Source organism: Felis catus, chromosome D4, assembly GCF_018350175.1.
Source record: "Felis catus isolate Fca126 chromosome D4, F.catus_Fca126_mat1.0, whole genome shotgun sequence".
NCBI classification, from domain to species: Eukaryota; Metazoa; Chordata; class Mammalia; order Carnivora; family Felidae; genus Felis; species Felis catus.
In genome coordinates this window covers 61899018-62442500 of record NC_058380.1, presented here as the reverse complement: position 1 = coordinate 62442500, position 543483 = coordinate 61899018, and the positions used below count along the sequence as shown (strand labels likewise).

General features: G+C 39.0%; 5 protein-coding genes, 1 long non-coding RNA gene and 1 other non-coding gene across 25 annotated transcripts in view; 4 read left to right on the top strand and 3 right to left on the bottom strand.

Moving 5' to 3' along the window:
- TEX10 (testis expressed 10) overlaps positions 1-54361 on the top strand; it is a 59763-nt gene extending 5402 nt beyond the window's left edge. Inside the window, exons 1-15 of one of the 2 annotated variants that reach the window (XM_045042799.1) lie at positions 154-342; positions 1859-2098; positions 2387-2571; positions 2960-3203; positions 8947-9059; positions 24611-24849; positions 25606-25741; positions 27549-27724; positions 29263-29440; positions 34177-34265; positions 35866-35999; positions 45909-45989; positions 47937-48118; positions 52458-52668; positions 54140-54361. In XM_045042799.1, the coding sequence (XP_044898734.1) occupies positions 163-342; positions 1859-2098; positions 2387-2571; positions 2960-3203; positions 8947-9059; positions 24611-24849; positions 25606-25741; positions 27549-27724; positions 29263-29440; positions 34177-34265; positions 35866-35999; positions 45909-45989; positions 47937-48118; positions 52458-52668; positions 54140-54253 (2502 nt within the window). In that variant the 5' untranslated portion in view covers positions 154-162 and the 3' untranslated portion in view covers positions 54254-54361. Of the gene's footprint in view, positions 1-153; positions 343-1858; positions 2572-2959; positions 3204-8946; positions 9060-24610; positions 24850-25605; positions 25742-27548; positions 27725-29262; positions 29441-34176; positions 34266-35865; positions 36000-45908; positions 45990-47936; positions 48119-52457; positions 52669-54139 lie in introns of those variants that run through there. The other variant, XM_003995664.5, reaches the window with a different exon arrangement.
- A 1988-nt stretch (positions 54362-56349) lies between these two features.
- On the bottom strand, positions 56350-212677 carry INVS (inversin). Of its 12 annotated transcripts, XM_006939320.4 has the most exons (18): positions 212539-212677; positions 209646-209775; positions 192078-192244; positions 132228-132401; positions 127440-127607; positions 122663-122843; positions 120129-120238; positions 116626-116797; positions 112489-112644; positions 111767-111996; positions 107583-107689; positions 100196-100408; positions 87261-87535; positions 71738-71848; positions 71131-71227; positions 60564-60793; positions 59755-59829; positions 56350-56602 (listed from the first exon to the last, which is right to left on the bottom strand). In XM_006939320.4, the coding sequence occupies exons 2-18, from the start codon at positions 209749-209751 to the stop codon at positions 56451-56453; spliced, it is 2724 nt and encodes a 907-aa protein (XP_006939382.2). In that variant the 5' UTR covers positions 209752-209775; positions 212539-212677; the 3' UTR covers positions 56350-56450. The 12 variants fall into 12 exon arrangements, 11 of the variants coding, with proteins under 11 accessions (XP_006939382.2, XP_003995712.2, XP_006939378.2 ...); XM_003995663.6 differs by having other exon boundaries at positions 71131-71848; XR_006588710.1 differs by having other exon boundaries at positions 56528-56602; positions 59755-59932; positions 71131-71848.
- Positions 69502-69608, top strand: LOC111557696. The gene has a single exon (XR_002737924.1). It is a non-coding gene; the product is annotated as a U6 spliceosomal RNA (small nuclear RNA).
- A 166-nt stretch (positions 212678-212843) lies between the features above and the next one.
- ERP44 (endoplasmic reticulum protein 44) lies at positions 212844-307899 on the top strand. Its single transcript, XM_011288533.4, has 12 exons — positions 212844-213152; positions 251319-251391; positions 253328-253367; positions 257465-257580; positions 277561-277745; positions 278957-279072; positions 281726-281783; positions 283355-283471; positions 287343-287454; positions 288409-288550; positions 305432-305534; positions 307665-307899. The coding sequence occupies exons 1-12, from the start codon at positions 212859-212861 to the stop codon at positions 307764-307766; spliced, it is 1458 nt and encodes a 485-aa protein (XP_011286835.3). The 5' UTR covers positions 212844-212858; the 3' UTR covers positions 307767-307899.
- A 7660-nt stretch (positions 307900-315559) lies between these two features.
- STX17 (syntaxin 17) lies at positions 315560-382894 on the bottom strand. Of its 2 annotated transcripts, none has more exons than XM_023242506.2 (8): positions 382805-382894; positions 374341-374526; positions 362205-362270; positions 338807-339032; positions 330582-330697; positions 330452-330502; positions 322280-322366; positions 315560-321537 (listed from the first exon to the last, which is right to left on the bottom strand). In XM_023242506.2, the coding sequence occupies exons 2-8, from the start codon at positions 374461-374463 to the stop codon at positions 321298-321300; spliced, it is 909 nt and encodes a 302-aa protein (XP_023098274.1). In that variant the 5' UTR covers positions 374464-374526; positions 382805-382894; the 3' UTR covers positions 315560-321297. The 2 variants fall into 2 exon arrangements, with proteins under 2 accessions (XP_023098274.1, XP_023098275.1); XM_023242507.2 differs by lacking the exon at positions 382805-382894 and adding an exon at positions 382701-382791 and having other exon boundaries at positions 320596-321537.
- Positions 382895-421312: 38418 nt separating this feature from the next.
- Positions 421313-461863, bottom strand: NR4A3 (nuclear receptor subfamily 4 group A member 3). 6 transcript variants are annotated; one of them, XM_023242504.2, is made up of 9 exons: positions 461290-461846; positions 457881-458054; positions 456911-456982; positions 454667-455640; positions 451016-451145; positions 450379-450551; positions 440174-440373; positions 437741-437919; positions 421313-424597 (listed from the first exon to the last, which is right to left on the bottom strand). In XM_023242504.2, the coding sequence occupies exons 4-9, from the start codon at positions 455636-455638 to the stop codon at positions 424350-424352; spliced, it is 1902 nt and encodes a 633-aa protein (XP_023098272.2). In that variant the 5' UTR covers positions 455639-455640; positions 456911-456982; positions 457881-458054; positions 461290-461846; the 3' UTR covers positions 421313-424349. The 6 variants fall into 6 exon arrangements, with proteins under 6 accessions (XP_023098272.2, XP_044898871.1, XP_044898872.1 ...); XM_045042936.1 differs by lacking the exon at positions 456911-456982 and having other exon boundaries at positions 461290-461844; XM_045042937.1 differs by lacking the exons at positions 456911-456982; positions 461290-461846 and adding an exon at positions 459581-461269.
- A 16539-nt stretch (positions 461864-478402) lies between these two features.
- LOC123381576 lies at positions 478403-489167 on the top strand. The gene is made up of 2 exons (XR_006588745.1): positions 478403-479066; positions 484250-489167. It is a non-coding gene; the product is annotated as an uncharacterized LOC123381576 (long non-coding RNA).
- The last annotated feature ends 54316 nt before the right edge of the window (positions 489168-543483 follow it).

Sequence of the window (543483 nt, the reverse complement as noted above, 5' to 3'; positions counted from 1 at the left end):
TAATACTTTGATCCTGTGGCACAGTCACTGTTGGCCTTGATTCTTGATTAGCTTTGAAATAAATTTTAGAGTAATATAAATGTTGGAAAATACCTTCTTTATTCTTTTATAGGTTATTTTCTTTATCCATTTTTAAAATTCTTTTCATTATAGCACTCAAGAATGACCAAAAAAAGAAAACGCCAAGATGATTTTCAAAAAGTAAAACTAAAAGTGGGTAAAAAGAAACCCAAATTAGAAAATGCTACTGTTACAAACTTTAAAACGAAGACTATACATCTGCCTGAGCAACTCAAAGAAGATGGAACTCTTCCAACGAACAATAGAAAACTTAATATAAAGGTAAATCATAAATACTGTTTTGATAAAGTAAGATTTTTCTTTGAAATCATCTAGAATGTTTTTTGTGAAAAGTTGTATTGATTCTCAGGGTTTATTGACGGCTTAAGTTCGGAGTTTGTCCATTAATCAAATCTGAGTTGCCACTGCAGCTTTCCCATCTCCTCCAGAAAGACTTGCTCAACTAAATGCACAGTGATTTCTGTTATATACCTATTTGATGTGTTAATATATGATCTGGAAAAAATTCTGTTTAACTTTTCAATGTAACAAGTTTTTGATGTGACAATTTTCTAGCTGTTTTTATAGTTCATGAAGATCTTTTCTTACTGATTTTTTTTTTTTTTTTTAAGAGAGAAAGTATATGAACTGGGGGGAGGGAGGGAGAATCTTAAGCAGGCTCCTCACCCAGTGCAGAGCCCGAAGATCTTGTCTTACTCATTTTGAACCCACATAACTTACAGGTTCTCAGTAAATGTGTGAAGTTAATTCAAGTTTGAGCAATAGTTTTGTTTAAAATTTTAACAGCTTTATTGAAATGTAATTTATGCATAATAAAATCAACCCATTTAAAGTGTGCAATTCTGTAACTTTTAATGTATTTATAGTTATGCTATTATCCCCACAATCTAATTTTAGAACAGTTTTATCATGCCAGAAAGAAACCCTATATCTATTACAGGTCACTCCCCATTCTTCTCCCCTAGCTCTAGGCAGCCATTAATCTGCTTTTTGTCTGTGTAGATATGCTTATTCTGGTCATTTCATATAAATGGAATAATATGATATATGGTCTTTCGTTACTGGTCTTTTAGTTAATATGTTTTTGAGGTTCATCTGTGTTACAGCGTATCTGTGAGAACAGTACTTCATTTCTCTGTACTGTTGAATAGAGTTTCAGTGCATGGTTAATGTCACATTTTATCACTCATCAGTCGATGGACATTTGGTTGCCACTTTTTGACTCCCATGTGTAAAGCTGTTATGAGCATTTGTGAACCAGTTTTTGTGAAGATCAACATTTTCTAGTTTTGCTTTTAAGTTCTGAAGTTAAATAAAATTGAAAAGGTACTTGAAGTTACTTTTTTTTCCCCACAGATGGTATAAAGTATTCCACAAATAAAATTGTCAAATGTTATACTCAGAATACACACATATCCTGAAAGACTATTTAAAATAAGGAGAATGCATTTGTTAAATTAAGAGTATATAAACGTACCTACCATATGTTTGGTACATAGTAGGTTTTTCAGTAGTGATGATGATTGTTGTCACTTTAAATGATAGCCTACATGCAGGTTAATTTCAGAAAGAAGATTCTGACCAAGAGTTATGTAATGTTTTTATTAAGCTAAATATATTTTAAAGATAAAACAATCTTAGTAAAAGCTAAATAACATTTCAAAAATACTTACTGAAGTAGTTTCCTCAAGGAGAGTTAATTTATTAGCATAGTTTTAGTTAGCATGTTTATTTGAAAATGTTATAATATAGCTAAATCCTGTATTTTTATTTTTAGGATTTGCTGTCACAGATGCATCACTACAATGCTGGGGTTAAACAAAGTGCTCTTCTTGGACTTAAAGACCTTTTGTCTCAATACCCATTTATAATTGATGCACACCTTTCAAACATATTAAGTGAAGTGACTGCTGTGTTTACAGATAAAGATGCTAATGTACGATTAGCAGCAGTTCAACTTCTTCAATTCCTGGCCCCCAAAATACGAGCTGAACAAATTTCTCCATTTTTTCCTTTGGTAAGTGCCCATCTCTCTAGTGCCATGACTCACATTACTGAAGGAATTCAGGAGGACTCTTTAAAAGTTTTGGACATTCTGCTGGAACAGTACCCAGCCTTAATTACTGGCCGTAGCAGTATATTGCTTAAGAATTTTGTAGAACTTATTTCTCATCAGCAGCTGTCCAAAGGACTGGTAAATAGAGACAGATCCCAGTCCTGGATACTTTCTGTAAATCCTAATCGGAGACTCACTTCTCAGCAGTGGAGGCTGAAAGTCTTAGTGAGACTCAGTAAATTCCTTCAGGCCTTGGCAGATGGATCCAGTAGGTTGAGAGAAAGTGAAGGACTTCAGGAACAAAAAGAAAATCCCCATGCCACTAGCAACTCCATTTTTATCAACTGGAAGGAACATGCCAACGACCAGCAGCACATCCAGGTTTATGAAAATGGGGGTTCACAGCCAAATGTCAGTTCACAGTTCAGGCTACGGTAAGAAGGATTTCAGTTATGTCCACACTCAGTTTTCCTATATTGAATTTTAACTGCTGATCATTGATGGCTAATTGTGGGGAGACATGAAGTTGTCTTTTATAGTTTTCATATAGTTACTCATGATTTGATTTTATTTACTGATGGGAGGAGTCATCTGAAAGTATTAATTTGTTCATTTCTTACAAAGCCTAATGAGAAATAAAACTTGATGGTCTTTTTTGGCTTTGTCATCTTAGAATTTTATTTTCTTACTAGTCTTGATCAATGTAATTGTCAATTCAGGGAACTTCATTTTACTGGTACTTTACATTTAAGATTTAAATTAAACGGAGTGGTATTTTTTAATCATTAATTTTTATTTTTCATTCTTACCTTTCCTTATTAGGTACCTGGTTGGAGGACTAGGCAGTGTGGATGAAGGCCTGTCATCTACTGAAAACTTGAAAGGATTTATTGAGATAATAATTCCATTGCTAATTGAATGCTGGATTGAAGCTGTGCCTCCACAGCTAGCTGCTTCTGTTGGAAATGGTATAGAAAGAGAACCTCTGCAGGTTATGCAGCAAGTTCTTAATATTATTTCCCTTCTGTGGAAACTCTCCAAACAACATGATGAAACTCATAAATTGGTGAGAACTTAATGGATTCTTTATTTTCTAAGTAATGCCTTTTATCATAAATGGGCAGGTTAGAAATTTACTAATTGATTGCTACTAATTGATTATGCATTTTCCAAAATAATTTTAGTGGTGTAACCATAAGCTTGTTTCTTATTTTAGCCCCAAAATGCAAGTTAAGATAGTCTTGTGAGATGATTCTGAAATTTGTTTGTTTGTTTATTTAAGACAGCACAAGTGGGAGAGAGGGGCAGAAAGATTATTTTTTTTTGCGTGCACACGAGGGGTGGGGGGAGGGAGGGAGAATATCTTAAATAGGCTCCATGCTCAGCTTGATCCTGTGGCCCTGGGATCCTGACCTGAGCCGAAATCAAGAGGCAAGATGCTCAACTGACTGAGCCACTTGTGTGCCCCACTCTGAATATTTTTAATTTAAGTGAAATGTGTAACTGAATGAGCTTGTTTTCATTTGCTTTTATTAGATGTAATCACAGTAGTGTTACCATGTATTGTTTATGGCAGATTGATTACATAGGAGCATTCTAGTTTCTGGAGGCCTCTTATGGGATTAAAAAAGTTGCTTATTAAGGAGTTTCTTCCAGTGTATGCCACATTGTCAATTTTAGCAGAAATGGACCACAGTGAAGATCTTATAACTAACCTGTGATTTAGAGAAGAAATTAGTTACAGACTTGATTAGTGCATGCTGTTTTGTTTTCTCTTGGCAAGGGATATAAGATCAGAACACATTTCTAAAAGTCACCTTTCACTGTAGGTAAGCTGTAGTTCTAGGTATGGTCTGCGTGAAATTAACCTAAGATTCTAAGTTGTGTAGTAGTTTTTTACTAGAAAAGATGATAGTAGAGACGAGTTTCGTGATGATTTATCTGCTGTGTGGGGGAGAGTTGAATATTGGCAGCCTTTTTGAAGTGCTGTGGTATAGAGAATATAATGTATAGTCCATGGTGTAAGTAAGGAAGAACGAGATCTAAGATTAATTGGTATTAAATTAATATGATAGCACACTTAAAGGGCAGCTGCAGGAACAATACTTTAAAGCTTAAAGTATCTGGTTTATAGAATTTCTGCAAGGATTTTTGACTAGGCAGGTGTGAATCCTTGAAGTTGCCTGCATGTGTACAAAACTGACAAAGCAGTTTTTTGGTTTTGTTCAATTTTTATTTCAAGCTGGAATTTAGAATGAGTTAATAGACTCCATAAAATAAGATGAAGGATAAACTAAAAAGAGTATTCAATGATCCTGAAAAGCATTGTGGAATCATACTAAGGTGTGTGTTTCTTGTAAGAGCTTGCTCTAGCGCTGTTAACCCATTATCCATCATCTGTAGGGTTGTTACATGAATTGCTTTTTCAAATAGGACGGTATTTTATTGACTACAGTTTTGAACCTGTCTCATGATTCATTGCATACATTGGCAAGAAATTGATCAGGGTTGGGGGTAGAGTGTATAATTTTATGAAAGCAAAGCTTACTGTCCTTTATGGCAATTAACCTATGGTGTAAGCTAGTGACTAACAATGCATACAGGTTTTTGGTAAAGGATGTTATTTGCCTTCTTGAATGGATTTATCTGAAGATGGGATAGAAAGTAAAAGTCACGATATCAACATAAACCTTAAGTACCAGTCTTTCCTTCATTTTTAGAAAACTAAGAAAAATTCTAAGCATTTTGGTGTTTGGTGACACACAGGCACTAATTGTTAATCCTTTAGTAATAGTGTTTGTAACCAGATAGAATGGTAGGACCAAATGCAAATTCATTAATTATGCTAATTTTATATTATGCACTATTCAGATAATACTGTGAAAAGATCTAAACACTGCTTTAATTTTATGGATATTTCAAGTTTGTATGCCTTAGAACTATTCTGTGCTATTATAATACGACTGTTTATTAACAGTTCATTAACGTAGGACACTATATTCAGAAGACTGTTTTGTATAGATTGTTGAACGCTATGTAGAATACTGAACTGGGATACTATTTAAAATTCAAATAAATTGAAGAAAGTTTAATTTGAATAGAAATAGTATTTAAAAGCATACACTGGTAGAATTCTCTAATTTACCTTGGCAAATTGGTTATGTTGAATTGTAATAACTGGATAAGATAAGATCTATTATTTTGTTAAAAAAAATTTTTTTTAATGTTTATTTTTGAGAGAAAGAGCATGAGCGGGGGAGGGGCAGAGAGGGAGACACAGAATCTGAAGCAGGTTCCAGGCTCTGAGCTATCAGCACAGAGCCCAGTGGGGAGCTTGAACCCATGGACCACAAGATCGTGACATGAGCTGAAGTCAGAGCTTAACTGACTGAGCCATTCCAGGCGCCCCAAGATTCATTATTTTAGAGACAAAGCATGAATATGTATGCGAGCTGTACAAGGTGTCATTAAAATGCATTAATTTATTTTTTGTTACCATTATGTTTGTCTCACTCATCTTCAGTTATAGCTTAGTAGTTAAGATACTGGATAACCTATAACAGCTCAAACTTTAAAAGAGGAATGAAATGGCATTCCTTGGTCGTAAATGCAAATTGTGTCCCACAACCTAAATTGTAGCTCTTTTCTCTCAGAAAATGTGAAGGTCTTCTGGAGCACCTGGGTGGTTCAGTTGGTTTAGCATCTGACTCTTGATTTCGGCTCAGGTCATGATCCTAGGGTGATGAGATTGAGCCCCGCATTGGGCTCCATGTTGAGCGTGGAACCTGCTTAAGATTCTTTATCTTTCCCTCTGCCCTTCTACCCTGCTTGTGCATGTACTGGCTCGCTCTATAAAATTAAAGAAAAGGCAGGGGAGAGGGGGCACCTGGGTGGCTCAGTTGGCTGAGGGTCCTTCTTTGGTTCAGGTCATGATCTCATGGTTCGTGGGTTCGAGCCCCATGTCGGGCTCTGTGCTGACAGCTCAGAGCCAATTCTGTGTCTTCCTGTCTCTCTGCCCCTCCCCCACTCACGCTCTGACTCTCTCTCTCAAAAATAAATATACGTTAAAAAAAATTTAACAGAAAAAATGTATAGGGCTTCTATTGATAAATTGGCATCTAGATTAGGTGCAGCCTTGGGACACTTGCTTGCTTTTAGGTTTTGCTAAGTGTATTTATTTGCTGCATAGTTGAGAAACTTCATTTTAATCCAGGTTTTATTATTTATTAAAGTTTGTTTATTTAGAGACAGTGTGCACACATGCATGAGCAGGGAAAGGGCAGAGTGAGAGGGAGAGAGAGAATCCCAATCAGACTCCATGCTCAGCATGGAGCCTGACATGGGGCTTGACTGTGAGATCGTGTCCTGAGCTGAAATCACAAATCGGATGTTCAACCAGCTGAGCCACCCAGGTGCCCCTTAGCTTTGTATTTTAATGCTTGCTATTTTTAGTTTATATACTTCATTGCCCACGTCTTTTTTCCCATGAAGATTGGAATTTGTACAACGTGATGCAATTATGCATCAGGATTTGTTGAGCATCTATAAATATGGCTGTTTAAGTTAATTAAGATTCAGTTCCTTAGTCACACTGCTGCATTTCAAGTGCTCAATAGCTACATGTGGCTAGTGGCTGTGGTATTAGAAAACACAGATGAGTAATAATTCCATCACTGCAGAAAGGTCTGTTGAATAATGTTGCTGTACAGAGTCTCAGGTGTTGTTCTAGGCTCGGGGAATATAGAGATGAACATGACTAACAAGGTTGCTTGCCCTCCCAGTACTTAACTTTTGGTGGGATTGGTGGATGGTAAACAAATATATAATGTCAATACTAAGAAGAAAGATGAAAGTAAAGCAGGGTAAAGAGAACATGTGCTGGAACAGAGTGAGCGGGAGCTGTATTATTATTATTATGATGATGATGATGAAGGTTACTTATTTATTTTGAGAGTGAGAGAAAGAAAGAATCCCAAGGCTATGCACTGTCAGTATAGAGCCCAATGCGGGGCAAACTCATGAACTGTGAGATGACCTGAGCTGAAATCAAGAGTCAGAGGCTTAACAACTGGGCCACCCAGGTGCCTCAAGGGGGAGCTATTCTAAATAGATAGTCAGGAAACGCTTTCATGGCTTTTAAATGTCACTGAATAAAGTTAAAGGAGCAAGTCTTAGACCTGTGGGAAGAACCTTCCAGGCATAGGGAACAGCAAGTGCAAAGCCCCTGAAGTGAGAACAAATTTGGCATATCTGAGGAATGGCAGGAAAGCCTGTGCAAGTGAGGTACTAAGAGAATGGTAGAAGATAAGGGGAAAAAGTGACAGTGGCCAGATCATGTAGCACCCTATTGTCCATGGTAAGAAGTTTGGATTTTAACCCAAGTATGGTGAAAAGACATTGGAGAATTTTCAACAGGGAAGTGGCATGATCTGAATTATGTTTATTTAACTTTAATATGACGAATTGGTACATAGAACACTAGTGAACTTCCCTGTGATCAGCATCCAGGTCTAGCAAAACTGTGGAACCCAAACTCACACCATCTTTCCTGTCAATGACCAGTCCTGCCCTACATACATACTTACTCCCTTTCTTCTTTCCTGTGTTATTTGGAAGTATGGTTTATGCTTTAAAAGGTCACCGTAGGGGTGCCTGGGTGGCTCAGTCGCTTAAGCATCCGACTTCAGCTCAGGTCATGTTCTTGCAGTCTGTGGGTTCAAGCCCCACATCAGGCTCTGTGCTGACAGCTCAGAGCCTCGAGCCTGCTTCGGATTCTGTGTCTCCCTCTCTCTCTGGCCCTGCCCTGCTTGCATTCTGTCTCTCTCTCAAAAATAAACATTTCTTTAAAAAAATAAAAAGATCACCCTGGCTACTATGTAGAGAATTGATTTTTGAGAAGGGCAAGAGGAAAAGTAGGGAGACCAGTTGGGAGGCTATTGCAGTAATCTTGGTAAGAGTGGTGGATTAGAATAGAATGGTAGCTAGAGTTGAAGTGATGAGAAGCAGCTGGGTTCTGATAAAGTCATTGGGACTGCTGATGTGTATAGTGAAGGAAAGAGGAGCAAGAATGGTGCCTGCGTTATGATCCAAATGACAGTGTGACTGCCGGTGGGGAGATCAGTTTATTCATGTTAAGTTTAACATGCCTGTTAGAAGTTCAAGAAGACATGTTGAGTATACAGTGATAAATTAGCACAAAGAGAAGAATACAGTAAAGGATACTAAGGAGCTGTAGGGTAACCAGCTAGTCCTACATCCCAAGAAACCTTTTAGTCCCTGGAAAAATGGAATGGTTGGTTCTCTGGATAGGAGAAAATAAGAGTGTTGTAATTTGGAAAAAGTGTTTCAGGTAGGAGAGAAAGATTCATGAGTACTGCAAGAACTTTAGAGAATTGCATTGCTTTTTGACAAATATTTTTAATGGGAAATAATAGAATTGCTGGGAAGTAGAGTTATTGTGTAACGGAACACTAGTACAAAGACTTTCTGGTATATTTTACAAATATTGCACTAGTGGTTCAAATTCAGAATTTTCTTCTTAATTAGTTTCTCCCTTTTTCTTTTAAACAGTAAATAAAATACAAGTAATGATAATTATTAAACACCAGAAAGATCTGTGGGTGACATTTGGGTGCTCTAATTTATTTTGATTTTAAAATTTATTTGTATCTTCTGTCATAAGCAAAAGATGTATTATAATGGTAAATATATAGTTGAATATTAATAAGTGGTCCCATTTCTGCTTAAGGTTTTATTGGTTATTTTAAATTGTTTCTTGTAGATTTTCTAATTTTTATTTATTTTAATAGGAGTCGTGGCTTCGAAAGAATTATCTTATTGATTTCAAACACCATTTTATGAGTCATTTTCCGTATGCCTTAAAAGAAATAACCAAGCACAAAAGGAAAGAGACAAATAAAAGGTATTGTGATTCCTTCCACTGTATAGACTTGAAAAAGTTTTTAACCTGAAATTACCAGAAGATAATTAGCCTTAAACTGAAACGTTCTAAACTGTGAGGGGTTTGTATCTAAATTTTGTGAGATAAAAGTAAAAGTAGCAGTAGTATGGCTGATCTTGAACAAGTAAGTCACTTTAAGCCTTGAGACTTCCGTTTCTTTTAATGTTTAAAAATCTAAAGTGAATATTTTTCACAGAGTATCAAGTTATATAAATAAGAATATAATAAAATTTGTTGAGGGGCTGATTTATTTGGGAAAGAGGTACTATGTAATCCCTAAACAAGAAAGTATCTTAAAGGTCATGTAGTTGTGTCATTTATATATGAGGAAACTGGTAATGAAACTATCAGTATCAGGAAGAAGGATAATTGGAGAGAAATAACTTTCTAAAACAGAATTTATGGATTAGAAGATGGAATTTAAAATTGTAAGCCTGAAAACGGTTTAAATGTTCACCTCAAGTGAGAGCAAGTAAGCGTAAAAACAAGTTATCTAATAAAATTTGAGAAGCAGGTGCAAGCTAGAACGCTAAAAGTGGCAGTTCCTCAAATGAGTAAATGCCTGAAGGGGTCTTAGTCTGTCAGATAATTGTTATATTTGTCAAAGGGAAGAAACTACCTGGAGAATCAATGAGGCTCTTTGAGCAGGGTTTAGAGGATATGCTTAGAAGTGACAAGGCTGTTGGAGGCCGATAAGGTTTTCATTTCTTCATTAAATATTTTGGTTGCTTACTATAAAAGTATCATAATAGAGATCATCAGATGTTTTCTTGTTCTAAGCAATTCATAAAGTTGTTTAAATCAGTCAAAATACAAAATTGGTAAAAATATGTCGGGGAAGAGTTAGGAGACAGAAACCACTCTAGTGATTTTAACAGCATTAAAAAAAAAAATTTATTTAGTGCACTCAAACAGGGGAGGGGCAGGGGCAGTGCAGAGGATCCAAAGGGGGCTCTGTGCTGATAGCAGTGAGACTGCTGTGGGGCTCAAACTCAGAAACCGTGAGATTGTGACCTGAGCCGAAGTTGGACATTGAACTGACTGAGCTACCCAGGTGCCCCAAAGAACTGAAAAGGCAAAAGGAAACATAATATGGAGATAGCCACTCAGGAAAGTAGGTACTATCTCTAGAAGTGGGAGAAAGAAGAGAGCAAGAAGCTTGGAGGAAATGCTTTGTGGCACCAGAACTCTGACCCCTGGGAAAGTGGTTTTTCCTTAGTGGGCATGAATGTTTTTGAGATATGAAGAGGGGCCTCGAGCTGGGGCTCAAAACTTTGCTAAGGGAATTTTGGCTGGCTGGTGCTTCTTCGGGTCATGATGTTGCTGGTTTTGTGTCACAAAAACTGCAAACTGGATTCAACTGTGGCTACTAGAATAAACTGCTTCTGGCCTGAGGAAGAGTTGTTGAGTTGAATTGGCAGCAAAAGGAACCAAAAACAGGACTGGGAAGCAAACAGAAAGGAGAGTATCCCATCTTTCTCCTACAGCTTTCTAGTCTCTTACTAGGACCCCTTCATTGGCAGAGCTTAACAAGAAGCCAGCTGCAAAGGAAAAATGTGGCCTAGAGTCCCAGCTGTAGGATGACAAAGCAGAGTATAGAAGGGTGGGTTTGAAGCTTAAAAACAATAGTCCAGTAACTGGCAGGAGGAAAATTGAATTGTATGTAGCAGAAGGCAGTTTATTTAAGGGTTATTAAAATTGTATAATTAACAAGCGCTATATAGGAATTTATAAGAAGAGAAAGATCCTTGATGGGATGAACAGATAAAGCTATATTGAAGAGTAGTATTTGAGCATGGATATGACTTTAGCAGGCATAAATGAAGCAAGGGATGAGAGATTATACTAACTAGAAGAGGTAGCATGTAAGAAAACCATAGGGTTAGGTAATGGAGAGCATGGGACAGATCTGGGTCAAATCTGATTTCTGCTGTTTACCAGCCTTGATGCTGAGAGACGTTCCTTGTCTGTGAAATTTAGTGCCAAAGGGTCAAAGCTGAAAGATAAATGAAGACTTTTGGTTGGATCAGAACTACGTCTTTGGAAGATTAATTTAGTGAGTTTCTGGAGTTGGAGGGGACAGTCAAATAGGTAGCTACTTTCTTGAGTAAGGTATTAGGTTCCCCACCTCCCATCCCTCAACAAACATGATTTTTTATTAGAGCAAAACTTTTAAATCTGGTCCATGGATAAGCTTCAGAAAGTCCTAGAACTCTTGAAGAGTTTTATGTGTGTGTATTTTTCTTGATAAGAGCTTCCATACATAATTTTCATCAAAATGAGATTAAGTAGTGGTTAGGAAGTTTGGCATTTAGTAGACCATTAAATGCAAGTAAATTATCCAAGAGTGTATGGGTGTGCTGTCATTATTCAAAACATTTATTGAACACTTAACATGTGGAAGGCAGTTACTGTACTGTGTGCTGAGCATTTTGAGGTAAAGGGGTGATGCTTTGGAGTACAAGCTAATGGGGGAGATGTTTATTTCTGATTGTTTAATCTGTGACCAACTGTGATAAAGTTAAGGAACAGTTTAGGGTAATATGAGAGTATATAATAAGGAGCTTGTCCTGATCTTTTAAGAGGGAATAGAGTTGTAGGGAAGGCTGCCCTGATGAAGTGATTTGTACCAAGATATAAAAGGTAAAAAGGAGTTAACTTTATGAAGATGTTGAGGTAATGAAATTGTGGAATTTTTTTAAAAGATTTTATTTTATTAAAAAAGGAGGGAGAGAGAGAGGGAGACACAGAATCAGAAGCAGGCTTCAGGCTCCCTGGTGTCAGCTCAGAGCCCAATGCGGGGCTTGAACCCACGAACCATGGGATCATGACCTGAGCCGAAGTCAGACGCTTAACCGACTGAGCCACCCAGGCGCCCCTTGAGGTTTTTCTTCTTGAGGTAGACCTGTGTTACTATAAACTTCTTTCTTAAAATTTTTTTTAAACCATTTGAAAAAAAATTTTTTTAATGCCTGTTAATTTTTTGAGAGAGAGAATATGAGTGGGGGAAGGGGCAGAGAGAGAGGGCAACACACGAAGCAGGCTCCAGGCTCTGAGCTGTCAGCGCAGAGCCCAATGTGGGGCTTGAACTCACGATCCACGTGATTATGACCTGAGCCCAAGTCAGATGCTTAACCAACTGAGCCACCTATATAAACTTCTTTCTTAAACCACTTTGCTACAGCCCAAAGATTTTGGACTGTTGTGTTTTCATTTTCATGTAATTTTTGATGTTCTCTGATTTCTTGGTTGACCCATTCATTGTTTAATGGCATGTTATTTAACCTAACCTCCATGTATTTGTGCTCTTTTCAGATTTTTTTCTTGTGGTTTAGTTGTAGTTTGATGGCATTGTGGTCAGAAAAGATGTATATAGAACATTGATTTTTTTTTTTTTTTAATTTGTTGAGACTTGTTTTGTGGCCTCATATGTGATCTATTCTGGAAAATGTTCTGTGTGCACTTGAAAAGAATTTGTGCTCTGCTGTTTTTAAAAATTTTTTTTTCAACGTTTTTTATTTATTTTTGGGACAGAGAGAGAGACAGAGCATGAGCGGGGGAGGGGCAGAGAGAGAGGGAGACACAGAATCGGAAACAGGCTCCAGGCTCTGAGCCATCAGCCCAGAGCCTGACGGACCGCGAGATCATGACCTGGCTGAAGTCGGACGCTTAACCGACTGCGCCACCCAGGCGCCCCTGTACTCTGCTGTTTTAAGATAGAATGTTCTGAATATGTTCAATCCATGTGGTCCAGGATTTCATTCAAAGCCACTATTTCTTTGTTGATTTTCTGTTTGGATGACCTGTCCATTGATATAAGTGGACTTTTAAAGTCCCCTATTATTATTGTATTACTATCAGTTATTTCTTTTATGTTTGTTATTAACTGTTTTTTGTATTTGGGTGCTCCCATGTTGGATGTGCAAGTACTTACAATTTTTATATCCTCTTGTTTGGAATGCCCCCTTTATTATTACATAGTGCCCCTTTTTGTCTTTTGTTATAGTCTATAACAAGTCTTTTTAAAGTCTATTTTGTCCAGTATAAGTATTGCCGCCTTGGTTTTCTTTTAACATCCATTTGCATGATAAATATTTTTTCATCCCCTCACTTTCAATCTGCACATGTCGTTAGGTCAGAAACGAGTCTTTTGTAGGCAGCATATAGTTGGGTCTTGTTTTTTTAATCCACTCTGTCACCCTGTGTCTTTTGATTGGATCATTTAGTCCATTTACATTCAAAGTAAATATTGAATAGATATGTATTTACTGCCATTTTGTTATTTGTTTTATGGTTGTTCCTGTAGATTTTCTCTGATCCTTTCTCTTCTCTTGCTCTCTTTCATAGTTAGTTTGCTTTCTCTAGTGATATACTTGGATTCTTTTCTCTTTATTCTTTGCGTATCTATTACTGATGTTTGATATGTGGTTATCATTAGGTTTGCACATAACATCTTCTACATGCATATAGCAGTCTATATTAAGTTGATGATCATTTAAGTTTATACTTTTACTCCTCTCCCTCCCATGTTTTAGGTACATGGTTTCATATTTTACATCCTTCTATTTTATGAATCCCTTAACTGAATATTTACAAATACATTTATTCTTATTGCTTATGTGTTTTCTACTTTTTGTACTCTCACTTATGGTCTTCTTTTCATTCAGAGTCCCCTTTAAACATTTCTTGTAGGGCTGGTTTAGTGGTCATGCGCTCCTTTAGTTTTTGTCTGAGAAACTCTTTTATCTCTCCTTCTATTCTGGATATTCTTGGCCACAGATTTTTCCCTTTCAGCGTGTTGAATATATCCTGCTGTACTCCTTTCTGGCCTGCAAAGTTTCTGCTGAAAAATCCACTGATATCCCTGTAGGGTTCACTTGTATGTAACTGTCTTACTTTCTCATGGTCCTTTAAAAATTTTTTCTTTATCACTACTTTTTGCCATTTTAATTACTATGTTTGTTGGTGTGGATGGCCATGGTTTGAATTGGGAGTGGGGGGAGGGTCTCTTTTTCCTGAATCTGGATCTCTGTTCCTTCCCCAGACTAGGGAAGTTTTCAGGTATTATTTCTTCAAATAAATTTTCTTCCCTCTTATCTCCTCTTCTGAGATCCCTATAATGCAGGTTGTTACTATGCTGGATGGAGTCACTGAGTACCCTAAGACTATTCTCAGTTTGCATAAATTTCTTTCCTCTTATTTACTCAGCTTGGTTACCTTCCATTACTCTGTCTTCCAGGTCATTAATTCATTCTTTGCTTTGTCTAGCCTGATATTTATTCCATCCAGTGTATCTTAAATTTCATTTTCTGTGTTCTTGATCTCTGATTAGTTCTTTTTATTCTTTGACAGTCTTACTGATGTTCTCCATTCTTTTCTCCAATCCAATGTCTTTTTTTTTTTTTTTTAAGTAAGCTTCGTTTTCAGTGCAGAGCCCAACATGGGGTGTGAACTCAGGACCTTGAGATCAAGGCCCAAGCTGAGATCAAGCGTCAGATGCTTAACCAACTGAGCCACCCAGGTGCGCCTCTCCTGTATCTTAAATTCTCTATCAGGCATATTACTTATTTTCACTTTGGTCTCTTGCTGTGGTTTGGTCCTGGTCTTTCATTTGGGAGATGTTTCTCTGTCTCCTCATTTTGCCTGACTTCCTGTGTCTGTTTCTGTGTGTTAGGGAAGTCAGCTGTTTCTTTTGCTCTTAACAATAATAGTCTCTTAAAGAAGGGGGCCTGTAGTGCCCGGCAATGCAGTGTCCCGTTTCCCAAGGCCTGATGCTTCAAGAGAGTGTCTCCTATGTGTTTTGTGTGTGCTCTCCATTTGTGTCTTGGCCTCTTTTTCCTTTAGTGTAGTTTACAGAAGCTCTCTTTGCTCATTGTGTACAGTGTTTGATCCTTGGCAGGGGTGGGACACTGTTTATTTGTTTAAATGTTTGTTTGGCCGGGGGCGGGGGATGAGTTAGGGACAGAGAGAGAGGGAGACACAGAATCCGAAGCAGGCTCCAGGCTCTGAGCTGTTAGCAAGAGCCTGACATGGGGCTTGGATACATGAACTGTGAGATCATGACCTGAGCCAAAGTTGGACGCACAGCTGGCTGAGCCACCTAGGTGCCCCCAGGTGGAACACATTTTAATAAGGGGTGTAGTGGTCTGCTTATGAAAGGAGACCTGCCACTACTGCTGCCAGAACTGAGGTCCTGCAAAACATGAGTGTCAGGAGATGTGGCATTGGCAGAGTTTGTGCTGGGTTTCTTGGGGAGGGGCCTGCAGCGCTAGGACTCAGGCCTGCATGTGACTGGGAAGGGCATATCTGCTGAATTGTCATGGATTGGGGGGTGTTGGGTATGGTGGAGGGTGTGGGATGTTTTGGCAGGGGTGGGATGTAAGGAGGCTTGGCAGGTTAGGTTAGGAGTGGTAGCACGGGGCTGTTTCCTGTTGGTGGCTATTTATGCTGAAGGGAGAAGAGGGAAATGACCCTTGCCAGGTCCTTTGTTCCTAGAGGGGTCTCCCTGTGACCTCTGCCTCTCTGGACCATGCTTTGAGATGAGCAAATTGCAAATCACTCTCCCTCTTGTCTGCTCTTGAGTTTTCCAGTTGCTGATACTATGCTGTATTTGCACGGGCTGTTTGTCCTGCTCTCTTTAATTGTGGGAACTCTGCTTCCTAATGTCTTCTGGGCTTTCTCAGAGCCAAGTCTGCCGATTTTTAAAATTTCAGGCTTTAAGTCCCGCTGGTTTTTGAGAACTACAAAATTCAGCCCCTCTCATTTTCAAAGGCAAATATTCCAGGGATTCATCCTCCCTGTTCAAGGGCTCCCCTGTGTGAAGTCTGTTTTCTGCCCTTCTCTATGCCACCATCTCCTTCTCCATTGTGTCAAATAGCCATGGTCCATTTTGCTTCCAGACTGTCTTTGCCCTTCCTACCTTCTTTAATATGTCCCCTTCCCTGCTTTTAGTTGTGGAATTTGTTCTGCCAGTTTCTGGATGGTTTCCTAGGTAATTTACACTGATACGGGTGTTATCTAGTTGTATCCGTGGGAGGAGGCAAGCTTAGGGTCCTCCTACTAGTACTGCCATTTTCCCAGACAACTTTGCAGTTGTGGGATTTTTAGCAAAAATAGATTGGCAATATAACTGGCTTATTTTTTACAAGATTCTCTAGGGATTCATTTTTAGGGATTTTGGGCTGCTCTTTTACTTCCATAAGGAGCTGCATTGAATACTTAGATAACCTGTGGAGGGCAACAAAAGTTAAAGTTGGGGGGACAACGTTGGCTTTGGCCAGTGGTCTTCATTCTTATTCACATAACCTCAGTTAATTTTTTACCTGATGTCTAAATTTGTTCATCTTTGGTTCAAATACAAAGGATAGTATTGATTTTTATTGTGGTAAAATATACATAACATGAAATTTGAGCTTTTTAAAAAAATGTTTATTCTGAGAGAGACAAGCGTGCGTGCAAGTCAGAGAGGGGCAGGGAGAGAAGAAGGTAGAGAATCCCAAGCAGCCTCTGTGCTATCAGCACAGAGGCCCTTGTGAGGCTTGATTTCATGAATCATGAGGTCATGACCTGAGCCAAAGTTGGACGCTTACCTGACTGGAGCCTCCCAGGTGTCCCTTTACCTTTTTAACTTAATCACTTGTATGTGTTCGGTTCAGTAGTATTAAGTATATTTACATTGTTACGCAACCATCACTACCATCCATTTCCAGAAATATTTTCATTTTCCCAACTTGAAAGTGTATCGGTTAAAAAATAACTCACCATTGTCCCCTACCACCAGCTCTTGGGAACCACTGCTCTACTTTTTATCTCTAATTTGACTCTTCTAGGTATCTCATAGAAGTAGAATCATAAAATACTTTTCCTTTTGTATCTGGTGTAATTTCACTTAGGAAAATGTCTTCAAGGTTCATCCGTATTGTAGCATGTACCAGCATTTCATTTCTTGTTTTTTTAAATAGGTTTTATTTTTTGGAGCAGTTTTAGTTTCAAAGTAAAATTGAACAGAAAGTACATACAGAACTGTCGTGTACTCCTCCCAGAAATGCATAGCCTTTCTTCTATCGTGCACCATAGTTTTACATTTGTTAGAATCTGTGTACCTACATGGACACATCTCAAATCTGTCGTTTACCTTAGGGTTCCCTGGTGGTAGTAACATTCTGTGAGTTTTGACAAATGTAAAATGATGTGTATCTGCCTTGTTGGTATCATATAGGATAGTTTCACTGCCCTAAAAATCCTGTTCTCTGCCTATTCATCCCTCCCCATGTTTTTTTCATGACTTGATAGCTCTTTTTATGTTTGTTTATTTTTGAGAGAGTGTGTGAGCATGCACAAGTGAGGGGTGGGGCAGAGAGAGAGGGAGATGCAGAATCTTAAGCAGGCTCCAGGCTGTCAGCGTGGGGCTTGAACCCATGAACCTGGGAGATCTTGACCTGAGTCAGATGCTCGATGAGCCACCCAGGCACCCTGATAGCTCTCTTAAGTGCTAAGTAATGTTTCATTATATGGGTAGGTCACAGTTTATGTACGCACTCGCCTACTTCCTGAAGGATCTCTTGGTTGCTTCCATGTTTTCCTTCCTTTTTAAGGCTAAATAATACTCCACTGTATGTATATACCATATTTTGTTTATCCATTCATCTGTCAATGCACTTTTGGTTGGTTTCCATCTTTTGGTTATTGGGAATGATGCTGTTGTAAACATTGGTCTTCAAATATCCATTTGAGTTCCTGCTTTCAGTTCTTCCCTGTATATCAAAGGATATAATTTGTCATTGAAAATACAGACATTTAAAAATGCATTGTAGTCATCTGTAAGAAAACTCTTTTTTTGCTCAAAATGTATGAACCTACGTGGTGATGGTCTTTAACAAGATAATTCTTTTTTTTTTTTTTTTAATTTTTTTTTCAATGTTTATTTATTTTTGAGACAGAGAGAGACAGAGCATGAACGGGGGAGGGGCAGAGAGAGAGGGAGACACAGAATGGGAAACAGGCTCCAGGCTCCGAGCCATCAGCCCAGAGCCTGATGCGGGGCTCGAACTCACGGACTGCGAGATCGTGACCTGGCTGAAGTCGGACGCTTAACCGACTGCGCCACCCAGGCGCCCCAACAAGATAATTCTAATATGTACTGGGAGCAGATACTATAACTGAACTAACATGAGTTCATTCCTTGGTGAGTTCTAGAGGTGGCAGTGGTCACACAAAACCATTTGCTACAAATAAGGAGATCATGGGGAATAGCTTCCAAATCCATGACTCCCTGAATATGGGTGAGCAGGTTCTTTTTATTTGGGGTTTAGGATGAATATTCAGAAAGGGGGGCTTTGTCATCGCATGTACAGGCAGGCATAAATTTGCACAGACATACTTAGACTGTTTTTGCATTCCTTTTGTTCCCTTAAAATCCTTAACTACTAAAGTTTTTGCATTTCTTTGTACTTCTGCTAGGAAGTTTTGTAAAAAGTGTCCTTAGGCTTAGTAGAACCAGTGGGGCATAGATCACAGAAACTAGCTGGGGCCTAAATGACTTCTCTTGTGTCCTGAAAACTGTGTCTTTCTTTTACTTGGGACTCCATATCTTTCTGTTCACAACAGCTAAGTCTTGCCTTTGGTGTATGAATCGGCTTGTGAGAGCAAGCTGACTGGAGTCATCCACTAGTTGGGATGATTTTCTAGTATGCTGGGAAAATTAGTTTCTTTTTTGAGTGGGAATGGAGAGCTTTGATTTGGCAAGTTGTCATTAAGTGGTGGTTTGGTTGTTGGGAATTTAGTGCAAAGGGTATTAGAAAAAGATTGATTTTCTGCTTATGGCAGTGACAAAGTTTTTTTAGAAATTTTATTTTTTTTAATAGGTGTACTTTTTCCTTTCTCCTTTTTTTTTTTTTTTTTGTTTAAATTTTATTTTTGAGGAGGGGGGCATAGAGGGAGAGAGCGAGAATCCCAAGCAGTCTCCACACTGTCAACACAGAGCCCGACACAGGGCTTGAACTCCTGAACCATGAGATCATGACCTGAGCCGAAATCAAGAGTTGGATGCTTAACCTACTGAGCCACCCAGGCGCCCTTATTTGTTTTAAAAAAGTGAGCTATGTTAAAGAAACATAATAAATACTAGTTCAGACTGTATATGAATGATTAAATTTTAGAAAAAGTTACTGGCAAATAAATATATTTGTGGGACCCTGAAGATAGAACAGAGCCCAGAGAAAGAGTGCAGCAGGAATTGAGTACTTAAAGAAGCAGAATTCAAAAGGAAATTGACTTGCAGTTACATGTATAGAAGAAATCTGAGCTTCCTATAATTAAAATTGAGTAGCAATGCCTGTTAAGGCCAAAAGAAAAGATACTTGGAAGAGTATAAAGTTTATTTGGCAAAAAGGAAGTTTATTGGATGTATTATATGTAGAAAGTTTTCCTAACTAGCTTGTTTGTTTTTTTAACTTCATCTTTATTTATTTTGTGAGAGATAGAGAACAAGCGGTATAGGGGAAGAGAGAGAGGGAGACAATCCCAAGCAGGCTCTGCACTGACAGTGCAGAGCCTGATGCGTGGCGCAAACTCAGAACTGCAAGATCAAGAACCCAACTGAAGTCAGATGCTTAACTGACTGAGCCACCCAGGTACCCCTTCTAAATAGTTTAAATAAGGACTCCCATTGAATATCCAGAATCTGAAATTTTTAGGGGCAGATACTACTTTGGGAGAACCTTAAGATAACAAATTAGGTTGGGAGTGGGAAAGAAGCTTACGGGGATATCCTATAAACAGTAGATCATAGTTGCTATTGTGAGACAGTTTGTTATAGTTAGCTGGCTTACTCTTATGTCAGTTATCTAAGACAGCGGTTCTCAAAGTGTAGTCTGTGATCTCTGGGGTCTCCAAGGCCAGAACTATTTTCACAATTATATCATTAAGACATTGTTTGCCTTTTTGATTGTTCTGACATTTGCACTGATGGTACAAAAGCAGTGGTGGATAGGACTGCCGGTGTCTTAGCATGAACTAGGGCAGTGGCGCCAACTGTACTAGTAAAACATCGTATTCTTCACCACCATGCACTCACTTAAAAATGTCCTTAATGAAGCAGTAAAAACTACTAATTTTGTTAAGTCATGACCCTTGAGAACACATTTTTTTTATATTCAGTGTGACAAAGTGTGTGTAAAGTAGTTTGAATGCATACCATGGGATGATGGTTGTCTCAAGGAAGTACACTTTTGTGATTATTCTACTTGGGAGTATTTTTCTGTGATGGACATAATTTTAACTTGAAAGAATGACTACCAGACGAACTGTGGATTCAGACTTGGATATTTGGCAGTTATTTTCTCAAAATGAACAAAGAGCCTATCAATTCCAAGAAAACGGCTGACAGTATTTATGCCAGTGACAAAATTTGAGCTTGTTTCAAACCAAAATCAGTATTTTGGAGAACTTGTATCCATCACCTAAGTTCTGTCCATGTATTTCTTATGTTTATGCTCTTCATTTTTTCGTATGTCTGTTTCCATCTATCTGGGACCATTCAGAATCTGCTGGAGGTTATTTTTGCTTAATTGTTTTGTCTAAAATATATATATACATGTTTTTCATTTCTAAAGAGTGTTCGAGCAGAGCATAGTACTCTAGGTTTGGCAGTTTTCTTTAAGCACACGGACAATAACACTTTACTGTCTGCAGATTTTCATTTTCTGTTAAGAAGTCAGTTATGAGTCTAACTGTTGTTACTTTAAAAGCTTCCTATTCACACTCCCCATGAATTTTCTTTTTGTTTTTTGCAGGTTTCACAGTGATGTATCCAGGTGGGGTTTTTGTTTTTTATTTTTTTTTTATTCTCCTTGGGATTCAGTGAACTTAAATCTGAGATCTTAAATCTTGATTGGAATATCTTTAAACAGATCTGATAAATTCTCATTATTTTAAAAAAAATTGCAGTCACATTTCTCTCCTGTAAAGACTGATTAAACATGTTAACATGTTACATTTACTTACTGCATCTTTCTTCTTTTTTTTTCTTTCTTTCTTTCCTTAAATCTCCTATGTTCTAGCTTTTAATTCTTCAGTTTTGTTCAACTGAGCTCAGACACAAATACATTGAATTTTTGTTTTTCATTTGTAGAATTTTTGTCCATTTGCTCCTAGCACCTTTTGTTGAAAAGACTTCATTCTCCACTGAGTTGCTTTTGGTCTTTTGTCAGAGATGAGTTGATTATATTTTTACAGGTCTATTTTGGAGCTCTTTGTTCCATTAACCTACGTGTGTCTGTTCTTTCACCAATTCCATGCTGTCTTTGTTACTGTAGTTGTATATGGTAACTCTTGAAATTGGGTAGAATAAGTCCTCCAGCTTTGTTCTATCTTGGGTGTTTTAGGTCTTTTGCCTTTCTGTATAAACTTCGGAATCAATTTATTGATAACTACAAGTAGCTTGCTGGGATTTTGATTTGAATTGTGTTGACTCTGTAGAGCTAATTGGGAAGAATTGTTACTCAAACCAGTGGTAGAAAGCAAAATTGGGATTACGTTTTATCTGAGAGCTGTTTTTATTTCTGGTTTACCTTTACCCTGGATAACGTGAAAGTTCCGGTGTTTGGCAGGCCCTGGGCTTTGACTTTTCCCTGTGAGGCCACTAAAAAGGTTACTTCAGTTTTGCAGTTTTTTCTTTGGAATTGGCAGCTGCCCTAAGGACAGAGCCTTGAGTGCTAGTATCTTGCTTTTTTCCTAGGTTTTTGGGCCCAGTAAATGTTTATTATCTTAGCTCTTGAGCTTTTGAGTTTTTTTTAAAGTTTATTTATTTTGAGAGAGAGAGAGAGAGAGCACAAGTGGGAGAGAGGGGCAGAGAGAGAGAGAGAGAGAGAGAGAGAGAGAGAAAATCCCAAGCAGGCGCTGTGCTGTCAGTATGGATCCCGACACTGGGTTCGATTCCATGACCACGAGATCACAATGTGAGCCAATATCAGGAGTTGGGCACTTAAATGAGCCATCCAGGTGACCCTGCTTTTGAGGTTTTTAAAAAATTTCATCTAGTTTTAAAGTTGTTTCCAGGAAGGGGATTACCTACATTTATCATTATTGAAAATTGGAGTATCCCCAGTGGCCTGCCTCCCTCATAGAATTGATGGTTGGTATATTTACTCTTAAAAATTTGTATAAACAAATTTTTTTGGAGGAGCAGAATGAATTCTCCCAAATTTGTAGTGTCCATTGAGACCTTCCAGACAGTAATAAATTATGCTGCTTGAGATAAACTTATGGTAGATCTTGGAAAACTCTACTTGTGAAGAAATGTGGCAGTTGAGTTTTGAGTGGTCTAATTAATGTTAAAATGTGCCTTGGTTTTGGGCACTGGGCCGTTTGGCGAAAAACCTTGTAGAAATTTTGGGTTTGTGGTACAGACTGCTAGTTGTCTGTCCCAGTTCTCATTCCTTTCTTAATTTCCAGTGTTTAGGAATATGACTGTGCAAAATAAAAACTAGGTTTCTCATCTTCTTTTGCAGCTAGGAGTGGTTATGTGAGTAATCTGTTAAATAGTTTGGACTTTTCTCTCTGTTGTCAAACTTGTACATTGAGCTGTCTGTTGGCCATCTCTGCCTGGATTTATACCAGAAACACTGCAAGCCCAACATAATCAAAAGTAATATTTATTTTCTGGATCTCTGCTACTTCATTTATCCAGTCACCAATGCTGGAACTTCTGACTCCTCCAAATCCCACTGTCCCCAAACTCACACACATATATATACTTCAGACTTCAAATCCAGCTAATTTTTATTCTTTCTAAATGTCCTGCCTTCTCCCAGTCTATACCCAGCATTGACCCTGGTTCTTGCACTTGTCATCTCTTGCCTAGATTGCTACAAGAGCCATACAATTGCTTCTTTGTTTATATTTTTTAAAATTTATTTATTTTTTTTTTAATTTTTTTTTCAACGTTTATTTATTTTTGGGACAGAGAGACACAGAGCATGAACGGGGGAGGGGCAGAGAGAGAAGGGAGACACAGAATCGGAAACAGGCTCCAGGCTCTGAGCCATCAGCCCAGAGCCTGACGCGGGGCTCGAACTCCCGGACCGCGAGATCGTGACCTGGCTGAAGTCGGACGCTTAACCGACTGCGCTACCCAGGCGCCCCTTTAAAATTTATTTTTTTTAATGTTTACTTATTTTGAGAGAGAGCACATGCACCCAGGAGAGGGGCAGAGAGAGAGGGAGAGAATCTCAAGCAGACTCTGTGCCGTCAGCACAGAGCTTGACACAAGGCTCCATCTCATGAAGTGTGAGATCATGACCTGAGCCAAAATCAAGAGTAAGATGCTGAACCGACAGCCACCCAGGCGCCCCGTTCATAGTTTTGTAACTCTCATTTTTCCTTTTCCATCCACAGAATCGCCCATCTGAAATAAGTTTTCAGTCATGCTTGCATAATTAATTTTAGTGTCCTTAGCCTCCCAGACTCTTTGTAATGTGGTTCCATTTTACCTTTCCGGCTCATTTGTCATTCCTAACCCTACATTTGATGCTCTAATAGCACCAGATTTCTTTTTTTTTTTTAATTTTTTTTAATGTTTGTTTATTTCTGAGACAGAGACAGAGCACGAGTGGGGGAGGGGCAGAGAGAGAGAGACAGACAGACAGACAGACAGACAGACACAGAATCAGAAGCAGGATCCAGGCTCTGAGCTGTCAGCACAGAGCCCGACGCAGGGCTTGAACCCATGAACCGCGAGATCATGACCTAAGCTGAAGTCAGACACTTAACCTACTGAGCCACCCAGGCACCCCTAGAGAGATTTTTTTACTTTAATTAACTTTACATTTTTCTAAACATGAAATAAATAGGGCCTGCTGTTGAATATACCATATTCTGAAATAGGGATTTATAGTCTAAGTCAAAAGTTTTCTTTTTGAAGTACTGTATTTGAGATACCTTTTTTGAAATTTTTTTCAAAGTCTGAAATAAATGTTTTATTTGGCTGGGAAAAATGATTTTCATATGTGTATCATATACGTTGTTTCAGAACATTGCTTATCTGGACCAGTCTCCTTCTGTCACACATACGGAAATTGTGGCCAGGAGAAATTAGTGATTATGTTGATGAGGTAGAAGCAGAGTCAGGATCTGCCGTGACCTACATCCAAATACAAGTATCTGCTTTAAAAAAATCTTCAAGCATGTTGAGGTTCTCAAGTCTTATCTCCAAATTGCATTTAGGATTACCAAGCATTGTTTCAAAGACCTTGACCTTTTGTGTAAAGAGTAACTTGGGTAATTAACTGAGCAGGATACATTGTAATTCGTGTCTTATTAACAACCTTGATTCTATAAGGAATGGTTTATTTACAAAACAGTGGCCTAAACCTTGCCTCCATACCTGTCTTGGCAATTTATTTTAGAAGGAAATATTTTTTGACCCATTGATAGATTATTTTTAAGTATTCTAAGTGAAGCAGGCGTGGTAGATATAACATGTTATAGATGTATTTGTCTTTGTTTGTTTTTAGCATCAAGCATTGCACAATTCTCTCCAATAATGTAGATCATCTCTTACTGAATTTAACGCTGTCTGATATCATGGTCTCCTTGGCAAATGCCTCAACTTTACAGAAGGATTCCAACTGGATAGAAATGATAAGGAAATTTGTGACAAAGACCCTTGAAGATGGCTTTAGGCTAAATAGTAAGCAGCTAAACAGATTGCTTGGAGTATCATGGAGATTAATGCAGATACAACCTAACAGAGGTAGGTGTTCTTGCTTTGTCCTTATTTAAGAGAGGAGCTCTTATGCATGCTATTAGGGTCTAGCTTTGAATTGATGACTTTCACACATTTCATGTAGACAAGTTAATTACATTCAAACCTTAAAAGTTAGCTAGTATAATTATAAATGGACTATCTGCTTGAACACTGAAATGGTTATTACTCAGGGCATCTCTTTCTCAGGTGAGTAGGTCCACTGTGAAGCAATATGATTAAATTTCTAGTAGATTACAGACTTGAGTAAAAGGAGGTAGGTATTACTTCAGAATGGTATTGAGCCTAATGATAAAGAAATACACTTTTCTGGTCTAGTTTGATTAGAAATTGAGCACTTTCCCCTTTTATTCATATAGAATGAGTTGAATCCTGCCTGTCTCTACCTTTCTGCTAGCCTGAAGTTATGTCACATAAAGTCTATTTTTAGTGTGATTTACGAATTCTTTTCATTCAAAAACAAAGCTTTCCTGTTTGGTTCCCATCTTATTCATCTTTCTAATATCTTGGTTTTTGTCATCATTACATAGGTTTGTTGTCCCTTACAAAAATTACACTGTAGTCTCAGGTTGCAGTCTGACTTTTATATTAACTCATTACTATTGGACTTCAGTGGTAGTATCAGTTTGTGACTAAGATCTGCTTTGTCATAGGAACAAAGTAAAGTGCTTCTGTGCTTTTAGAGGAATTTGGGAGCTGGTGAAGAAACATTTTTGATTAATATACAGTTGTTTTTGTATTTAGAGGCTACAGAGTCTCTCATCAAGGCAGTTTATACATTGTATCAGCAGAGAGGCCTTCTCCTTCCAGTTCGAACTTTGTTACTAAAGTTTTTCAGTAAAATCTATCAAAAAGAAGAACTGAGATCTTACAGAGTCAGGTAAGGTTTCATTTATTTTACCTTTCTTTTTTGGTGGAGTTATTTTGTAGTCTACTTAAGATACTAGAGTGGTAAAAATCTTTGGAGATGTTCATTCTTTTTATTTTGTTTGGCTGCATATAAGAAAAGATATAAAATTGTATATAGAAACATGCATAGTAGTGCCAGTAATCTTTATGTGCACCACCAGCAGATAAAAGCCTCTTTGAGCTTATATTTCCACTTGTCCACTTACAATTTAAGGTCAGTTGGAGTAACCTATAGCAGCCTCAGCTTTTTCTTTTGCTTTCTGTAAAAACTATGGAGGTTGAACTATTAGCTATTAGTGGCATATTGGGGCATATGGTGTAAGAATGAAGACAATAGAAGATGGAAAAGTTTCGGGCTTAGTTTGGTGCTATCAGTTGAGATGGATAACACAAAGAGTAGAACTAAGGAATTAATTTTTTGATATGGTGAATTTGAGATATAGTTTGGAAGTCAGGAAGATAACGTTTAGGTGGAAGATAAGGTTTGGGGATACTTGAGCATATGTAGGTAGTTGTTGAAACATATTTGAGTCTTTAGTAGAAGGTGGGTGCTTTTCATAATTTATCTAAATCTCATACTCCTACTTTGAGGTGTAGATACTGTTACTTTGGTTTTGTAGGAGGAAACTGAAGCTTAGTTTAATAAGTTGGTGAGTGTCCTATAATTAATGGGAAACAGAGCTGAGACTTAAGTTTAGGTCTGACAGCAAAGGTCATGCTTAATTCACTAAGCTCTTGGGGTACAGCAAAAGTGATTGCCGTTGCCTGAGTAAAGAGACATTGGAGCTTTAGCAAGTATATAAGTACAGTTGATCCTTGAACAGTGTGGGGATTAGGGACACTGACCCCCCTCCCCATTACAGTTGCAAAACTGTATGTAACTTTTGACTCCCTCAGAACTTAACTACTAATAGCCTACTGTTGACTAGAAGCCTTACCGATAAGTTGATAAACATATTTTGTATGTTATATATATTATATATTGTGTTCTTACAATAATACCTAGCTTAATGTTTTCAGTGTTTCTAGGGTGTGCGGTTTTGTGAGGTTTTCACAAAAAAATTTCCAGTATATTTATTGAAAAAAACCTGCATGTAAGCAGACCCATGCAGTTCAAAACCATATTGTTCAAAGGTCAACTGCATACTGAAGAACTAAAATAACACAGGTTTGAAACCATTTAGTGTGAGAGCACCCTACATTGAATGCATTATTGAGTTAGTATAACAGCTAATACTGTAAGGATAAATAGAACACAAAGAGCAGTAGTAGTGTCTGTTTTTGAAGATAAACATGCAATTTAGATAGTGCCCCAAATTGCATGCTCTTTTTAAGTGAGTGGTTAAAACCTTGGAAAATGCTACAGCTGAATAAATGATGCTTCTGGTCTTATAAACTCTAAAATGTTTAAATGAGTACATGTTGGGGCGCCTGGGTGGCTCAGTCGGTTGAGCGTCCGACTTCGGCTCCAGTCATGATCTTGTGGTCTGTGAGTTCAAGCCCCGTGTTGGGCTCTGGGCTGATGGCTCAGAGCCTGGAGCCTGCTTCTGATTCTGTGTCTCCCATTCTCTCTGACCCTCCCCCATTTGTGCTCTGTCTCTCTCTGTCTCAAAAATAAATAAATGTTAAAAAAAAAAAAATTTTAAATGAGTACATGTTGTGTTCTTGGTAGATAATAATGTCACTGTGGTATATTTAAGTTAAAAATTTTGTTTGTTTGTTTAAACTTATTTCTCTTGTCTTTATACTTTATTTTGTTCTTCCTTGGTGTTTCTTAGGTATCGTAGTAAGGTGTTATCCCGTTGGCTGGCTGGTTTACCATTGCAGCTTGCTCATCTTGGCTCCCGAAATCCTGAGCTCTCAACACAGCTTATTGATATCATCCATACTGCAGCAGCACGAGCAAATAAAGAATTACTAAAAAGTTTACAAGCTTCTGCTCTCCGAATCTATGGTAAGAGTTTAACTGTGTAGGTAACCATTGATCTACCCTGCATTAGGAAAGAAGTTTCTTTAAAAAAAAAATTTTTTTTTAATGTTTATTTATTTTTGAAGGAGAGAGAGACAGAGTGTGAGCGGGGGTGGGGCAGAGAGAGAGGGAGACAGAATCTGAAGCAGGCTCCAGGCTCTGAGCTTTCAGTACAAAGCCATGTGGGGCTCAAACACACAAGCTGTGAGATCATGACCTGAGCCGAAGTTGGCTGCTTAACTGACTGAGCCACCCAGGCACCCCTAGGAAAGAAGTTTCTAAGTGGAACTCTTTAGGTTTGCCTTTCCTTTGAATTATTATAAATTATTCACACCATGGTTAAAGTGCCAGAACAAAATATCAAATAGTAAATTCATTTTCAATAGTAAGTATTTTTTATTAGGATACTTTTAGAAGGTTAATGGTTGTAGATGCTTCTTGGATTCTTAAATTGTCTTTTCAGCCACATGCTGTTTACAAATTCAAAACTGATCAGGTATTTAAAAAAAATTCCTTTGAAGCTTTGGCAGCAAATTAATCATAAAGGATATTTTGTATGACTTCTATATATTTGTACTTTTTTATTCATCCTTGGAACTATTTTATATGTTAAGCAAAAATACCAATAAAAGCATATTGGGAGGTATTACATATATGTAATATGTATTTATTATTGAGATGTAATTCACAAACCATAAAATTTGCCCTTTTACAATGTCTATTTCAGTGTTTTTAACATATTCCCAAAGTTGTGCAGTCACCACTGTCTGATTCCAGAATATTTTTATCACCCCAAAAAGAAATTAAACCCATTAGTAGTCCTTCCCCAGCTCCTGGCAACCACCAATCTACTTTCCTGTCTCTATGGATTTGCCTGTTCCGGACATTTGTTATAAATGGAATTACATAATGTAGAGCCTTTTGAATCTGGCTACTTTCACTTAATGTACTGTTGGCAGTATACATGCATATTGTAGTGTGCATGTATCTACTTTTTTTTTTTTTTTTTTTTTTTTTTTTGCTGAGTACTAGTATTCCACTCTATGAATCTGTCACTTATATTTACCCATTCATTAAGTGATGGACATTTGGTTTGCTTCCATCCTTTTTGGGTTATATTTTTAAGTCTTTTTTTTTCAGTACTGCTTATATGTAGATGTCTTCTGCTTTAAATTAGGTTGATATTGTAATTGTCACTGTTTAGCAAAAGCGCTTGTTTTTTACCGTTTTACTTTGGTTCAATCCCTTTACCCCATCAAAGTTATTATTTCAGACATTGACACTTGGATGTTGTGGAATTACTACAGTGTTAAATAAATATATCTTTAATAATGTTCACTGTTTTACTTTAGAAAATAGTTTAAGTCCTACATATACTTTATGATAAAACTTTTTTATGTAGATGATAAGTTGAAATTCAGTTTAATACAGTAAAAAGTAAGCAAGCACTCAATCTGCTTTACTAATTTAATCTCTGTATATGTTTTATAGTTGACTTTAATATGTGTTACCTACCCCACTAGATCCACAAGAAGGCACTGTGGTGGTTCTTCCAGCAGACTCTCAGCAGCGTTTGGTCCAGCTTGTATATTTTCTACCAAGTCTGCCTGCTGATTTACTTTCTCGGTTAAGTCGTTGCTGTATTATGGGAAGACTCAGTTCAAGTTTGGCTGCCATGCTTATCGGGATACTGCACATGAGGTAGCATCCTCAAGTGAGCTATATTTTAAGTATATAGTCTTTTCTCCCATGCCTTTTACTGGCAGTGTGTAAATTACAGAAGGCTTATATTGCTACTAACTTCATTTGCTTCATTTGCACTTAATGCAACATTTAAAACTCTTCATCCTATTATTGCTAGATAAAGTTCACTGGAGTAAGACTGTTTCAAGTTTTTTAGTGATTTGTATAGATAGAAATTATCTATAATTTGTACATAATGTACAGATTTTAAATTCTCAGAAGCCTGTAGTAAGGGTTCAGTGGCAGGTGAGAGTACTATGCTTAAATAAAACCTTTGGTGTTAATGGGATTGTGATACAGACCTTCTTTTCAGGGACCTCCAAATTTAACGTAGCTGGTGAAATATGTTTGTGACTCAGGCGAGGAATCAGTTGAAATCTCTTTTTGTGTGTGTGTGGTTAAATGTAGATAACATAAAACTTAACCATTTTAACCGGTTTTAAGTATACAGTTAAAACTGTGCAGTGGCATTAAGTACTTTCACATTGTTGTGCAGCCAGCACCGCTGTCCATCTCCACAACTTTTTTATCATTCCAAACTGAAACTCTGCATGCGTTAAACAGTAACTCCTCATCCCCCTCTCCCCCGGCCCTTAGTAACCACTGTTCTATCTTCATGATAAAAAAAAATAAATAAATTAATGTTTATTTTTGAGAGAGAGAGAGAGAGAGAGAGAGAGAGAGAGAGAGAGAGAGATCACGTGATGGGGAGGGGCAGAGAGAGGGAGATACAGAGTCCAAAGCAGGCTCCAGGCTTCAATCTGTCAGCACAGAGTCCAGCGTGGGGCTTGAACTCACAAACTGAACTGTGAGATCATGATCTGAGCCAAAGTCAGACTCTTAACCAACTGAGCCACCCAGACACCCCTTCATGATTTAGAGTATTCTAAGTACCTCATATAAATGGAATCATACTATATATGACCTTTTGTGTCTTGCTTATTTCACTCAGCATAACTCTTCAAGGTACATCCTCATCGTATCATGTATCAGAATTTCCTTTTTAAGGTTGACTTAATGTTCCAGTATATGTATATACTACATTTTGTTTATTTTTCCCTTGATGGAAACTTGGTTGTTTCCATCTTCTAGCTTTTGTGAATAATGCTGCTGTGATCATTGGTGTACAGATATCTGTTTCAGTCCTTGCTTTAAATTCTTTTGGCTATATACCCAGAAGTGGAATTGTTGGGTCACATGGTAATTCTCTAATTCTTCGAGGAACTGCTATAACATGTTCCACAGTGGCTGCATCATTTTACTCTTAAATGTTTTATAACAGTGTTTCATATTGTGGGTATTCAAAGTATCCTTAAACACCTTACGTTTGTATCATTAGGCATAATGTTTTTAGTGTTCAGTAAGATTTATTATTGATTGTGGCTCATAGGGTCTAATATGGTTTTAGGGAGAAATTGAAATCTAGGTGGTACCTGAAAAGTTTAAAGACTAACAACTTCCTTGTGACTTGTACAATACAGATCCTCTATCCTGGTTAAATAGGAGTAGCTCACTTTATTGGTAGACTTCCTTTAGCTTGTTTGACAGTCGCCTCTTACCATTATAAGACATATCTTGGAATCAGTCACCTAAAGTGTGATTTACCTTTCTTTTTAGCTAGCAGAAGAGAGCTATCGGGGGCGCCTGGGTGGCGCAGTCGGTTAAGCGTCCGACTTTAGCCAGGTCACGATCTCGCGGGTCGTGAGTTTGAGCCCCACATCGGGCTCTGTGCTGACAGCTCAGAGCCTGGAGCCTGTTTCCGATTCTGTGTCTCCCTCTCTCTCTGCCCCTCCCCCGTTCATGCTCTGTCTCTCTCTGTCCCAAAAATAAATAAACGTTGAAAAAAAAAAATTAAAAAAAAAAAAAAAAGAGCTATCGGCAATGTGTTTGTTTATATGTGAAATTCACTCTTATTTCTTCTGTGTGCGTGTGCATTAGAGAGACTTGGTCTTACCTTTAAGTGTTTTAAGCATATATTAGTTTCAGTGTTTTTCTTTCTAAGGGAAAAAAATCCTCGTCTAGTAAGCAGTTATTTAGCAGGCCTTTAAAAAAATAAATGTGGTTTCTTTTTGTTACTGAAGTGGTTTTGTTTATTAACTTCCAGTAGAGGGCACTCTGTTCCTTTGATATAACTGGTGAAGGATCTGTTTTCACGTTGACTTAAAATCAGTTTTTGAACACTTCTTGAAACTAATTCTCTTTGGAAGCTATGTTTATATCTTTATCAATATCAGTTATGATTGACTTGATAACTTTTGGCAAGGATGTTTTCAATTTTTTTTTCTTTCTGTGGAGATTTGTGGTAACTATTGAGAAAATATATTTACAAATAGTTGGGATTCATAATCACCAAATTAAAAGCATATTGTCAATATAGTTAAAAATCCACCAAGTTAAATTCTGTTTTTTAGCAGAGTGTGTTAGTAGACTTCTCTCTCTGTAGATGTATTGTTCCCATTCAGATGAATCTCTTTTTTTTTTTTTTTCAGATGAATCTCTTTTTAAAAAAATAATACAAAATTAGGACTTCTGAACTTTCTTAGGCCAGTGACATCATTATATCACTTCCTAGATTCAGAATTTAACAATAATGTTTGTTTCCCTCAGACATACACTGGGTTATTTCATATCTGGTTTTCTTTTCAAAATACCCCCTTCTGTCCTCAACTATGACTATACACAAGCCAGTTGCTTTTCATAATCTTCCACCTGTACTGTTATAATATTCCATCTAACTTTTGCACTTTTGCCAGATTAATTTTCCTTAAATATTGCTTTAATTCTGATTTTTGTCTGTTACACTAAGTGTATTATGAGATCAGGTTCTTTTAGGTTTTGTAGTTCTGATGTCCTGTTTGTCTTTATCTGAGAGAGTTAACCCCAAAGAATAGTTTGTTCCATATGTGAAAAACCCATCAGCTAAAAACTGTTGGTATTCATCTTTTTTTTTTTTTTTTTAATTTTTTTTCCCCAACGGTTTTATTTATTTTTGGGACAGAGAGAGACAGAGCATGAACGGGGGAGGGGCAGAGAGAGAAGGGAGACACAGAATCAGAAACAGGCTCCAGGCTCCGAGCCATCAGCCCAGAGCCTGACGCGGGGCTCGAACTCACGGACCGCGAGATCGTGACCTGGCTGAAGTCAGACGCCTAACCGACTGCGCCACCCAGGCGCCCCTGTATTCATCTTTTTAAAAGTGCAATTAGAGTTGTTGCCCCTATCTAATTTTTATCACCCACTTAAAGTCTTTTAGAGTTTGACTCCCCCTCCCCCCCCATACCATTCTCCTTGCATTTTCCCCCTTACCTTTGCTCATTCCTTATCCTTTCTGCCCCTAGTTTATTTACAGCTGGATTGGGAAACATAAGACATAAATGTGGAGAGAATCCACACTGTTAGAGAAAAATCTGACAAGGGAGAAATTTGGGACTAAGAAATTTGGCCTGGTTTTTAAGTAGGATAAATACATGACTTCCTCTGTCAGGAACAGTTTCAGTTTAGTTCTTTTGTCCCAGCTTACCTCAGAAGTGTTCTGGCTTTGACAGTATATATGGTCATCATAATTTTAAGGGCAGTATGATATATTGCTTGTCATTTGTTGAAAGCAGTCTCTTAAATGGATTTTGCTACCTTTTTTAGCCACTGGATGGCACAGTTGCTTTCTGTTTTCACGGGGTCAAAAGCATATTAGTCTGTTTTCTAATTACCATTTTGTACTCTTTCCCATTGTGCATTTCTGGCTTTTTAAAATAACCTCTCAGTTTTTGTTACTCCTTCCATAAGTCTTTTGCTTATTGTGGGAATAATACTCACAAAAGGGTGTTTCCATTATTTTAACTGCCCAAATTTAAAGAATGGTAATAAATATTAGCTATTTTAACAGTAAATTAAGTGCTTCTAGTTGAATTAGAAACACCCAATTTTGTCTGACATTTATTCAGATAATTGAAAAAATTTGTAGCCTCAGCTTGTTGGATCTGATCATTCTCAGCACCCCCCCCCCCCTTTTTTTTGGCCATATCTGAGACTAACATTTGTTGTCTTTTCCCTTAGCCTTAACTTGAAGAGAGTTTTTAAAGGAATCACTGGAAACTGATCCCCTACCAGGAACCACATAATCCTCATTTAATGAGAAGCTGCTTTACATTTAGCTATTCCCCTAAGTATACCATGAATACTTAGCTGTGCTATTATGACGTAGACCCAGTTACAGCTTTGCACAGTATAGGAACACATGATTATCCTAGAATGACTTTACATGGAATATTCTTTGCCTAACCTAAGATACTTTTTGCTTAGTTAGGAAACGAGCTTGTTTAAACTTAGCTCATTTAAGTAAGCAAGGTAAGACTTTATGAAAATCAAGTAGCAGCCAGACCTGCTACTGAAAAGCAAAGCTTCATCTTGGCTCCTTGGAATCTCATTTTCGAATGGCATGGAAATTTTCTAATTTATACCGTATATATGGATCAGTTATGCTTTTTCATGGATATTTTGCATAAGTATGTTAGAAGTTGAACTTCCTATATTCTGGTACTTGAGCCCTTATATTTAAAGTGAATATATACTATGGGTTTTTAAGTTATTAGTGCAGATTTGTTTTGAATAAAGAAAAATAGTTAAGTATTGTGCTGTTTTTCAAAGTCTTCCAAGTTGGTCACCTCTGGTAATAATTCTCCTATTGTTTGTTATAGATCATCATTTTCTGGATGGAAGTATTCAGCTAAAGACTGGTTGATGAGTGATGTGGACTATTTCAGCTTCTTATTTTCAACACTTACAGGTAAAGACATTCACCTGACAGATTAAGTAAAGGAAAAATCTGGTATAAAAGTTCCCCTAAGATTTACTGTCTTATCTGTTTGGTTCTAAGTTTTGAAGATGGTAAATAATCTATTTACCTTGAAATGATTTTTATGGCTAATAAGTGGGGATCTTTGAAGGAATATTTGTATTCTCCAGTGTCAGGCTTTTGAGGCAGGGATATACATGATTCATGTTTAAATCTCTCAGAGTACAAATACTCTGGAGATGATTTGAATGTCACATGATTATATTTTCATTTATTTCTAAGTCTAATTTCTCAACTTGATTATCTTGCTTTACAGTGAGTTGGACATACTTGACTCTTTCAGATAGGTGCAAACCTCATTGCATACTTTAAAAAGTTGATGAGCAGAATATCCATTTTAAAAATGTTTAAAATGTTCAACTTGATAGCAAGTACATCACATTTCAATTAGCCATTTTCTACATTCCATTGCTCAAAAGCAAAGTTAGTAAAATGAATCTACAAATAAGTTAGGTGTGTAAGTATTATTACTTTTGTTTTAAATGATTGTACTGTTTCAACATTTCTGTTGTATATTTGGAGGATAAAGATGACATTCTTTTACATTTTCTGAAGGCTTAAAATTTAGGAGAGTTAATGAATAGGTTAAGATACTCCAGAAAAAACTTGACAAGTGCTGATAATGAGCTGAATCCAAGATACATATTACATATGCAGATAAATGAGTGTTTATATGATAGTTTTGGATGTACCCATTTGAGATAGAAGGCAGGGATTTTATGTTTTAATAGTGGTACGAGTCAAAAGGGTTAGTGGTTTTAGAAAGCTCGTTAGGAGTCAGTACTGTGATGTGGCCATCAAACTAGATGGTGACTCTTTAGGCTTAATGTCATGGAAATACAGTGATTTGAACATCAGAGCAGGCCACATCGCTGGTATTCTGATCCTTCTGAGCACTGTCAGGAGATACTGTCAAGTTGTCTATGTAGGTCAGGCCAAGTGTATGTAATAGGGGTGGTAAGAGGATCAGAAATTTTGCTGTATAAAGTGTAGTTGGAAGAACTACACATGTATTATCCAAAAAAAAAAAAAAAAAAAAAAATCCAGAAGGGTTTAGGAGGGAGAGTTTTAAAACATTTGAAGGGCTATTAGAGCTCCTGGGTGGCTCAGTTGGTTAAAACATTTGAAGGGCTATTATACAAAAAAATATATAGATAGTATACATATGAAGGAGTATATCATTTTACTTGTTGATTTGCTTTTTTAAACCTGCCGTTAATGGAAAAGCTTATGCCTTTCACATTTTTTAAAGTAAAAGTGGTATGGTTCCCAGTATAAGGGGTAAAACTTAACTTGTTGCTGCATCATATATTAGGTCAGATCACATCCTTTGTGTACATAATTAATAGGAATTTTACTGCCTCCATTGCTAGCAATTCGTTTTTTAAAATATGTGAAAAGCGGAAACTCAGAGAAAGCAGAGTAGCTAAAGAATTTAAACTTGAAGGTACATGTCTATTTTTTAAAAATAAGAATGTCATTTGTTTTGTGATTTATTTTTTTAAATTAACTTTCTTTGTACCTAAATTAGGGTTTTCAAAAGAGGAGTTGACTTGGCTTCAGAGCCTTCGAGGAGTTCCTCACGTCATCCAGACACAGCTTTCCCCTGTGCTTCTTTACCTTACTGACTTGGATCAGTTTTTACATCATTGGGATGTTACAGAGGTAATAGTGCATTTAAAAAGAAACTTATGATTATTAAAATTCTGTTCATCAACTACCAATAGTTACTATATATTAGGATTGCCTTGTAGGAGATCCTTTCAGAGATAAAGAGTAGTATAAGAAATGATCCACATTTTGAGAGCACTTATCTTGGATAGGAGATATATGTTTCTAAAAGAGGAGTGTTTTTCATTACTGGTTGCACTACTAGAACAGAATAAATTAGCAGTCTGAATGGTGGAGATAAATTTATTTTCTTTTATCTAGTATAGAATGGATAGGATAGATGCTTCTATGAAAAGGGAGAATTTGACTTAAGTCTTGAAGGATGCGTAAAACTACTTGGATTTGATATCTTTGAAGGTGTCGTTTTTTAAAAAAGATTATTCTGCAATTATTTTGGTTTTGAGAATTAGTACATAGTATATTAAAGATAATTTAAAGCCCTGTTTTTCATTAAGTTTTAAAGTTCAATCTACAAATCTTATTTTTAAGATAAATACAATAACTTTAAGCAGTCTTTTAAAATGGGACTTTGATTATCCTTTTATAAACTTAGTTAAAATTTTAAACCATTTAACCTTTGTTTAAAGTTTGTTTATTTTGAGAGAGAGAGAGCATGAGCACGAGCGGGTGAGGGGCAGAGAGAGAGGGAAAGAGAGAATCCCAAGAGGTTCCGCATCATTGGCGCAGAGCCCAGTGTGGGGCTCGAACTGTGCGCTGTGAGATCATTACCTGAGCGAAATCAAGAGTTAGATGCTTAACCAACTGAGCCACTCTGGTGCCCCATCAAGTAATTCAGTTTTCTGATAAACCTTCACAAATGTTAAAATATTAAATATAGACTAAATTAAGCTTTATAAAATATGATAAACCTTAAAAAAGTTATTTTAATACTTTATTTATTTATTTTGAGAAAGAATGAGTAGGGGCAGGGCAGAGAGAGAAGGAGACAGAGAATTCCAAGCAGGCTGTGCACTGATGGCACAGAGCCTGCCATGGAGCTTGAACTCCTGAACCATGAGATTGAGACCTGTGCCAAAGTCAAGAGTTGGATGCTCAACTGACTGAGCCACCCAGGCGCCCCTATAAATATAATAAATCTTAATAACTTAGGTTTTGGTACTGCTTATAGTAAAAATCAAATTAAAACAATAAGTTTTAAATTGGAATTATTAGGCTGATCTTTTACTGTAATGGAATAAATTGTGTTACATGTTACAGATATGTAAGCTAAATATGCAAAAACATAAACATTGATATAAGGTTTTGATTCTCTAAAACATTTCTATAATAATTAATTTCTATTATTTATTTTTTCATTTTTTTATGTCCTGCGTGAAAAATGCTTATGCAGTAAGAATGTACTAATAGCATCCCAAGTCATTTTGGTTTGAACCTTTTTTGCAAATTCTCAGGTTATGTTCTCTGCTGGCTAGTTTCTTTTAATGATTTGGAAGGCCCTTGGTGAGAACACTGACTAATACAGTCTTTCCTTAAAGCTTATAATAGCTAGTCCAAAAGCTTTTTTTTTTTTTTTTTTTTTTAAAACCTCTTTGTCATTATTCTCAACAGGGTAGTCTCTAGATTCAAGTTACATCCTACTTTTCTATTTTGTTGCTATAACAATTGATTTTACTCAGCTGATCTATTATTTACTTCTTTTATTCTGTTCTCAATATGCTTAATATTTTCCCATCTGTTAGGACAGTACCTTTTATAGATTTATAATACACTTTTCACTTTGCATTGTTTGACTCTGATCACAATTCTTAAGTATGCCAGTGAATTTATCTTCACTTTATTGCCCTAATGCCTGGTACTATGTTTATATGTATGTTCTCCAACAATACTGGACTTTAAAAAAGTGAAAAGAAATAATGAATTGGTTTAACATCTGAAATTTTTTTTTTTTTTTCAACGTTTATTTATTTTTGGGACAGAGAGAGACAGAGCATGAACGGGGGAGGGGCAGAGAGAGAGGGAGACACAGAATCGGAAACAGGCTCCAGGCTCTGAGCCATCAGCCCAGAGCCTGTCGCGGGGCTCGAACTCACAGACCGCGAGATCTGAAGTCGGACGCTTAACCGACTGCGCCACCCAGGCGCCCCAACATCTGAAATTTTATCTTACTTCATAGTAAATGAAGAGAGCTAAGATAGATCTCCTGAGGTTAAGGCTTGAATATTAGATTGGAGGGATTGGGCTTGCCAACAGTAGTGAGAGTAGTTTTAAAGGACAGACTGTAATTTATGTAAACCATCATGATGTATTGGAGAAAACACTGTATGGGATTATTGGGCTCCAGATTCCAGGCATAGATTTACCAGTGTCTAGTTTGGTAACTTGGACAAGTCATATAGCCTTTATCTGATTATTTAAATTTTTCATAAGCACATCATCTGTGTAAAGCCAAAATAAAATTGTCATGAAAATGTTATCAGCTTATTTCTGAAGTGAACATTTCTCAAGGACGTGTATTAAACTTCAAGGTTGCTGTCTTTGAAATGTTAAGTCATAATTAGGAAAAATCTGAAAGTCTCATTTTTAGTTTGTGAACTTAAGTGAAGATTCCAGTTTTCTTTTGGATAAATTTTATTATTTAAGTTGGCCTTTTCATGTGAAAATATTTGACATACACATAGTTTTGACATCCTTAATGTAAACATTTTTCTAATTATTTCATTTGAACAAGTTATTAGGACTGGGATTGCTCAGTTGTTTTGTAGTTTCATCTGTTTAAGCCAAAGTGATTCTTTTTCAAATCAGACTTTTTGTTTTTGTTTTTGTTTTTGTTTTTTTGAGTAGGTATTCACAAAATACAATTCAGAACAGAGGATAATATTAAAAAAGTCTTCTTCCACTCCCTCTCAACTACCCATTTTTCCTCCCCGGTTTCTAAGTAAACGTGTTCTTTCAGATATCTTCTGTCTTCACAAATGACTAAATATATTGTCATTTTTTTTTTTTTTTTACAGAAGTAATATCCTTTATACACTAACCTAGACCTTGTCATTTTCACTTGTATCTTTGTTATTATTTCTGAGCACTAAAGGAAGAGTTGTATGACCTTCCTGTTAATGATGGAAACTGTAGTTAACAGGGAACGAGCAAAAAGAGAACAGGAATCTCTGTGCAGAGATACCTTTTAGAAATGGAGATTTCTACTCCAGAGCCAATGAAGGGTTTTAAGGTTAATGTTAATTTTCATTTACAAAATATTGATTAGTTGTAAAAGAATGTTTTTTAACATGGATAAGCTCAGAATAATAATAATTATAATATATAAATTCAGCTTAAGAAATAAGAACATTTTTGTTTTTGAAACCCCTGTGTCCCTTTCCCTTCAGAGTAACACTGTCTTTAATTTTATCATATTTTTGTTTCTTTACAGTTTTATCGTAATTAGCATGTAACTCCAAACTATATTGTTGAGTTTTACGTGTTTACAAGTGAAACATTTTTTAGTAATTTTCTTTTTATTCAGTGTATTCTTAAAGGTATCTATGTTAATGTGTAAGCAGTAATTCATTGTTTTCGTTGCTGTATAGTATTCCATTGTAGTAAGATACCATGATTCATTGCTTTTGTAGTTTGAGTATTTTTAGCATTCCATTTTACCTCTACTTTGGCATATTAGCTATGCCTCTTTGTTTTGTTTTTAGGTGTTTGCTCTTTAACTTAATACAGCCTACCTTCAAACTACACTACTTTATACCATAATATAATGTGTAATGATATGTGAGGTCATTCCTATGTTTTTCTGTATGTAATGTTTTTTTTTCCTCTATATGCTTTTTTCTTCCTACATGTTGTCAAGATAATCTTTTTTATCACTTTCTTCAGCAGTTTGATTGTATTAATTAATGCCTTGGTGTTACTTTCTTAATTTTTTTTTTTTTTTAAGCTTGATATTTGCTGAATGTTGTACTAGGTTTATAGTTTATTGTTTTGGGAAAAAATGTCATTCATTCCTTCAAAAGATGTTTTGGTTCCCTTCTTTGGGACTTAATTTACTTGTATGTTAGACCACTTGACATTGTCCTGTAGACCTTTGAGACTCTTTAACCTTTTTTTGCCATCCCTTGAGAAAGTATGCTGTATCTTCAAGTTCACTGATCTTTCCTGCATTATCTAATGTGCTATTTAAATCTTAAAGATTTTTTTAAAATTAAGATTTCTTTTAGAGCAGTTCTAATTTGACAGAAAAATTGAAGGGAAGGAAAAGGTGTTTCTCCTGTATAATCCCTTCCCCCACATTTGCATAACCTTCTCCCTTTTATCAACATCCCCCACCAGAGTGGTATATTTGTTATAATTAATGATTCTATGTTGATATAATTACCCAAAGTCCACAATATACATTATGGTTTACTCTTGGTGTTACACATTTTATGGATCTGGACAAATGTATAATGCCACATATCCATCATTATGATCTCATACCAGTGTCTTTACTACCCTGATATCCTCTGTGCTCTGACTGTTCATTCTCCATGTCCCCCAACCCCTGACAACCACAGGTGTTTGTTTGTTTTCACTGTCTGTAGTTTTACCTTTTCCAAAATGTCATACATTTGGGAGTATGCAGTATATTGCCTTTTTTAGATTGGCTTCTTTCACTTCATAATACTCATTTAAGATTCCTCCTTGTTTTTTCGTAGCTTCATAGCTCATTTCTTTTTATTGCTGAATAATATTACATTGGATGTACCAGTTTATCTGTTCACCTGCTGAAGGACATCTTTGTTGCTTCCAAATTTTGATAATTATGCATAAAACTGTGTATATAGGTTTATAAACATCTGTGTGTAGTTTTTGTGTGGACATGTTTTTAACTGATTTGGGTGAATACCAGGGAGAGCCATTGCTGGATTATATGGTCAGAGTGTGTTTAATTTGTAAGAAATTGTCTTCCAAAGTGGTTATACCATTTTGCAATCTTATCAGCAGTGGATGAGTTTCTGTTGCTCCAGATCCTTGCCAGCATTTGGTGTCAGTGTTTTGAATTCAGGCTATTGTAATAGGTATGTAGCATCTCATTATTTAATTTTGATTTCCTTGATAACCTGTGATGTGGAGCATCTTTTCATATGTTTATTTGCCATGTCTTCTTTGGTGAGGTATCTATTACGGTCTTTGGCCCATTTGTTAATTGGGTTGTTTTCTTCTCGAGTTTTTTTTTTTTTTTTTAATTTTTTTTTTTTCAACGTTTATTTATTTTTGGGACAGAGAGAGACAGAGCATGAATGGGGGAGGGGCAGAGAGAGAGGGAGACACGGAATCGGAAACAGGCTCCAGGCTCTGAGCCATCAGCCCAGAGCCTGACGCGGGGCTCGAACTCACGGACCGCAAGATCGTGACCTGGCTGAAGTCGGACGCTTAACCGACTGCGCCACCCAGGCGCCCCTCTTTTCGAGTTTTAAGTGCTCTTTGAATATTTTGGTTAACAATCCTTTATCAGATATATTTTTGCAAAGATTTTCTCCCAGTCTATGGCTTGTCTTTTCATATTTTTGACATCTTTTGCAGAGAAAAATTTTTTAATTTTAATGAAGTCCAGCTTCTTTGTTTCTTTCCTGAATTGTGCCTTCAGTATTTATTGTATCTATAATGTCATCACCATATGTAAGTCGTTTAGGTTTTTCTTCTAAGTCATTACAGTTTTGCATTTTGTATTTTACATTTAGGTCTGTTATCCACTCTGAGTTAATTTTTGTGAAGAGTCTAGATTCATTTATTTGTAGATGGATTGTTAAAAGACTCCATTGTCAAAGATCACTTGACTATGTGGGTCTGTCTTGCTGGGCTCTCTGTTTTGTTCCATTCATCTATTTGTCTATTCTTTAACCAATATTGCAGTGTCTTGATTAGTATAGCTTTACTGTAATTTATGAAGCTGTGTAATATCAGTCCTTTAACTTTATTCTTTTCCTTTAATATTGTGTTGGCTATTTTGGGTCTTTTTCCTGTTTAAATAAACTTCAAGATCAATTTGTTGATATCCACAAAATGGCTTACTGTTTTTTTTGTTTTTTATTTTTAATGTTTGTTTATTTTTGAGAGAGCGAGAGCAAGCAGGGGAGGGACAGAGAAGAGGGAGACAGAGAATCCCAAACAGGCCTCACACTGTCAGCACAGAGCCTAATGCAGGGCTCAAGTCCATGAACCGTGAGATCATGACCTGAGCCAAAATCAAGAGTCGGATGCTTAAGTGACTGAGCCACTCAGGCCCCCCTAAAGTCATGACACTGATAGCAAGAGTAGTATGCACTGGGGCACCTGCGTGGTTCAGTCAGTTAAGTGTCTGACTCATGTGGCTCAGGTCATGATCTCACAGTTCATGGGTTTGAGCCCTGCATTGGGCTGTGTGCTGACAGTTCAGAGCCTGGAGCCTGCTTGGGATTTTGTGTCTCCCTCTCTCTGTCCCTCCCCTGCTTGTTTGTTTTCTCTCTCTCTCTCTCTCTCTCTCTCTCTCTCTCTCTCTCAAAAATAAATAAAATTAAAAAACAAAATAGCATGCACTACCAACTGAACCAGCCAGGTGCCCCCTCAACAGTGTTCTTTTCTTTTTTTTTTTTTTTTTAATTTTTTTTTTTTCAACGTTTATTTATTTTTGGGACAGAGAGAGACAGAGCATGAACAGGGGAGGGGCAGAGAGAGAGGGAGACACGGAATCGGAAACAGGCTCCAGGCTCTGAGCCATCAGCCCAGAGCCCGACGCGGGGCTCGAACTCCCGGACCGCGAGATCGTGACCTGGCTGAAGTCGGACGCTTAACCGACTGCGCCACCCAGGCGCCCCAACAGTGTTCTTTTTTAAATTAATTGATTTTTAATTTTAGAGCAGGGGAGAGGGGCAGAGAGCGAATCCTAAGCAGCTGACGCAGGGCTTGATTCCATGACCCTGGAATCATGACCTGAGCTGAAATCAAGAGTCAGACCTTCAACTGACTAAGCCACCCAGTACCTCTCAGTAATGTTCTATACACCCCAAATTGTTCATTGTATTTACTTGTAATATCTGTTTTGTTTCCTTCAATTTGGTAAAGTTCCTCAGTCTTTCTTTGTCTTTCATTGACCTCGACACTTTGAAGTACATTGGGACAGTTATTGTGTAAAATTTTCCTCCCATTTGGATTTATGTTCCCCTATGGTTAGATTCAGGCTATATGAATTTGGTAGGAATATGACACAAGTGATGCTGTGGTTTTCTGACTGCATCCTGTCAGGTGATGCATGGTTTTGATTTGTCCCATTAGGTACTCACTTTGATTACTTGATTAAGTGCTGTCTGTCTACTTTTCCACTGTTTACTTTTTCCCCTTTGTAATTAGTAATGATTTATGAGGAGATACTTTGAAACAGTGTTAATGTCCCAGTCATTTTTATTAGTCTATTTATTAGTTTGTGTTAATATGGTTTCCTATTTTATTCAGTGGGTCACTATAGAATATAGTGGTTTCTTTGTTCTTCTGACATGTACTCATTTTTTTCTGAGTACGTCTTTACTTCCTTGTATCACAGATTGTTCTAGATTCATAAGTGATTTTCACTGTCCCAGCCCTGCAATCAGGTATTTTTCGAAGAGGCCAATTTTCCTTTAAGTGGAGAATGGTATCTTGAAACCAACTTCAGGACTCTGGGTGTGGTCATTGCTTTTGGACCCTGGTGTTCCCAGACTGTCGGTGGACAGAAATCAGGAATTTAACACTACAGGGTTCATTCTAGTTGTCTTCTTTTCCTCTTGTACCTGCCTTTTCTGAAGGTTAAGAACCCTGGTTTCCGTTATACTTAATTTACTTGATCAATTTCTTTGTCCATAATTGATCTTTTGGTGCTATCCCTCTCCCATGCAGCCATCTTCTTTTTTTGTTTTTGTTTTTTTTTCCCCCATGCTGGCATCTTCACTCCATTTGAACTCCCAACTCTGTGGGGACAGTCTACTTCTATTTATTCATGAATGGCCTTCTCTGGGCCACTGCAGCTCTCCTACCCATTCCAGTGCTGTTTACCTAACTCAGCCCCACCCAATGGCTTTAGAACTGAATTGTTCAGGAAGGAAGGGGTGGTGGAAGGGAAGGGATTAAATGGTTATTTATTGGGAATGAGCCCTTATTTTGTTGTTGTTGTTGTTGTTTTTGTTGTTGTTGTTGTTGTTGTTTTAGTTAGTGCTCGTTCATGCATCCATGAGCAGGGTGGGCAGGCCAGAGAGAGAGCTTGCTTGCAAGCAAGCAGAGGACAGTCAGCAGGGGAGAGAGAATCGAAAGCAGGATTTGCTCTGTCAGTGTGGGGCCTGACGTGGGGCTCAAACTCAGGAACCATGAGCTTATGACTTGAACCGAAACCAAGAGTCAGATGCTCGAGCCACCCAGGCACCCTGAATGGGCCTTCTCAATTGCAATTTACCTTTTATTAATGAAAATATTCACTGCTTGTTTTTGAGTAGGAAGATGGTATTAGAAATACGTTGTTTACATTGTTACTTATAAGCATAGAAGAGAAGAAAAATTGCCGTGTGTAAACTCTGGGTGGTATTAATTTACAAGAGGTTTTCCAGGGAAATAATGCATAGAGCTGTTGATTTTTTTCAGAGTTGACTGACCATTCCCTTAAATTTAGCTGGACTGTCCTCTTTCTAGATTGATATTCTTCTTTTCCACCAGTCTTTTCTTTGTCTTTCCAATGTGATTCTTTTCACATATTTCACTTTTGGCACTCCCCTCAGCTTCTGGAATGGTGTAATGAAGTCTCTGAAGGACTTGATGTTGGCTTCCCTCCTCGTGTTTCCTTGAGAACTTAGAAAATTAAAAATACTAAGGATTTGACTCTCACTTCCCTTATATTTTTCTTCTTTTCCTGTGGACTGTTCTCTTCCTTTTACTTTTGGGGAATAGGAGGCAGTGTTCTATTAATTTGAACAGGGTATTAGTATTTTCTGGATCACAAGTGTTTTTCTATTGTATGTTTTCTCACCAAATGGAAAAAAGGCTTTTCAGTCCTTTGTTCACATCATTCAGATTTTCCTGTTGTAGCACTTATTAATAGAAATAGTCTTTACTTTGGTAGATTGAAGCTACTCTTTTAGGGCTGTGAGAAGAGTTTCTCAGTCTTTCATTCCTGTACCTGGTACCTAATAGGACTAGTTCAGTGCTTAGTAAATGTTTAAATAATGAGTTGTTTGGAAAATTAGCCCATATATGAGATGTGATTGAGTGACCTTTGATACTTGCATCTTCAAAGTCATTATTTTCAAGAAACTAAAATTAGAACTATGTTATGATCCAGTAATTGCACTATTAGGTATTTATCTAAAGGATACAGAAATACAAATTTGAAGGGTTACATGCACCCCAATGTTTATAGCAGCATTATCAATAGCCACACTATGGAGAGAGCCCAAAAATGTCCATTGACTGGTGAACAGATAAAGAAGATAGGGAAGAGGTGGTATAGATAAACAATGGAATATTACTCAGCCATTAAAAAGAATGGAATCTTTCCATTTGCAACGATGTGGATGGAGCTGGAATGTATTATGCTGAGCGAAATAATCAGAGAAAGACCAATACCATATGATTTCACTCGTGTGGAATTTAAGAAACAAAACAGATGAACATATGGGAAGGGGGAAGAAAGAGAAAAGAAAACAAACTGCAGGAGATTCTTTAATGATAGAGAACAAACTATGGGTTGTCAGAGGGAGCGTTAGATGTTGTATGTAAGTGATGAATCACTGAATTCTATTCCTGAAACCAGTGTTGCTCATGTAAACTAAAATTTAAATTAGGAAAAAAAAGTCATTTTTTTTTTTAAGTGTCCTGTTGTATATAGGGTGAGTAGGTTAAAAAAAAAGTCTATAGAACTGATTTGATCCTGATGTGGTTACTGGTTTTCTCCTTTTCTTACAGACAGTTTGTCACAGTTTATTGGTTATCCCTGCCCGAAGCCAGAGTTTTGACATCCTGCAGAGTGCCATCAGTAAGCATTTGGTAAATATACTTAAAAATTTTTTTTTGTTGCTACTTAAAAAAGCGTAGAGAATCCTTGGTTAAAAGTGGGTTTGCCATAGGCAAGGAGAGAGTGTCTAGACTGAGAAGTCTTGATGTTTTTCTTGGCTGTTACTAATTAATTCTGACCTTGGGAAAATCCCCCTTTTCCAGGACCCTACTTTCTACATCTGCAATGAAGGGCCTTTAAAAAAAAAAAAGTTTATTTGGGAGAGAGCACGCACAAGGGAGGGGCAGAGAGAGAATCCCAAGCAAGCCCCGTGCTGTCAGTTCAGAGCCCGACAAGGGGCTTGATCTTACAAACCACAGGATCATGACCTGAGCCAAAATTGAGTCAGATGTTTAACCAATTGAGCCACCCAGGCACCCCTGCAATGAAGGGCTTTAAAATTATACCTCAGGTTCTTCTGACATATAGTGCTTTAATGAACACAAACCTGGTGTTTGTGTATTGGAAATCCAGCATCCAGACTGGGGTCTGATTTCCACCTTGAATATTTGGGTTCTAAACGAGGGATATAGCCTAACAGGTTCAAGGCCTGGCCACTAGAAGCAGCAAGCTAAGCCTTGCGACTGTTTGGTCTTCTGGCTAGTCGGTGTCTCTTGTTCCCAAAAACCTGGGATTTTGCTTTTTAGCTTCCTCCAATGTTTATGTTTAGATTTTTGGCTTATTATAATTATCCTTAGTGCAGAGGAAACTCCCACAGTTTTATCTTTCAGGCACTGTCACTTTTTTGGGTAATTTTATAGGTACATTCCAACCCCCTTTTCTCCTTTAAAATGTTACTTCCCTTGAGTTGGAAGAGTACTGCTTTGAATTTCCAGTGCTCTTTTCTCTCTGTTGTCAAACTTCTAATCTTTATCCCGTGTGTCTCTAAAGATCTCTACCACTTTTCTTTTCACCTCCACTCCAGATATTTATGCCCTCCTTTGACTACATTCATTATTCTAGTAAAAGATTAACATGCCAGTCTTGGGCACTATTTTCAAACAGCCTGATCAGAGCCTGCAGACTTTTTCATGATGACTTAACAGTAGTTTCCAGGAGATTTAAACCATGCATACCTAACAGTTGTAAGTTAGAGTCCACCTTAATGACAGATAGTAGAGTCCAGATGAATACACAAACCTCAAAATCCCTTATCGGGGTTTTGAGGCAGTGAAGCAGTCAAGTGTTAAGTATAGTAATGTCTTACTCCAGGGTGTTTTACTTAGTCATGTCTGAATGACTAGCTAAATTAAAGGGCAGGGGTAGGCTAATTGTAAAATGAACTTCGGTTTGTGCATTTAATTACCTGGGACGGAGGTGGTGCCAGAAATGAGAGTTTTCTAGTCTGAAGAATCTAAAAATCATGGAAATGTGGTTGGTTGTATCAAGATTTGGGGCAGGGGGAGGGTGCATAAAGTAATCCTTTCAAATGATATTTCTGACCATCAGAAATTGTAATGTCTTAAATTTTAGTAGACTCATGGAGGGAAGGCAGTAGATTAGGTTAATAGTATTTCTTGAGTTGGCATGTTTTCAAAGTTATTTAACGTAGTAATTAAATTCTTTTTTTTTTTAAGTTTATTTTGAGAAAGAGAGTGCGTGTGCGCATGCAGGAGAGTGGCAGAGAAGTGGAGGAGAGAAATGCAAGCAGGCTCCATGCTATAAGTGACACAGAGCTCAATCTTATGGTTTGTGAGATCATGACCTGAGCCGAAATCAAGAGTTGGATGCCTACTTGACTGAGCCACCCAGGCACCCCTAGTAATTAAATTCTTAAGGGAAAACAGGACCTTAAGTTGTGGCAGGTTGTGTGTATAATGTATGCACTGTTTTTCAGTAGAAGTGATGTTAGGTTAACTCTCCAGTTAATGGGATTTGTTTTTTTCATGGAGAGAAGGACGGTTGTGAAGAGGTCATTAATCTAATTTTTCTCTTCCTAGGTTGGGCTGACTGTAATTCCTGACAGTACAGCTGGCTGTGTTTTGGGTGTTATCTGTAAGCTCCTGGATCATACGTGTGTACTTAGTGAGTCTCTACTACCGTTTCTGGCTTCTTGTTGCTACAGTCTTCTTTATTTTCTGCTCACTTTAGAGAAAGGAGAAGCAGAACATCTAAGAAAAAGGTAATAGTTTTTGTATTCTTTGACTTTAATTTTTTTCTACCTATTCCAGTTTTCCCCACCAAATAAGTAAATAAGAATAAATAAAATCAAAAAATTTTTTAAAGAGGAAAGAGTGAAAGAAAATTAGATTTAATAAATACCCTGAATTGTCTTTCAGAATTTGTATAAACCTTAACTGGATTTCTCTTTATTGTTTCATAAATTCCCTTTGTATTGTAAGAGGATTTTTAGTTTTTGTTTTTCTTTTAAACTACAAATTTGAAAAGTTAGATGGCATTTTAAAATTTCTTGGGAGCTTTCATTATTAATGTTGCTGTAGGTCTAGCAAGGAAAAAAAAAATCTACCTTTACAAGAATGCAATCACTAATAAATACAAGCCTTTATTAAAACTAGCCAGAGTAAAAATCTTTAAATTCTTGGATTTAAGGAAATTTCTGAGATATTGGTGTTTGTATTAGTACTTTAGCTCTTACATACTATTCATACTAAAGTTTCTAGCATAGTTTGGAACACTTCACTTTAGTTTAAAAAAGTATTCTCATGCTTATGTTCTTATTGGTAATGCCTGTTAAAATTTTGGGGTGCCTGGATGGCTCAGTCAGTTAAGTGTCTGCCTTGGGCTCAGGTCATGATCTCGTGATTTGTGAGTTCAAGCCCCACCTCATGCTCTGTGCTGACAGCTCGGAGCCTGGAGCCTGCTTTGGATTCTGTGACTCCCTCTCTCTCTCTGTCCCCTCCCCTGCTCATGCTCTGTGTCTGTGTCTCAAAAAATAAATAAACGTTAAAATTTTTTGTAGAAGGTTTTTAAAAAAAATCTAACAGATGAACAAAGATCAGAAAATAAAAATTATTCTATTGCCTGTTAACATTTTAATATTTGTCTTTCTAGTTTTTTTAACTTTTATATATCGTAAGAATAAACACGTATATAAAGAGTAAGTTTAAACTGAATATCCATTTAACCAACTTCCACGTTCAGAAATAGAACATCATCAACACACTCTCTGTGTAATCTCTAGTTAGATTTCTCTTTTATACCCCCCAGAGATCACTTTTGCGTGTTAAATAACAAAAATTCAGCCTGGTACATTTTAAACATCTAATTGGGTTTATTAATTGATTAATTAATTGGGCAGCATCCCATTTAGCAAGTAGAGGGGAGCTCTAAAGGACTACAGAATAGGAAAGTTTTTTTTTTTTTTAATTTTTTCTTTTAACGTTTATTTATTTTTGAGACAGAGAGAGACAGAGCATGAATGGGGGAGGGTCAGAGAGAGAGAAGGAAACACAGAATCCGAAACGGGCTCCAGGCTCTGAGCTGTCAGCACAGAGCCCAATGCAGGGCTCGAACCCACGAACTGCGAGATCGTGACCTGAGCCGAAGTCAGACGCTTAACCGACTGAGCCACCCAGGCGCCCCTAGGAAAGTTTTTTAAAGGTAGACAGGGAGTTGAAAGAAGGAAATTATTAGTAAAGAATCCATTGTTGAGGCAGGGAGACTCTCCGGAATCGTAAGGATCTGTCAGTACGTTTTTCCTAGTGCTGATCAAGAAGTTCCCATGTTGACTGGTTAAAGTTTTTTGGGGGGTTGAAACTGCAGTTAGGTTAGGTATTAAGTCTTGGTTTACTGACTTAGGGCCTTCACCTGAGTGATGCCATTTTGAGTCTATAGGTTTTTTGTTTTTTTTTTCTTAATGTTTGTTTATTTTTGAGAGAGAGAGAGAGGAGAGAGAGAGACAGAGACAGAGTGTGAGTGGGGGAAAGGCAGAGAGAGAGGGAGACAATCTGAAGTAGGCTCCAGGTTCTGAACTGTCAACCCAGAGCCCGATGTGGGTGGAACGTAACCAACTGTGATACCATGACCTGAGCTGAAGTCAGATGCTTAACTGACTAAGCCACCCAGGTGCCCCTGTAGTTTTCTTGTTAAGTTGCCTTCTAATTAAAAATTTTGTGTGTATCTGTAAACAATATAATTTTTGTTTGGCATATTTTAAGAATATCCTACTGTATGTTTTTGTGATTTGATTGTAACCATTGTTGTCATTCATGTTGATTGAAAAACTGATTTCATTATTGTTTCTCCATACCAGGGCTAAGCAAACTTTCTGTAAAGAGTCAGATAATAAAATATTTTAGGTTTTTCGTGCCAGTAAGTCTCTTGTCAGAGCTGTTCAACACTGCCCTGGTAACACAAAAGCAGCAACAGATTACATGTAAATGAATGCATGTGACTGTGTTTCAATACTATTTACAAATATGGGCTCTGAGCACAACTGGCTCCAGTACAGGTGCTCTACAGTATTTTGTCATGTGAATGTACCCCAACTTACCAGTTTTGCTGTCAAAGATCTTTTATACACACACACACACACACACACACACACACACACATATACACACACATATATACACATATAAATATGTATATATATACACATATATATATATTTATATATATACACACATACACATAAATATTCATATGTAATATATATATTAATATAATTGATAATTAACAATTATGTAATTATAACCAATATTAATATTTATATAATATATAATTATATATATAAATATATACACACATACACACACGCACATATATACACTCTTAGGAAAACCTAGGAATGGCTGTTCGTACGGTATTTCTTCTGTTGCTTGTGGTACCCAGGTCTCTTGTATTTCTCTTTGGCTTGACAGTTTTCTTTAATTGTGTTGTGTGAAGGTGGAGTACTAAACTTTATTGATCCATTCACTGTACTTATATTTAGTATTATGTAGAATCCATGAGCCTTTTTAGCACAGTTTTGATCAGCAGTCCACTCAAGTTAAAGTAGACAATGAATATATTGGGTCATTACAGGAGTAACTCATAAAATAAAACCCAAGGGCTAGGAATTTTGGAGGCAGGAATTGAAACCCATCAGGAACCAAAGTGGTTTTCTCTACTTTTTCTTCTGGATTGTGTAGTCTTTATCTCTGTGCCTTTGCCTCATTATTAGCTATGTCTGCAGACTGGCTTTTTTCTCCTTGCACGTGGCTATCCTAGCCTGGCTGTGCATGAGTCAGTACTCCAAATAAAGTCTCCAAATAGAGGATCTGGTTGGCTTAGAATGGAGTCAGTATCCACCTTTGATGGAGATGCTGCATCATGGAGATGGAGTTGGGGAGGTTGATCAGATTGTGAAAGGGTTGCTGCTTCCACATCTAGAGGTAGTCAGATTCTCTTTGAAGGATCTGGGGACCACTCCTAATACGAAAACTATAACAGACTAAGGTCAGAGCCTTTAGCAGTCAGTGGATTCTTTGTCCAAAGGGTATTGCTCCATTTAATGTGGTTGGCTACAAGTCCATTTACCTTCATCATAAAACGTTTTTGTTCTGCCCTATAGTGAAACCAAGGGAATGGTGCTTACTAAAATTAGGATTTACCGTTTCTGGCCTTTCATAATCTAGTAACATGGTAGCAGTCCACTGACTGGCTTCTTTTCTGAAATCCATTTTGGTTCCTTGTGAATACATCTTTCTCTGCATATCTGCCCTGTTTAAAACATTGAAGAGGCTCAGAATCCAGGGCACAGCATTAAAATTTCATGAAGTTTGTTTTTATTTTTTTTTAATTTCTTTTTTCAACGTTTATTTATTTTTGGAACAGAGAGAGACAGAGCATGAACGGGGGAGGGGCAGAGAGAGAGGGAGACACAGAATCGGAAACAGGCTCCAGGCTCTGAGCCATCAGCCCAGAGCCTGACGCGGGGCTCGAACTCACGGACCGCGAGATCGTGACCTGGCTGAAGTCGGACGCTTAACCGACTGCGCCACCCAGGCACCCCTGTTTTTGTTTTTAAATAAACTACTTTCAAAGTGGGGCTTGAATTCATGACCCCAAGATCAAGAGTCGCATGCCCTACTGACTGAGCCAGGCATCCCAAGTTTTTTTTCTTTCTACCAGTGGGATATTCTGATTTTACCAGTGGGATTTTTGATGGTATGATAGTTGAATAATGTTCAGTGGTAGAAAACAGTATGCATATGTAGATTATTGTGTTCTTTGGCTAATTCTGTGCTATATATGATCACCAGAGCTTTAAGAATGTCCTGGTAAGCCCAGGAAAGTGTTGATTGCTAGGCTTCCTGGAACTTACCGAGTAGGGGAGAACAGCTGATTCTTCATTGGATTTGCTTATTCAGCTGTGACGAAACCCAGTTGTTAGTTTTGATTTGTGGGGTTTTACCAGAAAACACATTTCTTAAAAGGACATTTTCAGTTTTGGAAAATACAGAAAGGGTACTTCTGTGTGTGTTGGCTCACTGGCTCATTTTTGTCTGTTACTGTAGGGACAAGCTGTGGGGGGTCTGTGTCTCCATCCTGGCTCTCCTGCCTCGAGTCCTCAGGTTGATGCTGCAGAGCCTGCGGGTGAACAGAGCTGGACCTGAGGAGCTGCCTGTTGTGGGCCAGCTGCTTCGCCTGCTGCTTCAGCATGCACCCCTCAGGACTCATATGTTAACCAATGCCATCTTGGTGCAGCAGATCATCAAGAATATCACGGTAAGCATGGAACAGGGCTTTGTATTATTACTAGAAAAGGGATTCATGAGGAGGGCATGGGTGGGGTTCTCTGGGGAGGCTAGGCCTCCAGTGCATTGACTGACTCCTGGAATGAAGCCCACTGTGGTGATTTCCCAGGTTTTCCCCTGCTGACTAGCACCTGTCACTTAGCCAGAGGGAGGTCTTTGATTCAGAGTCAGTAATAAAAGGCTTAAAATACTCAAATTGAATTGGTCACAGGCAGCTTAGAAAAGGTACAGAGCATCAGAATCACTCCTACCAGTATTCTGGTACAGACTCTTGATTAACTGTGCTTATTCAGCATGTTTTTAAACCTGAGTTGTTTAAAGAAATTTTTTTTTGATGTTTATTCATTTTTGAAAGACCGAAACAGAGCGCAAGCAGGGGTGGGGCAGAGAGAGGGGGACACAGAATCTGAAGCAGGCTCCAGGCTCAGAGCTGTCAGCACAGAGCCCGACGCGGGGCTTGAACTCAAGAACTGTGAGATCGTGACCAGAGCCAAAGCCTGACGTGCCACCGACTGAGCCACCCAGGGGCCCCTAAGCTAAGTTGTTTTACTTAGCTGTAGGAATAGCAACTTCATTGAGTTTTGGTAACCATAAAGAGATCATTCAGGTAAAGTTTTTAGTGAAACTGACATTAAGTGCTCAACAAATGTTGTCACTGAAAACATTTAGCAGGAATAGGCTTATGGCCAGTTCCTAGTCACTTAGTTCGCTGGAGAATAAGAGGAAGTTAAGAAGTTGCAGGCTTCTGCTTTGTGTAATGGCTGGTTCTGCATTCATCTGTATCTGTTTTGCAGGGGCAGCTCTGTCTAGGATTCCTTTGGTGTCTTTGGTTTGGAAGAGTTAGAGGTTTTTTCTATAGGTATTTGGGGGTTTATTAGTTGATACCTGTAGTAGTACTTCAGAGTAATAGAGCTTATACGTGTATATAACACAAGTTCACGTTCTGAATATTTTCAGTAGGCTTGTAGAAATAATGAAAGAAGCAGCAGAATAATTCAGAAATGGAAGGGAAGAAAAGGCAAGAATTTGGATTGTTCAGAGGTTAGAGAATCAGCTCACCTCTATAAGGAAGAGAATGACAGATTGTCAGTCGGCCTTGCAGAATTATTCTCAGTTGATGTTAATGCAAAGATTGTGAGACTCGAGCATACCAAGGGAAGTCCAGAGTGTGGAGATGGTTGATGGTGAAATGTCATTAGTTCCTGGCAATATTTGAGAAGGAACAGATGAAATGAGAAACTGGTAGCACTTGTACTTGAGGTTGTACCCGGGAATTTTCACTACCTGTGGTAATGCCCAATTAACAAATATCCTGTGGTGATTGATAAATGGAGGAGATAGGATTGCGGTGGTTCTGAGATCTCGTTTGGGTGTGAAAACTACTGTCAGGTAGCATAACAACTTTGATATAATTCTCAAATTACTTTTGTTTTTCTCTGCAGACATTGAAGACTGGAGGTATTCAAGAACAGTGGCTTACAGACTTACATTATTGCTTCAATGTGTATATCACTGGGCATCCTCAGGGGCCCACTGCATTGAGTACAGTGTATTGAGTACAGTAAGAGGCACCATGGTACCTTCTGTTTGAAATTGTTTATTCACGTCTAATTTTGAAGAGAAACTGATGTAATGTTTGTCATTAAAGCTGAACTTTTAAAGAAGTTGTTTATGAACCTTCCTTTGCACTAAGGTAGGAAAATAACACAGGCTGGCTTCTTGGACCAGGACATTATACTTGGTCACAGGTGGGTAGAGTATTTTGCATTTCATAGAAACTAAATATTTACAAAATCTGGAATGATACAGTACCTTCTGTTATTTACCAAGAACGAATCTTTGTGGTCTCAGTTCTAGTTCATTCAGACAGCAACAGAAACCAATTTTTTATTTGGGAATGGTTGCCTTTATCCATCATGACATTCAGCTCCTCACTGTGGAGTTCTGTTATTTACAGAGGTTTTCTAGCTCCTTCTGCAGGAGCAAGATTTCAAGATAGTACTATGGTTGTTTGAGGTTTTCCTCAAATGGTACTTGGTTTGATTTAGATAATTCTTCTTTCAAAATTACTTTCTACTAATGACCATTATAATTTTTAAAATTATAAGCCATATATAGTGATTTATGCTGACACCCACACCCCCAGTCAAAAAATCCATGTATAACATTTGACTACCCCAAAATTTTACTAATACCCTACTGTTGACCAGAGGCCTTACTGATAATCAATTTACACATTTTTTTCTGAGTGAGAGCGGGGAAAGGGAAGAGGGAGAGAGAGAATCTTCTAAGCATGCTCCACGCTCAGCGTGGAGCCCAACACGAGGCTCAATCTCATGACTGGGAGATCATGACCTGAGCTGAAGTCAAGACTCAGATGCTTAACCAACTGAGCCACCCAGGCACCTCTACACCTATTTTGTATACGTATTATATACGTAATTCTTATAATAAAGCAAGCTAGAGAAAAGAACACATTTGCAGTACCATGGCTATATTTATTGATACTATATACATTTACTGGAAAAAAAATCCATGTTAAGAGGACCCACACAAACCTGGTTGTTCAAGGATTAACTGTTTTCATAATTATGAAATAATTAGCAAATTGTAACAAAAATCAAGGTAACTAACACTTTATTGCTGCTTATCTCTACCTGTCAGGATGGGTGGCAATAATCTTAAGAAAATGGAAATGCTCCTACTACAAATATTTGGGCCTAACATGCCACTGTTTATGCCTTCTGTCTACATTCCTATGGTAGCTTTGCTCTTAAAAATGTGAAAAAACTGGGGCACTTGGGTGGCTCAGTTGGTTGAGTATCCAACTTCGGCTAAGGTCATGATCTTGGAGCTTGTGAGGTTGAGCCCCAAATCAAGCTTGCTGTCTGCGCAGAGCCTGCTTCCAATCCTCTGTCCCTTCCTCCCACTCCACTCCCACCCCTTTCCCTGCTTACGCTCTCTCTCAAAAACAATTTTTTTTTTTATTTTTGAGAAGAGAGAGAATCCAAAGGGGAGGAAGAGAGAGAGGGAGACACAGAATCCAAAGCAGGCTCCAGGCTCTGAGCTGTCAGAACAGGGGGCTCGAACCCATGAACCATGAGTTCATGACCTGAGCTGAAGTTGGATGCTTAATCGACTGAGCCACCCAGGCACCCCAAATATAAATAAAACTTTTTAAAAAATGTGAAAAAGCCTATAACCACTGAAATTTATGCCAGGTGTTCTTATAGCTTGAATGTATGTAGGTTTAGCAGTTTTCCCTGCCAATAGGAATGGCATTTTGACAAGCTTGCTCACCTATAGGTCAGGCAGAAAATACAAGTGAATTGGTAGGTTATGCATGAATGGTCTGGTCCAACTGATAAAAATGGCTGCTATAGGACAGGCTCTTCCCCCTCTCATGTAGGTTCTTCCCTGGAGCCAAAAAACCAGGCTTGCATCAGCTGGCTGGCAGAAATCTCATGTTAGTGCTCATGTTCTTAGTTTGGCTTAGATGTTACTGTTAATTATGTGTTCTACTTTATAGCTATACTGACTGAAGTGAGGGCAGACAGCTAGGAAGTTTGCACGGGTATAGTCTACTGTGGTGGTTGTAGCACAGGCTAACAGTGCTGTATAAGAGCAGAAAGAAAACATCCTGACATTGTCATTCAGTTGTTACCATGTTTTCAGGCTAATAAGGCTTGAGGCATGAATATTAAAGTTTTCTCAAGATGGAAAAGTTAATCAGCAGAGAATTAGAACTCTGCACTAGCTATTCCAGTTCCCCCGGACACGGTCTTCCTCCACAGGTGGTCGAAGCTTTGTTTTGGTTTTTGATTGAGTAGCTGATTGCAGGTTATAAGAAAAATTCTTTGATCTTCCACTATTCTCAAGGAGGTGTATACACTGCAAGTTGCTCACTGTTAAAAGCAAATACCAGAGAGATATTTGTTATTTTTAATACTGAAAAGTTCATTGCTGGTGAGGTAAAGGGTTTAGATACGGACTATCCAGGGAGCTAGGAAGGTGACAGCCAGTTTGTTGTAGAGACAGGTGACTTACCAACCTTGCATTTTACATCATCCTCCAAGATATAGGACATTTTTAAAGATTGAGAGCGAAAGCACAAGTGGGGAAGGTGCAGAGAGAGGAAGAGAGAGAATCCCAAGGAGGCTCTGCACTATCAGTGCAGAGACTCAGAGCTTGGACTCATGAACCATGAGGCAGTGACCTGAGCCGAAGTTGGACACTTCCACCCAGGTGCCCTGATACCTGACAGCTCTTGAAGAACCTTGACTGGGAGAGGCCAGGTACTTGAGATGGGACTGGGACCTAGGTCTTCAGTCTGTCTAGAATAACTGGTATAGCTTTCTTTATGTAGGTCATACATAACACAAACACATATACACATGTATTTCTCAACTTGCCATGTACCACACACTAGGCTATATAGTACATTCTAGAAAACCGTTTCATTTGAAAATTTACTATCTTCAAGGATGACAGACTGATAGGCATATCAACCTTGAAATGGGTATTTTTAGGCCTTTTTATGACTTTGAAGTTACTTATAAGATGAAAACTTTTAAGATGTCACAGTTGGAAAACAGTGATGTATTCAACCCTCTTCCTGAGGCCAAATTGTTCTGTTTTTCCTCTCTCTGTGGAGCAAAGGAGCAAACATGAAAGGTGAGTAGTTTCAGAAAGTTACAAACACGTCTTTCTTTTTCTCTCCTGGTTTTATTATGGTTATTTAAAGTGAACTACTGATACTGAATTCTGTTTCTGGCTGCCTTTACTGTATCAAGTCTTGAGTTATCTGTATACCCATCTGTAGATGGGCAGGAATATTCTGCATTCATACAAAGGGGTTATCATTAGTAGTAATCACTTGAGCCATGGTTATTCCATTCATTGGAATGGGCTTTTTAAAGGTAGTTCTTTTATATTTAAAAAGAAGGGCTCCCAAATTTAGGAGTGTGAGCCCAAGCAAGGGGGAGAGGCAGAAGGGAGTGGTGGGGGGGGGGGGGGTAGAGAATGAATAAATCTCAAGCAGGCTTCCATGCTCATCACAGAGCTTAACACAGGGCTTGATCTCACTACCATGAGATCATGACCTGAGCCGAAATCCAGAGTCAGATGCTTAACTGACTGAGCCACCCAGGTGCTCCCTGGAGGTTATATATTTATATACATATATAAGTTCTATGTATATGCTCTCTGACCAATACTATGCTGCTATTTTGTGGGTGGTATACGGGGGTTGCTGTTGAAGGACTAGAGAAAACAGGGATTGTGGAGTCTCCCAAATGCATGTAGAGAAACACAGGCCAAGGAGGCTATATACTTTGCTATATCCAGCTCACTTTCTGCTTCCTCTTTAAAGAGGTAAAGGCACTACTAAAGCCTCTCCTATGCTGGAAGTTGGGAGCAACAATCCTTGCTTAAGTATTTGAGCACCTACGGTGTGCCAAATAATTTCCTAAAAGTGAATAGGACAGTGAGCAAATCAGAAGATCCTTAACCCCATGGAATTCTCAAAGCAAAAAAATGAACTAACATTTTTATTCATGGAGAAGACCAAAATTAATGTTCTCTTTTTGGTTCAGTTGGGCACAACTGACACACAGAAATTTCTGCAATGTGGAATCACAGATGCCCATTTCCATGGAAACTATCTATAGATGCTTTCTGTATGAAACATATATGGGCTCCAGCTACACTAATTAGCAGTTCCGATAATCAGCTCACTGGACAGTGCCTTAATGTACATGTGTAGACTTAACAAAACCTTGTGTTTGTTCCCCCAGTTAGGGTTAGGAAAAGATTCTCTTAAGACCTTGTCTGTTTTCAAGCCACTTAGAATTACATGTGTAGGACAAACAAGCTACTTGTTCATGTGAAATCCCAAAAAACCACTAAGTATATTTGAGTTTGTTTATTCGTCCCTTAACTGTGAACCCTTTGACTAAAAACCTTTTGTATTTCTAAACACCTCATTTTTATGATTTCTGATGGTCTCAAGAGAAAAATCCAGGACTAAGTAAAAAAAATGTTTTATTTAAATGCTACTTTTCTGGTAGTTCTGTCTGACCATTGTTTTTGAAACTAATTTTCAATTCAAGTAGAACAAAAGCTTTTTTTTTTTTAACATGGAAAGTTTCAAAGGAATTAAGGCCCACGGTTGTAACTACCCTATCCGCTACTCCCTGATCAGCCTGCCTATATTACATGAGTTGCCCAACCCATATTAAAGATTGGGCAGTAATTACACTGTCCCCTACCTCCAGGTTCTGCCCCCCCCACCACCCAATCAAAAACTAAATGAATGTTAAAGTTCACGCTGACAGTCATTGTTCACCTTCCAGCTGCACTCTATTCCTGCAGGATGACTGGATCAGCAAGGGTGGGGTGGGGGGAGAGTGTTGCCATAGCCACCCATGAACAACACTGGATCTGGCATTAACTGCTGACAGCACTGAACTTATCACCCAGATTTAATGCTGGTGTGAATGAAGGGGGCCCAGAGTAAAATACTCTTGTCTTGTGGCTGAAAAGAAAGTTCCCTGAGCATGAGTGAAATTGTGCACGGTGAAGCCTGAGCAGGACGTGTTATTAAATATTACATGTCCCCTTCATGGGGCCGTGAAAGGCAAAGGCCAGAATTTGTGGATAAGGAACCTCTCAAGTTTGGGAAGGAGATGAAGAATCTTAATGTGAAATCAATACAGAACAAGAATTCCCAAGGTATTACTTTGAAGAATGACAGTATTTTCATTTCCCCCCCTTCATGTGAACAAGTATGTAAAAGTACCATTTATTGTCTTTACTGGAGGTAACGTTTACAATAACTTGCGGTTGTGAAAATAACTTGCCTGTTAGGCATGTTGATTGCAGTAATAATTCCACGAAAGGGGAATGAAAAACATGTACACCTCAAAGGAAATGACCATTGGAAATCCCTAGCAATCTCTGTCCTCATGTCTTCCATCTTTGAGGATGAAACAAAAAAGGCAAATGCTTCCCCACATTGTCTTCCCAATCTGCTTTGCCAGTGCAGTGGCTACCTTACCTGAATTGAGACGCAGCACAGGATGGGCTTTGGAAGATCTTGTGGGATGAGGAACTTTCCCTTCTTGAGAACAACCTGAAATCAACCAACAGTGACTATTCCTCTCTGACCAAGGTTAGCTGTGGCCTCACCAAGTTCTAAGTTCCTTTTTGAGGTAAAGGCTTGAGCTTGTTGATATCTGCCAAGAGAAATTAGGTATGGTGTGGAAATACCATGTAGGCCCAGAGTAAAGTCCTGAGCTTTTGCTGCCTGGGCTGCAGATCTATTTCTCAAGTGCCTTGGCTCAACTTTTTTCTTTTGGGGAGCTATCTAGGTCTCTTCTCTGCTGAGTTTATTTGAATGGGTTCTTTCCAGAGCTGAAAATGTTCGAATTTAAAGCAATTCATCTGCTGAGCAAGTATTTACTATTGTGCGTGGGTCTGGGGCATTCCCACAGATGGGCAGCCCTGTACTATTTTAGCATAAGGAAGGTCAAAGTGAGGCAGGCAAGGTGTTCCTGCTTCTGGAGCCCTCCAAATGGGTAATATAAGGGGAGGACCCAAGCAGTGGTCTGGAGGGGTTTAAAGGGTAATGAAGGCCAGCAGAAGACCTCTTGATTGAGATGCCAGAATGCATCATCAAACCAGTTCTTAGCTAGAATTGCTGGAGGGGAGGCATTAAATGTGTGTTGAAAATTCTCTTGGTTCTTGGAAGTAAAGTTCCTATCTGAATGGAGGTTTGCCCAGTGTAATTAAATCCCATTTCAGATTCTGATGCAACACTCTAGGGGTGCTTGTTGTCAACTACAACGTGCCCAGAAGGACATTTACCGTAGATTTGCTTGAGTACTAAGTGTCTGGTGGACTTTGTGCCTGAGCTGCCCTTGGATGGACTCTTCGTGGTCCTGCTTACTGCAGTGGTCTTTGGGGGGGTTAGTTCCAGTTCTTTCCTCCAAACTTGGAGCAGCAATGCCAGGCACTCTCGGTTCCATCTGTCCACATCTCTGGTTCCAAGCTGCTTCATGTGCAGAAGGTGGGACAGGTGCTTCCTAAGCTGGTAGCTGGTGAGGTCAGAAGAGAGGAGAGACTTTAAGATCACAGTACTGAGAAAAGAAAGTTTCCTTAGGGTTCCTAGAAGCTATAGGTATAGTTTGCTGAACTGGGAGATTCATTTAAGCTCCCATTCCTAATTTACAGTGGCAGTAGGTTTAATGTTGAAAAAAAAAAATCATTATTTTTTAAAATCAAACAGTCCTGAACTAGGAATCAAGATGAGTCTGCCCTCAGGGTGGGTTGGGCTAATGTGTAAATAAATGAGAAGTACTATGTAAAACCGAGGAGCTAGATTGCATGAGATCATGTGAGACTGATAATTCCTGGTGGTCTGGTAAGGCTTTATAAGGCTGATACTTGTGCTGGGCTTTAAAGGATGCATAGGAGCTTACTGGGCAGAGAAGGGTACTCTAGGCAGAACTGGCGTAAGTGGAGATATGGACATTTGTGCCAGGAAAGTAATGAGAGGAGTACGAAGCATTGTGTATTTTGTGAAGAAGGATGGAAGGCTAGGCTACACTGGAAGGAGCCAACATTTGTTCAGAGCCTGTTACATGTCAGGCACATTCCTCACAATTAAGGTGAAAATCCATCAAGTAGACAGGGCTGAGCAGATGGCACATCACACCAGGATGACAACACAGGTTGTTCCTTATTCCCTTTACCAAAACAACAACTAACAACTATTCACGGATAAGACACCACTGAGAAAGTCCTAGAACATGGGAGAGAGGCTGCAGCCCCTTGCACCACAGGGGCCAAGACAGACTACAATGGGATATGAGGAACAGCTACATGCAGACTGCACTGCCCCTCCATAAGGCTGGTGTAACACCACACCAAGATGACTTTAGCCTATGGTTCCTCAAATGGGAAAAAGGAACCCAGGGTGGAATCCAGCACCCCCAGCATTGTAGGTCACTTCTTGGGAGCCCCCACTCTGGTCTCATCCCATGGGGATTGCCAGGGAATCTGTGGGACTTGGCCACTGGGAGCCTGTGATGGGGAAGGTAGGGGCTTGCAACAACCAGTATGTGGGTCTTTGCAGACCAAGTTCCTACCTGCAGTGTCCAAGTAGTAGTCCCAATCTTTAATTTTGCTCATCTGCAGAGCCAAAACAGAGGTGCGGTCTGACCAGGGAACTCAGCAGGGTGCCTGAGTGGTTCTTAAAGAGCCTTGTCACCGCTGGAAGTCTGGTCTGCTTCAACTCAGGCAGGGGAGCTGAGGCATAACCTGGCCCACACATGAGTGTTGCTCCTGGCCCTGCCTGACCAAAGCCTGGACAGACCACCTGGAGAGGTATAGCAGGTAGAGCTGGTTATCTGCAAAGCAAAAACCGTGGCCCTGTATAGCCAGGGACCTTGGGGTGCAGGTCAGCTTGAGTCAGCCACAAAACTTTAGGCCTTGGAGCTGGTTCTCATGCTCTCCATGAACAGGGAAAGTGATTCATAGCCCTAGCCATTGCTGAATAGAGCCTTCAGCCCATCTGACCAGGAAACCTAGCCAGATCACACAGGAAGCTGTGTAGCCCATCCAAAGACCTTGTTATAGTGGCACTTGAAGAGAAAGCACAACCTGGTACTATCCCTGTCTGCACTGCAAAACTGGTGGCCCCACCTGGCCAGGAAACTCCATGCACAATCTTGTCTGACTTGAGTCCCTAAACAACCTGTGCAGGCCCTATGGCCTGTCCTGCTGCTCTGTCAGTTCAGGGAAGTGACTTCATAGCCCCACCTACTAGTAAGCCTGACTAGAAAACCCAGGCACCTGCAGAGCCCATCCTAAAGCCTTGCTTGGGCAGAGAACCAACTCAGCAGTCCTATTCAACTATTCCCAGCTAGCAGCACACCCCACCCCTTGCCCCACCCCAACCTCAGAGCTTGCCCTGCCCAAAAACAGACTGCCTTAAAAGCAACCTTCATCTGTCCAAGAATGTTACTAGTAGACATGTCCAGAAACCCAAACTGAGCTGCCTGGTGAAGAACTCTTGGTTGAAGCAAACCTATGAAGTATGGAAGAGTAGACCACTTCTTCAAATGTTGAGATAGCAGCATCAGAAATTAGGAATCACAAAAGAATCAGGTAGACATGACCATGCCAAAGGAAACTAATACAGTTCTGGTAACTGACTAAAATAGAGATCTGCGAGGGGCACCTGGGTGGCTCACTTGGTTAAACATCTGACTTTGGCTGAGGTCATGATCTCGTGGTTCGTGAGTTCGAGCCGCATACCAGGCTGTGTGCCGACAGTGCAGAGCCTGGAGCCTGCTTCATATTCTGTGTCTCCCTCCCACTCTGCCCCTCCCCCACCTGTGCACGCACGTGTGCTCTCTCTCAAAAAGACAACATTAAAATTTTTAAAAAAGGACATGGAGATCTGTAAACTGTTCTACAAACAATTCAGAATTCTTTAAAAAAGTTTAGTGAATTACAAGAATGCACAGACAACTAAATAAAATTAGCAAAATAATGCATGAACAAAAAGAAATTCAACAAAGAAAAATGGGGGGGGGGGTGTGGTGCAGAAAAAGAAATCCTAGAGCTGAAAAATACAACGTCTGAACTGAAGAATTCAATAGAGAACTTGAAAATCAGACTCGACCATGTAGAAGAAAGAATCTGTGACCTAGAAAACAGGGCATTTAAAATTATGTAGTCAGAGGAGCGAAGGAGAAAAGAATGAAAAAGTGAAGAAGGTATATGGGACATATAGGACATGCTAAAATGAATTGCATTATGGGAATTTGAGAAGAGAAAAAGAATGGGACAGAAAATATATTTAGGGCAGTAATAGCTGAAAGTTTCTCAAACTTGGAGAGAGAAATGGACATTGAGATCCATGAAGCTGAGACACACTATATTGAGACACACTATATTGTCATGAGTCTAATGTTGAAATAAGCAAAAGAAAATTATATATAACTATGAATGCACTTCTCAACAAAAAATTTTCAGGTCAGGAGAGAATAGGATGATATATTCAAAATATTAAAGGAAAAAACTGTCAAGAATTCTATAGTTGGCAAAACTGTCCTTTAGAAATGAAAGAGAAAAAACAAACTAAAACCGAAGTAGCTCATAATCTTACTAGACCTTCCTTGTAAGAAATGCTAACGGGAATTCTTTGAAAGTAAAAGGATGCTAGTTAACATCATAAATACTTAAGGTAGCCTAAAACTCACTGGTAATAGTAAACATATAGTCAAAATTAGAATTTGTAATATGATAATGGTTATGCATTATGTACTTTTAAAAGTTTAAAAACTTAAGGGGCACCTGGGTGGCTTAGTCGGTTAAGTGTCTGACTCTTGATTTCAGCTCAGGTTATGATCTCATGGTTTGTGAGATAGAGGCCTGCATCCAGCTCTGTGCTAACAACATGGATCCTCCTTGGGATTCTCTTTCTCCCTCTCTCTGACCCTCCCCCGCTTGTGATCTCTCAACCTCTCTCAAAATAAACTTAAAAAAATGTTAAAAAAGGTAATAAAAGTAACCATAACTACAATGGCATGAAACTAGAAATCAATTCTAGGAAAACTGGGAAATTCACAAATAAATGGAAGTTAACATTTTTCCTGAGCAACCAATGGATCAAAGAATGAATAAAAGGAAAACAAAGTATCTTGAGACCAAAATGAAATACAACACACCAAAACTTACAGAATGCAGCAACAACAGTTTTAAGAGGGAAGTTCAGAGTAATAAATGCCTACATTAAGAATCAAGAAAGATCTGATAACCTACTCTTTAAGAAAGTAGGAAAAGAACAAACTAAGTCCAAAGTTAGCAGAAGGAAGGAAATAATAAAGATTAGAGCAGAAATAAGAGCAGGAAAACAACAGAAGATTAACAAAACTAAGACTTGGTTCTTTGAAAAGAAACAAAATTGGGGCGCCTGGGTGGCACAGTCGGTTAAGCGGCTGACTTCAGCCAGGTCACGATCTCACGGTCTGTGAGTTCGAGCCCCGCGTGAGGCTCTGGGCTGATGGCTCAGAGCCTGGAGCCTGTTTCCGATTCTGTGTCTCCCTCTCTCTCTGCCCCTCCCCCGTTCATGCTCTGTCTCTCTCTGTCCCAAAAATAAATAAACGTTGAAAAAAAAATTAAAAAAAAAGAAACAAAATTGACAAAACTTTAGCTAGACTAACCAAGGCAAAAAGAGAGATGATCCAAATCAAAATTATGATTAAAAAAGGAGACATTACAACTGATCCCCAATAGAAAGGCAAAGGACCATAAGATACTACTATGAACTGGAACAACCATTAAGATGCTATATGACAAACTGGACAACCTAGAAGTAATGGAAGTTATTAGAAACCTGTAAGACTGAATCAAGAAGAAACAAAATATATAGTCAATGTTCTACGTCACGTTAATAAAATCATACGATTATCACAATAGAAGCAGAAAAAGCATTTTTACAAAATTTGACATCTGTTCATGGTAAAAATTTAACAAATTAGGTATATAAGAAATGTACCTCTACATAATAACGGCAACATGACAAGTCCACAGTTAACATCAGTGGTGAAAAGTTGAGAACTTTTCCTCTGAGAATAGGAACAAGACCAGGGTGCCCACTCACAACTCCCATTCAACACAGTACTGGAAGTCCTAGCTAGAGCAGTCAGGCAAGAAAAAGAAATAAAAGGCATCACATAAAGAAAGGAAGAAGTGACTCTGTCTCTATTTGCAGATGATTTTACATATAGAAAAACTTCAGGACTCCAGAAAGTGTTAGAGCTAATAAACAAATTCAGTAGAGTTGTAGGATACAAAGTTAACATACAAAAATAAGTGACATTTCCATACACTAAAAAAATTATCTGCAAAACTAATAAAATGACCCCCATTTACAACAGCACCAAAAACAGTAAGATAGGAATAAATTCAACTGAAGAAGTGAAAGATCTCTACTGAAAACTACAAAACACTGATGAAATAAATTGAAGACACAAATAAATAGAAAGATATTCTGTCTTCTCGGATTGCAGGAATATTATCCATAGTACCCAAAGTCATCTATAGATTCAGTGAAATTCCTATTAAGATTGGAGTGGCATTTTTTATAGAAGTAGGAAAAACAATTATAAAATTTATATGGAACCATAAAAGTACCCAAATAGCCAAAGCAATCCTGAGAAAGAAGAACAGAGAAGTATCATACTTCCTGATTTCAAGCTTTATTATAAACTCATAGTAATCAAAACAGTATGGTACCAGCATAAAAATAGATGCATAGACCAATGGAAGAGAACTAAAATCCCAGAAATTAACCCGTGCGTATATGGTCAATTATATTTGACAAGGGAGCCAAGCACACTCCATGGAGGAAAGACCATTTGTTTTATAGATGGTGCTGGAAAAACTGGATATTCACACGTAAAAGAATGAAACTAGACCCCTATCTTACACCACTCACAAAAATAGACTTGATATGGATTAAAAAGCCTTAAATGTAAGACCAGAAATTCCTAAAAGAAAACCCAGGAAAAAAGCTCCTTGACAGATACGTTGCCAGATTTGTTTTGTTTTTGTTTGTTTGTTTGTTTTGGATAGGACACTGAAAGCACACACAAACAAGCAGAGCTACAAAGTAAAAAGATTCAGCACAGCAAAATAATCAACAAAATTAAAAGACAACTATGGAAGAGGAAAAATATTTACAACTCATGTATCTGATAAGAGGTTATTATCTAAAATATATAAGGAACTCCTACAACTAAATAGCAAAACCCCCCAAAGAATCCATTGATAAAAATGGGCAAAGGACCTGAATAGACATTTTTCCAAAGAAGATACATGAATGGACAACAGGTACACAAGAAGGTGCTCAACATCATTACTAATAGAGGAAATACAAATCAAAATCACAATGATATACCACATCATGTCTGTTAGGATGGCAATTATCAAAAGACAAGAGGTAACAAATGTTGGTGAGGGTGTGCAGAAAATGGGAGTCTTGTGCACTGTTGACGGGACAGTAAATTGGTTTGGCCACTATGGAAAGCAGTATGGATTTCCCTCAAAGAGTTAAAAATAGAGCTACCATATGATGCAGCAATTCCACTTCTGGGGATTTATATAGAAGGAGATGAAAAACTGTTGAGATACCTGCATCTCCACGTTCACATTAGCATTATTTACAATAGGCAAGACATGGAAGTGTCCACCCATGGGTGAATCAATAAAGAATGGTGGTGTATATATACAATAGAATATTATTCAGCCATAAAAAGAAGGAAATGCTGCCATTTGTGGCAACACGGATGGCCCTTGAGGGCATTATGCTAAGTGAAGTCAGAAAGAAATACTGTATGGTTTTACTCTTATGTGTAATCTTAAAAGATCAAATTTGTGGTTACCAGAGGCAAGGGGTGAGGGAAGGAGGAACTAGGTGTAGATGATCCAAAAGATACACACTTACAGTTATGAGATAAATAAGTGCTGGGGATATAATGGACAACATGATAACTATAGTTAACACTGCTTTATGGTCTATATGAAAGTTGATGAGAGTAAATCCTAAAAGTTCTCATCACAAGGGGAGAAAAAACCAATTTAAGTATCTCCCTGAGATAATGGATGTTAACTAAACTTATTGTGGTAATCTTTTCATATGAATCATATATGTAAGCCAAGTCATTATGCTGTACACCTTATACTTATACAAGGCTGTAGGTCAGTTACAGCTCAATGAAACTGGTGGGGAAAGAGGCTGAGTAACTTGCAGAAGGTCTCACAGCTAGAGCCAGGAGAGACCAACATTCAAACTCGGTGCCGTCTGGTCTAACAGCCAAATACTGCTAAGGACTTTGATCTGTACTATGTACTTAGTGGGCATCGGCAAAGGGTTTTAAAAAGGATGGCAAAAGTAAGAGCTGTATTTTACTAGGTTCATTCTGTTGCAGGGTGGGGCCTGGAGTGGGAGAAAGGTATGGGACATGGGGATGATGGCTGTCTTTACATCTAACATTGGGTTGATGGGCTCTATCCCACATGCACTCTAAAACTTACTGAACACAGCTGTTTTGGAGCCTCTCAAGGAAACCTGCATTACTGTTCATTATCGGGTTGGTAGCTGATGAGTTACTAGTGAGCTTATAAGGTGCTGCAGAAAGCAACAGGCCCCATGCCTGATTTTACCATACACCAAATGGGAAATGACGTCTTCCTGAAGTCTGCTGACAAGTCTTTGTGGTACTAGGCGCAGGTACTAGGTACTTCTCTCTTGCCCTAAAGGCCGATTTCACTCAAACTGCATGACTCTTCTTTTTCCTGTAGCATGCCAAACCAGGCACCTCTCTACTAGACTATAGATCACACTTCCAAAAAGCCAACTACGGAGAAAAGCTGGAGATCACGGGGCAATACTGCTCCATAGTTCGGCTTCTTTGGTTCGTAGGCAGAAAACTCACTGGGAAGCCCAGGTGTTGGCTTTCACTGTGTACAGTTTCCACCTAATCGATAGCGGAATGCAGACTTTTGAGTCTCTGTCCAGATGACAGGATGGTGCCAGGGGTTAGAGTAACAGCCTCTGTTCTTCTATTTTCAAGGAAAATAGCACTTCGGGTTTGTTGAGAGTCCTAAGATGCCCAGTCATCCCTATCAGCCCAGGGTTCACGGCTCTCCTTATGGTCCAGCCCGGCCTTGCTTACTGACCTCACAACATGCTAGAGAAGAGCTGATAGGAAGGTAGTTTACAAACGTTTAGATGAAGACGGAAGTGTTTAACACAACAACTGCTCTCAGCCACAGCAACTCTCCAGCCTCACTTAGGTCATCCAGTATCCAGTTTCAACATTGAAAATAAAGTCTTGATTGGTAATAAGATTCACACGTTAAGACTAAGCCTCACTCACCGCCTCAGGGCCCAAGCTTCACGCTGCTCGCCCTACCCCTGCCCGTTTCCCAGTCTGCCCATCTCCGTCCTCAACATGTCTCCTACGATAGTCTGCATTTGTGGAGCACGCGTGTGCCAAGCCCTGTGCTCTACCCCACCCCTCGTTGCTCCTTAGGTTTCGTGTCAGACACCATACCCTGCTCCAGGACAATGCTGTGAGCTCCCGTACTTAAAACAGAAGATGCACAGGCCGTATAACAGAATCAATGGGACTGTTTCTACTGTCACCAGACATGCGACTTCCCACAATGCGCAGCATCCCACAATCCCTTTGGGAGTCAAAGTCCCATCTCAGAATTGTACAATGGTGCAGCCAGAGGACCTGTGTAATTGCCTCCCCAGATGGGCCTACAGACTATGAGCCCACTGTTCCTGGGGGGATGACTGAAGGCTCATTTGCTGCTATGCACACTTACGGACAGGACCTGTCAGCTTCTGACTCTTCAAAGGAGTCAAAGAAACAGCTTGACTGGAAGGCATTTCAGCTAGGGAGCAGCTGTGGGGCCTGATATGGTACACCTTGTTGCCTTGTTTCGATCCCAAGTTTCAGCTGAAATACTTAAAAAGTTCCTCTGGGACGGTAGCCAGTGCACATCCTGGCAGAACTCCCCAAGGAGGGAGAGCAAGGACCATCCCCATCTATGGCTTCAGAGTCAGACTATCTCTGCTTCAAGCCAGTACAGCACTTATTAGCTCTGCAACCTTGGTGGGTTGATTAAGTTCTCTGTGCTTCAGTTTCCTCATCTGTGAAATGGGGGATAAGAACAGTGCCTCACACGGTTATTGGGAAGGATTAAATCCGTTAACACAGTGCTCGCTTCGGCAGCACATATACTAAAATTGGAACGACACAGAGAAGATTAGCGTGGCCCCCGCACAAGGATGACACACAAATTCATGAAGCGTTCCATATTAAAAAAAAACAAAACAGTTAACACACATAAAACTACTTAGAACAGCATCTGGCACAAGTGCCTAATAATGCCAAGTACTAGTATTAATGACAGTAATAAAACATCCCCCTGTAACAACATTACCTTGACGAGCGGGAGCACCATCCAGGCAGCCCTTTTCCCCCAGCCTGTTCTAAGGTGAGGAGCCGGAGGCCGGCCTCCGCTGCCGTTATCTTGACCACTGCAAACACTGCCTTTACTGAGAACATATGGGAAAGGCCCTTGAGTCCGAGCTTCAAGTGCCTGATCTGTATCCCCAGGACAAGTCATGTTCCCTGAGACCATTTGCTTGCCTGAAAAAATGGGAACACTGATCCCTATCGTGATGGCTTCCTGGGATGGCTGGGAGAGCAAAGGGGTTCAGGCAGGAGGTGACTTTATAAGACCAGCAGCTTGAACGGACACGAGGACCCACTGTAGCAAAGGCCGTGCCAGCATGGAGCAGATCGCCCGGCTTCCGGCCAGGCAGTCCTTGGCACCACAGTCCCTGAGGCCTCTCCCTGGATCTCACAAGAACCTCTCCCGCTCTCTCCTCTTTCTCTGCCAACGTTAGGGTCTCTCTGCCCTTTTATCTACTGACAAGGGTGTTGACATGCGGCACACCTGTGCTCGCAGGGATTTGCTTGCTTTGTTCCGTCAACCTTCCTCTCTGGCGATGGAGGCCACCTGACCCCCAGCTGTGGGCAGTGGCTCCAGCCCTCCCCCAGACGCTGGTCATTACTAAGGCCTAATGTAGATTTAGGTCCTAGTGGGGCCTGCAGATAGATGGAGGAGACTATGAAATATGTGAAAAACTGGTCGCAAAGGACTCCTCCAGTCCTCCAGAGATTCCTGCCTGGAGAGATCTGTCTCCGTATTTCAGGGAGCCTCCACCACGACTCCTAGCACCTACCCAACATTCCGAGCTTGGCAGGTGCTCTCACAGGTTGTTGCAATATGTTTAATACTCAGCCCCTCAACCGCACCCTGGCTTAGGTACTTGGGGTGTGACTGATTTGTGGGTAGTAAAAACATAAAAAGAAAAATAAAATATCTTCCACGGGTAGTACTTTAGAAATTACGAAGTGCACACTATCTCACTCAGCAGCCTGCCATATAAACAGGATGGGTGCAGCGATTACTAAATCCTATTTTACAGGTGAGGAAACTGAGGGTCAGGGAGGCCACGTGATTTGCCCGAGGTCAGATAACTTGTCAGAAACCCGAAACTCAGGCTTCCTGGTTACACACTGAGGCTTTTTTCCTGGACTCCAGGCTATCCTGGGTGCTTCCTACCTTTCTTGGCAAAAACATCTTCCAAATAGCTCATCCAATGTAAATAACTAGGACCTACACGTAGTGAATTTTATGGGCGGGTTCAGTAAGATTGGCCTTGTGCCAGCACGTGGAATTCACTAGAAAATGCCACTTGAGCACAGGGCGTGTCATGTTAGGAGCATCAGGACAACCACAGAATCAGAGACTCGTGGCACCCCCATCGTCCTACCTTCTCCAGGCCCGCTGGATGACCGCGGCCGCCTTGTTCTTCTTGCGAAACAGCTCTTTCCTGCTCCTTTCTCTCTGGATTATCTGCAGCCGCAGTTCTACGGGGAGAAGGTCAATATTGACACTCTGCCCAGAGAGGGGACCAGGTGCTGGATCAGTCTCCTTGGATAGCTGGGTGTCCTCAGACAGGGCAGATGTTCCCAGCTTCCTGACTCCCGACCTCAACACCTCTGTGCTCTGTGGCAAATCTGAGTAGATCCCTCCTGCGAGCTTGTCCTGTGTCACTTTGTTTCTTGGTGTCCGATGGTGGAGAGGATGCTGCCCAGCGTGGACCACCTCCCCCTTGGCACTGCCAGGCCGGCTAGAACCAGCCGGGGAGCCCCTTCCTCCTCTGAGCTCTTGAATGCGCCTTTTTTGGGAAGCACACCTGGCCTTGGGTGCTGGGTCCTGCCGCCTGCCGGGCTTCCGGTGGCCATCCTGCTGTGGAAGGCTTGCAGCTGCCCAACCGGGGTCCTCTCCTTCCTCATCAGGCCCAGCCGCCCTGATACAGGAGGGCTGCTTCAAGAAGCCTTTCCCCTTGTCACACCGCCGCTCACCAACTGTCTCACCTCCGGACTTCTCAACAGAGGAGACTCCCGGATGCCTGTTTCCATCCTTGCCTTTACTGGGGCTGAAGTGGACACAGGCAGATCGGCCTTTAGAGTGTTCTCTGGATGATTCTTGGGGAGATAAGGAAAAAAGGAAAGAATACTTATTGTCCCAAACTTACATAGTAGGGCAATTCTGCCCATTTCTTCACATAAAATACTCACACTCGTCCGATAGCTTCACCATGATAGTAGTGACTCTAATCAGAAAAAAAACGTTCAACTTCTATTTCTAGCAATGGAATGTTAGATAACCTGAAATCCTTCCCATTACAAGAACCTACAAATGCTGGGACGCCTGGGTGACTCAGTCGGTTGAGCGTCCGACTTCAGCTCAGGTCACGATCTCGCGGTCTGTGAGTTTGAGCCCCACGTCGGGCTCTGGGCTGACGGCTCGGAGCCTGGAGCCTGCTTCCGATTCTGTGTCTCCCTCTCTCTCTGCCCCTCCCCATTCATGCTTTGTCTCTCTCTGTCTCAAAAATAAATAAACGTTAAAAAAAATTAAAAAAAAAAAAGAACCTACAAATGCTGACTAAAGTACAATAAACACTCTCTTACAAGCACCATGGTGCCTTCAAGAAAATAAAGGAAATCCTTGGGAGGCCAAAAATAAAGAGAAAACTGAAAATCTGGGTGTTAAGCGTGTGAGCTGATCCAGCAGCCGTCTGGGCAGATAGTAGCGGTGGAGTGGGCAACAGTTGGTCTTATTAAATATCTGGCTGTGCACATCCTGACAAGGACAGAAAATGAGGGCTTGCAGGCAGATAGTTAGCTAGAACCATGACCCTGCATGAAGCCAGGACTCCTGAGGGGGTAAATCCTTTGGGAAATGATAGTCCAGATTAAAAAAAAAAAATCTAACTGCCAGCACTGGGGAACAACAAGCAAGGTTGTCTTCGCCTGGGTTCTGGATGGGGGAAAGAGTCTCCTTTGAAAATTCAAAACCCAAGTTCTCTGCCTCACGTGGTTTCATTTTCATTTATTCTTAACCCATAGGAAAAATTCATATAAGAACCTAGATGGTGGTGCAAGATGCTTTGTAGAAGCAAACACAATATTGCTTTAACATGGCATTCCCTCAACTCAGGCCACACAGAGGGGTCCTTCTGAAAATGACTTCATAATCTGAAATTATAAAATGCATGAGGAAACAATCTACCATAAATGAGTTAACAGACACAATAGCATTATTAGACTGGCAAGAACTTAGCTAATAGAATAGTGTGCACACACACACACACACACACACACACACATGAACTGATTAAACACACAGAAGAATTTAAAAATAAGAGGAAAGAACACACCTATTTGAAAAATCAATAAATACAACATCTAAAATGAAACATTTTAGACTCAATGTAAAAAGGAATGCCGGAACTTCTATAATGGCAGAATTGAGGCATACTCACCACTGAGGACAATAGAAAAGCCTAACAAAATATTACAAACCACCTGTCTGAAGACATCAAGAGGCTAACAAGTCAGGAAAAATAGGGGGCCAAGACACAGGAGAAGCAGGTAGCCAACAGAGGCATCTGGGCCATATGTTCCTAGGGGAATCATTTCCTCAAGGTCTAGAGGACAACACTTGGGAGTCCAGAACCTTGCAAGAAGCATTCTTTTGGACTGGAACCCTGGAGGGCTCTATTTTAGGAGAAAAGGGGAATGCGTGGTAAATTGACCCTTGCAGCGACTGAGTGCAGCTTTGCATCATCTCAGTTCTGGAGACTGGGTTAAGGTGATCTCGGGTTGTTCATTCTGGAAACTGGATTAAGGTGATCTTGGATTGTTCACACTCCTAAATGCCTGCTGGGAGCCAATGCAAATCCTTTCTGGAGGAATTAATATCGTCTTAGGTCTCAAGTTATTTCTATAGTTCTTTATATTAAATGTCTACCACTCAAACAAAGATATGCAGGCAGATAAGAAGACAAGACAATAAAAATGGACACACAGGGTATCCAGATAATGTGTTTTCAGAAACAGACTTTCAAATAACTATTTTGCAGTGCAAAAAAGTATCCAAACTAGCTACTCTTCATGTAAGACAAAAGGGGATATAAGAAAATATCCTTGTATCTCCTCATTTGTGTTTTTTTAAATGTTTAAATATTTATTTTTGAGAGAAAGAGAGAGACAGAACACAAGTGGAGGAGGGGCAGAAAGAGAGGGAGACACAGGATCCGAAGCAGGCTTCAGGCTCTGAGCTGTCAGCACAGAGCCCCATGTGGGGCTCGAACTCATGAGCCCTGAGATCATAATCTGAGCAGAAGTCAGATGCTTAACCAACGGAGCCACCCAGGCGCCCCTTTGTATCTGATATAGAAAGGATAAACCAGAAACTGAAGAGATTGGGTACTAACTGGGATGGGTCAGGAAAGGGATAGAAAGAAGAGGGAAATGGGAACTGGGTAGTGGGCCTGGGGGAGAGCAATGCTTCTCTGTTCATATCTTTTTGTACAGCTCTGACTTTTAGAACCATTATAATGGTTCACATACACCAAAAAAAGCCCCAATTAATTAACAATGTAGATGCCACTACACACCTATTAGAATGGTTGAAAACCCAAAAACACAGAAAACACCAAATGCTGAAGAGGCTGTAGAACAACAGGAACTCTTCACTCATTGCTGGTGGGAATGCAAAATGGTGCAACCACTTTGGAAATAGTGTGGCGGTTCCATACACAACCATTCTTACCATACAATCACGTAATTGTGCTCTGTCATTTACCCAAATGAATTTAAAACTTATGTCCACCCAAAAAACCTGCACGTGGATGTTGAGGGTAGCTTTATTCATAATTTACAAAACTTGGAAGCAACCAAGATGTACTTCAGTAGCTGAATAGATGGTTAAACTGTGATACATTCAGACAATGGAATATTATTTAGCACTTAACAGAAATGAATGGAAAGGAAATAAGTGCTAAACAGGAATGAGCTATCAAGCCATGGAGGATATTCCCAAGTGAAATATTACTTCCCTTACACGAATATCACTAGTGCATATTAGTAGGCGAAAAAGAAGCCAATCTGAAAAGACTACCTATTGTGTGATCCCAACTAAATGACTTTTGGAAACAGGCAAAACTATGGAGATAGTAAATGGATCAGTGGTTGCCAAGGACTCAAGGGAGGGAAGGATACTTAGGCAGGGCACCGGGGAATCATAGGGCAGTGTGATAGTTAATTCTGTGTGTGAACTTGACTGGGATAAGGGACATCCAGACAGCTGGGAAAACATTATTTCTGCATGTGTCTGTGAGCGTGTCTCCAAAAGAAATTAGCATTTGAATTTGCAGACTGAGTAAAGGAGAGTGCCCCCACCAATGCAGGTGGGCAACATCTAGTCTACCGAGGGCCTTAATAGAACAGGAAGTTGGAGGAAGGGGAAATCTGCTCTCTTTGCTTGAGCTGGGACAGCGTCACCTGCCCTTAGACACAGGAGTTCCTGGTTTTCCAGCTTTCGGACTTGCATCGGGACTTCTACCATCAGCCCCCTCATCCCCTTGATTCTCAAGCCTGGGGACTCGGCCTCACACCATCTGCTCCCCTGGTTCTCAAGCTTTCAGATTCACTGAATCATACCGCCCGCTTTCCTGGTTCTCCACTTTGGAGGTAGCAGATCGTGGGACTTTTCAGCCTCCATAATCAAGCGAGCCAATTTCTATAACAAACCTCCTCTTTTATATATATCCTATTGGTTCTGTTTTTCTGGAGAATCCTGACTAACACAGGCAGTGAAACTCTTCTGTATGACACTGTAATTAATGGTGGATACATTATACATTTGTCAAAGCCTACACCAGGCATGACGTCTGATGTAATTTGTGGGCTTCATGCGATAAGAATGGATCAATGTAGGTTTATCGCTTTTAACAAATGTACCACTCTGCTATAGGATGTTGATAGTGGGGGAGTATGCATGTGTTGGGGGCCAGGAGTGTATGGCCTTTCTGTTTCAATTTTGCTGTAACCTAAAACCGCTCTAAAAAGTAAACTCTATTTTTTAAAAACATTTTTAGTTATTTTATTTATTTTAGTTTTTAAGCTTATTTATTTATTTTGAGAGACAGAGACAGAGAGCAAGCAGGGGAGGGGCAGAGAGAAAGGTAGAGAGAGAATTCCAAGTAGGCTCCATACTGTCAGCACAGAGTCCGATGTGGGACTCGATCTCATGAACTATGAGATCATGACCTGAGCTGAAATCAAGAGTCAGACGCTTAAGCGACTGAGCCACCCAGGTGCCCCTAAAAAGTAAACTCTATTAAAAGGAAAAAAATTACGAGGTACAAACTTCCAGTTCTAAAATGGATAAGTCACAGGATGAAAAGTACAGCAGAGGAAATATAGTCAATAATATTATAATAGGGTTGTATGGTGACAGATGGTAGCTACCCTTGTGACCAGCATTGCATAAGGTACAGAACTGTCCAATCACTGGGTTGTAACCCTGAAACTAATGTAACATTGTATGTCAACCACACCTCATTAAAAAAAGGAAAAATAATGGAGACAGATGATATTAGATACTATTAACTAGTAATAAAATAATGTGATTTGGGTATTAATATAGATAGATTAGTGAGAAAAAAGACAAAGCTAAAAATATACCCATTTGTAAAAGTATATAATAAACATAGTATTAAATTTTTTAAAATGTTTATTTATTTTTGAGAGAGAGGAGAGAGAGAACAAGTGGGGAAGGGTCAGAGAGAGAGGGAGACATAGAATCTGAAGCAGGCTCCAGGCTCCGAGCTGTCAGCGCAGAGCCCGACGCGGGGCTCGAACTCACAAACCGTGAGATCATGACCTGAGCCTAAGTCGGACGCTCAACCGACTGAGCCACCCATGCACCCTTGATAGCATTTTTAATTTGTGGGTGTGGACCCAGAGAGGGATGCTGTACCCCTCCTGAAGCCGTTATTCACAAAGCCCGCTGCCAATTTTGCAGCTCCATGTATATGGCTATTACTCCATGAAGATTATTCCATGTATATGGCTAGAACAACTGCCTATTATCTAAAAAGAAGTCATTAGATTCCATCCCTATATAAAAAATTAAATTTGAGATAATAAAAATTGCTGTGTTTGTTAGATCTTGAAGTTGGAAAAACCTTTTCTTTTCTTTTTTTTCTTTTTTAATGTTTCTTTATTTCGAGGGAGAGAGAGAGACAGTGTGTGAGAAAGGGAGGGGCAGAGAGAGAGGGAGACACAGAATCCGAAGAAGGCTCCAGGCTCCAGCACAGAGCCCGATGTGGGGCTCGAACTCGCCAACCACGAGATCATGACCCAACCCAAAGTCAGACACTTAACTGACTGAGCCACCCAGGAGCCCCATGGGAAAATCCTTTCTTAGCATAAAATCACAAGAAGAAAAATCTCAAAAGAAAAAATTAAACAGAATTAAAAGGTAAAATAAAAAAAGACATTCACTATCTATGATAGACAAACGTTACTATTTTTATTATGTAACAAACTTTTAGAAATATTAAGAAAATTGGGGCTCCTGGGTGGCTCAGTCGGTTAAGCATCCGACTTTGGCACAGCTCATGATCTCGCAGTTTGTGAGTTCGAGCCCCGCACTGGGCTCTGTGCTGACAGCTCAGAGCCTGGAGCCTGCTTTGGATTCTGTCTCCCTCTCTCTCTGCCCCTCCCCTGCTCACGCTCTGTCTCTCTCTGTCTCAAAAATAAATAAACATTAAAAAAAAAAGGAATATTAAGAAAATGAAAAACCAATATAAAAATTGACAGAGGACATCTGTGAACAGTCCAGAAAATAAATACACAAAGCCAATGAAAATATGACAAAATTCTATCCTGCTAACTAGGATTCAATAAAATCATTATTTGCCTAAATGTTTGGAGAGAGTTTGGTTGTTTTTGTTGTTGTTGTTTCTTTGCTTTTAAAAGGGTATGACTTGGGAATGCAAACTGGTGTAGCCACTCTGGAAAACAGTATGGAGTTTCCTCAAAAAATTAAAAACAGAACTACTCTACGATCCAGCAATTGTACTACTAGGTATTTATTCAAGGGATATAGGTATGCTGTTTTGAAGGGACACATGCACCCCTATGTTTATAGCAGCACTATCAACAATAGCCAAAGTATGGAAAGAGCCCAAATGTCCACTGATGGATGAATGGATAAAGAAGATGTGGTGTGTATATATATGTATACATGTATATATATGTATATATGTATACATATATGTATACATATATATATATACACATATATATATATATGTATACACACACACACACACACACACACGCACACACACACACACACACACACACACACCCTGGAGTATTACTCGGCAATCAAAAAGAATGAAATCTTGCCATTTGCAACTACGTGGGTGGAACTGGAGTGTATTATGCTAAGTGAAATCGGTCAGTCAGAGAAAGACAAATATCATATTACTTCACTCATATGAGGACTTTAAGAGACAAAACAGATGAACATACAGGAAGGGAAGCAAAAATAATATAAAAACCGGGAGGGGGACAAAACATAAGAGACTCTTAAAATACAGAACAGAGGATTGCTGGAGGGGTTGTGGGAGGGGGGATGGGCTAAATGGGTAAGGGGCTTAAGGAATCTACTCCTGAAATCATTGTTGCACCATGTGCTAACTAACTTGGATGTAAATTATAAAAAATAAATAAATTATAGGGAAAAAAAAAAGGGTACGACAACCTTCTGCAACCTTCCCGGAATGAAATTTGACAGGATGTTTAAAGACCCATAAAAATTAGAGATGTACACAAAAATTTATATGAAAGTCTATTTAGCTTATATGTCCTACAACACAGACATGAATAAACAAGTCATGTTGTATTCATAATCTGATATAATACTAAGCAGCTAGTAACATTTTTGTTGAAAATAAGGAGACAATGTAAGAAGATCTCAAAACAGGATGCCCAGTTTTCTGAATTAAAAAAAGTTAAGTTCTAGGGGTGCCTGGGTGGCTCAGTTGGTTAAGTGACTGACTTCAGCTCAGGTCATGATCTCACAGTCCTTCATTTGAGCCCCACATCAAGCGCTGTGCTGACAGCTCAGATCCTGGATCCTGCTTCTGATTCAGTGTCTCCCTCTTTCTCTGCCCCTCCTCTGCTCATGCTCTGTCTCTCTTCATCTCTGAAAAGTGAATACATATTAAAAAAATTAAAAAAAAAAAAAAAGGAAAGTTGTAGCAGATGGAATGGAACCAAAGTTATAAGAGTTGTTAAGATTAAGGAAGATTTTTATTTATTTTTTGTTCTTTTATCTTTCAAAAATTGCTTTGTAATGGACATTAACTAATTTTGTAATTAGGAAAAACATCATTTCCTGTTTAAATAAAAAGTACTCAACTACAAAAAAAAAGGCCCAACAATTAAAATCAACTAGAATGTGGAAAAGAACTCAAAATGGAATATAAATAATAAACAAACCTAACTATCTTACAAATGAACTAGATAACCACACTAAAAGGTGAAGAAGAAAACTGACCTAAGTAACTTCACAAAAACAGATTTTGGCTGAATACTGTAAGGACAAAAAGTAATGTCTGTAAATACCGTGCTCTAGGTAGTAAGTCTTGTCTCTTGCAGGGATATGGGTTAGCAATTCTGAAACTGCTGTGCTGTATACTAGGATTGAACAAATAAACGTATATATCATAGATGAAGGGAGCTGATCTTTCACTACTGGAGGGAGCACTTCAAATAGAAAAGAATAAACTCTGTGGTGTTGAATAGAATTGGAGGTATCATAAATATGAACTCATGGAGTGTGTGTGTGTGTGTGTGTGTGTGTGTGTGTGTGTGTGTGTGTGTGTAATACACATACACACAGCTAGATGCAGAAACAAATGTAAACAATTTTTAGCTCTGTCTGCTGAAAGGGCTTAGGAGCAATGGTACTCCAGTAGTAATATGCCTACCTACCACTCAGATCTTGATTTCTTTAAAAAGATTTTTTTTAATGTGTATTTGTTTTTTAGAGAGAGAGAGAGAGACAGAGGCAAGCGGGGGAGGGGCAGAGAGAGAGGGAGACACAGAATCAGAAGCAGGCTCCAAGTTCTGAGCTGTCAGCAGAGCCCCACGTGGGGCTCAAACTCACAGGCCATGAGATCATGACCAGAGCTGAAGTCAGCTGCTTAACCCACTGAACCACCAAGGCACCCCCCAGATCTTGATTTCTAATACCATTCTTCAACAAAGGGAACCAGGATTCACTGGAGAAGTGGTTAATTCCAGGGCTTTAAGGCGGGGGTAGAGATATGATGAGGTTTCATTTTTGAAGAGACCAATCTGTTCACAGAGAGGAAAATGGATTAGGGGAGCCAGAGCAGATAAGTAAAACCAGTTAGGAAGCTACTATAATAGTCCAAGTTAGAGATGAAGGTAAGAAGATGCCAGGCAGAATATATGGTGGTAGATGAGAGAGAGAAAATGGGTTTGAAAGATATTTAGGAAGTAAATGAGATAAGACCTGGTGACAGATGGGGCATGGGTGGTAAAGGAAAAGGAGATAAGGATTACTCCTGGACTGAACGTACAGATGGATGAGTATATCGTTAACCAGTACACAGAGCAGGTTTGCATAAAATTTTCATCTGTCCTGTCTTGGATAGGTTGGGTTTGCGACGCCTTTGAGACATCCAAGTGAAGACATAAGTCAATCGGAACAAGGAGAAGAGGTCAGGGAGTCTTTGGCATATAGGTGGTAACTGACATTTCTGCCTTACCCATTGTACACGTGCCGAATGTAAGGGCCCACGTACTCCCACCAGTCATACCCACTAGCTCGGCAGCCCATATGGTGAGAAATAAGATAACACCAGGGATGGCCCTTAAAACAGTGAGTTTCTCCTCCACTAGACTCTCCTGAAAACCACACTGACTCAAAGACAACTTTATCTTACCACCTCCCACAGGCCATCTGCTGTCAAGTCCTCTCAATTCTACTCTCCAGACCATCCTCTACTCTTCACCCTTCTGCTACTGTGTCTTAGTTAGGCCCTCTAAACCCAGCCTCCGCTCAGTGATCTTCCTAAATATTATGTCTCCTTCCTTCCCTACCTTTTATTTGAAATAATAATGAGGTTAATTATAATAACAGCTCATATTTATAGAGTGCTTTAGGCACTGTGTTTAAATCTTTTCATGGGTTATCTCATCAATGTTCACAAATTTCTAAGACAGGCAGTATTATCATCTATCATTATTATTATTATTTTTACAAATAAAGAAATGGATGCTTCAAGAGGTTAAGTAACTTGATCAAGATTATATAGCTAGTAAGTGGTAGGGTCTAAATGTGAACCTAGTTTATTTGGTTCTAAAGCTCATGCACTTAGCCATGATGCTCTACACACTCTGTAAACAAGAGAGGAAGAATTACTACGTGAGAGAAGAAAGAAATCACTTACTAAGAGACCTTGGGCAAACTCCTCTTCCATGGCCTCAGTTTCCTGACTTGTGTTGAGAAGGCTGTACTAGATGCTTTCTAACGACCCTCAAGCTCTAACATCGTCTATTTCTATGAGACAGGATGAAGGAGAAAAAGAAGTGGCCCACATTTCCCATCTCTGGGCTCCTAGTGGGATGCCCACCTCTCAAGGTCTATACTGTGTGAGTACTGATTGGCTGAAGCAGCTGAGACCCTTCTTCATGACCCTTCTTAGCCAAACACAAAGTATCTCGGGGTGCCATCTGCCCAATTATGTTGGGGTTTCCCAGGAATACTGTGCTAGAGAAGCTCCAGTCCAACGGCCAGTCTCGATTCCTAGATGTATCTCCCAATTTTCCTTTGCACTCTAGCCTCTTAGGCAGGTAAAGGAGGGCAAAGGCTGCCCGTGAAACTGCAGCTCCCTCTCCTTACACCTCAGGCTCACTAGCCTCCATTCCTCTTACTTTTCCCCCCAGTTTGGATGCTGGGCTTCTCTGAGGCACTGTCCATATATTTGAATCTGGCTCTTCCCAAAGGTTCTTTATTCAGGACACCAGTTCCTGCCCTCAGATAAATGAGGAGCTCCCCTGCTTCAGAAGTGCTAGGTACACAGAAATAAGAGACACATTGCTCCTTGTGGCCAAAGATCCTTTCCATCCCAGTGTAGAATGTGATTTTGCAACATCTTCAAACCAGAGGTGGAGTCTATGCCTCCATCCCCTTGAATGTGGACTGGCCTTGTGAGTTGATTAACAGAAGGTGGCAGAAGTGATACGAAAGTTTTGGAACCTAGGCCTCAAGAGAGCTTGTCACTTCTGGCTTTCTCTCTCTTAGAGCACTCCCCTGAGAACGATATGCAAGGAAGATGGTCTAACCTCCTGGAGGCTGAAAGGGCATGAGAAGGGAACTGAGACACCTTAGCCAACAGCCAGCACCAATGTGAAGGACGCCATCTTGGACTTTCTGGCCCAGCCAACCTTCCACCAGCCACATGAGTGAGCCATAGCAATCTAGGAGAGGAACTGCTCAGACAACCCACAGAATTGTGACAAATAATAAATCCGTTGTTTTAAGCCACTCAGTTTTGGGGTCTTGTTATGTCACTAGAGATAACTAACACAGAAACCGACAGCCTAACAAGAAAGAACCCATACATGGACTCGGACCGGTTAGTGAACAGAAGCTGGAAAGGCAGTGAAGAGACTATTAGCACAGGCTAAAAGAACAAAGAGGAAATCACTACTGGAGTCTGGAGAATGGTCCATTGTATTACTCAGTGGCAGAATAAAGGACAAAATTGGCATAAGTTACCTGTAGTAACTTAGAAGACAGAAAACATACCTAATGAATTTATAAACATGGTTTAGGAGATTTCCAGTTTCAATCACCAAAGAAAATATCAACTGGCCTTTTTAGCTGCGTATGATAAGGTGTGGGGAGAAAGAAAGAAAATTAGGAAAGAACTTCTCAGTTTGCATGTGGAATCTAGAGGAAATATACAGAGCCTAAAATGTGCCGGGTTAGAAACTGTTTCCCATTTTCATTCTTTCCAGCCAGTGAAAGAGTCTCGTAGTAAAATACAACTTATGGATAAAGATCAAATCAAGAGAATTACTGTGCAACCCTGTATTAAGACCTCAAAAATATCTAAGATGGTGTGTTGTAGGCACTCTAAACTAAACAAAAGAACTTTAAGAACTTCAAGGGCATTTTACTACAGCAGCCTGAGCCACCCAAAATAGAGAGAGGCCTGTCTGGGAAATAATTATGGATGTAGTTTTTTTTTTAATTAAAAAAATTTTTTTGTAATATTTATTTATTTGTTTGTTCGTTCATTCATTCATTTATTCTGAGAGAGTGCATAAGCGAGAGGGGTGCAGAGAGAGAGGGAGAGGCAGAGAGAGAGAGAATCCGAAGCAGGCTCCACACGGTCAGTGTGTGGAGCCTTACATGGGGCTCAAACTCACAAACTGTGAGATTATGACCTGGGTCAAAACCAAGAGTCATATGCTTAACCGACTAAGCCACCCAGGCACCCCCGGATGTAGTTTTAGAACATGGAGTGAACCCAATCAGATTCATAGGAAACCCAGAAAGTTTCTGGGGTAATTGCATCACAAAGAGTATCACCAGCTTGAACTGCTGAGGCAGTTCAAAACAAACGGGAGCCTCTGGAACCTCAAATTCCTATTGATCAGAAATAGGCTGAGAAAGCTATTTAACTGCAAACATGGGCTATGTCTTATGGAAAGGAAGATGTCTCAGAGAGCAGAACTGAAAGCCCAGGTGGAAGAGCCAAGTGACAAGGAGGATAATGGACTAGGAAACCACACACAGGGGTAAAACCATAGCCTAATCAAGGAACATTCCATACTTCAGAGTAGGGGACCTGCTAAGGTATAGCCAGCTGGCTTTCAGAATTGCTATGGGCTAGTGACTGTTATGTGCCTCTCATTTCTCCCCTTGTGCAGCAAGGGTGTCTACTATGGTTATTTTGTCCCTGCCTCACCATTGCTTGTTGGGTGTGTTTGGGGGTTGATAATGTGTGTTTGGTTGACTAGTCCCTGAACTGGAATGATTCACACCTGGGGAAACTTGACAACATCTGGACATGACATATGCCTCAAGAGCCCAAACTTCAAGCTTCATGTGGTGACTGAGATGACATTTTTGGGTCCTGAGAAAACAGTGAGAATATTGTGCCTGCGGGAGGAATGTGAATAATCTGTGGCCATAAAGGACCTGTGCTAGAGTGTTCAATAGTCGAAAACTGCTTCCATCTTAGTGTGCACAAAAGTAGAGTATATTTCTAAATCACATTTAGTGTCAGGCTGGTCATATAACTTGCTTTGATCAATAGAATGCAGCATGCAAATTTTAGAGCCTATTCCTGAAGAGGTCCTGTAGCTTCTGCCTTTGCTTTCTTAGAATGATGCCCTGTGACCACTGTGTGAGGAGGCCAGTCTAGCCTAATGGAGGATGAAAGACCATGTAAAGCAGAGTCAAGGAATCCCAGCTGATAGTCAGCATCAACTGCCAGACATTCAAGTCAGTCTATCGTAGACTGCCCAATTCAAGTGACCCTCTGCCTGTATGTAGTCACATGAGTGACACCAGGTGAAACTGCAGAGGAACTGCAGTTCCAACCCACAGAGTCATGAGAAATAATAAATTGTGGTCCTAAGCCACTTAATTTTAGTGTAGTTTTTGTTTGTTTTTTCACATAGCAGCGGATAAATGAAACAACCCTGATCTTAAGATCTTGTAATCTATAGGAAAAAATAGACAAATAAGCCAGTAATAATCACAATAAAAGGTGGCGATCTTTCTAACATGGAGGTGCAGAAGGCCTATGGGAGCATATAGCAGGAAAATGAAGGCTTGTTTAGTGGGGAGGTATGGCTGTAGAGAGGGAGGAACATTCATCCTGAGATCTGAAAAATAAGAGGCATTTTTATCCATAGGGATAGAGGGAATGTAATATGCAGTGACCTCAAGCTAAGAAGGCATTTACTCAAATTCAGCATGGTTGGTACATCATGGGAGTCTAGTTAACACTACCTGAATGAATATATAACAAGGCATCAGACCTCCTTAAAGTATACCTTGCTGATGCATTATCACTACAAAGTGGGTTATGGAATTATATTCTGGGTATGTTTATGATAATTCATGTGTGCTTTTATGTAGTTGTTTTTGGCTAGATCATCAGTGTGGTTTAATAATAGTAGTTACTGAAGACCTACGATGAGTCGTGGGCTATGATACGTTTTCTACATTAATTATTTTATTTCCATTTATAACTGCCTTGCAGGGTAGAGTATGCCCTCATTTTCTTTCTTTTTCAAAACTGAAGTATAGCTGATACACAACGTTACCTTAGTTTCAGGTGTACAACACAGTAATTCTGTCATGCTATGCACCACAAATAGCTGCCATCTGTCACCATACAGCACTATGACAATACCATTGAGTATATTCCTTATGTTGTACTTTTCTTTCCCATGACTTACTCATTCCATAACTGGAAACCTGTACCTTCCACTCTCCTTCACCCGTTTTGCCCATTGTCCCACTCCCCTCCTCTCTGGCAACTATCAGTTTGTTCTCTGTATTTATGAGTTTATTTCCGCTTTTTTTGTTTATTTGTTTGCTGGTTTTTGAGTATGCCTCCCCATTTTATAGCTAAGGAAATTAAGGCTCAGAGAGAGAGAATGAATTGTCCAAGCCCTGAATCGGGTCACCGTGAGATCTAATAGACTTGTTTCTGGGGTCCACAAAGTCAGAACTATGTTTATAATAATACTAAGACATTAATTGCCTTTTTCACTATGTTGGCATTTGCACTTAGATTCCTGGAGGGCTCTCACTGTTCCCTAACTTATAAGAATGGCTCAATATACTTAAATTGCTTCGTGCAAATATTATAATATACACTGAATACCTGTCTTCCTTCTGGGAAGTTGGAGTCGTAGTATATGCTAGAGATGTATGGTACCCATATCCCTGACCCCATAAAATTCCTGGAGTCCTAAGTTTAGGTTTGCTTTCCTGGTAGATAAAAGGCTAACTGGTTGTCACAATTCATTGCTGGAAGAAGAACTGAGCATGTCTTATGTGTGATTCCACTGGGAGAAGACTCTTGGAAGTTTGCACCTGGTTTCTTCCAGACTCTGCTCCATGTGCCTTTTCCCTTTGTTGATCTTGATTTGTAGCCCTTTGTTATGATAGATCCCACCTGTGAGTACAGACACATGCTGAGTCTTGTGAGTGCTCTTAGCAAATTACTAAACCGGGTGGGGGCGGGGCGGGGTCTTGGGGAGGCCCAACACACTAAGTGAAATCTAAACAGGATAAACTCCCCCAAATCCATCTCAAGACACATCATATTGAACTACTCAAAACTAAAGATAAAGAAAAATCTTGAAAGCAGCCAGAGGGCAGGGACATGTTACCTGGAAACATTACCGAGGAACACCCATTCGAACGACTGGATTTCTCATCTGACACCATGGGGCCCAGAAGAAGGGGCACGGCCTCTTTCAAGTGTACATTCTGGATCTGGCTCACCAACTTGTTTAGGAATGAGACAAAAACCTCCTCAAAGGAAAACTCAAAGAATTTGTTGGTAACAGAGCTATCCTTAAATACTGACTAAAGAAGTTTCTTCAGACAGAAAAGAAATGATAAAAGAAGGAATATGGAGCACGAGGAAGGAAGATGAAACAAGAGGAAAACAGAACTCTGGGTACAAAGAAGAGAGTGTCCTTTTCCTCATGGCTTTTATAAATTATATTTGATGACTGAGACAAAAATTAGAATGCCATCTGATAATCAATGATATTTAAAAGCGGGGAAGGTAAAGGTACCTAAATGGATGTAAGGTTTCCACATTTCACTCAAAGTGGTAAAATGTTGGGGCACCTGGGTGGCTCAGGTGGGTGAGCATGTGACTTTGGCTCAGGTCATGATCTTGTGGTTTGTGGGTTTGAGCCCTGTGTTGGGCTCCACACTGAGTGCAGACCCTGCTTGGGATTCTCTCTATCTCTCCCCCCTCTTTCTCCCGCTCTCCCACTTGCACACACATGTGCTCGCACGCTCTCTTTCGCTCAAATTAAATAAAAAAATAAACTTTAAAAAGTGGTGAAGTGTTATTAGTTATAAGCCATATATATATATATATATATAGTTATAAGCCATATATATATATATATACACACACATATGTATATATATGACACATGTAAGTATATGGTAATACTCAGAGCAACCACCACAAAAACTGTAGAAAGAAATACACTCAAAAACACTATAAATTAATCAAGATGGAATCCTAATAGATGCTCAAGTAGTCCACAGGAAGGGGAAAAAAGAAACACAGGAATGAGAATCAGAGGAAATAAATGGAAAATATATAATAAAATTGCAGTCTTAGGTGCTGCCATAATTACCTTAAATGAATTGGAATAAATACATCAATCAAGAGAGCCCACAGTCCGTGGGTTGGCATCAGATAACAAGGGTACCTACCATTTGGCTTTCTGGGGTCTGTTCCCTGCACATCTGGGGGGCTGTTCCCAGCCTCCCTCTGGGGGGCTCTGCCTGGAGATCCTCGACAGGCTCTCCCCTCAGGGTCCTGGGCTGCGCTGCTGGTGGGATGCTGTTTGCTGGGGGTCCAGCTCTGCCTGTGGGGCTCAGCCTGGGTGCTGGGCACACAGGGAGGGGCTTGGGATCCGCAGGAATCTGGGTTCAGCCTTCCCTTCTGCTGTTCTGCCTCTCTTCGTTTGTTTTCTTCCTCTCGCTTCCTGGAAGCAAAGCCAAGGGGAAAGAGGAAAAAATTAGAAGAGCATGACCCATTCAAATATTCCTGAGTGAGATTTAAATTTTATGAGGAGCTACCACATCACAGGAGGGATTTGGAAATTCATGATTACCACAATGTCACAATTTTCAGTCTTTTCTGCAGACCTTAGAGCTCAACAGAAGATGAAGCAGAGAAGAATCTTATAGATCAGCCTTTGCCCAGCTGGGGCACACATGATGGAAAACTATGTTTGTGAGATATGACAATCCTAAGGTGTGTGCGCCCAAGCTTGTGTGGGATCCCTGCCTGTGACTCCACGCCTTTTTCTCCTATTCCAGAAAGCACATCAGAATGCTGCTGAGAGTGCCAGTCACAGGGATGACCTTTAATCTTCTCTATTTCTTAAAAAAGACCATCGGCAAACCTTAGGATTATATGAAACGATTACTTACAAAGCACCTCATAACTGATTATAATACACCTGTGAGTTGCCACATGGCTATCCAGAGCTCCAGCTAAGGAGGCAAAGCCACTCATTTTGCAGATGAGGTCCAGAAGGCAGGAGGATTTTCAAAAAGTCATACACAAGTCGTGGTGGCATGGCTGGCACCTGTGGATAGCAACGGACTAGAAGAGGGCTGGCCAGGAGAGGCCAGGAGGAGAAACGAGAGGCAATGGGAAGAGGCTGGGTCTGTGACAGCCCAGTTCCAGAAAGGGGCAAGTTGCCTGAGGATGAAGGAGCTGAGTTAAGGACAAGGTTTGTGTGACCAATAGCATCAACTGGTAGGGATTTCCAGGGGAAAGAAAGGGGGAAGAAAACTAACATTTATTGAGCATCTTCTGTACTGGGTACTGAGGACCATGGGGTTCGAGCCTCCCTAGAGGAAACTTCGATTCAGAAGGGACACTGAGGAAACAAAGACCTAACAAATAATGGAGGAAGTGCTCTGCTAGTGTGCTTGCACAGAGCAAGTAGTGATTAGTTTTGTCTGGAGGAGTCCGGAAGCTCCCGGCTGGGGCTTCTCAAAGATGTGAAGTCTGCTGGGGCAGATTGGATGGGAATGAGGAGTTCGGTGGGAGGGAGCAGTTTGGGCGAAGGCAAGTAGTGTGGAAAACTGGGTCTGTTTTGCCCCTTCTCATCTTTGAACGATGCTTGCTATACCCAGCAGGCACTCAATGCAGATTTGCTGCCCAGATGACTCAGTTATTGCTCAGGAAGAGAATTAGGTGGCCACATAAGGTTCAGGTTCAAGTAGAATGAATGATTCGGTGTAGTGGAGAGAAGCCCATGCTGGGAAGTATGAAAAATTTTCTAGTCCTGCCCCTGCCAATAACTACATTGAGCTGGTCACTTTCCTGTTCCTGAGACTCAGTTTCCCCAGGTCTGACACTTGTGTGATAGTTTATAACCTGGAATTGATTTAGGGGTCTGTTTAGAAGCCAGATGTCTTTACAAAACCTGGGATATCTTTTGTAACCAGAGAGATGTCTTTTATTGTTATAGTTGGTATCAGAGTCCCTCTTGGGGGAGGGAGGACCTTGTTTAGACAAATATTGTAATCAGCTTCAGAACGGACCTGAGGGCTGGCAGCAGGTGAGACGTTTGGGACCTAGGTGGTGAGTGGCCCTGAGGCTCCAGGGTAGGGCTATTCTGTGGTGACAAAAAAAAAAAAAGAATGTTTGAAGCTCCTGACAGGAGGGAGGAGATGAAAGAACCAGAGAGAGAGAGAAAGGAGGGGGAAGAAAGAGAAGATGGAAGTCTTAGCATTGTGTAGAGCAAGGGCCAGGCCAAAGAGAATCCTCCATGGTGAGATGATGGAGAAGGACTTTACATCTGTGCTCGTCACACTTTAACCCACAGAGTCTCCTGACATCTCATTAAAATCTAGCTTCTGATTTAGCAAGCCTGGAGTGGGGCTCAAGATTCTGCATTTCTAGGGGCATCTGGGTGGCTCAGTTGGTTGAACTTCTGATTCTTGGTTTCAACTCAGGTCATATATCCTGGTTTGTGAGTTCAAGCCCCGCATCAGGCTCTGCATTGACAGTGCAGAGCCTGTTTGGGATTCTCTCTCTCTCTCCCTCTCTCTCTGCCCCTCCCCTGCTCACATGTTCTGTCTCTCTCTCAAAATAAATAAACTTTAAAAGAACAAAAAAAAGCTCTGCATTTCCAATAAGCACTCAGGTTATACAGGTGCTGCGGGTCCCTCGAACCACACCTTGTGTAACAAGGCTTAAGAGAATGGAAAAGTGTCATATGGACTGTGAACTATATCAAGATGGGCTAGGAAGTGCGTTTCTCCTCAGTGATGCAACTTTTTGTAAGGTCTACTAGGCTCATACCACTTTTTTATAAGCACCCTGACAAGCTGCAGAGCTAAGATACCAGACATGGAAGCAAGAAGCAAGAGTGAGGCAGAGGCACTAAGCCTCTGCAAAGTCACAGAATTCAGATTTCCATAGGCTGTGGCGTTTGAAGCAATGCTTGTTTAGATCTCAAGGGACAGAGAAGACCCAGATGTAACCCGCTATCTGGGTTACACTCTGATATAAAGCCTTGTCCACTTAACTTCCCCTTCTGAAGGTTTTTTGTCCTGTGGTGAAAGCCCCCGATCTGGGGTCCACGCTTGCTTATCTAATGGGTTCCCACCGGCTCCCATCTGAGCAGAAGTGGCCAGATGGGTTGTGCTAACTCCTGTGTCGCTCTGATGTTTTCATTTGACTCTGGTTTTGTTCCACGCTTTGCCAACTGCTGACGCCCGAGTGTGCGGCCCTGCAATCGACAGGCTGGCTGGACGGCCTGTCATCATCAGCGCCTGAGATTCGTATGGATGCTAGCAGGTGCCAGTTCAGTGTGAGCTGTGCGGAAGAAGGCTGCTTTTCAGAAGGTGGAAGCATCTGGGTGGCTGAAGTGCCGCTAATTGATCTAACAGCCTTGCTACTGGCAGGCAGGGGGGCGGCCTCTCTGTTTATGAGCACCGATGAAGAGAACTGCTCTAGGAGAATATTGGTCATTTCGACAGACACACACGTGCGGTTGTCTGGCTTGGCAGCCACATGGATCTCACTGCCATTAAGAAGGGCTTTGAGGTGATAAATTAGACTTTGTTGTTTGAGCGGTCATTTCTCTTTCTTTGGGGAAAGCAAACAGCTTTCCTTTTCAATTCCAAGAAGCCACTTACAATCAGCCCCTGGGCAACCCTTGTTACTGCACACCTTTCTGGGCCTCCAACAGAGACAGCCACAGGGCACACAGGGGATCCGGCCTTTTAGAGTGATCAGGATGTCCAGAAAGCAGGGGCGCTCAGCCTTCTGAAGACTTCTTTGGAAGGGGAGGTTTGCAGGAGGGTGTTGTTTTGTTTTGTTTTCATTTTGGTAGAACCAAGTAAAGCAGATTTGGAAGAAAGAATGCAATTATCAGAATATATCATTAGACCCTCAGTCTGTGAATAGAAATAAATTAATGTTTAAAAAATTTGACTCATTAACAAAAAAAAAAAAAATCTTCCGGGCGGCACACCGCCCACAACTGTGCAGTTCTCCAGAGCTGTGGCTCTTGATGTAAAAGTAGTGATCGCTGGGGAAAAGGGGGGCGGTGGGATTAGAGCTGGGAACAATGCATAACCTGCATCCTATGTATATATCTGCTGCCTTAAAACAAAAGCAACAACACGGGGTGCCTGGGTGGCTAGGTCAGTTAAGTGGCTGACTTCAGCTCAGGTTATGATCTCACGGTTTGTGAGCTTGAGCCCCACGTGGGGCTCTGTGCTGACAGCTCAGAGCTGGAGCTTTCTTCAGATTCTGTGTCTCCCTCTCTCTCTGCCCCTCCCCCCACTCACATTTCATCTCCCTCTCCAAAAAGATTAAAACAAACAAACAGAACCAACGACAGCAACACACATGCACACACAGGATACAGCCCGAGAGGAGAACATGAGCCTATGTATATCCCTGGGGAATAAGGTCCAGCGCCACTGTTCATGGCCCAAGTTCAAAGGAATTTCAGGTGATTCATTTTTATTTGGTAGATAAGGAAAGTGAGGCAGAGAGGTAAGTGATTTACCTATGACTACATGGCAAACTACATACAGCTGAGCTGGAACTCAGCTTTTCACCCCTCCCTGTACAATTTACCTCTGTGACTGAGTCGTTTTTTTAACATTTCACTTCATCTTTTTCTATCATTTAAAAAATGAAATGGGTCATAAGAAGAAACTGCTAATATTGCATCAGAGTGGTCATTAACAGCATTTCAACCTAGCCCCGGATGTAGCCTTTCATCCTAAAACTCTCAGATGCAGTAATTGTCCTGAAATTTAAGTGTTTTTTCTCCAACTAATTTATTACAGAATGTGTAAGTTCTAGTAATCTTCGTGGGGATTATGTTATAAACTCGGCCTATTTTGGTCCAATTTAGCAAACAAACACTAGAAAAAGAATCAGTGCTATTCTAGTTTATATGAAAAACTGAAGAGAAAAAAATCCTGTCTATGACACAGCAAGTAACATTTTAGCAAGAGATTTATTTATTTATTTAAAAAAATTTGTTTTTCAACATTTATTTATTTTTGGGACAGAGAGAGACAGAGCATAAACGGGGGAGGGGCAGAGAGAGAGGGAGACACAGAATCGGAAACAGGCTCCAGGCTCTGAGCCATGAGCCCAGAGCCCGACGTGGGGCTCGAACTCATGGACCGTGAGATCGTGACCTGGCTGAAGTCGGACGCTTAACCAACTGCGCCACCCAGGCACCCCAGCAGGAGATTTATTAACATGGTGGAATGTTCACACACAAAATAGTCCTACCTTGTCCTCTCCTTTTTTCTATTATCTTAAGGGAAACTGACCAGACAGCAGTTTTCAAAGGACTGCCAATTAGTCTGGTTTGTACAGTCTTTTCTAGAGCAATGCTTATAGCTCCCCAGAGGCTCAGAGTTTAAAAAAAGGGAGAAAGTCAACTGAAGATGACATCATTGGCAATGTCCATTTTGGGTCCTGTGCACCACAGAGCAAAGAAAGTCTCCCAAGTGTAGGCTGAAGGACCTGGGGCTGTTTCCCCCAGGGCAGAAAAGATTTAAGGGACACATTGCTGCTGCAGATCTCTGAGGTGCTATTGTGAGGCACTGGCGTGCCCTGCAAACCCTCCAGATCAGACCTAAGTCCCAAGGATGGGGATTTCTCCAAATTAGTGGCCTAGATGGCAACTGCAGAAAAGAAACTCAGTAATCAAAAGATTGGCTGATGTGCAGAGAATCAGATCAAGGGCAATCATTTAAATGACTTGGCCATCCAATGGCTTAGCATCTCAGGACTGGGAGTGTTTGTTTGCAGTGTGGCACAGATCTGCCTCTGGACCTGGACAGTTTGAGTCCTGGGAGGAGATGATTTTTTTTCTACCCTCCTATGTGGCTTCCATAGAGAGCTGCATTTGCCCAGTTTTGACAAGAAGAAACTAGTTCTGTCAGACACCGCAGAAAGAAGCAGGGTCTTTCCCATTCGAGTGGAGTATTCAAGTTTCCATTGCCATGGATGTAGGGCCTATGAGGGGTTTGGAAGATGTGATTAGAATGGCTTCACAAAAAGGGACATCTAGTTTGTTTCGACGTCCTGTTGTTGGACCAATTTAACTGGGCTTTGCCCTAATGACATTCTTGATTATAGTCTTGGTGTAGGCTTGCAACCAACTAATCTTAATTTTCTCAAAAATTTAGGAAGAATTTGATGTGCTCTGCCATGGTAGTTAGCTTTGAGAGTAACAGGAAGAATTTTTTTATTAACTATGTTGCAGAATTGTGATGGTGGCTTGGCACCACTCTTTTTTTTTTTTTTTTTTTTTTTTGAGAGAGAGGGTGAGAGTGGGGTAGGGTAGAGAGAGAGAGAGAGGGACAGAGGGAGAATCCTAAGCAGGCTCCATGCTGTCAGCCCAGAGCCTGATGCTGGGCTCGAACCCATCAAGTGTGAGATCATGACCTGAGACAAAATCAAGAGTTGGACGCTTACCAACTGAGCTACCAAGTTGCCCTGATACCATTATTTTTTTTAGTTTTTAATTTATTTTAGATGTTTATTTATTCTTGAGAGCGAGAGCAGGGGAGAAGCAGAGAGAGAGGGGGAGACACAGAATCCAAAGCAGGCTCCAGGCTCTGAGCTGTCAGCACAGAGCCCAACACGGGGCTTGAACCCACAAGCTGGGAGATCATGACCTGAGCCAAAGTCGGACGCTTAACCGACTGAGCCACCCAGGTGCCCCACAACACCATTCTTTTAACAACAACACTGGAACAACTGAACAAATACTGGGTTAAGAGAAAAAGTGATTAAGGGCCTGATTCTGGTTACACTTATAAGTATAAGAAGAAAGAAAGAAAGAAAGAAAGAAAGAAAGAAAGAAAGAAAGAAAGAAAGAAAGAAAGAAAGGAAGGAAGGAAGGAAGGAAGGAAGGAAGGAAGGAAGGAAGGAAGGAAGGAAGGAAGGAAGGAAGAAAAGAAAAGAAAAGAAAGAAAGGAGAAAGGGAGGAAGGGACGGAGGGAGGAAGGAGGGGAGGGAAGGAAGGAAGGGAGGGCGGGAGGGGGGGTGGGGGGAAGCAGGGCTGATGCACGCTGGCCTGTCCAAACGGATGCTGGCACCTGGAGACAGCCTGCAGCCTAAGTGTGGTTGGTAGGAGTCCTGGCTTAGGGCAGGACTGAGATTCCTGTGCCATCTTCCTCCTTTACTAGCTGTGTAATTTCAGGACAGTTAACCTCTATGTGGTATTTTCCTTATCTATGAAATGAGATTAAAGATAGTTGCCCTGTGTCTACCTTACTGAATGATTGGATAGACTTAATGAACCAATATATAAGAACTTTGTAAGCTGTAAAGTACTATATAAACGTAATTGGTCATTACTGCTTTTTAGGTAAAGCTGTTAAGATAAAGCTGCCCCGTGACAGGATCTGGTTAGAAGTGAAGAAATCAGTGTCTGGCATGGGTTCCTTGCAGTCTAAGAGCCACAGGGCTTGGCCTGATGATACTTTCAGAGATGCTCATTGATGAAACCACACAACTCCCTTTCCTACAAGAGCCGCTTTAATCATCTCTCTCCAACCTCTCGTGGGTCCTGCATTCATGGCAATGGAAATCTAAATACTCCACTGGAATGGGAAGGAGCCTGTTCACTGTTCTGCAGTGTCTGACAGAATTTTCCTTTCTTCAGCACTGGGCAAACACAACGCTCTGTGGAAGCGACACAGTGGTTTCATGTTCAAATACATGCAGTGGTGACCCCCTTTGCTCTTACGTTTCTTTTAAGAATCAGAATAAAGAACTGTCATAAACCTGTCAAATGGTAATTTGCTCATGAGAAATATCGAGGGAGCTAGGAAGCCAAAGGCACAGATACAGAAGCACCAGTGTGTGTTGTGAGGATAAATGGTATGTAAACATAGTTCCTGCCTGAGTAGGGCAAACAATTAAAGTGGTACTCTTACAGAGATCCACAGAATTGAAGGAGACCTAAGAGAGTATCTGGCCCAAGCTTCCCACTTGGCTGAGGGGGACACTAAGGCCGAGAATGAAAAATGATACATGTAAGGTTTCAGACCCACTGTAGGGGCAGCTATTAAACATTTAGGATTTTATGATTAAATGCTTATTAAATCTCAGGTATTTTAAGAGACTGGACATATGGAGACACACAATCTAATCCCTGTTCCCAAGGAGTTGACAGTCTAGTGGGGGAATGAGGCCCATTCACTCCTGCAGATGGTTCTGCATGTAATGGCTTCTGGATGTGATGAGGGCCAACATGGAGGGATCTACACGGAACTATGGGGGATGTGGGAGGCAGTGACTACACTGGAAGAAAAAAAAAAACACCTAGAAAGGGTGTCAACTGAGAAAGAGGGAAGGAACTGAGAGGTTATAAGAGCGTGAGTGAGGACATGCAACCCAGGTCTCAGAGAATCTTTGACTCAGAAGAAATCTCAAAGACTGGCTCTTCATACAGCTGAAAGAAATTCCTTGTATATCATCCCGGCGAGATGATAATTCAGTTTCTGCTGGAATATTTCCAGGGAGAGGAAGCTGATTACCTCACAAGGCATAAAAGGTTCCGCTCTAACCTTTTCAGTTGGTGTTGTGTGGTATGTAATGGGGTCTTCTGTACGATTCTGTCTCTTCATTGTCACTGAATAACAGGCTGAGTAATATCTGGTCTCTGACTTCCTCTCAAGGGAAGAAGAAAATGTCACGTGTCTTAGGACCTTTGACTTATAGAATGTTAGAGCTGAGGAGCGGGGAGCTCAGATATCATTTAGTCTAATGGTTTTTAAAAGTCTCTTTGTGACTCATGGACTTTTTTGACATTGTGATAAAAATATGTAGGTCTCCTCCCCCAAAATGTCCATATGCTCATGATATACAAACCGTTGCATACAGTTTCAGGGCATTCATGGAGCCCCAGAGCCCATCCTGGATTAAGAAATCTTTTCATTTCTTGGGAAATGGGAAACGGAGGCTCAGAGAAGTGGGATGAAATGGAGTGGAATCATAGGAGTGATTTCCCATGGGTCAGACGACAATGTGAGCAGAGGAGTCGGGCTTATGGGTCAACCCTGGAGAAACTCATTGCCAGACTGAAGATGTTCAGGGAAGCAGGCAGTAAGCAGATCTATTATAAAGTGAAAAGGAGACTTGGGGTAGGAGTGGGGGTGCCAGGAGCACTTTCTTTATCTGAAAGTTGGTTTATGGAAAAGGGTGTAGACTTTTCTCTTTTGCTTTAAGGGGTATCTCAAGACCAAAAGGTAGAAAAGAACTTCTGACAGAATTGCGCTCTACTGGAATGTGCTGTTTGAAATCTTTGTCACTTGACTTTTTTGAGGACACAGAACAACCTCCTTAGAAGGGACTTCAGCATCACAAGAGTTTGAACTGGATGACTCAAACTGGACTTGATTATGTTAACTCTAGGGGACATATGCAATCTCATAGAGTAGCCAGAAGGCAGCTCAGGTGTCCCAAAGAGTATGGTAAGTTAAGGAAAGGGAAATGTGAGGAAGTGAGGGAAGTTCAGGATGGCGGAGCCCTCAAGTGTGAGGGTGTGGGAGGGAGGCAGTCATGGAGAGAAATGGGACTTGGAGATAGAAGCGGAAGCAGAATGATGAAGGGTCTTATGTGGGACCATGGATGGTATTCAAGAACAATGGCCCGTGTAGCATGGTGGGACATGAGAATGGAGGCAAGAGGACATTTCAAGAGGAATTAACAGAATCAATGGTGGCATCACTAGCAGGGAAATCAGGAGGCGGGAAGAAAGGCTGTGCTGATGAGGTGTAGGTTTCACAGTGAGTCTGAAGTGACAGTGACAACAAGACACAAAAATGGAAAGTGTTGGCAAGTCACAAAAGGACAGCAAAGTGGAAATGCCCACTAGGCAACTGATGATGTGGAATCAGAGTTCCAGGAGGTCAGGATGTGAGACAGATTAATGGGCTATCTACAGAGATGAAGTCACTGAGGTTTCATGAGTAGACACCTTTCCAATGGAAAAAATGTATAGCATGAGTAGAAGTCTAAGGAGCGAGTCTGCAGAGCTGACCTCAGTGTGGAGATGGTATAATTAAAAAGCTGTGAGAAGGAAGAGATGGAGAGATAGAAGAGAGCTGGGATTAGAGAGTGAAATAAAAACCCAGCAAAATGGAAGCTTCCGGGGACAAGAGTGATCAACATAAATACAGTCTTGTCTAGTGTGCATTCAACTGTGTGCTATGGCAGGTAAATTATAGCAATGTTCCTTTTGGCAACAACATAGGTGGTGCAGTGTGAGTTATAAAGTGCTTTTAAGTGGATTATAGGTATTTCTTAAATAGTATTTTCTGAAAGACATGCCTTGGAAAGCATGACTAAAACTTTGCTCTCTCCCAATTTCTCTATCAGTAAATGAGAAGTCATTTGAAGTTTAATACGTTCTTTTCACATCGTTGCTTTAAGGATGGTGATCTGTGCCATCCCGATGTGCTATGCTGGGAAAGGTAGACCGAGGCGGTGCCACGTGCCTGGGTCACCTTGGCCAGCGAGGCGGTAGCAGCGAGGACTGAAGTCAGCATTCTGATTTTTGTTCCCTAAAGCCCAAACCACATCCAAAGTTAAACACTGACTCAGATCTTAATAACTTTTGAGAAATAAAATTAAAACAAATGAAATCAGTTTCTTCTCCCTTTAAATATTTCTCTTGGAGTCCTTATGCCCACAAGCACCATATGAGGTGATGGTTAGACTGTAAGAAATTTGTTTACTTCCAATAATGACACCTAATAGAGGAAAGATTGTGACTGAGAAAAAGGAAAGAGGTTACCGTTCCCAGTTTGGGCCATTTCAGATATTACCTCAGTAAGCACAGCTCCCACATAACAAGTTTTTAAAAATGACCTTCAGGGGTGCTGGGGGGCTTAGCTGGTTGAGCATATGACTCTTGATTTCAGGTCAGGTCATGATCCCAGGGGCGTGAGATTGAGCCCTACATCAGGCTCCGTGCTGAGCGTGGAGCCTGCTTAAGATTCTCTCTTTCCCCCCGCCCCTCCCCCACTTGCTCTCCCTCTCTCTCTCTCAAAAAAAGTAATAAAAAAGTTTTTTAAATGAACTTCAGAAACTAAGAACTAAGAACAAAGAGGACCCATTGTCCATAGCCGTGAAACCAACCAGGATAACAACGAAGGGGGGGTTGGGCTAGATGGTCCCTTAATCCCCCTACCTTTTCAAACCCTCAGGACTTAGAGTCACAAAAGGCCTGGTTAGGAAAAAAAAAATATTCTAAGGCTCTATTTATGCATGTCCTGAAGTGAAAGCCCTTCCTCTCTATAGGAGATCTTCTGACAAATGGATTCTTGGTTCTCGGCTCTATGCTGACTCAGCAATGCCTGTCCAAACTCTTGGCCCCCGGGGTACACGGCCACTAGGCAGCACTGCAGGCAAAGGAAAGAAGGAAGAGGCTGAGATCATTAACAGAGAAGACTGGGGCGGAGGTTCCACAGAACTGGAGAGTGCCTACAAGTCAGCTGGTCTAGTTTGTCATGTTTCATAGATGAAAAAACTGAGGCTCAGAGGACGGATGCTGTGTTACGCTACAACCCCTCTATTCTGCTGGAAAGGGAGTTTGGGGACTCCAGGGCCCCCTCTCTATGCTAATGAAGTAGAATGTGTTTGGACTAATGCACTCCTTTTTCTTTTTTAATTTTTTTGGTGGGGGGGGTGTGTGCAGGGTGGGGAGGATATACAAAGTCGTTGCCTTTGTACAGTCCCACCAACATATTCAGGTAGGTGTGACTTCAGATTCTGAAAACAGATTCTCACCCATAAAAACCTGAGTTTATGGAAACATCAGATGGAAGGAAATATAGCATTCCATCCCTTACAGAGAATATTTAACTTACAACTCAGGATAATTTGCCATGTGTATTAAGTAATACCTACTTAACAGTTGTCATTCTCATGCAAGGAAATTTCCTAATAAGGATAGAAGAAGAGGCACGTGGAGAGGCCTCAGGTTAAACTGGATTCTTTGGCAAAAGTGAAGAGAAGAGAACCTCATAAAGAGAACCGTGCAAGATAGTATTTCCTAGGATGCCACCACTGCGGTAGCTTCAGTCACAGAAAATGATGTCTTCCTGTCAATCTCATCTACCAAAGGCTACCATTATGGTTAGCATCCCAGTTCACAGTGGCATTTAACTTCTCACTAAAATGGCTTATCCTGCCTTTTATTATTATTTCAGATTATTATTTATTACACACCTGCTTCCCCCTTGTGGGCAAGAAATGGAAGGATTCAAGATTTAGAAACATTCACGATCCAGCCAGGAAGTTAAGATTCTGCCCGTTATCTTCCGCATCAGAGGTTTGGGGACCTATACCTCCTGATGCAATAGTCCCCTGCTAAATAAAGCACCCCAACAAAGGCATCCAAGAAAAGGTAAACCAAGGCATAATCTAAAATCAATCATTTTTGGTAAAATAATCACACTGTGTATGTAATAGGCACACACGACTATTTTACATAGTCTATAAAAATAGTGTGAGGTCCTTGAGGCAAAATCACTATTTTCTCTAAAGGCTCTAGCCAAGAGTTTTGTATGTACAGTAAGAACCTGGTCAATATTTCGTGAACACATCACATGAGTTAGTACAGATTTGATAAGGAATAGGTGGCGAGGGCAAGTTATTCACACAACTTGGTCGCTTTAATCAAATCAAAACTAGACGCTTCTCATGAAGTAGGTTAGAAACTGGTGTTGGTTTCCTGTGGAAAGGCAGGAAAGGAAGGAGGAGGAGCAGTTATCTCTGTGTAGCTTCCTGTAGGTAAGCTCCTGCCCCCCACTCCTTGCCATCGTGGCTGTGGCAGTGGTTTGTCCCTGGGTTCGAACCAGAGGGGCTAACCTAGACGAACAGCCAGCCACCAAGTAGAGACTGGGCCTTGGTCCTTTCCTGTAGCCTCAGTGCCCCGCAGGCCTGGTGGGCAAAAGGGGGTGGGGTGTGACACGGGGACAGGGATCAAAATTATTTCTTTCTGATCCTCTTTGGATTCCTCTTCCTGGCCACTGCCCCCCTGCCCCCCACCCCCCCCTGCCCCGTGCCCCCTTCCACCCTGATTCTGGGCTGTGAGAACATAATGTCCACAGCTCTCACTTACTTGGCAGCAGCATCTTTTCTCAACTGTTCGTGCTTCATGAGGAGATTTTTCCGATCTCGAAAAGCTTTTCTGACCTTGTACCCTTTGTAGACCGCCTGGATTTTGAAGGCAGCGATGTCTTGTATGGCTGCGATGGACAGGGCGCCGTGCTCCAACATGAACTGGATCACTTCATGGCGCTCACCGAGCAAGGCATAGTCAAGGGGAGTGTACCTGAAGGAGGAAGGTATTTTGTAAGTGTTGGCATGTAACCCGAGGTACAGTTCAGCTGCCAATATTATGCAGCAAAGGAAACTTCATTCTGACATGTGGACTCTTCCTCAGGCAAGGCTATCTTGTGTACTCCAGGGCTGTTCCTTTTTTTTCTGAGGGGACAAAACAAGGCAGGAGCTGGGGTCAGGTGCTTTGTGTCACTGACCATGATGGTTCTTGGGTCTTGCTTGCTGGCTCACAAACCGGGGGCTATAGGAACACATGATCACTTTTCTTCTTCCCCATGTGCCAAATAATACCCTGCTCCTATCTGAAAAAGTACTGCAGATAATTTCCTGTGGGACTCATAAGTTTAAGCCTGGGACTACTGATAGTTAATGCTTGTGAAATAAAAAACACATCTCCAAATGGACAGATTTAGTATATGAAGAGGATGGCCCTTTAAATCAGGAAGCATTTATTAAGTAGTTTTGGGACAGCTGCATAGCCATCTGGAAAAAAAAGGAAGATTCTTGTATCAGATTTTACATGAAAATGAGTTCTGGATGAAGCAAAGACCTAAATATAGAAAAAGAAACTGTGGAAGTACTAGAAGAAACCAGGGAAGACTTTTTTAAAAATTAGAGTGGGAAGGTCTTTTCTAATAAAAATAGTACAAAACTCAAAACTGTAAGAGAAGACTGACAAATCCAACTACATAAAAATAACAAAATTTTGCAGGGCAAAAAACACCAAAAACAAAGATAAAAGAGAGTCCTCAGAACAGGAAACACTGATGGCTCCTAAATATATAAAAATATGTGCAGCTTCACTCATTTAAGAGAAATATAAATTAAGACTAACAAGGAGAGTTAGGTTAGCTAACCAATGAGCAGGTTAGCAAAGATTAGAAAGTTTAATAACACACTGTGCTGGTAAGGATGCAAAGACAGGCTCCCTATGTACTACTTTAATCTTCAGAGACAACAATTGGGCAGTATCTATCAAAATTGTTCCCACATCTGCCCTCTGGCATTTCACTTGCAGGCATATATCCCAGAGATCTGCTCTCGTGTGTGTGTGTGTGTGTGTGTGTGTGTGTGTGTGTGTGTGTGTGATGCTTTCTATGTAAGGATATTCATAGAGGCACAGTTTGAAATAGTTAAAGAATGGAAACAACCTCAGGATCCATCAACAGAATACTGCTTACATAAAGTACAGGCCATTTGTGTAACGAAGTCATCTCTATAATGCAGCCATTACTGTGGCATGTGAATAAAATAAGGAACAATGTCCAGGATGTCTTGTTAAATGAAGAAAAAGAAAAACAATTAAGCAACAGGACAGTATTATGGCATGCTCCTTTTGAATAAAAAAAGAGAACATATCCCTGTATTCTTGTTGATGTAAAATATATCTCTAGAAGTTTACCAAGAAACTGGTTGACAGCGACATCTCTGGGGAGGAAACTGGTTGTCTCAGAGGCAGGGGTAGGAGGGACATTTAGTTTTAACTGAATGCTTTTTTATGCCTTTTATTTATTTATTTTTAATGTTTATTTATTTTTGAGAGAGAGAGAGAGAGAGACAGAGTGTGAGTGGGGAGGGGCAGAGAGAGAGGGAGACACAGAATCTGAAACAGGTTCCAGGCTCTGAGCTGTCAGCACAGAGCCCAACACGGGGATCGAACCCACAAACCATGGGATCATGACCTGAGCCGAAATCAAGAGTTGGATGCTTAACCAACTGAGCCACCCAGGTGCCCCTTTTATGCCTTTTTATACCTTTTAAATTCTGTACACTGTGCATACCTTTTTGATAAATATATTATTTAGAAAAGATGGGTTTTATTGTCATATAGCTATATATTTGAATCTCAACTGGCTACTTTCTAGATGTATAATTTTGGGCAAATTCCTTTCTTAAAATATATCCTTTCTATTTCTGGAAATATAAAATAATTGGATAAATACACAGAAGACAATAACAGTCATCTATATTCCCCCCCCTTAGAATTAATCAGTGTTATTATCTCGGCAGGTATGTTTTTTAAATGATTACTTTTTAATAATGACACATATTTTAAGTATTAAAATAATGCAAAAAAATACAAAAATTGAAGTAAAATAAAATCCCAACTCTACCTTCCAACAATGGTAATGCTGTCACTTCTTAACCAACTTACCTCTCCTCACTACAGATTTGGCATGAAGAATAAATGAAATGATAAATCCAAAGAAGATAACACTGTGCCTGGCATAAAAGAAGCAATTAATAAATGTCAGCTGTTGTCGTTATTATTAAAGGACATGCACTGCATCAGGGTTTGTGATACCATGGTCACATGTCATCGATATTGTTCCCACAGGACCCAAGCTAGGAGTTATGGCCACCTAATGACTGCTACTGATCTGATTCCTCTCTGGGAGACTGTTACTAATCCAACACAATCAGAGGTGTTAGGAAGAAATGATCAGCTGATTTATGAGGTGGAAAAACTGATGATTATATGGATGCATGATTAGACACAGAAAATCATCCAGTGATTATAGAGATTTTCTCTCTTCAAAATTCACCTGACAGTCATAGTCAGACGTCAATGGAGGAGATTTTTCAGTATAAGCAAAGGGTGGTTTGGTCACTTCTATAAGGAAACTGAATTCAGAAGGAAGTCTGTATGTTAGAATTAAGAAACTCTCATTTTTAGGACATCTTGATCTGTCTTCGCTGTTCAGGGACCAGAAGGCCCTATGGTAGAGGTGCCAACATAAACTTTAAAAACATTATCTATAAGTAGGTAGCGTCTTGTAAATTCAGAAGAACTTAAAAATTTTTTTTTTAATTTTTTTTTCAACGTTTATTTATTTTTGGGACAGAGAGAGACAGAGCATGAACGGGGGAGGGTCAGAGAGAGAGGGAGACACAGAATCGGAAACAGGCTCCAGGCTCTGAGCCATCAGTCCAGAGCCTGACGCGGGGCTCGAACTCACGGACCGCGAGATCGTGACCTGGCTGAAGTCGGACGCTTAACCGACTGCGCCACCCAGGCGCCCCATAAAATTTTTCACCGCATATTCTATTTAAAAATTTTATTATTTAAAAAAATTTTAATTCTAGTATAGTTAACATACTGTACTGACTCAGTTTCAGGTGCACAATACAGTGATGAAGTGATCAAGATAAGTGTAATCACTATGTATTCTAAAATATCTTTCATGACCATACTCTCTCCCAATGGAAAAAATTATCAGAGTCACAGAACTCTATGACAGTAGAGCTAAACTGAATTTTGGAGGTCTTTTGGATTAACAGCTTCATTTCATAAATGAGTAAATAGATTCAGAAAGTTTAAGCAACTTGCTGAAGGTTATGTCACTAGTTCCCTGCAGAACCCAGACCTGAACTAAGACTGTATGACTCCCTGTTCAGTAATCCTTCCACAGCACATGTATCAGTCCTGGAATATAATCCTCGTACAGAATGAAGCTGCTTCTCAAATCAACGTGCAAATTACATATGCATTTAGTAGGTCTGATCATCTTTTCTAGAATTACTAATAGGAGTGTCTTTTTCACACAGTATACAAGCAGGGTTATCAAAATCTGGTGTGTGAAAGTAAGGCCCAACCTCTGCCTTTGCTGTATCTCTCAGGCCACTTGTGGATGGAAAATTGTATTTTAAATATCTTTATCATGAAAAACTGTATTTTTATTATGAGAAACTTCAAGCATAAAAATAGCATAATAACCATTTATATGCTCATTACCCAAATTTAACAATTAGCAAGATTTCTGCCACATTTGCTTCCTCCAACTCCTTTCTTATTATTTTTGCTGCAGTGTTTTAAAGCAAATCCTAGACCTCCTATTATTTAATCATTCTGCACTGCGGTATTGATCCATAAATAATGTGGACACGAGCACAACGTCATTACGGTATTCAGCAAAATTAACAGGAATTCCTTAGCAAAATCTAGTACCCACTCCAAACACAGATTTCCCCAATTTTCTAAAAAAATGCCTTCTTTATAATTGGCTTATTCAAATTAGGATTCTTGGTCAATATTTGATTCATGGAAACACAGTCCAAACATCCAGAAATATTTTAAAACCGAAGTCTATGCCTAGTGTTTGGGCACCGACCATATTGCAAATTACTACTATTGAATCTTTCTTCACCCCAAATTCAATTTAGAAACACTCAAGTGCTGTGAATATTCCCATCGATGCCGGAGGGTGGCTGTCAGATAGTTATTGACTGAAAGCCAGCGGTAGTTGGCAAAAATTATGTCTATACAGTGCACATCAAGTGCTTGGTGTCAGTGCATGAGAAGTAAAAATTAGCACCACGTTGATGGTAACCAGTCAAGAAACAATGTAGATAAAGCCAAGAGACAAGATACAATTGGCCTTGCCTGTGCAGGAATGGTCTGATGGGATGAGTGGAAGGCCTAAACTGGAATGTCAATAAACATCAAAGGCAGAGCCGGGTTCTGACATTTGCACGTCAAGGTGCACTGCTGATGAAACATTAAAGGAGACTGGGATATTGCCACTGTCTCTTTTCATCTAAAGATTGGCAAGTACAGTTAGGAGGATTTTTCCTTCGGTCTTTTGGTCTGTAATTAACATATGTTTACTCTAGGAGGCAGTAAGCACCTTAATTCATACTCTTACTTAGGCCTGAAATTTAAGGCTTCCCCTAAAAATGGGAACTGAATTACAACAACAAATGTTTTTACTGTTTCCTAAGAAAACAGCAGTCAGGCAGTAAATACTGTTATAGAATAAATCCTTTCTAATAGACCTAATAAATCACCACAAATTCCTTAGGATTCTTAACCTTTCCCTTTTGCCTTTATGGGATTTCTAAGAGCGAAATCTTCTCTCTCACATATCTGCTTTCATGTCAAAACCTCAGCCTTGAGGATTCTGCTTGGCTTTCCAGCTTCCTTCAATGTCCAAACCCCTAAATCTTCGAGTCTTCTTGGTTTTGCAGTTGTCATTTGACTATAATAGAGACAGTGAGTTCTTTATACAACCCCTTCCAAAGTAAGACATACTAGTCTGATTTACCTAATACTGTATGTACTCGAAGAATTCCAGAGTTTCTTTCTTTCTTTTTTGTTTTTTTTTTAAAGTTCATTTATTTTGAGAGAGACTGAGACAGCACAAGTAGGGGAGGGGCAGAGAGAGAGGGAGAGAGAATCTCAAGCAGGCTCCACACTGCTAGCGCAGAGCCTGATGTGAGGCTTGAATCCACGAAGCCGCGAGATCATGACCTGAGCCAAAACCAAGAGTTGGATGCTTAACCAACTGAGCCACCCGGGCGCCCTAAAGAATTCCAGAAATTTCTAATGCAGGTGTGAGGCAGGGGAAGCTACTGGGAGCCTGAAAGCATCAACTCAACAATGCAACAGTTATTTACTGAGCACTTACTTCCTGAAAAGTACTGTGAGCAACACAGAGATGACGATTCTCTTCAGGAGTTCTCTGCTAACACGGAAAAAGGATTACATAAAATTATCAGATAAAGTGAAGTGTGCTAAGTGCTATACAAACCCACAGTGTGGGGGAGAGCTTTGTTTGGAACACCTGCCTCGGGGATCAGAACAATCTTCTTAGATGGGACTGCATTTGAATGGAGGAATGACGTGACTAACAATTATATTAGAAATATGATTTAGGGAGGCTACTTGGGAAGCAAATGAACTGAAGGAGGGAAATTTCAAAGGGTGCAGAACAGCAAGGAGGCATTGCGATAGTCCCGGGAATGAGTCAAAGAGGGCAAGATTTAGACAACGGTGCTGGTAATAAAAAGGAAATGACAGTGTGAACCAAGGAGAGACACTGAGTCTGAAAGACAGATTTAGAACTCACTGGCACCCAGGTGATTACTGAAGCCTCTGTGGAGATGGGCTGAGAGGAAAGATCTAATCCTTGAAGAATGTTTACATTTAAAAAATAAAAAAATGGAAAAGGAGCCAAAATAAATGGAGAAGGAGCAGACACAATTGCAAGAGAATCAGGAAACTAAACTGTCACAGAAGCTTGGAGAAGACAGTCTCAGTAAAGGTAAAGAAGAGGGGTCAGCAGAACCAGGCGATGCAGAAAGGCCAATGAGAGTAGACAGGGGGACCAACATATGATTTCTCAATGAGGAGTCTGTCAGAGACCACTCAGACACTGTTTCAGCGTAAATGTGAGGATAGAAGGCAGACAGCAAAGGCGGGAACTGTGAGTAAGGGTAAACGGAGCAGTGCAGGCACTCCGAGAGCAGGAGGGCTTTATAGGCAGAGAAGACAAACTTCGGAAAAGAAATAAATTGGAAAATAATAGGCGGAGGCTATCTTTAATGGGGAGGGGTTCTGAAAGTAGTGGGAGGGATGAAGGGGTTCACCCCAGAAAGGAGGAGCAGTTTTCCTGACACAAACAGGTGGCCTAGAAAAAGTCCCCCCTTCTCCACAAAATCTCCCGCAGAACTGGCAGTGGTTATGGGGGTGGGGCTGGTGTCATGGCAGGAAGCACTGCAGTTACAGCATCCGTGAACAATGGTTCCAAAACACAGACCTGGCCAGGCAGAGCTCAGGTGTGGAAGTCACACGTTCAGAATCTTCCCAGATCCAAGATGGCCAACACTGTCTCCTGCTTAGACTTCACACTGTGTCTGCTCCTTTTTATTGGGCCTGGGCCCTGGGGCATAACTCCAGCCTAACTCTGTGAATCTTACATTATTCAATCCTCTCACCTTCTCCTTATTTTTCATGCCACATGATGGCACCTCTGTCCACTAACTGATAATAACCTCTTTATCAGGAGAAATTTCTTGAACATAAGACACATTCTACTGTCCTGACCAAATTCCTAGGTCTGGTCAGTCAGGACTCCCCTGACTTTATGCCAGCTACAAGCCGCAAGAACCTAAGTGTCCTCATCTGTAGAATGTGAGCTTGCCAGAAGTAATATCTAAAGTTCTGAATAATTTTAAAATCCCATGATTCTAAATCAACACTTTTCTTTAGGTTTAGGATTTCTTACTGTAGTGTGGTGTTTATGAGTATACTTATTACTTCTGAACTAGTATCTAAATTTTTTTTATATAAATTTTTTTAATATATTTTTTTATAGAGAGATTTTTTCATATAGCAGAAAGGATGTGAGTTGAACAACAATACATTCTTTTCATCAACAGCTTACCTTTCTTCATTATTTTCCATCTGATTAGGAAAAGCAGCAAAGTCTAACAGTAATTTAATGGCATCAAGATATCCGTTGTTACAGGACCAGTGCAAAGCTGTTCTTCCCTATAAGCATAAACAAAAATCAGGTATATCTGGAGTAGGTATTTTTGGACACATACTTAATTATGAAAAGGGAAAATATTAAATATACAGTGGAGAAAATGGATGGTATCTTAACCAAGTGATCAAAATTAATACTAAGTTAAAAGGAATGATATGTTTCTACAGGTGACACCCCGAGAAGGATTCAATATCACTTGTATAATATTCTAACCAAAAATGTAAAACTTAAGTCTAATTATGAGGAATCATAAGGCAAACTCCAATTGAGTGAGATTCTACAAAATAAATGACCTGTATTCTTAAAAAAAAATTTAATACCATGAAAAATAAAGAAGGCATGAAGCATTGCCAGAGATACAAGGGGGACATTTCACAGTTTTAAAGAAGTCAAAGAGGAAGATATCACAACCCTAAATCTGTATGCCACAGCTATTAAATATACAGAACAAAAAATGACAAAATTAAAAGGGGAGATGGTCAAACCCATAATCACGGTGAGAGATTTTTAACCCATCCTTTATAATAGTTCATAGAAAAATAAACAAAAGAGCAGTAAAGATATAGAAGACCTGAACAATACAGTAAAAAACTTTGATCTAAGTGATATATAACATTGCATCCAACTATGACACAATTAGTATTCTTTTCAAGTGTGCATAGAACGGTTACCAAAATCGATCATAGGCTGGGCCACAGAGAAAGCCTCAAAGGACTTTGAAGGATTAAAATAATTCTGAAATAAAGTAAAGTAAAATAAAATAAAATAATATAAAATAAAATAAAATAAATAAAATAAAATAAAATAAAATAAAATAAAATAAAATAAAATAAAATAATTGTGTTATTCTGATTGCTTTCTGACCACAGTAGAACTGAAGTTACAAATCAGTGTGGTAGACAGAATAAATGCATGCTTTTGCAAAGATGTCTACATCCTAATCTCTGGAATCTGTAACTATGTTATGATATTGGAGAGGGGGAATTGAGGTTGTAGATGGAATTAAGGTTGCTAATCAGCTGAACTTGAGATGGGGAGATTATCCTGGATGATCTGAGCAGGCCCAATGTAATCATATGGGTCCTTGTAACTGAAGGAGGGAGATGGGGGGGGGTGAGTGTCAGAGTGATGCAGTGTGAGGGTGACTCAGCTAGTCATTGCTAGCTTTGAGGATGGACGAAGGGGGCCACAAGCCAACGAAGGAGGGCAGCATCTAGAAGCTGGAAAAATTAAGGAAACAGATTCTTTCCTAGAGCCTTCAAAAGGAATGCAATCTTGCCCACACTTTGATTTTTACCTCATGAGACCCATTTTGGACTTCTGACATCCAGAACAGTAAGATAATACATTTGCGCTGTTCTAAGCCACTAAGTTTGTGGTAATTTTTTTTTAGCAGCCAGGAGGAAACCAACATAATCAATAATCGAAAGATAATGAGAAAATGCCAAACTGCCTAGATATTAAACAATATGCTTCTAAATGATCTATGGGCCAAACAATAATCAAAATAGAAATTAGAAAATGTTTGAACCCAATTATAGTGATGGTGCAACTTTGTGTGTGTGTGTGTGTGTGTGTGTGTGTGTGTGTGTGTGTGTGTGAGACAGAGACAGAGAGAGAGAGAGAGAGAGAGAGAGAGAGAGAGAGAGAGAGAGAATCCGAAGCAGGCTCCATGCTCAGAGTGGAGCCGGACGCAGCGCTCAATCCCACGCTGTGATCATGATCTAAGCCAAAAATTAAGAGTTGGATGCTCAATTGACTGAGCCACCCAGGTGCCCCAGTGATGGTACAACTTATCCAAACTTTCAGGATAAAGCTAACGCAGGCTTAGAATAAGAATCATGCATAAATACATATATTGGAAGTGAATACTAAAAAAAAAAAATCAATGATTTAAACTTTCACCAAAAGAATCTTTAAAAAAATAGTAAATCAAACCTGAGGAAAGTAGATGGCAGGAAATAATAAAGATAAGAGTAAACACCAATGAAATAGTAAATAACTCCAAATATGGAAAATTAACAAAGACAGTAAGTCCTTTGAAAAGATGAATAAGATGGAAAAATTTTTTTAAAAAGAAAAGAGACAACACACATTACCAATATATGAAATGAATAAGAGGAAATTACTATAGGTCCTATAGTCATAAAAAAGGTAAGAGAATATGTGACCAACCTTATGCAAAACATTTGATATTTTTAATAAAATGGATCAATTTCTCAAAAAATGCAACTTACCGTGGCTGAAAAGAAAATAATTAGAAATCTGAATAGTCTTGTATTTATTAGTGATGCTGAGTCAGTTATTAACACCTTTTACACAAAGAATACCTCTAGATAAGATGGCTTCACCAGGGAATTTTTCTGAACATTTAAAAGGAAGTAATATCAGTATTACACAAATTCTTTAGGAGAATAAGAGGAACTAGTTCCTAACTCCTTTTAATTCACCATGTAAACAGCAAAGAGGTAAAAAAAAACATGTTGAAAGATGCAGAAATAGTATCTAACAAAAATTAAATGGCTAATTGTGAATAAAAAACCCCAATTCTTGGCAACTACAAATACAAGGAAACCTATAGCAAACACCATATTCAATGGTGAAATAGTTAAAGCTTTCCCCTTGAGAAGCCAGAATGAATTAAGGGTGCTAACTATCACCAATTCTATTCAACATTGTATCGGAGGTCACAGTTCAATAAGGCATGCTATTCACAGATGATAGGGCTGTATATGCACATAATCCAAAACAGTACATAAGACCTAAAAACACTAGAAAGTAGCTTGGTATACTACTTATGTAAGAAACCAGCAACTTGTAAAAAAAAATGTAGAAGATACTACAGATTGCAAAAGATGCATTTCTAATAACATAGGTACAAGAACCATTTTTTACATATTTTTCATTATGTCACTTTCACATATAGGAACAATCCTGATAAATATATATTGAGTGAATTAATAGAAATTATATTTTCTGGCTTGGAAAAACATAATATGCCAGTATTTTTGAAGACTTAATGCAATTAAACTAGCAAAAAAAGTCCATAGTGGCAAAACTGAGAATAGTCAATACAGTCCTATATGGCTAGGGAAGTGGATATTAACCCACATGAGTTAGAAAGCAGTTCGGCAGTAATATATAAGAGCTGAATCATATTCATATACCAGTAATAAATAATCTCACTTAGGGGAAATTATTCTAAGGATACAATTAAAAAAAGTTAAATGCACTTTGATGATTAATGAAATGTGATTTATAATATCACGAAAAACTATCCAGCAATAGGAAGCTACTTATTTAATTTTAAAATTGGGGTTACAAACATAGTTTGGATCCTGACTCTCCACAACAACCCTGGCCCTGTTGTCACCTTAGGGTAATTATTTAAGCTCTATGAGCTTCGATTTTCTACCCTGCAAATGGGAATAATAATAGCAACTCCTTTAGAAAGTTGCTGTGAAAGAGAGCCAAAGCATAAGAGACTCTTAAAAACTGAGAACAAACTGAGGGTTGATGGGGGGTGGAGGGAAGGGAGGGTGGGTGATGGGTATTGAGGAGGGCACCTTTTGGGATGAGCACTGGGTGTTGTATGGAAACCAATTTGACAGTAAACTTCATATATTGAAAAAAAAAAAGAAAGTTGCTGTGAGAATTGAATGAGTTATGAAACATAAAGCTCTTAGAACTTTGGAATATTCAGCATCTATGATTATGTGGAAAATTATATACCAAAGGAGAAAACGCTGGTGATAATTTTAAGTGAACAAAACAAAAATGTGGTTTATGAAGTATCATATATGTATGTATACACAAACATACACATATACCATGTATGTTTATTTTAAGAAGTTATGAAATTATTCCCATTCTGTATTATGACTTTGTTAAATTATATATGGCTATAGAGACAAGAACTAGAAGGAAAACAGGGAAAAATAAGACTCATTTTTAATTAACACATAAATTTATAAGTGATCTCTTTACTTGGTAAAAATGCTGTTTTACTTTATTTTAGTTAATGAAGAATAAATAAACACCTTGGAGCAAACAATACAGAAAAGACTTAGAATTTCTACCTCTTTGTCTTGAATGTTAGGGTCTGCGTTGTTTTCCATGAGCACTGCCATGCAGTTGATGTAGCCGCCATAGGCAGCGCACTGCAGAGGGGTTCTTCCCGCGTAATCTTGCACATTTGGATTGATCTTATTTTCTATCAAGATCTGGCAAACATCAGCATTTCCTCCCAGTGCTGCCCAATGTAGGAGAGAGTGTCCATCTTGATCCACTAGATCTACCCTTGCTCCACCTGAAAAAGCAAAAATATCGGTAAAACGTTGAACATAGAGAGCACTGATCAAAAAGGAGTCTGAAAACAGCAGTCCCTTAAATGCTTTGCTCTTAGCATTGTATACTATCTGCTTTGGATTTTTACAACAAGCCTGTAAGTTGGTCAGGGTAGGAGTCATTTTCCGTTTACACGAAATCAAACTGAGGATCAGGCAGGTGAAGTGGTTTTTCCAAAATCACACAACTACCAACAGGTGGAACTAGGAGTGGCCTTCAGGTTTCCTGATGCTTGTGTGTGCATGCGTGCATGCGCGCCTGTGTGTGTGTGTGTGTGTGTGTGTGTGTGTGTAGGTGCGCATGCATGTGTGCATGCATGCGTGTATGCGTACGTGTGGGCACTCCTCCCTCCATCTGTCCACCTGGGTGGCCCTCTGCCTGTAAGCTGTTTCAGCGAATGCAACAATTCCTACCTTCTGAGAGAGACTTAGTAGGAGCACTCTCAATAACTAACCTTTAATAAGTGTCTGGATCACATCTTTGTGTCCCATCTCACAGGCTCGGAAAAGTGGAGTGTGCTTCATGACATCAGTGGCATCTACTTGAGCGTTATTTTCCAACAATAACTTCACGGTGCTGACGTGGCCAGAAAGGGCCGCGGCATGTAATGCTGGAAAGGGAGCAAAAGAAAGCAAAGAACTCTTTGATAACAACGTCACCTTTTTCTTATTCTGTGTGTCTTTTGTTCTTTTGATGTCTTCATTTTGGCTAAATGCAATTTAATCTTAAGGATTCTCTATTGTTCACTTCTACAGATTTGAATCTTCCTTTCTATTCATATGTACTACTCACATTTCCCCCCTTCCTGTCTATCTTTCTCATCTCATGGTTTCTTCCTTTCCATCCTGTTGCTCTGAAATGCTTTCCTTTCCTCAGTTACTTTATTATCTTTTCCTCCCTCTTAGAGGGGAAGGGAACAAAAACATGACAAAAGAGAAATGATTTAAACGAGGCAGGCAATTCTGCCCACCAACCCACTCAATAAACATCTGCCCCTGAGGGTTGGTGTGATGGGAGGTGTCAGTCTACCAGCCCTTCAGTGGCTTAGCCGTGCTATTCCTGCCATCGGTCTGCATACCCATGTGGTACAGAGGGTATGTGCATCCCACTGTATTCAGTGCATTTTTCATACAACATGGCTCCAAATGCAAGCCATTGATTTCCTCAGGGCCCAATTTAAGAAGCAGCAACTTGTTTCAACATTGGAGAAAACACCTGAGAAGGAATGGGGTCTGCCTTCAAATGGGATTTGAAAGAGTCATTTTGACTATATATGAGTTTCATGTTATGCTGACCTGTGCCTATGTAACTTCATTCTAGCACTTGACATATGTCATTACTCTTTGGATTACTCTTTAAATTCTATTTAAATACATCACTGCTTAAGTTCTGAGTTTGCCAGCATAAGCGCCTGGAGGTCTGGGCCAGTTCTTCCTAAGTATCATGGCTCTATAATGCCTAGAACAATGTTTCTTTCATAAGGAGTGATCCATGGACCAAACCTAGGATGCCTATAAAAACACAGATTCCCGGGCATTTACTGAGAACCTGCTACAGGCTGGGTATTAACGTAAGGGTGGGAATTCAGCAGAGAACAAAACACATAAGGTTACATTCTAGTAGGAGAAGCAAAATAAAAATGGAATGGATAAGCAAGAAAGTGTCAGATGGTGACAGATGGTATAATGGGAGTATTAAAAGGTACCTTGATATGAAGAGTGACTAGGAGACCACTTTAACGGATGGTGATGGAAAGCCTTGCTAAGGAGCTGATATTGAAGTTGAGACCTGAATCATAAAGAAAGAGGGAGCAATGTAGAGATCTCGAGAGGGAGGAGTTTGGGCAAAGAGAACAGTTGGTCCAAGGGCAGGAGTGAATCTATGTGTTTAAGGAAGGCTAGGAAGCTGCAGCACAACGAATAAAGGCAAGTAAGTCGGAAAGGTAGAGAAGGCCAGGTATAAGTGGCCACATAGGGCCCAGTGATGAAGACACTGACGGACTTTACATAGGTGAGTGACAGTATTTGACTTGTGCTTTAATCAGATTGCTCTAGCTGCTCTGAAGAGAAGGCACTGTAGTAGGTTAGAATGAAAGCAGGGAGACCAGCTAACACTATTGAAGACTCAGTAAAAAATGATGGTGGCTTGAGCTAGGGTGGCAGGAGTGGAGATGAAGAGAAGCAGAAAGATTTAAAATATAATTTAGGGACACTTGGGTGGCTCACTTGGCTGAGCATTGGACTCGATTTTGGCTCAGATTATGATCTCACGGTTTGTGAGGTTGAGACCTGCTTCTGGCTCTGCGCTTACAATGCCTAGCCTGCTTGGGATTCTCTCTCTCCCTCTCTCTGCGCCCCCGCCCCCCCCCCCCCCCCGGCTTGTGAGCACATGTGTTAGCTATGGATTGAAGAATTGAAAAAGCAAAAAGGAAACACTGAGGTATCACAGAGGTAGTAAATGCAGAAGACAGCCAGCAATTCTAGGACTAGGGGAACATAAAGAAGAAGATGGAATTGTTAAAACCTATAAGCCTAGAAGAGGAGCCCTGTGGAGTGGAAACTCAGACCTCTGAGCAGGGCTCTGCTTGACTGGTGTTGGTGCTCTGGGGCTGGTACTGTGAGTGTTGGAGAAATTGCAAGAAATTAACCATCACCACTGGAACAAACTATCACTGCTGTGTTGAAGAAGACTGACTAGGGTGATGCTGATAGGAACAGGAAACCAAAACAAGAATAGTAAGCAAACAGGAAGGTGTAATCCCATTCTTCTAGCTTCCAGTTTCTCTCTACTGCCCCCTATGGGTGGATTCTAGCAGGGCACCTGCTGGCAAAAGGGGAAGTGTGGTCTGCAGAGCCCTGGCCCTGGCATGTCAAAGACAGGAGAGTCCCGTTATCATATCTAAAAAACATTAGCAAAAATTCCACCATATTGAATACACAGATAATGCCCATATTTTCCTGATGGTTTTATATATTTTTTTTCAGTTTATTTGAATGAAGATCCAAATAATGTCTGTATGTTGCTGTTGATGAGAACTCTTCTTTCATGGGAAGCAAAAACAACCCTGTCGAGGGATGATGGAGACAAACTCACTCTCGTAGAAGAGAAATGGCAGGAAGGCATGTCTGACATACAATAAAATCCCCTTAAGAGAAAGAGCCAGGGAACTGACGAATCTGAGAAGTTATGTCTGAACTCCAACCATGGGGCACATCAGAAAGACACCTTTGGTCAAAAGGATGGAAGTATCCTTGCCCATACTTTATTAAAATACACGACAAAGTTAAACTAAAAGCAAAGCTAGTGATGGAGTGAAAGCCTGCATACTAATGGGAGTCTGACAAAAAATGAAACGTTCAGACCATTTATAAACTCAATGTCCCACATATCATGTCTGCAATATACCCTTCTTTAAGAAGCTTAAGGTCAAGAGACTCATAAATATGGAGAACAAACTGAGGGTTACAGGAGGGGTTGTGGGAGGGGGGAGGGGCTAAATGGGTCAGGGGCACGAAGGAATCTACTCCTGAAATCATTGTTGCACTAGATGCTAACTCATTTGGATGGAAATTAAAAAAAATAAAAAATAAAACAAGTTAAAAAGTAAAAAAAGAAGAAGCTTAAGGTCTACTGTGAAGCGCTGATAAAGAAATACTCTTGACAGTTAAAGTCTTTGTTAAAATTGATATTACCTAAAATTCTTTAAAAAACAGTTTAGAAGGGGTGGTGGCATAGGGATAGAGAGGGAGATTGTTAGGTATAACCCTGCCTCCCCACCAAATGCCACATCAGTAGTTCTGGAGGGTGCAAACAGCTCTACTGTGTTTCCACAAGTAAGAAAACACTGAGAAGCTTGTAGCTGAGTTTTTATTCTGGTCTGTGTTGTGCTAATGTGCGATTTTCTTTCTTTTTCTGACTTGTAATTAGGATGTAGTACCCAAGGTAGAGACTTCCAAGTTGAAAACGAAAGCTAAAAAATTCATACCTCTCTTATTAGCCAACACACAGTTAAAGGGGCCTCTTCTTAGAAAAAGAGAGCGAAAGAAGGATCTACTGAAAGCTTTGGATGCAAATCTAACGTGAAGCTCTGAAGCTTCAAGAGTCATGTGGGGGTTATCTCTAAAATGGGAGATTTGGGAGGAGGTGATGCTCTTCAAATCTGAGAAAAGAGCACATTAAATGAGACATACATAGAGATGTGCATTCCTTAAAATATAATCCTGTATTTTTGAAGTATGATCGATAACTACTAAATATGCATAGTTTAAGTACAGGTTTATTTATTTATTTTTTTATACCAAGATAAACGACATGAAGAGTTCTCATAATCATGTTTAAGGGGCAACCAGGCTTTTAAACCAAATGCCACCATTCACCTGGTAGAAACATAGGCTAATTTGAGCCATCAAACTTGGAGGAAATAAAGCTTTTGGAGTGATATCCTGGTAACCTAAACTTAAAATGTGCCAATGGAAGTCAAACAATATTAGATTAGGAACAATGATTTCAGGCATTACTGTACAACTTGTAGGGCACCTATACACTTTGGAACCCTAAAGAAAGCAAATGGAACAAGTCTCCCAGTTCTTACCTGTACCTCCGTATTTGTCTGCCATGTTAATATCAATGTCAGATTTTAAACTCAGCATAGTCCTAAGGACATCATCACTGCCTTTTCCAGCAGCCCACATAAAGGATGTTCTTCCTTCCAGGTCTGAATCATCTTTCACTGAAGGATGTTTTAAAAATACTTTAACTGTTTCCTGTAAGAAAACTTGATTAAAAAAAATTGAGACAAGAGGGTAGCATTTTCTATGGTAATAAAGCCAGTGTTATATGTGACTTCCTCTAAGATGCAAAGTATTTTTTCCCTGCTTTCGAATCAAATGAAATTATCTTTTTTATGAATAATGAAACTACAATTTCCATTGAAAGTAACAATCCTCTTTCTTTATATATTAGTTTTAGTTTCCATGCATTTCAAACACACAACCTAACTCCCTCATTCAACATCCTCATAATTGAGGATGAACGTCCACCATCAAGTTTGAAAACTTTATAGGTCACTCTTTGAGAGATGAAGTGATGGTTAAAAGACTCATGGGGTGCCTGGGTGGCTCAGTCAGTTAAGCGTCTGACTTCAGCTCAGGTCATGATCTCACAGTTCGTGCGTTCGAGCCCCGCATCGGGCTCTGTGCTCCAGCTCAGAGCCTGGAGCCTGCTTTGGATTCTGTGTCTTCCTCTCTCTCTCTGTTCCTCCTCCACTCATGCTCTGTCTCACTGTCTCTCAAAAAATGAACAAATGTTAAAAAAAAAATTAAAACACTCAAATATTCAGTGTCATGACCAACATTAAAACGTAGGTTTTTCTTGGACATTTTACATGCAGAGACCTGTATACTCAGCCATGCCTCATACATTCTCTTGTTGTGTGTTTTGCCACTATAATTAAAAAAATATTTAATGCACTTACTGAATAATGATGTGTAACTACTGACAAATGCAGTGTTCAGTTCATTTAAACAGATATTTATTTATCAAGTCCTATATTCCAGGTCCTTCCTCTATGGAATCACACTAAAATTAGGACCTGCAATAATCCTAACAGGGCCTGACAATTTTAATGAGGGTTAATATTCACAGCTTTCTAAATTGCCTCTTTCCTTAAGCCTCAGATGCTTACACACATTTAGGGAGATCATAGAAACTTTAGCTTGAATGGAAGTAAAATAGTTTCAGGAAAAAAAAAATTCTGAAGGTTGTGAGCTGGCCAAAAGTGTCTAAGTGTTGATGCTCAATATTCTAAAGCAAGATGAAATTCAAGGGCAGCCCTTCATTCCCAGATGAAGAAATTTAGGTTCAAGGTCATACAAAGGTGGTAGATACAGGAGTAGAGTCCAGAGCTAAATCACAGCACCCTTTCCACTGTATACACTGTATGCCACTGTATACACCACTTCCTAGTGTTAAAACTCATTGAGCTACTGTGGTGTTAGAGTGGAGTGCTCTTAGGATCTACTGGGTATGCTTAGTACACACAAGATTGGAATAAACAAATGGATTTTAAAACGTGGTAATTTTTTGGTCTGTTTTCTTTTACTAATTTGTAAACATTTCCTTGTTGAGTATGTTTTCTTAATGATGAATGTTCACAGAGGTTTGTGGATTTTTGTTATTATTTTCTAAAAAGGGACTTATAGCCTCCTGTGGGTTAACAGAGTCCAGGGAGATCAAGGGGCTTGAAACTGAGCTTAGAAGATTTGCATAATTATTAAAAAATCATCTCTGTAATTGGCAGATTATCCAGAGCAAGTATTTCTTTGGATAAACACCCATAATGTTCTGCCATTCTTCCTTATTCCCAGTAGCTTAGTCACTTAATTGCTGGTATCTGTGCACATGTTAAATTTGGAGTCTAAGATGTGGGTTCAAGATCTTGGGCAAGTCATTTAATCTCTTGAAATCTTGGTTTCTTCCTCTTTAAGTTAGGGATACCACGTCCTCTCATAGGCTTGTGTTGAAATATGAATTGAGTTCTGATTTCCATAGGTTTAATAGGCTGGGCCAATGAATTTCTTATCTATCTGTAACAAGAACGGGCTCCTCTTCAAAATATACTTTGTCTTTTTTTCTGAGACAACAGAATAATGGGAGACAATAGAAGACAATGGTTTGCCAAAAGTCTAGGTGATACATTTATAGAAATGGCAGGAAGGAGAGACCATAGCTATAGTTGCTCTAGGTACCAGAGACAAAGAACGATGGGAAAATAAGATATTTTAGGAATCTGAGCATTAAATTTATTCAGTGGTGCATTTGGGAAGGTCAGGAAGATGGGATTACACTATGCTGATGATGGCATTCTTATAACATTTTTAAGTTTGTTTATTTATTTTGAGAGAGAAAGAGAGAGAGAGAGAGAGCGAGCGAGCAAGCAGGGGAGGGGCAGAGAGAGAGGGAGAGAGAATCCGAAGTAGGTTCTGCACCATCAGTGCAGAGCCTAATGTGGGGCTCAAACCCACCAACTGTGAGATCATGACCTGAGCCGAAATCAGGAGTCGGACACTTAAGTGACTGAGCCACTCAGATGCCCACATTCTTATAATTGAATGTAACCAAAGTTTCCACTACACACACCCATGCAGAATACAGTAAAATAAACTCTGACTGCTTTGACATGTGACTTTTTGGATAAGTCTAGTTCTTGGAGGCCACTTACTCAGGAAGCTGAAACAGCCTAGGTGCTATGTTACTGGCTGGACTGAGGGACATAAAGGATGCAAAAGTGCTTTGTAAAACTGTAAGGGTCGCAAGGGAAGAATTATTAATAATATTCAATATCTTTAGAAATAATTCACATTTTTGCTTTCTCAGCTATATAATACACAAAATTATTAGCACTAGCAATAGAAGGAATGTATTGCATTTCTTGAGTCCCTGCTCTGTACCAAGAACTACACTAGGCACTGGGCACAAATTTTCTCTGATTCTTACAACAATCCTGAAAGGAAAGGTATAATTATCCTCATTTTACATGTGAAGAAACTAAGGCTTAGGAAGCTAAGAAACTTGTTCCAGGTCATACAGCCAGCCGATGGCAGAGTCAGGATCCCAGCCAAGGTTAGACCAGTTCTAAGGCCTTGCCACACAAAGAAAATACTTGAACACTAAATGCATATAAAACCTTAGTGCCATAAAATTAACCAGAAGATGAAACATACTTACATAGAACAAAATGTTACACTGAACAGTTAATATAAAAACTGTGTTAAAATTTCACATGACTTACAACTATCCCTCGCTTTACAGTCAGAGTTAACAGTCTGAGCAATTGTTAAAATATAATTGCTGCACAAACACAAACACTAGTACGTGTAAAACTGAAATGTGAATAAAGTGAGTGGATTGTAGGAATGTCAATTTCCTGTTTACGATACTGTTTCATACTTTTGTAAGCTGTTACCATTGGGGTAAATGTGGCTGAAGGGTACATGGGATCTGGCTGTTTTATTTCTTATGACTGCATATGAATTTGTAATTATGTCAAAATAAACATGTAATTACGCAAAAAGATAACTGTCACGTTTTACTTACGGCAAAGTTACTCTGAGCTGCATAGTGCAAGGGTGTTGCTCCTTGGCTGTCGGATGGGATGGTTCCAGATTTATTTCTTTCTAAAAGGAGATGGACAATCTGTGCATGGCCTGAAAGCAGACACAAGGCAGTTATCACGTAAAAGGACTAGTTAATTTATAATCTATTTTAAGGAAAGTTTTCTGAATAGTGGCCCCCAGTATAGCTTCTTCTAACTTCTCACTAAAATACTATGATCACGTAGAACAAAGGCGAACACTTACAACACTGAAATCTTAATGATTCAATCAGAAAGGAAATGATATGAATTACAATTGCTAGATTGAGAAAGAGTATATTAGGTATCAGCCCACTGCATTCCCTCGCTCTGTTTCATAAAACTGTCCATTAAAAACAGGAGGGAAGCCAGCCCCTGTCAGCCATCAGGGTCCGTAGTATCCAGGTCCCACTGTACAGCTGATCAGAACCGCACAGCTTTTCGGGAGGACAAAGTATAATAGAGCCTCTTGTAACCTCTGAGGCCTCCTATCAGTCTGCTCTACCCTCCCACCTCCACTTTTTTCACAGTAGGTGGTGATTTCAAATCCCAGAAAACGTGTGGCAGGAATGATGAGGCGGTGGCAGAGAAAATACTCCGCAGCGCATTCTGGGGGATGTGGTTTCCGCAAGTGAAGAGCTGTAGAAAGGATCAAAGAATGAACAAACATGGTAGTGGCATATTTGGGAGGCCTGAATATCATGCATTCTATTGCTTCCGTGTTCTGGGGACCCGGGCAGCAGAAGAACATGGACACACCGCAGGAGAAAAGCAGGCAGAAAAGGGGAATGTGGGTGGGAGTTGTGCTCACAGACCTGCTCCCAGGTATGACGCAGATGGAGTTCTCTGAGGTGGGCAAAGTGAGATCACAGGCAGACTACTGAGACATGTCATCTTGTTTGAAAGATAAGGAGAAAAATTCTGTAAAGGCAGTATGAAAATACACTATAGGACAGGGAGCTAGGAACACCATCAGGAGACGAAACGCATACCTCAGAACATGATCTAGAGAAGGGTCCAGAGGAAAAGCTCAGGAAACTGTTTGGCATCCTTGACTTGGGCAAAGAGATGTCCTCTATGGAATGAAACAGAATATCCTAAGAAGGAAATAATCTGAAACGCAAAGGTGATGGAAGGAGGCGAAAAGGAAAAAAGCCGAGATACAAAGAAATTGGGATGTGGGAAGGGAATCAAAATACAGCCTAAAATACAATCTATGAGAGTCAGAAAGAAAACAGAACTAGGGAACAAAAAGTCACTTTAGTGACCTGGAGACGAATTTGCGAAGTCCTCCCAGAACGCACCAGGCAAAGAGAGAGGGATGAAACTGCACATTGAAGTGAAATCTAAATAATAATTATAAATCTGATAATAAGACGGAATGCAAATGCAAAAAGTATTCTGAAAAGACACAACGTGTAATTTAAAAACTAAGCCTGCAATAATAACTGGGGAAAACTTCAGATCATGTTAACAAATACTAAAAAAGCGATAAGTAAAGGCGTGCTAAATTCCTCATTTTAAATTCGGTGGAAATCAATAGATGCAGTTTTGCTTTTAACTCTTGACTTATGTTTTAAAAAGTTTTCGATAAATTTAAAAGTAAACACTAATAGAACCTAAAACTCTCCTAAAACACTAGGCAATTCAAAACCAAATAACAACAAACCTAATCTAGATACCAAAAGGCAGGGGAAAAAAAAACCCCAAAACATCAATAATACTCAAAGAACAGAATAGCAGAAAAAAGACCAAATCATATATCTTATAATAGTGACTATGAATGGGTAAAACTCCTTCACTGAAAGAGAAAGATTCTCAGATTACACGCCCTCCAAAGCCAGACACAGACACATTTTTGCACTCTCTCATCTAACAATGTGATCCCCAAAAAGGTTAAGTAAAAGGCATATCAGGAAAATATGAAGAAAAAAAAATCACATATCACAGTATTGGCACAAACATAAAATTAAAGCCCTCCTCCCCAAATACACAAGCATTGAATGTGAAGATTATTTTATATTTACATTTGTCAATGAATGTACATTACTCTTAAAAACGTGTTAAGATACGATGTTGAAATTAAAACCGATATATAACAGAGAATACATTTATATTACTAAAATTTAAGCATACAACAGAGGGATAGAAGATGCCACATATCAACTAAAAATTAAATTAAGGGCACCTGGGTGGCTCAGTCAGTTAAACACGCAACTCTTGATTTCAGCTCAGGTCATGATTTCAGGGTTCAGGGATTTGAGCCCAGCGTGGGATCTGCGCTGACAGGCAGAGACCGCGGGAGATGGTCTCTGCTCTTCCCGTTTGTGCGCATGTGCAAGTGGGCACGTGCAGATGCGCATGCGTGCGTGTGCCCACGAAAAACCCTTAAATTAATTAAACGGAGGTGGAAGCTGACAGGTGAAGGGAAGCCATGGAAAGTTTCTGGTACTCATTGCAGTTCCTCCTACCGTTGATCCTTGGACTGACAGCTCACCTAGCAAAGCTGCCCAGTGAAGTGGGGTTCGAAATAAGTTGTCGTAAGATGTTATATTGCAGCTTTCATATGAGGTCAAGACATCAACCACTGTCACATTCCCATCAGCGACCGCAAAGTGAAGAGGTGTCCGACCCTCGTAGTCTTGCCAGTTCAGTAAGGACTCCGTGGGAGCAGCGTCCTATTTTGAAGAAACCAGAGACTTCAGACACACGTGGAATTCTCAGTAAATCACATTTGACATAAGCATGAGCTGAGCCATTTTCTAAACCTGTATATTCATTCTCTGTTAGTACAAGTGATAAAACTCAGAAAAAAAGTATACGTTCTAAACCTTTAAAAATTTCTTGTCATGTTTAACTATAAAAAATGCAGAAAAGATATAATAAGTACCATTACTCACTATCCAGATTAAATAGGTGTCAATATATTGCCTAATGCGCTTTTGTGCCTGTTATGGATTCGGCTAAAGCTGTATGTTTTATACTTTTGTTCCATATGCATGCATCCATAAACAATACGTAAATTATATACGTGTGCTTTCAATATTTATACCTCTGAGTTTATACTATGTATATCCTTTGGCAGTTTTTTTCCTTCAACACTATACTTTTGGGTGTCCATGTTGATACTAGTTCATTTGTTAAGCCACAATTTACTTATCCATTCTCCTTGTGAGGGACAGTTAGGTTATTTACAGTTGTTCCATTATTAACAATAATGCTGCAATGAACATGCTTCCTTTACATGTCCCTTTGTAGCACATGTGTGAGGTTTTCCTCTAGCCCAGACACCTAGAAGGGGAATTTCTGGGTACAAGGATATTTACATTATCAATTACGTATTATCAAACTGCTCTCCAAATGGTTACACTAATTAACACATCCAGGACAATGTGTAAAAGTTTTTATTTCCCCACAGGCTGGCACAAATTAACCCTTTGGTATTATCAAGCTTACTACATTTTTCCCCCCTTACAGGAATGAAAGCATTTTGCTGATGTTTTAATTTTATTTATTTTATGAATGAGGTTGTGTTTTATCATATGCTTATTGGCTGCTCTGTTTGAATTGACAGTTCACATTTACCCATTTTTCTCCTAGGTCTTTGTATCTACTGCGAGGTCCCCTTTCAAGAATAAAGGATTTATTTCCCTAGCTGCTGTGAGTGCTGCCAGCAGATGACCCTCAACTGTCAGATTTTTACAATTGCTTCAGCTAAAGACAGTTGCTTCACTCAAGGTCATATCCCTTCTTAGATTAGGTCACAGCCAAAGCCAAGCCTTCCTGCCCCAACCTGAGAACTCTCTGAAAGGCCACACAAGTTTAGAGTTGCCTGTGTGGTCATCCTATTTTATATATAAAAAAAAAAAGTATGAAAGGTATTTTAAACACTTCAAAAAAAAGTAGTAGAATTTTACCATGGTGGCATTTTAGGCCTTTGAGTCTCCAAAGGACTAAGATGTGTTTACAAGGAAAAAAAAAAAAAAAGCCAAATCTGTGAGGAAACAAGATACGATGAGTGACAAGTATCCTCCAAGGACTCCAGATATTGGAGTTGACACATAAAGAATATAAAATAACTATCTATGAACATGTAAAAAAACTAAAAATGAAATAAAAGGTGAATAAGGTAAAAAAAACTATCAAAATGACGAGGCAGACTTAAAAAACAAGAAACAACAAAAAGAACTTTTAGATGTAAAAATATCGGATTGAGCAATGAATAGGGCAAACGAGAGAGTGGACTCAGGTGAAGAAAGGCTGAATAAACTGGAAGGCGTGTTTGATGTAATTACCCAGAACATGGCAAGAAGATGGAAGGTAAAACAGACGAGACATGGAGAATAAAATAAAAATGTCTAAAATATGTGTAACTGGGACCATAAAGGCAAGAGTGTAGAGAATGAAAGAGAGGTAATATTTAATTTTTTTTAATGTTTATCCATTTTTTCAGAGTGAGAGCGTGAGTGGGGGAAGGGCAGAGAGAGAGGGAGACACAGAATCCAAAGCAGCTCCAGGCTCTGAGCTGTCAGCACAGAGCCCAATGTGGGGCTCGAACTCACGAACCACGAGATCATGACCTGGCTGAAGTCGGATGCTTAACCATCTGAGCCACCGAGGTGCCCCAAGAGAAGTAATATTGGAAGAGATAATAGCTATATATTTTCCGGAATGGACATGAATTGATAGTATACACCAAACATGACAAAAAACACCCCAAAACCAAAAACCAAAATAATGCACCAAAAAACAAACAAAAAAACCACCCCCCAAACAAAAGAACCTCCCCCCGCCCCCACCGGACACACTGTAGTGAAACTGCGGAATGCCACACAGACAAGAATGTAAAAGCAGCCTGTGAGAAAAGATACATCATCTCTAAAGCAATGACATTTACACCAATACAGAATGCTCCACAGGAACAATGAGAGGCAGAAAGCAGCAGAAAAGCCTGAAAGAGTAGAAAAAAAGAAGTACTTAGAAGTGTGTATACAGGGGCGCCTGGGTGGCGCAGTCGGTTAAGCGTCAGACTTGAGCCAGGTCACGATCTCGCGGTCCGTGAGTTCGAGCCCCGCGTCAGGCTTTGGGCTGATGGCTCAGAGCCTGGAGCCTGTTTCCGATGCTGTGTCTCCCTCTCTCTCTGCCCCTCCCCCATTCATGCTCTGTCTCTCTCTGTCCCAAAAAATAAATAAACGTTGAAAAAAAAATTAAAAAAAAAAAAAGAAGTGTGTATACAGAAAAACTATATATTCAAGAGCATGGTAGAAATGTAGACATTCCTTTTTAAAAAATGTTTATTTGTTTTGAGAGAGAGAGAGAGAGAGAGAGAGCATGTGTACAAGCAGGGGAGAGGCAGGAAGAGAGGGAAAGAGAGAATCCTAAGCAGGCTTTCTCTCTCAGCGCAGAGACTGACATGGGGCTCAATCTTACAAACCCTGAGATCATGACCTGAGCCCATATCAAGAGTCAGACGCTTAACCTATGTCAGGCTTAACCTAACTGAGCCACCCAGATACACTGAAATGTAGATATTCTTAAGAGCAGAGAGCATTCACCACCAATACATCTACCCTAAAGGTAGATCCCTAAAGGGAGTTCTTAGAATTATATTTCAGGAAGTAAGATATTAACTCCAGAAGGAAAACTTGAGATTCAAGGAGAAATGCAGAGCAAAGGAATCAGTTAACATGCAGGTAGAAATAACTATTGCATATACAAAAGAATATTATCTTTTAAAGTCTAATTTGTGTGTTATAAGCAAATAGGGCTAAATATTAGACTATCATAGCTATAATAAGCTGGAATTTGAGAAGCACTGATTGGAAACCTCAAAGAATCCACTGATAAATACTCAAAATTAATAAGAAAGTAATAAAAATTAATAAGCAAGTTGGTTAGATTCATATTCAATGAACAAAAATATCAACTGCATTTCCATGTGCCTTCAACTACCAGTTAAACATACATCTTAGATACACTAACAAAAAATAATAAAAGTTCAGGGGCACCTGACTGCTCAGTCAATAGAGCACTCGACCCTTGATCTCCCTTGAACTCACGTTCAAGCCCCATGCTGGCTATAGAAATCACTTTAAATAAAAGCAGTACTATTTTTATTTTTTTTAAGTTTATTTATTTATTTTTAGAGAAAAAGAGACAGCATGAGTCAGAGAAGACCAGAGAGAGAGGAAGAGAGAGATAATCCCAAGCAGGCTCTGCACTGCCAGCACAGAGCCAGACATGGGGCTTGAACTCACGAAACTGTGAGATCATGACCTGAGCTGAAACCAAGAGTTGGACGCTCAACTGACTGAGTCACCCATGCACCCCATAAAGCAGCACTATTTTTAAGTAGCAAAAAAAAATAGAAATAGTTCCAAATGTCTGTTAATAACTGAATAATGTATGGCTTGTTCAGAAAATAGAATACTACATAATGGCAAAAAATAATATGTTACAGGTATACACAGCAACATAGATAAAATCACCAGCATAATATTGACCAAGAAAAGCATGTTGCAAAAGAATACATTCAATGTGATTCCATGTATACAGAATTCAAAAGCATCAAAAATGAAACAATGTAGTGTTTAGGGATACGAATATATGTGGTAAAACTATAATGAAAATCAGGAATATAAACACATCATTGAGGATAATGGCTGCCTCTCAGGGCAAGAACAGAATGGTGTTGGGAGGTACCCAGGGAACTTCAAAGGTAACGGTTAATGTACTTGTTCTTATGCTCAGAGATGAGTACGTGAATATTTGTGGTTTCTATATTCTTTACAACTTTTTTGTTTTTTAAAGTAGGCTCCATGCCCAACACAGGGCTTGAACTCACGACCCTGAGATCAAGAGTTGGGCGCTCCATGGACGGAGCTACCCAGGTGCCCCTTGTATTCTTTATGTCTTACAAGCATTTTACAGATATCTCTACGCAGTGTTTAATAGGCGCAAGTATAAAACAGAGCCAGGGAAGGATAAATACAAATTCAGGAAAGTAGTTGATGGGGGACAGGGCAAGTGTGGCTTAAGTAGAGAGGATGTGTTTGGAAACCGGCATGTCGGAAATTCTGTGTGGTCTTAAATAGCAGCATAGCAGCACTACCGTGTTCTATTTCTTGAGTGATGGGTTCACATGCCTGTTTTGTTTCTTCTGGTTCATAATTTGTTTGTGTGTCGTATATACGCTTTCGTATACTGGCTATTTCATAACAAAAAAGTTGTTTGTCAGCAAGGCCGCCCGGGGCCAGCAGCACCACCGTACTCACCAGGATGCATCGCACCGTATGAACAGCACTGGGATCTTTGTGGTTAGCTGCCCAGTGAAGTGGGATCTTGCCTTCGACGTCAGGGATCCCGATGTTGGAATCGTGCTTGATGAGCAGCTTCACGTGCTCCGGGTTATTGTAATAGGCACTCCAATGCAGAGCCGTTTGCTGCAAAATCGCGAGAGGCTCAGAAACACAGCAACAGTGACACAACAGATTTCCCCCAAGCTTTTATCGTGTGACGGGCACTGTTGTAAGAGCTTTCTGTATTTTACCTCATAGAGTCATCGTGATAACTCTAGGCAATGAGTACTCTTGATTCTGCATGTGATTGGTGAGGAAAGGGAGCACAAGGTGGATGAGTGCTCTGCTCAGGGGTATGAAGGTAGTAAGCGGCCGGATTGAGATTTAAATCCAGGCAGTCTGAAGAGGCAGTCTGACCTCTTAATCATGACAGGCATTTAGGTCATCAGGTACTAATCAGTGGTAATACTGAGAAAAAGAAAAGCAGGCCGGTGGTTTATGAATAATTATCAACAAAGTAAGTAACAATCTTGATATCGCACCAAGCATTTTAAGAATTTGATAGAATGTTTTGAATTTCAGTATCTATCAAAAAGAAGATCTATGCATAGGAATTCATGGATTTGGAATCCATTTCTTATATCAAAGTACAAATTTAAATTTAACTATAATTTTATAGGATAAATTGTTAGACTTACTACTGATGTGAAGATACATGTTGCAAATACAGCGATATTGGCTTTATTTTGGATAAAAGTTAAAAGTGAACATCCTGTTGGGGCACCTGGCGGGCTCAGCAGGAAGAGCATGCAACTCTTGATCTTGGGTCATGACCTCGAGCTCCGCACTGGGCGTGGAGCTTCCTTAGAGAAAGAAGTAAGGGCACCTGGGTGGCTCAGTTGGTTGGGCTTATGTCATGATCTCACGGTTTGTGGGTTCAAGCCCTGCGTCAGGCTCTGTGCTGACAGCTCAGAGCCTGGAGCCTGCTGCGGATTCTGACTCCCCCTCTCTCTGTCCCTCCTCCACTCATGCACTCACACACTCTCTCTCTCTCAAAAATAAATAAACGTGGAAAAAAATTTTTTTTAAATGAACATCCTGAACTTGTTGGCATTGCTTTAAAATCCCCTCTGACGTTCTCATCAACAAACCACAGTAAGACTGGTCTCCGTATTAAAAGAGTCACTGAGCAAACACAAAGAAATGGTTGGGCTGTACATTATCTCTTATGAACAGCAGTATCATCAATCCAGTCTAGAATCAGATCATTCGCCAGTAGGAACCAAGCTCACTTGCTACACTAAAAACTTTAACTGTTGACATATGTGGAATTTACGTACAGTGCACCTACAGGCATTTAATACGAAGAGTCACTCATTACTTTTTATTTAGTAATGACTGTAGAACAAAAACAGTCACAAATATAATAGAAAATAATTTCCTACAGCTACATTTTCTTCCTTCTTCCTCTTCTTCTTCTTTTTCTTCTTCTTCTTTTTAATTGTTTTAAATGCTTATTTATTTTTGAGAGAGAGAGCGTGAGCGGGAGAGGGGCAGACAGAGAGGGAGACACAGAACCAGAAGCGGTCTCCAGGTTCTGAGCTGTCAGCACAGAGCCTGACACAGGGCTCAAATTCACGAACTGTGAGATCATGACTTGAGCTGAAGTTGGACGCTCAACCGACTGAGCCACTCAGGTGCCCCTCTTCTTTTTTTTTTTTTTTTTTTCAACGTTTATTTATTTTTGGGACAGAGAGAGACAGAGCATGAACGGGCGAGGGGCAGAGAGAGAGGGAGACACAGCATCGGAAACAGGCTCCAGGCTCTGAGCCATCAGCCCAGAGCCCGACGCGGGGCTCGAACTCACGGACCGCGAGATCGTGACCTGGCTGAAGTTGGACGCTTAACCGACTGCGCCACCCAGGCGCCCCTTAAATTTTTTTTTCCCCTCTTCTTTTTTTAAAGTAGGCTCTATGCCCAATGTGGGGCTTGAACTCACAACCCCAAGACCAAAAGTCTCATGCTGTACTCACTGAGCCAGGCAGGTGCCCCTATAGCCACATTTTCAATAAACAACATATACAGTTTCTGTAATTCTTTTGTTATATTATGTTTGCTCTGAATATGTTTACTGAAAGGTAACACTAGATCTGTTGGATCTAATAGTACAAAATTTGGGATTGTACTTTCTACATCTTTAAGCAATTTTTTTCTAGTAATTATTATTATTTCTTTACTGTGATAAAATGTACATAACACAATTTATCATTTTAACTGTTTTTAAATGTACAGTGCAACGGCATTAAGCACATTCCCAAAGCTGTGCAACTTTGGCGCCTTCCACCCCCAGAACCTTTTCATCTTCCTAAACTACACTCCATACCCATTTAACAGTAATTCCCAATTTCCACCTGTTCCCAGCCTTTCACTTAGCATAATGTCTTCAAAAGCCATCCATGTTGTAGCGTGTGTCAGAATTTTGTTCCTTTTTAAGGCTGAATAATATTCCCTTGCATGGACTGCATTTTGTTTCTCTAACCATCCATCAACGGACATTGGGATTGTGGTCATCATTCTCCTACTGTGAATAATGCTGCTATGAACATGGGTGTATAAATATCTGCTCACATTTTTGATTTCAGCTCTGCTGGGTTGATACCCAGAAGTGGAACTGTTGGATCATGGGGTAGTTCCATGCTTAATTTTTTGAGAAATTGCCATCCTTTTTTCCATGGTGGCTGCACTATCTTACATTCCTACCAGCACTGCACAGGGTTCAAATTTCTCCACATCCTCACCAACGCTTGTTATGTTCTGTTTTGGTAATGACAGTCCATCCGAAAGCGTGTGAAGTGTTATCTCATGGGGGTTTTACGTTGTTCAGTTTAAATACATGATACAGGGGCGCCTGGGTGGCGCAGTCAGTTAAGCGTCCGACTTCAGCCAGGTCACAATCTCGCGGTCCGTGAGTTCGAGCCCTGCGTCGGGCTCTGGGCTGATGGCTCAGAGCCTGGAGCCTGTTTCCGAATCTGTGTCTCCCTCTCTCTCTGCCCCTCGCCCGTTCATGCTCTGTCTCTCTCTGTCCCAAAAATAAATAAACGTTGAAAAAAAAAAGTTTAAAAAATAAATACATGATACAAAACTTTGGGTCTGTGAAGAGTGTAAATTAGAAAAACAAACAAACAACGGATCCTTCCTGTCAGTTTGAGAATCGTTGCTTTGGGCTTTTGTCCTGTTCTCGTCTCTTGTGCCTGCCTGGACCTTGCAGATTTGTTTTCCATCTGTCTGGCCAGATAACCTCCCATCCCTGTTCAGTAACAGAACAGAAAAGTACCGGACAATAGCAGGGAGTTCCTAGAAGATTCTGAGGAAGACATCATGGTGCCTGAAGACATCTGTGCCTTGGTAAGTGATTCATGGGGCTTTGTGGACTGATCAAAGTGCTTTTTCAGTGAAATATTAGCACTACAAACATGGTATGAGTTAGGAATAATACTGGTTTACAGTAGTTGTAAAATAAGGTCAGAGTTGATTTCAGAATGCAGGGTTATGTGAGTCATGGGTAAACAAATTCTGAAAACTACAGGAAGGGCCTGTGAAGGGCAGCGTAAGGGTCACTGGACATGAGCCCAGCGGGTTTAATCCCAAGAGTTTTAGTCACATATGGGCGTGCTGAAGGTAGCAAGAACTCCATGATTCGGTGCCTCGTGGAAAGGAAGAGGATTTTTGCACTTGTCTAACTGAACACCACATTTTTATTTCCTGTAAAGAACGATCAAAGCATTGGTCAGAACAGTGGCTGGCGTGTTCAGCATGTTAAAATTCAAGATCCGGGAGGATAACTGATCCTGGCAACAAGTGCCAGAGCAGATGTCAGAGCCAAAATGAAACGAATAATATTTATTGTATAGCTAACATTTATTGAGAGTTATTTTATGACGATGCTATGGGAATTGTGTTAAACCCTATTTATATGGGTTTAACCCTATATATATTTATATACCTCATTTTATCTTCAACAACCCTATCATCCCCTTTTCACATATGAGAAAATGGAAGAGCAGAGGAGTTAAGACAATTTGCCCAAAGGCACAGAACAAGTAAGTAGTGGCTTCTAGACTGAAACCCAAGAAGTCTGATGCTAAAGCCCAGACCATTATACCACTGTGCACTTACTACATTGCCCCAGGCATTTGGCCACAAGGAAACTCACCCTTGGTAACTATCGCTACTAGCTGTCAAATATTGGGGTTTGGAGATAGGCCTGGGTTGAATTCTAGTCTTGCCTCTTGGATCTCGGACAGAATTTAAATCTTCCTGAGCTTCAGTTTCCCCATCTGTGAAAAGGAGATGATACTACCTACCACACACGGTTGGTAGGAGGATAAAATGGCAGAATTTAAATGAAATTTTTCACTGGGGAGTATGAAGACCAGAACACATTCCACCATGTGTAGGAGCAGTGGTTCTTCCTTGAGCTTTCACATCATAAAAGGATGTGAATTTGCTTTTTGCTCTTAATTTGCCTCCTGATTTTGGCAGTCCCTTACTTTTTTTTTTTTAATTTATGTTTATTTATTTATTTTGAGAGAGGGAGAGACAGAGAGGGAGGGAGGAAGAAACTCCCGAGCAGGTGCCGCACCATCAGCACAGAGCCTGATGCGGGGCTTGAACTCACGCAATCATTAGATCATGACCGAAGCTGAAACCAAGAGTTGGGCCCTTAACCGAATGAGGCACCCAGGCGCACCCCCTCCCCCTTACCTTGTTTTTATCCTGTGTATCCACTTCTCCTGGTGCCATAAACTTCAGCAGAAGCGCCAAACACTTGGGGCTCTTGTGCCGAGTGGTCAAGTGCAAAGGGGTCATCTCTTCCAGATCCTTTTGCATCCAGTTTGCTCTGCGTGTAAGTAAGAGTTTCATGAAACGATAATTTCCCTAAATAAATAAATAAATAAATAAATAAATAAATAAATAAATAAATAGAAACAGTAAGAAGAAATTTAGTTTGGGGCCAAGGCATTTTCTAAATTTTAAAATGTTTTAAGTAGTTTAATTATTCTGCTAGAGTAAAAATATTCAGATATATCAATTGATCAAAGGAAAAATACTTAAAATCCCACTACTCTATGAATTGTTTTACTATGAAAGTTCCCTTCCAACCACTTCCTATATGCATATAATTTACACTGCATGCATATAGTTTACAATAGTTTAAATAGCTCGTCAACGTTTCATTTATTGAACCATTCTAATTTCCAGTATTTTCTTTTATAGAATATGATACAATGTACATTTATTTCCACATAGTTTTCCTTAACTTTTTCATAAGAATAAATGATCAGGAATCAATTTAGTGTGCCAAAGGAGTTTATACAGTTTTTGGTGTATTTTCCAAATTGCTATCCAGTAGCAGCAAAGAATATACTAGCACATTCTGACCCATACAGCACCTATTATTTATATTCAAAGTATAATAACCTTGCGAAATGATCAGAGATTTAAAATCCCAATTTACAGGTGAGGGAGGTGAGATTCACAGTGGTTGAACATTTTGTTCATGGTCATCTGGTTACTAAAGTATAAAGTAGGTGGTTAGTTTTCTTGCAGAGCTACGTAGAGGTACAACTGAGAGAGATGAATCTTGTTCGGAGTTTGGGTCCCAGACGCATCTGGTCACCTAAACACCAACTAGAAGTCACTAGAGGCCATCCACTTCCAGGCAGTACTCTCCACAGCAGTTAAACCCTCCAATCTGGTAGAATCAACCCATTCAGAGAAAGCAGCTTAGCTACAGGGGTTAGAGCAATCCACTGGTGGGGATCCAGGTCAACCGTGTGTGTGTGTAATATGGTAGCTTTGAAACCAAACAAAACCCTCAAAAGATTGTTCTTTGGAGCTCCTTCCTGAGATATAGTTCCATATTTCCAATTCTGGTTGGAGCCTTCAGTTTGCTTGGTACCACAGATATTTGAAAGTCAATATAACGAAACTGTACCACATAGTCAAGTTCTCTGCCTGCTTCATGCCTGTTTATCTCTCCCTATTCAAAGCAGAATGGCAGTCAGGGTTATCTGTCCTTTTCATCTTCTGAGATTTTCTACATCCATAATATTGTTGGAAATGTGGTTTTTTTTAGCATTATAATGTATTGATATTCTACCGTGAGTGGCTATGAGTATTAGTAAGAAAATATTTATGAGTTAAGCAGCCCCTCCCCCCATTGTGATGAATGTGAGGCTCTAAGGCAAAGGGACCAGCTAGGGAGACAATGAGGTGCAGAAGGATGATGGTTCCCTGCTCATACCCACAGGGACAGAGACAGGAGTCAACTCAGCTCAAGGGCTGGGCCACAGATAAGAATCAGAGGCTAAAAAAGTGTCCATCAGGCTGTCTATATTAGATGGGCAGACTTGGAATGGACCAAAAAGCAAAGTGACTCAGCTCAATCATTTCCTCTCAGAGAGGCTTTCCTTGACCACCCTAACGGAACTTATTTTGTTGTGCTTCATTCTAGTACCTTTCCATTTCCTTCATAGTACTTTGCTAAGATTTTAGTTGCTTATATTTGTTTATTTCCCTTCCCTGTGATCTCCTTCACGAGCTGTAAGCTTCATGAAAGCAGAGACTGTGTTTTACTGGGCACGGTGTTTGGCTAGCTGCTGGCACAACACAGGTGATTACTTGAAGGACTGAGTAAATGAGAGGAAATAAAGTGGGTGGGGGGATGGGCTAAATGGGTGAGGGGCATTAAGGAAGACACTTGTTGGGATGAGTACTGGGTGTTACACCTAGGTGATGAATCACTGGAATCTACTGCTGAAATCATTATTGCACTATATGCTAACTAACTTGGATGTAAATTAAAAAATTAATTAATTAATTAAAAAAATACCTTCCAGAGGTTTCTCTTTTTGTTTACAAATTCTTAATGTTGCTATACTAGATCATAACAGTTAAGAATCTTAATTCTCAGATGTCTGGTATTTGGTTACTCTTCCTTTTTAACGTTTTGTTTATTTGAGCATCATTCATCGGGCTTTCTCATGTCATCCAGTGCCAGCTTTTGAGAAGTAAGGTGCTAAAACTTCCTCAAGAGGGCACCCTGCTCTAAATCTCTTGCCATCTTTTCTTTGAAAAAAGAAATGGTGCCCAGGAGAAACAAATCTATGTGATACTTCTTACCAAAAAATAAAGCATGACCTTTCTGAGTATAACATTTCAAATATTACAGAATAATTCATCACGACCTTTTAAAGATATTCAATCAGACAATCATCTTGATTCTGGAATCCAGAGGAAAGGGGAAGGAAAAAGAAAGAAACAAGAATATATTGGTGGGGGTGACTACTGACTTACAGACACAGTGCTTCGTGTATTTACACCTTACATTGTTCTGGGGACTCTACCTATAGAAAACATGATGCACTAGGTAATAACATTTATTTATTCACCCCTCAAAAAACATTCATTGAGTCTTGTTATAAAGCAGGCAAGAGTGAAACGTTTACACTAAGCCTTATTTATGACAAAGCTCTAGGATGTATTTGCTCCTCACAGAAGTATAATGGAAAGGTTTTACAGATGAAATAAAGTATCTTCCTGTGCCTCTATTTCCTCATCTGCAAAACAGGGATGGAGTACCTGAGGTTATTGTGCATATGAAATGATAAAGATCATATTTGTACTCAGTGCACAAAGTAAATGCTTAGTAAATGTTTGCTGGTTTTATTATGAACAGTTTTCCAATGTGGAGGAGGCAACAAAATGTAGCTAATCAAGTAGAAACAAGAATGGCCCATGATTGACAGCATATAGATAGAAAGATCTGATCACACATAGCATATACACTTCAGCTAGAGAAGTGTGGAGAAAACCAAGGTTAGGGACAAGTAAAAGTGGAAATAATTGGGATAAATAGTGATCTTCTGATTTTTTTTTTTTTTACATTGAGAAAGATGCCTGTACTCTGCCTACAGAGAATGATGACACAGGACCAATAAGGGTGTACCCAGTAGGAAATCTGTGGGAACCCTGGGGAGATGTCAGCTTCTCTTCCCAAAGGCAGGGACACAACAGATATTATCTATAAATGCTGGGACTGGAAACACTATAATCCATTTGGACCACCATCAACTTCCTGGTCTCATGAACAAGCATTTATTAGATGCCCAGGGCATGCAAACTCAATTCTGAGGATGAGCAGAGGCGGCAGAGAACTCTAAGAACTAAAATCAGGAGAATATTTCTAGTGTCAGTGGAAAAGGGGAAGATACCAGTTCGAAACAGGAAGCTAATTGATAACCTTCTGAAGGTTGTTATGACTGGGGACCCCTATCCTAGACAACTTTGCTTCCTATAAAGCCCTCTCAATAAAAAACAAACAAACACAATGTTTAAATGTTTCCTTAATATTGCTTAAAATTCAGACTTAACTTTTCAGGTTTATTCTTAAATGCAAGAATAAGGAGGATTTGGAGTTAATCATTTAGCACCATCTCTTAGGGGCACAAAGAACTTAATCCTCAGGTGAACACTGTTTTGGGATCTGTTTTTATAATTTCTGACTGAATAGGAAATAGTATAAGAGTGCAGGAGATAATAGAGTATATGTTCCTAAGAAAACTCATGGTAGGGGGGCGCCTGGGTGGCTCAGTCAGTTAAGTATCCAACTTGATTTTGGCTCAGGTCATGATCTCATGGTTCGTGAGATCGAGCCCCATGTCGGGCTCTGTGCTGACAGTGCAGAACTTGCTTGGAATTCTCTCTATCCTCTCTTTCTGCCCCTTCCCTTTGCTTGTGTGCGCGTTCTTTCTCTCTCTCTCTCTTAAAATAAATAAATATTAAAAAAAAAAAACTGATGGTAGTGAGCACAAGTTGAGAGAGCTGAAGTTAGAGAATGTCCTGATTTAGTCACCAAAAGGACATTAGCCCTGATCTGATCTGATGTTATGCCACCGAAGTGAGAAAACATTTACTAATGTCTCTGAAACATTGAATAAGATGTTTTGTTTTGCTATGTAGCCATAATCCTCATCTTAATCTTCCCATAATTAACAGGAGCTTCTTTTGTCTGTGATGTAAATGATTATGACATTTGGATTTCCCCCAAATGCAGGAAAAGGACTACAATATCTAAAAGGGTAAAAGAGGATAAAAAAGTTCTCTGACCTGGAGAACACACTTTTAAAAGGAATCTGGGAAATAAATCAATCCAAAATGTGACTTTTTTTTTTAAATTTTTTTTTCAACGTTTATTTATTTTTGGGACAGAGAGAGACAGAGCATGAACGGGGGAGGGGCAGAGAGAGAGGGAGACACAGAATCGGAAACAGGCTCCAGGCTCTGAGCCATCAGCCCAGAGCCTGACGCGGGGCTCGAACTCACGGACCGCGAGATCGTGACCTGGCTGAAGTCGGACGCTTAACCGACTGCACCACCCAGGCGCCCCCAAAATGTGACTTTTAACCTTATATATATATTTTTTGTCTGTCCAGTTCTCTAAAAAGCATATAGTCAGTTAATCTTAATAACAATAATATGGGAGTTTTGAGTGAAATGCCTTGATATTTTCCTTCAGATTCTCAATTTATTATTATTTTTTAAGGTTCACATTTGAGAGAGAGAGAGAGAGAGAGAGAGAGAGAGAGAGAGAGAGAGAATGAATGGGGGAGGGGGCAGGGAGAGAGGGGAGAGTTTCCAAAGTGGGCTCCGTACTGACAGCAGAGAGCCTGATATGAGGCTTGAACTCATGAACTGTGAGATCATGGCCTGAGCCAAAGTTGCATGCTCTCCTACTGAGCCACCCAGGTATCTCTAGATTTTTTATTTTTAAGAAATAAAACAGAACCAATACGGTTCATGATCCCTCTGTGGCCCTCTCCAATTCTCCCTCTTTAGAGACTACTATCCTGAATTTGGAGTTTTTCATTCCAATGAATGCCTTAATACATTTGTTTCTTACACATATATGTACCCATAAGCTACATAGTATTGTTTTACATATTTTTAGTCTTTATATAAATAGTACTGTATGATCGCTTGCCACCTTTTTACTCAAAGCAGTGTTTTTTTGACATCTATCCAAGTGGCTCCAGTTCATACATTTTCACCGGAGAAAGTATTTTGTCATATGAAAATAACTGTATTTCTTTATTCTCTGGAGGGATATTTAGCATGTTTCCCATTTTTCACTATTGTGGACAATACTGTCTGGACAATTTTCTTCTACATGTCTCCTGGTAAATGTGCATGAATTTCTGTAATGCTGGGTTGAAAGTGCTCTTTAAAGCAGCTAGTCCAATTTATATTCCCACCAGGACTGTATGAGAATTTTTATTTCTTCACATCCTCGCCACACTTGGTTTTGTCACACTTGCTAACTTTTGCTAGTAAAATGGATACACAGTTGTGTTTTGCCATGGATTTAATTTTCATTTCCCTGACTGAGGTGGAATGTTTTTATATGTTTATTGGCCATTTGCTTCTTTTTCTGTGAATAGCCTTTTTGTGTTGTTTACTCATTCCCCAATTTAGCTCTTTGTCTTTTTCTTAATGATCTGTAGGAGTTATTTACATATTCTGTATACTAATTCTTGGTTGGTTTTGCAAATATCTTCTCTTTGTGTGGATTGTCTTTTTGCTTTGTTTATGCTCTTCAGCTAGGAATGAATTCATGATCTGAATAATGATATTGCTAGCTTTCTTAGCATTAGAGTTCTTCATTTATTTTGGAATTTTTGTTTGCAGGCTCATTCATTCATTCATTCAATCATTAAAAATGTTTAGGGTTTCCCAGGTGGTTCAGCCGGTTAAGCGTCTGACTTCAGCTCAGGTCATGATCTTGTGGTTCGTGAGTCCAGGCCCCACATCAGGCTCTGTACTGACAGCTCAGACCCTGGAACCTGCTTTGGATTCTGTGTCTCCCTCTCTCTCTGCCTCACCCCTGCTTGTGTGCTGTCTCTCTCTGTGTCTCAAAAAGGAATAAACATTAAAAAAAATTTTTTTTAATGTTTGTTTAAGAGAGAGAGCGTGTGCACTAGCAGGGGAGGGGCAGAGAGCGAAGGAGTGAGAACCCCAAGCAGGCTCTGTGCTGTCAGCACATAGCCCAGCAGGGGGCTTCATCTCATGGTTGGTGAGATCATGACCTGAGCCAAAATCAAGAGTTAAACACTTAACCAAACTGCACCACCCAGGTGCCCCTGCAGGTTCATTTCAAAGAGAAGATTGTTTGCTATGTTTTTCTTTTTTCTCCCTCTTTCTTCCTCTCTCTCTCCTTTCTCACCCTTACAGATGCTAACACCCGCTCCTAACGCACTAAGAATCTGTTCTTAGAATGCTCTTTTGCAGCCTCATCTCCAGCGATATGAGGGATGTCTTCCTGGTCATGAGGCTTGATCTTTGTCCTGCTCCTGCCACTTCTCTAGACTAAGAGCTTCCTCTAAAGCTTAGCTTCATATTAAGGTAAAGAATACCCCCCAATTCTAAGTACTTTTTTGGCTTTAATGTGACCACTTTTCACTCACTTAGTGGGGAAAAAAGGGAGTACCTTCCTGAGCCAGAAGTATTTGAAATATTCTCCAAGATGGCTCCCTGTTCCTGGTAAGTGCCTTAATCGTTAACTTCTAGACTACTGGCAGCTGAGCTTCAAAACATTCTGAATCCCTACCTCTACATTTCTTCTCCATATTTTCTATATCTGGCTCCTTGGAACCTTTGCTATTTCCTTCCTCTTCAGTTGAAACAATTACTTTAATAGACTCCAATGCTTAAGACTTGGCTAACCCTGCCTGTAGCTGCCTCTTTCCCTACTGAAACACCAAAGAGAACAGATAATTTCCCCAAACCAATACAGTAGTTTGGGACCTACACGTTTCTCGATTATGATCTTTGCATTCTTGTTCCATGTCCTTAGCATTTATATTTACTTTCAGTGTAGTTGAATCGAAAACAATTGTTCACTATGTATACAAATGTTCACTACATTTTTCTGTTCATTTATAGGTTTGTATATAATTTGTCCTGGAAAATATTACAACTATATATGTGTATATAGAATAGCACATACAGATGCAAGGTAGGCATTCTGCCATATTTCACTCTAAATCTAATCATATTATGTACCAAAATATACATTATTTACAACCGAAATGGAAATAATAGAAACATGAGTTGTTATTAAGTCCAATGATGTCTCTATAATTATATATTTATAAACCCTCAAGGCATTTAAAATATTAATTTTTAAAAAGAATCACTATCCTTGGGAAGTATTTAGGTCACAAATATCACTGATCTCATTACATCAAACTTTTCTGTAATGGTTGCAGACACAAATGAGTCTTGGAAATACCACAAGAGTGCTGGGAGAAGCAACCTGCCATGGGTCCTGAGTGTCCCTGCATGTATTTACTGGGTATGCCAAGAATGCAAAGTCTTGACTCCTCTTTACTTAGGCTGTCCCTCAGAGTTGGGTTTGCAGCAAGCCATCTTAAAGGACATTAATGTCCTCCAGGACATTAGACAAGGAGCAGGCTTCTTAGCACACACTAAAGTCTGGGGATTCCCAAAACTCAGCATTTCTCAGGTGTCATGCAAACCCACTGTGCACCCAGGATCCACCTAGGTCCTCTGTGTTGCTCCCACAGTCCTTGGGGGCAAGGGAAACTGATGTAAGCATGCAAATGCTCATGTTACTGTGGCATCAGTAATAAAGCTTTTTTGTCTCTTTTGGTAGTCTTGTGTCTTCTGCTGGTACGTATGGGCAACTTACTGCCTTGTAATGAGTTAGGGCACATTAAAGGAAAAAGTAGGGCAAAATTAAATCCAAGCCTCAACAGTACAGGCAATGAGGAAGAGATGCTGACGAAGATACATTTTTCTTGAAAAGTAAGGACAAGGGCCCTGCAGGCCAGGTTCAGGGACAAGAAGACTCTCTGAGATGGTACCCAAGTGATGGGCAAGGTGGGGGAGGTAAGAGATCCCACTGTCCTATCTGTTAACAAATCTCAGTGGTGGCAAGTAGAACTAAAACAAGCTGCCCAAATGGTGCCTTGGTCTCTGGTCACTGTCCTCTGGGCAGGCAGAGGAAGAGATGTTAGCATGACAATGCGACAGTGAGCTGAAGGCAACGTGGTTGTGGCTGCTGAGCCAAGGACTCCCTAAAGTGGAAACTAATGGTGAGAACAACGAGGAATGAGCAGCTGTTCAAAAGTGAAAGTAAATGCAAAGACTTGTCTAATAGCACAGAGCCAAGTGCACCATGTACCTGATCCTGGCTGTAGCTGTATTTATCTGGCAATGAGGATAAAGCACTAGGTATAGAGGTAGTCACTGTCTGAAGCAAAGCTCCTGGCTTAATGGTGCCCTTGATGCATGGAGGTTCCTCTGAATGCCTTGGCCTGGTTTACTGATAATTTGGCTAAGTTAAAACCTGATGGTGTCCATTGGGAGACGGTCCAACCTCAATGCTGACTCTGGAAGACTGACTATGGGAAGGGCAAGTCAGCCCAGTGGGCTGAAATGAAAACTGTCATTCTTACCTGAGATAATACTCCTAAGGAAGGGGCATGTTTTTACTACCCCTTGGGTTGTTGCCAATGTTCCAGTCATCTGATCTGCCACTTGGAAGACTATATATGGAGGTGGATTAAAAACACCCCTCTTTGTGGCTACAAATTATGGAAACAACTGGGGCTGCCGACTAAACAGCTTGGGTCACTCATGTAGATGCCCATAGTAAGGGCTCATTCTCTTATAAGACCAACTGGAATCAGGTTGCTGAATAAGGCTGCTTTGCCCAGGTTATTGGCCATTTACCATCTGTATCCATCACCGCACTAAACATGGCAATGAATCCATCATCATAGACTAGGCTCAAAGTAAAAGGCAGGTGTTTGATGTAGAAACTACCACTGCACACCAGACTTGCATATTCCCCTATGTAGGCCTACTTTTGTGTGTGTGATGAAGGAGGCCACGTTAACAGGGCATTGCTCCTGCCTATTCCTTGCAAGGACTTTTGATAACTCCTTCTCATGGTCACCTCATGCTTCACCATTGCTGACATTATTCAGGTTATAGTATTGTTGTTCCAGTCTGATCAGCTTATACCAGCCACACCACTGAGGCACTGAAACTAAATTATTTCATGTTTTGGTATTTCCAGACCATCTGACTGTCATAGTCTCGTTACGGTGTACCTTTTGTTACAAAGACTACCCGACAATGTGCCACTAGTTAAGGTATTTGATGGGCATTCTACGCTCTCTACCACCCTTAAGAATTTGAAATTGTTGACAGCAGGCATGGCCTCCTTCAAAATAAACTCTAAAAGATTTCTGACTCTACCTGTTACCTCCTCCTGGTCCACACACCTAAGAGAGGCAATTAGGCTACTGAATGTGGCCACCCCTAGAAAGAGCTCATATCCTCAGGACAGTCACCTGGTAAATAATCAGAACAAAAGGAGTGGGGACTATATACACCTATTTTGAATATTTGGTTTTCTTCCTTGCCCCTCCTGGTTATGATGCTTATTTCTTTTCCCTAAGAGCTATCTCAGGCTGGCTTTGGTACAGCCCCTGGATGGCAGTCCACCCAAAAGGGGGCTTGGAGATTCAAATTTAATTCTAGCTCAGCCACCTAGATTTGTTTGATGGACAACATTGATAGATCATCAACGTACAAAATGGCCACTTGATTGAGTGCACTGTTTACCAAGTCTTCCTTACAGTGCCCACACGGGCCAAGATGGGGGATATAATGAGTCTCTGTCAATTTGTTCCATATCTACCCTTCTAGATGAAGGACATGGGTGCAAGTAGTAGATAGTTAGACAAAAGGTGAAGAGTTATAGATATTTGAATGGGGTACCCTAATTTTACAGCTATTTGGATGAGATAACACTTCAGCACCTGGGAAGGGGATACGTTAGATCTTGGTAGATGCAAGGAGGGAGAGGATAATTAATGCTCTTTTTGTCCTCTGGATCCAGTACTGCATCCTGGATACTGTTTGCTGCCTGAATCAAAGAGCAGCTGAGGATAGCAATCTGATCTGCTTCTTGTGTTTGTCATTGCCATTCATGTGCTATGAAACAGAAAAATCCAAGTGGACATGGATGGTCCTGAAGTCTTTTGCTGTGCTAGACACCATCAATGGCAGCTCCTGAATGTGGATCCCCTTGTACATGTAGAAACACAGGGACTGGCTCAACCTCATTTTAACCTAATGGATACAAATTCATAGGTCTCTCCTGATGTGTGAGAAGCTTTGGGTTATGCCATGTATGACAATCAACTACTTGGTGATACTGCCCACGTGGCTTAGCCAAGTCATAGTAATGGTGATCCAAGTTTAACAGCAAATCCTAACCTAAAGTGACTTGTGTCTTTTCAGGTTTTATGTTTGTATGTAGTGGGAGAAAGAGCCATGAAATATTCCTCCATTAGTCCGTCTGGTGCTTCCTATACTTATTGGTAATCACACCAAAGATCAGCAGGTCAAACTCCCTTGCTTAAGTCATAATAGATAATAGACTAGTCTTAGAGTACATCCTGGTTGTATAAGGTAAGACCTATTGTTTCCCCTGGTCCTTACTAACAGTTGACTTAATCCAGGACACTGAGGGGGCATAGTTGAATTAATACTGCAGGTTGTTCTCATACTGCTGCTTTGAGTCCTATTAATTAAATGTCATATGAGACATATTAAACAGATTTGTTTTCAGGCTCTGTTGGTCAGATTAATCAGAGTAACTGATGGAATAGCATGCTTATGTCAAGAACATGTAGGACTAAGTGATGGATTGTTGGGAGAGGCAATTCACCATGGACCCTAATCATCTCTGCATGTTCTTATGCCAAAAGTCCAAAGTCCTGATCATTTTTGACTTACACAAGTTCTCAGGGGTGTGTTAGCAACAATCAACTTGAGAGATGAGGTCATTATTTTCCTTTGTGCTTAATTACTGCTTACTATAAAAGCAGTAGATCCCTCAGTTCTGATGGAAACCTACTATGTGTATATCATCCATCTGGGCCTTCTGAAACTCCCTCATTATTCTTAGGGGTAAGGGAAATCAATGTAAATGTATAGGTGCTGATGCTTTTTGCTATGCTGTGAATAACAAACTTCTTTGTCTCTGGCCCTGGAATCTCTTGTCTATTGTCAGCATCCATGAAACAGTAATAGACCAACTTCTTACCTTGTGTAAAATTTCAGGCACTGAAAATAATTCTATGTTATTGTAATATGAAATGAGGTATAAGAAGGACTGAAACAGGTTTGGAGAGGTGGGCAGGGGATAGAAAATGGAAAGTCTAATACAGCAGGAGAAAGAGTCTAAAACTTGTGTAGGTGATGGGGAGCCAATGAAGAGTTTAAGAAAGAAATGACATGAGTGGATTTGTGTTTTTTAAAAAATACTCTGGAGGCCATGTGAAGCATCAATTTGAGGGGGGCAGATCTTTAATGATACCAGTCAGAAGGTTACTACACCAGTTCAGAATAGAAATGTTGAGAGCTAAATGAAAATAAGAGGACAGATTAGTGAAATATATAAGGACTCATGCATAGGTACAAGGTGGAGAGTAGTGTCAGCAATGGAAAAGATGGAAAGAAAAATAGGGTTACGAATGAAGATTTTGAGTTCCATTTTTCTTTAACATGTGGGGTTTGGGGCTTCTGAGGGATAGCCACATAAAGATGCCTAGCAAAAAAGTGAAAAGGATATATATGGCTCTAAATATTGGAAGAGATGGTTAGATTCAAGATATAGGGTTATGAATCATCCATATTAATAGCTGCTTCCACTGTTCTCCAAAGCAATAATTCCTGGCATAAACTAAAGTACATAAAATTAGAAAAATGAACCTCTACATATAACTGAAATGTAAACATAATTTAAATATCCACATAAATAGCTCAGTACAATGCAATCCAATACTGTTCTTTTTTCTAGACCATAAAAAACAACTACCACATCAAATATAGAGTATAAGTGGATTGGAAAAGAATGGCCCTTGCATATTATTCTTGTTCGCTTGGCTCATTTTCTAATTTCAGTTGATGTAGGTGTCTTGTTGTACTCTGGTTTCTTGGTCTTTCATTTAACCTGACTCTATAGGAAAGCAAACAGTTACAAAAACCAAGTTTTTGAACGACATGAATTCACCGAGTGTTAGAACTGAAATTAAACCTGCAACTGCTTTTCTCCAGTTTCGGATATTCTCCCTCTTTCCATAAATTTCTGATAGTCCAGTCTAAACACTGTGCTTTATAGCTAAGAATTTCTAATTATTCAACAACTATGATGGTAACATCACTAACCTGCCACCTTCAGCAAAACTTTAAAACATTTTTAAAAAGCTATTTGAGAATTCTCTGAGCAAAGTCTAAGAATGGCACTTCGAAGACAGAATAGGAGCTGTATTTGTTGTTTTTCCAGTTTAAGATGTTCATCCATCTGGCAGAGCAGCTAGACAATACATCAGCCAAGAACATCTCCCTGGCTTGAAACAGATTCTGGCTCTCAAAGAGGATTTGACTGAAGGAAAGGCAACATCTTTAGTTGCTCTGTGGCTGAACTCTTCTAATATTTCTCCCCAGTGCCTCCTCCAAGCTTGGCTCCATCCACTAACTTGGTTTCCATAGGAATAGACAGAGCTATCAAGTGGCACACAGTCAAACAGCATAACAGAAAGAGAAAACGTTGCTGTCAAACACACACACACACACACACACACACACACACACACACACACACACACACACACACTTTTCTCTAAGAGAAGAAATGATGCAAAGGTATCCTTGACTCTGAGGCTTCCTTATCCAATGCCGGATTCATCAGGTGCTTCTTCTGTCTATTATAGCCTATTTTTTAAATGAGTCCCTTCAGTACTGAGCATGTCATACCAAAAATAAATGTTAAAAAACAGTTATAAAAAGTTGTGATGCATGTTTCCACAAGTACAATTCTGTTGGGCTTGTGAGGTACCCTTCTGTATTTAGAGTGGTGCTTTAAATTAGCACAACCTTTTGGGATGATTGTAAAATGCATTTTGTTTCCCATAATTGATATTGTTTGTAGGAAAACATTAATTTTTTCATAAGTCAGTAGTTCTAACTCTAGCATGTACCAGGATCACTGGAGAACTTGAAAACACAGATTGCTAAGGTCTTCCCTCAGAGTTTTCATTTACTAGGTCTGGTGTGCGGCCTAAGAATTTGCATTTCAGACAAGTTTCTGGGAGATACTGGTGTTGCCAGTCTAGAAATCCACACTTTAAACCATTGTTTAAAAGAAGAATGTAATGTTGAAGTTCTCAACTCTGAGAAGCTTAAACAACAAACAATAAAAAAGCCCAAATGAAAACAGAACATCTGTTCTATCCCAGATCAATGCAACCAGAATTTCTGGGACTTTGGAATTATTACTTCTTCAGTACTTTGCAGGTGATTAAAAAAATGATATCAAGATTAAGAAATGCTGACCTGATTCAATCATTTATTCAATATTAGTTATGTACTACAGGAATATTCTGTATCCAACACTGAGTAAGAGGTTTGGAAGTTTTAATTTTTGTGTTTTTTTGAATCATATTTGGTACACAATACTACATTAGTTTCAGGTGTACAACATGGTGGTCCAACAACTCTATGTATTATGCTGTGCTCACCATGGGTACCTACCACATGTCACCATACAACCCAACCGCGATACCAGGGACTTTATTCCCTAGGCTGTGCCTTTTACTTCCATGACTTCTTCATTCCATAACTGGAAGACTGTATCTCCCACTTCCCTTCGTTTGGTCCATTTGTCCATTCCTCCACCTTCTTCCACTCTGGCAACCATCAGTTTATTCTCTGTATTTGTAGGTTTCATTCTGCTTTTTGTTTGTTTATTCACTTGTTTTTTAGATTCCACATATGAGTGAAATCGTATGATGTTTGTCTTTCTCTGAACTACTTCACTTAGCCTAACACCCTCTAGGTCCACCCATGTTGTGGTAAATGGCAAGATCTCACCATTTTTTATGGTTGTGCAATATTCCATTGTGTGTATATGTGTGTGTGTACCACTTCTTTAACCATTCATCTATCAATGGACACTTGTGTTGTTTCAGTATCTTGGCTGTTGTGAACACTTTTTATTTCTTGCCTGTTTGATTTTAGCCAATCTAACAAGTATAAGGTGATATCTCATTGTGGTTGTGATTTCATTTCCCTGATAATGAGTGATGTTGAGCATCTTTTCATGTGTCTGTTGGCCATCTGTATGTCTTCTTTGGAAAACTGTCTATTCAGGTCCTCTGTCCATTTTTTAAAAAGATTGTTTGTTTTTTTGTGTTGAGGTATAAAAGTTCTTTATATATTTTGGATATTAACCCCTTATCAGATAGATCATTTGCAAATATCTTCTCGCATTCAGTAGGTTGCCTTTTTGTTTTGTTGATGGTTTTCTTCACCGTGCAAAAGTTTTTTTATTTTGAAGTCTCAATAGCTTATTTTCGCTTTTGTTTCCCTTACCTCAGGAGACATATCTAGAAAAATGCTGCTATAGCTGATGTCAGAGAGATTACGGTCTGTGCTCTCTTCTAAGAGTTTTATGGTTTCAGGTAGAGTTTTGGAAGTTTAAAAAAATAATTAAAACACACATGTACACTCATATACAATATAAAAAGTATAAGCAAGGAAGGGTAAGTACATAAAGAGTAATAAAACAGACCACAGAGGCAGGCTGGATAGAGGATGTACTTTCAGCCCTTTGTGGGGAGGGGGAAGGGTTAGATCAGGAACGACTTCATGAAGGAGATGACAGTTGAGCTGGATCTTGACTTAGGAGCATCAATACTTTAACACTTCTCCGTGTCTCCATTTCATTCCCCTTGCCCATTTCTTTGATGTGGACAATAGGTATTTTCTTTTTCCCTTTTTTAAATTTAAATTTTACTTAGTTAACAGAGAATGCCATATTGGTTTCAGGAGTAGAATTCAGTGATTCATCACTTACATACAATACCCACTGCTCATCACAAGTGCCCTCCTTACTACCTATTACCCATCTGGCCCATCTCCCAACCACATCCTTCTGTCAAACCATAGTTTGTTCTCTATCATTAAGAGTCTCTTGTGGTTTGTTTCCCTCTCTTCTCTTCCCCCCCACCCTTCCCACGAGTTCATCTGTTTTGTTTCTTAAGTTCCACATATGAGTAAAATCATATGGTATTTTTCTTTCTCTGCTTGACTTATTTCACTTAGCTTAATATAGTCTAGCTCCATCCACATTATTGCAAATGGCAAGATTTCATTCTTTTTAATGGCTGAGTAATATTCCATTACGTATATATATATGTATATATACATATATATATATATATATATATATATATATATATATATATAAAATGGACACATGTCATTATATATATCATTTTATATATAATGATCATTTTATATAAAATGATATATATAATGACATGTTTTTTATCAGTCAATGGGACATTTGGGCTCTCTCCATAGTTTGGCTATTGTTGATAGTGCTGCTATAAACACTGGGGTGCATGTACCCTTTCAAATCTGTATTTTTTTGTATCCTTTGGATAAATAATAGTGAAATTGCTGAATTGTAGGGTAATTCTATTTTTAGTTTTTTGAGGAGCCTCCATATTGCTCTCCACAGTGGCTGCACCAGTTTGCATTCCCATCAACAGTGCAAGAGGGTTTCCCCTTCTCTATATCCTCACTACCACCTGTGGTTTCTTGTGTTGTTGATTTTAGCCATTCTGACAGGTGTGAAGTGGCATCTCATCATGGTATTGATTTGTATTTCCCTGATGATGAGTGATGTTGAGAGCATCTTTTCATGTGTCTGTTGACCATCTGGATGTCTTCTTTGGAAAAGTGTCTATTCATGTCTTCTGCCTATTTCTTAACTGGGTTATTTGTTTTTTGGGTATTGAGTTGGATAAGTTCTTTATAGATTTTGGATACTAACCCTTTATCAGATATGTCATTTGCAAATATCTTCTCCCATCTGTAGACTGCCTTTTAGTTTTGTTGATTGTCTCCTTCACTGTGCAGTTTTTGATCTTTTTTAAAAAAATGTTTATTTATTTTGACAGAGAAAGAGGCCAACAGAGAGAGAGGGAGAGAATCCCAAGCAGGCTCCAGGCTGAGCATGAGATCAATATGGGGTTTGATCTCATTACCACAAGATCATGACCTAAGCTGAAATCAGGAGTTGGATGCTTAACTGACTGAGCCACCTAGGTGCTCCCAGAAGTTTTTATCTTGATGAAGTCTCAATGATTCATGTTTGCTTTTGTTTCTCTTGCCTTCAGTGACATGCCTAGTAAGAAGTTGCTCTGGCTGAGGTCAAAAAGGTTGCTGCCAGTGTTCTCTTCTAGGATTTTGAGGTTTCCTGTCTCCCATTTAGGTCTTTCATCCATTTTGAATTTATTTTCTGTATGGTGTGAGAAAGTGGTCCAGTTTCATTCTTCTGCATGTTGCTGTCCAGTTTTCCCAACACCATTTGCTGAAGAGACTCTTTTTTCCACTGGATATTCTTTACTGCTTTGTCAAAGATTAGTTGACCATACAGCTGTGGGTTCATTTCTAGGACTTCTCTTCTGTCCCATTGATCTATGTGTCTGTTTTTGTGCCAGTACCATACTGTCTTGATGACTACAGCTTTGTGATATAACTTGAAATCTGGAATCGTGACGCCTCCAGTTTTTTCTTTTTCATGATTACTTTGGCTATTTGGGGTCTTTTGTGGTTCCATACAAATTTTAGGATTGTTTGTTCTAGCTCTGTGAAAAATGCTGGTGGTATTTTGATAGGGATTGCATTAAATGTGTAGATTGCTTTGGGTAGGATAGACATTTTAACAATGTTTCTTCTTTCAATCCATGTGTAGGGAATGCTTTTCCATTTCTTTGTGTCCCTTCAATTTCTTTCTTAAGTGTTCTGTAGTTTTCAGAGTACACATCTTTTACCTCTTTAGTTAGGTTTCATCCTAGGTATCTTAGTGTTTTTGGTGAAATTGTAAATGGGATCAATTCCTTGATTTCTTTTTCTGTTGCTTCGTTATTGGTATATAGAAATGCAACAGATTTCTGTACATTAATTTTATATCACGTGACTTTGCTGAATTCATGTAATAGTTCTAGCAATTTTTTAGTGGAGTCTTTTGGGTTTTCTACATGGAGTATCATGTCATCTGCAAATAGTGAAGTTTGACTTGCTGATTTGGATGCAGTTTCTTTTTGTTGTCTGACAGCTGAGACTAAGACTTCCAGTACTATGTTAAATAGTAATGGTGAGGGGCGCCTGGGTGGCTTGGTCAGTTAAGCGTCTGACTTCGGCTCAGGTCATGATCTCACGGTCCATGAGTTTGAGCCCCACGTCGGGCTCTGTGCTGACAGCTCAGAGTCTGGAGCCTGTTTCAGATTCTGTGTCTCCCTCTCTCTCTGTCCCTCCCCTGTTCATGCTCTGTCTCTCTCTGTCTCAAAAATAAATAAACGTTAACAAAAAAATTAAAAAAAAAAAATAAATAGTAATGGTGAGAGTGGACATTCTCGTCTTGTTCTTGACCATAGGGGAAAGGTTCTCATTTTTCCCCACTGAGGATGATATTAGCTGTGGGTCTTGTGTATATGGCCTTCCTGATGTTAAGGTATGTTCCATCTATCCCTATTTTGTTGAGGGTTTTTATCAAGAATGGATGCTGTATTTTGTCAAATGCTTTTTCTGCATCTGTTGATAGGATCATATGGCTCTTATCCTTTCTTTTAATAATGTTGTGTATCACGTTGATTGATTTGTGAATATTGAACCAGCTCTGCAGCATAGGAATAAATCTCACTTGATCATGGTGAATATCTTTTAATGTACTGTTGAATTCAATTTGCTAGTATCTTGTTGAGAGTTTTTGCATCCATGTTCATGAGGGATATTGACCTGTAATTCTCCTTTTTGTGCAGTCTTGTCTGGTTTTAGAATCAAGGTAATGCTGGCTTCATAGAATGAGTTTGGAAGTTTCCCTTCTGTTTCTGTTTTTTGTTTTTTTGTGGTTTTTTTGGAACAGTTTGAGAATAGGTAGTAAATCTTCTTTAAATGTCTGGTAGAAATCCCCTGGGAAGCAATCTGGCCCTGGACTCTTGTTTTTTGGAAGATTTTTGATTACTAATTCGATTTCTTTACTGGTTATGGCTTTGTTCAAATTTTCTATTTCTTCCCATTTCAGTGTTGGTAGTTTGTGAGTTTCTAGGAATTTGTCCATTTCTTCCAGATTGCCCAGCTGGTTGGCATATAATTTTTCATAGTATTCTCTTATAATTGTTTGTATTTCTGTGGTGTTGGTTGTGATCTCTCCTCTTTCAATCATGATTTTATCTATTTGGGTCCTTTCTCTTTTCCTTTTGATAAGTCTGGCTAGGGGTTTATCAATTTTGTTAATTCTTTTGAAGAACCAGTTGTTAGTTTTGTTGATCTGTTCTACTATTTGTTTGTTTCTACATCCCTTATATCTGCTCTAATCTGTATTATTTCGCTTCTGCTGGCTTTGGCTTTATTTGCTGTTCCTTTTCTAGCTCCTTTAGGGGTAAGGTTAGGTTGTACATTTGAGACCTTTCTTGCTTCTTGACATAGGCCTGAATTGCAATATACTTAGGACTGCTTTTGCTGCATCCCAAAGGTTTTGGACTATTGTGTCTTCATTTTCATTGGCTTCCATATATATATATATTTAATTTCTTCTTTAATTTCCTGGTTAACTCATTCATTCTTTAATAGGATGTTCCTTAACCTCCATGTATTTGAGGGCTATCTAAATTTTTTCTTGTGGTTGACTTCAAGTTTCATAGTGGTGTGATCTGAAAATATGCATGGTATGATCTTGATCTTTTTGTACTTATTGAGGGCTAATTTGTGACCCCATATGAGATCTATTCTGGAGAATGTTCCATGTGCACTGGAGAAGAATGTATATTCCACTGCTTTAGGATGAAATGTTCTGAATATATCTGTTAAGTCCATCTGGTCCAGTGTATCATTCAAAACCATTGTTTCCTTGATGATTTTCTGCTTAGGTGATCCATCCATTGCTGTAAGTGAGGTGTTAAAGTCCCCTACTATTATGGTATTATTATCAATAAGTTTATGTTTGTGATTAATTGATTTATATATTTGGGTGTCTCAAGTTGGGGCCATAAATATTTACAAACTTCAGATTCTGCACTCTTATTTTCATAGAAAACTGGTGGTATTGAAACCCCCTCCTCCCCCCCTCCCCATCAATGGTTTTGGGGAACAGGTTTCTAGTGCAGTCCCCTGTGTGTGTTTTCACTCTTTCTCTCTAGCTGCTCTCAGGAGGAGTGCTTTCTCCTGCAAATCCAGTGCCCTGCTCTCTCTCCTGCTCTGTCTTTCTCCTCTCCATGAAAACAGCTCCCTTCTCTTTGGCACCATGGCTCTTCTCTCCCTTAATTCACCTTTCTGCAACATGTGCCTTCTGCCTTCTCTCCCTCGAATTATGCAGATCATTTTGTTAATCCTCACATCAATTTCCTAGGTGTTCGAAATGGTTTGATGTTGATGTAGCTTTCTTCAAGGGATGAGACAAGCCCAGGGTCCCCTTACTACTCTGCCATCTTAAATCCTCCTCCACAATAGGTATTTTCTGAATTTTATGTAGTCTTACATAAAAATAATAGCTTTCGGGGCGCCTGGGTGGCACAGTCGGTTAAGCGTCCGACTTCAGCCAGGTCACGATCTCGCGGTCCGTGAGTTCGAGCCCCGCGTCAGGCTCTGGGCTGATGGCTCGGAGCCTGGAGCCTGTTTCCGATTCTGTGTCTCCCTCTCTCTCTGCCCCTCCCCCGTTCATGCTCTGTCTCTCTCGGTCCCAAAAATAAATAAAAACGTTGAAAAAAAAATTAAAAAAAAATAATAGCTTTCGATCTTACTCCCACCCCTTCCAATCTGACTCAGAAGCTCCTCCTATGCTGAACTTTTGAAGCCAACATTAGTTAACTTGCATAGATCATGTCTTTTGTATTTGCTTATTACATGCTGCAGTAATTCCCACACTATCCCTTACTCTGGTCATAATAGTGAAGTCATATGTATATGTTATTCACTACTGTAATATGGCAAATGAGATCAGTCCCATATAAGGCCAGATAATAGTAAGAACTCTAAAAAGGGGCACCTAACTTGGCCTTGAGCGGCCAGTAAAGCCTTCTTGGAGAAATGGTACCTGAGCTGCATATATACAATTAAATTTGTTTAAGTGGCAAGGAAGCTGAATGCAAGGGCACTATGCATGCAGAATGAGGGTGAGGAAAAAGTAACTAGAATAAAAGTTTTAAGTAGTTCATAGGCCTGAGGATACAGTAGACAGGGGGACATAGGAAGTAGAAGCCAGAAAGGTAAGTAAGGCCTAGAAAGATGATGAAAAGTGTCAGACCAAGGCATTTGGACTTTTCCCGTTGGGTTTCTGAAGCAGTACCAAAGGATTTAAGTAAGGCAAATCAACTTCACATCTGAAGGCAAATCACTGAATTTCTCCTAGACTCAGTTTCCTCCCAAATGAAAAATACGAAGGTCAAATAGTAATCTACGGGCTCATCCAGCTTCATAGTCTTTGGCTATGATTCTAAGAAGCAGAAAACCCACACTGCATAGCTACTTCAAAACTCAAGTGTTTGTTTTTTTTTTTTTTATTCAAGCTGCCTCAATAACAACTTAATTTCTAATAAGGTCTATTTTTCCTGGCCACAGGGTAATAATTTTTGAGTCTATTTCCTTTTTCCTGATATGAAAATTAATTTTCCTAGCATACTGAAGCTTTAGGGAACCCCCTGGGAGTCAGCATGGTATAATTAAATGAGAATATATTTTGGAGCCAGTCAAATCTGGGTACTTCACTGGTTATATTAACTGTGAGCATGTTGCTTCTCAAAACCTCAGATTTCCCATTGGTATAAGAGAAAACAACAACAACAACAACAACAACAACAACAACAACATAGTGACCAGGTCACAGAAACTGCCCAATAAATACTGGTTTCTTTCTCATATACCATTATTGTTCTCTTCTCATCATAAAAGTAGTCTTTGAAAACAAAACACCTTTTATTTGGCCATGTTTGTTTCGAATACAGGAGAATAAGAAAGTATTTGCTTCTAGTGTTCTCATTGTTTGATGTCCATTATAACCTGCCTGGCCTGTTCTCACTGTTCCTTCAGCTTTCTGAGTTATACTGCAAGTAGTTACCTAAAAAATCATATTTTAATATTAAATTCAAAAGCTAAATGCAACAAATCTTATTTACCTCCTGGTTCCTTTGAAGCACCCCAGGTCTTGTGGTAGCCTCTATCTTTAGTTTTCTAAGAATGTACCTTAGTTTTATTGATTCTAACATGCAGTTTAAAAAAATCAATTCATCTACTCGGCTAAGATATGTGCCTTGGGGGAAACTGTTTCAAACAACTGATTGAATCCATCTGTTGCCTTTTCTACTTTAGTCCCACCCTATGAATGGGATTTCTTGACAGTGGAAAAAGCAAATGTGCAGATAAATGTATAAAAAATTCAATTAAACTCAAAAATCTTTAATGAACCTACACATTAAAGGTTTTCATTAAATGTACTAACTAGTAATCTGACTCAGGAACTATGAGCCATTTTCAAAATGGTAGCCAAGGTCCTCACAGTGATGATGCTTGGATTCAAGCCTGTATCCTCTACTCTCAACTACAGCCATCTCTTAAAAATCATATCACAACCTACCCTCTATCTGCTAATCAATCCCTTAACTCTGTACTGTTCCTTACCTTTCTGCCACTATTCTAGACCTTTTCTCTTTGAAACTAAGACAGAGGAAATGGAATTGGTAAAGATGAGTGCCCCAGTTTAGTGGTAGGAGTAGGGAAGAAAGGTTGGGAGATCAAAGGCTAGTTTAGAGGCACCATTTTATAACTGAGCTCAGGTAGGTGTCCTGTTTGCCACAGCTCTGTTTTTAATTCTAACCTAAAGTTTTTCTTTTTCTTTTTTATTTTTTAAATGTTTATTTCTTTTGAGAGAGAGACTGTGAGCAGGGGAGGGGAGGGGCAGAGAGAATCCCAAGCAGTCTCCAAGCTGTCAACAAGGAGTCTGATGCGGAGCTTGGATCTCCAACTGTGAGATCATGACTTGAGCCTGAATTAAGAGGCAAAGGCTTAGCTGACTGAGCCAAGCAGGTGCCCTCCTAACAGTTTTTCTAATTCAAGAATATCACAATTCTTAAATCAACATTTTAGTATTTCCTGCAAGCCCTTTGTGGATAATTCAGAAATAATCATCCACTATAGAAAGCCATTCAAAAAGTATGAAATATATATTTTAGATGCATTGAGAAATTTGGAAAATTATTGAAAATTGTGAAAATAAAGTATAAATTACCCAAAGCCTAAGATAAACTCTGTTAGCATTTTGGCACAATCTCTTCTACTTCCTTTTAGCTTATTTGTTTGACATGGGAGGTGATTTTTACAGTTTCCATCAACCTATATACATTTAATTTTATATGAGGAAGAAGCAATGATTTAAAAAATTTTTTCATCTTATTTATTTTAGAGAGAGAGAGAATGCGAGAGGGGGAGAGGCGTAGAGGGAGAGAGAAAGAAAATCCTAAGCAGGCTCCACGCTCAGTGCAAAGGGCTCCATCCCACAACCCTGGGATCGTGACCTGAGATGAAATCAAGAGTCGGGTGCTCAGACAGTTGAGCCACTCAGGCACTTCTGGAAGGAGCAATGATTTTAAAAATAACTTCTACCATTTGGCATCCATCATAATAATAAGTAATTCAGGTGGGAGTGGTCAAAGGATGCTAACAATAGTGGGTGAAAGTTTGAGGAGCAACAGGATATTTACATAGTTTAAAATTAGCTTTCCACAAAATGCTTACCAATTACAAAGGAGAAAAATAACATAGTGAAGCAACCTGGCAGTTGCCACTTTATCCAAGTGATCAATGTGACTATCACCAGTAATGGGACAAATCAACAGCATGTGCTTTCTGATATGACGTACTGAGAAGAGCACAACACTACTGCTGTGGTATTCTTACTGAAAGTGCATAATCTGAATCTAATTATGAGCAAACATCAGACAAATCCAAAGTAAAAGACGATATAGCTCACCTCTTCAAAAATGTAAATGTCATGACATGTGCATGTGTGTGCACACACACACAACTGAGGAACTACTGCAGTGATGGAAGACTAAAAAGACAGAATTGGATACAAGGGTTGAGCCTGGGGTTTTTATATGGATGACATCAACGGGACAACTGGGACATCTAAATAAGGTTCGGAGATTAGATAATAATATTTATGTTAATTGCTTGATTTTGCTCATTGAACTGTGGTTATATAATGTCCTTGTTTTTAGGAAATTACACTAGAGATATGGGGGCAAAGGAGTATCATGTCTGCAATTTACTTCAGATGGTTCAGAACACAATATCTACACACATATACGAGAGACGAGGGTAAAGCACAATGCGATTAAAAGTGCACATTTGGGGAATTTGGGTGAAGGGTACATTCTTGCAACTTTTCTGTAAATCTAAAATTATGCCAACATATAAAGTTAGAAGAAAAAGAAAAAAACCCTTAACTTTCATTATAAAAGTAATACTATATTCATTAAAGAAATTTCAAAAATAGGGGCACCTGGCTAGCTCAGTGGGTAGAGCATGAGACTCTTGATCTCAGGGTCATGAGTTTAAGCCCCAAGTTGGGTGTAGAGCTTACTTAAAAAAAAAAAGACATTTCCAAAACAAAAAAATATATAAAGAAGAAAACAATAACCAGCTTTCAATGCATAAACGTGAGGTAACCATGTTGGCATTTTGATATACTCTCTTTCTGTCTCTTATCTATCAGGAATGTTTCTTATCCTCAGATTGCACTTAAATTTTGAATTTCTCTGTAATTATGCCTTAGTTAATATTCACAATACCCCTGTTGTAAAAGCTGGAATTACTGTCACTTCACAGAGGAGAAAACACAAATTCAACAAGATTAAACTATGGGTTTACTTTAAAAAGATTATCAGATAACATATATAGCAGGAAAAAAAAAAGTCACTATATAGCTGGTTGACTTAGATTCATGAACTGTTAGTTAGTTTCCTATAAAAAGATAAGTGTGAAGATGATTTTTGGAATTCTTTCTAATACTAAAATGTTATAATTCTAACCTTTTCTATTATCATCAACATTTTCTTTTGTATACAGACTTCAGTGCTTAGTGAAGTACCTCATATATAGCACGCATTAGATAAATATATTTAAATGAATAACAAATGCATTACAAATTATAAAATGGATAGCTATGTCATGGAGGCTATGAAGTTAAAAAATATAAAGTGGTTTGTAAAGTATCACACAATTATAATTGATTGTTATCGGTTACTTGTAATAGAAAACAATATAAAAGTAACTATTCATTCTAAAATACAGATTAAAGTTAAGAGATGCCAGCTTTAAAAAAAAAGATGTCACCTTTTTGTAGGAATCTAAGAAATTTACTATGAAGTTTATTTCTGTATTACTCTTTGTTCAAGTATAATTCACCTGATTCGCATCAATAACCAATTTAACTGACTGTTTACAGACAGATGGAGAGACAAATGACAAATTAGTACTCCCTGGGTTTGTGGCATGGACATAAAAAGTGAATTTATTTTTCAAATACCTTTTATAGCCATAGCCTTGCAAGTAGAAGACATCTTATCTGGTTTACTATTGATCCAGATGACAAGGCTGAGCATCAGATTAAGGATATGTCAGAAACCTGAAAGAAGGACTACCAACGGATGCAGCAGGATATGGTAGCTTCTTTCAAAATGATCTATTAAGGCGACGGTGTTTACAAAGGCAGTTGAGAAAACACAGCACAATACACTGGGCCATACCAAGGAACCAGCAGAGTGCCCATAAAAATTTCAGATACGAATGTGAACCCCCACACACCAATCATGACACATGTTTATTTCCAGCAATAAAAACTATGCACAGATTTCTGATGGCAAAAGATACCAGGCTTTTCCTTCACTCCACATCCTTTTTCTGTTGCCACAGTTTCTTTCTTGACAAAGAGTGGCATTCCTAAGAGATGGTATCTGTTTTAAGATAAGGGTAGATATTATCTAACTTAAACTGTCTACCAACTAGAGAGGTTAAACTCAATTCAAGAATTTAATTCTGGGGCGCCTGGGTGGCTCGGTCAGTTAAGCCCCAACTTCGGCTCAGCTCATGATCTCACAGCTCGTGGGTTTGAGCCCCACGTCGGGCTCTGTGCTGACAGCTCAGAGCCTGGAGCCTGCTTCGGATTCTGTGTCTCCCTCTCTTTCTGCCCCCACCTCAAAAAGAAATAAACATTAAAAACATTTTTTAAAAATAATTTAATTCTAAGATATCTTCGGCGATAGTGAAATATGACTTAGCTAAATGCGGTTAATGACCAAAAAATATCATGCTAAAATGGAGTCTTGAAAAATAAAAATTCCAAGAGGGTTTCTTATATATAATATGATATTTTGTGTAAAAAGAAATGTCCTGAGGATAAAATACCAAGCACGCTAAAAAACAATGTAGCAAAACAAAAAAAGAAATCTGATCAGAGGTGGGAAAATCTGTCTTTTATGATCACCTTGGGATTAGCACTTCTTTAAGGAAGATCCATTACTTTCTAGACTAGAATGAATTGAAGAATTTTGTGAGAATCATGGGAATAGAAAAAGCTTCAGAAAATTCCCCTTTCAGATGACTTTAGACAGACTTGAACTGGTTTTTCAAAACCCAGAGTGCTCTAACCAATTTCAAGAGACCAACATTTGACATTGTTATAGACTAAAGACAGAGCGAGCTCTGGCCTAAACTATTTAAAACATCAGCAAATCACTCAACTTTTTAGTTAGCATGTAACACTTTTTGTAACAATAATAAAATATGTTTGTATTTATCACCAGATTAAGAAGTAGTGAATATGAGTTTCACTGCATTATCATTATTAAATGTTATAGATTATTAAATGTTACAGTTGTTACTCTAAGAACAACTGAATTTTGGTCCTGGCTCTAACTAGTTACCTAAACATGAGCATATCATTACTAAGCAACTACTCTGTGTAATATAAGGCATTGTTTTTATTTTTTAATTTTTATTTTTTTAAAGATTTTAGTTTTAAGTAATATTTACACCCAATATGGAGCTTGAATTTACAATCCCAAGATCAAGAGTCTCAGGCTCTACTGACTGAGCCAGCCAAGTGCCCCACGGTATTGTTTTTAGATGTGATGGAAACAGCTTTCCAATTTCCAAAGTGTTTTTTTTTTCTTTTCAAATTTTTATTTAAATTCTAGTTACTTAACATACAATGCAATATTGGTTTCAGGATCCAAAGTGTTTTACGAATCACCAGTTCCTTATGATGTTACTAGTTAATGCTTAAAAAAAAAAAGTATTGAGGTCAAACAGTTATGAGAAATCCTGACTTAAACAAAACAAAAAAAACAGTCTTCATTGTATGTCTTCTCAGAGCCTTTAAGATGCTAATATGCATTGTCAATTTCCAAGAAGGAGCACGCAGTATTTCCCAAACTTATTTGGAACCCACGTGACCCATTTGTCACACAACATTTCATGAGAATATTGTTCTAAGGAAGAAGCTTTGGGAAATGCTACACAGAATGATTTTCAAGGTCCTGTTAAGCTTTTATAATTTTTATTTATTTTTTTAATAAGAAACATAAAGCTGCTTAATACCTAACTTCATTTTTCTTGTGTAGAATAAACTTGGGAAAATATGCTTGAAAAAAAAAATCTCACAAAGCCAAGGAGAAAGTTACATGAGACTATAGCTATCAAAAAAAAAAAAAACAAAAAAACAAAAAAAACAAAAAAACCAACAAGCTAGGGTAATAGGTAATATAAAACACTGAGAATGGATGCCAGAAAATGTGGCAGGATAACAAAATTGCAAAAAATTACAAAACAAAACAAAACAAAACAAAATAAAACAAAAATACCTCCAGCCACGATTCTTTCCAATCAAGCCTTCTTTCAATCTACCTTATCAAGAGTAACCAGTATATACTTCGTAATGGCTAACCAAATGCTATAGGTGCTAAACATCAACTATATATTGGACTTTATGTTTTGCACCTTAGGATATATGATTTGCCTATAGCTATGTTTCACCATAGCTTATTACCTCCCACATGCCTTGCATTTAGCCTCTTCAAGCCCACCACATTACTTTTATGCTCAAACTCCCAATCACATCCTTAACTCTCCTCTGCCAATGGATAAGAAATATTGCTCTGGTTAGTACCAGGTGACAGTAAAAGCTCAGAGCTTCCAAGTGCAGTCATGCACAACTGAGGAGGATTTCTGGTAGCCTACAATAAATCTAGTTAGTCCAAGGAGACTAGATTTATGAATGACTCTGCTCAGTAATAGAGCCGAGTTCAAGAATGACTCTGCTGACCCAATAGTGGAATAGTCAATGGAAAGGACAAAACTTTAGAGATGTAGCAACTTCTTTAACTCTGAAGGCCACCAAAATAAGTAAGCAATGTCTGTAGATGGGACTGTGAGAAACTGAAAGATCTAAGCTATAGACAAGTTACATGGGGAGAGAAAGGACAGGGAAGAGAAAGATAAGAAGTGAAATAGGAAAGGAGAAATGAAAAGAATTAGGATTGGACAGGAAAGAAAAGTTTGTATGAGGGAAACACTAATCCATCTCTCATTCTTTTCTGTAATGAACTTCTTCAGGGTTTCTAAAAAACGCCATAGCCATTCCGCCTTTCAATCCTTGCTCACTCTAGGCCCTCTGCCTGAAATTCTATCTCCCATTCCCATTCTTTATCTAAATTTGACCATTTCATTACAGCCCACCTGAAATTTCAATCCCACCATGTATCAGGCAGGTTTAACAGGGAATATTAGCTATTTTAGGTATTCTAGGCAGGAAGAATTGTAATACAGGGAATTATATGCTTATAAAATAATCAGAAGCATTCTAGCTAGGCTTTGAGGAATGACTCCCTGAAAAATGCAAAGTCACCATTGTGATTACAATATAAGTTCAATGCAGGTCTGTAGCTGCATCAGGAAGTTAGAATTTAAGCTGCTGTAGTAACTGCCCCTCAGAACCTAGGAGGAAGAAGAATAGACACTAGAATGGTCCATAAAAGCTTCCCTTGATGACTGTTCCCACCTGAGAAGCACTTACAAGCCCAACTTTCTTGTAAAGGACACTCAGCATACTAACACTGTCTTGTAAGATTAAAACATAGGTCCATTCTTGTTATCTTGGGTATAATACCCTTGCAGCAAGAATAACAGTGTATATCTCTAGTCTCTTTCTCCTCTGATCAAATCTAACTCAATTTCTTTGGATAGTTGTTCAAGGTATCAATAAGTTGCTAATTATGACAGATAATGCCTTTGCAGACCAGACCTTTCCAGTTTAGTGTAAAGGAGTATAAATCCAAGACTTTCAATTATGATTTTCAGCCTTATGTCTGGTTGTGGGCTGAAAGGTTTAAAATCTATTATAGAAAATTAAGACTATAATTAGCTTGTAATTTTTCCTTTGTAGATGGAAAGGAGAAGCACAAAATGATATTTCTGGTATCTCTAAAATCACTCTCAAAGCTTGACCAAAGGTAAGTTTGATTTTATCTTTTACTTCTTTGGAGGGATTCTCTGTAGTGTTTCTACATGTCTATTAACTTGGACATCTTTTCAAGGATATCTGCAAAGTAAGTGGCCTTGGAAGCTAAGGATATTATCTCCCTTCAGGTTGGAGGATAGATTTGTTTGCTGGCCAGGATGATAAAGATAATAGGGCCAAAGTTTGGGCCAGTTTGCTCAAAGTCCTGATGTAAGATTGGGGGTTTTTGAAGTTCAGGTTTCCTCAGGTGTGACACAGGTCTACTTCCTGTGCAGAATCTACCTGGACCTGTCTCTACAACACCCCTATAGGACTTGGGGGCAAGGAGAACCAATGCAAACATAAAGCTCATGCTGCCTGCTGTACCACAAGTAACGCACTACCTAAATAAATTGGGTCTTGTGGTCTCTTTACCAGCTGAATTCATGTGGCAAGCCAAACTAATAGCTACAACAGCTTGACTGCTTGACAGGATTGCCTTTTGGGCGAGTACTCATCAACTATTTGCCAAATGAATAAATGAGTGAATGAAATCTGGCTGTGGCATGGAGAATGGTTTGAAGAGAAAAAGACTTGAATCAGGAAGACTGATAAACTAGTTCAATTCTTTAGAAAATAGATTATGATGGACTGGGTTAGAATAATGCAATAATAAAGATGGAAAAAAGAGTGAGAGCAGGAGACCTCAACTATGCATATAGACTCCTCTAAAACCCTCAGCTGACTCATGAATTGCAAACACATGGGAGACTCCAAAAAATCTGCAGAAACCAATAGATGGAAGGTTGAAAAAATTGGTAAGATATTGCAGCTACTACCCAACACAGAGGAGACAAAATTTGGAGTTTGAGTCCCACCTAGAGGACTTGACACTTTTGGTTGAAATCTCAGAAGAGCCGGGGTGCCTAGGTGGCTCAGTTGGTTAAGCGGCCGACTTCGGCTCGGGTTATGATCTCAAGATGAGTTTGAGCCCCGCGTCGGGCTCTGTGCTGACAGCTCAGAGCCTGGAGCCTGTTTCGGATTCTGTGTCTCCCTCTCTCTGACCCTCCCCCGTTCATGCTCTGTCTCTCTCTGTCTCAAAAATAAATAAACGTTAAAAAAAAAAAAAATCTCAGAAGAGCCATTCCTTAAAAGAATAGACAAACAAGGTATAACAGATTCAACTAAAGACTATGGGAAAAACTGAAACATTCAACAAATTCAGTGTGATTAACCAGTTTTAATTGCCTGATAAAACAACGACAACAACAAAATCAACATTCATAAGAGGAAGATAACAAAATGAAGACTCTCTATGATATATAATCTGAAATTATGAGTCTCCAATAAAAAATGACTACATGTGGAAAAAATAGAAAAATTAGAGTCAGTATTATGAGAAATACAATTAATATAAACAGATCTCAAGGTGACCTCAATGTTGGAATTAGCACACAAGGACTTTAGAGCAGCTATCATAACAGCTTAACCGAAAAGATGACTATAATGATCAAACAGATGAGGGAACCTCAGAAGAGAAAATGAACATATAAAAAGAACCAAGTAAAATTCTAGAACTGGAAAGTACATCTGAAATGTAAAAATCACAGACTACACTTAATATTAGCCTAGACAGCAAAAAAAAAAAAAAAAAAAAAAAAAAAGTCAGTTAATTTCAACACAGATCACAGAAATTATCTAATTTGAAGAATAAAAGTAAAAAAAATTTTTTTAAAAAAACAAAAGAACTGTACTGACCTAGAGGACAATGTAAAAAAATCTAATGTATGTATATTTGTCCCATGTGAAGACAAGAATGAGATAAAGTATTTCTCAAAGGCATGCTTGATAAAGTTAATATAAGGAAATATTAGGCAAATTTAGTTGACAGTGGTGTTCAAATCTTTTATGGACAAATTGACTTTAATAATTTTTTTGAGGGGCGTCTGGGTGGCGCAGTCGGTTAAGCGTCCGACTTCAGCCAGGTCACGATCTCGCGGTCCGTGAGTTCGAGCCCGGCGTCAGGCTCAGGGCTGATGGCTCAGAGCCTGGAGCCTGTTTCCGATTCTGTGTCTCCCTCTCTGCCCCTCCCCCGTTCATGCTCTGTCTCTCTCTGTCCCAAAAATAAAATTAAAAAACGTTGGAAAAAAAATACTTTAAAAAAAAAATAATTTTTTTGAAACATGTCACACTTACAGAAAAATTGCAAGTTTGGTACAACTAACATATTTTCCTGAACCACTTAAAAGTGAATTGCTGACTTGATCCCTTACCACCTCTAAGTATTTTTGTGTGTATTTTCTAAAAATTAAGGACATTCTTCAGCACTATCATGAGTGCATATATAAACATCAAAATCAGATAATTGACACTGATACAGTACTATCATCAAATTTTCAGATTCCATTATTTTCCAATAATATCCTTAAGGATTAAGTTCAGAATCATACATTGCATTTAATACACAGAAAACTACTGCTAGGCACATAATAGGCAAACTGCTGAAAAACCAAAATTAAAAGTAAAATACTGAAAGAAAAAAGAACAACAATAAAAGCCATTACACACATGAGAAGAACAGGAATGATGGTAGATCAGAAACAGTGGAGGCCAGAAGACAATGGAATGACATATCTAACTTACGTCTTATGAGAAATAGTATACTATACCAATGTGATAAGTAAAGGATGCATAAGGTCAACCCTAGAGCAACTTCTTAAAAATAATACATAGGTGTAGTTAAAAATCTAATGAAGGAACTAAAATGAAATATTAAAAAAATATTTGATTCCAAAAAACTACAAGAAAACAGGTTGAGAGGAATAAAACCATATGGCTCAAACATAAAATGAAAATAATAAAATGGAAGACTGAAACTCAGCCATATCAATAATTCATTAAATATAAATGGACTAACATTACAACCAAAATACAGGTATTGTGTGAGTAGATTAAAAAAAGCAAGAAACAACTTTATGGTGTCTATAAGTAGTGTATGTTAACTCTAAAGACACAGATAGGGTCAAAATAATAGGATGGAAAAACTTATGCCTGAAACAATAATCATAACAAAGTTGGAGTGGTTACTTTAATATCAGATATAGTACACAATAAGATACATGGTTTAAAAATATCCCCCCACAAAATATTCATTAATTACAAAGATGAAAGAGTACATCTAGAGTGGAGAAAAAGCAAACGCTACCTTAACCAACAATAAGTGAATATCATCAGGAATGGGCAAATTAAAAATTGTGTGATACCTGATAGAATTCAATGAGAAGAACACAGAATCACTTCTATGCTATCTCTGCCAAGATGAATAACACAAATTTAATTATGAGAACATATCTAACATAACCCAATTGAGGAATAAAATAAAATATCTAGCCATAAATTTTCAAATGTATCAATACCATTAAAGTTGAGAAAAGATTAGGAATTTTTCCAGATTGAAGGAGATTAAAGAAACTTGACAACTAAATGCAATGTGTGATTCTGAACTTAATCTTTACGGATATTATTGGAACAATAATGGAAACTGAAAATTTGATGGTAGTACTATATTAATGTCAATTATCTGATTTTATGTTTATATTAAAGTATATATATATATATATATAGGTATATATATAGGTATATATACCTATATATATATACACACGAATGTATAAGGTACGAATGTCCTTGTTTTTAGAAAATACACACAAAAACACTTAGAGGTGGTGAGGGATCAAGTCAGCAATTCACTCTCAAGTGGCTCAGGAAAATACAAGTTTGTTGTACCAAACTTGCAATTTTTCTGTAAGTGTGACACATTTCAAATAAAATTAAAATCAATTTGTTCATAAAATTTGTGAACACCAGTGTCAACAACATTTGACTAATATTTTATAGAATACCACACCCAACAACTGCAGAATACAATTGCACATGAAATGTTCACAGAATAGAACATATCCTGGGCTGAAAAATAAATCTTAACAAATTTAGAAAGATTGAAATCTTACAACACATTCATCACAACAGAGTAAAATTAGATAATACAATATCTATAGGAAAGCTCAAAATATTTGTAAATTTAAAAAGTGTTTATTTATTTTGAGAGAGACAGAAAGAGGAATCATGAGTGGGGGAAGTAGAGAGAGAGAGGGAGAGAGGGAATCCCAAACAGGCTCCATGCTGTCAGCGCAGAGCTGACGCAGGACTCAAATCTCAAGAATCGTGAGATCCCGACCTGAGCTGAAATCTAGAGTTGGACGCTTAACCGTCTGAGCCACCCAGGCACCCCAAAATATTTGTATATTAAATAGTACTTTAGAAAATAATCATTGGTTCAGAGAAGAAATCATTATGGAAATTAGAAAGTATTTCAGATTTAAGGACAACAAAAATACAAAACATCAAAATTTGTGAGTTGTAGCTAAAGCAGTACTTGGGGAAATTTCATAGCTTTAAATAAGTATATTTATATATTTAATTAAATCACATATATACATGCTTAAGTAATTATATATATCATATATAAATACTTAATAATATTTTACTATAATTTGACAGTAATTATTATTCTATAAAATCATTGGCCTAAGATTCCAGGATAAAATGTTAGAAAAAGATGAAAAATTAAACCCAAAGCAAGTAAAAGTAAGGAAAAGTGAATAGAAATGAAGAAAATTAATTGGAATAGGAAACTGACAAATTATGGAGAAAACAAACATAGCCAAAGTTGGCTTTTTGCAAAGATTAACAAAATTAATGTCTACTTAATTGATGATGAAAGTGAAAAACCCCACAAGTTACTAATATCAGCTATATTCATTTTCGACTGCTGCTGTAACAAATTATAACAAATTTGGGAGCTTAAAATGACACAAATTTATAATAATTACAGTTTTGTAGATCAGAAGTCTAACAAGGGTCTCAAGGGCCTAAAATTAAAGGTTTTCTAATAAATTAGAGGTTCTAAGGGAGAAACTGTTTTCCTGCCTTTTCCAGCTTCTACAGGATGCCCATATTCCTTGGCATGTGGCCCTCTTGCAGCCATCAATATCCTCATTCCAAGCTTCTGTCATCACATACCCTTTGGTGAGTCTCCTGCCTTCTTCTTTCCCTTGTAAGGACCCTTTTGGTTATACAGGCCCCACCCAAATAACCCAGGATGATCTTCCAATAACAACAATATTAACTTAATTACATTTGCCAAGTCCTTTCGCCAAGTAAGGAAACAGAGTCACAGGATCTGAGGATTAGGAAATAGACATCTTTGGGGAGTCAATAATCTGCCTACCATATCAGGAATGAAAAGAGGGGACATCACTACAAACATTAAAAGGATAATAGGAATAAATGGAGAACAACTACATTTTAATAAATTTGTCTGACTACTCAGATAAAATGGACAAATCACTGAAAAAGACAAGGTACCAAAATGGACATAAGAAGAAATATAAAATCTGAATAGCCTAAATCTATTTAAAGAAATTAAAACTTTCCCACCAAAATTAGGAAGTTAAAAACCATGAGGTCTAAGTGGGTTTACTGGTGAATTCTATACAAAACTTGATAAAGAAAAAAATACCACTTTCTCAAGTCTTCAAATAGAAGAGAATGAAACAGTTCCCAACTTATTTTATAAATACTACATAATCCTGATGCCCAAACCTGACAAAGACATCAGAAGAAAAAAAAAACCAACTAAACTATAGATCAAAATTTTTTAGGGGCATCTGGGTGGCCCAGTCAGGTAATTGTTTGACTTCTGCTCATGCCATGATCTCATGGTTTGTGAGTACAAGCCCTACATTGGGCTCTCTGCTGTCAGTGGGGATCCCACTTCAGATCCTCTGTCTCCCCGTCTCTGCATCTCCCCTGCTTCTGCACACTCTTTTTCTCTCTCAAAAATAAACATTAAAAAATTATACATATAAAAATTCTTTAACATTGTTACAAAAATCCTCAAAATATTAACAAATTAAATTGGCCAATATATAAAAAGCATAATACTTCATGACTAAGTGGGACTTAACCCCGGGAATGCAAAGTTGGTTTCACACTTACAAATCAATTGATGTAATGAGTAAAATTGATCAAAAATAAGGAGAAAAATCATATGATCACCCCAACAGATGTAGAAAATGCATTCGACAATGTTTAATGCTTACTCTTGGTATACATTTTCAGCAAACTAGAATCAAAAGAAAATTTTCTGCATCAGTGTACCAATTATCAATTATTTGACTTTCAACTTCAAATCAATCCTTTTTTACCCTGTTTTGTGGTGCTGGAGTTAGTAACCATTTCTCCTTTACCAGTTGCCCCCAAATTTGGCTTTATCAGTACAAGGTACAGCAGGAACACTGTAAGTTTCCATCTGGTATGATTTCCTTTCAGCCTGAGGAACATTCTTTGTTTTTTTTTATAATGTAGGATTTTTTTGAGATAAATTATCTTAGTTTTATTTGTCCTTATTTTAATTTCATTATGGAAAGATAGTTTTACTAAATATAGAATTGTAGGTTGTTTCTTTTAGCATTTCAAATTCTACTGTCTGTGTCTATTGTTTTTGCGAAGTATGCAGTCCTCTGAATGCATGGTTTATCTTATTAGATTGTGTCTTTTTCTTTGGCTGCTTTCAAGATTTTCTCTTTTATTTTTGGTCTTCAATAATTTGACTACGGTACTTCTAAGTGGAGTTTTATGTCTCTTTATCTTTTTGGGGATCGCCAAGTCTCTTGAATCTTTAAATTTAGGTCTTTACCAAGTTTGGGCAACTTTTGGTCATTATTTTCTCAACTGTTTTTCTGCTCCATTGCCTCTTGTTTCTCCTGATAATCTCATTGCAAGTATTTTACCTCTTTCAATATTGTCCCACAAACCAGTTTTGAGCAAGTCCCTGGCTGTGATTTCGTTTTGACCTTTCTTTTAGGGAGAATTCTTCCATCTTGTCATTTTGGCTAAGTTTCTGTCTTTTGTGTATTTTGGTTTTTTAAAAAAATTTTTTTTTAACGTTTATTTATTTTTGAGACAGAGACAGAGCATGAACGGGGGAGGGTCAGAGAGAGAGAGGGAGACACAGAATCTGAAACAGGCTCCGGGCTATGAGCTGTCAGCACAGAGCCCGACGTGGGGCTTGAACTCACGGACCGCGAGATCATGACCTGAGCTGAAGTTGGCCACCTAACCGACTGAGCCACCCAGGTGCCCCTGTCTTTTGTGTATTTTGAAAGCTTACTATGTTTCCTGCACCTGGGAGTAATGCTGTATTTGAAAGGGGTTATACACTGTCCAGGGTCTGGCACTTCAGGAAATGTTTCTGGTAGATGCTGTGTATGCTCTGCTGTTGAGTTTTGGCTGCTCTTTCCCCCAGGTCAGTCCTCTGTAGAGCTCCTCCTTGCTTGCAGTGGGGAGTGTTTGGACCTATATCTAGGTGCACTTCGATTTATTTGTTAAAATAAGCCTTGCAACACTTGCCACATTGTCTCCCTCCAACCTTGAAGATCCTTCTGCTAATCAGTCCTCAGATCGATTTCCTGGGCGTTCCAAGTGATCTGACCTGAAAACAGCTGTGTTTGAGGAACAAGGAAAGCCTAGGGTTCCTCTACTCTTCTCTGCCATTTGAACTCCTCTAATGTCCCACAAATCAGTGAAACATCATTCTTTTTTTTTTTTCTCTTAATACATTCTTCTTTTTTTTTTAGGTTGGAAAATTTCTATTAGTCTATCCTTTAAATTCATTCACTCTTCTGTCATCTCCAGTCTGCCAATAAGCCCTTCCAATGAAATTTTTATTTAGATAATCTACTTTTCAGTTCTAGAATTTCCATTTAGTTTTTTTATAGTTTCTATTTTTCTGTGAGACTTTCTATTGGTTTATTCATTAAATCATGTTTTTCTTTGTATCTTTGAGCAGAGTTAAAATCGCTGCTTTAAAATCTTTGTCTGCTAATTATAACATCTGGATAACCTTGAAAGTTGTTCTCCAAGATTTCCTTTTCTCTTGAGTATGCATCACAGTTCCCTGTTTGTCCACATGTCCAATAATTTTGGATAATATTTTGGACATTGTAAACAAGAGTCTGGATTCTGTATGTTACACTGAAGAGTAATTTGTTTGTTTGTTCGTTTGTTTGTTTTAGAAGGTAGTTCATTTGGCCGAACTGAGATTCCAAAATTTGTTTCTCTCACATAGCTGCTAAAATCTCTGCCTAAAAACTCTGATGAGTTATTTTAGCTTTAGCTTGGCTCCCTGAAGTTTTCTGTATGTACGTTTGGGTAAGGGATCAGGCAGAGATTTTGGCAATTTATATGTAGAATTTGGGGCTTCCCTTCTGTGGGTCCTTCTATTTGGGAATATCTCTCTTGACTTTTGGCCATTGGCCAAAATGCTGTTCTCTGACTTTTCAACTAGTGAGTATAGATTTCTCTTCAATTTTCCTCCCCCTTGAAGAACTGACTAGACTCTACCATAAAAGCAGAAATTCAACCAATGCCATTTCTTTTCTTTTTTTCTTCTAAGAAGTGATTACTCCCTAATTTCTGCCTGCCATTGGTTACTCTTCAGTTCCTCTAGATAGCTGTTTTTATATTTTGCCCAGAGTTGAAAATGTCATTTGTTGGAGGTTGATCCAATATGAGCTAGTTCGCCATTACCAAAAGGCATTGTTATTTTTAGAAAGCTCTCTAGATAGTTAAGAACCATTGTACTAATCCTGGTGATGGAAGGAGTATTTAGGTAGTCTCCACCATCCTCATAAGTACCACTTGACTGTCTATTTTGGATGTCATGCTGCCAATAGCTGTCCTTAATTTGTGACCAACTATAATCTTTTACACAATTCAACATTCCTTCCTACTGAGCTCCTATAACCAGCTGGGGAACATATATTCTCTCGGAGTTTTCCTTGTCGAAGCAGGTGGGACCAGTATCAAGCTTCTGTCCTTTTTCACCATTAGTCAAATGCTATAGTTCACTAATAAATCCTAAAATTAGAATAAAAGGTTTTCTACAATGAGTGGTGTTTCTCTGCAGAACTGAAAAGAATAGATTGATTCAAGAATGTTATTAATTCAGAGCTAATTCTGACAATACCAGCCTAAGAATTCACTGTTTCATGTCCCCAAACACACAAATATTTACTTAGCACCTATTATTTATATTTGTACTTAGCAATGAATTACAAGGGGATACAAAAATAAATTTGAAGGGACTCTGCACTCTTGGAGCTCACAGAACACCAGGAGCGGATTTGTTCATGAATAGCCATAATATAAGATAAAAAGTGCTAAGATCCATAACAGAGAGTCTAACGGTATTCTCAGAACTGTTACCTGATTGCCTTGGTCCCTGAGGCATTACAAAGCGTTACAAACACTGTACAAAGTGTTACAAGAGCAAAGATTTTGATTATAGGTTATAGACAGTATGTTCTATTCAAAGACCTCAATGCAAATCCAGCTATTTAAACTTTGAACTTCTTTTCCCAGGATATCAAGTTTGTCTCTATAATTTCCTGTGAACAATTTTGCTTAAGAAAATGTGGTCATAATTTCACAGATATAGTTCTAGAAGAATTGCATGAAATCTGAGAGAAGATTTCTGCAACCGTGGATAGGTGTTTTGAAACTTTAAATTTTTCTTGTTTATATCAAGCAAAACAAGTACTTTAAATAACCACAATGCAAACATTTAGTCTGCAGTACTGAGACTTGTGTGTATCTTCACTGTGGACTACAAAGTGAATAAGATCATAGAATCTTCAAACCAGCTGTGAAATAGGGAGAACTTAATGAAATATTTGTAATGGTAATGAATCTTAGAATTTGAAGGACGCAAGGTCACTGGACTCATCCATCCAGTATCTAGTTTGTACATCCATTCAGTTCTTTTGGAGTACTTTTTTGAGTCATTTCAAATTGGTTGGCTGGGTTTTTCTAAATGGCTATAGAAAGGAGACCGTATGGATATAGAGATGGGCTGAATGCATAATCCATAACCTAGGAATGCTTATTCACACACTCTGAACATTACTGTCAACTCACCTTTATTCAAAGTATTCATTAAAATATACTTACCTAGCTATACATAGATGATGCTTATAAGTGCTCTCTGTGCCTGGTATATTTTTATGCGTTTTTTTTTTAAGTGTGTTTTTTTTTGAGAGAAAGAGAGAATGCGTGTGTGTGTGAGCATGAGTGAGGGAGGGGCAGAGAGAGAGTAAGAGAGAGAATCCCAAGCAGGCTCCATACCATCAGCACAGGGCCTGACTTGGGGCTCAAACCAAGAGATCATGACCTGAGCTGAAATTGAGAGCCAGACCCTTAACCAACTGAGCCATCCAGGTGCCCCTGTACCTAGAGTATTTTAACAGCATGTCAAAAATTATATATGCTTTTGGATAACAGCAATGCATTAAATTAAATTAAATTAAATTAAATTAAATTAAATTAGTACATAGAGACTGGATATATAAGGAAAATCATAAATGTTGCTTATAACATCATATTTAGCATTTATCATTGTTAACTTTGTTCCATAGAATTTAGTGGAATTTAAAATCATATACTTGGCCATGAAGAGGTGGTATTAAGAGCTCTGAACACTGGAGAATAAGTCAGCTGAGTTTTTCCAAATATCTTCTCCATTCATACTCCAAATGATTGCATTGTAATATAAGTATATACAGGAGTACATAGAGAATAGCGTAAGTATGTGTGGGGATGGAGGAAGAGATTTTGAGACTGCACTGGATACGATAGCACTGGTATAATTTAAATCCAATCCTGTTACTTGCTCTAATTTGCTAAAGAAAAAAAATTAAGGCATTCCTTGGAAGAAACAACTTAGCCAATGTATAATAATTCTTTAGGTTAGCAGGAATAAATGAAAGATTTTGTTTTATAAGGAACCATATTTCTAAATGGGTATGGGAGAAAAATATCATCAAATATCCACACTTCATTATTAATTCATCTATCCTTTTAATTTAATGTCTCACTATTTTTTTTTCTAATAATAGTGTTACAGATGCTTACCACTTGTTAATTGTGACAACGAGATGGCAACTTAGGCCACTTCTCCCCTACAGTTTCATTTTTAATCTCCATTTAAGTGGTTTACCTTCTAGCATGACCAGAGACAAAAGGAACCAATCTGGATTTGCACTGTGTGTATATACATGTGTGTGTTTTGCACATCCAGGCTTGAAGATACCATTTAGAGTTACACAGATTTATTATCCAAAGGGGTATCTAATTAAATAAAGAAGGGAGCATATGTTAGCTGCGTTGACTTCAGGATCTGTTCCTTTGTATAAAAGGGCTCTCGCATGCCTTCCTCCTCAATTCTGAAAGCACACGGTTCCTTATTCCCTTCACCATGAATAAGGCCGACATTTGACAGCTTCACAAGGCTGACAGGGTTACCCAACAGCCCACCCTCCCTATTCTCAATCCAATTAGACCTCTAATCCTCTAGATGAAAGGCCCAACTGCTCACGTTCCTCATGACAACGACAGCTATTGATTATTTGTCACTGCAGCTAACACCTTCCCTGTCGAGGCTGCTCTGACAGAAGCAAACCTACCAAATTAGACAGCACTTTATCTGCCCTGGAGGCCAAATGGCACAACAAGTAAAGGCTAATAAATGGTATAAAAATGAACAAATCATAACATTATGACAGGCTGATCGTTGCCAGCAGCCTCCCAGCTCAAGTTTGATGTTCTGTTAGACTTGCTCCTTCTCTTTCCCCTCTGCTCTAGCTCCAACTTTGACTGAATTAAAGGCCAGAACAATTAAGGCATTTGACCAGCAAAGATAAGCCAATTGAAGTATCACCAAGGGACATAAATGTCAATAACTGACTGCCATTTGTCAATACAAACATTCTGGAGATGCAAATGCTCAGGCCTCTGCTCTCCACTAGCCTGCACTGACTCGCTTTCCAACGAGAGTCAGCTCAAATGGCCAGTCTGTGGCTATTTAACCAGAAGGGGGAAAAAAAAAGAAAAGAAAAAGAAAAATACAGTCCCAAGTGAGGAAGGATTCTATGAAGAACAAGCAGGAGTCATTGGGTAGGGGTGGAGAGTTGCATGAGAAAAAGAGAGATAGCAAAGCAGAGCTATTCTTCCTTAAAAATACATCTAATATTAGAATATCATCATATGTTTTTAGGCAAGAATACATGCAGAATGTGAGAAGTGCTAGACCACCTGGGAGAATTAATAAAGCTGTAACTTCAGAAGTAGACTCATTAATTTAATAAATATATATTTTTTTATTAATTTTTTTTTAATTTGAGAGAGAGAGCGTGAGCAGGGGAGAGGGAGAGGGGCAGAGGGAGAGAGAGGCAGAATCTTAAGCAGACTCCACACTAAGTGTGGAGTCTGATGTGGGGCTTCATTCCATGACCCTGGGATCATGACCTGAGCTGAAATCAAGAGTCAGATGCTCAACTGACTGAGCTACCCAGGCACCTCAATTTAATGAATATTTTTTGAGCACCAACTGTGCACCAGGCACTGTTCTAAGCAATGGGGAGAAATATTGGGGGGAAGGACCCCCAAATCCCTGACTTTATGAAGTTTACATTGTAGTGGGGTAAAAGACAATAAGCAAGGCAAACAAGTAAAACATAAAGTATTTTGGATGGTGTTAAGTGCTAAGGAAAAAAAGAAAGTAGAGTAGGGGAAATAAAATGTGTGAAATGAGGAACTATCAGGAGAGCCAGGGAAGGCTTCACTGCAACAATAACTTTTAAGTAAGAACTGAGGAAAGTGAGGGAGTTCAACACAGAGATAGCTAATGGAACAGTATTCCTAGCAAAGGGAAAAGCAAATGCAAAATAACCTTGAGGCAAGACCATTCTTTTCCTTTTAGAGGAACAGCACAGAGGCTAGAGCAGGCTTATACTGGGAAAACAAGGGTAAGATTAAAGATAAGGTCATATAGGTAACTGGAGATTTAAAACATATGGGGTTTTATAAGGCATAGGAAGTGCTTGGGCTTTTACTCTGAGATAAAGAAAAAAAACAACCCTTAGAGGGTGTGGCGCGGAGAGTGACATGATCTGACTCGAGTTTAAAAGGCTCATGCTAGCTGATGTCATGAGCACAGACTTCAGGGGGCAAGAGTAGAAGCCAGAAGGCCAGTTTGGAGGCCACTGCAATAATCCAAACAAGGCTCCCACATGAATCCAAGATGCTGGTTGTTATGACCAGGGTAGTAGCAAAGGGGGGTGTTGAGAAATGAGTATGTAGAGTTGACAAGACTTGCTGATGGACATCAGTCTCACACGAGACAACAGGACTTTGAATAAAAATGGGTGCCCGATACGTGTTAGTTAAACCGAATTCTCCACCTGGCAGTTCAATGTAAAATCCTATGCTTTGAAGCAAGGGAACTGTGTCAAGTCAAAATTTTAAAAACCAGTGTAAGCAAAGACTTCGGAATCAGACAGATCTATGTATTGCCTTCTTCTTCTGACACTTAATGAAAAATTACTCAAGCTCTTTGAGTCTTGGTTTCTTCATCTAGATGATCTGGTATTCTATTATTCTCAGCTGGGTGAGAAAAAGGAGTAGAGATGTAAGATAGAGGAGGTTAAGTTAAAAACAACAATATCTTAGTCCTGAATTAGAATAGGAAGTGACAAAATGACATTTTTATTAAAAAATGATTCCAAGCAGTGACCACAGTAAAGACTTAGAAACAATCACCAACCCTGTAAAAGTGAGCATCCCTAGACTCTAGACTGTGGCCTCCAAATACTTTTTCCTGCTATCAAGCACCATGGGTCCTTGGAGGAAAGGTGGATGCCAGGTCTGGAGTAAAAAATACAGAAGTTATGAAACTAATGTAACACTGTATGTTAACTATACTGGAATTGAAAAACTTAATAAAAATGCTGAAGTGAACCTGGAGTATTTAGTCACAGCAGAGAGCAAGGAAGGTATCAAATAATAGGATCATGTCAAAAGGATCCAGGAACCAACTTGAAGGACTTCTCACAACCAAAGATGGAGTAATTTGAATATCAATTAGGAATAATAATGTCAATGAACGGACACAGTAAATATAAAGTGATAGCAAAAATCCTATGCCTTGTTCATAATGATACCAATAAGGAAAAAAGGAAAATATTAATTGGTCATCATGGGAGGACACAGGAAACCAACTCCTTAATTTGAAAACTGGTAAATAAAAAGAAAGAATTAAGGATTAATTTTCCTTTTCTGTATCTGTGAGTAATCGAATAGTAGATAAGTGGAAATTTCTCTTTAATCAATTATTCCAGTAAATAATTGTAGAAGGGATGGCAGACTTCGAATATTACTATTTTGCAACTCCCAATAACAAACTGGCTTTAGGCCCTGGATGGCAATAACTTTGAACGTAAAAAAAAAAAAAGGAGACAATGGAACATTACGTATCTTCTGATGAGAAATATAGCAAACCAATGAAGTAGTTTAGCCAAAAAAAAAAAAAAAAAAAAAAAAAAAAAAAAAAAAGGACCCTGAATCAGATCAAGTCTATAGATCCAATAACTAACTTACAGGAAATTACAGAAGACAGAGAAACAAGTTAATTATACTCAGAGAGAGAATCAACGTAATTTATAGACTGAGACCGTTAGTTTGGACTGAGACAGCAAATTGGTTCAGCAGTTAAGCCACAATTACAAAAAATTGCAAGAAAAAAAGAGAGATGGGGGAGGAATCTATAGATTTTAAAAGGCTTAAAAGACATAAACCAATGTCATATATAGCCCTTATCTGGATCCTGATTCCTGATTCAAACAAATGTAAATAACCAAACAAAAACATTAAGGAGGCAATTTATAATTTGAACATTGATGGGCTATTTTATGAGATCATATTAAGTAATTCTTGTAAATTTTTACAATAAGTTACAATTGCTATATTTTAAAGGAGTCATCTTCTTTTTCTTTTTCTTTCTTTCTAAAGGTTTTATTTTTAAGTAATCTCTGCATCCATTGTGGGGCTCCAACTCACAACCCAGAGATCAAAAGTTGCATGCTCTACCGACTGAGCCAGCCAGGCGTTCCACGAGTCATTTTTTTTTTTTTAAGAAATAAATATTGATGTGATGGTATAATATCTGGGATTTCCTTCAACATGGGAAGGAGAGAAGTTCTCCCTAATAAAATGTTTAAAAAGATATGAGGCTTTAAAAAAATCTAGTGTCAGATTCATTGGCTTCTCTTCTTTTCATAACTCTAATCCAACAGGAAGTTCAAAATACCTTTAAAATTGGACCCTATCTTACCACCACCACCACCACCACCACTCTGGTCCAACCCAACAGTGTCTCTCAGCTTCCTAATTAGTCTCCCTCCTTCTGCCCTCACCCTTTTGACAGTCTCTCAGCATGGCAGTTAAAATGAGCCTTTCGAAATATAAACCAGATCATATTTTCTGTGCTTAAACCCTTCAACAACCTTGTCCTCTTGTGCACAGTAAAAGCTGAATCGTTCAAAATCCTGTATGCCCTACACGATCTCTGATCTCATCCTCACCCCAGAGTTACAGGGGCCTTCCTGCTGACTGTTCCTTGTAAATACCATGCATGCTCCCGTCTCAGAGTCTTTGCACTTGGCATTCTGTCACCCTGCAAGCTTTGTTCTCTCATTGCCTTTAGGTCAAATGTTAAATGTTAGCTCAGTTTTACTTCTTTAAGTGAGACTTATCAGGATCACTCTATAATGTGCAACCCCTCGGCTCCCCATCTCTTTCACCTGCTTTATTTTTTCCACAGCGTGTATCCTCATCTGACATAATACTATATATATTTTATAATCTTTTTCATTTGTTGGCTTGTGTTCTACCAAAATGTAAGCTCTGTGAAGGCAGGGATTTTTGTTTCATTTTGTCATTGCTATATCCCAAACATAGGACAGTGCCTTAGGATTTGTAGGTACTCCATAAATAAGTATCGGTTGACTAAATGAATTTTTTGATTTTCAGACCAGTGCTCTTTACAACTATACTTCTCAATTAAGTTTGAAGGGTGAAGGGTGGGGTAACATCCCACATTTGTGATTGACAAAACCAAGTGATTTGACCATTCCCTTATTTAAAGGCATTCGGAAGGAGATGTCCGTATTTGCTAAAAAATAGAAAGAACACGCAGGTAGGTTAAGTGTTAGGCTGTCCTGTCAACCACTGTCAACAGTGTTGACAACAGTGTTGACTCTGTCAACAGAGTTGGTATATCTGGCTTTTTTGTAGGCTCGAGCTGCAGGGCAGTGCCACAGGAGGTGGCCTATGGTCATTGATTTAGATAGTAGTTACCAAGCTCTGTAAGTGTCCGAAGGACACAGTGGCCAACACTACAGAGTGCCTACCTAACATCTATGGCCATCTACTTCTGGGCTAACAGAACCCTGATTGTTGTTGATCTTCCTTTAAGTGATTAGGTCCTTCAGGGAAGGCTGGGCTGTCGCCAAATCCAGTGGCTTTGACTGATCTGAACAATCATGGTGGTTTCATTTTTGCCAAGAGAGTGAATTAGGTCTGGGAGTCCAAGAGACGGAAAGAAAGTCTGCCACAGAGCTTCTAGGAAGGTTTTTCTTGCTATTCAAAAGGTAAAAAAGATAAGGGTATCCAATTTTCTGTTTCCAGATACTGTGGTCTGCATGCTATCCTTCCCCCAGCTTGGGACTTACCTTGACCCTAATTAAGGAAAGATTTAAGTCTAGCTTGTTACGGAGATCAGTGAGGGTTAAGTCGACCTGGATGCCTTCAGGTTGTGATCCAGACAGTGTAACTCAGTTTTCTGCCTTGCTCCTATAATCTAGTCTCAGTCTTGTACCTTAATGTCTAGCAAATTGATGCCTATTTATCCATCCATCCATCCATTCATCTCTCCACTCAACAGTATAATGGTCTTAGGCATTGAGGCCCTAATTCTGTTCTTTCAGTGCTAACTTAAAAACCCACCTAGTATCCAAATTTCTTCCAGCTTGTCTTTTGTGATTCTCCCACGGAATGGTGTCCTGTCATTCCTTACCTGCTCTTTCAACTTTGTGGCTGAGGTCTCACTGACAGATTACCTCCTTCCCTCATCCCCACAACTCAGCATGTTTTGTACTCCAGGTTGCCTTTAGCTCCAGTGGCTGGGATACCGCCCATGATTTCTGGCTGGGCTTTCTTTCATTTTCTGCCCATCGTAGGGGTGTTCTCAGCCCCAGGCACTCCAAGTCTAGCTTGTCCACTGTCACCTGCATTATAAGTTCCACTTCTGATGGACCGTACATAAAATTCCACGCTTTTCACTCCAGGAGGTTGTTTTAAAATATTATATAGAGGGGCACCTGGGTGGCTCACTTGGTTAAATGCCTGACTCTTTGATTTCAGCTCAGGTCATGATCTCACAGTTTGTGAGATCGAACCCCACATCGGACTCTGTGCTGACAGTGTGGAGCCTGCTTGGGATTCTCTTTCTCTCCCCGCCTCTCTACCCTTCCCCCACTCGCTCTCTCTCCCAAAATAAATACATAAAATTACAAAATATATTATATAGAAATATTTTTCATTACTCTTTACAGCTGCATAGCATTACATTGTGTGGTCCTCCTCTTTTTTCCCTTCATGCGTTCTCTATTACAAATAACGCTGCAATTAAATAGCCTTGTGCAGACATCACTTCTTATTTTTACTGGTGTATTTTTCTAGAAGTGGAAATGTTGGGTCAAAGGTAAGTGCATACTCTAGTTACTTTTGCTGGATATTGTTACCTTTCCCTTCACAGAGGTTGTACTGTTTTGTTCCCTCCAGGAACAGCTTTCATCAGAGTACTCTGTCAAACTTTTCCACTTTTGCCAACCTGACACATGAAAAACACCTCATTATAATTTTAACTTGCGTTTCCCTTAGGATGAACAACGTTGAGCATCTTTTCACATATGTAAGGGCTACTCAAACTCTTTTTCTTGTGAACTATCTATACATATCTCTTGCTCATTTTTTATAGAGTCATTGGTCTTTTTTCCCCATTGTATATATGAGGGATATTAACCCTCTGTTAGTGACATAACTTGCAAATATTGTTTCCCGGTTTGTCTTTCTCCTTTTTCTTTGCTTATGATATTTTCTGGGAGAGAAAAGTCTTTCTTATTTCTATGTGGCCATATTTATTCATCCTTTCCTATCACTTCTGTGTTTTGATTTACAGATAGAAGCTTTGCCCTGCTCTTAGATTATGCACTGTAAATCTTCATGGTATATTTAATTTCGTAATACGTATACACATTACCATTCAATGAAATAACAATTTAAAGCATGCACCTCTGTGCACATATACATGTACACACACAAACTCCCACAGATTGTATTAGTTTACAATCTGCACAACATTGAAAATGACCAGTTACATACAGAGTTAGAAATTTACAGTCAGTACTTCAAAGTATAGTCTGAATTTTCCTCCAATTCCTAACAAATGCTTTGCAAAGAATCAATCTGATAAATGACAGAGATTGAAAGGGTTTGAAAAAGAAATTTTACAAAATACAATGTCTTCTGAAATCTAAAATTGTTTGAGATAAATGGAGTATACTCAATTATACTCAATAAATTTCTTAAAAATGAGTTTTATTGGTGAAATGTTAACTTTATGATGATTCAGAATCTGAAAGACTTTAAATATTTAGACACAAGTTGAATTTAAATATTTCAAGATATATAATGCAACACGATACAGATTAAACACTCAAACTGTATTTGTTGAACAAATGAATGAGTGAATTATTCATCAGAATTGGAATGGCGAACAAGTAGACTCTGATAGAGTAAATAAAATTTTTCAAGAAGCCTAATTACCACAGATGACACAATTTAGACAAGTAGAAAGAAAGAATACAACAAGCCTTTACACTGAAGTTAATTTTAGTAGTAGTGTTCCAGTGATTAAGCTTTTCCGCACACAGGATCTATTTTGATATCAAAGATTAGGATGAGACTTCTGGTGACTCATTTGGAGCAGAAATGGCAACTATACTGAATGACAGACTCAAGAATCAAGAGGACCTCAACAAATTGTATGATGAACCCAATTCAATTCATCAGCCATTAACTGAGTATGTATTAAGTACAAGGCACTGGTAATAAAAAATATGACTATCACACTCTTGCTGATATGAAGATGTGCATTGTTGGTGAGGAAATAAAATGTGTAAACAAATAAATATCTTTCGGTGGGATAGGTGACATAACAGGGGGGTGAGTATACAAGGTACTGGAGGAACAGAGAAAGGAATGGTAAACTCTACCTAAATAAGTCTGGGAAGTTCCAAGGAATGATTAAATATGGATACAATAAAATGCTACATTTGGGTCCAAAAACCACAGGATTAGTTTATGCAATAGTAAGCATAAAGCAAAGTTAGAGATTTTGAAACATCGACTGCATTTGGTTGTTAAAATGTCAATGATGAAAATCATGGCATACTCTGTGCTCATCAGACTGGCATTGTATTCTATTCTAGGTGTCTTATTTTCAGGGGGATTTAGGCACTTGTGTGCATATATGGTAAAAGGGATCAGGATGGGAAGGAGACTTGAGGGCATATATGAAGAAGGACTAAAGGAATGGATAATAGTAAGTCTGCAGAAAATTATTTGGGCCAGGATGATTATTTCATTAATATATAAGTCAGATCAGGTCACTCCTTTCCCCAAAACCCTCCAATGCCTCCTCATCTCATCCAGAGTGAAAACATATTCCTGACAATGGCCCAAAGGCCCTGTAAGATCTGGCTACCATTTCTCCATGTCCTCATTACCTACTGCTTTCCCACCTAGCTCACTCATTATAACCATGCTAGCCCCCATGGTATTCCTTAAACATCCCAGGCATATTCCTGTTTTAAGGCTTCGTTCCTTCTGCCAGGAACAAAAGAAAGTTCCCTCAGCCATTCACATGGCTAACTTCCTCACCTCCTTCAAGTCTGGTTTCAAATGTTACCACGTTAATGATAACCATTTTGATTACCTTACTTAGATTTACACCCTACTCTCCCCAGTCACCTCCTCCTTGGCTTTCCTGATCCCCCTTACTTTGGCATTTTGGTTATATATCTGTTATCATATTAGTAAGTGATTATTTGGACTTTGTAAAAGCTTAACAGTCAAATGAGGTATAAAGAGCCCTATAATTGGTTATAGGGAAAATGCTGTGCCCAGGGGCTGACAATATTCATACTGTAGGAATAACAGACCCCCTGATTCCCTCTCATTCTCTTCTGAACAGTAAAATATAAGAAGGAAAAAAACAAAAAGAGAAAATTATATGAGCAAATATAATCCTATGGCATAAGGAGACAATTATCAAATTAATGCTCAAATTTTCTTTGGAATTGATGTTATATAGAAAATTAATTTTTAAAAGTTTAAATGAAAGTAAATGGATCTGAAGTTCCTTTTTATCAGCTGTAAAAATATTCACTGGCCCTGTGCCCAGAGTTTAAAAGAAATCAGCATGAGTCTAATGAAAAACAAGCTGTAGGTCTCAGGGAAATTCAATATATACTCTTTCTTTTCCTTTTAGTTTTTGATTGGTTTCCATGGGAATCTAGGCTTGTGGGGATCTCTAATCTATTCATAGAAAGCAGATGCTTGCATTTTCATGACTTAGTAAAACTGGGGGTCAGTGAAGAGATAAAGATGATTAGAAAATGACCATGGTTGTAGGAGACAGGAACATGTTCAAAACAAAATTCGGCAAGCCACATAGATTTAAAATACAATCTGCAAGGCTGCCCTGCTGTGTTTGAGGGGTGTCATAACATCGAGGGAAAATGCTGCCCTGAAAAGTGGAAGTTCTGGGTTAAATTCTGAATCTGGCCCATGAGAGGGAAAACCTTAGGCACTTCTTTGGGGGTTTGACTGGGAAACTAGATTTGGAAATGACTCTAGGTCAGAAGAACCAGAAGTCTGAGAAAGTAAGCTTCAGAAAAGTACGTAAGTTATCTTCCCATGGAACATTATCAGGAACACGAAGCTGGGAATCAGAAAAACAAAGTAATTCCTGACTCTACAAGTATCAGAGTGAACTAGAAGAATTCAATCAAACTATACCTCAGTTTACTTATATAGAAAAATAGAGGGGTGCCTGGGTGGCTCAGTCAGTTGAGCGTCTGACTCTTGATATTGGCTCAGGTCACGATCTCGTGGTTTGTGAGTTTAAGACCTGCATCGGGCTCTGTGCTGAGCGTGGAGCCTGCTCGGAATTCTTTCTCTGCCAATCCCTCTTTGCGTGCATGCTTTCTCTCTCAAAATAAATTTTTAAAAAACTTAAAAAAAAGAAAAATAGATAATATTTAACTATTCTGACTGCTATAAAGCCACCATGAAACTAAATGAATTTTTTTTCTCATTAGAATTATGTTAGAAAAATTCAAAGTAGTGATTTCAATCAAGATTTGTTGATGTGCTGTTCCTTATGACTACAAATATCATCCATGCAAGGAGACGTACATTAAGGATAGTCAAAGTATTAAAGGACAGATAGGTTTTAATTTCAGTTCTCAGATTTGTTTAAAAGCAGACCAACTCTGAATTTGCTTGGAATGCTCTTGAGTGTATGATCCTAAATATCTAAAATCAGTTTCTAAACTGGAACACCAGAAGGCAGGTTCAGAGATAGTGTCTAAATACTCCGAGGAAGATGAGCTTGAAGTGTGTTTGGAAACCTCAGAAGTTGGAATATACTGAAGCAAAGATTCTTCAGACTGGGACTTTCTGCCTGCCTGGAAAAGGCCACCTAGCTAGGGGTGAAGTCAAATGGGGTAAACTACGAGAGTTGCCTAACATCACTCATCTCAGCCCAAAGATCTTGAGAGAGCATTAAGATTCCAGAATATAAGGGCTTCATACACTCAGACTTACTACATTCCTAAGTAATGCGGGCATCACAGATGTCTTTTGGTGCCTTCTTCCAGAAGCATCCCAATGGCCAAAACCTCATTTGCTTACTCTTCAGGTATCTACTGACTACATAATGTGTGGTAGAGTGGGCACTTAGTAAATTATGTTAAGATGAGCTAATGAGTGAATACAACTACAGAGAAGCATCCAGGTCATTTCGATACATGTTCAAATTTGAGAACCACTGGGTTAGAGTCTAGATACAGGGCTTTCATAGAGCTTCTGAAGCTAAGGCTGGGGAAATGTGGCCAGAGTGCTTCAAAGTTTATATCAGGAACTATTCTTGATTCCATTCTTCTTTATCCCACATAATATATGCTATAAATAATACATACTGTAAATAACACTCATCAAGTTCTGGACATCTTTCCATTTTCAAAAATAATTTTTAAATCGAGGCAGAACATATAAACAATAAAGTAGATAAATCTTAAGTATACAGACTGAGAACTTTTTATGTAATGAACACACAGATCAAGATATAGATCATTTCCAGTATCCCTGGAAGCTTCCTTTATGCCCCTTTTCAGTCAATATCTATATCTTGGGTAACCATGAATCTGATTTGAATCACCACAAAGTATTGCCTGTTCTTAAAATTCATAAAAATACATGACTTCTTTCACTCAACATGATATCTGTGAAATTTATTCACATGGTGCAATGTATCAGTAGTTCATTATTTTTGTTGTGTAGTACTCCATTGTAGGAATACGTCAGTTTATTTACCCATTCGTCTGTTGCTAGGCATTTGGGAGGTTTGTACTACTAAGAATGTTTGCTACTGTATATAAAACTGTCACATACATTCTCATACATGCCTTCTCGTAGAATGAGGTGCTTATTTCTCTTTGGTATTACTGGGATTGGAACGTGAATTGCGGTGATTGTGTGTGTGTGTGTGTGTGTGTGTGTGTGTGTGTGTTCAGGTTTATCAAACCATTTTCTAGGGTAGATTAATCAATTTGCATTCTCACTAAAAATGTTTGTGAGTTCCACCTGTTCCATATCCTCTTCACCAACTGGTATTATCAGACTGTTTCATTTTAGACATTCAATGATTGTGTAGTATCTCACAGTGGCTCTAATTTGCGCTTATCTAATTAGTAATGATGTTGGACACCTTTTCACGTGTCTTTCAGAATCTGCATATAATCTTTTGTGAACAGAGCTACGTGTTTCAACATATACCTCAAAATCATTAGCATAAATGTTAAAAGAGCAAGTTGGGGAATGACACATATCATATAATACCACTTATATAAAGATTTTAAACATGTGAAATGATATTGATTATGGGTATATCCCTATAAAGAAAAGGTAGAAAAATATGCATGGGGATTGAAACCACCAAAATTAAGATAGACCAAGGAGACATGAAAAGAGGGGAATGGGATTTGGGTGGATAAACAGAAAACCTCAAGTGAATCTATAATGTTTTATTTCATTAAAGAAAATCTGGAGCAAAACCAAAAAATATTCAGTTTTATCTCTTCTGGGTATTAGGTTACCTGAGTATTTTAATATGATTCTCTATTCTTATCTGTAAGTTTAAAATAATTAATTTGGGGCACCTGGGTGGCTCAGTCAGTTAACCATCCGACTTCGGCTTAGGTCACGATCTTGTGGTTCGTGAGTTCAAGGCCTGCATCGGGACTCTGTGCTGATAGCGCAGAGCTTGGAGCCTGCTTCAGATTCTGTGTCTCCCTCTCTCATTCTCTCTTCCCCTCCCCTCCCCCTCCTTCTCTCAAAAGTAAAATACATTAAAAAATTTTTTAAATAATTAATTTACACATTGGGGTACATGTATCCCTTTGAATTAGTATTTTTTTATTCTTTGGGTAAATACCTAGTAGTGCAATTGCTGGGTCATAGGGTAGTTCTAACTTTTTGAAGAACCTCCACACTGTTCTCCAGAGTGGCTGTACCAGTTTGCATTCCCACCAACAGTGGAAGAGGGTTCTCCTTTCTCCACATCCTTGCCAACATCTGTTTTTCTTGTGTTGTCAATTTTAGCTATTTTGACAGGTGTGAGGTGATAACTCACTGTAATTTTGATTTGCATTTCCCTGATGATGAGTGATGTTGAGCATTTTTTCATGAGTCTGTTGGCACCTTGAAGTTTATAACAGCATTATCTATAACAGTCAAACTATGGAAACAGCCCAAATATCCACTGACTGATGAATGGATAAAGAAGATATCACGAAAAAAAAAAAAAAGAAAAAAATATATATATAATGGAATATTACTCAGCCATAATATATGATGGTTACAGTCATAATATATAACTGATGGTTCCCAGAGGGAGGTGGGTGGGGGGATGGGTGAAATAGGTATGGGGATTAAGGAGTGCACTTGTGATGAGCACCAGGTGATGTATGGAAGTGTTGAATCACTATATTGTACACCTGAAACTAGTATTACACTGTATGTCAACTATACTGTAATTTAAATAAAAACTTTTAAAAAGTAGCTTAAAAATAAGACAAAAAACATTCAGGTATATGCAAAGGCAAAGAGAATGATGAGTAATTTGTTAAAAAAGAGAATTGAAAGGAGAATTGACCCGATTTCTTCGTCCAATAACAGATTGGGACTAGAAGATCCTGAAGGACCTTTTTATCTCTGACATCTACTGATTCCTAAAGAGTACTATGAAGTTTATACCTATATTGCAGTATGACCAATAGCGATAATGTTGATAACCTACAGTCTTAGTATATTTCTCTACCAACCAAAATGCTTTCTATCTAAGAACACATCATTCCTATAAAGCAGACAGGGAGAAGTATATTATCCCATTTTATAGATGAAGAAATTGAGGCATACCAGAGTGATATTTGATGGGAAGTTAAGCTCACAGAGTCTTGTAAAATACCACTAACAAAATTATATGGGGCTGGGGTGGATAATGAAAAGGAATAAACACAATAACCAGTTTAAATTTCAACAGTTTTGAAGACCATACCATTCATAATAAATTTATCTGGCATTCGAATTTATTGATTCATTCCTTCATTCATAAATTCATTAAACAAACATTAACTGAATCTTTTTTAAATGGCAGGAATTGTGTTAAGACAGGAACTAACAGCACTAGTTGGGTGAAAATAGGTAAGTGAAATTTATGATGATCGGTGGTAGGCATGGAGTTAAGCAGAAGTATGTATATGTATGTGTATGAACACGCACACACAGGGATACGGAGTTCCAGGAGACTGGGAGATGGACTGTTTTGTGTGTTTGTGTATTAAATGAGTGTGTATAAAGTAAGGGAATCTAATATCTTAATATTGTTACTTGGTATTAAGTTTTCCTGAAAAGTTTCAGAGGTATTCTACTCTTCTCCTTTAATTATTTTAAGTCATTAACCTGGAAACAGCCTATCTTGAAAACAGAAAATTAATATTCAGTTTTCAAGGATGAATTGAGAATTACGTGGTGAATTAAAAAAACACACATATACGTACACAACACAACCACAGTGTGAAGCTTCTTTAGTTTTTGTGTTTAACATGATATATTTTTCAGTGGGTAGTCTTAATCTCCTCGAAACAAAACTAATAACCTCCTGGAAGATTAAAAATGCATAACTATTAACATTTAATAAGATTGCCAAGACTTTTTTTATCCTTATTAACAAACAAATGTATCTGTGGAAGTGAGAGAAATAGCAGATTCCCTGGAGGAAAACATTTCTAACAATTAGGTATCTTTTGTGAGAAACCCAGAAAAGGTATGACTGATTGCCTTCTTGGATTAAACTGAGGGTACAAATGAAAAATAAATTAGGTACAGATGTTCAGTATATTGAGATTAATTTTATTCTTGTGGGTACCATTTTCTTAGCTGCTTGGACAAACAGCAATTTGTTTCCAGAGAAGTGAGTATGTGTCAAAGTAAGTAAGCCAATCAGCACGGTTCAATAAGTTTTTCCCACATATGTGTTCTGAAACCGGATAAATGTTTCTAATAAACAAAATGTCTGGCATTTGTATTAATAATGACTTTCTATATAAGTAATCCAAAGTATATTCATTCATTCGGCCAAGACAGGTCAGACACTGTGTTAGGTTCTAGGGGATTCAAAAATAAAGAAAACAAAGTTCTTGCCTGGAGATCCAGTCCAGTGGGAAAGAGACAAGTGAGCAATTATTACAGTACAAGATAATGGGGCTCTAACGGAGACATGAACAACATGCTATGGGAACAAGAGTTTTTCCTACTAATCAACCTAATGAAAGATACATAATTGGGTCACTATCACAAAAAAAGCAAAAAGATAGTAAATAACATATGAGAATGGTTGATCTTCAGGTCAGTAGTAATAAATGACTATTTACATGGTATGGCTGTTGATACTTTATAAAATGCTTAGATATAAAAGGTAGATACCTTTATATCTATATCTAAGGCTTTATATCTAAGGCCAGCTTTAATTATCACTTGGTATCTTTGTTAACGATCTTTGTAGACAACTTATGAGCAGGAATCATGTCTTTCATCTTTGTATTCCAAAGCCTTAGCACAGCACCTGTTACACAGTAACAGTTTGAATATATTTTGAATGAATGCATTCATGCACATATACATGAATACTGATGATTATGCAAATAGCACACTTCTGAGTTCACAGATAACAGAACCGAATGGGATAGACAAGCCTTGAGAAGAATATTTGATATCTGATAGATCAGAGAGGGTGACTAAACAAAGACAAATGAAGTTTAATAGGTATCAGTATGGAGAGTACTTTTTCACCAAGACATACGTGATTCATTTTTTTATATTCTCTCTAGGTGCATAATCATGACTACATAGTAGACATTTGGCAACTATGGAATGGATGAACAGTTCTACCTCCACAATATATCTCTTAGACCAAACTCCTCCTCTCTTATTGGCCTGAACTGTAATAACTTTCTATGTACCTCCTCTCTCTTCTTCTTCCAAAAGAGCTTTAGTTGTCGTATTTGTCTCCCTAAAGTACTATTATGGTGTAACTTTTTAAATTTTCTAAGTAGCTCCCTCGTATTCAGGACCATTTATTTATTTATTTATTTATTTATTTATTTATTTATTTATTTATTTATTTATTTAGCTCCCTCGTATTCAGGACCATTTATTTATTTATTTATTTATTTATTTATTTATTTATTTATTTATTTATTTATTTATTTATTTATTTATTTATTTATTTATTTATTTATTTATTTATTTATTTATTGAGAGAGGGAGAGAGAGGACGTGAGCAGGGGAAGAGCAGAGAGAGAGAGAGAGGGAGACAGAGAATCCCAAGTGGGCTTCATGCTGTCAGTGCAGAGCCTGACGTGGGGCTTGCTCCTGTGAACCATGAGATCATGACCTGAGCCAAAATCAAGAGTTGGATGTTCAACTGACTGAGCCACCCAGGTGCCCTAGGACTCTTTATTTAAAAAACCATAATTAAAAACAAAACAAAAAAAGGATTGGAGGTACACAGTATAAAAGCCTGGCACTGGAACACAGCAGACACTAATTGGCTAAAAATTAATGAGCTAGGTCGTCCTGGGACAATTAGTTATTCATATGTTTTAAAATGAGAATAGATCCCTATACAAAAACCAACTTGTTATGTACTAAAGACTTACACAGGAAAGAAAACATAGGACAGTTTTAAAACAATCTCTGCTTAGCTCTTTGGTCTCCCAGCTGCTGTTTACTGCTGGGTTTCTTTGAGCCTCGCCCAGCACAAGCACAGATTAGGAATCTGCTAACAATTAGCAAAAAATCTGTACCCAGATTTTCAAGTTCTTTCTCTGCGGTTCCCTCCTCTCCAGGATTTTGCCCTTTCACCTTCCAGCAACTGCTAACTCCAGACTCTACCTGTGGTTTCTCAGCCTCATAAGATAATCACTTCCTGCTAGGGTTGTATTCTTTTGTGTCCTACTTTGGAAGATGCCTTGAAGGAGATAAATGTGGTGTTCATTTCCCATGATTCTCTTCTCCGAATGATTGTAATTTCTTAGATCCTGCTTATGCTGACTGCTCACAATGCCTTCAAACTATGTACATATATTTTGTTCAGTTTTTATAAATGTTTTTGGTGGATAGGTTATTCTAAAATAAGTGGTCATGGCAAGAACTGATGCCTAGTCATGAGAGTCTCTTACTGATTGTTCATTTTTCTGATTTCTTCTATCTTTAACCATTCCATCAATGGTTAGTTTACATGGTATTTCTAATGATACCAATATCGGTTTCTGAGGGAATAAATCTGTTTATCATTTCTTCTGACTCTCATTCATGGTAGATTCTTTCCTCAAATGTTTGGTGATCTTTCACTGTGAGATCTTGTTTGGTCTATGCAATATGGGAGAATCCTGGTTTGGGGTGAAGATGTTTGCTCTAAAGAAAATTTGTGCTTGTATCTGCTCAGAGGCAGGGTGTCCCAGGTGTGACCTGGGTCATGTCATCTCCAACTATTCTTTGAAAATTATTTCTAGATCCTTCACATTCTTATTCCTGCCTGATCTATACTAGCTCTGATTTTGAAAAATAATGGTGCTTTTGCATAAAGCACAAAATCAAACACAAAACCCAGTTTTGATCTGGACAGAGCAGAATATTAAAGAATTATGACCACTCTTGTTCTGGAAATTCTACTAGTGTTAGTATAGCCTAAAGATACATTTCCGCTTTTGACAAATATGCAAAAACAAACCGCAACACAGAGAAAGGGGGAAAAGGAGGAAATGTATAATTATCAGAAACTGGCTATTTCTGAAATCAGCTATGTAAATTGTGACATGTAAATATAGTTCTATTTATTCTTTGATGCTGTAGAAAGTCACAATTTAAAAAATAAAGGAGTGGGGTGCCTGGCTGGCTCAGTTTGGCCTCCGACTCTTGATTTCAGCTCATGTCACGATCTCACAGTTGTGAAATTGAGCCCCACCTCTGGCTCCGCACTAGGCATGGAGCCCGCTTAAGATTCTCTCTTCCTGTCCCTCTGCCTCTCCCCCGTGCTCGCTCTTTCCCTCTCTCTGTCAAAATAAACAAACAAAGAAAAAATAAAGGAGAAACAAAAAGCAAAAGAAAACAATGCACTGTACCTTGTGAAGACTTATAACTAACCCAATTTCTCAGCCTTTTTTGTCACGCTACACCTCTACAAAGATGACATGGCTGTAGGCTCATTGACTCAAACCCCCAGTTTTTTCACATGACCCACTTGATGTGAAGCTACCTACATTTTTGAAGTTGGCTTTTAAACCTACATGAACCACAATGAAAAATCTAAAGTGTATCAAATTCTTAATACTAGGGCTATTTCCAATCTGAAATGTTTACTTTTTTACGATAACAAGTTAAATGGAGTCACCCCTCCTGAGTGAATAATTTTTACAGCTGACAAGCCTAGGTGAAAGGTTACAAATACCTGAACAGTAGTTAAAACAGAAATTGAAAATGAGGGAGATTTTTTAAAAAATTACTATAATGAAAAGCAAATTCAAGAGCAATAACTTTGGGAATAACCTGACAGACCTAACTGATCACAGCATATAACTAGCATATTCAGTAGTATCTCTTAATGTCAGTCTCTTTTTATGTAGTCAACTAATGAAAAAGGTATTTTTCTAACCCCTCAATTAATCAGCTATATCTGGTTCACATTTTTTAATGGGAAATAACTCTAATAGTTTCTGCTGGATCTAGCTAATTTTTATTGCTTTTTATTCCAAAAATATATGTCTAAAATAACAAAAAGAAAAATATCAGGCACTGGAAATATATCTTATACACCATAATTTTACAGAGGGAAAAATCATTTTCAGATAAAGAAGTCTTTAAATGAATTTATAAGCTTCCCATTTTAATTTTTTGATATGTTTAATCTCAAAAATCTCAACTCTTGACAATGTCTTTAACAAACCTGAAATTATTTATACTGGCAATACAGTTTTAGATTTTTAAAAAGGTGAAATACATTTAGAAAATGGAATTTCTTTTATGCTTAATGCCCATACTTTAAAAGAGACTGCAACTTTTTGTTGTAAAAGATAATTAATAGTTGTGAGGGGGAAATTTTTAAACAGTAAAAAGTACCAAAATTCATACATATTACCAATGTTAAAACTCAACCACTATTAATATCTTAGTATTTTTATTTTTAATTTTTTTTTCAACGTTTTTTAATTTATTTTTGGGACAGAGAGAGACAGAGCATGAACGGGGGAGGGGCAGAGAGAGAGAGAGACACAGAATCGGAAACAGGCTCCAGGCTCCGAGCCATCAGCCCAGAGCCTGACGCGGGGCTCGAACTCACGGACCGCGAGATCGTGACCTGGTTGAAGTCGGACGCTTAACCGACTGCGCCACCCAGGCGCCCCACTTAGTGTTTTTTAAAAAATATTTTCATGTTTATTTATTTTTGAGAGAGACAGAGCGCGAGCAGGAGAGGGGCAGAGAGAGAGGGAGACACAGAATCCAAAACAGGCTCCAGGCTCTGAGCTGTCAGCACAGAGCCCATCATGGGGCTCGAACTCACAAACTGTGAGATCATAACTTGAGCTGAAGTTGGTCGCTTAACTGACTGAGCCACCAAGGCACCCTCTTAGTGTTTTTCTTTTTGGTCTTTGCTTTTTGCTTTTTCCCTATGCATAAATCGATTTGTAATGTGGTCTGTCATAGTATACATACAATTTTTATTACTTTTCCCTGACTTAATCTTAGATCATAAAATGAATTCCATTGCTTAAGGAATGCGGATAAGTGAATAGGGCCACTCATGATTATCTGTGCTTTATTCTCTGCAGTATAGACTGCTTCCAGAGAGAACAAATGGAACTAAGAGTCACATACTTGTGATTTCTTTACCATCTGTCTATTCCATAGTCCCATTAATCAATGTACAAATATCTCACAAAAGGTTTACACTTCAAAGGAATTTAACTTCTCACCTTTTGAGCTGCAAGATGGAGGGCTGTTCTCTGGCTGTGGTCAGTTTTATTAACATCTGCTCCTGCCTTCAGGAGAGCATCTGCACAATCCAGTCTGTCAGCCAACACACAGTACATGAGTGGTGTCCTCCCAAATTGATCTTCTTTGTCTTTAAGGGCAGAGTTTCCTATGAGTATAAGAAAACAGTGGTCTTTGGTAATTGTTGTTATTACTAGTATAACTAGGAATACGTCTGCCAACTTTATTATCAAGCTTTGTGTTAAAAGCATGAAATATATGCCATTTTTACTTACCCGATGAGACAGATATCACTACCCCCATATTATAGGAAACTGAGACTCTGAGAAGTTAAGGAACCAGTTTATATTATACTGAAAGTAGGTAGAGCTAAAACTCAAACTGATAATTGATTCTGAAGGCCATATTCTTGGGGCTTCTGAATAACTCCGTCAGTTAAGCATCCAACTTTTGCTCAGGTCATGATCTCACAGTTTGTGGGTTCAAGCCCTGCGTCGGGCTCTGTGCTGACGGAGCCTGGAGCCTTCTTTGGATTCTGTGTCTCCCTTTCTCTCTGCCCCTCCCCTGCTTGTGCTCACTCTCTCTTTCTCTCTCTCTCTCTTTCAGAAATAAAAAAATAAATATTAAAAAAATAAAGACCATATTCTTAACTACCATGTTATGCTGAATTACCATTGTGAGATACGGAGCCACTTATTTTCCCCTCTCACTCCTTTCTTTTGTGTAGACCATACACTACACGTTGTGGTATGCTTTTACAAGGGATACAAAACTGAATCATGATTGGCTTCCCATTACAATATGGTGCAAGTGCATACTACCCTGATCCTTCCTCTAATGACAACTAAAAACCCAGGCAAAATACATGAAAGGTTGAGAAAAGGAGACAAACTAGGGACTGTGGAACTCAGGAAACAACCTAATGGTGAGTTCCCTATATTCCTTTCCCTTTCTTTCTTTCTTTCCTTTTTTTTTTTTTTCCTTCTAAAGACGGCCTGGGTGCTAAAGTAACCCACAACCAGAAACACCAATGGGTAGATACAAAATTCCCCAGGAAGCCTGCTCTCTCCAGGATTGGGAATAGGGTAGCCCTGGGAGACTCAACCCTGTTGATTATACTTGCTCTACTCAAAGCACATACAGTGAAAGAAACTGTACCTCTTTTCCCCCCTACTAGGCATGGCAGAGACTGTGGAGAGGAGCCCTATAAACCATCATGCCCTGCATTAAGAAAAGGATAGCAATGACGTAGTATCCTAGCCCTTTCCAACTAGATCAGTGGGGAGGATTATGGAGAGGAAGAGGCTGGAGAAAGCAATTTTTTAAATTGGTGCATGAAGTCATAAACAACTCTGGGCAGTCCATGTGTCAAACTAACCAGAATCAAAGTAGCCAAAGTTTTGAGAAGTGAACTCTGGGTAGAATACTGTCGAGGTTCTAAATTAGCTTGGGTAGCACACATGTAGGGCAGACCAGAAGATCCCTGTAAGAGCTATGGAAACTAACATGACATTTGACCCATAGTCCACAATTTTGGAACAGAAAGTTCATTCTAAACCAAAACAGACTGTCAGTCTATTAAAATAGGAGATTATTAAATACGATCCGGAGTCTCATAACAAAATACACAAAATGTCCAGGATATAATCCAAAATTATTAGATAAACCAAGAGCCAGAAAAACACTAAACAAAAAGAGACAATCAATAGGCACAAATACTGTGATGATATAGATACTAGAATTATCAGACAAGGATTTTAAAGTAACTATGATAAAAATGCTCCAACAAGCAATTATGAACATTCTTGAAACAAATGGAAAAATACAAAGTCACAGCAAAGAAAGACAGAATATAAAGATGAACCAAATGAAAATTTCGGAATAATAAATAGTTTAATAAACAAGTAAATAACCAAATAAAATAACTAAAATAAAAACCTCACTGAATGGAGATGACAGAGGAAAGAATCACTGAACTTGATGACAGACCAGTAAATATTATGCAATTTGAAGAAATGATAGAAAAGACAGAAACAAAAACAATCAGTGAGTGTCAGGGCTCCATGGGACAATAACAAAGTACCTACCATTCATATCACCAGAGTTCCAGAAAGAGAGGAAAAAGAATGAAGGGCTAAAAACATACTTGAAGGAGTAATGGCTGGAAATAGCCCAAATTTGATGAAAGACACAGACCTACAGATTTAAAAAGTTGAGCAAAACTCAAACAGAATAAACCCCAAGAAATCCATGCTGAGTCAATCATAATCAAAACTTGAAAACTAAAGAAGAAAAAAATCATGACAGCAGCCAGAGAGAAGAACCTATTATAAGGGAAAAACTATTCAAGTCACAATGTATTTCTCAAGAGAAACTATTGCCAGAACATTTTTCAAGTGTTGGGGGTAAGGGTGGAGATGAGCTGTCAAACAAGAATTGTATAGCCAGTGCTTGCCTGGGCTGAGGAATAAATAAGGCAGGCATTTGAGGGGTCATAGCTAAAGGGTATACAGGGTTTCTTTGGGGAGTAATAAAGTTGTTCTAAAATTAATCATGGTGATGTTTGTACAACTCTGAATATACAAACTCACTGAATTGTACTTTAAATTGGTGAATTGCATGGTATGGATGTATGGCAAATTTCAATAAAGCTGTTACAAATAGCCCCACTACATATAAATTAAAATTGAAAACTAAAAACATTTAAGAAATTCAGAGGAAGACAGGAAAGGGGAAAAAACAGGAATGGAAAACAGTGTTTACAAACAGTAAAGACATAATAAACTAGAAATCTTAAATCTTAACACCAATAATTACATTAAAGGTAAATGACAAAAAATACACCAATAAAAAAAGAGGTGGATATAAAACAAAGACCCAACTAAATTTCATATATAATAAAAAAAAAAAAAACAAAGACCCAACTATATGCTATTTATAAAAAAAAACTCATTTGAAATATAATAAGTAGATTAAAAGTAAAACAATGAGCAAAGATATGCTATATAAGTGCTAATTAAAAGAAAGCTGATTAATATCAGATATTAAATCTGGTAAAATAGACTTCAAAGCAAAGACAATTACCAGGGGCAAACAGAAACATTATATAATGATAAAGGGATCAATTCACCAAGAATACATAACAATCTGTACTAAATGTGTATGTACCAAATCACAGAGCTTCAAAATAGAAGCACCAAAAACTGATAGATGTGAATGAAACATTTGAAAAATTTACAATTATAATGGGTAACTTCAATACCCTTCTCTCTCTCAATAATTGGTTGAACTACTAAAATGAAAAGCAGTGATGACAGAAAAAAAACTGAATACCATTAAAGCAGCAGGATATAACTGATATTTATTGATCATGTCACTTAACAACAGCCACGTATATAACCTTTTAAAACACCAAAAAAACCCCGCAAAAAAAAAAAAAACGAAAAAAACAACCCACCGATGGGACCATTCACCAAAATAGACCATATAGTGGGTCATAAAACAAACATTAACAGATTTAAAGAAGTGAAGTCATACAGAGGTGCCTGGGTCACTCAGTCAGTTGGGTGTCCGACTCTTGATTTTGGCTCAGGTCATGATCGAACTCAGGTTCAGGAGTTTGAGCCCCACCCTGGGATTCTCTCTCTCCCTCCGTCTCTCTGCCCCTCCCCCTCTTGTGCTTGCTCACTCTCTCTCTCTCTCAAAATAAATAAACTTTAAAGAAAGAAGTGAAATCATACAAAGCATATTCTTTGACAATAATGTAATTAAATTACAAATCAATAACAGAAATATAATGGGAAATCACTGAATATTTGGGAATTAAACATCACACAGATAATCCATGAGTTGAAGAGAGTATCTCAAAGGAAATTAAAAAACATAATTAAATGAATGAAAATAAAAGTACTGTTGTAAGGTTCATACTCTACACATGAGGGGACTTAGAAGAAAATATACGGCATTGAATACTTGTATTACAATAGAACAATAGGTTCAAATCAATGATCTATACTTCTACCTTAGGGCACTAAAAAAAGAAGACCAAATTTAATCCAAATCAAGCAGAGGAAGTACATAATAAGATAAGAGCAGAGATCAATGAAATTAAAATTAGAAAAACACTAGAAAAAAATCAATGAAACTAAAAGTTGGCTCTTGGAAAACATTGAAATTGATAAATCTCTGATCAGAGTGATCATTAAAAACAGAGCAGACAGAAATTTCCAATATCAGAAATGAAAGCAGGTACAACACTACAGAGCCTGAAGTCATTAAATGGAAAATAGGGAAATATTATGATTTTATGCCCATAAATTCAAATTTAAGTTAAATGGCCGAAAAAGGACACTTAGATCAATAGGACAGAATTGAGAGTACTGAACAGACTCATATATGTATATGATCAGTTGATTTTTGACAAAGGTGCAAAGGCAAACCAATGGACAATCTTAAATAAATGGTGCTGGGAAAACCTGGACATCCATACACAAAACCAAAAAAATGAACAAACCAAAAACTTTCCCTATATTTTTCACCATATACAAAAATTATCTCAAAGTGAATCATAATCTTAAATGTAACACCTTTATAACCATATAAAACTTTTAGAAGTAAACAAAAATGACAATCTCTGTGACCTTGAGTTAGATGAAGATTTCTTAGACACGATACTAAAGAACAATCCATTAAAAAAATCAATAAATTGGATTTCACCCAAATTAAAAATGCTGTTTGAAAGGCACTGTTAAGAAAACAGAAAGACAAGCTACAAATTGGGAGAAAATATTTGCAAAACACATATCTGATAAAGTCTTCTACCTAGAATAAACCAACAAAACTAAAAGGCAATCTATGGAAGGGGAGAAGATATTTGCAAATGACATATCTGATAAAGGGTTAGTATCCAAAAAATATAAAGAACTTATAAAATTCAACACCCCCAAAAAAGAGTTCTTACAACTGAATAATAAAAAAATACAACTGAATAATAAAAAGGCAGATAATGAAATTAAAAGATGCGTAAAAGTTTTAAAGAAAAATTTCACCGAATACACATGTAGAAAGATGCCAAACATCATTAATACACATTAATACACATAATTAATACTCATCATTAATACACAGGGAAATATAAATTCAAACCATGATGTGATGCCATTACACATCTATTAGAATGGTTAAAACAAAACCAAAACTAAAAACAAACCTGACAATACCAAACACTGGTGAGGATACAGAACAATGAGAACTCTCAGCCATCACTGGTAGGAGTTCAAAATGGTATAGCCACTACAGAAAACTGCCAGTTTCTCATTAAGTTAAACATAGACTTACTACATGGCCCAATAATCTCTTTCCTAGGTGTTTACTCAGGAGAAACAAAAGCATGAAAGCTGATATTCACATAAAAACTTGTATTTGGACATTTAAGGAAGTCTCATTCATAATTGCTAAAAACTGGAAATAATCCCAATTGCCCCTCTAGTGGAGAATGACAAAAGAACTGTAGTCATCCATACAGTAGGATACTGCTCAGTAATAAAAAGGCATGAACTACTGACCTACTCAACCAGGAAAAAATCTCAAATGTATTATACTAAGTGAAAGAACTCTGTTTCAAAGGATCCGTATGGTATTCATTTACACCGCATACTTGGAAAGATAAAACTGTAGGGAGAGAAAACAGACCAGTGGTTACAAGGGCTGGGATGTGAAGACGGATTGATTATAAAGGGACACAGGGAAATTTTGGGGTGAGATGGAACTTGCCTATATCTTGATGGTGGTGATTACATGACTACATATTTGTTAAAATTAAGTAACTCTAGAGTAGCAAGGATTGGGGTTACTGTATTTAGTGTATTATGCCTCAATAAAGTTTACTTTAAAACAACAACAAAAGATACTTCCTGATATGTACTTTAAGTGAAAAAAAAATTTCCTACTTTCATCACAGACAACGATCAGGTATTCATATATAAGTTGAGGGTAACCACATACAAGTTGAAAATGAGGGAAGCCAGTTACTTTTAAGGTGCTTTGGCATAAACTCTGCTAAAGCTGTTCAAATGAAATATTTTTGAAGGGAAATATAAATGCTAGGAGAAGAAAGAGAAGGTGTCACACTTCTGTTTTAGTTGTTTTGTGCCTGAGATTAAGCTACTGTGTTAGCTCTAAATATTTCAGTATAGGGGCACCTGGATGGCTCAGTTGGTTAAGTGCCCAATTTCGGCTCAGGTCATGATCTCGTGGTTTGTCAGTTCGAGTCCTGCGTCCGGCTCCGTGCTGACAGCTCAGAGCCTGGAGCGTGCTTCAGATTCTCTGTCTCCCTCTCTGCCCCTCCTCCGCTCGCACTCTGTCTCTTTCTCTCAAAAATGAATAAAAATAAATAAATAAATAAATAAATAAATAAATAAATACTATATTTCAATATATATTTAAATCTTGGATGTGTTAGGACCCAGAAGTACTTTATAGTTTCTTAGATAACTCGTTTTGCTGATTCACGTTTCCATGTATCCTGGTAATAAAGCAAGAGAGGTCATCGCTTTTGAGATCTGAAAGAGACTTACAATTTGTGTATAACTCCTAGAGGAGGTAGGTGTTCTTTTTCAGAACCTCGGTTTGGGAGACAGAGGCAACTTCTGCATCTGATTCACCGTATCTGATAATAGAAGCCCCTGTGCTGAGTGGTAACACAGTGCTGGGTGTTATTCCCTCCACAATGTCTAATGTCTAATCCAGAAGTTTCCAGAGATTCTATCACTGCATTTATAGATAAGGACTCACTTAAACCGAAACTCATTAATAAAACTAAACCATATTATAGGTAGAGCATGTTCCTTTTATCATTTGAGCCCTGGTGGAGTTAAAATGATACTTCTAGAGAATACGAAACAAGACCAGTCTCTAGTTGTCTTTCATGACGGAAGGGCACTCTCTGCCACTGTATTGGCTTCCAGTGTTAAGCAAAGACAGCAGTATGTAGGATTAGCAAGATGATGGTAATTCAGGTTTAATTTCTCATTGGACATGTTACTGAGGGAGAAGATTTGGGAACTGTGGTCACAAGAACACGTGTTCAGAAATGGAGGCAATCATCATGTACTGGGATAAGCCTACCTGACTAGGCTTCTTAGGGCCAAAGTGAAGTCAACACCATGGGGTTAATAGGTAACTGTACCTCCTAGGATATGGAACTTTAGGCCAATTGCTATGCTTTTCCCAAGTCTTCTGTAAGGTACAGGGAAACTTCAAGCCTCCTCTTCAATCCCTGAAATACTTGTTTTTGCGTGACTGGTTATTACACTTGCCGACAGAGAAGATTTAATTGGGTTACGTGGCCACCATCCAGTATGTTGTGCCTGCCTATGTGGCAGAATTTGTGTATTTGAGGAGTCTGAAAGCATGTATCCCCTATCCCTGATTAGAAAAGCAGCATTCAGCTTCATTTAGGTCCTGTTTTGAGTTGCTTTAGGGGACAGCGGCTCTATGGCTAGTTTCTGAGTAACGGGAATCCTATCAGGTTCTGAGCTTCCTGGCTAAAAGGGAATAATAACCGAGAGAGGCCTGCGCCTTTATTGACCTACCATCCCCCCCTTCTTTAGTTCTCTCAATTATAGCATTCAGCCAATACCCGTCCAGTCTGCACAACAGCTTATTTTGATGTTTGAGTGAAATAATTTCCTGTTTGGAAGTGTTTGGTAACTGCAATACGCTGCACACATGTAGGGTTTGGGATGTAAACTCATATTCACTCTACAGCAGTGCACTTAAATTTGAATTGCTGCCAGGAGCAGCTAATATAGAAAGCAGCTGGCTAGTGTGCTCTGTTGTTTTAATTACTCTGGCGACTGTGGAGATAGCCTCTAATCCATGACCAAATGGTGCTTGCTTACCGGGGGCTGGCATTCTGCATGTGCTCAGCCTGAACATAGCTCAGAAAGCTGAGAGGGGACCGTGACTGGAAGGCCACCATTCCACAGCATGCAGTTATTTTAAGGCTAGCTGAAGCAGAAGAGTCTGGGTGGTTAATGGGTTGGTACGTGCAGAAACCAGAGCTCCAACTTAGCAGTTAGAAGATATGACTGTCACTTACAGTGATAGCTGCTACCTAATAGCTACTGTGCCACACTGTCCGACACGAGCAAATCCAGCATTCTTTTTTTTTTTAAGTTTATTTATTTTTGACAGAGGGAGAGAGAGACTGAGAGTGAGTGCAAGCATGACCTAAGGAGGGGCAGAAAGAGGAGACACAGAATCCGAAGCAGGCTCCAGGCTCTGAGCTAGCAACACAGAGCCTGATGCGGGGCTTGAACCCATGAACCATGAGATCATGACCTGGGCTGAAGTCGAACGCTTAACCGACTGAGCCAACCAGGCGCCCCCCAGCATTCTTTATTAACCTTTTATTTGCTTGTTGTAAAATGTTACCTGCATGTGGCATCAAAGATGCGTTTCATCTGCTTTCACCCACTTCATACATTTCACCTTTTGTATTGCTACAATCTTGGGAAGGCGTTTGTGGTCATTTAAAAACCAAGGGCACCTGGGTGGCTCAGTTGGTTAAGCATCCGACTTCAGCTCAGGTCGTGATCTCATGGTTTGTGGGTTTGAGCCCCGCGTCGGGTTCTGTGCTGACAGCTCAGAGCCTGGAGCCTGCTTCCAATTCTGTGTCTCCCTCTGTCTCTGCTCCTCCCCAGCTCATGCTCTATCTCTCTCTCTCAAAAATAAATAAACACTGGGGCAACTGGGTGGCTCAGTCAGTTAGGCGTCTGACTTCAGCTCAGGTCATGATCTCACAGTCTGTGAGTTCGAGCCCCGTGTCAGGCTCTGTGCTGACAGCTCAGAGCCTGGAGCCTGCTTCGGATTCTGTGTCTCCCTCTCTCTCTGCCCCTCCCCTGCTCATACTCTGTCTCAAAAATTAGTAAAAACATTAAAAAAAATTTTTTTAATAAATATTAAAAAAATAAAAAAAAACTATTTGCTTAGGGGCACTTGGGTGGCTCAGTTGGTTAAGCGTCTGACTCATGATTTTGGCTCAGGGCATGATCTCACGGTTCATGGGTTCGGGCAATGTGGAGCTTGCTTGGGGTTCTCTCTTTGTCCCTTTCTCTCTCTCTCAAAATAAATAAATGTAAAAAAATAAAAACTATACGCTTATTGTTATAAAGGCAACATGGGAACAATAGAGAGAACATAGGATTCAAAATCAAATAAATTGGTTTGAGTCTCAGCTGTGCAGTTATTAACCTTACAACTAAATTTCTTAACTTCTGAGTCTCAGTGTCCTAACATATAAAATGAGAATTATAATAATAATAAGGGACATATTACATTTTGAGATCACTTGAGATTTTATAAAATATTATCACATATTATCTCATTATAGTTGTGGTATCTTAAAATAGCATTTAAACTCATTGCTATTTTTTTTTAAATTTTTTTTTTTAATGTTTATTTATTTTTGAGACAGAGACAGAGCATGAGCAGGGAAGGGTCAGAGAGAGAGGGAGACACAGAATGTGAAGCAGGCTCCAGGCTCTGAGCTGTCAGCACAGAGCCCGACGCGGGGCTCGAACTCACGGACTGTGAGATCATGACCTGAGCCGAAGTCGGATGCTTAACCGACTGAGCCACCCAGGCGCCCCTAAACTCATTGCTATTTTGAGGGGCGCCTGGGTGGCGCAGTCGGTTGAGCGTCCGACTTCAGCCAGGTCACGATCTCGCGGTCCGTGAGTTCGAGCCCCGCGTCGGGCTCTGGGCTGGCTCAGAGCCTGGAGCCTGTTTCCGATTCTGTGTCTCCCTCTCTCTCTGCCCCTCCCCCGTTCATGCTCTGTCTCTCTCTGTCCCAAAAATAAATAAACGTTGAAAAAAAAATTAAAAAAAAAAAAGAAAAACTCATTGCTATTTTGAAATTATACTTGTTAGATCTTCCATTAGACCTTGCTATTTAACGTATCAATAAAATATGATTGTAGGTATACTGCAATATCATAATTTTAAAATAGTTTGATAACTGTACTTCAACATAGCTACTTTACTTTGGATCCCTATATACCATGCGTAAGCTCTTAAAAACATATTTTTGAGAAGGGGTACATAAGCTTTACCAGATTGCCAGAAAGGTTAGGAAAAGTCCTATTTAGATAACCATTCAGTTCGTCAGTCAAGGTTTAGACCTAATCAGCTCTTCCTGTCTTGTGTTTCTCATTCTCTCTGTATCCATATATATGAATGTGCATGTGTACACAGAGATATCTCCACGCCTGGAGGATCCATAGTTTAGTAGTTAAAAGCATGAGCTTTGGAATCAGACTTCCAGGCTCTAATCTAAGTTCTGCTACTTACAGACAAGTCACTAAATCTCTCTACACCTCGGTTTCCTCACCTATAAAAGGAAGGTAATAAGAGTATTCAAAACTCTGTAGTGTTTTGCTGTTAAATGAGTTAATGAGTTGCAAAACACTTATATAGTGTCTGGCACATAGAACATGACTTTATGAAATGCTGGCTAATTTTATTACTATTATGAGTATGAGTACATACAAATGTAGGCTGATACACACACACACACACACACACACACACACACACACACACACACATACGAGCTAACATTCATAAAACATTTAGTGACCCTAAAGTTTAAGGTCAAGGTTGAGGTAAAGTAAGATGTTAACTTGAAATAATGTCACTGGTCTGCTACTTATGAGTCTCCTTGCCATACTAAACTACTGAGCTCTTTTGGGATGAGCACTGGGTGTTGTATGGAAACCAATTTGACAATAAATTTCATATATTAAAAATAAAATAAAATAAAATGCCCAATTTAAACAGGTCAAAAAAAAATAAACTACTGTGCTGGGAGAGGTCATAGTCAAAAAGAGAAAATAACTCAAGAGGTTTACACTTGTTTAGACCATGGATGGGGCATCAAAAGTTGTGGTATAATCAGAATGGTGTTGCCTTGTCACTTGACCACTCAAACAACCCCAAACGCTATTAGCAGTGATGGTTCGATCAATCATTACGCACTATGCATATCTACAAATTATTCCGTTCAGTCTTCACAAAGAAAACAGTACTATTCTTCATTGCATTTAGTAATTTTTCATTTTGAGACATTTCTAAAACCATGTAAGCCTGGATCATTTTACTGTTAAGTCCAACCTGAGAAAATAATAACAGTAACAAGGTCTTTTTATTGTCTACTATGTGTCAAGTATGATGCTGGATTTTCTTTTTTTTTTTTTTGAGACATACTCAGCATATATCATTATGTTAGTTTCAGGTCGACTATATAATAATTTAATATTTGTATCTACTGCAAAATGATCACCACAGTGAGTCTAGTTAACATCTGTCACCACATAGTTACAAGTTTTTCTTGTGATGAGAACTTTTAAGATCTACTCTCTTAAAAACTTTCTTTTTTTCCTCTCAGAAATTTTCAAATAAATGATACAGTATTATTAACTATAGTTACCCTTGATGTTTTACAGTCATTACCCCATTGAACGCTCACATAAAGCATTATGGTCTATGGTTTTCAGATGAGGATATTGAGGCTCAAAAAGATTAAGTGGCTTACCCAAGGTAATACAGCGAAGAAATGACAAAGCCAGAACTCAAAACTCAGATTTATGTGACTCTAAAATCCACATCTTTTCTACAATACTACATTGTACAGTATTAATATGAATCTACTAAATTTTATTATCAACTATATCACTGGTATTCATCCAAATTATCTGAATTTAACGTTAAGAGAAAAAGCTACATATCTACAAATGACAACCATAATACATAAGGATTTTGCTATGTATGTTTATGCGTTTGGGGCCCAAGATTGAGCCCTAAATCATCTGAATCGAGGACATAATGTTATGTTAAGACATTAATCCGTTGTATTAGGTTAAACACTAAAAATCGCTTCTAAAATGATGTCTCATTCAGAGAAAGCCTCCTCAGTCCTTCTCCAGAACAATGGACAGCATAGAAAGTGTTCGATTTAATTAGTTGTGTATGTAGAAAGAGATGCTCATCTGTTTCCATGGAGTCGAACACATCACTGACATACTTCTCCATGGAAACAGAGAAGGGAAAACAGAAAATGCTAAAGTGAATGAGTTTAGTGAGCAGTTGGTGAGCAAAGATTCAAGAAAAAAAATTATTCATCTGTAGTACTATATTATGAGTTTAGGAAAGAGAAAAAGCAGCTATTCAGAGATCGTCAAAATGCACTAAATAAAAGAATACATAAGATACACTGAAATGTAAGATGAAACAGTTATTACTTTGATAGAGATACACAAATATTGGGAAATGCCAGGAGCACAGGTATGACGGTCTTTTCACAGAAGACATGACAGCAGAATTCTGAAAAGATGAGCAGTGTTAACAGCTCAAACTTGGTAATGAAGCAAGATGATAGAACACAGAAGGAACTCATTTATAAAATAAATTTATCAGCTCTATGCTGGTTTCACAGAATTTTGTCCTGCTTTGTTTTTAAGGACTTTTTTTTCTTTGGGATTTAAAGTTATAAGAATATTTCAAGTTTTGTTATGCAACACTTAGTTAATTTGTATGACTGAGTCTGTATAACCATTTTTAATTTATAAAACACTGTGTGTTTTGTTTCCTTTGAGTGTTATTTTTCATTAAAATAATAAAGAGTTCCTTTTATTTTATTTTTAAATTTTCTTTAATGTTTTATTTAATTTTGAGACAGGGAGAGACAGCATGAACAGGGGAGGGTCAGAGAGAGGGAGACACAGAATCTGAAACAGGCTCCAGGCTCTGAGCTGTCAGCACAGAGCCCAACACGGGGCTCGAACTCACGGACTGCGAGATCATGACCTGACCCGAAGTTGGCTGCTTAACCGACTGAGCCACCCAGGCGCCCCAAGAGTTCCTTTTATAAGACATTTTTTTCTTGAGGTATTCTGAGTTACAAAAAAAAATTTCCAATGGAATTTTATCCTAACCTGCCTCTCAAATCAGTTTAATTTAATTCAATTTGATTCAACTTGATTCACCATTAATCCTGGCCCTCAAAATGATTATAGGCCTCTTAGGAGGAAAGGTACTTAAAAGAATGATTGTAACATTTATTCACTCCTTCAACAAATATATCTCATGTCTCTATTATGTGTCCAGAACCGTGCTGGGTTTTGCAAATAAAGTGATGGATTAAACAGACACAGTCTATACTCACGGAGGCTACTAGCTTATGGGAGAGAGATATTAAGATAGTCATATGTATAAATACACAAGTTCAATGAAGAAAACCCTGCAGAGTTCTAAGAGAGAACACAACAAAAAAATTTCACTGAGACTGGATGTTGAGGGCAGGCCTCTTTGAAGAAATGACCTAAAATCTGAGGACTGAAGGATGAGTAAGAGTTGGTCAGATAGAAAGTGGGGAGAACAGTATTTCCAGCAAAAGCCGTGAGACAGAAAAGGGCTTGGTGGGTTTGGGAAAATGAAAGAGAGCAAGTTTTTCTCGGAACAGAGTGGATAAAGGTGAAGCTGGAGAGGGAAAGAGGAACAGGTGCACTTTTAAGTTTTATTCCACGTATAATGGGAAGCAAAGAATTTTGAGCATGAAAATGACAAAACTGTATACATAACTTTCAGTACAAGAAAACATGGAACACTTAAAAAAAGTTCAAAAAGGCAAAACCAGACTATAGTGTTTAAGATCTATACCTAGGTGGTACAATTACAATGTAATTATTATTGTAAAAGTCAAGAAAGCAAATTACTCCAAGGAGTAGGGTAGAAGGTATTAGGGGTTTCTAGGGGAACAATGTTCTCTGTCTCTTGACCTAATGGCAGTTACATAGATGTTTGCTTATATTTATTTATTAACATTACATGTAAGTTGCATGTACTTCTCTCTATATATACTTCTTTTTATTTATTTGTTTTTAAAAAAATTTTTTTAATGTTTATTTATTTTTGAGACAGAGACAGAGCATGAATAGGGGAGGGGCAGAGAGAGAGGGAGACACAGAATCTGAAACAGGCTCCAGGCTCTGAGCTGTCAGCACAGAGCCTGATGCGGGGCTTGAATTCACGGACCGTGAGATCATGACCTGAGCTGAAGTCGGACGCTTAACAGATCAAGCCACCTAGGCGCCCCTATATATACTTCTAAATAAGTATGTTTTGTCTTCTTTTAATAAAAGAGTGGATTGAGGTAATGAAGTGGAGTGCAGATAGCTCAAGAAGCTTGGTTTTGGTGACTGAGAGTGACAGTTGTCACCCCTCACCCATATCCATTCTCTGATTATTTTCTTTCCTAAGAATTGAGCACTCTGAGCTTTAGCTGGGCATGATGTCATCAAAGGAGAGATACCTTAGCCTCCTTTGTCTGGTGTGGCTCCGTGTCTAAGTCCAGTCCGCCTCCTAAGTGACAAATGGCTTTTCTGAACTCTCTCCACCCCTGCTGGCTGGGCTATGGCTACAACAGAAGTATCTGCCTTTGACCCAAGATGGAAGCCACATGTTGACGAGACAGCCACATCCTAGCAGCCTCCCTGGATGGTTTTGTGAAGTGGAAGTGTCTATCCACCACAGACTGCCCACTTATCTTTGTACTATGATGAGAATAAAATATTCTTCTATCTTTCTTAAGTAACTGCCAGAGCAGTTCAGGCTATGACTGATACAGCTATGAGGGAAGTCGAGAGATATGGAGAGCTAGGGCAGCTCCTCGAGGGGGTGAAGGAATAGGGAAAGGATTAAAAAAAATTTTTTTTTAATGTTTACCACTTATTTTTAAGAGAGAGAGAGAGAGTGTGTGAGCAAGTGGGGGGGGGGGCAGAGAGAGAGGGAGACACAGAATCTGAAGCAGGCTCCAGCATCTATCAGCACAGAGCCTGATGCAGGGCTCGAACTCACCAACCGTGAGATCATGACCTGAGCCAAAGTTGGATGCTTAACCGACTGAGCCAATCAGGCTCCCTGGGAAGGGATTTTTAAGTAATGGAGACATTAGAGCATGTTTACATGTTGATGGGAAGAATATAGAAGAAAATATTGAAGGGGTGGTAATTAGAAGTTTATACACAAAATGGAGCAAGGTCCCTGAGAAGATAGGAAGGGATGGAATACAGAACATATGTGGATGAACTGACCTTTGACAGAAGGGGATATTTGGTCTGTTTGAGAGAAGAGAAGAGAAGAGAAAAGAGAAGATAAAAGAGAAGAGAAGAGAGAGAAAAAAGAAGAGAAAAGAAGATGGATGCAGATGTAGGTTGATTTCTAGATATGCTGGAAGGTGAGGGAGTTCCTTCTTAAAGCTCATTTTTTTTTTCCAACGTTTATTTATTTTTGGGACAGAGAGAGACAGAGCATGAACGGGGGAGGGGCAGAGAGAGAGGGAGACACAGAATCGGAAACAGGCTCCAGGCTCTGAGCCATCAGCCCAGATCCTGACGCGGGGCTCGAACTCACGGAGCGCGAGATCGTGACCTGGCTGAAGTTGGACGCTTAACCGACTGCGCCACCCAGGCGCCCCTTAAAGCTCATTTTCTGTAGGGAACATAAAGCATTGGATGAGAGCGGTGGGAGGGAGGATTAGTGGCCAGAGATTTCAGGAGACTGAGAAGGTATGAAACACTCTTTACGGAGAAATGTGGTATAATGAGTAGAAAGTGTTGGGTGCCTATCTGAGGTAGGTAACCACATTAGGGTGCTACCAATCTTTGTGACCGGTTGAATTGTTCGGGGGTTGGCATTAGGTCCATTTATAGCTGGGGTTGCAACAGCCAGGTGCAACAGAAGGTGAGGAGAAAAGACAATTTTTCTTAGGTACAAATTTGAACAGTAGACTATGGGATCAGGGCTCAATGGCAGGAGGGGGAAAGACAAAAGGAGATAGATGGTTGAAACTGCAGAAGATAATGGACTGCAAGTCTTAATGACTTGAAAAACTATTGTTCTCAGTAGTGGGTGAACTGGAAGTAAGCGTTTTAATTGAATGGTGGAATGTTTGAATGAGTGGCTCAGAGGCAGTGGAAGATGTCTCATTCCAGGAAATAACTGTAGATGCGGTAACTGACATGAGGCTGAGGTATTAGGAGGGAACGTCTCTGATAGAAAAGAGAAGCCTGCACAGGGTATGTAGTAAAAGAATTTTGTCTTTATTTTTTATTTTTTTTAATTTTTTTTTCAACGTTTATTTATTTTTGGGACAGAGAGAGACAGAGCATGAACGGGGGAGGGGCAGAGAGAGAGGGAGACACAGAATCGGAAACAGGCTCCAGGCTCCGAGCCATCAGCCCAGAGCCCGATGCGGGGCTCGAACTCACGGACCAAGAGATCGTGACCTGGCTGAAGTCGGACGCTTAACCGACTGCGCCACCCAGGCGCCCCAGAATTTTGTCTTTAAAGATAAGTAGGAGTGTAGTAGAAAAGAGAATGAGGAGGAAGAAAAGAGGAGACAGATAAAATTCATGGCATTTAGGGAATGGAACCCCTAGTCAGGGGTTAGGGTGCATGGATAGAAGTTTTTCGAGAAACTGGAAAGGTAGGGCAAAAATAAATTCTGAAGGAACCTGTATGGAAATTGAAGTAGTGTGAACTTTATTTTACAGTCCAAGTCGTCAATCACGTCACTAGACACTGGTGTGTGAAAAGATTTAAAAAATATACATTTGGGGGCACCTGGGTTGCTCAGTCGGTTAAGCATCCGACTTTGGCTCAGGTCATGATCTCACAGTTTGTGGGTTCGAGCCCCGCATGGGGCTCTGTGCTGACAGCTCAGAGCCTGGAGCCTGCTTTGGATTCTGTGTCTCCCTCTCTCTCTGCCCCTCTCCCGCTCGGTCTCTGTCTCTCAAAAATAAATTAAAATGTTAATTAAAACATTTTTTTAATATTAAAAAAATTTTAATATTAAAAAAATTTTTAATATACATTTTTATTTATTTTTTTTAAATAAATACATGACTTCTGATTAGGTGGAAATGAGGTTTTTACAATATCTGAAAAATCCTTACCCATTCTTGCCCCTGAATACTCTCTCTCTCTCCTACTCACCTTGCTCTCTCCCTCTAGCATTTTTATATGGACCTCTATGTATATGATAGGGAGAACATTGAATCTATTTCAATCAATTGACTCAATGATAGGGAGAACACTTAATCAATTTTAAGTCATTACAATTTACGTTATTTGCAAGCTTTAGTACTTTGGGTATATACTAAATTTTGAAGATCATTATCCACTATCTCATTCTAGATCTCTGTTATTATAAAGATGAATTAATTCTCTTGGCACTTTTGAGTACATATCCAGATTTAGTGTCAAACATACAGATATTTCTCAAGTACTTTTTACCTAATCCTAAACTTTTTTTTTTTTTTTTAAGTTTTAGGACTTAATTACTTTCTTGTTCAAGTTCTGGTATGAAATATAAATAATGATACATTGCCATTAAAATGTATAAGTACACTGCAACTAAGACTAAGATTAACACACTCCCCTAGGACAGAGTTACTTTTAAAGGTTCTGTATTTATGGGGACCACTTACCTATGATGAGCCTGTGAAGAGCACCCTTATCTCCATTAATGGCAGCAGCATGAACTTGGGATGCTAATGAGGAGCCAGTAAAGAACAAGTTCTCTGACCTGTTCATAGTCTTCTCCACAACTGGAGCACCCTGAAACAATGATTTAAACCATGAGTATATGCAGGAAACATTTCTGAAAGCTGTCTCATCCGTCCTGAGTGGGTATGTTATAAATATGGCTGAATCGAAATAGTTGACTAAGATTCAAAAAGCCTGCAATCCTGGTCCTAGAATTGCCACAATGTTGGCCAAATAAATGACCCTTTGTACGAGATGGTCATCTGGAAAATGAGAAGGATGGATGCTTCCAAGACCCTTCTCAGGGGCTACCCGAGGAAAAAAAAAGGGGGGGCTCAGTATTTAACCTTAGGCACAGGGCTCAAAAGCCACAGTGACTTTTGTTGTGATTCCACATAATAATAAACATCAGATTTGATATTGGGATTAAAGGTGATGATCAAGCCACAAAATGGGTATGATGTGAATTTATTGTCAGGTCAGAATCAACTAGATCTAAGTGCTAAATTAGAAGGCACTTAGTTCTTTCTCTCATGCTGCCGAAAGGGACAATTTTTATTTGTCCTCGCCTTCTGCCCATCAAGGAAATATACCTAGCTTGAGATCTCCACCTCAGGATTTTACTTGGAAAAACCACATCATTAGGATCAACCATATTTCATTTAGAAAAATTTTGTTCTGGCTGGTAACCCGATATGTTTTGCTAGAACCGTCTAGAAACTCAGTAGCTGCATAGAAAAATAGTGAGTTCTCTAGCATAAGACTGTTGAAACAGAGGCTAGATTATGTCAGAAATACAGCATGAAGAATTCAAGGACAAAGGGGTAGTTGCATCTATGATTTTAAACTTCCTTCCTAAATGTAAGATGCTATATCAAAGTTCCCCAGTTGAATGCCTGCAAGGACCAGGAAAGTAAATAGTGTAAGACCCAGCGGGAGTCATGGTGAGCATGGGAAACTGGAGCATACACGCCTATCTACAGAAAGCAGCTGCTAATCATCCATTTAATAGCTGCCAAAGGGGCAGACAAACCCTCTTCTGATTTCACCAAAGTGTCACTCCAATCTCTGTGACTCCTAAGGATCCGGGAGTTTTGTAGGAGAAATTTATCACTACTGATGAGCTAGTACTTGCATTGTCATTGACAAGGATTATTGGTTCAAATTCTGCCTCAAAGTGAAAGTGTTTTCTTAATTTTGGTAAAGGTCAGCTCTTCATGTCTTTATTTTGCTGACAATTTGAGTTAACATGCTGGCAGAAAATATGGGCTTTGTGAGACACTTCTGTCATGTCTGTCATGTCGAAAGACCACTGTCATAGACAGGATTATATTAAAATGACTTGAAAGAAGCTACAAAATGGATGGAGGCGGGAACACAGTAAAAGAGGAATTGCACTTGGGCTCTAGGCCTGATTCTGTTAATAATAAATAGCATCTCCTTAGGCTACCTCAGCTCTCTGATTTCCTGTAAAATACGAACAATGAAAAAGGTAGACTGTTGATCCATTCAATAAGTTGAGTGCTATGTACTAGGCACTGCTCTGAACTCTAACACGTATCATTTTAGATTCTAAGTGATCACTTTTAGGCATATCAGAATCACACACACAGACAAGCCTCTTCATATGCCTTTTGAAAAATACACTGTTTAGATCTCAGTTAAATATATTTTTTATAGATTTCACCTCGTAATTGTTAGCACTTATCATAGTAACAGGTACATAGCTGGGGTTCAGTCAGTGTTTGTCGAATGAAAAGTCATAGGCTGGGTGCTAAGTCCAGAGGGTGAGCGGGATCAAAGTTTAATTTCTTGGACTAAAGAGGTTATACTCATGAGCGTCTGATCTTTTTTTAATTCCTCATTTCTCTTTTGTCAGACAGGTAGGGAGTGGTATAAGGATAAGAACACAGGACTAGGAGAGAGGAGACCTAACTAAAAGTCTTGGCTCTGCCACCATCTAATAATGTCACCCTGGGAAAAGCATTCTCTAGGGTCCTTTTTTAGTTACACACACACACACACACACACACACACACGTTTAGTACTCATGTCTTTTGTAAATAATTTTTATAAATGAACATCAAAACTACTTTGTCAGTTATAATGTACAGGTATCATTAACTAATTATAAAACCAGCCAGTGTAATAAATCCTTCTAATAATATAACTGTACAAGACTAGTGGTGCTGCAGTCACAAGCAAAGACTCATTTTGATCAGGACTAAAGGGTTGGTGTTTTGGCAAGTTCTCAGAGATGGTGACATTTGAGATGGCATTCCAGATAGAGAAGGGGCTGAGGCCATTCCAAGGCAAAGGAAAGCTGGAGTACAGGCAAGGAGTAGGAAGAACCACAAAAAAGCAGAATGCCTCCCAGGTACTTAGTACTGATTGTGTAGCTATCAGGTGGGACACGGGGACCTGGCTTGGTATTTACAGGTGAGGCTGGGGAGCTAACTTGGGCCAGGTTAAGATCCTGAACGGCTCGGCTGACGAAATTCGTAACTGTCCTGTAGGTAGGGATCCATGCATTAGTAGCGATCACAGTTACGCTTTTCAGTTTACAACGTGCTTTCCCATTTTGTCCCGGATCTACTCCTTCTACGAGCCCACAGACAATTAGAGATGCGGCATCCACTCATTCAACGGAGGCCCTGATAGGCGGCTCCGACTTTATAATGCAGTAATTAGCGCAGAAAGAAAAGGCAGCAGGCGAGGAGGCTAGTGATGAAAGATCAGGCCAGAGCCGAGGCCAGGAGGGCCTTGAGCTTGAGGTAGGGGCCAAGGCGATGCAGATCGATCGGAGCTTCCCCAGCCAGGCCCCTTCCTACTCACCCTCGCCTCCTCCAGGACTCACGTCCCGGGGGCGGCTCCAGGAGGCACGACCCGCAGTGGGCCGCCCCTCCCGCCAGGACAGTACACTACAGCCGACTGGGACAGACCCCACCGCGCTGAAACTAGCAGAACCCCTCCGAAGGCCGCCCGAGGCGTTCCCTCGCACTGCCCTCTGGGAATTGTAGTTCCCATCCTCTAAAAACAGAGGTTCGCCGCCCTCGGCTCTTTGTATCCCACAGGGCCCCGCGCGCGGAGAACTCGGTGGACCTAGGCGGAGAGTCTGATGGGAAAGAAGTTCTGGATGCCCAGTGACGTGCTCGATGAGAGTGGTGCAGGACTACATTTCCCAATATGCTCCGAGGTGGGCAGGACCCGGAAGTGAGGGTGTGCGAGGCCTCTCTGGAAGTTGTCCCGGGTGTTCGCCGCTGGAGCTCCGGGTCCAGAGGACGAGGAGCAGCTGCCGGGACGATCGTCCGCTGCCGCCGGCTCCCGGAGCCCAGCCCTTTCCTAACCCAACCCAACCCTGCCCAGTCCCAGCCGCGGACCCCGACGTTACCATGAATCCTGCCGTCTTCCTATCATTACCCGACCTTAGATGCTCCCTGCTGCTCCTGGTGAGTGAAGGAATGACAGACCCTTCGACAGACGCTCGGGCGGCCTCCCGCCCTAGCTAAGGGGGAACACCGCTGCCCCCACCCTTGCCTTCCTATCTTTTCCTCTGGTGGCGAAGAGTGCACCTTCCCCCGTTGTCTTCACTCTCCGCATGCGTCTTTACGCTTCCCAGGCCCGGGGTACCCGAGGCCTGAGAAACCACATTCGGAGGTTGGGTTCTGTAAATTGGAGAGTTAGCAGTGGGGGAAGGATACGTGGGAGGGTCACGGGCGAGGAGCTCTCCCTTCCCCCAGACTAACGGAGGTTGTTTCAGTCTCGAGGGCTTTTGGACCTGGTGGTAGGTGGAATCGAAGAGGACGGGGTTTGGGGGGGGGGGGTGGGGAAGACCTACTGTTCCCTCCCGTCCCCTCTTGGGAAGGCCGACAGGTGCTGGGGTCGTGTGAATCTCACACTAAGAGTCCTGAAACGGTGCCCGGGTAGGCAGAGCCCTCTGTTGTGGCTTGATGCGATTGGTTGGGAACCCGGAACTGGAGGCAGATTTGGAGTCTTCCAGGAGAATAAATGTTTGAAGGGTGGAGGCAGTGATTATCTGAAAACCTCAGCTCAAGGCCTCCCTCAGATTTTGTCACACACACCCCCACCCCGAAATTTAAGCAGAAGTCTTTTTCAGTGCTCCTAGTTTGAGAATGACCAGGTTTTCTGCATACATTTGCACTCATTCCTAAACTCTCCCTCACCTGCTTGGCTCCATCCCATCGTGTAAAGGAATCTTTCCCCAGTCCGTCTTTCTCCAAAGTACATCTTGAATGTGCAACCTGAGTAATACAGGCTGCAAGTCAAATAGAGACAGAAGTGAAAGCGGACTCCATATGGCAAAATGACGTGCCTTTCATCGAGCCGTTATTACAATACAGTATTTGAAAATACTTTAATTGTAGATTTTTAAAAAGCCGAATTTAAGATAAACATTAAATCAAAAATCACTTTTTTTTTCTTTAGCAACTTAAAAAGCATAATTAAGTGACTCAGAGGCGTATAGCTGGTTCCTGGCAAAACTGGGACCTGAAGCAGGTCTCTTGACTTACAGTGCTTACTCCACCATATCACGTTACATTTTTAATATTTGTATTTGAAGTTCACTTAATTTCTCTTTCCTCTCCCTGTTTTTTCTTTCTGATTTAAAATTCATATTCAAAAGCCATATATTTGGATCTCTTCAGAGAAAAAGCACTATGAAAATCTAAAGGGGATGTTAAAGTACTTTTGAGAACTAAAAGTTGAATATAAACATGTAATATTAAATGATGAAGTGTCTTATTGCCACTTCTTACACAGCAGTGAGTGACTTCTGTATAGAGGACAATATTCTGTATAGAGCTTTTTTTAAAATATGAAATTTATTGTCAAATTTCCATTTGTTCATACAACACCCAGTGGTCATCCCAACAGGTGCCCTCCTCAATGCCCATCACCCACCCCTCATCAACCCTCAGTTTATTCTCAGTTTTTAAGAGTCTCTTAGGATTTGGCTCCCTCCTTCTCTAACTTTTTTTTTTTCCTTCCCCTCCCCCGTGGTCTTCTGTTAAGTTTCTCAGGATCCACATAAGAGTGATAACATATGGTATCTGTCCTTCCTTGTATGACTTATTTCACTTAGCATAACACTCTCCAGTTCCATCCACATTGCTACAAAAGGCCATATTTCTGTATAGAGCTATTTTTGATAATTTCATTATACACTGTGCTTCTCTTTTTCCTTCTAGAAATACTGGATTAAAGCTCATTGTTACTAGAGATTGCTCTCCTAGATACTAACCTTTTCCCTATTCATAAAATGCCTGAATTATGAGTTGTCTGCTAGAAATTACTCTTAGGCTACTAAAAAAAACAAGAAACAAACAAAGACCAAAAAGATACAAGTCTTAAGACATTAGAAAGAAAAGTTGAAATACTGAATAGGAAGATTACATCAGATGCACTTTCCTGGAATGTTATGTTTGGTTGTAGGACTAAGTTTAAGAAGGAGAAAGTATTTAATTTGAAGTAATTCCTGCTTTTAATGTAAAATCTCCAAGTCCTATTAAGTATAAAAAGACTTTTTTTCCCCTAATAATACTAAAGTCTAGTTAACATTTTGTATATTTAAGTAAATGTAGAGAAATAGAAACTTAGAAGACATTTTGGAGAATACCTGGAAAATTAATGCGCCAGAAAATAAAGCCCAAGAAAAGGCTTAATAAAACTAGAATTACAAGTCAAGCTAGATTCAGTTTGAACACAGTGTTTACCAAATAGTTTTAATAATCACATACTAGTTAGCAAATATTTATAAAACATCTGTTTAATCACTGCTTGAGTTACTTATCTAACTGGTAGTTCTGTTCTAGTGATGGAACCTGCTTACTCAGCATCCCACCTGTCTAAAAATATGTCCTTTATCTTCCCCAGTGTACTTTCTTCCTCTTCCCTCCAACTTCCCCTCTCAGACTTCAAGTTATTCCCTCCCACATACAGTCATTGAATATCCAAGTTCTCACCTAGCTGAGGTCATCATTTTTCCCTCAAATAGCCTGCCCTAAAAAGCTGTATGTTCCCTTACTACAATATTTTTTTTTTAAGGAAACTATGTACTTCAGCCCTAAAGAACTAGATCTGTTCAGATTTAGTGGTGTTCATAAGGTAATAGCTGAAACATAAATCTAAACTTAAAAAAATTTTTTTTTAATATTTATTTTTGACACACACACACACACACACACACACACACACACACACACACACACACACACACACACACACACACACACACACACACACACACACACACACACAGTGTGAGTGGGGAGGGGCAGAGAGAGAGAGGGAGACACAGAATCCGAAGCAGGCTCCAGGCTCTGAGCTGTCAGCACAGAGCCCAGTGCCCTGAGATCATGTCCTGGGCCGAAGTCAGATGCTCAACCGACTGAGCCACCCAGGTGACCCTTATAATCCTAAACTTCTGTAGAAAAATATTTTTCTTTTCCCTGATCTCAAAAACATTTTGGAACATCATCACTGTATGCCTAAAAAGCCTTTCTTGGATGGGTAACTTAAAACATAAGCTCAGTGTGATAACTTTTTTCCTGGGCTTTCAGACGTATTTTGCATTTGTATTTATATATTATATATACAACTTTTTAAACATATGTGTATATTTAAAATCGAGGTCTTAGAGAATGAATTCTTCCCCCCACCCAGGGTTGCTTTAGGAAATCCCCCCATTGCCTTTAAATTATTTTTAAACTCCACTGAATTTGCAGGATGCCTTAGACAAAGTGAGGTATTCTAGATGCACCGATTTGGGACAAATCAGAAGAGAAATTTGAGTCACCTGGAAAATGCAGTGAGCGCTTCATCCTCCTGATATCTTCTCTATCCCTCACTGTTTATTTTGTTTCTGTTATGGTTTAGATTGATCCACTTGGTGTGTATTTATAACTTTAGTTCTGAACTGTATGTAATCTGTGCCCCTGTAACTGTTCATCATATTTTGTGGATGATTTGAATGCTGGAGATAGCAATGATTATCTGCTGCAGACCCATGTATATAATATCTGGATTGGGAAATTGCTTCCAGGTGTGTGTGCTTTTAAGGCGCTCTACTCGAATCAGAGAAAAGCACCTGGCCAGATATAGCATGGCATCATGTTTTCACTTTGTTATGTGACAGTCATTACATAGCAGCTCACAGGATATTATTTCATTTGTCATTCTAGTAAAAAAGTCAGTACCTTTTTTCTGCTTATCTTTCTGTCTGGGATGGATGTATTCAGGACTGAAAGTGATTATTTTCCCCTTAATTATTTCTTAGCAGTTGTTCTTGCTGCATTGGTTGTGTATGAGTTCTGGAAAGGTGAAATAAGAGAAATAAGACTAAATTGGGATGAAGTTGTTTGGTTTATTCTAAGTAGCCTCGTCTGTGGTTCAGAGATTTGGAACACTCCAGTGGCTTTATTGAAGATGTTTTCTCTTGAGTTTCTTGATGATTGTGTTTATAGATCATAAGTTCTTACCAGTTCTAATTGCATCGTGCCTGGACATGAAGGCTTTTGACATTGTTCCTGGTTTGTTCAATAGGTATAGGAAGCCAGGAAAAAAAATATTTTTAAGTTTATTGATTTTGAGAGAGAGGCAGAGAGCAAGTCAGGGAGGGACAGAGAGAGGGAGAGAGAGAATCCCAAGCAGACTGTGTTGACAGAACCCCCAGTGACCATGAAATCATGACTTGAATCAAAATCAAGAATTGGATGCTTTACTGACTGGGCCATCCAGGCACCCCAAGAAAAATTTGTTTAAGTTAGAAAGCTAAGTAAATCAGAGAGCTAAGTAAACATTTGTTTAATTATAAGTAATAATTTATAATTTATATATAATAAATAATTGTAATTTATAAGTACCTTAAAAATAGGTACAGTAGAATTCAGAGATGTCATTATTGCCGTTAATACCAATAATAAATACAGATTACAGTCTTCAAGAAGAGTACTTTGGGTACTTGTAGTTTCATTCATAACTAGGTGAGTTATTTATTTGGTTGATATTACTTGCTCTAGATTAGTGGTTTACAAAACCTGGTTGCTGGTTAGAATCACCTGGGGCAGTTTTAATAAAATAATGCCTGGCCCTTTACCCCACCAGTTATATCTGTGGGACTCAAACATTGTTTTGTTAAAGAAAAAAATGTCCCTGGTGATTTTTTTTTCTTTAGTATGTCTTTTTAAAAGATAAGAACTAGGGGTGCCTGGGTGGCGCAGTCGGTTAAGCATCCGACTTCAGCCAGGTCACAATCTCGCGGTCCGTGAGTTCGAGCCCCGCGTCGGGCTCAGGGCTGATGGCTCAGAGCCTGGAGCCTGTTTCCGATTCTGTGTCTCCCTCTCTCTCTGCCCCTCCCCCATTCATGCTGTCTCTCTCTGTCCCAAAAATAAATAAACGTTGAAAAAAATAATAAAAAAAAAAATAAAAGATAAGAACTAAACAACGAAACAAAACCCAGAATAACATTATCAATCTGGAAAAATAAACAGAAATTTCTTTGTATCATAAAATATATAGTCAATGTTCAGATTTTCCTGATTGCTTCAAAAAATTTTTTAAAACAAATTGAAAGCAGGAGCCAAATAAAGTCCATACATGGCAATTGGTTCATGTGTCTCTTAAAAAAATTTTACATATCTTTATGTTCTCTCCTCATTTTTTTCCTTGTAATTTATTGTTGAGGAAACTGGATCCTTTGTCCTGCAGAATTTCCCATATTCAGATACTGCTAATATCCTTGTGCGTGGTTTTATGTTTCTCTATTCCTTGTGTTTCCTATAAATTTGTAATTTATGTGGTACCAGCCACCAACTCTGTTTAGTTAAATTCATTTGTTTCATTTAGCTTTCATTTTTTTAGCTTCTAAAAACCTACCTTCTAGTGTATAATTATGTAAAATTTACTGCTTCCAAAAACCAAACCTATAAAGCAAACTATATTTGGACAAATCTAGCTTCTATTCCTGTCTGTATGCTTCTCTCTCTCCTGATATAAGAAACCTTTAAAAATTTTTCAATTTTTAATTGCTTTTTTTTTAAGAGTAGGCAGTCTGAGTCTATGTGTATATGTTTCTCCCTCCCCTTTGATAAATCATAGCATATACTTTACTTTTTTTTCCCTTTTAAACTTAAAAGTGGATGTAAGTGTTGAATCACTAAACTATACACCTGAAACTAATACATACTACACTGTATGTTAACTAACTGGAATTTAATAATAAAAAAAAAAAGTGTATCCTAGAGATCAGGATAGAGATATCCCTTATTTCTTTTTAAACTTACTGTTCCACTTGGTAGATGTGCCACATCCACTCTTGTTTCCATTCTTCTGTTGTAACAAATAGTTCTGCAAAGATTAGTTGGTACATACATATTTTTGCTAGTGTATCTTTGGGGTAGACTCCTGTAATTAAGTCGCTAAGGCCCACAGTAGATGTATATGTAACTTTGTAGCTGTTGCTAGATTCTGTGAAATTCCTCTCCACAGGAGTTTTGCCAGTTTGTGGTCTCACCAGCAGTGTAACAGAATTTCCCTGTATCCTTGTCAACAGAGGTATGATGTTGACAGATTGGGTGTTTGTCCGTCTGATGGGTGAGAAATGGTATCTCAATGCATTTCAATTTGATTCTCCTTCAATGTGTGTGACTGAGCTTTTTTTATGGGTAAAGTCCATTTGCATTCAAGTTCTTAACTCATGATTTCCTTAGGTGATTCTATGATGCAGCTAGAATGAGAGGCACTGGAAAGTACTACCCTCTCTGAATTCAGTAATATTTGTGATGGGTTAAAACTTGAAAAGCCTTGGGGAAGATTTCTGATTGCTGCAGTTATTGAAAACTTTTTCTATACTGTAAACCATGATTTTTAATAGCTTTATGATAATTTAGCTTTTAGATGCACTATAATTTACTTCATCTTTTGTGAAGACATTTGGATCTTGGTTATTTCCAATTTTTCACAGAAAAATATGTCCAAAAGATACATATATGATGTTTACTGCATATCTCCAAATACATCCTCAGGATACTTTTCTAGAATTCTATTTCTTGGGTCATATGGCATGCCTGTTCTTTGGCATTTCTGATACATTGTACCAAATTGTCCTTTCAGGGAGTTGTTTACTCTTCCTCTAGTAAATCAGAATGGAAATACTCACAAGATATAGTCTAGGAATAATGGAACGTGGTATTCCTTTGTCTATTCATTTAATGTCTGTTCAAAAGGTAGCAGAGTGCAAAGAATTCTGGACTTCATGTCAGGGCATTTATGTACAAGTTCTGTCTCTTCCATGTACTTAACATCGTAATCTTGGATAAATCACCTAACTAGATTTTTTAGTGTATAAGGTAGGGACATTGGAATCAGTGATTCAAGGATTCTTTAGTCTCTTTTGTTTTTCAGAAAGGAGTTCAACTCCCCTAATTAGTATACTTACAATGTAATTGGATATCTTCTCAAAAAATCTACCTTTTCACCAGGTTGCGGGCCTGTACCTCCTCTCATCCAGTGCAAGGAAAAGCATGCTTTGGTCACAACTTTTCTGGTTTTGACCATTGCTGTGCTCCATTTCATTTAACCAAGGAAGTGATTACAAAGTTTGATTTTTCATAGCATTTATTGATCTTTAGCCTACACTTGATTCCATAGAGAGGAACTATCTGTGGCCCAGGCTGCAGGAACTTTATGGCATTGGTATTATTCTTTCCTTGCTTCCTGTCATTTGAATGCCTTTTGCTATCTGCTGTGGAAGAGAAAAATATAACTCAGATGCATATCATGCTTCCAAGAAATTTATAATTCAGTTGGGAAGAGAAGATGTGTATGTAAATAATTAAAATTCCAAAAGGAAAGTGATAGGTGCCTGTAAGGTATTTGTAGAAGTGGTTCATAGATCTCCTACCCAGAAGTGTGGTTGTAAGGCTAGGCATCTACATCAACTGGGAGTTTCTTCCAATGCCCCCACCCCTGGCTGAATCAATCTGCACTTTAACAGTGTACCCAGCTGATTCATATATGACCATTAAAGTCTGAGAAGTACAGCTGTAGATGTTTGAAAAAAAAAATGACTTCTCATTGGAAGAATCCGAGAAGTCTTCTTGAAAGATAAGTATGGCCTTGAAGAGTGAAATTGATGGGCTGATTTTCAGTCCTGAATACAATGAATAAAAAGGGTTGTGCCTTTGAATAACTTAATAGATCTTTTACATGAATACCTGTGGTGGTGTTTATTTGTTTGTTTTTGTTTTTAAGAAGTCTTGCTGTCTCGCTGACATGGCCAGATGTCAGAATTGGCCCTCAAGAAGTTGGCAAACCCTTTGGCCAGTTTCCTTTAAAACAGCTCATTATTACCTTAGCCAAAGTAAAAATCATGGTCTTCAGTGGATTCTCACTGCATTCCAATTACTCCATTCAAGAGGGAAGGAAAATGCCACTTTGGAAAAGTTTCTTCTGTATTGCTGTGATTCTCAGGTCTTGGTTATGTTACTGTAAAGATTGAACTCAAATTCTAACTGCTTTGATTCCCTCAGTGATACTGTGGTGAAGATCTCTATGATTCCTCCAGACCTGTGATTTTCTCATTATGCAAAACCTTGAGAATTACATTTAACTCTAGGTCATCCGAGTTTGTAGACATGAAAATTGCTAATATAACAGAGAGAAGAGATGAAAGAGAAGAAGGGAGTCATCTTGGACAAGCATTCTAGTAGTATATTGAGCTAAAGAAGACTGTTGAATGAATAGAGTATGAATACCTTTTCATTTCTTCCTTAAAATTATCATAGTCTAGTAGTGGGAAATTTGGTGATTGGATTTAAGAGGTTTTAGGAAAAGTTCTTTAGGAATCAGAAGAGTTTTTGACCCTGGAAGAAAGGAATTGGATATCTCTCTTATTTCTGTGGTATATTGTACCGTTAGTGTCTTGCTTGCTTCAGTAGGCGAGAAGGGATGTAAGAACCATGAGTGGATCACATGCAGTAATAATGACTGAAGGTATAGTTGTCTAGAGTTTTGCTGTAGATTTAAGTTCATCAAAATTAAGTAAAATATAAATTCCATTCCTCAGCTGTGGTGGTTCTGTTTCAAGTGCACAAAAGACAGAAGTGACTAGTGGCTACTCTGTGGAACAGTGCAGATAATTGAATGTTTCCATTGTTGCAGAAAGTGCTATTGGATAGTGCTGTTCAGGTCTTGTTGCTGTCCACCTCAGAAATCAAGACGGATTGAGATAAAGAATGAGGAAAATGTCTCAAATAGTGTTTCACAGCTTGTGAGCAACATACGTCTTGCCTGGAGAGCGACAGTGGTAACCTGGAAAATGTCAGTAATCTTATCAGTGAGCACAGATTTGGCTTTTGGTTGCTTGCTAACAGATTTCAGTTAAAGTAAAAAGTAAGAGTTTATGTGTTAGGATTGATTATTTCACTAGTTCGCAGTCGCTTGGGGCAAGTCATTTTTTTTCTTGATGCCTTAGTTTTTCAACTGAATATTGAGTAGGATTGAATAGCCCGTTCTGGGAATCTAATGGGCATTCTGATGGACTCTAACTGTGATTTTGGAATTTGAGGGCTTGCAGTTTGAGGGCTGTGGTAAAATCCCTTTTGAGGGCTACCTTTTAGAAATCCCTTTTGAGGCCTGTAAAAAGTTGGCCTGTTGATACGTTTTGTTTGTTTCAGGTATCAGAAGGATACCCTTGCCAGGAGCCTAATGTTCTAATTTGATTAAATCCACAAATTAGTGTGTATCTCTTTCTGCCTGTTTCAGAATGGCCAGAAATTATATGAACTCATGAAGATGGACTAATATTTAATACTTATATTAAAAGGAGTTAAAATTTGTCAGTCCTTTGGACAAGATACTCTCATGTTTACATGCCTATTTTTGAGCTGTTTTGTTGTATTTGAAGGTTTGGAAAATGTAGAGGGGAAATGCCAACGTTTAAAAAATTAACACCACATTGAAGTCTATCTCTTTGCTTGAAAGAACAGTTTCAAGTGTCAGATAACTTGTGATTTTAGAGTTATCTTGAGAAAAGAAAATTTGGGCATTCTTAGTTCCTTTGACTTTTATTACTATGGTTTTGGCCCAAGTGCAGTAAAATCTTAGCTAGCTGGTGAGAAGCATATACTTTGTAATGATTTCACATCTGAAAGAGCTAGGAAGAAAGAACTACTTTTTTTTTGTAGTCAGCATAATTTTTTATTTTTTTTTTTAAGTTTATTTATTTATTTTTAGAGGGAAGGAGGGAGGTACAGAGAGAGAGGGACAGAGAGAAGCCCAAGGAGACTCCATGCTGTCAGCAGGGAGCCCAGTCCTGCTTGATCTCATGAGTAGAGAACTGCAAGATCATGACCTGAGCCGAAATCAAGAGTTGGATACTTAACCAACTGAGCCACCCAGGTTTCCTATAGTCAAAATATTTTTTTAGAAAACAGCTATTCAAATGGACTCATTCCTTAAGCTTTCTTGATAGCACCAGTTTTTACTAAGAATGGATACTGATTCTAATAGGAAGTCTCACGATCTCACAAGACTCACAAGTAACAAAAGTACCGCAGTGTCGCAAAAATATTTGGTTCTTTTAATTGTCCCTGTGCTCATATCTTCCAGAAATAATTTGAAGAATTTTTCCCTTAATGGTAACTTGAAAGTATATTGGCTAAGGAGAAAGCTTTTAGAAGAATGTTCAGTTTAGGAGTCAGAGACTTGGGCTCAAATCTTGGATCTGCTACTTTATCTTGCCTATTAACTTCTAAGGAATAATATAGGTATTATGTCTGACTCATAGGAGCTGTTATTATTTACATGTTTTCTATTATGGTTTTATAGAACAAAAAGTAGAAAGTATCACATTCTTTTATTATTAGATCTCACTTTCTAGTATAATACCTTATGCAAGTTGTGCTCAATAATTTTGTTAAGCGTATGGAAAAAGGTAGAGCTAGGGTAGTAAGGAAGCTCATGAATGCATAGAGGACTTGTAGTTGGTAAGCTTCATGAAGGTGAGCCTTGACCTAGGTGAGGGAGTTAGTCATTTGGATTTTTTTTTTAATGGTTTTATTTATTTTTGAGAGAGAGAGTGAGAGAGAGACAGACAGACAGAGATAGAGTGTGAGCAGGGGATGGGCAGAGAGAGAGGGAGACACAGAATCCGAAGCAGGCTCCAGGCTCTGAGCTGTCAACACAGAGCCTAACGTGGGGCTTGAACTCGTGAACTGCAAGATCATGACCTGAGCTGAAGTCAGCTGCTTAACCGACTGAGGTACCCAGGTGCTCCAGTCATTTGGATTTCTTGAGGAAGAAAGCAGGGGTAGAGTCCCAAATGTGGGAGTGTCCCAAGCATATCCAAGGACCAGCCAGGAGGACGGCGTGGTGGTCATACTATGCATAAGATATGGTATGTTAGAAGATGAAGTCATGTGGCTAAAACACATTTTGCAAAGTTGTGCTTACTCTTACTGTGTATATTTACTGATTCTTTCTTTCTTTTTTCTGTGCTTTATTTTATTAAAAAAAGAATTGCTGACCTGACCCCAATAAGGTGGAACTTGCTAACAGTGTTGCTGGAAATAGTGATCTCCTCAGCCCTGGCCCAGTTGCTCCTGCTGGGAGTAGCCTAATGTGCCAGTATTTATCCCAGTGGGCCCCCATGCTAAATTAAAAATATTCTCCCTATATGACAGGGTGGGTCACAACCTACAGTTGTAGTAACTTCTAATGTTAAAAGTTTTCCTACCATATTTTTTGATTCCTGAAAGCAGTATGCTGCTTGGTACAGAAAAGTGTAATGAAAATAAAAAGCTCAGATCCTACCCACTGATGGCATTTTAATATATATGTCCTTCCAGTTTCTTCCTTTGCATATTTGGAAGGACTTTTAACAGTAACATGTATGTTTTGAAAAAGTAGGTTTGTGTTGCTCTCTTTTGACCCTGGTGTAGAGTGGTAGAGCACTGTTGATGTGGGACCACAGAAGATGGCCCTGTGTGTGTGCCTCTGCTTGGGTTCACGTAACTTGGAAGTAACTCCTACCTTGACCATTTAACTTTAAGAAGTTATTCAACCTTTCTGAGTTTCCATTTTCTCACCTATCAAAATGGGGATAAAGACCTCTTCTGCAGAGTTCTGAAAAGACAAATAAGACTATTTGTGAATGTGTCCATGGTATATAATAGGCACTCCAACTTTCCTGGTTTCTTTCACATAGTAGGTGCTCAACAAATATTGCTTGATAAGGGAATCCATGAGTGATGAATGATTGAATACATTTCCTTTTTTGGGTAACTTTCAAGTTGTCTGTCCAGTGGTATTAAAATTGTGTGCACTGAAGTAATGAGCTAGCATGACTAGCTTCCAGCTCCTGTGGTCTTCTGATGCTGATAATTACACTGTCATTATTATACTCACAAAAGCGGCTTAAAAGTGTGACTATTAAATGAGTAAGTTATCTGCTTACCTCTTTTTTATAACTGTACTTAGTCTGCATATAAATTCAGTATATAATGAGGATAGCAGTTAATGGAGACAGTTGCATTTTGTTGTACAGGCCATTGGTTTTATAACTGAGGTATTAACTTGAACCCTATTCTGCCACTAGTTTGGAAAGGTCACTTAACCTATTCGAGTCTTCATCATTTAACAAGCGTTTGTATGTAGTGTATACCAGATACTGTAAAGTTTCAGTTCCTCATTTATAGTATATGTGCTGCCGAAGCGAGCACAAGTTCCTCATTTATAAAATAGGAATAATATAATTACTACTTCACCTTCAGAGTTGTTATAATGATGTAAAAGAGATAATATATGGGTTTGTAAATACAGGTTGTTAGACTGAAATATTTTTGAGTGCTTCAAACATGTTTTCTACTTGGTTTCTCTCCCTAGAAGCCTTGATATGCAATGTATATCCCTTTCAGGGAAAGTTGATGAATTATGGAAATAGTTCTAGGGGTGGATTTCCAGGATAACTGACAATACCAGAAGGTAGAGTGACTTTGATGCTGGAAAGACCTAGCCCATTCCCAGCTCTAACCCTTTGTAGCTGTGTGATTGATGTTAAGCAAAGTTCCTTGACTTTCTGATCCTTACATTTTCTATTTTAAAAGTAGGGATGATTATTTTGCAAAGTTGTAAGATATATGGTATATAAAGTACTTTGCATCATGTCTGGCATACAGGCGATATTTTTGTTTTGTAAGGTGATGAATAGAGAGGGAAAGCCTGTCAAGTGGATGGAGTCATTATTATGAAGTGGAGAAAGTACCTTGTAGGAGGACAGCACATGTGCTAATCATCTTTCTGTGCTTGTACTACCTTTTTTTTGACCCTCAGAAATGAGTAAATGGATGACCTTTTTATTCTAAAAGTCTAATTCTAAATATTAGTGGTTTCTTAAAGTACTTATCAACTTGTCTCTTTCCCCTGATGAGTTATGCAGTAGTCTTATCAAAATAGTGACAAATGTAACTGTGATTGATAGAAATAAAAATCTAACCTGATATGCATTTCTGCTTTTAATACAAAAGCAAACAAATTCCTGTAAGTGGTAGAAATGGAAGTGGAGAAACATGCTTTATGCTTTGCGGTTTGAAAGGTATCATTTGCTCCACAAGGAAAGGCATCATTTCTGTTACTTTGTACACTCAAAATCATTAAAAAAATATATCCTTGACTGCTGTAATTGACTAAATATTTGGAAAATGATGATGATTCTTTGGAAATATATAATCTTCTTGTTGAATTCAGTAAGGGAAGAGACGATTATGATAGCATATTTTTGGTCACTGAAAAGATAGAAAAATAAAAATCCTATTTTCTGTAGATGTGGAAGATTCAAATTGCTGGTTATACAGTTTCATTCGTTCCTATAAGCCTAACTTACTTGTATGATAGTTATCCCTTAAATATTGCTTCCAGTGGGAAGTAAAGTTATTTACACATAAGCATGTATAATATCTAATACTCTTAGTAAGTTTTGGCTCAACACTTTTAGTAAGTTATACATATGATGGAAACTGAGGGTATAATAAATATTTTTTAATTTGGATGCTCTGATGAAGGTGTTTGCTGAGAACCAGTGGCATATAAGATAGTGTAGGATGGGTATTTCAACTTGGATCAAGAAAAGCTCATCATATAATATTGCTTTTCCTATCTCATTGATACATCTAAAAATCCTTCCAATTGGGAAGATGAGTACTTGGTTAGAAGAGGAGGGCAAATTGTATTTCCTAGTTCTACAACACTTGCGTAAAGACCTCCTTGATATATACCAGTTATTATCTTGAACAAAAGAGTGATTTAAGGTATATAATAAGATGAACCCTCAAGAAATAGCTTTTAATTCTGAGAAGTATCCAATATTCTGTAGGAAAATAATCAAGAGTGTCAGTCTTTCTCATTTGACTCATGAGGCAAGAGAAACCACCTGACTAGGTATGACTGAAGCAACTGTTATGTTTGATGCCTTAGTGAAAAGTCTTTCTTGCCTCCTTTATTTGGGGAATTTTGATTTATACAGTAGTACTAATTTCCCTGGACCAATTTTAGCTGCTCTAATACAGAAAGGATGGTGATATTTGAGTTAATTAGCAGACAGCATGTCTGTATGAGAAGATTTTCCACGTATCACTTATTTTGGAATATTACTTTGAAGTGCTAAGTTAATACCCTTATTGTAAAGATGGGATAGGAAATATTTTCTTAATGGCTTAAAAGGTACCTTTATTCAGGTTGTTGAAAAGAGTTTGAGCTTAAAGAATGAATGAGGGTGTCTTCAGGGCACATTTTCTTTCTTTTTTTTTAATTAAAATTTTTTTTTTTTTTTTTTTTTTTTTACCATTTATTTGCTATTGAGATACAGAGACAGAGCACAAGCATGGGAGGGGCAGAGAAAGGAGGAGACACAGAATATGTAGCAGGCTCCAGGTTCTGAGCTATCAGCACAGAACCTGGCACAGGGCTTGAACTCACAAACCACGAGATCTTGACCTGAGCCGAAGTCGGATGCCCAACCGACTGAGCCACCCAGGCGCCCCAGGGCACATTTTCTTCTAAAAGAAATACAGGACACTTGTATTATTAGTAAAGGTTATCCACCCATCATCAGAACTGAGGTAATTCATATCAGTAAGGTATTTTAGTAATTAAAACCAATGCCATGCAAACACTATTTTTTCACTGGAAATTATTCAAAAAACATAAAGAAGCATTTATGTTTAGGTTCTGAAATGATGTTTGTTAATGGCCTTGTTCATAAGTCCAGAGTGACATACCGTATAAGGCATGACTTATTTATTTCATCTGTTGGTGGCAGGCAGAATCTACGTGGTTTTATTTGATTTGCATCTGTGGAAACTTCTAAATTTGTAGATTGAAAGTTTATAAATAGAGGAGCCGATGTCTGCCTTCCTAGAGGCTAACAAATATGATTTGGCTTTTTAAAACTGGTGATTGTGACGTCTTCCCCAGGTCACACCAGCCCCTTAATTGGGAATTGCCCTACTCTTTGGTAAGTCTGCTGCTCATCACCCTTTGAGCATTTCATACTGTCAACTACCCCATTTCTTCTTGAAGTGCTGTTCTCCCTGCTCGGTCCATGCTGTAGGAGTTCTTTCTTTCTCTCTCTCTACCCCTCCCCTTCCCCCACTCACCAGGAGTTGGGGAAGGGGCAAGGGCCTACATCCTAGCAACAGCAGGCGATCAGGAAGTAAACGGGGATGTTCTTGAATGTACCAGAGTCGCTTTCCTCCCTTCCCATTCCATCTTGTCATCCAGTCATTTTACCTCTCAGCTTTATTACTGCTCTAAAGTTTGCAGTGGCCGAGGAGTCTGTCAGTGTCTTGGTTAGTGCCTTGGGCTCAGTTATTCCCTTAGTGCTTTAGTCCTGGTTATAAAATGTAGTCAAATGCCATTTCTAGCCTCTTTATGCTGGTGGGTAGAAGGCACCTCATCTTCTGTCAGCTGTTTTCTTACTGACTGAACAAGGCAGATAAGTAGTGACATTGAGGTAGATCAGTAACTGCACAGAAGTTCTTTCTCTAAGACAGTCTTCCTCTCCTTTGAGTTATGTCAGTCACCTAGGTTTATAGCTTTGGCTCATTGAATGTTTCTACCCTTTAGTGTGTCATCGTGACCAATTTACTTTCTTTTAAAAGTCTCCCAAATTTCCCCCACCCCTGGTTAGGCCTTTGTATCCCTCCCCTATATTATGTGTCACTCTTGAACTGTATAGTTTTACCTCATAGAATATGGACCTCTAACCTTAGTCTTGAAATGGTGCTCCTCACTGACGAGAAGTCTTCCATGCTCCCTTCTTTTCTGCTACAGCAGAGATCAACCCCTCTATTTGGCTTTCAAGGGTATTATACTTACTCTCCTTATACCCTCTTTTTGTTGTTGTTAACAATCCGGCCCAGCCTAACCTTCCAGTGTATCTATCAATACTGCACTATGTGAAAAGCCAGGCTTTGCTACTCACTCGCTTTACCCATAGAAACTGCTCTGCTCATCTACCCCATGGCAGTGCTCTCTGCCACTTTTCTGCTCTCTCTAAATTTTTCTAGGATACTTGGTGTAAGCCTTGCAGTACTTGCATCATGTATCTTGTATGCTAACTTTGCATGCATGGTCACGAAGCTCTTGAAGGACAGAATGTGCTTTTCAGTTCCCCACAGGCCATATCTGCTTCAGTGCTTCCGTCCCCACCGGTTCTCATCCAGGGACTGCCAGGAGCTTGTGGGTGTGTTCTTGATGAGCTGTACATGGTAGAATTGTGAGGAATGTGTAGAAGGGAAAGGTGAGCAGATGTGCCTCCCAGTAAAGGTGAAAGTTTCTAGTGGTGCTATGTCATAATGGGTAGGTTTGCTGTGTCAAAAGCTTTCTCTCAGAGCAGGTGTTCCCGTGGGAGGCCAAATGGCTATTCTGCCAGGGATGCTGTCAGGGAGAGTCCTGCACAAGATGGGAGTGGAGGTATTATGCAGTTAGATAGACGTGGGCCCCTTCGGCTTTGTAATTCTAAATAACTATTATTTTGACCTAGTGAAGTACAGGTTAGAGAGGCTGATTAAGGTGATGCTAAGAAGTAATTTACAGCTGAGTAATTATTTATAGTTTATGGTCCTCTTTCAGTGCTGTCTTTATATTTTATGATGTTGAAAACAAAATTCAAAATTATGGAGTATGTTTTGGGGGTGCTTGGGTGGCTCAATTGGTTGAGCGTCCATCTTCGGCTCAGTTCATGATCTCACAGTTTGTGGGTTTGAGCCCCACATCGGCCTCTGCACTGACAGTGTGGAGCCTGCTTGGGATCCTCTGTCCCCTTCTCTCTCTGCTCCTTCCCGGTTCTCTCTCTCTCTCTCTAAAAAAATAAATAAACATTAAAAAAATTTTTTTAAAGTATGTTTCCATGACTTTTGCATATGATCATTTATTTGACTACTGGGGGAGTTTGATTTAGAAGACTGCTTAGCCTACATAGACCCATTATTGGACAACTTTCTTGATTACTAAAAACAAAATGCTCATTGGGATTGCTGTAGTCACTTTGCTTCCTGGTAAATAGGAGAATTATGCTTATAATTTCCACAGCGATAGAAGATGTAAACTCCAGCTGATTAAAATTTGCTTTTTCCCCCCCTCCCTCTTTAAATTAAATCCAAGATGAATGTGGTATTTTTTTGATTTGTCACTTTTTTACTTGCTAGTTTGTTCTGAGGCAGGCCAAGTATTTTTCTTAAAATACTTGAGGGAAGGGAGTCTCTAGAATTCCTGCTTTATGGTGAAGCACATGTTTTGGGGTTTTTTTTTTTCCCTATTTAAAAGTGATCCTTTCACTGTCATAATTGAGTACTAGTCCTCAAACAAAGATTTCAGAAAATGCTTCCTAGTCTGATTGCAAAACAAATGTTAATTCATGGCCTCTCCCAGCTTTAAGTAGATAGGTTTCTTTTGTGGTCTTGTAGAATTGTAGAATGTCTGAAAATGGAAGAACTTTATTTAGTTCAGTCTGTTCATTTAGCAGGCATTGTGGAGTCTCTACTGTTTGTCAAGCATCATACCAGGTACTAAGGAAACAAGTGAATACAAGAGCATAAAACCACCTCCTTGACAAAAGTAAAATAAAGCAAGAAGAGAGGCATTTCCATAGTGAAATAACGTTTTCATTATTTTATAACAGTCTTAGGTTTTTAAATGCAAGGTCATTATCATATGAAAGGATTCTAATGACGAAGACTTCTTGCTAGTGGTGTATTTGCTTTGCCAAATACATGTATGAGTGGTCATGACTTCTTTGCTTTTTGTACTTAGTTCTTAAATGTAAACTAACATGATTTTGCTTTTGTATTGGTTTCCTACGGTTGCTGCAGTGAACTAGCACAAACTTGATGGCTTAAAACAAATTTATTCTCTCACTGTTCTGGAAACCAGAAGCCTGAAATCAAGGTACTAACTAGTAGGGCCGCTGCCCCTCTCAATCTTCTCTGGGAGAATCCTTCTTTGCCTCTTCTAGCTTCCAGTGGCTCCAGGTATTCCTTGGCTTATAGATGGATCACACCAAGTCTCTACCTCCATCTTTACATCATCTTTTCCTCTTTGTGTCTCTATGGTCTCTTCTCTTCTTGCAAGGACATCAGCCATTTGATACAGGGCCCACCCTAAATCCTAAATCCAGGATGATTTCATCTTGTGATCATCATATCCTCAAGAGTCCTGTTTCTAAGTAAGGTCACAGTCTGAAGCTCTGGGTGACATGAATTTTGGGGGTGCCCTGTTCAACCCACTGCAGCCTCTGTGGTCCTTTTTGACCCCAAATCTATATTTATATAGATCCATAGACAGAAAGAAATAAACTATTCATGTGCATGTGTATATATCTCAGATGTTATTCTTCAGGCTTGAAAATAGAAGTAATGGAGCCCCCGGGTGGCTCAGTCGATTAAGTGACCAACTTCGGCTCAGGTCATAATCTCAGTGTTTGTGGGTTTGAGCCCTGCATTGGGCTCTGTACTGATGGCTCAGAGCCTGGAGCCTGCTTCAGATTTTGTGTCTCCCTCTCCCTCTGCCCCTCCCCTTGCACTCTGTCTCTCTCTCTCTCTCTCTCAAAAAATAAACAAACATGAAAAAAAAATTAAAAAAAGATAAAAGAAAAGTAGTGAATTAAATAATTTTTTGCATTAAAGATATTTAGGAAAATAACTTTAATTTGCATTAATAATGGAATAAGGGATAACTTTTTCTTTTTAATGTGTATTCATTTTTGAATGAATAGTTTCTTTTTTGAAGAACAGTTTCAGGTTCGCAGCTATATTAAGCAGAAGGTACAGAGATTTCCTGTGTACTCCCTGCCCTCACATGTGCTTAGCCTCCCTCATTATCAACATCCCCCACCAAAGTGGTGTGTTTATTATAGTTGTTGAACCTACCTTGACACATCATTATCACGCAAAGCCTGGAGGTTACATTAGGATTTACTCTTGGTTTTTGTACATTCTATGGGTTTGGACAAATGTGTGATGACATGTATCTACCATCATAGTATTATACAAAGTAGTGTCACTGCCCTAAAAATCCTCTGTGCTCTACTGATTTATCCATCTCTCCCTTCTGAACTCTGGCTACTGATATTTTTACTATCTTGATAGCTTTGCTTTTTCTTGTCTTATACTTCATAATGTCATATGGTGGGAAATAAACATAGTGTAGTTTTTTTTTAGATTGTCTTCTTTCACTTTAGTAGTATGCATTTAAGTTTCCTGTATATTCGTTCACGGCTTAATAGCTTATTCCTTTTTTTTTTTTTTTTTTTTTTTTTTTTTTTTTTTAGCACTGCATAGTATTCCTTCATCTGGATGTACCACAGTTAATCAGTTCACCTACTGAAGGACATCTTGGTCACTTCCAAGTTTTGACAGTTATAAAATCTTTTGTAAACATCCATGGGTAGGTTTTGAGCAAACATAAGTTCTCACTTCCTTTGAGTAGATACCAAGGAGCATGGATTGCTGGATTACATGTTAAGGGGATGTTTAGCTTTGCAACAAACAGCCAAACCATCTTCCAAAGTGGCTGTACCATTTTGCATTTTCATCAACAATGAATGAGAATTTCTGTTGCTCCGCATCCTTGCCAACATTTGATATTGTCAGCACTGTGGATTTTGGCCATTCTAATAGGTGTGTAGTGGTATCTCATCCTTTTAATTTGCATTTTCCTGAGGATATATGATGAAAAGCATGTTTTTAAATTTTTTTAATGTTTCTTTAATTTAGAGAGAGAGAGAGACAGAGACAGAGAGCAAGCAGGGGAGGGGCAGAGAGAGACGGAGACACAGAATCTGAAGCAGGCCCCAGGCTCTTAGCTGTCAGCGCAAAGCCCAAGACAGGGCACGAACTCATGAACCATGAGCTCATGACCTGAGCCGAAGTTGGACGCTTAACCAGCTGAGCCACCCAGGCGCCCTGCAAAGCATGTTTTTATATACTTATTCGCCATCTGTATGACTTGTGTCTGTTAAGGTTTTGGGCCCACTTCTTAAACAGATTGGTTTTTTATTGTTGAGTTTTAAGAATTCTTTGTATATTTTAGATAAAAGTTCTTTGTCAGTTGTGTCTTTTGTAAATACTTTCTCCCAATGTATGGCTTATAATCTTATTCTCTTGACAGTGCCTTTTGCAGAGCAGAAAATCTTAATTTTAATGAAATCCAGCTTATCAATTCATTCTTTTATGGATCATGCCTTTGGTGTTATATCTAAAAAGTCATCACCAAACCCAAGATGATCTAAATTTATTGCCTTTAGGAGTTGTATAGTTTTTTGTTTTACATTTAGGTCTGTGATCCATTTTGAAGTAATTTTTGTGAAAGGTATAAGGTCTGTGTCTAGGTTCATTTTTTTGCATGTGGATGTTCAGGTGTTATAGCATCATTGTTGAAAAGGCTGTCTTTTTTCTATTGTATTGCTTTTGCTTCTTTGTCAGAGATGAGTTGATTCTATTTATGAGTCTATGAGCCTTCTTTTCCATTGGTCTATTTGTGTATTCTTTTGCTAGTGTCACACTGTCTTGTTCATTGTAGCTTTAGAGTGCGTCTTTAAATCAGATAGTGTCAATCTTCCAATCTTGTTCTTGCCCTTCAATTGTTGTCTATTCTGGATCTTTTGCCTTTCTATATGAAATTTAGAAACAGTTTCTTAATATCCACAAAATAAGTTGCTGAGATTTGTATTGAGTTTGCACTGAATCCATAGATCAAGTTGGGAAGAACTGACCTCTTAACAATTTTGAGTTTTCTTATCCATTAACATAGAATAACTCTCCATATATTTAGTTCTTTGATTTCATTCATCAGAGTTTCATAGTTTTCCTCATGTAGATCTTATACATATTTTGTTAGATTAATACTACGTGTTTCATTTTGGAGGATGCCAATGTAAATGATACTGATAGAAAAGCGATTGACTTTTGTTTATTCATGTGGTATCCTGCAACCTTGCTATAATTGTTTATTAGTTCCAGGAGGTTTCTTTTTTGTTGTTGTTGTTATTGCTTTTGGATTTGCATAGATTATCTATCAAATGCAAACAAAAGCAGTTGTGTTGCTTCCTTCCCAATCTGTGTATGTTTTATTTCCTTTTTTTGTGTCTTATTGCATTAGCTAGGACATCCAGTATGGTCTTGAAAAACAAACATCTTTGCTTTGTACCTGATCTTAATTGGAAAGCTTCAAGTGTCTCACCACTAAGTGTGATAGTAGAGGTAGAGGTTCATTAACTAGTTGTGGAAGTTCACTTCTATTCCTAGGTTACTGAGAGTTTTTATCATGAAAGAGTATTATATTTTGTCAGATGCTTTTTCTGCATGTATCAATGTGATCATATGATTTTTCTTCTATAGCCTGTTGATATAATGGATTATATTGAATGATTTTCACATATTGAATTGGCTTTGCATTCCTTGGATAAATCCCCATTTGGTCATGGTATATAATTCTTTTTATCAATTTTGGATTTAGTTTGCTAATATCTTTTTGCATTTATGAGAGAAATTGGTCTATAGTTTTCTCGTAATGTCTTTGTCTGATTTTGGTATTAGAGTAACACTGGCTTCTAGAATGACTTAGGATGTATTTCCTCTGCTTCTGTCTTCTCAAAGAGATTATAAAGAATTATAATTTCTTAAGTGTGTGGTAAAGTTCCCCAGTGAACCCATCTGGGCCTGGTGCTTTCTCCCTTGGAAGGTTGTTGATTTTTGATTGAATTTCTTTAATAGATATAGGCCTATGTAGATAGTCGTCTTCTCCTTGTGTGAGTTTTGGCAGATCGTGTCATTCAAGGAATTGTTCTATTTCCTAGGTTATCAAATTTGTGGACCGAGAGTTGTTCATAGTATTTCTTGATTATCCTTTTAATGTCCATGGGATCTGTAGTGTGATGTCCTCTCTTTCATTTCTGATATTAGTAATTTCTGATTATTGATCAGTAATTACTGATTAGCAATTACTGATTGTTCATTCCTTCCCACCAATATATGGGAAAGGATTTAATATGGGGAACTGGTTACATAGATGTTGGGGGCTGAAAGAGCAAAAAACAAAGACAGTAATAACACTGGGAAGTAGTTCTATGCCTAGATTGAGGGAGATAAGAGATTATCGTCATCAAAAGGTAGGAATTTGAAAGGAAGATCCACAGAGCTGGTGTTCAGAGCTCTGGGGAGGGCAAAGTCAGCTACTGCTTCATGTGAGAAATGTGGAGGAAGGGTCTCCAGAGTTGAGGGAAGTCTAATGCCCATGTTCTCTTCTTGAAAAATCTGCTCATAGACATAATCCACTCAACTGAGATGTAAAGTATGAGTAATCACTGTGTTGAATAAATATGGGTGTTGGAATGTACTCATAAAACACTAAATTCTAGCTGTCAAAAATAAGGATAATAGCAAAAACAGGAGGAAGGAATTAGTCAAGACCAAAACATCTGTAGAGAATTATAAAAAACAGAAGGGGCGGGGTGCCTGGGTGGCGCAGTCGGTTAAGCGTCCGACTTTAGCCAGGTCACGATCTCGCGGTCCGTGAGTTCGAGCCCTGCGTTGGGCTCTGGGCTGATGGCTCGGAGCCTGGAGCCTGTTTCCGATTCTGTGTCTCCCTCTCTCTCTGCCCCTCCCCCGTTCATGCTCTGTCTCTCTCTGTCCCAAAAATAAATAAAAACATTGAAAAAAAAATTTAAAAAAAAACCAAACAAACAGAAGGGGCACTCTGATGAGAATATGGAAATATTTGCTAAAATTGATCCACGTGTGCTTAGACATAGCAATTTAACTCCTAGTTATAGACCCTCAAAAAAATGCTTCTAATATGCATAAAGAAACACATGAATGTTGATGCAGCATCGTTTGTAATAATAAAATCTAGAAATATCCCAAATGTCTATCAGTAGAAATAAATAGTAGTGCTATAGTATGTCCAATAGCAGTTCAATCTATATGTATCACTATGTCTACATAGAAAAGTTACAAAGCGGTACCCTCCCCAGAAGCACCTGGCTCAGACGAGTTCATGGATGAATGCTTACAAATACGTAAGAACTTATGAACGCTTGCTCTGTGCTGTATACGAATTCTCAAAATAACACTGTGAAATCATATCACCATCATCATCATCACCCCTTTTTTATAGATGAGGACACTGTGGCACAAAATGATTAATTTGCCCAATGTCAACCACTAGGAAGTGACATATCTAGGATGCAAATCCAGGCAGTCTGCCTCCAAAGGCTCTACTCAACCACTCATCCCTGTGTTATCAAAACTATTTCAACTCACTGTGAAAGGTGAAGCTTATCCAATTTTTGTTTGAAGACCTACATATCTAGCAAAATATCTAAATATCTAGTAAAAGCAGTACCCAAAAGGAGAACTACAGAACAATCTCAACCATTATATTAACGCAAATATCCTAGTAAAATATTAGCATATAGAATTTAGTAGAATATTAAATAAATTTGCAACTTGAGCAGATGGAGTTATTCTAAGAAGATAAGGATTATTCACTGTTAGGAAATCTGTTTAAAAATCTTACCATACTGGGGCACCTGGATGGCTGAGTCGGTTAAGCGTCCAACTTCAGCTCAGGTCATGATCTCATGGTTCGTTCAAGCCCCACGTCGGGCTCTGTGCTGACATCTCAGAGTCTGGAGTCTGCTTTGGATTCTGTGTCTCTCTCTCTGTCTGCCCCTCCCCCGCTCACATTCTCTCTCTCTCTCTCTCTCTCTCTCTCTCTCTCTCTCTCTCTCTCTCAAGAATAAATAAACATTAAAAAAAAATTAAAAAAAAATCTTGGGGCGCCTGGGTGGCGCAGTCGGTTAAGCGTCCGACTTCAGCCAGGTCACGATCTCGCGGTCCGTGAGTTCGAGCCCCGCGTCAGGCTCTGGGCTGATGGCTCAGAGCCTGGAGCCTGTTTCCGATTCTGTGTCTCCCTCTCTCTCTGCCCCTCCCCCGTTCATGCTCTGTCTCTCTCTGTCCTATAAATAAATAAACGTTGAAAAAAAAAAAAATCTTAACCTCACTGATCAAAGGAGTAAAAACAAATTATATTGCGTAATTAGTAATTTTTCAAATGATATAGGAAAACATTCTAGAGTAAACAATTTAATAAAGAAAAAAAATAAATATAATAAGTGGAATAAAAAAGAAAACTTGTATCCCTTTACCTCTTCCCATTCTTAACTTCTTTCCCCCTTTCTAGATGTAACCCCTTTGGTGAATATCTGGTAACTCAGATAAAAATTTTTAATGTATTATGTAGGTCATCTTATAGCCTTACTTAGCTGAAAAGTAAATAAAAGTTATGTTATTATATACATAATGTTTATTGTCCTTTCAGAGGACTGTAAACTAGTATCATGTGAACTTGCTTTTTTGGGTTGGGGTTGTATAGCTGTCACATAATGTTCCATTAGTTTTATGTGTATAACATAGTGATTCAGCATCTCTGTACATTATGCTCTGCTCACCAGAAGTATAGCTACCATCACCATACAACACTATCACAATACCACTGATTATGTTCTCTATGCTGTACCTTTTATTCCGGTGACTTACTCATTCCATAACTGGAAGCCTCTATCTCCCACTCCCCTTCACCCATTTTGCCCACCCCCAACCTCCTTTTACTCTGGCAACTATCAGTTTAAACTTCTCTGTGTTTGTAGGTCTGATTGTACTTTTTGTTTGTTTGTTCATTTGTTTTTTAGATTCATTTTTGGGCAAAATCATATGGTATTTGTTTTTCTCTATCTGGTTTATTTCACTTAGCCTCATATCCTCTAGGTCCATCTTTGTTCCTTCTTTATCTCATGGCAACTAAGAAAAGGGTGACAGAGTGCACAAGTGAGATAGAGTCCTAAATTTGGATTTCCCTTTAATAAACCATGGTCATTCCCTGATTACTTTTGGTCAAATTGCTTAGAAAGCTAAAACACTACATGGTAGTGATGGAGATCATGAAGTAATGACCCTTAATATTTATGAAAGCTTTGAGACTGTCATGGGGGGAGGGGGAGGGAATTTAGACCAAAGGGGAAAGGACAAATCCATTTGCTTTGCAGACTTAATTTTTTTTTTAATGTTTATTTATTTTTGAGACAGAGAAAGACAGAGCATGAATGGGGGAGGGTCAGAGAGAGAGGGAGACACAGAATCCAAAGCAGGCTCCAGGCTCTGAGCTGTCAGCACAGAGCCCAACGCAGGGCTTGAACTCACAGACTGTGAGATCATGACCTGAGCTGAAGTTGGATGCTTAACTGACTGAGCCACCCAGGCGCCCCTTTGCAGACTTAATTAAAACAGTATGTGGGCTATGGGGCAGCCAATGATTCTTTCATCTGGTGATTGAATTACTACAGGTATCCCAGCAATTATGTGGCCTTTCAAAGATTAGTTCTGATTGACATTTAGAATTGGTTTGATCTGAAGGAACAGTACAATTTTGAAGATACAGATTTTTAAGCAGTGGATTAACACATTAGGCCTATATAAAAATGGAATCATTCTTGGGTGGCGCCTGGGTGGCTCAGTCAGTTAAGCATCTGACTCTTGGTTTCCGTTTAGGTCATGATCTTACGGTTGGTGAGTTCAAGCCCCACACCAGGCTCTGTGCTTACAGTGCAGAGCCTGCTTGGGATTCTCTCTCTCCCCTCTCTCTCTGCCCTTACCCCACTTGTGCATGTGCTCTCTCTCTCTCTCTCTCCCCCTCAAAATAAATAAACTTAAAAAAAAAATGGAATCATTCTTGGATTTGTTAATGAAAATATTTTTTATTGTAGAACATAGTACTCAGGGAAAGGAAACCAAAAAGCCTGAGAGTCATTCCAGAACTAGTAAATATGGAAAACAAAAAACTGAAGGTTTTACCAAAGAACAGTTCTTCACTGAAGGTTGTTGACTCACCAAGAGGGGTCAGGGTCATATGTTTAGTAGTGAAATACAGACATTGTTTGATGTATATAGGAGGCATTTTCTTCACTTTGTGCAGTTTAGAAATATGCCACCAGCAGAAATTGGTAAATAAGACAGTTAAAGGATTTAAATTATACAGTTTAGGATATATCAGGGCCTATATGGTATAAACCTTGAAATTTGTTTAAAAAGTAAAAACATTGGCATTTAGTTCACTGTATTATGTTGTATAGTGGCTATCTTCCCCATCCTTCTTCCCCATTTCTTTATGGGTACTTCCTTTTTCTTCCAAATAAACTGCTTGTATTGGGCTACTTGTCTTGGGATCTGCTTTGGGGGGAGCCCCGGTGAAGATAAGCTGTCATTTTTCCTATAAAATTTCCTCTCTCTCTCTCTCTCTCTCTCTCTCTCTCTCTCTCTCTCTCTCTCTCTCTCTCTTTTTTTTTTTTTAATTTTTTTTTTCAATGTTTATTTTTGGGACAGAGAGAGACAGAGCATGAACGGGGGAGGGGCAGAGAGAGAGGGAGACACAGAATCGGAAACAGGCTCCAGGCTCTGAGCCATCAGCCCAGAGCCTGACGCGGGGCTCGAACTCACGGACTGCGAGATCGTGACCTGGCTGAAGTCGGACGCTTAACTGACTGCGCCACCCAGGCGCCCCTCTCTCTCTCTTTTTTTAAGTAGGCTTCATGCCCAGCATGGAGCCCAGCATGGGGCTTGAACTCACAATCCTGAGATTAAGACCTGAGTTGAGATCAAGAATGTGAGACGCTTAACTGCCTGAGTCACCCGGGTGCCCTTAAAATTTCCTATCTCTTGACATGGCTTCTTGGATCCCCATGGTGTCATTTTGTGTTTTACTCTGTATTCATTGTTTCCTTGTACTAGTTCTTGGGCTTGATGAGATTGAGGTCAGGTTAAGTTTTTTGGGTTAATACTTCGTAAGTGGTGCTTTTTATTTCCTATTGTATCCTATAAAGAAGCATTAATATCTGGTCGTTCCACTTTTGGTAATGTTAAGATTGTTCAGTAACAGTGTCAGTGTAGTCGTCTGCATTAAGATTAACTCAAAGCTTCTCGAAAGCCTAAGCAAAAAGAGCCTATGACATACTGTGTAATTCTCATTGTTTGGTGCCCAGCAGTTGTCTTTTGAGAATGACTTTGCCAGGAACTATGGATGACTTTTCAATTAAAATACTTCAGACAGAGAGAATCTTCTCTTTCTCTTTTTTCAATGTGAAAGAGAATTTAAGTTTGATGATCTTGCTAGATGTTTGTACATATATGCATATATATAATGTTATTCACAACCCTATCCCTAGTGCCTAGTATGGTGCCTAGCATGTATACAGTAGATGACTCAGTGAAATATTTATGGAGTGAATGATCTAACAAAAAAATATATGTACCAACATGTATGTAGATTCCATTAAGGGAACTTGGTTTCCTGAGGCATCCTGCGTGAGAATTACAATGTAGCACAAGAAGAGTAGTCATAATTTTCTCTCGGCATATATTTGCAAGTATTTGTTCTGGAGACAGTGATGAATGGGATGTTGTCTCACACCACCCTCCCTCCTCCTCCCCCACCCCCCACCTCTGGTTCCAGACTGTGTACAGAAAAAGAAGACAATTCTCATCTTAACTATTCTCCCAATTCCCATGCTTTGTTAGTACCACCATTGCTAGAATTTTAGATTTTAGAGGAGGGGTATGGGGTGATTTTAAGAGAAAAACCCTTTCCACACATTGAGAAGATCAATCCCATTTCTGAAAAGCTTTGGACTCTTCTGTGAAGGTCAGACTACTACATTGTCTATTCTAGGTAAATTAGTTGATCCACTTCCTTTTTTGGTTTTTTGTTTTAATTCCAGTACAGTTAACATATCGTCTTGTATTGGGCTCTCATCCCGTTTTTAGAATACAGTGGGGAACCAAACACACAGATGACATCGACTTTTTAATTATTTATTGTTTGTTTGTTTATTTAGAGAGTGCGAGTGGGGGAGGGGCAGAGACAAAGGGAGAAGCTCCATCCCGCAGGCTCCGTGCGGTCAGTGCGAGGCTCGAGCTCCCGAAACTGCAAGACCATGACCCGAGCCAAAATCAAGAGTTGGACACTTAACCAACTGAGCCACCAAGGCACCCCATCAATTTTTAAAAAATGTTTATTTATTTATGTTGATAGAGTAGGGGAGGGACAGAGAGAGAGAATCCCAGGGAGGCTCTGCACTGTCAGCACCCCCATTTTTTTTTCTTTTAGTATAGTTGACATAAAATGTTACATTAGTTTCAGGGGTACAACATAGTAGTGGGACAGTTTCATACATTATGCTGTGTTCACCACAAGTGTAGCCACTACCTGTTACTATACAACGCGATTCCAGTGCCGTTGACTGTGCTCCCTATGCTGCGCCTCTTCTGTGACATTCTCATTCCATAACTGGAAGCTGTGTAGCTCCCACTCTCCTTCACCCATTTCCCCCATCCACCTACCCTGTCTCTGATGATAACCATCAGTTCTCTGTATTTATGGGTCTGTTTCTGCTTTTTATTTGTTTTGATCTTTAGGTTCCACATATAAGTGAAGTCACATGATACTTATCTTTCTCTGACTTATGTCACTTAACATAATACCTTCTGGGTTCATCCATGTTGTCACAAATGGCAAGATCTCCTCTTGTTTTTTTTTTTTTAATAGCCGAGTAATGTTCCGTTGTGTGTGTGTGTGTGTGTGTGTGCGTGCGTGCGTGTACCCGTACTGTACCTTCTTTATTCCTTCATCTATGGATGGACACTTGGGTTGCTTCAGTATCGTGGCTATTGTAAATAATGCTGCAATAAACATAGAAATGCATATATTTTTTTGAATTGGTGTTTTTGTTTTCTTTGAGTAAATACCCGGTAGTGAAACTAATGGATCATACGGCATTTCTGCTTTTAATTTTTGAGGCGCCTCCATACTGTGTTCTACGGGGACCCCAGCAGCATACATGCTCACCAACAGTGCACAAGGGTTCCTTTTTATCCACATCCTCACCAGTACTTGTTATTTCTTGTCTTTTTTATTTTAGGCATTCTGACAGTATGCAGAGATATCTCATTGTTTTGATTTGCATTTTCCTGATCATTAGTGATAGTGATCATCTTTTCATATGGCTTTTGGAAAATGTCTGTTCAGGTCCTCTGCCCTTTTCTTTTGAGCTGCAGTCAAGAGTTGGACACTTAACTGACTGAGCCACCCAGGCACCCCTGCCCATTTTTAATCAGATTATTTGGTGTTGGTTTCTTTTGTTTGTTTGTGGGGTGTGTTTTTGTTCGTTTGTTTCTTTTTGGTGTTGAGTTGTATAAATTCTTTATATATTTTGGATATTAACCCCTTACCAGATATATAATTTTTAAATATCTTCTCCTATTTAGTAGGTTGCCTTTTGTTGACCATTTCCTTCCCTGTGCAAAAGCTTTTTATTTTGATGTAGTCCCAATAGTTTGTTTTTGTTTCCCTTGCCTTAGGGAAAAATGTTGCAAAGGCCAGTGTGAGAAATTACTGCCTGTGCTGTCTTCTAGGATTTTTATGGTTTTGGGTCTCACATTTAGGTCTTTAATCCATTTTGAGTTTATTTTTGTGTATATTGTAAGAAAGTGGTTCAATCTCATTATTTTGCATGTAGCTGTCCAATTTTCCCAGCACCATTTATTGGAGAAACTGTCTTTTCCCCATTGTATACTCTTGTCCCCTTAGTCATGGGTTAATTGGCCAGGTACTTGTGGGTTTATTTCTTAGCTCTCTATTCTGTTCCATTGATCTATGTCTATTTTTGTGTCAGTACCATACTGTTTTGATTAGTGAAGCTTTGTAGTACATTGTGAAATGACATCAGTTGTTTTTTTTTTTTAATGTTTATTTTTGAGACAGAGAGAGACAGAGCATGAACGGGGGAGGGTCAGAGAGAGGGAGACACAGAATCTGAAGCAGCCTCCAGGCTCTGAGCTGTCAGCACAGAGCCCAACGTGGGGCTCGAACTCACGGACCACGAGATCATGACCTGAGCCAAAGTCGGACGCTTAACCGACTGAGCCACCCAGACGCCCCGAAATGACATCAGTTTTAATGGAAACCCATGCCTGATCAAATAACTAATGTGCAAGAAAAAATACGAATTGCAACAATATATTTTTATTTTCTATCGTTGTTTCTACTGGCAGAATTTGAGTTTAGGAATTATGTTACCTACATTTGAATTATTCTTTGGGTATAGAATTTATTTTCCCAAACATGTCTGCACCCACCATATTTTGACTTATTTAATGAGGAATGGTATAATTTTTCTAATGTTTCTTTATAAAAGCAGACTGGTTCTGACTTGTCCAAAATTTGTGTCATTTGGCCAAAGGTTGTATCACTGAGCAGTTGAGGGTTAAAGTAGCTTGCCAGGGTTATTCTATACTTAGTTCTATTTTTCCCCTCTCTTTGAACTTCTAGTTCATTATAATGCTTCTGGGAATACTAACAGTGAGATGTGCCTCCATTGATACACAGCTTCAAGGCTCTTACAGTGCTTGTCAGCCTCAGTCTTTTCTCTCTGGGGACCTTTCATATCTCTTAGCTCCTTGCAGACGACTGAAAAATCTCTATGCTTCTGTTGCCTGCCAGCTTAATGCAAAACTGAGAGTCAGAGAAGTGGCCCCAGGGAGGAGAAGCAGCCTGGGTCCCATGGCATCAGGACTTCAGGTAGTAGGCTGGTTTGTCAATTTGGATTAGAATGGAAGAGAGCTGTTGCCTCGTACATTACTTATTTCTTGCTATAGGAGAGACATAGTGTGTAAAGGGCTTTGAGAGTCTCCTAACAGAAAGGCAGGAAAATGAAAGATTTAGCAAAAATACACTGAGCTATTACTGCAGAATGCCTAGCAGATGTAATGTCAATTGAGAACGGTAATGCCACATGGAAGGAAACATTCTCTATTAAAGCTTCCATTTTATGCCAGTAATTTTCATGCAGAAATCTCTATTCAAGCAGAAGGCACTTTAAAAAATTAACATCTTTGTAAATTTCTAATAAGATTACAGATTCCACATTTTTCTAAAATCACAGTAATTTGCATGTCAATACAGACTTTTCACAAATGAGTCTTACATGTTCTTGTGTTCATATTTGAGGACCATAAACATTGTACAGAGTTTAAAATGGGTTTACATACTTGCTTGGAGAGTTAGAGCCTTTGCTATCTAAAGCAGTGCTGCCTTGTCCAACTTCAGCTCAGGTCATGGTCTCGCAGTTTGTGAGTTCGAACCCCGCATTGGGCTCTGTGCTGACAGCTCAGAGCCTGGAGCCTGCTTCAGATTCTGTGTCTCTCTCTCTCTCTCTCTGCCCCTCCCCCACTCACTCCCTCCCACCCTCCCCCCTCAAAAATAAAATAAACATTAAAAAAAATTTTTTTTAAAGCTGTGCTTCTTAAACTTTGTGCATAGGAATCACTTGGGGATCTTGTTAAAGTGGAGATTCTGATTCAGTAGGTCTGGGGCCTGATAGTCTGCATTTCTCACAAGCTCCCAACTGATGCCAGTGCTCCTGGTTCAGGAACTATTTGAATAGCAAGGTTTTAAGGTAGTCAGCTTTAAAAGAAACACTTCTTGTTTTCTAAACTCATCAAATTATGGTAATAAAACATTTAAGGCAAAGCCTAGCAAATGCTTTGTGACTATAAATCTTGCTAACAGAAATAATACCCAATCACCTCTTCTGCCTGATAGTTTATTAGATTCTGGTCCTAAAATAAGACAATATAAGAAATATTCGAAGTTTATCCACTAATGTAACATGGCTATTCTCGTTTATTTTTGAGAGAGAGAGTGGTCATGCGTGCAAGCATGAGTTGGGGAGGGCGAGGAGAGGGACAGAGAGAATCCCAAGCAGGCTCCATGCTGTCAGCGCAGAGCCCAAGGCAGGGCTCGATCTCATGAACTGTCAGATCATGACCTGAGCTGAAATCAAGAGTCGGACACTTAACCAACTAAGCCACCCAGGTGCCCTTGCTATTCTTAAATGAGGGTGCTGAAGTGCTATGTGCTGAAGTGTCTAGAAATCACATCAGAGTATACCTGTAGGGGAACCTGAAGAAGGTATGCCTAGGAACTCAGGACAGCACTTAGTGATGTAGAGGGCTTTCTGCAGGAGGCAGGAAGATCACTTCTGAGGTTCACTCTAAATTTGGCTCTAAATAATTACCTAGTAGTGTGCTCTTCACCATTACATAATTAAAAACAAATTTTAATAGGCTTCATTCTTATTTGATAACCTTATTATCCTCAAACATGTTAAAAATGTTGGCTGTTCCCATTTCTGAACTTTTTTCCCCCATTTCTCACCTCCAGCACCCTCCCTCTAAATTCTTAGTGTATTAACATCATCTATCTTCTCATTCACTTTGTATGTATTTGAGTACTCACTGTATACAAATAGGGTGTCGTAGTAAATGGATCTGTGGTATACAAAATTGAATAAGGTGCAGTCTCTTTTTCAAGGTACTCAGTCTCCTGGAGGAGGTATGATAGCACAAGTAATCAGTGTGAATAATAATCTGTTAGCACCCTCCAGAAAGTGCTCTGTGGGTTCAGAAGAGAAATGAATCACTGGGTTCTGGGATCATCAGGAAAGCCCTCATAGAAAAGATAGCTTTTGAATTAGGTCTTGAGAACTAGATAGCCCTTCCTAGCTGTTCCAGGCAGGACATTGTAAGAAGAAACTGCACAAGGAAAGTATGGATGCAAGAGAATAAGGAGACACATTTTAGTAATTGCATGTACTATAGACCCCTTGCATTTTGGATTCATAACTTCAGGATTTGTATTGTCCGTTTGTGAGTGACCATTGAAGGGTTTTCCTGAGCTACTGATTTTATTCCCTTGTGAAGAGCCTCGTATATCAAGTCCGTGGGTGAGGTTAGTAATTGGTTCAGCAGCATTCGTATCTGCATCCATCTTTATTCTTTTCTCTTATTTCCTTTTACTGTATTTCGTGTGGGAAGACATTACATACTTATTAATAATTTGGGATTTGCGAGGAGCTTGTTATAACTCCTTTCCATTGCCAAAGGTCTCCTGCCAGTATGGTGACCATATAATTTATTGCCTAAACTGGGACCCACTTGAAAGGAATTGTGCTGTTAGTGATATTCCACAGCAACCAGGCATAAACTGGGTTTGTCTCAAGCAAGCGAGAGTATATGGCCAACTAGAACATTCCTGTTAGTTGGAGGATGGGATATGAATGGGGAGCAGTAGGATGTTATTTAGGAAAGCAAGTTTGTGGATGGTCCTAAATGCCAGGTTCAAGGTTTAGGCTTTTATACTGTAGGCAGAGAAAAACCCTTGGAGGTTTTTTTGTTTGGTTGGTTTTGTTCTTGTATTCTTTTGGCAGAGGGTTTGATATATGCAAAGCAGCTTTTGGAAGGAGGAGTCTGGCCTCTGGGCAGATTAGATTGAAGGGAAATGCTCGATTTAGGGAGTGCCATAGTATTCCCTTTAAGGATATATTTGAACAATAGCCACTCAAATGGTCTTCATGTATAAGGAAAAATTGGTAATTTATATTTATTTGTATAATTATGAACAGAGAAGTTTTAATAATTCACTTCCAATATATGTTATTACTGATGTTAGCTCATACTTCTGAAGAAGATCCTGTGGGATTAGCGTCTTGTTCAGTTAATGTTTTCTCAAAAGAGGAACAGTACTGGGTTTAGCAGTGAGCGCTAGAACATTTTGTCTGCACTAGTGTTATGCATATATTTACCTTAATATTTTAACAATTAAAATTTTACTTAACACTGAGAGTGCTTAGTAAAAATATCTTCACAAAATTTATTTCTAAAAAACTATCTTTTGCCATGTAACCAATCTTTTATTGTATCTTGTTTCAACCTGATATCTAATCCAGAGAAGGTTTTAATTTCCACTAGCATGCATCTCTCCTTTTTCTATCCCCACCCCATGGAATGGGTGAAACTTTTGAGAAAGGAAAGTTGTTTTTTTTTTTAAGTTTATTTTACTTTTTAATTTATTTAATTTTGAGAGAGAGTGCAAGCAGGGGAGGGGCAGGGAGAGAGGGAGACAGAAGATCCAAAGTGGGCTCTGCACTGACAGCAGCTAGCCCAGTGAGGGGCTCACAGTCACAAGCCGCGAGATCATGAGCTGAGCCAAAGTCAGACGCTCACTCTACTGAATCACCAAGGTACCCCGAAAAGGAAAGTTATTTTTTACCAGGAGAATCAGACAGCTATTCATGGAAGAGGAAGTCAGTCTTTGAAGGATTGATTCTGCAGTGTTGGAGAAGAGAACTTTCCAGGTAGAGGAAACTATGTATGCAAAGAAGAGGAAGCAGAAAAATTGTGGGGTGTGCTTGGGGAAAAGCAACTGACTGCTGGGTGGCTTCAGAAATGCTATGGAAATAACAGCTGGCACACTGGCATCACTAGCCAGTTACGTGGTCATGGAGGACACAGGGAAATTGAAGAAAAGGAATGCTTTTTTTATTCTTTTTTAAATCTTCTTTAATGTTTATTTTTGAGAGACAGAGACAGCGACAGCGTGCTGGTGGGGGAGGGGCAAAGGGAGCAGTAGACATGGATTCAAAAACAGGCTCCAGGCTCTGAGCTGTCAGCACAGAGCTGGGTGTGGGGCTCGAACTCACAAGCTGTGAGGTCATGACCTGAGCTGAAGTTGGACACTTAACCAACTGAGCCACCCAGGTGCCCCAGGAAAAGAAAGCTTTTTAATTCCCAAGGATTTCTTAACTTTTAGAAATCTTTTTTTTTTTTTTTAAGTGTATTTATTTTGAGAGAAAGAGCACAAGTCGGGCAGAGAGATAGGGAGAGAGAGAGAATCTCAAGCAGGCTCCATGCTGTCAGCGCAGAGCCGGGCATGGGGCTCTATCTCACCGTGAGATCCTGACCTGCGCCGAAATCAAAAGTCGGACGCTTAACCAACTGTGCCACCCAGACACCTCTTAAAAAACCTGCTAAGGGTAGAAAATACTCTTTACTTGTTGAAGAAGCTTCTATTTAAAGGTAGCCTGTCACCCTTTTTTTTTTTTTTTTTGATGAATTTTTTTTTTTGATGAATACCATTTTTTACCGATGGGCCTTTTATGTAATAAGATCATGTCACTAGACACATCTCAGAGTGAAATGTTTAATATTTGGTACTTATTGCATGTGGATGGAGTTATGTAGTGACTTCTAGATGATTGGAGATTCTTCTCTGTTGGCAAGAAAAAGAGGTAATGAACTGAAGAGAATGACCAACTTGTAAAATATTTCCTAAGTTTATGTCTGTGTATTTACATATGTTGTGTAAATATTTCATCATTAGAGGGTAATATTCTCCATGTCTGTTAAGATCTTCCATATTCAAAATGTCTTTGTAGGTCTTTGCCGTTTCTTTGAAAGAAAATACATTTAAAAGTTTACTTCAAGTCTTAACTTTTAGGTGAATGATTACCCTCCTCTCTTCCTGGTTTAGAGCTACTTGTCTTTATTTTACTTAAGCACTATAGAATTTGACACATGAAGATGTTTCCCTGGAAGAATTCTGTTTAGGCTTAGGGCTGACATGAAAAGAAACAATTTGTCAGACTAGTGGAGCTTGCTAATAATTCAAATAAACAGCCTGTCTTTTCCTTTACACTGCATATTAATAAAAATGTTAATGATAAAACGCCTCCTTTACACCCTACAGGGTGCAGAGATGATTGGGTCAGAGACTGTTTTCTTGCTTTGGGCCCTCTTAAACACAGCTGCTAGCTGAATGTGGCTTATCAGTTGCATGGTTATTGGTGCCATGTTTCTAAAGTAACAGGTATTTAACGCAGCCAGGTTGAGCGTTGCCTCGATTTTTTTATTATCTGGCATTTAAATACTTTTGCCGTGTAAATATTTCAAAGTAGAAAGCAGTTAAATTTAGAATATACTTCTTTATAAACGTACTTTGATGGATAAGTAACTCTTCAAAAATGGGGTTACTTAGATCATACAACTGAAGACTGTTACCTGTATTTAACATTTTTCTCCCCTCCTTACTACCACAATTTTGAGAGCTCCTGATGGTAGAGCATACCATGCCTTATGCATTTGTGCCCTTGGTACCTAGTAGATACTTCATAAATGTCAAGTTATTTAATGATGACTTTGATAAAGACCAACTTTGTTGCTTAATTGTATATTTTTGCTTCACCTTCTTGAATTTTTCTTCAACACACAATTCACTCTGAAATCTTGTATCAGTATATCCGGATTTCTTAAACACAAAACAGGCTCAAATGGAGTTACTTATGCTAAGCCCCGTACTACCAAACTAAGACTTAATTACAGTTTTAGCTCTCCCAGAAATGGAATTTTAAACCAGTCAGCCAAGAAATACCTGATCAGCACTAGTTAGGCAATATGCCTAATAGACTTCTGCCATCCCCAAAAGGAAAGTGACTTTCAATGACCAACCCACTTTTTTTTTTTTTTTGCCTAGTAAAACTTCCTTCTTTCCACTCCTTTTTTTTTTTTTAACTTTATTTTTGAGAGCTACAGAAAGAGTGAGAGTAGGGGAGGAGCAGAGAAAGAGGGAGAATCTTAAGCAGGCCCCGTGCTGTCAGCGCAGAACCCAACGTGGGGCTCAATCTCACAAACCGTGAGATCACTCAACTGATTGAGGTACCCAGGCACGCCTCCAGTTAATTTTTAAGGTGTTAAAAATGATGCAACTAGTTATATATGTCAAACATTCAGCGGTTTTAACTTACGTAGCTTAGTTTTAGTAGAGTATAATTTATTGGTTGCTAGCAGAAATAGTAGTCCACTGTTGGCTACTCAATTTTGGTAACTTGAGAATAAGGCTAGTGCTGTTTGGCTTTTTCTAAGAAAATAATGAATGTATAGAGATATTTCAGATAATTATCTGGGCTTGTTTGCATATCAGCATCAACATGGCTCTTTGTACCATTCAGAAATTGAATTGTTGGTGAAGTAAAAATTTTTCGAGTGGTAACTGTAGTGATTACTACAGCGTCTGTGAAATGGGTGGGCAGGGGAGTAGCCATCAGTGCCTTACCAGGACCCCTGACATTAGTTGTCATTCAATAGCTGTGGTTCAGTGAATGGATTTCCTTAAACACAAGGTGTATTAAAGATGGAACCTAAGGGGCGCCTGGGTGGCGCAGTCGGTTAAACGTCCGACTTCAGCCAGGTCACGATCTCGCGGTCCGTGAGTTCGAGCCCCGCGTCAGGCTCTGGGCTGATGGCTCAGAGCCTGGAGCCTGTTTCCGATTCTGTGTCTCCCTCTCTCTCTGCCCCTCCCCCGTTCATGCTCTGTCTCTCTCTGTCCCAAAAATAAATAAACGTTGAAAAAAAAATTTAAAAAAAAAAAAAAAAAAAAAAAGATGGAACCTAAAAATAAAATACACTAAGTGTACTGCCTTTTAAACTAAGTGAACAGTTGCTAGTTTAAAGTTGAATCTTGTATTTATTTTGCAGATGGCAAGCTAATACTGTCTTTGATAAACTTGAAATTTGGTTTAATGGTTTGGAAGCAGAAAATTCTTACTCTCTTTTAATAGCCTGTCCCTTGACACATTGTTATCACCAGTATGTGAGATGAGGCAAGAAAGGCTTCTGGTTCACAACTTAAAAGTCTTTCTTGAATTCTTATCTTTATCATTTTGTTTTATCTTAGAAACATGGTGGGGATAGAGTCAGCAAACTTAGCTTTAGTTTGTATTCTTTCAAAATTGATAGTAAGCCAGTACATTTTTTTCTTGTTGCTCCGTAAAGTTCTTGAAATATTAATTTAAGAGAATGAAAAAATTCTTAATTTCTCAATTGTTTAGAAACAATTGCGTTTGTGTTTTTGGATGTATAGGAAGTCTTATTTATTTGATCAGTTTCTAAGCTTAAGAAGTTAGTATTTCCCCTGTTTCACTGATCTAGTGAAGGGTTAAAATAAAAATAAAGATAATAAAAATTAAAACCAATTGATCGATGATTTTGTAAATAACAAGTGGAACCAACTGTATGCATAAATTTTCTTTTTATTAGACTTTCTGCAATATTTACCTTTTGTGGAAACATTTATTAATTTCACATTTTTAAAATTTCCAGGTAACTTGGGTTTTTACTCCTGTAACAACTGAAATAACAAGTCTTGATACAGAAAATATAGATGACATTTTAAGTAAGTACCTTGATATTTTTAAAGTACACTTTTCTTCTTTATAAAGAGTTAGTTTATATACAAAAACAAAGTTAAATCCCAATTACTAGAACAGTTTGAGGAGCTGGCATTATGATTATTTCCATGGTTTACTGAATTAACAAAACACTTTTGGTTTTGATTTTCAGTAAAATTTCTTAAAATGTGTATGTCTCCTTTATGTGTTACAAATAAACTTTCATCTCATTTTATTTGTCTTGTCATAAATGCCACCTTAACAATTCGTATTTTGCTAGAGCCTACTTAGATTAGAGGCCAGGAGTCTCCACTGTGCAGTACTAAAAGTTTGTGGTCTTAGGACACAGTCTAGACATCTTTTGTCTTTTTTAACTTTTGACTAATTCACTGACTCTGATATCTTTTATTGTCATTGCTCCAATTAAGTTAACTGTTTTACTGACTGCTTGTTTGCTGACAGTGTGATTGTGGATACAATTAACTTGCAGGGAAAAGATTTCTGTTTTTAAAAGTAGTAGAGGGAAGGTGAACACATGGTTGATGGAAAAAATCACAATTTAGGAGATTTAAGAAAATGTGCAATGCATAAATGATTTCTACCTTCTTCTTTTTAAAAGCCCTCCACTGGTTTAAGCAGAACAAAACCAAAAATAATAAAAGTGAAAAGAGTTATTCTTGAGACTCATATGCTGTTTTGTGTTCTTGGAACTGGTTTTAAATGCTAAAATGTCTATTCCTACACTGTGGGATCTCTTTAGAGCATTGGTCTGTAACCTTTAGCATGCATGAGTTACCTGGAGGACTTAATAATATCCGGACTGCTAGGCCTGGCTCCAAGTTTCTAATAGAAACTGCTAGACCCCACCTGAGAATTTGCATTTCTGTAAGTTTCTACATGCTGCAGGTGCTTCTGGTCCAGGGAGTGCAGTTTGTGAACCACTGCTTTAGATGAAGAAGCAAGTGGATAAAAAGTGCTTTGAAGGTAAAAAAGGAAGAAGAGAATTGAAACTTACAAAAAATTCTCCTTTCATTTTTCAAATTCTAGAATAACTTTTATTTTTGTGAGTCAGTGAATTTATCTAAGTTTCTCTGTAGTACGTTTAGTCTCCTGTCTTCACATCCTCATATGCAGATGATACTAAGTTATTTTGGCAACAGAGAAGAGCTGTTAAATGGATTGGAAATAGAACATGTACATGTTTTGCAACTTTATTGGTTGTAGATTTCGTGTTGCAACTAGGTGGGACATCTGAGCTGTACAAGAGCTTTCTTTACACATAGTTTAGTTACACAGGTCTTTTCTGTGAAATAGAATTTTCTTGCAGAGTCACTTCTTGGTTTATTCATGTATATGGGAGATCAAAAACTAGATTGTTAAAGCCCAGATCATCCCACTTCACTTTTTTAAATGTTTATTTATTTTTGAGAGGGAGGGAGGGAGAGAGAGAGACAGATGAAGAGACAGACAGAGCACAAGTGGGGGAGGGGCAGAGAGAGAGGGGGATACAGAATCCGAAGCAGGCTCCAAGTTCTGAGCTGTCAGTACAGAGCCCGATGTGGGGCTCGAACCCACAAACTGTGAGATCATGACCTGAGCCGAAGTTGGCCACTTAACTGACTGAGTCACCTAGGTGCCCCTCCATTTCACTTTTAATGAGTTAGTGGCTTACTTGCCTGATCTGGGTTTGATTCTTCTTTTGCTTTATATTCATTCAGTGAAGGTATAAAGATGGAGAATATAGAGAAAAGGATCAGGGATTCCCACAAATTATGTAACCTATCCATGACCCTGTGTGCGGGTTTCTTAATTGTTATTGTGTATTTTTAGTGGGTCTTTACATAAATGGGAAGAAGACCATGAGGAAAACCAAATCTTGGATTATGTCAGTTACAAAGACATAATTAACTTAGGTTGTTTGGTTTTGTTTTTCAATTTCAGACAATGCTGATGTTGCTTTAGTAAATTTTTATGCTGACTGGTAAGTAATAATCTTATTTTTGTTTTTTGCGGGGGGAGGGGTAATGAAGTTGCATCTTTTAGTTTTTTTCTTTTCATCTTGCTACGGGTGTATTTTGCTTTGCTAGAAAGGGGTGAGTGGGGAAGCCTTTTTCATATGTGAGATAGTATTGCATACACAAAGTCAATTAAGGTTCATTCACAAAGGGAACAGCTTAATTTGCTGATCGTTTGTATTTTAAGAGAAAAATACATCTGATTCCATTATCCCACATCTTAAAAGTAGTAGCAAAAACTCAAATCCCTCCCTCCTTTTCTCTCTTTCTCTCTTTCACACCCCGCCCCCCCAACACACACAGTACTGCAGTTCTGTATTTTTCCTGTAGGGCGGTGTTTGGAGGTGAGGGTGTGGGTGTGGCAAGTTTAGAAGGAAAAATCATGTTGACACTTTTTAAACATGTATCGTCTACTACTTCTAGGAAGCCTTTATTCCGCCCCCTGTCTAAATCAGATTCTTGTCTTTTGTGTTTATGTAGTACTGGACACCACTTTTTTTTTTCTTACTACATTATTTTGTTTTTTATATTTGTGCGCCAGGAAGAAACATTGAGGATGGAAATAATGTCTTACTCAGCATTCGTGGCATTTAAAACCGGGGCATACTATGTAGTAGATGTTAAAGAATATGTCAAGTGGGGAGCTTGAGCCAGAGAGGTTTGAAACACTCACATAATCTTTATTCCTAGACCATCTGTATTTTATTTGACCCTTCTACGCTTATTACTGCCTACGGGTTGCCACTGCCCTACTTAAGGCCACAGTCCAGTTTACCCAGATTCCTGTGACAGTCTCCTAATTTGTTTTCTGTGCCTCAGGTCCTACGTGTGTCCATTCTGTTCTCTAAAAAGTAAGCCAGAGTGGTCTTTCCTAAAGTGCACACTGAATAAGGTTACACTTCATCTTAAAACCCGTAAATGATGTTCCATTAACTCTAGGTCTAAAGTCCTTTACCTTGACCTAGAAAGCCCCCAATGACCTGCTCCCTTCCTGCCTCTACATCTGTATATCTTGCCTCTCTCCGCTCCCACATTCTGTACCCGTTACACTGAACGTCTTTCAGTTTCTGTAATATTCTATATTCTTTAGTCACTGGACCTTTAGTCATGGTATTTTTTCTGCCTAGATGGGTCACTCTTCTCTCATTTAATTTAAGTATTATCTTTCGAGTCTTAGATTAAATGCCACTTTCTCCAGGTCACCTTCCTAGATCAATATTCCTACCCTTATCCCAACCCTTTTTTATGTCTTTCCATAATACTACATGCTCACCTCATTGGGAACACTTGTATGCTGTAGTTTATTTGGTGACACCTACTGCAGCCTTAGCTTTAAGTTACTGTATCTGTCTTTTCTCAGTATTCGTCCCCAGGCTCTCTGCATAATACTTGGCAGATAATAAGTACATAATAGATATTTACTGAGTGAATAACATATAGTGTAGTTATTTAAAGAACTTCAGTAAAATGTTGAAGATATACAGAGAAAATGCCATTTATAAAATGCATAACCAAGGTAGCATTTTCCAAGGTAAATTAGGATTGTCCACATGTAGCAATAGCTGTAAAATTTGGTATACGATTATCTAGTCCAATCCACTTTAGCAATGAAACTGAGACCCAGAGGATCAAAGTGTCTTCCCAGGGTTACCTGACAGAGTTGTGGCAGAGTTAAAACTGGAACGCAGTTCTCTTATTTGAGGTATTTTGTGTGTTGTAAGAAAGGGAAATAAAACGTGCCATTGACCTTGTCCTAGAAACTGAATTGGAAATGTGGGCTGATTGCAGTTATTTGGGAAAACATTTTACCCAAAGAATACCTTGAGTTGTTCATGAATTAGTACTCTTTATTCAATTGAAAAAAAACTTAGGCAATTGGCCACAGGACATAGATTTATATTATGTAGTCTCACAGGCTCAATTCTGAGTTCTGTCTGGAAGTTATTAATGTGGCACAGTTTAAGGAAGAATTCTCTAGTAGAGCTGCCTAAAAATATGGATATGCCTTGGAGGGTAATGAACCATAGTAGGTCCCTGATAATGCTGTTTTGTGCCAGTCTTTTTATATACATTGTTTTTAATGCTAAGAACTACCTTGCAGGTAGGTATTATAATTTCCATTTTAGGTTGAGGAAATTGAGAAAGGTCATACGGCTAGTAAGTGGTGGAACTGGGATTTAAACTCAGGTATGTCTGACTCCAAAGCTTATTTTTCCCCCTACCAGGTCATACTAGTAAGTACCCCCAAATTGTCCCTGCAAGGACTCTTACCCATTCGGTTGATTTGTAAAGGGTTGATTCAAGCACTAGACTGAAGATTGGATTCAGATGACCCCTAAGGCCTTTGTAATAGATCTGTTGCTTTTGTTGTGTTACTTTTATAAATGTAACTTTCCATGTGAATTGGATACATGTGGATGAAGGTATAATATTGTTGATTGACTTTTATTTCATCCTTCCCTTCCACCTTCTGGTATTAAAATTGATCCTGTTTTAAGCATGAACCTGTGCTTCAATGCTTACTGGGCAGCAAACTGGACAGTCTGGAAAGAAGGAGCCCCTAATGTATGTCTTTTCCTTGCCCTTAAGCCAGGAGCCTGTCCAGTAATTGTTTACTAGGCCATATCCTAATTCTTCAAGAAACCACCTATCAGCCTTTGCTTCCCCTGCCCTCCAGCACCATATTTTCAGCAAACTATAAGAAACTACAAACTTGTGGACCTAGCCTTTCCAGTTCCTCCATTCTATCAATTTAATCATTTAACAGACATATTGAAATGCTTACTAGAATACATAGTCAAATAAGACACGGTCCCTGATGTCCACAGACCCCACCCACCTATCCCAGATGGGAGAGATTTAAGAATGCTAAAAGAGGAAAGAGCCACTTGAAAGCAAGAGATTGAAGATACAGATTGTGTCTCCTTGCTATATTCTAGGACATCTCCTTAGGAAGTCAGGTGAGTGGGCCAGCGGAGGTATCTACAGAAAGAAATAGGGAGGAGTATAAGAATTTGCATCCTTTTACAGGCTTTACCAGACTTGCATTGAATTGTAGTTCATATGTATGACCTAATCATGTGGATTAAAGAGTTCACAGGCTTCATTTAAGTAAATCTCTTAGTGGAAAAGGGCTCTGGAAGCAATAGTAATAGCAGTTATAGTTTTTTTGTTTTTTGTTTTTTTTGTTGTTAACAAACACTTAATACCTTTTTCATACAAGAATAACTATTCTAACCCATCTGGCTGTGTGCTCATTTTGATTCTTCTTCTCTTTCTTATCAGGTCCCTTTACTAACCTATAGCATGTTTGTGAAGTAGTTGGCCTGATTAAGGGACAGAATTAGAAGAAACAAGTTTCTGAAATACTGTAGGGTTTGTGTCCCTTTGTAAAAGTAAGAACAAAACAAACGACAAAGGAAACATGAATAAGAAATCTTGTTTAGGAATTTAGCACTTTTGCTCCTGAACTTAATATATTTGTTTATAGACATGAAAGCCTATTTTAACCAGGGGTTAATTTTGAGGGTCAAGAGTTTAATATACACTATATATCCTTTTCATGCCACTGGTGTATCTAGTATGCTGACTTGCATATGAGATTTGATTGACCTAGTCAAGCGAATCAGTCTAGTATTTGAAATAAACTTACCATCTTAAGGATTTTGTATAGTAGTCTCAAAATATGTTCATTATTTAGAGAAAGCTAATTTCTTCTCTAAATGCCCAAGTCTTAATAGTTATAAGTCCAAGTGGATACATCTTAGAGGGCTTATATCAGACTTGTTTCTGGCCTCTTTGAGAGATCCTTAGCTGTGTGCTTCATTATAGCACATAGCTTCTTAAGCTGCAGAACACCAAAATCTTTAAATTGGAATAGGCTTTGAGTTCAAACTTGCCTTCATCTTTAATGAATGACATTCAGGTCCATGACTAAATTAACTATGTGATTGTCTCAAAAGCTGTTTATTGTACATACACTAAATAACAATAGATGATAACTGAAATAAGATTTTATTGCTTCTGCTTTTCAGTTTTAATTGGTATCCTTCTTTGTGCATAGGTGTCGTTTCAGCCAAATGTTGCATCCAATTTTTGAGGAAGCTTCTAATGTCATTAAGGAAGAATATCCAAATGAAAATCAAGTAGTGTTTGCCAGAGTTGATTGTGATCAGCACTGTAAGTATCTCAATAGGAATTCTGGAACAAATCGTCTCATTCCCTTCTCTACACACACATACACACACACACACACACACACACTCTCTCCCTCTCTCTCTCTCTCTCTCTCTCTCTCTCTCTCTCTCTCTCCTTTTTTAATGCTCAAAAAAAATGTTCTACTTTAGATGGAAGGTTCTAGTGACTTTGGTTAAATGTTAATATTTAATCTTTATGTACTTACAATACTAGTTTGTATTTTGCCTGAGAAGTAATTAATTTTTTAATTAAAATATAGTAGAATAAGCATATAGGTAGTAAGTTATAACCAGCAATGTGTTCTGCCAAAGTGAATACCAAAATAATTAATAAATAAAATTGAAATAAAGTTTTAGGAAAAAATGGATTTCTGTTAGTTTTAGAACCTACAAAAATACCATTTGTAGTCATTGCAAATAAAACTCTCAGATTTTTGTGTGTTTTTGTTACTTAAAAGGTTCCACTAAAATTGGCTGAGACTGTCTTCGAGGTGTAATTAACTGTAGTTATGGATTATAAATATTGAAAGTGTTGAGAAACTTAGGTTAGACTCACTTACAGTCCAGCGTCTTGCATTTCACTTCTCCCAGCAGAGCATTCTCTGTAAAAGCCTCTTGGTTTTCTGTGTACATGACCAGTCTTGCTAACTTGAACTAGTGAGCCTGCAGTGGTGTTCCCTCCTTAGTGTGTCCAGCAGGTGTGAAGTTCTCCTCTCTCATAGTACTAGACTCACTGTGTTTGTAGCTCTGGTTCATTCTGTCCTAGTTGTCTCAACCGTTGCAGCGTCCGTTCTTCAAAGGCAGGAACTTTTTCTTTTCATGCTTTTTTTTTTAATGTTTATTTTTGAGAGGGAGAGAGAGAGAGAGAGAGAGAGAGAGAAAGAAAGAAGAAAGAGAGAGAGAAAGAAAGAAAGAAAAAGAAAGAGAGAAAGAGAAAGAAAGAAAGAAAGAAAGCAAGCAAGCGTGTAAGCGGGGGGGGGGGGGGGGGGGGGTGGTGCAGAGAGAGAGGGAGACACAGAATCCCAAGCAGACTCTGCTGACAGTTAAGCATCTGACTTTGGCTCATGTCATGATCTCACAGTTCATGAGTTCAGGCCCCACATTGAACTTGCTGCTGTCAGCCCAGAGCTCACTTCAGATCCTCTGTCCCTGTCTCTGCCCCTCTCCCAATTGCGCTCTCTCAAAAATAAATGACACATTAAAAAAAAAAAAAGCTTGTTGCCTCGTGTTACTTGCAAGTTGGTCTGAGTACAGAACGCTCCATTCTGCAAATTTCCTGTCATTTGCTCTTAGCCTGACAATTAGAATTTGTGTGTGTGTGTGTGTGCACTAACTTTTCATTTTACTGATGAGGAAATGGAAGTCAAGTGACTTACTCAGTATCATAGAGCTTAATGTCTAGTCAGGCCAGATTTAGAATCCAGATCTGACCAAATACTTTTACAGACCTGTTAGCTTTATTAGTGTCTTTCTATTCAGTTTAACAAACACTTTGGGGATTTACTGGTGGAGAAATGGCTAACGGCAAAGTATTTCAGTATTTTATAAACCATACCCCAAATTTCTGTCTTTTGAGATTCATAACTAAATAGGATGAAGGGAGCAGTAAAAGATTGTCAGTACAGGTGTGGACTGCATTTTCACACTGCTTTCTGGATCTTTCCTCCTACTTTTCGCTGACAGATATGATGTTTTTGGTATGGGTTCTCATTTTAAATCTTTCTATTTTTTATGTATTTATTTAGACATTACAGTACAGACAGTAGTTCCTACTTTCACTGAATTTGGACCATAAAATCTGAACTTGTGTTTTTAAACTTAAAGTCATTGGGAAGAAAAATGAACTATTGTTGAACCATAAATATTATTTATTCTGTTTTTTAAACTAAGATTAACTTACTTTTGAGATAAACCTGACATTACTACTATTGATCAGGCTCTCTTTTTATGGGAGTAAACAGCCATAATTCAGATGCTTTTTGATCTACCAGATAGAGCTACAAAGTCAATTTTTTACCAATGAAAGTTGTATCTGAGACATTGTGTATTCTCTCTAAATATTTTATTTTTTCTGTGCAATTCTTCACTTTTTAAAAGTGATGTTATGAAATCCTTATTGATTGATGATTTATTCACATTTTCCACTTTCTCTTTAGAGATTATAAGACAGACTGTGCCCTGGATCACTTCTCATGCGCCAGCTATAACGTAGAGTTTCTGAACTGGAAGGACCTTAAGAATCCTGTGGTCTCGGGAGAAATGTCTGTTAGGTAGATTGTTCTTTGGTAGGATTGGTTTTGTTTTTAAGAGATTTATTCAGATATAATTAAGGTAAAATAAACTGCACAAGTTTAAATTATAAAATTTGATGTTTTGACACATGCATACACCTATGAAACCGTCACCCCAATCAAAATATCAGCATATCTGTCATTCCCCAAATTTTTCTTGTTTCCTTTTGTGGTGCCTTTCTTCCCCCATCAATCTCAGGGGACCATGGAACTGCTTTTGTTAATAAGAGATTAGTTTGCATTTTCTGGATTATGTATAAGTGGGATCATACATTGTATTGTGTGTGTGTATGTGTTTGAATGTGTGTGTTGTTGTTTTACTCAGCCTGGTTATTTTGAGATTGTTGCATTTATCATTCATGTTTATTACTGTTATTATTTTTTCATGTTTATTTTTTTTTGAGAGAGAGAGCATGAGCAGGGGAGGGGCAGAGAGAGAGGGAGACACAGAATCCGAAGCAGGCTTCGGGCTCTGATCTGTCAGCACAGAGCCCGATGTGGGGCTCGAACCCACAAACTATGAGATCACGACCTGAGCTAAAGTCAGACACTTAACCAGCTGAGCCACACAGGCGCCCCTGGAAGTTACAGATTTTGATGTCAAATTTATCTGTTTTTACATTTGTTGCCTGGGCTTTTGGGGCAATAGCTAAGAAATCATTGCAAACCCAGTGTTCTGGAACTCTTCTACATTTATTTCCAAGAGTATTACAGTATAGATTGTGTGATTAGGCCTTTATCAGTTTTGAGTTAATTTTTGTATGGAGTGTAAGATAGGGATCCAATTTCATTTTTTTGCATGTGGACATCCAGTTTCCTAACACCATTTGTTGATGACCCTGTCCTTTCCCCACTGAATGATGTGGTACCCTTCATCAAAAAACATTTGACTGTATGTGTGAGGGTCTGTTTCTGGGCTCTCTGTTCCATCTGTCTATATATCTATCTCTATACCAGTACCACACTTTTTTGATGACTGTAGCTTTATAATAAGTTTTGAAATCAGGAAGTGTGAGACCTCCAATAATGTTTGAGAGTATCTTTTGAAGGGTATATATTCTTTTTTTTTTTTTAAGTTTGTTTATTTATTTTGAGAGAGCACAAGTGGGGAGGAACAAAGAGAGAGAGAGAGGGAGAGAGAATCCCAAGCAGACTCTGTGATGTCTGTGCAGAGCCTGATGCAGGGCTCGAACTCACAAACTGTGAGATCATGATCTGAGTCGAAACCAAGAGTTGGATGCTTAACTGACTGAGCCACCCAAGTGCCCCTGGGTTCATCAAATTCTTAATTTGATGAACTCCAATTTATCCATTTTAAAAATGGATTATACTTTTGAAGCTGTATCTAAGAAGTCTTTGTCTCACCCAGGATAACAAAGATTTTCTGGTATGTTTTCTTTCATAAATTTCATAGCGTGAAGTTTTACATTTAGCTCTATGATCCATAGATCATACATTTCCTTTTAGCTCTGTGATCCAAATTTGGAGATAATTTTTACATGTGGCACAATGTGTGGGTCAGAGTTCATTTTTTTGCCTATAGTTATCAAGCTGTTGTGATAGTATTTGATGAAAGGACTGTCCTTTCTTCATTGACTTTGCATCTTTGCCAAAATCAACTGACCATATATGTGTGGATCTGTTTCTCATTTGTCAGTTCTGTACTGTTGAGGTGTTTGTCTGTGATTTATTTGTCTATGCTTATGCCGGTACCACACTCTCTAGATTACTGTAGTTTTATAATAAGTCTTGAAGTCAGTAGTGTATAAATCTTCCAACTTTGTACTTTTTTTCAAAGTGGTTTTACTATTTTAGTTGCTTTGGATTTCTGTATGACTTTTAAAATCAGCTTGTTAATTTCTAACCAAAGTGAGGGGGAAAAGTTGCCAAGATAATACAGAGAGTTCCCTGATAGTCCTTACCCAGTTTACCCAAATGCTGACATAATTACATTAAGATTAAGATTACATTTGTCAAAAGTGAGAAACTAACACTGGTGTATTACCATCAGTAAACTATAGACTTTATTCAGATTTTATCAGTTGTTTTACTCATGTTCTTTTTCTGTTCCAAGATTAAGGATATTGCATTTAGACCTCAGGTCTTCTTGACAGTTGATCATTTTGAGGAGCATTGGTTAGCTGTTTTGTAAAATATCCCTCATTTGGGTTTGTCTGGTGTTTTTTCTTAGGTCTCACACATCTTTATTTTTTGGTGCTATTATAAATGGCATTGATTTTTAAATTTTAATTTCTGATTGTTGCTAGAAATACAACTAATTTTTTGTGTATTGATCTTATAAACTGGTACTTAATAGTTCTAATGGGTTTTATGTAGATACAATAGGATTTTCTATGTAGACAATTATTGTATGTGACTAAAAGCAGTTTTACTTTATGTGGCCTGCATGTCCTTCCAGTATTCTTTCTAGCCAGGTGTACCTACTTGCTGCTTCAGGATTAATTTCTGTGAGGCAGAAGATCTCTAGAAAGCTTTTTTAGCAAAGGCAGAAGGTGACCTCAGAATGCAGCTATCATCCCGCCCACGTATGTCTCATTCTCATTAATCACCTTCTGGCATCGTGGCAGCCTACTCTGTGCTGCCCTCTGATACTTTAGTCTGTCTGCCTTGCTTCTGATGCACTGTGTCACCCAGACTTCCCAGCCGAAGTAAGAGTGTTATTTCTTGGAAAAGTTCCTGTAAAAAGTTTCTAGTCCAATTGCCGGAAAAAAACAGTTGATGTAGCGTCTACTTGGCTTTAGGTGTGCTTTCACATGCGTTATTCCGGTTCTCTTCCCCACAGCCCCTTGAGTCAGATAGTGTTATTCCTTCACCCAGCAGAAATGTTTACATACATACCCTTTGTCATGCGGCATGCGTAGGTTCTAGAGATACAGCAATGAACCACGTCTACCCAGAAAGCAAGAGTAGCAAATACACAGTTGCTCGTTGTGATAGCTGCTCTGAGGAGAGGTGTTGGATGCTGTGAGGTAATGCGAATGCTTTCTGAGACAGACCTACAAGACCTGAGGGAAGAGTAGAAATTCTTAAGGGAAATAGGGGAAGAAGAGTATTTCAGACAGAAGGAGGAGCAGGTGTGAGGTTTCTGAGGTGGGAATGAGCGTGAGACTTTGAGAGAGCGGGAGTGTGCCATCACTGTACAGATGAAGGCGCTGAAAGACTTGGAGGGGCTGAGCGACTTGCCAGAGGGTTCCACAGTAAGTGGAAGGGCCAGACCGGAGCCCAGGAGCACACAGTGCGTCCCAGGCAACTCTAGTATCCTGAGGTCAGAATAAAGTCAGTTAAATTGGATTTCTCATCGAAGCTGAGAATTCACCCAATTTCTATATAAAAATTACTAAAAATGTCTGTAACGAATTATATCATAGTCTGTTTAAATTCTTTGTAATGGGTCAATGTAGAAACAAAAATGAAATTAATCATATGTGGTATTGTTGTTTCTGTTATTATTGTTTTATACTGTGGGGCCCAGCCCTCCAGTAAGATAAGAATTCTCTGGGGGCACCTGGGTGGCTCAGTCGGTTAAGCATCCTACTCTTGGTTTCCGCTCAGGTCATGATCTCATGGTTCGTGGGTTTGCGCCCTGTGTCAGGCTCTAGTGTGGAGCCTGCTTGGGATTCTCTCTCTCTGTCTCTCTGTCTCTGTCTCTCTCTTCCCCTCCCTCTCTCTCTCTCTCTCCTCTTCTCCCCTCCTCCCCTGGTCCTTCTCTCTCTCTCTCAAAATAAATAAATAAAACTTAAAAAAACAAAAAGGTAAGAACTCTGTGTTCTAATACCAGAAGCCCACCACTTATAAAAGTTACACACACATGGACAAGTGACTTAAAAATCACTGAACTTGAGTCAGCACTTGCCATAAAAGGCGTGAGTGCATGTGTGTAGCAAGAGAGAAATGTGGTAACCAAACGTGATAAAATGTTACATCTAGGTTAGGGTATACAGGTGCTCATTCTATTACTTTTTCATATTTTCTGTAAGTTTTAAAATGTTCAGAATAAGAAGTTGGTATAAAAAGTCTCTGGACCTGTAATTTGTCTTTGGTTAAGAAGCAGGAAGGAGGGTCTTGTTGCCTGAGAATTTTTGAGAAAATGTGTTTGGAAGAAGCTTGAAATCTGTTCTGTACAGGTGTATTGTGATACTGTTAATTGCGTTTTCTGCTTATTTTCACTGTGATAAATGACCTTCCGGAGGGTCATTGAATGTAAAAAGAATTTTCTTGGATAGACTTTTGCTGACATCTTGAGGGCTACTTAGAGTCACTCGATGACTTTTGGAAACTGACGCACGGTTCTCTCTGTGGCTGTCTGAATTTTTCAGTGAAACCTCCATGAGCAGGTATGGCAGTTGAGGCCATTTTATTGGTCCCAAAACTACCTTCTTTCTTAAGTTGCCATCTCCCGGACATTAGCATGTCTGCCTTACCACTGGGTATCATGGAAGGTAGATATGCTTTTGTGAATATTCTCCCATTACCAAGTGCATGTATGCCCATAATACAAAGATGGGTTAATATTAAGAAATAGAAATCCCCACCACCAGCTAAAATTAAAGGAAACCGGCTTATCTTATCAGTTAATTCTGAGAGACTTGATAAAACTCAGTATAGGTTCTTGGAAGAAATTAATGAGGCAGAGTGTATGAATCAGCCGTTGCTTGCACTGAATTTTTTAAATCTTTAATGACTATTCATTGCTTCATAATGTGTTGCAACGTCAAATTGAGGTGTGACCCATGTCTGAATTGAGTTGTGAAATCTGTCTAAGCCATAAATTTTGTATATTGTCTTGCATTTGGGAATTTCCACCAATGCTGTGTTACTGGTGTCTTTCTTTTGTCAGCCCTGTTTAAGAATTAAGGATGAGGTGAGACCATAAAGTCAGAAAACAAACAACATAATTATATGACAGTATAAAAATGTAAGGGCTCTAATTTTCAAAAAAACATTCCAAGTGAGTATTTTCAAAGTAGCTTCTTAGGGAGGCAATGCATGTACTCATTCCTTAGAACATGTTGGGAATTCCTTGGGAGTTGTCCTCTGTGCCACTTTACTAGTCCGCCAGGAAAACCCATCTCCGTGCAGTCACAGGACAGCCTTATTCAGTTTGCTGCCTGTATTTTTTTTCCTTCTCTCTCCCTCTTCCACCCATCAGCATCCTGCGGAGTGCTTTCTGCCCTATCTTGACTTCACTTCTTTATATGCCCTTCTTAGGACTTTGTGTTCAAAGGTTCAGCTAACTAGGTTGAGAACTTAGAACTGGAGAAAGGAAGAAGGCAAAAGGTAGGTATAACAGGCTGATTTCACCCAGTCAGCCCTTTTGTTTCTGTGTGTGAGCTAGATGCGTCAGCTTTGATCTCCCCCAACCTGTCTCCCCACCAAAACAAACAAACAAAAAAATAGGTTGCGGGAGGTTGGGAACTTTGGAAGCAGAATTTTGAACTCAGACTAACACTAAAGTGTCATCAGGAAGTTTCCAACGTTTTAAGTTGAGGTATATTTTTTGAAACCCCAGCGTAAAACTTGTAGCTTAAATGACCCTCATCTAGGGTTAAAATTTAGTTCACTTCCAAAGTCCCTGAATTCTTCACTGTTGCATTTATTTAAAAAAAAATTTTTTTTTAACATTTATTCATTTTTGAGAGAAAGCGTGAGCCAGGAAGGGGTGGAGAGAGAGGGAGACACAGAATCTGAAGCAGGCTCCAGGCTCTGAGCTGTCAGTACAGAGCCCGACGCGGGGTTCAAACCCACAAACCGTGAGATCGTCACCTGAGCTGAAGTTGGACGCCTAAGTGACACACAGGCACCCCTCCATATGTTGCATTTAACAAAGGGAACAAAGTAGGAGGAAGAGAAAAAAGAAAAGGAAGTCGAGGCAATTAAAGAGACAGAATCAAGGAGTAAAATGTGGAACAACCTCTTCTCTACCCACCGGGCATTTATGTCCTGTGATGGCAGCAGAACAGGTGTCCTCCCTCATCCTGCATAGGACTAAGATGCTAAGTTTCATCCATGTCACAGAGCTCACAATCACCCTTTTAGTTTGTCCCATCTGGAGGGTCCATGAAAGGAATCTCTACATCTCTGGTATACAGTATAAGAGAAGTACGCTGAGTATACTAAGTATACTAAGTACAGTATAAGAGAAACCCTCTATAGTAAATCACCAATAACTATAGAGGGTTTCTCTTATACTGTACTTACGGAATCCACACATCTTTTTGCTACATGCATTTTGTATTACAAGTTTTTACAAATTTCATTTAAGATTCTAGCCTGTGGAAACAAAGTAGCAGCAGTAATAGTAATAGTGATGATAATAATATAAAATAATAATGATAATAATAATAAATGTAAATTCTATAAACTCCATAAAATAAAACTCTATAATAATAAATGTAAACTCTATAATAGCAAGGACCTTGTCTTTTTACCCTTGTGTCCCCAGCACTGGAATGATGCCTAGCACATAGGAGGTGCACGATTATAGTTATTGAATAGATGGATGGATAAATGTAATGAGTAGTAGCCAGCTTTTATGAACTCTTAGTTTTGTAGGTATTCCATTAAGTACTTCAAATAAGTTATCTCATTATCTCCCAACAGTACGATTAAGTATTTTCTGCAGTATTTCATCAAATCTAACTTGGCATTGATTACAAGGCACACTTTTATCTGTAACTGAAAAAAAAAAAAAAAAACCACCGAAAAATTATACAACACAGTGCTTTCCTATCACTTAGAATTTTTTTATGATAAGAGCTATTTTAGACTTAAAGATTTTTTTTTGTCATATCATTAGTGTGTATACCCAAAAAGGAAAATAAATTTGTTCAAGTAATCCTGAAACAATTTCACATTCAGAATCTGACTGTTATACACCACTTTTCAATTCTGAGTCATTGATTTTTGTGTTTTTCCACACAATATTGACTTCTGTGCCATTAAGAGTGTTGGTAATGCTCTTGATTAAAGAGTGTTATCCTGCTTTTTCTAGGATTTTCTTCCAAGCTGCTGATACCCATTCTGGAAGTATTCATGCTGGCACTTAACTCTTTGAATACCTTAGAGGTTTTTGTTTTTTTCTTTCCATTGAAACATGTCACTGCTTGTTAAGCAACTTTAATCAAAGTCAGCAAGATATAATCAAAATGTTAACAGTGGTTTTCCTCGGTGGTGGTTGGATTACAAATTGTTCCTGTTTTATTCTTTGTAATTGTCTTTCTTTTCCAAAATTTCTACACATATACACAGTTCAAACTTGCCTTTGCTTCACCTGTCGTTCATGGTCTCCCTTTGTCTCATCTTCTGCATCCTCCTTGTCTGGGGAGTTTGGAAGTTAAATTCATCACTCTCCCTGGTGGTGCTGCTGCTTTAGATGGAGAAAGTCCTATCAATCTGCCCCTGGTGGGACCAGGATCTCTGCTGACCTCCAGTGGCTGTAGGGTGCATGGCACTCAGCAAGAGCCATTTCATACATTATCTATTGGGAGGTGCAGAACATTCAGACTCTTGCTAGCTAGCATTTTTAGGAAAGTACTTTGTAACTGACCTTGAACTAAGCAGCACATGTTCCCAAATACCAGAGTTATTCTTACCTGTGTGCCTTCCCATACAATTTGAACTTTCCACAATGGAAATTGGGAAGCGTTTGTTAGACCAATATGTAAATGAGTCATTAAGAATAAGAAAATTATTATAAACAGCAATATTGGAATATTAAAAACATCAGACTTGCTAAGATCAGACTAGATCTTAATTCTCACCACAAAAAACGTTAGTTACGTGAAGTGATAGAGGTGCAAGCTAGTACTACAGTGACAATCATACTACAGTATATATATTTATTAATGTATCAGATCACCATGTTGTATGCCTTAAGCTACACAGTGTTATATATCAAATATATTTCCATTAAAAAAGTAAAAGGAAGAAGATGAAGAAAATATCCACCGAAGAATTCATGTGCACAAAACAGAATTTGGATGCCCAGTGGCAGCCTGAATCCAGAGTAAGCCTGTAGGCTTTGTTTGTAATCTTTCTGTTTAGGGTTTTATTTTGTTGTGGTGTTTCATTCCTGTTGTTTTTCCCTCCATGTGGGGAGGGCATGGTTTGGGAATGGAAAAAAATACAGAGGCAGCAGTAGTCCTCCTCCCTGAACCAGAAGAACAGTAAGACCTTCCTGTTGAAGTCATTGCCAGGGGTAATCACAGCAGGGAGACACATTGCGGAGATAAGAGCTGAGGCACTTTTCCCACGTGGAACCCTGCTGGGCCTGAGTGAGCAAGGTGGTGGGCGGTCGGGCAGGCAGGCAGAGCCTTTCAAGGAAAAGTGACCACTGAAGCAAAAATACATGCTAATTTTCTAATCAGCGAGCTGTTCACCTTCTGAAATTTATAATTCCTTTGACATGCATTTTAACATTTGATCCATCCAGTTAATTAAAAAAAACATTTATTATACCCCTTAAATCATTCTTTGTTATATTGTCAAAATGTCACATTATAATTATCTTAAAATCATTTTTGACCAAAGCTTGTAAAAAGTCACCTTTATGTCTGAGATTATTGATTAATGTAATTTTAAGGTTTTTGCTCCTTAATAATTAAAAGCCACCTCACTATGCAGCGTACCTGCTGCCATGATGTTGTTTGAGAATTAAGCAGGCAAGTGTCTGTTCTTCCAGTAGTCTTCAAGTCTTATTCGATCTTTTTCTATCCATAACTAGAATTTTAAGGCAACCTAGAGGTTGTAATGTTGAAGTTTGTAAACAGACTCTTGGTACACCTGCCAGGTCTATTGCAGTAGTTTCCCTACTGGTCTCCCTGATCCTCCCAGATTTACTGCCAGGTGAATATTTTTACAGCCCGCTTCTACTGCTCAGTGGCTGCTTTGTACATGTCAGGTAACACTCAGACTCCATTAGCCTAGAATTTAAGTCTGCCTGGAGTACACCTGTAGCCTTATTTATTTTACTTCTGGTTTTTGCATGTTTGCTATCAGCACACTACTTGCCCATTATGCCCACTAATTTAAGAAAGTTAATGACTCCAGCAGTGCCTCTTGGCCGTTTTCATACTGACCTTTAGGCCGCAAATAGAAAATGGATGTTTCCAATTAGACTAGTCCCTTTCTTAATAGGTTATGTCATAAACTTTCTGCCAAATCCTTTGGGGATTAGAAAAATTCCTTGGCTTTCTACTGGCAAATTAGGCACCAGCTAGGCGAGTTTAGCCTTATTAACACTATGTACCTAAATTGGACTTAGTGGGAATATTTTCCCTTTGTGGAGCTTGATATTAATGAATTTAAAAACTTTTAATTATTATTTTGCCAATAGGATGGGCAAAATATTTTCTGGTCGTTTTCATTTGTAACCTCTTGATTACAGGTGAGCATGTTTTTACATGTTTACTGTGTGTCTTTTATAAATCAACTGATACAGGGGCGCCTGGGTAGCACAGTTGGTTTAGCGTCTGACTTTGGCTCAGGTCATGATCTCACAGTCTGTGAGTTCGAGCCCCGCGCTGGGCTCTGTGCTGACAGCGCAGAGCCTGGAGCCTGCTTCAGATTCTATCTCCCTCTCTCTCTCTCTCTGCCCCTTCCCCTGCTAACGCTTGCTCGCTCGCTCTCTCTCTCTCTCTCTCTCTCTCTCTCTCAAAAATAAACATTAAAAAAATTTTTTTATAAATCAACTAATACCTTTAGCCCGGTTATCTTTCTGGTGGTCCTTTTGTTAATTTTGTTATGTATTATGAATATTATCGTCTCTAATATATGTCACAGAAATCTTCCAATTTTTCTTAAAAATTCATGGTGTTCTTCATCATCTAGATGCTTCCTAGCCTACGCAGCTTCAAAATCTGCAAATGTCTTGGTTATATGTTTGATGCTGATGCAGGCCCTCTCCACAAATAGACCTTGTTTCCTAAGCACCATGAGGCCATAGGGATGTTACTCTGCTTTTCTGTTCCAGCCTTCAGCTTCCTGTGCCTCCCACGTGCTCAGTAAATATCCTCTGGGGGAAACTTGCTGTGTGTTTCAGGGTCCTTATCATCCACCATTCCAGCCCAGGTGACTATGAAAAGCTTCACTGAGTTCTCTTGCTGTCTGTGCACGCATAATCCTCGGCCCTAAATCTGCACCAATTGCAGATTTAATTTTTTTTACGTAGTTTATTGTCAACTTGGCTAACATACAGTGTGAAAAGTGTGCTCTTGGTTTTTGGGGTAGATTCCCATGGTTCATTGCTTACATACAACAGCCATTGCTCATCCCATCAGGTGCCCTCCTCAATGCCCATCACCCATTTTCCCCTCTCCCCCGCATCCCCATCCACTCTCAGTTTGTTCTCTGTACTTAAGAGTCTCTCATGGTTTGCCTCTCTCCCTCTCTGTTTGTAACTATTTTTTCCCCTTCTCCTCCCTCATGGTCTTCTGTTAAATTTCTCAAGATCCAAATATGAGTGAAAACATATGATGTTTCCTTCTCTGCCTGACTTATTTCACTCAGCATAATAGCTTCCACTTCCGTCCACATTGCTGCAAATGGCAGATTTAATTTCTAAGAGGAATTGCATAGTAAACGTATAGGAAAGAAAATAGCCAGTGGGTGATTTTTGCTCACTTAGGAATGGTCCCTTCCTTCCTAGAATTTTAATTCATGTAGTCTTCATTGGTTTCATGGTGTCTGATGTCTGTAAAAATGTGATTTTTAAAAAATCTGTTTTTCCCTAGTTGTCACAGCAGGAGCAGTAGATTTCTGCTACCTACTACATCCCACTTGGAAATGGAAATTCTTTAGTAGATTCCCTTTTGAATTTTCTGTGAATCCAATAAGATTGGCTGTAAATAATAACATTTTTATTTCTTTTCCAATATATGTATGCTTTCTTATTAAATGACTGAGAACCCCACTACAGTGTTCTTACAGAAGGGATAGCAGGCATCTGTATTTCTTTCTTGATCTCAGCAGGACAGCTTTCAGTATTTTACTGTCAAGTTGTTTGGTAGTTGTTTATTTAGATACCCTTTATCAGATTACGGAAGTTCCCTTCTGTTGCTAGTTTGCCAAAAACCTTTAAGTCTGGATGGATGTTGAATTTTATCCAATGTTTCTCTGCTTCTTTTGAGAGGCACAGTAGTCCTCCTTGTCTGTGGTTTTGCTTTCTGTGGTTTCAGTTCACGGTCAAGTACAGTTCCAAAGCTGATGAATTGTCAGAAGGTCAGTAGTAGCCTAGCATTACATCACAACACCTACGTCATTCATCTCATTTCATCTCATCACATAGTCATGTTATCTCACATCACCACAAGAAGGGTAAATACAGTACAAGAAGATATTTTGAGAGAGAGAGAGACCACATTCATGTAACTTTTATTACAGTGTATTGTTATAATTGTTCCATTTTATTATTGTTGTTGTTAATCTCCTTACTGTGCCTAACTCATAAATTCAACTTTATCATAGGTCTGTATGTATAGGAGAAGACCATAGTATATAAAGGGTTCGGTATTACCCATGGTTTCAGGCATCCACTGGGGGCCTGAGAACATATCCCTTGTGGATAAGGGCGTGGGGGGGGAGCACTTAGTGCAATTTTCCTCTTTTATCCTGTTAATGTCATGAATTACATCAATTGATTTTCAAACGTTAAACTGAAGTGCTAGACCAAATCTAGCTTGTGATGTATTATCCTTTGTACACAGTGCCAAATTTAGTTTAATATTTTCAAGTTTTGCATCTGTGTTCTTGAGTAAGACTAACATATACTTTACTTTTCTCATCATTTCCTTGTCAGATTTGGCAGAAGGATTATGCTGACCTCATAAAGTTAGTCAGGAAATGTTCACTCTTTTTGTATTTTCTGGAACATTTGTATAAACAGCATTATTGGCTGCTTAAATGTTTGGTAAAACTTGATGGTGAAGCGTTCTAGAAATGGAGTTTTCTTTGTGGGAAGGCTTTGGATTATGGATTCAATTTACCTAATAATTTTAGGACTACTTATGTTTTCTATTTATTCTGGTGTCAGTTTGGTAAGTTGTGCTTTAATGGGAATTTTTTTAATTAAGTTTTTAATTTTAATTCCAGTATAGTTACTATACAGTGTTATATTCATTTCAGGTGGACAGTAAAGTGATTGAACAACTCTATACATTGCTCAGTACTCATGATGATGAGTATGCTCTTAATCTCCATCTGCTATTTCACCCATCTCCACCCCCCTTGTACCCATCGGTTTGTTCTCTGTAGTTAAGAGTCTGTTTCTTGGCTTGTCTCTCTCTCTTTTTTCCCTTTGCTTGTTGGTTTTGTTTCTTAATTTCCACTTATGAGTGAGATCTTAGCTGACTGACTTATTTCACTTGGTATTATACCCTCTAGCTCCATCTGTGTCGTTGCAAATGGCAAGATTTCATTCTTTTTTTAGTGGCTGAATAATATTCCGTTGTACATATATACCACATCGTTATCCCTTTGTCAGTGGACACCTGGGCTGATTCCATAATTTGGCTGTTGTAAATAATGCTGCAATAAACATAGGGGTGCATACATCCTTTCAAATTAGTGTTTTTGTATTCTTTGGGTAAATACCCAGTAGTGTGATTACTGGATCATAGGGTAGTTCTGTTGAAAAATTTTTGAGGAACCTCCATATTGTCTTCCACAGTGGCTGCACCAGTTTGCATTCCTGCCAACAGTGCAAGAGGGTTCCCCTTCTTCCACATCCTTGCCAGCACCTGTTGTTTCTTGTGTTGTTGATTTTAGCCATTCTGACAGGTATGGCGTGATATCTCATTGTGGTTTTGATTTGCATTTCTCTGATGGTGAGTAGTGTTGAGCAACTTCCCATGTGTCTGTTGGCCATCTGGATGTCTTTGTAGAAATAATGGAAATATTAAAACTTTACCTAAATCTCCAAACTTATTGTCATTATGTTATTGATAATATTCTCTTAATATCCAAGTTAAATATTCCTGCTACATTCCTTAAATTAATTGTTTTCTCTCTCATTTTTTTTCTTGATCGGTCTCTCTAGTGGTTTATCAATTTTATTAGTCTTAACAAAAACCAAATTTTGGCTTTTTTGATCTTTTCTATTGTATATTTGTTTTCCACCTCATTAATTTTTGCTTTTATCTTTCTCATTCACTTCTCTATTCCTTGTTTTTAATTTGTTCTCTTTATAAATTTTTAAGATTAATGCTTAGCTCTGTTTTTCAGCCCTTTCCCTCTAACATCCATTTTAATGTCATAAATTTACTCTGCATATCACTTTGGCCACATGCGGCAAATTCTGATATGTATTTTCATTATCAGTCAGTTTCTCTTTGTGGTTTCATCTCTGATCAACGTCTGTATAGTTTTTTAATTCTCATAAGTTGAATTATTTGAAAGTTGTTAAGAATTTTTTCGTGACTCATCATGTTGATTTTTTACATGGTGTGCACACCTGCAAAGAATTTGAATTCCACAGCCTCGGGGTAGTTTGTCCTCTCTGTGCCAGTTTAGTCAAGTTTCTTGGCTGCATTGTTCAAATTCTCTTTATTTTTATTTATCAGTTGCTGATAGAAATGTGTTAAAAATGTGATTATAGATCTTTGTAGTTCTGTAAGTTTTTATTTTATATATTTTTAGGCTGTTACTTGATGTATACAAATCAGAATTGTATCTGCCTGTGGAATTGAACTTTTTATTATGAAGGGTCCCTCTTGGTCTGTAGCACTGGTTTTTGCCTTAATATCTGCTTATTTACTATTAGATAGCTATACAAGATTTCTTTTGATCAGTTTTTGCACAGGATATTTTTCCTCAGCCTTTTTCTTTCAAGCTTTGAGCGTCCTTATGTTTAGATGTGTATTTTATAACTAGTATATAGTTAGATTTTACTTCTGCACGTTTGTCAAAGATCACTTCTATATGTATATGTAGGTCGATTTCTGGTTTCTATTCCATTGATCTGTTTATCTTTATGCCAGTAACACACTGTCTAGATTCCTGCAGGTGTACAGTAAGTGTTGAAATCCACTGGTTTAAGCTCTCTAGTTTTGTTTATCAGGGATATTGGTAATTTTCTTACAGTGTCTTTGGTTTTAGAAAAAGGGTAATGCTGGTATCATAGAATGAATTGGGAAGTAAACCTTTCCATTCAGTTTTTGGGAAAACTTTGTGCAGAAATGGGATTATTTATCCCTTAAATATTTGGTAGCTTTGGCCAGTTCTCATCATGGCTTTTTGCTGGTAGTTCCAATTCAAATTAAATATTACAGGGCTTTTACTTAATTTTCTTAGTTTTCTCTTTGTATCTTTTTTTTCTCTTATGCTGAAAATCTTGACTCTTAGTGGCATTACCATAATTGCTCGTGTGCTTTATCTACAATATGTGTGTTTATTTCAAAATAACAATGCTAGTATTACAATTTTTTAAAACGAATTTTATTTTACTATTAAAAACATTTCCATAGTTCCAAAATCAAAAGTATAAATCCAAGGTATAGCCAGGGAAAACTAAATTCCATCTATGACCTTTTCTTGCTTTTTCTCCCATTGATGGTATTTTTTTGGGGGGGAGGGGGTGGGCCCAAAGATTATATGTACTTGCTTATATCTCGTATACTCATATCTCACATACTTGCTTATATATATCTCATATACTTGTTTTTTTTGACTTAACAGTGTATCTGGGAGATTGCTCTTTAGCAATACAGAGCGATGTTTTTTGTTCCTTTATGTAAGATCCTACTACTTCATTGTATGGGTGTACCATACCTTATTTAAGTAGTCCTTTATTGATGGATATTTAGGGGAAACAGTAACTTTTATTTTTTATTTTATTAAAAAAATTTTTTTTTAATGTTTATTTATGTTTGAGAGAGAGAGAGAGAGAGACCGAGTGCTAGTGGGGGAGCTCAGAGAGAGGGAGACACAGAATCCGAAGCAGGCTCCAGGCTCTGAGCTGTCAGCACAGAGCCCAGTATGGGACTCAAATTCACGGACCGCGAAATCATGACCTGAGCCAAAGTCAGACGCTCAACCGACTGAGCCACCCAGGCGCCCCGAAACAGTAACTTTTAAAAAGACATTTTCCATATTCCAGAGCAGAGCATTGTGGCATTGGCCAGTAGAACTATTTAACCTAATTTTAACATTTTATATTCTCATTTCTGCATCACTGTAAGCACTCATTTTATGATATGCTAGGTTTCACCATATAGTGTGCTAGGGACTGAATGTGTTTTTTCATTAGGAAGTTAAAGTTTCTTTTTATTATTTCCCTGGGCTGGTTTTCTTGTAAGTAGGGTAACCCTAAGCCTTTGTGGCCTTTGCCTAATAACAAGCGCCTCTGTTTATCTTAAAAGACTTTTGCTTGCTTGTGAAAGCACTCTTACTCTCAATTTGTAGCACCTATTTAAGTAAGTTAATTCCTTGCTCAGGTGATAGAACCCACCATTCTCATGACACCTCAAAGGTGTGTTTTCTCATTATAGACTATCAGGTTGAAAAAGGGCTGGTAGTGATATATCCACTAGTCTTCTGTTCAAGAAGTACCAGCTTCGAATCCAAACAGATTAGTGTCTATATTAAATATGTGTATATTACAATATCTTACTATTATTTCAGATTTCTGTGATCTGGTGAATAAAATACTCTCCTTGGCCTCATATATAACCAGTAGTTCCCTTTGTTTGCTTGTATTTGTCTTTGTTCAAAGGATTTTAGTAGTAAGGCGTGATATCCTTCTTTGTAAATCCTCCATGGAGTTCACCAGAGTGTTATGTGATCTAACGTAGCCTTCTTTCTTTGAGAACCCATATTCCCTACTTAACTTCTAATACATCATTTTAACTTTCTCTGGTGGTTTATCCTAGAGAAAACAGAATACAACCTTGACTGACCAGGTATTATAAGTACTTTCCCCCTTCCTGGACAGTACAAAACCTTAAAATACTTTGAGTCATTAGCCTCCTTCTCACCTCCTCTATCCCAGCTTATATGTTGCCGGTGTCATCGTGTATTTTAGCTTGTGCCAAACCCCACAAGGCATAACTGTTACTGTTTTGTATAGTCAGTATTCATTTAGATTTTTAAAACCGCTTTATTGAGGTATAATTGACATATAGAAAACTTACATATTTAAAATGTACAAATTGGTAAGTTTGAGCCGTGTATACACCCATGAAACGGTCACCACACATACGTATGTGCATACGCTCTAGTACACTTGTTTCTACCATAGAACCTCTTAGAAAATGAAGGGGGTCGGCACAGCCGTATTGCAGTTCTGTTGGGTTTTATAGTCACTAGAATGGGAGGCGGGGTAAGAGAATTTCCATGGTTTGGTGTGCCACCATTTTAGGATTCTCTCATTTTATGTATTTATTTATTTTAAGTTTATTTATTTGGGGAGAGATAGAGCACACGTGACTCTGAGTGGGGGAGGGGCAGAGAGAGTGGGAGAGAGAATCCCAAGCAGGTTCCACGCTGTCAGCTGGGAGCCAGATGTGGCGCTCAATCCCACAAACTGTGAGATCATGACCTCAGCTGACATCAGGAGTTGGGCACTTAACTGACCGAGCCACCCAGGTGCCCCTGCCTTCAGGCTTTCCGTTAAAAACTCAGTTAATAAAAAAAAAAAAAAATGTCACCTGTTTTAGGCCACTTCACTGCCCTCTCAGGTCCCCTTCATTTAAAAAATTCAGTGCATCTTTTATCATTTTCACGTATGTGAGTAGTATGGTATTTAGCTTCTCTAGTGCCTAGAAGATACTGATTTCTTGTGTTTGCCACTTCTTGGAAATAACAGCAGAAATACTTTTTTTTACATTCTGATTTGGTCTATATCTTAGTAATTGTGATTTCTGCAAATGAGATCAGTATACCTTTTGATGTAGATTCTTATTTTGAGACTTATAAACACTCATGATTTTAAGGATTTGTGTGTGTGTGTGTGTGTGTGTGTGTGTGTGTGTGTGTGCTTTTTAAAATCTCCACTGCCTAGGAATATACCCATAGGTCATAATAAAGGGACTTTTCTTTTAGTGTATACTGTTGACTTTGGGGTTTTATTGCATTAGCTAACACAAAATTTGTGGATTTGGGATTGTGAATAATTCTTCTAGCAAAGAATCTAATATTTTTAGCTTTGAAAGTAGTTTAAATTTAAATTTAGTTTTCTTTTGTTAAATGCTGTAAGAGATTCTCACATGTACAAAGTAAGGTGAGTAACTATTTTCAAAATCGGAATTTTGCACATTCTGATTACTTTCTGGAATCTATAATGTTTACTAACACTAAGAGTTTACTGTGTCATGCATTTGTATTATCTCATTTAATCCTTAAAACTACCCTATGTGGTAGAAATTATTATCCTTACGTAACAGATGAGAAACTAAGGCATGGAGAGTTGATACAACTTACAAATTCATACAACCAATAAATAGCAGATTTGGGATTTAAACCAGGCAATATATGTCCAGAGCCTGGCGCTTAATCAATATAAATTTGCCATGATTAATTTTTTTCTCTAACACTGAAAAATAATTATATGAACCAGAATATTCTCACTAAATAATTTTAAGGTTTTTGACTGTTGGGCTAATGCGCTTACCCAGACCAAGTACGAAGGTGAAGTTAATTTTTTTTTTTCATTCTTTTAGCTGATATAGCCCAGAGATACAGGATAAGCAAATACCCAACCCTCAAATTATTTCGTAATGGGATGATGATGAAGAGAGAATACAGGGGTCAGCGATCAGTGAAAGCACTTGCAGATTACATCAGGCAACAAAAAAGCGACCCCGTTCAAGAACTTCATGACTTAGCAGAAATCACCACTCTTGATGTAAGTTGTTAACTTTTACTGGATCAAATGAACATGGCCTGTTTAGTTGATGTAAACAGATTCTTATGCAATCAAAGAACCTGAACATTTTCTTATATTTTATTGCAGTGAATTTGACATATACATACTTAGCGAGTTGAATTTTCCTTGAATCAATTCTAGAGGGAAATGCTAATGTTTTACTGAGCCTTTGGATAAAATATATAGCATCCAGTAGAGCTGTACTAATTTAAATTAATTGAGGGCAAAGAGTAGCCTGGGTTATGAAACCTAGAAGTTAACCTCAGGTATACGGGTATATGCAACCAGAGTTTCCAGATTTTCCTTAGTGGAGACCCTCAGGCTATCTGCTCTAATTACTTCTGTGTCGGTTCTTTGTATAACTTAGTGTCATCTAAAATAGCCTTCCCTTAATAAAACCCTTTCCATTATATACTAAGTAGTGTTAAAAAAAAAAAAATGAGTTGGGGCTTTGGGCTGTCAGGGTCGGTTTTGAGATCTGACTTTTACGTGCTAGTGAGCTAGGCAGTTAGTTACCCTTTCATGGATGCTTTCAGAAAACACAAGGCCCCTGCGTCAGAGACAAAGGACATTATTGCTCACATCCCAGCAAACAGTGGGACCAGGTTTGCATTTGTGTCCTTGCCCTCCAAGTCCTGTGGAGGGGACAGGGAGGGTCCAGACCGGTGCCTGCACATGCTGTGGGTTCTATTGCAGGAGAACCCCTGTTTCAGAGCCAGCAGTAAGCCTGCTGCTTGTCCCGGAGGGAGACATTACCTCACACTCCCGTGTTGCTTGCTGCAAATGCAAGCCTGAGAAATGGCCTGGATAAAGGGTGGACAGGATCTTGCACGTGGCTGTGCCTAAATTTGTAGGAATATGACAGACCCATGAAGAAGACTCTACCAACTGTAATATGTTGTGAACCGGTGTCCTATTTTAAGAATAGTCACCCTGTTTAGGAATAGATTATCACTGATTAGTTAAAATGAGCTGCTAGAAGGAAATGTTTATGATTACATTAGATGGCAATTAAGATTGTTTTCAACCTTCATGTCATCTTCAATAGTTTTGGACTAAGTGTTAAAATCAAAATATGCATTTATAGTCCTACTCTGTTTATACGTAATTGAATAACAGCTGGGTGAATGAAATAATATGTTTATAGCACTGTATATGTTTGCAAAATAATCACATACTTTATTTTACAGCGCAGCAAAAGAAATATCATTGGATATTTTGAGCAAAAGGATTCAGAAAACTATAGAGTTTTTGAAAGAGTAGCAAATATTTTGCACGACGATTGTGCCTTTCTTTCTGCATTTGGGTAAGTATCTTAATGGAGAGTGTGTCAGTGGGTCAGCTTGGCTGCCATGTTAGATTCTTGTTGTGTGTGGTCATTTTCTGAAGATGAACTCTCCGGAGATGATCTCAGTTCCCATAAAGTCACCAACCAGTTTTCCTTACACCTGTCTGACCTCTTTGAGAGTTCTGTTTATTCTTCTTTCTGTGCCATCCTCTGCTTCAGAATATGGGTGAGCAGAAAAGAATGGACAAGTTAACGACTACCTCTCGTGCTCATTTACTAACACAAAACGCTAACTTGTGGGGTTTCCAAACTGAAACAACTCCCAGTCTTTCTCATTCAGAAGACTGGGTTTCGTTGTCTTGGTTAATCTCAGGTTCTCCACCACCTTTTCTTCTCCCTTCCCTGTCCCAGAGGAAGAGTCCTCCTTCCCAAGAGTTACTTGTGTCTTTGTAACCATCCCTTCAGGAACCTCTGTGGCTTTCATCCATCATCCATCAGTTGTCCTTGCTTTCTCATGTTTTCACCCTGACCCTTTTCATGAACTACTTTCTTTTTCCAAAAAACATGATTCTCTCTTTCCAGACCTTGAGCTATAATCCTGTCTCTTTCTTTTCATTCCCAAATGTTTTCAAAGACTAGTTTATGTTAGGCTACCTTGAATTTCTTAAACTCTAACCAGTGAAAAATCCTTACTCTTTTGGAAGCCGACTTTACCTTCATTACTCTCGTGAAACTTCCTTCCACACGGTCACAAAATGCTTCTTAATTCCCAAGTCCAGTGGGCTTTTTTTCAATCTTTAATCCTCTTCAGTTTCTCTGAAGGATGTGACACTCAACTACCCTGTTTTTTTTTCTGCTATGTCTGCACTGTGTTACCTTGAATCCCCCTGGTTTGCTCCTTATCATTCTGATTTCTCTTTCCTATTTTTTTTCTCTCTCTCAATGGAATCATTCAGTAGTTCTTCCCCTTTCTTTTCATTGGGGGTGTTCTCCACCATACTTTGACTTTTTGGAGTACTATTTCTCTTTTCCTTGGCCAATAACTGTTAGACTTAATCTTGGTGCCTATCTTGAGTAGAGCCCAGGTTTCTGGCACAGTGTGTCCTTTCCATTTTGTGACCTTCATCCTTGTTTTAATGCTTCTGTAGATTTTGTGTGTGTGTTTTGTTGTAAACACTATCAGTGATTTTTGGAGATCAATGTAGGAGTAAATAACGAAGGAACTCCTCCCTGCCTTGCTTTTCGCATGACTGCCTTCCAGCTGTACGGGCTGCTTGCTTGCGTCCTCACACACTGCGGGCACCCTGAAGGCAGCAGAGCCCTCGCCCTTCCTGTTCTCCTAGACACCAGCTCCCCAGAGCTTTCCTGACAACTTTATATAAAAGAACACTGCCAGGAAGCCTGGGTGGCTCAGTTGGCTAAGCGTCCAACTCTTGATTTCGGCTCAGGTCACCATCTCACGGTTCATGGGTTCGAGCCCCTTGGAGGGCTCTACACTGACCATGCAGAGCCTGCTTGGGATTCTCTCTCTCTCTCTCTCTCTCTCTCTCTCTCTCTCTATCTCTCTATCTCTTTCTCTCTCTACCGTTACCTGCTTGGGTGTGCTCGCTCGCTCTCTCAAAATAAATAAACATTAAAAAATAAAATAACACTGCTGTCATCCAGCTTATTATTAGCCTTTATCCACCTAGTTTTCTTCAGAGCACTTTTTTTTTTTTTTGGTTTCAATCACCCAAAATAAATGTATCTATTTGCTTGTCTCTCTTTCTACCAAAACGTAAGCTTCGCAAGAGCACAGGCACTGTCAGTTTTGTTCACTGCTGTGTACCCAGTGCCAAGACCATACCTGATACAAAGGAAGCACATAGTGAATAGGGAATGAATGAATGAATGAATGAATGAATGAATGAATGAACGAACGAATGAGGGAAGTGTGTTCTTCCTTTTTGTTCCATTGGCATCAGTCTCAGCTAGCATCCCTTGCACGTCTCTCCTGTACTACTTTAGTTAGAAAATGGAGATAAATCTGTTCAAGTAATCCAAATATAATTTAGAAAAAAAGTTACCCATTTGACTTGGAATTTGTTATAGAATTCAGTCACCAAATATTGATGGACACGTTTTATGTGCCAGAGTATATACCGTACAAGGCATAGGAAAAAAACAGTGAACACATAAAAAAATTTGGTTGTCGTGGAACTAAATAACTAGGTTATTTCGGTTCATCTACTTTTTTTTTTTTGATAAGTTTTGGTTTTAAAAAGTAAAAAGAGAATTCATGATTGTCTGACTTGCAAGCAAATAATGTGTTTTTGTGATTGATTGATCTATGTGACCACATCAATGACCTTGACCCCAAGTTACTGGAAACAGGCTGGTGTCAAAAATAGCTTTTTAGTGCTAAAACTGCCATTCTACATTTATAAAATATTGAGTCACAAAAACAGCTAACTAAAATTTTCCTTTAAAAAAATGTGCCTTGCATTAAAGTTTTCCTTTAAATATATGGTTTTGTTGGTATTGCACAGTCTTATAAGTAGGAAAGATGATGGACAAGTATATATTTCAAGTCATTATAATACATGGCAAAACAGCTAGCCAATTCTCTTTCATTCAAGTATATTACTGCTATTATTTTTCTTGAGTATCGCTACTTCTCTCTTCCTATCAGAGCTGTTTCAAAACCAGAAAGATATAGTGGAGACAACATAATCTACAAACCACCAGGGGTAAGTTGCTATTTCTTAGTGTGTATAATTTTAAGTGTAATTTAAATGTATAGTATGATCTATATTTTTTATAATCTATAATTCATATTTTTTAATTCACAGAATCACAGACTTTGAGTATAAAAGGAACCTTAAGGCATCTTCTTCTATTAATCCAAACTTTTTAAAGATGGGGACATATAGGCTGAAAGTCAGATAGGGATTTAGTAGCCGAGCTGAGACTAGAGATCTCCTATCCCCAGGCCAGATCTACCTCTCTGTTTTGCATTCGTTTTAAGACCCAAATGCAAAACAATGTTTCAGTGGTCTGTGATCACCACTCCTACCTGAGTCAGACCAGCCAAGCTCCTAGGTCTTCTGGGGTGTAAATTAACCTGATACTTGCCAGATAATAAGGAGCGGCTAGGTGGCTCTTAGCGCTTGGCTCAGAAGTTAAGTGTCTAAACTTAGAAGTAGCTGCTTAAGTAACCACAGCCAAGAGGCAAAAATCACAGTCTGTGTCATCTTGTGTCCTCTCGTTTGATTTACCAGTATGTCACTGCCGTTTCCACACACGTGCAAATAGAAAATTGTTGGTATTTTTTTGGTTCATGGTTTTTATTTTAATGTTGTTTGTAGTGTCTTGATACAGTGAAGTTTTTAATTTTCATGTAGTCATATGAATGAAATTTTTGCTTAGAAAGATCATTTCCTCTTCCAAATTCAGAGAAGTGTTTGCCTGTTATTTCATTAATAGTAGGTTCCATAGTGTGACCATCTCTAGGTTATCAGAATCCAGTGCAGTGTCTCACTGTGTATTTTGGTTGTTAAGCGCACAGGCTCTGGAATGAGATTCAGGTTTAACGTGTCAAATCTGCCACCTTCCTAGGTGTATAACTCTGGGAAAGTTCCTTAGCTTCTCTGACCTTCAGTTTGTTCATTAATAAAAATAGCCATGATAATAATAGTCCTTGCCTTTGGGGGATGTTTCAAGGATTAAATGAGTCAACACATATAAGGTGCTTACAACAAACAGTGATTTGACACAGTAAGTTTACTCAGTTAATGGTAGCTATTGTTTTTGTCATCATTTTAAACACTTCATAAATATGGATTTTGCGTGAATGTGGAAAGAGATATTGTAGGTAATATTAGAGATAGCTATGCCTTAGATTTATATAGTATCTTGTATTTCTTAAGGCCTTTTTCCTGGAAGTTTCCACATTTTCTTCTAACATTTTCAACTCTAAGGGATAGCTAAATCAGTTCATTTGGGCGATTCTTTTTCACAATGCCTGCCTGCCATTGGTAAAAATAAATAGTTAATTGACTCAAATCGGAGGAAAAGCAGAAGGCTTAGACATCACAGGTTGGATGATTAGGTCTCTGATAAATACAGACTTACCAGCTTTTTTACACAGCTCTCTTCCTTGGAAGTTTCATGATTTTTCGTTTTTGGGTTTTTTGTTTTGTTTTGTTTTTCTTTTTGTATACCCTGTAGATTTTCTGGGTCATATAGATGGCTTAGAGAGTGCATTTTTACTAACACAGGTTAGATTCATTTAATTTTTTTCCCCCTGCTTTTGTAACAGCATTCTGCTCCAGATATGGTCTACTTGGGATCTATGACAAATTTCGATGGGACTTACAATTGGATTCAAGATAAATGCGTTCCTCTTGTTCGAGAAATAACGTTTGAAAATGGAGAGGTATGGCTTTCTAATGTGTGTTATCTTGAATTCAGATTTCTGAAAGAGCCAAGGTTCCTCCAGACATCTTACTGTTTTACTACAGACTTACCAATTGTAAAAAATCGTACAGTGAACAGAACTATATCGTAGCCATTTGCGAAAAGAGGCCAGTGGTTCTTTGCCTTTACTGTCCCAGAACCCCTCTGTTGCATTTCCTGCCGTAGCAATGGTTGACTACAGCCTTGAAAGTAAGTTTGACCATGGCCTCTCAGGTGATTCTGATACTCCCTCTTGGTTAAGGGGGTGCCTTTAGAAGCAGTGCGCTGCAGATTTCGGTTACAATTAATTATATACAGTGAGTAATCCTTTGCCATAAAAAGGTTTTTCTGATTCCTGTCTACCCTAAAAGAATGAACTTGTGTCCTCTTTCATCGTAATCATGACAGCGGTTATCAGTTATCATGTAACTGACCTCAGTGATCCCATGCTCCTGATCTAAGTCCATCTAAAGTCTTATAACTCTCACAGAAACAAAACACAAAAGCCTAAGATTGGAGGAGCAAATAACAAAGGCCTAGGTGTGTGACGTACATAGAGAGCCGTGCATTGCATGTTAAAGAATTAGAATTGTACAGGTCAGATTTTAAATATACAGCTCAAGAAATTATCAAGTGTGAGCACACCCATACAACCACCACTTAGAGATTGGCAATTCTGTAAAGGCTCAGCTGGTAAATATTTTAGGCTTTGCAGTTTGTACGCTGTCTTGTCCCAAGTGCTTCAGCTCTGCGTGGTGGCACAGAAGCAGCCTCGGACAATACCTGCCCCAGGGAAGTGACGTTCAGTAAAGCTCGCTCGCGCTCTTTCCTAGTTTATCCTATGAGCACCTCTGCTACTTTGCTCAGTTCTCTAGGCTTCGGGTTTGTTTAGCTGAATACAATTTTTTATTGCATTAGTTTATTTACTCCTCAGAGGCTTAGAAAGAGTTAGTAACTTGTCCCGATTATTCACCTGCTCTCGTTGTTCTTGTAGGAATTGTTTCCAAAAGAGTTGAAAGGTGTAGACCTGGAAAACCTTAAACAACAAATAGGGGTTCCTCTCCCCACCTCCACAGTAGTTGACACATTTAAAAGTCTTTAGATTTTTATTACATGTTGTAACCAACCACCCCAAATTATTTAAACTATGAGGAAAGATTTGTTAGCCTCTAAAGCTGGTTGTCTTGATATCCCTCTCCTGAATCTTTTGATACCTATTTCATAAAGAATGTGTTGGTGGGGACACAGGTGAACAGGGAAGCCTAGGCAGCGTAAACTACCGGCTACTATGTTAATGTATGTAAATTGGCATGGCAACCTAAGTGACATGGACGTATTCAAACTGCTTGTCTATTCATTATTTCTCTCCTCATGGTCGTTGGTACATCCACCTCTTGCTTAGTGTTACAAAGCCGCATGTTATATTTGTTTTTACTTTTAACCTGCTCGCTCTTAACTTTTCTAAAAGGTGACCGCTGAGTCTTATTTCACTAGTACTTATTCAACAACATGTGTCTTCGTTTATGCAGTCATAGGCTGATTGCAGGTTACCGTGTACAGTAATCTGTGAGCAAAAGAAAAGCAAAATGAGAGTCTCTGGTTTTTTTTTTTTTTAATTTTTTTTTCAACGTTTTTTATTTATTTTTGGGACAGAGAGAGACAGAGCATGAACGGGGGAGGGGCAGAGAGAGAGGGAGACACAGAATTGGAAACAGGCTCCAGGCTCCGAGCCATCAGCCCAGAGCCTGACGCGGGTCTCGAACTCATGGACCGCAAGATCGTGACCTGGCTGAAGTCGGACGCTTAACCGACTGCACCACCCAGGCGCCCGAGAGTCTCTGTTTTTAAGATGTTTTCAGTCCAGGAGCTAGCACGTACAGCTAATGTAACATTAAAGACATGCCACATGCTGCATGAGGGGCACTGGGAGATGTTCTGGGAATTCAGAGGACAGTGTTCATTTCTACCTTTGGCGGAAATGGAGTAGAAATCCAGGATGACTTTCTAGAAGAGGCTTTTCAGTTCTGTAACAAAAGGGCTAAAAGAGAAATAGAAGGGCCCACGGAAATGGTGAAGTAAGAGGAGGGGCCTGTGCGTTAATGTTGAGTGTTGAGGGCACTGGTTAGACTTTACAGTGTAGATAATAAAGAGGTGGGTGGGAATCCAGACTTGGATGGAGGACTGGAACTGGGCTTGGAAATAAAAGGGACCAAATATAGTGGTGCTTGAGGTTGTTGAACTAGTTGAAGTGGCCAGGCTAGAGCAGAGAAGTCCAAAGATGGAACTGTAGGAGTAGTAGAAGCAATGAATGGGTTGGGGAAAGAAAGAAAGAAAGAAAAAAAAAAAGGACGAAAAGAATGTGAGCTAAAGAGATAAAAAGTGAGGAAGAAATTGTAAATCAGTTTGCTGAAAGATCACTGCAGTGCCCGGGGCCAGGGGCTGGGGGGCAAGAGAAGTAGACAGGGACTGCCAGTGATTGAGCGTGGAGTTTCTTCTTGGAGCGATGCAAACGTTCTGGAATCAGGTACTGTCGATGTTTGAAAACCTTGTAATAAAATAAAACCTACCAAATTGTACACTTTAAAATGATGAACTTTTATGGTATGTGAATTACATCTCAATTTTTAAAAGGTAAACATAGGGCTCCTGGGTGGCTCAGGCAGTTGAGTGACTTTGGCTCAGGTCACAATCTCGCAGTCTGTGAGTTTGAGCCCCATGTCTGGCTCTGTGGTGACAGCTCAGAGCCTGGAGCCTGCTTCAGAATTTGTGTCTCCCTCTCTCTCTTTTCCTCCCCTGCTCGTGTTCTGTCTCTGTCTCAAAAATAAATAAACATTAAAAAAAATGTTTTTAAATATAAAGGTAAATGTGACAGGAAGCTTAATTATTCTGTGTACAAGTGTAACGGGCTTAAACACGGAAATAGAAACCACGAGCAAGCTCTTGTCCTGGAAGGTTGTTTTAGGATAAAGGATGTTTGTGTTTTCTACTGTTGCAGTTTCTAAATGACAGAGAGACACGCAAAAGGATAGTTGATAGAAATAATTTTATTATAATAATTTTATTATGAGGCCCTTTCTGGACTTACCAGTCCAAACTCAGCATTTGTCAGAGAGAATAAATGATGAAAATATGCTGTCTACTTATCACATTTCTCTTGATTATTCTCAATAACAGTAATAAACGTTCTTCAAGCACTCAGTAATTTTCAAGGCGTTTTTGCATACGTGCGTATACAAGGTACAAAACATACACATACATAGCGGTGTTAATAATGTCGATACATTGTGTATTGAAACTGGCTGTCTTGTCGGGGTTTTTGTCTTTTGCTCTGAATCAAACACTTTTCAGCTTAGGGTCGTTCTCTTGTGAGTGGAGTGGATTTTGCAACAGACCTTAAAATAAATGTGTGTTTGCCAATTAGATTTGTTGCTGGTATACCCACTTAGTTTTTCAGTGTTATTTTTGAAGACTGAAAATACTAATCCTGTTTCCCCCACCCTAAAGTCCACATCTTGTTGAAGAACCAGCATAGTTCCTCCTTTGGTCGGCTCATTTTTAAAATGTCCTGGTTTCAGCCAAAGGGAACTGATAGACCAGCCCAGTGGTTACTTTAAGTCAGATGAGTTCCAGCACTAGAGCAGGACATGTTTGTCCTCTGAGTGCCTGGGAACTTCAGGTAGAAGGCAGAAGGCTTCCTTCCTCCATCGAGGCTAATGTTTCTTTACACCACTGGACCCTCTTTTCCTGGGAAGTTGCAGCTGTTACACGTGTTACTTGGGTTGGGTTCAAATTGTTCCTACCTAGAACAATGGAGAGGCCTGATCATTCTTATTGAATACTTCTGTATACAGGAATTGACAGAAGAAGGACTGCCTTTTCTCATACTCTTCCACATGAAAGAAGATACGGAAAGTTTAGAAATATTCCAGAATGAAGTAGCCCGACAATTAATAAGTGAAAAAGGTAGACAGATTAAGGTGTTTATTTTCAGCCTTTCTTCTATCCCTCCCCTCCCCCATTACATTCATATCAGTGTAAACATATTTGGGTTAAGAGTTTAATAAGTAATGTTAACTCTACTTACCCCCTGAATTTACATGTAAAATGGGGGTGGGAGGCATTAGTGGAGCTAATATGAAGCGGTGGCTTTTTTTTTTTTTTAAGCCATGACTCTATTAGCTCCCTAAAATAGCATGAAAAGTGGGGTCATGGGTGGACAACATTAGTTTTATGTACTTTATTCTAGCATCTTGATACTTTTCTGGTCCCTTTCTAATGGATAGTTCCAGAGATGTAAGTTCGAGACTTACACGGTCTAACATTTATTTCTGAATGAAAGAGAATTGAGTAGTTCTCTGTGGACTTCTTCAAACCATCAGAAAAGAGTATGAAATTATCACCTACTTTCCCTCTGTAGTTAGAGAAGAAAGTCAGAACAAAATAAAGTTAGGGAATTGTATACAGCCACGCCCTTACTGGTCACATAGTAAATATTTTGGGGTTGAATTACATTAAATGTCAACCAGTAGGGACTGGAAGGGCATCCTTGATGAAATGAAGATGGCCCCTTGAGAAGGGCTTGTATGTCAATTTCATGAACTTGCTGAAAACCCAGATGGGTAGGTGATTGCCCATTCAAGGGAAAAAAAAAAAAAAAGGTCACCATAGCATTTATATTCAGGTTGAGTTCATATAATTTCTAAGGAAATTCTACTCTGCCCTAAGCACTAAAATTCTACCTTTTTAAAATGTTGTAATATTTAGGTTGTAGTTTTGGTGATCTATAATACTCTAAAGCATATTGATTTTTCATTTCATTATTTATTTATTTATTTGTCACTTTTCATGAACTTGTAATCTTATGAGAATATGATCAAGAAAATTCTAATCTGTCTCCAAATTCTATTTCTTATAAAGGTACCATAAACTTTTTACATGCTGACTGTGACAAATTTAGACATCCTCTTCTGCACATACAGAAAACTCCAGCCGATTGCCCTGTCATAGCTATTGACAGCTTTAGGCATATGTATGTGTTTGGAGACTTCAGGGATGTATTGTAAGTATTCTCTTTCCCCCCCTTTTTTAAATTACTGATCTGTGTCTCAAAAATGAACTTAAAACCATTGTTTGAATATTTTAAATAATCCTATGTTGAACCAGTAATACTTTGTTATTTGGATAGCTGGGGTTTTATTTTTCACTCTAGAGTGTAGTATGATTGACTGAGAATTATGATATATTCCTATAGAAATGCAGCATTACATGATCCTAATGTTTGGGAAAAGAAAATTTTTCCTTTTCCAGAAATTAGTTCTGAATGTTGTTTGGTGTTTGTCAGCATGTCAAAGAAAGTAGATTATAATCCTAGGTCATCTTAAAGGTACTTGGTAATATTGCTGCTCGTTTGTGGATTTAAAGACCTTGAAGATGGCTATGACTAGGCATTTCTATGGGTATACGGCTTTGAAACTTTCCAAGAACAGATAAGCTTTCTGAATCCATTCTCAGCTATTCATAGTATTAATAAACATATAAACCTGTAACTACCAGAATTTTAAATTTTTATGAGCTTTCTGAGATGTTAAATATAGTGGTTAAAAATGGAGACGTTTCTTCATATTTGAAAATTTTAAGCAACACAGGTATTAATTCAAATTAGACCTTTTCTTTTAAATTTATTTAAATACCCTTTTTTTTATGTCCAAAGATTAAAATTGCATAGTTAGAGGATGATCTGAAATCCTCTATTTATTGCAGAATAAACTACCTCACTCACTACTAAATATTTCATTAGAGATGTGGTTGTTTGATAGAAGATTCTCAGCCTTACCATATAGCCTAGATTTGAGTCCTGACTTGAGCAAGTCACTTAACTTCTCTGTTCTTGTTTCTTTACGCTTAAAATATGGTTGGTGGTACAACCTGCCTGTTGAGATTGTTATGAAAATTAACGAGAGGGGATGGTTGTGTTATGAAGCATAAAGTACTAATAAATATTTGTCGTTTTTACTTTACCTACACTCAAAAGGATACCATTTAGCCTATTAACTCATTACGTATTTATCCACGTCTTGTATATGACAATCTTTGTGTAATACAAACCAAGTCATATAAACCAGTGGTTTAAGGTTTACTAAGTCTGGGCCCTTGCCCTCAAAGAACTCACACCCGAGTAGAGAAAGAAGACAATAGGGTAATAGGCAGTTGTGTTTTATGATATGATAAGGACTCTGACAGAGTTCAACAGAGAGGTACTTGATCCAAGATCTAGAGGTGTGGATGCCTAAGGCAGGCCCCAAAGTTCTGGAGAAGCTTATCCTGGAGGGAAAAGGAGACAGGGCTTGGAGAAGGGGGACATTGGTAGAACCAAGCACGAGACTATGGCTGAATAAGTGGGAGTCGGGATGCTGAGGGATGAGGCCATGAGAAGCAAGCAGCAGCTAGCTCGTGAAATCTCTGTGATGTGTTAGGGAAATTTGACATTGTCTTCAAAACTCTGAAGTCAATGAAAGGTTTGAATCAGGAGGTTTTTAAATGTTTTCATTTTTTATTTTTTAAAGCTTATTATTTGAGAGAGAGAGAGGAAGTGCACGCACAAGCACACGCACAGGATGGGCAGAGAGAGAAGGGGAGAGAGAGAGAGAGAGAGAGAGAGAGAGAGAATGAGAGAGAGAGAATCCCAAGCAGGTTCTGTACTGTCAGAACAGAGTCTGATGCGGGGCTCGAACTCATGAAATGTGAGATCATGACCTGAGCAAAATCAAGAGGTGGAGCCACCCAGGTGCCCCCAGGAGGTTGTTTTTTTAAAAATCACTCATGCAAACTGGAGAATAAATTAGAGTGAGTAGAAACAGAATCCAGGAGACTATTCAGTAATCCGGGCAAGAGTTGATGACAGACAACAAGTTGATTCCTGAATGAACAAATTGCCTAAATAAATTTCAGCAGTAGCACTAAGGCAAGACAGAAGCAGGAATCTTGAGATATTTTGTAGGTGGAATAGGAGGACTCAGTATCTTAATAAATGGGGGAAGGGAGCTGTGAGTGATGGCCAGGAATCTGACTGGCACTGCTAAGTGGGTTAGCCATTAACTGAGCTGGGAGCTCAGTAGAGGAGCAGCCTTGTGGTAAAGGTATTGGGTTCTCTTTCTTGGCATATTGATTTTGAGGTGCCTGTGGGCCACAAAGGAGGAGATTCCAGTAGGGAGTTTGCGTGGCTCCAGGATTCAAGAAGGAGATAAGGGTGGGGTCTTGAACACATAAGGATATAGCTGAACTTATTGAAACAGATGAGATGACTTAGCACAGGATTGAAAATGGAACCCTGAGGAGTAGCAACACTGAAGGGGAGGACAGATGAAGGAACATGTGTAAAAGACTAAGGGGGAGGGAATCACAGAAGTGAAAGAAAACCAGAAAGGAGTATTATGGTAATTGAGGGAGGAGCACTTTCAGCAGGAAGGAATGCTCAATCCAAAGATAAGGATGAAGGATCCGTTAGATTTGCCCCCCAAAAAGGCAGTATTGTAGTGCATCGAAGAGTACCGTTTGGTGAGGAAATGAAGATTTGACAATGAAAGTTGTTGCAAGAAGCCAGCCTCTAAAGGGAAAGAGAAATAGGGGGACAGATCCAGAGACACATAAGATGAAGTGAGGTTTTAGCTTTTCTTTTCTTTTTTAACCCCTTTAGGGTACAAGAACTAATCATGACTAAATGCTTGTGGGAAGGGGGGCGCCTGGGTGGCTCAGTCGGTTAAGCGTCCGACTTCGGCTCAGGTCATGATCTTGCAGTCCGTGAGTTCGAGCCCTGCGTCGGGCTCTGTGCTGACAGCTCAGAGCCTGGAGCCTATTTCAGATTCTGTGTCTCCCTCTCTCTCTCACCCTCCCCTATTCATGCTCTGTCTCTCTCTGTCTCAAAAATAAATAAAACGTTAAAAAAAAAATTAAAAAAAATGCTTGTGGGAAGGAATCAATGGATTGAAGGGTTATTGAACAGATAGGAGACAGAGGGGCTAATTGATCAAGCAGAGCCATAGGAGCACAGAGGGAATGAGAAGCATCCTTCTTCCTTTCCCGTGAGAAAGAGGGGAAAGGGGGTGTTTAGCGATTATGGTGGTAGTGATAGCAGCAGAAGACTGCAGAGGTTCCTGTCCAGTTCTTGTTTTTAACTATGACTAAGGAAGCAAGATCATTTACTGAGAGTGGGAGGTAGCGGAGAATGAGAGGGTAGGACTATGCTGGATTTTGAAAGGAGGAGTAGTTGTACGCAGAAATCCACCTGAAAGGTCCAGATCTTCCTAGCATCTCGGCATTTAGAAATCGGAACTCATAGTGGCGCCTGGGTGGCTCAGTTGGTTGAATGTCCAACTCTTGATTTTGGCTCAGGTCATGATCCTAGGGTTGTGGGATCGAGCCCCATGTAGGGCTCTATGCTGAGTGAGCATGGAGCCTGCTTAAGATTTTCTCTCTCTCTCTCTCTCTCTCTCTCTCTCTCTCTCTCTCTCTCTCTTTCTCTCTCTCTTTCTCTCTCTCTCTCTCTCATAAGTAATAAAATAAAAATTGGAACTTGTGTAGTCCCCTTAGCAAGCGTGTGAACATTGACGGTTAGGCTACCTGGTTGGGTGTCCTCTTCCTCTCACTCCTTAGGCTTGCTCCCGGAAGCTATTAGCTCAAGCTAAAGTGAGATTTTTAAGAGAGGCTAGTTCTGGTGTCTGGGCTCGCGGCAAGCGCCTCCAGCAGAGAGACGGTGCTCGGCATTACAAATACTGCCTTCTTCGTGGGTTGTTTATGTGAAGTTTTTATCAGCACATTTCCCTACTTCTTCTCATAGCGGATAAATCTCCAGTTTATTGACCTCTTCGTTTTCACTGCAGACTTACAGCCCTAATTATAAAGTCTCAAATTAGTGGAAGTCAACAGGACACTGACTCGGATTAGATTTACTACCTGTCAGCAGCCAAACTATGCCCAACTTCGGCTTTTATTCCTAGGAAATTGTGTTATACGTCAAGAGACATCTGTGAGGAATTCTGTCTTGGCTATCTTAAGTTTTCTCTTCCAGTTCTGAAGACAGGTTTAAAGCACTAGTCTGACTAAGCACTTCTGATCCCACCTCTGTTGGTCAGAGAACCCAAACTAACACAAGTAGGTGTATTCTTTATCACGTGACCTAGCGCCTCTATTCCCCAGCCATGGTTTACTGCACCAAGGGGTGGGCACCTGACCAAGAAAGACTAATCTCTTAGTTGGCATTATTCTACTTATGCCCTGGTGCAAAAAGAAACCGCACCAGTGAGGTGGTTTCTGAAGAAATCTGGAAGTAGGAAATAGTCCTCTCCCATCCTTCAAGTGTTCCGTCCTGTGAGGAGGGAGGGAGATAAGAGAAGTGACTATACTTGAAACTCTTTGAAATAAATTACTTCTTTAATTTCTCCCTTAGGTGCCTGATTTTCCCTCCTAGGCACCGTTCGCTCTAATAGTTTTTTAATTGTAAGGAGGCACATGCTGCGTGAGCTACAGACTGAGCCTATGTGAATAGATGTTAGTGTTAAAAATCAAATAAAATATGTGGCAAAATGAATCTGACACACTTAATGGCTTGCATAATTGTTATTGTGCTGCATGGTAAGTAAGACTTCAATGATAAACAGTTTCCATAAATTACTGTAATTATTACTTTCAGTAACTCAGCATTTCTGGGGTCAGTTGGAGGAAGTGTGGTTGTGGTAAGGGCAAGAATGCAGATTTATAGTGCACAGTCTCCCCCGCCACGCCCCCCATGCCAGAGGTAGGCATGGGGTTGTGGGAGGAGGGTATGCTACCAGTGTTCTAGTCACCTCTCCCTTATTTCAGAGAAACCGGGGCTAAGGGAGGTGATGTAACCAGCAAGGGCACACGGCTAATTAGCAGCAGGCCTAGGATTCACATCCGAGCATACTGAACCCGAAGTCTCAAACTCATAACACTTAATATCAAAGCAGTTACATTTTCAGTACATATAAAAAGCAATGTAAGTGTGAATGCAAAAGACGTTTGGAGAAAGGTACTTACTTGTATCTGAAACTAAATCACAGATCTGAGTCTTTCTTTTTTTCCTATAGGTTGACCAGATTGGTTTCTTGCCAAATGTAAAAGAATAGATTTTATATGTGGAGGAAAAGAATGGGGTGGGGGGGTAATTTAGGAACCTAAGAGCACCTAAGGGCAGGTCTAGGAAATGTTCTGTAATCTACAGGAGAAGAAAGTAGGTGGTGGCATAGGGCATAGGGCTGTTGAAGGACTTTCCAGAAAGACTCACCTTCCAAAAACTGTGGCCAGGAAATACCATAGCATCTGTGCCCCTGTTGGAGTGTGCTTAGGTACTGCTGCGGGGGCCCCGGTGATGGGGAGAAGCCGGACAGGCTCCAGGGCACTTAGGAAAATGGAACGGGCTACGCTAATGCACAGTGCCCTGACTGTGGGCACCAGGTCTTTTACCCCAGATCACTAAATCATGGAAAGTGATCGTAATTCCTTAAACTGCTAGGGCTGATTGGCTGCATTGGTGTCAGGGGAGGGGCGGCTGTGGCGTGGAGATGAGAGGCAGGGCCGAACTAAAACTGGGAGGCGGGTGTCGCACTAATTTAGCAGTTTGGTCACCTGCTGACCAATTAGCCTGTCTCCTCGAGCTTGAAGGGGCAAACCAGGAATTGGGTGAAATGATAAAGAACTTGGAAAGATAGGTACAAGAAAAAATTTAAAACCAGGTCACCATTAGGTCCCTTTAAAGTCTGAGAATTTGTTTTGTTCTTCATTATCTAGGGGCTCTATTTTTAAAAAACCCACATGAGGCTTTTTTTTTTTTTTTAAGTGGAAGAAATTGGTACTGGGAAAGCTTCTTAAAAGGCAGATTTAGTTTTTATTATCTCTTGCTATAGCAACTTTGTGGCAGCATTAGTAGATGTTCAAGAAGTGTTGCGATTAACTTGCTCTTAGTTTTAACCTTTCTGTTATACATTTAAGAGTTTGACTGCTTTGGATATATATCTTCACATCTGGGATATAGCCTGGTATTTACCAACTAGCCGTTCGCCCTGTTGTTCCCCTCCTCCCTGAGTCACCTCTGTGGTTGTGATTTCTGTGTGTCCCTCCTGTCCGCCACTGGGCAGTGTACACACTGGCCTGGATCCCTGAACACCACTGTCATTGTCACTCTCATGTAATGTACTTACCATATAACTGACATTGGTTATCTCCTTATAAGCACTTTTATATTTTACAAATCATTGCACTGTATTTTGCCTTATTTGGTCCTGCCAGCAAAATAGACATGAAACTCTGGCAGAGGCAGGCTCTGTACCCGCTCCATTTTATACTTTATGTATGGTCTCAGTTTCTGTAACAGGCTTCTAAGACCGGTATGATTTCTACTTTTACAATAAAGAAGTTAAGCTCCAAGAGATTTAGTAACCTTACCAAATTAAAGTCAAATCACTAAGGAGGCAAATAGTTAGCAGTTAGGTGCTCAGACTCTAGTTTCTAGTCCCAGTCTGTTACCCACTAGTTGTATCACTCTGGGCAGTTTCTTACCACCTCACTGTCTCAGTTTCCTCATCTGTAAAACGGGAAATGATAGAATCTGCTTTGTAGGGTTGTTGTGGGCATTAAATGAATGTGTGTATCTATAGCTCTTAGAACAGTATCTGATACATGAGTATGATAAGGCTATGTTGCCTGTTATAGGAAATCATATATTCACATTCAAATCTAAGTCATTAGACTATAAAAACAATACAATTAAGTTAAATAAGCGGTGTTTTCATTTTACATATTAGAAAGCTGAAGCTCAAAGAGGTTAAGTAATTTAAATGGCAAAATACAGTTTTCTTAATACTATAATACGTTAAATCAGTTTGTACTACATTATTGTATAAGTTAAGTTAAAGAGTAGTTACAAGGGACGTTTGGGTGGCTCAGTTGGTTGAGCGTCCTACTTCGGCTCAGGCCATGATCTCACAATTCGTGAGTTTGAGCCCCGCATCCAGCTCTGTGCTGACAGTGCAGTCTGCTTCAGATCCTCTCCTCTCCTGCTACTCCTCCTTCTCCTCTCCTGCCACTCCCCATGCACACGCATGCTTGAGCACGCATGCTCTCTCTCTCTCAAAAATAAACATTTAAAAAATAAAGAGTAGTAAACAATATTAGGAAATTGAATCCAGCAATATAGAAAAAAAGAATAATGTACAACTAAGTGGGCTTTATCCCAAGTGTGCAACGCTAGTTTAGCACTCAAAAACCAGTCAGTGTAGGGGCACCTGGGTGGCCCAGTCCGTTGAGCATCTGACTCTTGATTTCAACTCAGGTCATGATCCCAGGGTTGCTGGGTTGAGCCCAGTATCAGGCTCCATGCTGAGCATAGAGCCTGCTTAAGATTCGCCTCTCTTTCCCCCGCCCCACCCCGCCTCCCTCTTTCCCTTGCACTCTTTCTCTAAAATGAAAACAAAAACCAAAAAGACCCCAGTGTAATTTAGCATATTAATGAATAAACAACAACAAAAAAACTGATCCCAATTATCCATGCAGAAGCATTTGACAAAATTCAACATCCTTTCATGACAAAAATGCTTAACAAACTAGCATATGTGGAAACTTCCTCAATCTGATAAAGGACATTTATAAAGAACCTACAGCTAGTATCATGTTTAATGGTGAAAGATTGACTACTTTCTCCTTAAGATCAGGAACCAGGCAAAGATATTTACTGTTTTTATGCATATGTGCATTAAACATATCATTTGTTCCTTTATTTCTGATTATAAAAAATTTATGTTCTTTGTGGATAATTCTGAAAGTTAACAAAGTGCCAAAGAATTAAAAATGACTCATAAATCCACAAGCCAGATATCTAGACACACGTGTGTGTTATAAATGTAATCAGAGCCATGCCAGTTTATGAATTTTCTTTTTAATTTATCCACACATTGTAAGCATCTTCCCGTATGATTAAATTTTTTCCTTTTACTTTTAATGGCTAGTGTGCCTTTGGCTTGTTCCATGATTTAACCCGCTGTCTGAATCCAGGTTTTCCCGTGACAAAATTCATAACACACTGCTACTAATGGGGCTTTACCAAACTCGTCCTTTAGGACGAACACCTTCTACTTGAGTTCTAGGACATCATCATGGTCTTCTTTTTTCTGGCTCTTTCATTAGCTTCTACTGATTGTGCGTCGTGTCTTTGACCCCTTGTGATAATCGTAAAGCTGTGCTAATACGATAGCTACTAGCGATGTATGAATACTGAAGTTTTAATTAAAATGATGTACAATTTAAACATCCGTTTCTTAGGTGCTCTAAGTGCTCGGTGGCCACATGTGGGTAGTGGCTACTGTATTTGGCAGCACAGATACAGCGTTTTCCATTTTCACAGAAAGGTCTGTTGGATAGTTCTGTTGCTGTCAGAGGACATGCCGTTGTAAGGAACAGAAACTCACTCCACAGAGCTCAAAACAAGGGGCTTGTGCTGAAAAACTGCAGGAAAAGGACAAGGACGAGAACTGCAGGAGGTGCAGCTACTCTCTGCCCTTCTTCGGGCCCAAAAGCTCTTCTCTTGCTCCTTCACATCTGCTCCATCCTTCTCTCTGGATACCAGCTTCTTCCTCTGTCCTGCCATGACTTCTGCATGGAGGTGGTTCTGATTTATCGTGACAAATGTGGCCTCAACTCTGACTTTATAACTCTAATCAACTGACTGGTCTCCTTATATCTCTTAGTTCACATTCCCCAGATATCTGGCTCAAACCACATAGATTGGTTCCTCGTCTACCCCAGGTTCTATGTCTGTCTTCTCTTTTGTCTTCCCTCTCCTTTTTTTCAGCTTTATTAAGGTATAGTGGACCAAAATTGCTTACATTTGAGGTGTGCAACATGATATTTTGATATATTTATACACTGAAATAACTACCATAATCAAGCAAATTAATGTATCCATTTCTTCACATACTTTTTTTTGAGAACAATTAAGATTTACTTAGAAAATTCCAAGTATATAATACAGTATTAGTAACTATAGTCACCATGCTGTACATTTGATCTCTAGAACATACTCTTCCTGTAGCTGAAACTTTGTATCCTTTGACCAACATTTCCCCGTTCTCTCCCAGTCCCGCTCCAGTCCCCCTTAACTACCTGTCTACCCTCTGCTTCTATGAGTTCTGCTTTTTTAGATTCTACGTATAAATGAGATCGTGCAGTGTTTATCTTTCTGTGTCTGGCTTATTTCACTTAGCATAATGTCCTTCAGGTTCATCAGTGTTGTTGTAAATGACAGGATTTCCTTCTTTATTAAGGCTGAATAATATTCCTCTGTGTGTGTGTGTGTGTGTGTGTGTGTGTGTGTGTGTGTGTGTGTATACACACATTTTCCTTATCCATTCATCAACTGATGGATGCTGGTTGTTTCTCTATCTTGGCTTTTAAGAATAGTGCTACATTGAACATGGCAGTGCAGATAACCATTCAAGACAATGCTTTGATCTCTTTTGAGTAAATACCCATAAGCAGGATTGTTGGGTCATATAGTAGTTCTATTTTTAATTTTTTGGGTAACCTTCATACCTTTTTCTGTAATGGCTATACCAGTTTACATTCCCAGGGAGAAGGATTCCCTCTCCTCCACATCCTTGCCAACACTTATTTTTTGTCTTTTTGATAAAAGCCATTCTAACAGGTGTGAGGCGATGGCACATTCTGGTTTTGATTTCCATTTTCCTGATGATTAGTGATATGAGCATCTTTTCATGTACCTGTTGGCTGTTTGTATGTTTTCTTTTCAGAAATGTCTTTTCAAGTCCTTTGCCCTTTTTAAAATCGGGTTGTTTTCTTGCTCTCGAATTGTTTTAGTTCCTTGTATTTTTTGGATATTAATCCCTTATCTGATATATGGTTTACATACCCATTTTGTAGGTTGTCTCTTCACTCTGTTGATTGTTTGCTGTGCACAAGCTTTTTAGTTTGATGCAGTCACATTCGTCTGTCTTTGCTTTGTTGCCTGTGCTTTTGGAATTATATCCAAAAATTTACTGCCCAGACCAAGATCAAGAAGCTTTTCTCCTATGTTTTCTTCTAGGAGTTTTACGGTTTGTCAGGTCTTATATTTAAGTCTTTAATCCATTTTGCATTGAATTTATATATGATGTGAAATAATGATCCAATTTAATTTTTCTGCCAATGGCTATCCAGTTTTCCCAGCACCATTTAAAAGGCCATCCTTTCTGCATTGTGAATTCTTGGTACCTTTGTCAAACATCAGTTGACTGTGAGTGTGTGGATTTATTTCTGGGTGCTCTATTATGATCCATTGGTCTATGTCTTTTTATACCAGTACTAAACTGTTTTGATTACTAACGCTTTGCAGTATATTCTAAAATCACACAGTGTGAGGGGCCTGGGTGGCTCAGTTGGTTAAGCATCCAACTTCAGCTCAAGTCATGATCTTATGGTTTGTGAGTTTGAGCCCTGTGTTGGGCTCTGTGCTGACAGCTCAGAGCCTGGAGCCTGCTTCAGATTCTTTCTCTCTCTCTCTCTCTGCCCCCTCCCCTGCTCACACTCTCTCTCTCTCTCTCAAAAATAATAAACATTAAAAAAAAAAAAATTCCTGGAGGGGCGCCTGGGTGGCTCAGTCGGTTGAGCGTCCGACTTCAGCTCAGGTCATGATGTCGTGGTTTGTGAGTTCAAGCCCCATGTTGGGCTCTGTGCTGACAGCTTGGAGCCTGGAGCCTGCTTCGGATTCTGTGTCTCCTTCTCTCTCTGCCCCTCCCCCACTTGTGTGCTCTCTCTCGCTCTCTCTCTCTCTCTCTCTCTCAAAAATAAATAAATTAAAAAAAAAAAAAAGAAAAATTAAAAAAATTCCTGGGGCGCATGGGTGGCTCAGTTGGTTAAGCTTCCAACTCTGGCTTAGGTCACAATCTCACGGTTCATGGGTTTGAGCCCCATGTTGGGCTCTGTGCTGACAGCTCAGAGCCTGGAGCCTGCTTTGGATCCTGGGTCTCCCTATCTGCCCTCTCCCCTGGTTGTGCTCTCTTAAAAATAAACGTTAAAATTGTGTTGTTTTTTTTTTTTTTTTAAATAACACAGTGATGCCTTCATCTTTTTTCTTCTTGCTGGAGATTGATTTTGCTTTGGCTATGTAGGGTCCTTTGTGATTCCATATGAATTTTAGGGTTTTTTCTGTTTCTATGAAAAATGCCATTGGAATTTTGATAGGGATTGCACTGAATATGTAGATTTCTGTAGATAGTATGGACATTTTAACAATATTAATTCTTCCAACCTATGAATTCAGGATATCTTTCCATTTATTTGTGTCTTCTTCCATCAGTGTTGTATAGTTTTCAATATACAGATATTTTCCCTCCTTGGCTAAATTTATTCCGAAGTATTTTATTGTCTTTGATAAAGATGTCCATTCTCACCAGTTGTATTTAGTATGGTACTAGAAGTCCTAGCAAGTTCCATATACCAAAAAATAAACATGAAATGTTTGGACTAGAAAGAAACTTTCTTCGTAGATAGCATGATTATCTATGTAGAAATGCCCAATGTATGTACAAGAAAGCTCCTAGAACTAATGGATGATTTCAGCAGGACACAAAGTCACCTTTTAAAAAATCACTTTTATTTCTATATATATATATGTTAACAATGAACATTAGGAAATCACAAAACGTTTTAAAGTACCATTCATAATAGCTCCAAAAGAAAAAAAAAAATAAAAATAAAAACTGCCTAAATATACGCCTAGCAAAATATATGTAGGATCTGTTTGCTGAAAACTACAAAACACTGATAAAAAAAAATCAAAGATGACCAAAATAAATGAAGAAATACTGTATGGATTGGAAGACTTAATACTGTTTAGATGTGAATTCTCCTCAAATTGACCTATGGATTTAATGCAATTTCAATCAAAATCTAATTAGATTTTTTTATAGATGTAGCGGATTCCAAAATTTACATCGAAAGCTAAAATGAGAATAACTGAAACAAAATTCAAAAAGAAACAAAGCTAAAGGACTCAAAATACCCGACTTTGAGACCTAATTACTATATAGCTAAAATATTTAAAACAGCCTCATATTGGTGAAAAAAATAGGCATGTATTGCTGTAGAATAGAATGGAGAGTCTAGAAATAGGCACACAGTGATTTTCTTTAAGATGCAAAGATAATTTAGTGGAAAGGCTAATCTTTTCAATAAATGGTGCTGTCCCACCTGAACATCTTCATACCATAAAAAAATAACTTCTATAAAAAAATTAACTCAGGGACACCTGGGTAGTTCAGTCAGTTAAGTGTCCACCTCTTGATTTCAGCTCAGGTCATAATCTCATGATTGGTGAGATCAAGCCCTGCATCAGGCTCTGCACGGACAGCATGAAGCCTGCTTGGGATTCTCTCTCTCTGCCCCTCCTCTCTCTGTTTTTCTCTCTCTCTCAAAATAAATAATAAACTTTAAAAAAATTAACTCAGAATTGATTGTAGACCTGAATGTGAAAGGTAAAACTATGGAACTCTTAGAAGTAAATGTAGAAGAAACTCTTTCTGTCCTAAGGTTAGATAAAGAGCTCTTAGTACACCCAAAGCACCATGCCCCCCACCAAAAAAATTCATAAATTGGCTTTCATCAAATTAAACACTTTTGCTCCATAAAGGATATTGTTTGAATGTAAATAAGGTAAACAAATGGCAAATAAGCACATGAAGAGGTGCTCAACACCATTATCCATTAGAGAACTGGAAATTAAAACCACATTGAGATCCTATGACACATTTTTTAGAATGGCTGAATTTAAATACTGATATACCAGATGTTTGTGAGGATATGGAGCAGGTGGAACTCAAAAAAATGTTTACTTTGAGAGGGAGCGTGCATGTGAGGTGGGGGGATGATGCTGCAGAGAGAGAGGGAGAGACAGTGGGTCCCAAGCAGGCTCGACGATTGGGGAGAGCAGAGCCCAAGGCAGGGCTCGATCTCATGAACCTTAAGGTCATGACCTGAGAGCCAGAATTAGAATTGGACACTTAACCAGCTGAGCCACCCGGGTGCCCCTGGAGCAAGCGAACTCTTACACATTGCAGTTAGGACACTGGACAATTAGGCAGTTTTTTTAAAAAAGTAAACATTTTACACCTTGCATGTAATATACCAGTATTTTTCCTGGAGAAACAAACTCACGTTCACACAAAAACCTGTATACAAATGTTTGTAGTAGCATTGTTCAGAATAACCAAAATCTTGAAAGAACCCAAATGCTCTTCAGTGGGTAAAAGGATGACTAAGTGTGGTATATCCACTCATTGGAGTAGATATTCAATAAAGGAACAAATAGTTGTATACATGCAACAGAATGGAGGAATCAATCTCAAAAGAAGTAAGCTAAATAAAAGAAGCCAGTCTCATGGTTACATGCTGCATGATTCCAAGTACAAGACATTTCAGAAAAGGCAAATTATAGGAACAGAGAACAGATCAGTGGTTGGCAGGAGTTAGGGGGAAGTGGAAGGTCTGACCAAAAAAAGCATGTTGGAATTGTTATGTATCCTATTTGTGGAGATAGTAACTAGATGCTATATGCATATGTTAAAACTCATAGAACTGTAAGCCTAGAAGAGTGAATTCTACTGTATGTAAGGTTTTAAAAAATAAAAATGCTTCTCACTGTGATACATATGTCAAAGTTCATTTAGTGATACTTACCATTTGTGCATTTCCCAGTTTCTAAATTTTGCATCACCTAAAAATAAAAATTGAAAACAAACAGAAAACTGTTTGGAAGGTGGGAAAGAAACACTTAGGTGTTCTAATTAGAAAAACTGTACTCTAAAGTGTGAAAATATAATTGAATTTATTATGGCAAGAATCCGTTTATTTTCCTTTTTAGCACATAACCATGTTGTCTGTTTTCTTGACAATATACTGTTGATCCAGTGTTTCTTACTTAATAATGATGGATAGTTTCTAGCCACAAGCTAGATAAGAGCTCTTTTGTAATCTTTTTTTTTCCTCCACATCAGTTCAGGTTCATCGTATCTCCCTTGTCTTTGCCTTTTACTCACAATTCTTTCTCTCATCTGTTGACAAGGGGAATCAAGTTAGGAAAAAATCTGTTTTGAGTGTTCTCTATGAATTTGTTATATTTAAGATTTAATTATAAATTATTTTTTGACAAGCAGAAGTTAGTCACATTGTATTGGTTGCGATCATCTTTGGACTTTATAAAACAACAAACTTAACGGGGTTTTGTCTTAAACATTAGAGACCATTTGTGATTCTTTGATTTGAATGGATATATTTTAGCACTTTGCTGTGCATGACAGCATAGTAGATGATGTCATATTAAATTTAAATTGATCTCCTCTCAGTGTTTATCTTTAGCGCCTGTGCAATTTCTTCAGCACCAGAGAACCTTTCAGAGGCATTCTGTCAATACAGCTACCTGACAGTCATTTGTATTTGTAAACTGTGCATTTGACACCTGCTGGTCTCTGTTGCATTGGAGCTAGTGGGGAGCCAAAATGGGTGTACAATGAAGTTATTGGTTGGTACATCTCAGTGGGAGTTATTGAAGGGAAGAAACAACACTTGCAGGACCTCGGGAGAGGATAAAAAGAAACTAGCAGCTATTCTTGGCTACCAAAAAATTGAGTCAATTCTACTGAAGTAAAGTGTTTATGGACCTGCATTGCAATTCTTGTAAGGGATATGAAGAAAGATTTCTGTTTAAAATATGTAATGAATTTTTAAAACACCAATATTTCAGTAAAAGACTGACAATTCATATAAGGAGAAATATTAATGAAAACAAGGAAAATGCTTAATTTCTGAAAAAATAGAAATTAAAATGCAGGTGTCTTTATTTGTCAAAGTAGCAAAACAAATTTTAATAAAAACACATTGGCAAGCCTTCAAAAAACAGGTAGGCAAGTAGCAAAAATTGATGTTTTGTAGGTATAATTTGCCTACACTTTATCAAAAGTTCTTATTAACTCAACAGATTGTCCTCAACTTATGATGGTTTGACTTGGTTTTTTGCGTTACGGTGGTGCAAAATCAATACATTAAGTAGAAAGTGTACTTTGAATTTGGTCTTTTCTCAGGCTAGCGATCTGCACTAAGATACTCTTACGGTGCTGGCGATCAGCAGTGAGCTACACCTCCCAGTAAGCCTTGTGATCCCAGATGTCAACAACTGACACACTTACAGACATTCTGTACCCATACAACCATTGTTTATCACTTTCAGTATAGAATTCAATAAGTTATATGAGATTTAAATACTTTGGTACAAAACAGGCTTTGTGTTAGATGATTTTGCTCAAGTAGGGTAATTTAAGTGTTCTGAACACATTTAAGGTAGGCTGGGTATTATTAAATGTGTTCTCCATTTAGGATTTTTCAATTTAGGGTAGGTTTATTGTGCTGTATCCCCCTTGTAAGTCAAGGAAGATCTGTATTCCTGCTTTATTTGCTACAACCCAAGGAAATAATTACAAAGGAAAAGGGTAGGGGCGCCTGGATGGCTCAGTCGGTTAAGCCTCTGACTCTCGGTTTCGGCTTAGGTCATGATCTTGTGGTTTCATGAGTTCAAGCCCCACATCAGGCTCTGTGCCAACAGTGCAGGGCCTGCTTGGGATTCTCTCTCCCCCCCTTCTCACCTCCCCTCTCCCCCTCTCCACTCTGTCTCCGTGTCTCTTAAAATTTTTAAAAACAGGAAAAAGGTGGATACGTGAATCTGCTTAGCCTTGTAATCTGTTTTGCTACAATGCATGTTTTTGTACTGCAAATTTGCTTATAACGTGACTGGTAATTAGGAAAAGGATGTTAATATAAGTAAGTTGTGTTCACATTATTTTCCTCAGAATGTTTTGAAGCCATCAAAGTTTTATTTTTTATTTTTTTAATTTTTTTTTACCATTAAATATAATGTTTTAGTGGTATACAAAGACGTCCGCCAACCCAAAAAGAGGAGAGGGGACAGTTTTATGACCTTGAGAAGTACTTTGCTTTTCACAATGTTAAGCTATCCAGTGAAGCTGCTGGTGTGGTTGAAGAAGTTGTGAAATTTTCCTTTGTGCTTAAGAAAGAAAAAACTCGAAAAAACTATACCCTGATTTAGATTATTTTGATAAAGTTGGTTCTACTGGCAGTGAATGCCTTCAAGGACTCAGTTAATATCTCAAAAAAGGACTTATAAGTTCCAGGTTAAAGCTACAGAGGATCCACCTGGCCGACACAGTGATAGAGGCTGAACAGTGCTAGTAATTTTCTTTTTTCTTTTTGAGGGAGAGCATACTCTCTGGATTGGGCAGGGGACGGGAAGGGGCAGAGGGAGGGAGAGAGAGCATCCTAAGCGTAAGGAGGCTCCATGCCCAGTCCAATAATGCCAGCCTCTATGTCACCACTATGAGATCATGACCTGAACCGAAATCAAGAGTCAGACACTTAACTAACTGAGCCACCCAGGCGCCCCAATACAAAACTATGTAGTTGTAAGTGGTTAGCACCTAACACTATTTTTCCCTTAAGACTTGTTATTTTTAGTGATTCTGTAGAACATGAGCTTTTTTAGTTACATAGATTAAGGAAAATATATAAATGTCCAACAATAAGGGATGGTTAAGTAAGTTTTAGGACAGCATCTTGATAGACTAATGCATCTGTTAAAATAAGCATCGGGAAATTTCTGTGAAACAAATACAAGAATTAGAACACAAAACAGAGTATCCATATTTCATGATTACACTGTATAAAAATGTTTGCAGTATACCTGGCTTCTGATAGTTATGGTAAAATGACGGGGTTGTAGGTAAAATTTAAATAAAAAATGGGGAAGTTGGTAAAATATAGGTAAGTCCATTTTAACAGTTTAAGCTAAATTTTTATTTTACTTTGGTTTTAGAATTCCTGGAAAACTCAAGCAGTTTGTATTTGACTTACATTCTGGAAAATTGCACAGAGAATTCCATCATGGTCCAGATCCAACTGATATTGCCCCAGGACAGGTAGGACTCTTATTTCTCAGTGGGAACTCTTTTTTTCTTTTTCAGTTAGCCTTGAAGAGGAACTAACCCTCTTGCACAGGCTTGAGTGTGTGCTTCTGAAAATCTTTATAAAGAAATTCTGAACAGACTGTAGATAATATATAAATTATATTCCTTTCAAAATTAATTTTTAAAATTGTGAAACTTCAGAAAAGTTGCAACGTGGACGGAACTGGAGAGTGTTATGCTAAGTGAAATAAGCCATACAGAGAAAGACAGATACCATATGTTTTCACTCTTATGTGGATCCTGAGAAACTTAACAGGAATCCATGGGGGAGGGGAAGGAAAAAAAAAAAGAGAGGTTACAGTGGGAGAGAGCCAAAGCATAAGAGACTCTTAAAAACTGAGAACAAACTGAGGGCTGCTGGGGGGTGGGAGGGAGGGGGGGTAGGTGATGGGTATTGAAGAGGGCATCTTTTGGGATGAGCACTGGGTGTTATATGGAAACCAATTTGACAATAAATTTCATATATTTAAAAAAAAACAACTTAAAAAAACTTAAAAAAAAGTTGCAAGAATGGTACAATATAATTTCTTGATAAAGTGGTCTAGAGTACCTCCTTTATGGAATAGGAGTAAAGGGTTAAATACAGTTGGCTTCAAATACAGAAGTTGGAGGTAAGAATTGGAAGTAGGTGGATCAGTGAAGAAATCAGTGGATTCCATTAACTGGTTAAGTCTTCCTCTGTGGCCAGGAGATTGACCACAATACAAAGAAAATAATGATTTGGTATTCTTGCTAAACCATCCTAAGCACCCTCACCAATATAGTATTCATAATTGCTCAAAACTTAAGGTTTAATGCAGCTTCTCATTTGAGATTTAGAATGCTTCACGGCTATTTATGAAAGTTTTTTATTTGCTTTTTATTGTGAAAATTTGACTATTTCTATGTTTCTGCTTTGTTAGGCACCCCTAAAATTGCATTTTTGATTCATTATTGATTTATATCATGTCTATTACCACAATGATACATAACAAAACTCACATTTCATATGCCCAGAATTTCACTATTTTGCCCAAGGAACCTCCACATAGAAAAATAAAAGCTAAGTCAATTTTTCTTAAAGAGTCAAATTACGTTCAGTGTCAAGAGTTCCCTGTAAGAATCCAATGATACGCTTTTTCCTTGAAGTCTGAGGTCAGATTTTATTTTGACAATTAAACAACTGTAGAAGCAAACGGTTTGTTGGCAATAACCCAAAGGCAATTATTTTCCTCAGGAAAGTAAGCCTGCTTAATATTTTATCAGATTAGGAAAAGATGTTACTTACCATTATTGTATACTTCTCCATTAGACAGTGAACCTACATTTTATAGTAATATAAGTATGGCTTAAACCAAACATATATCTCAGTAAAAATATAAATAAAAAAGGTATTGGAGAAGGGGAACATGACAAAATAAAATGGGAACTTTGCAGATGTTGCTTTCCCAATTTAACGGGAATGAGTCCGTATCCAGAGTGTGTAACACAGGCATTATGTGCCTCTGTTAACTACAGGGGATATTAAAACAAGGACTACATGTTTGTTCTTGAGGAGCTCATAATGTGGAGATAAAGGATAGTCTTAGATATCTGAAATTCTTAGAAGTCACACTTACGGTTCCACTGTGTATTTTTGTCTACTGTTGGTACACAAGTATGGAGTATTTTCCTTCTTATGTCAACTAATTTCTGGCATCCAGGTAATTGTTAAAAGCTCTATGAACAGAGTGGGTGCCTTTAATCCTCTTAGTGGTCATTTGTAGGACAGAAGGGTTTGGGACATAGTCACAGCCGTGCGGCCTCTCCAGAATATTCTAGGAAAGCCCCTAGGTGTCAGGTATTGTGTTTCCTTCCAGTACACCCCAAGAACTGTCAACAGGTCCATAGTTAAGGGCTGTGTGGCACCCTTGCCCTGGGGAATCTGATGAGTAAGGGCATTTGAAATGGGGAAAGTAAGATTTCAAGCTTAACTCTGGTCTTTGGTACATAGTGATTATTGAGCAAATAATTACAAAACAACTACCATTCATCTACTCTTATTAAAATAGTGTAATTCCATAAAATATATTGCTATAAAATGTTTTATTCTTTCTCTTGTAGCAAGTCCAAGATGTAGCAAGCAGTCCACCTGAGAGCTCCTTCCAGAAATTAGCACCCAGCGAATATAGGTATACTTTATTGAGGGATCGAGATGAGCTTTAAAAACTTGAAAAACGATTTGCAAGCCTTTCAAACAGCAGCATCAACTTACGTGGTGGAAATAGTAAACCTATATTTTCATAATTCTATGTGTATTTTTATTTTGAATAAACTGAAAGAAGTTTTGGGTTTTTAATTTTTTTTTTCTCCCCCTGACTCAAAATGCATTGTCATTTAATATAGCCTCTTTTTAAAAATCTGTTAGGGATAAAAAAAAATAAAAATAAAAACCAGAGGCCTATCTTTGCTTTAAATCTGTCCTGTAAAATTTTTATAAATCAAGTGAAAGGTGACATCGCCAGAAACATACCGTGAACTCGCACTACTAGGTTAGGGAGGACTTAGGGATGTTTCCTGTGTGGTATGTGCTTTTCTTTACATATGATCAGTTCTGTTGGTATTTCATTATCACATTTCTCAAAGCTAAGAGGGTCTATATTCTGGATGCGGGGAGGGGAATAAATGAAAATTTTCACACTGTGTACTGTGTTTTACTGATTGGTCGGATATTGCTTATGAAAATTCCATAGTGGTATTTTTTGGATTCTTAATATGTAACTTAAACATACTATGAAGAGGAGGAGAGCCATAAGCCAGAACATTTGGCAGGAACTGTCCTTACAAATTAAGAAAAAGAAAATGAAAAGTGTTATTAAATTTCTATGTGTTTGTCTAACCAAATGGCATATGGATGGCATTTAAAACTTTGAATTATACCTAAATCTGAGCTACTAGTGGAGCAGGCAGGTTACCACTGTTGAACCAGATCCCTTTTAAGGCTCCTCCTATCGTGACATGTTCATTTCCAAAGACAAAAACCAGCAGAGAAATTGTACTTCAATAATTCTAACCACCTTCTATCTTGTAGAGTCTTGTTCTGGATGTATAGATCAAAAACAAAGACAATAAGGCACATATGTTTTTAATTTTTTCCGTTGTAAAATTGTTAGAGGACCTCCCCACTCTAGATTCCCTGATTTCCCAGGCCTGCAGTGTATAGTCAAATGGGTCCCTGTGCCAGGCCTCAATACTGCTAGGGAACAAAACCAGAGGGAGAGGCCCCTCAGTGTCATATCAGGAAGCCCAATGCCAGAGGACAGACAGGTTCAAAATTGGCTTTCCTCTGGGCCTGGGTTGGTGCTATAGGCCAAGAGTCATTTTATACTTGGAGTCTAAGTCAATCCCAGTTTGGGGAAAGATTATTTTTAAGCTTACAAGGCTGACATGTGCCATTATATGTAGTGTGTAATATATGTAACATCTTCCAATTCTTTTAAAATAAAGTGAATATTTATAATGCATATTTAATGATTGTTATTTTAAAAAAGCCTAGAATTCCTAGTTATGCATGACTTATCCATCATTTCATTCAGAATAGTAAATGTTAATAAGCTGATAAGGGGCATGTTTAGTATATCTTACCAGGTTGTTAACTAGAAAAGCAGGACAGAGCTTCCTCAAGGTCGGGTCTTCGTTCTGTTCAATTCCTTGCTTTTAATCAGTACCTTTGAAATCAAATTTGTAGCCTTCAGGTCAGAGAACAGACCAAATTTAAGGCAGTGAGAATGAAAATTCATAAACGTTCAACAAGGCAGCACACAACACCGAAAGCAGCATATGCAGCTAACTGGAATAAATTTATAATCCTGTAATTAGCTTTAAAAATATTGTAAATAAAAGATAACACTCAAATATTGGATTGCAGAGAGCTGACTTGAGAGTAGTTCTTAGGAGAAAGGCCTCAAGGAACACATGTTCAATGTGATCGAATATAACTGAATGGCTGTTAAAAAAGATTTGAGGCTGCATTATTTACCTTTTATGTGTATTGGGACTCAAATGTCTATTGAATGAGGGAGATGCAAAGTGATGTTGGATAAGTTTTGTACCCCTTAAGGGCTGAACATTCATCAGGACTTGGTGCCCAATTTTATTTAAAAGGGAAAAAAAAATGCAAAACACCAAAATGCATTAGGGAAAATAAGTTTTTGCCATAGGGCTAGTGCATGGGGTGGGGAAGGGGGGAGAGTGCTGTGGCTAAGAAAATGAGAAAGGAAGTTCAAGAACGGGAGCTGATTGTGCGGGGCCTTGAAGGCCAAGCTAAAGGGTTTGTACTAGATCTTATGGGCAGTAGAGATGCACTAACAAATTTTAAGCCAGAAGTATGCTCATATTCAAGTTTGAGAGGGAATACTGTGGCAGCAGGTCTAGATACAATAAAATGGGCCACCGCAGGAGAGAGAATAGCCTGAACTAAGAGTGATGGCAGAGATAGGAACAGATCTAATAGATGGCAAACATGTAGATTCCACAGGGATTTGTCACCAGCTGGATGTACAGAGAGAACTTGCAGGAATCTAGAACTCACAACTTACCCATCTTCCCATCTGAACTCTGCGTCAGAGGATATTACATTTATCGAATCGACTTTGGGCCTGAGGCTCCTCAGCTGGGGAAGGGAGGGGGGAGGATCCAAGACTAAAGAACGGCTGAGTTGCAAAACCAGAAAACTAGAAGCAGTCCCTTCTTCTTGTCAACCTGCTACCTTTTCAAGTTTTTCAAAAATTGGTCTAGTACTGAGGGGGACCATAAAAGGATGAAAATTTCCTTTAGAGGAAATTCTAAACATTTTTTAAACAGTTATATGAACGTAGAGAGGAAGATAGAGAATAGGCATCTAAGCATCTCCTAGAGCTCCAGGATGACGTTGCCAAAGGTCACATACAAAAGAAGGAAAAACTGGCATGATAAAGGCCAAAAAGAGTGAAATATAAAAGTGTTTTGAAATATTAAATCTCAGGATGAGCTTAAATTTGCAGAAAGTGCTAAAGTTGCCAAGAAGCCATTAAAAAAAAGAGAAAAACCTGGGGGCAAAAAGAATAGATGAGTTTAATGGATTAATAATCAAGAAAAGCAGAATAACTCACTATTTTTCTCTGATGAGATATAGGCTAGCGGGGCCAAACTAAAATGACATAAACAAAAAAGCAAAAATGAGAAATAAAAACAATCTTGCCACCTTAACTAAAAAATGTCAGGGCTCTTAAGACCAAACTTCAGTGTCCCAAAGAGCTGCTGGAAGTTACAAGTGCTTTCTTTTAGCAACTACTGGAGATTTTTGAGAAATCATGCAGAATGTATAGGTGATAGAAGACTGGAAATGAATAGTATTACAGTTTTCAAAATAATTGTAGTTAAATGGCTTCAGCTATTTTTCTAAACAAAACTTCTCATTGAACCAAACAAATGTTTAGTCTATATTTGGAGAAAAGATTTAAATAGGTGATAAGAAAACAGTAGTCAATTTTTAAGCCCAATATTTACAGACCCTGAAGACAGTAAGTTGTTTCAGAACTTAAATTGTTTTATGCTGATGACAACTGTTTTATGTGTTCATTAAAACAGGTTGGATAGGACCTCTGCTTGGCCACTGTTTTTTAGCTGTGTTTGAATTTTTGTATGTATTTCCAAGTAATAAAACTATATTTATAAAATATTTCTATATTTTAGACTTCTTACTAATTCAATTTGTCATAAATATCATAGTGTGAACATGTTACTCTGAATCCAGATGACCAGTAACAAGCTTTTCCAGTTTTAATGTTATTTTTTATGTTACTTAATTGTACTTGAATCGGAATGAGAAGATACATGAATCCATACGCTGACAGCTCAAGCCTGGCCTTTAGTTGAAGTGTCAAAAGCTCCATCTCACAGAGCACACTGGGGAGGACTGGCCTGCCCTTAGGCTTTGGAGAGGAAGAGGAAAAGCGCAGCTTACAAATTGCTTTTCTAAAATGTCCTCTTCTCTCCTCCTCCCCACTACCTTGCCTAATAAATTCTTTCTATGCATCCTCCAATGCCCAGGACAGTTCTCACCCACTGTGGTCCCACGAACCTTTGTTTATGTATTTTAGAATACCCAGTCTAGTACACACTGTTGGAAGTACATGTATCCCTTTGTCTTATCACCATGTGAATGCCACGAAGGCAGGAACTCATGTCTTTGTATTCCCAGCAACCTGGAGCACTGTAAGATCAGTAATTCTATGATGAAAAAAAAAAAAGCCAAATTCCATAATAAATGAACAAAGGACAAGAAAACATCATAACTAGAATGCACTCTGCCAAGAGAATTAATAGCAGCTGTCCTTTTTCTCTATTAATATCTTACTGTAATAGCAAAGCATTGCTAGGTATTGCTAACCTGTTGTTTCCCAGGTCTGGGCCACTCAGGTAAAAGACCATGTACTTGCCTATCTTGTGCTGTGTCTCATATTACTTACTGGGGTGGGTGACAGGAAGCTGTATGGCCACTCTTGATGCCATGTGTAAAGTTGCACATGCCATAGGGAGGATCAGATCAGTCTTGGAAGCCTGGTACTGTGACTGTTTTCTTGCCGTAACCACTGCCCAAGAGGGCATCCCTAGCTGTCACACAGAGAGGGAAATAGAACAGGGCATTTATTCTGACTTATCAATTCTTCCTATCTTCATAATGAGCATGACTTTCTGATTTAACACACTGCTTAACAGTCTATTTCAGAATTTTTCTAGATTATAAAGTAAATTACCTGGTCTGTGGCTTCTGAAATAGAACTTTACCTCTTAAATTTTAGAATTTTGCCTAAGTTCAGTGTTCTGGCACCTTTTCTATTTTCTGGTTCCCCCAAGATTACTGGTAGTACTTTATAATCACATCCACAGTTCCCACAAACCTTAGGAGGATGTTTTTTAAAATCTAAGGCTAGAAACAACAAATTATTTTAAAACTATTTTTTTTTTGAGGGGGAGGGAGGGAATAACCCTGCACTTATTTTCATTGCTTTTATTAATAGGGTGACCATGTAAGTTTATCATCCAAACCAGGACATGTGAGAGTGAAAGGAAGGACTAGTAATAATTTCACCACGACAACAGATGCAAATCAAGACTGTCCCAGGTAAACTGGGATGTATCATCACCCTATCATGTTTGGATATCATTCTTATCAGAGATGAAAAAGATTTATTCCCAACCAGTCACCTGTCATCATTATGCCATTTTTTTTTTTAAGTATTTATTTATTTTTGAGAGAGAGAGTGAGAGCAGGGGAGGGGCAGAGAGAGAGGGAGACACAGAATCTGAAGCAGGCTCCAGGCTCTGAGCTGTCAGCACAGAGCCTGATGCAAGGCTCCAACTCATAAACCATGAGATCATGACCTGAACCGAAGTCAGATGCTTAAGCAACTGACTGAGCCACCCAGGTGCCCACACCATATTCTTTTTTTAGAAAGTCCTTTTAAGAATTCCTGGTATTTCCATCAAGTTTCCACTCATTTTAGGTGGCTCCCTAACACTATTCTTACAGGTCCATGATACTTTTTCATTCATGTGTTGTTCCTTTAAACTTTGGTTAAAAATAACAATTACAATAACACTTGCCACTTACATTTGTGCAGTTATGATGAGCCAAGCTCCATTCTAGGCACTTAAGATGTACTAATACTTTTAATCTTCATGACCACCCTGTAGGATAGGCAAGGTATCAACAGGGAAGGGGAGATTCAAGAAGGGAAGGCTAAAGAAGTCCCAAGTTGTTGACCTTCACTCTAACCCAAATAACAGGCCACTGTTATGAACAATAAAACCTAGGGAGGAAAGAAAGGGAGTTAATGTCCATGGGGAATTAGTGCCAAGCACTTTATTCCTTTTCTTCCCTATCAACTCACTGAGAGGCTGTTTGGTGGGTAAAGTACAAGAACTTGGGTATTAGAGACCTTGGTCAAAATCCTGTCACATGCCTACCTCTTTTCAGTTCTGCCCTTTTTGAATTCCAATCTCTGCCTCACAGCAATTAAAATCTTGCTTCTACTTTGTCTCAATACTAGGCCATCAGATTATAAATCCTTCTTGGGTGCCTACTATTCTGACCCCATCAATCCTACGGTAAGAAAGAAGATAAACCCAACTTTCCTACACCATTTCTTCAGTGATTCAGGTCCTATATCCTAAGTCATGACTTTTAATTAGAAAAATAGAAACACCTTTACCTCCAAATTCTGAAATTTTCAGTTCATGGCTCCCACGTGCTGGAGGTATTTTCCAGATTTCTTCTGTTGCATCCCTCATTCCTATGTTAATATACAAAAGTGGTACTGAGCAAAGGTTTGAAAGGTCTTAGAAGGCTTTTTCACATTTCCATACATATCCCTGAAAGATGGAGCAGCACACGTACTATGAGCCCATCATTTGTCATCTGGAAGTCACTACTGGTGTGTGTGTGTGTGTGTGTACCATTTCTTCCTTCTCATCACTGTATTTCATGCCATGAAATACTCCAAGAAGCAGGTGATAAAGTCCCTGCCCTGAAAGCAGCTTACAGTCTAGTTGGGGAGATCCAACAACCACGGACAATAGATGTTTACAACTATGAAGTTGTAGAACATCGCAGAATTAGCCCCAAGTGAAAATGGGAGCCAATGAACTGCAGTGATCAAGAAATAGAGATGGAAAACTGGACCATGAAAGTCTTGGACAGTCAAAGGTAAATTTCGTGACTATTCCTCAGTGGGTTTTCAATAAATATTTATGGAATGAATAGCAGGACAGGAAGAAAGCAGGCATTCAATATGAAGCAGGGGATCTCACAGCAGAGAGGCAAGAAAGCACAAATCACTTCTTGCATGTGGGAAAGAAAAGCAAATAGGCTGCATACACTGAGAACCCTGGCAAAGGTGAGGTTTATTACCAACTTCACTGGCCAGGAAGGCAAAACGAGGAACTCTGAGGGTTGTAACAGTCTTGATCTGAATCAAGGCAACCCATTGATTCCTTTAAACAAAGGATTATTAAGTTAAAAACACATATAATACCACTCTCTCTGTATTTCCATCCTACCAGCTTCATCGCTCACATTTAACTCCTTGGTTTTCTGTAAGCACACTATGCTCTTTCATGTTTTCAGCCTTACGTACATGCAATTCCTCTGCCACCTCAAAGGCCACAACTCTGTCTTCAGTCAGGCATATCTTTCCTGCAGGTACTGTTCAGGTAACACATGTCCCACCAAGCCTTTCCTGTTTCCAGGCAGAGCAAATCACTCCATCTTAACTTTGTTCATTCCTCTTTTAAGGTACTTACCATGTGTTACTGTGACTTCTTGCTTTATGTATCTGAATTCATTAGCCAGAATAGTTCACAAGGGTAGATTCTACAGGTCTAATATTTTTCTATATATGGCCCTGGTACTCAACACATAACAGGCATTCAGTCCAATCTTTGTTGAATGAATTTTATTGCATGTTTCCTTATACAAGCACCACTCAACAACATAATGAATTCAGTAAGCTTTACAGAATTTGTAGAAATTCTCACCATTGGGCCTTTTCTTGTGCTGACCCTTGCTAACATCAAGGGTTTAACAATAAAATGGAAACTATGTTTAGGAGATTTAATAAAACCCAGGTAAACATCTTTTTAATGATTAACCATAATACAAGAAAATCTCAAGTACTTGAGAAATGTATGAATAACATGTACTCTTGAGTTGTTTTTCTCAAATATTTATTAGTCAAGTTTCTCAAAGGAGCTGGACAATGGTCCATTCAAGCCTGGAGTATCTATGTTGCTGAAGAACCCCCCCCCCCCCCCCCCCCGCTTTGGCTATGACATACACAGGCAACAGGACTGACATTGTTTTGGAGGTTAAGAAACTGAATATAATTCCTTCTGGGGGGACAAAAGGTTTTCCTTAAGAAACAACTTTTGGGCTAACTAGTTCTGTAAAATGTAGTATTACAGAAATTATTTCCGTCTGGACAAATGTAAACAGCTTATTGCCAATTTGTAACCTCACAGAAAAACTTTAAAATCATTTTTGTGGAATGTCTGACTCTCAGTGGCATTGTCAGATGGGGAGTAGTTGAGTTTGAAGAGATAGAGCTGGGGCCGGAATATGGCAAGCTGTGAATGCCAACCGAAGGGGTCTGAACTTTATCAAGTATTCGGTGGAGCCACTGACAATCAGCAGAAAAATGGAAGACGGACCTGGTTCTCACTCTTGTGGCAGTGATGTGAGGAATGGCTTAAAGTTGGGGAAAATGAGGTAGGGGGTGTATGGAAATACAGTTTTTACTAGAGTGATGACCATGAATATATTTATAAGTAGATGCAACTAACATTCAAAGTAGAATTGACAAGACTCAGTAAGTGGCTATATATAAAGAATGCAGAGAGTCAAGTTACTAACCCCTAAGGTTTATGGTTGGCGAATCCCTGGCTGGAGCAGGAGAAGGCAGGCACCCCTGAGAAAAAGCTTACTATGCAAGAGACAAAGCCAAAACTAGCCTCTGATCTCCTGATTCCCCACCCAATTTCCTTTTCACTATTGCTATTGCCTGATTTGGAATGTTAAAGCTGGTCTGAAAGTCCATAAGCCTCAGCAGGCAACTTAATATGACATAACAAAACCTCAGTTAAATTACTTTGAGGATTTTTTTTCTTAGACCTTGGTTATAATTCTAGCTGTGGTGCTAACTAGCTTTGATCTTGGGTAAATCATTTGCCTCTGACACCTTTTTACATTTTTATTCAATTTATTTCTTTTGTTAAATTTGCACATAAATATTTTTTATCTCCAAAAATAAATAATTTCTTCAAGGGTGGCAATGTGGATAACATATGGACATTTTGCCACTGATTGTTTATAATACCCAAGAAGTTTCTCTGTAAAATGGTGTCAAATTAATGAATATAAATAGTGAGAACCACTTGCTAGAAACAAAATGAAGTGTTGTTTAAAAACACAAACAGAACCTCAATTGTTTACATTATCTTAGGCTACTGGGGAAGCTTCCCTACCTTTTATGAGTCCTCTGACTACTTACGAACATTGTCTAACATTCATAAGTACCTGAGAGCCAAAACCATGTTATGCTTGATTACAAGAGAAGAACATGTCCATTTCACAGGAGAACCTTTTCCCCAAGCTTTTCATCATTCTTCCTCCCAGATTTCAAGTGGCAGCAATGAAGGGCAAAGGGGGGCCCTGAGAAAGACCTTTCAGTTTTAAGTTAACACAAAGCATAGGTTGGTTTGGTTTCTGTTTTTCACTGGAGGAAAATGTTATACATGATTTATGTATATTTCAGGCTTCCTCAACTTCCTGTGATTGATATTACCAGTATTCAGTCCTTACTCCTGTGCAAACTACGTAGGACACTTACAGGCAGGCAGGCAGCCCACAGAGAAAGGTTTTTGGACTCATAGGATTCTCCCTTTGCAGCATTCAGCATCAATATAAACTAAAAGTTCTTGCTCCAGGAACTCTGGCCGGCACACTCCCTTTCTGGGCATCCTTAGGTTACTAGCTCCAGAATAGGTGGGTAGGAGAGCTAAGCCGGTAGAAGAAAAGCAAAACTGAGAAAGGGAGAGAGGAAAGGTCATAAGGACAAGGGAGTGTAATTTGTGACTAATAAACACCGAGGTGGCTTTTCTATGTGTTTGATAAAATGTCTTTGGAGATGATTTCAAAAGAAAAGTTTCAAAAATGTTCTAAGTAATACTAGCGTCACTACAGTAAGTGCGTGGCCTCCCAAGGGTACCATTTTAAAGGAGAGTAATCATTTGATTCTATGAGTTATGATAGATTTTGCAGTAGAGTTCATTGTTAATGTCAAAAAGCACTGCTCAAGAGATGGCTCTAACCCATGGAATACAAGAAAATTTGTAGGATGTGCAGGTGGAATGGAAACATTTTTAATTTCATAGTCTAAGGACCAAATTCAGCACTGGGTACTTCTGCATCAGCCACTATTGAAAACTCTGAGGATGTGGGACACTTTGTGACAAAAGATTAGGAAAAAAAAAACCCACTGCAAACGAATGGCATATGTAAATTCACAGCAAGCCTGCCTTACAGAATAAATTGGGGTTTGGCTGAAGCAGGACGAATGGCCTACCTCAATTTTATATACAGAAGTAGCATAGTAGGAGAGTAATAGAAATTTTTGTAGTTCAAGAGACCTAGTGAACATCCTGGCTTCAACTTTTTACAGCTGAATACCCCCCTGCAAATCATGTAACATCTCTGAGACTCAGTGTCCTTACCTGTAAAATGCCTAGTGAAGTGCCTGGAAAACAAAAGATATTCAATAAATATCACTTCCTCCATTAGGTGTTTTCTTCTTTTCAAACTAAGGGTCGCAATCCATTGGTAGATTATGAAATCAATTTGGTAGGTTGCAACCAGCATATTTTAAAAACTGAAACAATAAAAAGCATCAGAGTACCCTACACATAATGTCGTTCCATTATGCATATGCTGAGTTTTGATATAAATGCATTTTTTACTGTGAGTTACAACCAAAAAGTTTCAAAGTCTCCGCTCTACAGAGAAATTCTCAAATTATTACATCACAAAAGTCTTCAGGAAAAACAGTCTTTAGGAGCACTGCCTTTATCCAAATGAGCCTCAGGACATTCTCCCCACCCCCATTCTGTACTTTTCACCCGTGACTTCTTTATTTTATAACTGGAAGTTGGTACCTCTGTAAATTTTAAGAACTTAATCAAAGTGCCCCTTATCTTCTAATGTGATCTAGTAAAAATAAGACATGAATCACAGAGAAGATGAACTTAATCTGATACTGTAGGGCATTAAATTCAGTTTAAGATTGGTTTCTGTGTCATATTGTCTAATTTATACCTCTAAACACTTTATAGGTTGATTAAACACTTCCAAGAAATTTCTACAAAAAGTTAGCTATTAAGTTCTATTATGGGGAAATTAGATACAATTTCTAAATAATTTTAAATTGTAAAACTTTTTAAAAGGGCTGTAACTTGCCTGAACATGAAGACTGCTAGAGTAATGTTCCGATCCTGACGACTACTGAAAACCAAAGGTCTATATGGGAACATGCAGTGGGAGTATAAATGAGATCCCCAGACGAAATGTGAGCTTCAGTTACAGGCCTCCTCCCTCCTCCAGCTCCAGTGTAAAACTAGTCCCTGGTGCTGTTCAGCAGGTGGGCTTAAAATGCATAGCCAAGTGCGGGTTGGCAGAGTGGGAGTAATATGTCGAGGTGAAGACTGGGCCACAATGAAGGGCAGAATACTAGAAATTACAGAACTCAATGATACAGCTCAATCTTGATGTAACTCTACCTTAAATTTGTAATTTTGGCTGGCCAGGCCAGATTGGCCATTATTAGAAGTACCTATGGGACTGAAGTTTAGCAATCTTGTTTTAAATTTTTTTTTCAACGTTTTTTATTTATTTTTGGGACAGAGAGAGACAGAGCATGAACGGGGGAGGGGCAGAGAGAGAGGGAGACACAGAATCGGAAACAGGCTCCAGGCTCCGAGCCATCAGCCCAGAGCCCGATGCGGGGCTCGAACTCACGGACCGCGAGATCGTGACCTGGCTGAAGTCGGACGCTTAACCGACTGCGCCACCCAGGCGCCCAGCAATCTTGTTTTAAACAAGGACCCTGGGTGATTCTGATCCTCACTCTGGTTTGAATACCCTCTGTTAAAGGGACAGCGAGGATCAGAAAATATTTAAAAAGGTGGAGTTCCAAATATCCCAACCTTACAGGAATCCAATATCAAATACTGGATTAGAATCCAACACTTATTCAAAGCATTTCCTTCTTGGCATTATACTAAAGATACAAGTCAACAGTTAGCAATACTTGATATTTTCCAGTTGTTGAATGACAGTAAGAAATGGTGCTTTCTCTTCATTAGAATTCATTGGTGAGTGGGATGTAAAGTGATGAATCACTAATTCTACTCCTGAACCATTATTACACTATATGTTAACTAACTTGCATTTAAATAAAAGGGAAAAAAAAAGATTCATTAGTGACCGTCAAGAAAGTGGGAGAGAGAAAGGTCTGTTTAGATTAGACAAAGAAGTAAAAGGTAGAATTAATAAAAATTATTAAGAGTAAACTCAACACGAGAGAAGTGATAAACCATTCAACCACCTGAGGAATCTGGTTCCCGGGCTCACACATTTGGTGGTATAGGTGCCCATGCCTCTGCTCTCAGAAAACAGTAAAAATTAAGGCAAAAGGAAGTTCCTTCCTATTTCAAATGAGTTGGGGGTGCAGAATGAGGCTACCTGTGATTTTGAATTCTTTTCTCCCAAATTTAAAATCTCTTTGCTATTTGATAAGACAGACACTAGGTTAGGCTGGGCCATGCTTGCTCTGTTGGGATTAGCACCACAAATCCTTCGTGAGGACTGAGTCTTGGCACCAGGCTTTGTCTATCATCTTGAATGTGAGAAAAGGCAGGCAAGAACGCCATTCTTGGGAAGAAATAGCAGCTGTGAAAAGTAAAGGAAAGCACAGGAGACAGCAGAGCCTGGGGAAAAGGATGGCAGTAACAGAAGTGAGGTAGAAAGCCCTCCTCCAAGGGCCAGCTAGAAAGACTTAGGGTCAGAGAGTCCCTGTGTGGCAGGGACATCAGTCTCTTGAAATTGCAAGACGTCCCTAAGAAATGATCTGGTGTCCCCCTACCTTCTGCTTATTTATTTATTTATTTTTTACCTCAAACTCTAACAATGTTGGAAATATTTTGAGATTTCTCTTCCCTTTTTTTCTCTCTTTCACCTAGAGGTTACAAGTAAGGATGATTGGAAGGAAACAGAGATGGGAGACAGTACAAGAAAGCAGATTATGAGAAAAGTCCTCATTACACATGGGGAGAATTCACCCCACAAGTCAAAGAACTGTTCAAAATTACAAGGGAGGGAAGGCAGAGGCCACTGGATCTTTGAGGTGTTAAGGGACAGACTGACAGAGCAAGCTCAGTGACTGGCTTAATAGTCTCCTACCACTTGAGATTCTGTGTTCTTTATTTAAAGAGAGACAGAAAGAAGAGTTCAGAGAAGAAGCCAGTGTCACAAATTAAGTTACCTGAAAGAGAAGTTGCACCTCTCTTTCCATTTTCTGACACTATTAGTGTCCGTCACCAGAAAATACAGGTGACCAAACTGCAATAAGGTTCACCAAATGGACTCCACCATGTAGCTCACCTGTTCCCCCTCATGAGATCCCGACTTCCTTATTTGATAAGAAAGGCTCCTAAACTCCCCATTCTTTTCTTTGTTAATGGGCCAAATAAACTCCTATGTTTGGGAGATAAACATATTTATAAGATACTTAACCTTAGGGTCTCCAAGTCAGGGTTATAGAATAAACTAGTCTTCCATAACCCATCATGTCCATACATCTCAAGTCCTTATCAGAGTTGTAAGCTCAATTTTCACATTTCTAGGCAGAAAATCTGCTCCTTGGCAGTCTTTAAACTTTACCCGACAACACTACACACCCTCATCCCAGGCTCCTCAATCTCTAACATCTCCATTAACACTCCAGCAAACAACAAAATATATCCACTTATCACAGTTCAATCCCACTTGAACATCTACAGCCACTATCTTGATATAATCATGTTCCAAAACTGACTGAGTGTCCAACAGCAGCAAAGGTCCTCATTAGGATAGACATGTTGGCGCCAATAAGACTGAAGTTGGGTTTTAACTGCATTTTTTGTCAGTTTGGCTGGGGAGATCTGGACAGCTGGAAGTGAGCTTCTCCATCATTTTCTGTTTCTTTCTTTGTATCAGTTTTCCACCTGTGAAGCCCAACACCCCACCACCAAGTGCAGCTGCAATTCCTGCCACTTTGAAGCCTGCAAGGAGGCCAATCGGACCCCCCACCACTCCTCCGATGAGTGCACCTGCCACAGGCAGAGCTGCCAGCTTGTATTTTGCAGCCTGTAAAAAAAAAAAAAAAAAAAAAAAAAAAAAATTCAATTTAGAAATTGAGTTGAGAATATCTGCCTGTGGTGATGCGCATTTTCCTCTCATTACTCCTGGCAATGCCTCTTTAACTCCTGGTACATAATTAACCCTAGAGATTGGGGAGTGGGGGGAAGTATTCCACAGGTACTACAATTGCTCCTGATCTCAGAATTCAGAGAGATGAGCTACAAAAAGTGGACTGCTACAAATTGATTTTACTTGCAAAACAATCAATCCACTAACTATCTAGCAGGCTTATTTCAACAGTTTCAGCTGCTATAGATACCCCCAAAGCTTTTATGCTGCACAGAGATTATTCCATGCTGTATACCTGGGGTTAAAAGCAATATTCTATGGAAAACAGATGGTCCCATTCTACCCGTACGGTCACATCCTTACACTTTTGCCCCTACCAGATTCTGGCAACCGTCTACTTCACTCCCTGCACTTCTGCAAATATGCCCTTATAACACCAAAATGCCTTCTAGTGGGGCTTTGGTTTATTCTCTGAAAAATTTCTCTCCCGACAGAATGAATCTTGAGAGTAAAATATTACAACAGTCATTGATTTCTTGCACTACCTATGTGTCATTTGTTCCTTGTTTCCTTAATTGCTGGTTCCCTCCACATTAAAGAGAGCAGATCAATTGGGTTAATACTGGAGATTCCTGGGAGCCAGAGTACCATTGATTTGTCAGCAGGAGCAGAATCTTACCTTCCCCAAGTTTTTGGTTCCCTCTTCAACATTCACAGCAGCTCTGTTGACATGGTCTTCAATGCTGTCAATCTTCTCCTGCTGAGACTAGATGCAAAGGAATTATGAGTGAGCAGTCCTGCTGGGGAGCAGCAGTCAGCCAATACACAGTACTTTAATTCCTGTAATCAGGGTCCCGTGTACTGCAGCCTTGCTGTCTGAATAGTGGTTCATTAATAGTGTCTGATAAACTATGCTGAAAGTACAAATTCACTTGTATTAAAAAAAAAAAAAAGGGCGACTTAATTATTAGGTAATAAAAGGGTGGCACCTTTATAAGAAAAAGGATCTCACACTAAAATCCATTCAAACATTCAAACATATTATTCTCCAAATGAACTACTTTGTAAGAGAAGAAAAATCCAAATAAGCATTTACGTGTCATGTGGAGGTTGATGAAAAACAAAACAAAACAAAATGAAACAAAAACCTTCCTCCTAAGTTACCTTTTTTGAAGATTCAAAGATTTAAAACAGGAAAATTTCCCTTAGGAGTAAAACATGCTTAGATCCAATGAATACAAATTATTACATTTTAGGAACGAGAAGACAATATGGTTTGATCTGTCATGAAATCTTTCCACTTGTGATATGCAGTAGGGGGCTGCGGATGAATTCACTGTCCTGAGTCTCACACCTGTACACTTTAATACATTTTAAAATCATGACAAGTTAAAATATTTCCGATCAAATATATTAATAAGCCATTCTATGAAACACGGCAGCACCTGCTCTGACACGGCAACCTTGTGACTCATGGAATCTCTGGGCACAAGGAATGATTTTTCCCTGAGAGGTGTGAAGCCCCACTACATTTCTCACAAGTGGTTACTGAACTTCAGCTCAAACACCTCCAGTGACAGGAACTCATTACCTGCCACAGGAGCACATGCCCACTTTTAAAAAAGCTTTATTTAGACAATTCACCTACAATATGTGCCCATTTTAAGGGTACAGGATGATGAGTTCTGACGAATGTATAAACACCTGTAACCACCATCACATCAATATAGACTGTTCAGGTGCTTTTTCAATTCACTGAAAAAAAGAAGAGAATCCCTCTTTGGTCCCAGGTAAATCCTACTTCTACAATGACTGTGAAATAATTCAACTTTAATCCTGAAGTATTTGGCCGCTTAACTTACACCGAATCAGATGTAACACTCTTCTAACTCCAATTGTCATTCAAGAACATGAAATGCAATCAGCTGATTTTTCCCCACAGTTGCTTCCTGTCAGCATTACTGACATTCCTTCCCTTCCCATACACCAAGTGGGTACCTTTTCACTGTCAGACCTTTCATGGTATCCCTTCATTCCTGTGTTCTCCACTGCTATCTTGACATCTCTAACACAATCCCTGAAAAAGTCCCTTATCAGTTTTCCTTTTCACATTTCTGTCGGACACAAGTACAGCAATGGTTCTCATGTGTTCGGGAGCATGCCTGCGTCGCCTGGAAGACTTCTGAAGGCACGGACTGATGGGGCCACTCCCTGAGTTTCTGATTCTGTAGACTTCGGGTGAAGCCTGAGAATTTGCATTTCTCATGAGTGCTGCAAGTCCATGATTCTCACACTTTAAAACCCACTAATGTATGTACATAACTGGTAAGGGCACAACCTTTGGCAAGATGTCCTGTGTTCAAATCACAGCACTGTGTGCCCATGGACAGATTACTCCAGCTATCCAAGGTGTCAATATTCTCATCTCTCAAGAAGGATAATGATATACCCCATGGAGTTGAAGTGAGGATAAATGAGATAGTGACTGTGTGAGGAGAAAAATTTACAAAGTCATTCTCATCTTCTCAAGAAAGCTTAACTCCCATCTTTCTTTTCTAAAAAGCATATTAAACTCTTTTCTATGAAGCTTGAAAATTCTTGGGCATGAAAACCTTAGATCTCTCCTAGCCATTCATTCATTCAGTTTTTATTTTCCTCAGACAAAACTTTTTTAATGTTAGCTTTCTTCTTCCAACCCATAGAAGCATAAGTGCCAGCATTCATAATATCCAACCTGTAGGGATTTCTGACACTGGATTTCTATCACTGTTTCTGTTTGGGACATCCTCAACACTTTCCATTCTTGCCTGAAAGTCTGGGCCAGCAGATAAATCACATGTGTGATCATCAACCTCCACATCCTGATGAGCTGATGGGGTAGAGGGAAAATAGCCAACATGTCTCCTTTCTCTCAGTCTCCAAATGATTCCATCAAGATGATGGAGCCTGCTAGGACTACTGTCATTTCTATACCCCAAGTGTGATCCCAAATCTTCAGGGAAACATTTTTTTAATGCTCCTTCCAAAAAAGGTTGGACACTGCAGCTCTATGATTGTTTTCTTTTAAAATAAAGTAAAATTTGGGGCGCCTGGGTGGCGCAGTCGGTTAAGCGTCCGACTTCAGCCAGGTCACGATCTCACGGTCCGTGAGTTCGAGCCCCGCGTCGGGCTCTGGGCTGATGGCTCAGAGCCTGGAGCCTGTTTCTGATTCTGTGTCTCCCTCTCTCTCTGCCCCTCCCCTGTTCATGCTCTGTCTCTCTCTGTCCCAAAAATAAATAAACGTTGAAAAAAAAATTTTTTTTTAAAAATAAAGTAAAATTTAAAAATTAAAAATACTTTAAAAAAACTGGGGCACCTGGGTGGTTCAGTCAGTTAAGTGCCTGACTCTTGATTTAGGCTCAGGTCATGATCTCACGGTTTGTGGGATTGAGCTCTGCCTCTGGCTCTGTGCTAACGCTGCGGAGCCTGCTTGGGATTCTCTCTCTCCCTGACCCTCCCCTGCTTGAGTGCTCATGCACACTTTCTCTCTCTCCAAATAAGATAAAATTTAAAAAATTTTAAACATAATTTTAGTATTTTTTCACAAAAATATTTTGGTATAATTGGAGAAAAGACCACAAGACAGAACTAAGCGTGAGACCACTGATGCTCCCCTATCACTGCAATCACCAGTACTCGATGAGGTCTGTCTGACCCTGGGGAGTAGCCCAAACCTGTGAGTACTTATTCACTACATCAGGAAGCTTGCTTAAATATGGACATGGAGATACGGCAGAGGGTGATCAGCAACTATCCTAGAATCAACAACTGTCCCTCAGTTGTACAGACCTGCCTCTCCCCTTTTCTTCTTAGTTTGAATCCCAAACTTCTCCTGTATCTTCAAATTCTGCTTCGTAAGTAAAGAGGACTCAATGACACCATCACAATTAGGCAGCAAATTAGTGTCAATTGTCAATCACTGTCTATACACAATGCCAAACTAGATCCCATCAGAGCTGAATTTGGTCACTAGTCCACCATGCCCTTGGCTCTTTATGTTGGGCCAAACGATACAACTACACAACCTTACCCCAGTACAGGAAATCAAGCTCCTAATAATGATGGCTTAGAAGTCTCCTCACCTCTACCTACCGACCTGATTTGCTTATGTCTGCTTTCATCTGCCTGGGCCTCCCACATTTAACAATCTTGAAACTCCTTTCTTGACATTTTATACTTTGGCCCCTCATATAAGTTCTTGGCATCCCTTTAAAAGGAGTTAGACTCCTCTTTTTAAAGGGAAAGACGTCTCAAGATACTCTGAGAATGTGTCTGTGGATTTCATTTTAAGAAACACTGAATTAGGTCTCCTTATTTACCTGAAAAAAATAACTGAATCTTAGTGAGCAGTTAGAGGAGCACTTAAGAGTCTTAAAAAAAATGTGATTAAGTGAATATTTGTCACTTGTACACTCAGCATCCTCTATGTCCACCAATAGTAATACGTTCAACAAATCCATCGCCAAATCTATTTACATCAATAAAAATGCCCTGCCTTGGACAGCCTTGCTAGTAGTTGTGCAGTTTTATTAATGTGCTAAAAGCTATGGGTTTAAGAAACTATTGTCAAAACTGTGGTTATTTTCCTTTATTCCTGACTCAATTCCAGGCATCTTTCAAGGCTAGCTCTAGTCTTAGATATTGGTTAATTCAGGGAACACTGAGCTATCCTGGTTCTGAATTCCAAAAGTATATAATCTATAATTCTTTTTTTTTTTGTAGTCTATAATTCTACACCATATACAATAAATACACAGAAAAGCTCAGAAACATACAAAGACTACTATATACAGAAATTCAGGATTATATTGGCCTAGATAGAGTAGGCAATAAACAGAGCAGAAGTAGGATGTTGATATCATGGGATTCAGCAATTAGGAAAGAGGTGGTGGCAAAAATGTAACTCTAAGGAAGGAGCCAAAGAGGGAATCATGTAAGCAGGGACAAAAGCAGGAACGCAGTTGGGGTCAGTAGAAGGGAAGGGGATATTACTTCAGTTAGTCCTCCCATCAATTTTACAAAACTCACTATTGTCAAACAACACCCTGAAGGCCAAACAGGTGATAAATCTGATTAATCTGATATAATTCATTACATCCCAGTTTTTATGCATCCAGAGTAAAAGCCATAGGGAATAAAGTAGAAGGTAGAGACAATATTGGACCAGCAGCAAGGGTGACATGCCATTGTGTGACAGGCCCAGAGTTCTTTAAATTTCCCTTGACAAGAACTAGGGCAAGTTCCACAGTTATAGGAACAGAAGGCACTTGAGCAATTAAATGCTGAAGAGAAATGAAGGGTGCTTAGTAGATACTAATTTATTATTGGAGCACACCTGGATTTCTCAGTGGTTTTGTAGGTTCATTTTTCATTATGGTAAAAAAAAAAAAATGTATGTATGTGTGTGTATGTGTATACACACACACACACACACACACACACACATATATATATAATATATACTTATATATTATATATATATATATATATATATATGTATACATAAAGCTTACAATTTTAACCATTTTTAAGCGTGAAATTCAGTGGCATTTAGTACATTCACAATGTTGTGCAATTATCATGACTATCCTATAGGGTTTTTCTTTTTTTTAACTATTCTCTATTCTTCATTGAGCTTAGCACAGTACTATGCACATAGAAAGTGCTCCAAAAACACATGGTTTATTTGTCTAGATACTATCATGTCCATGTGATGATAATGAAAGGGATGTGGTCACTCTGCTTATGTTCCCAAGTCATTAGGTGCCTAAATGGAGCTTCTGTGAGTCCCTGACCATGTGGTCATGAGAACTCAACCACCCTGGGAAGAGTCATCAGGGGTTCTCCTTTGAGCTTGTGCCTAATAGCATTTTGTCCCATGTCCTCACACAGATTATTATAAATAGGACATTTGTATAGAACTATGGCTATAGCCAAAGTCTTTCTACACGAACCTTCCTTGATTATGGGTTAGGAGCTTCTTACGTAACCTAATCGGATATATAATTGTTAAATGGCCACAAACTCTCAATTTTCCTTTCATGTGCCTATTCCACTGGAAGGGAAATATATTTGTCTGGAATGAGAAGACTTTGTACATGTTTAGTTTGTTTTTTAAATCAACTGTATTGAGGTATAATTTATATAATAACAGATTTTAATGTGCAGATACCAATGACTTTTGGCAAATGTATGTTTGTGTAACCATACATGCACAGATTTTAGAAACTGCATTAGGTCAGATATTATGAGTTACAATAATTGAATTAATTCTGAAACAACAAATATTTTGGGATTCTTGTCGTATCATTACCTTTGATATGCAAGTATATCGATAGATTGTACAGATATCTAATCCAAAAACTTCAAGCATTTTGCTTCTTCTGATTTAGAAGCATCAAAAAAGGAAAATGCTTTAAACAATCTACTGACGTTCAATTTGAGGCATTAGATGCCAAGAAAAAAATACAAAAACTAGAAAACAAGCAAAGGAAGGGACTAGCACTAAAAAGCCCAGAAATCATATTCTAGAAGGAGCATATTAGAGAATCAAGAACTCTTAAAAGAAAAAAAATATGATGAGGTGGGATAGGGTGAGGAAGGAGAGTATTGGTCTCAAGAAGATGAATAATTTTATATGGAAAAATTACCAATGTTGTTCAGTCTATGGCTCCAAGAGGGCAAAAGTACCAGAGGGAAGTTATTATAGGGCAGAGCTTACACAGGGAAGAACTTCTAAGAGGTAGTCTTCAAATAGAATGGCTGAAATAGAAAGTATCCCCACGCTGTAATTGTTCAAAAAAAGCGAAAAACCATCTATATGGGAAGCTGGGGCAAGAACAGAATTGGATTAGCTGACCTTGTAAATCCTTTCCAATTCCAGTTCTGAGACTGTGTAATCTAGGGACTTTTATCCTTAAAAAGCCAGGCATCAGGGAAACCATAACTCACAGATGTAAAACCCCCAAATCACAGTTTGATCAAAAACAAAGAACTAGAGGTGCCTGGGTGGCTAGTTGGTTAAGCGTCCAACTCTTGATTTCAGTTCAAGTCATGATCTCATGGTTCATGGTTCGTGAGATAGAGCCCCACACAGGACTCTGCGTTGACAGCACTGTGCCTGCTTGAGATTCTCTCTCCCTCTGTGTCCCTCCCCTGTATGCATGCTCTCTCATTAAAAAAAAAACAAAAACAAAAAACTAAACCTAGACAAAAGCATAAGCAGACACTGGTTTGTTCCTCTGTGTGCACACAGACACATACACACATACTCATATAGCCAACCTTCCCATACTTCCTGGGAAGGAAAAATAAGAATAATTAGAAAAATAATGACAGAATTGGGGCGCCTGGGTGGCGCAGTCGGTTGAGCGTCTGACTTCAGCCAGGTCACGATCTCGTGGTCCGTGAGTTCGAGCCCCGCGTCAGGCTCTGGGCTGATGGCTCGGAGCCTGGAGCCTGTTTCCGATTCTGTGTCTCCCTCTCTCTCTGCCCCTCCCCCGTTCATGCTCTGTCTCTCTCTGTCCCAAAAATAAATTAAAAAAACAAACAAACAAAAAAAAAAAGTTGAAAAAAGAAAAATAATGACAGGATCTATTGTCTTTCCCACCAAATCCACTTTATGTTCCCTGATCTGTGTTAACAATGTCACTGGCTACTCAATTATGCACAATAAAGCCTGATGTTTTGAGTCTTCCATCTTCCTTCAATTTCTGCTAAGCCTACCCCAGAAATACCTTTCAGCTGGCCTTTACCTTTATATTGTATTGCCATTGCTCTTGGTAAAACTCTTGCTATTGATCCTTAACTAGTCATCTGCCTATTATACCCCCCTTCCTGAGGTCATTATTCACACTGCTAATGGTAATCTTAACCGTTAGCAGTGTGAACCTGCTTATCACTCTAACCTGCTTAAACATTTATATTTGCCAGGGGAGAGGGGAAAATGGGCAAAGGGCATTGAGGAGGGCACTTGTTGGGATGAGCACTGGGTGTTGTATGGAAGCGATGAATCACGGGAATCTACCCCCAAAACCAAGAGCACACTGTATACATTGTATGTTAGCCAACTTGACAGTAAATTGTATTTAAAAATTTTTTTTAATATTGGCTCCTTAATGCCTACAAATTAAAGTTAAAATTCTTTGGTGTGGCCCGCAAAACCATCTCAATCTGGCTCTCACACTCCCTGCTTTGCTTGCCCATAGTATCTCATCCTTTGGTTTTATTGCAATCCTGGTCATTCTTGAAAGGCCACACACTTCTCTATTCCATGTCTTCAGCTGTTTTCAAAGGCACCCCTCCCCACTCCCATCTATGGACATTGTACTCAATTTTCAAGGCTCAAGCAAATGCTACCTATCTTGTGAAGATATCCTTAATACTTCTACCTCACAACCCCTGCCTCCCTCCCTTGGAATTAAATGCTTCTCTTAGGGCTGATAACACTTCCCTTCAATCTCATTTTTGCACTTAACAATCATGTTTGAAATTTCAGTTTTTGGGGTCCAAGCTTATCTCCACCCACTGTAAATCCCTGAAAGCCGAGAACAGGTTTCATCTATTTCTATAGCTAACCTTGTCAGACCCCTGGTGCCAAGCATCTAACACAATACCTTCTATATAACAAATCTCTGACAAATGCTTATTAAATTGATTTGGAAGCTGAGGACTGTTAGACTTTTACCCAGGGCTCAATACCAGTCTTGAAAATTGTAACTTCTATTAAAATTCTAATAAAAAGCCTAGTAATTGATAAAAGCCTCTTATCATACTAATCTAACATTTCTAAGACAAAAACTATTATACTTACATTCACTAGGAGAGAGAAATCAGTGACCAGTTGGCTAAGTTCAATTAAGTCCTTAAAAAGAGAGAGAGAAAAAAAAGTTACTTATTTTTATGCCTCACAGCTACCAAAATGAAAATAATTTTTTACATACCGCTTCTAAGCTTTCCCATGATTCTGCAGCATTTTGATCTCGAGGAATTTCAGGCAACGCATATACCTGAGTCATATTCTGAGGATCATCTTCAGCCTCAGCAGTATGAAATGTTCCTGAATGAACATAGCCTCATGTTTAGGGTTTATGTGCTTTGTTAGAAAGTGGATAGCATAAATCAATTTCATAAAACAATTTCCATGTAAAATGCTAACTGAATTCAGACTAAAAGTAAATTGATTGTTCTATAAAAATAGATTTATCTATGGCAGATTGTTCAAAAGTTAACTTTTTTCTTTAATTGTTCTACAAAATCACCTCGAAAAAAAATGGCTACAACAAATGCCATCTACCCAATCTGAATAATTAGAGCTAGATGTGGAAGAAGCACTGAAGAAGAACTATTCTACTTGGCCAACATTCCACACAGAGATACTCAGTAGAAATAGGTTTCACATTTTCAATGCTAAATCATTAACCCTTTCTTTGGGTATTTTAGTAATAAATACCAGATTCATAAGGTGTTAAAAGTAGGAAAGTGATGTGTTTTTTTGCAATGAAAATCATTTTGGGTAACAAATTTGTCATCAAATGAACACCACGTGGATCTTTTCATACGTATTGTCTATCCTTCTCCTCATTTTTCTAGGCCATGTCCTAGAAAGACATTGCCTTTGTCTTTTCTGAGTCTTAAAAAGTCACCAGGGCACTTTGGGTGGCTCAACTGCTTAAGCAACTGACTCTTGGTTTCAGCTGGGTCATGATCTCACATTCGTGAGTTCAAGCCCCACATCAGGATCCATGCTAACAGCATGGAGATTTCTTTTTCCCTCTCTCTCTGCCCTTCCCCAGCTTTCTCTCTCTCTTTTCCTTCTCTCTCTCTCTCTCTCTCTCTCTCTCTCTCTCTCTCTCTCTCAAAAAATAAACATAAAAAGTCATCGACCCACTAAGGCCTTCCTCATTAAAACTGCTATGATGATGAATTAATTTACACTCCAAACTCTACCATCAAGTCTTTATTTCCTTGTATTGGTTTTACCAATCATTCATGCATTAAACTGATATGTACAGAATGTCTACTAAATGCCAATCAGTGTGCTAGGGTACTACAGACACAATGGTAAACAATAAAAACAGTTCCAGGGAGGCAACATAGTATAGTGGTTAAGAGCATGGACCTAGTCAAAAAGGCCTAGTTTAGAATCCAGGTTTGGCTATTTATTAGCTCTTTGACTCATTTTCCTGATTTTAATTTTTTTTTAATTTATCTATTTTTGAGAGACAGAACATGCATGTGCATGCATGCAGGGGAGGGGCAGAGAGAGAGGGAAAGAGAGAATCCCAAGCAGGCTCCACACTGTCAGCATGGACCCCAACGTAGGGCCTGAACCCACAAACCATGAGATCATAACCTGAGCCTAAATCAAGAGTCGGACGCTTAACTGATTGAGCCACCCAGGAGCCCCTCCTCATTTTTAAAATGAGGTGAATGAAAGGGGTGCCTGGCTGGCTCAGTTCAAGAGCATGTGACTCTTCATCTTGGAGTTGTGAGTTTGAGCCCCACGCTGGGTATAGAGGTTACTTAAATGAATAAATAAAAACTTCAAAATATTAAACAATAAAAATAAAAATAAGGTGATAGATATTTACTTTGCACTGCGCCTGGCTTAAATATTCAGTACAGATGGGTTAATAAATAGTTACTACTAAAATAAATAGCCATTGCTACTGCTGCTATTATTAATGGAGCTTACCATATTATGTACAATACAGACATGTTAACAGGCAAGTTCAGGATAGCCTGATAAGACCTATGGTACGAGTAAATATGGAATGCTATGTGAGCACAAAAGAGAGGTATTTAACCTAGACTTAGGGAGGGGAGACTAGTTGGAGGTTTTGAAGCTGAAGGCTGAGGATGAACAGAAATGACATAGGTGAACCCAGGCAAAGGTGGAGGGAGAAGCAGAGACTATTCAGGTCAGGGAGAATAATATGTGCATAGGTTTGGGAACTGAAAAGAATTCAACTGAAGGGCAGACTATTAAAGAGAAAAGCAAAGGATGAGGAAAAAAATCTAAGGTGACATTATTCATGGCATTATAAATTATGTTAAAGAATTTTGTTTATCTCATAAGATCAATATGGAACTATTAAAAGGAGTTGGAGACTACTGGGAAGCTGGAGGATGCCATAATCAGATTTCAGATTTAGAAAGCAAACCATAGCTATAGCGTGAAGAATAGATTAAGGGTGAAGTTGAAAGGTAAAAAAAATTAGAGAGCAGAAAAACCAATTGGGAGACTTCGCAGTAAGTCCAGTGCAAAATGATGATGCTCTAGGACAGTGGCAGTGGAAATGGAAAGAAGAGATCTGAAGGTCTAATTTCCTTTTGTCCCCCTTACTTCAAGCTCAAAATACCTACCACTTTAATGTTATCTGACCACCTACTGTGTTGGGTACCAGAGATAAAAAAGTAATACAAAGTAGATGCTCTTAAGGAACATATTCTAGAAGAGTTACACATACAAAGAGATAATCCTAAAACAATAAAAGAGTACAATGGCATTTAAATAGAGGGATATACATACATACAGTATTTTGAGAGTTCCAAGTCTGGGATGGCATCTGACCCAGCTTGGTGTGGGTGTGCAGTTTATGAAATAGCTTCCTAAAAAAGGTGATCTTACAAGACAAAGAAAAAAGGTCTTCAAAAGAACAAACAATATAGCTTAACGTAAAAATCAGCAGGTTGGTCTTGCCAAAGGATAAAGCAGAAGGCACAGAGTTACAAACACAGAACATTAAGTAGATGTTTAGGAGGGGGCTTGCAGGCCAGTTAAAGGCTTTGGACTTTATCTGACAGACAGTGGAGAGCTACTGAAGTGTTATAAGCAAGGACATGACATAGTGACACGTGATACCTGATCCACTCCTAAAAGTCATTATAACTCTTTAAATTCACCTTCTCGATTTCTTTTTTCATCTTAGTCAATAATTGATGGCATGTTATAAAACAGCATTACTATTTTACTTTTGAAACTTGTGAATGTTTTACCTCTTGAGGAAAATAATCTTAATTGTTTAGGAAGGGCATAGTAGTTGATTAAAAAATATTTTGTAGGCTTATCAGAATTGACAGTGTTCTTTAAAAAAAATTTTTTTTTTCTTCAATGTTTTTATTTATTTTTGGGACAGAGAGAGACAGAGCATGAACGGGGGAGGGGCAGAGAGAGAGGGAGACACAGAATCGGAAACAGGCTCCAGGCTCCGAGCCATCAGCCCAGAGCCTGACGCGGGGCTCGAACTCCCGGACCGCGAGATCGTGACCTGGCTGAAGTCGGACGCTTAACCGACTGCACCACCCAGGCGCCCCCCCCAAAAAAAATTTTTTTTAAATGTTTATTTATTTTTGAGACAGAGACAGAGTGTGAACAGGGGAGGGGCAGAGAGAGAAGGAGACACAGAGTCCGAAACAGGCTCCAGGCTCCGAGCTGTCAGCACAGAGCCCGACGCGGGGCTCGAACCCATGAACTGTGAGATCATGACCTGAGCCGAAGTCGGACACTTAACTGACTGAGCCACCCAGGCGCCCCACAGTGTTCTTTTAATTTTGAATTTTAACTTCTCTGAATACATTTCCTTATCTTACAGGAAGAGCAAAAACATCAGATACGGAGTAGATTTTACATTACAACATTATGACAAGTATCCAATATTTTAAAAGCTCTCTGATTTTTACAAATGTTTAAAAGAGTTACTTACCCTATGTCCTAACATAGCACATAAAGACACTTTCATTTTCATGTCAATCAAGATAAATGAATTACTCTAAGACCGCTCTTCCACTTAATATTTCTATTGTAATAAGAACTCCACTTCTTTAATAAGATGATGAATAATGATAACTTTGTTATCATTAACAAACCAAATGTAAAGCAGAACTTTCTAAATAGAACTTCCACTCTAAGGATTTTTATAAGCCATAACCCTTATTCTATTACAGAGGATTTAAATGAAACTGCCAGGGTATACAACAAAACGAGGGGAGACTGTCATACATAAATTCTTGACCTAAAAATTGAAGGGGTGGGAAATGTTTGGTATTTTAAGCAAACATAAAAGATTCCCCTTTGTAAAAAATAAGAAATGTTTAAGTCACTTACGTCTCACTTGAAACCAAACTGCGTATGCATCTTAGTTCAAATGGAGTCTGAGAACAAAGAAATCTGTTCTATTCCGGGGAAAATCCTGCTGTAAACTTACAACTCTGAACATCACTAATCAATGTGAGGCATAACTAACAATTAAGAAAGAAACCCTTTAATATCTACAACTTCTGTAATTCATTTATTCCAGCTTATATTAGAAATCAGTACCTCAGTGAATATTTATTGACTTTGAACTTTCAGAAATTACTACAGACATGATGAGGGAAAACACTGAGACAGATTATAGCTGCAGGAAAGAAGGATGAAGAATTTATCCTGTCCACAGAAGTGAAAATTGCTATTGTTTTTATGATGAAATAATCTAAGATAGTTCCATCCACATGACAACTCCAAGTGTAAAGGGCAGGTAGAATACATACACGTCGCACCACTGTTTTTCAAACTCCAGTTTTAAGACCGTATTATTTACTACAAAACCTTATTATTTACTACATTATTATTTGTAGTAAAAATATTAACATATTTTTAGTTGTTAATAACAAAGACATAAGATTTTTCCCTTCTCTTTATACGTCCAAACATTCTTTGTCTCTCTCCATATTTCATTGAAAGGCAATGATTCTACTAAGAATTACAACACAACATATAAAAAGTTTCCACTAAACTTCACTATGTTTGGGAAAGTTTCATTATAAATCTAAATTAATTTAAAAGCATTTCCTGAATTTTTCATTTTCTGACAGATTAAAAATAGTGAAATTAATCTACTGATCATCTATATCAACTTATCTATCAAAATAAAATGACTTCTAAGTCATGGCTTAACTTAGTGGTAAAGGAGGATTTTTAAGAAAATTAAAGCCAATAGAAAATATATCTTCTGAATAATATACAAAACTATCCACGTGTTTTGCAAAACTGTTCACCACATGTATATATACCTGTGATAAAATCTGATATTTCATCAAATTCAATATGCAGTCTGAAGTTCCCAGCAGTTTTAAGATTGGATTCTTTTCTTTTGTGAATATTTGTTTAAAATGTAATAAGATTCTGTTCCTATTGCACTGGTGAGCTGCATGTGCCGGATGGGGAGTAAGAAAGACAATGATTGAGAGAAGCACTGATTCACTCTGTATGACCTGATACACCTTTCTAAATACAAATCAAATTTGTAGGCTCATCACTTCTCTTGGTGGGAAGCAATGCTAAAAATGAAACTAGACACACAAGTGAAACAGAAGGGAGTTTCTCAGATCAAGCAAGATTGGCAGAGAAGATTTGCTTTAGGAACTCTCAGAATCTGGACAAAAGAAACAGCAAAATCATCACAGCTTCCTCCTAAACTTAATAAGCTTCTTTTACTCTCCAGAGAACATAAAACATCCTATTCTACTTGTTATTTCTATCTGTAAATGAAAAAACTATTTTTGTATTTCGATCTCACTCATGGAAATGTGGCAACATTGCTCCTGAATCTCTGCTGATATTTCCAACCAATTTATTTAGAATCAGATTGAATTTTTAAAGGAAGAAGTATTTTAGGGCACTTAACTTCTATGCAAATCACATTTTTCTGTATAGGCTGTCACTACTATAATGAGTATCTAAAGCAAAAACAAAGAAAAACCAGAAAGCACAGATAAAAACATGCAGGATGACAGAAAAGAGTCCACAGCCAGAAGACCACACATGGAGTGAACCGAGTTCCTACCCCACTATTAAGGTCTTATGTAAATTAGTTCCTTTGTTTTCATTATTCTCCACCTTTCCCATTCTCTCAATTATTTGTTAATAATATTTCTGGATTTAAGGCAACCTAGTACAAACTCTCACAGTTGGTGAAATACTCAGGCACTTGGTGAGATAGTTCATTTAACTGCTTAATGTTGGCAATGGATTCAAAGTCAAAGCGCAATCTGACCATTTGGAATTTGACATTCTACTATTGTTTTAGGCACAAATTAGGTATTTTTTTTTATATAAATGGGTTGTCTCAATTTTTTTTTTTTTATAAATGCTACAGAGGTTTAATTGTGTAGTTTCTCCTGGTGGCAAGTGATTAGGTCTTTAGCTAATTTGATGTTCCATGAAATGAGAAGTTTGAGAATCATTACAGATGGAAAATCCTCTGTCTCTGCCCCAATCTTTTTCATTTTCTCTGTACACGTTTCCTCAAATTTTGCCAATATATAATATATAGTTTTAACACCAGTTTCATACAGAGATATTTAATTGCCAGCAAACTGGGTAAACTGCCTTTTTCTAATAACCACCCAGTTTCTCTGATGATATTTAAATCCAAGTCTGTCGAGCCCAAACAGTCCTGACAGAAACCCAAATAATGCAATAAAAAAATGCAAATGAAAGCAAGTATTAGAATAGTATCATATTGTGAGAAACTGTCAGAACACAAAATTTTTGTTTCCTAGGTAATTGCTAGTGATGGGCAACTCAAAACTAAATAGCAAAAGAAACTGATGTCAGCAACTCTTTCCAGAAAATCCAACATATCTTCACTGTTGTTACCGCCATCACAACTGTCACAATGTCTAAGTGGGTAAGCTAGCTGCTTAATCACATGGAAGCCCAATTTCTCTAAGGCAAATAAAGTATCAGTTCACACTAAATGATATGAACAGCATTTAGCCTCATCAATACAGTGGTGATAAATATATATGGACAGAATAATGTAAACAGTAACTGGTTAAAAACTATCAAAAAGCACTCTTCCCAAATACTCTTCAAGCAAGGGGCTGAGTGTTAACACTTCCTTCTCTCCAAAACAACACTTTAGGTACTGGTTATCACAGAGTGTAGTGAGTATGGCACATCCGAAATTATAAAATTGTCTCCAAAAACACATTTATTTATTCACATTTATGAAACATTTATTAATGGCCCGCTATGTGCCAAGCACTACTATATGCTACGTACTGAGGATACAATAAAAGTAAGATTACCAAGAAAGTCTGGATGATGGCCTAAATGTTTCCTCCAATTTCTAAATTTGGACTTCCCTGTAAATTATTGGGTCATTAGTACTGAAAATATAACATTAAAAATAAACTAATTTTGGAGACAGGGAATGGTACAGGAGCCTCCTACATAAATGAAAAGGGGAAAACTCAGCAGGTATAATATCCTTCAGATTCTATTCTGATTTGTAATTTATTTATATTCCACTTTTTCCACTAAGATTTAAGGCAACTTAGAACATATGTAAAATGTAACAAGATAGCATAATTAAAGGGAAACAAAGAAGGAAAAATGAAGGAAGCAATTATAAAACAAAGCCAGGAGCTAAAAAATTGGCTTTTGGTAGTTAAAAAAAATTCATATTTAAGCTTTCCAGTAAATAACTCAAGTAGAGAAACCTTATCAGTTATGCCATCCAGTACCCATAGGATTAAAAAAAAAAAAAAAAAAAAGACCAACTGCTTTCAAGTACTACTACATATTAAACCAAGATTTTTTTTTTTAGTGGTCTTTATAAAGGTACTACTATCATGCAATTAACAATTATCAATTACATCCTCAAAAGAGATATAATGACAAGTTTTACCGGACTGTTTCTTAAAGTATCACCTCATAAAAGCTGATAGTATGACCCCCAATGCAGATTTTCTTTAATGTCATTAAACTCAGAAAACTGAGCTGGGAGATAGATCTAACATCCACTATGAAAGAAAGTCAGAACGCCAAAGAAAGAGGCGTGCCTGATCAGGCTACTCCTGCACCAGGAGATGAAAGGGGCATACTCTGCAATCCAGGATGACATTCTCCTTAGGAAATATTATAACATTTATTTTCATTATATAGACAAATAGGTACTTGAAGCCTCGAAGTTCCACTCTATACAGCACAGTCTTAAAATTTTCATCCTGCAAAACTTCTAGGGCATGCATTTCTAGGCACACTCAGGGTTCAACAATTCAGCAGACTGAAACAGAAGGTGATCCCTGGAGACTCACATATCTGCAACAGCTATACAAGATGGTGAACTTTAACTAAATGCATTACTATGATCAAAAATAAGACTTAGTACATTACCACCAACAGTCATGGATCTGGTCAAAGAAGGTTGTAATAAAGTTTCTTCATCATTAAATTGTTTCTTAAGTTCTTCTACAGATTCCAGATGGAGTTGAAGAAATTCTGCTGTTGCTGTTGATGCTTCTTCTTTAACAGGGTCTATCATTCTCTTCAGAAGTACTAGGTCATCCTTTCGAACTTTCAAACAAAGTTTCTCCATTTCTCGGATATTGGAACGGAGTTGCTACAAAAGAAAAAAAATCATTAAAGCCACCATCTATTAATATGAAATATCTTTATTGTCAAAAGTAATCTGTGACAATGCTTGTAAATGGAAATAATACAAGTATTCTCTACGGCAGAAAGTATACCTTTTTTTAAATTTTTCATATCTCTAGCCAAATTGAACTTCATGAGAACTCACATCCAGGTACTTTGAATTTGTTTAGCATTCTTTTCCTTCATTAAATGTGATTATTATAAAGATAACACATGCTCTTCATAATAAATCAAACACTGTAGAACATATCTAGACAAACTTAATGATGCCCGCCTTCACTGATCCCACCACCTCTCTTTACCCAGTCCTTCCACACATTTCCCACTGCTCATGCAAACATTAACATATATAGCCTTTCTTTTCACAAAAAAAAAAGGATTACACTGTGCATAATAATCCATAATTTGTTATTCCTCACCCCAATAATATAACAATACCACCATGGATATCCTTCCATGGGTGTACCATATTCCACAGTATAAATGGAAAATAATGTATTCAATGACTCCTCCAAGTGATCAATAGTCATTCATGTTGTTTCCAAAACAGAAGTCCTTGAATATAATCCTAATATACCATAACAGTATATATCACTATTATAGTATATCCTATTATACTATATTTTGTAGGAATGATTTCCTGGGTGCCTGGGTAGCTCAGTTGGTTAAGCATCCGACTTCGGCTCAGATCATGATCTCACAGTTCTTGAGTTTGAGTCCTGCTCTGGGCTCTGTGCTGACAGCTGAGAGCCTGGAGCCTGCTTCAGATTCTGTGTCTCCCTCTCTCTGCTCCTCCCCCACTCGTGCTCTGTCGCTGTCTCTCAAAAATAAATGTTAAAAAAATTAAAATGATTCCCAAAAGTGAGAGTACTTAAAGGATAATGTGCATTCTTATTTCAATAACTATTAACAGTGTTTTCCTACCAGTAACAAATTATACTACCACCAAAGTATGAATGCCCATTTCCCTACATACTGCCAGTTGTACATGTTATCTCACTGTTGTTTTAATTCGCATTTCTGAGTGTTGCCAGATTTTTATCCAATGATTTCCCTCTCTTTTTAAAACCATCTACTGACATAATCATGGGGCACCTGGGTGGCTCAGTCGGTTAAGCATCTGGCTGTTGATTTTGTCTCAGGTCATGAACTCACGGTTATGAGACTGAACCCCACATCTGGCTCTGTGCTGTGTGTGGAGCCTGCTTAAGATTCTCTCTCTCTCCCTATGACCCTCTCACATGCTCGCTCTCAAAAAAAAAAAAAATCATCTACTGACATAATCATAAATTTTCCTCTAAGGTGCTGATATAACGAGCTACGGGCAGGTTTCATGGTATAGAGCCATCTTTATACTTCTGAGATAAACTCTTTCTAATCACATATATAATTTTTTTGATTCAATTTGCTAATAATTTATTTGGACTTTTAACACATCTGTTTGTGTGTGCATGCATGTGCACACATGAACGGTGTGTCTATATTATCTCTCTCAGACTTAAGGCCACTTTAACAAATTTAAGGTTGTGCTAGCTTCACAGAATGAACTGTGGAGCTTTCCATTTTTTCCAATAGTCTATACTCCTGAAAAACATAAAATCCAACTATTCTTTGACAATTAAATACAACTAACTTGCAAGAATGATCTGAGTATGATGCTTTTAAAAATTATAGATCTCTATATTATATAATTTATAATATATATTAATATAACAATTTTCATATAACATTTTAAATTCTTCTCCCCTGTTGTACTTCCACAGATACTAATGCAAATTCTGTATAATAGGACAAAATGTACTAATTTCTTTAATTTCTCAAGTACTTACTCTGAGTGAAGTGTTACATTCCATATTACTACATTCATCATTACATTATAGGAAAATCAGAACAAAGATAACTTGTTTAGGATTTACTTAATTATCTAGCAGCAAAGTGCAGTTAAAACCGAGGTTTTTTTAATTAAGTTTTTATTTTAATGCCAGCATAGTCAATACAGTGTTAGTTTCAGGTAAACAATACAGTGATTCAACAATTCCATATTACACCCAGCACTCATCACAACAACTGCTCTCTTTAATCCCCATCACCTTTTTCACCCATCCTCCCAACCCACCTCCCCTCTGGTAACTATCAGTTTGTTCTCTATAGTTAATAGTCTGTTTCTTGGTTTCTCTTTCTCTCTCTCTTTTTCCTTTGACCATTTGTTTTGTTTCTTAAATTCCACATGAGTGAGATTATATGGTATTTGTCTTTCTCTAACTTATTTCACTCATCATTAATCTAACTCCATCCATGTTGCTGCAAATGACAAGATTTCATTCTTTTTTATGGGTGAATAATATTCCTCTGTGTGTGTGTGTGTGTGTGTGTGTGTGTGTGTGTGTGTGTGTGTGTATCACATCTTCTTTATTCATCTATCCATGGATACCTGGGTTGGTTCCATAATTTGGCTATTGTTAATAATACTGGTATAAACACAGAGGTAAATGTATCCCTTTGAAATAGTGGGTTTAAAAATTTTTTTTTCTAATGTTTGTTTATTTTTAGGAGAGAACAAGCATGAGTGGGGGAGGGGCAGAGAGAGGGAGGCAAAGGATCCAAAGTGGGCTCTGCACTGACAGAGAGCCCGATGTGGGACACAAACTCATGAACCATGAGATCGTGACCTGAGCCAAAGTTGGACGCTCGATGGACTGAGCCACCCAGGTGCCCCTGAATTTGCATTTTTGTATTTTGGGGTAAATACCCAGTTTGCATTCCCACCAACAGTGCACAAGGCTTCCCTTTCCTCTACATCCTCATCAACACTTGTTGTTTCTTGTGTTTTGATTTTAGTCATTCTGACAAGTATGAGGTGGTATCTCACTGTTGTTTTGATTTCCATTTCTCTGAGGATGAGTGACATTCAGCATCTTTTCATGTGTCTGTTAGCCATCTGGAGATCTTCTTTAGACAAATGTCTGTTCATGTCTTCTGCCCATTTTTTAATTGGATCATTTGTTTTTTGGGGTGTTAAGTTGTATCAGTTCTTTATATTTTGGATATGTCATTTGCAAATACCTTCTTGTATTCAGTAGGTTGCCTTTTAGTTTTGATGACTGTTTCTTTTGCTGTGCAGAAGCTTTTTATTTTGATGTAGTCCCAACAGTTCATGTATTTTATTTCCCTTGCCTCAGGAGACATATCTAGAAAAATGTTGCTCTGGCCAATGTCAGAAAAATTACTGCCTGTGCTCTCTTCTAGGATTCAATGAAAACCCCGATATTCTTAAAAGTCCAGCAATCTTTCCATTAAACTATAACCACAATTCCTATCTATATGGTACCTTAATATAATCTAAACTATCCATTTTATTCTAGTAAAATGAAAAACAATTCTGAAGGGGCGCTGGGGTGGCTCAGTTGGTTGAGTGTCTGACTCTTGATCTCATCTTAGGTCATGATCCCGGGGTCATGGGATCCAGCCCTGTGTAAAGCTCCTCTCTGAATGTGGAACCTGCTTAAGATTCTCTCTCTTCCTCCCTCCCTCCCTCCCTCTCGCTCCCTCCCTCCTCCCTTGCCCCTCTCCCCCCACTCATGCTCTTCCTCTCTAAAATACATTAAATTTTTTAACAAGTTAAAAAAAGCAGGGGCACTTGGGTGGCTCAGTCGGTTAAGTATCTGACTCCAGCTCAGGTCATGATCTCGCAGTTCGTGGGTTCAAGCCCAGCGTCAGGCTATGTGCTAACAGCTCAGAGCCTGGAGCCTGGTTCCAATTCTGTGTCTCCCTTTCTCTCTGCCCCCCTCTCACTCCAGCTCTGTCTCTCTCTCAAAAATAAACGTTAAAAAAATTTTTTTTAATTCAAAAAAAATCCAGAAAAAATAGTTTAGCTGCAACCTAATGTATCTTGTAAGATTTTCTGGGTGAATCAAAAAGTTGTGTCTCTATCCTGTCATGATTCTATACTTCCTTTAACTTTATGTCACTCTTACCATCCCAATGTGAACTGCAAAACCTAAGGATAACTGAACTATAAATTAAAAATATGTGACCTGCAATCATTAACATGGAGAAATCATAGAACATACAGGCCTATGTTATCATCTAGTACAACCTTATGATTTTACAAAAGAGAAACTGGACTCCAGATGAGCACAGTGGCAGAATTAGGTCTAGAGCAAGTCCTGGAACAATATTATTGCTAACACACCACCATCTCTTGGCAATACAATTTTTTTTTTTTTTTAATTTTAGAGAGAGAGCACAAGCAGGGGAGAGGGGCAGAGAGAGGGAGAGAGAATCGTAAGCAGGCTCCACACTGAGCACAGAGCCCAATGCAGGGCTCGATCCCACAACCCTGGGGATCTTGACCCGAGCCAAAATCAAGAATGGTATGTGCAACCAACTGAGCCACCCAGACACCAACGGCTGTACAATTCTCTTCCGAACTACAGCTGTAAAGCTTGGTTACATACTTGCCACATAGTCCATAAAAATATTTTAGGCAATATTATCTTGGAGAAGCATTAAAAAGTTTCTGCAGTAGGGGTGCCTGGGTGGCGCAGTCGGTTAAGTGTCCGACTTCAGCCAGGTCATGATCTCGCGGTCCGTGAGTTTGAGCCCCGCATCAGGCTCTGGGCTGATGGCTCGGAGCCTGGAGCCTGTTTCCGATTCTGTGTCTCCCTCTCTCTCTGCCCCTCCCCCGTTCATGCTCTGTCTCTCTCTGTCCCAAAAATAAATAAAAAACGTTGAAAAAAAAATTTTTTTTAAGTTTCTGCAGCTAATGACTATTTGCCTATGACATAGTCTTACTCTCTTACAGAACTTGTGCATCTGTTTATGCCCCAGTCAAATTATAGTGTCCAGAATTCTATTACTATGGGTGGAGGAGAAAATGTTAAGAGAAAGAAAGAAAATATCCATTGAACTATATTTCTGATACTATACTAACAAAAACACAATGGCTGAATTTTTATCAATACTTACTATAAGTTGTCTGTTGTACTAAGTATTTACCTTCTTCATCTTGTTTTACCTTCACAACTTACTTTTGAAACAGGTATTACTATCATTCTCATTTTAAAGAAGAGGAAATTAAAGCAAGAAAAAATTTTTGAAAGCCCAGGATTACACTTCTAATGAAAAGTACAGCCAGGAATCAAATCCAGGCTGCAGAGCATGTGTTCTCAACAACTTTTCTACATAGCTATAATATCCAACAGAAATATAATGCAAACCACAAATGTAAGCCATATATGTAATTTAAAATTTTCTAACAGTCACATTAAAAAGTAAAAAGAAACAGTTGAAGTTAATTTTAATGTTTGTATTTAACTCAATATATCCAAAATATTATCAACACATAATCAATATAAAAATTATTAATGAAATATTTTACATTTATAGCACGTCTCAATTCAAACTAGCCACACTTTAAATGCTCAACAATTACATGTGGCTAGGAGCTAACATATTGGACAATATAGCTATAGAGTCTCTCCAAAATCAAATAAAAGTAACAGGATGGCAAAACCATATGTGAAAAATATAAAGTGGGTCTTTCTGCTTCTGGGTATAGCAAACTAGATAATTCAAAGTAACCCTCCCACCAATGACTAGTTAAAAAGCTGAAAATCACAAACAAAATTCAAAGGCATCAAAAAGCAAAGAAGACAGTAAGAAATGTACAGGTCTAGAATTAGACAAAAGTGGAAATCCAGAGAGGTGAGTCCTAAACTCAAGGCCACATTTGCCTGGGGGTACTTGCTTACCAGAGTGTTTGACAGGCTCACAAATTTCTTTTTTTTTTTTTTTTTAATTTCATTTTTTATTTTTTAAAATTTACATCCAAATTAGTTAGCATATAGTACAACAATGATTTCAGGAGTAGATTCCTTAGTGTCCCTTACCCCATCCCCCTTCCCACAACCCCTCCAGTAACCCTCAGTTTGTTCTCCATATTTATGAGTCTCTTCTGTTTTGTCCCCCTCCCTGGTTTTATATTAGTTTTGTTTCCTTCCCTTATGTTCATCTGTTTTCTCTCTTAAAGTCCTCATATGAGTGAAGTCATAGGATTTCTGTCTTTCTCTGACTAATTTCACTTAGCAAATACCCTCTAGTTCCATCCACGTAGTTGCACGTGGCAAGATTTCATTCTTTTTGATTGCCGAGTAATACTCCATTGCATATATACACCACATCTTCTTTATCCATTCATCCATCGATGGACATTTGGGCTCTTTCCATACTTTGGCTATTGTTGATAGTGCTATAAATATGGGGGTGCATGTGTCCCTTCAAAACAGCACACCTGTATCCCGTGGATAAATGTCTAGTAGTGCAATTGCTGGGTCATAGGGTAGTTCTATTTTTAGTTTTTTGAGGAGCCTCCATACTGTTTTCCAAAGTGGCTGCACCAACTTGCATTCCCATCACAAATTTCTGAGTAAAATACTCAGTGCTGGGGCCTGCTCAGTATAAGCACTATGGTGCTTTGAGCTGGGATCTGAAAGAGCTGTACCCTGAGAGTACAGGTGATCCTAAAATCAATCAGCCCTCAGGTGAGCTACAGTTTGGCTTCCAGTCTTTTGGGTAGTGTATAAAAACTTCAATGCCTGAAACCATATACAGACAAGCATGGAAAATTAGTACCCTACTCTCACTCTTAAAATAAACTTTAAGAAAAAAATAAACTTTTTATTTAAGTAAAAATAAATAAATAAATAAATAAAAGTGTGGGTAAATCTAGATGACCAGTAACTATTCTAAAACAGTAATAATCATAATGGTAATAATAGTAACTTGAGGATTTTAAATATATGTATAAAATTAAAATATATAAAAATAGCATTTAATTTGGGGGGCACACAAACAACTAAAATATTCCAAGGTACCTGTATAATCTACATTGTTTATGGATGTTGTTGTAATTTCCAGTAAAAGAGTATATAATTCCAAAACCAACAAGAACAGTTGGATCAATAAAAAATACAAGAAAGTGAAAATGGAGATGAAAAAGAACACAAAATACATGGAAGAAGTAGAAAGCAAACAAGAGAGTATAAGTTTTAAACCTAAATATATCAATAATTACATAAAACATAAATGGAATAAATGTTCCAGTTAAAAGATAAAAATTTTCAGACTGGAAAATATATTTAAATACATCTAAAACATATAGGCAGTTCAAAGTAAAAGGATAAAAAAATAAACCCTGTACAGCTGAACAACCTTGAACAATATAGGTTTGAATCTATAGATTCAATAAATTAGAATAAATTTGAAAAAGATTTTCTGTTTTGGTGGAGCTTGACAAGCGGATTCTTAAATGTATGTGGAATTGCAAGGGAGCCTGGGTGGCTCAGTCAGTTGAGCATCCAACTCCTGACTTCAGCTTAGGTCATGATCTTGCGGTTCGTGAGATCCAGCCCCACACAAGGCTCTGCATTGACAGCATGGAGCCTGCTTGGGATTCTGTCTCTCCCCACCGCCCCCCCCCCCCCACTCCCCTGCCCTTCCCCAGCTCGCGGGCGCACACACACTGTTTCTCAAAATAAATAAACAAACTTTTAAAAGAATGTATATGAAATTGTATATACAGGGCTGAGACTAGCCTTGAAGAAGGTAGGAGAACTTCCTCTATTATATACTGACAGATTATAAAGCCACAGTAACTAAGACAGTGTGCTATTAGTTCAAGAATAGAGACAAATACACCAATGAAACAGACAGCCAAGAAGCAACCCAAACACATATGCACTGAATTCATAACAAAGGCTCCACCGCAGGGAAGCATGATCTTTCCAAAACTCAGTGCTTGGTCATTTGGGTATGCCTGTGGGAAAAAGATAAAACTGGACACACCACTTCACACCATACATAATAATCAACCAAATGGACTGCAGACCTAAATGTGAAAGGCAAAACAATAGAATATCTTTATGACATTAGGGTGGGAAATACTTCTTAAATGTGGCATAAGAAAGCAACAAGACAAAAATTGATAACCTTGACTATATTAAATTAAATGAACTTCTAAGTCATTGAAGAACACAACTAAGACAATGAAAAGGTTAACCACTGAGTGAAAGAAGATAAATGCAACAAATATACTGATAAAGTGGTCACAGGCAGAATAAAGAGCTCTTATAGAGAGTAAGAAAAAGACAAAAAACCCAGAGAAATGTGAGCAAGAACCCAAAATGGGCACTTCTCATAAACAATAAGTTTTACTCAATCTCATTTATAGTCAGGTAAATGTAAATTAAACCATAATTAACTACCCACTAGAAAGCTAAAATTAAACTCTGACTTTATTGAATAGTGGTGAGGATGTGTAGACCACAGGAACTCACATTCATTGCTGGAATGAGTGTAAAATGAGTACAACTATTTTGGAAAATAGTTTGGTACTATACTACAGTGAAAATAAGGATGCCCAATGTCCTAAAAATATACTCAACAGAAATGTATGCACATGTGTATCCGTAAAAATATACAAGAATGCTAATCACAATTGTAATAGAAACTGAAAACCCAAATGACCATCAACATATCATAGTATATATTTACCATACACTATGGTAAACTCATACAATGGACTACACACAATAATGAAAATGACTGAATACTGCTATAGGCAAGAACACAGATAAGTCTCAAGCTAGACACAAAAGACATATTCTGTTTAATTCAATTTATATAATGTTCAAGAATAGACTAAATTAATTTATAAGTTAATGATACATTCTGGTGGTAAAATTATACAGAGAGACTAAGAAACAGTTACCATATAAATCAAGACAGTAATTACTTTTGGTGGGAGAAAGGTGATTGTTATACGGAAGAGACTATGAGGGGTTTCTAGGATGCTGGCAATTTTCTATTTTTGATCTGAGTAGTAGTTACTTGAGTGTTCCCAGTGTAACAATTTGTTTAGGTGTATATTTATGTTGTATGCATGGCACACATGTTATATTTCACAGTAAAAAGTTTTAGTAACATTTTTAGAAAAGCACATTATAGGGGCGCCTGGGTGGCGCAGTCGGTTAAGCGTCCGACTTCAGCCAGGTCACGATCTCGCGGTCCGTGAGTTCGAGCCCCGCGTCAGGCTCTGGGCTGATGGCTCGGAGCCTGGAGCCTGTTTCCGATTCTGTGTCTCCCTCTCTCTCTGCCCCTCCCCCGTTCATGCTCTGTCTCTCTCTGTCCCAAAAATAAAAAAAAAATAAAAAAAAAAAAAACGTTGAAAAAAAAAAGAAAAGCACATTATATTAACCTGATGGTCAATTAAGTTAAGGATAGAAACAAGTCAAGTTTGAAAGCATTTGGGTAGGGGTAAAAATGAGTATCAATCTCACTGTGGAAGTATATTGCCAACCATCTTCCTGGATAAAAGATAAATTCATTCATTTGACTAGATTGTGATTTACCTAATTTCTTTACCATTGTATCCTCAAGGCTATATGTGATCCCTCATATACGCTTTGATTCAATAAACATAGTAAATGAATGAATTCTTTCTTAATATTTTCCACAAAGGGCAAAGCAGTAGTCCAACAACAACAGAGATCTCCAACTATCAAGAATGTAACTAAATTAGTTCCCTAGGAATGCATAATATAAGTCACTAAGCATATGAAACGTATCATCTTTCATTAGCTGGAAGAAATAATGAACGGAACCACTTTTTTGGAATTAATTCTGACATACAAGGATAAAATAGTGAAGTGGGAATGAAACGCATGAGAAAAAGCAACCATGCCATCTTGGAGCTCTTAATAGTTAAAAAAGAATAATGGAAACACTGATACTTTAGGGAACTGAATCAAGTTTTTCTGGAGAAAATAGTTGTGTGATGCCACAGAAATTATATTGTGATAGGAAGATCTTTTTTGAAAGAGAGAGTTTCTAAAAGGTGATATCCTGACCCTAGAAACAAAAAAGCTAATCTGATAAGAAAGAAAAGAGGTATCTGAAGAATCCAATATGGTTGTATATGGTGTGCTATGGTAAGTTCAGAATTTTAAGAGACCTGTTTTTAAAAAAAAAAAGAAAAAGAAAGGCACGTGAACAAGGATGAATACAAAAGAGTGATCTGAAACAAGGAGAATCATGTAAGTAAAGTAGGAGCCCAGAATGAGCGGAGGCTGATGAAAAATGTTAAGAACAATAAAAAGGATTTAAAAAATACATGTAGAGCAAGAACAAGAAAGGAGGATTAGGTCTACCGCTTAGGGCAGATGGTATAATGTTAACAGATGATGCAGAAAAAGCAGAGCTACCAAACTCCTATTTTGCTTTTGATTCTCTATTAAGAAGATATATTCAAAATTGAAAGGGGCGTAAGAAACATGCTCAAAGGAAACTTGAAACATCTTACTATAAGAATCTAGACAGGCTTCATGAAGGAAGTGAGATTTGAGCTTACCCTAAAGAACACTAGGAAAACAGAACATACTAAATAGACTAGACTGGGGAAAGACAGAGGTGGAGGACAAGGATAGAAGTCTTCTAAATACCACGCTTCATCAATTTTAAGACACAATATCTTTCCCACATTCCAACATCTCTGAAATTGGAATGCACCTTAAAATAGATTCAAAAAAGCACAATGTGCCATTCTCTGGCAGCACTTTTTCTTTCTTGGAGGTACACAAAACAATGGTGTGTCTTACAACAGATGGTACCTTAGATTTAATTTCCTCCTTCAGGTTCTATAGGACCTATGCTAATCAGAGTAGAGGTCAAAAATCCTAAATCCTGATTATTAAGCTCATAAATATTTCAAGGCAAAACTAAAATTTAAATTCAATTGAAGCTCAAAATAATCTGCAATAATTTACCTTCTAATAGCATTCATTTTGGAATCTACTGTATCCTCTTTTCCATTCCCTACCAGGCCTTGACTCTCTTTAATCTTTCTTTCTCTAAGTTCTGTCTACTATCCTCACTTCTCTTTCTTCCCCCCGCATCCCCTCTTTTCTATTGCTTCTCCCTTTCAAAATCTCTTAAAAATTTAAAAAGTACATAGCTCAACTGTTCCATATTTCTGACAGTAAAATTATGAAAGTCAAGTTTTACTCCTAGAAGTTCCATGGCTGATTTTATTTATTTATTTATTTGTTTGTTTGTTTGTTTATTTATTTATTTATTTTCATCACCTACAGAACTAGCATAGACTCTCTGTAGAGCACTATCTTTCTGAATGTGGTCTGAAATCTACTATCTCAGAATCTCTAAAGTGAGTCCCAGAAATCTGTGTTCTCAACAAGTTCTGTATCACCACTGCTACGGAGACTAGGCTGATCAAGTTTCTTCTACAGAATCCAAGTTAATGTTCTTCAGTGAATTATTACAGTAGCAATAATTTCCAACTTTTTAACTTAATTCCAAAATTTGATCACAAAATCTTTCTTAATGCTAATGTTTTCTTATCCCACAGAAGAAAACTAGTAAACTTATTCCACTTGCAGTTTCAAAACATAATAATAGACTTCTGCTTCTGCAGAGTGTGTAGAACAGAGCACTGAAGTACTAGAGAGAGCTGCATAGAAAGAGAATCCTGCACATATGCAGGGGTACAATCCTCAAGTATGTAGCAGAGAAATGATCAGAACATGTATGTGGGAAAACTACTTGAGGCTAGGAGAAAAAAATCATCCAAAAAGATTAGAGGGAACAGTGCCTAGTACTCAAAGCTTTAAACAGTGTCTGTTCCCACCAGCTAAACTGGAAAAACTCTGAATTCCCTAGGCAGTGGGTAGAGCACTCAGAAAGGTTTTACTGCAATAGTGGGGAAATAATTAGCCCTAGACTGAGCACTGTTCCAATGAAGCCTAATAAATCATAAAAGTTAGACCCAAAAGAATCAAACTGTTTCCAAGTATTTTAACTGTATTCCAGAACAAAGCTCAGTAAGATTTATAGGAACATAAAAATATCTAGCACTCAAAAAAAAAAAAAAAATCTAGCACTCCGCCAAGTAAAGACCTCCCAATCAAATATCACCAGACACACAAAGAAATAGGAAAATATGACCCAAAATGAGGAGAATAATCACTTGATTGAAACTGACCCAGAATTCACATAGATATTAGAATTAGCAGAGAAGGATATTAAAAGTTATTATAATTGTATTTAATATGTTTAAAAAGTTAAGGAGAGACATGAAAAATATAAAGAGAGACCCAAATCAGGGTGCCTGTCTGGCTCAGTTGGTAGAACATGTGACTCTTGATCTCAGGGTCACGAATTCAAGCCCCATGTAGGGTGTGGAGCCTACTTAATTAAAAAAAAAAAGGAAGGAAGGAAGGAAGGAAGGAAGGAAGGAAGGAAGGAAGGAAGGAAGGAAGAAGGGGGTTAGGAAGGAACCCAAATCAAAGTTCTAGAGTTGAAAACTACTATGTGTGTGATGAAAAATGCACTGAATGTATTAACAGCAGATTGGACACCGCTGCTGCTCAGACTAGTAAACACGAAGCATGAAGGCACAGAAATAAAACTATCCAAAATGAAACACAAAGAGAAAGAGGAATCCAAAAAATTGTAAGATAACTTCAAGAAGCCTAATATACGTGTAATTGGAGTCTCTGAAGAAGAGAGATGGGAGGGGACAGAAAACATATGAAGAAATATGGCCCCAAATTTTTCAAATTGGATGCAAACTATAAACCTAGAGATCCAAGACACTCTACAAATTGAGAGCACAAGAAATGTGAAGAAAATGTCACACGAGCTCATCATGATCAAAGTATTCAGAGCCACTGATAAAGGGAAAATTGTAAAAGCAGCCAGAGAATAAAGACATACTACATACTGAGAACAAAAATAAGAATGAAACAGATTTCTTATTGCAAAAAAATGCAAGTGAAAAAAAGTTGAAAACACTTCTAAGGTACTGAAAAAAAAAGTTAATATAGAATCTTATATACAGCAAAATTCTTTTTAAAAACAAAGGCCAAATAAAGGCTTTTTATATATACAAAAGCAGAACTCTTCATCACCAGCAGAACTATGCTCCAAAAAATGTTAAAGGAAATCTTTTAGGCAAAAGGAAAATTATACCAGATGGAAATATGGTTATACACAAATGCATTAAGCACACCAGAAATAGAAATGCTATTATATAAGTTTTTTTCCCCTTAATATCTAAATCACTTGAAAAAGATAATTGAGAGTTTACATTATGGAGTATATAACATATATATAAGTAAACATACAACAACAATTATATAAAGACTGGAGGGGAGAAATAAAGGTATATTTAAGATTCTTAAACATATGTGAAATAGTATAATATCACTTAAAGATAAACTGTAATAAGATGTATACTATAAACCCTAAAGCAACCACTAAAATAACAAAACCAAAAGGTATACTTAGCGTGACAAAGACATACAATGAAATAAAAAATAATTCAAAATAAAACAGAAACATCATTAATCAAATGAAAATTAAAATCACAGTGAGATACCACTAGAGACCTATTATAATGGCTAAAATTAATAAGACTTAACCATATCAAGTGTTGACAATGATATGGAAGAATATGAAATGGTACAACCATCTCATAAAACAGCTTGGCAGTTTCAAATAATTAAGGAATAAAAACTATATGATCCAGCTATTCCCATTCATAAGTATTTATCCAAGAGAAACGAAATCCTTTGTTCATACAAAGTCCTGTACTCAAATGTTCACAGCAGCTTTATTTGTAATAACCTCAAACTGGAAATAACCCAAATGTCCACCACAAATGAACAGATAAACAAGCTGCAGTATATTTATACAACAGAATACCTACTCAACAGTGAAGAGGAATGAAATACTGATACACATTGTAACAATGAATGAACCCCCAAAATATTTATGTAGAGTGAAGGAAGCTGGACAGAAAAAGAAGTTCATATTTCATGATTCTATTTATATAAAATTCTAGGAAATCCAAACTACTGCACAGTGGCAGAAAGCAGGTCAGTGGTTGCTGGGGTATCCAGGGTGTGTGTGTGTGTGTGTGTGTGTGTGTGTGTGTGTAGAATGGGAAGCGGTGCAGAGGGATGTGGGAGGGAGAATCCAGAAGGAGAGTTACAATGAGGTTTGAAGGAACTTTTTGGGGCAATGGATATATTCACTATTTTGACTGTAGTGACAGTGTCATGGCATACACATATGTCAAAACTTATCAAATTATGTACTTTATTGTATATCAATTAACACCTCAAGAAAATTGTTTAGGGTGAAAAAGCAGAAAGAAAATGCAAAACAATGTATTATTTATGTATAGCCACATGCACAGAAATGATAAATACTTGGTGCCTGGCTGGCTCGGTTAGGGGAGTGTACAACTCTTGACCTTGGGGGTTGGAGTTCAGGCCCCATGCTGGGTGTAGAGCTTACTTAAAAAAATAAAAAAGAATGAAAAACTAAAAAGAAAAAAGAAATGATAAATACTTAAATCAGGAGAAAAGATTTCCTTCAGATAAAGATAGGAACAAGGAAAATGCAACCAAGGAAAATGGAACCAAGGAAAGGCACACAAGGGATTTCAATGGTATTTCTAAAATTTTCTTTTAAAAAAGGAACAGGGGCACCTGGGTAGCTCAGTCGGTTAAGTGACCAACTCTTGATTCAGATCAGGTCATGATATCATGGTTCATGAGTTCAAGCCTCACATGAGGCTCTGCACTGACAGTACAGAACTTGCTTAGGATTCTCTCTCTCCCTCTCTGCCCTACTCCCTCCCTCCCCCTCTCTCAAAATAAATAAATAAACTTTAAAAATTTTTTAAAAAGAAGAAATAGCGACAAAATGTTACTATGTTACTTTGACAAAGTAGTGACAAAATGTTACTTTGACAAAGTTGGGTGATGAGTACATAAGTGTTACACTATTTTTAGTATTTTCTGTATTTCATATGTTTGAAGTTGTGTGTGTGTATGTGTGTGTGTGTGTGTGTGTGTGTGTGTGTGTGTGTGTGTGATTTGTCAAAAAGTTATTTCATCGGGGCGCCTGGGTGGCGCAGTCGGTTAAGCATCCGACTTCAGTCAGGTCACGATCTCGCGGTCCGTGGGTTCGAGCCCCGCGTCAGGCTCTGGGCTGATGGCTCGGAGCCTGAAGCCTGTTTCCGATTCTGTGTCTCCCTCTCTCTCTGCCCCTCCCCCGTTCATGCTCTGTCTCTCTCTGTCCCAAAAATAAATAAACGTTAAAAAAAAAAAAAGTTATTTCATCATTAGGTTGATGTAAGGTAGTTCCTAATTCCTATGTCAAGCATGTAAGTTCAGAATCGTTTACTAGGGCTACAAAGAGAGTAGGTAAAAAGCTAACGTATTAGGTCTCTGCCATTCTACACAAAATTGTTTACACATGTATCTGCATTTTTCTAAAAAGTAAACCCACGGTATCTTGATTATTACATTAGCCATCTAACTGGTACTCTTATAGCCATCCTTGCTCCCTTAGAATCTATCCTTTTCATGATAGTTAAGGTGATCTTTTAAAGTTGTATCAGGTCATCATCTGCTCAGATCCTTCCAAACACTTTCTACCCAACTTCAAATTATCATATTCTGCAAGGCCTTCCATCATCAGACTGAACTGATCTCCCTGATCTCACCTCCTATATTCTTCTCACACCAGCCACACTGACCTCCTCACTACCCCCTTGAATATTCCACACATCCTCTCATCTCAGTCTTCCCACTTGATTTCCTATCACCCAAGGTTTATATTTTAACTTCCTTCAAGTCTCTGCTCAGATATCATCAGAATCTTTCCACAACCACCGTATATATAAGTTCATCACCTTCTGTGATTTTTTGTTCCCTTTAACCTGCTTTACTTTTATTTCACGGTACTTATAACCATCTATTTTTTTTTATTTTTTTAACGTTTATTTATTTTTGAGACAGAGAGAGACAGAGCATAAACAGGGGAGGGTCAGAGAGAGAGGGAGACACAGAATCCGAAACAGGCTCCAGGCTCTGAGCTGTCAACACAGAGCCCGATGCAGGGCTCGAACTCACGGACCGTGAGATCATGACCTGAGCCGAAGTCGAACGCTTCACCGACTGAGCCACCCAGGCACCCCAACCATCTAAATATTACAGTTTATTAGAGGTGCCTGGGTGGCTCAGTTGGGTAAGCATCTGACTTCAGCTCAGGTCATGATCCCATGGTTCAGGAGTTTGAGCCCTGCATCGGGCTCTCTGCTGTCAGTGCAGAGCCCACTCAGATCCTCTGTCCACCTCCCTCCTCTTACAAAAATAAATAAATGTTTAGTAAATAAGTAAATATTATATATTTATTTTAAAAATTATGCTTCTGCTTTTTCCACTCACCATCCCAGAATATAAGTTCAAGGACAACAAGATTTTTCTTGTTTTGCTCACAGCTATATCCTCAGTGTCTAGACTAGTATCTAGAACATAGTGAAAGTTCAAATGTTTCTGCTCTTCTAATAATAATCAGACCAGAAAGGCTATTATTATGCCAAGTTTTGAAAATTTACAGCAATATCCACAAGTTAGACAAATGGGGCTACAGTCAATGAAGTAAGTTTAAAAACAACAAAGCATACTAACTCAGTAATTAAGAAGCTTGCGGTATGCAAGAAGTAAACTGAAAACTATGGCCAAACTCTCGGGAAAATGAAGGTGACATATCTCTCTCTTTAGCTCCATAACTAAATTTAATAACTAGTTATGGCTTTCCCCTCCTTCTTTCAGAAATATCCTGAAGTTTCTGTCTAAAGATTAAAAGATATGTTTAAACATATACTTATCTATACTGATCATTGTAAAAAGTAATTATTCTGAGTTAATTGAAATTCTGAAAAATGGCTAATTATGTATTTAATGATTAAAAGAGTGGCTATGCATATATTTGCCTTTGTTAAATATTGATTTAAGGATTCCTAATGTGTTTTTACGACATGTAATTTTGAGAGCAAATTGTGTACAGCTAAAAACATTTGGTACCATAATAATCTGATTTCCTTACAAACACAGAGCTCAAGTCCACTGGTAAACATTTAAACAACTCAGAGTAAATACATTCTAGACATCTCATTTATTATTAAAGGCTCCAGAGTCATAACTGTTTAATTATAATAAGTCTGGACTATTCTTGTTTTACCTAACTACTACACAACTTTACACTTATTTCAACATCAAAAGGCACCAAAAAGAACATATACATAGCTTTAAAAATGTTAACTGAACCACCAAAAGCAATAAAACTCAAACAAGAAAAAGGTCTCCATTCATTTACTCAACACATATCTAATGAGGATCTACTATATAGGTATTAAGTGCAGCACTCCACTTTCTATCCACCTGAGTTAATATCAATTCCAGATTGGATTCCTGCACTAACACTTATTAAGACCTTGTGCACTTAATACACTAAGTTTCTCTATTCTTCAGTCTTCTTTATCTAAAAAAATGAGGATAACACCCCTTACCCAGCATCCAGACAACTGACACTGTATCACTTACTGATCTCTATAATATATTTGACAATTAATTATAGATTGACTTACTTCTCTTACTAAAGCCTTAAGCTATTATTTAAATATTTTATTTAATTTTTTATGAATTCCCACCTACGTTAAGTTTCTTCAAAGCAGAAACTGTGATATATTTTTCATAATCCTCTATCACCAGCTAGTATTATATGTTAAGTACTCGGGGAGGGTAGCAGGAAAAACTAAGCTTCTTAAAATACACATTTTGGGGGCACCTGGGTGGCTCAGCTGGTTAAGCGTCCGACTTCAGCTCAGGTCATGATCTCATGGTTCGTGAGTTCAAGCCTCACGTCAAGCTCTGTGCTGACAGCTTGGAGCCTGGAGCCTGCTTCTAATTCTGTTTCCCTCTCTCTCTGCCCCTCCCCTGCTCATGCGTGCATGCTCTCTCTCAAGAATAAACATTAAAAATTAAAAAAAATAATAAAATAAAATATACATTTTGCACTTTTATATGACAAGCCAAACAAAATGGGGAAAAGTGAAGCAATTACAATGTGTTTTACATTAAACTAACAAAAAGCCAACACTCATGTTTAGCTTCATCTAGCAGCTAAATGTGAAAGCATGAAATCAAGCTTATTCCAATTCTTCTTACTAACTGAATACCTACTATGACAGGGGCTGTTTAAGCACTTGGTACACATGATTAACAATCGTTATAATCATCCTGGAATACAGCAGAATGAATGAGATTTTACTTTCTGAAAAAACATTATGTATAAATTAAGAGTTATTTTGCAGAGGGATCTGTTATTTATAAGATCTTTTTCTAAAAAGTAAATTTGAACGAGCTTATTTATAACCATTTCTTGTAATAACTAGAAAGCTGGACTGACTAAAAAACAAAACAAAACAAAACGCAAGAAATCAAAACAAGAAAGAAATCAGGAAAAAGGGGTAATCTTACAAGAGAAGAAAAATATTACTCAAAAAAATAAACTATAAATAGAAAGCCCAAAGGGATTTAGACTGTTCAAACTAACAAGAGAACTTAAAGATAATCAGCAACAGATCTATGAATGAAAATTAATTATATTCCTATATACACCATCATGGTAGAAAGCATAATTAAAAAGAAGGACAACATTTAAACCTCTCCTAAACACACACACACTGTAAAACTGTAAAGTACTTAAGAATAGATAAGTGAAATAGATAAACAAAATAACTATAAGCCCTGTATTCCAGTCATTTGTTGCTGCATAACAAATTCATCCAAAACTTAAGGATCTAAAACCACTATCTGATTTTGCAGACCAGAAATTAAGGACATCCTCAGTCGGACAGTTCTCACTCAGAGTCACCCATGTGGTTGAGTCAGGCACCCGCTGAGGCTACAGTCATCTGAAAACTCTAATGTCTGAGATGGCTCACACACGTGTGGCTGGCACTTGAGGCTGCAAGTTCCTAACAGCTCAGCTGTGGCTGTGGCTATCTCCCACAAGGGGATCTCAGGATAGCTGGACATTTCACATGATGCTGAGGTTTCCGCAGAGCAAGCACCCTCAGAGAACCAGGGGAATCTATCTGACCTTTCTGACTTAGCCTCAGAAATCAGGCATTATTTCTGCCTCAGCCCAGATTCAACAGGAAGGGAATCAGACTCTACCTGCTGGTTGGGGAATAGCAAGGTCATTGTGGAAAATTCCAAATAGAATGGAAACATTTTGCAGGTATTTTTTAAAAGTATAATCTATCATTATCTGCATGCAGAATATTAAAAAAGACATAAAAAGTGCAAGAACCACCCATATTCATAGGTAGGAAAACTGGACGTTGTAAACATGTCAATTTTCTCTAAATACGTGGATAAAGCCAATGCAATTCCCAAATTCCCAACAAGATTGTGTATGGACTTTGACAAGCAGATTCCAAATCTTATATGGAAGACTAAAGGTATACGTATAGCCAAATCAGTCCTGAAAAGGAAGAGTAAGATGGAAACACTGTCCTACCAGATATCAAGCCTTATCATAAGGCTGTCATAATTAAGACGGTGTGGAACTTGATGGAGAAATAGACAAACTGACCAGTGGAACAGAAACACCAGAGACAGGGGTGCCTGGGTGGCTCAGTCAGTTGAGTCCGACTTCAGCTCAGGTCATGATCTCAAGGTTCATGGGTTTGAGTCCCACATTGGACTCTGTGCTGACAGCTCAGAGCCTGGAGCCTGCTTCAGATTCTGTGTCTCCCTCTCTCTCTGCCCCTCCCCCACTCATTCTGTCTGTCTCTCTCTCAAAAATAAACATTAAACATTTTTTTTACATAAAAAAACAACCAGAGACAGACTCATACATATATGGAATTGTGATATGTAAACAGCACTGCAGAAATCAGTTAATAGTGAGAGAACTGGTTTTCCAAATGGAATAAAGGAGATTTATTTGTATCTACTTCATAGCACCAATTTCAGATGGATTCAAGACATAAGTGTTAAAAGTAAAACATTGAAAATATTCAATAGAAAATATAAGAAAATATTTTCTTGATCTCAGGATAGAGAGTATTCCTTGAATAAGACACCCAAAGCAAGACCACAAAAGACTGACAAATTAGACTATGTTTAAATTAAGAATTCCTTTCAACAAAGACACTATAATGAAAGTGAGCAGATAGTTCTTACTATACATAATAATGAGAAACTTATAAACTCTGTTATAACTGTTCATGAAATTGTCCAAAAATCAGCTTTATACAAACTAGCCAAGAACTAGTCTATACACAAAATTCAGAGCATATATGAATAAAACTAAGCAAATACTTACATCTAAAAACAGTTTCAATCTCATTCTTTTTATGGCACACATAAATCTTTTGTGCCAGATGGAGGTCATTAATGGAGGTCAATATATTCTTTAATCAGTAAACACTCTGACCACAAGTCTCAAGAAAATAAGTGACTTTTACTAACATATTAAACAGTGAAGATGGCAAGAAATCCTAGTCATAATAATCTCATTGACATTTACGTGCTTAGCACCATTCAATAAACACTGAATCTTGACGAACACCAGGTACTGTGATATACACAAATAGCAGAGACACAATCCCTGATCTTCAGACTTATAATCTAGTTGGCAAGCAGTAAAATACATATATAGAGAGGTAGGTCAAATTTCTACTAGACCTCAAGTCAATCCGTTTTTCTCTATCTCCACTATCTCTATAATCTCTCCTAAATGATCTCTTGCAATCATTTCATTCTATCCCAATCTATTCACTACACTGCAGCTACAGTAACCTTTTTGAAATCCAAGAAGATCAGAGATGCATTCTTTGGAAAAACAGACTTTAGATTCAGAAACACCAGGCACAGGGCTAAAAGAAGGGATTTATGTGAAAGCGTGTACTGAACAATGAAAGCCCAGCATCCTTCACCTACCCTGCTTTTATGACTGAAAAATAAGTGCCTACTTGCCCTGGGAGGAGGAGGAAGAGGAGAAGGATTCTTGTTTAGAAAACTGAACCAAAGCAAACCTCCAGCTACTGATGTCTGGAGGGTCATCCAAGGAAAATGCCATCATTTGCCAATTCTTGCAATTAAAGATTAAAAAAAAAAAAGCAAAGAAAAAACACAGAGTAATAACATACTGAATAATTTAAATTTCCCAGAACTAAAGAACATAAATTTTTAGACTGAAAGAGTCCAACACAAAGCACATCATCATCAAATTTGAGAACACCAGGAATAAAGAGACTACAAAAGCTTCCAAAGAGGGGGAAAAAAAAATAGATCTCATACAAAAATTGAGAAATCAGACGATATCTGCTTCATTAAGAGCAACACTAAACTAGAGAACCCTCAAATCTGAAAGAATACCAGCTAGAATTCTATACCTACTGAAATCAGCAGTCACATGTGAGGGGAGAAAAGGGGTATATTTTAGACTCATAATAACTTAAAAATTTACCTCCAACGTAAATTTAGAGAGCTTATTTAGAGAGCTACTGACAGATGTACTCCAACAAAACAATGGAGTAAACCAAAAATGAGGAAGACATGATACCCAGGAAGACAGGGACCCAACACATAAGAGCAGCTGAAGGAAGTCCCAGAACAGCACCTGTGCAAGAAGCCTAGAAAGGAAGTCCAGATTGGAACTGGGAAGAGGGCTACAGGAGGGAGTGTTCAGGATAAAGAATGGAAGTAGAATATTTGGACATATGAAAATTATTACTGATAGCACAGAGCAAAGATGTGGAGCATTTAGAAAAAAATTACAAATACACAGAAAGCTAGGAAATAAAAAAAAAGACAAAAAGCAAAAACTATATTGTATTTCACTATTTGGCTTAGAAGAAAACAGTATTTTTATAATTAAAATAATAAAATAATGATTTATAATTTAACCAAAAATTATAATGTATGTATTTGTATAGGCGGAAAGAAAGTACCAGAGCTGGGCAGAAAGCTAGATCACCACCTATTATGGTAAGAAGAGGTAATGTCTGAACCTGATTAATTAAGAAATAGCATTCTCACATTATATTAAGGAATAAAGAGCTACATACCAGGGAAAATGGCCAAAAGGATTAAAAGTGGTTTCTTCCAAGTAGGACACAGAGATGGAGAAGGGTAAGGTAAAGCTTACCCTTTTAACTATGTAAATATAGGACTTTTAAAAATTAAAAAAATTTTTTTACATTTATATTTATTTATTTTTGATATAGGGACAGAGCACAAGTGGGGAGGGGCAGAGAGAGAGAGAGGGAGACACAGAATCCAAAGCAGGCTCCAAGCTCTGAGCTGTCAGCACAGAGCCCCACGCGGGGCTCAAACTCACAAACCACGAGATCATGACCTGAGCCGAAGTCGGACACTTAACCGACTGAGCCACCCAGGTGCCCCAGGATTTTTAAAAATTTAAATAATTAACATTTATTTACTAAAAAGACAATAACTGCAAAGAATACTTGTAATAAATACTATGTTACTGTAACAGTATCGTTTTGAAGTTCTCTTTTAAAAATTTTTTTTTTAAGTTTATTTATTTTGAGAGACAGAGAGAGAAAAAAATGCATGTGTCAGGGAAGGAGCAGAGAGAAAGAGCAGGAGAGAGAACCCTGAGAAAACTCCATGCTGACAGCACAGAGCCTGCTTGGGATTCTCTCTCCCACTCTCTGCCCCTCCCCCACTTGCACATGTGCACACTCTCTTAAGATAAATCAACTTTTTTTTTTTTTTTTTAAAGACGACAACATAATATATGCAGGGGACATGAACAGGTGATTTACAAAAGAAATATTACTATCCAAGACACATATGAAAAAAACTTTTACCATTCAAAGCAATAAAAACTCCAGATTAGAACAACAAAAGCAACATTACTTTAACTTACTAGTAGGCAAAATTTTGAGAAACTGATAATACTAATGTTCATAAGGTTTTTGGAAAATGCATTGATTTTGAGTATAAGTTGATACTTTGTTCGTGGAGGAAATTTTGGTATTATGAATCAAAATCTTAAAAATATGTATGACATTTGATTCAGTGACTCCTGCTAAAAATGCACCCTTAAAGAAATAGTTACAAATATACATAAAAAGATTCAGCCACAAGACTATTTAGTTTAGCAAAATATTCTTAAGACTGTCTTTCATATTGATTTACTAGAAACAATGTAATAGACTTACCTGAACTGTACGGCCTGCGTTGATATGCTCTTCATGCAACTTATCCCAGATTCGGCACCTTTGATACTACATAAAAGAGAGGAAAGGTACTGAATTCTTGTTTAATCACTAAACTGATTATTTCTACTTATCCACAAAAATCCCCACTCACCTACCCAAACTTAAATATACCAGCTAAAAGTTATGGACTTTATAGTTGCAGTTAATGGTTCAATGACAATACAAGTAGGAAATTTTCAAAAACATTACACACAAAATTCTGGCAAATGGTAAAACAAATAAAAATCACTAGATACAATTCATTTTACTGAAGAAAAAACAAAAAGCCAGTGTACTTTGTCTTAAAAATTGTTTGGAGATGAAAAAATAAAGAATGAGAATATAAAAGTGTGAAAAATAAAAAGATTAAGGGTACTCATCAGATAGTCTCACTATTCACGAAGAATTTTAAAAGTTTGTCAATGATAGTGTCAACTGTTAAAAACCAAAATCTGACCTTGAGAAAAAGTTACATTGATAGTGCAGACTAGAAAGTATACAAAAATGAGAATGAACATTTAATATACATGCTTCAGTTTTTATCAAGACAATTGTTTAGTTTTCAGAGTTTCACCGAAGAAACTTTATGCGTATGATAATGGCAAATTTTTCATCTGACAGGAACCACAGCAAAATGTGGTAACATTACAGCACAATACTTACATAGCATATAAACATCAACATCAAACATCACATATTATTTTTGGTTGAAATGAAAAATCCAAATAATATGTTAGCAGTTGTGAATAATGACATTAAACATATTTCTGGTATACTACAACACTAAAAGAAAAAAAAATCCAATGTAGAAATACAATGAAAGGACAGAAACATGAAAATGTCCCATATATGCATGAAAGGTGTAACAGATTACAAAAGAGCACTAAAAAAGTTTCTAGGGCACTTTCATATTCCTTCTTCTGCATATTCTTTAAACTTGGCAGTGAATAATGCAGCAAAAAGCTCTTTAGATACTCCTAAATGTTTTTACCTCATCTAAGAACTAAACAATAACTACTAAGCTTAAAAATAATATAGAAAATATATTCACCAAACAAATTTAAAACCACTATCAAACTACTTTCATTTATAAGAAAAATTAAACTGATACCATCAGATCTGGTATGAATACTCTTCTATTTCTTTCCCCAGGTTTTAAAACTTTTAATTTGTATTAAAGGCTCTTTTAGATAGTGTTATTGTATTAATAAAAAGATGAGAAGAGAAGCCAAAAATAGGGGTGCTGGATGGCTCAGTCAGTTAAGTGTCCGACTCCTGGTTCCAGCTCAGATATGATCTCATGGTTCGTGAGTTTGAGCTTCGCATTGGGCTCTGGGCTGGCAGCACAGAGCCTGCTTGGGATCCTCTCTCTCCCTCTTTCTCTCTACCCTCCTCTACTAGTCATGCTGTCTCTGTCTCAAAAATAAATAAACTTAAAAAAAAAGTCAAAAATACATGTTTGAAAATAAGTCACTTTTATTTATTTTTATGATTATTTTTAACATATATTTATTTTTGAGAGACAGAGTGTGAGCTGGGGAGGGGCAGAGAGAGAGGGACACAGAATCTGAAGCAGGCTTCAGGCTCTGAGTGGTCAGCACAGAGCTCGATGTGGGGCTTGAACTCACAAGCCATGAGCTCATGACCTGAGCCAACTGAGCCACCCAGGCACCCCTGAAAATAAGACAATTTATTACTATTTTTTAATGTTTATTTATTTTTGAGAGAGACAGAGACAGAATGTGAGTGGGTTGGGGCAGAGAGGGAGGCACAGAATCCGAAGCAGGCTCCAGGCTCTGAGCTGTCAGCACAGAGCCCGATGCGGGGCTCACACTCATGAGCCGTGAGATCATGGCATGAGCCGAAGTCGCACGCTCAACCGACTGAGCCACCCAGGCACCCCAAAAAATAACCCATTTTTAAATTTATTACTCAACACTAATCTGTCCTGATATTATAAGAAAAATTAATGTTAAGAAAACAGAGTTAAGAATTTTTGGAGGCCATGGCTGCTAGAATTCATGGACCAGAGTATCAGAGAGGAGAGAGCTGCATGTGAAGAGACAGTTGCAATGGGAGGAGATGACTACACTGAGAGAGACAGCTCCAGAGACCTGCAGGGTTCTCCTTTTGAGTCTTCAGCCAAGTATAAGTCAGCACATTCACGCAAGGAAAACTACCTGAGGTCAGAAAAAGAACCACTGAAAAGTTTCTTTTTCCTTTGGTGGACTAATTTCCAGAGATCACACAGCCAGAAGCAGTGCATGTGAGCCCCAAGTCAGAGTGGAGTGGGAAAACCTTGCAATAAACTGCACATCGGGTATGATACTCCAAAGTGTTGCCCTTCATGGGGAAAAATTCACCCTGGAAGAAAGAATATTTTAATCCTTCATGATAAAGCTTCAAAGAATGACTCAAAAGGGTCAAACTTCCCCCCAAATAACTGTGTCTCACACATCTTAAAACTCAAAAATACTTGAAGTTTAAAATGTTCAGTATCCAACAAGGTAAAGTTCATCATGTCCAGCATCCAGTAAACAATTACCATGCATACAAAAGAGCAAGAAAAATGAATCAATAGAAACAGACTCATTTGATAGAGATAATGAAATTAATAGACAAGGATATTAGAAATTATGATATTAGATAAATGAATAAAGATGTGGTATATATACAGTGGAATATTACTCAGCCATAAAAATAAAATCTTGCCAGTAGCAACGACATGGATGGATCTAGAGGATATAATACCAAGTGAAATAAGTCAGAGAAAGACATACACCATATGATGTCACTCATATGTGGAATTTAAGAAACAAAACAAAGAAAAACAGAGACAAAAAAAAAATCTTAAATATGGAGAACAAACTGGTGGTTTCCAGAGGATGGTGAAGAGGACTAAGAGTATATTTACTGGGATGAACACCGAGTAATGTATAGAATTGTTGAATTATTATTTTGTACAACTGAAACTAATGTAACACTGGAGATTAATCATACCTGAATTAAAAAAAAAAAAAAAATGACAGGGCACCTTGGTGGCTCATTCGGTTAAGAGTCAGACTCTTGATTTCAGTTCAGGTCATGATCTCATGATTCGTGAGACTGAGCCCCACATTGGGCTCTGCACTGAAGCATGGAGACTGCTTGGGATTCTCTCTCTCCCTCTCTCTCTGCCCTTACCCTGTGTGCACATGCTCAATCTCTTTCTGTCTCTCAAAATAAATAAATGAATATTTAAAACAAAAGAATGACTAGTTGTGTGAGGTTTGTAAACTTGGGCAAATCAGTAACTTGGACCTCAGTTCACTATTCTATAAAAAGAACAGGTTGAATTAAGTCATCACTAACTTTATTTCAGTTTTAAAGTTTTATAGTTTTAGGGTTTATCTGTTCATATATATGAAATATTCATGACCACGTAAAAAATTCATTATAATAATACTTTATGAGTAGAGAGAGGGGAAACTGAGAGAGAGCAACGTTGCTTCCAGGGCCAAAAGAAAAATGTGGGCTTGGGCTGTAGAATACTTTCACACCAGAGGAATCCCTTGTAACAGTCCAGGTGGTTATCATTACCTTTTCTCTCTAAGCCTACTCCCATTTTTTGGCTAATATTTTCCACCCACTATTTCATGAAACACTTCCATGGTGCAAGGCATTGGGTTTCTAGGACAAAACAGCAAAAACTTCTTACATTATTCCCTCAAGCCTTTACTAAAACGTATATCCAGTAGGCAATGCATTAAGATATTTACCATGAATAACAGGCAATTAAAGTAACTGCAGAAACAGACTCATAAATACAGAGAACAAATTGGTGGTTGCCAGAGGAGAGGTGGTAGGGTAAGGGGCAAAATAGGTGAAGAGGATTAAGAGGTACAAACTCCCAGTTATAAAATAAATAAGTCATAGGGATGAAAAGTACAGCATAGGGAATATAGTAAATAATACTGTAATAGTATTATAATAACATTGTATGGTAACATTGTAATGGGGCTACACTTAGGGTGAGTGTTGAGTAACATACAAAACTGTTGAATCAATATGTAGCATACCTGAAACTAATATAACATTGTATGTCAACTACACTGCAATAAAAATTTTAATGTTTTTAACCAATACAAATAAGTAACTACAAAAAAAATTATGTAGTTCCTGTGTTCAAGAAAGTAGAAGAAAATATGAGCACACTAAGACATGAAAGATATTTTTAAAAATTTAATTCCTAGAGTTAAAAAAGTCATCTGAAATGAAAAATGCAGTGGATGGGATTAATAACAGATAAGACAATGCAAAGAAAAGAATAGCAATAGAAACAATCCAAAATAAAGCACAGGAAGAAAAAAGATGGACAGTAAATGAACAGGGCATCAGCAGGTCTTAGGCCAACTGAAAGCATCATAGTATATATGTAATTGCACTCCCAAGAGAAAAGAGACGGCAGAAAAAATATTTGAAAAATGAATAACCAAAGCTTTTCAAAACCTGATAAAAACTATAAATCCGTAAGATCTGAGAAACTCCAGAAATTCCAGAAATATGAAAAATGAAGAAAACTATAATACACATGACAATAAAATTTCTTAAAATAAATGATAGAAAAGTCATAAAAGCAGCCACAGACAAAAGGCACATCAAGTACAAATGAACAAAGACAAGAATGACAGAAAACTTCTTTTGAGAAACAATGCAAGCCAGAAAACAACGGAGCAACATCTTGAAAACAATCTAAAACGTAACGTGGAATTCTATACCCAGAGAAATTTTTTTTTAATTTTTTTTTTCAACGTTTATTTATTTTGGGGACAGAGAGAGACAGAGCATGAACGGGGGAGGGGCAGAGAGAGAGGGAGACACAGAATCGGAAACAGGCTCCAGGCTCTGAGCCATCAGCCCAGAGCCTGACGCGGGGCTCGAACTCACGGGCCGCGAGATCATGACCTGGCTGAAGTCGGACGCTTAACCGACTGCGCCACCCAGGCGCCCCGAGAAATATTTTTTTTTAATGAAAGCAAAATAGGGGCACCTGGGTGGCTCAGTTGGTTGAGCATCCAACTTTGGCTGAGGTCATGATCTCACATTTCATGAGTTTGAGCCCAGCATGGGGCTCTGTGCTGACAGCTGTCTGTCTGTCTGTCTCTCTCTCTCTGCCCCTCCCCCACTCACGCTCTGTCTCTCTCTCTCAAAAACAAAGGGAAAAGAAAAGAAAAGAAAAGAAAAGAAAAGAAAAGAAAAGAAAAGAAAGGAAAATAAAGACCTTTTTTCCAACATAAAAAAATTGACAGTGTTCATCACTAGCAGACCTGTACTGCAATAAAAAGGAAGTCCTTCAGGCTGATGGAAAAATGATACCAGAGAGAAACCTGGCTCTACACAAAGTAATGAGCACTGAAAATGGTAAATATATAGGTAAATATAAAACATTTTTTCTTATTTCTAAAATCTCTTTGGAAGGTAACTGTTTAAAACAAAAATAACAATGTATTGTGGGGCTAATAATATATACAGAAGCAAAATATATGACAATAATACTATAAAGATCATGAGACAGGAAATAGAAGTATATTGTTATGAGGTTCTTATAATATACATGAAGTGATTTATATATGTGTGTGTGTGTGTGTGTGTGTGTGTGTATACACACACATATATAATTATTTAAAGGTAGACTGTGAAAAGTTAAAGATGGATACTTTGAATTATAAAACAAGCACTAAAACCCAGAAATAAAAACAAAGAGGGATAACTAATAAGCTAACAAAAGAGAAAAATGGAATTTCTAAAAAAACATGCAATTAATCCAAAAGGGAGTAAAAGAAGAAAAAGGGGACAAAGAACAGATAGGGCAAACATACAAAAATAGCAAGATGGTAGATGTAAAGACAACCATTTGACAAATGTCTATTCATTATAAAAACTCTCACCAAACTAAAAATAGAAGTTAATGTCCTCAACCTGATAGAGGCATCTACGTAAACGCTACAGTTAATATCATGCTTAGTGGTAAAAGGCCATTCCTTAATACTGGGAACAAAATAAGGAGGTCTGATCTTACCACTCCTATTCAACATCACACCAGAGGCCCTAGCCAGTGCAGGAAGGAAGGACACAGTCGGAGAAATAAGAAATAAAATAGTTTGTCTTCACAGGAGACATAATTGTCAACACAGAAAATATCAAACACTGTAACAGAAATGCTGCATAATATTAGCAGACAGCCCAATGATCGAAAGCCGTAAACTGAATATTACTCATGTAATGAAGATAAATAATGATACCTACCCCATAGTGAAAAATAATTCATTGTGCCTACAAAATATCAAAAATAACACCCCCCAAAACAAAGCACAAAGCCTACCTCCCAGGAGTGTGAATCTCCTAATGCATTATTACCATTTGCTCACGTGTCAAACAAGCTGTAGAAGAGATTAGTGTCTTAGGTGGAGGTTGAACTAAATGACCTTATCTCTTATAACAATAAAATTCTTTAAAAAAATTTTTTAATGTTTATTTATTTTTGAGGGAGGCGGAGACAGAGTGCAAGCGGGGGAGGGGCAGAGAGAGAGAGGGCGGGGGGGGGGGGGGGGGGGGGGGGGGGCGGGGGGAGACACAATCCGAAACAGGCTCCAGGCTCTGAGTTGTCAGTACAGGGCCCGACACGGGGCTAGAGCCCACGAACCATGAGATCGTGACCTGAGCTGAAGTCAGATGCTTAACCAACTGAGCCACCCAGGCAACCCAGTAAAATTCTAAGAAAAATAAGGAGTAAGATAGTTTGGATTTCCTATTACTCGCTACAAGCTATACCTAACTTATATTACATTATTAAAATCTATCATTGCAAATTTTTGGAGAAGCGGAAAAAGCTAAAGTGATTTAGTATGTGTGAAAAAAAATTACAAGAAGTAAATCCTTTAAAATTTAGTTGTGAGAACTACTGACAAGCGTTTTTGAACTGTGCTGTTTTTACAAAACATTGTTGTCCATCTACACAGCAGCACTAGAGAGACCAGTGAAAGCAATGCTGTAACTTGAAGCAATTAGGATGTGTTTGGTTGCAAATAACAGAAAACTCAAAAATCTTAAATTGCTTTAATAAGGACATTTATTATCTCCCCTCAGAAGCAGCCTAGAAGGTAGTTTAGTTCAGAAGCTTACAAGCTCACCAACTGCCTAAGTTCTATCTTTCTTCTTTACCACTCTCAATAGAAAGTTTTTGTCCTCAGATTTGTCCCCTACTAGCTATTGTTCCAGATACAACAGGGAGACACAAGGCCAGGAGAAGCAGAACTGTTTCCTCTCATGTGTATCTTTCTACCAGTAGGAAAATCTTTTCCAGAAGTTTCCATATCCCAAACAGGCTTTCCCTCCAGTCTCATTAGCCACAACTCTAGGATACAGTTGCTATTCACACACTGACAAGAATGTAATTACTACCATTAGAAACATTATTCACCACCTGTGCTGAAGATTTCCTACTCCGAAGCACAGGAAGACAGACTGAATCAAGGTTCTGTCAGGAAGAAAAAAATGGGGCAGGGGGGTGGGGGGGGGGGTGAGATTAAAAGACTGAAATACACATTCTCAGATTAAAAAGAGAAATGGAAAACTTTTGGTTGTAATCACAGGTTTAAAAACAAATCAAAACAAATCAGTAAATAACAAATCAACGAGACTGATAATGTTTGATTTTGCACCATGTAGTTTGTGCTTCATACTGCCAGAACAGTTCATGCCACTCATGTTCACACTTAATTATATGTCACCTATTATTCTCTGAATATTTCCTATTTTCTTAACTGCACTGTAAACTTCTTCAGGATTAGAAAACTAATTTTTTATGACCTTTTCAGAGCTACCAATAAAAGAAATCGCAAACACCAACACTTATGAAAACCTAACATATATTTATTTCTTGCAATTAATAATTTTCCTCCTCATTAAACCTGGAAGATTCAAACAAGCATGTATCTCTGCTCTTTTCTAAAACGCAACCAAAATGACAATAAAGGACTTTAAAAGGTATACATTAAGAATAATGAGAATATAACAGAAGATATCGGTGGACATGAAATTTTAACCAAATTTGAGAAAATCGAAAGATTACAGACATGTTGCAGACTCAGAAGACCCGAGAAAGCCGAAACATGAGGCTGCAGAAGGGGCGAATGGTGTGGGAGAGGCAGTGAGTGACAAGCCAACGGGCACATCACTACTACCGAAAGGCTCGGTAACCAGACGTACCAGCTACCGGGCAGCCAGGAGGATGTATACGGTAAGGCAGAAGGATTGGTTCAAAGCTTAGGGAAGGAACAGGCAGTCTATCTACCACATGCCCTCTCCGCAGGCCCAAGCGACTACACTGCCCTGGTCACCACAGAAGACAACATTCCACAAGAGTGTCTGGTAGTTCCCCATGAAAACTGATCTTTCACTCGCTCCCCCTCCAAGTTACAAGACCTTTCCTACTCCCTGCTACACACACAAATACCTTCTGATTAGCACTCTTAAATATCAACAGCTGGCCAAGGAAAGCAAAGTCCATAATATTGCAGGCTGACACAGAAAAGAAAGGGAGAGAGTGAGTGAGTTGTGGAGGAGATAAGAATTAAGTTTAAAAAGAAGAAAGAACAAAGAAACTCAGGAAAAACAGACAAAGAGGCAGATAAAACTTAAATAATAATAATACCCCATGGATGATACTGCATCCATGAAACAAGAACAGGAGGATTCTCTTTAAAAGAAAAAAAGAGAGGACAGAAAACAGAACACAATTAGCAACAATATGATTCTCTTTATTTCATCTTAGCTGGAACGTAATAGCTGATGTGATAGCTGAAGCTGGAGCTGCCATTTTACATGCAAGATAGAAACCAGCTGAGGATCCGAGAGCAAGATAAGAAGAGCCAGAGTCTTTAATGACCGCTGAGCTGCCACTGCAGCCCTGGAGCGCTCCCTAACTGTGAGAGGTTCAAAATAAAAGCAAAAACGAAAAACGCCTATCTGATATGATACGCTACTTGGGGCTTTTCTGCCACTTGTGCTTTAACCATATACTAACACAGTATGTGCTACGCAGTAAGTTTCCTCCCAACCCTGCAACCTGAAACAAAGAAAATTATGTTCCAAGCATATAATCATGTTGTTTCTATCCGCTGTGCTTAGGTCTATCTTACGTTAGCCAAGAAAGCTGGATGCTAACACTTTGATTTCAGCATCACAATCTAATCACATCTACCACGTGCAATACAGTGTAGTGCTGAAGGACCCGTGGCAGAGCGTCACAGGTGCCCACGGCACACTGCACCCATTGTGTTCGGGTGTTGCAGCGTCACTCCACTAAGGCTGACCTTCAATTTCCCTTCAGTGTGACTTTCTTCTTTTAAATTCATACTGGATGACGGATGGCTAACATAATAAATATGTGATCTGTCTACACCGTTCCCCCAGGAAGAATATGCCTTTTACAAAATAAGGCACTGTCACACACCTGGAGCCCAAACCTAGCTCTTAACTCTTTTGTCCATGGTGAACATTGCAGCTTTTAAATGTTTTTACGTTACCATAAACTATTAAAATATGCTATTCAGTCATACACAGACACACACACACACACACAAGTCACTTTCATGCAAAACTAGAAATCCTAGAGACAGTATTATGATCAAGAATATAGAATAAAACACAGAGCAGTAGGAGTTTGCTTAGCTGCAGATATCCCCTACACTGTGAATTATAATTATTCCAACATTGTCTAAAACTTTCACGTTAAGTAAAGATTTCACAAAATGCTAAAGTAAAAATGTTATGGTAGACAAAGAGGAATATACCTCTGGAATAATTTTCTTAGGAAGTCTGGCACAACTAATCAAACCGGTAATAAATCCTTCCTATCCCTACCTCCCTTGTTCCCAGGGTTCTGGCTTTTCCATTGATGACTGACTGGGTGGTACATGTGGCTAGGACCTGAGGGAATGATGGCAGGCACTTTCATACGGAATAAGTATAAGAAAAGGGAAATGAAAGACACGCCGAACCTCAAAGGTAACATAAGACAACAGTCCACCTATTTCTGCCTTTCAGAATCAACTTATCTGCTAAATTCTTGTCGTCTTTGTAACTGAGCACTTTGATATGAGCTCAGGACTTTAAAACACACCTTATCAACCTCCCACCCAGGTATGATCAATCAAAAGTAAACAACCCTACTTCTATATTAATATGGTGCTAAAAGAATGAGCTCTCCTCAGGGCGCCTGGGTGGCTCAGTCGGTTAAGTGTCGGACTCTCGGTTTCTGCTCAGGTCATGACCTCACAGTTTCGTGGGTTCAAGCCCTGAATCAGGCTCTGTGCTGGCAGTGAGGAGCCTACTTGAGATTCTCTCTCTCTCTCTCTCTCTCTCTCTCTCTCTGTCTCTGCCCCTCCCCTGCTCATGCTCTCTCTCAAAATAAATATATAAACTTAAAAAAAAATTAAAAAGAAAAAAACAATGAGCCCTCCTCCTTAATGAAAGCATGGAACCCTATAATTTGTTTTTGCTCATAACAAGAATAACCAGTTTACCAGAAAACTCCTCCACCCTAAAAAGTCACAGTACTTACTGTTTACAGATAAAGAAATTAAAAGATGACAAAATACTAATCTTGAATTCTAGATAGCTTCATATTTGCATTGAAATTTCCATCTTAATATTCTTGGCACTTACTGTCTATACTTTTTAAAAAGATTTAAATACTAGGAAGACAGATGGTATCTACTGGGGAAAAAAACTGACACTCTTCTTAGTTGTATAATGTGCTCAGGTGAGGGTGATAAATATTGTTTACACTGAAAGGCTTAATGACCACTTCCACACCAGCCCCCACCACAAAAAATTAACAGAAAGTGACACAGCTTAAAATGCGTAGTGGGGGAGGGGCACCTGGGTGGCTCAGTCAGTTGAGCTACGGACTTCGGCTCAGGTCATCATTTCACAGTTGGTGAGTTGAAACCCCACACGGGGCTCTGTGCTGTCAGTGCAGGGCCCGCTTCAGATCCTCTGGCCCCTTCTCTCTCTGCTCCTCCCCTGCTCTCTGTCTCTCAAAAAAAAAAAAAAAAAGTTCAAAAAAATAAATAAATAAATAAGGGCACCTGGGTGGCTCAGTCGGTTAAGCATCCAACTTTGGCTCAGGTCATGATCTTGCGGTTCGTGGATTCCAGACTCATATCCGGCTATGTGCTGACAGCTCAGAGCCTGGAGCCTGCTTCGGATTCTGTGTCTCCCTCTCTCTCTGCCCCTCCCCCGCTCGTACTCTGTCTCTCTCTCTCTCAAAAATAAACATTAGAAAACAAATTAAAAAGATAAGTTAAAAAATAAAAATTAAAAATAAAAAAATTTACACTGGGAGAGATCATTTTTAAGGAGCAAATCCCACTGACCTGTCCTATAGCAAATGAAACCACATAAACTGCCAAATCAATGCTCAGTACTCAGTAAACCTGATGCTCCCACGAATGCCACAACTATTCCACCAGACACTGACCTGTCCAGGTTCTATGCAACCTTCACCACAGTCCCTGAGACTAGTGCTTCCCTCTACCTATTTCCTAAACTGATCTCTAGGTGCTATTTCTTAATTTGTGGCTTTCCTCAATGGGAAGAAGTCAATTTGGGAAATTCCCTCATATCACACAATGATTTACCTCTTTATGTTACATGCACCTAAAGAGGATAGGAGTTACTGATAGACCCCAAAGTTAAAAAAACTTGCCATGAGGCGAATGAAATTAAGGCAGGCCCCTGAGCCAAAGTTCACTGCCTTTACATTATGGTACACTATCAAACGATTTGTATGTTAATTATTAACTACTTAATATGTCAGCATGTACAACTTAAAAGGCATAGTTTCTATTCTAATATTCCTCCCTAAAAAATGAAGAATATGAGAGGTATATTTGTAAAACAAAACCCAGATGAAAAAATGAATGTTGTTAAATCAATAGGAGATGGATATTTTAGCAAAGCCTCTTATCTAATATTCTAAATTTAGCTGAAATGCACAAGTATAAATCAGAATATGTAACTGTTTCTCGTGGCAGAAAATGAAAAAACTCACCTTTTCAATATTTATCTGGTGTTTTCTTAGCCTCTCCAGGTCTGTTGGGATTACTATCTTAATGAATTTCTGGATAGCTGGTTCAAGACGGCGTAATTTCACTTTTTCTTCATCTTCAGACATTCTAGAAAAATGTTATGTCACTTCTACTTGCAGCAACTGTCTTCCCCACTCACATGGAAAAACCTAAAAGGGAAATATTTAAGAATGTTTTTAATCAGTTTCTATTATTTTCAAAAGCCAACAACGAGGTAATTTTATGATTTATTCTAAATATATATTCAACTTAGTTCTGAACTTGAATGACTTGTTTTTTCTTGAAGAAATCTTTTATTTTAGGGGCACCTGGGTAGCTCAGTTGGTTCAGCGACCAACTCCTGATTTCAATTCAAGTCATAATGTCACAGTTCATGAGATCAAGCCCCGCACTGGGCTATGCGCTGACAGCATAGAGCCTGCTTGGGATTCTTGCTCTGTGTCTCTCTCTGCCCCTCCCCTGCTCATGCTCTCTTTCTCTCTCTTCAAAATAAGTAAACTTAAAAAAATTTTTATTTTGAAACTCTTTTCTCTCCACAAAAGTAATGTATATTCACTTTAAGAGAATATGAAAAAGAAAAAAGAAAATACAAAAAAGAGAATAAAGTAAAATCAATCAGGGGCGCCTGGGTGGCTCAGTTAAGCATCCGACTTTAGCTCAGGTCATGATCTTGCAGTTCATGGGTTCAAGCCCGTGTCGGGCTCTGTGCTGACAACTCAGAGCCTGGAGCCTGCCTCAGATTCTGTGTCTCCCTCTCTCTGCCCTTCCCCTGCTCATGCTCTGTCTCTCAAAAATACATAAAGATTTTTTAAAATTTTTAAATTAAATAAAATCAATCATCTCCTCACCCATAGTTAACTAAGCTTTCCATTTTCTTTCTCCCGTTCTTTCCATTTTTTTTATTTTTTAATGTTTTTATTTATTTTTGAGACAGAGAGACAGAGCACGAGCAGGGGAGGGGCAGAGAGAGAGGGAGACACAGAATCTGAAGCAGGCTCCAGGCTCCGAGCTATCAGCACAGAGCCCAATGTGGGGCTCAAACTCACGGAGTTTGAGATCGTGACCTGAGCCGAGGTCGGACGCTGAACCGACTGAGCCACCCAGGTGCCCCTCTTTCCATTTTGATGTCTGGTTTTTTCCATATAAGAATGTATATGCTTAAATACCTTTTTTAAAAAAAAGCTACGAATTTACTGCCAAGTTTTCATTTCCCAGTATATCTTGCACAAGACTAACCTTTTTAAAAAAAAGATGTCAAATGGCAAAATTAGAAAAAAATTCATAACATTTCTGCTTGTATCAAACTTCATTTCTTTTTTTAAAAAAAATGTTTATTTACTTATTCTAAGAGAGAGAGTGGGGCCAAAATCAAGAGTCATGACCTAGGCCAAAATCAAGAGTCAGCCTTAACCAACCCAGCCACCCAGGGGCCCCCAAACTCCATTTCTAACCTCATCATAATGTAACTATGTAATTACATACTTTAAATATAACATCATATGCGATTCTTTTTCATTGAAGTCCTTTAAACTGCCTCTTCCCTTTGTTACAATGTAGACAATGATGAGCATTGCCTACAACCAATACAAATAACCAGTAACAGAGCTGGAATAAGAAAGAATTCCTGAGAGTACTATCAAATGTTCTTTCTAATTCACCAGTAGTCTTCTACCAGTGTTGCAGAATGTCAAAGGGCATACTTTTGGCCCCAGGATAGGTGAGGGCAGAGGCTGGCAAGTGAGCAGGCTCCAGGATCCCATGCCTGCTTCAACTGGAGAAAATTTACTTATATATATTTCATAAATTTGAGCTTATTAGATTTTACATCAGTAAAGGACTCCACAGCTTAACTAAACTTGAGAACCACTGTTGTGCAACCTTGCTTTCATGCCATCTCATTAGCCCACAACCTCTCCTATATTTAAAAAAATTTTAAGCTATGTTAATCCCAGTGGGTTAAGGTGTCTTAAACCAGGGTCCATTATGGACAGAGGTTCCCAAATATACTTTATGGAGTCCCTGAATCTTTATGAATAATTATTAATGTATTTTTTAGTTATTTCAGAGGACAGAGTCCATTGTTTTATGATATTAAAAAAAAAAAAGAGATCACTCCAGAAGCATTAAGAACTATAAATAATGTTGTTTCTCTCCTTTCCTTCACAGTTGAAAATCCTGAAGTGTTGGTTATATAGACTATCTCATCGACTTAGTAACTTGGTTTTTATGTCTAAGCTTGAAAGCAAAAAAAGGAAAATCTCCACACATCAAAAATAAAGAGAGTTCAACAGCTACAGTAGGTAAGTGGGAATTGGAGATATACGGATAAGTTCATTGCCAAAAGAGTCCACAGAGCCAACAGGAAAATTCATAGCTACGGGACTAGACATAATAATCTAAAAAGGAAATTAAAGGGCATCTGGGTGGCTCAGTCAGTTAGGTAGCCCACTCCTGATTTCAGCTCAGGTCATGATCTCACAGTTCAAGAGTTTGAACCCCACATCGGGCTCTGCACTCACTGCACAAAGCCTGCTTTGGATACTCTGTCTCCCTCTTTCTGTCCCGCCCCCACTCTCTTGCTCTCTTTCTCAAAATAAACATTAAAATTTTTTTAAAGAAAATTAAAATAGGTACAGTTAAAAATATTCAAAGATACAAAGGAAGGAATAAAATATTTTTACAAGTTAGGTAATACTATGAGATCATATCAGGCTAACCTGAAAAACCAAGTACAAATTTGAAAAATAAAAACCTAAAATTAGGTTAAATAGTAAACTATGTAGCTGAAGAGAGAATTATTGATTGGAAGATATCAGTCAGAGGAATAAAGAGATGGAAAACATAAAAGATAAAATGAGAAGCTCAGTAACAAATAGGAGTCCCATAAAGGAAAAATAAAGAAAGTGGTGAAAATATTATTCAAAGTGAATATGCTGAAAGAAAACAAAAAGAGAGAATATGTTGAGAATTAAGATGCAAGACCTCAAACTGAAAATGTACATAAGCCCCAAGAAGCATAAATTAAAAAAAAAAAAAAATTTGCCCCTTCCTCGCTCGCTCACTCTCTCAAAATAAAAAAATAATTTTTTTTTTAAAAAAGAACTACTAAAAGGCACACTTTAATAATAAACCCAAAGGAGATGAATGGTGAGGAGCTATGATTATAATAAAGTATACTGTTACTGGGTGGATAAATGAATGAATGAAAGAAAAAAGGATTTATTTTGAATAATAAAAATCTTTGCATGTAAATTATTATTTTTCTATAATGCATCTTTTATAGAAGCATAGTGTTACATTACATAGATGCTCCATAATTTAATCATCTGTTGCTGGCTATTTAGGTTGTTCCAATTTTCCACTATTGTAAACTACACTACAGCATAAGTACCCTTCTTACACATAAATCCATACTACCATCTATGATGGTTCTTCAAAATAACTACAAATAGTATATGTGCACAATTTTTTTTAAGTTTTGATACCACATGTCCCAAAGGTTGTGCCTATTTACATTCCCATTAGCAACATATCAAAATGCCCATTTATCCATATTCCCACCAATACATGGTATGGTTCTCCTTAGACATTCAAAAATGGTAGGATTTATTTATTAGCCATTTGCACTCTTATGAATTGCCTACTAGTGCTATGTATCTATTTTACTACAGGGGATGTCTTTTTCTTATTATATTTAACATATAATAGACTCATAAATTATCAATTATTTGTCTCACAATGTTCCCAGTTTATCACATTGCTTGTGTTTTTTTCTACCATGCAGATTATATACTATAGGAAGAAATCTTTACATCTACCACCATTCCTATTTTCTTACCATACCTGATACTCAATATATGCTGATGGAATAAAATATTTTTTCCACATGTCTCTTCTTCACCATTTCTAGTTCCATCACTCCAACAATGCAATATGCATAGCACCTTACAGGTGTCTTAATTGGCCTGCCTTTAGACTCTTTCCCCTCTTCCAGGTTTTTCCTCAGACTACCACCAATTAATAGAACTCAAACACCAACTGCAACATGCTACTCCTCTGAACAAAAACTTCCAAGAGTTCCCTATTATTTGAACAAAAAAATACAATGTTCATAAGTAGATAAACCCAATCTAAGTATTATCACCCAATCTCTACTTTTGGCATTGCAGTGATGCTCTGCCTAGATGTTCTTTTATATATTCCACCTGCCTCTAAAATTTATGTATCATTTGATACACAACTCTAATGTTTCTGCTTTCCCTTCCACTAACCAGCTTATGGTGTACATAACAACCCTAATTATTAAATATTTGACTTGTTGGCACTGTTCCCCGATGCTATGATGATTTTTTTTTTCAGTTCCAAAAGTGATATTTCCAGGTTAGAGTTGTGCATGATTCTACCCTCAGCTTTCTGTGTCCAAGGAAAATCTGGTGCCTCATTAAAGCCATCTATCAGGGAAGACATTTTGCCCCAAGAACCTCCCTAGCGACTTTTCTAACTCTTGGTCTCCCTCTGGCCAGTCTTTTTTTCCTTCTCGCCACCATTTCCATTTTTATAAAATTATAATAAAATGCTTATATAACACTAAAATGAGAATACAGTATAAACTTGGTTTGCAAGCATAATGCATTCCAGAAACATGCTTGGAGTCCAAAGCACTCCTATCAAAGCAAATTTCAAGAAACATTGGCTCAGTTGTGATCATGTGACATTCGGCACCATGTCGAAGTACTACTCCTATGGCAAAACACCAATCATTTATCAAGTCAACATTTGTTAGAAATGTTTGCTCATCTTGCAGAACACTCGCAGACCAAGTTACTTGCAATCCAAGGTTTTACTGTATAACATTCAAATAATTGCATAAATCATGATGTTATTAAAACAGAAAGTTGTCCAGCAGTGGCTCCAATCATAAAATAGCTCAAATAATCTTTGTAAGCTGTTAAAGGTAGGTCTTCATCCAATATACAAAATGTGGGTTTATTTATTTTTTATTTTTATTTTATCTCTATGCTCAATGTGGGGCTCAAACTCACAACCCCGAGATCAAGAGTCACAGGCTCTACCAACTAAGCCAGCCAGGTACCCCCAAAATGTGGTTTTAAAATATAATTGAATAATAGGTAAAAGTGTATTTCAACATTTCTTGATGATCTCACAGTTCATGAGTTCAAGTCCCACATCTGGCTCTCTGCTGTCAGCACAGAGCCCACTTGGCACCCTCGGTACCTCCCTCCTCCCTGCCCCTCCCCGGCTTGCTCTCTCTCTCTCTCTCAAAAGTAAACACGCGGGATGTTTGGGTGGCTCAGTTAGTTGGGTGTCTGACTTTGGCTCAGGTCATGATCTTGCGGTTCTGTGGGTTCAGCCCCACATCAGGCTCTCTCCTGTCAACATGGAGCCCACTTCAGATCCTCTGTCTCCCTCTCTGCCCTTCCCTTGATCATACATGGCTCTCTCTCTCTCTCTCAAAAATAAACAAACAATAAAATAAACACTAAAAATACATTTAAAAAATTGGAACGTATTTCCAATATAATTAAGCCACAAAAATAAAAAATACATTTACATTAACATCACAACTGTGTAAAATATGCCTATAAAAGAGACAAAACCACAAAAATGCCTAACCTCCTAAACTTCTGTACAGTTGATTTCCTTGTAACATTTTTTTAAAAATGTAATGAAATATTTGGGGCGATAGAATTGTTCTTTATCATGAAGGTGGTGGTAGATATATAATTACATGCATTTGTCAAAGTTCACAGAACTGTACACTACAAAGAATGAAACTTTGAAAATTAAAAAAAGAACACAAAATGTGGAGGAACACAAAATGGAACACATGCTATAAAAAAACAAAACTATTACCAACGAATAGCATAACCACACTGAAAGAAGTGGGGGAAGAAAATAATCTAGGTAACTGGACAACAATTTTTTTAAAGTTTTTATTTATTTTTTTTTTATTTATTTGAGACAGAGAAAGAGAGAGAGAGAGAGAAAGAGAGAGAAAGAGAAAGAGAGAGAGAGAGAGAGAGAGAGAGAGAGAGAGAATGAATCCCAAGAAGGCTGTGTGCTGCCAGTGCAGAGCCTTACGCAGTGCTCGATCCCACAAACCATGAGATCATGACCTGAGCAGAAATCAAGAGTCAGATGCTTAACCAACTGAGCTACCCAGCTGCCCATGGAAAAATATATTTTAAGAGGATACTAAAAGGCTGAAGACAAAAAGAACTACACACAACTATACTGTATGCTAATCAGTAAATTTGTTTTTTTATAGGAGTATGAGTAAGAAATCCTGAAAATCCTTGATGTGTATACTAGGACTGAACAAAGAACAGAATATTTTATAGAAGATGAAAGACACATGTCTGTCAAAGAAAGAATAGGGGCGCCTGGGCAGCTCAGTTGGTTGAGCATCTGACTTCAGCTCAGGTCATGATCTCCCAGTTTGTGAGTTTGAGCCCCACTCTGGGCTCTGTGCTGACAGCTCAGAGCCTGGATCCTGCTTCCGATTCTGTGTCTCCCTCTCTCTCGGCCCCTCCCCTGCTCATACTCTGTCTCTCTCTCTCAAAAATAAGTAAATATTTTTAAAAACGCTTTAAAATAATCACAGTAATAATCAATGAAGGCAACTTCCATCAATGGATGGTAAAGTCAGCAAGTGAAAAGTCTGAGGAGAAACAAGATACCTGCATAGTTTAGAAACTCTCCCATTTCAAGGGAAAAGTAGTACATTTACGTTAGAGAATCATAGCAGTCACCATCTTAACCAAGTGATCAATAATATCAAAAGCAGTGTCTCATAACATGAACCTCTCATATGAGGAACTGAGAAGGTACATCCACTTCCGCCGCATCAACAAAAAATGCACAGCTGTAATCTAATCATAAGAATATATCAGACAAAATCCAATTGAGGGACACTCTACAAAATAACTGACCAGGATTTTTCAAAAGTGTCAAGATGTGGAAAAACAAGAAAAGACTAATGAGCCACTCCGATTAAAAGCAATGTGGGATCTTATACTGGATCCCAGAACAGAAACAAAGTCCATTAGTATAAAAAAAAATTATGAAATCTGAAAAAAAAAAAGTGGTAGTTTGGTTAATAGAATTGTACTAATGATAACTTTTAAAATTTTGATTACTGTACTATAATTATATAAGGTGTTAACATTTTTTTAAAAGCTATAAAGAACTTTTTTTTTATTAAAAAAAAATTTTTTTGAGACAGCACAAGCGGGGTAGGTGCAGAGAGGTGGGGTGGGGTAGAGGGACAAAGGATCCTAAGCTGGCTCTGTGCTAACAGCAGAGAGCCCCATGCGAGGGCTCGAACTCGCTAACCCTGAGACCACGACCTGAGGCTCAACTGACTGAGCCATCCAGGCGCCCTGAAAACTCTATTCTTTTGAAACTTCTCTGTAATTGTAAAATTATTTCAAAATAAATAGACTTCTTAAAAAATGTATTAACTGATGTTTCACATGGACCAACTGACATTTATAAGTCAAGAGCTGCCCTAATACTTGGGAGGCGGGGGTGCCAGGTGCTCTGCAACCGATCCTTGGGTGCTTACAACTATTATTACCTGCGTACCCTTAACACTCAGGTTTCCCGTGAGGAAAGTACTGGGAGGTTCACTAAATTACTTAAGAGGTTATTTAAAAGTGAAACAGCCCCAATTATCAAAAAAACTCCAAAACTGCCGGCAACCTTCCGCCCCCCAAAAGCGATGAACACCGTCCTAGAGATCCCACAGGTCTTCCCACTGGTGGCCCCGAATGTTCTCAGGCACGTCCCCCCGAGACGGGGCACTGACTTGGGAAAGAAAAGTCATGGCCCCAAGTCCTCCCATATGGTCTCTTCTCTAAGCCCTCTGATTCTGAATTTATAAAGGAGGGAGTGAGATGCGGGACCTTCCAGAACCACCTTCCGATGTGGCTGACAGAAGGCTCCGATTTCTGGCTCCCCAGTCCTCCCCTCATTGCCCCCGAGCCTGGAGTCACCTCTCGCTCGCTGTGTCGCCCCCGGCACCCCTGGGCCACAAAACACCAGACACCGCCACCTGGGAACGGATGCACGAGCGGTCTCGGGACCAAGGCGCCGGCGACCCTGCGACCCTGACGACCTAGGGCCCACACTGCGTCACGGGCAGATCAGGCGCAGGAAACTTTCCCACCCCGCGACCCCGGGAGGCCGCCAAGCTCGCCCTGTCGGCCGCCTCCCAACACCCGCTTCGAAGAGAGCTTCCAAAAACGAAACCGCCACTTCGTGGAGCCAGGAGGACCCCCAAAGCGCTCGCACTCCGGACCTGATGCCGGGCTTCCCACCCGGCGTCTCTCTCGCGCGCGCGGGTTCAGCGCCCAGCCGGTCAGGGCCTGACGCCCCCGAAGCAGCCTCCCGCAAACCCCTTACCTCCCGCCGGGGCGCTCGAGGCCGGTTGGTGTGCACGGCGCAGGCGCGGGCGCGACGGGGCGGGGCGTCGTGATGGGCTGGCTGGGCTGGGCCACGCCCCCTCCCGGCCCTTTTGGGCCCAGTGGGGCGTGGCAAGGTCTCTGTAGCTGCTCCCAGCCGCAGGAATGATTTAAAAGAGTGGTCTTGGTTTACATTGGGGTTGTAACATTGGAGCCGGAACGAAAGAGACCCACAGTCGTTTTTTTAGGTCTCTTTGTTGTGTTATCAGTACGAGATAATTCATACTGCACAGCCTTCTACATTTTGCAAAGTTTTTCCGTCCATTTTCCTGTTTTAACACGGATTTTGGTGGGCTAGCCGTGCGTTCTAAGCTTTTTACACATGTAGAAACTGAAGCTCCTCCGAAAGGTTGTGCCTTCTCCCACTCATCCCCAAAATCCCTGTGAGGTGGACAGGACACGGTCTTAAAAAAACTGTAACAGGCACAGAAATTGAAGCTCAGACAAGTTGTGATTCCCTTCCCCCCACCAAAGCTGGTGGCGATCCTTATCCCAATTTCACAGATATGACGCTGAGGTTAAAGAGTTTTGAGTGACTCAATTCCAGTTCAGCCAGTTAGTGGCAGAGCTGGGACGCCCAACTTCGTTTCCCAATTACCCTCTCAAGCTCTTCCAGTTACCAGCTGCTACCAATGACCACGCAGATGGCTGGCTTTGAAGCCTGTCCGGGTCACATGCTCTGACTTCCAGACCCCGCCTCTTTTATGTGTTTGTGAATGTTCAGATGACTTGTTTAGAATGTATCCGCTGATAATTTCCTTAGAAGACATAAAGATGTTCAAGCCACAGCTCAGGAAACTCAGGTCTTACCGTCTTCCAGAGGAGTGGGAGTAGAGGTAGAATTTGTAGACAAAGGAAGATTAGGGGCCAGTGAGAAAGCCTTGAACTAAACTAGAACAAAAAAAAACTAAGCAATTTAGAGATTCTTTGTGGGTATAATGAATTCTGATGTTTGTTTGCTTTACTCTAGGAATGAAAGGCTTATAAAATTTTAATTCTAAGGAGAAATATTAAAGTATTAAGCAATGCCATGGGAAAATGTTTTTCCAGCAAGGGTCAATTAAACAAGATCTTTTGAAGTAAACGTCGTTCAAAACAAAATAAGTCCTGAAAACCAACCTCAACCAGGGATTCAAGGATTCTGTATTTGAAACTTATGGGTTATTTTATGTATGCTTGCTAGAACATAGGTGTGTCAAGGTAGCAGGATAAAGCTTTTTAATCTAACAGCTTGTTAGTTTGATTTATAATCTCTAAAAATTTAAACAGTGTGTGGAATTCTTTGTGTTCATTTAAAAGACTAAGAAAGTAATATATATTCACGATATGAACTAAGAAATCATTTTTTTAGTATCATAGAGCAAGTATATGGAGAACCTGAGAATCAGATTTAGGGCAACAATATAGATTTCTGAGGTTATCTTCCCAACCCAGTCCTTTTCTGGGAACTGCCTCTCCACCCCACCCCCACAGATCTACAAGCTGTCACTTATGAGCCTCTGGTAGCCATTTTGTACAAGCCTGAACCCATGCCCCTGACCATAGTGAATTGTTCTAGGAGCAGACGTCTGACTCAAGCTGGAGCAGTAAGATACCTTTCCCAGGAATTTGGGTTTGGGACTAGGATTCTAGCCTCAGTCTGACTGGTTTCTAGAAAGGAGAAGATGCTCACAGCAGAGCTCCTGGTGGCTGTGTTTTTCACTCTATAGATTGGTGAATCAGAGGAAGCCATGATGCTCTTAGATACCATTTGTAATTGTGGAGAAATGAGTATAGGTATGTCCTAGTTCGTGGTGTTAAAAAAAAAAAAGTTTTTTTGCTTTTTGGTTTTTGTTTTTGTTTTTTCTCAAACCATGAATTATTGAAACATCTGTTGCAGTTTTGAATGCGTTCTATTTCTTTGTGCATTCTACATTCCAATATCATTTATGATACCAATGTCATTTGGAACTGAGACAAAGAAAGGTTAAAAATAAAATAATAGTAGTTACTTTGGGGATGGCATTAACTGGGAGAGGGCATAAAGTAGCTTTCTGAAGTACTGGAAATGTTCTATATATTGACACGGTGTGACTACATATGTGAGAATTCATCAAGCTGTACACCTAAGATTTATGTACTTTATGTAAGTTATCCCATAATAAAAAAGGAAAATAAAGAGCTAGCAAGTCTTGATAGAAAACAAACAAAACCTCTTACTTAGTAAACAAGGAAATCTATACTTTCTTAATATTATTTCTATTACCTCTCTGAGATAGTGGTGAATTAGCAACAGTAATCTCTACCCTTGTTAAAGCCCTTCATCCCTTTGAAAATAAAATAAAAAGCCATGAAAGAGATAGAGAGGGGAGGGAGGTGAAAGTGTCTAGATGTACAAAAAAGAAACAGAGTTTGGAGCACTTTCAAATCCCTCGTTCCAGGTGACTTTACTTTCTGTTTTACTGTCACCTGCCACTCCTGCCCACCCCCCCCCCCCACCATCACCAGTCTGTTCGCTAGTCTATAATGTGTATTATAGTTATGGAGACCTTGTATCAAACCAAAAGGAGTAAACTCTGCAGGCAAACAGTGACTCTGGAATTCACTCATCAACTATTCACCATTTAGAAATTTGATAATCATTTTACATGTAGAATATCTTAAATGCCCAGACATCTGCCTAGAAACTTCCCTACCCCACTTTTTGTTCTTTTAAAATTACCTTAATTATTCTCAAAACTTGATGTGCCCAAGAATTATTGCATAAGGTAGTATTCATAAAACCACGCTTAATGGACCTTGTGGGCAATTTAAACAATTTTCAAGGGTAATTTTGACTCTAATTTTTGCTTTATTCACTGACTTTCATTCTTCATAGCCATACCCCTCTCTATCCAACTCACTCACCCTCCAAAGATGCAAATTTACATTTGCAATGAAAACTCAGTAAACATACTTAGCATTAGAATCATATTAAATGTTATTTAAACTTCAGCAATTTGCAAGGCACCTTGAATTTTATGGTACCTTACTTATTATTATCATGAATGTCAGTTAACATCACACGGTAGATACACAGACAAGCAAATTGACACATATTCTGCATGGACCCAACCTTGCTTTCTGTCTCTCATTACTCCCCTTCACACATCCTGTATTCTAACCAAATTAAACTCCTCAGTATTCTTCATCCCAGTCCTTTCCACAGTCCTACACTGTGCCTTTCACCGGAGGTATTCTCCACCAATCGCCCCTCCCTCTTTGCACATCCAAATCCAACTCGTCTTTCTAAGTTCCTCCCAAATGTGACCCCTCTCAATATTTCTAGAATTTTTATTTTTATTTATTTTTTATAAGACTACTTTTTTAAAAGTTTATTTATTTTAAGAGCGAGAGAGACTCTCTGTCTCAAAAAAAATAAATAAAAACGTTGAAAAAAAATTAAAAAAAAAAAAATTGAAAGGGCGCCTGGGTGGCGCAGTCGGTTAAGCGTCCGACTTCAGCCAGGTCACGATCTCGCGGTCCGTGAGTTCGAGCCCCGCATCAGGCTCTGGGCTGATGGCTCGGAGCCTGGAGCCTGTTTCCGATTCTGTGTCTCCCTCTCTCTCTGCCCCTCCCCCGTTCATGCTCTGTCTCTCTCTGTCTCAAAAAAATAAATAAAAACGTTGAAAAAAAAATTAAAAAAAAAAAGAGAGCGAGAGAGAGAAAGAACAGAGGAGGGGCAGAGAGAAAGCGAGAGAGAGACAGAATCCCAAGTAGGCTCTGCACTGTCAGCACAGAGCCTGATGCAGGGCTTGATCTCACACATGACCTAAGCCAAAATCAAGAGTTGGACTGAGCCACCCAGGTGCCCCTAGAATTTTTAGATTTAATGCCTGCCTCCTCCAGATATCTACCTTATAATCTGATCCTTTTTTTTTTTTTTTGACACATCACTGTCTACCTTTTATTACAGTAATTTAGTATGTGTCTTGTTACCACCTCCAGTGCTTTTCAACCTTTTCCTTATTGTGGCACAAATAGAAAATGGTATTTATAAAGCAAAAACAAGAAAGTTGGTCTTAGCTTCTGCCACTGGCCCAGCTGCAGTGGGAGCTGGGGAAGTTAATGCCTCTACACACCTAAAACACATTTAAGCACAGGGGGTGAGAAGTTGCCTTGTACCATTCCATGTTAGGACGTAAGCTCCCTGATTCCACATTTGAGTGAAATCATTTGGTATTTGTCTTTCTCAGTCTGATTTATTTCACTTAGCATAATACCCTCTAGGTCCAAAACAAATGAATGAACAAACAAAGCAAAAGCAGACCTACAAATAGAGAACAAACTGACATTTGCCAGAGGGAAGGGGAAGGTGGAGGAATGGGCAAAATGGGCGAAAAGAAATGTGAGATATAGCTTCTAGTTATGGAATGAGTAGGTCACTGGGATAAGAAGCATAGCATAGGGAATATAGTCAGTGATATTATAACAGTGTTGTGTGGTAATAGATGGTTACTACACTGTGGTGAGCAAAGCATAATCTATAGAGATGTTGAATCACTATGTTGTACACCTGAAGCTAATATAGCATTGTGTTTTGTGTAATGTAACATTGTGTCAACAATATTCAAATTAAACTTTTTTTTAATTTTTAAAATTTTTTAAATATTTATTTTTGAGGAAGAGAGAGAGACACAATGCAAGCAGGGGAGGGGCAGAGAGAGAGGGAGACACAGAATCCAAAGCAGGCTTGAGGCTCTGAACTGTCAGCACAGAGCCCAATGCAGGGCTCAAACCCACGGACCGCAAGATCATGACCTGAGATAAAGTCAGAACACTTAACTGACTGAGCCACCCAGGTGCCACCAAAACAATCTTTTTTTTTTTTTTTAAAGAATGTAAGCTCCCCAAGGGGAGGATCCATGTTTGTTTATCTACCCATATCTACCCATGGTATCTACCCATAGTTCCTAGTTCAATGCCTTGTACCTATAAGTGAATAATTGAATAAATAAATGACAATGCTCTTTAAGTTTGCTTTTACAGAGTTCTGAGGGCTTCCAGTTGTGTCAAGAACTTGAAAGTCATCACTCCTATCCTTAAAATAAGAACAAAGTGGAACAAACATAAACATCAGTGACTTTTTTTGGACTCATCAGAGAACTGAGGTTGCAGGGCATTTGCCTGCCAAAATCTGGAGAGAGACAGGTAAGTACAGAGAATCACAGGCAACATCAGCTTACCTGGGACGGAAGCCTTGGAACATCTGAAGCTGGTAGGAACCTCTAAATGGTAACTTCAACAAAATGTTAGTAGTGACATGTGGACTTGTGTGACAGTGAGAAACTCCTGGGGGCTGCAGTCTTTGGGGAAACCAATACTTTCATGGGTTTTACCTCTATGAACCTCACCAAGTTCTAAAGGGGAAGAGAGAGCCAAGAAAAAAAAATCTTCATGTTTCTGGCAGAAGAGAGGAAAATAAATTATTTTGAAATATACCCAGAGCCTTCTACATAAGAAAGCCCTACTGCACACAGGAAAAGACTTAGCTAGAGACATATTTATGGGAGGGGTGGGGTGGGGGGGAGGGAAGGAATGAGAAGTTACCTAGCCCCACTTCTCTTAGCCTTCAAGTCTCTCCTAAGGGGGTGGAGGGGTGGGGGAGGGGTTAAGAAACACTTGTGAAAGTCATAGCCCACCAAAAGATGAAACTTAATCATAGGACTATAGGATGTTTCCCTTCCCCGTGCTCCTTACCACCACCCTAACACTCCAATATAATAACAGTGGACTATAGTTGAAAGAACTGCAAGGTACATTCTCTATATAAGAAGTTTTTAGAAAAACAAAAATACTGGAAGAAATTGAAGCCTCTGATACCTACTGGTACAGCAGACATTAAACAGAGCTCAGTCCTAGCCAGATTAACACAAAGCCTCGCACTAACTGCCTATTCACCTCAGTTCCTATTACCTGATACATTGTGTCCGGCTTTCAACAAAAAATTACAAAGCCTGTTAATAGGCAAAAAGAGAGAGACATAGTCTGAAGAGATAAAGCAAGGATCAGAACCAGACTCAGATATGACATAGATCTTGTAATTATCAGATAGGGAATTTAAAATAAGTATGATTTTTTTTTATTATTTTTAAAAAAAAATTTTTTTTTCAACATTTATTTTTGGGACAGAGAGAGACAGAGCATGAATGGGGGAGGGGCAGAGAGAGAGGGAGACACAGAATCGGAAACAGGCTCCAGGCCCTGAGCCATCAGCCCAGAGCCTGACGCGGGGCTCGAACTCACGGACCGCGAGATTGTGACCTGGCTGAAGTCGGACGCTTAACCGACTGCGCCACCCAGGCGCCCGAAAATAAGTATGATTTTTAAAAGTGTATTCATTTATTTATTTTGAGAGAGACAAAGAAAAAGCATGAGCAGGGGAGGGGCAGAGAGAGAGAGAGAAACCCAAGCGGGCTCCATGCTGTCAGCTTAACCGGCTGAGCCGCCCAGGTTGCCCCTAAAGTAAGTATGATTATTATGGCAAGGGGTTTAATGGTAAAAGCTGACAACATGAAAGAACAGATGGGTAATGTAACCAGGGAGATGGAAACTCTAGGAAAGAATAAAAAGAAAATGCCAGGAATAAAAAACACTGTAATGTAGATGACAAATGCCTTTGATGGGCTTGTCAGTAGACTGGACATGGTCCCGAGGAAAGAATCAGTGAGTATGAAAATGTATCAATAGAAACCTCCCAAACTGAAATGCAAAGAAAAAAAAAATGAAAAAAAAAAAAAAGAACAGAATAAATTTGTGAGTCAATTTGAAAAGATGTAACATATATGTAATTGGAATGCCACAAGGAAAGGAGAAAGAATAAAGCAGAAGAAATATTTGAAGTAATAATGGCTTTTCCCAAAATTAGTGACAGACACTAACCCACAGATTTCAAGGAAGCTCAGAGAAAACCAAGCAAAATAAATGCCAAAAAGTTGACACCTAGGTATATCCAATTCCAAAAAAAAAAAAAAAAAAAAAGATAATGAGAAAATCTTGAAAGAAACCAGACAGAAAAAAAAAACAAAAACACCAACCTGTAGAGAACTGTTCTGTGAAAGGGAGGTGTATGCAAAATGACCTCCAAAGGCAGAAGGAGCCTAAAACAGAAGAAAGAGACCAAATCCAACTTTATGAGAAATGTTTTACTAAGGAGACTTAGAACAGAAGCCTATATTGAGTGCCCACAAGACAGGTGGATCTCAGCAACTCCACCTCCCTTAAAACTTCTTCTGACTTTGATTTCCGATTCTGTGTCTCCCTCTCTGCCCCTCCCCTGTTCATGCTCTGTCTCTCTCTGTCCCAAAAATAAATAAACGTTGAAAAAAAAATTAAAAAAAAAAAAAGGGGCGCCTGGGTGGCGCAGTCGGTTAAGCGTCCGACTTCAGCCAGGTCACGATCTCGCGGTCCATGAGTTCGAGCCTCGTGTCGGGCTCTGGGCTGATGGCTCAGGGCCTGGAGCCTGTTTCCGATTCTGTGTCTCCCTCTCTCTCTGCCCCTCCCCGTTCATGCTCTGTCTCTCTCTGTCCCAAAAATAAATAAACGTTGAAAAAAAAAATTAAAAAAAAAAAACTTCTTCTGACTTTGGCTCAGGTCATGATCTCATGGTTTGTGGGTTCGAGTCCCGTATCGGGCTCTGTACTGACAGCTAAGAGCATGGAGCCTGCTTCAGATTCTGTGTCTCCCTCTCTCTCTGCCCCTCCCCCACTCATGCTCTGTCTGTCTCTCTCTCTCTCTGTCTCTGTCTCTCTCTCAAAAATAAATGAACATTAAAAAAATCAAAACAAAACAAGCATCATGAAGGATTTGTGCAAGATGGCATTAGTTTGGTTCACACAAGGACCAAGGAAAAGTTACATCAGAATTCTCAACAAAAACCAAACACGTAAGAAGAGTGGAGTGAAATATCTAAAGTGTGGGAGGGGGAAAAAAAAACAAACACAAACCTAGAATTTGATATTCAGCTAAATTATCCTTTACAAGTGAAGGAAAAATACTTCCTCACACCAAAAAAAGAAGGAATTCAGTTCTAGCAGACCTGCTCCACAAGAAATGTTAAAAGAAGTTCTCCAGGGAGAAGGAAAATGATATAGATCATAAATTTGGATATACATAAAGAGAGAAGAGCCCAGGAGAAGGAATAAATTAAGTTAAAATAAAATCTTTGACTCTTCTTATTCTTCATGAGCTAATAGTTCAAAGTAATAGTAACAATGTATTGGGTAAAACCAATGGTAGCAATATTTCAAGGGGCAGGAGGGAGGAATTGGGAATACTCTTGTTGGAAGGTACCTGCACTCTTCATAAAATGGTAATGAGGGAGCACAAGGCAAGCTGAGGGCAAAGTACAGGCTAGCATCCTGCCCTCTCCCACCCCTCCCAGGTGGGATATGTGTGATATTCCCCAGGCTTTCCTGGCTGCCCAAGAACGAAGGAAAGGAAAGAAAACAAATGGTTTTAACTGAGAGAGATCACAGTCATCTATCAGTTTACAAATACCTTAGTAAATTACAAGAAAAAGGCAATCTTATGAATAGCCTAATCTCCAGACACCTATACACTCCGTCTCTTGGAGCCCTTAATATTACCCTCCCTTCCATAGTGATGTGGGGAACAAAGGCAAGAAGGAAATGGCAGGTAAAATTAAATTTCCTTATAACCTGCAGCCCATTGACAAATACTTGAGGCAAATACAGAGTATAACATTTCTCCAGGAACCCCCTACCATCTTAAAGTTAATGCTTTACTAGAGGGAAAACAACCTTAGCTTGACAATAGCAAGACCTCAGGTATCTTAAGAGTCCTCTTTAGCATTCCAAAGTCCTTCTGGAGGTCTGCCTTTTGCCTTTACCTCTCCCAACTCCATAGTACATAATCAGTCACTCTTCACACCACCAGTGCAGCTATTCCTTCCGCCAGTCCTGTCCCCATGTTTTAATAAAATCACCTTTTTCCACCAAAGACATATTCAAGAATTCTTTCTCGGCCGTCAGCTCTGAACTCCCATCGTCACCCAAAACCTCATCAGCGGTATAGCGTTATTTGAAAGTATACTTAGATTAGTTGTGAATATACATTATAAACTCTAAACGAATCACTAAAAGAAGTTTACAAAGAAATATTATTGATATACTAGAGAAGGCAGGAAGGGGTTTGGGGAGAAATAACAAAAGCAACAAATAGAAAATAGTTACAAACATGGGCAAATATCAAATCAACCGTATCAGTAACCACTTTAATATTAATGCTCTGACTACACCATTTTTTTTTGTCAACGTGATAGTCAAAGTGAACAAAAAACAAGCCCCCACCATATGTTTTCTACACAAAACCCATCTTAAAATAAAGACACAGAAAGGTTAAAAGTAAAGGGATGGAGAAAGATGTACCATGCTAACACTAATGAAAAGAAACCAGGAGTAACTATATTAATTTCAGACAAAGCAGATTTTGCAGCAAGGAAAATTAACAGTGATAAAAAGGATCACACTACATAATGATAAAGAGGTTAATTTTCCAAAAAGACATAACAATCCTTAATGTGTGCACGAAACAACACAGCATCGAAATTCACGAGGCAAAAGCTGATAGACTGCAGGGAGAAAAAAGTGCCTCACAAATAGAGTATGAGAACAACATGCGTTAGGTTCATGAAAGTTGCTATTTCTTCCAGGGGCAGCAGGATCGTCATAGAAGAACTAAGAGAATTTAACAATAGGGCAGAATGATTTCAAAGATACCAAATATTTCTAGATTCCTGATAGAGAAACTGCCGGGGCTCTCTTTTACAGGATTATAGAATCTATCTTCAATCCTTTGACAACTGACACTCTCACCAGTAAACCTTTTAATCCTCCAACTGGTGAAATACATTTAAGGAATTGGAAATCAACAAAATTCACAAAGAGCCCCACCCTCCCTCTTCTCTGCCCAGCAAGCCCCCAAATCCCATTGTCACAGCCTGCAGGGGATTTTTTTCCCCTTCTGCAGGCCTCCATGGACTGCAGGGGCTTTTGAGTGGTATTTATATTTCCTCCAGCCAAAGACAAATTAACTTTAATATTTCTTTGGCAGATTATTACCAAAGAAAGAAATATTGCTTCCTTCATGGAAATAAATTGATAGGTTCAGCAACTCATTTTGCTTGCATAAGTGAGCACTTCAGAAGAGAAATGTTTAAAACCTGAGTGAAATGGGTTTAAATATGGAAAAAATTTCCTGAGTCCCTGTACTTAAACCTTAAAGGACATGATTGCTAAGTTTAAATCTTTCCAACATCTGGTAAGTGCTTTCCCATTCATTCAATCAGTCAGTCTATATGGCCAACAAACCAGCTACTATGTCTCATCCTGTTGATTGAAGGTCTAAAGATTCCATTCTTGTCTTCTAGGGACTCACAGTCTGGAGGGAAAGACAGACATGTCAATAAATACAATACGATTGACAAGCACTGTTATTAGCTATCCTTAAAAAGTGCTATAGAAAGGAGTACAGAGAAGATTACTTCAGAGTTTGGTCAATACATAGGAATAATCAGTGAAGGGTTGAAAGAACATTCTGAACAGAAAGAACAATGTAAAAGGCACAAATAATGCAACAGATATATATTCAGGTTTCCAAAGTAGTGTGGTCAGATAAGCAGACAGAAGGTTGCAAAAGCCAAGATGAGTAACTACCTCAGATGTATTTATCAAAGTTCATGTTGGGGCACCTGGGTGGCTCGGTCAGTTAAGGGACTTCAGCTCAGGTCATGATCTCACGGTTCATGAGTTCCAGCCCCGCAATGGGCTCTGTGCTGGCAGCTCAGAGCTTGGAGCCTGCTTCAGATTCTGTGTCTCCCTCTCTCTCTGCCCCTCCCCCACTCCCTCTCTGTCTCTCAAAAAATAAATGTGTTAAAAAAGCAAAGTTCATGTTGATCATGTTCCTATTTGTTTCAGATCTGGTCATGGCACTATTTAATATTAAACCTGTGCTGTGGCCCCCTCCAACTAAGACACACATGGAAATTCACACAACACCTACCAATTCCTTGTGGGAGACTCTGAGGCCCTCCAAGTTTTAATTTAAATGTCCAGCCTCCTAGCCCACATTTTCTGAAGTTCTACAAGACTTCTTCTAATTCCCTAATATCCCATCCACTTTCTGGCTTCTATGTCTTTGCTGAAGCTGTTCCTCCCTTTGAAATGCTTTCTGCCTCCTTTCCATTGATCAAAATTTTACCCCTCTCTGAAGACCCATCTCAAATCCCCTTCTCTCCCCAAAACACTTCCCTATTTCCCCAGCCTGTGCTCTACAGTACCTCAATTTAATTTTGCTCTGCTGTAGAGTTGTTCACATGTCTCTCTTTCCAACTAGAGCACAACTTGTCAAGGGCAGATGCCTTGTGTTATTTATTGTGTGTTCACAGCTGGTGGCCTGGAATGTAGCACTGGATAAATATTTAGATGATGTTGTGTGTCTCATTGCCTTTGTAATCTCATTGGGTTCTTCTCTAGAGCTTCTCCAGTGGGGCATACCTTCTGAAGCTAAGTTTGTTAGGGTGAGATCAGAGAAATAACCAGAAAACCACCTGATGCACAGATTCCTTGATGGCACAACAAGGCCACTTGGGGACCTTTAAAAATATACAGTTGGGGTGCCTGGGTGGCTCAGTCAGCTAAGCCTCTGGCTTCAGCTCAGGTCATGATCTCTCTGCTCATGAGTTCGAGCCCCTCATCTGGCTGGCTGCTGACATCTTGGAGCCTGGAGCCTGCTTTGGATTCTGTGTGTGTGTGTGTGTGTGTGTGTGTGTCTCTCTCTCTCTCTCTCTCTCTGCCCCTACCCAACTCATGTTCTCTCTCTTTCTCTCTTAAAAATAAATAAACATTAAAAAAAAAAAAGTTGCCTGGGCTCTACCTTTAGAGATCCCAATTTAATTGTTCCTAAGTGGAAACCAGTCATCTTAAAGTTCTGTAGGTAATTCTAAAGTGCAGTCAGTTTTGAAAACCACAGACCTAAAAGGGTAGAAAATAGTATCCAGGTCCCATATATGAATTAGAATAATTTCAAAATCACTTTCTCAAAAGCTGATGCTTTCCCCCCAGGAAAACATAGCTAAAAGAATGGAGGCCACACAGTCTGGGTGAAATTGACCTTTTTCCAGGGAAATTGACCTTTTTCCATAACTCAGACTCCATTACGAGGAGTCTGAGTTATGCCATGGGAGAAATCACACATTGGCATGATGCTGGCCTTCATGTTCCTACTCAGCATGTCTAGAGAATCCCATTATGCTCCCTGCCCTGCCCCCATCTTTAATAGGAAGTTGTAGGAAGCCATAAAATAAGACTGAAATCAAAACACCAAGTACCAAATCAGCAAATGAGTCATGAAAGCTTGAGAGTTCCCATTCTCTTAAGGGTCTCCCACATGGATATCCCCTATAGCACTCAGTAGAGTGGAGGAAAGAGCCAGACACCAAGGGGAAGACCCCATGTTGCACAACTCTACAGGCACTGTGCACATTGTATTCCATGCAAAGAGTGTCCGCTGGAATTGTATAAGGCTGCATCTTGGTACAGGGATTTCCCTGTACTCAGATGAGGAGATTGCTGGTGGTGGCCTCCATCTTGGTTCTCTGCCCCAGCCATCTTCTGTCTTGAAACTGTCACTCTGAGCCAAGGTGAAGAATGAAGAGCATCCTCACCCAAACACTTCTGCTGAAGTCTTTCCCTACCTGATGAGGTCTTCGTCAGAAATCCCGCTAACTGGCAGCTCTTGTCAACACATCCTTGATCTGCCCTGTATGTTATACCACTCTGCTGGACTCCAGCCAAAACTGGTTCTTCAATCAGTCACTGCAGCAGAGTTTCAGAGAGGGTGTCAGTTCCTTCTCAGCTTCTCCACCCTTTTTCTTTTTCCTCATTAGTCAAAGTATCCACAGAGAAGGAAAGTACATATTTATTTCTAGATTCTGTCTGTTTTTTTGTTTGTTCGTTTTGTTTTTGTTTTGTTTTGTTTTGTTTTGGTGGGGGACAGGGAGAAGGGGAATCAAATTTAACAATCTAAAGGCAAAGAAGAGGTAAATTGAAGCAGTGTTATCTATAAAAAAAAGTATCCCAGCCCCTGGCAGACAGTAGGGAGCTAAAAATGTTAGTTTCCACTGTTCTTGGAGGATGGTAAAGTGAGCGTGGTGGTGGTGATGGCTGGTGAACTACTGAGCAGTTTTCACGTTTTTAGGGAGCGTGAAGAGCGCAACAGGGTCTTTAAGATAAGGAGCCAATTATTTTTCTTTAATCGGAATTGTGAGAATGAAAAAGAAACAGGATGTTAGCATGAAAAAGTGTTTTGTAAACTGTAATGCACTATATACAATGTATGGAGTTACTATTAAGTGTCATAGGAAACGTACAGAACAAATTCCCCCAGGGTTTGAAGGAGAGGAAGAGACCACATCCCATTGTGGAAATCGGGAGGAAATGGCACATACCACTTCCTAAAGATGTACAAGATTTGTTTTCCACATCGTAGAGGAAGGACTGCGATCCCTGCTCGGACCACAAAGCAAGCTTGGTTGTGAGAATGGTTTAAAACTTTGTAGAGCACTATACAAATGCAAAGTGATGTTATTGTAGTGTATAATAATAAATACATAATATAATAAGCATGTATAATAGGTATATATAATTGTACATTGTTATAATGGTGTGGCTATTGTGGGTGATGGAGATACTATTACCATTATTATTGACTCTGAAGATGTCAGCACTCAACAGGTGTAGCTGGCAGGGAAGGCATTTCAAGAACAGAATTGAGGCCTGGAGAGGTTTCCACCAACTTTCTTGGCTAACCGTGAGTTCCTCTATATATCTTTTTTTTTTAATGTTTATTTATTTTTGAGAGAGAGAGAGAGAGAACGAGAGAGGAGCAGGGGCAGAGACGGGGGACAGAAGATCCAAAGCGGGCTCTGTGCTAACAGCAGACATCCGTTCGCGGGGCTCCAACTCACAAACTGTGAAATCATGACCTGAGCCAAAGTCGGGCACTTAACTGACTGAATCACCCAGGCATCCCGAAAACTCATTTAACTTATTTATTTTTTTAAGTAGGCTCCATGCCCAACGTGAGGCTTGAACTCATGACCTTGAGATCAACAGTTCCATGCTCTACCAATTGAGTGAGCCAGGTGCCCTGTGAAAACTCACTTTAGCCCTGGCTTGTTTTCCCTACATTCATTTTCTTTTTAATCCCTCCCTTGCTTTTAAAAAATCTTGTTGAATTATATAGAGTTTTGTAAATCATCTTTAATCCTTTCTGGATGAAGTTAAGTTACTAAAAAAAATCATTTCTTATTTTTTAACATTTCTTATCAATTAACTTCTGGTGACAATTATTTGGAATGTCCCCTGGGGAAATTGGCATGGATGAGGCACATTTGGAAAGTAACATTACAGGAGTTACTTTCTGATACTACTGCTGATCTCCTAACTTTAAAAATTTGGTTAAAGTCATATATAATATTGTTATGAGTATAATGTGAATCTATTGGTAATGAAAATTTTTGCATTTGCAGTTAAACTTGGGTTCTTTTTCCAAAAGAAAAGATACAAACTTAAAACAAACTTAAAACTACCTAAATTTTTGTTCCTATGTGTTTTAAAATTTTTATTTAAGTTTAAATAAAAGAACTAAAATGTATAGCCTATGAGAACATTAGAAGATAAAGTCTGTTATCCAATTTAAAAAATCATGCATATAAAAATGCATGGAAATGGAATGAAATCTGTTCTGTTACTAAAAGATATTTGTAATGCTCAGATTACAATGCTGTATCAGAAAAAAGAAAAGTATAGAAAAGTCTGTAGTCTTCCTATATTCAATCTCCCTTATAATTTTAAACATACATTTTCAAACATTTGAAAACAAGATACTCTTTAAGCATTTGAAGGTACCAAGGACATTTTCTTCCATTAAAAAATTCCTGTCTAAAGATTGCTTTCATGTCCAATTTACAAGACCCCCAACTAAGTCAATTTCCTTGGTGTATGTGTATACCCTTAATCTTTACCATCTTCACTTCCCTGCCCCCTCATTTAATTGACTAGGTGATCAAAGTCCTTCCTTCTTTGTTTCGAATAGACTTGACTATCTCTGAAAAGGTTAAAAAACCATTCTCTAAATGGCAATGCCTTTATACCTATAAAGAAATAAACTTTAGAAGAGAATTCTGAAAGAGGAATTTGGAGATGTTCTAAATAGAGGCAATAGTATGAGAACAAAATGTTGCCTCTAGGCTGATTACAGGAGATGATGGGCACACGCTCAGGATGGACTCACTACAGGATTTTACTAAGACTTCTCGCGAACAAATAATTGTTGCTGTTAACTGATTTAGAACATAGAAAGACAAATACCCTCCAGTTGATTTTATGATTTAAATTTGGATTTATTTTGGATGATTTAAATATGATTTAAATTTAAATCTGATATCAACCAATAAACAAATGTCTGCTAATAATGCAGCCTAGAATAGAAATGATGAACTGGATGAACAACGATGCATGGGTAGTGAACTCATGTTGCTTCCTGGGGATCACTTCATTCTTTTCTATGCTCAATAATGCACCTAAATTTTTCCAGAGGTTTACATTAGACTTACTTGTCCTTTCTTTTCTGGCTCAAGTCATTTCTCTATTTAGAAATGCAAAACATGTACTTGTTTCTAATGTTTAGCACCTCTTCTCATTTCTATGATGTCCCAAAATGTCTCAGAGGATGACAGTGTCTGTGTTTCTTTTACATTATGGGATAGAATTTATCTGGGTCTAAAGATTTGAAGTCATGCAGAGTAGTTAAGGGTGCTCTTTCTTCCTCATATATCTTGAGCCATCGTTCTTTACTGTTGTGCTTTGTCTGACCCTTTTGAGTTCCTATAATGCTTCCATTTGCACCAGAAGAAAATGGAAATCAGGTTGAAATTGAATGTAAAATGTCAGAACTAGAAAAGCTATTAGATCAAGTCCAGATAAAGGAACAAGTGCAGGATTTAATCTGGCTTGCTCCTTATGGAGATAAGTACATTGGGCTACATCAAAGCTATGCTAGTAAACACTTGTATCATGTGCTAATTCCCCTTGTTCTGAATCTATGCTTATGTGAAGCAGACTCTTGATAATAATTTGGTTTTCTGTGTATATCTGTCTATAAATGAAGAATATGCTAGTCCCTAGTTATAAGTTAACAAATGAGCTTTCAAAAACAAAAAATAAAAATAAATAAATAAATAAATGGGCTTCCTGGTTTATACATCAAAGCTTGTTAGTAGGTGTCCACCTGAGAGAGAGGGGGAGAGAGAGACAGAGAGAGAGAGAGAGAGAGAGAGAGAGAGAAATCCGCTCTCACCATGCTGCTAAGTCAGGTTCCTGAGGTGTAGCTTCTATAACATGGAGATCACACCAGGGTATGGCCCCTTTGAGGCCTCTCTGGGCATCTGGCCGCTCTTCACCATGAAGTACTTTGATTCCATCTTGCTGCTAGTTGTCCACAAACACCTGCTCTGTGAAGACAGTCCACCTCTTAGTTTTCAAGCCCAGAAATAAACATAGCTACTTTTCAAGAGACAGTTACTGACCACAATAGGTCTTTTTTTTCCTAAGAGCAAAAGGTGCAATCCTCCCACCTGTTAAAACATCTTCTGAAATGCTCTATGGAACAAACTGTTGTTTTTCCTTTAGACATATGACACAAAAATCCATTTATGTAGCCATTGGGTGAAACATGCAATTGTATGGACACCTTCAGGAATAAAGAAAGATTATAAAATATTCCCTTACAAACGTTATAGAGATCCTTCAAATGATTGTGTCTAATTTGAGAGTTTGATACATATTCCAAGGACTGAATTGTGGGCCTTTACAACAAGTAGGAAAAGGATCGAAAATGCCTAAAAGCTCTAACACCTGCTTTTTTTTTTTTAATTTTTTTTTCAACGTTTATTTATTTTTGGGACAGAGAGAGACAGAGCATGAACGGGGGAGGGGCAGAGAGAGAGGGAGACCCAGAATCGGAAACAGGCTCCAGGCTCTGAGCCATCAGCCCAGAGCCCGACGCGGGGCTCGAACTCCCGGACCGCGAGATCGTGACCTGGCTGAAGTCGGACGCTTAACCGACTGCACCACCCAGGCGCCCCTCTAACACCTGCTTTTAAAAAATGCTTGCAAAATATAATTACTGAAAAGTACTATTTGGAACTTTTTCAGAATTAAGGAAGCATCTGAAAATAAACTTGCTTAGCAATTTTGAGTTACTCTTCAACTAAAAAAAATCTGGCTAATGGACTTTAAAATGATTTTGTATTTCTGTTTAAAAAGTATGCAACTCTTATCTGGTTTGACAGCTTAAGTGCCAGGTCCCAGCCAGATAAAATCTGAAGTGATGAAGGCAGTGCTTCTTAAATAAGAGCAAATTGGAACTGCCATCCCAAATTACTATCATCTCTTCTGACAAGATTAGATATGCCCTAACTCCCATCTGATGAGGGAATCACCTCAAGCTTGGAGACAACCAGTTTGGATCACCCAAGTACAAGGTAAAGCCAGAAAAGGATCCCAGAACTCTGTTCTTTGGCCAGCCCATTAAGTCGGAGAGTCTTATAGAGGTGAGTTAGTCAACACTTGGATACCTTTAAGAAGAGAGTATGGATCTGGTTTCTTCTGTCTCTTTAGGCTAGCTCAAAGTAACAAAACACCTGCCCTCACTGACCTCTCCAGTTTGAGTTATTGTTATGTTTCATACTTGCTCTTGCTTTATATTTCCTCTTTGTCTCATTGAGATACCTGACCTTTGATCTGCTTCTGGCCTTTTGGAATTGGTATTTGAACCTGGTCTCTGGTTTTTTTTGTTTGTTTGTTTTTTTGTTTTTGTTTTTTGTTTTTGTTTTTTTTTTGTTTGTTTGTTTGTTTTTAGACCCTGGGTTTTCCCAACAGATTTGAATTTGTTTTATTTTGCTGGCTGTCTATGCTCTGAGCTGTTCTAGTCCTTGCCCTTCTGAAGCTAACTTCCAGCATAGTACACTTAGCTGGCTGGCTGCTCTCTGTGTCTGCAGGAGTCTATGTGAGTGTATGGGGGCCAGGGATAGAGTGTACATGCAATTTGGATAATCACTCACTGAAATGGGGGTGGGTATCTAAATAGAAACAAGAGGAGTTGGGAAGTAATGCATTTGCTACTCCTGATTAACCATCCTGAGGTTTGACGTAAATTCTTAATTAGGTGTTTACTTTTCTGCCAAGAATTTTATCTCAGCTCTCAGATTTTGCTGCCACCTGGTGCTAAAATGTTCCAGGTAGTGATGACTAAATAGTTTGACAGATGCCAGAAAGTATAACCTAGATTCAGAGATAACACAAATTAGGATATTGGATACTTAACATAATAAATAAAGATATAACGTTAAAAAACATAACGATATAATAAGAAGTGAATGTGGTATACCTGTTACAATAAATTTATAAGGAGCAATCATAGTAAAGTACTGTGCAGTTCTAAGATATCACCATCTCTTAGAAGTATGGTCCCCATTTGAGCTGTCATTCCTGAATACAACAGAAGGCACATTAACAACAGTTTCTCTTAGTTAATGCCCCCACCTCCCAACTGAAAACAGTTTGCTACCTACTCCTTGTGAGTTAAGATTGGCTAATTCTGTCCAAAATTTCTTTTTTTCGTCCTTTCTTTCTTCCTTTTTTTCTTTTAAGATTTTAAAGTAATCTCTACACCCAGCGTGGGGCTTGAACTCACAACTCTGCTATCAAGGGCTGCATGCTCTACTGACTGAGCCAGCGAGGCGCCCCACCCATGGTTTATTTCTACTTCACAGAAAACATTTTTTCCTTTTATGGCCTTCATCGGTCTGTTGTATCTTCCTGTTCTTCATCCCGCCACTATTCTCCATTTCTTCTCCAGACAGAGTATGTTTCTATTGCTCCTGACTTTTCCCAAATTATGTTTTGCCTGTATTCTTCCACTCACTCTGTTGGAAGGGATTTTTCCTTCCGGGTGATAACACATCATGCAGCCACCATTTCCTAATCTGACTCTTAAAGAAATTCTGTCCTATTGGACTCCCACATGGGGTAATACTTTGGTCATTTAGCTTTTGAGCCCCAGGTGCAGAGCAATGTAAAAAGAACTCCCCCAAACCCAGGCAAAAGAGCAGTTCAGTGCTGTCCATGTATGGCAGATTTTATTTTCCAAAGATGACCAAAAGAATAACTCTCATCCTACATGTTCTTCTCTACAATGTGACTTTGACACTCCTCCCATGGAGAAGTGAAATCTGTGTTCCCTTCACTAGAAACTGAGTGGGTTTGTGACTGGAAGAAGTGACACAATGTGACTTCTAAGATTAGATTGTAAGAAGTGATTAAGTTTCTGCCTGGCCCTCTTGGGATACTCACTTTTGGAACTCAGCCACTGAGAGGAGGGAGTGCAAACTATCTCATGCAGAGATACGACACAGGGAAGTTGCTTGTACTTTTTTCCAGCTGTCAGCCCTAGCGCGGTTGTAGCCCCATCGAGCATCCGCTGTGAAGATACCTCTGGATGATTCCAAACTCCTAGATGAGGCCCCTAGACAACAGAGAGCAGAAACAAGCCATCGCTGCTAGGCTCTGTCCCAATTCCTGACCCACAGATAACATGAGTCTAATAAAATTGTTGTTTTCTGCTGCTAAGTTTGTGTGTCAGGTGGGGGGAGTCGTTGCACAGTAATGTGGACAGAAACAGTATCCTATTCAGTGTGTTCCTTACAAATGGCGAGGAAGTCCCCCAGGGTGGGTGTAGAGCCCAATTCCACTCCATCTCTTACGTAAAGTTTCTTGTCATCCTGAGACGTCGCCCTTAGCCACAGCCGGAGCAGCCTTTACCTCTTCTGGTTTTGAAAGTCTCGTTTCTGGTATCCCAGAAGCCTCACCCTTAATGTCAGAGACAGTTTCTCTATTTCTTCCAGGAGATCTGGGACTTCGTTGTAAATATTTCTGTCTCACTCATTTCTGGCTCGTTTCTCACATTGTCTATTCTTGGTTTCTCATTCCATCATTCTACCCCTGTAATCCACATTTTCTTGGGATGAGTAGTGGTGGGAATTTTACTCCTGAAGAGACTCCAACCTACTCATAGGAGTCTGGCCTCACCCGCTGGTTCCTACTAGGCAATTGTATCAGTGATGGCGCATTATCAGTATTTCCTTGATTATTCTAAAACTGATTGTGATATGGCTATATTCCAAGCATTGTGCTAAACTCTCCATACACTTCTTTCAGTGATCTCAACGACTTTATAGAGTAACAACTATCATCCCTCACATTTTAAAATAAAGAAGGGGTGCCTGGGTGGCTCAGTCGGTTAAGCGGCCGACTTCGGCTCAGGTCATGATCTCGCGGTCTGTGAGTTCGAGCCCCGTGTCGGGCTCTGTGCTGACAGCTCAGAGCCTGGAGCCTGTTTCAGATTCTGTGTCTCCCTCTCTCTGACCCTCCCCCGTTCAGACTCTGTCTCTCTCTGTCTCAAAAATAAATAAACGTTAAAAATAAAATAAAATAAAGAAAATGAAGAACAGAGAAGTTAGGTAATTTGCTCAGGGTAACACAGCCTATAAATGGTTGGGGGGAGGGGATTCAGATGAAGATGGTCTAACTCCAGAGCCCATGCTCTTAACTACATATCCATGTTTCAAACTGAGCCCAACTTGTTGAAAGACTATTCCAGGGTGAGGTGAAGATCTTGCTTACATGTCCCTCCTGCTTTTCTCTTCCTCGCAGCTTCCTATTTCTGCACATAAAGGCACATATATCTCTCCAAGAATAAGCAACTGCTTCTAGGTGAAGAACATCCAGTTTAATTCTATACAGAGAAAATAAACATTTCTCCCAAAGAAGCAACAAAGTCTGTGGATGCATAATTTTGGCTGCTAGAAGCTAGCCAGGACAATTTATATTATACCACAGTCACTCAGCTTTTTTGGCTAAAATATCTGGATTCAGGTTACATCACAGATCTTCCCAAGAACAGTAGGTGGAAGCTTGTTTTATAGTTGTGTAACTAAAGGGCCAATTCTCGGCCATATCCCCTGAAGCAAAGAATAATCTGCCTCAAAGTGTCTTTTTGCAGGGTGCAAACTGCTTACAGCAATTTAGTAACAGTGTTTTACGTTGTTTTTTCACCAGTGTAACAGGAGTGCAGCGGGCTTCCTGGGAGCAGTCACAGCTCCAGGCCTGCTATTGAGATGGCACTCAGCATTTGGACATATTTCCAGTATAGATCTACCTCTCTCATGCATGGATGAGAAATGGACATTTTGCTGAGAATTCCGTGGGATTAAGGGAAGAGGTTTGGCACTGAAAAATCATATTGTAAGCCTTGATAAAATCCCCTTTCGGGGTACCTGGCTGGCGCAGTCAGAACAGCATGTAACTCTTGATCTCTGGGTTGTGAGTTTGAGCCCCGTGTTGGGTGTAGAGGTTATTTAATAATAAAATACTTTTTAAAAACCCTTTCATGATGTCTGTTCTTTTCCCAATTTTCCATAGTGAATAGCAATTTTATTTACTCTTCAAAAATCTGCCCTCTCCCTCTAGAATTATTCTCCAAATTTATCAGTCTCTAATCCCAAACTCTCACCTCACCCCCAACTCATAGTTCTCTCTCCAGTTTGCATCCTTAGACCCACCTCAGCACTCGGAAAAGGAATCTCTTATTTTTTTTTTTTTTAATTTTTTTTTTTTTCAACGTTTATTTATTTTTGGGACAGAGAGAGACAGAGCATGAACGGGGGAGGGGCAGAGAGAGAGGGAGACACAGAATCGGAATCAGGCTCCAGGCTCTGAGCCATCAGCCCAGAGCCTGACGCGGGGCTCAAACTCACAGACCGCGAGATCGTGACCTGGCTGAAGTCGGACGCTTAACCGACTGCGCCACCCAGGCGCCCCAGGAATCTCTTCTTTAAGAGAAGGAAGAGTGTGGTATACAAAAAAAAAATGTAATTTTTCAGTCACAAATAATTTTTTTTACAAATATCTCTATAAGAAGAGCTTCTGTGCATCAAGTTTTCGATTGGTTTTAACATCTTTTTTTTTTTAATTATGAACTAAATCACACATGCAAAAGAATAAACATAATGTATGTATACACGCTAAAGAATACAAGATAATGACAATAACAAAACCCAGTGTGCTGGATTATGCTGGGTCAACCTGGTTAAACTGGAACTGTGTTCCTAGTACTCCCTTTACTCTGACTCATGGCTAGAGTTGGCTTAAAGAGGAACTTGCACAAATAAGGAAGGTGGAAGCGGAGACGCAGCCATTATTCTCTGAAAGTCATTGTAGTCAGATGTGGTGATAGAGACACACAGGTTCCCAGCAAGTTCTAGCTTGCCCTTGAGCTCCTCCATTGTGCCAGTAGCTCTTCTAGCTAGCTGCTTGCTCTGCTACAGTTGCAGATGTGGTTTATTTGCTGAAGCAAAACAACAAGCGCTTTGGCAGCTATGGATATGGCAAATGCTTTTTTCTAAATTCCCATTGGTAAAGACCACCAGAAGCAGTTGTCTGACTCAGCAGATCTTGAAGGGTCTAAACAGAGATGCATTGTAGAGCATTTGGCAAGCCTTTGTGTGTGAATCATAGCACAGATCTTTTGAGATTTTTGAGACAAAATTATGTCATCCTCTCCCAATTACTATATATATATATATATATATATATATATATATTTTTTTTTTTTTTTTTTTTTTTTTTTTTTTTTTTTGAGAAACAACTTCTGGCTTATTACTGGGCCCCAGTGGAGTCTGAACACTTGACTATGGGACACCGAGTTACCGTGCAATCTGAGCTGCTTATCACAAAATGAGTGATGTCTGACCCAATAAGCATCACTTCATCCACAAGTGGGAATGATATGTAAGGGGTCAGGCTCAAGCAGGTCCTGAAGATATAAGAAATCGCATCAGTAAGTGGCACAGATTCCTGTGAAACCCACTTTTGCTACATTGCCTCTCCTCTCTCAGTCGGCATCTATGGCCTCATGGGGTGTTCTTTATGATCAGTTGATTGAGGATAGAAAATAATGCATTGGGTTTACAGATATTTCTACCAGAAATGCTGGCAGAAGTTGAAATTGAGCGGCTACAGCATGACAGCCCCACTTAGGTGTGGCCATGGACAGTGTTGAAGAGATTCTCTCAGTGGGCAAAACTCCAAACAGTGTACCTGGTTGGCTAATTTGCCTGGAGGAGAAATGACCAGAGGTATGGATCTGCATTAATTCATGAACAATGGCTAATAGTTTGGTTGATCTGGTAATGGACTTGGGAGGAAGATGATTAAAGAATGAGAGGCAAAGAGTTTTGGAGAAGGGATATGAGGAAAGACCTCTTTGAATGAATACAGAATATGACATGTGTGTCCCAGGTGAATGCTCACCAAAGACCAATCTTACCAGAGAAGGATCTTAATAATCAGGTAGACAAGATGACCTGTTTTATGGATATCAGTACATATCTTTCCCCAGTCATTTCTGTCTTTGCCCAGTGCACTCACAAATAAAATGGCCATGGTTGCAGGGATAGAGATCATCCAGCAACATGGACTTTCTCTTACCAAAGCCAGTATGATTATTTCCATTTCTGTGTCACCAACTGCCAACAACAAAGACCAATACCGCCTGGAGATATGCCACTATTTCTCAGGTCACCTGACGTCAGGTTGATTATATTGGACCATTTCCACCATAGAAGAGAAATGCATTATTCTTACTAGAATAGATACTCATTTCAGATATGGATTTGCCTTCCCTTCCTGCAGTGTTTCTTCCAAAACCATTCATCCATGCACTTACAGAATGCTTTATTTGTCATCATCGTATCCCATCAGCCTTGGTTCTGACCAAGGAACTCATTTTACAGAGAGTGAGTGCAGTAATAGTCTTCCTATCATTTAGAAGCAACTGACCTGATTGAATTATGTAATAGCTTTTTGAAGACTCAGTTTAGTGCCAGATGGGTGGCAAAACTTTGCTCTTCAGGATAGATGAAGTGGACTTCGTGTGCCCTTTTATTAAGAGAAGGTTAACAAGTTTTCAGTTGTATGAAGGGTAATTTAATCATGTTATACAAAAATACGGTCTTGAAGTTTTTATTTGGAAATTAAATACGGTTAAAGAAGTGTGTGGACCGAGTTGACAAGGGGGGACTGTGCTGGATTGTGATATGCCAACTTGGATAAACTGAGAACTGCATTTCCTAGAATTTCATTTTTTATATGATTCTGAGTTAGATTTGGCTAAGAGAGGAACCTGTGCTATGTTTCCAAGGCGGAAGTGAAGCAGTGACCAATACTCTCTGAGGCTTATTGTGTTCAGGTGTAGCGATGGACAGATACAGAGGTGCTTAGTGGGCCCATCTTGTTCTTTCCAATTGGCATTTAAACATGTCTTTCCCATCTTTAAAAGTCTTTACTTTGACCTCATGTCCCCTCCCGCACTACCCTCTCTTCTTTATTCCTGGCTGTACCCATTTTCACCTTTTGCCTCAATTATCTGCTAGTGGTCTGTCACATCCTTCTGCCTAAAACTGCTTTCACTGTTCTCCTTATCCCCATTCTTATGGGATTTCTATTATTGTTATATGCTGATGATGCTCAAGAGTATACCTATCCAGATGCTTCCTCCAAATTTCATATCTGCGTGTCCAGTGGTCTACCCGATACCACACCTGGATGATAGATAGGTACCTACAAGTCAGCATGTTCATAACTAAACTCATCACACTTCCCCTCAAAACTATACCTCCTTCATATCTCAGTGAAAAGTACCATCGTCCACTCAGGTGTCCAAGCCAGAAGCCTGGTTTCAAAGCTTCCCACTTCTCTCCCTCCTATTGCCACTCTCCTTGTTTGGGTTTCCTTTATCTTTTGTCTGGATTACTACAGTAGTTATCCTTATTGAAGTCGTGAAGATCTAATTACACAACTAGAATGTACCGTACACATGCTAGGGTTTATCTTCAGTGTAGATCTGTATTAACCCTGAAAATGTGGGGCAATAAATCCACTTATTATTGGTTTCAGTCAGTAGTGGGCTAAGGTGAACAAAAGGAAAACACACTTACACAACAGTGGACATTTTCAGTGTGTTAGATGTGGTGAAAATGCTGTTCATTCCACAAATATTTATTAACTTGCTACCATAGTTAGGAACTGTATCTTCAGGAGAAGTTTCCAAGGTGTTGATTCATTGTGTACTTTTCCTAGGTCCTGTACTATGTGACTTGCAGGGGATACAAAGATGAAAAAGCCACGGTCCCTATTCTTTTTCTTTTTAATATTTTTAATGTTTATTATTTTTGAGAGAGACAGAGAGAGAGAGAGAGAGAGAGAGCAAGTGGGCAAGGGGCAGAGAGAGACAGAGATACAGAATCCAAAGCAGGCTCTGTTGGCACAGAGCCCGATGTGGGGCTCGAACCCACGAACTATGAGATCCTGACCTGAGCCCAAGTTGGGCACTTAACCGACTGAGCCACCCAGGTGTCCCAGTCACGGTCCCTATTCTTAAGGGACTCTCAGCTTCCTTCAGTTACTACTGATGTCAAATGATATCTCAAATGGCCCCATCCACTGCTGAGCTCCTCCCACAGAGAGTGTTGCAATAATTTTCCTTCCAGGGTCTGTTATTGTTCAGAGAATAAATTAAGTCCAGAGGAAAATAAAAAGTCAATCTAGAGACATACATAGACTGTTGTCTAGATGCAAGGACTCTTTTCTGGTGACACACAGGGAACACCTCCTTGGGACCTGAATTAAATTGTGAGTAATCTCAGTAATGAATTCAGCCTTGTGCTCAGCCCATTCCCAGAACCTCTGGCTTAATTATGAGAAGAAAACCTATTTATTGTAGGACATCACCACTTTGGGATAAATTCCTGGAAGTCATCAGAAAAGCAAGGGGAAGCTCTTTCTCAGAGTCTCTTCTCTGGATTTCTCAGAAAGAAATGTTTCATGTTTGGCTTGTCAAGTGCTTTTAATTTCAGTCCATGGATTTGCCCCCTTACTTAACTCTCTTTTGAACTTAGGTCTGCCTGTCCATTCTGAGGCCTGGATCTCCTGTGGAAGAGTAAGTCAAGCTTTCTCAGTGTCTTCATCGGATATCATCTTTCCCTGAGTCTGTTCTTCATATTATTAGCTACAAAATAATAATAATAATAATACTTTTACAGTATTTTACCTTTTACAAAACTTTTGATGGGTTTTCATTCCTTTAATCCTAGTAGCAACCCAGAGAGGCAGAGCTGTGAGAAACCTGAGGCTAAAAGTCACTTTTTAAAGATCACACATCTGTTAGATGACAGCCCTCACAAGGAATCCAGATATTCTAACTCACATCTTCTTTCCACCCTCTACATCCATCCAGTGGCTGAAGTAGTTTCCACCTATGCTCCATTTCAAGATGATTCTTAAGTTTTAATAAAAATACATTGATATTGGGGGCCAAGAAACACTGATGTCTCTCTTGGGGGATGAACTTTGTTATGGGGATAAGTCCAAACCCCCTTGACCCCCAAGCCAGGTCTCAGTAGGGGCCTACTCAGAGCAAGGAAACGCAGGACAAAGTCTCCTGAGGCAGTAGTTTTCAACCTTGGCTACACATAGTAAACACCTGGGGAGCTTTAAAAAATACTGAAACCTGGGTTTTAGCCCCAGAGACTTTTATTTAATTGGTCTTGGGAGCAGCGTGGTAACTGAGATGTTTTAAAAACTCCCCGGTGAAACAAATTTGCAGCCAAGATTGAGAACTATTGCCTGAGAGCTTCCACAGATTTACCTGTTCCTGGTAGGATTTGTGGATGCATTCTTTCCTCTCTCCTTTCTAAATGTTTGTTATACCAATCATATATAGTCATTGGATAAAATCGAGAAACTATGGACTAATCTTTAGATTAATATCATAGTTATTCCAAAGAGCATAAATACTGTTAACAATTTGATGTGTATGTTTCCAGACTTTTGTCTATGTAGAGACACATAAATAAGCCTCACTCTCTTTTAAAATCAAAATGACATACATACATACTGCTGTTTTTGCAATTTTTCCCATATCAATAAGTTCAAATCTACGCCATTTCCATAGGTTTGATAGCATTCTATTGTTTGGAAGTACCTCATTTAGTCTTTAATAACAAGAAGAAATTTTCTTTTTATTTCCATATCCCCTTCCTTTCAGACAATGTGACACTTGAAATCCTAGAATATCATTAAGAATGATCAAATTTTGTTGTTTCTTTTGGCTTCTGAGTCAATTGCAATTTATCTGGAAGAATTACAATTAATCAAATAGTAAGCCAATGTGGAAAAGTTTTTTTGGAGGGAAGTTGGGCAATGATTATTAACACTTAAGCCCCAATAATATTAAAGAGTGAAAGAAACTCTGAGCTCTACAACCCCAAAGTTCTACCATGTCTTCAGTTTGGGGTCTTTTCTCATATTGTTAAAGCCTAGCCACCTACCTGGGTAAGCTCAATGAGGAATCTATGAAATAATGCTAAAAATAATTACAACTAGCATTTGCGTAGCACTTTACAGTGGCTAATTCTAACATAAAAATAAGAACTAATTACCATTTGTTAAAAATCCTTATTGATAATCAATGTGCCAGGCACTGAACTTGGCACTTATTATATATTGCTATTTTATATTTCTTATAAAGTCTATATAGTGGCATCAGCATCATCTCCATTTTACAGATGAGACACCTAAGTCTCAATAGATTGCCTGAGTTCACATTTTATTTATTTATTTTTTAATGTTTTATTTATTTTTGAGAGAGAGACAGAGACAGAGTATGAGCAGGGGAGGGGCAGAGAGAGAGGGAGACAGAATCCATAAAACAGGCTCCAGGCTCTGAGCTGTCAGCGCAGAGCCTGATGCAGGGCTCAAACCCATGAACCACGAGATCATGACCTGAGCCGAAGTCAGTTGCTTAACCAACTGAGCCACCCGGTTTTTAAAACTTCATTGTATCTGAGATATCATCTCATGCCAGTCAGAATGGCTAAATTAACAACACAGGAAACAACAGATGTTGGCAAGGATGTGGAGAAAGGAAAACCGTCTTACACTGTTGGTGAGAATGCAAACTGGTGCAGCCACTTTGGAGAACAGTATGGAGGTTCCTCAAAAAGTTAAAAACAGAACTACCCTATGATGCAGCAATTACAAATAGATATTTACCCAAAGGATACCAAAATATTAATTCAAAGGGATACATGCACCCCGATGTTTATAGCAGCATTATCAACAATAGCCAAAATATGGAAATAGCCCATGTCCATTGACTGATGATATGTATATATATATGAAAAAAAATAATCATATCATGATTTTACCCAGCATTGTATCTCAGAGCCTAGCTCAGTGCTTGCACTATGCCTAGCAGAGAGCAGGCACTCAGTACATAGTTGACAGATAAAGGAATATTAAATCACATGCTATTTCACTAACTCATACTGCCTCTGGCTGATGCAGAAATGCTCTCTGTAGAGGAGATTTTCTTTTTTTTTCTTCCAAGTTGTTATTTAAATTCCAGTTAAGGTTAAAATACATTGTAATATTAGTTTCAGGTGTAGAATTTAGTGATTCATCTCCTACATACAACACCCAGTGCTCATCACGAGTGCCCTCCTTAATACCCATTACCCATTTAACCCATCCCCCTGCCTACCTCCCCTCCAGTAACCCTCAGTTGGTTTTCTATAGTTAAGAGTCTCTTATGGTTTGCCTTTCTTCCACTACCCCCCATGTTCATTTGTTTTGTTCCTTAAATTCCATATATGAGTGAAATCACAGGGTATTTGTTTTTCTCTGACTTATTTCATTTAGCATAATACTCTCTAGCTCCACCTGTGTCATTGCAAATGGCAAGATTTCATTATTTTGATGGCTGAGTAATATTCCATTATATATATACATACATATATATATATATATATATATATATATATATATATCCATATATATCCATTCATCAATTTGGGTTCTTTCCATACTTTGGCTATTGTTGATAATGCTGCTATAAACATTGGGTGTATGTATCTCTTTGAATCTGTATTGTATCCTTTGAGTAAACAGGGGACTCTTTTCCTGGGCTTTCATTCTCTAGGAATGTTTCCTCACATAGTAGTGATTTGGTGAATCATGGAAATGTACTCGCATTCTTGTCATTCTCTAGGGCAATTGTCCCCAAAATGTGGTCCCTAGACCAAAAGCATTGGTGTCACTCATGAGCTTGTTAGAAATGCAAACTCACAGACCCTCACTCCAGACTGCTGAAACAGGATTTCTGGGCATGAGTCTCAGGAAACTGTGTTTAATAAGATTTCCAGATGATTCCAGTGAGCGCTAAAGATGAACATTAAATTTTGAGAACCTCGGGGAGTAAATGAATGCCTTCCTGTTTTGAGACTCACAATAATAGTTTAGCCTGGATGATTGCATGGCATGAAGAGCCATTTACAGAGATTGGGAAGACAGGAGGGGCAAATTTGGTTGGAAATCATGAATTTGGATTTATTAAATTTGAAGTACCTATGGGATATCCAAGTGAGGGTATCGGGAGGTATCTGGAGCCTCTAGGTCTGGAGCTCAGGGGAAAGGACTGAGTTAGACATGCAGATTTGGGAGTGGTAATTGAGGTAAGAATAGGACTGCTCAAGATAGTGGGAAGCATTAAAGAAGGGGGAGCATTGACATACCCTAAGGAATAGAATTATTTAAGAAGAGTAGGGGAGAGATGCTCAGAGAAAGAAGAATCTGGGGACAGCCATTCTTTTTTGTAAGTGACTTGCATTGGAATGTGTGTCTCATCTTCCCTTCTGAATTATAAGCTCTTTAAAAGCAGGGACTGTGTAAACTTGAATAGGTCCCTCAAACAAAAGTACATTGCTGCACAGGCTGTGAATAATCAGTAAATTCCTACCAGGATTCTGCTTTGCAGTAATCCAATGTGATCAGAGTCACTGGCAAGATGTTTGCCCCCAAAACACTTATATAATTCCCCAATGGACAGTGTGGCAGATTAAAAATAAGTGAATAAATAAATGGCATCTTGTGTAATCCACTGATATCCATGCTAATCACATTAATCAGAGTGAATTAATTACACCTGAAAACAGATGCAAAGTTAAATTCCTTAGAAAATCAATTCATTAAACTCATATTGGAATGCACAGTCAACAACCCCCATGTTTAGAAACTCTTCAGCATGATTTGTGGCAACTTCTGATTTAGTAACAAAACTGCTTAAAACATTTTTAAAGGCAATTACAATTACTGTCTGGTATTTGATGGAAAGAAATCTAGTCAGCATTGTCCCTCGTGTGTCAACTGTCACAATTTTCTAAAAATTTTGGGGCAAAAAATAGGCAGGCTCTACTATTTGCTAGCCTCGATTAGGGTTAATTCAATGTGTGTCTGCAAATAATAGTGTTTAATGTAATCTCTCTAATTACAGATAAAACGCATTTTCAGTCATGCTCATCACTGACAGTATTTTGGGATAAGTTAAACTGACAGCTGCTTTCTAAAGGAAAGGAAAAAACAAACCTTCCTAGGGATTGTGTTGATTTTCTCTCTCTCTCTCTCTTATTACATTGAAGTTCAGAAAAATATGAAACTAGACCTTTGGCTCTAGTTCCAAACTAACTTTGGAATGACATATGGAATTTGGGAATTTTATCTGTTTTCCATCTCTCACCCCCATCAATGAATATCCAACTTGAATTCACTCAAGAAGCATTTTCTAAGGGTTTCTAGGGAACTAGACATTGTGCTAGGCACTAAGGAGGTCAAGAAGGAATGATTCTACCAAAACTGCCCTACACAATTGGCTCCATGAACCAAGTCAAACTTCCTACTATACCAGACATGACAATCACAGTGTTATGATATTCACAGCCCCTTCAGAGTGAGATATTCAAGTCACAGTATTTTCTGAAGGTTCAATGTCTGTTCTTCAATGATAGCTGATTAGACCAGAGATGACACAAGGGCACCTAATCCACAGGATGTTCAGGGACCTACATTTGGCCTAGAAAGAAAAGTTGAGCTAAACCTATTAGATTTTCTCTTTCAGGAATAGGAATTGGAAAATGCTGAATAAGGCAGTTAGTGGTAAAAGTGAAATTAGAAGATGGTAGGAGAGAAAGCGCAAGAAAGAAAGAAGACCATGAAGGGGGCAGCAGCATTAGGTCTATAAGGTTATGAGGAACTACAAAAACAGGACCTAGTTCAAAGCTGAATGAATCAATGAAATAATAAATAATCGTGGCCTAAGATGTCTTTGGCTTATTTGGTAGCCTCAAAACATGAATGATTCACATTGAATCACTATCCTTAATACTCCTGACTTTTTTTTTTAAACTTATGCTGCAGATGGACTATGTTTCTTGTATCTTATGCGTCTTAGTTGAGATATAGTTCAACTTTGAGTAATGGAAAAACTAAAAAAAAAAAAAAAAAAAAAAAAAAGGAGTGGTTTAAACAAGGCATTTATTTCTCTTTTATGGAAAGTTTGGATAGAAGCAATCCAGGGCTGATAGGGTAGCTCTTCTCCAAAAACCCCTCCGAGATTCTGATTTCTTCCAACTTACTTTTCTGCAATCCCTAGGAAGTACCCTTACCTCCATAGTCTAAGATAACATCCACGTTCCAGATGGAAGGTGCAGAGAGGAATAAACAAGGGGCAAACGACACCAGCTATTGCTTAAGGTAGGTTTCTAGAACCTGGGAATATCCTATATATATGTGACGTAAGGAAAACATCTAAGTTCCACTTCTAGAGCAACACCAGAACTAGGGATGACACCAGAAGTACAGCAAGATAGTACATTAACAGAGCTAAACAAACAGAAGTGGGACCCCGAAGCTAGTGCTAATGTAAAAACTGGCAGAATTTACATGTATCTTGAGGAAGTCTTTGGATTTTTCTATTTGTGGAAGAAGGAGATCAAAACAATCTTTTCTAGATCCTGAGTGGAGGAGGCCCCAGCTAACATGTGGGTTACAATATACAACAGATATATTCCAAGACCAGTAGTATGTATAAACCATCCTAAAATATAACCTATCATGATATTATTCTTGATTCTTATCCACCTTGAAATTTCCATCCATAAGGCCACTTTCTGGGGCCAGACAATAATAACGTAGTCTCTAGAAGGCCACTGTCAAATGCCATCTGGAAGCAGAGAGTGACATACAGGAGATAGTAACCAGATGGACAATTTCACTTACGTCCATTGACTTATGTCCACTTAAGTGGGCCAAGACCATGCCTAACTGCAAGGAAATCTGAGAAATGTGTTTATCCTGAGCAACCATGTGCCTGGTTAAATATTCTATTTCTATGTAGAAAGGTTTGGCAGCTTCTTATAAACTTAAACCTACCCAGCAATTCCACTCCTAGGTTTTTACTCTAGAGAAATAAAACATGTTCACACAAAGACCTATAGATAAATGCGTATGGCAACTCTATTCATAATTGTATAAAGTACAACAAGATGCCATTTTATAGCCACTGGATTAGCTAAAACAAAACATTCTGATGAATCCAAGTGTTGGGGAAGATCTAAAACAATAGGAATTCTCCTACCTTGTTGTTCAGAGTATAAACCGGTGCAAATACTTTGGAAGAAAATTGGTATATCTAGCAAAGGAGAAGATTTGTATACCCCATAGCAGTTCTATTTTTTGGTAAGCCTAAGGCAGTGATTCAAACTTTAGTATACATCATGACCACCTGGAGGTCTTGTTAAAACACAGATTGCTAAACCCCACCCCTAGAGTTTCTGATTAAGTAGGTTTGGGGTGGGGGCTGAAAATTTGCATTTTTAGCAAGTTCCCAGGTGATGCTGATGCTTTTGGTCCCGGGACTACACTTTGAAAACCACTAATCTAGAGAGATGTTTGCCTATGTTTATCAGGAGATGTATACAAAAGTGTTCATAATATTATAGCTTGTAATAGCAAGAACATGGAAACAACTTAAATATCCATTGACAGGAAAATTAATTAAGAAATTATAATGTAGGGGTGCCAGGGTGGCTCAGTCGGTTGGGTGGCCAACTTCAGCTCAGGTCATGATCTCACAGTTTGTGAATTCGAGCCCTGCATCAGGCTCTGTGCTGACAGCTCAGAGCCTGGAGCCTGCTTCGGATTCTGTGTCTCCCTCTCTCTCTGCACCCCCCCCCCCAAATAAAATAAACATTGAAAAAAAGAACTTATAATGTATTAAAAGAAGTACTATTGAGCAGTGAAAAGTAATACATTAGAGCTCTATAACATCGTAGATAAATCTCAGATATAATTTTGAGCAAAGAAACAAGTTGCAGAAGAACATATACCTTATGATACCGCTGATATAAAAATTTAAAAATGTAACTCTAAACAATAAGTTGTTTAGGAATGTACACATATCAATGCTAAACCAAAATTCAGGCTAGTGGGGAGAAGAGAGAATACAGCTGGGAAGCACAGGGACTCCAACGGTTCTTGTGTTGGATGGTACGTTCATAGATGTTTGGTTTAGTATTGTTTTATATGTTTAAATCATTTTATGCTTTATAATACTAAGTGAGATAAGTCAGTCAGAGGGAGACAAATACCATACGATCTCATTCACATGTGGAATTTAAGAAACAAAACAAACAAACATAGTGGGGGGAAAACGGAAAGAGAGAGAGAGAGAGACAAGTCAAGCAATAGACTCTTGACAATGGAGAACAAAAAGCTGCTGGTTACCAGAGGGGAGGGTGTGGTGGGGGTGGGAGAAATAGGGAATGGAGATTAAAGAAAACACTTAGCATGTTGAAAAAAAAAAAAAAAGAAACAAAATGATAAAAAATAAAAGAGACAATAAAATAAAATAAAATAAAATAAAATAAAATAAAATAAAATAAAGGCTTTAAAAATCATTTTATCGGGATGCGTGGATGCATCAGTGGGTTAAGCGACTGGCTCTTGGTTTCAGCTCAGGTAATGATCTCATGGTTAGTGAGTTTGAGCGCTGTGTTGGGCTCTGTGCTCACAGTGCAGAGCCTGCTTGGAATTCTCTCTCTCTCCCTCTCTCTCTGCCCCTACCTCGCTCATGAATGCACACACACACATGCTCTCTCTCAAAATAAATAAACTTAAAAGAAGCATTTCATCATAATTTTTTGCTTTTAGATCACTTCTATTTTTTTTGTATATATAAATATTTTACTTTGTCCTTTTTTAATTTTTTTCTAAATTAAAAAAAATTTTTAAATCACATTTATTTATTTTTGAGAGAGTGAGACAGAGCGCGAGCGGGGAGGGGCAGAGAGAGAGGGAGACACAGAATCCAAAGCAGGCTCCAGGCTCTGAGCTGTCAGCACAGAGCCCGAGCTGGGGCTCGAACCCACAAATGGTGAGAGCTGAAGTCGGACACTTAACCGACTGAACCACCCAGGAGCCCCACTTTGTTCTTTTTAATTATATTTTTGTGATTTTATATTATTTTAATTTCCCATAGAATCTTGGTAATGTAAAAAGCAAAAATACAAATGTAAAGGATGTATTCTTTAGTTTTTAAAATTAAAAAAATCCCCTAAAGATATATAAATGTGCAGTGAAACACATGCAAGTAGCTTTGTTAGGTAGTGTACTTACATGTATGTTTTTTCTATATACTTAAAAACATCTTTGTAAACTTCTGAACAATCGATTAGAAACTGGAAGGAAAATATGAGCAAGGATGAGATGGTGAGGGGGAAGAAATTAGGACTTTAGGTATAAAAGGTGGAAAGTGTGTTATAATTTTATTTATTTTTATTTTTAAATATTTATTTAGTTTTGAGAGAGAGAGAGGGAGGGGCAGAGAGAGAAGGAGAGAGAAAATCCCAAGCAGACTCCTCACTATCAGTGCAGGGCCCAACGCGGGGCTCAAACTCATGAACAGTGAGACCATAACCTGAGCAGAAATCAAGAGTCGGATGCCTAACCAACTGAGCCACCCAAGTGCCCCCTTTTTCTTAAAAATTTTTTTTTAATTTTTTAATTTTATTTTTAAATGTTAATTTATTGTTGAGAGAGAGAGATGACAGAGACAGAGGGGGAGAGAGAGAGAGAAGGTGGGACGTGTGTTAGAAGACACATAAATTCAATGGGCAAATGTACTCCAGGCTTCAGGGAAGAGAACAAGTCTGAGATGCATAAGGAAAGTCTGGTTCTCTGCAATGCTCTAACATCTCTCTCTCTCTCTCTGCAGGGACAAAGGAAGTAGATTCTGCATGTGATGAGGCTGGTCTTTGTGGGTTTAGTGAATGTGGCCAGAAAGGAACAGAGGGGTGGTTGTAGACTCCAAAGGAGGACAACTTTGAAGCTGTTGACTATAGAGCCTTAGTGGAAGTTTTATTTATTTATTTTTAATTAAAAAAGGTTTTTTTAAAATGTTTATTTTTGAGAGAGAGAGAGAGAGAGAGAGAGAGAGAGAGAGAATGCACAGGGAAGGAGCAGAGAGAGGGAGACAGAGGATCTGAAGTGGGCTCCACGCTGACAGCAGAGAGCCTGATGTGGGGCTCGAGCTCATGCAGCACAAGATCATGACCTGACCTGAAGTAGGGTGCTTAACCAGCTGAGCCCCTGAGTGGAAGTTTTAAATTACCCAGAAATTGGGAGTTTGGCAGGAGGCAGGAAAGAGTTGTGAGGGTTCAGTAATTGAAGTCTGCTCTCAGGGTAGACAGCATTTGTGTCGAGAGAGGGAAGCACCAGAAATGATCCTAGAAGCGGAGCAGAGCTTCATTATTAGAAGACTCTTCGGGTACAAGGCTCGTGAGGGACAAGGTTAGAGACCTGGAGACAAAACGGGGGCCTTGAGTCCTGAGGGATTAGTAGGACAGGTGGTAAGGTTGACCAGAAGGGAAATGAGGTTGAGTCTGTGTATAGGATAGTAGCTCTGGTGCCTGTGTAGAATTCCTCATCACTTGCTGGTGAGCAGGGAACTGAAGGTAAATGATCTCTGTACTGCCGAGAGGAGCAGGAGTCTGAAGACCAAGCTGCAGGAAGGCAGCCAGGAGTCACAGAGCCATACTGAAATGTTTCAATCTAATAGGACCTTGGTAAGGGACTTAACCCTTCCCAGCTCTTTCCCCATTTTCAGACTGGCGTAACAGTCTGACAATGAGATCACGTATGAAAGTATTTACCGGAGTGTCTGGCACACACAATAGATGCCTAATAAATATTAGATCTCTCTTCTCTTCCCCTCAAATCAAATGCCCTTAGAGGCCCAGCATGAGAGACGGCCAGCATCACAGCAGGTAATCAGAGAAGGGGCCATTGATCCTTGGGGTCACCGATGGAACAATGAGATGGGCAGAGACAAAGAAAAAATAACACAAGAATGACACTGCACTTGCAACACTATCAAAACAGAACACACAAACAAAAGATATTATCTGTGTTAGCGTCACAGTGCAACTCAGAGACAGCCCCAAGGAAGAATTTTCTGAAAGATTTTTTTGAAGAATTTTGTTCATGAAGGGTGTCAGATAATAGAAGGTGCAAAAACCCTCTTTGAAATTTGATGGGATTTTCAACCCCTTGGGCAAAGTATGGAATTTTTCAAAGAAAAAGTATTTGGACAAGATGACGGACCATTTAATGTTCTTAGATTTTAGTCCTTTCCATTTCAAGCCTGGTCTTAGAGCAAAGGTTTACAAACAGCTTGCTCATGAAATGACCTCAGGTGCCTTCTGAGAAAGAAATGGGGAAGGCCTGAAATCAGTGCCTGAGGCAAAAAAAAAAATCACTTATAATCGAGATTATCCTTGCAAAGCACTTATATTGTACTAAGCTCAACCATCAACAGTTAGCCAAGAGAATTGAAAGCAGGTCCCGAAAAGTTATTTTTACACCATGTTCGTAGCAGTGTTATTCACAATAGCCAAAAGGAGGAAGCAACCCAAAAGTCCATGGACACATGGATGGACAAACAAAATGTGGTATGTACATACAATGCTATATTACTCGGCCTTAAAAAGGAAGAAAATTCTGACGTATACTATAATATGGATGAACCTTGAGGACATTAGACTAAGTGAAATAAACCAGACACAAAAGGACAAATACTGTATGATTTCACTCACATGCGGTTCCTATAGTAGTCAAATTCATAGAGACAGAAAGAATGGTGGTTACCAGGGCTGCAGAAGGAGTGAATGGGGAGCTATTGTTTAAGGGGTATAGAGTTTCAGTTTTGTAAGATGAAAAGAGCTCTGGAGATTGGTTAAATAACAGTGTGAATGTCCTTAACATCCCTGAACTGTGCGCTTTAAAATGGTTAAGAATGTAAGTTTTATGTGTATTTCTCCCCAGTTAAGAAAAGTCAGCAATTAGCTTCTTGTGTTGTCTTTGTGGATTTAACTTGTGGAAATTTCAACTACAAGCACATCCCCCTTATTAGCCCTGGATTTCCCACCTCCCCTCCCATTCAAACCAGACTTTTGCCTCTGGAGTCTCCAGAGAAGAAGATGAACTCTCTCTTTTTCCCCTGTGGCTGAGCACCTATATTTAAAGTCATATGCAAGATGGAGCTCTACCAACTCTCTCATTCTTTTCTTAGTAATCATACTGCATAGTTGAAGAAACGAAGGTACTGAAGGTACTTCTTAGAAGCAGGAAGAAGGGTTTGGCCCTGGGCTAAACATGGCACTTAGATGTCACGGAAAATACTCTGTGCATGAACTGATTTAGTAGACTGGGAGAGCTCTATATTTCTTTTTTTGAGCCATCAATGCCCACAAAAAATATATATTTGCACTAACTCAGAATATATGATGTTTGGGGCAGAGATGAACGAAAGTTGCATTGGAATTGCCCACAGTGAGGGGTTTCTACGCAATATAGCAGTAATGACGTCAGCAAAAAGGCAGAGAGTTCTGATCAATCCTGGAGAACTCTAATCCTGATTGTTATAAATTCTGGTTCACAAACAATTAATATCCATCATCTTGATAGAGAAATAAATCCTTTATATCCCTAAAGAATACTTTTAGGCAATAAATTATTAGCTCCATTTAATATACACACAGTTATATATAGTTGAAAGAAAATAGCTTCAGACATTGTGCTTGTTTGTATCTCCTCAAAGCGCACAGCAGTGCTTTGCCCACAGGAAGCAGTCAATAAATGGTTATTGAATTCAGAATGTCCTTCCCAATCAGTGAGGTTTAATATATTTCCAATTCAGAATGCCTATTAATTTTTCAGCATTAGTAAGCCTTTTAAAAAAATCTATTTTGGGATGTGTTTAAGAGTTCACAGCAAATACTATTCTAAAGATGATTAAGAGAATACTGTTCAATGAAGCATGCTTATTCAACACACCGGTAGCCATTGATAAAATGTAGTTTAATCATTTAAATTTACATTGTTAATGTACAAGAGCATTTCTTTCAAACCACAGGTTAACACACACTAAAGAGCAATGCTGTTAGAAGAGCAGAGAAACTTTGGAAAACTCTGCTGTCTGAAATGAAAGGCAAGGCACTCTCCATTAACAGCTGGTGGATTCCTGATTTCTGCCCACAGAAGGCGTGTTCACACTGAGAGAGCTCTCCCACAAGGAAGAATCACCTGCTTTAATTCTTGCTGTCCTCTTCTGAGCTAGTTTGGTCATCCACTCTGTATAAACTTGTGTGTCAACATCAAGACAAAAAAGGGAGTTGAATTGATGGATTATGTGGGAAGCTCTCATAGTTATTACAACTATGGAAGACGGAAGCACACTGGCTATAACCATTATTGTCAGCACTAGCGTCTAGACCTATAACTAAAAACCTTCATTCATTTCAACCAATCAATATTACGGCTAAAAAGTCTTTTCCTTAAATCTGATGGGTGTAAAAATAAAAAGTAACAGCATTTCTCCAGGGGTCTGGTTTTTCTGTTTGTTTTGTTTTTCTCTTATGGATATGACAAAAAACAAGGATTAACTTTCCAATACCAATGGTGCACAAAAGGGTTATGTATGCACAGCATTTCTAATTTATTCAAATTCAATTTGAATTTGATCTGAAGCTACCTTGTATGAAATGTTAGCTTTCCTGATATTTAATAATGTTTATTATGTTTGCATATAAGCTCAAAAAATTAATGCAAAAGTACTACTTTCCTCATGGTCATCAGGTAAAATGTAAATGGTCGTGGTTATTTTTAAAAGCCTATTTTCCTATAGATGTAGTAAGTTGAGTAAAAACACTATGGAAAAGAGAACCAGGTCCTAGTCTTGGTTCTGGTCCAACCAGCCTGTTGGATCTTGGGTAATCTTTACTCTTCGCTGGGCCCCCGTTTTCTCCTGTATGAGTTTCGGAGGGGTGGGGGACCAGTCAACAAGTCAGGCCTCTGCCAAGTCTAACATTCCAAGATCCTAACATTGCAGACCCCATCACCTGGATATAAAAATAATAATCTTTTATAAAAGCTCACACAAACATAATACATGATCAAATATCAGAATGACTGTTGGAAAAAAAAAAAACATATATGCTTTGCTATCTGGGTTATCCTTTGCAGCAATTAGGCAATTCATTTGGCATTTGTTTGATTGTATAATTTAATGACAATATAAACAGCATAGTTCTGTTCTTTCTTCTTTAAAAAGACTAAAGCAAAATGATTTAAAGCTAACAAAAACTACTGTGACATCAGTTTGACATTCAAAGTTTGTTTCTTAGCAAAATGGCCAAAGATATTTTGACTTGATACAGAGTATATAATATAAAGACTTTTCGACCTAAAAATCTTCAAACATTATTCGAATTTAGCAAAACATAAGCAAAATTTTAATATCAAAGTGCTAAACAGTACTGCCTTAAAAGTCACTGCAAATGAACCATAAAATAACTGCATGGGAAGTAACATTTATTGTACAAATGGTTAATAAAAAGACACATTATAAATATATATATGTAACCTGCTATATTTATATATATATTTGTTTATTTAATTTCTAATAGGTGTATCCAAGTCGCTGTGAACACCCCATTTAAGTACTCTAACTCAGTTTCCAGGAGCTGGTGGTCTTGCAATAAATACAGGCAAAGCTATTACAATATAACGTGCATACAAATGTTTGTACAAATAAGGACACTATGCAACAAATTATCTCGTAGTAATATGGCATTGACAGTATAAACATACAAAAGGGAGTACGAACACGGAATGTTGAAACGCAGCCCACTAATCCTGTCTAGTAGTCACATTCATACTATAATTTTTTTTAAAGTAAGACTCACTTGCTCTCCAAAATTGTCTCTGTAACCAGTAACAAAAATTAAATTATATATATTTAAAAAATCTTATTATCTCTGATGTTTACCCTGTATGATCAGTTCCTACTTATTTGTATGTTCTTATTTACGGATCAGACATGTGAGACTCACTGAATGCTCCTGGGGCTTCTGAACGAATGTGTCAGCTAGTTGCTATCAACTGGAACAAGTTTAGGGAACTCTGTCTGGGTTGATAGAGCACAACCAACACAGTTGTATGCAATCCATTTTATAATCTGAGCCCCCTTTGGGACAGCTGGACAGTTAGGGCAGAGATCTGGATCCATTAAGAATTGCCTAAAATCTTGGACGGACCATACCTCAGAAGGGTTCTATAGGGCAGGTGGACAAAGCCTCTGCTAGGAAAATTAACATGTGTCACTTGCCAGCATGACTGCTTCCTTTTTATTTCCATATAAAATAAAGGAGAGTTAACAAACAAGACTTAGTAAGACAGCACTTTAAAAATTGCACTTGTATATGGAAGCGAACAGCCATTATCGTTTTGCTATGTCTGATTTATAGGTAATCCTCATCTTTCACCATTTGTTAAAATAAAGGAAGAAAGAAATTAAGAAGAGAGAATTTCTGCCTTGTTTGCACCACATACATACCCTTGACACAGGAAGTGTATTCTAAAGATCAACCTCAAGACACATCCTACTCTGGCGAACAACCATCGGCTGTTCTTGTTTTTAAATACAAAGCAACTATAATTGTATTCCCCAGAAAGAGTTTTAAAACAGTTATATTATCCTTTTTTTTTTTTTCCTGCTGGGATAGCATCGTCCAAAAGTGCTTTGTTAGCAATTTCTTAGAAAACCCTCATGAACTATACCCTCCCCTCCCGCGCCAACCCCAAAGCCTAAATATAAAACACAACCCCAACACAATACTCTGCAAGTTTTCTGGCTTTAGGTTGTAAGGAAAAGTGCCAGAAAAAAAAAAAAAAAGTCTTTTCTACAGGAGCTGCTTTTTTTTTTCTCTCTCTTAAGCAAGGACAGAAAATGGTAGGTGTCCAGACCCAAATCCTCTGCTGCTTAGCAAGTCGGAGGCGCTAGCCAATGAGGCGGCTCCCCCCTCAGGCTGCTCCTGTTCAGAAAGGCAGGGTGTCCAGGAAGAGCTTGTCGATGATGGAAGGTGGAGACACCAAGTCTTCCAGCTTCAGGTAGAAGATGCGCTGGAGGCCCAGGGTACAGATCTTTCTCAGTTCTACCAGAGCGCCCAGGACCTTGGGCTCGCTGGGCTCCACAGCCTGTCCCTTACTCTGGTGGTCTTTCAAGCTGCTTGTGATCTTGTTGCATAGCTCCTCTACTCTCTTTGGTTCTTTTAACCCATGTCGTTCTGCAGAACAATGGAAAAGGGGCAAGTTTGGAAGGCAGTTACATCTTTTATTTAAAAAAAAAAAAAATCTTTTTAAAGTTTGTTTGTCTACAGAGAACACGCACGAGCAGCGGAGGACCAGAAAGAATCCCAAGCAGGCTCCGTAGCCCAATGTGGGGCTCAAACTCACAAACCGAACCGGGAGATCACGGCCTAAGCCGAAGTTGAGGGTCGGACACTTAACTGACTGAGCTGCCCAGGTGCCCCAGGAGGCAGTCACATCTTAAGAGACCTTGAATCCCTAATGGAAGCCCGCATCTTGTTCCTCCAGTTGGGATGGCATTTTACAATGCAAGCGCCTCCCTCTTGGAGGGAACTCGTGGCCTTTGGACTCCAATGGCACCAGGGTTTGCATCCCAGTCCCGCCACTTCTTCACTGTGTGCCCCTGAGTTAGCCTCTTGATTTTTTAAGCCCCAGTGTCCTTATGAGATGAAGATAATAATCGTCCCTAATTTCGGGTTTCTGGGAGGACCCACTTAGGTGAACTATGCACACAGTTCCTGGCACATAGTCACAATGAGTGAACGACAGAGTGGTTATTATTCTGCATACATACGAAAGCCTTGTCAGGAAGCAACTCTTTAGAGTGACAAAGAAACACGTCCAGGCAAATGAATTAATGTTCTCATCTTGACAGATGGGGAAAGGGGCTCGGTCAGTTCCATTTGCTAATGCAAGGGCTACCCCCCCAAGACCCAGCATAAAGCACATTCTTCACGTTTTCATGCACGTGCTTTCATTCTAACAGCACTGAGAAGAATCCAGCTTTTCTTTTCCTTGTTTTTTTTTGCTCCCCCCCCTTGAAACACCTATTGACCGACACCAGGCACTCTGTACAAAATACACATGTCTTCCTGCTGTGGAGATGGAAAAGTCAAAGAGAAGGGAAAAGACCCAGAAACAGGTACGGTGGCATTCTACAATGTAGCAATACATGAACCCCAGTATCTTATATTTTATAAAACAATACATAAAATGATCCCCATGTTGAATATTATGATCCCCTAATTTATTTTAAGGTTAAGTGATAAACCTTAACTGCTAAACTGATCTGAACTCAGTTTTCTGAGGCAGATTTTGTCCTCTTGCCCCAGAACAATGTTGCATCTCTAATCAGAAAGGAGCCTGCCATCCAGTACAAATCACTTTGCTCTCCCTCAGCATTTAGATACCAGAGCCTCTTTCCTGAGAGAAGGGCTTGGCCCCAGTTATCTCAGTCAGGGCTTGTATCTCTAAGTATATTTACATGTAAAACAATAATTCTTGTGAGATGGAAGGCATCCTTCCAATGGGAAATCAGGCAACACTGTCTAATTTTTCCTAGGTTTATTTTTTCAGTTGGGGATATAGTTCCAGAATAATTAAGGTATAGCATTATATTAGTTTCAGGTGTACAGAAATGTTCAGTGATTCAACATTTCTACACATTACTCAGTGCTCAGAAGATAAGAAGTCACTCTTAATCCTCAGTTGGGGATATTTTTGTTGGGGAAATTATTTCCTTAAAACAAAAGCCAATCAGCAAAAGGAAGCAATGTCCAGACATTGTCTTCTTCTCTTGCTCTAAATCAAAGGAGGCCCAGGGGCCAGAAGATCTGCATTCTTCCTTAGGTTGGCCTTAGGTTGGCTAGTTGTGTACAACTTGGGTGAGCTCCTCTCTCTCCAAGGCTTATCTTAAAAGGAGGAGGTTGAATTTAATGACCTCTCAGGTCCCTTCCAGCCTGGTGGTTGTAATTATATTAAAGTACAACCATGAAAATTGCTGGTTGGCATCTCAGTTGGATTGTGACTTGTAGGCATCTCACCTCAGTGCATCATAATATAGAGAAAAGGGCACTGGGCGTGCAGTCAGACAGATCTGGATTCTGGTTTTGGTTTTGTTACTTACTAGCCATGTGACCTAATCTCTTTGAAGCTCAATGTCCTTCTAGGAGAATGGGGATTACAGGGCGGTAGACACACAAGTCTTGATTCTATCCTTCATTCCTTTCGGTGTGTCTTTTTTTTTTTTAAGATTTTTATTTTTACTGAAAAAACTTTTAAAAATTATTATTTTGGAGACGGAGAGTGTGTGTGTGTGTGTGTGTGTGTGTGTGTGTGTGTGTGCATGCAAATGGGGGAGAGGGGCAGAGGGAGAGAGAGAATCAATCACGCTTGATGCTCAGTGCTCCACACTCAGCACTGGGATCCCACAACCCTGGGATCATGACCTGAGCCAAAATCAAGAGTCGGACGCTCTTGACTAAGCCACCCAGGTGCCTCTATGATTTCACTTTTAAAGAATCTCTACACCTAACGCAGGGCTGGAACTCAACCCGGAGATCAAGAGTTGCACATTCTACCTACTGAGCCAGCCAGGCTCCCCCTTTTCCGTGTGTCTTAAATAGTAAACAATAAATTAAAAGAAGAAGTGCCATTATAATAAAACCTACTTCCGTGGGTCATTGTGAGGCTTAACTGAGATGATGAAACCCGAAAGTGCTCTGCCAACTGCAGGGTGCTCCATGCGTGGTACCGTCGGCACCTACGATGCTGCGTGACATGTGGCAAGTGGTTGGCAATCACAGGGTCAGACAAAAGGCAGTAAAGTTCCCTACTTCTCAAGGTTTGCAGTGCATGATTGCAAACTGTTAGCTAATCAGCCCAGGTGCAAACCTGTCCTCTACGTTTATCTTTACTACATACACATAGTCCCTTTGTTTAGTCTCAAAAGATGCACCCGGGAGTGAACTTGAAGAGAAACTCTTCCTGCAATGGTGTTCTGCCTAAAGTTTTATTTTCCCTCCAAAAGTGAAAAGGCAAGCTGCAAGATTGGCAATAAACTTCAAAAGCTATAAGATGTGCATAGTCCCTGACCAAGTAATCCCACTCTTGGGAATTTATCTGAAGGAAAAATTCAGAAGAATGAAACCGTATGCATGAAGATGTTTGGGGTAGCAGTATCTATTAGAAAAAAAAAACCGGAAAAAGGTAAGGGGTAGAAGAATAGGGAAACTGTTAAGTAAAAAATGGTATATGCACGTAATGGGAGATTCTGTAGACACCGGAAAGGACACATATGAAGATTATGAAGCAACGTGGACAAATACAGAATATCACATTAAAGAAAAAATAGAATATAAAATGGTATCTAAGCTGCAATGACATCTAAGCGGAAGTTATTTCTGCATATAGAGAAGGGTGAAAGGAAACAAAATAGTGAGAATATTTATGAGATTATCAGATAACTCCTTTCCTTTCTTTTAAAATTTCCAAGTTAGTGGCATTTACGTTTGAAACAGTGTTAACACAGAACAATCTGCGATTTGGTGGCTCTAGTGGCTGTAACATGATCAAACAGTCATTGTGCTGATAGTAAATTCTATCAATACTGAGCTATATCAAATTAGGTTCATAACCCAGGGAGGGACACTATTCCCAGAATAAAATACCAATCTGTTGATTTGAACTTCCCCTTCCTTTCAGTGGCCCATGTCTTGAATTATATTCAAGATCCCGTATTCATTTTTAGGATAAAGGAATGGAGCAAGGCGTTGGCTGGATTTTGGGAGGGGGTTGATTATGGAACCTTATAACCAGACTTTCTTATGGCCAAACTCACAGAAGGAGCCTCAGAGTTTTCCCTGCTCTCCAACCAGTTGTGGCTGCTCAATAACTATGGCAACCATTATTTATTCAGTGAACTCAAGTGGAGATCGATACCTCCCTGCCAGCTGGATCAACCCTAGGCCTGGAATTCCTTGAGGAATTCAGAGACACTCCTGTTAGAAGCCAAAGGCACCTTCTTTGTTGTTTTGAACAGCTACTGGATTTGTGGCTTCTTTACTTTTTCAAAAGGGCTGAGATAAAATTCGGTCTCCATGCAAACTACTGCAGCAGCAAGCAAATTTTCAAATCACTAGGGAGTCACTAGGTGTCTGGGACCTTCCTGGTAATCTGAAATTCCTTAAAACCCCAATAACTGACATTTTAGTTTAAGGAACCTTCTTTCTTTTTGCAGCTTGGTAAACATGGCTGCAGCGCTAATAAACAGAGACTTCAATCCTGGGGGAGACTGGACATTTGGACTTCCCCCTTCCTAGAGAATCACATGCATCTTAGTGTAAGATCTTTGTCCCCATTAAGCAAAACAGGGTCTTCAGCACTTATTGCTTTTTGATCTACATCATTTTTATCCAATACTCCAGTATTTTAACTCACCTTTATGCATTCAAAGCTTTAAACTGCATCTTACAGAAATGGTTAACTAATAGATTTACATGTTACAGTCATAGTACATATGAGTTGGAAAGGATTTGAATCATTTAGATCACACTCCCACCTAAGACAAGAATCCCCACCACAAGAGATCACAAAGAGAGTGCCCAGAACCAGCTGGGTAATAAAACTAAACCTAATAGCACTTTATATTATCCTCTTTTACTTAGATTATTTTATCACACCTCTCAGCATCCTTGTGAATCAGGCAGGACAAAGATGATCTTTATTTCATAGTTAAGAAGGCTGAGGCTCAGAGAGTTTCATGACTTACTTATAGTCAAAACTAGCAAATGGCTAATTTCTTTTGTTCCAAGTCCAGATGTGTTTCTACTATACCAGGATGCCTTGAACATCATATTAGAATGTTCTTCCTCATCCTGAGGTGAGCTCAGCCCCCCTGAAACTCCTTCCTACTTTCTGTGTACCTAATGAACTAATTAATGAATTACATCTTTCAACAAATACGTATTAGGTGCTTATTCTGTGCCTAGCAATGTTATAGCATTGGGGGTAGAGCAGTGACTAAAACAGACAGACAACAGATCATATACTCCTGACCTGTGTGGTGTTAGTATCTAAAGAAACTGTTGGATTCCCATGCAATTTTAGCTGCCCATGCCATAGACATCTCTGCAGAGAGAGGAAACGGAGGGAATTGGAAGAGGAGAGAGAGGAGGAAGGGAGAGGGGAAAGTGAAGGAATGGGAGAGAGGGAAGGGGGAGAGAGAAAGGGAGAGATTGACTGAAATGATAGAGGTGTTTAGGTCTGTGCTCATGTTTTCCCCTTTTTGCCTAGTTAAGACCTATTCATCCTTTATTTCTTAAGCAGCCTCCATGCTTAGCGTGGAGTCCAATGTGAGACTCCAGAGGTGGATGCTTACCTGACTGAGCCACCCATCTTTTAGATTGCAGATCAAATATTTCTTAAAGGGAACATTCCTTTTTACTCCCAGTTTAGACCATGTTCTCCTATGGCATTCTACTTTTCCCCTTTGAAGGATATGACAGGTTGAAATCAGACATTGGTCTGACTCTTGCCTGCCTCCTCCATTAAATATAAGCATGGAGGCATGGACTGTGTTTGCTCACCATTATACCTACAGAACCAAGCTTACTACTTAGGAGACACCCAATAAATGTCTGTTGAATGAATATGTGCATGGAGGAACCATGATCTGTAAAATACGATTCACTGAATACTAAGCATGTAGGTTGCTCAGAATAAATATACAAGTAGGGCATAAGCAGCACCCAATGGTAAAGAACTTCACAACTCTAAAACCTCTTGTATTAGGAGCTTAAGAGCCAGATTTCCTGGATGTACCATCTACCACTCATGAGCCTGATGACTGTTGACCCATCAGTAAAATATGGCTAATAATGGTACCTGCCTTGTGGGTTGTGGTGAGAAGTAAATGAATTGATGCATGTGAAGTATTTGGGCCAATGCCAGCATACAGTAAGTAACAAATATTAGCAAGTATCCCCTATGTCTAAGACTCAACTCATTAATGTCCCTTCAAATCAGCCACTTCTCTGAGTTTGCCTTTTAATGATTTCACAGTCCTCCCCATCACTCCCTTAACCATCTCTAATGATTGCTTCCCCCAGCCGTCTTAGTTAATCCATCGAAGAACTTTGGTTATTATCTCTGTGATGTTCCTCTCATCTAGCTCCTCCTCTTCAGCTTGCCGCCTCTGGGCTAGGTCTTCCCTATCCGTCACCTACATACATCGTTTCAATAGCTCCTGGCTGGTCCCTCTGCTTCCCATCTCTGCTGTAATCCATCCCAGGTCCTTCCAAATCTCCTTACTAAACAAACAAAAGAGCACATGTAAAACCCTTGGCATGGTGCCTGGCACTGGGTATTTTAAAACGATGGCTATTCTTAATTTCACAGAATCCTAATTACCAATAGCTTTCATTGTCCCTTGCTACACAGTGTGGTCCCTCCTCCAGCAGCATCAACATCAAAATGCAGAATCTTGGGCCTTACCCCAGACCTCTGTAATCAGAATGTGCAGTTTATCAAGATGCTTAGTGATTTCATGCACGTGAAAGTTAGGGAAACTCTGCTCTAGTCAATTCTGGTCCCCATGAGATGCCTGGGCCAGTCCGCAACCAGTGGTTGTCTAGCTTCTGTTTGTAAACCTAACTCCCCAGCGCTGCTTGCTCCTGGATCAAGCTTTTCTTATATTGAGCTGAATTTTACAGGGCCCAGTTCTGCCTCTTGGACCCATACAAAAAAGAAATTCTCTTCCTCATGTCAAGCAGCAGGCTATGAGGACAGGGGATGAGGAGGACACCCAATAAGGAAAAGCAAATCCTTCTTTTTTTGAGCAGGTCTCAGGGCACAGGCCAGCATGGAGACCACAGTGAGATAGTTCCAGCTGAAGGGGAAAACGAACCCCAACAAACAAACAGGACCTTCCTGCTCTGAGCTCCCCTTCTTTCTTGGGGAAGTCATCTCACTGCTACCTCTTATTGCATACGTAACATCCTTCACTGCTGGGCAGTCCCCAGAGACACCGAGCCCACACTGATCAGGAAGCCACAGGTTGGTCAGCAGTCTGTGCTGAGGCTGTAATAGTGCTTTCCACTCTGCCTGTCTTTGGTTTATTAGAGTATGTGTCTGTCTCCCCAACGACACCACAAACTCTTTGAGGAGGAGGGATTTGTGTGGCTGGCGCAGAGCAGATGCTCAATAAATATTACTGAATTAATCTGAATTGAAATAAGGTAGTCCTCAGGAATTCAGACTATTTTCTAATAACAAAGTAGTAGGCTAAAAATAATTAATTTTCCTAATTTGGGAGACTTTCTGAAATTCACAATTAACCCATTCATTTAACCAATATTTGCCATGTGCCAGACGCCTTTAAATGCCAAAGTAATTATAAAGATGAGTAAGACTCTCCCTGCCCTTAAAGAAACCCACAGTCTATTTAGAAAAGAAGAGACACAAATAAGTTACTTAATATAATGTGTATATGCAATTATAGGGATGCAGGAAATTGTTCTAGATTCTCAGGAGAATAGCTAGCTCTTCCTGGAGGTAAGAAAATAACACTTAGGATAATAATAATGAAGGTTCGGCTAATATTTTTTTCTCTGCAAAGTACACATTAGCTCACTTAATCTTTATAGGAAACCTGCAAGTAGACATTATCTCTGTGAAAAATGAGAAAACTGAGATTCAGAGAGGGTAAGCAACTTAGCCCAAGACTGCCCAGCTAGGAAGTAGCAGAGTGAAGACTTGAACTCAGATCTCCCATCTCCAAATCTTGAGACAACCCCCGCCCCTTTTTAAAAAAAAGGATATTGCCTTGCCAAGTTGTACACTTAGTTTTCTTTGCAACGCAGCTGATGGCCATATACGATATAAACACAGGGTAACCAGGTAACCACTTAGAATGAGCTCTGGGAAGACAGGTGGTGGAGGGTGTGGCAGGATCAGCCACCTGCCCGGTCCTCCTATGACACTGTTTCATTGCTTTCTGCCCCTGCTTCAGCCTTCCTTTCTGCTCCTCAATCTTAGAGTTCATGTTCCAACAAGACCAGGAGAAAGATTATAAGGCCTAAGAGAAAAGAGTCATTTTCTCACTTGACAGAAGACCTGAGAGAGAAAAGAAAGCTATGGAGAACATCCTTTCGGTGAAGTGATTAGCAAGACGGCATTTGGGCACTCGAGATTCTCTCCACCATCTGGTCCAGAATGGCCTTTCCGATCTTTTCCCCCTTTTCATTATGTGGGAAATGCATTGTACTCTGAGGCTAGATCATAATCCCAGGCCATAAGATAAGTATCACATTAAGTCAGTCTTTTCCCTGAAAATCTTCTAAATTTCCCTAAAGTGCAGCTCTCACCACTAGAAGTAGAGAGCCCAGGGCCCACACTGTGCTCACGTCTTCTCCCGCCTGCTCACTCCAGGATACATAGTCATCGAGTATAATAGACTGCACGCCTTTGGTTCTTCTTTCTACTGAGATTACAGGTGCGATTTAACACATGTGATGCAGTGCCACTGTGTTTGCTCTACCCCAGAGGTGCTCAAGTATTCCATGCCAAGCCCTTGCGATGCTGTTTCCTTGGTCTGGAATGTCCTTCTTCTCTATCTTCCCATGGCTACATGCTACCTCCTTGGGAAGTCATTCATGACCAGCACTTCAACCTTTCTCTGCCCTAAAAGAGTGAGCAGTAGTCTGGCCTTACCCTGCACTGAATCTGCCCATTTTAAGGACCTGGGCACTAACCACTGCACATCAAGTTCATGACATGAAAATCACATAGGACTTCCTAGTAGGCTATCCATGGCTTATCTTTGCATCCCAAGAAACTGACACCAGGCCTGGCACATAGTAGGACCTCAATATTTATTTAATGAATGGATACTTATAAAAATGGTGATTCCACACTAACTTTATGTTTGGGGAGCTTCTTATTTATTAAATATAATTAACTATAACTAGACATCCCCTCACGGATACCCCATCAGAAGCAAAGCCTGTAGGTTGTTCCCATGTCAGGGATGGGGCACCGGTTAAACAGGGCGGTTAGGGCAGAAAAACTGGGGACTCAAAAACGTTTGACAACCACAACTGTGGGGAATGAGAGCGATCTGAAAGAAACCATTTCCTGCCCCACCTCCCCACCTAGTTTATCACAAGGGGGCCTAGAGAGAGGTGGAAGAAGCAGAAAAAAGAATTAGAAAAGAAAAGCCACGTTTGTGCAAACTTCTAATACTGCACGGATTCTTAATAATTTTCCTGGAAAAGAGATTGGTTAAAACTTCTAACGTTCTGCTTCCTTTTCAAGAGTTCTTCCCTGTGGTTTAGGGGCAGGCAATTATTTTGGGATGGATTTCCTGACGCCAGTAGTCCAACTGGTATTCCACAAACACCCTGTACGATCAGTGGGGCTTATTCAGAAGTGAGGATTTCACGGGAGCCCATATTCAGATGGAAATGAATATCCGCAACAACGCACACTGCTGTTTTCCAGGCACCGCCTTTTCTGCCATTTCCTGACGCTTTCACACATTTCAAACACTCTCCCAACCAGCAAATCACAAAGTATTGCAAGGTCCAGAAATGAGACGAGAGGGGCTAACTTTTCTTGTGGGTTACACCCGCAGCACCTGTAACAACTCTGCACAGGTGGGCGGGACTGAGGGCAGTAGCCCATAAAGGACGTGGCCCCGCTGTGCCCAAGTGCTTGGTAAGTGCAACCTAATTTCTTCAATACCAGTGTCATCCTTTGGGCCTCTCAAGCATCCAAGGATGCTTGAGATATTCACCAAACTTCATACCTCCTAAAGCCACCACCCACTTCCTCATGCCACAGAGTTTGATTTTCGACTACCTAGGGCTTCCAAGGGGAAGGGGCAGGCGTGTGCCTAATATTGGGGGCTCCCTGTCACCATCACTCCAGGATGGAATGTGGGTGGATGGAGTGCCTATTCTGAATCCGGTCTGGTTCCATCACAAAGCTACTTTCCTGTAATCCATACTGCTGCCTCATGGAATAGTTGTTGTTATCCCCACTTCACAGACGGGAAGACTGAAGTTCAGAGAAATGAAACGCGTTATTGAATAACACACGCTTGTTAAATACAAGACCCCACATGCAAACCTGGGGGTGCCAGATCCCATCATCACGCTGTGTCTGCTGTGCCAAACTGCCTCCTCCCCGAGCACATCCCCACAGAAAGGGCAGCGGGCTGAGCGGCTATAGCCGCAGGACACACAGTGGACTGGACGCAGAGACAGCACTAGCAGCACCTTCTCCCAATTCCTTCTCTGCATTCTCTACACTGAGCTGCCCAATATCTCCAGACGGGGACTGTCTGGCACCCACATGTCCTGGCCTCAGAGTCATCTATTAATTTCTACTTAAAGAGTAAACCAACAACAACAAAAGGTGTAAGCCTCAGGGGCTCTCCTCTTAAACCACAGCTCCTACACCTGAACTGGCCTCTTCCCTCTCATTTGTGCTCAAAGCCAACTGTCAGGGTAGTTCTTTGTAAATGTTTGCTTATTAATATTATTATTATTATTATTATCATTATTTTGAGAGAAAGAGAGCGAGCGAGCACCAGTGAGGTAGGAGCAGAGAGAGAGGGAAAGAGAGAGAGAATCCCAAGCAGGCTCCGCACTGTCAGTGCAGAGCCCGACGTAGGGCTTGATCCCACAAACCATGAGACCATGACCTGAGCCGACATCAAGAGTGAGATGCTTAGCCGACTGAGCTACCCAGGTAGCTCTTTCTAAATCGCAAGCCTGGCTATGATTCTCCCTTGGTCAAAATTTTCCATGGGTCCCCATTGTCCTCCAAATAAACTCTGACCTCCTCACTGATGTCAGGGGCTCTTCTTGCCTTGCTCCACCCTTAGCTCTCATGCCAGCCTCACTGCCCAGCACGCTATTTTTTTTTTTTTTTTTTGGTCACTTCCTTCCTGAAACTTACGATAGCCATATTTCCAACGGCTTTAGTGAATTTTTATTTATCTCTAGAATTCTCAGTCCTTCCATTTTACCCTGGAAATATCCTGTGCCTTTATCAAGGACCATCCCTGCTTTTAATGTTTATTTATTTTTGAGAGAGAGAGACAGAGCGTGAGCGGGAGAGGGGCAGACAGAGAAGGAGACACAGAATCTGAAGCAGGCTCCAAGCTCTGAACTGTCAGCGCAGAGCCCGACACGGGGCTGGAACTCACCAACTGCAAGATCATGACCTGAGCTGAAGTCGGACGCTTAACCAACAGAGCTACCCAGGCACCCTTAGGACCATTCATGCTTTTAATAGATTACATGTTTTGAGAAGACCACTTCCTACCTTCTATCTCTCAGCACTTTGTGCCCACTCCCACATCCCTACTATGCCACAACACCCTGTACCACATACATTAGTTTGTGCATTCTGTCTCCTCCAGTGATGTGTGCTAACTCTGAAAATGCACTGACACGCTGCAGAGCACGGAGATCAGTGAACACCTGTTGATTAACTAGACTCAACAGTCATTTCCATAGAGATGTGGCAATGTACTGGTTTTGTTTACTGAAAGCCAAGGCTGGCTCTAGTATTTTTTTTTTTTAATTAACTAAACTCTGTACTTTCTAGTTTTGAATGTTGAACAGTCCTAGGAAGAGCTGAATGGTTTTGAAATTGAGCTGAAGAGCTTAGTTCAAAGGTAGCCTTTGAACCAATTTCACTCCAGTCCTGCTGGGAGCAATAAGCTTGTGCCTTGAACATGCTTATTTTCCTCAGGTGCTCCCACAAGCCATTTGAAAGCCCTCTAAATGGAATTCATCCTCTTCAAGATGGCCTTGCTTCTGTTTTTGTTAATGGCTCCCTCAGAAATCTCTGGTAGGCCCCATCAAAAGAAGGACCAAAAACCTGGAGGAAGTGGGGTTCCACTTGGAACACTGAGGGAACAAAGTAGTGTCTGAGTCCTACCGTAGCATGTGCTAATTACTTCTATTTGCCTTCAGATGAAGCATTAATTGCTGAACCAGCCTAGCCTCTTAAGGCACTCAGACGCATCTCACTGTCATTGACAGGAGATGTCACAAGAAGGTGCATGTGAACAACCCACCTGATGCATGAGAAAAATGGGCCCATTTGCACCAAAGGATGGATTTGGTCCTCTGTGAAGCTCATTATGTTCCTAAAACACATGTTTTCTACAGCTAAGAGTGTAGCAAATCTGAACCTTAATTCCTAGTCCGACAGCCTAGCCCATGCTTGGCTCTGATGACAAGGATGGCAGGTGAGCCCCAGGTCTGGCTGGCCTCTTCTGAAGCCTCCAACCTCTGTCACTGGTTCACCAGGCCCCAGTCTGATGAGAAGGATGAGACTTAACAGGACACTTTGGAAGTGGAGGGAGGGGGGCAAAGGGAGCTGGGGCCTGGGGCTCTGAGAGCAGCCACAAGGAGGTGGTATTTCTTTTCTCACTGATGTGCCTTTCTTTTTCTCTCTCACTCTGTCTTGGGAACCTTTCTCTCCCAAAAGACCAAAAGGGAGAGGGACACCTGCGTGGCTTAGTCGACTGAGTGTCTAACTCTTGGTTTTGGCTCAGGTCACGATCTCACGGTTTGTGAGCCCCAGATCAGGGTCCATGCTCACAGCTCAGAGCCTGCTTGGGATTCTCTCTCCGTCTCTCTCTGCCCCTCCCCAGCTCCCTCTCTCTCTCTCTCTCTCTCTCTCAAATAAATAAGTAAAACTTAAAAAAAAAAAAGAAAGAAAGAAAGGGAGAGGCATCTAGGGGGAAGAAGGCATAACACAGAAATTGAATATGTGTTATGCTTCTGGTTCTCAACCTTTAAAAATTATTGAGTTGAGCCATTTTTTGCTTTTCATAAATATCTATTTTTCTCAGCTCTCCGCCAAAGTTGCTAAATAAAGTTGTAAATAAATAAATAAATAAATAAGGTATGTTTCATATTTTTTGGTTTTACTTTGGGTCACCCACCAAGGACTGGGAGAAAGGGAGACTTGCCCCTTCTGCTCCATAGGAACAGGCTGGTTAAGGTAAACTTCCTTCAAAAACCCCACGTAAAAATAACCCAGAAGCAGTTGGTCCAATGTCAACAGAGCTTCTGTGGAAATTCAGATTTTTCCTGAAGGTTCATGGCAGTAAGTTGCAGATATATGTTTCTTTGTTTAAACAAGGTTAAACTTAGCAGATTTTAGAAAAGTGGCAGTCATTATCCTAATATGTGTGTGTGTGTGTGTGTGTGTGTGTGTGTGTGTGTGTGACAGCCAAAGCCAGAACCCCTTAACACAGGAAAGGAGAGGAAGGGGGGCTAGGGACACAGTCACTTTGGTGACCAGCTGGTGCTTACCTGTGATCATGCTCAGTGCTGATAGGCATGCTAAGGCTTGGATATCAAGGTTCAGGCTCTGCAAACTTAAGGAAAAGTCTTTAATGGAGTCGAGCCACTCCCCAAATCCACGAAGGCACTGAAGTCGATGCAGGACAAGTCCGTTGCAGAACACAAACTTATCTTCAGCAGTGTTCGACCTATAAGACAAGGTCATGGCGGGTGGGAGAGAGAGACACATTAAACGGGTGTGTTCAGTCTGTCCAACACCATAACACAAGGGCACCTGAGAAACCACGCGGCAGTGTTCAGAACCTGGCGGCCTATGCTGTGAAACCTGCCCAGATACTCTTGATGCCCGAGACTGTGCTCCTGGGATAAACAACCACCGCCACTTGTCTGTGCGAACTTTCTTGGTGAGCATCAGCCCTGGGAAGCTGCGGGTGGAGCACTTGTACTCTTATTATGAGAATCAGCTGCCGTCCCACCCGGGACGGGACACAGAGGAGCAGGCACTCCAGGAGCACGGCAGTGAAGCACTGTGCACTGCCTCTTTCTGTAGTGAACACGAGCCTTTTCCCTTCATGGCTCCTTCCCTTCTTATTCTCAAATGTCAAAAACTGAAAAGACCTGAGACTAGACACTACAATTCCATTCTGCAGAGTCTAAGAACACCAAGTCCTTGCAACTGCCAGAAGTCAATCACAAAAATAAAAAGTCACTGAAAGTAAAACAGTCATTTTGCATATCCTTCTCTACTTAAAAAATATTTTTTTGACGTTTTTTCATTTTTGAGAGACCGAGAGAGAGACGGAGTGTGAGTGGGGGAGGGGCAGAGAGAGAGGAGACACAGAATCTGAAGCAGGCTCCAGGCTCTGAGCTGTCAGCACAGAGCCTAATGCAGGGCTCGCAGAGCTCAAACTCACCAGCTGCAAGATCGTGACCTGAGCTGAAGTCAGATGCTTAACCGACTGAACCACCCAGGTGCTCCGGTGCAGGGCTATTTCTACATCTGCCTGATAGTTTATATTATGTCCATCATCACCTCGTTCGTCTCTCATGACAGGTGCCTTGGAACACCTAGATGTCACCACTTAGCTATGGGGCCTATGCCACTCTTAATTGCTCCTTTTCCTTACCTGTAAAACAGGAATCCCAATTGCTACCTCTTAATGTTGTTGTGGGAATGAAATAAAGGATCTGAAAGACCACGCACCGGGCCTGGTACACAAGGGGAGCTCAAAGAGCAACAGGTGTAACTAATTCTGAATTCTCTGTGGTCCTTACTTGAATCTTACCTTTCCTTTCATTTTCCAGTCTCTTGCTACATATTTGTCTCTTTTAGCCTATTGCGATGAGTTAGTATCTCTTAATTTGTGCTTCTTGGATGAGTAGTTTCATTCATTCATTCACTTAGCAAGTATTTCCTTAGGACCAAGCATATGTCATTCCTGGAGCCAGGCACTGGAGAAAACTTAGTGAATGGGGCATATATGGCACCTGCCTGTGGGGAGCTTATCCCTTACTTAATCCTTTGCTGTCTGCCTAACAAGAGACAGTCACATTGCTGGCTTGGCTCCTGTGCACACCGGCTTGGCTGTAATTATGCTAATTACTGACTCCTTAGATGTAACTCCTCCTCTCTCTCACAGATCCCGCCACAGAGGCATACAAAGGACACAATCGTTCAATCTCAGTATTTAAAACATGGACCTCAGGCCACTGGCTTCAGAATTGCTGAAACATGAGTTAAAAATGCAGATTTCTGAACGTTCTCCAAGGTAGCTCCAAACCAAAATAGCTGGGAATGAGGCACGGGAATCTGCAGTTTCAACAAGAGTTTCTGGTAACACAGTATGAAAAGCTTAGACAGATCCCAGGTTCCAGCTTTTTGAAAATTCACTGCCTTTCTGTCTTTGGTGTCACTGAGTAGGATAGGTTGAACCAAATCTTTTGATCCAGATTCTCCTGCAGTAAACACTGGGGGGTTGAGAAGCTGTGGGAACTCTTTAGAGCCCCAGCTTGGGTACTAGGACAGTAACTTGTCAAATAGAAACCCATGAGGTAAATGCAATGTTCAAAACAAAAACTTGCTGCCAGGAAATACCTTATGCACCAGGAGAGAATCTTCACAGAATCACAGAATGCTGGAACTGCAATGGGCTTCAGAGATCAACAAATCTAACCTCATTTTACAAAGGAAAGTAAACTTCAGGTGAGGCCACTGACCTGCCCAGGGTCTTATAGCAAGTGCATGTTAGAACTGAGACTAGGACCCAGGCGTCCTGGCTACCAGTCCAGTGCTCTACCCACTGCCCGGTTTTTTAATGCCTGACCAAATTTCCTATTTCCTTCCTGAGCAAACTTTTCACCGATGACTCAGTTAACAAACCCAGCAGGTTTCCAACTGCTTCAAAGCAAGGAGAGAACGAAAAAAAGATAAATAGTGATTACCTGATGGAAAGTCTGAGAACAAACAGCTCCAAAAAGGCTGATTCTATAAGTAATGTCTGATCTTCTTTGGGGAGATCAGTAAACCCGGGAATCTTTTCCGCCCAGCTTCTGGATACATCGATGGAGGCTGTCAGGAGATTGTAGAACTGTTGCACATGTTCGGCATCTGTGCCTGCAGCGGCCTGTTCGGTGGGACAGTACTGGAATGCAAACCACACACAGCAGCATTATCTCAGTGCAGCAGGAGCAGCAGCAGTCTTAACAAGCTGGCTCTTCCCAGGCCATCAGTGCCTAAATCCTCACTTTTAGGTCTCACGGTTATAAACACTTTTTTTTTTTTTTTTGCACTTAGTCTCATCTGATTCTCACAATGTAAACAGAGCAAATTTTGTTACCTCTTCACAGACAAAAGAAATCTGGTTAAGTCCTATTAGTGCAGTGGTTTTCAATCTTGATGCAATCATCTGGGGAGCTTTAAAAAAACACTGTGTCTAGCTCCTAGGCACGGAGATTCTACTTTAGCTGGTCTGGGGTGGGGACTGGTCAGCAGGAATTTCAAAGGCTCCCCAGGTGATTCCAAAGAGCAGCCATTGTTAAGAACCATTACCCCTAGAGGTTTGTGTCCAAGTAGGCCTCCAGGGTCTACTGATTCCAGGAGAGCATGGCTGTCTCCAAGCAAGATGCTCATTAAGCCACAGTTCTCAAAGTGTAGTCCCTGAGAATGTGCCAGAATTGAACATCTTGGGCCCCATCCCAGACCTGCAGAAGCAGAAACTCTGAGGGTAGGACCAAGAAACTGTTTTATTAAGATCTCTAGCTGATTCTCATGGACACTGGAGTCTAGGAATCACAGAATTAACCAATAGGAGAAGAGAATGATTTTTGCTTGCTGTGACATAAACCAAATCAGGAAGGGGATGGGAGGGTGTCTTCTTAGTAGGGCCCAGGCAGTTATGTGCTATCAGACTCCGGACTTGTGGGTACTAAAATGAATGGAAATTAAAAAAAAAAGAAAAGAAAAGAAAATTCAGTTCCTCAGTCACACTAGCCATATTTTAAGTACTCAAAAGCCATGTGTGGTATATAGCATATTTCTATCACTGCAGAATATTCTACTGGATGGCATTGATCTAAAGGATCCCAGGAGAAGAAAGGTACAAGTAGGAATGAAGTTCCTGCCCAGCTTTTGGATATTCTGGTAGAGTCAAGGTTTTGCCTGAGTCACTGGAGGAAAAAAATCTTTCCTGCTTTAGGCAGGAAGATTGATATAGCAAGATAATAATCAAGGGACAACCAACAACACAGAGACTTAAGACATCTGCAGAAACATTCATGTAAATATGTGCATCATTTCCTTAAGTGTGCATTTGCGTCCTTTCTCTCAGCTCCTCCTGGGATGTGGATTTTAATCCTTATTTTGCAGATGAGAAAACTCAGGCTCAGAGGGAATTCAGAGAGGTTAAGAGACTTTCCCAAGGTACACGACCAACAGTGGTCCAGTTAAGACTTAAACATGGCCCTGTGTGTTCCGCTCCTACACTTCCTGGCTGTTAATGTGTCTGATGTTCCCAACTGGTAGCTGTGGGATAGTTTTAAAAAGCATTTTGCTTTGCTCTAATTGGAGGTCTCCGGGTGTGTATTCATTTGGTCCCATGTTTTGTCAGCAGCACAGTGACTGGCACATAATGGACCCCCAATAAAGTGTTGTTGCATATTGTGCAATGAAAGAATAGTCACGGGACTGCCTAGGTTTGCCACAACGCCCTAACCTGACTGGAGGAAGAACCGCCAATAAGCACCAGGTACCGACTGAGAACGTAGACAAGAGGAAATGAGACATTTCTCTCAATTGGGTCTCTTTTTTTCCCCTTTCTGCATTCCCAGGAGGCATACGAAATAACAAAAGACACCATCAGCCGGAGGGCCCAGCTGCTTTAATCCTAGATTTGTCCAGGCCCCTAATTTGTAAAGTAATGTAGCTCTGCTGCTTACTTTAGCTACCTGGGGTAAAAGACTTCACTTTTCTGAGCCTCAGTTTTCTCCTCTGTAAAATGGGGATAATAGCCTCCTCAAGATTCTGTTGTAAGGATTATATGTGATAATATTCGTGAAGGGCCCAGGATAAGGAAGATGATTGATGATGACAGTGATGACGATACTGATAACGATTATGATACTTGGAACTAACACTGTCCCTCCACTTCCTTATTTATAAAATGGGGAAAGGGGAAAGTTAGAAAAAACTGGAAGATTTCCAATCCTCAGCCCTGACTTTCTAGGATCCATCAGGTCCAGTTTGGAGTCCTGGCTCCTCTGCTCTCAATAATCCCACACAGGGCTTGGGTTCTCTGAAGCCCTGGATGTTTCTGTGATGTGGTGGGACTCCACGGGAGCAAAGTCCAGGAGAAGGAAGTAGTCCTTCTTCCCACAGATAGTCAAGGATGTCAGCATGATCCTGGTGTCATGACACTTCCCAACACTTTCTTTCAGCACATACACTAATAACTGGAGGAGAGTAGAAAAAGGGATTTTATTTTATTTTTTTGCTTTCTCTTTTTATATGAATCTAATTCCATATGACCTCCAAGGACAGGAGGAAAACGCCCTCTAGGAAGCCGACAGCTCTACATGTGAAACTCCTGAGTGGTAACTGGAGTAGAGAAAAGAATGTTGGACCAGGCAGCAGGTCATGGGGTCCTCCCCCAGGCTCTAGTATTGACTTGCTGTGCTGCCCTAGACAAGTCACTTAACTTCTCTGGAGAAGGAAGGGACTGGGCTACCTGATTTTGAAGATTCCATCTGGCTCTTTGCATTCAGCTGTCTTTCTCTTATTGATTTCTAGTTTAATTCCATTGTGGTTTGACAACAGACATTGTCTGTTTTCTATTCTTTGAAATTTGTTAAGGTGTATTTTATGGCACAGACTATCATCTATCCTGGCAAATGTTCCAAATGTTGGTTCTTGCATTCGATGATTCTAAGTGTTGCTAATCATACCAGGTATGATGTTACTGCCTGGAATTTGACACTGATTCAGAATTATTTTGTTTTAAAATAGTATGTTAAACAATTGTATGTTTGGTTAAAAAGACCAAAGGTTGTAAACTTTTCCCTAGGAATGGCACCTAGCAGCTCCCTCCTGTGCTGACTTCTCTGAAACCATGGCTCACAACTCAATAATCACTCTGCTTTCAATATTTGCTCAGAATCCTCTGGAGTGTTTAGCTTCCACCCAGCATCCTCTGCAGGGCTCTGTCCCTGCTGGGCTCACATTTCATGCATCTTGCACACAGGGAGATGTAGTCCCTGTGTACCCTGCGTGGGTAGTTGTCTGTGATGGAGTCCAGCAAGGAGAAAAGCCAGCAGGCCTGGCGTGCCAGACTCCAGCCAGACCCTCTGGGTTCACCTGCAGTGATTCTGGTCCACATTCCAGAATTCTGGGGCCAAACTGGATTCAGCCTGAGCCACCAGTAACTCGGGGGTGACTGGTGGGTCAGCATCCAATGCTAGAGGAAAAGACAAACCCAGTGTTGCCTCTACTGAACATAAGATTTAAAGAAACAGAATAAAACATTTTAGATACTTTCTCACCTGGCCTAGCAGTTTTTATCAAACCTCACCAAGGCATGCTGGCCCTGGAGTTGGACGAACCAGATCCCCATTCTCTGCTTCTGTTCTCCTCTACATTACTCTGTCTCTGGGCTAGGCAGGCTTGGGGTTCACCAGAGAAAATCTGGAAACATTTGTTTATTGATCATTCCAATTGAATTTTGGTGAAACAGAGAATGACTTTAAAAAAATGAATCTTTTTTTTTTCCTGTTTATGCTTTTTATTCCAGCCTGTATGCATAACAGATCCATCAAAAAATCTGTCTTTACTTCTAATCCAAGACACAGTATTATATTTACTAGCCATTTAGAAGAGGATACAGCTAATGTCTGACGGAAGTTTCTCCAAATTACCTAGAATGAGAATCTAAAGCTGAAAACAACCACAGAGGTTAGTTTCCATACGGCAATAATATGGCTGTGTAGATCAGACTTCAGAAACAACGCTGGCCTAAAATAAATTATTCGAATGGGAATCCAGTGAGACCCTTGGTGAATGCCAGCCCTACATTAGCAATGTGACATTTTCATAGCAGAATGGAATCTGATATTATTTACTCTCTCACTGCCAGTCCAGGCTAAATATGTAAAATGTCCTAAGAACGTTTTATCTCCCTGTAGAAGATTATTTTTCCCTGAGTCTTTATATTTCTTTATACATTTTAGATGTGATCACTACATATGAGCCAAACTACGTACACATATTCTTAGGTTCTTACACTATAAAAAGTGACACTTTAAAAACTGGCAATGAATATGTTTTCCCCCAAATTTCTTCTTTTCTGATCTAACCGCCTCCCCTGCTAAAAAATAAAATAATAATAAACAAAAAAGCCTCCTCTCCTCCCACTAATGGCATCACCACAGTTATACATTTGCTTACTTTCTCTATCCTTCATGTCAGCTGCATGAGGGTGGGACTCTTTTGCTCAAAACTGTGTCTGCTGCTCCAGAACAGTGCCTGACACCCAGTAGCCATTCCATAAATATTTGTTAAACGACTTAGTTACTTTCCGGAAAATTTTTATGTCTATTGCCCATCCCTTCTCAGTCTCAAAAAAGGCTGGGAAATAGATTTGAGGTAAAACTGGATTGTTCTTATTAAACTATATTGGTGATTCTCAACCCCTAGTGTGTCAACAGGTCATCTGAGGCACTTGTTAAAAAACAGATTTCTGTCTGCCTCCTCCTCTGCTCCCCGTTCTGATTCCATAGGTCTGGGTGTTGCCCAGGAATCTGAATTCTGAAGCAAACACCCTAGGTCCTTTGGCACACCACACTTTGGGAAATGCTGAGCCCTACCCACAGTGGAATTACAGCAAGTGTAATGGTCAGAGGGTCAGGGAAGAAGGCTGGAAGGGATCGTGGCAGTGCATTTAGTCCAATCTCCTCACCATTCAGTTGAGGAAACGAAAGCCCGCCGTAGCGCAGGAGCTGGCCTGAAATCATCTAGGGAATTGGTGGCAATTTGAGAGGGTTTTCTGAGTAGCTTCATGAAAACAGTTTTTTTGCAGAGTTTTTATACTGTTTACTTTGTAGTCTAACACGCGTTCGCCCCGTTGTTTCTTGTTAACATATTTAAATGCCATTTGCTGGTGCCTGGTTTTATCCCAGCAGCATCTCTTGTATTTGGAATCTCTTACTACACTGAGTGATACCAATTACCAAGCAACATCCTAGTTTCCTGAAAAATACTTGAAATGACCAACTAATGAGGACCTTAAGTATATTTCCTCATCAGTAATCATGCAGGCTCTGAAGCCAAGCCCAGTATCTATATATACTTGTATTGCTAAATGAAAAGCAACTGTGGGACAGAGAATAGCTACATTTCAAGGAGAAACAAATCAAACATGACATGTTTTGACTGCCCTGATATACAATGATCTGAGCTCACTTTTGAAGGAGAGAAGTTTGGCCCAAAGGAGAAGTGAAGGTCCCAGAGCCAGGAACACTTTCACAGAGCGAGGAGCTCTCTCTCTCTGGCCTCTAAAACATGCATTCCCTCTGTGACCTGGAACGCAACCCCTCAACCTCCCTTTCCCACAAATGAGAAAAACCCGCTCACTTACTACCTTAAAGGCACACATGCCTGAACAAGAAGGTTAGACACACCTGCGGGCAAACATTTTCTCCTTTCTCTATTTACCTGATTCACAGGGGAAACTGGCATAGTCATGTCAATAAGTTGTCTTGGTCAAGTCAACTGTCTGATGCAAGTCTGACAGGGCAAATTCTTATTTAAATGTAATAAGTTATGGATACACACGAAACTGTTAACATTGGTTAACCGCTGAGGAGTGGGATTAGTCAGGAATAAATGAAGAAGAGACTTTCATTTTTCACTTTATCCTCTTCTAAAAGGGTTACCTTAAAAAACCAATGGGCATATATTACTATTATTGTAATTTCTAAAAACTTAATAGGGTTCTATTTAAAAAAAGAACTAGTGAGGAGTGAGGAGTGCCTGGGTGGCTCAGTCGGTTAAGTGTCCGACTTGACTCTTGGTTTCAGCTCAGGTCATGATCTCACAGTTTTCATCCCAATCCTGCTTGGTTGGGATTCTGTGCCTCTCTCTCACTGCCTGCTCCTCCCCCACTCACGCTGTCTCTGTCTCTCCCAAAATAAATAAATTTAAAAAAAAATAAATTAAAAAAACCCTAGTAAATTGTCACTAAATAGAAATGGCAGTATGGTGAAACAGAAACTTAATACTTGCAGTGATGAGATTTGGATCTAGCCCTGGCCCTGCCACTGACCTTAGGCAAGGCACTTAACTCCTTTAAGCCTCTATTTACTCCTCTGAAATTATGGGGGTTGGATTAGATGATCTCAAGGTCACCTCCGGTTCTGTAAATCTGTGTTGAATATATATACACATTAATATACATATACACACATGCGTATATAAGCATAAAGAAAAGGTATTAAGAAAACTGAATTTCAATGAATGGCATTCCTAAAAAAATTACTGAAACCATAAATTATAACACATAAAGCTGTGGCATAAGTGAAATTGTGTAGGAACATATGAGACAGCGCCTAGCTCAAAGTAGGCACTCAATAAATTCATTTTACTTCATTTTATGTTAATGCTTTTTAGAGATCAAAGCAAGTTGAATCTTGTTAAATAACAAGTTACTTAACATATTATTAATATATACGTATATATAAATATAAATTCATATAAATGAAAAAACTGTTTGCATTTGGGACAACAAAGTAAACCCCAGAATCACTAAATTTTAGAATTGGAAGGAATTCAACTTCCAAAATAACTTCTCTGCTTGTGAGAAATCCTGTTATGTGTTCTCTCCTTAGTTACTTCTTGGGTTGTTACTTCTTAGTTACTTCCACAGGAGCTCTTGTGGCTCGGAGAGCTCATCCTTATCTTCAGAATGAGCTGGAAGGGGCCCCCTTCTTCTCCCTCTAGATTTGCCCTTGGGAGCACCAGTCTTCTTTCCACAGGGTAAAAGGGTGACCTAGTCCTGCCAAACTTTTTCCCTTCTCATCCAGTTATCTTCATTTTCTCCAAACATCCCTTGCAAGTTTCCAGAAAAGGTGTGTCCACATCCCTCTTAAACTCCAGTTTGGGACTGGACTTAATCCTTGAAGTGTGGTCTCACAGGACTGTCTATGGGACCACCACCAACTTGGTTCTGGTCCTATACTTTTACCACTGCAGCCCAAGGTAACCCAGCATCCCTTCCTTCCACCACACATGTACTTTGTTGTTCATAGTGAGTGTGCATGGAATAAAGCCCCAAGATCTTCTTAACATGAACTACCGATGGGCCAAGGCTCTCCCATGCTTTAAAATTCTAAATACCGAGCTTCATATTTATTTTTGTTAACTTTGTTCATGATGGCTTCAGCCCATCCTGTTCCAACCTGTCGAAATCACTCTGAATGTTGATACTGACATCCATCATATTAGCGATCCCTCCCAGCTTTCTGTCATCTGCAAATGTGATCAGCATGCCTTCTATGCCTTCATCCAAGTTTTTGATGAAACCTCACTGTATTTTTAAAAACTCTTTTAATTTAATTGATTTTGGTCCAAGTTTTGATAATTTTGTAAAGCTATCTCAAAGCAGGAGAATCCAAGTTATGAGGTTCAATCTGATTCCAAAACAATGCAATTAAAATAAATATGCTTTACAGAATTGAGCAAGGCTCCCAAGGTAGTATCAATGTGACCCAGACTCAGGCATGGTCAATCTGCTATTTTGGACAAAGCTAACAATTAAATTGGATAAATGTTTGTTGATGAGGATGATGACTCTAGTCTAACACACTGAATAGTGCAGAGGCAAGCAAACACACTGGATTGATTTTTCTGTGTGGAGACAGTTCCCAGCTGGGGCAATTCAAAGTGCTGGAGAGGGTTTGCCACTGAATGACTAATTAGGCCATGTAGACCAATAAATGGATAATTTTGGGCCAAAAAATCACTTTTGGGGCCTAAAATCTCTGCACTGATCATCATTAGTGATTTCCAATACCCTGGAACAACGTCAGACTGTGTGCGACAGCCTCAGTGTTGGCAGTGTGGAACAGCTTCATTAATTCAGACTAATTGCACAAGGGGAGGCCAAAGTTGCTTCAGGAAGGAGACATCTTTATTCCCAAATGCCTTTCTAGCACCCACTCTCATTGAAACCAGAGACACAGGGAAGGAAGCATGGTATGCAGGGGCTCAGATTTTGGGGTCCAACACACTTGGCTTCTAATTGTCTCTCTGATGCATGGCTAGGTGACCTTGGGTAAGTCACTCCTTTCACCTCTCCAGTTTTAATCTCCTCATCTGTGAAACAGATAAGATAACACCTACCTTAATGGTATTGCTGGATGGTGCCTGACATTTGTTGTGTTCACACTTATTAATACATTCAAACAAATGGTAAAGTAGGAAAGGTTGGTCAAGGAGATAATGTACAGCGTACTGTGCTAAAGCTTTGACAAGTACCATCCTATTGAATCTTCTTCACAAACCACCCCAGGAAGTAGATATCATTGTTATTACTCTATCACACAGAGGAGGAAACTGAGGCATTAAAGGGTTTAGTCAGTTGCTCAAGGTCACCCATCTACTAAATGATGGTTGTTTGGATTTTCTCCTAGGCCTGCATGTTTCCAAAGCCTAAGCCCTTAACCATTGCATTATTCTGTTATACTATTATTTGAGACTTGACTTTAGTTAAGAGATGCTACTTGTAATCAGAATAAGAGTCCTCAACCTTTGGTGCTAAGGATCTACCATGATTCTCATGTGAAGTCTTGTGATCAGGTGTGGAGAGGAGGCTTCACCGCCTATAATGAGGCCGAGGAGGAGGGAAGGAGGATCACAGCGGGTTTACGAATCACCCTTTCATTTCTGTCAACACTGCAACCCAAAAGGAGGGCACGAAGCAGATATACGCACATCTTTGCCAGCTCTTCTGTCAAAAACCTGAAATACTGATGAGACCTGGGGAGGGCAATCTGGAAGTAGCTGCTAAGCCAGATCAACCAACTGGAGATCCCTGGACTTGCCTCTCTCTCATCTGTGTGCAAACTGTGTTTATAAGTTTTCTTGTATCAGAGAGGGGGTAACCATCCTCACTGTTCATGGTTTTTTAAATGATGAAATGAGACAACACACCACAATGTCTAGCATGTAGAAATAGCTCAATAACTGTGTTTTTTTCCCCCTTTCTTTCCAACTCTGGTGAGACCCCATCTTATTAGAAGTTTCTCTTCTAAGTCTTTTTCAAAACTGCCTTTCAGTAAAGTTTATACATTTGCTCAGAAAATCCCTTCTCATGGTCCTCCTCTGTGTTATCCAAATTTCCAGGAATTTTCACAGTTCAAGCTGATGACATTTTACTATATCTCATATGAAATAAAAATATTGATATGCCTTGGTTGACTTCAATAACAATATTGGTGCTTATTTTATGTTTTTCAAAACCATCATTTGTGTGTGACTGATGTTCAAAACATCCCACTGGGGTTAAATATTGTAATCATCTCCACTGTGGGGATGAGAAAGCCAAGAGCAGGAGCCAGGTGACACAGGCAGGAAGCAGCAGAGGCAGCATTCCATCCCAGTGTCCCTGACACCTCCCAATGTCAAAGCCAGAGCTTGCTCCTCTCCATCAGTGGTCTAGTCCCTCTATTCAGAGGGCAGGTCAATCAATGCCCATGCAGTTGGGTAAACTGCTTAAGGATAACTTGAGGCCCACCCAGATGGTGTGATCACAATATGAAAAAAATTGGTAGTCATTTCCTCTAAACCGTGAAAGAAATCTACACACTGTAATTCACCTGTGCAGATTTTCGTTGGCACAACCACCAGGAATCCTACAACAATGGTATGACAGGTGCAGCACCGTCAGGGTCATTTGTTAAGGCATTTAGAGATCCAATAAGGCAAAAATGATTTGGTGCAATGGACGCACCGGAATTGCTAAATGAAGTGAGAAATATAGGAGAGGTATGAAAACTGTTTAGTACAGTGCCAGGCACAAAGTCATTCAATCTACTCTCGTTATTAGTATCATGAATAGAGACTCTGATCATTCATTCGAAAAGCAGGACATCACAAAACTTACTCTGGAGTAATCGAGATCTCTGGGTGTTGAGTCTGTTAAAGCTCGGACAAGGGCATTCATCATACAGATCGGAGGAGAAGGTGGAGAGGGCTGAGAAGGTTCCTGCTGTAATGGGCTCTTTGGTTTGGAAGGCAGCCGACCTCTCCTCCCTTTCAGACTATCTGTACGGACAACTGATACCAAGAGAAAGAAAGAAAAAATGTCTTCAGAGATATCCACGAAGAGCCATAAATCACAAAAAGGAATCAAAACACGTTACAGTGGAGCAATCATTAATGGGACCAACCATTTAAAGGTGGCAGTAAGTTTGGAATAATATGCGCACAATGATTTAATGAGAGTTGAAACAAGCAGAATAAAAGCCACCCATACTTACATTTGGTAATGAATTAGCCCTAAAAGTCGCCTTCTTAAATAGAACAGAGATGTATGTACACAAGCTCTCTATTGATTTTGAGAAATTAGAATAAGTGGTCCTCAGCTATTTTTAAATGCTAATATACACCATAAAAATAAAATGTGGGAAAGAAGGGGAAACTAGGAAAATTCACCCATCCCAACGTCAATATTAACATTTTTTTCAGTCATATCTAAGAATATGTGTAAACAAGCTGAACAAAAAGCATTATGTCCATACCTTCTTTAACCATTCCAACACTGAGACACTTCTGAAATCGACAGTACTGACATCGGTTTCGACGTCTCTTGTCTACAGGGCAGTTTTTATTTGCCAGGCAAACATATTTTGCATTTTTCTGAACTGTTCTCTGAGAAAACACAATACAGAGATAGTCAACTAATAGTTTCTGGAAAGAGGTAGGACCTGACAAGATGTATTTTAATTACAATGTGAAAAGCGACAGTGCAATTCGTATAATTAGATAAATTTAATTTCCTAACACGCTAGCCTGCAGGAAAAACAATTTTATTAGTGTTAGCTGCTGACAATGAAAATCATCTCGGATTGTTCTGAAGCAAGTCTCAGGAGACACCCAAGTCTGAATGATAAAATCATATCTGAAATTACCAGGTCAACATATCATACCTTGGAGGATTAGATTATCTCCACTTTTAATATCCCTTTGGGAACAATTTTCTACTTGTTCCACTCCCCTGATTATTGCTGACCTTATTAAAATAAAATCAAAATTATCTGGGATGTACTTTGTTGGCTATCACTATTGTAAGTCAAATATCACAGTAACTGGCTTTGTTCCCCAATAGAGATGAAATCTTAAAAAGCAAGATGAGGACTTGACTAGTTATAACATATAGGAAATGTTTTAATGCAAAAACAAAAAAATCACTCAATCGGCCTATATCATTTATTTAACCTTTAAAATATTAAGATAATACATATTAAAAGAATATTCTCTTAAGAGAATATGTACAGTAAACTGGTCATTTCTGATTTTTCAAAGCAAAATCTTAAAATTGGTTACTAAAAACCACTACCACATAGAAGGAAAAAAACCCAGAAAAGAGTAAAAGAAAGAAATATGAGAGCCATAAATTTTCAATGAAAATTTCCATTAATAGGTCATTTCAAAAATGACTATTGACATAGACATCAAAATAGCCATATTGTAAATGACACATCATAAAACTTGGACTTGGATATAAGATGATGTTGTATTCTTCAGAATCACATATATTTTTAAATGACACATGGAGAAATAATTAAAGCGTATTTTATGCTCCAGATTTTCAAAATAATGATTTATTTTTTAAAAGTTAAAGACACTTGTGCAAATGGATGTGTATTTACCACTTGAGGGAAATCATTCAGAAATCACCTGAATCTATACAACTCTAGATAGAGCAGAAAGTTGAATTTTATTTGGTAAGCCTGGGCTGCATTTAAAAAAAAGGAAAAAAAGAAAGAAATCGAGATAATTTGGGATTGGTGATCTATTTTGAGTCCAAAATTCTAGATTTACTTTCAATCTTTTACTTTTAGCAATCCTCAACCCCCACGTATTAGTTTTCATCCTATCGCCTTTTAATTTCATTTCAGGAAATGGTTTCTAAATTGCTTATATAAAACTTAAAAAATCTACCAAAGCCAGATCCATTTAGTTTAAAATGCAAAATTCCAAAACACAAACGTATTTCTGAATTTCCAGCATTTAAATTCTCAACAGTCTTTAAGGGTAGGAAACTTATGTTTTCTGAATGAAGCTCTCTTTCATTGGACATGCAATAATTTCTAAAACTCTATTTCTTGCCATCATCCTCAAGGCTCTCTGCCAGTTTGAGTGCTGGTGGCATTTTGCTTCAGGTATACATTTTCCCAATAACCTGAAAGCTTCCCCACATTTGTGTGTGCCTGCACAGTTTAAGGACAAGGAGGGATCGTTACGGTTCAATCACTGAATGCCCATCATTAACTGCACTTCGTGTCACATTTTTAAAGAATTCAATTTAATGGTAGAAAGCCACTGGGTCAAACCGGCTCCTGTTCCTTTAATTAACAGATCTGTGGGGTGGTTCTCCCTGATCCTACCCCCACCCTTTCAAGTATAGATTTGTTTTCAAGGCATTGCTGCAGAAAAGGGACGCTGTTGGGGAACACTTAATTGACATTTCTAGACTAAGAATGTATTACCATTCCTGTATTTTGGTTAACTCTCAATTATTCAGAGGTGATTATATTTGTGGGTTAATCGTACTTCTCTTAATTGTTTTTTTCCTTTCTTTTACCCTTTCTGGCTGCCTGTTTCCTTGCCCACCAGCATTTCCACTGAAATACTGTGAAAATGAAATCTGCTAAAGGAAAGTGGTTAACTTGAAAGTAACCCTGGTAAAGCTTGGGTAGTTAAGAAAAAAGAAGAAGAAGAAGAAGACGACGACGACTAACCTGAGGGTTCTACATTTAACATACCTCCTGTATGGCACTTAGCATACTGCAAAGTCTTTCCACAAGCATTTTCTCATATATCTGCAGAATTTAATTAAGCACACGAATCCCAACTCCAGATCAAAAATAATTATTGCTTGCTGGTAGGTATACCAATCCACAAACATGTGCATTTTTACAAATACTCTGCAGGTTTCATTTGATAATGAACTAGTGTTCTATGGCCATTTAAAGATTATAAAGTGCATTCATAAATGTCTTATCTAATTTAGTACTCATAGCCCTTCTCTGAATTTTATTCACCTGACTGGAAAACTGAAGCCTAGAAAGGCATATCGTGCTCAGCGTCATAGACTGGTAGGTGACAAGATCAAGGACTCCTATTTGAATGTTCTGACTCCAATTTTAGCACACTCCCACATATATCCTATTGGCCCCCCCCATACCAATTACCCAATCGGCATCTAGCTTCCCCTCTCCCTCCACCCTGCCCAGCACTGGAGGCTAGGGAGTGGTTCCTGTGGGAAAACATTTGTGGGTTTGCAAATGCCTGAGATAATGGCCAGGGGAGTAGGGAGGGTGGCACAGAATTCAGTGTCTGAAGAAGTCTGGGAGTCAATAGCAAAAGTAGAGCAGCAAGAGAACAAGGCCTCTTCTTCGGTGGTAGAGAGAGCACTGGCCTCAAGAGTTGAAAGAAACCGGCTGAAACTGCCAAACTTGCCACTAAGTCACCATTTCTAGCCTGCACAAGACTTCTCCTAGGCCTCAGCCTCCTCCCAGGTAAACTATGGGGGAGGCTGAAGCCCCTCGAATTGTAAAACTCCCCTTTGGAGCTGAGCTAATGAACAGCATCTACACCTGGCACTGCATGTGGCACAGAGTTGGAGGGGACTGGTGAGACCCAGCTTCTGTCTTCCACAGAGGGAGCTGCCCCAGAGTGCATCAGCCACTTGCTCCTGTCTATTCTGTTGCTGCAGATCTTGGACGAGGGTGCACACTTTGGGATCATGCAAACGTGACTTGGCATCCTGCCTCCCTCTCGCTCTGAACGTGTGTCTTGGGGGAGCTGAGTAACATCTCCCAGCCTCCATTTCCTCATCTGTGAAACAAGGATAATTAATAACCACCTTCAAGACACTGTTAATAAAAATAGCTACTGGGTGGCCAGAATTCAATCTCAATATGCTGAAGGTTCCCTCTGGAAAAAATGTTCATTGAGGTAAAGCCATGTCAGGAGGTTCACGGCCCCCTGGAGTCCATCCGGCTCAGCCTCCTGTAATGGACCTCAATTTAAAACCCCCTGAGAGAGCGCATGTGAAGGTGCCAGGAAGGGCTACAGGAACGCACCCCTTGGCTGCTCACTTGAGCGGGTGGCACAGGAGGCTGGCTGCAGGGGGGAGGGGGCGCCAGGAGGAGGCGTGCGCTCACCTTGAAGAAGCCCTTGCAGCCCTCGCAGGTGCGCACCCCGTAGTGCTGGCAGGCGGCGTTGTCCCCGCACACGGCGCACGTGCCCTCGCCCGACGACGAGCTCCTGTTGGGCGGCGACGGCAGGCTGGGGCTCTCGCCCAGCAGGCTGGACGCGGTGGGGGAGGCCGTGAGGCCGAGCGGCGGGAAGGCCAGCGCGGCCGCCCTCTTGGCCAGCGGCAGCCCGTACGGGTGGCCCTCGAGCGCGGCGGCCTGGCTGCTGGCGGCGGCGGCGGCGGCTCCCAGTGGCAGGCTGAGCGCGGCGGCGGCCGTCGGGTCGTAGCCCAGGTGGTGGCCGCCGGCCGGGCTGGGCGCGGGCGGGTGCGGCGGCGAGGGCTTGAAGTGGAAGAGCGGGAAGCGCGCACCGGCCACCGTGGGCACCGCCTTCATCGGCGGGTCGAGCAGCGGGCCGGGAGCGATGCAACCCTGCGCCGAGGGCAGCGCGTCGTCCCACAGCGCCCCCGCCTGCGGAGGGAAGCCCGGCGTGGTGGGTGTGGACGGCGGGGACGGCTTGAAGTACATGGAGGTGCTGGGCAGCACCTCGTCCTCCGGGCCGGAGGGGGGCGGAATGGAAGGTTGCTGCTGCTGCTGCTGCTGCTGCTGGTGGTGGTGGTGGTGATGGTGGTGATGGTGGTGATGGTGGTAGTCGTGCGCGCGACCCTCCTCCATCTTGATCAAGGGCCGTGGCCCAGACGGCTGCATTTGGTACAGGCAGGAGGGCTTGAGTTCGTAGTTGCTCGAGTAGCCCTCCATGAAGGTACTGAAGCTGGGCAGGGACGTAGTGGCCGTGGCCGTGATCTCAGTGCTGCCAAGGTCCATGGTCAGCTTGGTGTAGTCTGGGTTCATAATCTCCGTGGTGTATTCCGAGCCGTAGGTCTGCACTGCATAACTGGAACCTGGAGGCGAAGGGCTATACTGGGCTTGAACGCAGGGCATATCTGCAGGACAAAGGGACAGGGAAAAGGGTCTTTCAGAAGCAAGTCAGCACTCTCTTCTAGCTGACAGGTAGCACTGGATTCATTGCTCTCTAATCTGGGAAATGGGATAGGAAGTGACATCTTTTCCTCCTTTTGGTAGCATAGATTTAAAGCTCCATGCTTACTTTCTTTCCTGGGAAGAAAGCAGAATCCCTGACAGACTGTCAAAGGGGCACAGGATGCCAAAACCAGGACTCCTGGGGATCTCTGTGCCCACCTTCCTTCCCTTGCCCTTGTCCACCACCAGATCTGGAAAATTTGATTTCTTCCTTCATAAGCCCAGTGGTGTTTTTACAAAGTGGTTTTAAGTCCTATAAACTAATTGGGGGTGGTCTCAGCCACAAGTTGGGAGGACAAAAAGAAAGCCAGTGAATGCTCTGTTGGTTTATTTTTGGGGAAAGAGGCCAGGAGTCCCCCAAGTCACACACATTGATTTATACATTTATGAGTTGGTTAAAAAAAAGGGGGGGGTGTCCTATGTGGGACTTACTGGCCAAGGGAGACTGACATTCTAACATTTTATGAGTGCCAACTGAGCCTACCCACACACGTTGTGGTCGCTTTCTCCCACCCCCTCCCCATTTCTCCAAACACAGCCAGCAGCCTACACAAACTGGACCCCTGTTGATGACTTCAGCCAGCTAGGTGGAGAGGTGGGAACACAGGCCCAGGAAATGGACTCGGGGGAGTGTGTGCCATCTGCAAAGAAAAAGATCAGCAGCTGCAACAAAACACCCACCAAACGTGCTCTCTGCCATGTACAGTATATATATATATTTTTTTTTTCCAATTCTGACTAATAAAATATATCAGTAGCTGTTTTAAGACAACAGTTTATAGCTACTGTAATAGGTGAGTTAGTCTACAAATTTTTTATGGCAGAAGAATTAGTACCCTTAGAAAAGAAAGCAGCCGCTTAGTAGGTTTAGTTTCTATGTTGAGCCCCCAAAGAGATGGGTATCCAGGGGGCTTATTATTGTTCAGAGAGGTTGAGCTGGATGAGAAGGCCCTGAGAATTATTGGACCTAGTGGATGTTTATCTAGTTATTTCCCTTTCTTTATGACTAACTAGAAATGATACAATGGGCAGCTTCTGGTGGTTGGTTTTTCTGAACTGGAGGAAAACCAAGTGCTTAGCCTCTACCTGGAGTCTATGGTATAGAAGTTGTGACTAAAAAGAAAAAAGAAAAAAAGTCAATACTTCACACTTCCTTTGACATCTTTCTCTTACCCACATTTCCAAATCTGATTGAGTCATGTGTGTATGGGATGAAATCTTGACTTGGAAAAAGGTGATGAGGGCCTGTTGGAAGAAGCAGTGATAAGGAGAGTCCAGTTCAAGCCTTCATTTTTCAAGAAGGGCCTTCAAAACACTCTCTAGTTTGATGTTAAAAGATTACTTTTCCTACTGTCTTGTTGTTGGGGTGAAATGAAAGACTAATGATTTAAAAGAAAGGCCACTGCCTGATGTTCCATCTGTTCTCCTTCAGCACCTCTAGATTTCTCCATTAGTCTTCTGTCATCCTTCCTTGCCAGTCCCTACCCATTGCTCTTCCTCATGTCTTCCTGAGGTCTCCAGCCAGAAGATGAGTCTGCTTGGGACTAAGTTCTATTTATCTGCATATCTTTGGTGACACAGCCCAGGGACCTGGCATCTCTTTAACAAATGCAAAAAAAGAGGTGTAAGGAGCCAAAACCTGCAATCCTTTCTTTTGCCCAATTCGAATTTACTCCTTGGTTTCCTGCTTAAATGCTTTTTCCCTTTTCCTCTGAGCTTCAATAATCCAAACTTCTGCACCAAATGATTTGGGTTTTATACAAACATGAGCTCTGTATTGCTCAAAGTGATCCTGTAACTTTTACATGCATTATAAACTGAATATAAAAGAAGAGCAAAAATGAAGACATTAAAATGTATAAAAAGATCCTAATCTTTTATATGCATTACATTTTTCTTAGGAAAAATATTTTTGAGAAATGCAAGGCTTAATTTAATCTGGCTGCTCCACTAGGTAGCAACAGGGTGTGGTATCCAGAGGAGCTTCGTGCGATGAGGCCACCTGTGCTGTGAAATGCGTGGCCAGCAGTCACTGTCCTGGCGCTGGGCAAGTCGGAACAGCCTGCCTGCTGGACGTGTGGCTCCCCCCATCCCCCACCTCTCCAAACCTGGGAGGGATAAAGGGTCGTGCTTGCAGACCTACCTGGAGGATATCTTGCGCGCTGAATGGTGGGGCTGTGGGTCTCTCCAGCAGAGGCTGAGAGGGTAGGAGGCGGGGAAGTCCGGCGAGGCGAAGCGGTCACAGTGCTGCCTGGCTCCGCGGAGGGTCCAGTCTCAGGGCCGGGGCTTGCCGGACTGCGCTCTTCCGCAGTGGGCTCTGCGGGCACCGGGAGAGAGGACAGAGCTCAAAGTGAGACCAATCTGGGTCGTCGCAGTCTGGGCTGGACGTATTGGGAGGGGGCGGGTTGGTAGGGGGTCTCTATGAATGCTATGTTAATTATAAAGAATGGCAAAGGGCTAGAAAGCAGTGCTTAAGATGAACGGAGTCCCTGGGCACTAAGTGTCACATCACCTCGGGGGTAGCCACAGAAAGCTTGTCAGCACACACTGCACTTTCTGGCGTTTTGTGGCACCTAAACCTAGGCTAAAAAAAGTGTATTCTGTCATCGCCCAGAAATTGATCTCTCTGTCCCTACAACCGGTTCTGAGCTCGTTAAGTCAAGGAAACCAAAGAAAGAGCACCCGAGGAAGAGTTTCGCCCGAATTCAAGGGGTCAGTGAGTGTGCACGAGCGGAAAATAGCCATTTTCCAACTCCTGTCCTCCCCCCCCCCCAACCCCTCAAATACAAAATTTACACGTTGCATAGGAAATGCACAAGGTCCGGAACGAATGCGTGAATGCCCCGAGGAATTAAGAAAGTCTGCGCTTTTCATTCTAAATGCTAATGGAGCTTCGCTTCTATTAGCCGCGAGTTTCGGGGGCCAGGGGTCAAGCAAACAAAAGGGCACAGTGGAAATAGGCCCGCGCTGGAAACAAGGGGACAAGGCGGCTGGAGTTCCAGGCTGGTGGGGTGGGCGGAGGGAGGCCCCCTGCACCCAGCAGGCGGTATCCCTGAGGGTGGGCGACTTCGAGGCTCGGGGCCATCCGGCGGCCCAGAGGGGGCACATTCCGGAGGGCGCCAAGCGCGGCTCCCTGGCAAGCGTCTCTGCGCTCAGCCTCATCGAAACTTTGTAGCTGGAAGCGCAGCTCCGCGGGCCTCAGGGGAGGGATCCCCTGCCCCAAATTCTGGCCTACAGCGCCCCCTTTGCCTGGACCCGTTCATTTCTAGAGGGTTGGGAACACAGAACTGAAAAAAAACCAAAACACAACCCAAAAAAACCTCGGGGGTGCGCGGGCCGAGAGGGGAGTGTAAGTTTCGTCCCCCGCCGCCCCTGCGCCAGGGGCTTGCCTGAAGGGAGAGAGTGGGTAACAGAATCCCCAGGTCCGGGAAGCCCTGGAAAGCCAGGAAACGGGGGATTCCCTTGCCACCCCCAGCCCCAGCCCCTGCCGTGCCCCAGCTGATCGTACGGAAATCTTGCGCTCGCTCTAGCGCAAGCACGGGCGGATCTTCCCACGGCTGTAGCAGGAGCTTCCCGTCCGCCCCGAATTTTTAATGCGAATCTCCAGCAACCTTCCACCACCTCCTGCAGTAGGTGCCCTCATTCCTGCCCTCCCCTGGGTCCTTTCGAGCAGAGTCTTTCTCCGAGGATCGGCTTCTGACTCGGCTCGGCGAGGGTTGCGTCTCCTCAAGGAATGGGCTCCCCTCGAGCTCCGGGCGTTCGCGGGAAAAAGCCACACCACGTTTCCTACAGCCGAGCCAAGAGCCCCATGGCTCCCCCCCGCCCACTCCCATGGCCGGTTACCTAGGCAAAGCCTCCGCGCCTGGAAACACGTTCCGTCGCTCCCGCTCGCGGCCGCCGAGGCCGGGAGCACTGAGCCTCGGGGTTGTAAATTAGGTAGAAATAACTACCTCTGTCAAAGCTCCTTTCTTTCTCGTGGGCAGCCGAAAGGAACACCCCCGTGTTCCCCTCCCCGTGGTGAAGTGTGTGGAGGAAACCGTGAAACGCACCATTGTGACCGGGGCTCCTCCGCGGAGTTTCCAACCCTGGGGAGCGGGGGCGGAGGTTGGGCGGGGGCAGTAGGAGTGGAGGAGAGACCGACAGAAAGGGAAAGACAGAGATTCTCAGAAAGACCGAGGGAGAGGAGACAAACCGCGGGGGAGAATTTCTGCGAGCGCGCGTCCGCAGGGAAGGGAGTGGGTGGGTGCGGGGGGAGGGAGCCGGTGTGGAGATTGCCTAGCCAAAGGAGTCTTTGATATTCACGTTAGGAGCGCCGAATACAGGTAAGATAACTCGAATGAACTCTAACTTCATTCATTGTCCCTAAGTAGCCGCGTTGGGCAGCTTTTTTCTTTCCCCAACTCAGTTCTGTGAAATACTTCTCTGTCGTGGGAATAGAAGATTCAGGACAGATTTGTCCTTTACCTCTGTCCTGGCACCCTAAGGCTCTGGGATAACAGCCCGAGATTTCTGATTACTAAACTCCTTGCAGCACTTCCCTCTGAAGAATCCAGAGGCGTAAATAAAAGGCAATCTCCAGGAACGTTCTTTAGAAGCAAGGGGCAAATGCTTTCTCTCTTACTACTGACCCAAGCTTCCAACGGGTTCGAGAGGTGCCTTTGGAAGCCAGTCTCCGCAGGCTGCGCTCTCACAACCGCTCTCCTCTCACCACTGAGAACTTTCATTTATTTCTATTAAGAGCAAAACACTCAGAGCAACTTCTCCAAAAGTCAGTTAAGAGTAAAACATTCCCACACCAAGCCAAGGCCCGAAGGAAAGGAACACCATCCCCACGCGTGTCCGGGCTCGGGAGTCGGCAATTACACCCGATTACCTCTGAAGGGAAAAGTGTATACGGGCAAGTAGGCTACGCCAGGCAGACGTGCCTAGGAGAGCCCCAGGCTCATTTCAATACAATAAGCCACATTCCTACAATTACGCCCTGTTTCCAGAGATCACCGGAGCGCCTTTGCAAACTCCAACCACTGCTGCCCAGGCCCCTTCCCTCTCAAGCTTCCTCCCAGCCAACCAGCTGGGAGTCACCATTAGATATATTAACTTGGACCCACTGAAGCCCCTATTTTGAATCCTAGTTAAAAGGCAGGAAAATTACTGCCGTTCATCACCGGAGCTGCAACTCCCTGCCGCTGCCGCTGCCGCCGCCGCCGCCGCCGCCGCCGAGAGCATCATTACCATGACAACTAGAGCCGAAATACCCTGAATTACATCGCTGGAGCTGCTACTGCACAAATCCCGGTCCTCCTCTTTGTTAGAGGCTTTTCGCCTCTTCGGGTGGGGGGAGGAATCCCACGAGCTTCAGAGATCCCCGCGGGCCCGCTACAGGGGAAAAGTTTCAGATCAGAACCCACCGGGCCACTCGGCGAGCAAAGCCAGAGCGAGGAGGCGAGGGGGAAAAACCCCACACTCAAAGTTGTCAATTTCGGGAGCGACGCTTCCCAGCGCGCCAACTTTTTAACAAGTCCCCCAATTAACTGGGCGAATCTCATACGTACTCGAGTGCTGTAGCGGTTCCGTCTTTAGAGCGAGTTTCTAGAGAGCTGCCCCGAAATCTGCACTGGGGGGGAGTCACAGCTGCTGTCCCGGAAGGGCTGCGGTGTACAAGCCCAGCGGCTCCCAGAGGTGGTGCGCGTCTGGCAGGGGATGCTGCGATCCCGACTCATGGGAGAGTGCCGGCGAGGGGTTCCGCGGGCGTCCGGGCTCCGGCCGCGACCAGGGGGGAGGATGCCGCCGCAGTTCCCACCTCCAAGGCCACCGCCGGCGCTGTCAGCGTTGCAAAGTGAGTCCGGGAGGGGCGTCCGGCTGCCGCGCAGCTCTGCACGGGCGAGGGCGCGGGGCGAGAGGGGTGTGAGCGCGCGGGAGAGAGTGGAGAGTGTGTGCGGAGCTTGTGTGCGCGCGTGTCTGTGTGTGCGAGTGAGGGAGCGGGTGTGAGCTCGTCTGTGTGTGGGGAGCGGAGGAGGAGCAGGAGCTGGAGGGGTGGGGGGCGGGAGGCAGGAGACTCCGCTCTCCCGGCTGCGCGTTCGCTCGCTCTCTCGGCACGTCATTTATGCCACAGGAGCCCTAGCGGCCTCTCCATAGAGTGCCTGGAATGCGAGACGTCAATGTGACGCCATGGGACGCTACGTCACCCTCCTCCTCCCTCCCCTGGCCCAGCCGGTTCCGCGTGTGCGAGGGAGGGTGTGTGTGTGTGTGTGTGTGTGTGTGTGTGTGTGTGTGCATGTGCGCGCGCGCGCGTTCCCCGGTCATTCTCAGGGCTGCACAATGGAAACTGCGCGGCACGGCCAGCCCCGGCAGGGGGGCCTTTTGGACCCGCGCCGCCAATCCCTTCGCAGCGGCGCTGCTCTCCTGGGCGCGAGTCTGCGAGAGGGTGCAGCGGCCCGCCCGCGGGTCAGGCGGGACCGCCCAGCTGTCAGGCTCGGGTGGAGTAGAGTTGGAGGAGTGCTGCTGGCGCGCCTCCGAGGCTGCCCCGAGGCATGGAGCCAGGGAGAGGGGGGTAAGGGAGAGGACAGCTCTTCCGAAAGGGAAGGCTCCGCCAGCCAGCTTCTCCGAGTGACCTGGCAGCCGGTGCAGGAGTCAGGCACCGGCCCGAAGACTCCCTGAGGTGCAGCTGCGCTTTCCTCAAGCAACAGTTCCAAAGCTGTTTAAGTCTCTCTGGCCCTCAGCGTGTAGTCTAATCCCTCTCCTCCTGTAATTTGCTGAGTGCGTGTTTCGCACTGGGATGCAGATGGCTCCGGGAAGATAAGGTTTTATTTCTTTATACTAAGGTGTGGATTTCCTAACTGGACCCACTATAACCCAACTGAGTGCACATCCATCATCCACGTGCGCGCTGCAGAAGAAACTACTTAATGTGTGCAAAAGAAACACACGTGTTGAACAGCTGAGCGGGTCTGACTGTTGCAAATCATTCCCCCCCTCCCCGCAGAAATGGAAATCTCAGCTCGCACTTTCACTTTTTGCTGGTTGCCCCTCTCCCAATCTCCCAAATGAAACATTTCGAAATCAATCAGCAAGATTTATTAGTGAGTCCCTCGCCATGGGATTTGCTCTGGTCTTCTGGGACACATTTGTCATGAAACAGTGTGCTGAAAGCCTCAGCGACTGTGTGAGGGAGAGCAATTTCTTCCTGGAAATGTTGAATTTAAGTGTGTATTTCTTGCTGAAAACAAAAACAAAAATTTATCAGAGTTAAAGTCTCCTAGTTTCAACGTGCAGCTGAGTGAAAGCAACCTCTCTAGAAATTAATTTTTGAGGTGGAGAAAATATTTGAGTGAAACAATGCAGACAGGCATGGTCCCCATGTGGTCTGCTTGAATCAGATGTGGCATTCTATTTCTTTGACCTGTCCCAATCTTTGCGTGTGTGTGTGTGCGTGTGTGTGTGTGTGTGTGTGTGTGTGTGTGTGTGTGGCGTAGTGGGAGGGGGGGTAGTATCCCACTGTCGACAGCTCAAGGTTCAGAATCGAAGGTTCGAGTTAGCACCCAAAACTTGAAAACAAAACTAGTGTTATGTATATTATATATACTATTATATACATATGTATGACATTGGTTTATTACTTCGATTCCACTTCCACTTTAGACAGAGTGGTGTGGAGAAGACCGTGGGAGGATGCTCCGAAAGTTGACCCAGCAGAGAGGAATGGAGCCTTTGCACTGCCGCGGGTTCCAATCCAGTCTAGGAAGGAAGGAGGGCGCTGCTACATTGTATCCATTCAAAGGCTGGGGGGTGGGGGGAGCAGGACCTGGAGCAGCGCGGCGCTGACGCACAGGAGGCGCGTGATTGACGCAGGCGATGTTACTAAATTCGGCAGTTGGCCGGGCCCTGCCGCCGGCGCGCGCCGCAGATAGCGGAGTAGGTTCCCCTCGGTCACCCCCGCCCCTTCTCCATTCAGTGCCGCGCGGGGCGGGGCGGAGCGCGCGGGGCGGGGCGGGGCGGGGCGGGGCGGAGCGCGCGGGGCGGGGCGGAGTGCGCGCGGCCGCGTCGGGATCCGGCCGAACCAAATATAGTGGAGCCTGGCTATTTTTAGCCGGGCCTCGGGCGCGAGCCCGCCGCGTGAGGGGGCGCCCTGACCCTGCCAAGAGTGCGGAGGGGGCGGGGGCGGAGTCGCCATCTTGGACCCGGCTCGTCCCCGTCTAGTGACCGGCGGCGCTGGGCAAGGCTGTGCGCAGGGGGTCGGGGTGAGTGGGTGTGAGTCTTGGGAGAGAGGGGGCGAGGGCTGTGACTGGAGAAGAGGGCGAGGCGCGGGCGAGGGAGCGGGGCGCGCGGCCCGTGGGGCGTGCGTGCGTGTGTGTCGGACGGCGTAAGCCGTCTGCCAACCTGCTTGGCAGTCCTGCCACCCGGCGGCCCGGCCAGCCCCGAGTCGCGTGGGGGCGGAGCCGCCCGCGGCCACCACTTCCTGAGAGCCGGGGATACCCCTCCCGGACGTCACGGAGGAGCCGAGGCGGCGGTGGCGGCCCGGGGCTCATCCTGCACTTGCATCACGGGTGCAGCAGCAGCTGCTCTGCTCCTTTGTGGCTTTTTCCCCTGTTGAGTAACTGCTTTGTTAACTGAAAATACCATGACGGGCCAGTGTGATCACCAGCTCAAGACCTCAAAGAAAGTGAAGCTGTCAGGCAAGAAGAGGGAGACTCCCCTAGCCGGCTGTGATGGTATCTGGTGGGTGGGTGTGTAGAGAAGCACTTGACAGTTTCCACGTATTACTTCTTGCCTAATTCTTCACCCCCAAGAAGGTTTAAAAATACTTTTATTTCCATGCTGTAAAAATTTCATGTGTTCTGCACCCCACCCGTTCCCCCTTTAGTTTGAAATCTCATGCAGAACTGGAGTCACTGTAGAGCAGAAACCCTAAAATTAGGTACAGTTTTTAGGAAACAGGACATCTTTTAATGAATTTATTGAATAAAGTCCATTTTCTAAGTGTTAATATATAAAAAGGTCTTTGCCCACTCAGGGTTGTTCCAAGGCTACTAAGTTTGTTCATATGAATCGGGCTCCTCCAATGACAGTTTTAAACTCGTGTCTTTGTTTACCTTTAAAAAAAAAAATCCATCCCTGGCTGAATATCTCCAGGTAAAGGATTTCTCTCTTTTAAGTGGATGTGTTTTTCTGGATGTCTGTGTTGGTTAATTCTGTGCTTTCCCCAACCCCTCTTTTGCATCCTTTCCTTCCTGAGTATCAGGTCACCAATCTTTGTTCCTTGACTGCAGTTGGGCTGAGGGCTGTTGTCTGATTGCACTGAGCCAATCAGCTGGCTTAGTACTCCTCTGGGTAGGAAGTTGGGCTGACTGTTGGAGAAGTTCCAATAGTCACTGATAAGTGGCAACGTCTTTGCACTCAAATGGAAAGTCATGGAAGGAGAGACAAGGAAGGCTCTCTTACAAATTGGGACACCATCCTCTGCTTAATCCTTGGTCTCTAAACCTATGCAATTCCTCAAACAGAATGAATCATTCTCTTTTCTTTTTCAGATTAATATCTATTGATCTATACCTTTTCATAAATCTGATTTACTAGAAATCACAATATTCTGTAAGGCATGTGTAATATGACTATTTCAGTAGTCTGAATTACCTTTTTGATGATTATTTTGTATTAAATGAAACTTAATACTTTATAATTAAATCTCTTCTTTGGGGAAATCAAATAGAATAAGACTACCTTAATCCGTGCAGTGTTGAAAACTTAACTGGTTTGGTCCTTTTTCTAGAAGAGAGACATTCATGTGTGGCCTAGTTTACACACACAAAGCAAAGAAAGCAGTTAGTTTTTGCTTTCATGAAGGGTACGGCAGTCAATCTGTAAAAAACTCTTTCTATGAAGTAACTATTACAGATTCATTGGATATTAACCTTTCATTTTGTTTTGGTTTTGTAGGTGAAGCCTGCAAGAAAAAAAGTGCTCTTGCTCTTGGAAAATAAAATATGAAATTTGGGGGAAATTTATTGTGTGTGATAGAAAACAATCACTTTAACAAAGTGGGGTTTAAAAAATTGCTTTAAATGCTCTTCTGATTAAGCAATGACATATGATGTTGTTGATTTTGCTAATAAACAAAGAATGATAAGTCTTATTAATGCTAAGGTTGGATAAGGAAAAGCGAAATAAAAAATCCAATCCAGAAGATGTTACCTGAAATGAAAATAGGAAGGGAAAGTAAAAGAATTGTGTAAGTCCAAGTTTCTAGAATCACTGTAGAAGTTATATCACTGTAGAAGTTATATAATAGAAGATATATATATATATATATATGTATATATATGTATGTATGTATATGTAAAATTTGGTAACTGTAGCTGACATTCACTTACAAACTTTAGTGTTCTGTGCTCAGGAATATGGTACTACTGTAGTAGTTTTCTGACTGATCTACCTGCATATCATCTCTTCCATATCAATTCTATCATTGGTCAAAAGGTCTGGATATTCTCTTCAAAGGTCTCCATATCCCGGCCTCTTTATTTCCACAGAATTTCCCCATTCTAGTCAAACTGGTATTTCTACTGCTCTTCAAACATCTTTCCCCCTCCCACATTTGTTCATACTTTTCCTTTGTATTATGTTCCCTTCTCCTTCTTTTCTGCTTATTGAGATCTTATCTTTCCTGTCAAACTAGCTCAAGAAATGTACTCAGATTGTGCTTTAGTCTTTTATAGAGTTCTTATTTTACAGCTTTTTTTTTGGTGCTTTTGTGTTCATAGCTTATTCCCCTGTCAAACTATAAGCTTCAGAAACATGCTTCACACGTCTTTGAAATTTCTGTGGCACCTAAGTTTAACATAGATAGTAAATATCCATAAGATATTTCTCTCTTCTAAATTTGAGTATAGAGACCAGCCATAATATAAATAACAAACTATATGGGTTGGGAGCTTCTTGGCATGCATTAATGGATGTATATGAGATCATACATTAAGCTTTCTTCACCTCAACTTCTGACAGTCCTGATTGAAGATACCTTGTTAGATAATGGCTACAAGCCCAGACAGTTGCATGTTGATACAAGGAAATTGCAGTTCGGCTTGTACCTGTTGTATCTGCATAGGAAGATTTATTAATGATTTTTTTTTTTTCCTGATAGACTTGATTCTTATTTTACCCTCTTTCTCCCTTTATTTGCACTTTCTCTTATGCTGCTTTTTCTTAGTGATGAACCGGATGCTGTAGGCTAGGAAATGTAATGTCGTATTCTTGTGCAAAAATTTCTTAAGATTTACAAAATTGAGAACTCTGACATCTGTGTATAATGAGTTAAATATAAAAATTTCTTAATTTTCTACCTCTTCTGAAATATATTTAACTAGATGTGTATGACACTATGTATATGTAGAAGTGAGGTAGGCAAAGAGATTTTGGAATTATATTTGTAGGAAGTTTTAGAGAGAGGCTCTTGTGACTTAGAATATTAAAATTTACTTTAAAAGGAAAAAGGAATAGATGAGGGAAGACTTTCTATATTACAGATTTTAGAAAACAGTAAAAACTGAGATAGAAAGATTACTTAATAGCATAACTGCTAATAATACTTTAAAATCTCACTAAATGATATATTTTTTTAGTTCATTAATAAATAACAGGCTTGGAGTGTGGTTAAAAAGAGAGTTTGTTTCTTTTTTTTTTATTTAAAAAAATCTTTTAATGTTTATTTATTTTTGAGAGAGAGAGAGACAGAGTGTGAGTAGGGGAGGGGCAGAGAGAGAGGGAGACAGAACGCAAAGCAGGCTCCAGGCTCTGAGCTGTCAGCACAGAGCCCAACGTGGGGCTTGAACTCACAGAATGTGAGATCAGACCTGAGCCGAAATTGGATGCTCAACTGACCCACCCAGGTGCCCCAAGGGAGTTTATTTCCTAGTCATGTTTTTTCCCAGTTGTTGGTAAACTCTAGAAGACCACAGATTTGGGGGAGAAAAGTTACTACTCTTGTGTGATAAATCAACTTGGGATATTATTTATACCTACAAAATGAGAACTTATTTGAGCTAGAAGTGATAGATGAAGTTAATATCTTTTTCCAGATATAACCACATAACCCTTTTCCTTATCACCCAACTGTGAAATAAAAAAAATTGCCTCACATGAACTTCAGTTGCTTCAGAATGTTCTCCAGGAGTGGGATGCTGTATTTCCCAGAGAGCACTAGATTACTTCTCAGAGGCCTGGGTCTGGCTTGGATGCCATGAAACTGCCCTACCTTGGGTAAGTTTATTAAGCTTTTTTTTTTGGAGCCTAAATATCATCATCTATAAAATGACAACATTGGGCTATCTGATCTGAAGGATCTTTCGGGTTCTGGAGTGGAATGCTTTTTTAGGCCAGTTAAATATTGTGAATCACGAGTCAGCTCTGGTCTAGTCTTCTGTCACTACCTGACTGCTGTAGTCGTAGGCTCAATAACTCTTTTGTATCTAACATGTATGCTTGTAGTAGTAATCTTACTAGTAATATATTAAACTGCTTTGGCCTGTGTGATAATTAATTGTAGCTATTGAGTAGGATCTTGGTAGCCTGAAGGAGTTAATGTACTGCTAGCATCACAGCTTTCTCTTATCCATAAAGTAGAAACGAGCAGAAACCTGGATAGTCCAAAAGTCATTTTATATTTAGCTATGGAATTTGTTTTTTTGTACATTCATCTGAATATGGATGAGTAGCAAATTGACTTCATACAAATTAATAAACTTTCATTGGAATGGATACTGTTGTTTGTTTCAGTTCCTTTCTGATCCTTACTGCATGCTAGGCATAAACCATTTATTTCTTCTTAGATGTAGCAGCCAAGGAATAACTGTCCTTTTTGCTTTTTTCTGGAGAATGATTGGTGATGGTGAGGTTGTAAGTCTTTATATCTCCTTGTAGAGTGTAAGTAGATAGGGTGAAATATTAAGAAGGTCGGTCAAAAGGAAAGTACCAAATAGGTATTAGGTTGAAAAAATATTAGCACATCAAGCAGGAAGAATGCAATAAATTCTGTTTGCAAACTTGTTACATTTTCAGTTGGATACATCTTTATGGGTAAATAAGAGCCAACTTTATAGGCATTGAGAAATACCTATTTTAACACATTGCAGGTTTATTTATTATCTGAGGTTTGGAGAGTCAAAACGTGGTTTGTCCATTAACTTAGGGCTGTTTTTTAAATGCCTGTTCTACATATTTAGGTATCTGGTTTCCTGCTTAGATCATGTAATTAGTAACTGATTCTGATTTTTTTACCATAATACATTTTCCAGTATTTATTCCGCATGTTTATAGTTCACTACTGGAAAAATTCCTCCCTGACATCTGTTCTGAATTAGTTCCCTTTTCCAGTTATGTTTTCCTGTTTTATCGATTGTGGTGATGAGAATAGAAAGCTTATATTTTAAAGATTTATCCTATTTAAGCTTAGTGAAATTGAAACATACTACCTCATTATTTCTAATTTCTGAGAATGATTTTCTTATTTTATATTCACATGTTCAGTTACTATTTTTACTCTTTTAAAACAACAGAATAAACTGGGTAAAAATTGAAACCCATTTACCATAGTTTCATAGCATTTTATAGCTGTCAATTGACTTTTTAGTTTATTTTTCATATTTCAAAATGTTTTTTAAGAGAAGCTTCTGTTATGTCAAAATCTTTTAAAATCTCTTTTTTGTTTAAATTACCTTGGACATATTTATTTTGGGGGATGAATTTATTGAGCACTTAGAGCAGTTCTTGGCACAGAGTAGGTGCTCTGTAAACATTTGATGGGTGAATGAAAGCAGTTTTCAAAAAGCTTTATTCCAAATATTCTATTTTCTTTATCCTAACCAGCCTTGTGGCCTTATTAACTTTTCTGAGAGAGTTTTACGTAGAGTTTAGGCCTAAGAGAGCAGCCGAGGAGGCTGGTTGCACATCAGTGTGCTGTCACCATTGCAGCTAGTCTACAGAAGAGCTGTGCCTTTAGTTGTACCACTCTGTGACATCTGTGTTTGAACCAAGAACCAATTCAAGTATCCTAAGGAATTGTGCCACATTTTGACTTAACTCCCCCTAAGAATTAATCTCTGGCTTATCTCTATTTTGATGTGCCTCTCTTACTATAACACTTTCACAAGATTGTGTTCTTTCCTCTTCACTGCCTCTGCCCTGGGAATAAACAACCATCAGTGAGTTCTTCACTTCTAGTCATCAGGTTTCCAACTGTAACCCTCACTTTGCTTTTCATTTCTGGATGCTACTATTTAAGGCAGCTTCCAAGTGCATACTCACTTGTGCACCATCTATCACCCATAGACTGAGGGGTCCAAATGTGGAATATTTAGTAGATATCACTGGAATTATATCTACTTAACATTTAATATATTAAGCATTTAAAAATTTACCTTTTGAAAAGGTAATGCATTCACTTGATTCAAACAACAAAGTGTTTAGAAATGAGCAGTTTCCTTTCCACCCCTGTTCCCCATCTATTCAATTCCCATACTTCCAGAGTTTTTAAATGCATATTCAAGCCAATACAAATATAAATTCTGTTTTTCGTTTTATATAATACATATAATTATATATGTATTATTCTCCCTTTTTCACTTAACAGTGTTTCTTGGAGTTCTTTCCATAACAGTGGGAAAATATCCCAGATATATTTCACTTTAATAATATATCTTGGAGCTCTTTTCCACATCATTGTGTGGGTATAGCATCATTTATATCACCGGTCCCATATTGATGGGCATTTGGGAAATTTTCAATCTTTTGCTATTAGAAACAATACTGCAGTAAGTACTTTTGTTACATAGATTATTTCATACTTGTGTAAATGTATTTGTAGGGTAAAATTTTAAAAGTGGAATTGCTGACCAAAGAGTGTATGTTATTATAATTTTATAGGTACTACCAAATTGCTCTGTATAGAGGTTGTACAATGTACACCCCCACCAGAAACGCATGGGAGTGACTGGTTACCCATGTTCTTGCCCACAAAATGTGTTCTTGAACTTTTGGATTTTTTCCAATCTGATGGGTGAAAAATGTTATCTTAGTGTAGTTTTAATTTCTATTTACCTTATGAGTGACTTTGAATATCTTTTCATATGTTTAGGAGCCATTTATATTTCCTTTTTTGTGAAATGTGTCTTTTATCCCTACCTTTCTTGGGGGGGGGGCGGGAGGGGGAGCGGTTGGTTGTTTAAAATCACCCTGTGGCTGTTGCGTTTAATTTGCCCGTTGTAATGTGAGTTGCAACATGTCCGCCATCCCCGTTTGTTATTGTCTTTCATCTTTGCTTATGGTGGTTTTGCTAAGTAGATTTTTTTTTTAAATGTAGTTGAATTTGTTATACTTTTATGACTTCTGGATTTTGGGTCATAGTTAGAAAAGCCTGTCCTATTACAAAGTTGTAAAAGAATTCTCTCATATTATCTTCTATTATCTTTGTGGTTTCTATTTTACACTTCAGTTTTTACCCATTTTTCTTGGTGTATGGGTGATGGATGGGTCCAACTATATTTTTCTCCGAATGACTACTCAGTTGCCCCAGAAGCATTTGTGAATAGTCCATCTCTATGTTGTTTTGTTTCTTACAAAAACAAGACTGATTTATCTATTTTTTTTCACACCTACTTTGCTGTGATTGAATATAAATACTGTTCTCTGTTTTCCTTCCTATAGAACACCTTTCTTAACGACAGTGGCAATAATGTCTTTCACCCTGCTACCTTCTTGCTTGCCTCAGCAACACCCACAGCCCGGCAACCAGTTAATATTTGAGTTGAATATAGGTGCTCAGAAAGCTCTCCAGGATTTTCCATTGAACATTAACTAGCTAAAAAGAAATCCTAACTGTAATCAGGTTCCTTAGAGGACTTCGAACCAGGGATGTCTTCTGGCTCTCGCTAGCCATATTGACCAGCTATTGTAGAAGCTGAAGTCCACTACCTGAGTTCTTCACTCCTAAAGCAGTCCAGTTCGAGTTGCTTCTTCCTGTGCAAGGTCATATCATCTGCCATCTCTGCTTTGTCTGACAATGTGGGAAATTACCTTCTATAGTTGGAGTGGGAACCATAATATGCCAAAAAACTGGTTTGAATCCTCTGTCGTGCAGTGGCCAGCTCCAAAACCTCATTTACTGTGAAAGTGATTATGGAATGATTTGGGGAACATTTGTCTTCAACTTGAGACCCAGGCAGATTAGGTTTTTTCATAGGGAACCTGGGGAAAACCCTAGTACTGTTCTACCCAGAGGAGAGAATCCAAGCAGGCTGATGAAACCCAGTTTACTTAGTATCCTTACAAGCATGTACTAAGCTACTTGGGTTCATTTTACAGCTCCTTGCCTTGATAAAAGACTTCCTTCCACTTTTGAACCATTGCCCTAGGTGATTTTTCTTTTTCAGACTTGTCCAGGCTATCTTGCTTGTTCTTTATTACTGAATCTTTTTTGGGAATCCTATTTCTTATCTGTGCCTTCAGACTTTCCCCTGATGCTGATGGTGTGTTCTTTGTCCAATACCAAATTGACTTAAAATTATTTTGGCCAAAACCAATTTTGTGAACACAGACTGGCCAACTGGCAGTTTGGGTAAAAAAATGATTTGACTTAGAGAGAGAGAGAGGAGAGAGAGAGAGAGAATATCCTAACTTAATTAAATTTTTGAGTAGTGGTAATTTTAGAGTATTATGGGGTGATTAAACACTTTGATTCATTTTTTTAGGGATTTTTCTAACTTTTCTTCTTTTATATTTCAAATCAGTTTTCAGCTACAAGAATACTTTGTTGCTTATGATATCAAAAAGTTAAAACAACCTCATTTCCCAACCTTAGGAATAGTTGGACAAGCTTGATCTTAACTACAAGGCAGTTAAAGGTTAATTGGAACAACGAAAACATAAACATCAAACGATGAGATAAAAACATGTTTCCTTTTTTTCCCCCTTCTTCATTAAAAAGGCAGTGTATGTGCAGTACAGGACACTCAGAAAAATGTAGATAAGAAATAGAAGGACAAAAGAAAAAAAGCCGTAAGTTCATTCAAGAATAACCACTGTTGTCCTTCCCTATCTTTTCAAATGCATTTATACACATACACTCTGCATGTTGTTTGTAATCTGCCATTATTTAAGCATTCTTCAGTTACTGATTAGTCACCTTTGTGTAGGATTAGGTTTTGGTTCCATTTTGGTTTTTGTCTGGAAGCTGTGGACTGGGCCATCTTCACTGTGAATAGATGGCCATTCTTTTTTTTTCCTTCTGTCCATCAATCTTGCCTAGGCCCACATCCAGACTGGGCCCCAAAGACGCTCTGCTTCCTGTAAGTGAGATAGTTTGTAAATGAAGCCCTTCTGCCAAACTTTTCTATGGACTTAGGAAAGGGGTCAGTTTTCAGAATTCGTGTGGAACTCTGATTATATATAAAATAATTCTTGGAGTTTGTGCTTGATGTATATTATATTTATATATATGTAAATTACATAGGGAGAATAAAGAGGGAAAGACTAGATTGAATTTCCACTAAAATGAAAATAACGAGGCATTGCATTAGAGAAATCCATGATCATTGGAGGGAAATTATTTAAAGAGACTTTCTCTAAATCAGTGTTGGCAAATATACTCTGTATTGTGCCCAAACCCAAGTCCATGGAAGACATCACTAATGAGTCATGTCACTGTTTTTCACTGATCCAAACTCCGCTTTGGATCATTCTTAAATTGGGGTTCTAGATAGCTGTATCTACTGGAATAGGTGTGGAACACCAATCTCTTTGCCATTCTTGCTCTAAAATGTTGCATTAAAGATTTTTTTTTAAATAGTGGATTGAATAGAAAGCTTTAATAAAATGTTTTATATCTGATGAATAAGTTTATGATGGTAAATATGAGATGTGAGCAGGCAGTAATTATCTGAGTCTCACGCAAAGCACATGCCTCATTGTTATGATCATGGAAGAAGCATAATTAAATTACAGTTTTGTTCTGGAGTGAAAACAATGTCACAGTAATACTCATCATTATAAATTGCCCATGGTATGGTCATGGCGATTGACTCTCTCCAGCATTCGTTCTATCCCAGATGATTAGTGTAAGCAATTATGGTTGATCCCATTTCCTTTGCCAGTGAAGGCTTAGGCATGGCCTGTAACCTGTTCTGGCCAATGAGATTTGAAAGGAAGTCTGGAGGAGGGCCAGAGTGCTTCTGGGAAAGAGTTTCTTATTCCTAAAAAGAGATAAAAGAAAGAGATGGTACCTTTTCTTCCTCTGATGATGTTATGAGAGAATGTAATGGCTATAACTGCTCAGGCCATCTTAGAACAATGAGAAAAAGTAGCTTTGGATGAAGTTCATCTAGAAGGTAACAGAATGAGAGAAGAAACCTGAGTCCTTGATGACCTTATTGAACTGCTGATTGTATTTTTGGTCTGCTCTACCTCTGAACTTCTAGTTCTGTGAGATAATACAGCGTGATTTGGGATTTTGTCACTTGTAGCCAAAAACATTCTGAGTGGTTATACCTACTTTGTCCCAAGCAGATTCATGTCCGATGGATTTGATTTTATTATGATACATTTACTTTTATCAGGGCTCTTCCCTCTCCTGACTTCTGGCTTCATAGAGTGTGTGCAGATTCTCGGCCAGTTCTTGTCTTGATCTTCTCTAAGGGACGTTGCCTCAGACCAGGGTTCTTCAGAGAAAGCAGTAAAGAACTGGTGTATTTTCTCATCTTGTGTCTTTTACTCATGGCATAGAGTAAGTAGTACCAGGAATGTGTACAGGTCAGGGTATTTGAGTCTTCATTATGGCTTCACTGTTTCGTACCCATGATCTTGAGCAAGTCACTTGAAGACGTTGAGTTTCTTCTTTGAAATTTGTTACTGATAGTCTTTTTTTTTCCTTCATGGTATTGCGATTCAAATGAAGTCATGTGAACATGGCAAATTTTAAAAAGTTCAGTTTTTAAAAAATGAATAGTCAGGCTTGGTTGGATTTTCTGATTATTTTCCAGTGAATTAATGTCAAAATCTCTATAATCAGCTCTGTGTAGCGCTTGTTAGCCTGTAAGAAAGGCAAGAAAGTGTGATGTGGGTCATAATAATACAAGTAATTAGGGATTGAAGTTGATATTTTAGTGGCAACTTACAGCCTGAAATAAAGTGAAAGGACCACACAATTATGAAGGAGAAATAAAGGTCAGAATGTTTATCTTGAGGCTTGATTCTAGTTCAACAAGAAATTCTGGTGAGCCAAATTTGGGGAAAGAGAAACCAGTAGAAGAAACACCCCCCTCTAGTGGCGAGGGGCCAGGTTCTATACTTTGGTTGCTAAGATGGGTGACTAGGGAATGAATGGCTTCTTAGCATGTTTTTTAAGTTTTGTTTTTTGTTTTTCTTTTAAAGATTTTACTTTTAAGTAATTTCTATATGCCCTGTGGGGTTCAAACTTAAAATTCATGTTCTACCAACTGAGCCAGCCAGGTGCCCCAGGATGTTTTTTAAGTTTCTTAAGAAGAATCCCAAGGATCTAGAGTCAGAACTTTTAAGGAAGATCTTTAGCCCATCTTCCTTATCAAGGGAGTTAACACATTTTACAGAATAAGTAGTATTTTGGCAGTCTCATGTGGAATTGATTGAAAAATATAGATGCTACAGTTGGAAGTGGTTCACAGTTTACTTTTTTTGTAGGTCATTTAAGAGCATGAGAATTAGGAGACTATTGTTGCTAAATTTCTTATTGATCTGAGATAATACAGTATGTACCTTTATAAATCCATTTGTAGGGGGATAAAGCCTATATTTAAAGTTATGGGTATGCCATACAGTAGTATTCACCTATATATACAAAATAATGGGGGTGGCTTTCCTAAGTATAATTATTCATTTGAAATTTTTTAGTGGCCATCCTGAGAACTGAATGTTTAACATGCATCTTGGAGGTGATTTAATTGCTTTCTATGGAAAGGTAGTGAAATTAGGTAGATTAAAATAACATATTACCCACAATTCAGTGGTTTGGTGGGAACAGCTAATGCATTATTGAAGGACATCTCATTTTAAGGATGTATGTTGTTGGTGGTAATAATTACAAGTAATTATTACATTTACAAATCTCAAAGTCCTTGAAGTTTTTATTGTTCAACTGCTGTTTGGGAAGAATCCTTTAACATTTACTTAAAGGTTTCTGAAGAGGCAACATTTCAGACAACACATTTTTATGGAACTCTGGGTTAGATCTAAGGATGATTTGAGTGCCATTCTACTCTAATACAGAATAGAATGATTAAGGCACAAGAAAATAAATTCTGGTACCAGACTGCATTATCAAAGTGCCATTTTTTTAATTTTTAATGTCAAACTTCCTTGCCCTGAAGGGAAGACATTTGCAGCTTGCAGTAGAACCAACCTCTCAATAACTTAAAATGTGTCTGAAGATGTTTTATGTGAAATAAAAATGGAAACATTCTCTCGGAAATATGAACTTGTACGTTGGTAAAGTAAGATTATAGAGTTATGAAGTGAACTTTTGTATGTAACTTGTGGAACTAATATCCTTAGTTTATGGTTATACTTCATAAATATACTTGATTTTAGAAAGAAGAACTAGGTCTGGCAGTAGATCAGGATCTACCTATTGGGGAAAACCAGAAATAGGAGGAAGAGATTATTAATGGTTCATTCTTCACCGAGAAAAATTCAGTATGGAATAATTAAGGTCAGCTACAGAAAGAATTATGATTATGTTAAGTGAGTTCACAGATATTGTTGAAGGCAAATCAGCTAGAACTGATTTGTTAATATATATGGGGGCAATAAACCAATTAGATAGTCTCTTTACTAAATTAGTATGACAGTAGTAGAAGATTATCTGGAGGGAAATAAAATAGACGATAGGGTTAGTGGTAATTAGGCCTTCATTAAATCCTAGCACTAAAGAGGTACTATGTATATTAGTGATAGCTTAATTCTATACATAAAATTGGATATTAAGAATTGATAGAATGTTGGCATTGTTAAAATTAGGCACGTTGATTTTTGTGTAAAGGGTTGCAGCAAGTGGATTTGAATAAAGAGCCTGTGCTCCAAACCTCATTTGAAATTCCAGATAAAGTATAAGAATAATAATAATACATATTCACATAGGATTTTACAGTATTCTGAGTGTTTTCAGATCCATGATTTCAGTTTAGTCTTATCAGAACTCTGGGGGATAGTAGCACAGGTCTGATTATCCCATTTTTACTAATAAGGCAGTGGAGGCTCAGGGAGGCTAATGGACTTGCTAAGCAGCAAATAGGGATGAAACTGTCAGGTGTGGTACTTGAACCCAGGGCTTCTTACCAAAATGCCTTTGTTCACTGTCTCCTGGGGCTGCAGTAACCAATTATCACAGATCCGGGGTATAAACAACAGAAACGTATTTTCCCACAGCTCAGGAAGCCAGAAGTTTGAAATCAAGGTGTTGGCAGGCAGCACCCCTCTGGAGCCTCCAGAGGAGAATCCATTCTTTGCCTCTTCTGGCTTCTGGTGGCTGCTGGCTTTCCTTGACTTACGGTTGCCTCACTCCAGTCTCTGCCTCTGTGTTCTCATAGCCTCCTTCTTTTCTGCTCCGTGTCTTTTCCTCTTCTGTCTCAAAACACTCTTGGCCTTTCTCTGGAAAGGACTTTCTCTGATAAGGACTGGCTTTAAGACTCCACTTGTGATTAGATTTAGGGCATGCCTAGATAAGCCAGGATGATTTCCTCATCTCAAGATCCTAAATTACATCCCCAAAGGCTCCTTATTCAAAGAAGGTGATAGTCATAGGTCCTAGGTATTAGGGCATGAACATATCTTTTCAGGGGCCACCATTTAACCCCACTACATTTATTATATGCAATTTAATTCTTTATCTTCCTTTTGGATTGAAAAAATAATCTTCCATGTGAAGATAGGTAGTGGACTTAGGGAATTTTAAGCTAGTATCTAGAGAGGAACATTTAAAATATTTCTGGTTGGTGCTAAGTGCTTAGTAAGTAGAATTGACCTAATACAAGAGTTCCACCAAATTGTTATGTTGGCTTTCGCATTCACAGAACTATAAAAGATGGGATTAAAATAACTTAAAGTAACATTTGACTATTCACGATTAACTATTAAAAGTTGGCTTTTTTGTTTTTGTTTCTTGTGCTAGAAGAGGTGTATGTGTATGTGTGTTTTGCATTTTGTTAATGACCTTGGTATGATCAGTTTCTTACATCACATGGGCATTCTAATTTGGGTCATATAAATCAAGATTCATATATGTAACTCTTTGAGGGAAGGGGTTCCATGTGTCTTACTTACGGTTAGAACTCCAGTATACTGCTTGACACATAACATAGATGTGCTCAAGTAATTTGCTGAATGAACGAAATAACTTTTTTATGACATTCAAATCACGTAGCCACAGATCCCATACTAGTTCACTTTTTGGAGGGTCCCGAGTGGCAATAACAATAAGATCTACTCATTGTAGGAGAATCCTCCATGTCTCTCAGAGATTGCACTGTGAGTACATTTGCTCTTTTTTTTTTTAATGTTTATTTTTGAGAGAGAGAGACAGAGACAGAGAAAGAGACAGAGAGAGACAGAGTGCGAGCAGGGGAAGGGCAGAGAGGGAGACACAGACTCCGAAGCAGGCTTCAGGCTCCGAGCTGTCAGCACAGAGTCTGATGCGGGGCTCGAATCCATGAACTGTGGGATCATGACATGTGCCAAAGTCGGATGCTTAACTGACTGAGCTACCCAGGTGCCTCAAGTCCATTTACTCTTGACAGAGCTTACAACTTTTTTCATCTATGATAATCTTGAACTCTAGGCCAAAAAAACCTGTCATCCTTGCCTTGTTCACATTAATAAAAATTAATCAATGAGATTCCTTCAGCCCATCAGTTCACTACTCACTAGCATGAGCTCAGGTAGCATTAGAGGCAGTAGCATGGGGCCTATTGTACAGCTTTTCAGATCATTAGTGCTAAACATTAAGGTCTGGGGAAGGTTCTGGCTTTTGCCTTCTCAAAGGTCTACAAAGTTTTCACTTTCTGATACAAATTCCAGTGTTAACGGATCGAAGTCCAGTGATTGTAATGAACTATGTGCCAGACTCTTCTGGGTATTATCGCAAATACTGCTTCCAGCCAACCTTAGAAGTGAAGTACTGTCATCATTCCTGTTTTACAGAAGCACAAAGAAGTTAAGTAACTTGCCCAGGTTCACACCAAGATTTGAAGCCAGGTAGTCTTACTGCAGAGCCTATGTGCTTAGCCATCTCCAATGCTGGCCTCATGCTCATTCGTTTGTAAGTAACCTGTTCTTTCTTTTTGAAAGTTTATATTTTTCTTTATTAAACTTCAGAACTTTTGCCAGGATATATCTAAGCTGTATGCCTTGTTTCATTTATCCTGCCTGGCACACAGTGAGTGCTTTTGATCTAAGAACTCTAGTCTCCTCCTGAGGGAAGTTTTCTTGCACTATGTTTTGATTATTGCTTTCTCCACTGCGGTCCCTCTTGAGTTTCTTTTATTTGCAATGAGGGCTCCTAGATCTGCCCCCCATTTCTCTTTCCTTTTCATTCAGGAATTCCATTTCTTTTATTTTTGATTTGGATATGTGATAACTCATTCACTTGCTTTTCCAGATAACAAGTTTGTTCTTTTAAGGGTTGGTTCTACTGTTTAATTCCTCAGTTGAAATTTGAAGTTTATAAATTGTTCAAAGAATTTCTCAGTCTATTATGTTTATCCATATTAAAATATCATAATCAAGTAAACAAGGTTTATTTGAGATGTGTTAAGGCTGTTTCAACATTAGGAAATATTAATTTAATGTATCACTTTAATAGATCAGAAGAAAAAAAATTAGGATTATTTCCCCAGATATTACAATGGTATTTGATAAATCAGTATTCATTCATAATAAAATGAAGAAATAAAAAACAGTTCTTGGTAACCCAGGAGATGAAAGATATTTTCTAATAGCCATTGTCGTACTTAACATTGAAATAACTTAAGGGATATTTCCTAAGTGTATTCTCTGAACTGTGGGTTTTTAATTTAAAATTTTGTTTTTATTTCATTGATGTATATTTATATCCTTTTACCAATACCATGTTGTCTTAAGTGCTTAGTTTTATATTAAGTACAGAAATCAGGTAATGTGAATTCTCCTTCCTGTTTCTCTTTTTCAGAGTTGTTCCACTCATTCTAGGTCCTCCGCTTTTCCATATAAAGTTTAGAATCAGTCTGCCAAATTCTACCAAAAACTATGCTGGAATTATTTTTGAGATTGCATTGAATATGTAGTTCAATTTGGAGAAGACTTGATATTCTAACAATATTGAGTCTTCCAATCCAAGAACATGTTACATAGTGCCAGTTTTACTTAGGTCTTTTTTATTTATCTCTTTAGTTTTGTTTTTTTTTAAAGCATACATATTTTGCAAGTATTTTGTTAGCTCTATCTCATATTCTGTTGCTATTTTACATGATACTTTTTTAAATCAAGCTTTTAATTTTAATTCCAGTATGGTTTAGCATATAGTCTTATATTAGTCTCAGGTGTACAATATAGTGATTCAACACTTCTGTACAACACCTAGTGCCTGTCACAAGTGTATTCCTTAATCCCCATCGCCTATTTCACCTGACCCCCGCCCATCTTCCCTCTGGTAACTACCAGTATGTTCTCTATAGTTAAGAGTCTATTGCTTGGTTTGCCCCCTTTTCTCTTTTTTTCCTTTGCTTGTTTGTTTTGTTTCTTAAATTCCACATATGAATGAGATCATATGGTATTTGTCTTTCTCTGACTTATTTTGCTAAGCATTATACTCTGTGGCTTCATCCATGTTGTTGCAAATGGCAAGATTTAATTCGTTTTTATGGCTAAATAATATTCCATTTTATGTATGTATGTGTGCATACACACACACACGTACACACATATATATACACACCATATTTTCTGTATCCATCTATGAATGGGCACTTGGGCTGCTTCCATAATTTGGCTGTTGTAAATAATGCTGCTATAAATATAGAGGTGCATGGATCTCTTTGAATTAGTGTTTTTGTATTTTTTTTGGTAAATACCCAGTAATGCAATTGTTGAATTGTAGGGTAGTTCTGTTTTTAACTTTTTGGGGAACCTTCATACTGTTTTCCACAGTGGCTGTCCCCGTTCACATTTCTACCAACATGCACAAGGGTTCCCCTTTCCCCACATCCTCACCAATGCTTGTTTTTTCTCATGTTTTTGATTTTAGCCATTTTGACAGGTGTGAGCTGATATCTCGTAGTTTTGATTTGCGTTTCCCTGATGATGAGTGATGTTGAGCATCTTTTCGTGTATGTGTTTGTTGGCCATCTGGATGTCTTCTTTGGAGAAATGTCTGTTCATGTCTTCTGCCTATATATAGATTTTTTAAGTTTATGTATTTGAGAGAGACAGAGGTAGCACAAGCAGGGAAGGGGAAGAGAGAGAGGGAGAGAGAATACCAAGCAGCTCTGTAGCGCAGAGCCTGACATGGGGCTCAAACTCATGAAACCTTGAGATCATCACCTGAGCTGGAACCAAGAGTTGGACGCTTAACTGACTGAACCACAAAGGCACCCCTCTGCCCATTTTTTAAATTGGATTGTTTGCTTTTTTGGGTGTTGAGTTGTATCAGTTCTTTATATATTTTGGGTACTAACCTTTTTTTGGATATGTCATTTGCAAATGTCTTCTTGCATTCAGTAGGTTGCCTTTTAGTTTTGTTGATTCCTTTGTTGTGCAGCTTTTTATTTTGATGCAGTACCTGTAGTTTACTTTTGCTTTTATTTCCCTTGCCTCAGGAGACATATCTAGAAAAATGTTGCTATGACTGATATCAGAGAAATTACTGCCTGTGTTTTCTTCTAGGATTTTATGGTTTCAGGTTCCACATTTAGGTTTTTAATCCATTTTGAGTTTGTTTATTTATTAAAAAAATTTTTTTAACGTTTAATCATTTTTGAGAGACAGAAAGAATGAGTATGAGCAGGGGAGGGGCAGAGAGAGAGGCAGACACAGAATCTGAAGCAGGCTCCAGGCCCTGAGCTATCAGCACAGAGCACAACGTGGGGCCCAAGCCCGTGAACTGTGAGATCACAATCTGAGCCGAAGTCAGACACTTAACCGACTGAGCCACCCAGGTGCTCCGGTTTTGAGTTTATTTTTGTGTATGGTATAAGAAAGTGGTCTGGTTTCTTTCTTTTTCATGTAGCTGTCCAGTGTTCCTAACACCGTTTGTTGAAGAGATTGTCCTTTTCCCTTTGGATATTTTTTCCTGCTTTATCAAAGATAAATTGATGTTACAATTGTGGGTTTATGTTTGTGTTTTCTATCATGTTCCATTGAGCTATGTGTCTATTCTGTTTTGGTTACTACAGATTTGTAATATTTTGTGACGTCTGGAATAGTGATACCTTCAGTTTTGTTTTTCTTTTTCAGGATTGCTTTGGCTATTTGGGGTCTTTTGTGGTTCCATACAAATTTTAGGATTGTTTGATTTAGTTTTGTGAAAAATACTGTTGGTATTTTGATAGGAATTGCATTAAATGTGTATATTGCCTTGGGTAACATAGACATTTTAATAATATTTGTTTTTTCAATCCATGAGCATGGATGTCTTTCCATTTCTTTGTGTCGTCTTCAGTTTCTTTCATCAGTGTTTTAAAATTTTCAGAGTACATGTCTTTCACCTCTTTGGTAACTTTATTCCCAAGTATTTTGTTATTTTTGGTGCAATTGTAAATGGGATTGTTTTCTTAATTCCTCTTTCTGCTCTTCATTATTAGTGTATAGGGATCTGGAGTTTTATTAAAAAAAAAGGTATTTTAGTCTGTTGGTTACAATAAGGCAACATATTTTAACAAACACCAACATTTCAACACCTTAATACAATAAGAACTTATTTCTCCTTCATGTAATACTCCCATGTGGATGTTTCTGGTTGATAAACAGTTTTTCTCTGTATGGATTCAGGGACTCAGGTTCCTTGCATCATGTGGCTCTGCCATTTCCTAAGGCCTTGACATCTTCTCTTTCCAACTGGCAGAAAGGCAAGGATATAGTGGAGAATGCACATTCTCTTCTCACTTTGGTCTTGACACAGTGCACATCATTTCTGTTCACATTCTTATATTCCATAGGCCAGATAGGTGGTCTCACCTATCTGTAAGGTGTGTTTGTATATTGGTAGTGGGGCGGGGGGCATGGGAGAATGGGAAATAGTATCACCTGGGCAGCCACACGTAAGGGAAAGGAATAGACGTTCTCATTTGTAATTGGCAAGATGACACCTCTGAATAGAAGACACTGTGGTAATTAATATCTTTCAAATTTTAAACTATACATATCCTTTGAACTTAAAACTCCACTTCTAGCAGTTTTTACTGAATATATATTTACAAATGTGTACCTATTTACATTTTAAGGACACATCTAGTAACGTAGTAGTAGCAAAATATTAGAAATATTCTGAATGTCCATCAAAGGGGACTGGATGGGAGCGCCTGGGTGGCTCAGTCAGTTAAGCGTCCAACTTCAGCTCAGGTCATGATCTCGAGGTCCGTGAGTTCGAGCCCCGCATCGGGCTCTGGGCTGACAGCTCAAAGCCTGGAGCCTGTTGCAGATTCTGTGTCTCTCTCTCTCTGACCCTCCCCCATTCATGCTCTGTCTCTGTCTCTCAAAAATAAATAAACGTTTAAAAAAAAAAAGGGGGATTGGATAATCAAGTGGTTATATTTTCATACAATGGAACATTTTGCAGCTACTAAGAGTAATAAGGCAGTGATAAGTGTATTGCCTGGGAGATTTGAAAAATGAGGTACAGGATTGTGTGTGCATGGCTACCACTTATTTAAAAAGAAATACATACACATACGCAAAATATCTGTGGAAGGATCACAAGAAACCGGTAACAGTGGTTGTTTCTGGTTACAACTAAAAGGTGATTGGGGAATGGGATGGGAGAGAGACATGCTTTTACTGTATACTCATCTATACCTTTTGATATGCTCCTTTTTAAATATAAAGAAGTTAGTTGTAGAAGTATAGTAAATGACATGGAAAGATGGTTGTAATATATTGTTGCCTGAATAAGCTGTTGACTGAAAGGAATGTACAATAGGGTTTCAGTTTTATAAATAAATAATTTTTAAGTGGCATATACAAAAATATAGTGGTTTTTTAGTGATTTTTTGCTTATCTGTATTTAAGATCTTGTAAATAATGTGCATCTATCACCTTTGTAATTAAAATATATAAATAAAAATAAAAGAAGAAATACAATGAAAACTTTCCCTAGTACTCCCTGAAGTTAACCCTGCCATGAAATCTTTCCCCATTTCAGCTGAATGCCTCTTATTTGCTTTCATGCTACATTTTTCATGCATTCATCACACCTTGAATTGCATTATCACATACACATTTATCTTACCTACTCTGTACATTCTTTTAAAGGCCTGGATCTTACCAGATGCATCCAGATTCCCTGTCTATGCCAAGAACAGTGTCTTTCTCATAACAGGTGTGCAGTAAATACTGAGTTGGTGCTTGAAGCAGAGAGCACAGTGAGTAAAGTAGTTGTGCATTTTGTTGTTTTGTGATGCAACCTGTATTCAATACTGTACCAGATTCACTCTGTAGTTATGCCGGGGCCCATTAGGTGCAGTGCAAAGCATGTGGGTGAAAGGCTTTCCTTTCTAAAATGATATTGGTTGTCCCTAGAGATCTCTGTCTCTACATCTTAGATTAGTTAGTGTGGTTTGGTTATAGAAATATATATAGCAAAAATGACATAAAGTTGAAAATAAATTTAAGATTAATCAAATTGCTGATGACATGGTTCTGCTGTTTTACAGGTGAGACACTCCTACCTGCTTGATATATTTTTTAAAGATTAAAAAAAATGTTTATTTACTTTTGAGAGAGAGAAACTGCAAGCGGGGGAGGGGCAGAGAGAGAAAGGGGGACAGAAGATCCCAAACAGGCTCTGCACTGACAGCTGCTAGCCCAATGTGGGGCTCGAACTCATGAACCAGGAGATCATGACCTGAGCCAAAGTCTGATGCTTAACCGACTGAGCCACCCAGGTGCCCCTCTGCTTGGTATTTTAATTTAGATCAGTTTGCTCCTATTTTTCTCTCCATATTACTTTCCTTTCCCCATTTGTGTCTTTTTGCTACAACGTCTCTTTGTACACATAACTTTAGTTCTGTTATGGTTATAGGGGCCAGTTATGCATGAGAAGAGATAGAATTGGGAGCTGATAATGTTACTTACAGCAGTTAAGATTTTTTTTAATTGAAATTGCTTGAGAATTGCTTTGATGGCCTGGCTTCTCTTCATGTCCCAGTTTTATTGCTAGATTTCTTGCCACTTTATTGCCTTATTCTCCATTTTTCTTCCCTATGTTCTAGTCACAGAGATTTACTCAGTATACCCCAAAAGTTCTTTCTAGGGCCTTTCCTCAAAACTTTTCTTACCGGGAGGTTCTCTGCATATGCCCATTAATTTAAGTACTACCTTCCCACAAAGAGCCAGTTCACATGCCACCTCCTCAAAGAAGTCATTACAGATCCTCTTAGTCAATTTCAATATACTCATTCTTCCATTAAATCATTATACCCTCATTAGAGTGCTAATTAAAGTTTATTTATTAATTTTTTCGTTGTGTACACATTCATTGAGTGTCTACTGTGCATAAATTGTTCTGGGAGCTAGGGTAAGAGACTGTTAAGACAGTTTTCAAGAAGCTTACAGAATAGTGGGGGAGGCATATGAGCAGGATAGTTTCAGTACAGTGTGATAAGTACAGTGGGTGTGTGCAGGATTCTGTGGGAGCCCAGAGAGGGAGCATCTAATGTAGCAGGGGTTGGGGAATTCCAGAAAGATTTGAGCTGGACATTGGAGAAATGGAGGTAGAGAAAGGAATTTCCCAGACTAATGGAACATCACATTGTAAGTCACTGAGATGTGAAATGTCTTGCATATCTGAAGAATAAGTAGCTCAGGCTGCAGTGTGGATGGGGGAAGTGGCAGGAGATGCTTTCAAGGAGGCAAGACAATGGAATCGTGATGGACCTTTTGTGCCAAGCTAGGCACATGAGCTTTCTGAAAGCAGTATAGAGCCCTTGAAGGACTTTATGTAGGGGACAACTCAGTAAGCCTTGAGTTGTTTTTCTCGATGGTACGAATCAAGTCTTATACATCATGGTATCACCTTAGCACCTAATACACAGCTTGATACTAGAGGCCAGTAAAATTGAACTGGGTTTGCTGGGTACTGCTTTAAATCTTTTCAAGAATTAATTTATCTGAAATAATAACAGTAATAGTGTTGAACACTTTTGCACTCTGTCAAATCTATAAGCATTATCTTACCTAATCCTTACTACTCTCTAAGCATAGGGGCTTAGAGCATTTAAGTGAGGGGACCACCATAATAGTTAAGTCTGCTTAGGTTTGAATTTCAGCTCCTCCAGTTACTGGTTTTGGACCTCAAAGTTACATTTGTGCTTCAGTTTCCTCATCTGTAAAATTATAATGATAATAATACCTCATAGGGTATTGTGAGGAGTAGTGATACATGTAAAAACATGTAAAGTGGTTGGCCCTATAGTTGCTAAGTGATTACATGCCCAATAAATAATTAATTTTTAGCTATTATTAAGAAACACACCCCAAAGTCACAGGCACAATTAGCGGGAAAGCCCAAGATGAACAAGGCAATTTGACTTCAGAATCTTTAATTACTATTTATTCTATGTTATAACTGCTTCTGTGGTTATAGTGAGATGAGTAAAGATGGGTTCCAAGCAGTGAAACAAAATGAAGAATTTAGTCAACATGGGAAATACCATTTGGGGTAGGGAGTTCTTAGGGGCTCTTCAAATTACCCTCACTTAAAGAACTCTTCCTTTGCTACCTTGCCTGCACTTTAGAGACTTATGTGAGAAGTATATTTCTGTAATTTAGGTAGATGATGTTAATTCCAGATTCATAGTTCACATAGCTATTGAACCTAGAGACTGTTTTATAAAGGTCTCCCTCTAGGAGTTGGTCTGCTAGTGCTGGCACCCAGTATACAATGTCAAGTCTTGTAGCTCTGTTCCTTTTCTCCATACTCCCTAGATTTTTCCAACTTTAGGACCCAAGTGGGAGTCTTATGTTGGAGGATGTTGTGCAAACCACATGCGTAAAGAAAATAATTTACATTTTTCCTTTCTTAGCTTCTGGAACATCAGTGATTCCATCCTCCCACTTCTATTGGGCAGAAATTGAGGTATTCTCCTTATGCTCCCTCATCTTCTCCAAAAGGCACCACACACACATACACACACACACACACACACACACACACACACACACACACACACTCCTTGCCATACATGTCAGAGGGACCCAGCATAACTGCTTTTTTTCTGATTCAAGGTTCTAAGAACATACTAAGTCTTTGGTAATAGAGGTTCCCGCCAGCAATTCACTTTTTCTTCTCTGTTCTTACTCTTTCCAGTCATAACTGTCTTTCAGCTTTTTTTTTTTTTTCACCAATTTATCCCATTATCCCTTGCATAGTGCTTGGTATATAGTAGGCATGCAATAAGTAGTTTTTGAAAGAATAAGAGAAAGGCAGGATGCATTGTATATTCAATACTTTAATGATATTCAATTACAGAAAAATGTGCAAAAATCTTGCCTTGCTTTAAGTTTCATGGGAACAGATTGGTGTTAGCAAGTTGGCCCCACCGTCACCTCCACTGCCACATTAGAGCTCCCACAACTTCAGGATTTATCCTCCTGAGTATATGTAGTAATGGGACTGAATGGATGCCTCACAAATAGAGATCTCCAGGTTTGGGGCAGGTCTGTCTCATGAGCTTTGTTATTTTTCCAAATTCTTTTGCAATTTCATGACTTCATAATGGAAGAGTTTCCACAAATTTAAGTCTGTATGGAAATTAATAAGTCACAGGAGACATATTGATTACTGTTAGAAAAGGGTGGGGGAAAATAGAAGATATCCAGGGCCTATGGTTCAGAATAAATAACCTTCATAATTCTGGTGTCTATAAGGACTCAAATTTGTGTAGACAGTGGTGCTGAGACAAACCCTCTTTCACTGTTTCCTAGGAAAACCGTTAGAGATGTGAAAAAAGAGGCTTAAATTTTAGGAGCTTATGCTTGCCTGAAAGTCCAGACTCATGTTTAGTCTGGGCCATGATGACACACCAGTAGACTATCCAGACATGTTCAAGGCTGTGAACCTGGTCATTCAGGACTTTGTTTGACCTTGGATCTCATACAATGTATTGCAGTATGCAGAAATAGTGTGTCGAAAGATGAAGAACATCTCCTGAAGCCCAAGAATGTCGCGCGCGCGCGCGCGTGTGTGTGTGTGTGTATCTATAACCTGGAGGTAATCTCCAAGACTTCAAATGAAAGTGATACCCAGGCTTGAATCTGGTGTGCTTCACGCACAAATTTTGTTAACTGCTTGCTCTGTCTTCAAACCTCCTTAAAAAGGTTACTTTAAGGTTACTTTTCATACCTCTATAAGCAATTAGAAGAAGAAGACCAAATTAAACCCAAAGCAAGAAGATTAAGATAACAGCGGAAATCAGCCAGATAGAAAAGAGATAGTTAATAGAGAAAATTGACAAAGCCAAAAGTCTGTCCTTTGAAAAGTATAATAAAATTGATGAACCTCTACCGTGATTGATAAGGATAGAAAACAGAAATTACCAACCTGAGGAATGAAAGAAATATCACTAGATCATACTGACATTAAAGGAATAATAAAAAAATAATATGGAAAACAACAATGTGGAAATTTTATACCATTAAATTCAACAAATTAGATGTTTCCAAATACTTTAAATCATAACTTACTAAAGCTAATATAAGATGGAATAGAAAATCTGAGTAACCCTTTATCTACTTAAAATTTTGAATTTTTGATTTAAAAAACCTTCCTGTGAAGAAAACTATAGGTTCAGATGATCTCTCTGAGGAGTACTATAAAACATTTAAAGAAAAAACAATATGAATGCTAAGAAAATTTAGAAAATAAAGGAGGAAGGAATATTTCTTAACTCATTTTATGAAGCAAGTATTACCCGGATACCAAACCTGAGAAAACTATTTCAAAAAAATGTTGCTGATCAGTATTTCTGTGAATATAGCCACTGCAATATAGTGAATGTTTGTGTCCCTCCAAGATTCATGTGTTCAAATCCTAACCTCCAATGTGATGGAGAAGTCAACAGTCTGCAACCTGGAAGAGGACCCTTACCAGACACTGAATCTGCTGGTGCCTTGATCTTGGACTTCATACCCTCCAGAATTGTGAGAAATAAATGTTTGTTGTTTAAAGTCACTCAGTCTATGGTATTCTGTTATAGTAGCCTGAAGTAAGACAGAAATCAGAATCCTTAATGAAATATTAACAGGTTGAATCCAGCAATATATGAAAAAGTTAGTACCTCATGATCAACTGGGGTCTATTCCAGGAATACAAAGCTGTTTAATCCAAAAGTTAATTAATGTATTTCACATATTAGTATGATAAAGGAAAAAATGTTTAATTCTCTCAATAAATGCAGAAAAAACATTTCACAAAATTCAACAATTCTTGATTTAGCAAATCAGGAATGGAAAGAATTTTATTCAACCTGATGAAGAGCAGCTACAGAACACCTATAGTAACGTCATATTTAACATTAAAATATTGAAAGCCTTCCTCATGATTGAGAACAAAGTATGGATGTCCTCTCTTACTACTTCTGTTTGATATGGCACTGGAGCTCCTAGCCATTGCAATAAGGCAAGAAAAAGAAGTAAAAGCTATAAAGTTTGGAAAGGAAAAAGTAAAACCCTCTATTTCTCCCCAACATGATTCTTTACATAGAAAATCTTAAGGAAGCCCCAAAGCAACTACTAGAGCTTAGAAATGAATTTTAAAAGGCCAAAGTAATTTAGAAAAGCTATAGTGAATTTAATACATGAATTTAGAAAATGTAGAACATAAAGTCATTGTATTTTTATAGATCAGCAAATAATTGGGAAATGCAATTAACAATATAATTCTGTATTAGATAACACCAAAAAACCATAGTATACTTAAGAGATGGATCAGAGATCCAAACATAAGATCAAAACCATAAAACTTCTCGAAGGAAACAAAAACTTGGGTTAGGAAAAGATGTCCTAGAGAGAGCATAAATGTCGCTGAACAGAAAGGAAAAAATTGATAAAATGGAACTAAATTTTTTTTAAAAAATGTTTATTTTTGAGAGAGAATGAGCAGGGGAGGGGCAGAGAGGGAGAGGACAGAGGAACCAAAGTGCGCTCCTCACTGACAGCAGAGAGCCCGATGTGGGGCTAGAACTCACGAACTGTGAGATCATAACCTGAGCTGAAGTTGGACACCTAACTGAGCCACCTAGGCACCTCAGAATAAAAAGTTCTGCTCATCAAGTTATCATAGCAAAAACAAAAAGGGAAGACACAGATTGGAAGAAAATATTTACAATACACATCTCCTACAAACCAGTAATAAATAGACAAACAGCCCAATATAAAATGGGTGAAAGCCTCGAGCAGGTGATTCATGAAGGAAGATGTATAAATAGTCAATAAGCACATGAAATTTGTCAGTACCATTAGTCTTCAGGGAAAACACAAAGTAAAAGTATAATGAGATACTATTTCATACCCACTACAATTGCTAAAATTAAAAAGACAACACCAGCTGTTGGTGAAGATGTGGAGAAACTGCTGGTAAGAGTATAAAATTACACAGTCACTTTGGAAAAATTTCCGGCAGTGTCTCATAAAATTAATCATACACCTGTGCTGTGGCCAGAAATCCTACTTCTAGGTATTTATCCAAAAGAAATTGCTATTCCCACAGCAATTTTATTTACTCCAGTCCCAAAATGAAAAGTACCCAAATATCCATCAACAGAAGGATAAATTTTGGTATAAATCATTTAAATACTACCCAGCAAGAAAAAAAGAATAATATATGCAGTAACAAGAGCAGATCCCCAAAACATCACACTGAGTGTAAGAAACCAGACACAAAATAATACATAGTGAATGATTCTATTTATATAGAATTACAGAAGGGGTAAAACTTAGGTTGATAGAAATAAGAACATGGTACGTGGTAATTTTCTGGGATGATGGAAATGTTTGATATCCTGATTGCGACCATGGTAGATAACATGGGTATATATATTTGTAAAAACCCATTGAATTGTACACTTATGGTTAGGCATTTCATTGTATGTATATTTTGCCTCTGTCAAAACCAAACTGACAGTTAACTGTATGCTATTGTAACAGTGGCCAAGGGGAGTTAAAGATATGAAGTTGGTCAACAATTACAGTGAAGAACAAAGAAAATAGGTGGTAATATTATTACAAGACAATAGTAGATTTCAAGGCAAAAGCATTATGTGAAACATTAAACAAAGTAATACGTTTTGTATTGATAAAAGGAAGAATTCATAAGAAATATTTATATCTGGAAGGTATAGCCCAGAAATATATAAACCAAAATATGAACACAAGGGGGATTTGAGATGACCACAGCAACACAGTATTGACAAAGTAAGTAGAGAATAAGTAGATAAAGAATGAGGATATATAAAGTTTGAGAAAAATCAGTTATATATATTAACTCTATGCCTTATAAAGAGACAATATGCATTGTTTCCTGATGTCCACATTAGACATTTATAAAATGTGATTATATACTGGACCAGATAGAAAACTTTAATATTCCAAAGTAGAAAATGTATAAGCCACAGTTTCTGACCAGAATACCATAAGATTTTGAAATTGACTAAAGCAAAACAATGTAGACTCTTGAATAATTTAAGACACTCTCCTAAATTACTTTTTGGGGCAAAGAGAAAATGTATACATTAATGACAATGAAAACCACTCCTAAAACTTAAGGGTATGGCCAAAGCAGAACTTAGACCAGATTTGGTGCCTTAAACATATATTTAATATTCAATATGAAACAAGGGAAGAATAAATGAAGATATTAGAAATAGAACAACGAATACAACTGAGGATATTGGCGATAGAAGCTCACCAAGTTAAATACAGAAATTACAGAATTGGTGGACATAAAGAGAGTGGAATGGTAAATCCATTGAGAATGTTGAGAAAAAACAAACAAAACTTCTAAGTCCAGTCAAGGAAGAGGAAAGGAAAGCTGCGATAGGGTTGGAAGTGGGCATGGAATGACAGATATGAGGGAGGAGGAATTGCAAGTGAGAATGATGCCCACGTTCAAGCTAATAGATGATAAAATGGATGATTTTCCAAGGAAAGAAACAATCAAGTGTCCAAAATTAATTAAAGGAGACCTGCATATACTAAGACGCACACAAAGAGTCGTAAAGATTGTTAAAGATCTGTTCCACCCAGAAAGCACCAGACTTTGATGATTTTATGGGTAATTCCTGGAAATGTTCCAGGGGCAGGCATTTCTTTTGGTCAGTAAATATGTTGGATATTAGAAATATAAGAAGTCTTCTCAATTTATTTTTTTGAAACAAACATAAGTCTGATAACTAAACCTGACAAAACTGGTATACACACACAACTATGTCAATCTCACCTATGAAAATCAGTGTAAATAGTCTATATTAGAAAATTGACTTTTGTGCTGTGTTACACATATAATACCATAACCATGTTATATAGGGCTTATTTTAGCAATTTGTGGATTGTTCAACATGGACTTTATTAGCATAGTTGATTACATTAAATAGGCTAAAAGGGGAATGAACATGATACCAGAAAGGCATTTAATACAATTTACCAGTTTTTAGCGATTTAACAGTCTTAGTAAGGAGATTTCCTTGACATACTAAAAAGCTCATTCATGAGCAACTATGAGTAAACCTATTCAATGACAAAACCTTAGAAACATAAAGGTGCCAAATATCACTGAAAATATTTAACTTTATTATACTTTTTAACAGTATGATACTATTCCTAGCCATTGTTGTAAACAGAGAAAAATAAGTATAAATATTGGAAAGGAGGAGACCAAATTATCATTATCTAGAAAATACTCAGAAAATATAAGCGAATCAAATGAGGAACTTTTATTTTTTTTTATTTTTGAGAGAGTGCACAAGCAGGGCAGAGGCCGATAGAGGAGACAGAGGATCCGAAGGGGGCTTTCACATTGACGGCAGAGAGCCCAAGGTGGGCCTCAAACTCACCAACCATGACATCATGACCTGAGCTGAAGCTGGGGCCTTAACCAGCTGAACCACCCAGGCACCCCTCAAATGAAAACCTTTTAAAGCTAATATGAATTTTTGTGTCTGGTTAGAGTATATGTGCACACACATATCATTATACCATATGACATACACACATGTATGTGTATACACATGTATGTATATACACACACATATACATGCTGATTTCACATGTACATATGAACCAACACAAACCAACACAAACTGGCTAGAAAATATAATAGAAAAAAAGATCCCTTTCATAATTATGATAAATATATACAGGGACCTAGGGATTAACTTGGCAAGAAATAGGATTATATGAAGAAAGCAACAGAACTTCCTGGGGATAGAGAGAAGACCTGAATAAGTGGAGACAGACCACATTTATGGATAAAAAGACTCCAAATTATAAAAATGTGAATTTCCTCTAACTTACTCTAAATTCTAACCAAAATCCCAATGACACGTTTTGGGGATGTGACAAAATGATTCTAAAGTTTAGGTGGAATTACAAATATTCAAGGGTATCTAAAAAATATTAAAAATTTTTTGAATGTTTTTGACAGAGAGGCAGAGAGAGAGAGAGAGAGAGAGAGAGAGAGAGAGAGAGAGAGACAGAGCATGAGTGGGGTAGGAGCAGAGAGAGAGGGAGACCGAGAATCTGAAGCAGGCTCCAGGCTCTGAGCTGTCAGCACAGAGCCCGACGTCGGGCTCGAACTCACGGACCGCGAGATCATGACCTGAGCCGAGGTCAGACGCTCAACCGACTGAGACACCCAGGCACCCCTCTAAAAAATATTTTAAAAAGTAATGAGGGGAGAATTGCCCTGTAAGTTATTAAAATACATTATGAAGCTGTTGTGTGGAACGAGTTCAGATATAGATCGGCAGGTCATAAGATTAGAATCAAAAGTCTAGAAACAGTCACAAGTGTATATAACATACTAGCATATAATGAAGTTATACATTAGTTTTAAATCAACAAAAAATATTGTATTATTTAATAAAATAGCATTGGGTGGGGCACTAGTAAACTTATGTTGGAAAAGGCATTTTGGAGTTTTCCTGCCCCAAGCGCTCTTCACGATTTCAAATTCCCCCAACTCCCAAAGTTTTCCCATCCTTTGTAACTGCTTCCAATTTGCTCCACTACCTCTTTGTCCAAAATTCCTTTCATATTTTTTCTTGGACCCAGATTTATCTTCTTCCTCTCCAACTTTCCCTTTCCTGGATCTGTTTTTTTAGCTGATAATTCTTTCCTTTTCCAGTGTAAGACCTCACAAGTCTTTATTTTCTTCATGCACCTATCTCAAAAAGGCCTCATTACTGGGTTGGACTAAGCCATCTTTTTTTCTGAGGGATATTGAGGGTGGAGTGAGTAAATGGACTCAATTAGTGAATGGGGTCATCTGACAACTGCAGAATTTCCTTTGTAGGTCTAAAAGAGAAGAGGCTGTGGATTTTCAGGTCTTGATATTTTTGCCACCATCAGAATTGAACGCACTGTGGGTCATTTGTAAATTGGAATGCATTAATCACAAATGAAACCAAGTCAGGTGTTTGAGGCTGGGTGGGCACTACTAAGAGGGCTCGAGGTTCCCAGAGGTGGGTGGAGGAGGTCTAGCAGGCCGGGTATGCCTTCCTAAATAATAGGCTCCCACCAGAGTAATATTTGTATGTTGAGGGTTCCCACAGAGTTTTGTTTTAAGAACGGTTTCTGCTACAAAAATGTTTGAAGATCACTTCTTAAGAAAACAATTAAACGATAAATATTTTCAATAAAAAATAGCTGCTTTAAAAAACAGTATGAATTGGGGGCACCTGGGTGGCTCAGTCTGTTAAGCCTTCGACTTCAGCTCAGGTCACGGTCTCTTGGTTCGTGAGATCAAGCACTGAGCCTGCCTTAGAACCTCTCTCTCCCTCTCTCTCTGCCCCTCCCCCACTCATTCTCTCTGTCTGTCTCTCTTTATTTCTCTCTCTCTCTAAAAAATAAATAAATATTAAAGAAAAAAAGCAGTGTGAATTGTAAATTAAATAGATACATGGCTACAAAAGACATCTAACAGTAGTTATATCTGAGTGGTGGGAAGTGAATGATAGATTTATTCCTTTTGCTTATATTTATTTAAAACATTTTATAATGATAACATATTAATGTTATTTGTTTTTATTTTTATACCTTTGAGGTATAATTTGGATATGGTAAAATGCACAAACTTTAAGTATATCATTTTATGACATTCCACGTATGTATACACCGATGTGACCATCACGCAGATCAATATATAGACTATTTCTATCACCCTAAAGAGTTTCCCCATGGCCCCTGCCATTCAGTGGCCCCACTCCCCATATCCCACCAGAGATAACCACTATTTTGACCTAGTTTAGATTAGTTTTGGTCTGTTTTTAACCTTATTTTATATGGAATCACAGAGTGTGTACCTGTTAGGTTTGGATTATTTTGCTCAATATAGTATTTCTGAGATCCATTCACATTGTTTTATATATTAATAAGTTTTCTTTAAATTGCTTGGTGATATTCCATTTAATGGCTGTATCACAATCTGTTTATTCTTTCCTTGTGGGACATTTGATTATTTACATTTTTTGCTATTAAGAATAAAGTGGTTCTCAGGGGTGCCTGCCTGGCTCAGTTGGTAGAGCATGTGACTCTTGATCTCAGGGTTATGAGTTTAAGCGCCATGTTGGGCATAGAGTTTACTTAAAAAACAAAACAAAACAAACACATGAAAATAATGAAGTGGCTCTAAACAATCTTGTATGATTTTTTTTTTTGTAGACATATCATCCCTTTCTCTTGGACATATACCTAGGAATAGGATTACAGGAGATCTGCATCTTTAACTTTTCAAGACTTTGCCAATCTTTTCATCAAAGTGGTTACATGAATTTACTTCTCAATTAGCACTGCTTGAGAGTTGCTCATTCTGTTTTCCCTCTCCCACTGTAAAGTTCAAACAATACAGACTTTTCTCTATGGGAAGACCAAAACTAAGCCTGGAGGAATGTGGCAAAGCCAACTCTCATGTGGTCCAGTGTCCAATCCAAGAGAAACATGTAAAGAGCAACAACAGGTCTGTAGGTTGACAGTTGTTCTTGCTGTCTGTGTCCAGGTTGCAAGTCCCAGAGGAGAGTGGGAGACAGAGGGATGTGTGTGGAAAGCCAGTCTCAGGAAAGGGCTTACAGACATTAGATAAGACGTCAGGTTCCAGGGGTAATTGGTTAGAATTCCATCTCTTCAGGGAACCAGAGGATCTTGGGTACAAGGGGTAGATTCATGAGCCAGCCATTTGCTGAATCCTTAAATGATTCAGGTTTCATCTGATGTTTACACCAGCATTAAGATTGCTGTTGCTTTGCCTTTCTGGGCACATAGGGTAGGAGGCTTTTAAGATGCCACTAAACCTGGGCTACCTTGAACCTGCAAGTAGAACTTCAGGCAGATATGGCAGAGCTGATACAAACAGGGACACCAATATCCAAGCCCAAGTGTACAGTTGAACCTAATCCTGGGGCACAGTTTGTACGTTAGTTTTCTAGGCAGGAGGCTAAGGAAGGAAGGCTATGGAGGAAGTGAGATCTATTAACGTGTGAACCCAGTAGGTATTGCTTGCCAAGACAAGTGGAACCATCTGAACTGAATAGCTGTTGGTGAATCCTAGTAACAACAGCGACAATGAGGCCAAGTTTTCAGGTATAACTTCCATACAGATTACTCACTTTTGGTCTGTTTTATGGTCATAGTCTGGATCCTTAGGTCTCCCTGAATGATGTAGAAATTTGTTACTGATGACCCATATGAGAGTTCAGCCAAGTCTGACTCTACTTCTAAAATATATTTTGAATTCTTTTGCTTCTTTCCAATTTTATTGCCATCGCTTTAGTTGAAGCCATGATATATATTCCTCAATATATTGCAATGGCCTCATCACCAGTTTCCTCCTATCAACTTCTGGCCCACTCAAATTCATTCCACATAGCATTACTCATCATGTTATCCTCTTTCTTAAAATCATGTTGAAATCTCAGGAGCATGTATTTGCAGCATATATTTGTGGATACTAGAAAATGTGCCAGTTTGAGAGTTAGAAGACTCAGGTTCTAATCCTGGGACAACCACTAACTAGCTGTGTTACTGAGCAGTCTCTCCTCTATGTCCCAGACCTTAGTTTCCTTATGTGTAGGTTAAAGAATAGGACCAAACCGTGAAGTCTCTAGGGGCCATTGTAGGTCTAACCTTCTGAGATACTTTGTGGGGCTAATTCAGAGGATTTTTCTTGAATCCTTTCCTGGGATGGAGAGAAAGAAGTGAGACCCTGGGATGGGATTTCAGTTCAGCTCTCCCATTTCTTTTCTGAGAGATGGCTGGCATCCTTGAAGTTTTAAGACAATTCCCACACACTGAGGAAAACCATATGAAAATGTTTCAAGAGCATCTCCTCATTTCAGCAGGTGTGTCTCAAGGACTGAGAGTTCCCTGTGGTTTTGCATCGTGGATGTCGGCCCTGGTCGAGTTCTCTGTGCTTTACTGCACAGATGTGTGGATTCTTCTGAGAACCATCTTTGTAGGATTCTGAATGGTGAATGTCGACATATATTCAATTGTCCAGTTATGGTTTTTAAAACATAAGTCTTATGGCAAAGAACTCTACACATGCACTATACAAATGCCAATTTCCTGGTTTTAGTTGTGTACTATATATAGTTCAGTAAGATCCAGTCATTGACAGAACCTGGGTGAAGGGTACATGAGATCTCTTTGTTCTATCTTCGCAGCTTCCTGTGAATCTTTGTTTCAAAAATTTTTTGAAAAAAAGCAAGTCTTTACAAGGTTGTTAATAGGACTCTCTAGGGCTGATTCCATAATGTCTCCCACAGTTGTCTGAGTTGGAGCTTTTTTTCCCCTAAGGTGCAATGTAGATTTCCTCACAATGCAGTGGCTTTTCATAATTTCTACCATGAGGTTTGGTCCCTGGCATCTCTTTTTGAAGGCTCAATCTACACATTCAGTGGCCTATGTGTTTACGTTCTTTTTGACCAGTCTTAGCAATAGCACTGCATGGGCTGTTCTTTCTGGGTCCGTGGATTCTACACTAGCTCCCCCATTTCTCTTCTCCATTTCTAGGCTCAGCCCTCCCTGGCTCTATGTACACAGAGGGCTGGGGAGTGGCCTGGCCAATGTCCTTTCCAGACTTCTACAAGGAGAATCTCCAAATGACCACTGGGGCACATAGGATGAAGCGAGCTCAGTGCTCATTTGGGGATTCAGACAATGGAGAACCATTTTCCTGTAGATAGGGGTGGAGGCTGTCAAGGCATGAGGAGAAGGTGCTGCAGGCAAGAATGATTAATGGCACCCCCAAACATGTCCATGTCCTAATCCCAAGGATCTGTGAATACATTAGATCACATGGCAAAGGCAAATTAAGGTAGCAGATGGAATTCAGGTTGCTGATCAGCTGACTTTAATATCCTGAGATGTCCTGGTGGGCTCATTGTTATCACAAAGGTCCTTAAAGGTAGAAGGGGGAGGCAGAACAGAAGAGGCAGAGAAAGAGAAGTGGTGAGGAAGCAGGATCAGAGAGATACTACATTGCTGGCTGTGAAGGTAGAAGAAGGGACCATGAGTCAATATATGGGGGTGGCCTCAACAAGCTGGAAAAGGCAAATAAACTAACTCTCTCCGAAGCTTTCAGAAGGGAGTGCATCTTTAGTCCAGTAAGACCTGTATCAGATGTCTGACCCACAGAACTATAAAATAATAGGTTTGTGTTGTTTCAAGCTACTGACTTTGTAGCAATTTGTTACAGCACAGTAGAATACTGATACTGTAGAAAAGCAATGTACTCCGGCAGTATATAAGGTTTCAGGGTAAGAATTAGTTGAGGGAGGACTGGAACTCAGGAATCAGAGAAGAGTTTTGGGGCTGGGTGGAGTGAAATCAGACAGCAGGTAGTGATTGGGAGGCACAAGAAGCCCAAGTTTTAGGGACATAGTCATAGAGAGGACAGTGCTATGCCAGGAGGAACTGAGTTAAGCATTAGGAAAAGAGAGGGTCAGCTCAGGTAGTCAGAGAAGCAGTCTGGGGACTTGAAGTGCATTGGTAATAGTACAAAGGTGAGACTTGGGTGGGGAGAGTATATGTGGGAAGAGTGGGTTTGAATTAGGCTGGGGCACAGAAGAAGGGAATGGAAAGAACGCAGGGCTAGGAATCAAGGAGTCTGTATTTTAACTATTTTGCTAAGCCTCCTGGGCCTCAGTTTTCCCACATGTTAGATGAGGGGCTCAGAGTATGAGTACTATTTTCCAGATTGAAACAAAATTTACACGATTTGGCGAAGGACTTTATTGAGCTCTTTAGGACTAACCTGACTGTAGGTTGTAGCATTTCAGCTCATTATGTCACTAAGTCAGTGTCTTTGGACACAGCTCAATGTGGTGCATGTCAGTGACAGTGGAATATGGCTTCCCCCTTAGCAGAATAACTTGGCTCCACAGGTGAGTGTTCATTGTATTGCTTCAATGTAGAAATAATGACTATAGCACACACAAGCCCCCCCATAATTGAAATAATTTCACATTTTCAGAGTTGTACCTACATGGTGCTTTTCATGGCACAAGTTGAAAGTCTTTGCAAATTCAAACCGCCATTTCTGATTTCTTTCAGGATAGGCAGGTAGTAGCCTGAAGTTGGCCAAACAGAGAAACACAGGGCTATGGATCCCCAAATCTCTCTTAATTCTTAAGCATTAAGTATTTCAGAATCCTGAAATACTGAGTTCAGTAAAAATGTCTTTGCATTCTGTTTGATTTTGTACACTTTTCAGTTTCTCACAAACCTTTTACTGACAGAGCATCGTAGCATCTGCCAGTGATAGGGCAACCAGAGGGTTTGGCAGCTTGTGGGTGGGAGTTTCAGGGTTTGGGGACTTGGCAGCAGTTAGATTGGGCTGTCGGTGTGGGAGGATGGAACTGTGTATTGATGATGGTCTTGGCTTTTCCTAAATCACAATTGCATCATATGAGATAGCTGAATTTATGTTGAGCTTTACAAAAGCCTCCTGGGAAAAGGGCAAAACTGGTTTTAGTGCGTAAGAAGTTTATTTATGGCAATTATGGTACCAAGCTGAGACTGGAGACTGTTGAGAATCTGGACCGTTTTCTGGTGGAGGAAAAAAAAAATGATTTTACTTTTGTAAGTAGGGATCCCATAGTAGAATCACTTTGTAGTTGTACTGAGTTTTGAAAGTCTTCTTGTCCTTTCCATAGGGCAGCAGGTAGAATATTCTTGTTATGCGAATTCAAATAAGGGTGGCTTCTGGAAAGAAATATGAGGGAAAAAAGAATAAGAGTGAATGGAAAGAAAATGGCTAGCTCTTGGGGAGGTGTTTTGAGGATGTCAAGTACGGTTGGCCAGGTTTCTTATGACTCATCTGCGCAGCAGAACCGTATGACTGGCCCTCCTGGAAACACAGGGTCACACCTTTCTGTAGTATTGAGATGACTCACAGAGAAGGGGGCTGTAGGTTCCATCGCAGATTTGTCTGATGTGCATAAATGTGACTTGTACCTTTGATTTGATTTTTTAACTTGTGGTGTCCTGATTTCTAGTGATAGAATGCCCTGGAAGGGAAATTGTATTTAATGATTTTTTTTTCCCAAAAAAGATTAGAAAACTAGAGCTCATCTCAGTCACCCTTGCACATAGTCCTAGAAATGGGTTACTTTTGGTAAGGTTCTAGCAAGAGTTCTTCCAGTATAGTGTAGTATAATGTAATCTATCATTTGACAACTCAGTGGGATATACTAAGCACTTTAACTTTTTTTCAGTTACTTTCTATTAAAATCTGTAGAATCTTCTTTTCCTTTGCTTTAATAAAATATTAAGTAAGTATCAAAACATACTGGTCATTTTTGATGAGTAAATTTCAGTCCAACACAGTTTAAAACTTTCCCCCTAACCCATTGCTCGAGGGACCCAAAAGTGTGTTGGAAGGGGAGATTGGAAAAAGAGGGAGGAAGGGAGAGAGACAGAGGGAGAGAGAGAAGGTTGGAGGGAGGGAGGGAGGAAGAGAGAGAGGGAGATGTTGAGAAATAGACATAGATAGATGATAGAGATAGGTAGATAGATGGAAAGAAAGGAAGAAAGAAAAGAAAGAAAGAAAGAAGGAAAAGAAAGAAAGAAAGAAAGAAAGAAAGAAAGAAAGAAAGAAAGAAAGAAAAAGAAAGAAAGGAAGAAAGAAAGAAAGAAAGAAAGAAAGAAAGAAAGAAAGAAAGAAAGAAAAGATTCTAAGAGATTTCCTCCCCTTCTGTCATGTACATAGTCCCTGACTGGGGCAAAGAGATCTTGGATAGAAGAGGTAACAATAGTTTTACAACTGTGACTACTTGCCAGTTGTAGGAAGGTACCCTATTTACTGTGGTCACTCTAGTCCTATCTGCTTCTAGCAGCCTCTGCTGATGTCATTGTCTCCATGTGATGGTTTCTTGTTCAGGCCAACCTGGCCCACTCTGTCAGTGAGGGCTTTCTTAGAGAGGGGCAACCCTGCTGTGGTTCATGCCTCCTGGCCTCTCTCTGGTTGAGTGGCACCTCATTTGTCCTGGCTCTCCGGATAGCCCTTTTTGTCTCTCAGTCCCTTGTCTGTTGTGGAGTCCTTTCTGTGGACTGATGGGGTTTTCTGTTATACTTTTGTCATGAAACCAGACTGGAGGTGCCACACATCTTTTCCTTCCCAGGATTACAATTCTATGCTTCCTTGCTGTGCTATAGCAAGATTACTGCAGTAAGCCTCTTGCCTTCAGACATCTGTAGGGAGAAGTGGGCACAAGGCTCTAAGTTCCATTGCATGCCCCCGTCTACAGGCCAGGCCCACCCTAGAACTCACACACCAGGCTTTGCTGTGCTCCACTCATGTCACAGTGAGATCACAGTAGTTCTCCTTTCCTGCAGTTACCCCCAACCCGAAGTTGTTTTTGTGTTTTGTTTTGTTTTATTTTGATTTGAGAGGGAGTGTGAGATGGGGGGGGTGGAGGGAGGGGAGAGAGAGAGAGAGAGAGAGAGAGAGAGAGAGAGAGAGAGAGAGAGAATTCCAAGCAGGCTCCAAGCTCAGTGTGAGCCCAGTGTGGCGCTTGATCCCACAACCCTGGTACCATGACCTGAGCTGAAATCAAGAGTCAGACACTCAACCAACTGAGCTACCTGGGCGCCCCATACCAGGAGTTCTTTTAGAGCTGTGCATCCCCTCCCTCTAACAAACTTGGCTTTGTAGGAGAGGGGAAAAGAAAGTTTCCTCACAATAAGCAAGGCTGGGGATTCCATTCACGCTCCTTTTCCTGCCTAGGCTCTTACATGGACTGGGAAGAGGTGGGAGGGTTGGGTTGATGGCCTCTAGTCATAGTCTTGGTTGTGACTAGTAGTAAGCCTTAAGGGAAGGTGTCTGTCCCTTTAGATATGGAGACTCAGTGCCTGTAGATTTCATCTATAGCCCCTAGTGCCAGTACTGGGGCCAGAGGGAAAGTTCTACTCGGCATCCTGGCATACTAATATCTGGTTTTACGTATGACTATGTTCTCCTGTCATTTGGTGGCCTTTCATTGTTATGGTATGATGGGTTTTTGTTTTTTTTTGTATCTGTCAATTCATATTTCTAAAAAAATCATAGAAAATAATGATTTATGAAAAATAAATATCTGTTTACTTTAGTAGTGACTTGTTTCCCAGGAAATATTTGATTTCCCCAGCTAGATGCTATAAATGCAGGACATTATATTTATATTAATATAATAGGAATTTTTTTCTGTAAGTCAAATCATGGTCTTCAAGATGTGTTCAATGTAATAAAAGCCCAGGGAGACAGTAGAGTGCATGGAGGGGTCAAGGTGAGTTGGCTAGGATCAGCAGCTTTATGAGACTGGTGAGTTAATTAACATCTTCCTCATAAGCAAAATAAAAATACTACTACCTATCCAACTCAGAGGGTTATGAAGTCTCAGTTGAATAATGTATGTAAAGCCTTCAACATAATGCCTGGATCATAGGATGTATATCATAAAGTTAGCTACTTTTATTATCTTTATGGTATACTTGATTATTGATACTTTTATGTTACTCCACTACAGTTTGAATAAAAACATATCGATTGGGCAGGGGAGGCCAAGACCAGGAATTCTATTAGATATAAGGAGGGTTAGCATGTATCATGTTAACAGAAAAAAGAATCAAGTTCAGGAAAACAGACAGCACAAGTTAGGGATTCCATCCAAAAGATTGGGAGATATAAGATCAGGGATGAAAGTCAGAGTGTGAATAACTAAAAATTAGGCATATCACAGCATGAATAAAGCTTGATAGTTATGGATTTGAAAGATAAAGTCTAGAACACATCTCAGAGGATGGGTGTCCTGGGATTGTGGACTATATTAAACCAGAGCCTCTGACAGTAGTGCTGCTTGGGGTATGAGAGGAGATAATTCCCTTATGGCATTTTTCTTTTTGCCAGAGGGATCTTTAAATATTTTTCTTTTGTGATCGGCACGTCTCATTTCCTTCTTTTCTACTAACTCTGGTGGGGTGAAGTAGAACTGAGCATTAGAAAAATTACTGTTAACTGAATAGGCAAAAAATAATCTCATTTAAATTTTTACTTTTTGATCATAAGTGGGGTTTAACATATAACATCACAATGTTAGCTGTTTGCATTTCTCCTTTTGTGAATTATATACTCATGCTATTTGTAATTGGTTCATTAAAATTTTAGGTTTTTTCTGTTAATCTGTATATGCTCTTGATATATTGACTCTTGGTCAATCATATTTGCTGTATTTCTCTCCACTTCTTTTTACCTTTTAATTTTGACTTTGTGCTTTGGGTATATGGAATCAGCACAATGAAAAGGTAACCTATGGCATGGTAGAAAATATTTGCAAACCACAGATCTGATAAGGGATTAATATCCAACATATATAAGGAAGTCTTAAAACTCAATAGTAAAAGAACAAGTAACCTGATTAAAAATTTGGCCATTGAATAGACATTTTTCCAAAGAAGGCATACAAATGACCAGCAGGTACATAAAAAATAAAAGATGCTCAATGTTGCTAATCATCACGGAAGTGCAAATCAAAACCACAATGACATCTTACCTCACACCTGTTAGGATGGCTATTTTCAAAAAGTCAAAAGACAACAAGTGTTGATGAGGACGTGGAGAAAAATCCTTGTGCACTGTTGGTGGCAATGTAAATTGGTATAATCATTATGGAAACAGTATGGAGGTTCCTCAAAAAATTAAAAATAGTACTACCATATGATCTGAGTATATAACCAAAGGAAATGAAATTAGTATCTCTGAGAGATATCTGCACTTCCTTGTTCACTGCCACATTATTCACAATAGTCAGGATATGGAAATAATCTAAATGTTGACTGATAAATGGATAAAGAAATATATATATATATATATATATATATATATATATATATATATAGTGGAGGATTAGCTTTAAGAGAGGAGGAAACTGTCATTTGTGACAATATGGATGAAACTGGAGGACATTATGCTAGTGAAAAACAACAAACAAACACAAAAAACCAACCTCATGGTAACAGAGAATAGAATAGTGGTTACCAATGGCTGGAGCATGAGGGGAAGAGGAGGTTTAAAAAAATTAAATAGTAAAGTGGTAATTCCCAGGGGCTGGGGAGGGGGGTGGGTCATGGGAAGTTATTGTTTAAGGAGAACAGAATTTCAGTTTTGCAAGATGAAAAGTTCTGGAGATCGATGGTGGTGATGGTTGCACAATAATATGAATGTACTTAATACCCTTGAACTGTATACTTAAAAATTGTTAAGATAAAAAAATAATTGTGTTATGTGTATTTTACCACAATAAAAAATTAAAAAAGGGAAAAAAAGGAAAATATTAATACATTAAAAAAGAAAAAATTAAATAAAATAAAGGGACATATGTTCAGCTGGTGCAAAGATTAAACAGGTAACAGGAAGATACTATGGTGGAAAACAGTTTGGTAGTTCCTCATAAAGTGAAACATCGAATTATTATATGTTCCAGCAATTCCAATCCTAGGTACATGCTGGAAATAATAAAAAGTTGGTATGTGCACACTGATGTTCACAGCAGCATTATTCACAATAGCCAAAAGGTGGAAACAACTCAAGTGTCCATCAACAGATGAATGGATAAACACTCTGTGATATGTAGAGAGAATGGAACACTATTTAGCCATAAAAAATAGTGAAACCCTGACACATGCTACAACATGGATTAACCTTGAAAACATTATGCTAAGTTAAATAGGCCAGACAAAATAATTACATGATTCTATATATGTAAAGTAGATAGAATAGGCAAATTCAGAGCGATAACATAGAGAATTGAGGTTACCAGGGGCTGAGGAGGGGAAGGAAAAAGAAAGTTAATGCTTAATGGGTAGAGTTTCTGTTTGGGATGATGAAAAAGTTCTGGAAATAGTGGTGATGGTTACATAACACTGTAAATTTACTTAATTCCCCTGAATTGTATACTTAAAAATGGTTAAAATGGAAAATTTTGTTATGTATATTTTGCCACAATTACATTTTTTAAAAAGAAAAGAAAAAAATGTACCAATCTTTTACTTTAAAGCCTCTTTTACAACTTTTAAGATGACTTCCATGACTTTTTTCCAATGTACATTTTTTTACATATAATTCTTTATATTTTCCTTCAGGCATTATAAAGTTCAATTTTTGCATTTAAATCTGTTATCCATCTGAAATTTATTTATGAGATACAGATACAAATTTATCGCAGCATCATTTACTGTCTATTCTCTTCTGCACTAATTAGTGATCTTTCTTCATCATACATTAAACTTATATATAATAAGTATAATAATGTGTAAATTCTGTTGTTGATTTGAAGAATATCAAAGGGATTTTTGCTTCTTTGGTTGTGGAAATGTGGATACTGAGCTTCTAATTGTGTATTTACCTTAGGGATTTCTTTTTGTGTATCACGATTATTCCATGTTAGTATAAGCTCTATGTTTTCAGAATGTAAGTTATCAAGTGGTGCTACAGTTCATTTAAATTTATTTATAAACATTATTTTTTCCACATATGGCCAAAGCTCAACACCACTGGTTTTGACAAAAAACAATGCCTATCACGTTCAGTTTCATTAGTAGGGAAAGAAAATCTGCTCCTATACCATTTGTAGAGCCATTAGTGGTTATTACATCATATTTGTTATTATAAGTAATGCCCTTCTACACTATCATTCCAACTGGGCTGGTGGGCTGTTAATTCAGCAGATTTAATTTTCTAAGTGAGAAAAGTTGCCTTGCATCAAGCTCATGAATATAATGCCTGGTTGTGGATATAATTCTTCCATTATCATCTTCATTCATCACAAGGCAAGTGGCCAGAAATGTGGTATTAGATATGGCGAAGACTTAAAGATTTCCCTTGCTTAATTTTACCAATGCATTTTACTTCTTCATTTTAACAATGATATGTCTGTCTACATACAGAACTGAATTTAGAGCATATATATTTTCAGTATTAAGCCACTGCATTTTTTTTAGAATATTTTAACTGGAATCATTCTCTAGATATTATTTATCAAGTGACCTTGCCCATTTGAATGGTCTCTGGTCTCTGGCAAAGTACTGCTTCCCCATTCGTTATCTGAGTTTTGTAACTATTAGGTCATTCTGTGGGGCTCAGGCTCATAGATGGGTCTCTAGGACTATCCTGTCTTTCTTGGGATTTGCTCATCCTGGCCAACTTCTGTCTCCATTTGGATTTTTGTTCATTTACATTTAAGGGATCCAAAGGAACATAGTCAATCTATTACTACTGAGTAGATCATCACAACTTAGTTGTGTCTTAAATTTCTCTGAGCTTCTTAGGTTCTTGGCATAGTGTACACTGATTTTTCTGGACTTGACCAACTCATCAAACCATTCTACCTCCTCCTTCATACCAGTGAAAGAAGCAGAACATGAGAGACAGAAGCAGGAATACCAGCCCCAGTGGGTCAGGAAATCTGAATGAAGCTTGATTCATGGATCCTGTGGAGGAAGAATATATTATTGGCCTGCAGATTTGGTGAGGTTATAGGAAAAGCAACAGAAGGTTTCTGTGGAAAACAAATTTTTATGGAGTTTAGGAATCAGACATAACTGATAGCTGAGATAAAGTTGTTTGAGAGTTTGGGGATTTAATGAGAATTAGGCAGATATTCCTGGAGCTTCGGCTATTTTCTAGGATTCATAGAGAAGAGAGGTTTTTATAATTTTGTCTATAAATGACAGGTCTTTTTTGTAGGTTCAGGATAGGATGAGGAACAGAACCTGTTGCACAGCCTAATGACATGAGGATGACAAGTAACAACCTAGCAACCCAGGAAGAATGGTCCCTAGCTCTTGGTGATGTCACTGTGATTAGGTTCCCAGGCTCTGGTAGAGAAATGGCTGAAGGGAGGGTAAGCAAGTAGTAAGAGAGAGGGAGGCACCTGGGTATCATTTTATAAGTTCAAGTCTTGTAACTATATTTGATCTGGTAAAGGAGAGGTTTTTGCTTTGTTTTGTTTTTCCTCCTTTGTTAAGGGTCTGTTCAGTTCTCTATTCCACTGGAACTGTGATCGGTTGAAGCTGAGAAGATCGGGCCTTAATAGTGTCAAATCCGAAGAGAGAAGGATTGGGATGGGGACTCAGGGTTACAGACTGAAAAATAAAGGGGTTGAAGTAGTAAGGATTGCAGTATTTAGATGGAAGAGGGGCAACCAGATAGTGGAATACCCGAATAGACATAGGGTACTTTGCAATAAGAAGGCAGGACTTTGGGAGACAGGGATCTTGTTCAAGATATTAATTTTTTAGAAGAAAGGCATAATATATATTAAATAACATAAAACCGTAAAGATTTCTCTGCTGGATAATTTAAAATAAAATTTGGTCTCTAGAAGTTTTAAGTATTAGTAATGCAGATTGAAACCTAAAAAAATACATCACAACATATTTGTGAATATTCCTCACCAAAATTTCTCAAAATTACAAGTATGTATGTATTACACACTTAAAACACAATTATCTATCTATATTTGTCTATCTACCTATTACACAAAATTAGCTTGATTCCTTTCCTAATTGTGTGCTTTATTTTTGGCTTGCTATTTGTAATAAGTGACTCAGAAACGGAAGTGAAAAATCATTTTACAGTTTGACCAAGGATTTTTATTTTTTGTTAGGGTTGTTGTAATTCTTACATAATACAAATACAAACCTCTGAATGTTTATGAGATGTCTGGTGCTAGGTTTCTGTGTAAAACAACAATACCAGCCCCCTAACTTCCATGCCTCTCTAATTATATGTAAACTTGTTTAAGATCATCAAGTACAATGATTCATCACTCCAAGGTGCTCTGCGAAAGGCTACATTGTTATAAGACTATTGTTCCCTGCTGAATATATTTATTTTGAGCTTTGGTTAATTTTTTTATTTTTAACATAAGCTCCAGATTTCTATCTGTACTTATTATGTAAGAAATAATAAACACTTGAATATAGTTATCTACTTTAAAAAATGTACTTATGATAAAAACAGAAGGCTACTGCCTTCTGAAAAATTTCTGTTTGGATTTATTTCTGTCATGATGATGATGATGATGATCGTCATCATCTGTTAATATTGGTTGCGAACCATTAAGTTCAGGGATTATTGTAAGTTCCAGTAGCAATTACAAATAGTATATATCAAATAACAGAGTTCTTGCCCTTATAAAAAAAGAGAGAAAAATGAGTAATGATCAAAATTATAAGCAATTCCTAACTTTCAAATGGGTTGGTTGCCAAATTTTGTCTGTAAGTTAGTTTGTTTCAACTTGGAGAACTTTTTGTTGATTGATTGGTAAACACTGTTATATATGGGGTATAGGTACCCAGTTTTGCTCCAAGAAATCCACTCAAGAGTTGAAACTCTATGTGTTTAGGCATATGATAGAATGTTTGAATATGGGTCTATTAGTAAAAATTTATCAAGACTCAACACAGAGCCTTCCGCTAGAGTTGGTGGAAAATAATTCTTCCCTTTCTGCTGTCTTCACCTACACTCCCAAGGAAGACATGAAGACACTTTTATGACATCTGTTGTGGGTTGAATTGTGTCCCCCTGGCAAAAATAGGTTGAAATTCTATCCTCAGGTACCTGTGAATGTGACCTTATTTGGAAATCAATTTAAGATGAGGTCATATTGCATTAGAATGGGCTCTACTCCAATGACTGGTGTCCTTATAAGAAGAGAGAAATTTGGACACAGATAGGAAGAATGCCATGTGATAGTAGAGGCAGAGATTGGGTGATGCATCTATGTGCCATGGAATGACAAGGAGTGCCAACAACCACCAAACACTTGGAAAAAACAAGAAAAGATTCTTTCCTAGAGCCGTCGGAGAGAGCATGGCCCTGCTGACATCTTGATTTTGGACTTCTTACCTCCAGAACTGTGAGACAATAAATTTTGTTTTAAGCCAAGTTTGTGGCAATTTGTTATGGCTACCCTAGGCAACTAATATACCTTCTAAATAATCAAAACTTGACCAATAGAAAATTCTTATGTGTCTGTCTGCTCCACAGTCAATCTAGGAATGGGTTTATTACTAAAACAGAACTTAGCACGTGTTATAGACTGAATGTTTGTAATTTCCCCAAATCCATATGTTGAAATCATAACCTCTAATGTGATGGTGTTAGTAGGTAGGGCCTTCAGGAGGTGATTAGGTCATGAGGGTGGAGCCTTCATGAGTGGGATTAGTGTCCCTATAGAGGGAGCCCAGAGAGCTCCCTCACTGCTTCTTCCATGCGAGGTCTCATGAAAAGGTGGCTGTTTATGAACTAGGAAGAGGGCCTGACCATATATCAAATCTACCAGCACTTTGATCTTGGACTTCCCAGTCTCCAAAACTGTGGGAAATACATGTTTGTTGTTTTAGCTACTCAATCTATGGTATTTTTGTTGCAGCATCCTGAATAGACTAAGACAGCATGCTTATGTTTGATATGTGGTCTAATATTGATACAATTGTGGTGATAATATTTAAATGATTATATTGATAGTGCTTTTTAAATATAAATCTTTCAGCTCATTAAGAATTTTAAGATATGATACATAGCAAATCTACAATTTTTAAAATTTCTGTGATAAGACATGAGTATATGAAGAATACTAAAAATTGTGTGTAACGAAATATGTACATATCAATCCTTGCTTTAAGTAGAGAACACATATTAAGTAAAGATAGTTCATAGTTAAATGTTTTAAAGAAGATTCTTACATTTATTACTCTTCTTTTTTTTTCAATTAAAACCTGCTGAACTCCAGATTTCCAGAGTATCAGAGTCCATTCATTATATCTTTATTATTCCCCCTCCCTCCAAAGTGGTCTAATAATCCGGGGATCTTGAATTCAAAGAGATCAATCATTTTTCAAAATACCTCACAGAGAAAGAAAGAGAAAAAAATTGGAAAATTTTACCAGTTTCCTCTTGGGTCCCATTTTTCATCTGTTACTGTTTCTATTGTCCACCAGTTATTGGTAACAACAAATCTTTATGGTCTGATGCATCCTTTTCCACTCCTGCGATAATATGACTCCTAGTCAATAGCCCAGTACAGCAGTACTGTGTTTCAGACTTGGACCACAGCTCAGCTCTTTAGTTCATACGCATTGGTTAAGAGCATGGACTTTGAAGTCTGACATTCCTGTGTCTATGTGTCTCAGATCTGCCACTTACTAGCTGTGTGGTCTTGGAAAATTTATGTAAGCTCACTAGGCCTCTATTTGCAGAACCATAAAATGGGTATGCTAGTGGACTTTCCTCATAGACTAGTTTTAAGAATTAAATGACAAAATCTGCATAAAGTACTGAGGAAAATGCCTGGCACATAGCAATGTTTATAATAGCTTTTTAAAAAGTTTTTATTTAAATTCCAGCTAACATACAGTGTAATATTAGTTTCAGGTGTACAATATAGTGATTTAACACTTCCATACAACACCTGGTGCTCATCACAAGTGCACTCCTTAATCCTCATCACCTATTTCACCCATCCCCCCACCTGCCTCCCCTCTGGTAACTATCAGTTTATTGTCTATAGTTAAGAGTCTGTTTTTTGGTTTGTCTCTCTCTTTTTTTCCCCTTTGCTTGTTTGTTTTGCTTCCTAAATTTCACATATAAATGAAATCTTATGGTATTTGTCTTTCTCTGGCTGACTTATTTTGCTAAGCATTATATTCTCTGGCTCCATCCATGGCTTTGCAAATGGCAAAATTCCAATCTTTTCCATGGCTGAGTAATATTCCATTGTGTGTATATGCACCACTTCTTTGTTTTAAAGCTGTTTGTTTGTTTGTTTGTTTGTTTATTATCTCCACACCCAGTCTGGGGCTTGAACTCCAAGATCAAGAGTTGTGTGCTCTACTGACTGAGCCAGCTAGGCACTCCTATATACCGCTTCTTCTTTAGCCATTTATCAGTCGATGGATGCTTGGACTGTTTCCATAGTTTGGCTATTACAGGTAATGCTGCTATAGACTTAAAGGTGTATGTATCCCTTTGATTTAGTATTTTTGTATTCTTTGGGTAAATACCTAGTAGTGCAATTGCTGGGTCATAGAGAAGTTCTATTTGTAAGTTTTAGAGGAAACTCCATACTGTTTTCCAGAGTGGCTGCACGAGTTTGCTTTCCCAGCCACAGTGCAAGAGGGCTCCTGTTTCTCCACATCCTGGACAACACCTGTTGTTTCTTGTGTTGTTGATTTTAGCCATTCTGAAGGTGTGAGGTGATATCTCATTGTAGTTTTGATTTGTATTTCCCTGATGGTGAGTGATGTTGAGCACCTTTCATGTGTCTGTTCGCCACCTGGATGTTTTCTTCGGAAAAATGTCTGTTAATGTCTTCTGCCCATTTTTTAATTGGATTATTCATTTTTTGGGTGTTGAGTGTTATAAGTTCTTTATATATTTTGGATACTAACCGTTTATCAGATATGTCATTTGTAAATATCTTCTCCTATTCCATAGGTTGCCTTTTAGTTTTGTTGTTTCCTTTGCTGCGCAGAAGCTATAATAGTGAACCTGACTCAGTAACAAGGAGTCATATCTGTATTTATGAGGAGATTGGATGATGTGGGGAAAAGTTTATGATATAATTTTAAGGGCAAAGAAAGGAATACAAATACATACATATATAAATGTATATAATGTGATAAGGAGGATGGTGGCCACTAAACATTTCATTTTATGTCCTTGTCATTTCTATCCTTCCACCTATAGTTACATGACTAGTTCTAGACAATGGGCTGTGGGCAAAAGTTGTTTGTCACTTACGGGCCAAAGCATAGCAGAGCTGGTGTGAGATCCTCCAGCTATTGCTTTGTCTTCCAGGGTGATTGATGAGTCACATGTTCCAGGTGCAGCTACAGGACTGTGGAGTTTCCTACTTAGTCTGGGTCCTTGATGGACTAAGATTCTGCTGACCCATGATGGGCAGGTAGTATGAGTGAAAAATAAGCCTTAGTTGAGTTAGGCCACTGGGATTTAGGAGTTAATTTGTTACCACAGCATAATCAGGCCTATCCTGCTCAATACTCATATCTTTGTTAAAATATGTATAGAGGGGTGCCTGGGTAGTTCAGTCAGTTAAGTGTCTGACTCTTGATTTTGGCTCAGGTCTCAGGTTGTGAGATCAAGCCCTGTATCTGGCTCCATGCTGGGCACGGAACCTGCTTAAGATTGTCTCTCTCCCTCTCCCACCCCCCCACTTGCATGCACACTCTCTAAAAAAAAAAAAAAAAAAGAAAAAGAAAAGAAAAATTACGTATAGAAAGACTTGAAGACAACTCACCAAAATTGTAATAGTGGTAATTGTTGAATAGTGATTATGGGTGCTTTTAATTTTCTTTCATTGTTTTTTGTATTTTAAAACCATTAAAAAGTTTTTTTACTTCATTTTAGAAAAATTTTGACCAAAAGTGGTTAAATTAGAATCATTGACTCTTCAAGGGTAAGCTTTAGCTATTTACAGACAATTTATTAATGAGAATTACTTGACTCTCTTAACACCGACAACTAGATGAGGATTTAGTGTAGATTAGGGGTTGGCAAACAATAGTCTGTGGGACAGATATATCCTGCAGCTTGTTTTTGTGAATAAATTTTTATTGGAATATAGCACACTTTTTAATTTAAATATCAGTGATATTTTAGCTTTATAATGGTAGAGTTGAGTAGTTATCAACAAAGACGACATGGCCCACAGAGCCTAAAATATTTACAATCTGGCCCATTTTGGAAAAAGTTTTCCAACCCCTTGTGTGGACTGTGAACTCTAGGCAGGACCAGGAGTAGAATGAAGAGAGTGAGGAACTTGCCTCGAGTGCAAAGTTTAAATGGGCACTGAAAAACTCAATAATCAAGATTAAATAACATTTTAATGCAATATTCAAAAAATAATGCAAAAAATCCATGATGAACAAAGTGTCAAAATTTTAAATAAAAATAGAATCAGTAATAGTACTTACTCTACCCCTGTTGAAGCCCAAGGTGATACTAATCCTGCCTTTAGAATTTTGATATTTTGTCCATCATTCAGGCCAGGGAAGTGCCCTAAATTCCCTAACACAATGCTTAGCATATAGTGGGCTTGTAATAGGTTTTTCTTTTCACAAATTGTGAATTCATTAGCCCATGATACTGAAAAAGAAGAATTAGAGTAACTGTTCGAGTGGGAGCAGTTTGTCCCAGTTGTTCTGGTACTTACGCACTTATGTACTAAGTCCATTCAGCAGTTTTGTGTATCAGCAAATATTGGTGATGGGTTTTGCCTTAGTCTTAGACCCATGGGTGCCATCCTTATTTATATGACTGTCTTAAGGTGATATTTTTGGGATTGGTTATACTTTAAGCATAATTTTGAACATACTTTTTGGAAATTTAGATTATCTGTAAAGATTTACTTGTACAATCTAAATACTTGATGTATTACTTTTTAGCCAACTATTTCTGGCATCCTTTCCCATTTCTTACTTGATGTATTCATCAGATAGACTAATCTCATCCTTTCAGGTTCTTCTTGTAACATCTCCATTCTGATTGGAAGATGGAATGTCCATTCCAAAAGCCATATTTGTTGGGGTTTGAAGCCATATTTTTCAGAGTTCAGAGGTTCATATAGTACTTGAACTGGAACTTTACTCAATATGATATTTGGATATAGCTGCTCCCAAGGAATGAACATTATATTGTCTACTCTGGCACAGAGACCCATGTTGATTAGTATAGAGGCTTGGATGAAGATAGGGAACATTCAATTTTTTCTTCAAAATACCCACTATATGGGAAAGAGAGATAGATTTGGGTAAAAGTTGGGGAAGGAAGCATGGTGTGAATGGATGCTGACTTTACATAATGGTCATCAGACAAAACAGTTTGAAGGAAGCATATTAAATTTAGACATAGAGAACACAACTATACATTTAGTTTACCATTGTAAATCAAAATAAATATCCCAAGTGGTAGTTACTCAGATACAAAGAGAAAATTGTTCATGCAGTTCTGATAAACTTGCAAATAATTTAGTCTGAACTATACTTAAAATGTTAGCTGGCATTTTGTTAGATGTCTCCATTACTAGACTTGAGTCACCTATAGGTAAAATTTATGGTTCTTCTTTGTGTATGGAAGTAGATGAAGAACAAGAAAGATTATCTCTCCTCATCTCAGGTCTTTGGAGTGGATATAGTAAGGGTGGGAGAGTGGTAGGGGAAAGAGAGAGAGAGAGAGAGAGAGAGAGAGAGAGAGAGAGAGAGAGAGAGAAAACCCAGAAATGAGGTTTGAGGAAGAGAAGTGGAGAGAGAGAGAGAGAAAGTAAGTAAAGGAGAAATGCACAGTGAAGAGGGGAAGGAGACAGAGGTTTTGGGGAGGGAGCAAGGGACAAGACTCTTGGTCTAATAGCTCCAGTTTGTGTACTAGCAGGAGATAATACAGTGAAGGCAGATACTTAATAACCATCGACAGTGGAGACTCATCTGATTCTTTATTTACTACACACGTGCTCTTCAAATCAGTTGAATAAAGAGGGGGCACTGGTCTGGTGCCACTATGATGATTTCTTCTAAAGGTACTAATATTCTGAGGAAATTTCTGACCCAACAATGAAGTGAACAAAGAAGAACTAAACATTTACCAAGGATACATGGCAAGATCTGTGAGGAAGTTGCCTGAGAATTAATGTTTCTAACATTTTATTTCCACTATTCTAGTGTTCCTTTCATTTTCCCAATTTTCTGACATATTTTGGGGAGGGCTGCCTGTAGCATGTGTTTTGGTATGTAGAAAAATGGAAGTGTTTTTCCTGAAGAAAAATTCACAGCTTTCTTGAACTTTACCTCGAGGAATTGGTATCTTAGTTTTTCTCTATTTTTAAACTTTATTGAGAGAAAACTTGAGCTTCTTTTCTGCGTAGCAGTTTACTAACATTCCATAGCTGAGTCATGTGGAGACAATACTTCTAGTATTGACAACAATTGTCTCCACTCTGGAGAGAATGAAAAGATGGAGTATTTCTTAATACCTCCCACAGCACCTAGTTCTGTGCTTTGTTTACAGAGTTCTCAATAAGAATTCACAAAACTGTACCTTTCAAGGTTTTTATAGATAATGGTATGTACATAAAAGGATTTTTTCCTACCTAATTATGAGAATCGTGGGCCTGTAAGCCAACTTGTGTGTCTGTTGTACTTTATATCTGAATTATACTATTGGTTTTATGTTTTCAATTTCATTGTATTTTTAGCAAACTAGTATAAATTCATGGTTAAAAAAGTCAAACGGAACAAGACTTATACTGGAAAACAGCAGTGTTCTGTGCCATCTATTCTTACACCTGATTCCTGTCCACTATTCATTATTAGCTATCTCACCTCCTTATTTCTAGGTCACACCCTTATACTAGTTAAAATTTTTTTTCATTTTGTATACTTACGGCTTCTTACTATGGATGATGGAGCTTTAGCTTCCTTATACCATCTCTCCTTTCCCTCCTCCTCCCTCACTCCCTATACTCCTAATATTGCCATATTACAGTTTTGGTTAAATTGATATTTAGAAGTTTTTTTAATTAAAAAATGTTTTAATGATTATATTCTTTGCCTTATCAAGTATATCTCTGGGAATTTATTTTTAAAAATATCAGATATAATGTGCAAGACATTTATATACATTATATTCATTTTAGTCCATCAGTAATTATGAAAAAGTAGACAAAATCTGAAGTCTAGCATTAGGAACTTTTTTTGTTAAAAATCTATTTTTACCTATTCATATGATAGACTACTATGCAACCATTAAAAATAATGTTTTTGAAGACTGTTGACCCAAACTTCTTTTATAAAAAGAAAAAAATGTACATATTGAGAAGGTATGGAAGGATATATATCAAAACATTAAGAGTTTTCCTCTAGTTGATAGTGTTAAAAAACAATTTAGTTTTCCTCTTAAGGTTTTTCTGTATATTCCAAAATGATTTGGTCAGTTGCTCTCTAAATGGGTTTTAGTATTTTTGCAATACCATTAGCCATTTATAAGACCAACTGTTTTACTATATTCTTACCATTACTTGTTCCAGTGCTATTATTTTTAAAAATCTTGATATTAGGTGTGCTTGTCTTCTTTTATTTATATTTGGACATCTTTGTGACATTTTGACAGGAATTAAATGTTTTAGCCATATTTTAGTTGTATTTCACTGGAAGACAAGAAACTGTCATCATAAGGTACATTATTCATTCAAAATACATTTTTGCTAATTCAATTGACTAAAAAATGAACCTTTTTTGGGTATTGTTTCTTTGTGCTCAAATAATTTTTCATCACTTCCTTTTCTTGGTATGTATTGAATGTCTTGGGAATTACTTTTATGTCTGTTTGTGTCCTTTGGGTGGTAGGTTTCAAGATAGTAAGATGGTGGCAGAGATAATTTTAAGTGGAGATAACAGAATGAGCAAAGACATGCAGTTATAAAATTGTGGACTGGGTTTGTGAGATGGCGATTCCTGTTTGATAGAATCATAGCATATATGTAGGGGAACAGGGCAAGAAAAAGTACTGCTTTAGAGATGTTGATCATTGCCTGCCTTTCTAAAGGATTCCTTTTAAGGGAATCTTTTTCTACTTCCAAAGGGTCCATTCTCTGACCCTGTTATCCTGCCCATCCCCTGTGTGATTGGATCTTGGCTGATTGGAATAGAATGGGCATCTGATTCAAGTACAGACAACCCATAGGCTGTCCTGTGGCATTCCTGTGGCATGAAAACGTGTATGGGCTTTTTGAACTCTTCAGAATTTGTAAGTGGGAAATCAAAGACTGAAACAATTAGCAGTGGGGGCAGAAACTGCAAGGAAGTATTGAGAGTCACCGAGGTTTAGAAGGTGTTAGGAGTGGTCATATTTATTGTGCTGTGTGCTAGCTGAAACCATCAGGGAATGGAAACTGAATAACCAGAGGAAGCAGAGCAATAGAGAGAAGAGAAACTGAAAAGAGAAACAGAGACACAGTAGAAAGAGAGAGTGCTTTATTTTTAGAGCTTTCTTGTTTCTGACAGCTATCAGTTGATCAATAAATATCCTTTTTAAAAATGTTTTATTTTCTTTATTTTTTTATTAGTTTTTAAAAGCTTATTTATTTTGAGAGAGAGAGAGAGAGAGAGAGAGAGAGAGAGAGAGAGAGAGAGAATGGGGGAGGGGCAGAGAGAGAGAGAGAGAGAGAGAGAGGGAGAGAAAGCAGAGCCTGCCAGTGCAGAGCCTGATGCAGGTCTCAAACTCATGAACCATGAGATTATGACCTGAGTTAAAGTCAGACACTTAAGTGATTGAGCTACCCAGGTGCCCCAATGTTTTCTTTTCTTAAAGTAACTTGAGGCATTTGGGGGCCATATTATGAAGAACTTTGGATGCTAGGGCAAGACATTTGTAGTTTGCTAGGCAAAGGATAAATATTAGCTATTTTTGAGATGCAGACTAGTATCATTAGAAGTGTGTTAAATGAAGATTAATCTAGAAGTAGTATGTAGGCAAGGTGAGAAAACTGATTTGGAAATCTATTACAGTAAGATCTGTGGGAGGTAATTAAGGCCTCAAATTGAAGATATGACACAAAGAAGGTAAATGACTAAACAAACGTAAAAACATAACAGAGGAAGAATCAATAACACATGATAATTTATCGGATTTAAGGGATAAAGAAAAAGAACATGCCAGAGTTGGAGCTGAGGTTTTAAGGCTTAGAGGTTAGAAGTTAAGAGAAATAGGGAAGTTAGGAGGCTGAGTTGTTCTGGGTATGGAGGGCCAGAGAGCTGTTCAGTTTGTGTCTGTTCAGTTTTGGGTGCTGGTGGGAAATACAATTTAGTTTAGCTTAAATAACTTTTATTGAGTTTCTACTACCCTGTTCCTGCCCCTCGATGGTGGAGGTGGGAGACTGAGGAACAAAAATAAGTAAAACAGGGTTTATGCCTTTGAGGAGTCCCTAGTGTTATGGATGAAGCTGTCTGCCAGGTAGACATATTTATAGAGTAGCTTGAGAGATAACTTTTGGACTGGAGATCCCGATGCCAAAAGAGTTCCCAAAGAACTGGATTATTAAAGGATAGAGTTAGGGGGTATGAAGAAGAGGATCAAGGGTAAACCTGTCCTGGTGTCACAGGACAGGAGAAGGAAGAACAAGGGGAGTCACGGCCAGGACATGCTTTGGAGAAGCAGGGTACTACAAGGTCACAAAAGCAAGGGAAAGAAGGGTTTAAGGAAATACAAGGTCATCCACGGTGTCAAACACTGCAAGAGCTTGAGAGAATGAAGTTGGATTTGACATGTAGGAGCTCATCATGATCCTAGAAGGAATATATGAGTAAGGGCTAGTGAAGAAATGTAGGGAGCAAATGTAGATTCCTTTTCTAATAATTAGGATGTTGAAGAGATGATAAGAAAACTTGGAGGAAGGGGCAAGATCAAAAGAAGATTTGTGTTCATTTTATTTTATTTTATTTTATTTTATTTATTTTATTTTATTCTATTTTATTTTAATGTTTATTTTTAATTTTTGAGAGAGAGAGAGAGAGAGAGAGAGAGAGAGAGAGAGAGAATGAGAGAGAACATGAGCAGGGTACAGACAGAGAGACACACACACAGAATCCGAAGCAGGCTCCAGGCTCCAGGCCCCCAGCTGTCAGCACAGAGCCTGATGTGTCACTTGAACTCACCAACTGCGAGATCATGACCTGAGCTGAAGTTGAACCGACTGAGCCACCCAGGCATCCTGTTTGTTTATTTTAAAGGATTGGGTCTACCTAAGTAGGCAGAAGAGATGATTGTTCAGGAGAGATAAAAAAAAAAAAATCAAGGAAGAGAATTGAAGGAGCAAGTGTGCAAGGAGATGGGAGGGTTTATGATCAAATGTAAAGGCAAAGAGGATAATGTTACCAGAATGAGAGGCATTTCATCCTGGAGCCAAAGATTGGAAGGAGGAATACAATTTATAATACAGAGGAATTCAGAGGGGAAGAAAAAGGGAGTAAAAAGAAACGTACCTCAGATAGCTTCTATTTTCTCAGAAAAGTAGCAGGCTAGAAGTGAAGTCTTGTGATTGGGGATTTTGGGAACATAGAGGAAGAGAAAGTTTTGAAAGGCCACTTCAGGGAATGGAACAGGGAATTAATAAGAGGTAAGTGAGAGGGTTTTTGAGTGGCAATAGAGACAAACAAGGATGAGAAGGTGAGAGATGAATCAAGAAAATGAAAACTATTTCAAGTAGTAGTACTCAAAGAATTTCACAGGGTTCCTTTTTCCCCCACCCACACTATTTTATAAGAATTCAATTCCAAGCAACTTGCTCATGAATTTGTTGGAGTCCCACCCCTCCACCCCTTCTTTCTGCATGAAAAGAGATATGACAATTGGTTATAAGTTTAATTTAGTGAATTGGTTAAATCTAAAATTTGACTAAATCTGGAAAATATAAAGTTGACCTAACCAAAAGATCAAAGTGTGTTGAATTCAAAATATGTTGAATGAATGTGTAGCTGGCCAGTGAGTCACAGGAAATTATTCAGGAATATTATATTGTGTGTGCTTGATGAGAATATTTTTTCAAATTTTTAAACAATTCTTATTTTGCCTATAAATATTTGAATGTCTGATTTATACAAAATAACTGCCCATTAATTTATTATCTTAAATACACTCAATTGTCACTGTGCTCATTCTGTAATGAAAGTCCAGTTTTCAGGGTGAAAGCTATAGTTGTGGAAGGTAGTCTGGAAAATTATTACACATTCAGAAGTAATCAATCATTTCTCAATCATTTCTAGAAATGGAATGAGAACATTTTTTAAAATGTTTTAAGAAATATTTAATTCGTTTCCAGGTGTCAAGGCTTAGTCCCTTAAGTTTCTACAAATCGTTTTAAAGATGGGGCTTTGAATTTCTGAGGATTCATTTTTCAGCAAGGCTCTAAGAAGAGTTGAATTCTCTTAGAAATAGTTAGTAGTGAAGTAATATTCTTATTTATCTTTGTGAACAGGATCAAGTATACACTTTATATTGAATTTCAGTAGTGACCTTTAGGGTCAAATAAAATGATCATAGCCCTTCTGTGTCATTTTCACATGCAGTTTTAGCAGTTAGAGACTGAATGGACAGCACTTGCCATAGCAATAGGCAGCATATTATTATTATTATTATTATTATTATTATTATATTATTATTATTATTATTCCTTGTTAGAAATTTCTCTAGAAATTTTTCTTTTTTTTGGTTGTTGAAACTAAATCGAAAGTGATTCCAGAAAAAAATGAGTTTTATTAGATATTTTGTGTTTTCAAAGCGTGTTGCAATTGTTGGTTATCCTTTGTCCTGCTGTGACAGCAGATGGGAATGCCATCAGTGATGTCCATAGGCTTCAGCGTGAGGTGAGGGTCAGTGATCATTCTGGCCTCTTGCCCAGGAGATGGAATGGAATGACTCAGTTATCTTGGCTGAATTCCAAGGAGGCCTCAGGAGAGCTCTTCACACTGATATGGTACTGAAACCTTTATTACTTTTCTGAATTGGTAGAACTTGTCCTCTGAGTAGAGGCAATGCTAGTGATATACCTGTCTCTACTGGGATGTGTGTGTGTGTGTGTGTGTGTGTGTGTGTGTGTGTGTGTGTGTTCACTGCTGCTGGGGGTCCACACTTAGATGTAACTCCACAAGAAGACAGCTGGCCTCTGACCCTTACTACCTGTTAGGTCTGAGTTTAGGAAAGGATGTTCTGCATTTCAGAGTTATTCCTAGCCAAAGAAGCTAACTTCCATAATGAAGTATTGGCAGTTCTGTGGATGAAGCCTTGGTTTGGCAGGCCAGGCTCTCTGTCTGACTCAAAACCTTGGACATTATCCATGGATTTCCTTATTTGCAAGGCCACATTATAAGAGAATGCCCCTTTAAATTGTGTCTGAAGAGTATATCAAGAGTTCCTGAGGCTACTTTTCACTGGATGCTCAAACTATTTTAACTTCTCCCTAATCTGTTCCAAATTCGAAGTTCGCTTTGACGTTCACTACCAACAATATTTTCTTGGTACCTGGCTATTTGCTATCCCATTTGTTACCTCTGCCAGGAATTCTGAATAATTCTACCATGTACAGATAATAATTCTCCAATGGGAAGGCAGAAGAGCTACCCTGGCTCCTATGTTCTGTGCCCATCACCAGGCCGGTGTATTATGGAGCTGGATCCTGGTGTTTCTACTGCACAAAATGAAAGGCTGAAGTTCTTTTGAAGTAAAACAGTACTTAATGGTGGAGGATGGATCAGTTTCCCACATTTCTTGCAGGGTCTATCTTGGTTCTCTTTAATAAGAAAAAGTTTGGTGTTTACCTTTTCTAGAAAGACAACTGTGACTTTGGTAAGCTCACCATGTATAACCCACACCATCTCTCAGTAGAAGAGGCAATGTAGCATAAAGCAAAGAGTATAGACAATGGAACCAATAATATCTGGGTTTGACTTCTGGCTGTACCAATTTTTAACTATGTGATCTTGTAGAAGTTGCTGTAAGTATTGTTTATCTATCATAAGATCTGGCACATGATAGGTACTCAATAAATGGTAGCTATCATCATCATTACCACTGATCTTCCTGAACAGGCGCTTAGATCTTTACGAAATTTGACACCCAGGATGCTTATAACTTTGTTCTTGAAAAAGTGGAAAGAAAATACCATCCTTCCAGGCATCTGTTGATGAGTCTGAATATAATGTAATACTGTTTAGCATCTGCACTCCTTGGCCATCTTCCAATACTCATTCAACAACATCGTACATGAGTGCTGGGGACTGAGGAATCATGGTTTTCTAGGGTGACATGACATACTTCTATCTCTATGGTCAACTCAAAAATTGGTATTTGGGAGTCCAAGGGTAAGACTTATTTTTGTCTTCAGAGATTTGTAAAGTCAAAGAAATGTATCATGTCAGTAAAGGTTGGTCGGCTTTATGTCCATACCTAAGTGTTACCACTATGTAGGGTAAACAATTCTACCTATCATTCAGGCTGTTGATACTCATCCACAAGAAGTTTTAGGCTCCATCTTTCTTACTGCCATAGAATTCTCATGCCACAATTTGCTGCTCGTTTATGGCATTCAGCTCCGTACTAGCTGTTATTGATGGCTCTGCTGCTTCTCTTCAACTCACTGCGTCTCTCACATCATGGATGTTTTTCATGACCTGGGAAAAATACAGGTTATTCAGAAGGGCCTTTAAGATATTTTCTAGGTATCAAAGCACTGGTCTACCAGTACAAGAAGTACTCAGGTTAGCAGTTGGCCTTCAAGGAGAATATCTATGTGGGTTATGCTACCTGCCTCTACCCATACTCACTACCCACTTGAGTTGATAGCAGAAGGTTTCCACTCAAGCTCCTTTGAGGGGCATTGCTCTGTCAGATGTTGAAACCCCCCTTCAAGTGAATCAGCCATACCTCCTATTGTATATGTATTCACTCACACACATATATACATATATATGCTTAGCTATTTATATTTTTCATGTAACAAATCGTCCCTTTACCACATATGCCAATTTTCAACTAGTCTGCAAGTTTTCTTATAGTTCAAATTTTTATAAACAAATATGTTATAAAATTAAGAAACAGTCTTAAATAAAAATAAGTTGCATACAATCCAGACTTCTGTCCTAAGACCGACTTCCTTCCTTCCTTCCTTCCTTTTCCTTTTCCTTTTCCTTTTCCTTTTCCTTTTCCTTTTCCTTTTCCTTTTTCTTTTTCTTTTCTTTTTCTTTCTTTCCTTGGCACACTCCCCTGGATCATCTCATCTAATTGCAGGGCTTGAGTTACCACCTTTCTGCTCATGGCTCCAAATCTCTTTCTCTGGTTCAGACCTCCATCCCACATGATGGACATACAATGTTCACTGCCTTCTGGGAAGCTTCTCCTGGACCTACCACAGGCAGCATACTAGGTACTAAATTGGGCTCATTATTGCCCCCCTTACAAGCTTTCTCCTTCCATATTATTCATTATGGATTGCGGCACCAACATACATTCAGCTGGGGACTTCTAGTCTCTGCCCTCTCTTTTGTTTCCAAGATTCAAATCCTATTATTACTTCTGATGAAATACTTTTGGAATCTCTCAATTTAGACCTTTCATCATTTACCCCATGAATTAATATAATACTTACCTCTAATTGCTCTCCTTAGCTGCTGGCCTAGATCTCTTCAATTTATCTGCTTAATACTTTCAGCATGATTTTATAAATGTGAAAACTGAAGATACAATTTTTTTTTCTTCTCCCTCACCCGCTCCCAGCTTAAAAATCTTTAGCAGCTTTCTATCATTTACTGAATGAAGATCTAATTTGTTAGCATGGCTTATAAAGCTCTTTATGATTTGACCTCTGCCAGCTTTTCTTACTGCACCTCTCCCTGCTCTCCCATTTTTAGTTTTCTTCCTTAGTATAGTGAACTAATTGGCTCCTCGTGCTTGTGCAGACCTCTCTTTTTGTACATGTTCTTTCGTTACCTGCCTCGTCCCCTTAGTGAACTCATGAAGATTTTCTTGACCTCTCCCTAAAGGAAAAGTTAAGTTTCTTTATCTCTCTGCTTCCATGGATCCTGTATTACTTATTTAACAAGCATTTACTGAGGATGTACAATACAGGAGGAATAATGTTAAAATGAAGTCATTTTTGGATTTAGTACATGAATACAGTTTTTTGGATAAATATTAATAAAATAAAATAAAAATGAAAAAAAATATTTTGGATGTTTAGCCTACCCATGTAGACTGGGATAAATTACTAAGCTTTAGCCAAAATGCAACCTAATTCCTGTTTGATTCAACTATTCCTGAATTTTCCCTCCAAATTATTTATGATGTTATAATGGTTATACTGTTATAATGTTTATAATTATGTTACAATTGTGTCATTAAAGAATGAATGCAACATGCCTTAAAGGGAATTATTTTTGTTTTAAGCAAATAGTGAGTCTTAAATTTGGGACTAATTTCCATCTTTTTGCTTACTTATAATTTTGTCAAAAAGTGGGAGGTTGAGCTTATTGGACAGGGCAAAATCTTGTGTGGTATTTTGACATGTTAGTTGGGAAGGAACAGCACACAAATAGACTGAGGATAGTTGGATTAAGGGGGATAAGATTTGGTCTTATTGTATCAGAATTTTTTGTTGGATATGGAAAGTGAGAAGCTCAGACATTTTAGGACTAGGATTGCATGTCTATCTAAAAGATCATATGTGAAAAAAAAAAGACCGTATCTGAAAAAAGGCAGTGGAAAGAAATCTGTCTCCACACAAATAGACTTTTGCTCTCATCATCCCACATTGTTTCCCTTAAATTTTCTCTTCCTTTCATCATCTTGCACTTTCTTCATTGAATAAGTCATTTTGGGTCTCTGTTGTAGTATTTGTAGTAAATCTCTGTTATTTTATTTGCCCATAGTTTTAACTCTTCTTCTGGGAACATCATTCACCCCTTTGGGCAAATATTCCTTCTGGCCCTTTAGGCAATTGATTTGCATATGAGCTGCCATGTTCCTTTTGAGAGACTTTGAACCTGGTCACAGTTGATGGCTGAGAGGTGGTCAGAGCTTGTCATTTGGAGTTTTTGACTAGGGACCAGGGAAAGAATGGTCTGTTCTTCTCTGGTGATGAAGCTGAGATGAAGAGTGTTTGCAGCCAATTTCCTTATCACATGATTGCAGCTGGTTTAAAAGAATACAGTACATTTGTAGAGAAAAAATAATGAAGAGACAGAAATCCAGGTGGGACTCGGTTTTCTGGTTCCAAAGTTGCTTACGTTCAAGTCTCTGTCCTTGAGGTCTACCTGTAGTCCTTCCCTTCTTGTAGCACCCAAACCAATACATTTCCTCTTTTACCTAATCTAATTCAAGCTGGGTTTCTGTTACCCTGCAACCTAAAGAGTTCCAACCATTCCACTTTTCTCATCTCTCTTTTTTTCTTTTTCTAAATATAATTTATATATATACATATATAAATTACATATGCATATATATATATATATATATATATATATAATTTATTGTAAAGTTAGCTAACATACAGCGTGCGCTTGGTTTCAGAAGTAGATTCCCATGATTCATCGCTTACATACAATACCCAGTGCTCATCCCAACAAGTGCCCTCCCCAGAGTCCATCACCCATTTCTCCCCCCCACCCCCCAGGCCCCCATCAACCCTTAGTTTGTTCTCTGTATTTAAGAGTCTCTTATGGTTTGCCTCCCTCTCTGTTTGAAACTAGTTTCTTCCCCCTTCCTTCCCCCATGGTCTTCTGTTAAATTTCTCAAATTCCACATATGAGAGAAAACATATGATATCTGTCTTTCTCTGACTGACTTTTTTCACTTAGCATAATACCCTCCAGTTCCATCCATGTTGTTGCAAAATGGCAATATTTCATTCTTTCTCATTGCCAGGTAGTATTCTATTGTATATATAAACCACATATTCTTTATCCATTCATCAGTTGGTGGACATTTGGGCTCTTTCCATAATTTGGCTGTTGTTGATAGTGCTGCTCTAAACATTAGGGTGCATGTGCCCCTATGAATCAGCACTCCTGTGTCCTTTGGATAAATTCCTAGTAGTGCAATTGCTGGGTCATAGGGTATTTCTATTTCTATTTTTTTGATGAACCTCCATACTGTTTTCCAGAGTGGCTGTACCAGTTTGCATTCCCACCAATAGTGCAAGAGGGTTCCCATTTCTCTACATCCTTGCCCACATCTGTTGTTTCCTGAGTTGTTAATTTTAACCACTCTGACTGGTGTGAGGTGATATCTCAATGTAGTTTTGATTTGTATTTCCCTGATGATGAGTGATGTTGAGCATATTTTCATGTGTCTATTGGCAATCTGGATGTCTTCTTTGGAAAAGTGTCTATTCATGTCTTCTGCCCATTTTTTTCACTGGTATTTTTTCGGTTGAGTTTGGTAAGTTTTTTATAGATTTTGGATACTAACCCTTTATCTGATATGTCATTTACAAATATCTTCTCCCATTCCATCAGTTGGCTTTTAGTTTTGTTGATTGTTTTCTTTGCTGTGCAGAAGATTTTTATCTTGATGAAGTTCCAATAGTTCATGTTTCCTTTTATTCCCCTTTCCTTTGGACATGGGTCTAGTAAGAAATTGTTGCAGCTGAGATCAAAGAGGTTGTTGCCTGTTTTCTCCTCTAGGGTTTTGATGGTTTCCTGCCTCACATTTAGGTCTTTAATCCATTTTGAGTTTATTTTTGTGAATGGTGTAAGAAAGTGGCCCAGGTTCACTCTTCTGCATGTTGCTGTCCAGTTCTCCCAGTACCATTTGCTAAAGAGACTCTCTTTTTTTCACTGGATACACTTTCCTGCTTTGTCAGGTTAGTTGGCCATACATTTGTGGGTACAATTCTGGGTTCTCTATTCTATTCAATTGGTCTATGTGTCTGTTTTTGTGCCAATACCATACCATCTTGATGATTACAACTTTATAGTACAGGCTAATGTCCAGGATTGTGATGCCTCCTGCTTTGTTTTTCTTTTTCAACATTACTTTGGTTATGTGGGGTCTTTTGTGGTTCCATACAAATTTTAGGATTGTTTATTCTAGCTCATCTCTTTCTCTGTATAATCTGTTCTATTCATTTTGCTAATATTCTTTTATTAATATCTTTAAGATATTAGATGACATACATTGATAACACTTTTTCTTGAGTGTGAACTGAGTTCAAAGTGAGCAACATCACTAGGAAATAAGGTAGAAAAGTAAGATGATTTAAGAATAGCTAGAAGAGTAGTCTGGAAGGGCTGATTCACATCTAAGTTTGGTCAAGATTTGTTCTCTAGAAAACAGGAGATAAGAACTGTGTCTAGAAAACTATGCATAGATCTGGGGTTTGAACTCTGAAGTCCAGAGAATCTAGGAAAAAAGATTATAAGCACTGATGTAGAACAGAGAGGAAGGGGTATATATTGTTTTACAGAAACAGGTAGCTATACCCTGGAATACAACACTTGTATATACCCACTGTGTATATCCCTGTATATGCAGGTTGAATATGAGGAGGAGGAGGAGGTTTTAATATGCTTTTTTTTAGAAAGAATTTGGTAAAAAATAAGGTTTTAGTTTTTTTTAAGGGAAATTAAAGTTTTTATTAATCTAGGTACTAATATGATGACCAAAAATGTGTTGGGGCAGCATAGTTCATGTATCTTGCTTTATGAGCTTAAAAGAGTTTATTTAACTTGGATCTTATAAAAGACATAATAATAATAATAAAAAGAAAAGCACCCTAATAAAAATGAGCAAATATTTGCAGAGATACTTCAAAAGGAAAATTTACAAATGGCCAATGATTAATAAAAACACATGAAAATGTGCTCAACATCATTAGTCATCAGGGAAATGAAACTTAAAACCACAATGAGCTAACATTTGATACCCACTAGAATGGATAATTTTTAAAAGTCTGCTATCACCAAATGTTGGAGAGGATGTGGAGCAACCAGAACACCCATTTATTGTTGGTAGGTGGCTGTGTAAAATGGGTTTCATCACCTTGGAAAATCGTCTGTAAGTTTCTTGAATGGTCTAAGCATATGACTTTTTTATGAACCAGAAATTCTACTTTTAGGTATTTACCCAAGAAAAATGAAAAATATCTCCATAAAAACACTTATACAAGAATAATGTCCAGCATTAAAAAACTTGGAAACAACCTAGGAGTCCATCCATAAGAGAAAGTATAAAGATACTATGGTATATTGAAAACAAACAAACAAACTACTACTACTGGGCAATAAAAATGAGAAACTACTCATGTACACAACAACATGAAAAAAATCTAAAACCCCAAAACACTGATATAAAGCTGTACTAAGTGAAAGAAGTATACAAAAGAGCAAATATTTCGTAATTCCATTTAAATAAAATTCCAGAACAAGCAAAACTAAATTATGCTGAAAAAAAATCTGAACACTGGTTGCCTCTAGAGGAGTGTGTGCTAGGATTGAGAGGGAAAGAACAAAAGTGAACTCCTTGGATTAACACTAATATTCTTAAATTGATGGGGGTTGGACTTCACAGGTATGCATTTGACAGATTCATCAACTATCACAGTTAATATTTTTGCATTTCACTGTACATAATTTTTATCTTGAAAATAACTGTACACAGATATTAAGCTCTAGTTAATGATGTACATACCAAAGTGTTTTGGGGGAAAGTGTCCTGATATTGCAAGTTACTTTGAAATGCATTAAAAAAATAAGATAGAAGGGGGAGTTTAGAAGATGGCAGCAGAGGGACTGCCTGGGTGGCTCAGTCAGTTAAGCATCCAACTCTTGATCTCAGCTCAGGTCTTGATCTCAGGGTTGTGGATTCAAGCCCCTCATTGGGCTCCACACTTGGCATGGAGTCTGCTTAAAAACAAAGAAGATGGTGGCAGAGTAGGAGGACCCTAGTCTTACCTTGTCCCATGAATACAACTAGATAACTATCAAACCATCCTAAAAACCCCAGAAATTGACTTGGAGACTGGCAGACTGGAGTCTTCCAGACTGGAGACTTGGAACTGAAGGCAGGGAAGAGGCTACATCAAAGAAAGTAGGAAGTACAGAGATGTAGTTTGGGAGAGAAACAGATTATGGCTGCTGTGGTGGGGAGAGAGCTGTGGTCATGGAGAAGGGTGAGAGACAGATTAACATATAGGCGAGCACTTGGAGAAAATGAATCCCCATATCAATTTCTTGGAAGGTGATAGGGGCTGAATTTTGTGACTTCTGGCAACCAGTGGGGCTTAAAGCCTGGAGGTAAGGAATAATATGACAGAGATAAATGGTACAATAAACAAAATGAGAAATATGCTTGATGGAATGAACAGCAGATGGAAGAAGCAGAGGAACAAATTAGTGAATTAGAAGACAGAATAATGAAAAATAATCAAGCTGAACAAAAGAGAGAAAAAAGAATTATACAAAACAAGAATAGACTTAGGGAACTCTGACTCCATCAAATGTAGAAACATTTGTATTATAGGAGTCCAGAAGAAGAAGAGAGAGAAAATTTATTTGAAGAAATAATAGCTGAAAACTTTCCTAATCTGGGGAAGGAAATAGATATCCAGATCTGGGAGGCACAAAGAACTCCCATCAGAATCAACAAAAGCAGATCCACATATTATAGTTGAGTTGGCAAATTATAGTAATAAAAAAATTTTAAAGCAACAAGACAAAAGAAGACAGTAGCTTACAAGGGAAAATGTGTAAGACTAGCAGGTGATTTTTCAGCAGAAGCTTTCTAAGCTAGAAGGGAGTGGCATGATATATTCAAAGGGCTGAATGGGAAAAATCTGAAGTCAAAAATACTCTATCTAATATAAGGAGAAATAAAGAGTTTCCCAGAAAAACAAAAACTACAGGAATTCATGACCACAAACCAACCCTGCAAGAAATATTAAAGGGGATTCTGAATGGAAAGGAAAGACCAAAAATGACAGTATGAAGTTGGGAAACACAAAAGCAGTAAAAATTAAAATTCTGTTAAAAAAATCCGGTCAAGGATCTCACAAAATAAAGGGTGTAAAATGTAACACATATACCTAAATGTGGGGAGGACAGGAGTAAAGAATGGGTTCAACTTTAAATGACCATCAACTTAATGTAGACTACTATATGTAGAAGAGCTTATATACAACCCTAATGGTAACAGTATATCAAAATCCACTAATAAATATGCAGAGAATAAAGAGAAAGAAATTGAAATATATCACTAAAGAAAATTAGCAAGCCACGAAAGAGAGAAAGAAAGGAAGGGATCAGAGAAAAACTTCAGAAACATCCACCAAACAAATAATAAAATGACAATAGATACATATCTACCAATCATTATTTTGAATGTAAATGGACTAAATGCTTCAATTAAAAGACATAGGATGACAGAATGGATTAAAAAAAACCGACCCAACTATATGCCATCTATAAGAGGCTCATTTTAGACCTAAAGACATTTACAGGTTGAAAGTGAGGGGATGGAGAAATATCTATCATGTAAATGGATATTGAAAGAAAGCTGGAGTAGCAATACATAGCAATACTTACATTGAACAAAGTAGACTTTAAAACAAAGATTATAATAAGAGACAAAAAAGGGACCCTATATCATAATAAAGAGGACAATCCAACAAAATGATATAACAATTGTAAATATTTATGCACCAAACATAGAAGCACCCACATACATAAAGCAGTTAATAACAAACATAAAGGAACTAATTGATTATAATGCAATAATAGTAGTGGACTTTAATATCCCACTTAGATCAATGGACAGATCATTTAAACAAAAAATCAATAAGGAAACAATGATCTGAATGACACATTGGACGAGATGGATTTAACAGATATATTCAGAACATTCCATCCTAAAATAGCAGAACACACATTCTTTTCAAGTGCATGTGGAACATTTTTCAGAACACATAATAGCCCAATAAATTCAAGAAGATTGAAGTCATACCACGCACCTTTTTTGAACACAATGATATGAAACTGAAGTCAACCATGATAAAAAAATCTAGAAAGAACACAAATACATGGAGTTGAATAACATGCTACTAAACAATGAATGGGTCAGCTATTAAATAAAAGAAGAAACAAAAAAATACATGGTAACAACTGAAAATTAAAACACAGTGGTCCAAAACCTTTGGTATGCAGCAAAAGCAGTTCTAAGAGGAAAGTGTATAGCAATACGGTTCTACCTCAAGAAGCAAGAAAAATACCAAATAAACAACCTGACAACTAAAGGAGCTAGAAAAAGAAAAACAAACACAACCTAAAGCTAGCAGAAGGAAGGAAATAATAAATATTGGAACAGAAATAAATTGATATAGAAACTAAAAAACCAAACCAAATCAAACCAAACAAAACCCAATAGAACAGATGAATGAAACCAGGATCTTGTTCTTTGAAAAAAAAAAATAAAGTTGATACACCTCTAGCCAGACTTATCAAAAAGAAAAGTGAAGGGACCTAAATATTAAAAAAATCACAAAATGAGAGAGGAGAAATACAAACAACACCACATAAATACAAACAATTGTAAGAGAATAGCATGAAAAATGATATGCCGACAAATTGGACAACCTAGAAGAAATGGATAAATTCCTAGAAACACATAAATAACCAAAACTGAAACTGGAAGAATAGAAAATTTGAACAGATTGATAACCAGCAAAGAAATTGAATCAGTAAAAAAAACCAAAAAACAAAAAACAAAAACTCCCAAGAAACAGAAATGTCCAGGATCAAATGGCTTCAGAGTGAATTCTATCAGATATTTAAAGAAGAGTTAATACTTATTCTTCTCAAACTATTCCAAAAAATAGAAAAGGAAGGAAAGCTTCCAAATTAACTTTATGAAGCCAGCATTACCCTGATACCAAAAACAGATAAAGACACAACTAAAAAAGAGAACTACAGGCCAGTATTTCTGATGAACATTGATGCACAAATTCTCAACAAAATACTAGCAAATTGAATCCAACAATACATAAAAAAATCATTCACCACAATCAAGTGGGATTTATTCCTGGGTTGAAAGGGTGGTTCAATATTTGCAGATCAATCAACATGATACATCACATCAATGAAAGAAAGGATAAAAACCATATGATTATTTCAATAGACGCAGGTTCAAAAACCATTTGACAAAGTACAACATGCATTCATGATAAAAACCCTCAACAAAGTAGGTTTTGAGGTATACTTCAACATAATAAAGGCCATTTATGAAAAACCCACAGCTAACATAATCCTTAATGGAGAAAAACGGAGAGGTTTTCCCTTAAGATCAGGAATAAGACCAGGATATCCACTCTCACCACTTTTATTCAACATAGTACTGGAAGTCCCTAGCCACAGCAATCAAACAACTAGAAGAAATAAAAGAAATACCAAATTGGTAAGGAAGAATAAAACTTTGACTATTTGCAGATGGCATTATACTGCACATAGAAACCCTAAAGGTGCTACCAAAAAGCTACTAGAACTCATAAATGAATTCAGTAAAGTTGCAGGATACAAAATCAATGTACAGAAATCTGTTGCATTTCTTTTTTTGTTTGTTTATTTTTGAGAGAGAGAGAGAGAGAGAGAGAGAGAGAGAGAGAGAGAATAGGGGAGGAGCAGAGCGAGAGGGAGACCCAGAATCTGAAGCAGGTTCCAGGGTCTGAGCTGTCAGCACAGAGCTTGATGCGGGGCTTGAATCCACAATGGTGGATCATGACCTGAGCCAAAGTCTGATGCTTAACTGACTGAGCCAACCAGGCACCCCATCTGTTGCATTTCTATACACTAATAATGAAGCAGTAAAATGAAAAGTTAAGAAAACAATGCCATTTTTAATTGCACCAAAAATAATAGGGAATAAGTCTAACCAAAGAGGTGAAAGACCTGTATTCTGAAAACTTAAAAACACTGATGAAAGAAATTGAAGTTGACACAAAGAAATGGAAAGACATTCTATGATCATGGATAGGAAGAAAATCCTTAAAATGTCTATGCTACCCAAAGCAATCTACACATTTTATGCAATTCCTATAGAAATAGCAACAGTATTTTTCACAGCCCTAGAGCAAACAACTCTAAAATTTGGAACCATGAGAGACCTTAAATAGCCAAATCAATCTTGAAGAAGAAAACCAAAGCAGGAGGCATCACAATCCTGGACATTAGCCTGTACTACAAAGTTGTAATCATCAAGATGGTATGGTATTGGCACAAAAACAGACACATAGACCAATTGAATAGAATAGAGATCCCAGAACTGGACCCATAAATGTATGGCCAGCTAATCTGACAAAGCAGGAAAGTGTATCCAGTGGAAAAAAGAGAGTCTCTTTAGCAAATGGTGCTGGGAGAACTGGACAGCAACATGCAGAAGAATGAACCTGGACCACTTTCTTACGCCATTCACAAAAATAAACTCAAAATGGATTAAAGACCTAAATGTGAGACCTGAAACCATAAAAATCCCAGAGAAGAACACAGGCAGTAACTTCTTTGACATTGGCCATAGCAGCTTTTTTCTAGATATGTCTCCTGAGGCAAGGGAAACAAAAGCAAAAATAAACTTTGAAACTACATCAAAACAAAAACTTTCTGCACAGTGAAGGAAGCAATCAAGAACCAAAAGGAATGGGGGAAGATATTTGCATATGACATATCCAGTAAAGAGTTAGTATCTGAAAAATATAAAGAACTTATACTACTCAATATCAAAAAACAAATAATCCAATTTAAAAAAATGGGTAGAAGATGTGCACAGACATTTCTCCAAAGAAGACATCCAGATGGCCAACAGACATATGAAAAGATGTTCATCATCCTTTACCATCAGGGAAATGCAAATCAAAACTACAATGAAATATCACCTCAACCTGTCAGAATGGCTAAAATAAAAATACAAGAAGCAGCAGGTGTTGGTGAAGATTTGGAGAAAAAGGAACCCTCGTGCACTGTTGATGGGAAGGCAAACTGGTGCAGCCACTGTGAGAAACAGTACAGAGCTTCCTCAGAAAGCTAAAAATAGAACTACCCTATGATCCAGCAATTGCACTACTAGGTATTTATCCAAAGAATGCAAAAACACTAATTCAAAGAGATACATGCACTTCTATGTTTATAGCAGCATTATTTACAATAGCCAAATTATGGAAGCATCAAGTGTCCATCAATTAATGAATGGATGAAGAAAAAGTGATATGTATGCATGCATGTATGTATGTGTGTGTGTGTATATAATAGAATATAATTCAGCCATAAAAAGTAATGTAAACTTGCCATTTGCAACTACGTGGATAGAGCTAGAGAGTGTAATGCCGAGTTAAATAAGTCATTCAGAGAAAGACAAATGGCATATAATTCTATTCATATATAGAATTTAAGAAACAAACAAAAAAAATGAACAGAGGGGGAAAATGACAGAGAGAGGCAAACCAACCAACAGACTCTTAACTGTAGAGAGCAAACTGATGGTTACCAGAGGGGAGGTGGGTGGGGGATGGGTGAAATAGGAGATAGGGATTAAGGGGTGCAGTTGTTGTAATGAGCACCGGGTGATGTATGAAAGTGTTGAATCACTGTATTGTACATTTGAAAGTAATATTACACCGTATGTTAACTAACTGAAATTAAAATAAAAACTTTAAAACAAAAAGATAGATTAATGGATGGGTAGAAGGATGCAGAGATAGGTAGATATGTGATAAAGCAAACATGGCAAAATGTTAATTGTAACATCCAGTTGGTATGTGTATGGATGTTCACTGTAGAGTCCCCTTAACTTTTTTCTATGCTTCAAAGGCATCAAAATTGGCAAAGATGAAGTCAAACTTTCACAGTTTGCAGACGACATGATACTCTATCATGGAAAACCTAACAGACTCTACCAAAAGTCTGCTGGAACTGATACATGAATTCAGCAAAGTCGCAGGGTAAAAATTAATGTACAGAAATAGGTTGCATTTTTATACACCAATAATGAAGCAACAGAAAGAGAAATAAAGAAACTGATCCCATTCACAACTGCACCAAGAATCATAAAATACCTAGGAATAAACCTAACCAAAGATGTAAAAGATCTGTATGCTGAAAACTATAGAAAGCTTATGAAGAAAATTGAAGAAGATACAAAGAAATGGAAAAACATTCCGTGCTCTTGGATTGGAAGAATTAATACTGTTAAAATGTTAATACTACTCAAAGCAATCTACACATTCAATGCAATCCTAATCAAAATTGCGCCAGCATTCTTCTCAACAAGCAATCCTAAAATTTGTATGGAACCACAAAAGACCCTGAATAGCCAAAGTAATATTGAAGAAGGAAACCAAAGTGGGAGGCATCACAATCCCAGACTTTAGCCTCTACTTCAAAACTGTAATCGTCAAGGCAGTATGATTTTGGCACAAAACAGACACATAGACCAGTGGAATAGAATAGAGAACCCAGAATTGGACCCACAAATGTATGGCCAACTAATCTTTGGCAAAGCAGGGAAGAGTATCCAATGGAAAAAAATCTCTTTAACAAATGGTGCTGGGAGAACTGGACAGCACCATGCAGAAGAATGAAACTAGACCACTTTATTATACCATTCACAAAAATAAACTCAAAATGGATGAAGGACCTGAATGTGAGACAGGAAACCATTAAAACCCTAGAGGAGAAAGCAGGCAACAACCTCTTTGACCTCAGCCACAGCAATTTCTTTCTCGAGACATCTCCAAAGACAAGGGAATTAAAAGCAAAAATGAACTATTGGGATCTCATCAAGATAAAAAGCTTCTGCACTGCAAAGGAAACAAGCAACAAAACTAAAAGGCAACCGATGGAATGGGAAAAGATATTTGCAAATGACATATCGGATAAAGGGCTAATATCCAAAATCTATAAAGAACCCGCCAAACTCCACACCAAAAAGAACAAATAATCCAGTGAAGAAATGGGCAGAAGACATGAATAGACATTTTTCTAAAGAAGACATCCAGATTGCCAATAGACACATGAAAAGATGCTCAACATCACTCCTCATCAGGAAAATGCAAATCAAAACCACACTGAAATATCACCTCACACCAGTGAGAGTGGCTAAGATGAACAAATCAGGAGACTATAGATGCTGGAGAGGATGTGGAGAAACAGGAACCCTCTTGCACTGCTGGTGGGAATGCAAATTGGTGCAGCTGCTCTAGAAAACAGTGTGGAGGTTCCTCAAAAAATTAAAAATAAAACTACCTTATGACCCAGCAAAAACACTGCTAGGAATTTACCCAAGGGATACAGGAGTGTAGATGCATAAGGGCACTTGTACCCCAGTGTTTATAGCAGCACTTTCAACAATAGCCAAATTATGGAAAGAGCCTAAATGTCCATCAACTGACAAATGGATAAAGAAGATTTGGTTTATATATACAATGGAATACTACTTGGCAATGAAAAAAATGAAATCTGGCCATCTGCAGCAATGTGGATGGAACTGGAGGGTATTATGCTAAGTGAAATAAGTCAAGCAGAGAAAGACAGATACCATATGTTTTCACTCATCTGTGGATCCTGAGAAACTTAACAGAAGACCATGGGGAGGGGAAGGGAGAAAAATGTTAGAGGGAGGGAGGCAAACCCTAAGAAACTGTTAAATACTGACAACAAACAGGATTGATGTGGGGTAGGGAGAGGGGAAATTGGGTGATGGGCATTGAGGAGGGCACCTGTTGGGATGAGCACTGGGTGTTGTGTGGAAATAAATTATATTTAATATAAAAAATAAAGTTTTCATGCTAAAATATTGGAAAAAATAAATAGCAAAATGGAAAAAAGGACAGCAAATATATTAATGAGAACTGATTATATATTACTAAATGGATTATATATAGTTCATTAAACAACCAGCTTAATCATAAATATATTACCACCACATAATAAATCACAAATAATATATAGGCATACTTTATTTAGGGCTGCCCCAAACAGTGCTGATTTGAAATAGTGATGGTTATCTCAGAAATATTTTAATATTAAAATACATATGTATTCAATAATACATATAAATTCACTTAGTTTTAGAAATTAAATAATACTCCAACAAATGTAATTTAAATATTGAAGCATGAACTGTCCATGATCTGTTTGCTCTTAGATCCATTCCTTGGCATTCCCTGATTTACTCGGTGTCATAATGGGGCTGACCTGGCAGGATCTTTTCTCAGGCTCCCCTGTCAGCTGGGTTGGGAGGGACTGATAGGAAACAGAAGAGCAGGTAAGAGGAGAGCCTAGGGTGTTTCTCCTCTTCTCTGCCGTGGGCAGCATCTTAAGCAGTCGCTGCATCTTCTCTGTGACTCCAGTTCTTATCAGACATACCTGCCATGGTCCCTGCTTTTCCCAGTAATCCTAAACTCTGGAAGCCCATATCACTACCTCCTTCTTTTGTCCCTGCAGCCACAGAAGTGGTAGTGGCTTCTTGTTGCTAAGCTCTTAAGTTGCTTCACCGTCCTCTGTTTAACTGGGCTCTTCTGTTCCTTCTCTACATTGAATTCCCTCTCCTTCAATACTTAGAATGGTCCTGTTTTCCTGATTGATCCCTGCCTGATATATATAATCTTAATGGAGAGGGTACATGGATGGAATATTTTTATTTTTTTAAACTGAGGATGGACACTTTCCGAAAGAAGGTAGCAAAGAATCAGAAGCTGAAGTTTGCCTGGGAATTGTGGGCATATGGCAGGGGGATGAGTCTGAGCTTTTCTGGCCCTGAAATGAATAGGTTCAGGGCAGGGACACCCATGCAACAGAGTGCAATGGAAACAAAGAAGTATATACATACATTTATTGCAGCACTGAACACTGTGGTAACACAGTTCTTTTAACTTGCATGGAGTGCAACAAATTGAGATCCATCAAAGAGGCTCGTAGGTAGAGTTGGTGAGTGGGATTCACCACAGCTTGATTGTTCTTTCTTCTGTGATTTTTCTAATGTTATTATTCTGGTAAATGTATTTGATGCATAGGGGCTGATAAAGTTGTGCAAGTAGAAGTGTTGGTATTATGCTGGGTGTGTAAAATGCTAATTTTCTGTAGCGGTTGATATAATAAAGGAAATATATGGTATACAGCAGCAGTCCAGTGGGACTTGCTGGAAATTCTCACAAAATGGAGGTGGCGAAGAGGACTGGTTCTGTAGCCAGACTGCCTGGTTCCAGCCTTGGTACTGCTGGCTTTCCTGTGATGTGTCCTTGGGTAAATTAAGTAACCTCTCTGCCTCACTTTCTTCATCCATACGCTGAGAGTAATCACAGTACCTACTTCATAGGATTATTGTGAAAATAAAATGACTTAGTACATGTGCCCTTAGCATAGCTCTGGAACACTCAGTAAATGTAACCATCACATTATGAAGGGCTCAGAAGCATCACTGTAACCCAGGAGGAAATAATCAGCAAATGTCTGAACAGGGGTGGTAGGAAATTATGGCCACAGGCATGTCATAACTTCACAGACTTCAAAGGGAGTGAAACCATAACTGCTGACCTATGATGTAGGAAGTGTGCCTCCCTTCATGGGACCCTTGTGGTAATGTCCCCCTTCAGTGCTGATACAGCTCATGCTCCTTTTTCCGGGAGTGCATTCCACTTGAGAAACAGAGTTCACTTGGAGGTGTGGTTTCCCCTTACTAGATTTTTGGTCTTTTGTATGTCCCCTTACTAGATTTTGGAGACTCCCTTCATCCTAATCTAGTTCTAGATCCCTTTCTCAGACTGTAATTTTGTAGTAAATACATATCTTTTTTTATTGTGGTCACCCACACTCAAATTCACTTCCTGTGTTTGTGGAATCTTATTCAAGACTTGGGGAGAAGCAGAGTCCACTCCATGGTCGAGGCCAAAAAGCCAGTTATTTTTCCTCCCTTACAGCTTGAGTTTAGGCTGCCTAACTTCAGCTATAATAGAGTCTGCCCAAGAATTGGAATCTGTGATGAGTTACCTAAAGAAGCAGGGTCAGTTTAGAATTTCTTGTGGTGGTGGGTAGTGCCTGTGGCATCCAGCATCCACTGGTGGTTGTGTCTGCAGTTTTAGCAGAGTTCCCTAAGCTTCAGGTGGTGGCAGTCCAGCTGTGCCATCCAACGTTCAGTGGTGATGGCTTAGCACCTAACCAGGCTATTCCTGGCATGTGGCTTTAGCAGTGGTTCTGGTTACCTATATTTTCCTGGTTTCTTCTGATATTTTAAGCCTAGTTCTTCAGTCTTTGTGTTGATTCTATGAATTACAAAATAGCTTTCAATGGATTCATTTTTTCTTAGTAATTAACCAGGGTTGGCTTTATTGTTTGTCCTGTTCTCCTTCTCCTTCTCCTTCTCCTCCACCTCTTCCTCCTCCTCCTTCTTCTCTCCTTCTCCTTCTCCTCCACCTCTTCATCCTCCCCCTCCTCCTCCTCCTCCTCCTCCTCCTCCTTCTACTACTACTACTCAATGGCTGCCTGTTTATGTCAGAGCTAATGTATCCATTGTAGAAAAGTCTGACCTTTATCTGTTATAGTTCTTTAAGCCTCAGTTTCTAAAGTACAGGCTTTGTGTACCCAGACATAATCAAGTATGTTTCTTGTCAGAAAGTTGCCATATTACTGCAATATGCATTATTTCTATCCAGCAGATTTCAACTTATCAGACACCTACTGAATATTGTACAAGACAATGGTCGGACTTCGCAGACACAAAGTCAAAGCAGACATGGTTTCTTCATGCTTGTATTTAGAATTAGAGCTGTTTAATTTGTTTTTTCATGGTGTGATTTGGGCAAACCAACTCAGTCATGCCCAAAGGGGAAAAATGAATAGGTAGGATTAAGGGTGGGGAAGGAAGTATAACATGCTGGTTAAAATCATTTTTTTCTTTTAATGTTCATTTATTTTTGAGAGAGAGAGACAGAGTGCAAGCAGGGGAAGGACAGAGGGAGAGAAAGAGACGCAGAATCTGAAACAGGCTCCAGGCTCTGAGCTGTCAGCACAAAGCCCAGTGCGGGGCTTCAACTCAGGAAGCATGAGAAAAATAATTTATTTTTCTTAATTCATTAATTTAAAATTCCAGTATAATTAACATACAGTGTTATATTAGTTTCGGGTGTACAATTCAACAATTCTATACATTATTCAGTGCTCATGATGATAAGTGTACGCTTAATCCCCATCACCTATTTCAGCCATCCCCCTACCTACCTCTCCCTTGGCAACCACAGTTTTTCTCTATATTTAGGAGTGGTTTTTTGTGTTTGTTTGTTTGCTTATCTTTTTTTCTTTGCTCATTTGTTTTGTTTCTTAAATTCCACATATGAGTGAAATCATATGGTGTTTGTCTTTCTCTGATTGACTTATTTCACTTAGCATTATATTCTCTAGATCCATTGATGTTGCTGCAATTGGCAATATTTCATTCTTTTTTTACAAAAAAAATTATTTTTAGAGAGAGAGAGAGCAAGCAGGTTGGGGGGAGAGGGGGAGAGAGAGAGAATCTTAAGCAGGCTCTGTGCTCAGCATGGAGCATGACGTGGGCCTCGATCCCATGACCTTGGGATCATGATCAGAGCAGAAGTCGAGTTGGATGCTCAACTGGCTGAGCCACCCAGGAGTCCCAATTTCATTCTTTTTTTTTTTATGACTGAGTAATATTCCATTGTATATCTACGTCACCTGTTCTTTATCCACTCATCAGTCAATGGACACTTGGGCTGCTTCCATATTTTGGTTATTGTAAATAATGCTGCAATAAACAAAGGGATGCATATATCTTTTCAAATTAGTGTTTTCATATTCTTTGGGTAAATACACAACAGTGGAATTACTGGATCATATGTTAATTCTATTTTTAATTTTTTTTTTTTGAGGAGACTCCATACTGTTTTCCACAGTGGCTGCACCAGTTTGCATTCCCACCAACAGTGCATGAGAGTTCCTTTTTCTCCACATCCTTGCCAACTCTTGTTTTTTCTTGTGTTGTTGATATTAGCCATTCTGACAGGTGTGAGGTGATATCTCATTGTAGTTTTGTTTTGCATTTCCCTGATGGTAAATGATGATGAACATGTTTTCATGTGTCTATTGGCCATCTGGATGTCTTCTTTGGAAAAATGTCTATTAACGTCTTCTGCTCATTTTTAAATTGGATTATTAATTTTGGAGTGTTGAGTTTTATAAGTTCTTTATATATTTTGGATACTAACCCAGTATCAGATATATCCGATATCAGATATATCATTTGAAAATATCTTCTCTCATCGAGTAGATTGTCTTTTAGTTTTGTTGACTGTTTCCTTTGCTATGCAGAAACTTCTTTTTTTTAATGTTTATTTGAGAGAGACAGAGAGAGAACACAAGCAGGGGAAAGGCAGAGAGAGAGAGGGCACAGAGGGTCTGAAGCAGGCTCAGTGCTGACAGCAGACAGTCCAATGTGGGATTGACTGTGAGATCATGACCTGAGCTGAAGTCAGATGCTTAATTGACTGAGCCACCCAGGTGCCCTGAAGCTTTTTATTTTGATTTAGTACCAATAGTTTATTTTCGCTTTTGTTTTCCTTGCCTCAGAAGACATATTTAGAAAAAAGTTGCTTTGGCCAATGTTGAGGAAGTTATTGCCTGTGCTCTCTTGTGTCATTTTTATGGCTTCAGATTTGACATTCAGGTTTATAATCCATTTTGAATTTATTTTTGTATAAGGTGTTAGAAAGTGGTCCAGTTTCATTCTTTTGCATGTTGCTGTCTAGTTTTCCCAGCACCATTTGTTGAAGAGATTGTCTTTTTCCCATTGCATATTCTTGCCTCCTTTGTTATAGATTAACTGACCATATACTAATGGGTTTATTTCTGGGTTCTATTCTATTGACCTATGTGTCTATTTTTGTGCTAGTACCATACTGTTTTGATTACTACAGTTGTAGTAAATCTTGAAATCCAGGCTAGTCGGGATGTGAAGTGATTCCATACAAATTTTAGGATTATTTGTTCTAATTCTGTGACAAATGCTGTTGGTATTTTGATAGGGATTGCATTAAATGTGTAGACTGCTTTGGGTGCTATAGACATTTTAACAATATTTGTTCTTCCAAACTATGAGCATGGAATCTCTTTCCATTTGTTTATGTCTTCTTCAATTTATTTCATCAATGTTTTATAGTTTTCAGAATACAATCTCTTACCTCCTTGGTTGTTTACTACTAGGTATTTTATTATTTTTGGTGCAATTATAAATGGGATTGTTTTCTTATTTCTCTTTCTACTGCTTCATTATTAATGTATAGAAATGCAACAGATTTCTGTATATTGATTTTGTATCCTGCGACTTTCCTGAATTCATGTATCAGTTGTAGCAGTTTTTTGGTGGAACCATTATGGTTTTCCATATACAATATCATGTCATAGCAAATAGTGGAAGTTTTACTTCTTCCTTACCAATTTGGATGACTTTTATTTCTCCTTGTTGTCTAATTGCTGAGGCTAGGGACTTCCAGTACTGTGTTGAATAAAAGTGGCGAGAGAAGACATCCTTGTCTTGTTCCTGATATTAAGGGAAAAGCTTTCATTTTTTCACCTTTGAGTATAATGTTAGCTGTGGGTGTTTCATAAAGGGCCTTTATTATGTTGAGGTGTGTTCCCTCAAAACCTACTTGGTTGAGGATTTTTATCATGAATGGATGTTGTACTTTGTCAAGGGCTTTTTCTGCATCTATTGAAATGAATGCATGGTTTTTATCCTTTAAAATTTTTTTAATGTTTATTTATTTTTGAGAGAGACAGAGTGTGAATAGGTGAGGGGCAGAGACACACACACACACACACACACACACACACACACACACACACACAGAATCTGAAGTAGGCTCCAGACTCCCAGCTGTCAGCACAGAGCCCGATGCGCCAATGTGGGGCTTGAACTCATGAACTGCGAGATCATGACCTGAGCTGAAGTCAGATGCTTAACCGAGTGAGCCACTCAGGCACACTTCTCTTTTTTCTTGCTGATTTGAAGTATCATATTGATTGATTTGCAAATATTGAACCACACTTGCAATCCAGGAATAAATCCCACTTGATTGTGGTGAATGATGTTTTTTTATGTATTGTTGGTTTCAGTTTGCTAATATTTTGTTGAGAATTTGTGCATCTGTGTCCATAAGAGATATTGACCTGTAGTTCTTTTTCAGTGGTGTCTTTGT

Excerpts from the sequence above, each read along its gene's own strand:
- INVS (XM_003995663.6), bottom strand. The coding sequence starts at position 209,751 with ATGAACAGGTCAGAGAACTTGTTCTTTACTGGCTCCTCATTAGCATCC. Across the intron at positions 127,608-132,227 it reads ATACACAGGATAAAAACAAG|CAAACGGCTCTGCATTGGAG; the intron begins GTAAGGGGGAGG and ends GCGATTTTGCAG. Across the intron at positions 116,798-120,128 it reads CAGCTCAGAGTAACTTTGCC|GAAACAGTTAAAGTATTTTT; the intron begins GTAAGTAAAACG and ends GTTTTCTTACAG.
- ERP44 (XM_011288533.4), top strand. The coding sequence starts at position 212,859 with ATGAGAGTGGTGCAGGACTACATTTCCCAATATGCTCCGAGGTGGGCA. Across the intron at positions 257,581-277,560 it reads AGTTGATTGTGATCAGCACT|CTGATATAGCCCAGAGATAC; the intron begins GTAAGTATCTCA and ends TCATTCTTTTAG. Across the intron at positions 288,551-305,431 it reads GGAGACTTCAGGGATGTATT|AATTCCTGGAAAACTCAAGC; the intron begins GTAAGTATTCTC and ends CTTTGGTTTTAG.
- STX17 (XM_023242506.2), bottom strand. The coding sequence starts at position 374,463 with ATGTCTGAAGATGAAGAAAAAGTGAAATTACGCCGTCTTGAACCAGCT. Across the intron at positions 362,271-374,340 it reads ACCAGATAAATATTGAAAAG|TATCAAAGGTGCCGAATCTG; the intron begins GTGAGTTTTTTC and ends TCTTTTATGTAG. Across the intron at positions 322,367-330,451 it reads ATTTCTCTCTCCTAGTGAAT|TCTCAGCAGGAGAAGATTGA; the intron begins GTAAGTATAATA and ends CTTTGCATCTAG.
- NR4A3 (XM_023242504.2), bottom strand. The coding sequence starts at position 455,638 with ATGCCCTGCGTTCAAGCCCAGTATAGCCCTTCGCCTCCAGGTTCCAGT. Across the intron at positions 451,146-454,666 it reads GCTGCAAGGGCTTCTTCAAG|AGAACAGTTCAGAAAAATGC; the intron begins GTGAGCGCACGC and ends GTGTTTTCTCAG. Across the intron at positions 437,920-440,173 it reads GTTCTCAGACTTTCCATCAG|GTCGAACACTGCTGAAGATA; the intron begins GTAATCACTATT and ends CTTGTCTTATAG.